We start from the raw sequence: 521623 nt of genomic DNA on the forward strand, positions 1-521623 counted from the left end.
CCATGGAATACATAATCCTAATTGTTGTTTTTTAAGTCCAGAGAGGCTTTTCTTAACTAATGTACTTAACATTATCACCCATTAATACCCTCCCCCATACACACATTACAATAATATCCTACCCCCAAACACACACAATATATTACTATGCTCCCACCACACATTACATTAACAACATCACACACATTACATTAACAAATACACATTACATAATACCCCTCCCATATTAAATTAAAAAACTTCTTGCACACATTACATTATTACTCCCACAAACACATATCAATACTCTAATCCACACATACATTACATCAATAGTAATTAATTAATTAATATTAATATTAATTATTAAATAAGTTACAATAATGCTTTAAGCGTTATATTTGGAAACTAAACATATGCATCCATAAAACAACCAGGACCAGCGTAAAGCAAAGGCAAAGACCTGGCTAGATGAACTACATGCAGTCTTTTTAAGGCCTAATACCCACTGGAATTAGCTTCATGCTTTTTACTAGCAGTTTTAAATAGTACAAAGCATGTCAATGGATCTAAAATAGAACACATTGTTTTTAATGACACCATACTCACTTGCATTTTTACTAGTGTTTGGGTGCATTGCATTTATTTTGTGTTTTTCCAAATGCATCATGCTCTATCCGATGCATTTGCCACACATTGGAGAAGTCCATAAGGAGCTCTAAACACTAGTACAAATGCTAGTAACAACAAGATTGACGTACTTCTTCACTAGAAATTTTACCAGAGCTAAAATAAATGCAAACACAACGCCATTGGGTACCTGAGAGTAGAATATCTGTATTTTGCAGCGGAACCTGTCTTCCTTTCTCCATTAACAAATGAAAATGAGCAGTGCAGGGAAGAGTCTACAATTACAACCAAATAAGTTAAATTATATAGATCAGTATATAAAAATATATATTAAAACTATACCTGGTAATGGTCAAACCCAGTCTAACAAGAGAACCAATATAGTCAAAAAGTAGACAATTTATTTCTAAATAAACAAAATTCATACACTAAATTCCTTCCTCCATTACACATAGAATACACAAGAGAAGTTATAGCTGGGCAGAGTGCTGAAAAAGAAGTTAATTATGAAATGAAAGAAGTGGGGGACTGTGCATATACAGACAGCTGCTGATAAGACATTCGAGAGACATGTTTCACTGAAGTCGGGCTCACATGGAGAGTCATAAAACCAGCAATCTGTTTTCTAGCGTGTAAGCAAAGCCCCATGAATAATTTTCTAATGGTCTGAAGTCTGTTGTTATCTCTTTCAGGCACAGTATAGATGTGCATTTTCTGGATTGCTATAAATGACTGCAACTCTAATATCCCTAATGTGCATTGTGTTACTGACACCCGGCAGATGACAGACACAAACAACTACAGGCTTGGAAAAATGGTGCTTTTTATTGTTCACATCACAAATACCACAGCAGACTTTTGTCAGGATGACACCAGGAGACCCTAGCTCTAGCTAGACACCGTTCACCTGCCTAGTCACCAGCCAACTAGCTGGCATCGGTCACCCTATCCACAAGAACAGACAGTCTTTTTATCCTCTACCCAAGCGCTACAAACCAATAAAAGAAAACAACAAATCAATTACACCCATGTAGTGCATCTGTGTGTTTGTATGCTGCATGAGAGACCAAGAGAGAATTTAGCAGTGTCTGCAGCCTGTTCCTGCAGACTCCTTGGGTTTTTACCTATCCCTATACAGGAGAGGTGTGGCAAATAAGCCTCTTTGTCATAGCATATTACATATTTAAAACATTTTCTGCTAAAGCAAGTGGTTACTCATAACTATCAACATACACATTTGCAAGGGACCCTTTTCCAGTAGGTAGACGCATCCGTCACATTTGCAATTAACATATATCATTGGTTATTACTGTGACTTTGATCAATATTAATATAATAGATAACAAAAATCTTCACAGATACTGGGATACTCTAAACAGCAAAGAGATTGTACTCTGTTGTCTCAGTATATGTGTAAGGGTTAGGAATACGGGAAGCACTTGCACATATATTATTACATTTATATTTGGTGTAAATGCTAAACTAAAAGAATCAGCAACTTTTCTATATTTAATTTCCTATTAAATGTAAGGAGGAACAGCTAGTACAATGTTGTTCACAATATTAATTTTTTTTGTGGTAGGAAACGGCATATTTATAAAAAGAGGCTATGAAAAGAAGGAGGCTCTAGCATCCAGTTAGACCTAGAGAGTCCAGAACTAAGTGTCACTCTTAGGAAGTTGATTAAAGTTACTTGGGCCTGATTTAGAATTTGACGCCCATTTTTGGGAAGTAAACATTTGCATATCTGTACTGTAGAAACAGCCAATTGCTGGGGGATCAGTCAAGGAGACTTGTAAAGCGCTACGGAATTTGCTGGCGCTATATAAATAAATGTTGATGTTGATGAAGTAGACTCCCTTGAAAGGAATCCTCTGTAATGGTATTTAGGAAAATAGCAATTGATGAAGCATGCTGCGATGACCAGTATTTCTGCCCTTTAACATGCAAACAGGCTCACATCAACATGAAATGATTCTTTAATAATAATAATAATAATAATATATGTTGTGGATTTAATCACTTCTGTTAAGCTGTTTAACAGCTTTCTAACCAGGCAAGGAGAGATGTGGAGAGGAATCTCCCATATCAGCATGATGTGCTAGTTAATAAGAGAAGATGTTTGTAGCATGTTTTTATTATTTATATTTTTATTATACTGTATGTCATAAGGCCCTCTGTGTTTATAAAAGATCTAATTATGTGCACTGTTTAATGAGTTTATGATTGGTGATTATAAGTTCAGACAATTTGTGTTAAACATACTTGCCAACTCCCGGAAACTTGTTTTCCGGGAAAGGGGGTGTGACTGTGCGTCATTTTGGCCCCGCCCCCCGCAAAAACGTAATTTACATCGCGGGCGGCGGGGCCAAAATGACGCGATTGGCCTCGCCCCGCCCCCTCCCGCCCTCTAAAATGGCGTTATTCACCGAGAATCGCGTCAAATGACGCGATTCTCTGTGATATCCAGGATCCGGGAGAAATGCCAGCTCGCCCGGGAGACTGACCCGAATTTCGGGAGTCTCCCGGACTTTCCGGAAGAGTTGGCAAGTATGGTGTTAAATGGAACTCAATGTAACCTGATACTTCAATCAAGCTGTCCTATAAGAAGTGTGTTATGTCACGCTGGATCCACCCCTCCTGATGAAGTCTTTTAGAGGAAACCTGTATAGGGATTAGACAAAGATCACTGTGTGTGAGGTTGCTCTTTGTTGGATAATCCTCAGAAACGTCAGGAGCAAAGCTGTAAGTGACTATGATATGCTGACATTTTTATCTATTTCTGGTACGTGCAATATTTGTGTATTTTAATAAAATTATTCTTTGGATAACGCTCCATGGAAGCGCCTCCTGTGTGTGTGATTTTCTAGACTGTATATGGTATTACTTCATTATGCACAACCTACATTTTACAAAATAATGTACTTTTTAGGAAAGTTTTTGTCACAATTAAACTCGGAGTTGCCGCTGACTGATATTGACTCCACTAGACAGGAAGGCGCAGAGTCTAATGTACCCCCGGTATTCACCAGGGACCCCTGCAAGGGGGTATGGGCTTGGCTGTGTGGGGTACGCAGGTCGCGGCCCTTCAAGCTAGTTAACAGTGCAGCGGGAGAGAGCAGGAATAGTCGTACAGTCCGGGTTGTTGCCAAAAGATAGCGCGGTACACAAGGGAGATCCAGAGGGAAGGTCAGGAGGCAAGTCAAAGGTCAGAATCCGAGAAATCAAGAAGCCAAATCACAGGACAGAGAATGGTCAGGAACGAGCCCGGAGTCAGATACCAAAGGACACTAAATATGGGAGCAGGATACAAGCGCTGGAGAAAAGTGAAACCAATACTTTGGCACCAGGGAGGAAAAGGAGGAGCCTTATATAGTAGGGGACTGGCCCTGATAGGAAAACAGTGGTGGTCAGGTGGTCCTGACCGCCAAAATAGCGATAATGGGATGCAGCTACTGTGCATGAGCCCCCGGCGTACCCGGAAGTACGTCCCATTGCTAGGCAACAGGACGGGGTCCGTCGAAGAAGACAGGCGTCCGTTCCCCGCACCTAGCATGACGTGGGAACGGCGCCTGACAGTTTTTTATGAAACTAAACAAGACTATATAAATAATTTTTCAAGACTCACATGATTTTATGCTAGCATACAAATATATAGGATAGAGCATTAGCAAGATGATTTTTGGGATGCCAGAGCAGCACAGTGTCAGATTGCTGGCAAATTAGTCCAAAAATGAGTAATTAAAGCAGATGTATGTTGCTAGGGTTTACTGTACGCTTGCATTGTGCTAGTAAATAGCCAGAACAGGCTCGAAAGAGCCCCTTGGTATTATTAATTTATTAATGTGTGGGAGTTAGTTTGTTAATTATTGGATAATAATACAAATGTATCAGTTACTAGGGATAAATAAATTGATATTGATAAATAAATAATTGGGGAAGTGACACTAATAAAACCTCTTAATCCAATCCAAGTAGTACGTTGTTTTCGGCATCTATAATAAAAATGTGTGAAATTGCTCATTAATGTGCAGTACTTCATAGACTGTGGCACGGAGAGTTTGAGCAATATCATTATCATACATAATACTATATCTTGGTGTTTATGCCATTTGGGTGTCTATTAATAGCTAGCAGCCCTTTAGTGTAATTTATATGTACAGAAATGTAGTTTAAAGAACATTAATAGCACTTAAAAGCTCTCTTCCACTTCTCTGTCTTTTGCTACTGTGTACCATAATTGTATCTGCTGTTAACAGCATCAGTATCAGCTGCTGGTGAAACATGTTGATGAATGCAGATCCATTAATGTTTGACTGTATCAATAGTGAAAATGAATGACAAAGCAAAATAGCTTCATATATTTGTACCCACAATTTTTTTTTTTTTTTATAAAAGTGAAAGTTTGCAGTATATCTGCGTGTGACACTTCTCTGACTTAAAGAGCACCTGTCACCTACACACAGCAGAGGCATGCGGCAGCTGTCTGCTATTTGTTTTTCATTGTGGTCATTTCAGTCATTGCCCTGGGACCAACTACCTTATTCTTTGAGATTTGTAATCGCCTCCACTCTCTCCAGCCCTCACTCCTCTCTTTTCTCCATTCTCCCCATTCCTTCCCTGCCCTCTCTCATCCCGTTCTCCTCCCTTCCTGTCCCAAGTTGTCAGGAGAATTTGCCTGTTAAATTTGCACTGTACTTGAATTACAATTCGTACTGTCTGCAGTAAGAAATGCTTTGCAAAGTGTCACTGATTGAGGGTGTGGTTGGACAGTCTCTTTCCAGATTAAAGAATTCAGCACGTTATTGCAATTTACTGAAGTGTTGAGAGGGTGACACCACTTGATATTATTGACTTTATTGACAATTTATGTCACTCACATGCATAGTGTAAAATCTTGCCATGGCTGAGAATTACCTGTCTACATTACACCCCAAGAAGTATATCTCAGATGTGTCACCTGCTTTTGTACAAATGCATGTAAAACTTCATGTCTGATTCAGGATGACTTAGCATATCCATCTGGGAAGAAAATGCATTGAATCTATTTATATAAAGAATACACAGAAATGTTATTTAACAAGTAGTTAAAGTGACATAATCTATTTTTCCCAACTTGCATAGCAAGCATTATGTTATGAGAATTAAGCTTGGCTTGGTATGGGAGTGCTATTCATTTAATGTCAGGGGCTGGTGGAGGGAAATAGTTCTATTTATTAAATGTAGTGGTTGGGGACAAGGAGACCTACTTATTAAACGTAAACACTATTAATTATTGACGGTTGGGGGGAAGGAGGCCTAATTATTGGATGTGTGTGCTATTGATTTAGTGTTGGGACTAGTTGGAATATTATTTGTTAAATGTTTGGGTTTGTTGGGGAGAATTTTTTGTCTATGTATTAGACAGATAGACTATAAATTTAAGGTTGGGATGGTTGGGAGGAAGGAGGCCTATTAGAAGCACGGATACTACTGATTTAGTATTGGGATCCTTGGGGGGAGGCCTGGGTGTTCGCGCATTGCTCAGCTTTTCAAGAGGTGAATTGTAACTATCTCTTTTCCAAACAGGGCCCCAATATTCCAGGTTCATGCAAAACAGCAACTGAGCTTAAGACACCAACAGCAACACCAGGCAGTCAAAGCTGCAAGACCAAGTTGGAGAGGAGCACAGTCTAAGATCTGTTCCATTTCTGACAGGACTGTCCCAATTTTGCTGGACTGTCCCAAGGTGTCAAGACTTTGTCCCAACTGTCCTGCTTCACACTGCTCTGCTCAGGAAGGGGGAGCCGCATACACCTAATAGTGGTGCGTGCTGTATGTCGAGTGTGTTTTCAGTGGAAGGACAGTGGTTGAGGGTGAGGTTTGAAGGGAGGTCATGAGTTGTAAAGAGCTAGACTTATCCCCACAGTAGGCACCATCTACTAAGATAGGGGGGGTCCATATACAAATTTAAGTTCTGATCATTTGTAGTAGGAAATACCATATTTGATGTTTTAAAAGACATCAGAATGGAATAAAAACTTTTATATTTAATTTTACATTCACAGGACAATCAATGTAATAACTCCTCATTGTTATGAATTTTCCGAGAAAGATTCATTGATACAATACATTATATGTCTAATATTTTAGTGAATAGTTAAAGAAAAATAAAGAATATTACTTGTACACTTAAAATTATACTTATTTACTTAAAATATTGTTATAATAATCTCCACTTGCCTGTGGATTACAGATCCACTTTAATATCACACTGGTACCAAAGCTGGAATGGTTTAGAGTGTACTTGCTGAAATTAACTGTGAGTCTGTATCCGCTGTAAGGCACATAACAGTACATACACAATAATCCATACTGACATTGAAAGTCAAAAATAGATAGTGCCCAAACCATTTTTAATGTATTTTTGTTCAATAAAATCTCACTGCATACAGTTATGGATTGTAAATAATATAGCCTTCAGGTGACACAAGAAAAGTCCATAAATCCTACTGAAATATCAATACAACAAATCATTGCATATATGAATGCACTTTTCTTAAGCATGTTCTAAAAATAAACATTTTACAAACTTTAAAATAATTAGTTGAAACTACAAACTATAAAATTATAATTCATAAATATGTAAATCCCAATAGCCCTGTTTGGAAAAGGGATAGATACTAGTCACCTCCAATAATCCAAGCAACAAGTGAACAGTCTATGGAGTATATTTACTAAACTGCAAGTTTGAAAAAGTGGAGATGTTGCCGATAGCAACCAATCAGATTCTAGCTGTCATTTTGTAGAATGCACTAATTAAATGATAACTAGAATCTGATTGGTTGCTATAGGCAACATGTCCCACGTTTTCAAACTCGCAGTTTAGTAAATATACCTCTAGGACTTAATAAAACTATCAATAAGAAAGAGAAATTACCAACAATGTCAATGACAAAGTTAATCAGTCATGCAGAGTCAGACAGGGCCAGTGAAAACAAAAGACTACTGGACAACAATGGGATTTTTGCTTCAACCTCAGAATGTTATTACATGCTGGGACAGTAAAAACAAGCAGTTTCATCAACTTAAGCTGAATATATGAGGGCAGCTCAAGCTTTTTAAGAAGCAATCTGGTTGCTTCAACTCTTGATGGACTTGGTGATAGACCTGCACAAACCAATCTCTATCCGGGAACATAAAAAAGATACATAGATTTGTTGCAAACAGAAAAAATGAACACACATACTAAATACAAGAGTTCATAGGTCACATGTGCCTTGTGTTTTGTCTTTCCTGTTCCTGTGTTATGCTGCTTATTGTTCCTCTAAATGGACGTGTTAAAGACAAGAAGTTTTCTCACAAATTTAAGCAGTGTAATCAATCAATATACCATAATAGGATGCCACCATATGATAACAATTCACACCTTTTCCTTAATAAACAAATTTAATAACAAATAAAACACAGTAAAAACATATAAAAAAAAACTCCACAGAACAGAACAATCAATGATGTGTGTAACAATGATCACACTTTCTCTCTGTATATCAGGACTCTCACTTAATGTTCCACATTTCCTCCTTTCTCATGCAAAATAAGAGGAAAATTAGCTGGTAAAGTGCTGCCGCTTATAATGTACCTTTGGTCACAAACTGTATAATGAAAGCGGATAATCAAAACAACTCATATCACCGTATATCGAGGAAATAAACTTGCTTCCACTAGAAAAGATACATATGTCCACCTTTAAGTCAGCCTGTTAGAATCAGGGTTAATGGAGTCTGTGTCACCGACTGCAAACAATCGATATCCCTCCCCTCCAGTAATCAAATTCGGGCTTCTTTATGGCAGCATTCAATTTTATGGGCTTTCCCTCTGTGTGTTTATCATCCGTGTGTTTTAGACCCGGGTCCTTGGAATTGTTTGTTGCAATTAATTGAGGTCTCTGATGAAACCACAGGTGTGGAGAAACGCGTAAGACAGGTGGTCACTCATTGATGCAGGACTTTACTTTGCTACGCTGGCAATTAATTGCAACATACAATTGCACAATTAATTAATTGTAAAATACAATTTTTTCTAGTGGTAGAAAGTTTATTTCCTCGATTATGGTATATTGATCAATTACGCTTCTTAAATTTGGGGATTTTTTTTTTGTCTGTAACACATCCATTTAGAAGAACAATAAGCAGCATAACACAAAGTTTGTTTTTATGGATTAAGGGGTTATGTAAAAAATTTATGTTTTTATGTCTTAATGGGTTATGTAAAAAAATTATGTTTTTATGTATTAATGGGTTATGTAAAAAATGTTTGTTTTTATGTATTAATGGGTTGTCACACAAACAACCCTCTAAGGAGCAGCAAATAATCAAGTAATTGGTCCTTTAATACTTATTAGGTATAAATTGTTTAAATCTTAATATAAAAATTAAAAATTTTTAACTCAAAGTTGGTCAGTGCCCATTAGCAGTCCGTTTAAGCGGACAGCAATATATGTAAATATTCTTTTGGTGTTCCAGACAAATACTATTATTGTGTACACTATATTGATAAATTATGTCCAAAGTGTGTCTGTCATTTACATAGATGTTGGACAATCATTTAGATAACGTATAACAATGTTAATGGCTACCTGCATTGCAACTTTACAAACTTAAGGGGGTATAAACCATCCATATATGGAGCAGAAATGTATGTCCTCTGGTCACCGGAGTTCACTGGATTCAATCACAGTATCTACAAAATGGAAAAGGAACATATTGGGGTTTGTTTTTAAATTATGGGCAGAGCTATCACTTAAAGTGACAACATAGAGGGCAGCATATGAAGTACACTATAGATGGCCTTACTGAAACAATGGGAAGCTCTACTGGCTTGGGAAATAGAGTCACTTCTAGGCAGAAGACTAGTCCTCTGGGTAATGGCACACAGATTTGTGCTGACATAGAATATATCTAAATTGTTTTGTTTCAATGGGAACACCTCTGTGCGCCATACAATACTCTGTCTGTATCTACAAGCTTAGGATCATGTATAAAAACAAGTTAACCCGTGCATGATACTCATGCATTCTAGTCAAATCAAGCTACTTAAGGTGTTAAAAAGGTTCTTGTCATGCATTTGGGCCATAGCCCAGTCCTCAACCACCAACCACTCCCCACTGTCACCCCCGGCAACCACCAACCACTCCCAACTGTCACTTCTCCTTCAAGAAATATATAGGTTAGTGTATAACTCTGCCCAGCAGGTGGCGCTGCAGCTTGGTTTTTTTTTCCCCACACACGCCACTAGGCATTTATATAGTAGATGATGACCTGGCCCAATATTTTGTCTACAATGACTACAAGAGATTGATAGCAATTTTGGGTCAATTTTGACAGGAGCTACAGTGACAAAATCTGCTCATCTTCCTGATTTTGTGATGGAATGGAGAGAAATCCATTAGTATGGTAACTGTGGGTAAAATAATTTCTGGAGAGCTGCCTGCCACAGTGCTTTCCACCCTATCTATCAACAAAGCATCTGGTGATGTCATTTCTCATGGAGGAACAAATTCACAGCACTTGTAGAATCTATGATAAGGCACATTAATGCTTTCCTGGTGGCTAGTAGTTGTCCAGTCATCTGATATAGCTTAGATTGGCGTTTCCTTTATTTTTATGCTTGCTTATTTACATTATGAGTAATATAATATGGTCTGTATAGCATAACATACTTTTTTCTTATACAGTGAAAAAGTAATCAGTCTAATATAAGTTAGACTAAAGTAAGCACAAGTCTGGTAAATAGGTCACTAAGGATCTAATATAACTATATAGTTTTGTTGTGCGAGTGCTCTTTTGTGACAGCAGGTGTCTATGCTGGTGTCTTTATATGTATGTATGTATGGTTTCTGTAAATGTAAGCACATCCAACTGATATGGTGCACTTTCCAGAAAACAGATAGTGGGCATGAACCCTGAAATGCCTTGTTCATGGGGCAGGACAGTACAACACCAAGAACCACACAAAATATGTGTATGGACCTGGCAATGCCGTTCTTGCCTCCGGACCCCTCGCTGTGCTCTAAATGGAGCAAAGCAGGGGGCCTCTTGTGAGCATGCGCAGGCAGACAGTGCCCATTAGTTGGTTAATGTTGGTTAGATGAGATATCTGGGGGTAAATGTATCAAGCTGAGTTGTATCAAGTTTTCCGGCGGGTTTGAAAAGTGGAGATGTTGCCTTTAGCAACCAATCACATTCTAGTTATCAGTTTGTACAATGTACTAAATAAATGATCGCTAGAATCTGATTGGTGCTTCAAACCCGCCGGAAAACTCTCAGCTTGATACATTTACCCCCTGCTCTGCAACCCTCACCTCCAGGCCCCATAGCCGCCGTACCTATAGCACCCACTATAGTTCTACCCCTGGCCTTCATGGACAACTAGGCATGCCTGAGAAAAGCAGAGTGGGATTGCATTTTGTACAGTTAATAACATACTTGCCAACTCTCCCGGAACGTCCGGGAGACTCCCGCATTTCGCGTGAGTGTCCCGGACTCCCGGGAGAGTGTGGCAATCTCTCTGATCTGCCCACTTCCTAGTGAAGTGGGCAGAATACGGTTAAAACGTAAAATGATGCGATTTGCGTCATTACGACACGGGGGCGGGGCTAAAATGACGCGACCTTCGGGGCCCCGTCCCCTACACGCCCACCTCCTACTGGCAGCTCCCGGAACAAAAATATTAAATGTTGGAAAGTATGGTTAATAAGTTACCTTTGTTGCAATTTATAAACATGACTCAATGGTTAAAAGTTTATATTTAAAAAAACCAGTTTAACTAGCTGAGGCCTCTTATTGTGACACAACTACAAACTTCTGTAAACAAAAAAAAAACCACCACCAGTACTTTCTGTCGTCAATAGCACAAATAGAACTTCATAACAATCAATATGCGCTTTTAGGTCATAAAAACTTTCCAAAAGCATTTTCAATAAAAGGAAACCTTTTGAATTTACACTTTAGTTGTTATATACCCAAGAGGTTTGAGTGATAAATTAGAGTGTTTCTGTCTTTTGAAAGCAATGATTGTATTTGTCATCCTTTGTTTGCCTTCTTCAATAGTATGTTGCTTTGTACCAAATCCATCTTTGTTCTTTTATGATATCGTAGACTCCTTTGCTTCAAGTTTCTTGGCTGCTTTTTTTTTTGTCAAAGTTACTTTACAATCTCCTTTCTGTAAGTTATTGTATTGCTGAAAAGGGTTGTAGAAGATATTTATTGAGTCATGAGTCTGCATGTAGCAGGCTTGATTTGAATGGCGCTATTAGGAATGACCTTGATCTGGACTGTATTAGATGTAAAATCCTCACTAAAAACATGAGATAGGACCATTGTTAACGTTTGCACATTTAACAAAATAAGTAGATATTTAGATACATGTATGAACAGCACCCGTTTTAAACAACACGGGGCAATGGGTAATAACAGTGGACACACAGACATATACATAGTCAGATCTATACTTTAAATCCAAAGAAATATGGAAGACAATTAAAGGTGTCTTTAAATGCTGCAATTCCAATGACAAATTAGGAAATTTTAGACCCAATTAGCTGCAAAGAGTGTATTAAGTAAGGCTTTATATTCTAATTCTTTCCGGGGGGGGGGAAGTTGCACAGTTTGGACATATTTAAAAAGAAAAATATAATACCTAGAACAAACACAATACTCAAACCAGTCAGAACCAAGCATAAGCGAGGCAAACAATACTGACTAATTGATAATTTTTTTGGCCCTTGGAAGAGGGGACTTCCTTGAGCCAGTATATATCAAATGAACAAAAGTGACAGAGTGTACGACATCGGAGTTCTTCAGTCCCTCCTTTTTTTGATGAGGAGGGCTAGGAAGTAATGGTATCATCATTGTCGCTTGTTACCAACCTCTGTGTTCTTCCCACCTCCTTTGCAGATGAGTGAAGGAGCTAATAATGTACTGATCTCAAAAGGTTACCATGAGGAGCTCTTTGGAGGCATAGGCTTGCAACCACATCACATGTTCTCCATACAGCTGTGAGTATTTTTATAATTTTTTATCATTTTTATAATTGTCTGGTAGTGTGATTAACTAAATTAACATTGCTAAGAGGGGACAGGCAAGGTGGATATAGCAAGTACTTTTTATAGTCCTTGCTTTTGTTCCCCAGCTCAACAGACAACAACTGTAGTGTCTTGATACATGGGGATAAGGGGACATTGTAGCTCATTGTAAATATGCACATTGTGTATTGTATATTGATGATGTGGCAGTGAGGTTGTTATTTATTGTCCTTAAAGTGAAGCCGGGTGGGTTATGGGTAAGGATCAGGTGGTGTCCAGGATACAGGTGAGGGGGCTGGAGCTGAATTCATTCTCCCCCTCCTTCCTCTACAGGAAGCATGGAACAGCTGGGGACCCTGTGACATCACAAAGTGGTGTAAGGGGTTAATTTTAGGAGGGGCTACCTTATCTTTGGAGGTGGGGAAGCCAATTAGTATCCATTGTTCTCCATAGGACCAAGTCCAGACGTTTTGTCTGCTTCCCAACAGGGGGCTTCTGTGGAAGCACAGCTCATCTCTACTCCACATTCCAACCCCCTAATCCAGGACCTACCAATGTTTAAAGAGAGAGAGAGACCGAGGGGTTTGCCGAGGGAGGGGAAAACACTGTGGAGATTTGACCATAGATATAAGGAGCCACTCCAGGATGGAGGGGGTGTTCATTCTGGGATTTCATTCATGGAAGGTGAAAGATCTGGTTTTGAGTTGTCATTCTCTATCAGAGTCTAGATATGCAGCTGAGAGAGATCCATGGGTTGTCAAGTCTGGACAGCCAGGTGACTGTAACTCCTTAAGCTAGTGGAGTAAGGGACAGATGATGTGGTAAACCTGCCTGGCATTTATTTACTGTGTGTACATAATAATCTAGTGATTGTTTTAATTACAATAAATGTAGTGCTTTACTTTCTAACTGCATTTGCCTGAGTGACTATACAAATCCTAGAAGTTACTGAATAGACTTCCCTGGCATAGGAAGGCACGCGTGGGTGGCCAGCCAGAGTGAAGTGGGTAGAATTGGGCCACAAAACCCAGTATCCTCACAACAAGTATGAAAGTCAAGTAAAGAAACAAAGTGGTCTTCCATCATCAGATAACCTTAATTTATTGAATACACAGAACTCCTACAAAATACTTTGCTCTTCGGTCCTGTAATTTATTAATAATGCCAGAAAGTCATTTGGTTTTGTTTTTATGAAACTTGATACAAAGTGGCTCTGCAGTGAAAATTGTATCAAATCCAGAGAGCAGAGAAAAACTGTGTTATATCAGTCAACAAAAATAAAGAACTCTTGATTGATGATATATATTCATGATTGAAAAGCTCAGACAGAATGCAGAAAGATAAAGCAATACATTTGGTAGAAGTTACAAGAGGGCATGTGTACAGATTTTGTGCAAGCCCTGTGGACACCCTAAGCAGCGACCCCTCCCCCCACTCAGAAGTGTTTCCCTCCCTCGGAAGCTCTCTCTCCCACCCTTTGCTGCTTCTTACGTTGGATGGTGGGAGGTAGGGGCGAGATCCTCGTCTCCTCAGACTGGGAGTGTGGTGCTTGGTTGTGACATCATAGCCAAGTGCTACACTCCCAGCATAACACTGACATGGAAGAGGAGCATGTGAAGCTGTTGGCTGCTACCCGTTCTTGTCAGTAGCTGTCACTCCATGTGGGGGCGCCGCAGGGGCACTGAAACCACTGGATGTGAGACATTGTATCCCTCATTCAGTGTTCTAGGAGCCCCCTAACAATTGGTTCCCTAGGTAACCACCTACGTTCACCTCATGACAGCAGCAGACCTGCATGTACAAGACATTCTACTGAAGATTGAAAACACCTATAAGTGTTATTAGCTAAATTCTTTACATTTCAACGATAGCTGCAATTACAGTGGACACTACTATTGTTTGTGGTCAGGAGCCACATTTGTCATTTAGAAATGGTCACATAGTCTATACATCGTCTGTATTGTAGCTATGCTATTAGTGTATCTAAGTTCTAAGAATGGACCCTTTGAATGTATCATATAAATATTACAGTTTTTCATAAGGGAGTTCTATATATCCACTGATGCTCGGCTGTGCAAGATAAATGGGGCAGAACTATATTAATTTCTAGGGCATCTCTATGGAATGCAGAAGAAAAGAATGTTTAACCCATAAAAATGCAATCTCTGTATCTACTTTTTTTTCATCACATGCATTTGTGTACTCCAAGTAAGTAATGTAACATTTATGTGGATTTCTATGAATGTGAGAATAAGTAATAGGAAGATGATTCTCATATATTAGTGCATTTGTCTCAGATTATTTAATTAGAAAGTCCACTGTGGAATATTTTAAATACAAGTAATGTCAAGCTGTATATAGGAGGAATATAGAATACATACAGATAGAGCGTTAGGTCAGGTGAGTACAAAATTATTTATTACTGTAGGCAAATAATGTTACTAAAATAATTCTCAAATGTTTCCCAAAAAATAAAACATCTAAATATTTTCTATAATAATAATAATAATAATAATAAAAAATGTATTAAATTTCTGCAAAATGTTATATTTCCTTTTCTATCCATTCAATACCATTCAATTTGATGGTTTATTTTCATCTCTATATTTTCCTTTGTGTCTATGTCAATATTTCTATATTTGTAATGCAAACAATAAAATAATCCCCATTTACATCTTTTACGAAATATACTGTTGAATGTTATATCTTATCATGTGCTGAAAAGTTATTGTGCTTCAAATGGAAATATTTGTCTTACTCTTTGACACTCTGCTCTATTTATTTTTATACTCTATCTAACCCTAGATGACACCAAGCAATAATTTTCTATGTAACTATGTAATGGTTACAGGATGCTTTGCTGACATAGATTTAATACTGCCCACTACAGAAACTGCTATGCAATTAGTAGCATGATATCTGATTAATCATATGGCAGCCAAATCATTTTCAAATAAATTAAACACATTGGGGTTATTCAGTAATACACTGCAAAAGGGCAACCAATCAGATATTTGCTTTGACTGACTAGCACTAGATTAATCAAAGCTGAATGCTAATTGGTTGCTAAGTGTTACTGAACATTTACATATCTGTCCCGTCCCTTGTAAGCAAATACCCCATAGATTCACTATTGTTACTATTTATCATACAGTTTATAGTTAATATTTGGGATCATTCTAATGCTTGCTTTCTTTTTCTTTTTTTGCAACATCAGCATTTTTTCTAGATTTTTTGTATAGTATTGGGAAATGCTAAATTACATCTGACACTGATCACGGATCACCACCCTCCAGAACCCATATACAACCAATAGGGAATGAGTATAAAAGCTCCATAGCTCCAGGTGTTCTGTGTTGTGTCCTACTGCAGGTCACCTGCACTGCTAGAATTGTACCAACCAGTGGTGGAAGTGGGCTGGTATACAGGGGCATGCTAAACTGTCACTTCTCCCACTGCCTTCTTTGTACATCTATCACATTCCAGTGACTTATATTTTCTATAACACCACTTCTAAATTTCCACTTCGACCACAGATACCAATAATAAGAAAAATGCCAAACAATATTACCCCCATTTAAAATTAGGAACAAATTCAACTTAAAGGTGAATGACTGTCAGGGATGTACACTCTAAAGCGGGGAAACCCGCAGCAGGGGTCCCCCTGTCATAATGTCAGCCTGTCCTAGACTGCTGAATTCCCTAGATAATATGTCCGTGCAAGCAAAATCTGAGCCTCCCACCCCTAGGGAAAAGAGCTCAGTAGTGAAAGCACTAGGGCTCCTCCCATTCCCCATGGAGAGGCGGATGGTGTGGGCTAATAAAGTGCTAACTGATATAAATGTATTTTTTTCTGGTGCACTACTGGTCCCAGTAAATCCTAGTAGCACTAAACTGCATGGGTATGCTGGTGAACTACAAGTACCAGCATAGCTATGGCTGTCAGAGCATGCTGGCACTTGCAGAACTTGTAGTACACCTATAAAAAAATACAGTCAAATAAAGAAAAAGACACCATGGAAAAAATAATTTTATTACAAATGAAACCACACCCTGGTTCACATTTCTCACCTAAATCCTTGGGGGGGTCCTCATCTTGCTTCCAGCTTTAAATCTGTTAGAGAAAAAAACATTTAGCACGCCGCTTACATGCTCCTAGAGGATCCGCTCAGCGAAATGACAAGACGTTGTGTGTCATTCTAAATAATACTCTGTTTGTTCCCCCAAAATTTGCTGCTACCAGTCTAGGCTATGAGCACTAGCGCAGGGAACACCAGGGAAGGGGGGTAGCACACTGGGAGTTTAATATATTTATTCATTTTAGAAACAACATTTAAAGGTCGTTATCATCATCAAGTTTCAGCAGCATGATAATACACTTAATAGCATGATTCGCTCAGCATATAGGTGTGGAAACTCTAATTTTACGTTTAACTCTTTTGTCATAAATTATACCCATTTTCCGGTCTACTCGGCGACAGGCCCATTGTCTCCATGGATGCAGCAATGCCACCCCTAAAAGAGAAATTATATTTTTTGGAGCAAGGAATTACATTTAACAATCCATTTTCTGGAAAATATAGATCATTTATAAATCGAGCATATTATTGTACCTTTTATAACATATTAAAATGCTTATTCCTTAGGTGCGGTTTTTAGGACTTATAATTGGATTTTAAGGTCTCTGAACACATCCTTGCCAGGTGAACCTTATTAATTTCCTTGTAGAACTACAAGCACACGTTCATGCAACCATGTCACTTCCAGTTTAAATCAAAGCTCTGCTGACTTAGGGCCTGCAGTCACCAGAAGACACACAGGTCTGATAACATGCAATGCTACAAGCAAAATCCCAACTGATAATTCTCTTTGTAGAAACAATAAATCAGCACCTTTGTCTTGACATAGTTTTGAACAATGACAATGATTTATATCCTCCGAGATTACAGTGTTTTTATTTTCACTTTTCTGTGTATATTCTGTGATTCGTCACTGTGTACAGGAACGCAGCTACAGCTATCGAACTCTTGTCGTCTTCTCACTTCCACTCAGGTGTTTCTTCAGACTTTCTCTTTTCAGGTGACTGTTGTGTGTTGGTCCGACAGGGGTGAACACAGGGACAGGCTGGGCTGGGGGGCATCTGCCCCTCTGGGCCGGTCCCATAGTGGGCTACCTTGGTCTGGGTCACTGGGCCACCTGCATTTTTCCTCATTTAAAAGGTTTCTAATTGGCTGCTGAGTCGAGTCTTGCCACCCCGGGCTAAAATTTGCCAGCCCTCTCCTGGGTGAACCAGAGCGATCTCTCACTCAAATAAATAACACAGTTTGTAGGAGGGTGAGAACAGGGCCATCTTAACAATATTATGGGCCCCTGAGCAAAGCAGTGCACCGGGGCCCCTAGATATAGATATAGATGTATACAGATACAGATATATAGATATATAGAGATAGAGATAGATAGATGTACTTGCTCAGTGACCCTTGAAGGTTTTTTGCAGGTTTTTTTCATTTGCAGGATTATTTATTCTCATTAAGAGCTGTGCCTATGGGGCCCCCTTGCCTGTGGGGCCCCCGGGCAGCTGCCCATCGTGCCCAATGGAAAAGATGGCCCTGGGTGAGAAACCAGGACAGTATGTTTAATCAGAGTTAGTGAGCGATCAATGGGAGAATGAGCGCAAGTTATGGTAAAAAGGCAATAAAAGTTCTGTGCTAGCAAGCAGACAGAATAGCAATAAAACACGAGTTTCAATTACAACAGATCTATGTACATGTAACTTGCTTCACACACTAGCAAATGTCGGTTTACGTAATTGCCCCACTAGTTGTGTTGATAACAATAATTTGGATAATAATGGTAATATCTATGAGCAATACAATAACCTGTGGCTGAGCCCAAACTCACTACAAGCTTTAACACAAACACAATAACAATAACACTGGTGTACTATAGGTCATACTCTACATGCAATTAGGAGCTCATACTGTAAATCCAAGCTGGATATAGGAGAAATCCTATTATTAAATACTTTCAGATTAAACATCAGGTCATATGAGTACAAATCATTCATTACTGTATAAATGATGTTATTGAAATAGATCTCAAATGTTTGCAGGCAAATAAAAACTATTATACATTTCACATAATAGTAATAATACTTACACATATTTGTTATATTAAATACACTGTTGAATGTTGCGCCTTATCATGTGCTGAAAAGTTATTGTGCATCGAATGGGAATATTTTTCTGGTTTTGTGACACTTATTTTTACACTCTAGCTTACAGTAGATGACACCAAGCGATAATTTCTAATGGTTACAGGATGCTGTTCTAATATAGAATTAATATTGCACACTAGAAAAACTGCTGTGAAATTTGCAGCATGATAATCACATCGGAGCCGAGAAATTTCCAAATAAGTTAAATACATCAAGGTCATATACTAATATTTACTAATAAATAACAAAAGGACAAATAATCAGATATTTGCTTCTACATGCTAACCATGCTACATTTTGGCCCCACCCCCGTGACAAAAACGGCATTTTGGGGCCAAAATGATACGATTCACCGCAAATCGCGTAATTTTGGCAAGTAAATTCCAGTATGCGAGATACTTGACTGCTTTCCCGGGAGTCCGGGAGAGCTACCCGGATTTTGGGAGTCTTCCGGACATTCCGGGAGAGTTGGCAAGTATGATGCTAGCACTAGATCAATCAAAGTGCTGATTGGTTGCTAAGGGTTACTAAACATTTTCATTGTTTTCAGTTCCTTTTAAGCAAGTACCCAACTGATTCACTAATATTATTACTTAGACTATATGGTCAAAAGTATTCGGACACTTCACCATTACACCAATAGGGACTGCAATTACATTGGGCTTAATTCATTAAGGAAAGTTAAACAAATAATTGAGTAAGTTATCTTACTTAAGTTTTCTTTACAAAACCATGTTGCAATGCAAGGGGTGCAAATTAGTGTATTATTTTGCACATAAGATAAATACTGGCTATTTTTTTCATGTAGCACACAAATACTTTATAGTTTATTTGTATACTGAAATTGAGTTGACCTAGCATATGCCCTACTCCAACTATAAATATGTCCCCACATTTTAAATTTACCTCCCCCTCCAATGCAACATGGTTTTGCCTCACTTGCTTACTTTTGCTTAACTTTCCTTAATGAATCAGGCCCATTGTATTCAAAAACATATGCTTTAATATGGAGTTGGTCCCCCTTTTGCAGCAATAACAGCTTCCACTCTTCTTGGAAGGCTTTCAACAAGATATTGGAGTGTATATACCAGAGGTACAAACCCTAAGGGCTAGATTTACTAAGCTGCGGGTTTGAAAAAGTGGGGATGTTGCCTATAGCAACCAATCAGATTCTAGCTTTCATTTTGTAGAAGGTACTAAATAAATGAAAGCTAGAATCTGATTGGTTGCTATAGGCAACATCCCCACTTTTTCAAACCCGCAGCTTAGTAAATCTAGCCCTAAATCTCTAAATGAATCGCTGTAGCCCCTCAGTAGGTTAGATGTTACTGCAAGCCAGGCTTTATACCTGTATCATTAACAATGAATGAAGCACCTTTGGATTAGCTGTACTGCACCATACACACTCATTATAATTTGCCACAGGATATACGGTATAAATTGTTCACACAAAAGGTGATAACAACCTAGACTTAGCCTGGACTAATATTGCTAATTTAAAATTGGAAATTGCAAAGTAGCATGCATGATTTAATATTACATTTCCAGTCTATAAGGTGCAGCTTGTACTTATATTACATGCTGTTGCCGAGTCAAACTCTTGATATCTGTTGATGTGAAAATATTTAAACATCTACTATAATTTATAAAGTGTTATTAACTTAAGATTGTTTGCTGTTTTATACTTGGTTTATTGGACTTCTAAATATGTAAGTGGATGACTTTGATAAACAGACAAAATATCTCAGGGTAGCTGGGGATATGAGTTATGCACAAATGTGAAAAGTATGTGAGACATCCATCTTTCATAATTGCATCACTGGCCTTCTAGGGAGTTTCTTGCTTATTTAGATATGTATTAGTGGCATGGCATAAAGTATGAGGTGGTTATTTAGACTGTATACACAAAATGGTCTGATTCATTAGGGAAAGGAAAGCACAAAAAAATAGTAACTTTTCACCTTGCCAAAACCATGCTGCATTGTAGGAGGAGCTAAATCTAAAATGTGAGGACAAATTTATAGTTGGGGTAGAACATGTCCTAGATCAACTTTAAATTTAAGTGTAAACATACATTGTGTGCTATGTGAAAAAATAGACAGTATTTAACTTATGTGCAAAATAATAAACTAGTTTGCACCCCTTGCAGTGTAACATGGTTTTGTCCAGGAGAACATTGACTCATTTTTTTGCCTTACTTTCCTTAATGAATCAAACCCAAAGTGTTGTAACGCAAACAGCTCACAAGTGTTCCGAGTAGATGATAAAGCTTCTTGGTTCTTGATATGTATAACTATAAGCAGAGTTCAAGCTCTCAAACACTTCAATTAGCTGCAAGGTGCCTCCAGACATCGCCTCGATGTCCGGCCGCACGCCTTGCCTGCTAATACAGAAATCTCAGCTCATTTTCGGTAAAAACTCTGACTCAATGTGTCTCTATTCCCCTCACGCCAAACTCAATCTGCCCTATAAATTATATAAAAAGAATAAAGGGACACAATGGTGAATATATATCACTTCTATCTGACTAAGTCCCCCTTGTGTCCCAAATTTCCTGCGACCTTACACTTTGTTTTGATGCAAAAAAAAAAAAAAGAAAGTTAATTGATCACTTATTTTACAAGAATTCTGATATGGTGCTCAATAATTAACAATCTAAGTAGAAATAGGTACCTGTAATTGTTTTAGTTAATTTGGCCCCCAAAATAAAGCAGAAGTGGCAAATAATATTGTATTCATGTCCCAGTTATCTGTTTTGAATTTACGGGAACTATTAGCTATTCTCCAGCCTCTGACATCTGCACACAGCACATGTCGTGTTACTTGCTCAATTCTTGTTTTATATTTTAAAGCTCCTCATTCCTTTACCATTCCTCATCGTCTCTCAGTTTATTTTTTGTAGTCATTTTTTCTAGATCTTATGCTCTTCAAGGCATGTGTGAAAAGTCACCTCTACAGTCAGATTTTTCCATAGCATCGTAATATGACCCCTTGATCTACTGAGTACAGTCCTATGTCCTTATCACCTTGCCCTCTAATTTTTTTATCTTCTGCTCCTTGTTTGTATAAACATCTCTGAACTCATCAGTTAAAATATGAACACCCCAGATTGAACACAGATTATATCTGTGAAAGTTTACTTTGATAAACTGTATAATTTAAAGCTTTGCAATACTTTGTGTATAGGAATTGTGTCATATTAACTTATTCCTGTACAACGCCTTGATACACCCAGATTTTCCTATATTCCCTCAGAAATTAGCACATTATCATCATCATCTATTTATTTATATAGCGCCATTAATTCCGCAGCGCTGTACGAAGAACTCACTCTCATCAGCCAATTAACCTACCAGTGTATTTTGGAATGTAGGAGGAAACTGGAGCACCTGGAGTAAACCCACGCAAACACAGGGAGAACTTACAAACTCCACACAGATAAGGCCATGGTCGGGAATAGAACTCATGACCCCAGTGCTGTAAGGCAGAACTGCTAAACATTTAGCCACCGTGCTGCCCACTCATTAGCATGAAATTAGGTGTATATTACAAAATGACATTTGCGCTACACACCTAAATTTTTCCCATACATTGACTAAGTGACCACATCTCTATCAGATTTGACCATACATGTACAGAGACATGTATGGTCAAATGGGAAAGATACAGATGTTTGGAACCTGGACCGGACCTAAGGTATGTACATTAACATGGTCGAACGATCACCACAAATATGGTCAGATGTGTTTATCGCCCTACCGCATTTACCATCTATCCTGTTCAACAGCTGATCGCTTCCCGTCAGAAGTAGATTGAGGTCAGCTGTCTTCGTGTTTCCATACATGTGGTAATATGTTTCCAGTTATGGTATCCCAGCTAAGAATTTAGTAGTGCAAGATATAATCGAGCAACATATATATAATATTTATAACAAATGTAATGGTATTGGCCGTTTGAAGGACACTTTCAAACATGTGGCCATTAGATACTGTTTAGATACTGTTTAATAGTAAAAAAAGAAAAAAAGAAATAAATAAATTTCAATACAATTTAGTTTAGAAAGATACATGACTGCCTGGCACCTGTGGAATAATTCTCTTTAGTTGCTCTCGGTATCAGCTCCTGCTTTGCAGCCCTATGATTGTCTGACCCAATTACTCCAATTTCAGACTTTATTTTGTTCATTCTGTTTTACCTTCTGTTTTACTTCATTCTGTTTTACCTTCTGTTTTACTTCATTCTGTTTTACCTTCTCCACTACTGTTCTGTGCAGATGATGTCACAGGGGAGAGGAACAGAAGCGCTGATACTGACTTGGGCGTACACACTTGAATTTTGTAAAATAAAAATAATAACTTACTGTCTGTTGGCTGGCAGGTAAGGCTGCTGTCCAGGTGCACTGATGTCTAATGCAGAACGCTGCCTCAGGGGCAGCCGATATAGCAAAAAGCAAAAAAAACAAACTTGTAACAATAGGCTGGCAACAGTCCCGCCGCTCTCCCCACACATTATCCCAATACCAGATCCACGCCTCTCCCCACACATTACGCCAAAACCACCCCCGAAACCTTTCATCACACATTATCCCAATACCAGATCCACGCCTCTCCCCACACATTACGCCAAAACCACCCGCAAACCTCTCCCTACACATTATCCCAATACCAGCACCACACTTCTCCCCACACATTATACCAAAACCACCCCCAAACCTCTCCCCACACATTATCCCAATACCAGCACCACACTTCTCCCCACACATTATACCAAAACCACCCCCAAACCTCTCCCCACACATTATCCCAATACCAGCACCACACCTCACCGCACACATTACATCAATGCCACCCCCTCGTCTCTCCCCATCCCCACACATTATCCCAATACCACAACCATGCCTCTCCTCACACATTAACACATTACACCAATGCCACATCCACGCCTCTCCTCACACATTGCACCAATACCACCCCCTAGCCTCTCCTCACACATTGCACCAATACCACCCCCTAGCCTCTCCCCACTCATTATCCCAATACCACAACCATGCCTCTCCCCACTAATTATCCCAATGGCACAACCACGCCTCTCCCCACTCATTAACCCAATGCCACCACCATGCCTGTTCCCCACACATTATGCCAATACCACAACCACGCCTCTCACCACACATTACACCAATGCCACCACCATGCCTGTTCCCCACACATTATGTCAATACCACAACCACGCCTCTCACCACACAATACACCAATGCCACCACCATGCCTTTTCCCACACATTACATCATAAAACAAGAAGTGCAGATCCAGGCATTACGTGGGAAGGAGCTAATGACCTGTTGGGGAGGAAGTAGAAAAAGACGAGATGCCACTTCTCTGTTACTCCTTTAGCAGACCAGATACCTAGTAAATGAATGGTTGCCTTTAGCAGAGTTAAAAATCCAATCCGCCTGGTAAATTGGCACTTTTTACCACCCTATAGTGCTCTATATCGAAAGTTGTGTTAATGCTGGAGAAATGTGTGATTTCTCCAACATTAACTTTTTCATAAATTGTGCGGAATGTTGCCAGCATTTCTCCTTTGAAAATAGCCGTTTTTTTCCAGAGTTTAGGTATAACACTGCTTCATAGATATACCCTTTAATCAAATAATTTTTCACAGTAGAGGGATACCAAATACATGTACCCTATACAAAGCTGTAGCCCAATTAATAAAGATATGTCGTTTTGGTTTACATTTTGTTTGTTGTTTTAATGGCATACAGCAACTGCACATGAATAACACAGGATGTGCTCATATTCTTAGTTTGGAAAATAGGGGTTATAAAGGCTAAAAGCAAAACTGCTAATTTTGGATAGCTGGCTTTAATGTGGTCTTTAGGTCGATATTTAATTGCAAAAGTGTTTTTTTTCTATATGAGGAGTTTAAGGAGCTGGATTTCTTTTCATGCTATCACTGATCAAGTGTTATCTTGATCTAACTGCAGCAGACATGGAAACTCCTATTGCATTCTGTATCTTGAAATAATGACATTGTAGATTTTATTGGGACTTTTCAAACATTCAGGAGTCTAACTAGAACTGCGGGGCCCCATGGATACCCTTTAAAGGGGCCCACGGTTTCTAGGACCCTTACCCTAATTACCATAAATAGACGGCTAACTGTGTCCAATCTGCACTTCACTTCCTGATCAGAGAAGAATTAATACAGAATTAATCCCTTGCGGTATTGGTGTTCACAAAGCAGGGAACACGTTAAGCTCCCTTCTGACGTCACTGTACAGTCATGGCCAAAAGTTTTGAGAATGACACAAGTATTGGTTTTCATAAAGTTTGCTGCTTCAGTGTTTTTAGACCTTTTTGTCAGATGTTGCTGTGGTACACTGAAGTAAAATTACAAGCATTTCATAAGTGTCAAAGGCTTTTATTGACAATTACATTAAGTCTATGCAAAGAGTTAATATTTGTAGGGATTGGTCTAGGAAGTATAGAGAAGAGAGATGAGTCAGGCATTTGTATATCTGTGATAGAGAATATTAACCCATGAACCTGTTGCCAGTATGAAGCTATCTTAGGACAGGACCACCAAACGTGCAGCAGGGTGCCTCTGCAACCACATCTCCTACAACATCTGTCCGTGGAAGTTGGAAATATAGAATGAAGACGAGATGGACTTAAACATTATTTATAACTGTGCTAACCAGAGGAGGGCTGTCAAATTTTAGCCTGGAGGACATGATTCGACTCAGCAGCCTATTAGGAACACTTTAAAGGAAAAAAATTGCAGGTGACTCAGTGACTCAGCCCAAGGTAGTTCAGTATGGGACTGGCCTGGGGGGCAGATGCTCCCCTGACCCTCAGCCCAGCCTACGGCTGGTGCTAACCCTTATCAGAAGCACTTGACTAAGCTCCCACTTCTTGGGTCCCATAACTTTACTCAGCATTCACCAAGTGCAGCTTCAAGGTGGAGCTTGTACTTAGTAGACAGTTATACTGTACAGGTCCTGGTTATACAAGTATGCTGCCATAACACATGGAGTGTGTAGTCCCCTCACCAGCTGTCCCACAATAGTTTTTTTTTTTTTTACACTCACAGCATAGTAACTACAATCTGAAAGTCCAGTGGTTCTTTCAGTGAGCTTTGGCTGCCACATCTAAGTCATACTTGCCAACTCTCCCGGAATGTCCGGGAGACTCCCGGATTCCGGGTAAGTCTCCCTGATTCCCGGGAGAGTATGGCAGACTCCTGCATCGGCCCACTTCCTAGTGAAGTGCGCAGAATGAGATCCAAAACGTTGTGATTCTCATGGAATCACAGCATTTGGCCTCGACCCCACTGTAAAATGACTCGTTTGTGTCATTACGTCACGGGGCCAAAATGGCGTGATTTGGATAGCCCCGCCCCCAAAATTCTCCCTCCCCCAGGCAGCTCCTGAACGCTGATGTGAGAAAGTCGGCAAGTGTGATCTAAGTCACATCAGTTGTGGCACATCTAAGCTAATGGCAAGTGAGGTCCTATCAGCATAATGCACTTAAACGCAATATTATTATTATTTTTATTATTAATTTTTAGGAAGATAAGTGGGAGACTGGAAGGCTTTGAGAAAGAGGTGGGTTTTTAGAGCCCGTTTGAAACTGGACAGATTAGGGGAAGGCCTGATGGAGGGAGGGAGCTCGTTTCAGTGGAGGGGGGCAGCGCGGGAGAAGTCTTGGATACGGGCGTGGGAGGGAGGTAATCAGGGGGGAGGAGAGGCGACGGTCATTGGCCGATCGGAGAGGGCGGGATGGAGCGTGAATAGAGATGAGGTTGAAGATGTAGGGAGCAGTGGAGTTGGCGAGGGCCTTGTATGTGAGAGTGAGGAGCTTGAACAGGATTCTGTAGGGGAAGGGGAGCCAGTGAAGGGGTAGAGGGGGGAGACAGAAGAGGAGCGGCGAGAAAGGAAGATAAGCCTAGTGGCTGCGTTAAGAACAGAACGAAGGGGAGAGTGGGGGGGCCAGTGAGGAGAAGGTTGCAGTAGTCCAAGCGGGAAATGATCAGAGAGTGAATAAGACATTTGGGGGCATCTTGGGAGAGGAAGGGCCGGATGCGTGCGATGTTACGCAGCTGGAAGCGGCAGGATTTAGCAAGAGAGAGAATGTGAGGGGCAAAGGAGAGAGAGGAGTCGAGGATGACACCGAGGCAGCGAAGTTGGGGGACGAGGAGATAGAGGAGGAGCCGACAGTGATAGAGAGGTCAGAGGGGGAGGAAATATGAGGGGGAGGAAAGACAATGAGTTCGATTTTGGCGAGGTTGAGCTTGAATATGTTTGTGAGTGTTACAATGCATTTCCCTATTAAGGGTTAAAGTGTTGTTATGTCATCCGACAGTAGCCAATAGCATCCTTAGGGCAGGTCCCGGTAATGTTCTATATAAACTCCATTTTGTTGTTGTCCTGCCTCTTTTGCTGCATAAAATCCCTCCCGCTCGCCCTTTGCAATGTTAATGTGTGTTAGCGTTATATTTATAACTAATATCTTTTCTTCCTCCGTGAGTCCAGAAGGGGCACTTGTATCTCTGACGCCAGACTAAGCACCAGCCATTCAGTAAGGGATGATATCCTGGGGTCGTGGACTCTGGACCAGTTGGCCATCCACTCGTTGGGTTTCGTATTGGTTGTTTCACTGAACTCTCATTTTGCGTTCCGCCACCAATTTTATTGTAATTAAAACTGCGATCTTTATTTGCCAAATGTATACATGTGTCTGTGTCGTTGGTTCATTTTAGAGTAATAAGTTTATCGGGTTAAAGAGGTTTATTGTGCAGTGTAAGGAAACATTAACACTATGCAGTTTATGTTAAAGCTCTTGCTCTTCTATGGAAACACTGGTGATGATGTCACTAAGGTTTCCAAGGGAGAAGGAAGAGGGGACACTGCTCCCATGCACAGCATTCTATATTTAATGTCCTGTGAGAGCAATCTACTGGGCAGGAAGTACTGCCCATTACACATGGACTGTCAGCTGTCAGTGGTGTAACTGTTTTGCCTGGAGTGTGAAAGCACCTGATAGGAGGACATACAGTTACATCCTCCCAAGTAAGGGGGTTAAAGCAACTCCAGACCACATATGAGGGGCTCCTCAACAATACTCAAACAATATTAAATAAAAAAGTTACACAGTTACATTATAACCACCAAAAGGTACAAATACGAGTGGGGACTATTCCTGTAGCCATATGTCAGCCAGCAAAGTATATCTAATTTAAAATCTGCCTAAAATACTAATAAAAGCAATAGTATTAGTTGCATAAATGTGTGAGCCAACCGCCACTTAACCTCTGTCATGTTGAGATTGTTGGTTATGGGTTCATATAATCATAATGTAATAAAATCTCCAATGTCTTTAAGATATTATATTATATTTCTTCTGGTACATGTTTTAATTCAAATATATTTTATACATTTTCACTGATATACTAAATAAATATACAGTTCCCAGAATTAAATAGGTTCAACCGTCCACATACAAATTATGAAAATGTATCTCACAGAGTGCACATTAGCTCTCAATAAAGAACCGCCCTAGGGGCACATAAGTTCCTGTCAATAAAATAAACCTATGTGCTGAGAATTTTGTCCTCGCAGCATGCAGCATTCTCGGGTTATAACCAATATATGACCTACATTAAATCTCCCGGACACTTGCAAAGTGTTAGGACAATGCTATTGATTAGTAGGGCAAAGTCCCCACTTTCAATATTAAACAGAAATCTTGTATTGGGGTGCATCCCACTATTTTCTGAAACAATACATGTAAATTGATAGCGATAGCATCATTCACAAACTGCTCAAGCATCCTGCAAGTGCCATTGTAAAATTCCTAAAGTGTATGTGCAGACTCAGCTTTTTCCTATGGCCCATATGGATGCTTGTGGTGAAATTCAGAGCCAGTATATTCCCTACAGGGGGATGGGCTGACTTTGGAAATCTGTCCACTCTACTGTCTATAGTTTCAAGATTTGTGCAATATTAGAGTTAAGTGTTACTACTTAGTGTAAGATCCTAAATTGTCAATGGAGAGGTGTCACTCCAAGCCACCATTGTCTAACACCAAGTGATCATCGTCAGGGCTTAATGTAGCTCATACTGTATACTTCATTAACGTGGGAATGCTGAATATGCAGATGGAGCCTGATTGATTTAGGTATATGATGCAATAGAGCACTACTCAGTCTTATAACTACCCTACTACCAGTGGAATAGAAAAGACGAAATCGGGTTACTGCAGCATGATCCGGTGGATCTATTGTACATATCAGTCCATTAGTCTAAAACAAATGCATTCCCTCATGAATAAATTATTTATCCGCACAGTATTGCTTTCATTATCAATATTCACAGACATTTATGCTATAATATTAATAATATTGATATAAATGACTTATTAGCCTCTATGTATTATTTTTGGATAGTTATATATTAAAATTGTATATATAATATATATATATATATATATATATATATATATATTTGCTGTATATTTATAATCTGCAATATGCAATCATTTTAATGTAATGTATATACGCGTGAATTTCTAATGTGAGTATGTGGAGACTATAATATGGTAGTTTGAAATTGTGAACTTGGAAACGCCTCTTATAGTCCTAAGCTGATGATTCTCTGCTACAACTGGATTCTCCTTCACTAGCCCAAGTGACTATGCAAGTGTACTTGTGCTAATATGAAAAACATATATTTATCTCCAGTAATCTTAAAACCACAAAAGGGGACTATATAAGCAGATATATATATATATATATATATATATATATATATATATATATATATATATATCTACATCTATATATATATAAAGCATATACATAATGTCCAGTGGGTTCCACTCTGCTGTACATAAACTTTTACTTGATACATTGACGTTACAGCCCCATCACAGTGATGCTGTGAGCTTAAACTCCCTCTTGTATCCCCATCACCTGGCCTCAATGCGCATGCGCGTCACTCAGAACTAGAGCTTGAGCTCTAATGCTGTGCTGGGAGAGAGGGTAAGAGCCTGGGCAGTATAGGAGCGAGGTCTGGGTAAACAGCTTCAACAAACAAAACTGCTGCAGCTGGAACTACAACTGTCACTGAGTCTCCCCAGTCCGTCCCCACCGCTTCTGCCAGCAAAGGTAAGACATCCCTGAATGCTCCAACCTCCACCTTGTACTTAATGAACAAGTTGATTGTGCAGCGCTGAGGGATGCAGCTTTGAAGACGATTTTGTGCAGGTTCTTTGAATCTATGTCACGGGGAGGTAGAGGTCTGTCATCCACTGACACTTATACCAGGATATTTAACTACTGTTGCTTAACAAAGCTCTGTCCCGTCGCCCTCCCCGTCTATAGCATTTCTGGGATCTCTGACAGATGGATAAATCAATCCAGTGGCTTTAATTTTAAGTCACATGCTTGCTGTGTGGCATTAACTAGGGAGAAAAGTACTAGATGTGATATGTCAGCTATAATAAGAGCCCGTCACCATGAATGCCCTGTGCTTAATGCATTGGCCACAACCCAGCTTCCCCTTGGAAATAGGTTACAGTGACAATGTAATGCCCTGAATTCTTCTTACTTATAGTAGATAGGATTCTTGCGTTGTAGTTTTGTATCCCAGTGTATGTAAGGTTTACATTGTGTATTGTTTTTACATTGGTAAACAGAACCAACAACTTTTATGGCATCCATTCAAATTGGTGTCATTTTATATTATTATTATTATTATTATTATTATTATTATTTTATTTTATTATCATATTGTTGTATGTTTGAAAAATATTCAAAAGGCAATCATCATATTTTTCTAAAATATGTGTATTACAAAAAAACTATTTAGAGTTTAGAAGTTTAGAAGGCACTACCGTTAAAATACCATTTAAATAAAATAAACTTAATGCATGAAGACAATTGTTGAAAAGATGCTATCTAGTTGTAGCAACCTGTTATAACAACAAATGTTGTCATTTTATTACAGTCTACTACATACATAATTACTTAACCTAGAATCATGAGCTGTGCTTCTATTTCACAAATAACTGGCAAATACCTTCAGAGGAGTGCTAAGCATGGAATGTCCACTAGATTTTCTATCGCTCTGTGATACACACTAATAATTCATGGTGATGTCCTATATTATACACTATCATTCTTGGTTGGGCACAGAAGTCCAGATATTTTTCAAGGAAGGTCATTAAGATGAATCATAATCCATGTCTATATTTGACTGCTTCAAGTAGATAGTAAAGCAAACAACATTCTTTGTTTAGTAGTGTTTATCATTTTTAACAATGTGCTTATTGTTGAAGTGATTTGAAAGATGAATACAGTTTTAAGTTAAGTCATGTTGCGTAAACCAATACCCTGCTACGGTTGGTAAGACTTTGCCTGTGTAATGTGCATTGAGAAAGAGATCTATTTTCATGTCAAGGCTCATATTTATTGGATGAGTTAGTACTAGGAGTGTCTCAGGTAATTAGGTATAAGTGTGACGGATACCCTGACCAAGGTGTATCTGGAATCATTTAAATTTAATAGCTCTCTAAGTATTTTTGAGGAGAAGAGCATGCAATCCTCTATTGGAATGTAGTGTGTTAACCACACTTTGATGGAACCTGCTAGGCTGTGTAACCTTTCAAATATTGAGACTGATGTTACACATTTAGCAACTAAGTCTGAAATTAGATTTCCAGAGCTGTGTGTGATCTAGATTCAAAGTGAGACATTTGCCGTGTGCTTCAGGGAGGTTCGTTTTGAACCTCACAAATACTCTAGCAATAGCTATACCTTTATGCTGTGCTATTTGAAGTTTTGGTCTCTTTAGGTGATGATTAGGAGTTACTGTACAAGTGGGGGGGGGGGGGGGGGGGTGAAAGCAGCAAGCTACTCTTTTAACCATCAATAGCAGAACCAAGAACAAGTATCTGAGTCAAGGGCAATGAGATGAAATCAAGGGTGCAATGTAAAAAGGGAATATCGGATTGTGGCGGTCACATTGGAGGGACTAAAAATAAAGATTTGTGTCAATCTGGTTGAATATTTGATTTTGGAGGTATTTCACAGTTAAGGTAAATGTAAATGAACAAGTAATATTTATAAGTATCATATATCTTTATATCTATCTATGTATGTATATATTTATATCATAAACACAATTTTTATAATAACATTTGTACAGCTATTGTGTTTATTTTATGCAATATTTACTGTGCATGAGACAATATAGTACGTCTTTCCATATCCAATTTTTTTTTATTAATTAGATTGTAAGCTCTTTAGAGGCACACAACTCTGTCCTATATATCCTTATGTATGCAGTTTATTTTTCTCCCAATTAGTTTGTTATTTATGCTGTAGGGTGTTGTTTGCATTGTGCAGCGCTATACAAATAAAACTATATAGTTTTATCTGCTGTTATTGTATATTATTACTGTGAGCCTAAGCACGTTGTTGTCAGCATTGTTGATTTCTTATTAATACACGTTTCTCATCTACACGCGTACTTATTCTGGCTAGAGAATACAGAATCTCACTAAATAAACCTGTGCCTAGTATAAATGATCCCAATGTGGGACTGAAAAATGTCCTTTTCGGTGGATCAAGCACAGACTCAATTATTGAAATGAAGAGAGAAGAGTGTAGTTCCTGTACCATTTCATCATTTCAAAGTCACTTTGTGGGCAGCAAAGTAATGCCATTTATTTACTGTGTCTGGTTTCGTCAATCATTTTAGATGTACGGTAGACCCAGCAGAAGGTGGGTATGTTTAGAAGAATATGGACACTTGACAGGTTTCTTATATCTTATAAATTGTGATTAATCATCCTTGTGAGAATTATTCATTTTGTTCATTAGTATAAAAACCCTTTCCCTACCTGTTAAATATTACACGTATATGTGTCTGGGCTATGAAAGTTTTATTTTATCCGGGAAGAAATGATTAGGTTGTATTTCAACCTTATATCTTGTCCCTCTGGTGGATATATATTAGGAATTTTAATTGAATATCATGTATGTGCATAACAGTGAGTGAAATAATGAGTATGAAGCCTATTAATTCACTGGGAACTAGTGACATCACTGAGCTTGCCTGACTACTCAGTGAAGTCACTAGTTTCTAGCGAATTGTTCAGCTGAATATACTTTAGCCCACAAATTAGATTCCTCCAGTGTGTGTATGTGACAAGTACACTTTAACTATTGCATTTGCAGTGTGTATGTATTAAGAGGGCTAACATCCCAGCATGCTTAGTACAGAGTATTTAATACATTGCTGAAGAGATTTAGCTGATTGTAATGTTGACTACTGTAACTACAAGGGAAAAGCTCTGTGGGTTAGAATAAGTGTCTCATGGTCATGAATCTGGTGTTTTCAAGTAAATAAACAATAACATATAAAAAAGTTTGTGTTTTTCATGATTGGCGCCATTTAAGTTGAATAAATATGGATTGAGGATGTATCTTGTGGCATTGGGAAATGGTCAACACAAAGTACTGTCAATGTGTTCTGTGAAAGGTGGTATAGCAATCATTTTTTGTGTTCTGTTTCTGACAAGTATTACTGCCTATTTGCATGCATCCACAACAATCAATCGCCATGTGCTCCCCCTGCAGTTTCAAGGAATTCTGACTGACAGGAGTACAGGTAGGAGAAGACAGGGAGGAATATAACTCTCCTGTATCTCATCTAATCACAAGCTTCTCATAAAGTGACTGCATGAGGAAGCATTGTAGTGATTACATGTGGGTATCAGTAGAGGGTAGAAAAGGCTCTAGCAGGTAATGTCTGTTGACTACTAGCATAATTAGTCAGACATGGATCTACCTCTTTCTTGGGTTATAAACACACCTTGTGATGATGCTGAGTTATAATGCAGAGTCATAGTGTGACCAGTTGTACAATTTTGCCCTCTTGACCTGACGTTGCAGTGTAATATGTGTTTTATATGGCCCTTTTGAAGAACAAGCAGAGGCGACCAAGAATATGAAGAAAAACAAAACGAGGTTGGCACTTCTGCCTTACAGCACTGGGGTCATGAGTTCAATTCCCGACTATGGGCTTTTCTGTGAGGAGTTTGTATGTTCTCCCTGTGTTTGAGTGGGTTTCCTCCAGGTGCTCCGGTTTCCGCCCACACTCCAAAAACATACTAGTAGGTTAATTGGCTGCTATCAAAATTGACCATAGTCTGTGTGTGTATGTCTGCCTGTGTGTCTCTGTCCGTCTTTCTGTGTGTGTGTCTGTATGTTAGGGAATTTAGACTGTAAGCCCCAATGGGACAGGCACTGATGTGAGTGAGTTCTCTGTACAGCGCTGCGGAATTAGTGGCGCTATATAAATAAATGGTAATAATAATAATAATAATAATAAGTCATAAAAGCCACCCAATGCTTTTATTTTGTCTGCCAAATCCCTTAATTCTCAGTTACAGAAATTCAGGACCTATGTAAGACCTAGACGAGGGGCCACAGTTAAGACCCCTCCCTGTTGTTGTTCCCACCAGAGTTTTACAGAGTGAAGTGGGTCATTGGAATAGCTGTTCAGCAGTGGATTTAACAAAATATTCTCTAAAGATGTTTACAGCAAATCATCCCAGCAATATGTATTGAGATTAAAGTATTTGCGATATCATTGCTTTAAAATAACCATATTAAAAGTGCAATGTGATGAAAAGCCATGTCATCATATTTTATGATTGTCTCCCTAGTTTCGGCATGGATTCTGTAGAGGAACATCATATCGGAGGTCTGTAGAAATGCTGAACCTAGACCATCAGATCACGTATCTCTATTTACATTTTCCGGGACTCTGACACTTATCTAGAATAGAAACTTCTGTTTTTTTCAAGTAATAACACGGACACCTCTCTCTATAAATATGATAAATTGTTTTCTTTTGTTTTAGCTGGTTTCTCCCATTAATACTGATTATACTGATATAGCAAACATTAAATTCTCATAGAATGCCATTCATTTCAATGGCATGTGATGTGTTGTCAAGTTTAAAGAGTTCTATATTTTTACATAAGTATCAGGAGTATAAATAACATAAACATTAAGGGCCTGAGTCATTAAGGAAATTAAGTCAAAAAAAGGAGTAAAAGTTCTCCAGGACAAACCATGTTAAAAAGCAAGGGGTGCAAATTAGTTTATAAAGTTAAATGCTGGCTGTTTTTTTTCATCTAGCACACATATACTTCATAGCTTTATTTTTACATTGAAATTTAAAGTTGATCTAGGACATGCCCTATTCCAACTATAAATCTGTCCCCACATTTTACTTTAACCTTCCCCTTCAATGCAACATGGTTTTGCCCAGGTGCAAAGTTACACTTTTTTATGCTTTGCTCTCCCTAATGACTCAGACCCTAAGCGCTAAAGAGGTTTTCTACATTTAGATGACTTTAATGTTCAGGTTTGTACATGCACTTCTGCAACTACAACTAAATTCATTGCTTTATCTGACAATGAGTCTGATGAGACTGGTAGGGAATTTCATAAGTGAGTAGCAGCAGGGAAGAAGAGTTGTAGATAGGAGTGGCAGGTGTGGGTCAGAGGTAGATCTAAGATGACAAGATGGAACGTATTAAGAGATTAGATTTAAGATGTATGAAGGGATGGTGTTCTCGAGGGCTTTGTAGATGAGTCATTTTAAATGAATTCTGGAGGATATGGGAGGAGCCAGCATAAAAATTTACAGAGTAATGCGGTGGATTTGGAGCGGCAAGAGAGGAAGAATGGTCTTGCTATGACATGTAAGATTAGGGAATACCAGATAAGAGGAGGTTGCAGTAGCTAAGGCGGGAATGTCTGAGAGAATGAATAAGTGTTTTGGTGGAATCCTGGGTAAGAGAAGGATGTATTCTGGCAATATTTCAAAGGTGGAAGTGACAGGACTGGGAGAGACAGCATTAGAGGAATAAAGAAGAGAGTAGAGTGAAATGGGACACCAAGGCAGTAAACTTGGGAGACTGAGATTGTGGTGTTATTGAGTGAGGGAGATTTGAGAGGAGGTGGTGTCTACGGGAAAAGGGAAGATGATGAGCTTTGTTTTGGACATGTTGAGCTTTAGGTAGTGTTGGGACATCCATGTCGAGACAGGTGTATCAGGGCCATCCTAACTACATAATGGGCCCCCGGGCAAAACAGTGCACCAGGGCCCCTATATATATATATACATATATATATGTGTGTGTAAAAAAAAAGTGATATATATGTATACATATGTATATATATATATATATATATATATATATATATGTGTGTGAGTAAAAAAAAAGGAATATATGTGTGTGTATATATATATATATATATATATATATATATATATATTTATAATTTTTTTTTAAATCCCCCTTAACTTACCTCTCAGTTGCCCTGTTCTTCGAGTCGAATCCTCTTCTGTTCTTCATCGCTGTTCTGTGCTCCTCCATGCTGTGCTCGTAGCAAATGTCAGGCGTGATGATGTCATCACGCCCGACATTCACTGCGAGCGCATCACGGAAGAGGGGACCAGGGAGTAAGCTGGATCGTCACCTGACCTCAAAGGTTAGGTGACCGCAAAAGGTAATATTTCTTATTTATTTTTTATCAGATCCCCCTTGTCTGCTGGGCCCCCGGGCAACTGCCCATCGTGCCCAACCGGAAAGACGGCCCTGAGTTGTATACATGAGATGGATACAGAAGGGGAGAGGTTAGGGCAGAAGAAGTAGATATGGGTGTCATCAATGTAGAGATGCTACTGGAGGCTGTATGAGCAAATTAGTTCATCAAAACAAAATGTGTACAGTAAGAAAGGCAGAGGCCGCAAAAGGAGTCTTTGGGTCCCCAACAGATACATTGGAGACTCTAAAAGAGCAATTCAATATATCATCAGACTGAGCAGAGCAACAATGCTAGGCTTTCAGTTGTATCCAGAGAGACGCTTAAACTGCATACTGTTAATGCCCCCTTTCCACTGCTCAATTACCTTCCCACATGTTAAAACTTAATCCTGTAATTTGCAAATAAAGACTTTGCAAATTTGGCAAAATAGGTCACAGTTTTAATTATAATAAATTGGATGGCAGAGAAAGCAAACTGCGGGACAGCTAACAACTGAGTACCCGGACCAAATGTGAATGGTCAGATGGCCCTGAATTCACAAACCAAGTATAAAATCCCTTACTAGTAGGCTGGCGCTAAATCTGATGTCAGAGTGACTACACCCCCTCTAGGCTGACATTAACATGCCCACACAAAGCAGGTTAAGGGGTCCTCCACACAGAAGGACCAAGAGCCACCTTTTCCTCGAAGGGGGGCAGCGACCTGCAGCCAATCAGTGATAGTGCCATATGTATCAGTCGCTGATCGCAGTGGTTATCTGCACAAATGTGCCTGCTCTGTATGAGGGAGAGAAAAGGTAACTAACATGGAGCAAAAAGAAAACAATCAAAATACAATGCATGATCAAAAGGGTGGCGGGAGGGGATTTGTGCAGAGAATGAGGCAGAACAGCAACCAGAGAGTGTTTTAATCAGAAAAAAACAGAACCTGACCACAATGGATCCTATTGGCTAGAAGGTGCCTACAGAAAAGGTGTATGAGGGCCCAAACTGTATGCGTTTAAGAGCGTTCAGTTTTAGGGCCTCTCTTGTCATTGTGTTGTATCCTGTGGCAACAAAAATAAACATCTCTGATGATGTAAATTGAGGCTGTGGCATTAGTGTTGCTACATAAATAGCTGTTGCTGCTGATGATGATGATGGCTGACCAGCAAAGCATGAAGTTAAACATAAACATCTAATGTATTTTGAAACAGTTGCAGAAAGTTATGTACAACATAATACATCTTTTAGATGAAAAGCCCCATGTTACTAACTTTCTAGTGACTAAATCACGCACTGTACTGGGAAAACTCTGTGACAGGCAACCACATATAAACTGCACATGAAAAGCATTACCCAAAGATCTGGTAACAATCAGTAGGTGCACAATTTCTTGAGATTCAAGGCACCAGCAATATCTTCTGTAGATGTTTGATACAACATATCGCAACTCAGTCACAACTTACACAGATACAAACACCACAAAGCACCTGATAATATACAGAGTAGATGTTACTAGCCGGTGGAGAAGTTTATTTGTACAGATCCTTATGGGACGCTAAAAATAGGTACAGCTTAGAAGAAAAGAGGAACAGGGAGAGAGGGACATTATGGAGGTATGTATTCTAAATCTTGCTACTTAGTCGGGTGCTGTATACTACTAATTATCTATAATAGCGACTTATTTTCTTGTTTTGTGTATCTGCCCATCTGTATAAAATGCTTCATGCAGACATGTCTGATTTTACATGATTTTTCCACATTTTATGTATGTGTGCATTTCTATCTATCTATCTATCTACCTATCTATCCATCTCCTATCTATCTATCTATCTATCTATCTATCTATCTATCTATCCATCTCCTATCTATCTATCTATCTATCTATCTATCTATCTATCTATCCATCTCCTATCTATCTATCTATCTATCTATCTATCTATCTATCTATCTATCTATCTATCTATCTATCTATCTATCCATTAATCCAGCCATCCATCCATCCATCCATCCATCCCTCTCTCTCTCTCTATCCATTCATCCATCTATCTCTCTATCTATCTCTCTATCTCTCTATCTATCTATCTCTCTATCTATCTATCTATCTATCTATCTATCTATCTATCTATCTATCTATCTATCTATCTATCTATCTATCTATCTATCTATCTATCTATCTATCCATCCATTAATCCATCCATCCATCCCTCTCTCTCTCTATCCATCTATCTATCTATCTATCTATCTATCTATCTATCTATCTATCTATCTATCTATCTATCTATCTGTCTCAACACACACATGCATATTGATAGCAAACAAATAGTGGAGGTAATCCTTTGTTTAACCCTTTTAGCTGCATGTGCAACTCAACGCTCCTTTCAGACTTGGCAGTGAAATGGTAAAGCAATTATTTTTATTGCATTTGAACCATTGTACCTCTCTCTCCCACATGAGCAGCATGTGTCAGAAATGACATAACAGCAGGCTCTCGCTGCCTGACATGATATTCCGCACTCTTTTGTTGCCTGCAGTCCAATATTAACGTGGCACAGAAAAGCCACAAATAGCAGCATTGAACACCTTCAACTTGCAGTATTATTTTCTTAGAGATAGAGCAACCTTGTCCGAACAAAGAGTTATACAATCCCTCTATCAGAAGGGCATTACTATGTAGGTAACGATTGGTAGATAAGGCTATAACGATGGTCTCTCTTGCATCTGCTGGCAGAGTATAAGCAGGCACATGAATGTGCTCCAGATGGACTCTCTATGAACACAGGATAAAGCTGATCTATACATACTTTTGTTCACATTGATTTTTGCACTTACATCATTAAGTCATTGTTTTGAAAAAAATCAGCTTGCAGCATTCTGGAGTGTGGTTTGTACATTACCAGATGCATCATAATTAAAATTTTATCATTAGTCATTTTTACTAAAGTATGTTCAATTATTTAAAAATTAATGTACAGTTACCATATTTGGCATACCTAACATTTTAAAGTACTGCGATGAACACATAAGGATGCACAAAGACACATTAATTTAGTACTGCACTAACAATATGGTGGGAGATCTAGTTCAAGAGCAGGCAAAGAGACAATTTAGTATTTCATTGTGATTGTTTTGCATGACAGATAGAAACTGGATTTGTCACTATGTAACCTAAATAAAGGAAATTGCAGTTTTATGGAACATTTGTGTGAACATGTAGTACCCTTATCTGACACTGGTCCTGTCTTGGAACTCGTATATCTCTTTTTTGTTGTTGACGTAAGTTACAGCCTAAAGCTGGGTACACACTACAGAAATTTCGACCAACTTTTTATGCCGAGCGGTTTTACATGCGATCGATGTTCCGATCGCTCGGTCCATGGACTGCATACACACTACCCTTGTTTAGGACGAGAAAGGGAAGAGCGGACGTCCCGTTAGCGACTTTTTACAGCCATGTTGTCGTGAGCAATGACTGTAATTTCGTACTCACTGTTGTGGATCGGTTGGCAGTTTATACACACTATACAGCGGAAACGAGATTGGAACAAAAATATTAAACGGTACGACCAACCAAATGAGGCGACAATCGTCCATTTGGGCAGACTTTCGACCATTGTGTCACTGAACACACTGACCCGACTTTTGAACGAGCGGTCGTATGTCGGCTGATTTAGCCGATTATTGGTTGAAAACTGTGTAGTGTGTACCCAGCTTTATTGATCTGATTTTATATGCCCACTCCTAACCTAAGACTGCAAACAACAGCCCAGACCCGCATTTCACCACGCTTGTGTCTATAATACAGCCTAACTCAGTTCCTACCGACCCTTAATCCACTTTATCCACTGGGATCTCATGTTATGCTAAAAATGTTTTCACAGAAAACAAAATGGAAAGTGTGCCTTCATGTGCAAAACTTTAGGGGGTACATTGTCAAATGTGCAAATGTCACATCAAAATCCAACCTCTTACCTCTTTAAAAGCACCTCTTTCAGTGGCTAAAATACTGCATGGATCATACCTCTGATGAAGCTATCTTATATGACGAAACGCATTACAAGTTTTGCTTTAGTTGTTGGCGCAAAACTCTACCACATTGCTACATCTGTCTTTCTTCAATCACTACATTCATCAGGCTGAATCCTATATGGAATAGCGGAATATTAATATTACAATTTAGTGCAGATTTCTTATCACAGTTGCTGTATCAACACCTAAATCACTGCTGCCAGTATACACCGATCAGCCACAACATTAAAACCATCTGCCTAATATTGTGTAGGCCCCCCTCATGCCACCAAAACATCTCTGACCCATGGAGACATGGGCTCCACAAGACCTCTGAAGGTGTCCTGTGGTATCTGGACCCAAGATGTTAGCAGCAGATCCTTTATATTCTGTAAGTTGCAAGGTGGGGCCTCCATGGGTCGGACTTGTTTATCCAGCACATCCCACCATTGATCAATCGAATTGAGATCGGGGGGTAAATTTACTAAACTGCGGGTTTGAAAAAGTGGAGTTGTTGCTCCATATATAAAATAAAATATATGTGCTCCATATATTTTCACCATATGTGCTCCATAGTGAATAAGAATGGAGAGGGGGAAAGTAGTGAATGGGAATATATTTGCTACGTCTGACGTCCAGATAGGAGAGAGCCATGCAGGACAGTATCTGCGCACACCCGCAGGGCCATCTTTTCCATTGGGCACGATGGGCAGGTGCCCGGGGGCCCCACGGGCAAGGGGGCCCCATAGGCAGGGCTCTTAATTAGAATAGATAATCCTGCAAAAGAAAAAACCTGCAAAAAAACCCTTCAAGGGTCACTGAGCAAGTACATCTACCTATCTCTATCTCTATATATCTATATCTATATCTGTATCTCTATACATCTATATCTATCTATCGATCGATCTATCTATCTATCTATCTATCTATATATATATATATATATATATATATATATATATATATATATATATATATGTAGGGGCCCAGGTGCACTGCTTTGCCCGGGGGCCCATAATGTTGTTAAGATGGCCCTGCACCCCTGCCCTCCTTAGTGCCAGCTGTATGCATTTGAGTCTCTTCGGCCAAGTGTGGTACTATACGTGCACCGTCTGGTGCAGGCTGTCACTGACTTCTCTTGTGACCACCCACCTACCCTCATGATGATTTAATTGTGGCTGGGCATGTACAGGTGTGAGGGATCACTTTTTCACAGATCTTTCCTGCAATAACCATTTTCTTCTTCGGATTTGTCAACCAACTTTCTCATAGTATTTTGGTATGCATCATCAGCAGAAGAAATACGTCTTAGAAATTTACTTTTTTTTGGCAAACTCTTAGGTAGCCCAGGCAGATGGCAAGTGATGAGTTTAGTATTATTACTATAAGTTGGTTTGGAGTATAGGTCCATATGACAGCTATCAGATTGTTTTAGCAATGAGTACATCCATATTATGTATAATTGTTGATTGAGAATCAAGTGTAAACTAAAATCATGAATGTTAGTGTAAGCCACAAAGGCAAGGAGAGCCTCCGTAATATTAGACCAGTACCCGCACATAATACTGCCCTAATCTGGGTCACCTTTCATAGTAAACCTTTGAGCATCTGGTGGTGCAGATGTCACTTCTGTTTGTGCAGAACTGCCGCCATTGCTGGGGTGTGGTGGCTCTGGGCTGCAGATGTAAGGGGAAGCCTGGCGATGGAGTGTGCATGTATTTTTATAGAGTCACCAGTCTGTGATTGTGTGCAGCTCTGTTCGGCTCCAGCAGTCTGTCCATGATCTTTGCTTATTTGAATGCTTTGCTCGAAATTTGCTGTGGCCACAAAAAAACATCTTAGCAAAGGTGCAATTTAACCCATGTTAAAGTGGCAAAAATAGTCAGAACGTCTATATGGAAAATCTGATATAAACTCCTGTGTATCCACATGACACTTCACCAGTTGTCACCTTGCAAACTTTGCAGGTGGCTTTGTTATGTGAGACAAGGACAAGAGTGCCCCTACAACATAGGGCAGGCTTCCCCTTTTACCAGCGCCACCATGAGGTTAAAGTGAGCACTGTCAAATAAAGTCTTTTCCACTTTCTCCACTATTATCATCTTGTAAAAAGCTTGAAAACTGCAGTGAAGGTTACCAAGTGCTTTTTTATGTAACATCAACTTTTTAGCTTTAATTGTCCTTTACATTTATTGAAGTGTATATCTTACAAGCTACATTATTAATGTTCACTTCTAGACTAGAAAATGCACTTTCCTAGGTAATGTGTTCAGAGTCTTCAAATAATTTTTACTATCATCTTATTTATGAGAGACATTTCTGATTTACAAGACAAATAAGTTTAGAGAGTTGGGATATGCTGCGCCGAACATCTTCTAAAAGCAGATTTATTAGATGTTACTTTTTAAAATGAGGATTTTGTACATTAAACTTCATTTTACAAACACAGAAAATTGGGAAGGAGTGCGTCTATACCGTTTCTTTTCCTTTTGTGCCATAATGCACCTCTTTATGTGTATTAACAGTTGTTTACATGTCTGCACATATGGGTTACACTGTTAATATAGTGCCTATTGCACAGGGACCTTAATCCCCTTCTTTCTTAAGGGACACGTTAGCCAGATATGGGCATGGGCATACCACATTGAGCACGTTGCTGCTTGAGGGAGGGTATTCCACATTCCCCAGGAGCTTTCTTAGCATTTCGGAAGTGCTACTTGTCCTCAACCCTCCTGTCCTCCCTTATAAACACCTTTGTCTACTGGCTAACACAGTTCCTCATACAATGCTATAGACCAGAAGTAGGCAACCTTTGGCTCTCCAGCCTAATTGGCCAATCAATTTGCAGGGGTTATAGCTGCTGATTAGCTTCAGGACACATGACGTATTTCTGAAACGATAATGTATTTGCTTATAAATACTGTGCTGTTGTCTATCAGTTAAATATACTATTTAGTTTAACCAGTTGGATGGATGAACTTTCCAGTTTCCTTCCTGTTTAAATGCTGTTACTGTTGTTTTCGTTATGATTGCATTCTCATACGGTAACTCGTTTGCATAACACGTTTGATGCATGTGTAAGAAGATGAATGTGTAAGCTGTATGTCTAGCACATTCTATGCACTACTCAGCGGTAGTTTGTCTGGACGCTTACATCATTGCTCTGTACTGTTGTTGATGGTTACATATTTAGCTATATGGTTGCGTAGCCCATCTCACACAACTTGCCTACACATGGGGACACAGGAGTTAGCTGAGTAGAAATATTGCTGTGTAAAGTCTAATTTGCAGGTTGTTATAAATTCAACCTAGTTCTCCTCCTGTTTGCCCATGTGTCCCTAATTTTGCAGAATGAATGCAACAGGTGCTGGGACCAAAGGTGTAACTACCAGGGTAGCAGGGATTAGCAGCTGCAATGGTAACTGAAGGGTATTTCAGCTGGCAGGTCCCATTTACCAGCTTGTTGTGCTGCTCCAGGCCGTGTTCCATCTTCTCTAAGCGTAGTGCCCATAGGAGAAGGGTACAATGTCCGCCATCAGAAGGGGCTTAATGAGCAAGGCATTTGAAACCCCAGGATGCCATCAGGGCCAGATTAAGGGAATGGAGGCCCCTGGGCTAAGGGGGCCTCCATTCCCCCGTGAGGGCCCCCCCCCCCCCCCCCATGATCGGAGCTGCCCGCGCCCCCCGTGATCGGAGCTGCCCGCGCCGCCCCCTCCTCCCCGTGATCAGAGCTGCCCGCGCCCCCCCCGGCACTTACCTCCTTCTCCGGCACGCTGCACTCTCTTTACTGAGGAGATCTCATTAAAGTGAGACTCACGAGATCTCCTCAGTAAGGAGACTACAGCGAGCCGGAGAAGGACCGCAGTGAAAGTGCTCAGCAGAACTGATCGCGCTGGGGGCGCCCCCGCCCCCGACCGATCAATACTGCTGTTGAGCACTTTCAAGGGCCCCCTGGATGCCATAGGCCCCTGGGCTGTAGCCCAGTTAGCCCTATGGTTAATCCAGCCCTGGATGCCATGCGTGCATGTCAGTATTATAGTACTCCAAAATGAAAGCCTGCTTATAGGGGAAGGGCACTGTGACGCTTCTCTGTCTCTGAGCTGGAGCTTCAGCGCTGTGTACCATGGAGCGACAGACAGCAAGAGGTGGCACAATAAGGTAAGTGGGGCAAACAACAAAGTTTTTTTGTGGGACCCGAAATTTTTTTACACACTTGTTTGTGCCACTGGTAAAACAAATTCATATTAAATTTGGTTGGTAATACAAAGCAGTTTGCAAAGGAGGATGATTGAGGCCCATGGTATATGCAACTATTATAAGATCCTACTCACAGGTTAAGAGCCCCTGACATACATAAAATATTTGATTTATGAATGTAGTCTGGTAAACCGTACCATGTCTGCCCTGGTTCTCAGTAAATTACACTTCCATATCTGTACTGTACATAAAAATTGTGATCAAAATAATGTATTTTCCATTTCAACATCATTTTTTAATGCTCTTTTAAAGCAGTGCTTATAATTAATGTATATCAGGCAAGCTATGTACTGAGAGAGAGATTGTATGTATACTCAACATCTAATTCATTGAAATGAAATCTCTTAAGGGCATCACAACACAGAGATAATTTATTCACTCACTTGCTCTGCATATATAAAATATTGTAGTTTACACCACTTGGGTTGTAGACTGACCTCTCCTGCGGATGTCATTATTGAATAGATCGGAATGCTCCAGGGAATCTGCTCATTAAAAGGGGAAACTGAGAATTCTCAGTTCTTTAATTCTCACTTCTTTTGATTCAAAAGAGTATCATAGACAAAAGCCCTTTTTCGCTTTTATTTCCATATAAAGTGACAGTGTTAATTATTACAAATAGATTTAATTGACAGTAGTTATGACTATTTGTAGGCCACAGCTCCTTATATCAATACAGGTGAAAGAAGCACTTGAAGGAAACCTTCACTGCAAATTAAAAAAACAAAATAAGTTTGTGTGAAGTTTAATTACATTTTTTTTTTTACTGCCTTCCACACTCATAGATCCACCAAGGTCACTGACGGTATATCATTCTCTTGTATGGGAAGTTCACATAGGAAGTTCCAAACATAATGAGCAGCATCTGCCGTGCAGCCGGCCCCATTGTCTCCGTGGGCCCCGGTGCACAGCACCTGCTGCACCAACGGTAGTTCCGCCACTTCCTTCTACTGTTCCATCACCCTCTTTACCTCTTGCCCATTTTCACAAGCCCAGCCCTGCTTCTTGTTGGGCATTTACACTTCTCTCACTTACTGCTCCATAAATAATTTGATTTGCATTACCATGTTTTCTGTGTATGTTTTTGTTTTTTTCAGTATGTCTGGTCTTTGTATTTAGTTTTTCATGTTTTATGTATTATGTAATGTGTTATGGATCATTGCTGTCTGTATATATCATTTACGGCACTGAAGACCTATTGTGGCACCTTATAAATAAAAGATAATAATAATAATAATAATAATGAACCCCAGTGGATCCAAGTAGATCCAGCAAATGGAGAGTGGAAGGTAAATAAAAATGTATCTTTTATTTGTTCCTATCGAGCGCTTGCTAAAACTATTTTCTTGTTTTGGGTGGTGTTTTCCCATAAATTAAATTGCTATGATTACCATGCTGTTTGGGCTGTTTAGCATGCTAACCAAGGTGATTTAAATGCTCAACTGTCTCATTAACATTCTAATCACCTGAGGCACAAAGGTGCTCAGATCACATATACAATAACATATATTGCATTTCTTGTAATTTCCAATCTGCAGTTTTTAGTATATCAGTGCTGTGTGATCTCATGAAATTAGTGAATCTCCAGCCCATAGGACTGAGCAAACTAGCAGTTATATATTGCCTAAGGTATTACAACAGTAAGTACAAGACCAAGGGGGAGATAGCACACAGTTTTACAGCAAATTTTCTCAAGAATAGTATGCATGTTAAGAAGTACGTAACAATTAGGTTTAAATTTAGGCTGTTAATGTTATTTGATGTCAGCATGACAATTATGCTTTAACACAGTGTTTTATATGATAAGTACTGATCAATTTGAAGATTAACTGAAGGGGACTTATATGTATGTTGAATTAAAGAGATTTATTTTTGTACTGAAAGAAATTGTGTAGATTTACCAGTTTTACAATGCTCTGAATAATGGCTTTTATATTAGACAACAAAGCCTGTTGCCAATGAGAGGTGTGAATGGAAGCTTTTAAATGTATTTATTTTTCTATCTGTATTATCTATCTAAATTATACTTAAGAGAACAGATTGTTATCATCAAAGATATGAAGTTTCATTTAAAATGACTCATTTATGCGTATAGTTTCCAATCTCATTCTGTTCTTGTCAGCTCAAAATAATTGATTACCTCAAAATATTCCTTTCATGATAAATATCCTCAATAACATATAATCTTACACACAGTATACATTATAAATAGTTCAATATAAACAATACAATAGTAACTGTGTATATACTCGATATATACAGTGTATGTGTGCACTAATCTGTGTGGACACTTCTGTGGTCTTTATTACTCTTCCATTAACTTTCATGCCTCCCAGGTCTTGTGTGCCCATCCTCATGTGTTCCTTGTAGCGTTCCCATCCTCATCTGTAGCTCTCCCATCCTCATGTGTAGCGTTCCCATCATCATCATCATCACCATTTATTTATATAGCACCACTGATTCCGCAGTGCTGTACAGAGAACTCATTAAAATCAGTCCCTGCCCCATTGGGGCTTACAGTCTAAATTCCCTAACATACACACAGACAGCCAGATACAGACTAGGGTAAATTTTTGAAAGCAGCCAATTTATCTACTAGTATGTTTTTGGAGTGTTTTTGGAAACTGGAGCACCCGGAGGAAACCCACGCAAACATGGGGAGAACATACAAACTCCACACAGATAAGGCCATGGTCGGGAATTGAACTCATGACCCCAGCGCTGTGAGGCAGAAGTGCTAACTACTTCGCCACCGTGCTGCCCATCCTCATGTGTTACATGTAGCGTTCCCATCCTCATGGGTAGCTCTCCCATCCTTACGTGTAGCTCTCCCATCCTCACGTGTAGCGTGCCCATCCTTATGTGTAGCTCTCCCATCCTCATGTGTAGAGTTCTCATCCTCACGTGTAGCTCTCCCATCCTCTCGTTAAGCTCTCCCATCCTCACGTGTAGTGTTCCCATCCTTATGTGTTACTTGTAGCATTCCCATCCTTACGTGTAGCTCTCCCATCCTCATGTGTAGCGTTCCCACCCTCACAAGTAATGTTCCCGTCCTCACGTGTAGCTCTCCCATCCTCTTGTTTAGCTCTCCCATCCTCACATGTTGCGTTCCCATCCTCACTTGTAGCTCTCCCATCCTCTTGTTTAGCTCTCCCATCTTCTCGTTTAGCTCTCCCATCCTCATGTGTAGCGTTCCCATCCTTATGGGTAACACTCCCATCCTCATGGGTAGCTCTCCCAATCTCATGTGTAACGTTTCCATCCTCAGTTCCCATCCTCATGTGTAGCTCTCCCATCCTCATGGGTAGCTCTTTCATCCCCATGTGTAGTGTTCCCATTCCTTACCTGTAGCTCTCCCATCCTCACGTGTAACTCTCCCATCCTCACATATAGCTCTACTATTAACATGTGTCCTTTTCTTGCCTGTGTGTTGTGTATGGTCCTTGCCTGTTTCCTTGTGTTTCCATCTTCATGTGTCTTCTTTCCTCTAGGTTTAATATCTTTATGTGCATGTTACCTCCTTTAGTCATATGGTGGTAATGGTGGAGGGGGAAAGAGGAAGAATACCTGCTTGTTGAGTGTTCCTCTCAAACCTAAACAAGCAGGATATTGGAGACATCACTTCAAATTGGCGATATAATCTTGCAGATCTCCAATGTATTCAGCTTCTTACAGCATATATTCACCATCCAGACAATGTCAGCATTGATATACTTTGATAAATGACATAGAAGCAAAGTCTGTAATCATCATCATGAAATAGCTCATTGATGTAATCCGACATACGTATTTTGTTTGGGAAAATGAGTGGAGATTCCAGCCATAACATTGGTGTGAGGTGTGTCCACGGATGTACCGCTGGCACCTTGTGTCTAATTAAATCTCCCCTGTAGGATATCATTTGCAAAGCACAACCAATGTGCTCCAAAAATACTACTTGCTTTTTCACCACTATGCCTCATGGGTCCATCCAGCGCACGCCTACTCTCCATTCTCGGGAGCCACCTCCCGAAATTACAACTGCACCTCGATGTGTGGAGGGCTGGAAAACTCTCTAGTGTTGCATAGCGCAAAATTGCAGCCATAAAAGTTCAACCGCCTACTCATTTTAATAGCAACCCTGTAAGAAAACTTTTTGTTTTTTTCTCCTAACATAGAGCTTTGTTCAGCCTTATTTATGGTCTAAATAGGCCATGAGAGGAGAGATCGTCAGGACTGTTATTGTATGTGTTCAGCTCTCACTACATTTCTTGGAGTGAGCTTAAAGATGAGCTTCTCAAGTGCAACATGGAGGCAGATAAAGGGTCTGGTACTGATTGAAGTGAAATAGAAGATATGGGCACTTTGCCTTCCTCCAAAAATCCACAACAAGCTCCAGTGCAAGACACTATGGGCTGATTTTCACTATAACAAGGAGTCCATAAGTTTGGGGTTCTGCTGCCATGGTAAATAACCAGCCCAAATGGTTAGTGCACGGGAGGTGCAAAAAACAGTGTGTTCATTTTCTTAGAAGCTACCACCCCCCAAGCTGAAAAACACTGGGGGGGGGGGGGGGGGGGTATATTTAATAAAATGTGGGTTTGAGAAAGTGGAGCTGTTGCCTATAGCAACCAATCAGATTATAGCTATCATTTTGTAGAATGTGCTAAATAAATGTTAACTAGAATCCGATTGGTTGCTATACGCAACATCTCTACTCTTTCAAACCCGTAGTTTATTAAACATACTCCCGGGGCTCTTCCTGAACACCCTTCGCTGGCGGGCCAGGGTAATGAACAAGATTAGGACTCCTAGGTGGGGAATTCAGTTGGCCGCGTTTCTGTAGTAGCGTGGTCTGCGCAGTATTACAGTTACTACGGTAATAGTGCATATTATTACTACGGTAATGTTCAATGCTGATTGCCGCGAGCAGAGATCTGGGTTAAAATTACTGTATTAAATGTAATAGAGCGCAGGCCGCATTGCTTTTGTCCCAGCATAATGAATATGGGGTCCTAAAATAAACATAATTTTCAAATAAACTTTAACTGAATAAAACTCAACTCTCAAAAACCCTTATTTACCCACTAAAGCTGAACTCTAAATTAAAGCCAAAAGTCTCTGGGACTACCATTCACGGGCCAGACAATCACAAGCAACTTGTGTGGCAAAATGCTTGTGATTGGCTGGCCCGTGAAGGGGTCATGGGAATTTCTGACTTTGATTGAAACGGGAGTGGAGTAAAGGCAGGATAGGAACAATGCTTCCTCTTCTGACCACGATCACAACTCCAACCCTAAATTTTATAAAGATAATATCGAAGTGTTCATGATTTTTGTTAAAAATCACAATTTTATCAATGGGGTGCTAATCTACTAAAATGTATTATGTCATGAGTTGTTAATAATGCATATACAAAGTGTGTCTCCATAATTGATCGCTGCATAATCTATTTACAACGGAAATGAGACAGAGGGAAGAAGAGAACAATCTAAGAAAAGACTCAGTATATATCAAACTAATAGCTGTCAATAAAAAGTGGAATGGCATACATAATGCAAGATTGCTGAATCATACACATTTACGCCCATAATATTTATTGCACAGCTCTGCTATTTGCTTAGACCTCAGCAAAATTGTCTGCAATTTTTTAGGAGAATAGAATAGTTTGCTGCTCAGTTGACATTTAAGTTTGCAAGTGTGGATAACAAATATGTCACAAATTCATGACTGAACTGTGAATTTTCTTGTGTATACGCTAAACCTGACATCATCCTGTATAAGCAAGGCATTAAATGCTGCTTTAAATATTCATTATGGAACCTAATGTTTGTGGCTGCAGGAAGACCTTTAAGCCAAGAAGTATTATGTACAGTACGCCAGTGCATAAAGTATTTCACCGGGAATGATATGGATATTCATATACAAATATTGTAGGTTATTGTGCTTAATATATGTTACAAGGACTTGTCATCTCCACATAAATCCAAACTAGTGTCTTTTATGTATTGGATGAAGGGAATAAAAGCCCTATCGCAATAGCGCTCAATGATAAATCAGCCTCTTACAGTAGGAAGATGGTACATCTGAGCAAAACTCTAAATCACAGTGTTAAAATTAGCTGCTCAGTGTTTGCATAGAAAGCTGGCAGAATTTTCCTTGCATGCAAATAATGCATTTGCACACCTTTCATTGCAACATGGTTTGTTCAGTTGCTAATTTTAACCATTTAGCTGGAGATAATGTACATGCTAAGGCTTTTTATATACGCTGTGGTTCAATAAAGAGTAAGCCAAATGGTTTATTTCATATATCTCTAATGCCTGATTATATGATACTAAAATGTTTCCGATATTTAGAGAATTGAACCAACAATATGATTCCAACATATCATAAACATTTATCCAACGGACAAAAAGATATGACTTTTTTAAATTTTTTCTGCTGAAATTTAATTTTATGAACAATATTTTTTTAGATTTTGTATTTCATTTTAGTCATTTTTACAGGGAAATAGTCTTTAATATTTTTGTGAAGGAACTCTCAGTAGTATGGTTTGATTATTTAATTAAAGAAGATGTTCAATATGTCCTCCTTCTGCTTGCCTGGATGCGTTGGCGCCATTGGGCAACAGCATCGTCTATAATCCTCTGATCCAGACCCGTCCACACTTCCAACAAACGTTGCTTCAGATCGTTTACATCATGGATTGCTGTCCGGTAGACTCTCTCTTGCATCACGCTCCACACTTTATAATCGACAGGATTCAAATCTGGACTGTTCGGAGGCCATAATGCGGGAAGAATGAAGTCTGGTGTCTCTCTTGTTAGCATTTCAATGGTTTCCCTGGCTCTGTGGGCTGGCGCACTGTCCTGTTGAAAAACTAAATAGCCTTCTGGGGCCAGATTGCTGATAACAGGTAGAAGATGCTGTGACAGAAGAACGTTGTGATAGAACTCTCGTAGAATTTGACGGCTGCTGTAATTCTTGGATTCTCTCAAACCTTTTATCATTTGTAATTTTTCTTTACAAAAAGGCATTTTTATGGAAATTACAACTTTGATATATTTGTTTCCTGTCATAATATCGTCTGCTTTTTTTTGGGCAAGAAATAAAAACCAGAAGTCATTAAAATAAAAAAGTATGTGGATATTTTTATTTTAAAAATATTATTATTTAAGTTTGGCTTACTTTTTATTAGAGATGTTCACTGACCCCCGTGTTCTGGTTTTGGTTTTGGATCTGGATTCACTTCGTGTTTTGGTTTTGGCAAAACCCCATTACATGTTTTGGTTTTGGCTTTGGATCCCTATTTTTTTCTAAAATCCCAATTTTTTTTTGTTGATAAAATCACATATTTAACCTCAATAACACTAATTTCAAGTAATTTGCAGTAAATTTTGACCACCTCACAGGTCACATTATTTTCACACACTTTCAAACAAAGACTGCAGATTTAGAAGACCAAGACTGCCAGACCTATTATTTCTATTTCAGCAATGACAATTAGCAATGGAGCTCTCCTGTTTGTGTGTTTGCTATATAACACAGTACAATGTGGCTGCAGATTTAGAACAAGACTGCCAGCCCTATTATTTGTATTTCAGCAATTTCAATTAGCAATGGAGCTCTCCTCTTTGTGTGTTACCTATATAACACAGTACAATGTGACTACAGATTTAGAAGACCTAGCCTGCCAGCCCTGTTATTTCTATTTCAGCAATGACAATTAGCAATGGAGCTCTCCTGAATGTCACTGGAGACTTTGAAGAACACAGCTACCCCTCCTCTTTCTTTTCTACCTATGACGCTGCCCAACTGCACTAGAGACTGCCAAGAACGGTGCTACCCTATCTGTGTCCCTCTGTGAAATGGCGCTGGATCGCCGTGGAGAGTGGTACCTATAGAATCCAAAGCTTGCGAGATCCGACGGCGTAACAATGACGTTTTGCCTTGTTTTCAATTTCGAGGGCGCGCAAAAGTACCGAGCCGGCTCGGTACTTGGATCTGCTAAGTTCGGGTATGTTCGATGCCTGAGCATCTCTAATTCTTATTGAACCACAGTGTATTATATGAAAGTAGAGTAAAGTAGAACACTTTGTATAAATGTTACTTGTATGTGTAAAAGTTTCAGGGGGAAACAGTTGTTTGCTATCAAGTCTCAGTAAAATAACGTGTATAGGATAAACAAAGTGAAGATGAATCCCATCCTGATTACTGTTAATACCTAAAATTCACATGAGTTTGCTGTGCAGAAACTCTTCCTTGTATAATACACAATAGAATGTGAATGATGCATGCAGGAGAGCCAAACAGATGTTCAAATATTGCATCTACTTTTGTAGTCCTTAAGAAGACTTGTATTTAATTTACTTATGTGCATATGAAAGAGCTTATACTGTAACTGTACTAACATTTAAGTGCATATTAAATAACCCTTTCTGTGTTAGGAACAAATGTGAAGAGAAACATCAAGAAGACTGTAGGCAGGGTCATTAACCCCCTCAAAACCGATGTATTTTATACCTTCATGGCCAGCAGGCCTGGATTTACTAGTTTTGCCATCCTGTTATCCTGCTGCCTTCTGAGACTCATCTTTCCTAGAGCTCCAAATTTCACAATTTTGTGATGTAGCAGTTGAATTTTTCTTAGCTTAGTGGCACAGTGGTTAGAATTGCTGCCTCACAGAGCATGGGTTCAATTCTGACTAGGGCCCTATCTGTGTTGAATTTGTATGATCACTTGCCTGGGTTTCCTCTGGGTGTTTCAGTTTCCTTCCATAGTCCAAAAACATGTTGATAGGCTAATTGGCTGCTGACAAAATTGTGAGGGTGGGAATTTAGACTGTAAGCTCCAGTGGAGCAGGGACTGATGTGCTGATTAAATATTCTCTGTACAGCGCAATGTAAAATGTTGATGCTGTATAGATATATAAAAACTACTTTATGTGCCATAGTGAATATCAAATTAGGTTTTCTTGGGGGGCAGATAGGTCTTCCTTTTGGTAGGATATTGAAATTAATATAGATTTGTAATGAAAAAAGATTCATACAGGTAAAAATAGAAAAAATAAACGTTTCTATGATTCTTCCCAAAGTTACTTTGACCCAAATAGTTTAACCCTAGAAAATGACCCCAAAATTAATCAGCTAATTCTTCCAAGTAAATTAATATAAAATATGGTTTTATTTAAGGTATGATGCAGCTATATCTAGAAATAAAAATAAGTTTTGATGTGGCGTAAGACTGCTTGATGTAGGAGGAGTTCAGAGATCTGCATTTTAGTGAGTGGTGTGGAGATGAAAGTCTGGTTCAGAGAGTAGAAGAAGTGAGCCGTGTTCCGAGCTAAGTAAAAGAATCGCGTTCATTGGAAAGCTGAGTCAAGCTTCAATGTATCATGCCTGTACTCCAATCATAAGCTGACATAGTAGTGCTGAAGAAAAGAGCTGGGAACAAGAGAAGTTCCTGAGACAGAGATAAAGAGAGATGAAACCAAGTATCAAAGCAGAACTAATGTACGCTAGGAGTAGATCCCGCATGATACAGAGACTGTGATGACCAGCTCGATAGTTACAACTGAGAATGAATTAAGAGTGATTTGGGAGTGAGGTGTGTGAAGATTATGTGTCAGCAACGGAAGAAATCCATGCTGCTTTAATCAGCAGAATCAACCATGTGTGTTCTGCAAGCAGAGCTAGGGGAACCATAATTACTTACTGTAAACCTGCAGTGCAGAAAAAGAGAAGTAGAGGGAGAGTGGCAGTTCCAAATTGGGTGAGTGTCAGCCCTTGAGACAAAGGGAACCTGTTATCGCCTGAAGAATCTGAGGCTGAAGCTGCTAATGATGCATTGTACAGAAGTGATTTATGTTTTGTGAGTATAGAGACTTTAAATAAATAAATCTAGAGAATCTGTATATCCAATGAATATGGTATCCATTATTTTTATCAGTTGTGTCTGTGCCAATTCACCTGCTGCATCATCATCATCACCATTTATTTATTTAGCTCCACTGATTCCTCAGCGCTGTACAGAGAACTCACTCACATCAGTCCCTGCCCCATTGGAGCTTACAGTCTAAATTCCCTAACATACCCAGACAGACAGACAGAGAGACAGAGAGAGAGACTAGGGTCAATTTTGATGGCAGACAATTAACCTACTAGTATGTTTTTGGAATGTGGGAGGAAACCAGAGCACCCGGGGGAAAACCCTCGCAAACACGGAGAGAACATACAAACTCCACACAGATAAGGCCATGGTTGGGAATTGAACTCATGACCCCAGCGCTGTGAGGCAGAAGTGCTAACCACTTAGCCACCGTGCTGCCCTGCATTGACAGTACATGTTAGCATTTGTAGATTCAGTGTAACCTGGATCTAACTGACATGCCAGCTAGATTGCACTTGATATATAAGTGTCTACATGAAGGGAGACCTAAGACAGATTTCCCCTGCAGCTTGCTGGCCACCATCAAAGTAAATCTATAGATCGGGAAATGGTTAAGCAGTTCAAACCTACACTCATGGGGGAATTCAATTGGCCGCGTTACTGCCGAAAGTAACGCGGCCTGCGCACTATTACGCATAATCTGGTAATACTACACATTATTACTGTTAATACGGTAATCTTTGACGCTGGTTTTAGCTCGCCGCGAGCAGAAATCAGGGTTAAAATTACTGTATTAACGGTAATAGATTTAGCGCTGCGTTACTTGTGGCAGAATTGAATCCCCCCTATATATGTAAATATCTCCTTGAGCATATTTTAAGATTCCCTCCACTAATCACTAATGCATCATAAATGAATGTCTACCTCTGAGCCTTAAGTGTGTTTACAATAGTTTAAATAGGAATATAATCTAGTTTGCAAATGAATTAATTTATACAGTACCTTGGATAGTGAAGTACATGGGCAAGTACCACTGTAACACAAATGTTCTAGATCTGGGTTGTTCATCCTTTATTCAGAGCAGAACATTTTGTAAGCATTGAAGTGTACCTCTACATGTTTACAATGTGTCCACTACAATGTGCAAATGTATTCTATTAATACTTGTATCTGTAAATGTCTACCAAGTACCCCATCTGTATGTGTATATGTATATATGTAATATATATATATATATATATATATATATATATATATATATATATATATATCTAATCATTGTTTTCTTATACAGTACATTTTTATTCAGGCTCAGTGCTAGGATTCTGAGACCTTGGGACCTTTACAGAACTCTTTACTGGCCTCATCTGCCTTTATAACTTACAGTACATGGGTCAATATCCTTTATGTGTGGGTAAAACAGTATTTTATAGTTGTCATCCAAGGGTCGGACAGGGACAACATTTTGTAGTCTTTCCTATGCCATTCCAGCAGTCGCCAGTGGGGTAAACGTAATAAAATAAACAGAACTTAAAACAAAAATAATATTTTTTTTTAAAAAAGACTAGGGACACACTGCTCGATATTTTAGGTCTGTTGCCTGGTGGCCAACGTTAGCAATGCTACTGCTGTTATTTGCTGTTAACTATGTTTTTATGTCCTCACCCCATGAAGTAATAAGTTGTGGATTTTTCCCCTTGGACCCGCACCATTATCCGAATCTAGGAGCTGGATCACACTGTTTATGAAAAGACAACCACGGTAGTTAATAAAGCAGATAATTCATCCTAGACATCAAGTGTTATTTACTTACATTGCTGAAAGGTACAAATCTGCATTAAAACCAGTCTTGTCGACTCTTCCGGAATGTATAGGAAACTTTTAAAAGATCTCCCACAAATGCAAAACATCTTGTGGAAAGTCCTCTTTTGGTGATGTAACATGCCCTCCACTGATGCACCTAGATTAGTTTGAGGAGTAAGATGACGGCGTTTGCAGAGGAGTAGAGGTTTGTGCCAGTCAGTAGCAGGAGTTAGGGGGATTTCTTGGGAAGTAAAGAGCAAGTACATGGGTGTGTTGCTTGGGTGCACTTAGTTTTGCAGAGAAACTAGATTTTAAACCAAGCAGAATTTTAGAAGACAGCTTGAAAATATCAATTTAATGGAAAGTGTGGTTTTAATTTAATATGAAGTTGGACTTTGATGATAAGTTTTTACTTTTGCACATTTCGCCACTAGATCCACTTCTTGTGTGTGGGGACGTCTCCAAAGAGAGGAGTTTAGGGGAGGGCTTCGTAGTTGGGAGTAAGTTCAGTTGCGTGCTATAATTTTGTGCTCGACTTATAATTTGTCTCACTGTGCGTGAGCAAAAGGTCCGCTGGTATTTAAAGTAGCACAGATCTAACACTTGCGGCTCATTGCACTTTGAGAGGCGAATCAGTGTTGTTCTTGCACGTGTATTACAGTAAGTGTATAAAACTGCATCTTATTTTGGGTTCCTTACTAAGCCTAAATTTTGCACCTACACAAGCAGTTCACAGTTGTTAAGTTAATGATCTGGACAGACCTATGCGCTAAATTTAAAGTTGACACTTGCACACAACTCAAAATACAGATGTAGAAACATAGTCAAGTATACGTATATTTGCGCTTACACAGATGGGCAACTTTAAATTGCTCCCTGGTGTCCTGTGTATCTACTGCTCTTTGTAAATGAGGCCCAATGAAAGCAAATGTCTGGTTCTAACTAGAGATGCTCAGGCTTGGTTCCTTGAGAACCGAACACATCCGAACTTAGGAGATCCGAGTACCAAACCAAGCTGGCTCGGTACTGTCGCGCGCCCTCGGAATTGAAAACGAGGAAAAACGTCATTGTGACGTCGTCGGATCTCGGATCTCGTGATTTTTGAACTGCTTTTAAAGATCCAACATCACGGAGGGTGGGCGGATCCCCATTTACATTTTCTGTATTTGTGTCATTGCTCTGTCGCTTACCATCCAGCCAGGTCACTGCAGTCTTTGTTTGAAGTGTATGAAAATAATATTGTGATCTGTGAGGTGTCCTAAATTGACTGCAAATGACTTGAAATTAGTGGTATTGAGGTTAATAACAATGTAGGAACAAAAAAAAGAGCAAAAGTATGTGATATTAGCATATTTTAAGATTTTTTTCTAGCTAACTAAACCAAAACACAAAGCTAATCTAGATCCAAATACAAAACCAAAACCAGTTCAGGGGGGTCAGTGAGCATCTCCAGTTCTAACGTAGATTTGCATCTTTCAGCAAAGTTAGAAAATCCCTGTGTTTATTATCCCTGTCTTAAGGCATTAGCCTTAATGGGCAGAGCAAGCAGCTCACACCGGATTACCAACTCTGTACATATTTTTTCTCTTAAAATAAAAAATTGGATCGGCGATGACAGAGTATCCATTGTTGCTTATCGTAGCAATAGAAAATGTATTATTGCAGCTATTTGCCATGAAGATTTCGGTCGGCTGGCAGCATTAAAAAGACACTTACTGCTTGGCCTGCCAGCCTTCAGTGCCTCTGAGTTAACGAGACCTGGTTTCACACATTTGCAGTGGAACTAGAAGCCTGGACCTGGGATTGCAGTTACACTTTTGTTGCAAAAAAAATATATAATATTAAAAAATATTTTAAAAATATAAAAAATAAATTACTATTTTAAATTGAATCTGCTCAGAGAAAATGCTTTATTTAAGTATGTACAGACCCTGCTATCGTCATTCTAGCCTATTTATGGCGCACAAGTGGACAATAACATATATTATGTAATCATAACAGTTGTCTGTTGTTATCTTTGCCAAAACACATTTTTTTTAAAAATGACATGTTTTTCAGCAGAGCATCTCCTGACAATGGCAGGTCCCTTATTTTCTGCTACAGGAGAAACACTGCAACATTTATTTTGTGCAATAAAAGTAATACCCTCTGAGCGGAATTGTCTGCTTCAATAATCAACCACAGTTCTTCAGTATCTTATTACTTTTGAAGAATTCTGATTCTACAACTATTGCTCTATGTTTAATCCAGGAAACACATTATCCCAAATATTCTGACAGCCAGGGAGAAAAAAAGTCACTCATTGCTGCTTTCTAGTGATAACGTCAGACATACGGATACAACATACTTGCCAACATGGGCAAGATGATTCCCGGGAGGTCAGGGGTGCAGATGGGTGTGTGGGGGCGGGGATAGAAGAATCACGTCATTAGCCTCGCCCCAAAACTGACATCACTACTCTGGACCAATAAAAACAGGGGGCGTGGCAACGATGACGCATCCACCATGTCACTAGGCCCCGCCCCTCCATTTAGTTTCCACAGCCGGTCAGGATCAGGGAGAATTGCCTGCTCTCCCGGGAGTTCGGGAGGACTCCCAGAAATTCGGGAGTCTCCTGGACATTCTGGGAGAGTAGGCAACTATGGGATACAATCCCCAAGGGCCTCCTTCTTTAGTCAGTGTGACTTTGTACCTGCTTCCCCCATAACACTATATACATTTTAAGTAGTTTGGTTAACGCTTCTTTTACATTATCTTGGAATTTGGTTTTCTTTCAATGCGTTACTTTTAATTGCTTTATTTGATTAATTTATTTCATATCTATTTATTCCAAATGTGAGTCAGTTCCATATTACTCTTTAATGAGATGTAGTCCTAAAAGTGATGGATTATTCTTTCATTTGTGTAAATGAAATATGGACAAGCGAAGTGAAAAGCTTTGTATGAAGCGGTCTATTCTCAGTATTATTATGTGTGTTGAAGGAGAAAGAAAAGGTTGAAAGCAATTGCTTATCAATTTATCACAGTGAGATCTGCAAAGATCAGCCTACATTAAAATGACTTTTTTATGTTTTCAATGAAAATAAAAACCAACAATTTGCTGAATACCTGCTGAAAACAAAAGATTTGAACAGTAATAATTGTAAGTAATGTTACGGAGAGTGACAATTTTGCCATACTGAAAACCTCTCTGCATGTGTAAAGCAGAATGGCGACTAGTGAACCTGAGTGAGGATTCAGAAGCTTGACATGACTTTGTATATTTCCATTGCTTTGCTACATACTCAGTGGCAGAAGTACCACTAGAGCAGCCCACGTGGCTGTCTTGGATCCAAGCGATAGGGTAAGGACCCGGCAATGATGCTCATTTTGTATATGGAGGTTACCTCTCTTCTATTCTGAGCATGACATTGGGTCCAGTGCATTCACAGTCAAGCCTCTTTGGAGTTTTCAGTATCAGAATTACTCAGAAGAGCAGAGTAGAAGCCTCAGGGGGACTCTACGCATTTCGCCAGGCACTACTAAATTTTGCTATGGGGCTTGGTAATTGATGTTATACACCTATATATACTGTATTACAGAACTGGCAGTGGAACAGTTTTATAATGTGTAATTCAATACACTACAGTAGTCCAGTATTTTGCATGACAGTCCTGTTTTCCTAAATGGACCGTAGGCATAAAGGGAGAATCAGGAACCTGGGCAAGGACATGAGCTTTAAATTGGATATTTGGGGGGATCTAAATACATTAAATACTGCATTGTTCCCTTTTAGAATCAAGCTAAGAAGTATGTCTGTCATATCTGTACACATGGGCAAGGAATAGAAAAAGCATAACATTGCACATGCCGACATGGGGAAAAGTGCAATGATTTGTGCCGTGTTGGAGCGGGTGGTTTATGAATGCAGAAAATTACACAGGCGCTGACGTCTGTTTTTACGCACCTGTGTGTCAAGATGGTGATTACTGTAACAGGAGCTAAATTTGCCACCTTCTAATGGGATGAGTTAGCCAGATAATTGCATCTTAGCGCAATTTATAGAAAATGTGGGCTACCTGTAGTAATGTCACTGATTCTTCTCCCAAAGGAAAACACTAAATCTTGGTTTGTGGGGGGGATATAATTAATGAATTTTAATGCGGTCCCTGGTCTATGTAGACTTTGCCAGTTTAGTAGGTGCATGCAGAAGCTTTTTGGGTGTGCGAAACAAACCGATTGCTGCATACCCTCTGAGATGCAGACCGTCTGAGGTACAGACCGTCTGAGGTACAGACCCTCTGAGATACAGACCGTCTGAGGTACAGACCGTCTGAGGTACAAACCCTCTGAGATACAGACCATCTGAGGTGCAGACCCGCTGAGGTACAGTTCCTCTGAGATACAGACCCTCTGAGGTGCAGACTGTCTGAGGTATAGACCCTCTGAGATGCAGACCCTCTGAGGTGCAGACCCTCTGAGATGCAAACCCTCTGAGGTATAGACCCTCTGAGATGCAGACCGTCTGAGGTGCAGACCGTCTGAGATTCAAACCATCTGAGGTATAGACCCTCTGAGGTGCAGACCCTCTGAGGTGCAGACCCTCTAAGATGCAGACCATCTGAGGTACAGACCCTCTGAGGTGCAGACCATCAGACACTGCCCATTACTTTTATATTGGGAAAGAGGTTTTAGGTGTACACAACACAGTATTTCAGGAGAAATAAGTTGTCTTTAATTAAGTGTGGGATACTAAGCAGTAATTGAAGTGATGTTTGCAAATAAACATCAAAAGCTGAACAGAAATCAGAAATCTGTGCGTGTATGGACAACTGCATGCTGCATGCCATATTTTTGCCACTTTGTTGCATCTAGTTTGTGCGATGTACCTGAGTGTTCAAAGTGCAATAAGTTCTGAATAGCAACATTTGTTTGAATTAAACTCGCTATATCTGTAATATGCAGAAAAGACGAAGGGAAGGAACAGCAAACTGATTTCTGTACTAAAAAGAAACTCTCCCACCAATAAAGCGACATAGGCATATTAATAATGTATGTAAGATGGCCATGTGCAGTAATATCTATGGGCCCCTAAACTTGGGCTCTTTGTACCATTAACTCTTTTTTTCTGCTATTTCTTTACATGTTCATCAGATTAAGGTCCGTCTGAGATCTATGAGCGACACAGTAATTTGCTTCTAAACCTCGTTTTGAGTCAGCACTGTGCTAAAAGCAAACCAATTGTCTCTCACTAATTAACATTACTTTCTAGTTAATTTGTCATATTTCAAAAGGATATTGAACAAATGTGTCTGTGTGTAAGGATGTAAATATGCAAGATGTGCCTGAATAGTATTCCATTATGTATTTCTGTTTTACTCCAGACAATTGGAATCAATTACAGACCATAACATAAACATAATTCTGTGAACACAGCATTATGTTCTGCTTCATTTTGCAGGCAAGTGGCTGTTAAAAGTCTATAGCTGTGCATTATTGTAAATGTCCCCAGTGCTTAGCTATGGGAAATAATCTATGTGAGCAGCTGAGGATGAAAGCTTCTCTACTTCATGGATTCAGTTAAGTGATATACAAGATAGATACTGAGGGAGACTGGACAGTAAAAGTCAGGTGGGAACGCGGGCATAGCTGGGTTTCATAGTAAAATTTGGAGCAGACCCCGGTAATGCCGTTCCACCCTCATTAAGCCCCCGCTCTGCTATTCTGCGCATGTGTGAGCCAGAGCACAAGCAGTTCAGCCTCGCAGTAGGATCATGTAATGTAAGTATGAACTTGAATCTTAATGTTAACCCTAACCCTAATCCTAACCATAACGGTACGGTAAAGTACCATTATAATTACCCTCATACTTACATTACATGATCCTACTTCGGGTCCGCTGCATTGCAACTTTAAATATGAAAGTTGCGCTTAGAAGTGATTTAATTTTCAAGAGTTGGGCTCTCCTCAGATCGGAACTGTCTTGTATCTGTGTATACTTAAGTCTGTGTTTTTGACCGGTCGGTGAGTTATGTTTTGGATTTTTTTTTGTCGGTATTTACAGCACTGTTAAACTGACTATCGCCGGTCAGGGCTCTGTGCGGGTCAGTGAACACCGAACACATCAAACCATGTCTTTGTAGTCCCGGCTTTGTCAACTGGGGCACAGTCATGTTGGAATAGAAAAGGACCTTCCCAAAACTGTTGCCACTTGGTATGCTGAAGCATTAAGATTGCCCTTCACTTGAGATAAAGGGGCTAGCTCAATCCCTGAAAAACAGCCCCATACCATTATCCCTCCTCCACCAAACTTCACAGTTGGCTTTGTCAAGCAGGTAACGTTCTCCCAGCATCTGCCAAACCCAGATCTCCAATCACTCATCTGACTGTCAAACAGAGAAGCGTGATTCGTGACTCCACAGAACATGTTTCCACTGCTCCACAGTCCAGTGTTGATGTGCTTTACACCACTCTATCCAACGCTTGGCATTGGTCTTGGTGATGTGAGGCCTGCATGCATCTGCTCGGCCGTGGAAACCTATTCCATTAAGCTCCTGCCACACAGTTTTTGTGCTTCCACTAATAACTGTGGTAGTTCGGAATTATTCAGCTATGGAATCAGCACGAACCGTCTTATTGCCAAGGTGGCATCCTATCACATCCTATCACAGTACCACGCTTGAAGTTACTGAGCTCTTCAGAATGGCCCATTTTGTATCACAAATGTTTGCAAATGGAGACTGCATGGCTAGGTGCTTGATTTTATACACCTCCGGCAACAGGTCTGATTGAAACACCTCAATTCAATAATTAACAAGTGTGACCAAATACTTTTGTCCATATAGTGTATATAGTTATATTCAAGTTTTAAGTGTTCAGTGGGGAAAAAAGAGAAGTATAAAAAAGGAAGAAAATGGGTGGGAGATGGTGTAAGGGAGGGGTGGTCATCATGTGTAGAGAGTATCACTTATTAAAGATTTCAGGGCTAGTGGTAGGAAGGGGCCATAACTCTGTATATGGTCAGAAGGTAAAAAGGTTGGAGATATTATTCAAGGGACAGACTGAGAAAAGCAGGGGACTAAGCTACATATATAACCAGGGGGCCCAGATTGGTGTTTTTTTTCTCTACTTTATCATGCAATTAATCTTCTCCATACAAACGATAAACCAAATGTAGGATTTTAGTGAGGAGACACAAAGGCTCATCTCATTTCCATAATTTGGCAATTAAGCATTGAACAGCAGCAAGGATTCGAGAAGCCAGAATTATCAAGTGATTGTCCATATCTTGAAGAGAATAGCACAGAAGAAAGGACCATGGGTCTTCTGGACCAGGCATGGGAGAAGAGCAGAGTCTTAAACTTGCCCACCAACAAGCAGAGGAAATAGTATAATATATTTTAGCAAGTTTTTCGGAAGTGAGGTACCATCTAAAATAGACTTTGTGGACATATTTTTTATAAATAAATCTGTGATGACAATTTACCCTATGTATCATGTCAAACAAACAAACAGAAGTTGATGGCTGATAACAAATATGTCCTGAAAGTCAAAGCCAGATTACAAATGCAATAAAATATTAGTGATGCTCAGGCTCGGTTCCTCGAGAACCGAACATACCCGAACTTAGGCGATCCGAGTAGCAAGCCGGCTCGGTACTGTCGCGTGCCCTCGGAATCGAAAACGAGGCAAAATGTCATTGTTACGTCATCGGATCTCGGGATTTTTGGATTCCTTTTTAAAATTCAGCATAACGGTGGGAGGGAGGGCGGGCCCAAGGGCAATCCCATCTTTTTCTTTTCTGCCACTGCTGTGTGCCAGTGTGTCCTAGATGAGCTATGAACTACCGTGTGTTTGAGTCATTGCTCTGTCGCTTAGCATCCAGCCAGTTCGCTGCAGTATTTGTCCGAAAGTGTATGAAAATAATATTGTGATCTGTGAGGTGGTCAAAATTGACTGCAAATGACTTGAAATTAGTGTTATTGAGGTTAATAATAATGTAGAATCAAAACAAGAGCAAAATGATGTGATTTTAGCATATTTTAGGATTTTTTCTTAAAAATCCAATACCAAAACCAAAACCAAAACACACGAGGGCGGTTTTGCCAAACCCAAAACCAAAACCAAAACACAAAGCTAATCCAGATCCAAAACCAAAACCAGTTTACGGGGGTCAGTGAGCATCTCTATAAAATATAGGTTGGATGCTACTACAATTTAAGAACCAGAGACACACTTTTAAGAACCAATGAAGAATATTCTACCTAAAAGCTATACATTAGGCCCAAAAGAGTTATCTTGGAAGAAAAAAGGGACCAAAGAATTTAGGCACCAGAGGGATGCCTTCATAAGCATAATTTCCAATGCACCAGTCTAATATATTGTGTTAGCAGTTGCCTATTCATACTAATCCAATAATTTAATGGCAATTATATTGTAGTTTTACATTCCAGTTTATTGCATTGTCTAGTTGTCGAGGTATTGCTTGATATTGTGTGCCGTTTTAAGAATACTCTTAATTCTTTTGTTCACAATAACTTTCAATTTTAATGTTAATGTTTAATGTTAATAGACAGTTTCCAGTTCCATTGTATATCATCTATGTCAATTAGCCATTTAAAAAAAAATATGCTTGGCTGCATTAAAAAAGGAAGCATTCAATCAATTTCTTCCACGGACCATGTCGTGCTTATGTTTCTCAGTTTATATTTATACCTCCAGGCGGTATTTCTTAACAATGCGGGCATAGGACAATAAAATAAATTGGGCTCATGTCCTCTATTCTCAAAGGAATATTATAAATGATAGACACAGCCAGAAAACTAGGTTACAAAGAGCACACCTGGTTTAAGTAATTATCCATTAAAACAGGTGCAGCACAATTTGGGGAATCAATGTGCCTTTGGACTGTCAGTCAATTAACCCTTGAAAAAAGCAATGTATTAATAAGAAAAAAATGCATTTTAAAATTGTATATTTAAAATATAATTTTACATCTACTCGCTAAGCTAGGCAATCCTCTTTCAGCTGTATGTTTTATTATGTATTTGCAATACATCATTTATATTTATCACATGTGGACACACATAAATATGTAATTGGTACATATACTGCACTGAAGGGTCTGACCTTGATACTTAGGGGGAGATTTACTAAAGTGCGTTTTTTGCAAAAACGTAGGCTTTTGGAGCTTTAATGTGCAGTTTGTAAAGTGTGTAAGTTGCTAAAGGTCAAACCGCACATGAACGCAATTCAAGTCTAAAACTGCGATCCCGAATTTTTGAACTGGAAGGTATATAAACCGTCCTACTTACTAAGGTATATAAACCGTCCTACTTACTAAGGCATATAAACCGTCTTATTTACTAAGCGTCAGTTTGCCAAACGGCATGGCAAACCGCTGCTTTTTAATAAAAAGAAAAAGAATGTGTGTCACGCAGATGAGATAGCTCAAACCACATGCTGTTTTATCTATCTTGCCTGTCAGAGAGGGTCAAAATAAATAAATAACCCTCCTTTCCATCTCCTGTATGCCCAGATTACCCCTCATCGAGCCAGGTTTCCACAAGTAGAGATAATCGGCCCAATGTTAAGTAGCACTGGGCCCCTCCTAGTACCCCTGACTGATAAGTACCAGGGTCATACTGTAAAAATAGTGTGCAAGTACTTATGGCACTACGAGTGCCAGCATGCACTCACAGCCCATGACTGTGGAAATGCAATCTGACAATGTGTGTAACGGCGGCACTATTAGCATGTGATGGGCAGGTTAGGTCACCAGGAGGGACACCAGAGGAGACAAGGCGCGGGCCTTGCGAGATCCAGTGACGCGGGAAGCTGTGTTGCTGGGTGAGCGGTGCTTAACTAGAAAGGTTGGAAGGTGGTCCTGGATCCCCAGCGGGGGAGGGATCATGGCCTACGCAGCATGGCAAGAGATATTGGATTGTCAGAGAAACACCTACACAGGGGGGTGGGTGGGTACGGTGTCTTCCGCAAGCATGCACTTATTTACTAAGATCAACTTGGAGAGACATGGTGAGGAGGCATTAAGGGGAGTGCCCTCAAGTCAGGCCCTTCACCACCACCATAGCCAGGGTTATAGATACCCCATAGAACTTGTAAGGCCCTTTAAGCAGAGCCAGCAGGGGGATCCCCACCTTCAGTGGTACCCCAGAAGAAGGGTACCAATTAGGGTTAGGCATTCCTTTTCATAAAGATACAGCTCCTGAAATAAAAGGAGTGTGTGTGTGGCAGAAATGTGTGTGTGGCAGGAGAGCCACGTAGCACAAGATACATTTTCCAAAAAAGTGACATCAGATGTAAGTCCCACGGAATGTGTGAAATGTTTTAGCCCCAGCATTCTGGAATCATCCAACCAAAGTAGTTGCCAGCATCAGCATAGTTCTGAAGGATATGGTCTTGGATATGTGGTACTATATGGTACAGCAGCAGGAGGTTGACACCCTTAGAGAGTTCCCCATACCATGAGGGGGTCTCTGCATTAAGGCAGCGTGGGTGCACATTGTTGAAAATGGTCCCTGGTGTAGAGGACGGAGTGCACATATGGATGATAGTCCCAGGATATTGGGATAAGTGGAGAAGTGCAAGATTAACTGTGTGCTTGTATGTAGGAATAACTGTATGCTGTGCACTCAGAAACACAGGGTATGTGAACTGAAAAAAATGTTTTACATCTGCTCAGTGTGTGCTGGAAGATTTGATGTTAAAGGAACATCATTTTTTTGCAACTGTTATGCTTATGTGCTGGAGGAGAAGACGTTTTGAATACATGTAGTCTTTTGTTTGAACAGAGATGACCTGGCACCCAATATTTCCTTAACAGCTTGCATACTAGCACTGTAGTGCTACAAGTGTAAGCCTCTACATAAATAATGAGATATTATTCAATTAAATAATAGTGGGGCAATACTATTGTATTATTAATATCAAATATTTTGGCTCCTTTGTGCATGCCGGCAGATCAGAGTTGCCCCCTCTCACGGAGACTCCTGGATTAGGATAAGACTTCTCAGGATAGCAAGAAATTCTCTTGGAAGAGTCCTTACTTACCTGCCTGCATCATCAAGGATCACCTAGTGAATACTGAACACTGAGTCATTGTACACCATGCCCCATCACTTGATGACACAAACTTATCCTGGCCAGATCTCTGTACGTAATATTTCTGCCAAAGCTTATTATGAAAAGGGAAGATGTATAATTTAGGTCATGCTTTTTTTAGACGTGCACTATGTACAGTCATAAACCACACTGGGGCTGTAATATCTGACTGTAGATGTAATTGTTGGTTGTGTCTGCCCTCTTTGACTTTTCTATAAATGGTGACTAGCAGGGATGCTAAAGTTAGAAGTTTTGAAAACTCAGCTTTGTAGTAAATTGTTGTATACCCCACTACTTGCAGAAAAGTTTATTCTAAAACCACTTGTGGAATGCTTTGCTTCAAGTGGAACTATCCACAAAAATGAAAACGCTTATTTTACATCTCTAAGAGTCTTCGTTTCATGCATATGAAATCAATACGTTGGTATTTTCTACTGGCTTCACACGTAAAAAATAATACTGGAACATCCCCTCCACCCAACTAGCATAGCCACAGGGGTTTGGGGTCTGGCACCAACCCCATTTATAAGATACTCATTCTTAATAATTCCTAATAAACATTCAATTCCCTTGCCAGAGGAGGAAGGGTAATATTTGGCTAGCCAACACCTACTGTATTGAGAGTTTAGATTAGAAGGCCAGCCATCTATTTAGCACTCTTGGCATAAGAAAGTTCTGTGGTGTTGGTCACGTTTGAAATTCAATTGCCTCCTGAAATGATCATTAATCCGGTGCTGTGGGGTATTCATCTCACAAATGACAGAAACCTCTAATCAGGGCACTTATGTAGCTATATGAAATAGGTGTCATCAGCATTGGTGGTAGATGGTAAACCACAAGAAGCTTTTAGGCTTAACCAATTTGTTGGTTTTATTTCAGAACTTTTTGTAACAGATAATATATACATATATACATGCAGCTCCAGTTATATGCGTCTTTGAAGTTCAACTGTCACTGGAAGAACCTGCTGAGAGCCTAACTTCCTGTCTATACATGCTCAATAGAGCAATGCGGACGGCTGGAGGCTGCCTCACATCATTTTGGGTCTTGGTGCAATTACTTCTTTACAGACTGTGGACTACCATGATAATGTCTCACAGTGAGTGATACTGTCCTATAGGCACCAAAAGCAAAGAAACTCTTGTGATGACTTATATCTTACTCTGATTAATGACAAATAGACAAGTAAACGGGATAAACAGCTGTGACATGCATCCTTATGAAAGGACTGTTTTGATATAACGTTGTGTCTGCTCATGCAGACTTTTAAAGAAATCTGCTAGGGTACAGAGCTGTTATACGGCTGAAAGTAAACCTGTTTCTCAGAGGGAAGTGTGCAGGTCTGGCCAGCAATCTACAACGAAGCATGAAGAGCTGGAGTGGGTTATACATTTACCATTTTGTCAGAAATAAGATTTATAGCTACCTGGCAGACTGGGTACATGATAGATGCCTAATTCCACCTTAAAAATTATTTTTACCTCACAGAACTCTGAGGGCTCCATGTTAAGGATCTGACCCTGTAATTTGGAGATTTCAGCCCTGACAGCTTTATAATGGCTTCTTCTCACGGCATTGACAAATAGGAAAAGTAAAAATCCAAACTTAGTGTCTGACACAGGAGCTGACTGAGCATAAACTCCACTCTGCAGAGTCTCATAGAGATTGTTTTTCCGTACACCATAAAGGAGCCATCGGAGAGTACAGGAAATACATATAAAATGATCACAGGTATTTTCTGTATGAAAGCGATGATCTGAATCTACAGACATCGGTGCATGCGTTCGCAAGTGCGCGCAACAACGGACCTGTCAAATCTCATTGTGGTTCAAACCATACACCAAACCTCCTATAAAGTGCACTTCATTGTTATCCCTGTAAAAACAAACAAACAAGCGGTATATTTAGTGGGTCGAAATCATTTAGTAAAAGTAGCTGACAGAAGAATCACAAAACGGTGCATTTTTTGAACCCTGGATATTGGCCATAAATTAAAATATATTTAATTGACTATGGTATCCAAGGAAAGCTTTATTCTGAAAAACAAAAATATAAAATTTGCTGCGGTAGAATGAAAAAACAACAACCTTATTTTTGTCAAAACTATCAGAAAGTGTGAAACTGCAGGAAAAATTAGTACACTATTGCATTGTGAGTGTACCAGGGAGACAGCCCTATGAATTAGGCATGTATTTCTTTTACTGGTCTATGGGGTCTATGCATCAAGCTAATTTTCCACTTAAAGGATGTGAAAATGTCTGTCTCTGTATCTTTTAAGCATGTTTGCTATGCATTACATGTATAGCAAACATTCACAGAAATCTCCTCCGTTTAGGCAAATATCGTGCAGCATCACAGTCCCCATCGATTACTATGAGGACCACGATGTTCTGCAATGATCAATTGTGCATTGGGCAGACAGGTTACGCCATCTCAGGTTGACGTTACCTGTCATTTCCTGTAGGATTCTGCTGAAGACTCTCTGGCTTTGCAGAATCGGGTACAGTGAAAGTGCTGTGCGTTTCTCCTATCACCGAGAGCGCTAAACTGCCGGTAAATAGGAAAATCTAATCGCAGTGCAGGGTTCTCTTCTCCCAGAGTAGCCCCAACATGATGCATTGAAGCGGTACTTAAATATGCATCACTGCGATTTGCAGTGATGCATATTTGGTGGTACCACATATTGTTAATGCATAGACCTCTATGAGAGTTATCAGACTTTATTAGAACCTCCAACATTTCCTCTTCCTCCTCTTACTGTAATAGTAACTTGTTGCTTCACCTGGCCAGTAATTGTGCACATGCATCTGCCACTCACACATGTGCAATGGGACTGAAAGTGCAGATTTGAGCTTTCAGTTCCTTTATTACAAAAACAATGTAAAAATAAAGTATTAAAAAAAAGAGTGAACACACATATACATAATGGGCCTAATTCATTAAGGCACGCACACCAAAAATATTTTGCATCTTTTTTTTTTTTCTTTTTTTTTTTAAAAAACGCATGTAATTCAGGCATATGCATGTCTGTATTCAACAAAGAGTGGATTAGAAGAAGTGTCTCTTATTGAATACGGGTTTAGGTACTCTGCTCTGGCAGAGAAGATGCTGCAGGATACATCCAATACTTATGTGGAATATAAAGTGCCAGAAGAATGCACAGAAAGAAAAAAAAATGAATTTTCACCGATCATAAAATACACTTATTAGGATGATATTAATGTCTACTGTACATAAAATGCATTTTTATAGGTGCTGCTTATCACAAACACATGTTCAAGTATGTAAACCCAGCCGTCATCACTATCACTCGTTACTTACACCTGACCTGTAACTGGTGCAAGTACCTTAGAGACACCCAACGCTTGAAATAGGTGCTGCTGCGTGTGCTCAACCTTGGTGCGCCCTTACTGTAAACTGACTATGTGCATACGCTCCTTCCCCTCCACGTTCTGCCCTTCAAATCATAGGCTGTCGTAAAGGTCATATGCGTTCGAAAACTCATTGAATGTTCTTTCGTTCACTGGCGTACGGTCCAGTTCTGCACTATTTTATTTATATTATATTATTAGGCCAGCAATTACACTTGTCTTATAATCAGCAATCAATAATACTACACAAAAGCTTTGGGATTTGGCTTTGTGGCAATAAATGTGTATAAAATCATTGTGAGCCATGGTCAGGGTCCAGAGGATTAAAAATTGCAGTGTATGTTAAAATATGACAGGAAAAAGCGGACCTTTCACCTGTAGGCAGCACGGTGGCTTAGTGGTTAGCACTTCTGCCTCAGAGCACTGTAGTCATGAGTTCAATTCCTGACCATGGCCTTAGCTGTGTTCACCTAAAGGAAACTCAGGGCCCATAGTGGGGGTGTCCTCTTGGGCCTCCCCTTGTGCATCCTCAGCATCCACTGTGAAGCTGGCACAGCCAAGTGTCATTTAAATACACAGATCACTTCCCCTCTACACTTGACAAAAGTCGTGCTGTGAACGCAGGCTAGGGTTGGTGTGACTGCACAGACCAATAGGAAGTTGTTCCCTGCTTTACTTTCCCCACACCCATAACCCGATTTATATTGGTCCGTTGAAGGGCCCCCATTATTGTCCTCCACTGCTGGGCTATTAAACACAGTTAAGTAAAGGAAAAGTTTGAAAGTTAAACTTCTAAGAGCTATCCTGATGATAGAGAATGAAATAGGGACAGTTAGATAACATCATAAATGTGTTGAGTAGATGTTATACTGCTAAAGTTATTATTATAAGGTAAACTGAGTATGTCAAGAGCATTGTTCTTGCTGGTTCAGTTAAATCTACTTTAAAGTGTTTTGTATGTTCTTAAAACTGAACCTTACTGTAAGAACCAAGCTCTTTTGTTGGATGTCACAAATGTGAAGAAGCTATTATAAGGTAGTTTCAGTCTTTTCTTACCTCTTTAGAATCATTCAATTTCAGAAGTTACACGGTATTCCGAGTGAGTAAGCCATGAATTGAAATAGAGGTCTGTAGAGAATATTTTATAATAGAATTTTCTAACCTCTTATTTTCCAGCAAGACAAAAAACAGTTGAAGTTGCTAAATTTTTATACGTTTATATTCGTATTATAATAAACTATACAGAGTTGTTCAATAAATAAAGCATTTCACCATGTGTGAGAGTACAAAATCCTGAAATTTTAGTTGAGCCACCACTATACACAGTGGAGGCAGCCATTTTGTTTGCTGAACCAATATTTAGTCTCATAAACCTTATGCCTCACTGATGTTATTTGTTTACAGTGAATAGGGATAATGCATTATTATAAAAATAATTACACAAAATAAAACCATTAGTTCCATGAGTTGAAATACTTGAATAAACAGACCCCCTCCCCTTATTGGGTCCCAATAAATATGAGCAGTTATAGCACAGTAACGCTCAGAAACCTTTCAGTGAATACAGTAGGTTAGCATAGTGCAGAATGGGGCACACGGTTTGAGGGGACAGTATAAAGTTTGGAACCCAACGTCCAGTTGAGTCCAGCGATTGTACTACTTACAAATTTGATAGATATATATATGGGTCACAGGCTTGAGCAATTCAAGTCTAAAACTGCGATCCCGAATTTTTGAACCGGAAGGTATATAAACAGTTCTAGTTACTACGGTATATAAACCGTCCTACTTACTAAGGTATATAAACCGTCTTATTTACTAAGCGTCAGTTTGCCAAACGGCATGGCAAACCGCTGCTTTTTAATAAAAAGAAAAAGAATGTGTGTCACGCAGATGAGATAGCTCAAACCACATGTTGTTTTATCTATCTTGCCTGTCAGAGAGCATCAAAATAAATAAATAACCCTCCTTTCCATCTCCTGTATGCCCAGATTACCCCTCATCGAGCCAGGTTTCCACAAGTAGAGATAATCGGCCCAATGTTAAGTAGCACTGGGCCCCTCCTAATACCCCTGACTGATAAGTACCAGGGTCATACTGTAAAAATAGTGTGCAAGTACTTATGGCACTACGAGTGCCAGCATGCACTCACAGCCCATGACTGTGGAAATGCAATCTGGCAATGTGTGTAACGGCGGCACTATTAGCATGTGATGGGCAGGTTAGGTCACCAGGAGGGGCACTAGAGGAGACAAGGCGCGGGCCTTGCGAGATCCAGTGACGCGGGAAGCTGTGTTGCTGGGTGAGAGGTGCTTAGCTAGAAAGGTTGGAAGGTGGTCCTGGATCCCCAGCGGGGGAGGGATCATGGCCTATGCAGCATGGCAAGAGTTATTGGATTGTCAGAGAAACACCTACATAGGGGGGTGGGTGGGTACGGTGTCTTCCGCAAGCATGCACTTATTTATTAAGATCAACTTGGAGAGACATGGTGAGGAGGCATTAAGGGGAGTGCCCTCAAGTCAGGCCCTTCACCACCACCATAGCCAGGGTTATAGATACCCCACAGAACTTGTAAGGCCCTTTAAGCAGAGCCAGCAGGGGGATCCCCACCTTCAGTGGTACCCCAGAAGAAGGGTACCAATTAGGGTTAGGCATTCCTTTTCATAAAGATACAGCTCCTGGAATAAAAGGAGTGTGTGTGTGGCAGAAATGTGTGTGTGTGGCAGGAGAGCCACGTAGCACAAGATAAATTTTCAAAAAAAGTGTCATCAGATGTAAGTCCCACGGAATGTGTGAAATGTTTTAGCTCCAGCATTCTGGAATCATCCAACCAAAGTAGTTACCAGCATCAGCATAGTTCTGAAGGATATGGTCTTGGATATGTGGTACTATGGTACAGCAGCAGGAGGTTGACACCCTTAGAGAGTTCCCCATACCATGAGGGGGTCTCTGCATTAAGGCAGCGTGGGTGTACATTGTTGAAAATGGTCCCTGGTGTAGAGGACGGAGTGCACATATGGACGATAACCTGTCTGGAATCATATACGTTATCTCTACATCATATATTCCATGGTGTATATTTTACTAACCTTCTAAATAGGAAAACTGGAAGGGTTGCCCATATCAACCAATCAGGTTCTAGAAATCATTTTTCTAAAATGTATTAGATAAATGATAGGCAGCACAGTGGCCTAGTGGTTAGCACGTCTGCCTCACAGCACTGGGGTCATGAGTTTGATTCCCAACCATGGCCTTATCTGTGTGGAGTTTGTATGTTCTCCCTGTGTTTGTGTGGGTCTCCTCCGGGTGCTCCGGTTTCCTCCCACACTCCAAAAACATACTAGTAGATTAATTAGCTGCAATCAAAAATCAACCCTAGTCTCTCCCTCTCTCTCTGTCTGTGTGTGTATATAGTAGGGAATTTAGACTGTAAGCTCCAATGGGGCAGGGACTGATGTGAGTGAGTTCTCTGTACAGCGCTGCGGAATTAGTGGCGCTATATAAATAAATGATGATGATGATGATAGTCCCAGGATATTGGGATAAGTGGAGAAGTGCAAGATTAACTGTGTGCTTGTATGTAGGAATAACTGTATGCTGTGCACTCAGAAACACAGGGTATGTGAACTGAAAAAAATGTTTTACATCTGCTCAGTGTTTGCTGGAAGATTTGGTGTTAAAGGAACATCATTTTTTTGCAACTGTTAGGCTTATGTGCTGGAGGAGAAGGCGTTTTGAATACATGTAGTTTTTTGTTTGAACAGAGATGACCTGGCACCCAATATTTCCTTAACAGCTTGCATACTAGCACTGTAGTGCTACAAGTGTAAGCCTCTACATAAATAATGAAATATTATTCAATTAAATAATAGTGGGGCAATACTATTGTATTATTAATATCAAATATTTTGGCTCCTTTGTGCATGCCGGCAGATCAGAGTTGCCCCCTCTCCCGGAGACTCCTGGATTAGGGTAAGACTTCTCAGCATAGCAAGAAATTCTCTTGGAAGAGTCCTTACTTACCTGCCTGCATCATCAAGGATCACCTAGTGAATACTGAACACTGAGTCATTGTACACCATGCCCCATCACTTGATGACACAAACTTATCCTGGCCAGATCTCTGTACGTAATATTTCTGCCAAAGCTTATTATGAAAAGGGAAGATGTATAATTTAGGTCATGCTTTTTTTAGACGTGCACTATGTACAGTCATAAACCACACTGGGGCTGTAATATCTGACTGTAGATGTAATTGTTGGTTGTGTCTGCCCTCTTTGACTTTTCTATAAATGGTGACTAGCAGGGATGCTAAAGTTAGAAGTTTTGAAAACTCAGCTTTGTAGTAAATTGTTGTATACCCCACTACTTGCAGAAAAGTTTATTCTAAAACCACTTGTGGAATGCTTTGCTTCAAGTGGAACTATCCACAAAAATGAAAACGCTTATTTTACATCTCTAAGAGTCTTCGTTTCATGCATATGAAATCAATACGTTGGTATTTTCTACTGGCTTCACACATAAAAAATAATACTGGAACATGCCCTCCACCCAACTAGCATAGCCACAGGGGTTTGGGGTCTGGCACCAACCCCATTTATAAGATACTCATTCTTAATAATTCCTAATAAACATTCAATTCCCTTGCCAGAGGAGGAAGGGTAATATTTGGCTAGCCAACACCTACTGTATTGAGAGTTTAGATTAGAAGGCCAGCCATCTATTTAGCACTCTTGGCATAAGAAAGTTCTGTGGTGTTGGTCACGTTTGAAATTCAATTGCCTCCTGAAATGATCATTAATCAGGTGCTGTGGGGTATTCATCTCACAAATGACAGAAACCTCTAATCAGGACACTTATGTAGCTATATGAAATAGGTGTCATCAGCATTGGTGGTAGATGGTAAACCACAAGAAGCTTTTAGGCTTAACCAATTTGTTGGTTTTATTTCAGAACTTTTTGTAACAGATAATATATACATATATACATGCAGCTCCAGTTATATGCGTCTTTGAAGTTCAACTGTCACTGGAAGAACCTGCTGAGAGCCTAACTTCCTGTCTATGCATGCTCAGTAGAGCAATGCGGACGGCTGGAGGCTGCCTCACATAATTTTGGGTCTTGGTGCAATTAGTTCTTTACAGACTGTGGACTACCATGATAATGTCTCACAGTGAGTGATACTGTCCTATAGGCACCAAAAGCAAAGAAACTCTTGTGATGACTTATATCTTACTCTGATTAATGACAAATAGACAAGTAAACGGGATAAACAGCTGTGACATGCATCCTTATGAAAGGACTGTTTTGATATAACGTTGTGTCTGCTCATGCAGACTTTTAAAGAAATCTGCTAGGGTACAGAGCTGTTATACGGCTGAAAGTAAACCTGTTTCTCAGAGGGAAGTGTGCAGGTCTGGCCAGCAATCTACAATGAAGCATGAAGAGCTGGAGTGGGTTATACATTTACCATTTTGTCAGAAATAAGATTTATAGCTACCTGGCAGACTGGGTACATGATAGATGCCTAATTCCACCTTAAAAATTATTTTTACCTCACAGAACTCTGAGGGCTCCATGTTAAGGATCTGACCCTGTAATTTGGAGATTTCAGCCCTGACAGCTTTATAATGGCTTCTTCTCACGGCATTGACAAATAGGAAAAGTAAAAATCCAAACTTAGTGTCTGACACAGGAGCTGACTGAGCATAAACTCCACTCTGCAGAGTCTCATAGAGATTGTTTTTCCGTACACCATAAAGGAGCCATCAGAGAGTACAGGAAATACATATAAAATGATCACAGGTATTTTCTGTATGAAAGCGATGATCTGAATCTACAGACATCGGTGCATGCGTTCGCAAGTGCGCGCAACAACGGACCTGTCAAATCTCATTGTGGTTCAAACCATACACCAAACCTCCTATAAAGTGCACTTCATTGTTATCCCTGTAAAAACAAACAAACAAGCGGTATATTTAGTGGGTCGAAATCATTTAGTAAAAGTAGCTGACAGAAGAATCACAAAACGGTGCATTTTTTGAACCCTGGATATTGGCCATAAATTAAAATATATTTAATTGACTATGGTATCCAAGGAAAGCTTTATTCTGAAAAACAACAATATAAAATTTGTTGCGGTAGAATGAAAAAACAACAACCTTATTTTTGTCAAAACTATCAGAAAGTGTGAAACTGCAGGAAAATTAGTACACTATTGCATTGTGAGTGTACCAGGGAGACAGCCCTATGAATTAGGCATGCATTTCTTTTACTGGTCTATGGGGTCTATACATCAAGCTAATTTTCCACTTAAAGGATGTGAAAATGTCTGTCTCTGTATCTTTTAAGCATGTTTGCTATGCATTACATGTATAGCAAACATTCACAGAAATCTCCTCCGTTTAGGCAAATATCGTGCAGCATCACAGTCCCCATCGATTACTATGAGGACCACGATGTTCTGCAATGATCAATTGTGCATTGGGCAGACAGGTTACGCCATCTCAGGTTGACGTTACCTGTCATTTCCTGTAGGATTCTGCTGAAGACTCTCTGGCTTTGCAGAATCGGGTACAGTGAAAGTGCTGTGCGTTTCTCCTATCACCGAGAGCGCTAAACTGCCGGTAAATAGGAAAATCTAATCGCAGTGCAGGGTTCTCTTCTCCCAGAGTAGCCCCAACATGATGCATTGAAGCGGTACTTAAATATGCATCACTGCGATTTGCAGTGATGCATATTTGGTGGTACCACATATTGTTAATGCATAGACCTCTATGAGAGTTATCAGACTTTATTAGAACCTCCAACATTTCCTCTTCCTCCTCTTACTGTAATAGTAACTTGCTGCTTCGCCTGGCCAGTAATTGTGCACATGCATCTGCCACTCACACATGTGCAATGGGACTGAAAGTGCAGATTTGAGCTTTCAGTTCCTTTATTACAAAAACAATGTAAAAATAAAGTATTAAAAAAAAGAGTGAACACACATATACATAATGGGCCTAATTCATTATGGCACGCACACTAAAAATATTTTGCATCTTTTTTTTTTTTTCTTTTTTTTTTTAAAAAACGCATGTAATTCAGGCATATGCATGTCTGTATTCAACAAAGAGTGGATTAGAAGAAGTGTCTCTTATTGAATACGGGTTTAGGTACTCTGCTCTGGCAGAGAAGATGCTGCAGGATACATCCAATACTTATGTGGAATATAAAGTGCCAACAGAATGCACAGAAAGAAAAATAAATGAATTTTCACCGATCATAAAATACACTTATTAGGATGATATTAATGTCTACTGTACATAAAATGCATTTTTATAGGTGCTGCTTATCACAAACACATGTTCAAGTATGTAAACCCAGCTGCCATCACTATCACTCGTTACTTACACCTGACCTGTAACTGGTGCAAGTACCTTAGAGACAACCAACACTTGAAATAGGTGCTGCTGCGTGCGCTCAACCTTGGTGCGCCCTTACTGTAAACTGACTATGTGCATACGCTCCTTCCCCTCCACGTTCTGCCCTTCAAATCATAGGCTGTCGTAAAGGTCATATGCGTTCGAAAACTCATTGAATGTTCTTGCGTTCACTGACGTACGGTCCAGTTCTGCACTATTTTATTTATATTATATTATTAGGCCAGCAATTACACTTGTCTAATAATACGCAATCAATAATACTACACAAAAGCTTTGGGATTTGGCTTTGTGGCAAGAAATGTGTATAAAATCATTGTGAGCCATGGTCAGGGTCCAGAGGATTAAAAATTGCAGTGTATGTTAAAATATGACAGGAAAAAGCGGACCTTTCACCTGTGGGCAGCACGGTGGCTTAGTGGTTAGCACTTCTGCCTCAGAGCACTGTAGTCATGAGTTCAATTCCTGACCATGGCCTTAGCTGTGTTCACCTAAAGGAAGCTCAGGGCCCATAGTGGGGGTGTCCTCTTGGGCCTCCCCTTGTGCCTCCTCAGCATCCACTGTGAAGCTGGCACAGCCAAGTGTCATTTAAATACACAGATCACTTCCCCTCCACACTTGACAAAAGTCGTGCTGTGAACGCAGGCTAGGGTTGGTGTGACTGCACAGACCAATAGGAAGTTGTTCCCTGCTTTACTTTCCCCACACCCATAACCCGATTTATATTGGTCCGTTGAAGGGCCCCCATTATTGTCCTCCACTGCTGGGCTATTAAACACAGTTAAGTAAAGGAAAAGTTTGAAAGTTAAACTTCTAAGAGCTATCCTGATGATAGAGAATGAAATAGGGACAGTTAGATAACATCATAAATGTGTTGAGTAGATGTTATACTGCTAAAGTTATTATTATAAGGTAAACTGAGTATGTCAAGAGCATTGTTCTTGCTGGTTCAGTTAAATCTACTTTAAAGTGTTTTGTATGTTCTTAAAACTGAACCTTACTGTAAGAACCAAGCTCTTTTGTTGGATGTCACAAATGTGAAGAAGCTATTATAAGGTAGTTTCAGTCTTTTCTTACCTCTTTAGAATCATTCAATTTCAGAAGTTACACGGTATTCCGAGTGAGTAAGCCATGAATTGAAATAGAGGTCTGTAGAGAATATTTTATAATAGAATTTTATAACCTCTTATTTTCCAGCAAGACAAAAAACAGCTGAAGTTGCTAAATTTTTATACGTTTATATTTATATTATAATAAACTATACAGAGTTGTTCAATGAATAAAGCATTTCACCATGTGTGAGAGTTCAAAATCCTGAAAAAGCAAAAGTTTTATACATTTTTGTTGACCCACCACTATGCACAGTGGAGGCAGCCATTTTGTTTGCTGAACCAATATTTAGTCTCATGAACCTTATACCTCACTGATGTTATTAGTTTACAGTGAATAGGGATAATACATTATTATGAAAATAAATACACAAAATAAAACCATTAGTTCCATGAGTTGAAAGACTTGAATAAATAGACCCCCCCTTATTGGGTCCCAATAAATATGAGCAGTTATAGCACAGTAACACTCAGAAACGTTTCAGTGAATACATTAGGATAGCATAGTGGAGAATGGGGCATACGGTTTGAGGGGACAGTATAAAGTTTGGAACCCAACGTCCAGTTGAGTCCAGCGAGTGTACTACCTACAAACTTGATAGATATATCTATGGGTCACAGGCTTGAGCAATTGGGGGAGATTCAGTTGACCTCGAGGTGCCGCCGGAGATTGCCTTGATGTCTGGCTTTGCATATTGCCGGCAATTATGGTAAGGAATTTCCACTCATTTTTCCTCACACCTCTAAGGGACATGAGGAAAAGTGAGTGGAGGTTTCAGTCAAAACATTAAGGCGTTGACAACGTGGAATGTTCCGGAGACACATCGTGGCACCTTATGGCGAACTGAATCTGCCCCATTATCTCCCAACTGTCTTTCCCTTAAGGGGACAGTAAATTTATTGCCCACAACTTTGTTCTCTCTTAACTTCATATGTACTTCTCTTTATCATCTAATGTGTAGGGCGTAGAGATAAACTCGTCAATTTTCTTCAGTGTTCCCAAATTCAATAAAAATCATCCACTGTGTGTATTTTTTTGTTTTGTGGTGTTTCTCACTTCAGGTTTGTGGAAAGCACACAGAGGCCTTTAAAAAATCATTATATTCTATTTTTGTATATAAATAATTAAAATACATATTCAACAAGAAAATAACAAAGGGCTGAGTTATTTCTATTTATGTATTTTATGTATACAGTATAGGATGCAGTGGGGAGTGGGGCCTTGGACTGCTATGGCAGAGTGGTGAGGTGGGTGGTGCATGCACTTTATACAGGTGTCGAGTGTCCCTCATTGGCCATATAAAAAAATGTTAAGTCACTTAAATCTTGTTTTTAGATATGGGGTCCGAGTCATTAAGGAGAGCAAAGCATAAAAAAGAAGTACCTGGGCAAAACCATGTTGCATTGGAGGGTGATGTAAATTTAAATGTGGGGACAGATTTATAGCTGGGATAGGGCATGTCCTAGATCAACATTAAATTTCAGTGTAAAAATAAGCTATAAAGGATTTGTGTGCTACATGAAAAAACATCCAGTATTTAACTTGTGTGCAAAATAAGAAACTATTTTGCACCCCTTGCATTGTAACATGGTTTGTCCTGGAGAACATTTACTCCTATTTTTTGCCTTACTTTCTTTAATGACTCAGGCCCATAGAGTACAACTTTGTAGGGCATTGTAAGAGTATTGTCATACAATCCTTCCCAACATTTCAAACTGTCAAAGAGGGACACTTAAAATGTGTTACAGAGTCCATGTGGTTTCTTCGGCACATAAAAACAAGAATTCACCTTGCAGATTGTTTCTACAGAGTAAACTATCCTAAAATAAAGTTTACAATATAGCTATAAAAGCCAGAAAACACTAAAACATGTTATATTGCAAGGCGGGTGCGATTATAAATTTTGGAGCCATACCACAGTTTTGAGAGCTTAAAAAGAAGCACTTTTGTAATATGGAGTAGTACAGAGTAGTATAAAGTAGTACAGGGCAGTACAGTATATAATTGTACAACATAATGTGGGAATTGACCAAATACCAGTCACATCCCCCCTGCAGCACTCCTAGGTTATCCTTACCATGAGGGAATAAGACAACTGTCTCAATCATCATCATCATCAACATTTATTTATATAGCGCCAGGAAATTCCGTAGCGTTTTTACAATTGGGGCCAATTAGCAGAATTTTAGGAACGTACAGATCAGGTTTTTCAATGAGAAAGAGTTTGAAGCACATTCTGGTGGAAGAGAGGATTGCAAGGGGCCTCAAGTGGTATATTGGGTATAAATGCCCCACAGCAATTCTGTTGCTGCGTTATTACATCTATTATCTGAAATGAAAATAAACTTGTAGGAAATATTCAAAGGGCCGCTAGATAAATCACTATATTTGTCTCATTAAAAGAAGAATTTAAACATCATTAAAATATCATTGTCATTAGTTTCATTTACTTCTGGGTGAGATTACTTTGCAAAAGTAAAAAATGTACCCATAATAGGACTTTAATGATTTTTTAAGAGTCTGCATTTTACAGTACAACATAAAATGTTAATATTGACTAAAGCTTTTATTCTTTCATTTTTAGCAGCTGAATAATAGTGTATTATGTGCTGGATTTTGTAGTTTTTGCAGTACAGGTGTGGTGTCCTGTGTCTGTCATGTGTCCTGTATTAAAGAACATATAAATAAACATACATATTTAATTAAAAACTCAATTATATTTAGAGCATCATTTCTGAAGTGCAAAATCCTCTGTGGTGTTGCTGTGCGCCTTGATTTACACAGGTGGTTAATCTAAATCAGAATGTAGATTCCCCCGCATTGACCTTAGTCTGTTCCATTAATTTTACCTGGTATTGTAAGATGTAGAAACCCACATCAAGGCTTGCAATGCTGTTCCTTTGTGGCTAATCATACATTGTAGAGCACAGTCCCTGGTGGCCAATCGTATATTATAGAGCCCAGTCAGTCCAAACTGTTATTATTTGCCATTATTAACAGCTCTATTTCTGCTGCTCTACTGAAGCAGCCAATCTGCAATAGCGACACTTCAGATGCTTAACAGCAAGCGGAGACGGCGATTTCCCATGGTGTAGATCAGTGATGGCTAATCTGTGACACTCCAGGTGTTGTGAAACTACAAGCCCCAGCAGGCTTTGCCAGTACATAACTAGCTGATAGCTGGAAAAGCATGCTGGGTCTTGTAGTTTCACAACACCTGGAGTGTCACAGGTTAGCCATGACTGGTGTAGATGATGATCCTTCTGGGTACATAACAGACCAGTCAATGGTAAAATAAGTGTCAGTCGACTTGTTGACCGGCTTGTACATCAGTTGGTGAATGATATGCACATCTTAGCACTCCAGAATACAATAATAATAGCATTCATAAGTGCCTGACGCTTTTCTCCACATTGAATTGTGGTTTTCTCAGAAAAGAAAAAGCCTAATATATAACTAGGAGAGTGGCGTATGAAACCTCCGTCTCCGGCTTGCTATAAAGACAGGTATTATTATTATTATTATTAATATTTATTTATAAGGCGCCACAAGGCGTCCGCAGCGCCGTACAGAGACAAACAAAATTACAATACAATGGGAGACAGCACAGTACAGTAAACACAGCAGCTCAGTAAGCTCAATGCACAACTAGAGAGGGCGGGGAAGGGGGAGGGAGGATCCGCAAACGACGGGGCCCAAGAAGGAGGGCGCGGAAGACAGGGAGACCCCCAGGGGGGAGGAGGGAGCGAGAGTGGACGTGGGGTGGAGGACCCTCGAGGAGGAGGGCTAAGTAGCTGGAGAGCAGAGTTAGAAGTGGTGGAAACAGGAGGAGAGATGGCCCTGCTCAGAGGAGCGTACAATCTAAGGGGAGGGGTGGAATGGGAGGTATCTTAAGTCTTGCTTTTGCAAGTGGCCGGTGGGTATTTAACACCACAAAGAGCTACTTGTTTCTAAGTTTCGGATTCATCCTTTAGAATCAGTGTGAAAACCAACATCTATATGGTACAGGTGAGATTTCTTTTATCCGGTCGCTAAAAACTTTTAAAAGTTATGAGCATCATCTTAGCAATACCGCGGTAGTAATTATATATAATCCTTTTTGATGTGCACCATTGTTTTCTGCAAGCCATGAGAACTTTTCAGACATCTTTTTGTCAAAATTATTTTTGCATATTCTATGAGTTTTTATTTATATAGACTGATTGATTGATTCCCATTCCACACAAGAACTCCCGATTGTGTTTTATTGCAAGATATTATATCATCATCCACATCATAAACATTTATTTATAAAGCGCCAGCAAATTCCGTAGCGCTTTACAATTGAGATGATATATTTATTTTAAATAAATTGTTTTAAATTTATTTCTGTTTGGTGGTTTATACTCACTGAGAAGTTTGTTTGCGCTTCCATTATTAGTTTATTCATTTCCAGAATACACACATATCTCACACAACACTGCAACAACTTTCTCTTAATCTCCTACAATTTCCTTGTTATTGGTGTTCTCCAAACCAGACTTACACCAATACAATCCATTGAAAGCAGTGACTAGACTAATTATCCTCACCAAACATTCTCTACTGCTGCTTCACTCAGCTAGTCACTACATTGGTTACCTGTGTCAGTACTTTACAAAATGAAATTTAAAATACTTCTACTAATCAACAAAGCCAGAAGCAAAACTGTACCAAATACATCTCTTCACTTGTCTCAAAATATCAGCCAACTGGATCTCTCTGCACCACCCATCCATACGCATTCCTTGCTCCCATTCCTGGTTACTAGTGCTTGGTGTTCTGCTTATATATAAGTCTTTATTTAAATGCCTGGATGTGATATTGACTGGTGATTCAGAATATTGAGACTTGTAACACAGTGACCGAAAAGTCCTTTTTGGAGATTATAAACTCATAATGGATATGGAGGTGTATGTGTGTAAGTCGCTTTTCAGCCCATGAACAAATCCTAATATATCTCAGAGTTGGCTGTAAATGATGGACTTCTTAATGTGTCCTGGGTGAAATCTGTTCCATCTGAGATATGCTGGACGACCTGTAAGTTTATGATAAAGTGATGTTTGTATAGTATTGTTTTTATTGTATAGGGTCATGTCCAGGAAATGTATCTGAGATCATGAGTAGTTAAGAGTGAGTCTGTGATTGGTTGAAACTTGTTGAAGTTTTTATGGAAAGTCAGCAGCTCACCTTCAAAGCCCGTCCAGATTAGTAGCAAATCATCAATATAACGGAAGTATGATAGAGGTTTCATTGTGCAAGTTGATAAGAATTCCTCCTCTAGTTTAGCCAGGACACATAAAGATGTCCATCATTTACAGCCAAGCTCTGAGATACATTAGGATTTGTTCAGACAGTGAAGACAGAAAACAACACCTGCTATCACTGAGAAATACATTCCTACAACAAGGGCATAACGTTACTAATCTTCACCCTTCTGCAAGGGTATATTTTTGTGCCAGGAAAATGTATTTCTAGGAAATGAATGGCAGACATCCCATCAATTACTACATGACTCAAACTGGTACATGAATCATTAAATACAGGATAATTAAACAGTTGTAATTAAATATGGGTTGCTTGAGACTTGTTGCTTTGTAATTATTTATTACATACTTAATTATATATATATATATATATATATATATGTACATACATATATATATAAAATTGTAAAACGGTATGGATTTTCTAGCGCTATATAAATAAATGTTGATGCTGATGATATATATATATAGATTAATTGACATGATTATATAACGCTTTATATTACTAATTACATTTTTGAATCTTTTCAATGCTTGTGCTGGGCTCTTTGTATTGACCACAATGGATCTACAACTATTTTTATGGACCCTGCACAGTGAATCTGGTGATGTATGTAAGTACTGAGTGCATCCTCTCTGTGTGGAGTTTGTATGTTCTCCCCGTGTTTATGTGGGCTTCCTCCTGCAGCTCCGGTTTCCTCCCTCCCTCCAAAAACATACTAGTAGGTTAATTGGCTGCTGGCAAAATTAAGCTGTAAGCTCTAATGGGGCAGAGACTGGTGTGAATGACAAATATTCTCTGTAGAGCGCTGCGGAATTGGTGATGCTATATAAAGAAATGATGATTATCTCTCTTTTCTAAAAGTTTTATTTAATAAAAGGGGTGGTTCCGAATTGATCGGTGGTTGGACTTTAAAGGGACATGTATACCGTTGTGCTGTGGGTCTATTGCAATTTTTCAGACTCTTTGCAAACCTAAGTACACGCCTATTTCTAGTGCGCAGAGCTGTTGATTCTTGTGCTCCTTAAAGTGCTTTCATAAACACATTGGGCCTGATTCATCAAGGCACGTATCTGCCAAGTTTGAGCGTATCGTGCTCAAAATCACTCTGCGCATGGCCAGAACCGGGACAAACACCAGTAAATGCAGCCCTGTTCACTCCGCCTTCGTACGCAAAGGACACTTACTTCAGCCTCCAATTTCAGGAAGTGATCAGGGTGGGGAAAGGGTGTTTCGTTTGTTAGTCAACATACAGCAGGGATTTGCTAGACTCAAGTGCACACAGCCAAGTCCAAGTCAAGCTCTGAGTAGCTTAAAGCTACTGGTTTTTCTGCCGTATCTCTTGCTCCAGCTAAAGGGCTAGTCTAAGTCCTGATCAGTAATGTTGATAGTCTTGTACGCATGCTATAACATGTGCTTGCAATGTATTTTATGCTTAGCAGAAATTAAGAACATCCTAATAAATGTTTTTCATGAGTAATAAAATTTTAAATATAAACCTTTTTTTTTAACTGATCATTAATGCCTTTATTATTAACAGGTGGCATTAACTATATATATATTTTTTCTGCACATTCTTTGGCAAATTTATATTCCACATAGGTATTGGACGTATGGTGCAGCGTCTTGTTTAGTGGAGCACTGTAGACCTACAGCTCACGTATCTTGAGATTCGTGCCTTGATAAATTCGGGAATGCGCAAAGGCAAAATATGTGAGTTTAATACTAAACGCAGGTTGAACTCAGTAGGCCTTGAACTCAGTGCCTTGATGATCAGGTCCATTGAATTTACTGTAAGTGGTAAGTTCTGTGAGTTTTTTGTCTTTGTTTGAATATGGTTGGACTGCACTTTTTTCTTTATGATTTTGGCTGCTGTAACATCAGCTGATTCAATCCTCAATACTGGTTATTCCCCGACACAGCAGTGAACTATTCACCATAGACTCTCCATCATTCAGTGACTATAGGAGTGCCAGTGTTTGGGTATCCTTGTATAATTGAATTAGTGTATTGCATGCATTGACAGTATTCTTTTTTAACATGAATAATGTTTATTGAAAAACTATTAGGGGTACAGAAAGCAAATGGCAATAATAAAATGGAATAATAATTAGGGAAGAAAAGGGGGGACAATAGCAACTGTATGGATATACAAATGTGAGATAACATCATATCTACTACAATCTCTGGACAACAATCTCAGATAACAATCACATAATGTCTTAAAGTTGTACTAGTTCATTTAGACTGAAGGGTAAAGGGTCAGAGTAATTGTTTATCAACGTGGAACCCTTTCTATCCATATCAAACTCATTCCATTGGGACCATTTAATAATAGGAGACGCAGCAGAAGTGTAATATGGCTCTTTCATTGTTCCCATGAGAAAATTAAATTGAACTTTAGATATAATCTTGGTAAAAGGAAAGGGTCTAGATCCCTCCATTTCTGAGCAATAACTTCTCTTGTTGCAATAAGAATGTGTCCCAACACATATCTGCAATGTTTAGGGATTTGGAAAGGGTAAAGATGGATCAAAGCCACTTCCGGAGAAGGGGTTAAATCAATATTGAGAACTTTAGTTACCAATTTAAAGAGCTCTCTCCACAATGGTTTGATAGATGGGCAGTTCCAAAAGACATGAATGAGATCGCCAACTGCACTACAGTTGCACCTGCACAAATTAGAGTGAGTTTTGTGCATCAGAGTCGTTCAAACATTTAGAGACTTTATGAGAGGTGATATAAGTCTGTTCCGATTGTGCAGGTGTAAGGGCTTTATTCAAGTCCTCCTCTCGGTGGAGTTGCAGGGCAGTTTTAATGGGATTCTTTACATGAAGTAATAGATGATACCAAAAGGTAATTGCACCTTTCCCACTACCTTCGTGAGTCTGAAAAATATTGTGTCTGGTGGAGGGAAAATTGGTCCCTGATTTTCAACAACTTTGGAGGTTGTTAACATTTAGAGGCATTTATATAGATCAGTCTTAGTTAAATCAAATCGGTTTTGGAGTGTATGGAAAGGCAAAAACTGGTATGCTAATATGAGGTCAGTTAATTACTTAATTACTTTTAAATGCCATTGAGTAGAGTTCCAGTTGGGAATCAGCTTTGGCAAGGTCCTTATAGAAAGATTCCGGGTTGGTAATACACTAACTTTATTTAAACATACCATCCAATACCTTTAAGGAATTACAGGTAGAATTTAACTCATTTAGATTAAGTGGTCTTAATTGTTTGGGAGTCCAAATAAGTTCCTCTAAAGGATATTCTCTAAATCTACCCAATGTTTGTGGTGTTTTGGGATGGCCCAGTCTCACAGTTGCACTAAAATGCAAGCTTTCTTGGTACTTGATCAAGTTTGGAAGGGCTATACCTCCTTGCTTTTTGTTTAAAGTCATCCTACTGTGCTCTTTTCAGAGGTTTAAATTTCCAAACATAAGTGTACATTATCATGTGTAGTTTGACCACATATTTTTTAGGGCTCAGGTATGGAATGGTGTGATAGATATACATAAGTTTTGGCAATAACATAATTTTATATGCTGCAAGGCAGCCCAACCAGGAAATCTCATAGTTCCACCAAGCTTTTGTTAAAATCAATTGGATCAACAAGTGAGGGATATTAACTTCAATTATATCTGCTAAGTTTGGTGGAATTTGGATGCCAAGATATGTTAGGGATTCCTTTTTCCAAACATATTTAAATTGGTTTTGTAATAAAATTAGGAAAGATTCAGGAATATTTATCGGAGGGGCTTCAGACTTGGTAGCGTTAAGTTTATATAAAGAAGACTTACTATATTGGTCCAACAAAGAATGTTAAGCGAACAATTAAACTTCCAGATCAGTAACAAATAACAAGACATTAAGGGGTATATTCAATTCCGATCCCGATTCGCGGGATCGCGTCGTAACGGCCGCGAACCTAATCCGCGGTACCGCAATAACGTGGATTTTCGTTCGCAGCCCGTAGGGCTGCGTATGAAAATCCGCGTTATTGCGATACCGTATTACCGGCAGTAGTGCGCATTTTCCGCGATGACGCGCGTTACCGCGGATCGGATCGGAATTGAATATGCCCCTAAGAGTTTTAATGACATATTATCAGTATCACCTGTGGGGAGCACAGGTCATTCAGGGTATCTAGATCCTTTTTGTCTAACTTAAAATTTTTAAATCCTGAATGAAAGTTTGAATGGACTCCTCTGAAACTTAGAGAATGTGCTTATCGTCTTTCAGGTTATACAGTTGAGCACAGTAGTCTCCAAACTGCTCAGCTAATTTATCTGGATTGATAATTATAATTCACACTTTATTGTGATGATATGCTTAATTTTTTTTTTTGGCAGCTTTGCTCTAAGTTTAGGGCTAACAACTTACTTGCTCTATTGACTGCAGTGTTACATTTGTGGTGTAACCTAGCTAAGGCCCTCTGTGTACAGAACATTAAAAAATGTTGGTGTTGGCTTCTGATCAAGTTAAGTTTCTTTTTTAGAGTTTTCGAGGGGTGTTGTTTGTTTTATTTTTCTAGTTGGGACAGTTTTGCTTGTAGACCAATTTGAATGTTAATCTGTTATTATTTTACGCCAAGAGCCTGTCTGAATAGCTATTCCCCTAATAAATGCTTTTAGGGTGCACCAGAATATGTAAAAGGACGTGTCTTCAGAGATATTAGTTTGCTGAAATAATGTCAGACCATCTGATTGCAGTTATAGCCTACAAATAGGTCAGTAGTAGGTATTTAGGAATCTCCATGGTCTGAGAGGTATTTTAGCTTGTTGGAGATCCCAAATCCAAAGCAGAGTTGCATGGTCTGACCGTGTAATCAAAACAGTTTTATATGTTTAGATTGTTGGAGTGTCCATTTTTGTCTGTAAGAATTAATTAGATCTATATGCAGATAAAAGTTGTACACTTCGCGAAAATAGTATAGCCTCTTTCGGATGGTGCACTTACCCCACACAGACATAGAGATCAAACTCTGACATAAGTTTATAAAATGCTATGGAAGGGCCATCGTTGACAGAAGCAGAAATATTATGGGGGAGCGTGATTTAATTATTTTAGGATCTGGTACTAAGTTAAAGTCTTCCATGATGATTAAGTAAATTTCCTATGCTTTTGAATTTCATCACAAACTGCCCTAATGAAGGGAACTTGTCAAGAATGGGAGGATATTGACAGTATTCTTGAGTAAAGTGTACAGATCTGTGGTGGTAGGAATTCAAGACATTTATACTCTCCAAGATTGTAAAGTTATATTCCTAATTGTCCATTTTATAAAGGAAGTGTAGCTGGAAACATGGGCTCCTTTCAAGACCACTAGAAGCCTTACAGTATGACACAAATAATCCTGCATTGAGTCGCTCCTAGTGCAGGGTTATTTCAGAGGGCATCTCACATAGTCCAGGGGGTATCTCCATAGATGATTATTAGCACCATCTATGTAACGTTAATGGTAGTCCATCCTCGATGAAGACAGTTATATCCTCTCACCAGATGAGTAGGTTCTCATATAATCTCTCACCTCGATTAAAGCATCCTCCTCTCCAGCCTCCCTTTCACCCATCTCTTCCCACCTCAGTCCATCCTCAGTGTCGCTGCCTAATTCATCCCATCTCTCATTGCTCTCTCATTGATCAGCCTCCCTTTTTTTCCAGTCCCTAAACCGGCTCCCTATATTAATTCACAAGACTACTACCGCTGGCTTATTACTGGGCACTACAGCTCATATATTATTGAGAGTTACTTCTTACTGAACATTACTGTTACCTTTTGCATATTGCTGCCCAGTCCAGCTAATACTGCCAGGTTTTCTTGGGCATCACTACTGGTGTCTTATTTCTGGATGTTATAGTTACTGCAGACATATAACTGTGAATTACTAATACTATCATATTATTAGGCATTACTTACTATTACTGTTGGCATATTACTGAAGATTAATATTTCTATAATATTACTAGGCATTTTTTACTGTTACTGCTGGCATACTGCTGGGCACTATGACATGTTACCATTTTACTATGTATTACAACTACAGATGGTTTATTACTGGGCATTACTGTGACTGCTGGAATAGTCCTGGGCACTATTAATACTACTACTAATGATTTACTAGTAGGCATTAGTACAACTGGTGGATTACTAAAGGACAACACTGGTAATGCTGTATATATTTGTGCACGTTACTACGAGTTTTAATACTGTCTTGATGTATTATTGGGCATTACTGCTCTTGCTGGGCATATTATTACTGACGGATGAAGTGGCTTTCGTTAGTTTGTAAGACAAGAGCTGCAACTGACAGAGCACTTGGAACACTCACTTGGGGTGATTAATATTAAATTGGCATGTTAACTTTAGATGTGTACGATGTGTATGATATACCCTTAGATTGTACGCTCCTCTGAGCAGGGCCATCTCTCCTCCTGTTTCCACCACTTCTAACTCTGCTCTCCAGCTACTTAGCCCTCCTCCTCGAGGGTCCTCCACCCCACGTCCACTCTCGCTCCCTCCTCCCCCCTGGGGGTCTCCCTGTCTTCCGCGCCCTCCTTCTTGGGCCCCGTCGTTTGCGGATCCTCCCTCCCCCTTCCCCGCCCTCTCTAGCTGTGCATTGAGCGTACTGAGTTGCTGTGTTTACTGTACTGTGCTGTCTCCCATTGTATTGTAATTTTGTTTGTCTCTGTACGGCGCTGCGGATGCCTTGTGGCGCCTTATAAATAAATATTAATAATAATAATAATAATGTGGGTCTGTGCCTGGGGATGTCTTGGTAGCAACAAATCTGCCATCTATCCCCACAGCCCAGGATCTAGGGGCCTGATTTATTAAGGAAAGTGAAGCAAAAAATTGAGAAAGTTTTCTTACTTAAGTTTTCTGGACGGACAAATTCATGTTGCAATCAGTGGCGGATCCAGGGGGGGGGGGGGGGGGGGGGGCGATCGGGGCGATCGCCCCCCCTACCAGGGGCTTGCTGCCGACAGCTGCACAGTATGTGTAGGTCCATTCAGCAGTGACAGTGTGCTGCCCGGCTGCTCTGATTGTGTTTTAAACACATACAGAGCAGCGGGACAGCACACTTTCACTTTTGAATGGACCTACACATACTGTGCAGCCGCCGGCAGCCTTAGAACACAGAAAGGGGGCGGGGCCTAAATCGCCCCCCCCTAAAATCGCCCCGGGTAGGGCAAATGTCTGGGTCCGCCCCTGGTTGCAATGCAAGGGGTGCAAATTAGTTTATTATTTTGCACATAAGCAAAATACTGGCTGTTTTTTCATGTACCACACAAATACTTGATAGCTTATTTGTACACTGACATTTAAAGTTGATCTAGGACATGCCTTACCCCAAATATAAATCTGCCATCACATTTTAAATTTACCTCCCCCTCCAATGCAACATGGTTTTGCCTTACTTACTTACTTTTGCTTAACTTTCCTTAATGAATCAGGCCCTATGTGTCTATGCATTTATGTCTTCTTTTATCTCTTTTAAACCAAAATTATAGGCCATTTAAACTAGGACAAGTGTGTTCTTCACACATGGGGCCTGATTTATCAAGGTACGTTCTGAGCGCAGCCAGCATTTAGTATTATATACAGGTATCTAGGCTGCGCTCATACCCAAATTCATCAAAGCACGGATCTCAAAATACGTGTGCTTTTGAAAATGGGGACAGGTCTGGTGTGCTCTATTACTGCACAAGATGCTGCAGGATACGTCCTATACCGATGTGGATTATAAATTCACATGATGTTTCTCTTTCAAACAGATTACATAATATCTTTTAAAACTAAGCTGCTTGCCATATGGTTTATTGCTTCCAAGAATGCCTGTCCTATGGAGACTTAAGAAGCACAGCTCTACTGCTCTGTCTGCTTACTCTGTGTGATATCACTACACATTAGTATTATAGATGCACATAGAGTATGTCAGAGAAATTTTATATTTTTAAACTAATGTAAAGTTTATTTTTAATGCAACATAAACACTTTCCCTTCACAACAACCCCATTTCTTTTTCTACCTCATGTGTTTACGACATTCATGCTCCCATCCAGTTTAGCGCCTAAACTTTGCACTCTCTGCCTAATTTATCAAGGGGCGCATACTGAGCGCAACGTGCGTTTGTTTAAAAACACACGTAAGTGGCTCTGCGCACTCCAGAATTCAACAAGGAACGGATCTGAAGATACGAGTGATGAATCCGGGTGTAGGTCTGTTCTGCTGTAATACACAGGACTCAGCAGGATATCTGTAATGCCTATGTGGAATATACATGCGCAAAAAGGACGCCCAGAAAAATAAAATAACTATATTGATTGTTTTCCCCATGAAATACATTTATTGGGATGACCTTAATGTCTACTGAACATAAAGTACATGTTACAGTTGCTCCTGATTGCATACACATGTTATAGCATACATAGGTTATAGCATACACATGTTATAGCATACATAGGTTAAATCATACACATGTTATAGCATACACATGTTATAGCATACACATGTTATAGCATACATATGTTATAGCATACATATGTGACTGTCATCACTATTACTCAGGACTTAGACCAGCCCTGTAGCTAGAGTAAGAGGTACAGCAGACAAACAAGTAACTTTGAAATGCCCAAGGCTTCATTCGGATGTGGCTGTGTGCGCTTAAGCTCGGCACGCTTTTACTGTACATTGATTACAGGCAAACGCCACATCCCGTCCAATTCATTCCCATATATTGTAGACTGTATAAAGTGTCCTTTGCGTACGTAGATGCAGTGAACATTGCTGTGTTCAGTGGGATATGTCCTAGTTCCTAGAGTGATGTTTTGTGCAATACGCACAAAATTGGCAGATAAGTAGCTTGATGAATTAGGCCCTCTGTCTTCACTGATCTACTGGCCGACTTAGGGGTTTATGTAAAGTTGAACAAAGAATTGCATTCTTGGTGTATAATACGCTTTTTTACAAAAAAATACGCACAAAACACTAATTCAAAAAGCAAAGTAACAAAGAATGTTATATGCTAAGAATGCAATTTGCGTTCAATTTAACATAAGCCCCTTAATGTTGAATTGACTTGTTAATTTAAACTTGAAGACTTGATCCTAACCTTTGTAAAAACACACATTTAGCAGAATATATGTTTTTTTTTTTTAATTTGTTTCCCATTATGTAATGCATTCACAATATTGTTCATATGTAATACAGTTTTCTCAAACCATGTACAATAATGAAGCCCTTTATTCACAATTAAATATTTTGTGGTACGTTTAAAGATGGCGGCTAAACATTCAGAACTCTGATGTGTTTTTTTTTAATTTTTTTTAACTTCAGTATTTTTACTGAGATATATATCAAACTCTGGGGATACAGAAAGAAAAAGAAGATAAGGGAAAGTTACAAGAAGGGAACAGGGAAAAGAGGTACATAGTGTTGAAGAACAAAATAGTACAATCACTTCAGCTAAAACCATTGTTTAATGAATAGATAAAAAATCCAATATAAAGGCGAGGCTGTCTGACCAACTCAAACCAGTAGAAAATTGGTCTTGAGAGGGTTGTGGTGGATCCACCTGGGAGGTTTGGATTGGGGACAGCGGGATGGTAGACAGAGACCTCGAGCCCTCCCCATCAGTGACACAGACATGCCAAGTATACCATATCAGTGGGAATGGAGTAGGGCACTCCAGAGTGTCCATCTCAAAACTGCATTGTACCCTAGAAACTATTTTACAAAGTATAGGGGGCGTCTCCATTGTTGAGCAACAGCCGCCCTAGCAGCTATAAAAAGGTGACCCAATACATACCTATAACCATACATACACCTTCTGGGAGAAGTCATGTGACATGGGGTAGGAGGAGGGCGTGGTGACATTTTGCGTCACCATAGCCCCGCCCCACTATAAAAAGCCGAAATTCACGGCATTGAATGGAGGGGGCGAAGCTTAATGACACGATTAAGCCCCGCCCCCTCCATTCACTGTCGTGAATAATTTTGACAAATTCGGGGAGTTTTGCCTACTCTTCCGGGAGTCCGTGAGGACTCCCCGAAATTCGGAAGCCTCCCGGGAATTCCGGGAGAGTAGGCAGGAGATCAGAAAGGGGTATGAAAACTTCACACCATAAAGTCTGTATGACTAAACACGATCAGAAAATATGAAATATATCCCCCTCCATAGTACATTGCCTCCAGCACAACCTAGAGTTAGAAGACCACATTCTATGTAACTTCACCGGGGTGAGACATAAAGAACTCTGGGATATAGACCTCGACTCAGCATTCCCTATATAGGTCTGTTTCCTATTACAATTGAACCTGTGACTTATGTGGATCAGCCACGATCATAATAAATTGATACCAAAAGGTTATTCTGGCTTTACCATTACCCCTAGTTAGCTGACAAAAGAGAAGTGGGGGTGGTGGACCTATAGGGAGATTTGGCAAGAGAAAAGATGAAATCCAATGTCTAATTTGGAGGTATTTATAGAAGTCACGGTGAGGTATCTGATATTGCTCCCGGAGGTAGGCCCCTGATGTTTTCTTCAATAGTATTTCAGATTTAAATAGGAATTGATTGTGCTATGCGGTGACCTGATGGTTTTGATTTGTAGACAACCCCTTGTTACACCTGACAACATCGGCACATTTGCAAAAATTGGAACAGTTGTCATATTTGTTTTCTCATGTATTTGAAGTGCTAATAGTTTTAAGTACTGGCAGACCACATATATTAATTTATTTTATAAACATGGTATATGGGTGGGAGTTGCATGGAGTTTAGAAGTAATAGGGAGTTAGCAAAGCAAGAGCAGCCATTGTAAATTTGGTCTTATCAACCAGCAAGTAGCTGAATCTGTACACTGCACTTGCAGTTTACAAACACTATATATAGCATTATATATGCTATACATCATCATCAGCACTGTACAGAGAACTCACTCACATCAGTTCCTGTCCAATTGGATTTTACAGTCTAAGGTCCCTAACACACAGAGACTGACACTAGGCCAATTTAATAGCAGCCAATTAACCTGCTAGTATGGTTTGATGTGGCTGCCTCATCAATGAAGCGGCCGCATCGCGTGTCAAGTGACGTGCCCGCCTGTGCGCTGAGGCGGGCGCGTCACATGACATTTTTACCGGCGGCCGTCATGTGATGCGACCACCGGTAATAATTAGGTTATAGTGCAGCCGGGGGGAGGCGGAGCTGGGCGGCCAGCCCTAACAATGGAGAAACTGAGCGGACCGATGCCCCCCTGCCCCCCGGGCCAGCCCGCCCCTGACTGACATACACAGAGAGAGAGAGAGAGAGAGACTAAGGTCAATTTTGATTGCAGCCAATTAACCTACTAGTATGTTTTTGGAGTGCGGGAGGAAATCGAAGCACCCGGAGGAATCCCATGCAAACACAGGGAGAACATACAAACTCCACACCAATAAGGCATTGTCTTTTGGACATACAATCTACCCATTGTACCAATATCAGGTATAAAATTAAGCAAAACAGTTATTTCAATAACACACAATGGTACCAAGATATAACTTATAAGAAAAGGTCTATTCTAAATGAGAGAGTTTTAGGGGATGGGAAAATAGAACTATCCTGGGATAGACCTAGATATTTAAGATAGTAAATTTACTATCATGGTTGGCTCAACAAATCTGGGGCAAAATTAACTATTTATCCCAAAATGTTAACCAAAGAGGGACCTATCACAAAAAATAAAATATTGCTTTCATATGGTTAGAAATGTAAAAAAAAGTTTTTTAATTTAAATATAACAAAAATCCTAACATTTTTCATATCCCATATCTGTGTATAACATATCTAGGGTTATAAAGGGGTAAAAACCCCATGGACCAGAACTGGATTTGTTGTTTATTTTAAATCATAGTGTAGAAAAGTCCAGATAGGGTCCTGCTATACTGTCACCTCTTGATAAGTAACTACAAAAAACATGTACTTAATGTAGTACAGAATTTGTCGTAAAATTAACAATTTGTTAGAAATTAACCCTCTCAACCTATTTATATTCTACATGGGACCTTCCGTGCCATGAAGACTAAACAATTGTATTTGGCCGTCCTGTCAGCTGCTTCCTGTGCATACGTTTGCTATATGCTTCTGTCTTCTCCATCTTATGTCACATTAGCCTCATAAATTTGATAGTACCTTATTGGGCAGCACAGTGGCCTAGTGGTTAGCACTTCTGCCTCATAGCACTGGGGTCATGAGTTCAATTCCCGACCATGGCCTTATCTGTGAGGAGTTTGTATGTTCTCCCCGTGTTTGTGTGGGTTATTGTTTACGTTATTTGGCTGCTATCAAAATTGACCCTAGTCTCTCCCTCTCTGTGTGTGTGAGTGTGTGTCTATATTAGGGAATTTAGACTGTAAGCTCCATTGGGGGAGGGACTGTACAGTGCTGCAGAATTAGTGGTGCTATATAAATAAATGATGATGATGATGCAAGTGAGAAAATCAGGACACATCCTAGGTACATCCACTTCTGGTCCAAATTTCTTCTCAATTACAACATTAAAGGAAAATTCAATGTAATTTTTTACATCATTGATACTTTCTCTCCTGAGCAGCAGAACACAAAGGTTACAGAATGAAAATCCCTATGGCTTGTGAGTTACAAGCCTCCCTACTCAGAAACATGATCTTCTAGGTCAGCCATGGCTCACATAATGGGCTACCAGCCACACAACCATATATGTAGATGTTTCTTCTCCGGTGTTGAGCCCAGAGAATTATGGGAGCTTATTTGCTGGTGGGTTTGGGCATTGCTTAACTACAGGGGTACCCTTATAACAAAGAAATTTCGTCAGAAAATATGTAACATACAAAAATCTATCACAAAAATTTCCATTTTCTGTACGCCTCAAAGTATGCAGACACAAACAACCTTTTGCCAATGAGACCATCTGAATGTCCTCAGCAGCACAGATTATTTCAGGACATGAATGTGGTACTCTTATGGGAGGCGGTGACTTGCGATTGTGTTAGTGGAAACAGGTAAAGAGCTGAATAGAGACAAGCAGGAAGCCACTGGTTTACATAATAGAAGGATCAGGTGCCTCCCAACAGCACAGTGTAGGAAGGAAGCTTTGAAGCAGAGATTTCTTATGTCTTTACTGACATCAGAAGAATAGCAGATCTCATAGATTAAAAGAACATGGAAGGATACAGCCACACAGCCTAGAGAAGTAATTGTCTTGCCTTAACATGATCCAATGTGGGGTTTTGGATAAGCCCTTATATTTTGAGGTTTTGTAAGTTATTCTCATCATGGGATTAAATTTAATTTATTTTACATACTGATACACAAAATACGAGATAGCACTACCAGCACTACCAATACATTGAGGTTCCTCTCACTGCCGTTATCTACATTTTAACAAACAATGCGCACCACAAGAATGAGGCGCATATGTGGGGAGAATAATATGAAGTATACAAAATTGTATTCTGGATTGTGATGCATACACACAGCTGAACTGTGGTTAAGAATAATATAAAATCTGTGTCCTGTTATAAAGTTTGAACATTTAATATATTATATTTGTTTATTTATGAATGGATATGTAAAATATCTAGAGAACTGTAAAAAAAAAATAAGAAAACAATAAAACCCAAAGGAAGTTGAAACAATAATAAAAATACTTTCTGATACTCCAATGATTAACAGTCCGTAATAAATAAAATTTTGTGCAGAAACCGCTGACAGAAATTAATGTGCCAACTGTTCCTGATGAGCCTAGGATATTCATTTTTATACCATGATTATCTACTGTTGAACTGTGTGTATGCATCAAAATACAAAATACATTTTTTTATATTTCATATTATGCTCCCCACATATGCTCTATCTCATGGATTGTATTATTTTGCATACTGTATTATTCACAGTTTATGCTTCTATCTCCTTCTTCATCTAATGATACCAAGGAGATAGAAATGTATTACATTCCAATGTGACAAAGGGAGTGGTTTTCCACAGGTCTCTAAGAGAGGAATTAGTAGTTAAACTGACAGGCTGCATGTAAAGGCTGTAATGGTTACACACATGTACAATAGTGCACCTAGGTTAAGATATACAGGTGTAAGACATATGTGACAAAGTAAAAGTATAAAATGTGATTTAACTAACATGCTTTGAAAATACTTTGAAAGTGTTTTTTCCACAGCTAACGGCAACGCTGACAGGGCTGTCTGCAGTGAAGTGTAATTATAGAACACCTGCAGATAGTTCCCTCTTAAAGACAAGGTGGGAGTGTCACCTATCCATCAAGCTAAGGTTGAGGGAGGAGTCTCAAGTATAACAACTTGTATTGTTCTAATATGCTTAGCAACCAATGCCAAACAGTGGACGGTCACCGGACAGGAAAATTATGTCTAGTCAGTGCTAGGTTGCCTGGTGTCATCCTGAAGTGTACACTGTTTGCTGTGATGGAACAGTTATAGTACTGTTTAAACAACAAGAAGTTGTCTGTATGTGAATTACCAAGAGGGTGCCCATGTCACACCAAATATTCATTGCTCTTAGGACTTCCATAAAGAATTCAGATAAGCATCACTACATTGCTTAACTGTTCAACTGATATAGATATGTATTCCTACATGTGCATATCTGCAGTTCACAATGTTGTGCTGAAAAAAGAAAAAAAATATTATATATATATACACACACACACACACATACATTTTTATCTTTTCCCCAAAATGTTATGGTTGTAGACTAGGTGGTGCCTCAACAAGAGTAGGCTCACTGAGGGGCTGAAAAGAATACTCAGTGAGGAGTTGAGGAAAAAGCTCGGTAGAGGGCCCAACTGCATACCTCTCAACATTTAACATTTCTAAATTGGGACATGGCCATGCCTACTCCAATAAGGCAGCCTGGCCACCACATGCTACCTGCATCTCCCTATCTGTTGCCTGAATACACCATGTATTGCCACACACATCAGAGGCACCTGTTGAGCAGATACCTATCTCCTGCGAGTTAGAACAAACATGATGACTCGCAAGGTGGCGGGACAGTATCCTCCAATCAGGATTGTCCAGATGGAAACGGGACGTTTAGGAGATATAGCCAGATGTGAGGCTGTTGTGTGTCCTGCAGAAACTCTGAGAAAGAGGACCAGTGGAAGACAGGGGGTGTCCTACCCCAAGTGGGAGACCTCATAAATATAAATACTGTGTATTTATGTTTAAGCTTGTGTTTTGCTGTAATGTTGTTGATTATTTATGTTCTAAAAGTCTTAGCTTACCAAGTAGAGACCCCATTTGTGCACCTAAACACTGTCCAAAGGCTGCTACCAGCTTCCAGCTGTTTCCTGTAACTATATATAAATGTAAAACCAAATTCCATTCACTCACATTATCCATTATTGCCACTTCTAAATTTCCATACCACCACCTCTTAATTTCCACTTCGACCACTGTAACATATATATTATATTTATAACTATCTATCTATCTATCTATCTATCTATCCACATATACACAAATACACTATATGGACAAAAGTATTCGGATGCTCGACCATTACACCAACAGGGGATGTAATTACATTGTATTAAAATACATATACTTTAATATGGAGTTGGACCCCCTTTTGCAGCCTTTTTGGAAGGCTTTCCACAAGATACTGGAGTGTTTCTGTGGGAATTTGGGCCCCTTCATTCTGTAGAGCATTTTTGAGGTCAGGCACTGATGTTGGACGAGAAGGCCTGGCTTGAAATCTCCATTCCAGTTTATCGGGCCAGTCAAGTTCTTCCACACTGAACTCATCAAGCCATGTCTTTGTAGTCCTTGCTTTGTGCACTGGGGCACAGTCTTGTTGGAATAGAAAAGGGCCTTCCCCAAACTGTTGCCACAAAGTTTGAAGCATCGCACAGTTGTCATAATGCAGTCAGGCAGGTAATGTTCTCCTGGCAATAGCCAAACCCATACTCACCCACCTGCCTGCCAAACAGAGTAGCGTGATTCGTCACTCCACAGAACACGTTTTCACTGCTCCACATTCCAGTGTCGATGTGCTTTACACCACTCCATCTGATGCCCGGCATTGGTCTTGGTGATGTGAGGCTTGCATGCAGCTGCTCGGCCATGGAAACCCATTCCATTAAGCTCCCGCCGCACAGTTTTTGGGCTTTCATTAATGCCAGTGGAAGTTTGGAACTCTTCAGCTATGGAATCAGAAGAGCATTGGAGACTTTTACACACCATGCACCTTAGCAGTCGTTGACACCGCTCTGTGATTTTACGTTATCTTCTGCTTTGTGGCTGAGTTGCTGTTGTTCTTAAACACTTCCTTTTTCTAATAATATCACTTACAGTTGATCTTGGAATATCCAGCAGGGATGAAATTTCACGAACCGACTTATTACAAAGGTGGCATCCTATCACATCCTATCACAGTACCATGCTTGAAGTCACTGAGCTCTTCAGAACAACCCCTTTTGTATCACAAATGCTTGCAAATGGAGACTGCATGGCTAGGTGCTTGATTTTATACACCTCTGGCAACGGGTCTGATTGAAACACCTCAACTCAATAATTAACAGGTGTGGCCAATTACTTTTGTCCACATAGTGTATATCTATCTATCTATCTATATATATATATATATATATATATATATATATATATATCATCATCAGCTATTTATATAGCGCTACTAATTCCTCAGCGCTGTACAGATATATCTATATCTATACTTATATATATTATCCCTATAATTATGTTGCCATTAAAATACATATATACATATGTGCATGTGTTAAACTCCTAGAGATTTGCACGGTTGTGTTAACCTTATAAACCTGACAAAAGGACCATCCATCAACCAAGTGAAAATATATCCCCCCCTCCCCCCCAGGGTTCAGACACAGCAGTGTGAGGATTCGCCATGCTCCAGAAACCTGCAGATTACACTTTATCTGTCTCATAAAGGACACAAATCATTTAGATCAGACGTAATCTGATTGTATTGAGGTACAAATTACAGCACGAATGCTCTTCAAGTGGGTTAAGTGACCAAGGTTTGCAAACACCATATGACTACTGATTGGTCTGTGAAAGAGTATTAACTGAGAGATAATGATGAGTATTAAGACAAATCCCTAAAACACAACAGCTGTACCCTGCAAATGAGTTCACTCTCTGGCGACCTTGTGGCATAGTTTATTTTCTTTCAGTCACCAGTTTCTTAAAAAGTAATGGATTGTGACTAAGCACAAATGCCATATGTTTCCCTTTCAATGCTTGCAAAATGCTTAATATGCTGGGGCAACCTCCTTGTCTTCTAACACAGATATATATAAACATACATACATACATATATATATATATATATATATATATATATATATATTTTTTATTATTTTTTTGATGTACAGCAGGAAATACCTAACATTTTGTTTGCTGTTCACAAATGATTACAGTTGCATTTTCATTAAGAACACAAGCATAGTCTTTTAATAAATGCCAGTACAAGGTAATACATTTGCTTACTGGAAGTGAATAAGAATAATATGTTACTGTGTACATTTGTAATTGGCTTCACTGTGTGCTATCAATCTTCTAGACAGTGCACAGCACATTATTTTAACTAACTTTAATTATCATTTTTAGTTAAGAGGCGTTAATTTATTAGTTTGTATATAATATGAAACAAATCAACTTATATTTCATCATAAACTTGTAAGAAAAAACTAGCAATCTATATATATCCCTCCCAGCGTACACTACATGGCCAAAAGTATATGGACACCTGAACATCACATTCATATGTGCTTATTGAACATCCCCCCTCTGCTGCTATGACAGCCTCCACTCTTCTTGATAGGCTTCCCACTAAATTTTGGAACCTGGCTGCGGGTATTCGCATGGACCTTGCTTTGTGCACGAAGGTACAGTCATGCTGAAACAGGAAAGAGCATACCCCTATTGCCACAAAGTTGTAACCACACAATTCTCTGGAAGGTCACTGTGTGCTGTAGCATTAAGCTATCCCTTTACTGGTACTAAGGGACCCAGGCCAAACCATGAAAAAAGTGACAGATAGGCCCAGAACATCATGACTTCTCCATCAAACGTTACAGCTGTCATTATGCATTCGGGTAGGAAGCATTTCCCCTGGCATTCGCCAAACCCAGAGTCGTCCGTTAGACTACCATATGGTGGAGTGTGATTCATCACTCTAGAGAACGCATTTGCACTGGTAATGTGCTTTATACCACTCCAGACGATGTTTGGCATTGCGCATGGTGAGCCTGAGTCATTAAGGGAAGCAAAAAAAAAGGAGTAAGTTTGTTCCTGGCAAACCATGTTAGAATGCAAGGGGTACAAATTAGTTTATTATTTTGCACATAAGGAAAATACTGACTGTTTTTTTATGTAGCACAGAAATATTTCATAGCTTTATTTTTACACTGAAATTTAAAGTTGATCTAGGACATGCCCTATCCCAACTATAAATCTGTCCCCACATTTTAAATTTACCTTCCCCTTCAATGCAACATGGTTTTTCCCAGGTGCAAAGTTACTCATTTTTTTATGCTTTGTGCTCTTTAATGACTCAGGCCGGTGTTCTGAAGTTTGTGAGCTGCTACTCGGCCATGGAAACCCAATTCACTATACCTCAGACAAACAGTTCTTGTGCTGACGTTGCTTTCTGAAGCACCTTGGAACTCGGTGGTGAGTGTTGTAACCGAGGACAGGCGATTTTACGTACCATGTGCTTTAGCACTCGGCGGTCTCCATTCCTATACATTTCCACGTCACAATAACAGCACGTACAGTTGACCAGAGCAGCTCTAGCAGGGCAGAAATTTGACGAATGACTTGTTGGAAAGGTGGAACCTGAAGACAGTGCCATGTTGAAAGTCACAGGAGATCTTCAGTATTCTACTGCAAATATTTTGATATGGAGATTGCATGGCTATATGCTTGATTTTATGCACCTTATAGTAATGGATGGGGCTGAAATGGCCATTTGAAGGGGTGTCTACGTACTTGACCAGACCTTACAGATTAAAACCAAAAACACATTAGTGGACTGCACAGAGCATGGCAAGTAAAGTAACATGGGAACAAAATTTGTCAACTTGGGCATACCCACAGTCTGCCCAACCCCACCCTATTTGCCCAAAGTCACCACTATTTCAGGAGCTTCCTGGAAAATTGAGAAATTTCCCAACACTGATTCCTCAAATTTTCAACTCAAGAGACGTGAGGCTGAACCGTGCAAGCTATCATAGAAAGAAGAATCCCTAATAATTATGTTTTTGGAGTGTAGGAGGAAACCGGAGCACTTGGAGGAAACCCACACAGACACGGGGAGAACATACAAACTCTACACATATAAGGCCATGGAATTGAACTCATGACCCCAGTGCTGTGAGGCAGAAGTGCTAACCACTAAGCCACCGTGGTGCCCCTGGCAAGACTCAGACAAAGCAGATTGCCCTTTGATCATTCCACTAATTAGTAGAGCAGCGTCCATTCTTGTGCTACTCAGAGTATAAGGTGCAGAGGAGAACATACAAACTCTTCACAGCTAAGGCCATGGTCAGGAATTGAACTCATGACTCCAGTGCTCTGAGGCAGAAGTGCTAACCACTAAGCCGCCATGCTGCCCCTGGCAAAAATCAGAAAAAGCAGATTGCCCTTTGATCATTTTTTTTTTTTTATTATTAATTTTTATTTATAGGGCGCCACTAGGTGTCCGTAGCGCCTTACAGGGACAAACAAAATTACAATACGAGGTGAGACAGCACAGAACAGTAAACAGTAATCACAGTAACTCAATGAGCTCAGGGCACAGCTAGAGAGGTGGGGGAGGGGAGAGGGGTAGGTCCACCAACAGCGACACCTAGGAAGGAGGGCATGGAAAAGAGGGAGACCCCTAGGGGGAAGAGGAGGGAGCGAGAGGGGACGGGGGAAGGGGGTCGTCGAGGAGGAAGGCTAGGTAGCTGGAGAGCAGAGTTAAAAGTGGTGGAGACAGGAGGAGAGAAGACCCTGCTCAAAGGAGCGTACAATCTAAGGGGTGGGGTAGACTGACAGAGAGACACGGGAGAGAGAAGGAGGAACGGAGCATAAGGCTAAGGGAAGGGGAATGAAGTGGAAGGGTCGGAAGAAAAGGTAGGAAGTTAAGTGGGAGACTGGAAAGCTTTAAGAAAAAGGGGGGTTTTTAAAGCCCGTTTGAAACTGGACAGATTAGGGGAAGTTCTGATGGAGGGAGGGAACTTGTTCCAGTGGAGGGGGGCAGCGCGGGCAAAGTCTTGGATACGCGCGTGGGAGGAGGTGATCAGGGGAGAAGAGAGTTGACGGTCATTGGCCGATCGGAGAGGGCGGGATGGAGCATGAGTTGAGAGGAGGGAGGAGATGTAGGGTGCAGTGGAGTTGGCGAGGGCCTTGTATGTAAGAGTGAGGAGCTTGAACAGGATTCTGAAGGGAAAGGGGAGCCAGTGAAGGGATTGGTAGAGGGGGGAGACCGACGAGGAGCGGCGAGAAAGGAAGATGAGCCTAGCGGCTACGTTAAGTACAGATCGAAGGGGAGCGAGGTGAGAGTGGGGGAGGCCAGTAAGGAGGAGGTTGCAATAATCCAAGCGGGAGATGATCAGAGAGTGAATAAGACATTTAGTGGCATCTTGGGAAAGGAAGGGCCGGATGCGAGCGATGTTACGCAGCTGGAATCGGCAGGATTTAGGATCATCCCATTAATTAGTAGAGAAAACACGGGGAGAACATACAAACTCTACACATGCAAGGCCATGGTCAGGAATTGAACTCATGACCCCAGTGCTGTGAGGCAGAAGTGTTAACCACTAAGTTACCAAACACAAATGCTCACTACCTTATGAAACCTCTAAAAAATTTCCACAGAATTACACCATCTCTAGAGTTTCAAGCTGTTTTTGGCATAAGGAGAACAATTGGATTTTCGCAACTATGGACTCAAGTTTCCCAACTCACGAACTTTATAACATTACTTACCCATAGCCCACCTTAGTGATGCCTCATAGTTGTCAACATTTTAATAAAATTTCCTCAGACTTTTTTTGGCAGGTAGATGCCGAAACAAAAAGTGCATTTTAGGCTGACATGGGGATGTGATGATAACATACAGTATTTTATTTTCAATGTAAACACAACCATTTAAATCCACTTTAAAGCAAACCTATCAGTTTATGCTTCTAATTATTGTATGCTAAATAGGTTTGTATTCAGTTGATTTTCTTCCTGATGTTTTACATTAAAGGGAGACAGTCATGACAGTGAACTAATAGCAGATGTATTATAGTGAGATTAGGCACATTTGACATTGTTGATTATTTAATGTGACAGATGTTTATAAAATGTTGACTGTGTTGGTTTATATCTGACACCTACAACAACCCACTCAGCATATTAATATTAAGTTTTGCCCTGTGTGCATAGGCGTCTAAAGAAAAGTGTAATTAATATATTTCTTCCATGTGTGACAATAAATAACCACATTTAAATAAAATTATTGCAATTAATCAATAAGTGCTTTTTAAATTTTGTCATAAAGAATTGTGGGCAGAGGTTTGCAAATCAGGATTAGATTGATTATACAAAAACCTACATTCTAAAAAGGAAGTTTAAATTTTAACCCTCTTAGTTGTAGGCTAGTGGCACATGGGCTGTTTGTACACCTGTGTATTAAACTCAGTGTTCACACCTACCTGTTATGTGCATTCCCATAAGTAGTGTGGGCAACAAGTTTAATAAAAAAAATAGTGCAGAAAGTGCCTATATGGCACTTGCCTGTGACAAGTATCACATGGGCTACAAAAACTCCAACATTTTATGCTTAAACAGAATGCAGCATTTTGAAGGGCTGTAGACATTGGACATTATTAACTCACTTTCTATGTAGCAAATGAGTTTTGTCTCTCCCCGAGGACTCTTAATCATCCTACAGCATGGATCCACTGGGCACCACATCGTGCTGCAGCGATATCCAGTCTACTTCACTAGGACTGAATCGGAGAGCCCAATCGGGTACTGAAGCTCACTGAAGGAGAAGCAGAGCAACTGTGTATCACAAATGATATTCAGAGGTCTTTATAAAATCCTGTCATCTCTTCCCAGAACTCTACTGTTAATCTTATTAGTGTATAATTAGCCTCTCACAAAGTTATAGGATGAGGGTGGGGTATAGTTGAGTGTTGCAGCATTGTAGGAGGGGTATAATTGTTGGGGTCAGAGATGTGAAAATTTGTCAGAGAGCAGAAAACCATGTAGTAGAGACAACTCCCGAAGCAGGGGTGCCAAGGGGAATTTGGGGCCCTGGTACAGTAACATCTTATGACCCCTTCCATAGCTGATTAGGGGAGAGGTTGTACATACTCCTAAAATTTGGGTAGGCAGCATCAGGTGTAGGGGATGGGACCACAGCATGTGGAATAGGGTGTGTTTAGCACTTTTGAAGCACTAGGCTGCCTCATTTTATTCTCCCCTCCATTCCAAACCACTTCATGCCCTTCCCAGTCAAATCATGTCACTCTCCAGCCTAATTATACTGCCACATAATGCAACTCCCAGCAACATCATGCTGTCACTCCCCGGCACATTATGCCACTCCCAACAACATCATGCTGCCACCTCCAGACACATCATGCCACTCCCAGCAACATCATGCTGTCACCCCCAGGCACATCATGATACTCCCAGCAACATCATGATGCCACCCCCAGGCACATCATGCCACTCCCAACAACATCATGGTGCCACCTCCAGACACATCATGCCACTACGAGCAAACATCATGCTGCCACCTCCAGACACATCATGCCACTCCCAGCAACATCATGCTGCCACCTCCAGGCACATCATGCCACTCCCAGCAACATCATGATGCCACCCCCAGGCACATCATGCCACTCCCAGAAACATCATGCTGCCACCTCCAGACACATCATGCCACTCCCAACAACATCATGCTGCCACCTCCAGACACATCATGCCACTCCGAGCAACATCATGCTGCCACCTCCAGGCACATCATGCCACTCCCAGCAGCATCATGCTGCCACCTCCAGGCACATCATGCCACTCCCAGCAACATCATGCTGCCACCTCCAGACACATCATGCTGTCACCCCCCCGGCACATAATGCTACTCCCAGCAACATCATGCTGCCAGTTCCACGCACATAATACCACTCCCAACAACATCATGCTGCCACCTCCAGGCACATCATGCCACTCCCAGCAACATCATGCTGCCACCTCCAGACACATCATGCCACTCCCAGCAACATCATGCTGCCACCCCCAGGCATCTCATGCCACTCCCAGCAACATCATGCTGCCAACCCAATGCACATAATGCCACTCCCAGCAACATCATGCTGCCACCTCCAGGCACATCATGCCACTCCCAGCAGCATCATGCTGCCACCTCCAGGCACATCATGCCACTCCCAGCAACATCATGCTGCCACCTCCAGACACATCATGCTGTCACCCCCCGGCACATAATGCTACTCCCAGCAACATCATGCTGCCAGTTCCACGCACATAATGCCACTCCCAACAACATCATGCTGCCACCTCCAGACACATCATGCCACTCCCAGCAGCATCATGCTGCCACCTCCAGGCACATCATGCCACTCCTAGCAACATCATGCTGCCACCTCCAGACACATCATGCCACTCCCAGCAACATCATGCTGCCACCCCCAGGCATCTCATGCCACTCCAAGCAGCATCATGCTGCCAACCCAATGCACATAATGCCACTCCCAGCAACATCATGCTGCCACCTCCAGGCACATCATGCCACTCCCAGCAACATGATGCTGCCACCTCCAATCACACCATGCCACTCCGAGCAACATCATGCTGCCACCTCCAGGCACATAATGCCACTCCCAGGAACTTCATGCTGCCACCCCCAGGCATCTCATGCCACTCCCAGCAACATCATGCTGCCAACCCCAGGCATCTCATGCCACTCCAAGCAACATCATGCTGCACCCCCAGGCACATCATGCCAATGCAGCCAAATACTGCCCTCCTCAGTCATGTCCTGCCACTGCAAGCTTAATCATGACCTCCCCAGTCACATAGTTTTGGCATTACTCAGGCCAAACAAAGAGATTAACATAATCACAGTGTTTTCCAAATAAATAAAATGTGAATTATGTAGTTGTCACATAATGAGGGAACATATTGTAGTTATTACCTATATGTTTTAATGATACAATCTGATATCAGAAAGTCTAGTGTTCTTCCTGTGTCAGTATTTAGTGGCCTTGAATGTCACCTTAAATTCCATTTCCAGAGGCATTAAGAATTGGATTGCAAATCTATAACATTGACCTGTTATGGGCAGTTTTATTTAGTTCTCTTCAATTTAAAGGAAAACCTATAATACAAGTTGCCTTCTATATTAGGTGCTAGTATCATTCACATATATGTCCAAATGCCGATATCTTAACAAGACTTGAGATATTATTTGTGTGCAAAGTATTGTCCCTGCCTACAGCATTTCAGATAGAAAGAGGCTTCCTGTAGTTCACTTGAATGGAACTACTGACAATGAGTCGGATGTGTATAGAACAATATACCCTATGATTGCAGCTTTATTATAAGTCTCTTAAATTTTGTAATAAGCTCATGACATTTGTACACATGTATTTGTGCATATTATAATTAGCTCTATCAAATAAGACATCTTACAGTCATCATGATTTTTTGGTCATTGTAAAGTGTGTCAGGATTCTAATTGCTGCTAAAGTGACTACCACCAGTATTTAAAGGTTAATTGTCCTAAGTATTTTGTCCTTGCCACCCACTACGCTTAACTGAAAGTTACATCACTTACGAATACTGAATATCAACCACAAGATAACAGGATTATGAACCTACAGTTCTTATCTTTCATTTATTTTCAGATTTTGAAAGTGAATTGTTAGCAATTAAAGGGAGCTTCACATAGGAACTATACTTTACAAATCACCCGCTCATTAGTAGAAGCCCCACACTCCAGGCAAGCGTGGCTCAGATAATGTAATGACCATTTCTCCCAAAAACATACTGCTAGGTTAATTGGCTGCTATCAAAAATTGACCCTAGTCTCTGTCTGTCTGTCTCCCTGTTTGTCTATCTCTCTCTTTGTCTGCCTGTGTGTGTGTCTATATTAGGGAATTTAGACTGTAAGCTCCAATGGGGCAGGGACTGATGTGAATGAGTTCTCTGTACAGCGCTGCGGAATTAGTGGCGCTATATAAATAAATGATGATGATGATGATGATGGGTGAAGTTTGCAGAAGTTTGGAATTAAACTGTAGGTATTGCATAGAGTTCGCCGTATTGGACAGCTGCGAGGCCGTTAGAAGTGATCATTACAGGGCCATGTGATGGGGAGGAGGGTTTGTACTGTGACACACTTGTTCTAGTCATGAGACCCTAGCACAGTGTTTTCCAACTCAGGTCCTCACACCCCCCTTAACAGTGCAGGTATTAAGGATATCCATGCTCGAGTACAGGTAATTTAATTAATACATCAGTCATTTTGATTCAACCACCTGTGCTCAAGCTTGGATATCCTTAAATCCTGGACTGCTGTTTGAAGAAGACAGTCTTGAGGGCTGAAATAGAGAAACAATGCCCTTGTTCTCTTATTAGAATGGGAGTTATTTAGGAAATATATCTCCCAGATGGAGTTCTCCGATAATTATACTGTGACACCTTTGTTTCTTAACAACATTCTTTCATTTGTAATTGATTTCTAACCCTGTATGTTATGCAAAATAAATAATCTAAAACAGTTATACATCCTGCACCGCCCAAATTTCTGGTGGATCAGATTGCCATTAGTCATTTGGTTTCTCTCAAAAACAACATTTTGTTCTAGTATATTCTAACAGTGTCACCACTTGAATATGATGTGTATGTGTTAAAAGAAACACTGAGATTAACTTGGCAGGTATTAGCAAATATCCTTTCCCATTTCAATCCTGTCAATAATAGGATGCTGTTAGGCATTAATTAAACAGAAATGCAAACATTTCCTTCAATCTGTTACTTCTAACCTCAATTTATGATATTGGAACGAGCCATTGAAAAGCCATTATGGTCACGTCTCAGGCAATTTAGTTGAAGTGCACATTGTCATGCAGCAGGATGAGGTGGCAATAAGATTTTAGCTGTTAGAGAGTAACATTCATTATTGATATGAGAGGGAAGAGGCTTTATTGCCACATAGAGGTTATTATAATTTTGGAACATGTATTTGATTGTTTTGTATGTTTCTTGGCAGTTATGACTTCCATTTGTAATTTGCCAAAGCTTCTGTGAAAACTAAAAGTTGTGATCGTCCAATGCATGTTAACATAAGCAAAAGTTTGTTAGGTTGCTATTGGTTACAGCACATCTAAACATTTGCTTGTGTTACAAAATAGTTGAGGGTTGCATCTACCATCTGGACTTATTCTGTTAGACCGTTTTCGTTCAGACCATGAATGAAGACTACCATCAGATATATATTGTTTTGTGCTGTAACAAAATTAGGGACTCTCATTGTTTAGAGTTAGGACCACCCTATTAGCAGAATACTCTCATCTCTTTTTTTGCTATTTAACAAAGTGTTAACATTGGAGAATTTAGAGATGTTTCCTACTTTAGCCCCATTACCAGAGCTTACTGCTGTCCTATAGACATTGATGGCGACAGCAACACTATTCAGTTAATTAAGCTCTCAGCATGACGCTACTGGTCTTTCACAATGCGATTCACCTGAAGCCTCTCTGGCTACACTGGAACCCTACCCCGTGGAAGTGCTTATCGCATGCGCAGAGCACTTCCTCCATTCGCCGGCAGCATTAGGATGCTAATAAACAGTAAAACAACTTTGTGGAGGACGGGGGTCTTCACCACGGCTCCCAGAGCAGTCCGGGCTTGGTATATTACAGCGGTATGTCATTATGGATCACCCGCCATTTGCAGCAATGCATATTGTTTGCTACCTTACTCTGTTAATAAATATCATCCAATTTTTCCTGAGCTTTGTGGAAAATATTATGTACAAAATATAGACCGCTGACTCCTTTCTACGGCAAATATAATTTTTATTACAGATTATTTTAAGGTGGAATTACCCTTGTTTTATTCAAGTGTTAACAGTATCTCAGTATTATTTTCAAAATAAAAATAACCTTTTCATACTATCCATATTGGGGGTCATGTACAGTAGGGCGCATTTGCATCCACAAACGAAGATGTAAAATGCGTGGTGCACATTTATGTGTTTAATTTGCATTAAATATGTCTAACAATACATGGAATTCAGAATGAAGACATAAATGCATCCACTTGAAGATAATTTTAGAGCACATCAAGATACGCTTTAAGAGTTTCATGATGTAACAGGCATTCATCATCATCAACTCGACATCCTTTTGTCATATCCTGCCTTGTGCTGGTACCGTTCGCCCCCCCCCCCACAACTGTCACAACAAGCCCAGGCTTTGAGCACTTGTGCTTGGATCACTTTTAGGAGGGGACACGTCACTTTTTTCCATTGTTTAAACCTTTTTTTTTCACACTACAAAGGTCCTTAATGAAGGTCTTCGGTCCAGAGATTGAGCACCAGCTACAGATATGCCTCCTGACACTCTTATCTTTGGCTGATTCAGCCTCTAATGACATGCCTTTACTGTATTCTGCCTACACTCCCCTCTCCTGTTTCATGTATCTAGGGTAAAGGAAGCATAAGTTTGGGCAGCACGGTTGCTTAGTGGTTAGCACTTCTGCCTCACAGCACTGGGGCCATCAGTGCGATTCCCAACCATGGCCTTATCTGTGTGGAGTTTGTATGTTCTCCCCGTGTTTGTGTGGGTTTCTGCCGGATGCTCCAGTTTCCTCCCACACTCCAAAGCATACTAGTAGTTTAATTGGCTGCTGTTAAATTGACCTTAGTCTCTCTCAGTCTGTGTCTCTGTGTATATTGGGGAATTTAGACTGTAAGCTCTAATGGGGCAGGGACTGATGTGAATGAGTTCTCTGTACAGCGCGGCGTAATTAGTGGCGCTATATAAATAGCTGATGATGATGATAAAGTCAGAGATATGCAAAAACCTTAAGACAGACACATTTTTGGTGCAAAGGGTTGTCATGGGAGAAAGAAATTTTGTGCTACCATTCACAAAGATGCCGCCGCACTACCATGAATCTTTCCTCAAGGACACCTGTCATTTAGTTCAATCTTTTTTAATATGTCTAAATTAAATATAATTTAACTTTGTTTGCAGTTTAAGAGTTCATAGACCTGCATATAAAGCCAGGAAATGTCAGTTTGTGTTTGATAAAAGTTTAAGGTGGAATTACTGCTATAAAACATCAGGGGGTAAATGTATCAAGCTGAGAGTTTTCCCGGCGGGTTTGAAAAACCAATCAGATTCTAGCTCTCATTTATTTAGTACATTACACAAAATAATAGCTAGAATCTGATTGGTTGCTATAGGCAACATCTCCACTTCTCAACCCCGCCCGCAAACTCTACATATATTTAGTCTGTGTGCATACTCCAAACAGTACATAGGACTGGCAAAGTGCAATTCTAAGGTTCTGACATTAGCATAAGTGAGGGCATGGGATACTAAGCCGAACACCTCTCATTCTTTCCTGACAGGCAAACATTAATACAAGAGCAATACACATTTAAAAGAAGGAGATGGTGTGATGCAGAATGATTTTAAGTAGAAACTCAAAAAATCCATATTGACAATAGACAGAAAAGATTAAAACAACGATAAAATGTAATAAAATACTTGACTGTCATTTAATCATTGTGACTTAACTGGTGGCAGCCTGGGAATGCTCCGTGAGCCTAGAAACATCAATAGAAATGGCCATGCCCTCACTAGTGCTTTCAAAACTCAGTTTGCTGCTTAATATATTTACAGCAAACTATATTATACATAAAATCATGATCAATTTATTTTATTTGGAATCACAGGTAAAGGTGAAATTATTCATAGGCGCATAAGATTAAGTATGTTTAGCGTCATATGTGTGATACCTCATATGGAATTAACTTGACAAAATATTAAAGTATAATTGTGTATGGTGTACAACTATTTTTGACAAGCAGAATATGTAATCTTCAGATGACTTCCAATTGGCTTGTATACATTAATTAATCTTCTCGTCTTCCCTCTGTGCTTTTAAGCCATGTCTTTGTATAAGCAAGTATTGATCTTGGATGCAACCGAGCTTTGCTCTGTCCTCTGCTTTCTATATAATAGCATCCAGGGATTATATCCCAGAGCAACAGCAATACATAATTTTAACTGCTCACATAACTACAAAGAAAATGCTATATATGTAGTACAAGCTATATTATTAAAGGAATCTGAAGGTGGCTATCCCTTTAACAAATGGTTCTAAATGGGCAGCACATTCAGTGGAGCAGTGCAGGAAATTGTTATTACAAAGAATAGCACCATGCTCTCAGGACAGTAATACTGTGCCTGTAATACTCTTTAATTGGGCGGCCTGATTATCCAGTAAGTTAATTAGGCTACAGTCCAGGGCAAGAGAATTTTGGGGGATGCGGGGTGCAAAATTGTGAAAGGAAAAGGTATAAATGGAAATCCATTTTAAACTATAAGAGAGTAGCTGTTCTTCAAAGTAAAAAGAAAACCTGAAAGAAAAATGTAAGGTTTTTAATCTTGATGTATTCCCATGGTAAAGGCTGAAGACAATGAGTCATCTTTGGGCAGGCGCTTGAGGGAGTAGGAGAGACAAGTGACATACGCAGAAGTGACAGTCCCCTCCACCTTCACCCTCGATAGAGTTCATTCATGCCTCCATTCTGCTATACAGTTCTGATTTTAATTAAAATGAAATGAGTGACAGATTTCCGTGACCTCTTTAATAAGCCAAGTGGAGCTGAGTTTCAAAATAAAATGAACATAAACATTGTGGTGAGAAAGTAAGGGACGCCGGTATCGCTTTGACCGACTACTTATATTCTGGTGCTGAAAGCGAGGGTGCACTACAAGTGTATGAACCTAAGGCTGCCTGAGTCCTTAACCAGGCCCCGCTCTTTAAAGTGTATGTTCCTTAAAAACAGACATGAAGCATTAATAGGTAGGCAGTAGTACTATTTGGCCATAAGAGAGGAAAAGGAGAGGCGGTGATTTGGGACATTAACACCTAATTGCTATTATTTGGTCTGTGCCAGACACTTATTTATCTATACAAACCTTTCAGATGTTGGTGTTGGCGGTGGGATGTGCAGTACACACTTACAACACATGGAAAATCTGGGTATGACACAAATAGGAACTAGATAGTTTGTTGCTGACTCCTTTTATATAGAGAAACTCTCCTGCAGAGATACTATGTATCTTACATGTCCCTAGGGAATGCTCGTCAAGTCGACCATTTCAACCCAGATACATATGAAATACACATTTTGACCTGATTATGTGGCAGTTAATTCAGATGAATGATGAAGGTCTTTAGGTTTTTGGCTGAATTGTGACAAATTTAATCTAACACTTGAATATATAATGCAGAGTTTATGATCAATGTTTCTTTTTGTTTAACATAGAGACAGGTAAGACATTTTACACAGTGTCTTTTTTTCCATTTGTATCAGTTTTACTTTGAACTTACATTCTTTCAAGGTTGTCCTCGCTGCTTTGAATATTCTCATAATTAAAGCATTTTTCATTGTTACTTAGTACCTGTTTCAGTTGAATAATGGGATGCTGATCATTAGTTTTTAACAGCACTTGCTCAAATCTTCTTAGATATTTTTTCTGTTTTAGGTAATTGTCATACTTGAAGGCATTAGACTATTTAGCAGTGTCAATCCAGTGAGAACAATTAAAGTCTAAAGCTTAGGCACCATTTGAGTGAAAAAGGACTTTTACAAAAGCAACTAGGTATTTACAAGAAAGAGATAGGGTTTTTTTCTGCTCATTCTATAGTGAAGTTGAAAAGACCTTGTAAAACCATTTCATCTATGAATTTTCAAACCGTTTGTTACCAGCGAAATTGAAAAATAGATTCCAAAAAAACAATACCCCCCACTGCCACACACACACACACACACACCAGATCAGAGGAGGAACTAGCAAGCTGTGGGCCCCCAATGCAAGGAGGCGGGGAGGAGAGAACCGGGGTCCCTGACCCTCCGCGTCTGCTATGTAGCAAGCTCCATTATCTCCATGTCCCCGGTGCACTGCATCTGCCGCACCAGTGGTAGTTCCGTCACTGACCAGATCCATATATTTTCTGAAACTGAGCACTTCTGGAGACACAAACGTTAGTTTTAAACATTTTATAATACACGCTACAATAGTAAACTGAATTTTTTTATAAAAATAAATAAATTAGAAATACAAAAGCTACTGAAAAAATTGTTTGCAGCTAGATAACTGAAACAACATCTATTGACCAAACACAAAGATGCGCTGAGTGCATTAATACGGTGATACCGTGTAGGTCTAGGTGTACATATGTGTGCTCGGGAAAATGACAAAAAATGGAAATGGTGCGAAAAAGTGTTTGCCAAAAAGCATCCTTGTGAAATGTGTCAGTAATTAGCGAGTTGTGAGACCTCCTAATAGCAAGAGTTCACCTAGAGAATATTGGGGTTGCTTACTAATGTATTGCAGATGTTCAATGAAAGCAAGTGTCTGATTAGTTTATGCATTTGCTTTTTGTAGATAACACCTACTGTATCAAGTGGCAAATAATCCCAAATAATGAATTGATTCACCACAAAGAGGGCAGCACGGTGGCTAAGTGGTTAGCACTTCTGCCTCACAGCACTGGGGTCATGAGTTCAATTCCCGACCATGGCCTTACCTGTGAGGAGTTTGTATGTTCTCCCTGTGTTTGCGTGGGTTTCCTCCGGGTGCTTCGGTTTCCTCCCACACTCCAAAAACACATACTAGTAGGTTAATTGGCTGCTATCAAATTGACCCTAGTGTCTCTCTCTCTCTGTTTGAATGTGTGTAAGGAAATTTAGACTGTAAGCTCCAATGGGACAGGGACAGATGTGAATGAGTTTTCTGTACAGCGCTGCGGAATTAGTGGCGCTATATAAATAAATGGTGATGATGAAAGAGGTTTGATTTGTTTAGAAATCTACAAGCATAAATAGTTATCAGCAAGCCTCTAGCCGCAGACATTTAACTGATTTCTGATCTACTTGTTTTACAAAATTGAAGTCCTTATTTTAAAGGATTAACAAAATATTGTCGAATTTTTGAGCAAACAGTCAAATCTAAGAGCCAGGAAGATCTTGTAAGGAGCCAGGCAAGATGTGCACCCATTGACATTGAGGTACTTATCTATTGATTAGACACATTTCTATTGATAGAAATAACTCACAAAATATAGGCTTCAGCAATCGTTTTTTTAGTCTTATCTAAATGACTCCTGGGGGTAAATGTATCAAGCTGAGAAATTTCCGGCGGGTTTGAAAAGTGGAGATGTTGCCTATAGCAACCAACCAGATTCTAGCTATCATTTTGTAGAATGTACTAAATAAATGAGAGCTAGAATCTGATTGGTTTTTCAAACACGGCAGAAAACTCTCAGCTTGATGCATTTACCTCCTGGGGGTAAACGCATTAAGGTCTGATTTCTGCAAATTGCTGATATTCGGCGACTTTGCAGGAAAAATTTAAAACGTCAATGTGTTTAAAGGTAAAACTTGCCTTTAAACACTTTGCCGTTTTAAATTTTGCCTGAAAAGCTGCCGAATATCAGCGATTTGCAGAAAATGAATCTTAATACGTTTACCTCCCTGGGGTTACATTTAAATTTAAATTTAAGCTGAGAGTCTCCAGCGGGTTTGAAAAGTGGAGATGTTGCCTATAGCAACCAATCAGACTCTAGTTATCATTTATTGAGTACATTCTACAAAATGATAGCTAGAACATTTCAAACCCACCGGAAACTCTTAGCTTAATACATTTACCACCAGCCCTTGTCTACTTGAGGCATAGAAAATGCTAACCATCCCCAGAGTTTACAGAGTTTCGCTCCTGATTCTCCCTTACACATTGGGATATATTCAATTAGCTTTTCAGTCCGCGATTATGTTAGTAAAATGACAGTACGTTATCACAACATCGCAGCTTTCCCTTTGCAACCCTCCAGGTGTGCACAGGTAATCCGCAATGTTGCGGTATCGGATCTCATGCAGCCATGCGTAATTGAATTGAATATTCCCCATAGTGTGATCTTCCAATACCTACAAATCAGGCAGTCTTACTCACTGAGCAAACCAATGTCTGCTGACCAATGCACCCCCCTTAGAATCGCTCTGTTGTCATAACCCATCATCCAAGAGATTAATCTCTATACCAGCTGATATTATAACATAATCAATAAAGAATATAACCACACAACTTCCATGGAAGAGTAATGTGGGATAGACCCTGGACCCTGGGGTGTCTAGCTAGTCTAGCTAAATCCTCAATATCTGTGAGAATTAAGGAAAACTCGTACAAGCTATTCTTCAAGTGGTATTGGGTGCCAGCCCACCTTCACTCTATCTTTGGAAATTCCCCAGACCTGTGTTGGAGATTATACAGACACAGGGGGACCCTGCTGTACATGTGATGGACCGGTCCAAAAGTAAAATTATACTGCGCCAAAGTACACAAACTAATAAAATCTATAATTGATACTCAGATTCCTTATTACCCACTATACTCCCATCTACTTAGACCCATACCAGATACTCCACATCACACCCACAAACTCATAAAACACATATTAAATGTGGCCCAGTGCCAAATTGCATCCTTACGGAAAATTCAGACTTTCCTCCATTAACAGCTATAATTAATAGTATATGGTCCATCTATCACATGGATCGATTCACAGCTTCTCTTCATAACACTCCTAACAGCTTCAGAAGAACATGGAGACCTTAGACAGACTACTTTGAGGCCAAACCCCCATTAAATACTATTTGATTCTTTAGTCCCAAAACACACTAACCCTGCAGGCAGCGACTTATTGTATCCCCTGCATTTGATTCCTCTCTGTATCTATACCAACACACAGTGATTGTGTATTCAAACCTGTTAAATTATTGTATAGTATTATATTTTATTTGCCTTATCTAATTGCAACCATCATTTTATTTATTGCTCCAAGTTGATTGTTTTCTGTGGATACAAAAACCCCAAAATTCATCAGGCGCTCTAGAATATAGTCTTGTGTAATTAAAGGAAAAAATTAGAAAATTGCCTCTGGATGTTGTCTATAGAGGCTGCTAAGATGGTCCCTTATATCAAAAGCATGAAAACAGCTAAAACAGCACACAACAGTTCTAGGAATCAGTGTTAAAACATGTTATTAGATCTTGATTATGTTACTTAACTTGCTATGCCCAAGTATCAATGACACTCACTGTGTTCAACGGAGAAACAAATTATATCCCAAACTCTCAGTTTCCTGCTGAAGGAACACACACAGTCCCAATAATAAGATATATCAGCCATTAGGTTCACACCACTGTGTGAACCTAGGGCCTGATTCATTAAGGATCTTAACTTGAGAAACTTCTTATTTCAGTCTCCTGGACAAAAACCATGTTACCAATGCAAGGGGTGCAAATTAGTATTCTGTTTTGCACATAAGTTAAATACTGACTGTTTTTTCATGTAGCACACAAATATCAACTTTAAATTTCAGTGTGCATATAAGCGATCAAGTATTTGTGTGCTACATGAAAAAACAGTCAGTATTTAACTTATGTGCAAAACAGAAAACTAATTTGCACCCCTTGCATTGTAACTTGGTTTTGTCCAGGAGACTGAAATAAGAAGTTTCTCAAGTTAAGATCCTTAATGAATCAGGCCCCTAGTTTGGAAATATGGTGGTTGAATCCTGTGGTGGTATGTACAATGAGTTCATACCTGTTGTTCAAGCCTCTCCAGCTGGTATCAATGTTAAGGCATAGAGCCATTGAAACATAGACATCTCTCTGTGTACTGCTGTATATGGGGAAGTAGTAATATCACCGTTCCTCTTTGATGATGAGTTCTGTTCCGCTGAATTCCCACTCCTGCCTCACCCTCTTTATAGATTCCCCAGTTAAATGTCCCTCTTCTTCCTCAACACTTTTGATGTTACAATTGTTTAAACTAGGGATGAGCGCGCTCGGATTTCTGAAATCCGAGCCCACCCGAACGTTGCGGATCCGAGTCGGATCCGAGACAGATCCGGGTATTGGCGCCAAATTCAAAAGTGAAACTGAGGCTCTGACTCATAATCCCGTTGTCGGATCTCGCGATACTCGGATCCTATAAATTCCCCGCTAGTCGCCGCCATCTTCACTCGGGCATTGATCAGGGTAGAGGGAGGGTGTGTTAGGTGGTCCTCTGTGCTGTTTAGTTCTGTGCTGTTTAGTTCTGTGCTGTTTAGTGCTGTGCTGTTTAGTGCTGTGCTGTGCTGTGCTGTGCTGTGTTCTGCAGTATCAGTCCAGTGGTGCTGTGTGCTGTGCTCTGTCCTTCTGAGGTCAGTGGTGCTGCTGGGTCCTGTGCTGTGTCCTGTTCAGTCCAGTGGTGCTGTGTCCTGTGCTCTGTGCTTCTAAGGGCATAGTTATTTCCCCAATATTCCCCTGTGTTTAAAAAAATAAAAAAAAGTTTTTTTTATAAAATACCAAAAACTACTTTAATATTTTTTAATTACCACAAAATTTTCACAACCAATCCTGCAGTATAAGCCCATTGGTACTGCAATATTACCAAGTTCACACATTCAGCAGTAAAAGTCCAGTGGTACTGCAATATTACAAAGTTTACACATTCTGCAGTATCAGTCCAGTGGTGCTGTGTCCTGTGCTCTGTCCTGCTGAGTTCCGTAGTGCTGCTGGGTCCTGTGCCGTGTCCTGTTCAGTCCAGTGGTGCTGTGTCCTGTGCTCTGTGCTTCTAAGGGCATAGTTATTTCCCCATTATTCCCAAGTTTGTAAAAAATAAAAAAAAAGTAAAAAAAAATAAAAAAATTAAAAAAAAAAAAAAATATATAATAATTATAACCAAATTTGCAAAACCAATCCAGCATTATAAGTCCATTGGTACTGCAATATTACCAAGTTCACACATTCAGCAGTAAAAGTCCAGTGGTACTGCAATATTACAAAGTTTACACATTCTGCAGTATCAGTCCAGTGGTGCTGTGTCCTGTGCTCTGTCCTGCTGAGTTCCGTAGTGCTGCTGGGTCCTGTGCCGTGTCCTGTTCAGTCCAGTGGTGCTGTGTCCTGTGCTCTGTGCTTCTAAGGGCATAGTTATTTCCCCATTATTCCCAAGTTTGTAAAAAATAAAAAAAAAGTAAAAAAAAATAAAAAATTAAAAAAAAAAAAAATATATATAATAATTATAACCAAATTTGCAAAACCAATCCAGCATTATAAGTCCATTGGTACTGCAATATTACCAAGTTCACACATTCAGCAGTAAAAGTCCAGTGGTACTGCAATATTACAAAGTTTACACATTCTGCAGTATCAGTCCAGTGGTGCTGTGTCCTGTGCTCTGTCCTGCTGAGTTCCGTAGTGCTGCTGGGTCCTGTGCCGTGTCCTGTTCAGTCCAGTGGTGCTGTGTCCTGTGCTCTGTGCTTCTAAGGGCATAGTTATTTCCCCATTATTCCCAAGTTTGTAAAAAATAAAAAAAAAGTAAAAAAAAATAAAAAATTTAAAAAAAAAAAAATATATATAATAATTATAACCAAATTTGCAAAACCAATCCAGCATTATAAGTCCATTGGTACTGCAATATTACCAAGTTCACACATTCTGCAGTATCTTGTGCTACATATAATGGAGACCAAAAATTTGGAGGATAAAGTAGGGAAAGATCAAGACCCACTTCCTCCTAATGCTGAAGCTGCTGCCACTAGTCATGACATAGACGATGAAATGCCATCAACGTCGTCTTCCAAGCCCGATGCCCAATCTCGTAGTACCGGGCATGTAAAATCCAAAAAGCCCAAGTTAAGAAAAAGTAGCAAAAAGAGAAACTTAAAATCATCTGAGGAGAAACGTAAAGTTGCCAATATGCCATTTACGACACGGAGTGGCAAGGAACGGCTTAGGCCCTGGCCCGTGTTCATGACTAGTGGTTCAGCTTCACCCACGGATCTTAGCCCTCCTCCTCCTCCCCCCCCCTACAAAAAATTGAAGAGAGTTATGCTGTCAGCAACAAAACAGCAAACAACTCTGCCTTCTAAAGAGAAATTATCACAAATCCCCAAGGCGAGTCCAAGCGTGTTGGTGGTTGTCAAGCCTGACCTTCCCATCACTGTACGGGAAGAGGTGGCTCGGGAGGAGGCTATTGATGATGTAGCTGGCGCTGTGGAGGAACTTGATGATGAGGATGGTGATGTGGTTATTGTAAATGAGGCACCAGGGGGGGAAACAGCTGATGTCCATGGGATGAAAAAGCCCATCGTCATGCCTGGTCAGAAGACCAAAAAATGCACCTCTTCGGTCTGGAGTTATTTTTATCCAAATCCAGACAACCAATGTATGGCAATATGTAGCTTATGTAAAGCTCAAATAAGCAGGGGTAAGGATCTTGCCCACCTAGGAACATCCTCCCTTATACGTCACCTGAATAACCTTCATAGTTCAGTGGTTAGTTCAGGAACTGGGGCTAGGACCCTCATCGGTACAGGGACACCTAAATCCCGTGGTCCAGTTGGATACACACCAGCAACACCCTCCTCGTCAACTTCCTCCACAATCTCCATCAGATTCAGTCCTGCAGCCCAAGTCACCAGCCAGACTGAGTCCTCCTCAATACGGGATTCATCCGAGGAATCCTGCAGCGGTACGCCTACTACTGCCACTGCTGCTGTTGCTGCTGTTAGTCGGTCATCTTCCCAGAGGGGAAGTCGTAAGACCGCTAAGTCTTTCACCAAACAATTGACCGTCCAACAGTCGTTTGCCATGACCACCAAATACGATAGTAGTCACCCTATTGCAAAGCGTATAACTGCGGCTGTAACTGCAATGTTGGTGTTAGACGTGCGCCCGGTGTCCGCCATCAGTGGAGTGGGATTTAGAGGGTTGATGGAGGTATTGTGTCCCCGGTACCAAATCCCCTCGAGATTCCACTTCACTAGGCAGGCGATACCAAAAATGTACAGAGAAGTACGATCAAGTGTCCTCAGTGCTCTTAAAAATGCGGTTGTACCCACTGTCCACTTAACCACGGACATGTGGACAAGTGGTTCTGGGCAAACGAAGGACTATATGACTGTGACAGCCCACTGGGTAGATGCATCCCCTTCCGCAGCAACAGCAACAGCTGCATCAGTAGCAGCATCTACAAAATGGCTGCTCATGCAAAGGCAGGCAACATTGTGCATTACAGGCTTTAATAAGAGGCACAACGCTGCCAACATATTAGAGAAAATGAGGGAAATTATCTCCCAGTGGCTTACCCCACTTAGACTCTCATGGGGATTTGTGGTGTCAGACAATGCCAGTAACATTGTGCGGGCATTAAATATGGGCAATTTCCAGCACGTCCCATGTTTTGCCCACACCATTAATTTGGTGGTGCAGCATTACCTCAAGAGTGACAGGGGTGTGCAGGAGATGCTTGCGGTGGCCCGCAAAATTGCTGGACACTTTCGGCATTCAGCCAGTGCCTACCGCAGACTAGAGGCACATCAGAAAAGCTTGAACCTGCCCTGCCATCACCTCAAACAAGAGGTTGTGACGCGCTGGAACTCCACCCTCTATATGCTGCAGAGGATGGAGGAGCAGCAAAAGGCCATTCAGGCCTACACAGCCACCTACGACATAGGCAAAGGAGTGGGGATGCGCCTGAGTCAAGCGCAGTGGAGACTGATTTCCGTGTTGTGCAAGGTTCTGCAGCCATTTGAACTTGCCACACGAGAAGTCAGTTCCGACACTGCCAGCTTGAGTCAGGTCATTCCCCTGATCAGGCTGTTGCAGAAGCAGCTGGAGAAAGTGAGGGAGGAGCTGGTAAGCCATTGCGATTACAGCAAGCATGTAGCTCTTGTGGATGTAGCCCTTCGTACGCTTTGCCAGGATCCGAGGGTGGTCACTCTTTTAAAGTCAGAGGAATACATTCTGGCCACCGTGCTCGATCCTCGGTTTAAAGCGTATGTTGTGTCTCTGTTTCCGGCGGACACAAATCTACAGCGGTGCAAAGACCTGCTGGTCAGGAGATTGTCCTCTGAAGAGGACCGTGACATGCCAACAGCTCCACCCTCATTTTCTTCCACATCTATGGCTGCGAGGAAAAAGCTCAGTTTTCCCAAAAGAGGCACTGGCGGGGATGCTGATAACATCTGGTCCGGACTGAAGGACCTGCCAACCATTGCAGACATGTCTACTCTCGCTGCATTGGATGCTGTCACAATAGAAAAAATTGTGGATGATTACTTTGCTGACACCATCCAAGTAGACATGTCAGACAGTCCATATTGTTACTGGCAGGAAAAAAAGGCAGTTTGGAAGCCCCTGTACAAACTGGCTCTATTTTACCTGAGTTGTCCCCCCTCCAGTGTGTACTCGGAAAGAGTTTTTAGTGCAGCGGGGAACCTGGTCAGTGAGCGGCGAAGGAGGTTGCTTCCTCACAACGTTGAAAAAATGATGTTTATAAAAATGAATAATCAATTCCTCAATGAAGTACAGCACTGCCCTCCAGATACTACAGAGGGACCTGTGGTTGTGGAGTCCAGCGGGGACGAATTGATAATGTGTGATGAGGAGGAAGTAGACACTGTAGGGGGAGAGGAATCAGAGGTTGAGGATGAGGACGACATCTTGCCTCAGTAGAGCCTGTTTAGTCTGTACAGGGAGAGATGAATAGCTTTTTTGGTGTGGGGGCCCAAACAAACCAATCATTTCAGTCAAAGTTGTTTGGTAGGCCCTGTCGCTGAAATGATTGGTTTGTTAAAGTGTGCATGTCCTATTTCAACAGCAGACCTCTCAACTGCAGCTCATCCCTCCTCTGCGGGGATAATGTCTCCTGTGCTCTGACACGTCACTCTGTGTACTCTCAGCCTCAGGATCTGACACTACAGCTACCATGCCTCTTGTAGCAGCCCTCACTCCAGGGCCTCTTCCATGTGCAGTGTCCCCCTCTCTCTTGGGTTCACTATAGTGGCATGGAGTTCTCCCCCTCATCCAGGGCACACATTCCTTGCCCTGGCTCAGTCACCACGCTCAGACTTCCAGGCAATGCTGGGGGAGCCTGGGAGCTTCCACCCCAGGTCCCCAGCTACAACTCTCCTCTCCTGTGTCTTCTCTCTCTTTCTGACACTTGAAAGATCGTGCCTTTAAATGAAAAAGTCAGTCTTGATTGCACGACTATGTGCAAGTGCAACAGGGACATTTTTTTGGGTTTACAAAGTCAAACAGTAACACTACGACCCTGTCTGTCTGGGGTCTGTCAATGACGAATTGTCTGGAGCATGTTTTGAGGAGGTATTGTGGCCCCGGTATCAAATTGGGTACCGGGGCCACCCCACTATGCAGTCCAGATACTTGTTTGGTGGAATTCCGACACGTGGAGGGTTTTTTAATTATATTGTGGCCTCGGTACCAAATTGTGTACCGGGGCCACCACACTACGCAGTCAAGATACTTGTTTGGTGGAATTCAGACCAGTTGAGGGTTTTATTATTATATTGTGTGGACCACTCTATCTATACCACACTACAACTCTATACCACTCTATTTCCTACTTTAATTCTATTTAATTCTATTTCCTACTTTAATTCTATTACTAATTAATTACCATAAAGAGGAACCAAAAAAACCAATTTTACCAAAAGTATAATATGACTTAGACTTACAAACACTACACTTGAAAGATCGTGCCTTTAAATGAAAAAGTCAGTCTTGATTGCACGACTATGTGCAAGTGCAACAGGGACATTTTTTTGGGTTTACAAAGTCAAACAATAACACTACGACCCTGTCTGTCTGGGGTCTGTCAATGACGAATTGTCTGGAGCATGTTTTGAGGAGGTATTGTGGCCCCGGTATCAAATTGGGTACCGGGGCCACCCCACTATGCAGTCCAGATACTTGTTTGGTGGAATTCCGACACGTGGAGGGTTTTTTAATTATATTGTGGCCTCGGTACCAAATTGTGTACCGGGGCCACCACACTACGCAGTCAAGATACTTGTTTGGTGGAATTCAGACCAGTTGAGGGTTTTATTATTATATTGTGTGGACCACTCTATCTATACCACACTACAACTCTATACCACTCTATTTCCTACTTTAATTCTATTTAATTCTATTTCCTACTTTAATTCTATTACTAATTAATTAACATAAAGAGGAACCAAAAAAACCAATTTTACCAAAAGTATAATATGACTTAGACTTACAAACACTACACTTGAAAGATCGTGCCTTTAAATGAAAAAGTAAGTCTTCATTGCACGACTATGTGCAACAGGGACAGTTTTTTTCTTTACAAAGTCAACTAATAACACTTGGACCCTGTCTGTCTTTAACATACTTAATGGGATCTCAATGACGAATTGTCTGTAGCATGTTTGGAGGAGGTATTGTGGCCCCGGTATCAAGTTGGGTACCGGGGCCACCCCACTACGCAGTCCAGATACTTGTTTGGTGGAATTCTGACACGTGGAGGGTGTATTTATTTTATTGTGGCCCCGGTATCAAGTTGGGTACCGGGGCCACCCCACTACGCAGTCCAGATACTTGTTTGGTGGAATTCTGACACGTGGAGGGTGTATTTATTTTATTGTGGCCCCGGTATCAAGTTGGGTACCGGGGCCACCCCACTACGCAGTCCAGATACTTGTTTGGTGGAATTCTGACACGTGGAGGGTGTATTTATTTTATTGTGGCCCCGGTATCAAGTTGGGTACCGGGGCCACCCCACTACGCAGTCCAGATACTTGTTTGGTGGAATTCTGACACGTGGAGGGTGTATTTATTTTATTGTGGCCCCGGTACCAAATTGTGTACCGGGGCCACCACACTACGCAGTCAAGATAGATAGATGCGTATCATAGATAAAGTACATTCAGTGGTGTGGGGCAAATTGAAAAATATTCAAAATGCACTGACATTATCAAAAACAAGAGGTTGTCACATGCTAAAACTCCAACATGTATATGATGGAGAGGATGGAGGAGCAGCCGTATGTGTAGTGTAATGCAGACCTGTTGAAGGTTTTTTATATATTTTATTGTGGTGCCCAGTGCCCACTCCTCTACGCAGTCCAGGTACATTTATTGGTGCGAATCAAACAAGTTGATGGTTTTCTTATTATATATATTGTGGTGACCCACTCCTCTACGCAGTCCAGGTACATTTATTGGTGCGAATCAAACAAGTTGATGGTTTTCTTATTATATATATTGTGGTGACCCACTCCTCTACGCAGTCCAGGTACATTTATTGGTGCGATTCATAAAAGTTCAGGGTTTTTAAGATATTGTGGTGACCCACTCCTCTACGCAGTCCAGGTACATTTATTGGTGCGATTCATAAAAGTTCAGGGTTTTTAATATATTGTGGTGACCCACTCCTCTACGCAGTCCAGGTACATTTATTGGTGCGAATCAAACCAGTTGATGGTTTTCTTATTATATATATTGTGGTGACCCACTCCTCTACGCAGTCCAGGTACATTTATTGGTGCGATTCATAAAAGTTCAGGGTTTTTAATATATTGTGGTGACCCACTCCTCTACGCAGTCCAGGTACATTTATTGGTGCGAATCAAACAAGTTGATGGTTTTCTTATTATATATATTGTGGTGACCCACTCCTCTACGCAGTCCAGGTACATTTATTGGTGCGATTCATAAAAGTTCAGGGTTTTTAAGATATTGTGGTGACCCACTCCTCTACGCAGTCCAGGTACATTTATTGGTGCGAATCAAACAAGTTGATGGTTTTCTTATTATATATATTGTGGTGACCCACTCCTCTACGCAGTCCAGGTACATTTATTGGTGCGATTCATAAAAGTTCAGGGTTTTTAATATATTGTGGTGACCCACTCCTCTACGCAGTCCAGGTACATTTATTGGTGCGAATCAAACCAGTTGATGGTTTTCTTATTATATATATTGTGGTGACCCACTCCTCTACGCAGTCCAGGTACATTTATTGGTGCGATTCATAAAAGTTCAGGGTTTTTAATATATTGTGGTGACCCACTCCTCTACGCAGTCCAGGTACAATTATTGGTGCGAATCATAAAAGTTCAGGGTTTTTAATATATATTGTGGTGACCCACTCCTCTACGCAGTCCAGAAAGATACCTTGTTGCAACGTTTTGGACTAATAACTATATTGTGAGGTGTTCAGAATACACTGTAAATTAGTGGAAATGCTTGTTATTGAATGTTATTGAGGTTAATAATAGCCTAGGAGTGAAAATAAGCCCAAAAACTTGATTTTTAAACTTTTTATGTTTTTTTCAAAAAAAATCCGAATCCAATACCTTAAATCCGAACCGAGACCTTTCGTCAAGTGTTTTGCGAGACAAATCCGAACCTCAAAAATAACGAAAATCCGGATCCAAAACACAAAACACGAGACCTCAAAAGTCGCCGGTGCACATCCCTAGTTTAAACTGCTTGTCTCTGAAAACCAAAATAAAAAGTAAAAAAGAAAAAAGAAAATGCTAACTATTTCAATGTTTAACCGATACTTTGCATGCTATGTTGATTGATAACTGCAGTCATACAAAATGGTTAAACCTTGCAGTTCTACATTGGCGTATTAACAAATAAGTATCAGAAGACTATGCACAGTAAAAATAGTAATGACTGTAAAACTATATAACCGGTTGCTTGCTATGGTCATCCATGTCATCCATGTATGTATGTTGAACTCTCCTTGAATGGATTAAAGAAAACTCCCTGCTGAAGTAAAATTATACTATAATACATCCTCACCCTTCAGCTAACAAACCACTGACCAAGGTTCCCGCTATTCTTAACATGCTCACCCCTCAGCACCTGACCAGCCATTGGTTCTACTGCTGGAAGAGACAGGAAAAATATAAATATTAGTGCTCTGACCTACTGTGTTGAGACCTCTGATTGGACAGCTGCTCAGCCATCCACTGAGCACTCTCAAGCTAAGTATGTGCTGAGGTGTCAGAACGGTTGCAGTTCACTTCTTTAACCATTGATCAGGACCTGGGGGGATGAGTAAGTTAGGAATATTGAGCTCTCGTATACGGGATATCACACTTCTGCTAGATGAGGGAAAGCGGATGTAACAATACAGTTGTACCTTTGTAGTTCCTCTTTAAGTCTACTAGAGAGGATGAAGAGACAGACTGGTTGATTATATAATGGTCAACGTCATTTTTAATTCCATAAAAACATGCTGGGAATATCATAGAAATCAATTTATTTCTTTGTTTGAAAAACATATAATTCATGTAGCCGTTTGCCCTGCAGGTATGAAACGCCCGTTGAGTCCCGACTACGTGCTTGAAAATGGGAGGATGAGCACAGCCATGTTTTTGCGGTGCTTTGAAGAGAAGGTAGCCTGGACTGACAATACAGACTGCCAGTTTTCCAATGAAAAAAAAAAGATCTTTTATTCCCTGTGCGACGTGTGCAACATACAGCTGAACTCTGCAGCACAGGCACAAATACATTACAATGGGAAATCCCATCTGAAAAGAGTGAAGCAACTGAACAATGGGAAAGTAACGACAAACGCCTCACCCGGATCTTTACTTGTCAACACCAGCGCAGGTAGGAGACAAACTATTACTGGTATCTATATACTGTACTTTATGGATGCAAAAAAATATTTGGTATGTATAAAGCAATATGGAACCATACTCATATTACTGTTTAATAATCTCTTCATATATGTGTGAAAACAATACATAGGTATTATGTACTGACAGTTCTTAGGTTGAGTTTTTGTCTTATGGCAGCAGAATTTCAGGAACAGCAGCCATAAAAAGTTCATACTCTTGCAATTTGCTTTTACGGGAGGTCCGGGGGGCAGGTGGGCGTGTGGGGGATGGGGCTCAGAGAATCGCATCATTGGCCATACACCCCTAAACGGTCAAAGCCATTTTGACCTATAACAGCAGGGGGCTGGGTCACAATGACGCGTGAATCGCGTCACTTAGCCCCATCTCATTAATTTAACTTACCAAACTGGCCAGGATCCGGGAGGTTGCCCTGCTCTCCCGGGAGTCCCAGAAATTGGGGTGTCTCCCGGATATTCCAGGAGAGCAGGCAAATGTGAATAAGTTGGATATACAGTGCAATATATATTGAGAGCAAAGACAGTTATATGATAAAGGAAATTGTGTGCTCAGCTGTAGTCTGTGTTTCGAGAAATTAAACATTTAAAAAATGAATAAAAAGACTATTGTAACATTATGCACTAACAAGACAAACAGTTTATCTATTGATCCGTCAGTGACTTGATATGTAAGATGGATTTTCACAAAAATGGATGGTAGGATGGCAGACGACAGTGAGCAATTTCTGAATCATGCTGCAACTAGGCAGATCTATTTTGACTTTCAGCTAAAGGTCTAACTGTACACCCCGCTCTACAACATTTTGGCCTGGGTGGGCGTGATTTATTTAAAAACTTGAGATTTCCACTTTCGTAATACTTAAGTCTATTGGCTTCTATGTGCTTACCTGCAAATTTTACTAATATTATATTACTTTTTTATTTCTAGATTCTAGATTTTATGCTTTTAGTCATATATTTATAACTTCGGTAGAGTTATATTTGTTGCTGGGTGTACAATACAGTTCTGATTAGCTCTCTGATTCAAATACAGTTTTGTCCATAGAGTAGTTGTGTGTGGTACCCAAGGGCAATGCATTTAGTTAAACTTGCAGGAATAAGTGAATAAATTAAAGTCACCTCCAGGTGGAAAACCCCCTTTAACTAGACATTATAGATATATTTTTTGTTTGTTTCAAACACCTTTCCAGCTTATTGAAAGGACCCAGTCTATTATGTAAAGCAATTTGCTTTGCAATGTGGGATGTGACATTCATAACAAGGTTACTGTACATGTTGATTGATAAAATAAATCTCTTAAAAATAACTCTGTAGCCATTGTTTGCTATAGAATACAAGGCCCATTTACATACCTGCTAAGAAATGTTAACAGCTGCATATCCAACAAAAGAAGATAAATCACAGTAATGATCTCAATTGCATAATGACAAGGAAGGGTAAATGCTGTGACAAATCGGAACTCACATTTAAATAGCTTCTCAGTATAGTATTTAAATTCATTGGATGACAGTTTCCAAATATGGAAGTACTTGCTGGATTTTTTTTTTTGTGCTGAAATATATGAGTTTATTTAACCAGATTTCACCAAGGTTTCAGATAGCCCTCCTCTGTTTTATAACAATGCTACTTACATTAGAAACCAACCTAACATGTAAAGCTGGGTACACACTACACGGTTTTCGTCCAATAATCGGCTAAATCAGCCAACATACGATCGCTCGTTCAAAAGTCGGGTCAGTGTGTGCAGTGACACGATGGTCGAAAGTCTGCCCAAATGGACGATTGTCGCCTCATTTGGTTGGTCGTACCGTTTAATATTTTCGTTCCAATCTCGTTTCCATTGTGTAGTGTGTATAAACGTCCGACCGATCCACAACAGTGAGTACGAAATTACAGTCATTGCTCACGACAACATGGCTGTAAAAAATCGCTAAAGGGACGTCCGCTCTTCCCTTTATCGCCCTAAACAAGGCTAGTGTGTATGCAGTCCATGGACCGAGCGATCGGAACATCGATCGCATGTAAAATCGATCGGCATAAAAAGTTGGTGGAAAATTCTGTAGTGTGTACCTAGCTTAAGTGGTCACGTTATGTGAGAACAAATGAACTAGCAAGAGATAACAGAGACCCAAAGATAATAAAAAGAGCAACCAAGAAATTAAATAAAAGCAGTGCAATCAACTATGAACATAATCAAATAGAAATCCTTAAGCGCTGTAATGAATGACAAAAGCAATTATATTACGGCAAGTAAAAAAAGTACAATTTAAGCCCTTTAAAATATTTAATCAACACATTACAGTGGTCTAATGAAAACATCAAATGTGGAGAAAGACCAGGGGTAAGTCACAATGAAACAGTATGAGTTTGGATCCCTTACAGTACAAACCACAAATGAATGCACTTTGTGCTATTGAATTCAAGAGAGGTCAAGATGGGCAGTTGCAGAACGCCATCAAGATCAATGAATGTACTGCTCTTAAGCATATTGGCAGCACAATTGTATCAAATTCTAATCACTGCATGAAAAACATGACCCTAGGCGTGCAGAGTGCCAAAGTGCGGACACGCGTTGACTTGAAAATGATTTTAATATGTGCTGATATCCAAGTGTAACATGCCTACAAAAGTAAAAGGGTGTACATTCAAAAAGTTAATTTCACCGTCAAAATAGTGACTTCTGCCAGATATACATTACAACATGGTACCTGTAAGATTTAGTATGGAAAATCAAGCAAGTCCTGCCCTCCTGTAGAGTAATATTGTTTACTTTGGTTGCTATAGGTAATAGAGACTGCTATGCAACCTTGAGATTGTCCGATCCAAACTCCTATATTTCAAACTCTATTTTGTGTTGCCTTCTCTGCAGGTGTTAGCTGGTGAAACAAGCAGATTGGTGATGATGTCACACAGGAGAAACAGATAGTGTTTCGTTCCGCAACTAGATGAATGTTTGCAATTAATTAAGTTGGTTGCAGATTACTGCCTCAATCATTGGACATATTGGTCAATAGAATGGCCTTTCTGTTGTGTAGAGGTCACAAGAATGCTCTCTGAATTATAAAATAAACACTAGAATTGTCTATGTATTGTATAGAGTTCACAAGAATGCTCTCTGAATTGTAAAATGAACACTAGAAATGTCTATGTATTGTATAGAGGTCACAAGAACGGTCTACGAATTATAAAATGTACACTAGAATAATGAACTTGTATAATGGTCACAAGAATGGTCTCTGAATTATAAAATGAACACTAGAATTGTCTATGTATTGTATAGAGGTCACAAGAACAGTATACGAATTATAAAATGAACACTAGAATAATGAACTTGTATAATGGTCACAAGAATGGTCTCTGAATTATAGCATGAACACTAGAATTGTCTATGTATTGTATAGAGGTCACAAAAATGCTTTCTGGATTATAAAATTAACACTAGAATTGTCTATGCGTTATATAGAGATCACTAGAATGCTCTCTGAATTGTAAAATGAACACTAGAATTGTCTATGTATTGCATAGAGGTCACTAGAATGCTCTTAATATTATATGGATGTTAACAGGATGCTCTTTGTATTGTATATCTATTACTAGATTACTATCTGTATTGTAAACTGATCAATAAAATAGGCTCTGCATTAAACACTGGTCAGATGGGGCTGCATGGTGTTTGATCATAGCCCTTACTTGTATATTTTAATGGCTGTGCAAACCGTGCCACATTAGACAAACCATTCCCACATGGCATTGCCACTCCCCAGTTGCAGTGTGCTGCTACAAGAACCAGGATAAGATACTTATGGTTTCCTTACAGGCCAACAGTTTCTAGCTCTTCACTTTGTGGAAACACATAGTTCTCCATACAGCTGATCACAAAACACTGTTAAGGAAAGGATGTTGAGTCCAGGTTCAGCAGTGTATCATATTATGTGGAACTTGCTAGCCTTGTATTTGCCCTTGACTGATAAGTCAAACTTTCGTTACCTGATATATGAGATATGCAAACTCATTGCAATGTCAGAATCAGCAGTAAAAATATTTTTCACTGCAGGAATAGGATAGAAGTGTAGGTCACTATAAAGGTCAGCCATACCACACAGAGATTAATCTAACTGTAAGTGTTTTAAACATTACTTCAACTGTGAAGCTGCCACTTCGCATAGCTGTCATTAATCAACTTATACAGCACAATAAGTGAACACTGAGGTTATACTGAAGCACTTTATCTGTGATAGGAAACCCTTGATTTCTTAGAAAACAACAGGGGCTGTGTTCATCTCTGTTTACTTGCATAGTGGGGGCCCCAAAAATTGTCCGTGGCACAAGTTGATTTAACTGTAAAAACACACTGCTAGGTTAAAGCAGCAATCCCACATTGACATTATTTGCTTTGTTTTTTTCTTTAAATAACAAGTACCTTGTAAGCATGCATCTGATTTTCTTAGCTGTCCTCCTACAAAGCCTTATCTCCTTTTCAAAATCTCTCTGGAGGGAAGACAGGTAAGGCCGCCAGTCACACTCACAAACTCTCAGCTGGAAAGCATTACTGACTTCTCAGTTTTGTGTTGCGTGTAGGAAGCCTCTGTGGTCATGTGATGACAGAGAGGGGAGAAGGAGGGGGGAGTCTATTGCAATGCACAAGCAGACTAAGCTCAGAGGGGAGTTCCGTAGCCTCTCTGCTCACTACATCATGTGCCATGTGAGTGTGGTTGCCATGGTAGTCACATGACACTGCAAGCTGTAGTCTATGAATCATTAGTAGCAGCCCAAAGAAACAAACCAAGGAAATGTTTACTACCAAGTTTCTTCTTATTTAATAGAAAGAACTTCCTCAGACCATCGGCACATTTACTCTTTATTCTCTTTTCACATATTTGGTTATGTCTGTTGATTGATGGTTTATCTTATTTCATTTCATATTTTTCTTTTCATGTATGTCTTAATCATAGAATACAAGCCATTAATCTGTAAATCATAGATATTACTAACATATGGTCTTTTAATAATTCATACATTAGAATTATTATACAATTATGTTTAGTATGGCCGCAGTTCTTTCTATTATATAAGTGTTTTAATCCCGGAGGGATACTTTGTGAATTTTTGATGCTCTACTAAACCGTGAGTTTTGAGGTTTGCCCGCGGTTTATCTTAATTTATTCACATCAAGTTTATTCTTATTGCCAGACACAGTGATTCATATTTTTTTAAAAAAAAATAAAATAACACACCTATTGTTTTCATAGCGTTGCTGCTTTAATTGCCTTCGGACTAAATTAACCCTGGTGAGAAAATAAAGTGCAAACTCTACCGGGACAGAGAGTGATGGGAATGATTAAACATTCTCAGCAAATCACTCTGAAAATATTTTGACACTATTTAAATAAAGGAGAGTATTAATGATAATTTATTTTCTCACTTTATTTACTCTTTGATTGCTAAGGATAAGCGGAATATACACCCAAGACTGAAAGCGTGCTGGCCAAAAAGAGTGCAATGTGGAGGGTTCAGGATAACAAAGACTCATAAACAAGTTTCATTGCGTAATGTAAGGACAAGTATGTCCTATGTTTGTTGGCTGAGAGTACATAATAGAATTATAAGGGGGGGTTGGCTCTCAGTGTGCATCATCTGCATGGTAACAACCAATGATTAATTTATAGATGAAGCTGCACCAATACTGAGATACTAAGGGGCATATTCAATTGTCCGAAAGTCCCGCGGCGTTAAAACTATTACAGTTAATACGGTAATTTGTAGCTGGATTTCAGCTCGCGGCTCAGGGAGCTGCGAGCTGAAATCCAGCGAGTAAATTACTGTATTAACTGTTTTTCCGTGCACTATTACAGTAATAATGGTAATCGTGCGCGGACCGCTGGATTTTCGGCGTTTCCGACGACAACTGAAAACGCCCCTAAAACTAGGATGTCAAGACAGCGAGCTCTGCACAATGAAAGTAATCTTTAACTTGGCGTATAATACCATACCGCTCTTCTGGATTTGGGGATGAGTTTTAAAAGGAGAATTCCAGCCACAATTGTTTCTTCCCCGCGTCCCATAGAATTATAGGTTTGGACATTTGAATTCGATATTCAAACTGGAATATTGGTTATATATTGTTATTGTAATAAACCATTTTTTAATAGTCATCCTTTAATTAGTTATACTGTTAATTCAGGACTGGTGCAAGGTGTCGTACTGCCCTAGGCAAAGCCTCAGCCTGCCGCCCCTCCTCCCCCAATACCCACTTCTCAGCCCATCACACGCTTGACTTTTTTAAAACTAAAATATCTCCTTGTCATGAACGCCCAGCCTGTCCCAGATACAGCAGTCTGAACAGCTGGCCGTGACTGGTGTTACCTTAGTTAATTAACAATGAATACACCTTTCTGCCACCACAAAGGATTTATTATGGTGTCCTTATGTTCACCAAAACCACTTATTAAAGTTTCACACTTAAATCACATACACAGGGGCGCTCCCAGTGGGGGTTTCTGGTTCTCCAGAAACCCCTCCTCTCCGCGAAGAACAGTGTCCCCACATAGCGGCACTGTACTATGCAGCAGCCACGGACACTTCTTTGACAGCGCCGCGGCTGCTGTTCAGTGCAGTGCCGCCGAAATGGAGCTGCTCTCTCTATGTGTTTTTTTTTGGGGGGGGAAACCTCCCCTTAAAAATCCTGCGTGCGCCCCTGCATACACATTCTTTCTTGTAAGGACAGAACTGGTGCCTGTGGCTGAGAGGGGCATGAAAAACAGCTATATAAAAACAGCATATAAATGACCCAGGCACCATCCACTGCTAAATGATTAAAGCCGTGAGTTACCGGGATTCCCCTTCACAGCCTAGAAGAGGTGCTCAAAAATGTTAAACAGGTACGAAATTCAATTGTATTCTACTGATCCATGGCCACGAACATGTTTGTGGTACAAATTGACCAGATTCAAATTTGCGATTTAAAATTTGACGGTCACAGTTCGATGTTCACAGTCCATGTTCGTGGGTCTTGTTTGAGGTTTGCTGTCAACATTGCATTTAAAGTTAGTTATTATTTTTTAAACAATGTTATTGTTAATCAATATTTAAATAAGATTTTTAAATAACTGAACAGTATTTTAATGAAACAAATCTAAATGAATGGAAATATTCGAAATCTAAAATAGAAGAAAAAAATGTAAAATAGAATGCAATATTGATCATTTATTATTTTTAATGAGCTATACTAACTTTAAAAGACTATTGCTTTTTAAGATTAGGAAAATTGACAAGTTGATAATTGTACTGACCACTAGATGGTGCCAGAGTCATGTCGCATAAGACAGAAATAATCAAGAGGTAACAGAACACAGGGCTTCAACATACAGTAATGCTCTAAATTTTCTCAGATGCATTTCTATTATTAAATAACTACAAAGATGTAAAACAACATCTGTGTTCTCCATGTGTAATATATGTAATCGATCTGGACTTTCTACTGTTTCCTGTTAGCAACAAATTTTAAATTTCTTAAAGAAACTAGTAAATACAGCTGAGGTTACAGCTTCCAAATGTTATTCTTCCTCTGTTACTATTACTGACACATGCAAATACATGCATCAAATCATAAAGTTGGTCATGCCCAAATTAGCTTATAAGCTTCAGTCTAAGAAGTGTGGGAAACACTTGATAAATCAGGTGAAGGGGAAATAACAATGTCTGCTGCTAACGGAGTACCACTGGAGGCGCCTTGGTGTCCCCTTCCCCATAGGGCCAGCCTATTACTGGCATGGAGGAGCCATAGAGTCACAGCAATAAGCTGCTGGCTGCTCCTCCTCCATGGCAGCGGCTGGTACTTAGTGTGTGGGCACTTCGGGGAAATCAAAAAAACTCAGAATAATTGGCATTATGGCACTTATTCAGTGTTTTTGTTGCCCCCAAAACCTTGGCGCACTAAGCATTTGCCTAAAGTCGCCTAGAAGTAGTGTCAGCCCTTGGTAGTCGCTAATCTTAGAGTGTTTCCCAAACTCAGTCCTCAGCTACCACTGACAGTGCAGGTTTTCTATATCTCTTTGCTGGAGCACAGGTGTATTCATTACTGACTGATACATTATAATTATACCACCTGTGGATCTGTTACATGAATACACCTGTGCTCCAGCAAGGAGATATGGAAAACATGCACTGTTAGGGGTAGCTGAGGACTGGGTTTGGGAAACACTTTCTTAGAGTATGAATATGGAGGAAAAATATAAGCTTCTTCAAGGAATAGTTAAGGGTTTTGCATGCTGAGGAGTCTGATAGCCATTGTAGAGAGTTCCATAGATGAGGAGCAATACAAGAGGAGTCTTGTTTGTGGCATTTTGTCCTCTAAACGTGTGGATTTACCTGGTCAGAAAACTACATCAGTCACATATCATTATTAATTTACATCGGGGTGATGATACTTCTTGCAGCCGTAGCTGCACCTTTATGCTTAATCCTTTAAGGCAGTGTTTCCCAACGCCAGTCCTTAGGACTCCTGACAGTGCAGATTGCAGGTCAGGGGTCCTAAGGACTGGTCACAAGTGAAATAATTATACCACCTGTGGATCTTTCAAAATGTGTCAGTTAGTAATAAATACACCTGTGCTCCAGCAAAGAAATATGGAAAACATGCACTGTTAGGGGTCCCTGAGGAATGGAGTTGGGAACCAGTGCTTTAAGGGGAACTTGATATATACAGCCACCATGTGTGTGTGTGAGGGGGGCAATGTTTTTTTCTTATTTAGAAATATGGTATTGTCTTCTGATGAGATGAGCTGTGAGGACTGACTCAGTTGGGGCAAGGTGTGTGAATGAGCCTAGTTATCTAGATTATTTACCTCAGAAGGGGTGATGAAGTCACACATAGGAGGGCATGCCTTGTTTAGCAGGGAGCACTAGTGATTTTTTCTCCCTGCCAAAGGTTTTTGTTACCCATCCTTTCAGGTAGTGAATCCAGGCCTGAGTCTTTTAGACCTTTCAGGTGTACTGTAGATTAGAAATCACGTTTTAACTAATGGGATAAAAAAAAATTGAAACACATAAAAGTAACACAAGTTATCACGTCCCAATCACACTGCACTCTCAGTGACAAATAATACCCAACTTAGCATTATTTTAGAAGAACAAGAGAAAGGTGGCTGTTAATGAACAGTCCTAAAATGATAGGATTTACTTTGAAGCAGTGGTCGAAGTGGAGATTTAGAGGTGGTGGTGTGGAAAATTTAATGGGAATGTAAGTAAATGGAATTTGGTAATGTTACAATTAAAGCATATATATATATATATATATATATATATATATATATATACTTTCCCACCAGAAAAGGTTGTGCAGAGATTTTTTATAGTGGCACAAGAACCACAATAGAAAAATGGGCATGTAGAAATATGGGCATGCTCTTTGTTAAGTGCTAGGTTGACAATTAGGTGTGTTTGCACAAAAAAAATTGTACTACATGTGAATGTATTTTGCACTTCGTAAAAGGCCTTTTGTGAGGATAATTTACTAACATTGCTTAATGGTACAAGTGTGTGCACAAGCCACAGCAATCAATCAGCAATTAGCTCACATTGCCATAGATATATGTAAGATAATTAATGGTTGGTTGCTACGGTTTTAAGGCAGGTTTGCACCTTTTCAGCTATGTTATTAGTAAATAAGCCTATAAGGCGCATTTACTAACATCACATTTAGGTACAAGAATGGCACTGACCTTCAGCAGCCAATCAGCAATTAGCTTTAATCAGTCTGGAAGCTCATTAATATCATTGTGTGTGTTAAGGACAACGAATGTGACAACATATGCCTACAAATGTGACTCCATACCCATAAAAAGGGAGATATCACCCCAATTTTTGCCAGCTAACCCTCTGCCCTTTATTTGCACTTTATAAACTTGTATATGCGTAGTCATGTTGCATTATCAGGGATAACAATACATTTAAAACTAAAGTGCATACATTTGCTGTGTCAAACCTTGAATAAAGTACACACATGTAGCGTGACATGTGAACTAGCCATATAAGAAATGTGTTCTGATTCTGGATGGGCTTTTTGCATACAACCCCTAGGGAGTGTAGCTTGAATACATTCCCTTACTTTTAGTAATGTTTTAATGAGGCTGAACTTACTGTGAAACTGAAAATGTTGAACTTAGTTTAGTTGTACATGGTCATACCCAAGGGCAGGCTGGGCTGGGAGGCAGGGGGCATCTGCCCACCGGGCCAGTCCCACAGTGGGCTACCTAATGGGCCACCTGCATTTTTTTTCCTTTAAAAAGTCCCTAATAGGTTGCTGAGTCAGATCTTGCCCTCCGACCCTAAAATGTGCCAGCTCTCCCCTGGTCATACCCCTCTAATCATAAAGTAGTTCATTTAGTGCTATCAATATTGGAACTTTGTTTTTGAACATTCTACTACAGAGATATCACGTCGTCTGTCAGGGAGCTTAGAAAAGGTGTCTTCTGTCAGAGCCTCTGATATTTTTAGAGATCTCTCAGTCAATCTCTGAAACCCGAATAAACATGAGCAGAGTATGACGGGATGGATGTTAAAGGTGAGAGGTTGGAATTTTACCACACTTGACATTTATTCATAAAAGTCAATTAGAAAAATTATCCATTTAATAATGTCCATGACAGCTCCAGTAAAAACAGTTCAAACATATCTGGATGACTCAAAATTAGTGCATATAACTTTATCCTGGATCACGGACCTCTTGGATAATCTAGAGCAAGTAATTAACGTACCCCAAAAAAGGCTTTTTAACACTTATTTGTAATATACAAATATATTATGTTATATACAAATGTGTTATGTTATATACAACTTATTTTCATTTAAAGCAATATTGATTTTCCTTTATATTGATAGATGGATTTAGGAAGAGTAATACTTACATTTATATATAAGATATTTATATATTTACCTACTTTTATTGGTCAATGCATACATATGTCTGCACACACAGCAAGCACACTATGTTCCATCTGGGGCAACACGGTGGCTTAGTGGTTAGCACTTCTGCCTCACAGCACTGGGGTCATGAGTTCGATTCCCGACCATGGCCTTATTTGTGTGGAGTGTGTATGTTCTCCCAGTGTTTGCGTAGGTTTCCTCCCACACTCCAAAACCATACTGGTAGGTTAATTGGCTGCTATTTAATTGACCCTAGTCTCCCTGTGTGTGTATGTTAGGGAATTTAGGCTGTAAGCTCCAATGGGGCAGGGATTGATGAATGAGTTCTCTGTACAGCACTGCGGAATTAGTGGCGCCATATAAATAGATGATGATGATCTAAACAATATACTCATTGTGGGTTAGAAGGTGGGTCTCCACAGCACATGGAATAAAAATGTCACCAGTAGCTGAAAATATTACCAGAATACAGGGATCTATTTATTAAACTGAGAAAAGCTCAACTGACACAATAACTTGCCAGGTCTCGTCAGTGATAGCTTCCCCATGCAAACATTATCGCAACCCTTGTATGGGGAAGCTGTCACTGATGAGACCTGGCAAGTTTCTCTTTCGCCGTCTCAGGGTGAGCTTTCAGTTCCACTGCGCATGAGCTAATCAGCTAGCAGGGATACGAATGCACATATCCACCAAGACTGGCCCAGAAAACTGGCAAGTTAAGTCTTACTGCTGCCGACCAGTATCACTCAGCAGGCCCGGTGACATTTATTAATAAATTGCAGCAATAACTGATTTTCTCTGGCTGCGATAATCTGGATAGAAAATCAGCTTTGTTGCAGCAGAATGATAAATAGACCAGACAGTCTGCTATTACAGCTTGTAATATATAGATCATTCTTTTAAACTTTTCTGTTTTCTGTTATGTTACTGCTTATTCACTCTCACTCATGTTTTAAATACCTCCTGACCGTAAGGGAACATCAAGGTAAGTCATTCTATGCAAAATCATGAATGCTTGACACATGCGCAATCTCTACTCCTGCCAGCTGTTTTAAATATGCTCTTCCGCAAAACAAAATCTTGTTTTTGAGTATATAGCATGTGATAAAGCACGTTACTGTGGTTACCACACAACATTTAGGAACACCAGAGACTGCCCAGATACACCTATTCATCTTGTGTTAAATATACTTGGTGCACATCTCACATGACACAGCACAACGAGATAGAAAAATGTATGAAAAATGGTTTAAAGGAAAATGACACTGCCTATAGCAACTAATAGCGATATGGTCAATAGCAACTAATCAGACGTTCGCTTTCATTTTAAAAGTTGCAGTATAAATATGACTGTTAGAATCTCTTAGCTGTTACTGGGGACATCTCCCTTTTCCCTTCCTTTAGTTTCCATGCAGTAAAAGAATATGCACTTTGTTGTGTGCTTTTGTACCTGCGTGTTTTATATATAGACATATGTGAATTACCCAGCTTGAAACTGATCTGAGATTGAATAACGAACCCTTTGCATTAGGGGACAGCTGGTAAATTTTAACCCAGGGAGCAAGACTCGCCTCAGCAGCCTATTTTAAAGGAAATAAAATGGAGGTGGCCCAGTGCCCAGCCCAAGGTAGCCCACTATGGGACCGGTCCGGGGAGCAGATGCCCCCCCCTGCCCCAGCCCAACCAGCCCCTGCTTTGCATCCACTAGATGTGGGTAACCCATATACTGTAGGTGTAAACAAAGCAAAATAACGAGCAATGGCTTCCAACAAACAAATCACTCTTTTTATCATTGTAATAAAGACAATAGTTTATCCAGCCTGGTAAATACCACTGACCTTAAGGACTCCTGAGGAAGCACCTATGTGATCAATCTGTCCGATTTACTGCCTGACCCAGAAAGTCAGCTTTATTGAAGTGTTCTAAAATACTTTTTATATGGAAAAGTAAAACTGTCTTTTAAAGTGTTATGACTGTCTTGTCGCTATTCAATAACGATTGTCCACTTCCAGTGATGTGGTTCCAAAGCACAAAGTGATTTAATAGCAAAAAGTAGCATAGTAACAATCCAAATAAAATAAGTACAGCCGTTACTTAGCAGGCTCCCTGGATCCAGTATACAGCATTCAATTCAGAAGTCTGTGGTCAAAGTGACTGACTACTGGTCCCAAAGCTCCTGCTTATATACAGTGAGTGATACAGTGAACACAATACAGATGATGTGTCTTGCTTTCATAGGTTCTGGCTTCAGGAAGGTCCAGTGTAATGCAGGTCATTCACCAGTTCAATCGATGCCATCCAGGGGTGGGCTTGGCTCTCCAGAAGATGCATACTTAATTTTCCCGCCAAGAACTAATTTAAACTGGTCTATTAGCATTACACAGACAATATCATTCTAATCATTTATTCCCTATCACCAATAACTAGCATACGCAATGTGCGATCCTTTCGGCGAATGAACCGGACGTCTGCGGATAAATAGGGGATTAGAATGATACTAAACATGATATGTTTCCTGCGACCTGAACCTTAGATCTCACTAACGTGTTTATAACTTTATAATATTTCACCATAAACTCTGCTACATTTCAATACAAATAACTGTGTTGCAACTACTTGTAATATGAGCTATTTACAATTGTAGGTGTTTGTGCGAATGCGTGTATGAGGGTTTGCCACGTGTTGCGGTTTATTACGCTCCTCCACGCCGTAGCGTACTAGTCGCATAATTTTGAACAAAGACAATCGGATTGTTAGATATTAACTTGAAATGACTATATCCTATTATCTCACTTCGACAAAAGTTAAAGGCAAAGTCCATTTTTACTATCGATTTACTATATTGTTTCCCATGGCCAATCTAATATATCTTTTAATACAACCCCCCACCTAACTCTTTCACTTTCCCAGTCACAGGTAATGACAGACATAGACAATCAGCAATCCTTGTATACTATACAGATATTTGGTTTATTCACACTGACATTTTTAATTCTCTGGTGTTGTGGATGGCAGGGTAGCAGTTTAGACGGGGTAAGTAGATTTGCTTGTATGGCAACCAGGAAGAAGCTTGACCGTTGCCTAGAATATTACAGATACCAATAGCTACTTATAACGTGAAAAGTAAATTTGTTGGGTTGTACTAGAAGATACAGTAGGTAGACTTTGGGAAGTAAGATAGTAAAACATTAGTAAAAGTGGATTTAGCTTCTGATGCCATCATGGGCAGAGTATCCAAGGGCTGCTGTACATGCTGCATTGGAAATAGCGTTGCTTTATCTCCTACGATTCAAGATAGCAAATATAATGTCAATTTTCCATGGTTGTGCAGTCAGTTCCTTTTTTTTCTTATTTAAATATCAAACTTGTAAAGTTTACATTTTGTTTGTGGTTTGAGCCTTACAAGATGCAGAAATCCCAGTAATATAACCTTGGTGCCACCGACTTCTTCAATCCACCAGTAAGGATACAAGGAACGTTTATCTTCACACATAGAAGCAGCACCAATGTAACCACATGAAACAGTGGAACTTGTGCTCATCCACAGTTTCTATCTGTCATAACTAACGCCCACGTGTTAATGTTATTAGTAACTCTTAAAGTAAAGCAAGTTGTATTTTTATATTCATTGGACGTTTAAGATTGTGAAATCTCTATCAAATCTCAAAAATATTATTCATTCAAAGGGGGATCTTTCCTGATTCAAGTACAGAATACTAAAAGGATTTGTATTTTTTATAATCCATGGCAGCGATTCTGTACAGTTCCCTCCCGTCCTCCTCATCCACTCCCGCGGATCCGTGTGAACGGGCGTGGGAGCAGGATCTCGGAGTAGAGCTGGACAAGGAGGGGTGGTTGCTTATTTGGGTAGCGGGGTCTTCCATCATTCCATCAGTACAGTCATTTGAGAAAATACTTACAAAATTTACACTAGATGGATGGCACATGGTTCCTACGAGATTTTACTCTCTTTATCCCCACACCACCGATCTTTGTTGGCGCAATTGTGGATCAGTTGGCCCCTTCCTCCATATATGGTGGGACTGTCCACTGGTATCTAGATTTTTGGACAATGTCTTACTCTTGATTAATCAGGTTACTACAATTCAGGGGTCAAATAACCTGTTATCTGTGCTCTTATGCTCTTAGAAACCATAGGGGTTTCTAAATCATGCAATAAGCTTATCCGCCACATATACATAAACGCAGCTAAACTTCAGATAGCTAATGACTGAATGAAGAAAGTCTTACTGCCCTCTAGAGCTGCTGTTCTGAACAGAATCTGGCACACTGCCTCCATGGAATATGTGACAAGCCTCCTCCATGATACTGTATCTGCTCTTTATAAAGTTTGGCGCCCATGGTAGTCCTATAATGGCGGCAGCATGCCTGGCATGCTCTAAGTCTCTTGTGCTTCCACCTTCTTTGTCTTCATCTTTGACTCTCTTTTCTACCCATCCGTGTTACTCTCCACTTTTACTCTTTTCAACACTATATCTACTTCTTCCTGTCCACCCTCCCTCTCACCTGACACTCCCCCTTTTATTTCGTATAGGGATGGTAGGCCCCTGAAAAGGGACATGCCCCCCTAACAATAGTTCCCACCATCCCAGTGGCGGATCCGGGGGGGGGGGGGGGGGGGGGGGGGGGGGTGGGCGATCAGGGCGATCGCCCCCCCTAGCAGGGTCTTGCTGCCGGCGGCTGCACACTGTGCAGGTCCGTTCAGCAGTGACACTGTGCTGCCCGGCTGCTCGGATTGTGTTTTCAGAGCAGCGGGGCAGCACACTGTCACTGCCGAGCGGACCTGCACATACTGTGCAGCCGCCGGCAGCCTTAGAAATTAGAAAGGGGTGGGGCCTAAATCGCCTCCCCCCTAAAATCGCCCGGGGTATAGCAATAATCTGGATCCATCACCATCCCCATTCACCCACTCCCCCCCTGCTCCCCCGTCCTCAAACTCCTTAGTAAAAAATCCAGCAATCTTTCTCACCTCTCCTATGTCCCCAACTCTACAAGGTCTCTCTATTTTTGCTGTATAGTTCTTTTCATTAAATAATTATGCTGGAACATTAGCTCCTAGCACTTATCAGGGATATACAGTGTACTGTTTCTAACATTATTTACTATTTATGTTCTACATATGTTCAGTTTTTGCAATCCCTGTCCTTTATGCTTAAAATATTTACTGACCTGTATTGTTACTTTCTGCTGTTATAAATAAAAAAATAATAATAAATAAATAAAAAAATAAATAAAAAGATTTTGAAATCTCTAACAAATCTCAAAAATATTATACATTCAAAGGGGATCTTTCGTACAGAACTGTCCATTTACCTTGAAAGACATGTGAATGTGTCCTTCCATTATATCTTGTGCTGATTTGTTTTATTGCATAATATGTCTCAGAGTAAGTTCTACAGCTGAGTATATTTATATTGGAAAGATAAAGGCTTTCAAATGACTATAGGGAGAATGAGCACTATACACTTGCAAATGCATTGAAAATTAATTTGATTCAAGTGCGGAATACTTAAAGGATTTAAGTAGAATAAAATAAAGCAATGATACAGCTAACAAATAAACGAACATTATGCAATGGGCAAACTAGACGTACAAATTGCTTCTGCTGGTTCCGAGTTAGTAAGGTGTTTTGAAAACTGCAGATATTTTGACCCTGGTCCAGTGGACCCCATAGACACAGGTAAGGTAACGACATCCTGAGATGGCTTAGTTTGCAGTGACAAGCTATGTTTTTTTGCTACCTATTAAACTGCTAGCATCACAGTCCCCACAGAGGTCTATAAGGACTGTGGTAAACCCTTGAAATGTAGGTTGAAGCAGGAGAAATCTTTGATTTCACTTGTGTTAACTGCTTCATAAATTGTGCGATGGTCGTTATCCGCTGTTTTCATGGCTGATCGCACTGTGATAAATAGACCCCTTAAATAAGAGGAGCTACACAGATTGCTGTTCCTAGCAAACAAATGGCTCCTTGGTTTCATATGGGGTCTGGCACTACAAGTGGTCTAACTCTGGCTAAACCACTGGGCTTTACAGACATCTGTACACAACCGTGACCAAAACAAAACTGTGTCTATTACTAGAGATGTTCACTGACCCCCGGATTTTGATTTTGGTTTTGGATCTGGATTAACTTTGTGTTTTGGTTTTGGCAAAACCGCCCTTGTGTGTTTTGGTTTTGGATCCCGTTTTTTTTTTTTCTTTCTAAAACCACATAATGTAGCTCTTTTTTTATCCCTACATTATTATTAACCTCAATAACATTAATTTCCAATCATTTCCAGTCAATTTTTGTCAACTGATAAGAACACTGCTACCCCTCCTGTCTCGGTATGAGCAATGGCACTGAGCAATGTCACTGGAGACTGGAGAGTGACAAGAACACTGCTACCCATGTTTCTGTATGAGCAATGGCGCTGGATCTCCAGGGGTGGAAGGTACTTATGGAATCCAAAGCCCAAGATATCCGACAATGCAATGATGACGTTTTGCCTCAATTCAGATTCCAGGACGCGCAAAAGTAACATGCCGTCTCGTGAGCCTACTCAGATCCCCTAAGTTCGGGTGGCCTCGGTTTTCAGAAAACCAATCCTGAGTATCTCTATTTGTAACCTACTTCTCTTTAGATTGTAAGCTCTCTAGCACAAGTATTTACCCCATTTCGTTAGATCTTTACCCCTAACAAATGATACTGCTATATCAAAAATAAATGGGTGAAAGTTATGGTCAATATTTTTTAGAGATGAGCGGGCTCGGATATCTGAAATCCGAGCCCACCCGAACATTGCCGATCCGAGACAGATCTGGGTATTCCCGCCAATTGCAAAACGGAAACCGAGGCTCTGAGTCATAATCCCGCTGTCGGATCTCGCGATACTCGTATTCTATAAATTCCCCGCTAGCCGCCGCCATCTTCACTCGGGCATTGATCAGGGTAGAGGGAGGTTGTGTTAGGTGGTCCTCTGTCCTGCTATATCTCGTGCTGTGCTGTGCTGTGCTGTGCCGTTCCGTGCCGTGCCGTACCGTGCCGTGCCGTGTCCTGTGCTCTGTGCTCTGTCCTTCCGAGTTCAGTGGTGCTGCTGGGTCCTGTGCTGTGTCCTGTTCAGTCCAGTGGTGCTGTGTCCTGTGCTCTGTCCTTCTAAAGGCATTGTTATTTCCCCATTATTCCCAAGTTATAAAAAATGTAAAAAAAAGTCATAAAAAAAAAAAAATTATATAAAAAAGAAATTAAAAAAAAATATCCAAAAACAATCCTGCAGAATAAGTCCATTGGTACTGCAATATTACAAAGTTCACTGATTCAGCAGTATAAGTCCAGTGGTACTGATATATTACAAAGTTCACTGATTCAGCAGTATAAGTCCAGTGGTACTGATATATTACAAAGTTCACTGATTCAGCAGTATAAGTCCAGTGGTACTGATATTACAAAGTTCACTGATTCTGCAGTATAAGTCCATTGGTACTGCTATATTACAAAGTTCACTGATTCAGCAGTATAAGTCCAGTTGGACTAAAAACAATGTTGTGAGGTGTTCAGAATAGACTGGGAATTAGTGGAAATGATTGTTATTGAATGTTATTGAGGTTAATAACAGCGTAGGAGTGAAAATAAACCCAAAAACTTGATTTTAACACTTTTTTTTTCAAAATAAATCCGAATCCAAAACCTTAAATCCGAACCAAAACCTTTCGTCGGGTGTTTTGCGAAACAAATCCGAACCCAAAACCTCAAGCAAATCCGAATCCAAAACACAAAACACGAGACACCAAAAGTGGCCGGTGCACATCCCTAATATTTTTAGGGAACCCAATTAAGTGTTGACTTCAGTAGATGAGAATTTTCTCTGCAAATAACAACATAACATAAAATATATTGTTCTCAAAATAATAGATTTATTGCGATCATCACAATAACGTGGGCAGAATAAGCTGGAGGTGGCAGAACACTTGTTTTTCTAAACTTTTGTTTCATATGTAATAAGCGCACTCTTTTTAGAGGGACACCATGGGACCCAAAATGCAATGATCTGCTTTAAATTGGCCTGATCTCCCAGCAAGTATTCTTGTACACTCATTAAATTGCTACCAAAGCCATTGCATTTGTTACCCTTTGTCAATTTTAAAAGCGTGCAGGTAATTGCAGCATGACACCAAACAATATGATGTCTACAGAAGATGTGTGATAAAAGACAACATACAAATGTATTTCTTTATGCAGTGTACAATCAGTAGAAATATTGAGCATGTTTGTCTGGGCATTAAGAAAAAAAGAAAATATTCTGTACAAATGGTTTGTAAAATATGCATAACAATTCTTCCACTCTATTTCTATGCATCTTTACAGTTTTATTATTTTTATGTATTATATTATTTTTCTGTTAGAGGCTGCTATACACTCTGCTGTGGTTACATCATACTTGCCAACCTTTCCTCATTGGCTTCAGGGAGATCCCGGGGAAGGTGGGCGTGCGGGGGCGGGACTTGACAAATCACATCATTTTGACCCCGCCCCTGAACACGTGACACAAGTATGATCAATTTCAGCAGTGGACAGGGCTAAGATAACACTTACTACAGCCTATGATTTAGAGGAGTGAACGGGGCAGGGAAGGGGTGTTTGGCCATAGTCAATGTACAGTAAGGGTGTGCCAAACTGAAGTGCACATAGTCATGTCCGAATAAAGTTCTGAGCATCTCAAATTCACTTGTTTTTTATGTGTCTCTTGCTCCAGCTACAGGACTAGCCTAAGTTCTGATTACTAGTGATGACAGTTGCGTATGCATGCTATAACATGTGTTTGCAATTAGGAGTAACTGTAAAAAAAAAAATATTCTCAGTAGACATTAAGAACATCTTATTTATGTATTTTATGGAATACATATATAGAACATGTATTTCATTGGGGGGATGTAGAAAAACCCCCACTTTTTTCATATTTTGTCATTAATGCCTATATTATTATTAACGTGACATTAATTACATTTTTTTTCTCTGTGCGTTCTTATGTGAATTTATAATCCACATAAGTATTGGACGTATCCTGCACTGTTTTGTGTAGTAGAGCACAGCAGACTAAACACCTGAATTAATCACCGCACATATCTTCCGTTCTCTTCCTTGTTGAATTCGATAGTGCACAGAGCCGATTTACATTTTTAAACAAACACTCATTGCGCTCAGAATGCAAGACTTGATGAATCAGACACCATGTGCTGACATTCTGAATCTGCAGTCTTACTAAGAAGTTGACGCATAAAGGTTAAATGACATTTATGATTTATAGCTGTGACTCCACCTGCAGATCATAGTCTAAGTAACACAATGTGATTACATGTTGTACATACTTCCAAAACAGAGTGGAACATTTTTGCTCAAGCATGACACTGGATGCCCCACGAATAGTTCATTTAAGTATGAGGTGGGAATGATTACCATATTTGTTTTATAGGTTTGCTCAGTGTCAGTGAAATGCGAGGGAAAAGCTAGCTACCTAGTTACAGCAAATGTCATAGCTAGATGCCCATCATACAGACTATTGTCAATCTTGCAAAAGACAACATTGTAGCCACATATGGTACTGGTTGCAGTAGTGAGAAAATGATTAAATACTACATTATAATACTACATTATACAATACATAACAGTGGCTCAAAACAATCTCACATACCTTACAACATTTTGAAAAAAATTCAGAACAAAATAAACTCCGCCCCTGAACTTCCCTAGCCAAGCATGTGACCGGACTGTCCATGCCTCCATTTTGTCAAAGCCACACCTTCATCCAGAATGGGGCAGTTGGGAAGTATAAACTCACTGTAGAAATCATTTCTTAAATAATGTATTATGTATCTATTAATCTTTATATAGCAGCAACATGTTATAGATAATATTCAATCATTCACATCAGGCCTTACAAACATTATTCCTTGCCACATATACACACACATACACGGGTATTTCGTTAGAAGCCAATTCATCCACCAGTACGTTTTTGGACTCTATTAAATAATTTTACTGAACAATTTTTTACGACAAACGGTAAAACAAAATATGAAATATATCACATGGATTGTAGTGGAGGTGGGGGGCTGGGGGTTAAATACCATCAACAAAAATCATTCCATAAAGGCCATTATTTAAAAATATAGAAAAGCACTAAGGTGCAAAAGTGCGGGCCCACAGTGTAATTGGCATTTTTTGAGGCGACATGCATATTTCAGATTGTATAGGGCAGCACATGGATTTGTGAACTAAGATGCCAGTATCTGTAGGAGTCCACACAAAAAAAGCCCATACACTTAAAACCAGTTCTGTATAGAAAGAACAATGGGTTATAAGCCTAGAATAAATGTACCAAATACACACCAAAAAATATCCAGATGGCATTTTATTAAAATCTGTAACACAAAAAAAAATACAGAATTAATACATTAGTTTAACTTTAGAGTTAATTGTTTTTGCAGATAGACTGTATGGGGAGAAGTGAATTCAGCACAAGGTCCAGTAGGAGCCTCGCACGATATATATCTCCCGGGGATGTTCGGTACTAATATTTTACTGATGTTTGCTTGCACCACCTGTGTTAGGTACCATAATACCCAGTAGTGTGCACAGCCGCACATCCCACATAGTTCTTATAGAACATGGCGTTGAAATTAATTCCCCCTATAATTTAGACAATTAGGGGCATGTTCAATTACTCGCGGACATCGCAGTTATGCCGCAGTTTCGCAATTAATACCATCAGTTAGTACGGTATCACAACAACGCGGATTTCCCTTTGCAGCCCTATGTGGGGGCGAAGGTAAATCGGTGATGTTGCTGTCTCCGGAACGGGCACTCTGCACACAATTGAATATGCCCTTTAGAGTGCAATGTGTAACATTACATGGACTTGGCTTTATTATTATATGTTTAACTGTTTTTCTATATGGATTAATTGTATTACAATATAAAAAATATATACAAAAAACTTCTTTTTATTATATTAGGTGACACGATGTCACCCAATCAGTGTCTTAGGTGCCTCCAAACTATGGCACCCCAGCTGACCTAGGAGTATTAAGTGGTAATGTCAGCCCTGTGAGATATAAAAGAAATGTATTGTCTGCCCATATATTTTGAGGTTAGTAAATTTCCTTTATTATCTTCTATATACAATCATAAAGTTATGCACATGACACACATCTCTGCTAACAGTGACATTTACTTATGCTGGTTTCTCACAAACAAAAGTACAACAGAAATGAATCCGCTTTAAATCCCAAATCCTTGTGCACTGGTTAATATTTTAGTAGTTTTATTACAGCGTTACCACTCATTGCTAGTCGTTAGGCTACTGTTATCACCGTTATTATTTTCTTACCACAAAATTTAAATTGTTATTAATAAATAACAACCATAACAATTTCAAAGAACTAACATCCCCTGAGTCCAGCTGTAAATGCAGAATTTATGTGGTATAACCTAATTAAATTACAAGCTTTGTATTGGACCTTAGTATTTCCATTTTCAAAGATGGGTAAATCTGAGCATTAATTGCCACATTGAATGCCACAAAAGTGGAATTATTATTGCATTGTGGCCCATTCACAGAAACATAGAGACATAGAGCCTGATTCATTAAGGAACTTAAATTAAGAAGTTTCTTATTTCAGTCTCCTGGACAAAACCATGTTACAATGCAAGGGGTGAAAATTAGTTTTCTGTTTTGCACAAAAGTTAAATACTGACTGTTTTTTCATGTAGCACGCAAATATCAACTTTAAATTTCAGTGAACAAATAAGCTATCAATTGTTTGGGTGCTACATGAAAAAACTGTCAGTATTTAACTTTTGTGCAAAACAGAAAACAAATTTTCACCCCTTGCATTGTAATATGGTTTTGTCCAGGAGACTTAAATAAGAAACTTCTTAATTTAAGTTCCTTAATGAATCAGGCCCATAGATGGCAGATAAGAACAACTTGGCCCATCTAGTCTGCTATTTTTAACCTATGGTAACTTCAAACCCTATTTGATCCTTAGTACTTTGTAAGCATACCTTTATGTCTATCCCAAGCATGTTTAAACTGTATTAGCCTTTGCCACCTCTGATGGGAGGCTATTCTACTTACCCACTACCCTTTCTATGAAGTTATTGTTCCTCAAATTTCCTCTGAACCTACTTCCCTCCAGTTTCAGTGCATGTCCAGTCATTAGTTCAGTATTGCCATCTGTATTATTATATTAACACATATGCTCACAAATCATTTTAGACAAAACATTTTAGCACAATTTGTAGGAACTAGACCAATGCATCATACAGTCTACACATTTTCAGGAAAATCCCGAGCCTTGCAGTCCAATGGCGTATGTCCCACTCAAGGTATGTGTCTACAACTTTATGTGGGTGTGGTCTGCACAGGGTGTGGTCCTCCACTACATCAGTGATTACAGCCCTTCTTACTGGTCTGCAAGACAGACATTAGGCCTAATTACAAAGAGTTAAAGTACCTAGGCACATCAAAAACTAATATTTGGAGGTGAGGGGTGCCTAGATTTGCAGAGGTGTGCCTAGAATTCCCCCAAAGAACATGGGCTTGCTGGATAAGGTATTTTCTGAGAATAATAAGTTTGCACCGGCCAATGGAGTCAGTTTGGCATATTTACAGCTTTCCTCACTAACTGCAGAGCAGGTGGGGGTCCGCGGTGCAGAGATCGCACTGCCCAACTAAACTCATTAGCACACTAGGTACTCTGAAATAATGACCCTCATTGGTGAACAGATTGAATGGGTATTTATTTTTTCTTACAGCCTATACTTAATAAATAGAATTAAACCTCAATTTCCCATTTGTTCCTCATCGACGTAAATACAATTTTATTGAATATTAAACATTGAGCTTTGACTGAAATACTGATATTGTTTATTCATAGAACATGTGTTTTAACCATTTTTATCAGAACAATATCTCCTTGGCACAGTATTTTTTTAAGTGCTGTAGACAATTATTTTTGAGGCAATTATTTAAACCTGACATTTGACATTCCTAGCACTCTGCTCCTCGTGTGCCTGCCAAACCGTTCCAGGTATTATTGTAAAATGTATTTTTTTTCTGTCAGTGGCTCAAAAATGGTCTCATTGATCATTTTTAAAACCACACAATGAAAATAATCAAGTGATCAATCATAAACAAAAGGTTCAGGCGCCTTAAAAGGTTTCTATTACAAGAAAAAATACCTGCTAGACAAACATGAAGGAGTTCAGCAATACACAAAAATTGACATTCCGGGACATTGATAATTTTATGCTGCTTACTTGTAATTTCAAGTTCTAAAACAGGTGATTTGGCTTTCACGTTTACGAACTAGCGAAACTAGTCTAATAATCATACACATAAAGTATGTGACACAGGCACTTACAGATATATGGATACTAAGATGGAATGTTGCTTAGAACAGCGGGAGGTATGAAAGTAAAGTTCCAAGTTCCATTGTTTGCTGAATAGACATTAGCTATAATCTTACCCCCTCTATATCTCAGCCTATATTATACTCTGACATATTTGTTTTTAACTTATACAAGTACAAGGTCATTGAGTTTGGACATAGAAAGTTGGGTGATGATTTGGTTTGTACAAAACAGCATTTTGTTCAATAAGGTCCATTTAATAATAAATAATCCTTCTGTCTTTCCTCCCGACTTCTACTCTGTCCCTAGTTTCTTCTGTCCTACATCATCATGGCTTCCTTCAGGGGAAGCCTGGCAAATTTTAGCCCGGAGGTAGGGGTAAGACTCGACTCAGCCCAACCTGCCCCTGACTTCCTTCTTACTGCCATCCTGGCTTCTTCATTGAGTAAGGTGGGGTAGTAGCAAGGAATAAAAACACAGAGATAAATCCTCAATCCCCCCAACCTCTGGTCCCTACATTCCTCCCCTTCTACTCATTACTCCCATCCCCTCCATACCCTATAGTTCTGAAATGTTAAAACAACATCTTTGCTGTTCTGGATAATTACACAATTATCTTCTGAATATGATAGAACCATGAGAGTGTTTTTGTGTTCAGCTGTATGTAAACACGTGTTATTTGTTATTGATTAACCTCTCGAGATTTTGTAATGCTTTTCATTGAAAAAAAAAGATGTTCCTAATAAAAAGTTTATAAAAACAAACAAAAAAACACAGAGATAATTTTAAGCAGAGATAGAAACAATGTTACACTATTCAGTAAATAACTAAGATCCTTTGAGTCAGTATTGCATGTGGCATGGTGACACAAAAGACGATCAAGCAATTAACTCACAAAATGCTTATTTATTTGTGGATGTGTTTTTAAACTTAGAGAGAATACAATCTCCTGAAGAATACAACATCTAATTGGATGTAATGGATTTGTCAATTGCATTTACAAAACCCCTACTAGTAAAGTAAACATATATTTAAATACAGTTTTCAGATTTTATAGCCATCTTTAATACTCATAACAATCACTGGGAGTAAGAAATAAAAAGCAAGGTCAGCCAAAGATATAAAGATATATCAAAGCATAAAAAGGAAGAATAAAGAAACATAATAAAACTACAGTAGCTGCAAAGAGCACAGTTAAAGGACTAAGTTGCTAAGCTGTTCCAATGTGCCTTAATGACCTCTAGCACAGGAAACTTCTCCTATAAATATCACACTAACAACAATTTAACAATCTATTGTAGCATACCACTCATAGAGCATAGCACACAACTTTCCTGAATGAAAAATTGGAACAGATTAGGCAATGCCCTGATATGCCCAAACCACACCCGATCCGCAAATGTCATGTTTACTTCATGTGAGACTACTTACTGGCAAATGTAATGGACCATTGGTCCTCCCACCACAATATGAACAATTTTATATCTGATCACCCACGAAAGCCATCACTAGCTCAGAGACCATCCTATGCCAGCTCTGAGCTGGAGCACAATTCAGTTCCTTTTGTAGAGTGTAATTGCTTTTGTAAGTGATTTTGACCTTGTAATGGCTGTTGGTGCCAGACAGTGGTTTGAATATCTCAGTAACTGTTGATCTTCTGGGATTTTCACACACAACAATCTCAGTTTACAAAGAATGGTGCTCAAAACACAAACTATTTGTTGAACTTCCGTTCTGTGGGTGAAATGTCTTGTTAATGAGAGAGATCAGAGGAGAATGGCCAGATTGGTTCCATGTGACAGAAAGGCGACAGTAACTGAAATAACCATGCATTACAACAGTGGTGTGCAGAAGAGCATTTCTCAACGCATAGGACATCAAACCTTGAAGTGAATGGGCTACAGCAGCAGAAGAACACTCTGGGTTCCACTTGTCTGACAAATCTTAATTTTTGCTGCAACATACAGATGGTAGGGTCAACATTTAGAGTAAACAACAAGAAGCCATGGGTCCATCTGCCTTGTGTCAACAGTGTAAGCTGTTAGTGGTGATGTAATGGTATGGGGAATGTTTTCTTAGCACACATTAGGCCCCTTAGTACCAACTGAGCATGACTTAAATGCCACAGTCTACCTGAGTACTGTTGCTGTCCATGTGCACTGCTTCATGGGCACAGTCTACCAATCTTCTAATGGTTACTTCCAGCAGGATGATGTGCCATGTCACAAAGCACACGTCATCTAAAGCTGGTTCTACGAACGTGACAATGGGCTCAGTGTACCCCAATGGCCTCCACTGTCACCAGATCTCAATCCAATAGAGGGCCTTTGGGATATGGTGGAACGGGAGCTTCGCAGCATAAATGTGCAGCTGACAAATCTGCAGCAACTGCTTGATGCTATCATGATGCCAACATAGACCAGAATCTCTACGGAATGTTTCCAGCACCTTGTTGAATCCATGTCACAAAGAATTCAGGCTGTTCTGGGCCAATGAGCGTCCTATGCATTACTAAAAATGTATATGTATATTGTTTATATACAGTATACACTTTGGATTTCTTTTTGCATTATTTATGTATGTGATTTATTACCAGTTTTCAATTATTTAAAATAGATATTTATTTAAATAGAGTGATCCGGTGCTAGATTAATTTGATTTAACAGTTATGCCTTTATATATTTTAATGCTTTTACTCTTATTCCTGTATTTATCCTGATCGTTAGGGTTGTCCACTTACAGGGTTACTGGATCCCCACTGGGCTATGATATATCCAAATATAGACATACATTATTAAGGAGGTGTTTTACACCACAGCTGTTTAATGACAAGTAAGCTCTGTGAAAGCTTCAAAAAGCATGTGGTTGTGGAATCAATGAATACACACTGGTTCACGCTATGCAGCTTCTTTAGCTTTTCCACGACCTACATCCCAGGGTTTCTGACACTGCAGTTCACAGGGTTCTGACACATTTCTTAATCCATCCCTGAGTGTAGAGCCGTAAGTAGTGGAAGCATTTTTTTACTTTTTTAATTCAGTTTCAGCATTTCATAATAGAAGCATTAATCTGACTAACTTCAGAGCGAGACAGCATATCAACCGATATAATAATAATAGACATAAATATAAACAGCAGGATAAATACCCATCTCAATAAGTAGTATATGAAAAGATCATTAGTACAGAAAGTTTCACAAATATTCTTCCAATCAAAAGGCTAAAGCAAAAAAAAAAAAGCAAAAATGAATAAGGATAGAGTTTGACTTAAATTGGATTTTAAAACATTGACACTTAAACAGCTGGAGTGTTTGGGAAGAGAATCTGTTTGCTATCATCTACTTTAATTGGCTATATTAAGGCTCTGAGTCACTTTCAGACATTTTAGGAAAACCATTTTATTTTTTGCCATAACAAGTTGTTGTTGATATAACAGTACTTGGCTGTTACAATATCATGCATAGAATGCACAGTAAGTTATTAACCAGGGGCAGACTGGACTGGGGGGCAGGGGGGCATCTGCCCCTTTGGCCGGTCCCATGGTGGGCTACCTTGGGCTGGGTCATTGGGCCACCTGCATTATTTTCCTTTAAAATAGATTGCTGTATTGAGTTTTGCCCCCCGGGCTAAAATTTGCCAGCCCTCCCCTGTTATTAACTCAACAACCTTGCACTTGAATGAAATACTTACCATAAACTAACAACACACATTAAAAAACAATATCTTGGATTCAGAAACATCTAACTATACTTTAGTACCAATAATGATATCTAATATATTAATCTACACAAGTAGAGTATCTCTCAAAGGAACATTTTTCCATTTGTATATATATATATATATATATATATATATATATATATATATATATATAAAGAGCCATAATGTTAGAAGAAAGGAGGGGTGAAGGGAAACACGGTTATGTCTTTAATTTATTTTTATGTTAAAGTGTATAACAAAATGAAAAATTCAAATCAGAACCATGGTATATTTACTGACGTGCAGTAAAGAATAAGCCAAACAGCAAATTAACAATTATAGGGGTGAACTTGCCATTCTATAGGCAGTGAGTTGGCTTTTACATGGCTGTGAACCCCATATTTCCGATTTCATAACTTCCCTCTCTCTAGATTGCTTGTGATTTCTTGTTTTGTGTTCTAATTGTTACGAACTACCACGTGGAAAGTGGACACATTTTTTACAAGTGGGTATTTTGTTTATTATTTTAGTTCTTAACAGACACATATAATGGTTTTGTTTCGAAAATATAAGGTCATTGTTACTACTTCACATGACTGTCATAAGCTTTTAGACTTTGCAGGAGACATCTTCACCTATAGCAGCTGCCTTTCACGTAGAGGTAAATGCACTCACAGGTACTCAGATGCCCCCAATATTTAATTCAATGTAGTAAAAGCTTATTTGCAGGAACCGGTAGCACGGAGGAAGGAGGCAGGCAGTCAAGCGACTCAGAGAGCTGATAACCAGGGACAGGTTGGAGGTCAGCAGCGAGCATGGAGAGTCACAAGCAGACCAATAGGGCGGGGCTGGCAGCAGACAGTGTTAGTCCAGAAGAATGAGCCAAAAGGTCAGGGGCAATCAGCAATCAAGCAGGGTCTAGAAAACAAGCCAAAGGGAACAGGAATTCAATCAGAGATTTCTCAGCAGCTTAGCTAATGCAGGGTACAAACGCTATGATCGGCAGAGAGGATAAGCCCTACCTGCCTTTTAAAATGATAAGGTCCAATCAGCTGTGGAGGAGAGGCACACCCTCTATGCCATCATAGGAGGCAGATATTAATTACAGCCACGCGCCACGGCAGAGTCGGGACGTAGCAGCAGTGTGAAAGCATCCCGGGTGCTCTGGCAACGGCTGGGACATTATGGCCGGAAGTGACTGCCAGGGCTACAGTCAGGACGTGGCAGCAGCAGTGAGTATACTCCAGACACTGTTAATACTACTTATCCTCTACTTACCCAGAGGTGAACTAGACTTCAATAAACAGAACAAATGTCATGTTTTAATGATGCACTTGTGTCACTGGAAATCATTGGGGGGTTTTGTTAATCAGTCCAAAGGATTTCAATTTGGGAATAATGTAATTTACAAGCTGTGCAAACCACTAAACACTTTTGGTTTGCACCAGTGGCCCTCGATGATCCACCCAGCACACTCGCAGGTGAAGGACCCTCTCGGAGGTGCCTCCGCAAACTAAAAGTGCGTCTTGTTGTATGGAGATTTGGAACAAACTTTAGAGGAATACCATGCAAGAGTGTAAAGGTCCCATCAAAGCCCACCCTCTTAACCGCTCAGTACAATTCATTTTACAATTGTCTCCTAAAATACTGCTTGTTTTGACCTTATTTATATATTATAATAATCATGAGAATATGCAGCTATGGGGTCTGTCTTTATTTTAAGTGCCAATTTTGCATGCGTGAAGCTTTTTATTACTTTGCTTTCAGTGAGCCTGGAGCTGTGCTTTTCTGCCAAAGTGCAACATGGAGGATCATTAAAGTATAGAAGGAATCCCGATCTTTTCCAGATCCAGCTCCAGAATATTATATCAGGAAAAATAGGAATATATATTTTTTCATCTTTCCACTCGTAGTCAGTTTTTCGCAGTTAGTGTAACCCCAGGATATTACATAAAATTTACACATACCAAATATGTGTACTATACTCAAGGTCTGATGCAGCGATTCGATCTAAGAACAAAGGAACCTGGGTGGGTTGAGATCATTCGGAGTGTTTGTCTTAATTCTGTGTGACATTAAAACATAGTTGCATAACGATGTGACACTCACTCTAGAGCAGGAGTCAGGGAACTTTTTTACCTTTTACCCTCAAATATATTTAGATACGCGGACATTACCCTCTTGATTTGAAAGGAAGGAAATCATATATTATTAATTATTGGAATTCAAAATTTGATTTAATCTATTCAAAATTTCTTTGAAAGCTTCAACTTCAAAACTTCAGGTTTTGGAGAAATGATGTTGCTTCATTTTTGATACGAGAGCATCAATATTGGGGCATTTTGATGTCAGAGCAATTTGGATACAGACTTCAGCGTCCAATCGATTTCTCTGCTTTGTTTTTATGTTCGTTAAAGTGGAAAATTCTTGTTCGCAAAGGTAGGTTGTTGCAAAAGGCAGCAACTTTTTGACTGACTGCTCATGTGCGATTTTGATGCCTTTGCAGCTGTTGACATCCAAAAATATGACAGATCTGCTTTGTTTTCAAATGCAATACATGCTTCATTATTGCATTGAAGCTGAAGAAGTGCCTCTGCCAACCCTTGAGGCTCTTCTGGTACAACAGCAATTTCACATTTAAAGGGGTCTACAATCCAACTGACAGCATGTGAATCGGCAGCATTACCCCAGGAATTTCATTTTTACCCCATCTGGGGTAAATTACCCCTGTTCCCTGACCACTGCAGAGGGTCTCACTCAATGTGTGATAGGATATTATTGTGCTGGGGAAGAAATGAGAGCTGTATTTCCCAACTCATCATTCCACTCCCAAAACTCCAAGTTTTAAGCATATCTGTGCTTGAGTACAGTTGATTTAATTAATATCTCTGTCATTTTGATTTAATCACTTGTGCTCAAGCATGGCTTTCTATAAAACCTGGACTCTTAGTGGAGCTTGACACCTGAAGTTGGGAACCACTGAGTTAGATGTATGTAAGACTTTATAATAAAAAAGCAAACACGTCTCTTCAAAAACAATTATTATTATTATTATTATGTTTTACATTTTTCCCTCTTTGTCTACATTTCACCAGCCGTACTTTACATTATAACCCAAATCCAGCAATGACAGCATTTCCTGCATACTTAGGAAGTCTTGGATGTTGGCTATGTTTTGGTTACGGTGTTTGATGGTGTTACCGGGTTCTGGGGTTCTCCCTTGATATACTTGCTTATTACAATATGCTGTACTGTGATAGTACATTATAGAAAGACTTATCATAGTATATAACATTATATTTAGCTGTAGGTGTTATGGGAGCACAAGGATCTGGAATCTAGATACTCTGCTGCAAGTGTAGCTATTGAACCAAGATGTTCTCTAAAGCAGTAGAATGAGGGAAAATGTTCTATGGTGGATAAACCATCATTAAACAACACTGATTTGTTTTACCTGTTGGCAGTTCAGCTGCAAGTAGTCACGTTTCAATGGATCTGCTTCTACAGTATGATCTCTGTGTTCTAGCAAACAGAGGACTAGGAACCTAATAAAACGAGGCCACTAGGCAGCATTATGTTTAAAAACTTCAGTTTGGTTGAAGGCATTAATGTTCTACTTCATATTATTTGCAGTCATATGCAGTACATACACCTAAAAAACTGCATTATGGCAATAGCACAGTAACACTAATATGTGCTTTGAGAAAATCTCCAAAATGTCTTTCTTTTATTTCTTGAATATAGTCTATACTTCAATATATTTAAAGGGTTTGCCTGGATCCGTCTGTTAAATAATCAGTATACTGCAAATTAAAATGGGATTACATAGGAATATCTTCCTTTTTTATAACATGCATCAAAAGTATATATAATCTTTTTTAACTTTTCTTTAATAGCTCTAATTACTCATCACAACACAGAATACTGATTATTTCCTGCCTCCACAGTCCATTATTAGGGCTATTTTAAGTGCATGTTGATAAAGATGACTCTTCCTTCTGTACGGTTCAGAGCTGATTTTTGTGGAACCTTTTATAATCACATGCCTTTCTAAGGCTGGCGTAAATTTGATCACAGTAGCTGATTTCATGCATTGATAATGAAGGCTTAGGTGCCTTTTTTTTTTTAGCCTGCATAATTTCACATCAGGCTTCTGGTGTGACACAGTTCTGCGTTTCAGTCTGCATAAAGACACAGGGCTGTAATTGCTTTGCTTTTCTTTACAAATGACTCAGTGTGCGCTTCTCCTTCCCTAAAATGTTGCCAGCGTGTAAAGGATTTTCAATGAGCATTGAGATGAAGCAGCGTAGACGCTGCTCGAAGCTGCATTGATTTGAAACTGTACAGACCTACAGATGATCGGTGCTTAAGCCAAAGCTCAGTACTTCTATATATTACACCATTTACCTTTTGGAACTTCCGCTCATCGGACTCAGTCTCTGGCTACTAACTAATCATACGCTACTTCCCTGCAAAAATGTGGAGTGGGTTATCACGTCGAGGTAAGCATTCTCAGTGCACGTTTATTCTGCTTGTGTGTTTGAGGAACTGATTGCTGGACAGAGGTTTCTTATTAGGTGTTTATACAAGTATGGCAAGTTAATACAGTCATCTACAGTCATCTGTAGCATAGATGTTCTAAATATACTCCATGTGTTATACCTGTAGTGCAATATTCTACCTGGGCTTTAATTTTACATATCCCTTGTCATATTTATTCCTCTATGGTTATTGGATTATTTTAGTAGCTTGTCAGTTATTGCGTTATAGTTGCTGGTTGTTGTTATTGCATATAATGTATTGCTGTTTGTATATATGTTTTGTTTATTTGCTCTAACATAAAAGATCCATGGTTCCAAAATGCATGTACAAGGATTAACCACAAAATGCTGGAAGAGCTCAGGGTAACTTGGAACAAATCAGCTGGGAACACATTTCACTTGAGCATTAGCAAATGACAAACAAGTGAAAATTACAAGCAAAATGGAAAAGAGAAACCTGTAAGGGCTGGGATGTATGTCTGCATTAGAGAGAGCTGTGGCAGAATAGGAGAGGACTACAGGTTGCAAAAGGCGTGGAAAGAGTGTACGGGGAAAACAATGTTCAACAGACACCTGCTTAATGCAATGCAAAAGTCTTTTAAAGTGTTATATAGTATTCACTGTGTAATTGTAACAACTGTCCTCTAAAAGCAAAGTTACTTGGCTAGGGAATATCATATGTTTTGGTTTGTTTTCAAAACTATTGAATGAGAGTGGTGAATATGATGTAAAGCAGCTAGTTCTAGCTTCTTGCGTTTTGCAATTAGTACTTTTATTTATACTAGGTAGGCTAATGAGGCAGGTGTTTAATGACAGTAGTAGATACAGTGTTGATTTCAATAGAAGAGAACATTCTAGAATTTCCGTGTGTTGTGTGTGTGTGTGTGTATATATATATATATATATATATATATATATATATATATATATATATATATCCAGGGTTGATTTCCCTGACTATATCAGGATCAAACCGATTGTGTTAGCCAATCTGTTAGGTCCCAGGGCCAATATCTTGCCTGAAGCCACTGTGTGCTTTTGAAACCATGAAATTAGTTTTATACTCAGCACATGGTTTCTCATTTAACTGTCTTTTTTATGGTAATGGTCAATTTATGGTTCAGTGAGAGGATTAGACACTGCTGTAGCAGATAGCTACTGCAAAAGGTGTATTTATTGGATTAAAAAACAGTAACTATACTTCATAGAGCTCACCATTTTCCCCAGCATAAATATATACCTTTGTTTTTCAAATGACAGTGCATGTTACATCCCCAGCCTGATCACTTTCAATTAAGATAACCCCACGAGCATGGCTTAGGTGTTTTCATTTTAGCGTTTAATGTAGTGAAGACTGAAGGCATTCTAAGATGACGTTCTTCCATGTTAATCTAAATTGCTTTACAAGCTTTTAAAGACGAGTATTGTGTTGGTCTTTTCTCAAGAAATAATAGAAAGGAGTGAAACAATTAACTCCACTGGGGGCCATTTGCAAGCAAATAATGAAGTTCAGATTGGCACATCTCACTTAGCATTGTATTGTCACCATTTGTAGATTTGTGCCTGGTTGGTCACACTACAATTGACCATGAATTTGCCCATGGGCTCAGAGGGATTTAGGTGCAAATTGTACCCGTGATTATTGACTACTGTATGCGCCAGATTGCAAAAAAAAACAAAATAGTTTTTAATGGCTGTTTAAATCACTGTATAGTTGCACATTTGGGCATCCCAGTAAACTTTTCCCTATTTCTCCTTAAATAATGTTAGTTTGACCATTTGGGTCTTCAAAGGCTTCACTTTTGGACAACCACCTTCATTAAGACCTGCCCTCCATGTAGCAAATACTTTTACCTGATGCCGTAGACTAGAGGTGTCCAAGTTCAGTCCTCAAGGGCTACCAACCGTTCATGTTTTCAGGATTTCTTTAATCATGCACAGGTGAGCTATCTCTTAGGCTGGGTCATTAATTATCCCACCTGTTTCTACAGACAGAAATCCTGAAAACATGAACTGTTGGTAGCCCTTGAGGACTGAACATGGACACTTTTGCCATAAGCCAATTCATCCTGTGAGCTCACAGCTAAAGATGCTTGAATCCATCCAGCTACCTTCAGGGACACAGCATAGAGATTTCCTATTTATTTGCTCTTTAAGTAAAGTTGTATTTAAGTTGCATGTTTTGACAACATACATCACTTTCCTTGATAGATATCCAGTATTGTGGGAAGTATCTATGTATTTGAGGAAAATATTAAGACAAGTATTTGAAATTAATACCATATTTTTCTTTCTTGAAGCATAGATGTTTGAATTCAGGGCAGGCTGCTATGGACCTAGAGAATGTTGATGGTTGAGCCAATAGGAAGCCGATGGTGCCTCATTCATTTTATTGTGTGAAACCATCAGTCACACTTTCCCACTTTATTTGGCAGTTTGTCGTAAAACAGGGGGAAACTAGTATTTATTCCCAGTACTTTTGTGAATATGGAGTTTTTCATAGTAAAAGTGTGGCAGAAGAGCCTCCAATGATTTGGCAGAGCTAAAATAAATAATTGTCACAAGTCATGTGACTCTAGACATGAGTTTGTCAGAAACTCTTCAGGGGTGGGGCTAGTTAAATTAACTCGCAGCCACATTTCTGTTTGTTTGTTTTTTTACCTTTATAAAGAACCTCATATGTGCTTTTAATTACGTTTTTCAGGTAACCTCCTGATTTTATGAACCAATGAGGAGAGAGAGAAAAAAATCCTGTTTTTTTTTTTGCATCAGTAATATTAATTGAAAGTTTTTTAAGCTTATATGGGGGGTACAGAAAGTAAGGGGGAAGGGTTAAACAAGGGGTGTACAAGGAGGGTACATGTCTACTCAAGTAAACAGGCATATGTATAATATTACCAAGGCAAGTATACACAGTGGAAAGAGGTGAAAATCTTGTTTTATTTAAACTGCTTTATCTCAAAATTAGCTGAATAGATTCCCTGTAACATTGAAAAATAAATCACCATGCCAATTTTCATGCCATTATCACTATTCAAAAGATTTTAGCTTCTGAAAGTAGTGTGTTAAGTCTTAACTATACAGATGGCTATAATAAGGATATAAGGAAAGAGACATGTATGTGATTGTAGATAGAAGACATAGTACTTATTTAATAACACTTAGTACAGTCATATTGATCTGTTGCTTAATAAGTCAATAGGAAATGTTGAATTAACTTCTACTGTCCCGAAATGCTAATCAGATTCCGTCATGAGGAATTACTTCAGTGTCTGTAGAAGAGGCAGAATTGTTGATTTATTGATTCAACTAATTATGTTTCCTATGCTTTTATAATCAAGTTATAATGGTTATGTTCCTTTCGGTAAAATATAGACATTCAAAGTCATGTTCATTAAAGAAAGGGAAAAAAGATCTTTTACAACCAACTCACGTAAGAAAAAATATAGTTGTTGAATTTGATAAGCTCTTGCTTACATGGACGGCAAATGCTATAAATGTTATCTTTAAAGCTGGCATTACTATGTGCAAATTCATAAATTTAGTCTGCAGCTTTCGTGAATTTGGCTGTAAATCTCATTTTACACAATATTTAAAGACACGTTTAACACCATTTTTTGTGGATTTGACACAATGAATTTTCAGCAATATTTACAAAGAAATGCAATAAATTTGATGGAGAAGCAATCTAAGAGCTGAATTTACGCTAAACTTTCTTTTCAACGTTTGTGGTGTTATAACTGCATGTAAGTATACGTCAATTAGATAATAAACAAAGGTGCCACAAGTAATAGAAAACCTTCTTTACACTACCTTTGTCAATACCGCTTTTTTACCTTAAAATATAACACACTTGTATATCTGCAGTGTAATATAGAGGGGTGGAGAGTCAAACTTGATTTTATTATCACCTGGGAACTGACTTTACATCAGCGGTCGTGAGAAGACATCAAAATAATGGATGACAATCGCGTTGAGCATCTTATCTTACATTTTAGAGGTAGTATATTTAACACTTGGACAGTTCTGTGGTCTCTTCTTTGATTTTGTGCCCTCTGAATGGGAAGTTATTTTGGTGTGAGGTAACTTTTAACTTCCTCTGTCTCAAGCATTGGCTTAGGCTCAGTGATAGGGCCCTGTTTGGGACAGCAAGATTCTTCCAAGCAATAAGTGATTGACATGTGAGTGCCTAGTCCATATGTTATATGATATAGGTGTACTGGAAATATGTCAGAGAATGAGCTCTATTCTGGATTTCACAGTCACTTGTAACACCCATATTGATACTTGTCTAGTGCGCTTTATATTGGCTCTAAGCCTGCACAACACTGGTGTCACTCCATCTAGAATGGAGAGTGTCAGACTTTTACATTGACCTCACTGGGGAGCACCTGTATTAAGCTTACTGTGAGCATGAGTGCTGGAAGCTGTAAGACATCTGTGGCCTCTATGTACTGAATAAATGTCTGGTATTGACTTTGCATGAGTGCTTCTGATATCCGACCTATTTGCCTTCCATTGACCACTACAGATGAGCAAAACATTTTCGCAGACTGAACCAGTTGGCTCACAGCAATGGATTTAAGCTGCAAGCTGCTATTGGCTGGTAAACCCCACATGGGTTCTAACCAACCAGAACGGCATTCCTACACACTGACTAATCAGAGCAAGTGCGTTTTGTTTGGGTAGAATGATTGGCTCTAAGGCTGTCACTTGCAGCACGGATCCTGTAAGAAGCCATCTTTGTGGTGTTCTTATAGTTTGTTATTTTATCCCTTTGGAATGTAAGCCTGGAAGAAAGAAGAGCCCCGCCACCCCCCATTCACCTAGGTGAGCAATAAAGGAGTTAAAAAGAAGTTATGTCTCCAGGAATGTATATTTAAATAAAGGTCTTTATTGGTTTGTCCTTATTTTTTAAAACTTTTTTTAAAAGGTCCAAGCGACCCAGGATGCTAGGTATGCTGGGGCTTGTAGTTCTGCATTTTAGGCATGATAGGGCTTTCTATAGTTCTCCAACAATAATCACTTTAATTTTTTAACGTTAACCTTTAGAGAACCATTTCTCAAGGGTGAAGAGACCTATTGCTGGCGAACAAAGGTGTTTTCTCCAGCTATAGAGCTCGTTATCACATCCCTTAATACATGAATGTGGTTCAAGTATCAAGTATATCTCAAGATGGAGATAACAGAACAAATGCATTTAAACATATTGGGCCTGATTCATCAAGGAGGCAATTTTGTGCATACAATCCTCACACCAACAGCACTGGGTTGTATGTAGAGCATACTTGTCCACTCTCCCGGAATGTCTGGGAGACTACCAAGCTTTGGGTAGGTCTCCCGGACTCTCAGGAGAGCAAGCAATTCTTCCGCATCTTGCCCACTGTTGATTTTGTTGTGGGGGCGGGCCCAAAATGATACAATTGGTCGCACCCTGTCCCCTTTCTCCCTACCACCCTCCCCCATCCCTGGGGATCTCCTGGAGCTCAAAAATTGAAAGTTGGCAAGTATGATGTACAGCCTTAGTGCTTTCAGCACACTGCTGGATTTTCCTGGGGGAGTACAGTGTTGGTTTTTTTTTTGCAGGCCCAATTCCTGTAGAGAACTCAGCCAGTGTTGAACATGCCAGGGTTGTTTGAAATTATGACAGGAGGACCCCACGCTATGGGTTTCCCTGCTATGGTGTCACTAGCCCTGCCTGTCATAGCCTAGTCCTGGTAGCAGCTTTTTTGTGGGGGACCCTAATCTGTTTGTTCCCTCTTATTTTGCTGCTACTATCCTAGGCCATGAGCGCTAGCGCTGTTAGCACTTTTAGGGGCCCTGTGTGCGCTGGTGATAGGAGAACCTCCATCCACCCCAGACCCAAGCTGCAGTCACATCTGTGAACCCTTCACACTGTCAGAAAATGAGAAACAAGCAAAATCTTTATAATAATACATTATCTGCCGCTAAAAGCTTGTGCAATACACAGAATATTTAAAAAACAGCCCTCCATTTAATGCAGAAGTACAATGTGGACAATAAACCTCACAACCTATGTAGAATGTGCTGTTTTGCAAAGATTTGTGCTACATTGCAGAGCTTGTAAAATAGCTTATCAGTCGTTAATTACAGAGCAGCCAAAGCGTGACAACTTAGATTGCTGTGACACTCACAAGCACGCCCATCAACATGTCTTTCATACAATGTGCTGGCACAGAGAGATGAGAGCAATTCATGCCTTTGCATTTAGATCATGAAGTGAGCAGATATTTCAAGCAAACAACGCTGTGTAGAATACTTGGAAGCCATCAAATTCTTATTATGTCTGTTTTGCTAATTGTACAAAGCAATTATCATTAAAATATTTTATGGTAACTAACTTCTTCCATTACTGTCCTTGAGATTATTTAGATTTGCTTAAGGCTAGTCTCTGATGCGAAATGACATATATTAGTTAAATAAATTTCTGGTGATAAAGGAAACAGCTATTTGTGGAAAATGCAAAATACAGTATATTCTCTTATATCATTTCACTACAGAATTCCCTATGCTAAATGTTGATGTCATGTTATTTATATAGAATAAAATGCTTTACGGCTGATATCCCATACTTCACTTAACCTCTTTATACTTATTTATTTACTCTGAATGAGACAAAATTGTGGCAAAATTAAAAGGAGTTTATTTGCAAATATGGTGGTGGAGAAAAAGATCAGTTATTACGACACCTGCCAGGCAACCAGGATGTCCCAGCATTAACCATGCAGCATCCGCAAACGGGGGGGACAACCAAAACACACCCCGGGCCCACATATCTACCTTACCAGGACCATCTGTCCTGGGCACTATAGAACCTGTAACCCTTCTGGGCTAAAAGGAATGCAACCACAAGCTGACCCACAGGGGCGGTACTTGGACTGAGACTATAGCCAACTCATCGAAGAGAGGTTCAGTGTGCTCACTACCGTAATGTGCGCCCCAACCACTGGCCGTCCACTGGTCTGCGTTTTTCAGCAACTCGCCATCCAGGATCTCCACCTGCAACGCCAAACATACCAGGAACTGAACACTGTTACCATAGAACAGCTTGACAATCCATAACAGGCACCTGAGTTTAGCCAACCAGGGAGAGTGAGGGGTCAACATTCTGAACTCGAGAATGATTTTCACGCTGCCCATTAATCTTATAGACTATACCTAGCTCTCCCCTGTGACATCAGATGATCGTACTCCTCATTTAAACTTTTGACCCCAGAGGACTAGCTGTGACACAGCCTCAGCTTTTAATTTCCTTCATGCTTACTTCATCCTTCAGTTCTTATAACTTGTTGTTAGAAACTACATCAATCTGATTTTAAAAGTTTTTTTTTTGCCTCATAACATCAGTCACCTATGTGACCCAATAGGTGGTGTTTCGAACAACATTTATGCTCTGCTGTACATTCAGTGGCATTATGGGGTATAGAAATTCAGCAAAGAGAACTGGGTAGTGCCAATGGAGGAAGAGACAGAAGGGTAAAATACACTAAGGGGCCTATTTAACATCTCAGCGATAAGTATGATTTTGTTTTTTAGTGCAGCTCATCACATAGTTAAAAATTGCCGATTGCTGGTATTGATGAGAAAATAACGCCGAAGCAGCTGGGCTCTAAGAACTAACCAACTGTCCTGCCATTCTCAGTTCTTGGTTGCATTAATGTGGGAAAAGCTGCAAATAAAGTTTTGATTTATTTTAAAACATTAAAGCATTACAAATACTTTATTTAAAGAATAAAATGGGCCTGATTCATCAAGGCATTCATGGAGAGCGCAATGTGTGTGTGTTTTTTTTTTTTTTTTAAACCCACGTAAATCGGGAATATGTACACCCAAATTCAACAGGGAAAGGATGGGGAGATATGTGTGGTGATGAATAGGGATGTCGGTCTGCTTTCTTCTACTAGATAAGACACTACAGGATACGTCCATTACATATGTGGAATATAAAATCAAAAACTGTTAGTAATATAGGCATTAATGATAAAACATTAAAAAATAATAAAAAGTGTTTTGTTTTGTATTTTTCTTTTTTCCATGAAATACATTTATTAGTATTTTATGAATGCCTTGAATGAAGGTCTTGAATGAATTAGCATGTTATGAATGTCTTCTGTACATAAAATAAGTATTTGCAGTTGCTCCTGATCGCAGACAATAACATGCATACTCAGCCATCATCACTAATAAGCGGTACTTAGACTAGATCTGTAGCTGGGGAAAGAGATACGGCTGAAAAACAAATACCTGAGAGATGCCCAGAGCTTGGATTTGAACATTTTGGACCTGGTTCCTTAAGGGACGTAAGTTCTGGTGTGTGCTGTATTTTGTGTTAAATTGCTATGTGCATGCTCAGCGACAGACTTTATGCCAGTGAACGCAAGTGCGTGCAATTCATCTTCAAATACAAATCACACTACTGCCGTGTGTCTGTCTGCGTAGAGCCGTACAACCAGAGCAAACTTACACCTGTATTCAACTGGAAACTTTTCTTCAGATGACCTGTACTTGAATACGTGCAGACTGCATTCACTTTGCGTTCCTTGATGAATCGGGTCCTTTAATGCAAGAAGAGTAGATTGAAACAGAGTGAAAAGTGCGTCTATTGATTCTAAAACTCTTCGAGCAAGCATGGCTAATGTCAGATCAGAATTGTAATATGTCACATATCTTTACTCATAATCTTAAAATTAAAATCATTAAAAACATTTGATTAAACCATAAATATCCTTGGTCCTCCCTCTTTGGCTCCCCGCTGGAGGGACTGGATAAATACTCTGATAAACGTTCCATGCCAATCCACAATGCAGCCAGATGCTTGGTCGCAATGCAGTGAAAATGTCCAGACCCCCCTTCCCCACAGCAGCACCTTAATAAAATATGGTACTGGGGCACCATTCTGCCTACTTAAATAACAAATTTCACAAATATATCCAAATTTGGTGAGAATGGTTCATTTATAACAATCCATCTGCCCAAAGAGACCCTTCCCAGGGCTTTTCAGTTGTTTTTCTATAACTGGTTGGCTTTGCAAATAGCCAAACAATTGTGCTAGTTTAATTTTGCCTCATGTTAAATACAAATGCTTTTATTCCCCCATAGTAGACCTGGGAATGCCGGGGGATCCTGGCTTTGGCCTCAGCTACCCTTTCCCTAATTCCTACCCCTCCCCTTCCCCCATTCCATTAACCACTCATAACATACTTTAACACACCCTAATACACCTGGTACTATATGATTTTCTTATCATTGGCAGATATTAACAAGCACTTGATGTTCCCTCTTCTGTACTATTTCAAATAATTATGTTCATCTGCTGACTTGTTTATCAATTTGCTTCCTTATTTGTACAAATTCTGCTATTCTGGTCTCTGGCAATTGTAACTGCTTTTTGCGATGTATTTGGGAACATAAAATTCTTTTAAAAAAAACAAAATATTGGATTAGAGACTAATAATTTGTAATACGTGTGTGCCTCAATTGTACATTAATACAATTGCACAGAAATTCTATAATTTGTTCGGAGTTCAACTGGAGACATTTATATAGTGTTAAAATCTAGAGGTTCTTTAAACTCGCCCATACTTGCCCAATCTCCCAGCATGTCGGGTAGGTCTCTTGGACTCCCATGAGTGTAGGCAATTGTCCTGTCCACTTTCTAGGGTAGTGGGGTGGATAGGAGCCTCCATGATGGGAATCTGCGCACCCCCTCCATCCTCAAACTTCTGCTCCTCTCCCAAGCCATTGCTTTTGTGGGGTATATTGGATATAGTACATTTACCTTTCTTATTGAAAGCTAGGATCTAAAATACAATCATCATAATCAACATTTATTTATATAGCGCCAGCAAATTCCATAGCGCTTTGCAATTGGAAACAAACACAGTAATAAAACAATACTGAGTAATACAGACAGACAGAGAGGTAAAGCTGGGTACACACTACAGAAATTTCGACCAGCTTTTTATGCAGAGCGATTTTTACATGCGATCGATGATCCGATCGCTCGGTCCATGGACTGCATACACACTAGCCTTGTTTAGGAAGATATAGGGAAGAGCGGACGTCCCTTTAGCAACTTTTTACAGCCATGTTGTCGTGAGAAATGACTGTAGTTTCATACTCACTGTTGTGGATTGGTCGGAAGTTTATACACACTACACAGCGGAAACGAGATTGGACCGAAAATATTAAACGGTACGACCAACCAAATGAAGTGATAATCGTCCATTTGGGCAGACTTTCGACCATCGTGTCACTGCACACACTGACCCGACTTTTGAACTAGCTGTCGTATGTCGGCTGTTTCAGCCGATTATTGGATGAAAACAGTGTAGTGTGTACCCAGCTTAAGAGGGTCCTGCTCACATGATTACAATCTATGGGACAATGGGAGAATGGGACAATGGTTTGATACATGAGGTTAAGTGCTACATATTGCATTAATGGGCCAGCAGAACGCATAGATCTAAGTGCTTACAGTATAAGGGGCATATTCTATTAGGTTTCTGGTCCGCGATAACGCGCCGGAACGGGCCGCAAAGGCAATCCATGGTACCGTAATACCGTGGATTTCTGTGCGCACCCCATAGGGTTGCAAAGGAAAATCCACGTTATTGCGGTACCGTATTACAGTCAATACTGCGCACTTTTCACAGTGACGCACGTAACCGCGCACCCGAAACCTAATTGAATATGCCCCTAATTGTTTTATGGTTATGTCCATTTGATTGAATTACTGGTCATGGATTTTGTCCACAGAGTATAGTACAGCACATGGTGTTTATAGATGACCTTGCCCAGCAGCAAATTGTCCCTGTAAATGATATTGAATGTTGCTATCTATGCCACAGCTTATATTATTAATAGGATAGCTGCAGATACGACTTGGTCACATGTTTCTCAGCTTGCTCTGCAGCTACTAGCAAACTCCGTTATAGTGAGGTCCTCCCCTCTAATTTATATGGACAGTATGTTTCAGCTGCCTGTCCAAACAACCTGATAATACGAAATTAATCTGATCATATGCAAATCTGAATCTCACACAGAGAGCTTAGTGACAAAATGTTCTGCATGAAATATATCAAAGGATTTACTGCAGAAGTGTATGTTTTCCCCTCCAGTAAGAGCTGTGTGTTCAATTTCCCTATTTTTTAGAACTACAGACATTGGTTGTTCTGCAGATGTAAATGGAAATAGAAACAAGAAGGATACAAAAAATAATATAGATGGCATTTTGTAAGACTATTTTGTTATTATCAGGGGTGTCTTTAGAAACATCTAAGATGTGTGGTGTTTTGTGCATATTAAAACACAATATATTAAACTGTTAAAAGACAATACAATGTACAGTACATGTTGTCTACAGTGATTATACTTGAAAATAAAATAATATTAACTGGTCACAAGTCTGGAAGCTGTTTTGACTGCTGTTAACTATGTACTTTAGATGCCAAAGCAATGCAACAATAATGCAAAAGTAAGTAGATTTAATCAGATGGTTGTATTTCATTGGGTTAAGTCCAATCCATCTTAGAGTTTTACCCTCTTGGAATCCTGTGGGTGCTTTATCTTCTTCTTATACAGTTTTTATGCAATCTGTACTCAGTGTTAGGAACCCCTCTAGCCGGTACAGCACAACCCGGAGTCTGCTCTGCCAGTCAGGTGTTCATTGGAGCCCCTAGTGGTGGGGACAGACTTGGCCGCAAACTAGCAGAGGGTCGTGAAGTGCGTACCGACTAGGGAGAACCCAGGAAAGCGGAATGAAGTCCAGGCAAGGGTCGAGGGCCGGCAGCAGACAGGGAATCCAATACACAAGCCAAGGTCAAGGGTCACAGGCACGGTAGCAAGGTCCAGATAGAGGCAGGAAGGTCAGGGTCACAAGAAACACAGGCAGGGTCCAAATCCAGGCAAGGGGTCATACACAGGCAATCCGATCGTAATATCCACAGGACGGAACAGGGAGCACAGCAGGTCAGCAAACTGGCAACAGGAAGCTATAACCGGCAGTGAGGCTGCAGACCCCACTGCCTAAAATACTCCCAACAACCAATCAGAGCCTAGCTCTGAAAAACACACAGGTGCCAACTAGTCAATTAAATTAAACCTTAATAGCCCCCAGGCTATTAGCTATCTTTGCGCACGCGCCCGGCTGTCCCCTGTTCCCGGGACGCGGCGCTACAGTGCAGGGTGTCCGACCGTTTCTTTGGCTGGTCGTCAAGGGGACGGCCGGGACTCCAGAGGAGACAGGAAGCAAGCCGCGGCGGCTGTGGAAACCGCCGCGGCTCGTGACACCCAGGCGGTTGCTTGTGAATACATGGGTGCAATGGCGGAACTACCATTGGTGCTTCAGATGCAGTGCTATGAGGTCCATGGAGATAATGGGGCCCACAGCTGATGGAGCCCCGGCTCCCACCTCCCCGCCTACAGTGATTGGAAAGAGATTATGGCTTTGAAGGAAGATACTAAGGATGATTTACTAACGGCAAAACATGCAGATGTGCAGCAAGTTTATTTTGCGCAAATTCACCTTTTCATCCACGTAGAGCATAGGGACACGTCCATATTCTTCTTTTGGGAATTGTACCCATAAAATCACTCTGTGCCTTTTTGTGGTTGGGGGATGCAAGTGAAAACGGGCATATTGGAAAGTTCGAAAAATGCGGCCACCTACTAACCAAGGCACAGCCATGTACATACAACCTCTCTACCCCTTGCATGTCATTTATATGCCCTGTCCCACAGAACTTTATTTTTTCATGTGAGCATAATATATTATGTTTTACCTAAGAATCATACAATTCTGTAGTGTATATCTGAGATCTCAGTGGCAATCATTAATATGCCATGTTGCTGTCTATAGAACAAATCTCAATACATTGCGCATCTACTAGATTACCTATGTACCGCTGTAGTTTTGTTCATCGGTTCCATTAGAACAACTAGAGGACTTTGTGTACATAGTATTGGAATGGAGGCTACTGATCAACGCATGTCCTTGTTTGTATAATCAATAATGTGCAGGGTGGTATAAGACAAAACTGTCTCCTAACAAAGCACACCTTGTAATAAAATAAATATAAAAAAAAACTGGCAGTGTGCCCCCTCCGCAAATCTCTGAATATCACCAGGACCAGAGAGTCTGGGCTGGTTTCCGCTATAATACCGGCTATTCTGAAAATCAGCCCCACATTGGTCAACACAGGGCTGGTGCCTATATGGAGTCCTGTCTGGTTACTCTCGGGCATAATCATTTCACATTTGCCCTTTATTGTTTCTCCTCTTTTTTTCTCTTTGGACTATACTGGATGATCTAGACAATGACAGACCCATAAAGAAGTAACTTTCTTTTATCTTTAATAAAGTGATGAGTTTGGGGAGTCTTTTATTTTACTCCACTGGTATACTGTGCAAGGGTCATACATGCCGATATAGGGTTTCAGCAGTGTTGAAGAAATAAACCAATGTGTTTAATATTACAGACTCCACAAATATGTATGGAACATGAGATAAAGACAGTGAACCTGTCCTCCTACATTCCTGGGCTAATTAATGTTAAATCATACGACAGGTCATTGCAAAAGCTTAGATAAAGTTTTACTTAACAAGGGGGCATGAGAAGTCCAGATGTGGAAGTGAATAATTCTTCAATGTGACGTTGTACCTTTGTAACTCAGTGAAGGCACAGCACATGAGGAACAGTGGGTGCACAAATACTACCACATATGTTTTAAGCAATTGGGAGGTTTTCCCATTCATTTCAATGGCTCATGCCTCAATGGGGAGGACTCCAAAAAAAATTAGTGTTTCCCTCCCAGAGCCTACCAGACTTGTGCTGAAAAGTGCTTTGGTTCTTCTCGACCCCTGGACTGTGGGGTAATTAACATTAATGGGACTCCTGGAATGGCAATCTAATATCCCTTGCCCATTATAACAAAAGAGTAAAAATAGGAAAACACATTTACAATTTAAAAATAAACTTTAAGTTAAACCTCATTGATCCCTTCATTAAATATAAAACAAAATCGTCATTCTTAATAGACCACATGGGAATTCTTTTATCTAGCCTGCTAATAGTATACTGTTTCTGCAAATGGTCCTTTTAGTAGACCCCCTATGAATATCACCTTACTGTTTGGATTACAAGTGTAACAACTAATGGGGTAAGTAGAAAGCAAAAACCTCTCACGAGTATTAAAAGATGGATAATGTGGTGCAGTGACTTGTAAGGCGTAAGTTATCTCTGGAAACTGTCCATTCGTCTGGTACACAAACAGATTTTGAGAAAACATATGTTTCAATTATAATAAATTCACATATTCTCGGTGCAGAAGGAATTAAGTAAATGTTTTACTGAGCCTTATTAAGAAAACAATAAACCCTGTTTTTAATTACAGTACATTTTCTCTTTAAACATTCAGTGTAGCAGTCATTGCTTCTGTAGCAACTTTCTCAATTAATTCCTTATTGTGTGAAAGTACAATTCAGGTCATGACATTGTCACATGAGTACAATTCAGTAGATAACAGGTGATGTAAGATGGTGAATTAGAGAACTCCAGCCAAAACTAAAAAATAGTTTTGGGTGGAGTCCAATGACAGCCATTCAGCCGGCTTGACAAAGGGCAGGTAGAGTGTGCAGCGCTGGGTTACTACAGCCAGGGGGCACTGTGGTGGATCTGGTAAACGCTCGTACACAGTAAATACAATTTCATTTTTTAGATTAACTCACTGAACTTCACCTCCAACCTATTTTTAGTTGTGGGCAGAGCTATCCTTTAAGTTGGCACAGAATTTTGCACATAAGATAATAGAATAAATTTTAATTGTGGACTCACATGTGCCACAATTCCTGTTTAGAACTTTAGGGTATTACCTTTGTCTGTTTACTTTTGCATTGTTCTGAATAAAGGTGTTTTTTCCAGAAACTGGGAACTTGACATACAGATAGTTATATTCTGTTAACCAGATTATAAATTATGGATGTACTCACTAGATTTCTTCATGCAATATCATCACGGCACTTAAGAATTGCAAACACAGCTAGTCATGAAATAACTGTCAGATTACATTAGCCTACAGGGTGGAGAGAAGCAAAACGAGCAAATTTATTCTGGGTATCAATTATCTCTAACTATAAGTAAAAATACAACCCATATCAAACAGAAGATTAAGGTCAATCAGGATGCATTAGATTTTAGTATGACAATAAGACATAAATTAGTACTAGGATTATTTTATTGACAGCAGATCCTACAAGTTATTCAGTTTGCATTCTATCACCCTGCTTGCTCCTCACAAGTAAGCAGGAGGGGGGAGCATGCAGCGTCTGAGAGGTGGGCATGGAGGTGGGATGCCTAGGGCGCCTAGTGCCGTTTTACAAGCCCTGACCCTAACTTTCTTCAGTATGTTTCTACTTTTAGGCTCTCTGCAACACAACCCAAGTTGTCATGTTTTTATTTTGTTATTTTATAACCATTGGCATTCAGTAGCCAGATGCTGCTCTGTAATATTGCAGCGTTCAGCTACTTCAGTAGTGCCTAATAAGAAGATAGCTTTCTAGCAGAAGATCTCCAGCTGCTGACAGGAAAAAGATAAGGCTAATCATCTCACACTCAGGAGATGTGATGAAGACCACTCCTGATGATGGGCTCATCTGCCTATGTGCTCTGCTTGCAGAAAGGTTCTATGAGAGTGTAGGAGATGTGCATGAGGAAGGTATGTGTGGGACTGCAGTGAGAATGTGAGGGACAGAGGTTAGATAAGAGTGTACAAGATGTGTGCACGAGGGATGTTAATGTTACAGCAGAAACTCCTATAAAAGGGAACACAATACGATTAAAAAAAACATGTACTTCAGTTGATAAGATGATTTGACATAACCAAAATAGTTGTCTTTACTTGTTTATCTGTCTAACTGTTTGTGAGTATACAATATGATTCTTGTCTAAACAAAGTCTGAAAAACAATGAATACAATTTCTATACTGATTATTTGCATATGATTATTATTAGCCTCCTGCTGCTTTCTAAAGGTAAATAAGCCTATATTCAAGTTGCCTGTAATCTATGTGTGAGCTGGATATTTCAGCTGAACCTTGCAATTGAACAAGACACTAGTCTGTGTTCTCACCTACCCCTTCCTCCTGTAGGGCTATATTACCCACTGCTTTAAATTCTGTGCCTGATTCACATTCTTAACAGAAGTGCAGAGCATACAAACACATCTAAAAATGAAGCCCATTAAATTCTGTGTGTCCATACCCATTCCATGGGTCCATACTTGCGCCTGCTGGTGTTTGCATTGCAGCTTGTGTTTTGTTTTAATGCTGCTTGTTCAATTTCAGTGAGCTGAAAGCACTGATCTCTATGGGAGCACATTGTGCACATACTCAACAGTAGTCAACACAAGTAGTGTGCTGCCATTTCCCATTTATGCCAATGGAACATTTTTTCCTGTGGCCCATTAATTTCAATGGGCTATGCTCTAATGTAGAAAGCCCATTGAAACAAATGGGCCATAGTAATGCCAACAATTTCCCCACACTCACCGGCAGGGATAGTGAAATTAAAACGTGGGGAATTTAGCCTTTGGGTCTGTGCCCAGGCTTAGCAACATCACTGCTGTTTACTATTGTGTGTCTTTATCTTGCTTTGGCCATTTATACTGTTTCATTTTGTAGCCTATAATGTCTGTATATCTCAGTGTGTTTTATTTAAATAAATGGCCATTTTTCTAAACAATTTTAAAATAAGTACCACGGGCTCTACTGTGTAATCTCAGGTTAGTAGATCTGGGTTAATAACAGATCAAATGCTTTAAGCAAATCAAATGATGAAAATGCTTCAATTCCAGTAAGAGATGCTTTTCCGGAAGATGCATTTTCAATGGGATATACAGTATGTGTCAGCCCAACAGCATCTCACTGTGATTGTTTCGTGTATGTGGTTTCCGCTTGTCTTTCAAGCATATACCTGATACAAAGCTACAAATGGGAACTTTCAGTCTCTATGAAAGGATGTAAAAGGCTGATTCTTAAATTTATCCTTGTTATAAGTACTTTTGTAGCCTTAGCACTTACTAAAAAAGACTTTCAAGGTGAGCATAATTTTGCACCAGTTTTGCAACAAAGACATTTTGATGAGCCTGTAAATGTCTTTCAGTGTTCGACGTTTCTTCACTTTGAATGAAAGCGCACAGCATTCAGTTTGAACACAATGAGCTTTTTAAGGGGACCTGTCATTTCTGAGATAAAATATTTTTTACATAGTACATGGTTGAATATGTATAATATAAAAAGGATTATTTCTCCCAATACTTTCTCTGCCCAAGGAGGAAGCATGAAATATTTGTAAAGCATGTCCCCAAGATTGACACTCCCACACTGCCCAGACTTCCCGCAGGGTCCCCAGTGTTAGTGATAGAGGGTGAGGCTGGCAGAGCCCATCTGACATTATGGGCAGAGAAAAATGACTGGGCAAACCAAATATCTAGCCTATCCAATATTGCCCCCAAGCAGGCCCGGTGCTCCCATTAGGCAAGGTTAGGCACTTGCCTAGGGCGCCGGGCTCTGGAGGGTGCCTGGAGGGCGCCACAGAATACTAAATGACTTTAAAACTGTGCGGCGACCGCTGACCATACCTGTCACGGCCGCCGCACAGCATTCAGATGCACAGGGAGGGGGGAAGAGGCTATTTTGTCACCACCGCCGCCTCTCTGCTCCGTCTCCTCCCCTCCACTCACTGACAGTGAGTGGAGGGAAGGAGACGGAGCAGAGAGGCGGCGTTGGTGAGACAAGGTAAGGAAAGACGGGGTGAGGAGGGAGGAGGGAGAAGGGTGCCGATTTTTGCGGGGGGGGGGGGAAGGGGGGCGCCGATTTTTGTGTGGGGGGTGCGCCGATTTTGTAAAAATGCCTAGGGCGCCATGGACCCTAGCACCAGCCCTGCCCCCAAGATGTGGCTGCAATGAGATTCCTTTTAGTGGCCCTGCACCCCTGTCTGTGCTCCACTAAACACGTCAGTCACCGTAAAACGTCCTGTAGTGAGCGGCCACAACTAGGCCATTGGCAGAGGTGCCAGTCTAAAAGGGCTAAATTTATTGCTTATATTAATGAAATTACAGCTTTTCGATCTGTATCAGATGTATTTTGGACATTGTCCTAAAGATTTGGAATGTGGCTTCAGCTGCATATTATGGAGCCGTTTACTAATATCTTGTTTTTGGCAATGAACAATATTTATTTTTCATGCTTCAGATATGGAAAAATCAGATTTCTGATACCTTAAAAAAAATGGACAACAGAGGAAAGTATTATCATTTAATTGTCATGTTGTTGGCATTTACATCACAACCACCCACATTATAAGAGACCAACATGGCAGCTCAGAGTCAACAAATCACACGTCTCATTTATTTATGGATTCCCTGCACCCAAACTGACAGCAACAAGGCTGACAGGCATATTACTAATTATTTGGCTAAAAGCACAACATAAACTGTATACACAGTTTGGTGCAAATAAACCAATTAAGCCAGCTGTTCCCAAAGTGTGCGACGCTGTCACAGGGGTGCCGCGGGAAAGCCAGAAAAAAACCCAAAAAAACCATAAACTTACCAATCCGCGCGGCGCCGGGACCCAGCATCCTCCTCTCTCATGCAGCTTGTCACTATAGTGACAAGCTGTTTGAGAGAGAGGGAGAATGCTGGTCCCGGCGCCGCGCGGATTGGTAAGTTTATGTTTTTTTTGGGTTTTTTTCTGGCTGGCCATGACAAAGGGGACAGAGTGAGAGGGAGCGTGACAGAGGGCAGAGGAGGGGGACAACGTGACAGAGGGCAGAGGAGGGGGACAGAGGCCAGAGAAGGGGGACAGCGTGACAGGGCAGAAGAGAGGGGACAGTGTGACAGAGGGCAGAGGAGGGGGACAGAGGTCAGAGGAGGGGGACAGAGGGCAGAGGAGAGGAACAGCGTGAAAGAGGGCAGAGGAGGGGAACAGAGGCCAGAGGAGGGGGCAGCAAGACAGAGGGCAGAGGAGCGTGACAGAGGGCAGAGGAGCGTGACAGAGGGCAGAGTAGGGGGACAGAGGCCAGAGGAGGGGGACAGCGTGACAGAGGGCAGAGGAGGGGGACAGCGTAACAGAGGGCAGAGGAGGGGGACAGCGTAACAGAGGGCAGAGGAGGGGGACAGAGGCCAGAGGGCAGAGGAGCGTGACAGAGGGCAGAGGAGCGTGACAGAGGGCAGAGGAGAGGGACAGCGTGACAGAGGGCAGAGGAGGGGGACAGAGGCCAGAGGAGGGGGCAGCGTGACAGAGGGCAGAGGAGGGGGACAGAGGCCAGAGGAGGGGACAGCGTAACAGAGGGCAGAGGAGGGGGACAGAGGCCAGAGGGCAGAGGAGCGTGACAGAGGGCAGAGGAGCGTGACAGAGGGCAGAGGAGAGGGACAGCGTGACAGAGGGCAGAGGAGGGGGACAGAGGCCAGAGGAGGGGGCAGCGTGACAGAGGGCAGAGGAGGGGGACAGAGGCCAGAGGAGGGGGCAGCGTGACAGAGGGCAGAGGAGGGGGACAGAGGCCAGGGGAGGGGGACAGAGGGCAGAGGAGGGGGCAGCGTGACAGAGGGCAGAGGAGGGGGCAGCGTGACAGAGGGCAGGGCAGCGTGACAGAGGGCAGAGGAGGGGGACAGAGGGCAGAGAAGGGGGCAGCATGACAGGGCAGGGCAGCGTGACAGAGGCCAGAGGAGGGGGACAGTGTGAGAGGGGGCAGCATGACAGAGGCCAGAGGAGGGGGCAGCGTGACAGAGGGCAGAGGAGGGGGACAGCGTGAGAGGGGGCAGCATGACAGAGGGCAGAGGAGGGGGGCAGCGTGAGAGGGGGCAGCATGACAGAGGGCAGAGGAGGGGGGCAGCGTGAGAGGGGGCAGAGGAGGGAGACAGCATGACAGGGGGCAGTGTGAGAGAGAGCAGAGGGGCAGCGTGAGCGGGGGCAGAGTGACTGGATGCAGAGGGGGCAGTGTGTTTGGATGCAGAGGGGGCATTTTTGCATATAACTAAATAAGTATTTCTGTCCTGACCTAAATACTTATTACATTTTTTTTACCCAACTACTTCTAAAACAGGACTGCTCAGTAATGATTTTGGAGGGGTGCCTTGAAAAAATTATGAAGACTCTAAGGGTGCTGCGAACTGCAAAAGTTTGGGAACCACTGAATTAAGCTAAAATAAGAATATCATACATATGTTTCCATTAATACCTAAATGAGGGTTAAAACAAAATTATATTTGAAGAAAAGTTTGCACTGATATGGTCCAAGCAGGGATGTAGCAGTGGTTTGCCCTGCCTGTTTTATATTTGCATACTGTGCACAAAGGAACAAGGCATAATCATTATAATGAGCATGCTATGACATCTGAGTAGACGGACAATTTAATTGCACATTGTGGCGTGAACCTAAATATCCATAGAGTGCAAAAGCAGCAACAACGGTGCTTAATGAGTCATTATAATAATACAATATAATGTCCAGTATTAAATGACCACCACTGTGTTAAGTGTCTCTATATACATAGACAGTATTTATTTCTTGGCAGACAAAGGCACCAGAGTATAAGATCCTAGCTTTTTTTTTTTTTGAAGGTAAAATTAATGAACAAAGAAATTGCTACAATATGACCCTCACCTAAGGGTGACTTTAAAGATTCCATCTCTTAAATGTGCTGATTAAAAATCATTGTTAAGAGAGGCTGGAGTGTAATCAGTTGTACAACTAGCTCCAAGTCTGGTAAGTTTCAAAATCGCAAAATGATTTTCCTAATTAGTGCTGAGATTGAACACTGGAGCTAATCGACCATTGAAAAAGCTTAGTCTTGTTGTACGCAATACGTGGCTTTAATGAAGGACTCCGTTCACACTGCTCTTTATCATAAGTGCTTAATTAATTCCAAAAACCCGATAGATGCAGCCATGCTTCTCATAACAGGACAATCTACTCCACTCAGCAAAATTTACCCATACTCGGCTCTCCAAACAAAGGAAAATTAATCTGAATATTAATATTTATAAAAAATGTTGATTATATAAAATTTAAGTTTAAAAAAATCCCACATGTTTTTTTTTTTGCAGTGAATGCTAAATATTAGTATTGTAGAACCTCACAATTAAAAAGTTTGAAATGGAATTTATTATAAACTACTACAAGTAACCCATTGTATGCCACGTTCACTTCCTCATTCTGTCTTGTCTGATTGCAGAGGGCATACGTGTTATCTATTATCCACAGATGCTTAAATCTTTACCGTTTAATTGTTGGACTTCTTGTCATTGTGGAGCTGCATCTGACATCTCAGTAGTTTATTCCCTCTCAGTGGCTTGTCACTTTACATAATGCTGCCATCAACTAGCAACAGGCCAAAGCTTTTCTTGCCAGACTTACATTGTAGCAATAATTTTAAAGGTGAAATAATTGATTACAATAGATTAATTGATTGAATGTCGTCTGGTTTTGAAAACAGAAATGAACAAATCTCCTAGGATCACGTGTCTTTATATATTCCCAGACTGTCCTGTTTTGTTTTGACATGGCAAATCTGTGCACTCAAATACATTTGTAACAATAATCACCTACCACCAAAGCATCGGAATGAGAATTTAAATGTGCATTGCTTCCTACATATTGTGTGGAGGGCACTGACTGATCACAAATTTTGACAAATTACGAGACCCTATGCCATACTTACCTACTTTCTATAATCTTTTTTCCAGGAGAGGGGCGTGACTGGGGGGCGGGGCACGGAGAATCGCGTCATTTTGGCCCCGCCACCACGATGGAAATGCAGTTTTGTTGCGGAGGGCGGGGCCAAAATAACGTGATTCACAGTGAATCGCGTCATTTAGTGGTGGCTGTAGCGGGATCCGGGAGATTTGCCAGCTCTCCTGGGAGTCCGTGAGACTGACCCGAATTTCAGGAGTCTTCTGGACATTCCAGGAGAGTTGACGAGTATGCCCTATGCATCAGACTCACCGAATGTAATAATTCTCCTGTAAGCTACGGCAGGACAGATTTGCATTATTTTGACTGACCTGAGTGGTTGACCAATTTGGACCCTGGTTTTGGTTTTTGACCTAGTTTTTACAATCAGGAATGTTAACAGGTATGGTAGAGGAGGGGGGTGTCTTCTGTACCCCTAACGTTACTTCAGTTTTTGAGCAGGAGAAGGATGATATATTGTAAGAATAGAATTCTGTAATTATTTTTAAAATGGTGCTTTAGCATGTGCCCATAGAAAATGTGGGGTAAAGTTTATGGACTGAGCAAAAGTGATTTCTAAAAATGGGAACCCTATATATTTGACCTATGAACTTATGTTGGGATAACACTATTAGCAACATGTTTACAAAGCAGAGCAAAACAATATCTAAATGGAGTGATTAGATGCCAAGATTTGAGCTTCAATTCCACTAATTGAAGGAAATTGTTTTTTTAAATTATAAACAATTTATTTAATAAATTAAATAGTTTTAAATAGTATTATTTTTTAATACTTTATATCTGTTATTGCCCAAGACTGCAATAACAGAACAGGTAACACAACAGTACAAGTTCTGATATAATGCTTATTAAATAGACTTCCCCACCACTGAAGAGTGTTTGCAGTGAATATTACCGTCACCAGGTTATCGCCAGCGATAACAATATTATCATAGGTGGTAAGCTTTTTTTCATTGGGTGAAGCGCTATTGGGACCTATCACATACTTGCCAACTTTTCCTCGTTGGCGTCAGGGAAATCCCGGGGGAGGCGGACGTGCGGGGGCGGGGCTTCACAAATCGCATCATTTTGGTGAAGATGACGCAATATTTGCGTCATTAAGCCCCCACCACTTATCTATTGTGGGAGCGAGAACCGGGAGGTTGCCCTGCTCTCCCGGGAGCCCAGGAGGTCTCTTAGAAATGCGGGAGTCTCCTGGACATTCCGGAAGAGTTGGCAACTATGCGTTAAAGAAAAGCAGCTAATGAATCTCAAGAGACTGAAGTGTCTTTTACATTTCTGTCTCCATTACTGAAGTCATGCTGTCTTACCTGTCAGTCTTTGATTAAATCTTGGTCTCCATGAAAATGGCCACCTCCAGCATCAATACATGGACATAGGACACAATTTCTGAACTGTTTCATCATGCCACAGATGGCGAAGCCAACCACGTCTTGTACTGGCTCAGCATCAGGGAGAATACCAGACTCTTCAGGGAGTGAGGGAGATCACCCCTATTTCAGGGAGTCCCCCTGACATTCAGGGAGAGTTGGCAAGTATGACCTATCGCTGGTAAAAAAAAAACAGTTTTTCTTGCTAATAGGATTCTTCGCCCTTTGATAAATATGCCCGTACCACAGACTTAAAAATCTAATATCCTGTCTTATCCTCAAGCACATGGAACACTGTTCCTGAAATGTGTTTCGTAAACAGTGCTTTAGAAAATGTGACAAGATAATAAGCTCGCTCCATTTACATATGTTCCTGTCAGACTGCGTATGCAGTTAAGAGATGAACCTAAACTTTGAGGTGAAGATTTAATCTGCATAAATGAAAAATAATGCAAATGTAATTGGCTCTTTATACAGCTAAACCTGCAAAATATCACATGACAGGAACATAATAAAGTATGGGAAATAATTTGTCTAAAGTAACCACACACAAAATGCATTTAATTCTCAATGGTTTTAAAATATGTTAATAGTAGTCCTGCATTTAATCATGAGAAAAGTTCCCTTTTGATATTTTATGATTGAAATGTGCATGTCACCAACTAATATTCATAAGAATTGCTATTAATTTACTAGAAGGCACTGTAATATAAGTTTCTAGTGAATCAGTATGCTGCATTCTCCACATTATTTGTTCAGGCCACAAGATGGCTGCCTCCACTGGTACCACAAAGATACATTTTACAAAAAAGTGAGTCATACTCGAATGGCAGCTCATGTAGATGTCAGAAAAGGGGCTGTATGTGCTGTTTGTGTTGAAATATGTAAGTACTGAACAGAAAGATGGAAACACTCATATGAAGTCACTTTATAGGATTTTTGGCCCATCAGTATGGCCTGTATGTATCATGTATCATGGCATTGCATCAACTGATGACTAAAACTGCGCAATAGTGTTACAGCACCATTCCTCCACAAGAAAGCCACTCAAGTGGTTGATGGTAGTTGTAAATGCTGTCTCAATTGTATTACCAGGATATCCCTTAAATCAAGGGAGCAACTTGCATCACCAGGCACCAGGGCAAATTTAGGAGTGGTGGTGGCGATGTTTATCTACTTCCCACACCAGAGGCTCCCGTCCTGCTCTTCTGAGCATGTGCAGTGGAGCCCCATTTGGTCTTTCGGTTGCACTGTACTGGACCTCGCACATGCTCACGAGAGTGGATTGGAGATCTTTGGAGCATATGGTGGCTTATCGTCAGGCCCAGATGATCTTAATACTGAGACATAAGAGCGGAGTAAGATCACCACAAGCACAGAGCTACAATCTGGAGTAACGCATGTCTTTTGTGGTCTATGGAGATCTATGCAAAAACAGCCGCAATTGAGGAGATCTCCTCAACGCAGCCGGTGAGAGATGTTGACAAAGAAGACATACTTTGATACTGCCTACACCAATCACATGTTTATTGCGGCTGTTTTTGTATAGATCTCCATAGACAACAAAAGACATGCGTTACTCCAGATTGTAGCTCTGTGCTTGTGGCACATGGTGATCCATGGTGGTCATCTGTCCTGGAACTTTAGGAGTGACACTGAATATCACATTCTAATTCTCCGTCATACTTCAGGGGAGACGGTAAGAACAGTGGAGCAGTTACATTTATGACCGAGGAGTGATTATACAGATAAGCTGTTTATTATCTTTTCTCTGGTGTGCATGTTGTAGTGAAATATCGGACTATGGACCGATTGTGATTTATTGCACTGTACGTTGTTCCATTGTTTGTCTTCACTGGTGCATTTTGGCACTTCTGCCGTTCAAGTGGACATTATTCAGAGCTGATTTATATCTCATCTGGTAGTAGATACATGAACTACACGTTGGGTGACCTCTGGTGGCACCAATGAGAATCACATCCTCTGGGTATCTGTTCTATTAGACTTTCTTGGAGCACCACATCTCTGAATCTTATTGATTAGGTACTCATTTATGGTGCAATCCCATTATTATTGTCATACTTGTGCTTATCACAACAGAAGGCGCTGTCCTTCTCCTCCCCTTCCATTATATATATATATATATATATATATATATATATATATATATGTACAAGTTAACCCGTGCATGATACTCATGCATTCTAGTCAAATCAAGCTACTTAAGGTGTTAAAAAGGTTCTTGTCATGCATTTGGGCCATAGCCCAGGCCTCAACCACCAACCACTCCCCACTGTCACCCCCGGCAACCACCAACCACTCCCAACTGTCACTTCTCCTTCAAGAAATATATATATATTTTTTTAAAATCTTTATTTATAAACACTTTTAACAATTAACAAATTAAATTAACAAATTAAAAACATCTTAGTATACCAAATTTCAGCCCTTTCTGAATTTTTTTCCCCACACACACTAAGAATTTAGTAGGTCAGTGTATAACTCCGCCCAGCAGGTGGCACTGCAGCTTGGTTTTATTTTTTACACACACAGACAGACAGACTAACACATGCCACTAAGCATTTATATTATAGATATATATATATATATATATATATATATATATATATATATATATATATATATATCATAAATACTTTTTATAGAAAAAATACTGTTGTTTTTCTGTTCATTAATATACACTTGCTGTAAGTGATTGAAACACAGTTTTTAGGGCATCAGAAAGAAATATAAAGCCATTATATTAATGCAATTGCACAGAATGAGGCTATAATTCTATACAAGACTCTAAATATATTAAGTGTTTTCATCCTTGCAAAACAATTAATATTTTAATTTGCAAGATGATATGCCCTCAAGGGCTCATTTGTTTTCATATTCGCACATTGGTGTAGCATAAAACAGATGGGATAGCTCTACAGCCACTCAGAAAGGAAACATTTTTTCCTTAGTATTTCAATAGAAAAGGATATTATTTACGATTGCCAAGCTCTGGGTATTTTTCTTATCTAACAAGTGGTAACACTTAATTGAAACATGTTAACTGAATTGCCTGAAATGAGAATGCTGGTGGGCGAGGAAGAGGTTTTTAAACATTTTTATAATAAGTAAACCCTTAGAGTGCACCAGTCGACTGTAAATTAACCTTTTCAAGCTGATCATATACATACACATGTTGGACGCACCATTTTGTCAGCTGAATCCATATATATTATTTCTATTCTTTATTTATAAAGCACTAACATATTACACAGCGCTGTACATTAAGATAATCATGATACAAATGAATGATATAGAATGACATTAAACAGAAAGTAATGATGGCCTTGCCCAATTGAGCTTACAATTTAACAGGTTCACCTTTTATCTCAACTTACTCCTCTGGTTTTCGACAATGCTTTCTGTCTTGTGCTGCATGGAAACTCCCGTGGACATCCGCCAACTTAGAGTATCATTGTTCCCAGTATTTTTTCTTTGGGTTCATGCTCGTTGATGGACACAGACCCTTGACCCTTGTTTCCCATGTGCACAGAAATTGTGGCAGTTCCTGTTGTCACCAAGGAAGCCATGGATATCACCAAAAGTGGAAAAGAGATTGCAACATCAATGACTGTATTACATTCATAAAATGTAATATACATTAAATACACTGCTCAGCCAAGAGATCGCTCCAGATTGGCTGCCTAGCTATAAAGTAGGTGGGTTTACCGAAGGTAAACTCATTTTGCTTCAAGTGCTCCTTTTGAGCAGCCTGTACAGTCTGTAAAAAAAATTTTTACTCCCCTTATGGATTACATCGGAACAGGAGGAGAAAAAGATTTCAGATTAGTATTCAGTAGGGACACAATTTATTACAATTTATGGAGGCAATAGTAAAATAATTAAGCAATATTAATTATTTCTTGTTATCAAGGTACCAATATTAGTTCTCTAAATGGGGCATAAATAATTATTAGTTATCAAAAGGGGCACTAATATTTATTAGTTATATAAAAGAGCAAAAGTTTTTATTTAATTTATTAGAGGGCCAACGCTAGTAATGCAGGGGCCTGATCATTTGTTGCCCCCCACCCCTCCCAGAGTACCAGGCCTTGGTTCTATATAGTACCTGGATTGTATAAGATGGAAGTAATGCCTTACTTAATATTTTTATTTATTTTTAGTTTTGAGAAGCAAAATAGCAGAAAGAGCATGCGATTTCAGCTATCTCATCTGTGCCATCCATCAAAATTCATTGGCATAGATGTACTAAATAAAAAATGCATGATTTCATTCACAAATTAAATATGCTTGATGAATAGATCCCATTACAGAGAGTGTTATATAATAGAGACTATGGGCCTGATTCATCTTCGGACGTTTGCGTGCTGTATCTTGTTTGAAATTGCTCTGTGCATGCTCCGAAACTGAATTTACGCCACTGAACGCAATTCAAGTCCAAACGCAAATTCACTCCATCACTTACATCATCACCATTTATTTATAGCGCAACTAATTCCTCAGCGCTGTACAGAGAACTCACTCACATCAGTCCCTGCCCCATTGGATCTTAGAGTCTAAATTCCCTAACACAGACAGACAGACACAGACGGAGACACACACACACAGACTAGGGTCAATTTGTTAGCAGCCAATTAACCTACCAGTATGTTTTTGGAATGTGGGAGGAACCCCGAGCACCCGGAGAACCCGAGCAAGGGGAGAACATACAAACGCCACACAGATAAGGCCATGTTCAGGAATTGAACTCATGATCCCAGTGCTGTGAGGCAGAGGTGCTAACCACTTAGCCACTGTGCTGAAGTCACTTCCAACAGCCTATGATTTCAAGGGGGAACTGGGGAGGGATAGAAGGACACCTGTAGGCAATGTACGGTAAGGGCTTGTCGAGGTCAAGTGCACTCACACTCATCTGATTCTAGCTCTAGGAATCTCAGGTGTGTGTTTTTAGCTGTATCACTTGCAGCGGCTACAGGCCAGGTGTAAGTGCCGACTGATAGTGATGATGGTTGTGTATGTATGCCAGAACATGGGTTGGCTAGGAAGAGAAACTGTATTAAAGCGTTTGTATGCATATATACATAGAACATCCCGATATGTGTATTTCATGTAAAAATGGAAAAAAAGTTTTTTAAATGTATATTTATTAATGATTATAGTATAAAGAGCATCTTTTAAAAAAAAATTCTCCATGGTTTCTGATGGGACTTTATATTGCGTATATGTATTGTGTGTATCCTGCAGTCTGTTATGTCTGTCTGAATACGGCAAGTAACATATCACCAAAGCGTGCTTATACCCATATCCAAAGGGAAATGTTTCTTGAGATCTAGTGGTACGTGGATACGGGGGTACCTGTGTAATTCCCGTCCGATTTTAAAACAGCAATTTGCGTTCACATTGTGTTCCAAGATGAATCGGGCCCTGACATCACTCTCTCACACAAAAAGCCTAAGAGGGAAACCTCTAAACTGGAGGCTGTGTAAGAAAAGGACATATATTGTTTTTCCTCTCTACATTAGGGCTTGTGCCCACTAGCATTTAGCATTTAGTCCATTGCTGTCTACTGCTGCCACAGGAGGTGACTGCAGCTTGAACAGAAATAGGGAACGTTGCTCCCTGTAGTAACTTTCACCATCAAACCTTCCTCCTGTCCCGATTTAGGCATGACAGCCCATATTTGAGGGCTCTGCCCCCCTGGGGCAGTTTTGTCCCATGGGTCAGGAAGTTGGGAGGTCTTTTCCAGTCACTGCTGCTCTGCATAGCATATTGGAGGGAAGTGGAGGAGGTAAAGAGGCAGCCTAATGCTTCAATAGCGCTAGGCACACTCCTGGGGTGTGACCACTCGCCCATTAGAACATGGCCATGACCTCCACCCCTATGTAATAACCCTGATATTTTTTTAAATGGATATTACATCTTGAATACTCTTTTAGCTGCTGTTGTTCTGTTTTGTATTAGAAAAAATGTCTGTAGATATTGAAAAAAGTGTTAAACAGTATGTTAGATTTACCAATAAATAAAAGCTACAGATATCTGCACAGTATAAGTGAATGTTTTATGTAAACTGGTTGTTGTTCTGTTCTGCAATTAATATCAAAGCTCTTCTCTTATGAATACAGACAGTTAAATAAGTGGCTCAGTCATATTAGCATATGCCATATTACGAGGTGATTTGACATGTGTTTCACCCTTCCACCTAAGGTTTGTTCTTATTGAAACCATTTTTTTATTTAATTTTAACAACGTGTCAAACTAGCAGCAAAGTTTACAAATTTAAATGATAAATGACATCTTTTAAAATGTCTTCTGTTTGTACAAAAAATTCAAGATATGTTAATTATATCTGTTAAGGAAAGATGAAACCCAATTAGGGCTGAGATAATATAAACCTCAAGGCTTGGTGTTTTACACCGGCCCTCCAACTCTCCTAGGGGGTAATATTATTGGCTCAATCCATGTCCTCTCTTTAGAATGTTCACCTTCTTCATTCTATATATCCCCTGCTACTTTCTTCATCTCCTCTTCTATTTTGGATTCCCCACCCTTCTGCCCCTTTTTTGGGTTGATGTCTTTACCATTGTTTTTTTCAGACACCGTCAGCGACCTATTTGGTGTTTGAGGTGTTCAGAGGAGTCGGCCCACAAGGCACTGCCCCCTTAATTGAGCGGCTGTGAGTGTTGATATTGCCTGTGTATTGACATCCAGTGCTAGCCTTTTAGCCTTTACAGGGGATCCCGACTGAGCCAAAGGAGCGGGCGTGGGGAGTCTCTGTGCCCCAGGAGGCATCGGGGGAAGGGGGAATAGTTACGCCTGTGCCCCTTATTTACTTATAATATTGGGTGTTTTAGCCACCTACACTGTTTTCTTGCCAGCAATTTCTATAACACTTTAATTAAATTTGTGACCCCTGTTTTGTCAAAATCAAACTTGTCTGTTGTCATTTACTATGTACTCTATAATGCGTATGCACAGTTAATGGAGCATTCAAGGTAAAGACATCAACCGATAACAACTATTGGGTGGGCGAATTTCATGGAGATGATATGAAAATGTCTACTAACCAATGGACAAGAGATTTGATCATTTGTACCCCTTTAGCTGGATCTTTATAGATCTATTTCAAGGTTACAAAATAACACCTAGCAAATGATGCTTTTATAAATAGGTTTAAGTGTAAAAATAAACCAACTACAATTTCTAAAAAATAAATACATTTCTTCCAATAATTGTATAGCGAATATAGTACAGCTTTAAATTTTTACCAATAAATTATTTTGCCAGGATAAATAAATGGCAGGTCAACTTTCTATGTTGTTTTATGAAAAAGTTGGCACAAATTAAGTTATAGATTGAGTCTTCAATATGATATCACACAATACAACAACTTGATTGGCTACGTGATTCTTATCAGTAGATTATGTATCTCTATGGTAACAGCAGCTCTATTGCCCATTATTATACACTTGGCAGCAGCTTATACTGTAACCGAATCATTGTTCTAAAGAAATAGAGAAGAAGAGAGCATGGTTAAGAATGAATAAGGTTTTAATAGAAGAAAAAACCAAAGTCAAATGATGCCGATGGAGATAATGATTACAATAATTGTTGTTTTGTTTTTTTTAAAAGGTTGGTTAACCCATTCGCCATTGAGACTTTTCTCATCCCTGTGCTAAGCCAATTTTTGCACTTTTTGGGCTGGTCACAGCAACAATATTAGTAATTTGTATATGCATTACCCACACAAATTACACCTTTTTTTCCGAAGATTTTGAATTTTCAGAAAATGCCATTAGTCTGTCACAATGAAGAAATATCTAAAAAAAATGTTTTTTAATTGAAAGTGAACTAAAAGTAAATATGTGTATTTTATTTACTAAATATCACCAATAAATACTTTGTGGTTCTTGCTTTAGCATCAATCCACCTTTCCAAAACAGCAAAGAGCAGAATTCTACAGATGTTTTCATAATAAACTCTACACTTAAAAATTATAATACTTTTTTGGTGTGCTATTTTGCACAGTCTTTAAGGAAATGCATAAAATGTATAGAAAGAACGTGTAAAAAAAATAGACAACCTAACGTATCTAATGAGGATTTCCCTGTATTTACTAAAACCAGGATATCAGAGATATCATGCTCTTTACATGCTATGCCGAGATCAAAGCAGCCGCAGATAGGTCTCTAAGACATGTATCTTTTGCGGGTGCTTTCTGCTGGTGCAACAGATCTTGCTCTGTTAAAAAAAGAAGTAAAAAAATTATTACATGTGAAAAAAAAATAATTCTGGCCCCCCTCCCAGAAAGCATAACCAACCCTCGTGCTGTTTGGGGGGGAGGGGACAATTTTTTTTTTTTTTACATTTTTTTATTTATTTAATTATCTTTAATTATTATCTTTAATTATGGTGCTGTGCATGATACACTTGCACGCCCGCCCATAAGGCAGATAAAGAGGCCTGTTTGTGCAATTTGCACAGTTTACTAAGGATCCGTGCTACTCTAAATCCTGTATAAATTACAGGATGCAATTTACATGTACGATTTCAGTGTAAATTGCGTCCGACTCTAAATGAGGCCCAAAGTCCTGATATAGATGCTTTGTAACCAAAACACATATAGAAAACTTGGTATCAAATCCTGCACACATACAATTGGATCTTGATTTGGTGAACCAGAGGACTTATTACCCCAACACCCACTGCCCACGAGTTGGGTGAAGTCCTAACACTTTCAGCACCAGGCTGTTTTTTCCAAGGGGGTATATGTTTTTAACTGGTCCAATTCCCCTAGGGAATATCTCCCATTCTCGCATGTAGATAATTAATTTTTTTTGGAGGGGGGGGGGGGGGCACACATTTTTTTTTCACTGCAAAGGTCTGTGTTGCAGATGATGACTTTTGTTATGTAAGATAAAAAATAATTTCATTTTTCCTGTGCCCCTGTTTTTTTTTTTGCTTTTTATTTTACAATCATGGATTACAACAAGCCTAAGAGACAGTTTAAAAAAACTGAAATGTAATCACAATGAAAACTAGATAAATAATAAAAATGATATACTGTATATATAAACAAACTGGAGTATGTAACAATACAAACTTTATGTGTAATTGGGGGAGGGTTGCGTCCATCATATAATTCCCTTTTAATGTGTGTCCTAAAACACATTTTTATATCGCTGATTTTAACTGTTCAGCTTTTAATGCAATTTCTGTCTGAAAGAACATTATTTTCACTTTCTGAAATCTCAGTGTAGCTTTATAAGAAAGTATAATTTTCTTATTCCACCTGCCTGCATCCGTGTTAGAGGGCATACTGTCCCACTGTGCTCTGCATGATTCAGCTTACAATTTCATGGAAAATCTGAACACTCCAAAAATGCTGGAGTACATTAGATTTTCTCATTCTGGATAATCTATTCAATTTTGTAGCATTAAAAAGAAGAATAGACTTCTATGCATGAAACCCATGCAAACTATGGGGCAGTGTTGTGTGTTATTGAGGTGCTGCTATTAAGAAGTGAACTTGTTATTACACATTTCTTTAGGCTTTTCCTTAAGACCAGAAAAAAATAACCTGTACATTTTATGACTACATTACAGTTATTGTATATATGGTGATATCATTATTTCCGCTTCACATGAATAAATTAAATTTTACTATATTATATAGATATTTGTTGTTGACACACGTACTATTAAAATGATTCAGAATTGTAATTCAGTGAATATGATTAGTAAACTTTGCTTAGTGTGCCTGTGGAGAGCAACCATTGTGTAGTAAATATTAAAAAGTTGCAATCCCACATAGTAATTCTTTAGTAGCAAGCTTTGCACCATTTGTAACATGAGGCTAAAAATTATCTTTCCAGGATATCCTCCTTAATCCTCCCTCTCTAAATTGCTCTGAGGTTGCCTAGTTGTATGGCTCTCACTGCAAGAGGGTGTCTCTTAGCTGGAAGAATTTGGTTTCTGCTCTCAAGCCTGTTCATGAGGAGAGTCATATACCCCATTCATACTACACCAAAATCCCGGGTTTTTCTCGGGGCGAGCTCAAACGACCCGGGTCTTGGTGCAGTATGAATGGTACAAGTCAAAGATCCCAGGTCTAAAAACCCGGGTCTTCAACCCGGGATTTATTGAGGGGTAATTCCCGGGTCGGACCCGGGTTGCCTGCACTATGAATGGTGCAACCCGGGTTTTTCAACCCGAGTTGCACAGAAAACAAGATGATTGGCTGTCTGCCTGTCTCTGGAGGATTTAAAGCACGAGAATACAAAGAATGTATATGAAAAGAAGGGCAGTTTACAGAAATTGTATTAATGGCTATTACATACATAAATATACCATTGGGTATACATGATTGGAGATATATAGAGAAGGCATACCATCACTATTGTACTTTTTTATATATATAAATCATGCTAATAGATAGAGTATATTTCCCTTTAAAGGTTACTTGTCCTGATTAAAGTGCAGTGCTGTGTATTTATTTGGGTGTCTGATGTAGCTGATATCCCACATTACAGAGGTACAAAGTCTGGGAAATACTAGTTGTGTGAAAGGAAGCAAAGTTCAGGTTTTTCTGCCAGGATTTAAACACTGGAGCAGCATCCAGTCTTCATTTTTTAGCCAATGAAAACTGCTCTGGTGATGACTCCCACAAATTGCCAGGGCACAGACTTGTGCAGTATGAATGGGGTCAACCCGGGAAATTCCCGGGTCCGAGATGCAGTATGAATGGTGTTTCTGAGCTGGGACGCTTCGAGCCCCGGCAAAAACCCGGCTTGAAAAACCCGGGATATTGCCGGGGCGGCAGTATGAAAGCGGTATAACCTGATCTCTGAGTCAGTCAGACAACCAGGGAGCTCCTCATTGGTCACATGACAGCAGGGGAACGGGTAAGTGATTATGCTATGAAACTGCAAGTTGAGAAAAGGGTGTTACAAAGCCTCACTGCTCACTACATCATGTGTCGTGTGACTGTGGTTGCCTTGGTAATCACATAACACCTAACAAACTATAGATGATTAATAGAAATTTGAAGTAAAATACTAAATAAACTTACAAGCCTAATTGTCTTTTTACAGGTAACAAGAGTGATTTAAGTAAAAAATACACATCATCTTTTTGTTGGCTTGCAGTTTTAAGTAACAGAACCCTAAAATGAAAACATTTACATTAGCTATAAAAAGTATTACTCCTTTGGCAAATGCAACGGCCAGCGAGAGGTCCCACATTCAGATGGTACATTTCCAAACAAGAGCTTCAATGTGAAGATAAAAGAATATTAAAAATATTCATATTCCGAGAGTATAGTATTAAAAAGCAACAGTCATGAGACAGATATAAGAAGATTTCAAAGATATTTAATATCACCTGGAGCACTGACAGGTCTGTCATAAAGAAATGAAGAACATAGGGCACAACTGTGAATTTCTCTAGCGTAGGCTGTCCTTTAAAAATGAGCATCTATGTGTGAAGGGCACTTGGATAAGTTGTAGAATGTACTAAATAAATCATAGCTAGAATCTGATTGGTTGCTATAGGAAACATCTCCACTTTTTCAAATCTGCAGATTAGTAAATATACCTCTATATCTTCCATAGACACAATCTGTGGAATTATTAGATATTTGTCCCCATCCAACCTGCTGAATTTCAAGCAATATTGTAAATACCAAAAGAAACTCAGGTGTTATTACCAAAAATAAAACAAGGTGTTGTAATATAATCAATTGTATTTGCAATTATTTAAGCAAAAGCCAGAGCTTTTTTTATTTTATAAAAAAACAAGAAATGATACAAAAATAGGCGCATAACTTATTATTACAGGTGAATAAATTCCATATAGTTCATATCAAAACACTTTCCAGTTTGCAGGCGGCTGCCAATCCTCAAAAGACCAGATGGTAGCTGGGTGTTATCTAAAATGCAGAGAAGAGGATAGGGTGCACAATAGAGTAGTATGTAGCAGAAACTTAAAAAACCTAGTACTTAATATATGCGTACTGTACCAGAGCTTTCATTTTACATTACATATTATTTTATGTTAATTGGTATTAACAATTCACAAATTATTCTTATTTTGTATTAATTTCATGATGTAAGAAAATAAAATGTTAAAATGTCAAAAGGAATAAATAGTTTTTATAGTCAGTGTATTATAATACTTCATGTAAGCGGGGTTTACACATATGAAAGCGCTCACTGGGGGCCTGAGGCATTAAGGAAAGTAAGGCAAAAAAAAGGAGTTAATATTCTCCAGGACAAACCATGTTACAATGATAGGGGTGCAAATTAGTTTATTATTTTGCGCATAAGATAAATACTGGTTGCTTTGTCATGTAGCACACAAATACTTGATAGCTTTATTTTTACATTGAAATTTAAAGTTAATCTAGGACATGCCCTATCCCAGCTATAATTCTGTCCCCACATTTTAAATTTACCTCCCCTCCAATGCAACATGGTTTTGCCCAGGTGCAAAGTTACTCCTTATTTTATGCTTGACTCTCCTTAATGACTCAGGCCCTGGGTGTCTTATACTGACTTACTCATCTGTTTGCACTGACTGGATATTGCTATGAGGATGACTGGTACTGTGCTAAGAAAAAGAAAGTCCAAAAGTAATACTTTTGATTAAAGTGGTAAGAAGGTTATAAAAAGTTTACTTGTGATATACATTGCTGCTTACAGTGCAATTCATTTATTGATCCTACTAAGAGTTGTGGGATGGACTTTCACGGAAATGTGGCAGTGAGCAACATCTGAATGATTTTCTGACTTGAGTGAAGCTGTTATTGTGTAGCACAATAAATGGGGCTGTAAGTGCAAAAATGAAAAGCAAACATCATAAATAAATTACTTAGGACAGTGTTGTCAGTAGCTAAAAGAAAAATATATGTTATATGATGGAACAACTGCTTTAAAAATTATTTACAGTTCATTCACCTTTCTTAGACCTTTACGGTCTTATAAAGTACTAAATGAAATAATCAGTTGTCAGTAATTATCTGTACATATAACTGGTTATAATAAACCTATTAGCTGAGACAAAACTAAAAATCACTGTGCCCCATCCCTTTGTGACTACTACCCCGATTCCAGAACCTTTCTCTGTGCCCATATCATGCCAGCAGCCTCCACTATCCTAGCAGCTCTAATCAGTGTACACTTCCACACTTCAGGCCTCAGCTGTCCTCCAGTACCAAGTACATTCGTACATACCCATGCCTTGTTATTATCTTGATTAGCCCTCCGCCAATGCAATTCAGTTTGAGAAATTCCCCTGTGTGACTATACAGCTCCATAACACTCACCAGTATCTTCTCTGCAGTCCACACAGCCCAGGCATAGAAGTATACATTTTGGACCTCCCATATGAAAGATCTCAGTGAGGATCAGAGCCGCCTTAATGCATGGGCACACTGGGCAGTTGCCCGGAGGCCTCAGCAGCATAGGGACTCCATAGACTTGCCAATTTTTCAGTATATTATCTAGGGATGAGCGCGCTCGGATTTCTGAAATCCGAGCCCACCCGAACGTTGCGGATCCGAGTCGGATCCGAGACAGATCCGGGTATTGGCGCCAAATTCAAAAGTGAAACTGAGGCTCTGACTCATAATCCCGTTGTCGGATCTCGCGATACTCGGATCCTATAAATTCCCCGCTAGTCGCCGCCATCTTCACTCGGGCATTGATCAGGGTAGAGGGAGGGTGTGTTAGGTGGTCCTCTGTGCTGTTTAGTTCTGTGCTGTTTAGTTCTGTGCTGTTTAGTGCTGTGCTGTTTAGTGCTGTGCTGTGCTGTGCTGTGCTGTGTTCTGCAGTATCAGTCCAGTGGTGCTGTGTGCTGTGCTCTGTCCTTCTGAGGTCAGTGGTGCTGCTGGGTCCTGTGCTGTGTCCTGTTCAGTCCAGTGGTGCTGTGTCCTGTGCTCTGTGCTTCTAAGGGCATAGTTATTTCCCCAATATTCCCCTGTGTTTAAAAAAATAAAAAAAAGTTTTTTTTATAAAATACCAAAAACTACTTTAATATTTTTTAATTACCACAAAATTTTCACAACCAATCCTGCAGTATAAGCCCATTGGTACTGCAATATTACCAAGTTCACACATTCAGCAGTAAAAGTCCAGTGGTACTGCAATATTACAAAGTTTACACATTCTGCAGTATCAGTCCAGTGGTGCTGTGTCCTGTGCTCTGTCCTGCTGAGTTCCGTAGTGCTGCTGGGTCCTGTGCCGTGTCCTGTTCAGTCCAGTGGTGCTGTGTCCTGTGCTCTGTGCTTCTAAGGGCATAGTTATTTCCCCATTATTCCCAAGTTTGTAAAAAATAAAAAAAAAGTAAAAAAAAATAAAAAAATTAAAAAAAAAAAAAATATATAATAATTATAACCAAATTTGCAAAACCAATCCAGCATTATAAGTCCATTGGTACTGCAATATTACCAAGTTCACACATTCAGCAGTAAAAGTCCAGTGGTACTGCAATATTACAAAGTTTACACATTCTGCAGTATCAGTCCAGTGGTGCTGTGTCCTGTGCTCTGTCCTGCTGAGTTCCGTAGTGCTGCTGGGTCCTGTGCCGTGTCCTGTTCAGTCCAGTGGTGCTGTGTCCTGTGCTCTGTGCTTCTAAGGGCATAGTTATTTCCCCATTATTCCCAAGTTTGTAAAAAATAAAAAAAAAGTAAAAAAAAATAAAAAATTAAAAAAAAAAAAAATATATATAATAATTATAACCAAATTTGCAAAACCAATCCAGCATTATAAGTCCATTGGTACTGCAATATTACCAAGTTCACACATTCAGCAGTAAAAGTCCAGTGGTACTGCAATATTACAAAGTTTACACATTCTGCAGTATCAGTCCAGTGGTGCTGTGTCCTGTGCTCTGTCCTGCTGAGTTCCGTAGTGCTGCTGGGTCCTGTGCCGTGTCCTGTTCAGTCCAGTGGTGCTGTGTCCTGTGCTCTGTGCTTCTAAGGGCATAGTTATTTCCCCATTATTCCCAAGTTTGTAAAAAATAAAAAAAAAGTAAAAAAAAATAAAAAATTTAAAAAAAAAAAAATATATATAATAATTATAACCAAATTTGCAAAACCAATCCAGCATTATAAGTCCATTGGTACTGCAATATTACCAAGTTCACACATTCTGCAGTATCTTGTGCTACATATAATGGAGACCAAAAATTTGGAGGATAAAGTAGGGAAAGATCAAGACCCACTTCCTCCTAATGCTGAAGCTGCTGCCACTAGTCATGACATAGACGATGAAATGCCATCAACGTCGTCTTCCAAGCCCGATGCCCAATCTCGTAGTACCGGGCATGTAAAATCCAAAAAGCCCAAGTTAAGAAAAAGTAGCAAAAAGAGAAACTTAAAATCATCTGAGGAGAAACGTAAAGTTGCCAATATGCCATTTACGACACGGAGTGGCAAGGAACGGCTTAGGCCCTGGCCCGTGTTCATGACTAGTGGTTCAGCTTCACCCACGGATCTTAGCCCTCCTCCTCCTCCCCCCCCCTACAAAAAATTGAAGAGAGTTATGCTGTCAGCAACAAAACAGCAAACAACTCTGCCTTCTAAAGAGAAATTATCACAAATCCCCAAGGCGAGTCCAAGCGTGTTGGTGGTTGTCAAGCCTGACCTTCCCATCACTGTACGGGAAGAGGTGGCTCGGGAGGAGGCTATTGATGATGTAGCTGGCGCTGTGGAGGAACTTGATGATGAGGATGGTGATGTGGTTATTGTAAATGAGGCACCAGGGGGGGAAACAGCTGATGTCCATGGGATGAAAAAGCCCATCGTCATGCCTGGTCAGAAGACCAAAAAATGCACCTCTTCGGTCTGGAGTTATTTTTATCCAAATCCAGACAACCAATGTATGGCAATATGTAGCTTATGTAAAGCTCAAATAAGCAGGGGTAAGGATCTTGCCCACCTAGGAACATCCTCCCTTATACGTCACCTGAATAACCTTCATAGTTCAGTGGTTAGTTCAGGAACTGGGGCTAGGACCCTCATCGGTACAGGGACACCTAAATCCCGTGGTCCAGTTGGATACACACCAGCAACACCCTCCTCGTCAACTTCCTCCACAATCTCCATCAGATTCAGTCCTGCAGCCCAAGTCACCAGCCAGACTGAGTCCTCCTCAATACGGGATTCATCCGAGGAATCCTGCAGCGGTACGCCTACTACTGCCACTGCTGCTGTTGCTGCTGTTAGTCGGTCATCTTCCCAGAGGGGAAGTCGTAAGACCGCTAAGTCTTTCACCAAACAATTGACCGTCCAACAGTCGTTTGCCATGACCACCAAATACGATAGTAGTCACCCTATTGCAAAGCGTATAACTGCGGCTGTAACTGCAATGTTGGTGTTAGACGTGCGCCCGGTGTCCGCCATCAGTGGAGTGGGATTTAGAGGGTTGATGGAGGTATTGTGTCCCCGGTACCAAATCCCCTCGAGATTCCACTTCACTAGGCAGGCGATACCAAAAATGTACAGAGAAGTACGATCAAGTGTCCTCAGTGCTCTTAAAAATGCGGTTGTACCCACTGTCCACTTAACCACGGACATGTGGACAAGTGGTTCTGGGCAAACGAAGGACTATATGACTGTGACAGCCCACTGGGTAGATGCATCCCCTTCCGCAGCAACAGCAACAGCTGCATCAGTAGCAGCATCTACAAAATGGCTGCTCATGCAAAGGCAGGCAACATTGTGCATTACAGGCTTTAATAAGAGGCACAACGCTGCCAACATATTAGAGAAAATGAGGGAAATTATCTCCCAGTGGCTTACCCCACTTAGACTCTCATGGGGATTTGTGGTGTCAGACAATGCCAGTAACATTGTGCGGGCATTAAATATGGGCAATTTCCAGCACGTCCCATGTTTTGCCCACACCATTAATTTGGTGGTGCAGCATTACCTCAAGAGTGACAGGGGTGTGCAGGAGATGCTTGCGGTGGCCCGCAAAATTGCTGGACACTTTCGGCATTCAGCCAGTGCCTACCGCAGACTAGAGGCACATCAGAAAAGCTTGAACCTGCCCTGCCATCACCTCAAACAAGAGGTTGTGACGCGCTGGAACTCCACCCTCTATATGCTGCAGAGGATGGAGGAGCAGCAAAAGGCCATTCAGGCCTACACAGCCACCTACGACATAGGCAAAGGAGTGGGGATGCGCCTGAGTCAAGCGCAGTGGAGACTGATTTCCGTGTTGTGCAAGGTTCTGCAGCCATTTGAACTTGCCACACGAGAAGTCAGTTCCGACACTGCCAGCTTGAGTCAGGTCATTCCCCTGATCAGGCTGTTGCAGAAGCAGCTGGAGAAAGTGAGGGAGGAGCTGGTAAGCCATTGCGATTACAGCAAGCATGTAGCTCTTGTGGATGTAGCCCTTCGTACGCTTTGCCAGGATCCGAGGGTGGTCACTCTTTTAAAGTCAGAGGAATACATTCTGGCCACCGTGCTCGATCCTCGGTTTAAAGCGTATGTTGTGTCTCTGTTTCCGGCGGACACAAATCTACAGCGGTGCAAAGACCTGCTGGTCAGGAGATTGTCCTCTGAAGAGGACCGTGACATGCCAACAGCTCCACCCTCATTTTCTTCCACATCTATGGCTGCGAGGAAAAAGCTCAGTTTTCCCAAAAGAGGCACTGGCGGGGATGCTGATAACATCTGGTCCGGACTGAAGGACCTGCCAACCATTGCAGACATGTCTACTCTCGCTGCATTGGATGCTGTCACAATAGAAAAAATTGTGGATGATTACTTTGCTGACACCATCCAAGTAGACATGTCAGACAGTCCATATTGTTACTGGCAGGAAAAAAAGGCAGTTTGGAAGCCCCTGTACAAACTGGCTCTATTTTACCTGAGTTGTCCCCCCTCCAGTGTGTACTCGGAAAGAGTTTTTAGTGCAGCGGGGAACCTGGTCAGTGAGCGGCGAAGGAGGTTGCTTCCTCACAACGTTGAAAAAATGATGTTTATAAAAATGAATAATCAATTCCTCAATGAAGTACAGCACTGCCCTCCAGATACTACAGAGGGACCTGTGGTTGTGGAGTCCAGCGGGGACGAATTGATAATGTGTGATGAGGAGGAAGTAGACACTGTAGGGGGAGAGGAATCAGAGGTTGAGGATGAGGACGACATCTTGCCTCAGTAGAGCCTGTTTAGTCTGTACAGGGAGAGATGAATAGCTTTTTTGGTGTGGGGGCCCAAACAAACCAATCATTTCAGTCAAAGTTGTTTGGTAGGCCCTGTCGCTGAAATGATTGGTTTGTTAAAGTGTGCATGTCCTATTTCAACAGCAGACCTCTCAACTGCAGCTCATCCCTCCTCTGCGGGGATAATGTCTCCTGTGCTCTGACACGTCACTCTGTGTACTCTCAGCCTCAGGATCTGACACTACAGCTACCATGCCTCTTGTAGCAGCCCTCACTCCAGGGCCTCTTCCATGTGCAGTGTCCCCCTCTCTCTTGGGTTCACTATAGTGGCATGGAGTTCTCCCCCTCATCCAGGGCACACATTCCTTGCCCTGGCTCAGTCACCACGCTCAGACTTCCAGGCAATGCTGGGGGAGCCTGGGAGCTTCCACCCCAGGTCCCCAGCTACAACTCTCCTCTCCTGTGTCTTCTCTCTCTTTCTGACACTTGAAAGATCGTGCCTTTAAATGAAAAAGTCAGTCTTGATTGCACGACTATGTGCAAGTGCAACAGGGACATTTTTTTGGGTTTACAAAGTCAAACAGTAACACTACGACCCTGTCTGTCTGGGGTCTGTCAATGACGAATTGTCTGGAGCATGTTTTGAGGAGGTATTGTGGCCCCGGTATCAAATTGGGTACCGGGGCCACCCCACTATGCAGTCCAGATACTTGTTTGGTGGAATTCCGACACGTGGAGGGTTTTTTAATTATATTGTGGCCTCGGTACCAAATTGTGTACCGGGGCCACCACACTACGCAGTCAAGATACTTGTTTGGTGGAATTCAGACCAGTTGAGGGTTTTATTATTATATTGTGTGGACCACTCTATCTATACCACACTACAACTCTATACCACTCTATTTCCTACTTTAATTCTATTTAATTCTATTTCCTACTTTAATTCTATTACTAATTAATTACCATAAAGAGGAACCAAAAAAACCAATTTTACCAAAAGTATAATATGACTTAGACTTACAAACACTACACTTGAAAGATCGTGCCTTTAAATGAAAAAGTCAGTCTTGATTGCACGACTATGTGCAAGTGCAACAGGGACATTTTTTTGGGTTTACAAAGTCAAACAGTAACACTACGACCCTGTCTGTCTGGGGTCTGTCAATGACGAATTGTCTGGAGCATGTTTTGAGGAGGTATTGTGGCCCCGGTATCAAATTGGGTACCGGGGCCACCCCACTATGCAGTCCAGATACTTGTTTGGTGGAATTCCGACACGTGGAGGGTTTTTTAATTATATTGTGGCCTCGGTACCAAATTGTGTACCGGGGCCACCACACTACGCAGTCAAGATACTTGTTTGGTGGAATTCAGACCAGTTGAGGGTTTTATTATTATATTGTGTGGACCACTCTATCTATACCACACTACAACTCTATACCACTCTATTTCCTACTTTAATTCTATTTAATTCTATTTCCTACTTTAATTCTATTACTAATTAATTACCATAAAGAGGAACCAAAAAAACCAATTTTACCAAAAGTATAATATGACTTAGACTTACAAACACTACACTTGAAAGATCGTGCCTTTAAATGAAAAAGTCAGTCTTGATTGCACGACTATGTGCAACAGGGACAGTTTTTTTCTTTACAAAGTCAACTAATAACACTTGGACCCTGTCTGTCTTTAACATACTTAATGGGATCTCAATGACGAATTGTCTGTAGCATGTTTGGAGGAGGTATTGTGGCCCCGGTATCAAGTTGGGTACCGGGGCCACCCCACTACGCAGTCCAGATACTTGTTTGGTGGAATTCTGACACGTGGAGGGTGTATTTATTTTATTGTGGCCCCGGTATCAAGTTGGGTACCGGGGCCACCCCACTACGCAGTCCAGATACTTGTTTGGTGGAATTCTGACACGTGGAGGGTGTATTTATTTTATTGTGGCCCCGGTATCAAGTTGGGTACCGGGGCCACCCCACTACGCAGTCCAGATACTTGTTTGGTGGAATTCTGACACGTGGAGGGTGTATTTATTTTATTGTGGCCCCGGTATCAAGTTGGGTACCGGGGCCACCCCACTACGCAGTCCAGATACTTGTTTGGTGGAATTCTGACACGTGGAGGGTGTATTTATTTTATTGTGGCCCCGGTATCAAGTTGGGTACCGGGGCCACCCCACTACGCAGTCCAGATACTTGTTTGGTGGAATTCTGACACGTGGAGGGTGTATTTATTTTATTGTGGCCCCGGTACCAAATTGTGTACCGGGGCCACCACACTACGCAGTCAAGATAGATAGATGCGTATCATAGATAAAGTACATTCAGTGGTGTGGGGCAAATTGAAAAATATTCAAAATGCACTGACATTATCAAAAACAAGAGGTTGTCACATGCTAAAACTCCAACATGTATATGATGGAGAGGATGGAGGAGCAGCCGTATGTGTAGTGTAATGCAGACCTGTTGAAGGTTTTTTATATATTTTATTGTGGTGCCCAGTGCCCACTCCTCTACGCAGTCCAGGTACATTTATTGGTGCGAATCAAACAAGTTGATGGTTTTCTTATTATATATATTGTGGTGACCCACTCCTCTACGCAGTCCAGGTACATTTATTGGTGCGAATCAAACAAGTTGATGGTTTTCTTATTATATATATTGTGGTGACCCACTCCTCTACGCAGTCCAGGTACATTTATTGGTGCGATTCATAAAAGTTCAGGGTTTTTAAGATATTGTGGTGACCCACTCCTCTACGCAGTCCAGGTACATTTATTGGTGCGATTCATAAAAGTTCAGGGTTTTTAATATATTGTGGTGACCCACTCCTCTACGCAGTCCAGGTACATTTATTGGTGCGAATCAAACAAGTTGATGGTTTTCTTATTATATATATTGTGGTGACCCACTCCTCTACGCAGTCCAGGTACATTTATTGGTGCGATTCATAAAAGTTCAGGGTTTTTAAGATATTGTGGTGACCCACTCCTCTACGCAGTCCAGGTACATTTATTGGTGCGAATCAAACAAGTTGATGGTTTTCTTATTATATATATTGTGGTGACCCACTCCTCTACGCAGTCCAGGTACATTTATTGGTGCGATTCATAAAAGTTCAGGGTTTTTAATATATTGTGGTGACCCACTCCTCTACGCAGTCCAGGTACATTTATTGGTGCGAATCAAACCAGTTGATGGTTTTCTTATTATATATATTGTGGTGACCCACTCCTCTACGCAGTCCAGGTACATTTATTGGTGCGATTCATAAAAGTTCAGGGTTTTTAATATATTGTGGTGACCCACTCCTCTACGCAGTCCAGGTACATTTATTGGTGCGAATCAAACAAGTTGATGGTTTTCTTATTATATATATTGTGGTGACCCACTCCTCTACGCAGTCCAGGTACATTTATTGGTGCGATTCATAAAAGTTCAGGGTTTTTAAGATATTGTGGTGACCCACTCCTCTACGCAGTCCAGGTACATTTATTGGTGCGAATCAAACAAGTTGATGGTTTTCTTATTATATATATTGTGGTGACCCACTCCTCTACGCAGTCCAGGTACATTTATTGGTGCGATTCATAAAAGTTCAGGGTTTTTAATATATTGTGGTGACCCACTCCTCTACGCAGTCCAGGTACATTTATTGGTGCGAATCAAACCAGTTGATGGTTTTCTTATTATATATATTGTGGTGACCCACTCCTCTACGCAGTCCAGGTACATTTATTGGTGCGATTCATAAAAGTTCAGGGTTTTTAATATATTGTGGTGACCCACTCCTCTACGCAGTCCAGGTACAATTATTGGTGCGAATCATAAAAGTTCAGGGTTTTTAATATATATTGTGGTGACCCACTCCTCTACGCAGTCCAGAAAGATACCTTGTTGCAACGTTTTGGACTAATAACTATATTGTGAGGTGTTCAGAATACACTGTAAATTAGTGGAAATGCTTGTTATTGAATGTTATTGAGGTTAATAATAGCCTAGGAGTGAAAATAAGCCCAAAAACTTGATTTTTAAACTTTTTATGTTTTTTTCAAAAAAAATCCGAATCCAATACCTTAAATCCGAACCGAGACCTTTCGTCAAGTGTTTTGCGAGACAAATCCGAACCTCAAAAATAACGAAAATCCGGATCCAAAACACAAAACACGAGACCTCAAAAGTCGCCGGTGCACATCCCTAATATTATCCCAGGAGATTTATTCAGAACCTTCAAACCCTCTTTATGAAAACGTTTAGGTGGAACCCTTCTTTGTCTGGGGGCATATAATGCTGTTAAGACGGTCCTGGTGAGAAGGTCCAAGGGTCAAGTGCAGGGAGGGGGGCATCACCATGCAATTTGTGTCATCTTCATTGCACGATGATGCAATTCGCATCCTCGCCCAATTTAGACGGGACTTGGTCACATGATCAAGGCTTCACTCCACCCACAAGAACGAGAAGCAGGCACCAGAGCAACCAATCAACAAATAGTTTTATCTGTCTAGTTCAGCATAGAGACTGAAAACAAGCTTCTAATTGTTTGTTATGGTTCAGTGCAAAATTTGCTTTGCAGATGAGCCCTAATATCCCTGGAGCTGTGGCCCATGGAGCATTGTTGGTGATGATTGACACAACAAAATGAAGAACGAATATCCCACTTTTGCAGACTTTGCATTCGTAGTGTTCAATGCAAATACATTAAGGGTTGCCCTAAATCGGCACTTTGACATTATGTGGCCTTATTTGATTATCTCAGCCTGACTTGTTTCACCAGGTGAAGTGCTTACCTTCCACAAGATATTTATAAACAGGCAAAAAGCTCTTTAGTAACAGTAAACTCAATACAAAATGCAGCATAAGAATCTGGATTTCTTTTCCCCAGTGCAGGAAATTGCAATTTTACAGAAAAATATTGTAAGATACAAAAGAAAGTTTTCTCTTGGGCTCAGGAGGTGTAATTCCTTGCAATAAGTTTTGGCATCATTTTCAGGGAAAGTGGCTCCATTAAAAATAAGTGGAATACATTTATAGTATTAGGTTTGATGTGTGAGCAAAAGAAGGGAAAGGAGGGGCCCAAAATAAGCTCAGCCTATGAAAAGTCTCATTTCACAGCATTATAAATAGACAAAATAGGCAAAAACATGGGAAACACTTTAGAGTTTTATACATATATCATTGTGCTGCATTTATACACCAATTTTGTACCATTCTATTTATTCTGTGGTTCATAGGTTTTGCCTCAGCAGCTATACCCCTCAAGTGCAATTATAAATGCATCTTTTCCCAGTGTGAGAGCCGGGGATTCTACAGAATGCGCTGACAAATGGGTTGCTCATATCACCATGAAATGGAAATCCCTGTGTAGTATAATAGAAAGATACTTCATCCTCTTATTTTTATATTAGCTGCCACATATGTGCGCAGTGTAACAGCATCACCGCCTACACGGGAAGAAATGTCCACAGCTTCATTTATCAATGGAACTATTGTTGCCCACTAGAGAAACTTGCTGGGTAATAATATGTATATATATACAGACAGATATAGATATATATATATAGATGGATAGATATTGCAATATCATAGAACACATATATATATATATATATATATATATATATATATATGTATATATATATATATATATATATATACATATATATATATGTATATATGTATATATATATATATATATATATATATATATGTATATATATCTATAATATAAATGCTTAGTGGCGTGTGTTAGTCTGTGTGTGTGTGTGTGTGTGTGAGGAAAAAATAAAACCAAGCTGCAGCGCCACATGCTGGGCGGAGTTATACACTGACCTACTAAATTCTTAGTGTGTGTGGAAAAAAAAAATCAGAAAGGGCTGAAATTTGGTATACTGAGATGTTTTTAATTTGTTAATTTAAATTGTTAATTGTTAAAAGTGTTTATAAAGATTTAAAAATATATATATATATATATATATATATATTTCTTGAAGGAGAAGTGACAGTGGGGAGTGGTTGGTGGTTGCCGGGGGTGATAGAGCGAGAGGAGTGTGATACTCAGGACCGCTGAGAGAGATCCCTGTGTCTGAATAGACATCTGGATAGATGTGGCGATGAAAATGAAGGATGAGGTGATGGAGAAGAATGATGAGGTGGTGACATGTGGACAAAACCACGTTAAACAAGGGCGCTTACGTCGGGAAGTAACGCTCTTCCCCTGAGGAGGCCTGGGCTATGGCCCAAATGCATGACAAGAACCTTTTTAACACCTTAAGTAGCTTGATTTGACTAGAATGCATGAGTATCATGCACGGGTTAACTTGTGTGTGTGTATATATATATATATATATATATATATATATATATATATATATATGTATATACAGACGGATATTGATATATATAGGTAGATAGGTAGATAGACATTGCAATATCATAGAACATGTTGCTGTTACAGATGAATCACAGCAGTTTATTATGTAGGAAATACATGACAAAAGCTTACACTGTTTAAAGTATATACTTATTTCTGATGCTGGTACATTTAGCAGGGTATAGCAGTGGTTTTACATCCCATGATTTAACTCCCTTTCTTTCATTTTCAATGTCTGTATGGTATATAAGTGGTGCTAATTGTCCTACCTGGTACTCTGCACAGAATGTTCTGCAAATCTGACAATGAAATGCAGACAGTGGATAATGTGTCAGAACATATGTCTCTTTGGCGCTGTACATCTCTGTGGTACCTTGGAGAGCTCCTTGGAGTTCTCATTTTCTTATCCCCCCACAGAATTACAGAATTTATTTTACATGCAGCTTATTTTTATATTTTAACCCTTGAACTTCTTCTTGGTGTTATGGGCCTGTTTGTCCACGATCTCAGACTTACACACTGAATAACAGCAGTGTCACTCTAAGGGCTCATTCAAACAGGAACTAACAAATCATTGACAAAACCTTAAATGTTACAGAGAAACTAACACAAAGTGGAGCAAACACTTGTCAGTAAGTCTGTGCCTACAGGTCCATTTACTTACATTATCATTTCAACTATCAGTATTAATTTATTTTTAAAAGGCTTTCAGAATGCAGGATAAATGTGTAAAATGGACACTTATGTTCATTTCACTGTTAAAGATATGAATTCAAATTGTCAAACATGTAATAAATACATTTTACCACTAAATAGCAATCCATAGCTGGTAAATTAGGACCTTTGAGAATTTGCCATTACATGACTGTATATGGTATGGATGGGTGGTCGTAATAAAGTGACAGCTACAGTAATAGAGCATTCTCCAGTGGCATTATTGATCATAGTAAATACATACGCTCCAAGGTTTAAGTAACAGTGCCAGTCAGGCCTAGACCGGATAAGATATTTGAAGGTTTAGACCTCATTGGGAAAAAAGGATGAATAATAAGTGTTTTCACATGTTTTTTTTACTTTTTTTAAGCTACCTCATTTATCACTGAATGCAGGCAAATGTGGAACACATAATCACAAACCAATATTTTGGTGTGCAAACATAAAACTACAAATTTTAAGCTAGGGATCATGGCCTTAATTTTTGAAGACCAGAGGAAAGGCACAAACTCATAACATATAATAATCATAAACAAACCAAACAGCTGCTTAGTTTTGGTAAAATGATGAACAGATGACTACAAAATGTTGCTTTGACTTTAACACAATATCCAGGGATGAAATCTCTCAGGGCGCCACTGGGAAGAGGTATCCTTGGCTCTTCAGACTGGGAGTCTGGCGATTGGCTGTGACATCATAGCAAAGCGCCACAGTCCCAGCATAACACTGACATGAGGGAGCAGCAGCCAGTAGCTTCACATGTAAGATGCTGCAAACTGCTTCTCCTTCATGTCAGTGGTCAGTGCTCTGTGTGAGGCGCTGCAAAGGGTTATAAAGCCACTGGATCAGTCACATTATGTTACTCATTCAGGACCTCATTTAGAGTCGGATGCAAAGTCCGTTTTAGGCGCAGCAAACAAAAACACACTATAACGCATGTGCAGCAAGCACCAAATCCGCCTGCATCTTGGACGCAATTAACACTTGCGACAGCTTGCGACTCACTACCAGAGAATGGGAGGAACGCAGAATTGTGAAGGCGTGACCATGTAAGTAAATCCTAGTCGCAGCGAGGCGCAGACGCAACACATGTCAAAAAAGGGCTAAAGCTTTGCGGCAGAAATTAGCTGGCGCAAGTGGTTAGCTGGCTGCAGGAACTGCTAGCAGCTCGATAGGGTATTACGAGTGGGACGAGACTGGGGTTGCTTGCCACTCGTAATACCCTACCAAGCTGCGGCACACTCCCACTCCTACACTTCTTAAATGGACTTTGCGTCCGACTCAAAATGAGGTCCTCAGTGTTTTAAGCGCCCCTACCCACTGATGCCCTAAGCAACCACTTAGGATCGCCTAATGGTAGCGCCGGCCCTGACATTATCAGTAACAAAGACACACATTTCGGCTGTGATTTTATATGTGGGGATAGATGCACTTTAATGTAGGAATATATATTGGTTATGTATTATAAGATGATCCTGTTTATGGCAATGAGATGACTCTATTTTACATACAGGAATAAAATATAAAAACAGTGGTCACAGACAACCAACTTTATTCCTTGCACAAGTTTTATTTCGCTTAGTGTGTATAACCCTTTATAAAATATGTAAGTTCACTGAATTCCCCTCTGTCGCATTAACCTAGTGATCAATCTGAGCAATACAAGTATGTGTAGCAATCACCATTTGTATCATATACTATAGCAGGAGTGCTGTCAAATACTCAAACACACATTTTTCAGGAGTATGGGTATGTAAAAATGTTTGGAAACTGTAAATGATTTTGGAACAGGAAAACAGGGTGTTTTTCCTCCCCCTAACAAATTACCGTATACAGTCAACAACATCTTCGCTTCTTGTTTTTCTCAGTAACCATTTTTGATAATTGGTTGATCCAGACACCCTTATGCAATCATAATTAGTCTGCCAGTAGGATTTGTATATGGAAACTGGAAGTAGCCAAACAGCTGATCACCGCACACCGTTAATTACATCGACACCATGCTGCTGGTAACAGTATAGTCAATCAGGATTCACTTACATGTGAATAGACTTCTTAAGACTCATGAACCGTGCAAATTAGTCATTTCTCTGTCACTGGTTCTTGTCTGTCCAGGTTCAGCAATATTCTATCACACTTAACAGTCCCAGTTTCCGCTCTTATCTGCCCAACTGCTTGCCCTGAAAGTATTAACATTTTACTAGAAAGGTGATTCTAATCACTTTAGTAGATAGTACTAGTAGATTGTAGATATGTGATAGCTGTGACTCGGGTGAGCCTGTGACTATAGATGCGTAGAGAAGAGACTTCAATCACTGACTTCGCTCAGTTTACAATTTGCTTTGATCTTAACATTCATTGTACATTTCAGAATAGTCCAGTCAGTCTCTTTCCTGGATTTTTGGTGAGTTTTATCAAAGCCTCTACTAATAAAAGACGAAGAAGCAACAATTTGAAATCCTATGTATGGCAGTCATTTCAAGGAACACACAACTGAAACATAAGATGTTTGATGATTTTTTTAAACATGTTGAGTGATCATTAGTTGTATGGTCATCAGCGTTGCAGGTGTACAGCATTGTAACCCAGCACACAGCATTTAACTGGCATCTGCATTCAGCGTTTACAATTCTATTATAATAGCACACGAGACACTTTACTTTTACAGTTATTAAACTGCAGTCACTATATACAGTCCCAAAAAAACACTGAAACACATCATATAGTTAGGACTGTATTTATCATATAAGCAAACTAGATATATGCCCAGGGCAGCATTATCCTGGGGGCAGGGAGAGTTGCAAAGAAATAGTTTCATGTTAAATACATGTATTAATCTATTCCTTTTATTTGGCCTTTACCAACCACTCATATTTCTCATTCAAAATAATAGAGGGTTGTGGTGTTGGATACAAAAACATGATTGTGTATAATCGCTAATTTAAGATGTATTCATATACCATGCCTAGGGCAGAGTCAACTCCAAATGCAGTCATAAATATGATACAGGGTGAATATTATTATTATTATTTTTTTGGAAACCAGACCTTGAGAGTTATCAGATGACTTTAATACAATTATCAGACCCACAACATAGGTAGTTTGAAATGACTGTTATGGGGAAAATGAATCTAAAACATACTTGTCCACTTTTGTGACCTCCCCTCCGGGTGGAGAGGTGGCAAGTACGAATGATGCGGCACTACAAATCATGTCATCAAGGCCGCCCCCATGTTGCCTACTTCACTAGGGAAGTGGGCGTAATGCGGGATAGTGGGTTACTCTCATGGGAGTCTGGGAGGTACCTCTGATACTGTCTTCTGAGAGAGCAAACAAGTAGGATCTAAAAGAGGGACCGTTGAAGATACACTATGTTGTTAGAAATGCATTCAATCCAGTGAAATGTTGTCAGTCTAACTAACTGCTAATTGTTGAACAAATGTGTAAGTGTGTACACACTAACGACCAGCAGCGTAAGCAGATATCTGCAGAGTGTGTACAGTCACTTGTCAGCAGATGATTATGAGAAATGAAGATCATACATATGAAGGTACATTCTGTGGGTACGCGTGAATAAGCATTCTCATCGGGACTGAGTTGTAAAATCAATACAGAAATGGCATCTGAAGTAGATTGCATAGGTGTGTACACAGCTTAACTTTGTAGAGAACAATGACAATTTTGATCTTTCTTCAAACAAATATATGAAGGTTCTGTAACTTGGCACTTTTCTTTTTGGCTGCCAGTAACCTTTTTTATTATTATTATTATTATTATTATTATTATAATTACCATTTATTTAAATAGTGCCACTAATTCTGCAGCACTGTACAGAGACCTCACTCACATCAGTCCCTGCCCCATTGGGCTTACAGTCTAAATTCCCTAACACACACACACACACACACAGACAGACACACACACTACGGTAAATTTGTTAGCAGCCAATTAACCTACCAGTATGTTTTTGGAGTGTGGGAGGAAACCCGAGCACCGGGAGGAAACCCACGCAAACACAGGGAGAACATACAAACTCCACACAGATAAGGCCATGGTTGGGACTTGAACTCATGACCCCAGTACTGTAAGGCAGAAGTGCTAACCACTTAGCACTCATTTAGAAAGATGTAAACCTTTGTAAATAAGCATACATTCTGCGATGAAGGCAGGAATTTACATTCACCTTAGCAAATCCACATCTTTGTGTTGTCAAATGTCTAACCTGATATACTCAGCGCCACAATACTTTATATTCTCATTGCCCATAATTTCTGTATATATGTTATTTTGTAGTTTTACTTTTAGATGAGTGTTTGCAAGAACGTTTCCCAGGCTATGATTCTTTCAGTGAACACGAATATATATTTGCTTTTGTGCATATAGGCATTTGTTCATGGTAATTTTCTGAATTTAATAGCTAGAAAAGTCTATCGACATTTATCTTCTCTGCAGGCAAATGTCACCCTTGGGCTGTTGCTATACAAATATGCTCAATAAATTAGAAGGCAAATCTAAAGTTCTTGGAATTATTTGCATGCATTATTATTGGATAGTTGCACCCATTGTTGTTGAAAAAAAAAAAAAAAATTATTTAAATGAGTATTCAAGCAGTCATTGCATTGCTCTGTGTTAAATATTATCCAGTATACAGGATATTTGAATAGCTTTTTTTGTTGCTCATCTGAGCCACAGTTAGTTATGGAAAGAGTTTATTGTTTAAAAAGTCAACTTATTATTACTATGTATTTCTATTTTTTTATATTGTTATTTGTATAACGAGAGAGTCAATCGGGAGACAGTTCAGGGTTATTAAATAAACAATATATAACAAAGAAGACATACAGTGCTAACCAAAATCCTTCCCCTCTCCAAACAAGCAAGATACATTAAGACAACTTTCACCCCATACTCTATACCCATTGCTGCCTTCAGAAATTGTGGAGCCCAGTACAAATAAAACAGACAGGACCCCCGTCACTGCCCTCCCTACTTTGACATGCCACATCATAGTTGCTATTCCACCACATGGATGACCCAAATCTTATTTAAACTTCATTGTTTTTATATTTAAATTATTTCTTTGTACAATTTTCTTCTCTTTTTGGGAGGAGGGGCTGTGACATTTTTCCCCTTTTAACTTCTTTCGTACTAGAGAAATAGATTGGTTCATGGGGTGACCTGATTCTTATCTTAAGGTCATAGCACCGTGCACCCCAAGCTTATCGGTGACTGGTAGCCACAGCGTCGCAGGACGAGAGTAAAAAAATGAAAAAGGGGAGGGGCAGGCAGGTTACGGCAGTCCATCCAGTCAGTCCGGGCCCCTTACACCTGTATTCCTGTACCCCTCAGATGGCGGCCCTGACTATACCACAACTTATTCACACTGCACAAAACGTCCTTTACACACAAAGTAGACTTTCTTCTCACACACCTAATCAGAGCTGCATTTTCCCAGAAAAACTCCACATGCAGTAGACAATGTGCAGGTCTGCAAAGTGTATCCCATGTGCACCCAAATCTAGTCTGTCTGCCTGCTGTTGTTCACTCCTCCCTCAGCAAACAGGGCATATGCCTGGAGATCTAACATTAAGGGATATGTTTATGAAAGGGAGAAAAGCCCTATTGTCTGCAAAAATGGGTGTTTAGGGGGGTACAAGCAATGCCGCAATGATTGCTCCATTATCGATATCTCATGATAGATATAACAGAAGAAAATGAATCGAAAGGCTTATCATTGGGGGGTAGTTTTTAACTATCTTATCTATATTTTCTATCCATTTTTACCTATTTTAGAAATTGTAACTTTACGTTCCACTGTTTATGGTGAACCGGCGAGCAGGTCATAACCCTTGAGACTGTTGTTAAAGTTGTATATATAATAATAATAACATTTTTTGTCAGCAACCTGATTTGCAATATTATTATATATTATTGTTATAATACATATTAATATTTTGAGGAATTTCTGGTAAAATACTGTGAAAAGGTTAGGAACTATATCTCTTCTAAGAAAATAGATCCGTGAAGTTAATGCTGATTCATTGTAAACCATCCATGTGACCTCTGCGATGACATCATTTTGTAATCACACCCACCATTGTAAAAGTTTTTAAGTTGGCCTGCAGCCAACTAAGCACACACACTCACTGCTAAGAAATCATGGTCTGCAGGCTGTATGGTAACTATGTAACTTAAGATCTAAAAATAAATAAATCTCTTTTTATTGCAAAATCTACAATTGGACTGGACAATATTGATTTATTCTAAAAATTAATTCAACACTGGCCAGCGTAACGGTAAATTACCCCTACTGCCACGAGCCAGTATCGCAAAGGCAGCGAGTTATCACTCAGCTACCCCGGTAAGAGCGATAACAGATTCATTCTCACCAGCTCATACTGCTCCAAGACTGAATAATTCATTCCATATGAATAGCACATGTGACATCATGCTTTCACATAACTAACAATTCTGTTTTAGAGTGAAATTTTTTCCCTTTTCATCACTTGTACTAGATAAACATTCCCGTATTAACTTCGAAGTTTCGAAAAAAATTGCAGCACAAGATCTAGAAATTGATTTGTGTCATTATACATGAATCGCCCACAGAATTCTCCCTTTATTTCTTTCAGGCACAATCTTCATTTTTCTACATTTGAAGCTGTAAATAAACACCGGTAGATTGATGCTGAGAGATAAAATGTTGAAAATAGCAGTCATAGTATCAATTTGCATCAAATCAACATCAAAGGAACAAAATTTCACTAGACTTACAACTCATCATAGAACAGACTATCATTTTCTTTGCTTAAAACAAAAATAGGATTGAATATAAAATGATGCGAGCAATATTATATGGTATTCCAAAAATAAGTGAAAATGTGGCTGGCTTGTTAAATTTTGCCTAGCTTTTTAGAGCATTTAGTGGGGCATTATGATTTTTTAGTGCCTTTAGTCATTAAATTATTTAAATTTGCTACAGTGGAAATCCTTTACAACCTTAGAAAATGTAAAGGAACAGTACATTTTATTTTGAGCAATGGGAGCAGTTTTTATCGCTATGCACATAGACTGGAACGTACCCTGATTCCGATATTTTTTTGACTAGTATTTGCACATATGCTGTACCCCAATACTTTGCATATGTTGGTCAGAAATTAAAACGCTGACATCTACAAAAATAACAATTTCACAGTGCCTGATAATTATTGTTGATAATGAGTATAATGAAGTAATATTTAGGGCTAGATTTACTAAGCTGCGGGTTTGAAAAAGTGGGGATGTTGCCTATAGCAACCAATCAGATTCTAGCTATCATTTATTTAGTACTTTATACAAAATGACAGCTAGAATCTGATTGGTTGCTATAGGCAACATCCCCACTTTTTCAAACCCGCAGCTTAGTAAATCTAGCCCTTAGTGTATATAACAAACACCTTAAATCCGTAAATTACAGCATTGCAAACCAATTATTAAATCAACTAATTAAAAATTAGCTTACTATCTTCCTCCCCACAGGCTACACAGGCTTAAGGGACCTTCAGAACAGCCTATTTAAAATAGAGATCACGTAATCACAGATAGCTGTGAGAACTCAGGTCCTTTTGAAGCATTTTATTGGCTACCTGCATCTACATCAGTACAGTCTTCCGTTCACTCCCTGCCTGTGTATAGAGTGATGTCAGTTCTTGCCTCTGATATCCCTGGTATTGTTTTGGACATTCCTGCTTTCTGTCCGCCCTGACCTGTACCTGGATTTGGACCTGATATACTGTTCCTTTCCACTTGCCCTGTATTACATCTGGATATGGGACCAGTCTTGCTATCTGTTGGCCTTGAGTGGATATATGCCCATTCTCGCTATCCACCTGTCTTGTCTTTTGTCTGGATATTGGACCATTCTCGCTAGCTGCCTGCTGTGACCTCTGCCTGCACCCTTGGATCTTATCTAGTTATTAAATATTTATTAAGTTCTGTGTACAGCCCTTAGTCCATGTTTTATCAGGCATTTCACATGTCTCCTATATTTCCTCGGTCAGCACCTTCCTAGAATAAGGCTGTACTTCTGCTTGCACAAGACCTAGAGGCAACGGAGTGCTGGCCAAGACAACAACTTGTCTGGTGCAATAGGTTCATTCTATGAAAACGGAGTTTGGCATCACATCCTTATAAAATGTCCCTAAGGTGAACAACAGGAGCCCCATTGAAAGTAGTGGCCAAGGCCCAATAATCACCTCCTCTGATGTGGTATAAAATTGGTCTACATTAGAAATGCCTCCAAGTGTGTGTGTTATCACCACATTTTCAAGTGCATTGAAATATGTCAACTTTGCAAAATAACATACTGGGCCTGAGTCATTAAGGAGAGCAAAGCATAAAAAAGGAGTAACTTTGTACCTGGGCAAAACCATGTTGCATTAGAGGGAGAGGTACATTTAAAATGTGGAGACAGATTTATAGTTTGGGTAGGGCATGTCCTAGATCAGCTTTAAATTTCAGTGTAAAAATAAAGTATTTGTGTGCTAGATGATAAAACAGCCAGTATTTGGCTTATGTGCAAAATAATAAACTAATTTGCACCCCTTGCATTGTAACATGGTTTGTTCAGAAGATTTATTCTTTTTTTTTGCTTTGCTTTCCTTAATGACTTAGGCCCATTGTTTTTGCATGCATGCACAGAATCAAGCACCTTATTGTAGTTGTCCCATAATTTTCATGGTAAGCTCAGATTCCTTCATTAGCGCCAAAAATGTGCTCCTCAATCAACACCATATTGTCACATTAAATCATGCACAGGTATATTTTAAAACCTGTATGATGTCACAAAACAGAAAGAAACATATTGTGCATTTTCTCGTGGTTCCAGACATTTTGTGGGCTGAACAAGCATTAGTGAGAACGCAAGATCAGCATTAAACCCCTTTTTAAAACATGTCTTGTATTATATTGCAAACTTATTGGAACCTTCACATTTTTGGTGTCAACCTATGTTTCTGTTTACCATCCAGTGTGTTTTTGTTCAGCTGTCTATTACAGTCTTCCACACTGGATTAATGTGTGGCAAACGGCCTCCTTAGGTTTATTTAATAAATACAAACCTGGGCACTAGAATCAAAGAGCATATTTCATTAGTGAAGGTCAATCACTGAGTTTGAGAGCTCTGAGGATGCCTCTTACTCTTTATATCCTTTAGTGATGGCAGCCCCAGGGCTGTGTTCTACATTATGACACGAAGTGTCAGATTGCTTGACAGTTGTGTAACGAGTGATTATATTCATAGGTGGGAAACTTTGATTAGGTTCAAAGAGAAATTCACCAAGGAACAGTTACTTACATTATTACTCTTCCTTTCCTGGATATTTTTGAATGCCTTTTGAAGAAAATATTATTTTGTTCATAACATTAATTTGTCGTTTCTGTTGACAGTGAAAGATACAGTATTTGCTTTTTTGTGATTAGAGAAGAAAATAAACCTTTTCTGTATTCATAAATAAAATCGGGAAATTCCAAATGATGTGACAGCTAAACAGCAATAGTAACAATCTAAGAAGGCAATGTGTAACATTCATAAATGTAGTTAAATTGCGCGGGATGTAGTTGGAAAGCTAGCCTGGGGTTGGATTCCCTGGGGAGATCGGGTCTGCAAAAAAAAAAAAGTAATCCCCCCCAGGTTTAACCAGTCCTGTGGTGGGTGTGGGGGTCATAATACTTATTTAATTGTAAAAATCCATTTTGTCCCTGGTGCACTACAGTCACCAGCATAACCAGGCTGCCATTAAGTGCTTGGCCAAGCTCACGCTTTCAGTACTAAAAGCACCAGCATACCGATGGCTGCCAGCACTTGGGGAGCCACATGCTCTGGCACCTGGGGCTCGCCGGGACCTGTAGTGCCCCAAGTAAGAAAGTAAATACAACACTAGAAGTAAATAAAACACCTGAGACCAGTATAAAAATATTTATTTATATATATTTTAAATTAAAACACCCTTACACTACCCTCATTTACTCACTTTATTTCTCCCCTAGATCCAGGATCTTCATCTATTATAAATAAAGGTTCCTTGGCATGGCAAAATAAAAAACCCTCATACTCGATGCAGTATTATTTCCTAAGAGCTCTTGACACAAATGAGCTTTTACGGAATTTTTTACAGCCTATGGAAACTGTACTGCATCATGGATAATATGGATTTTTACTATCAAATAATTATTATTACCCCCCCACCCACCTCCCCAAAGGTGTGGGGAGAGTCTTAGGGGTAAATGTATCAAGTTCCAATTTCTGCAAGTCGCCGGAAATTGGCGACTTTGCAGGGGAAGTTTAAAGCGGCGATGGCTTGTAAAGGCAAACTTGCCTTTACAAGCCATCGCCGCTTTAAATGTCACCTGTCGATTAAGCTAAGGAGGGAAGAGGGCTGTAAAGTAATTAAACCTGCATTATACTACTGTGCAGGGCGACTTGTGCCAGACAGTGGCCGGTGTGTAGGCAGGAGGACTATGTCTATGCAGTGTTAGGTTGCCTGGTGTCATCCTAAAGGAAGTCTACGCTGTTTATTGTGATGTAACAATGAAAGCAACGTTTATACAGCAAGAAGTTGTCCATGTGTGCATCACCAGAGGGGTGCTCGTGTCACAAAATATATATTATTAAGCATATATAGTGTAGCTTTCATTCAAATCTAGTATCATTTCTGTTATTTGTTATCTATAAATGCAGGCAAGGTTATACAACTATTAATACAGTTCCTGTGTGTGAGGGTGATGTGTTTAGATAATCATCCAATATATATAACTAATTAAATAAAATAGCTTGTAGCTTTTAATCACAGGTATCAGTGATTGAATGTATCAGTAATATTCCATTTTCAAGTAGCAAGTACTAATAACTTAAATGTTAAAGTGTTTTTACAAATATTAGTAACCCAATCTAAACCATGATATTTAGAGGCGTTTTTAGAAACGAGTATCCAATATATATGATGACACCAATGGCAATTACCTATGAAGACAAAATCACGTTATGTTATTCATGCAATAACAGGAATATCAAGGTATCCACATTAAATTTCCTGGAGGGCTTTCTGGGATGAAGAAATGAGACCAGAACAATATTATACTCAGTGTGGAATATGTATACAAATGTTTTACTTATGCTGCTCATGTAACCATACGTGTCAGTTTTACTCCTCTTAACTTACCGCTCTGAGGATTATAAGAGAAGCTATTCTGCAGTCTGTAGAATATGATAAAGCCTTGCATTAAATAGATAGAATAACAAATACAGCTCAGTTCCATGTAAGAACAATATTCACTTCAACTCCCAATGTTTCAAATGGCCTGAAAGAGGAATGTAAGCTCAGGGCAGACTTTAATCTAGCGGCATTATCAATGTCCTTTACTCTTGAGTTTTCCATTCATCCAATACGGCAAAAATAGCAAAAATGTGATCCTTCTCCAAAGCTGCCATCTTACTATACAAAGCCTTGTGCAGCAGTGTGTACAACATTGTGCAATGGATGTAAAATCATATTCATTGTAACACAAGAGGAGAAAAAGTATTTTTCACTAGTTAGTGATGCACCCATTCCTTCTACAATGACCCTCCAAGGCTCTTTTATAAATGCCAGTATATCCAGCAGTATTTAAGGATTCAGTCCACCCCAGGCTAATACGCTCATAGTGCCCTCTCGTATTTCATGCCAGGCTAATACAAAGTAGGTAAAAATTAACTTGTCTTTAACGTAAGATCCTGCATCTTTCACCCCATCCCACCCCCACCAATGTTTATGTTCCTACGTTTCCACACTCAACTACACTTGAATCTTCTAAAGGGTCACAGTAATCTATGTCACTCATTTTGTTTTCATTAAAAACATTAATATATAGCAGATCAGAGGCACAAACGAGCAGTACTGAGGGTGAAGACGTAAAGGGGTGGGCGGTCACACCTGCGCCAGTCGCCATCTTTGTCTTTTCTACTCACTTATCCTCCAGCACCCGACCAAGGATGACTCATAGGGGCATATTCAATTGTTGCCGTTTACCGCAGTGTTAAATATATTACCGTTATTACGGTAATTCTAAGCCGGATTTCAGCTCGCACCTCCCTGAGCTGCGAGCTGAAATCCAGCGTTAAAGGTACCGTAATAACTGTATTTACGCACACTATTACTGTAATGACGGTAATAGTGCGCACGCCGCATTACTTTTACATGTAACGCCAATAATTGAGTATGCCCCATTGTCTTCACCTTTTACCATGGGAATACTTCAAGATTAAAACCTTACTACGTTTTTCTTTCATGTTTAAAATTTATTTCAATGACCTCTCCCTGTCACAATTTTGCCCCCCCCCCTCCCCACACAAATGTTGAGCCTTCCAAATGCATTGCTCCCTAGGCTGCAGCCTAGTCAGCCTATTGGATAATCAGGTCCCGGATATGGCATTATATTTGCAGAGCAACCTCTTGCTCTTAAAGTGCTAGGAAATTTTGTATGATTTTGATTTCCAGCAACTTGCAGAATTCGGCACTTAATACATTTACCCCTTTTGAGTCTTCTATTTCGCCTTTGCACAAAATGGTTATTTAGCACTGCATTTGTAATTTTGTGGAATCTGGGCAGGACTGGGAACACTTAATGGAAACTTCCGCTGGTGAAACAGGCAAACCATTGTAGCCAAATGCGTAATAAGCTGGAATTTTGTGGAACAGTATTGAGAATTTCTCTTATCTCTACTTTGTACACATTCCACTTTACTCAGGTGCATTTTAATTATATTTTGCAGTTGTGTAGGGTTGCTACTGTCTATACACTGAGTTAATCATTAATGTTGCCCTTCTCAGTTATATATACAAAGCAATACAGCTGTAGCAGAACACAGAACATTGAGATGCTTATAATCTCTGAGGCTCTCAATGTATTTTAGTATGGAAAGCTAACACAAGGAATGATATACACATCAAAATCACTCAACAGATCAAATACTAAAAGTTATATAAAGTAATATAAAGATGTAATCCACTTATAGAAGAAAAACAACAACTGTCTTTTTTTGCGCTTCTTGGTTTTCCAGAGACTGATGGAGAACATGCATTTTATTAGTTAATTTCCATAAATTTATTTCCAGACATAAATTTTCCTCAGAAAACGTGCTCTTTTCTAAGTACTGTGATCTAAGGACAGGATTGTGTTTTCCTAGCTGAATTTACGATGGTTCTATTAATAAGGAAATATTTTTAGAGAAAGATAAATGGCAGGTATGCATCTGTCAGACTTGGCATAGAGAGGATGTATAAGAATCATCTTATCTCTAACTAATCTTAGCTGCGATAGTGCCCATATATCGAAACCATAGCTTTGTGTTCTCAGTCATCTGAGAGTGGTGTACCTGAATACATTATATTTAAATAGGCTGTGCACTTTTGAAATACATGTCCCTTATTTCCACCCCCATCTCATGTAGCAATTAGTTGGGGGGTCATATTACCTGAACGGAGGAGCAGGAGCAAGCCCACGGAAACATGGGGGTCACTTATGCGCAGAAGGGAACCGATTGGCCAGTGATGAGGTAACTCTCTCCTATCCACTGTCTCCAGTGTGGCTGGGGAATTTCCCTTGCTACTTATGCTGCACATTCACTACTTCTTGTTGTCTAGGATTAGGCTGATCACTTCTGAGTAACGTGGCCATAACCTGACCAATAATAGTCCAATTGATTGAAAAGGCTAAAATAATATTAAGGTGTATTTACTACAGTAGAATTGAATTCAAAATATTTTATCTTTTTCTGAATATAACATTTAGTTTACGATTATATTTACAACCATTTTGATGCATGAGGTAAACTTCGGTGAAACACTACATTTTGGAGTAGCTGTTCATTCTGGCTACTGCAAATACATACATAATTATGTAGTTCAGATTGCTTTCTTATATTCATGTAAAATAACTACAGTATTTTTCCTAGCTGTATAAACTCTTAACACAGGAGGGCTTAATGGATTAAAATAATGTATTAACTAAAGTCTACTGCTTTTCAGCTAATAAGAAGTCTCCCAGAATGCCCTTGTGTCTGTTCTAGTTTTTCGCATGTGGATTATGTATTATACAGTTATACAGTATTAGAGATTTAAATCAGGAAAATAACTTCAACTAATCAGTTTATCCCCTCAGTTACTCCTATTTCCTCATAAATATCTTTTGTCACTGAAAGATAGAGATATGGAAAAAGTGATGTGGTACCTCACACGCTGTTGTCCGCCTCATTTGCTCTGGCTATAGTATGGGCGTGGCATTTATGACCAGTGGTAACCTGAATACTCAAGTGTTTAAACACAATTAATGGAGTGGACACTAGTGGTGTGCAGTGCAATGTCAAATATATGTTGGGCACCAGACCATTTCTTAGAAAAATAACTGACCATCTTTATTTCAACACCTTCTCCTCCTGCACATATCATATCCGTTGCAATGGATATGGACTCAAACACGAGCACATAAATTCAGCAGATGTTATCGCTTTACAGTGCTCCTTTACGCCTCATTTCTTGCTAAAGTTCTTTAAACTTAATTACACAGCTGCATGCCCGGTGTTGCTTGGTGCAGTAGTTTCACACACTCTGAGGATACTGGGCTCTCTCTCATAGCACACAGTGGGCATACTTCGGAGGTTCATGCTCACCATCCAACATCCCAGTATCCAGGGATTCTTCTTGCCACAGTGCACCCCATCCCACACAGGGACCCTCTTACTTCAGCCCAACTACTGCTGCTGGCCACACTGCCCTTGCAAATATCATCCCAATATTCATGGATCATTGAATGCTAGGCAACACGCTGCAGTAAGTAGTATAATTACATGGAGAGTTACTCTGCAAGAACTCTTCCATACATCCCAATACCTAGGGACTCTGCCTCACAAGACTCCATGTACATCGTACAGAGGGTTCTCCTTTCCTCCACGACAGCCCAGCTGTCTATCTGCAGTGTCCTTCCCTCACAGTATGAGGGTAATTTTTAAGGGGGCTCTCTTGCAGGGGAACCTCCTCCCCTAATTCCGCTCCTGCTAGCCACACTGTCTCTGCAGCAACCCACCCTCACAGTATGGGGGCACTTTACAAGGGGGCTCTATACAGGGTCCTCTCTCAGTACATGTGACTTCCAGCCATACCACATTCACCTCTTCCAAGGATCACTCTGTCCATCCATGCCTCTCTCCAGACACTGTCATCCAAAAGCTCTCCCAGCTTTAAGATCTTTGCTGATGGGACCTTTCCCCGTCTTGTATGCAGTTCTTCAAGTGCAGCTCTCATGCACTGCTGCATGTTCCCAATTGTAAAGCGCTACTGCATATGCTGGTGCTATATAAATAAATATATGATAGTCTCCTCTGCATTGCTTCATGCACATACCTTCACTTGTGCCTCTTCTGGGGTACCCCTGATGGTCAGGATCCCCCTCTGTCACTGTCTCTTCTCAATGGGGTTTTCAGCACTGTGGGGCACTGTATCCACCTAATAGGATAATTTACTGTGGCATCCACCACGCACCTGCCTAGCTGGGGACCTGAGACCATCCTCCCACATTCTGGCTTGCTACGAATGGCTGCTCCACTGTATTTACTGGGTCCCCCTCGTTAGAGCCCTATCTCCAACTTAATCGTTTAAAACAAAAAATCCCCAATAAGAGCGGCATAAAATAATTTATGTAGGTTTTGTCTATGCCTGTACCTGACTTATGCATAGGCAACACTTGGCACTAAATGTATTGCTGAACTAAGCTTTAACCAGACAACAGCTAACTCATATGCTTCTGGCTCAGATTTCAGTATTTAAGGACATTTCCAAGTGTACTACAGTAACAATGAATGTGAACAATGTTGGTGCTATGTCAATATTATACATATTGATTAGGAGAAATGAGAATGTGTTACATTTAAACAAGACACCGGAATACAAACAGTAGAGGTCCTTGTAAAGCAATCAGCATTGCATCAGGAGCTCCTCCAGACAGTAATTGTTTATTTGATCAAGGGTCACTAAGTTATAATTATTCTGCCATTGGAAAATCTTTAAACAAACTGAAAACATGTTTACCATCTTTTAGGGAAAATAAAACCCAGTTTGCTGACAAAGGCTTGAAAGAAAATGTCAACATAGTGCCAAAAATCTCATTAAGCGATCCTGTGTATGAGATTACGGGTCTCCCCGGGGCTTATTTAATTATTGTTGCTTTAAGCAACATGACGAAAATGAGAAGATCATTTTCTTTTAAAGTTTGACCTCTGCACTATATACTAATTGCAGTGTTAAACTGTAATTAGTATATAGCGTAACAACACAATTCATGGTTACAGGAGATTATATTTTTCATATATTCATCTGCAATGTGCCTGTTGGTTTTGGTTAAGATCTCACAACGCTCATCTGAGCACATACCTCCCAACAGTCCCTATTTTGGTGGGACTATCCCAACTTTCAGAAAACAGATGGCTTCATGAGAATTTCAGTATTATTGTGGGATCTCGGAGTGTTTTGACAGAATCATAGGAAGGATGTTTTGCTTTTTAAAAAGTTGGGATGTATGGGTTCATATGACAGAGGTGTATCAATCATGTATAGTGGATATATTGTGGTGGCTTCTTGAAAAATAATACTTTTTTTTTTTTTTAAGATTACTCCAATTTTGGAAATCTGTATTTGGTAATGTGTAGCTAAACTGAGAGTTATTTTGCTTAATCGGTTCTTGGTTAATTTGAGCTTAATTATTAATCTGAGATAATATAAATAAATTCAGTACAAATATTGTTACATCTATGGTACAGTTATAAGTTATAAGTTTAGCCTTTAACAAGGCAATAACAACTTAAATAATTTTATGTAATATATGTACAATATAAATCAGTCTCTATTAAATAACTAGTAGGTACCTATGGAACATATGGTTAAATTTCACTAGTTCATCAGCCATGCAAAATGTTCATGGTACAATCTCCAATTGGTTCAGATTCAAATTTGCAGTTCAAAATTCCTGGTCGCTGTTCGAGGTTCAAAGTTTGCAGTTCGTGTTCACCAATCTCGTTAGAGGTTTGCTGTTTGCAGTTGATGTTCTCTATTTGCATTTGAGGTTTCCCTCAAGCACAACAATCTAAAGCATGCCAGAAATAACATGCTTGAGTGTGACTCATTTTACCTTATAACAGAAGCAACACACACAGGCTACAGACCCTTCTAAACACTGAACTGTAAAAGGAATACAAAATAATGCTACAATGTATAAATGCATAGTTACATACTCTTTTTCTCAGTCCACAACATTTCTATTGTCCCCAGCTCTCTTTAACTAGCACAGTGCCCATCATATCTCGCTCACTAGCACACATCTCTTTTTCACTAACATAGTGCCCCCCCCCAGCTCTCTCTCATTAGCACACGGCCTCCCAGCTCTCTCCCACTAGCACACTGCCACCCAGCTCTCTCTCTCTCATACTAGCATACTGCTCCCCCAGCTATCTCTCACTAGCACGCTGCCCCAGCTCTCTCTCACTAGCACCCTGTACCCAGTCAATCAAAGCAGGTGTGAAGCTGCTTTGCATTCATCTGGCAGCAGGGGCAAATGCAGAATTTGTAGAGATGGGTTTGAATGACACGCCACTAGTGGGCGTGAACAGCACGAGGGCATAGCTATAATTTTAGACATGTGATTGGCTGCTCTCCATCTCTTAGTATCCCTATCTTATACACAGGCAATTCTGCATGCACTACTGCTAGGTGCACACAGCTCTCCCTTTTCAAGCAGAGCTGTGTAAAGCAGGACATACCTCCTAACTGTTTCTATAGTCGGAACAAAGTCCTGACTGTGTGTGTCAGAACAGTTGGTAGACTGTCCTGCTCTGTCCTTCCTGTTCTTGCTGCTTTCAATACTTGTTGCTGGTTCTTGTGTCAACTCAGTTGCTGCTTGTCTGGATCCTGGAATGTTGGGTCCCTGTTTGGAAAAAGTAGAGGTATATGAAAGAGAAATCCCAGCAATGAGTGAACACAGGCCCCCTCCCCCAAAGCAGCCCGATAGTAAATCAAAAGCACCCACGTTTAATAATTAGGCATCCCAGCAACCAACCCGGAGAGTAACTAATGTCATTCACTTTTAATACAAAGACCCATTTTCCCCCAAACAACCACAACATTAAATTAATATAATTTACATTTAACAAATAAACCTATTTCCTCCCAAACATTAAATAATTAGCATTCACTGTTAACAAATAGCTCTCCTTCTCCCCAAACTCAGCCACACATTCAATTAATAGCACCCAAACCACCCCAGCATTAAATGAAAGTTCCATCATTCCACCCTTAATAGGTCCGCTATAACCTCACTGGTAAATTAAATATCCCCAACCTTCACCCCACCAGTAAATTAAAAGCTCCCACTCTTAACCTACTATTAAATTAAAATTTCACACCCCATCCACATCACATAAAATACATTCTCTACACTTACATGAAAATCCCTTTTTTTCCTCCCTCCCCCACCCTTCTATTAAAAGCCCCTCCAAGCCTATATTTACAAAGGAACTATTGTACTTATACATTAAATCCCCAAATTACATTAAAATCACATGAGAACCTCCCCCCCCCCTCACACACACACTCACACACTTACTTCATCTAGTGAACATACTTGCCGACTTTCTCAAGTTGGCATTCGGGAACTGCCTGGGGGAGGTGGGTATTTCAAGGGCGGACTATGCAAATCACGCCATTTTGGCTAAAAGCGCGGCATTTTGGATCTAATTCTGGCCTGAGGGGTGGGGACACATAGGGGGAGATGGCTGCGAACAGTGCAGACATCAACGCTCTGCACACAAGCTGCAAAGTGGCTGGTCCAGCCACCTCAAGCATACAGTGCCCCAGGCAGGGATGGAGGGGGGTGGCTTCCAGGCATTAGGAAACCCCTTTGGTTTTTCCGCTGGGCAGTACATGATTGGCAATATCACGGATTGAGACTGATCAGTCTAACTCCCCAAACTTAGGCCACTTACCCATGGCATTTCAATTGCGAATTTTACATTCATTTTTATTGTTGCATTTTGTTGCTCTGTGGTAGCTTCTTTCTAAACGCTACTTTTTCCATTTCTGTGCATTTGCAGATCATCAATGCATTGGAAATCATACAGTCATCTCCAAAATGTTAGAAAAAATGTGTAACAAATAGAATTCTGTCGCATTTGCTTTTGATTTGCTTTTTACTAGAATTTTTACTTAGCCTTCAATACTATTTGCTGTTACCTAACAATGAACCCTGATAATGGCTTTCAGTGCAAGGTTATTTCCATATTATGCAAGGTATAAATACAAGGTATAAATGGGCAGCACAGTCCTTCCAGAATTAGGAGGTTTGGGTGTATATAGCAATATAGGACCAGACGGATATTAATACAGCAGCAAAAGTCTGGATTGCCAGAAGGATATATTTGTTTGACAAAAGGTAAACTAAATTGTTCTGGATTTAATAGACATGTGCATACAGGTTATTCACAAAACCATTGACAAAAATTATCCTATACTACAGTCTATACAATCAAGTGTATCTCTGTTTGTTCTATTGTATGAAAATATAGTCACCAATTAATCATCATCATCACGATCAACATTTATTTATATAGCGCCAGCAAATTCCGTAGCGCTTTACAATTGGGAATCATAAAATAGTTTGTTCAATTTCTGGTGATAACAATTTTATGATCAGTGTATTCCTCTCTACTGCATTCAGGTTTTCCACCTTCAGTGAGCTTTTATTAATTGCATAACCTTCTATTTCTGTTTTTGTCTGTGCTTTTCAGCAATCTCTTTTTATAATACCGATACAAAGGCTTGGTTTATTTTATTATTAAGATTGTTCAAAGGTGCATATGTGCACTAAACCATACTAAGCAATCAGACTGTTTAACTTTCACTGGGCAGAGAAAAACTAATTGCTGATTGGTTGCCATGGTTTACTGCACATTTGCACCTTTGATCATTGTTTGCAAACAATCCTCAGCTGTTATTTTTATTTTGGTTTCCCTTGGATACGACACAGAGCTGATCTATGGGAGCAACTCTTAAAATATATTGTTTGTTACAAAAAATACCTACAGTGGATTGCAAATGAACAATAGTTGCCTGAGACTTTTTTCTCACATTTTTTAAAATCAGGAAAAGTGGTGTGTCAATACAATACAATTGGATATAGTGAAGATTTTATTTTCTGCTTCTTTAAATGTATTTATATTATTTTTCACTTTTAATTTTCCTTTGAAAAGCTTGTTATTTATTGTTGGAGATGTTGTAAGAGCACTAGGATAGGTAATTATAAGGATAATTGCACTTACCCTGTTCTCATTTAGAGGCACTCAGGGCAGGCACCCCTTACCTAACAACATATTCAAGCATTGCAATTATAGTCATAATTACACACCCTGGAGTGTCTTATTGTACATTTGTTGTGTATGGCAGTTTTGAACTGGAACTAAGGAGACATATGAGAGTGTGTTTGAATTTTTATACTTATAAATGTAGCTCTCATCAGATTAATATTAAAGTTTTGTTGCACTAGTTTAATTAGCAAATCTGTTTGCTTGTTTGTTTGTCTGTTTTATTTTGGGTCGGTGTACCGTACTTAAATCTCCTTTCCCAGAGCTTGCCCATATTTGGAGTTATATCACCAGCAATATGTCCATATTTACATGGCAAACGTCTCTGTGGCTTCAACAAGCCCATTGTGTGATAATAAATTGGCCATGATTATGTTTTATACATTAATGTATCTGTGGTTGTATATTAAACTCTAGGTTCATTGATCTACTGTGTTGTGGACAACTGGACAGTCCAGTTTCTCTTTTTGTGTATACTGGGTAAACTGTAACTCATAGGATATTCTAACAATATTTGCTTTTGTTTGGCAAAATATGCTGATCATTGTTGAGGTATAACATGCTGATCACTGAAAGCACTGTGTCATTGGCTGATAATTCAAAGTGTAAGGAAAATAACTCAGTTGAAATTTTTTTTTTCTTTTACAAAAAGTTTCATGTGAGTGTGGCCTTATGGGGTCTAGTTTGAAAGGATCATTCGTTTAAAATATTGCCTCCATGAAAAGCACAGAAATTTATTTATTTATTTATCTTTATTTATGATTGAAAATCTGGTAACCCAAGTTGTTAAAACAATGTAATATGCACCATATGTGTGGAAATAAGTCATGCCAGTTTGGTATTTTTTTCTTACTGAATTAGCTGGTATTATTCCTTGAGTAGTCCAATCCTGACAGATTAAAATCCAATGCACTCAGATTAGGCTTTATCTGTCAAGAAAAAGTGAATTGACAGATGACCTTTATCAGCTGACCCAGAAGTGGAAGGGGGCACATAACTGCCAGATGCTTAGCGTGATCAAGTCACTGGATGCTACATTTATACAGCGGTATCTGTAAACTTTGGCCATCCACATATGTGCTGAAATTGCTTTCAGATGAAGCCATTTACCAGTATTCTCAATTAACTTTTTGATGTTGACAGTTACTCTTCAACAATAGAATTTTGTTCCCAATCAAAATATCATATAATATAATATAATATACTGTAGAAAAGTCATATCTTGCTAAGAGAGATCTTTAGTTTCCATTTTTTATAATATAACGCCAGATTTCACGGCTCCCCTGCATTGGAGGACCGGGACCCAGGAGCTGAGAGAGGTGTCAGGAGATGTTTGGCGTGGGGCGGTCCTTTTCCCTCCCCGGACTTCTTCCACCAGCATGCCCAAGGCTGGAAGAGGGAAGTGATGTCAGAGCGTGGTTTGATGCAAAGGAGGAGAGAGAAATGTGGGTGTATGGCCAGAGTTAATGTTTAACCCTTTTGTGGCACCAGCTGGTTGGTTTGCCTATAGGCAGGCTTATCTACCAGCCTGGCACACCCAGTACCTTTTTAATAGGTACGAAATCACCTAAGTAATATTTACTTTATTTGTAAAACATATACAGCACTGACAGGGATATAACACTTTCAATGAATAAGTACCGAAGGGTTCCCTGCACCATTCCCAACACCCACAACAATATCACAAAGACAGCTTATAATCACCAGTCCCAGAGCTCTATATCCACCAATCTAATCATTAGGACTTTTGGTTCTCTGCTGGTAAGGCAGTGACTAAACCCAATGTCACCCCACTTTTTGCAGTCAAAGAGAGAGATATTCGGGTGATCCAGACCAGCCCAAAAGGGACTGTCACCTTTAGTCAGAACTGTCCAAGTTAAGTCTCTCGAATCCAGAGAGAGGCTCCGTTTTATGTCCTGTCAGGTTCCCACAGTAGCGTGTCTTGTAACAGGGAGGTAGATAGATAAATAGTGCTAACACAATTGGTACCTGCTTATCAGAGGAGCTGGCACTGAATTTCCTCATTCCTTGTTGCAGCAGTTCCCCTGCATGTTCAGCACCTGGATGTCTGCAAGAACTTACTAAAAGATATGATCTCCGGAAAAATGGAAACACCTCATAGTTTAACCATTTATAACCTATCTTGGTGAAATTATACTTCCTGTTGACTAGCACTTCCTGGAAAATCTGTCTGACTGCTAGCAGAAGAAGTCCCGCATGGATAGTGCCAGCAGTCAGTGCAGATGGTCACTGTGAAGCTAAGGAGCCAATCAACCCAAGTGATAGTAGCCATTTTAGAAGGCATAGTACAGATTGCAGAACAGAACAGTACTTATAATACAATAAAATAAATAGTAATTCAATCAATATAACATATACTAGTGAAAGAAGATACCAAGCGGTCTTAACCTTTATTTTCAAATGGCCTGGCACCCTGCTCTCTCCACAGAGAGATGGTGGCTACTGATGAGAGAGAAAATCAGAAAATCAGAGGAAGTCCAGATCCAGTCCATATGTCCACAGGGAGTCCAGATCGGGTCCAGGGGGAGGCTAGATCCATTGTACCTCTGTGCTGCCCTTGAGTTAGTCAGGGGTTTCCCAAGTCGACCCCTGGTAGGAATCATGAAGAACAACCATCTCAAAGACCAAGAAGTAGGTTCGGGGAAGGCACTAAATCAAAGAAGTGGTTAGACATAAACACACTCGTACATCTGCCTAACCTCATCATATCCCCAGGGCAGGGAATACAAAATATCAGTTAACCTAGATTAATAGAACATTTTTGAAAACTGGTGTAGAAGAACTAATAACAACCAATCAGATTCTATTTTTTTACAGTAGTGTTAAAAATAAAAGCAAAGCCTTTTTGGTTGTTATGAATTATAGCATGTTGTTATGTGCACTAGGTTTCATAAATGTCACTAATTTCTGTATGTCAAGACCGTATAAGAACAAATTATATTTGTTTAGACACAAAACAAGTGATTTGTGATTTTTTTTTTAACTGAGAAAGGGCACACATAACCAAATTGTTGTTTTTGGCTTTTGAAACTTTTCATCTGGATGCGTAACGTAACAGAGGTCTGTGTCCATTACTCTTGTGAGACCTATTATCTAAGGTCTATGCTCTCTTGTTCAATGTATATTTGCTGAAGTTCATGCCAAGCAAACACAGGTATTTGCCATTATCTTGTGCAAATATGCTGTGTCTAATAAATTAAATGAGAGGAACCGAAGAACAGAAATCATAACAAATGTTCTTGAGTAACACAGAGATCCTTTATTTTCTATCCATTTGTACAACAGGAATAGCTTAAGAGACTTACAGTATTACGGACTTAAAGCCTGTGTTTATGGTATTAGGAAGGCAAAGCCTCCCTCTCTTCTGATTTATAAGCAGTTTGAATTCATCTGTCTCCAATGTATGTCAGTGTTTACAGTCTAGACGCTCACCCAGCATCAATAATGGGCAAGTTCAATCCATCCCTACAGTGGAGTTTTAACCATACATGAGCACTGGTTTAATAAGATGGACTGACTTGTGGAATTACATACAGCTGTCTATCACCATTTTGCTTCGTAGTGTCTTGATAGTGTATGTTCTTTTAATTGTGTTTTTAGCACCATACATTAATTTAAGGTGTTTCGTTGTACATATTTAGTTGTTTTAATTAGGCAATGGAATTCCCTTTTCAAGCCATTAGTCCGAGTCAGTGCCTAAATGGTATTATTCTACTTTCAGGCAAAGCCTTTTAAACCTTATATTTTATACAGATTGTAATGTAGAAGGCTACCGAGCCACTTGACACACATTTCAAAGGAACAGAGTAGATATAAAATAGCGGTAAGTAAAATTACTGCCTTGTCCTAGTTGTGAATGATAATAAGATTGTACAGTTCCTGCCAGTTTAAAAACTGTTCCCAGTAGAAAACACTGCAACAGTCTTGGAGAACATATGCAGAGGCAGGGCAGCCAGGGGGCATATAGCAAGGAGAGAACCAAACTCAGTGCTGTCTTGACAGTACGCAGTAAAGACTAGTTTTGCAAGATTTTACCGTAGTAGCAAAATTATTGTGCCATAAAAAGAATTGTTTTCATTATATGGCCAGATGAACAACTACAATTATTATTTTTATATAGCCAGATGAATATCCATACTTATGCCAGGTGTTTGAAACATTATATATTTTCAGAGCCAGTCATAAAGTACCTATTACAGTTGTCTCCCTATAACTGTATACTATGCCTCTTAATCAGACATGTTCATTCTTGCCTACTGTTTGCAACTCCCAAGCGGCAAGTACGAGGGGCTTGATGGAAGATTAGGGAGAGTGTGCCATTCTCTCGGATCCCTCTTCTCTTTCTTGTGAGGTCAGCGGTTGACCTTAATGATGTGATTTACGTCAAGGGGTGGAACCATGATGGCACACTTTGCATAACCAGGACCATCCCACCATTGAGTGATGGTGGGATGCTTCCTCGTGTAGAGGAGGTGGGGACCTGATCCTGCTTCTCCTCACAAGAAATAGAAGCAGGATCTCGAACGGTTGACTACTTGGAGAGTCCAGGCGGACACCAGGCAATTCAGGAGCCTCTGGACAGTCCGGGAGAGAAGGCAAGATTGGAGAACAAATCATCATCATCATCATTTATTTATATAGCACCACTAAGTCCCTAACACAGACATACAGATTAAGGGCAATTTGATAGCAGCAAGTTAACCTACTAGTATGGAGGAAGGAGGAGGAAACCCTCGCAAACACAGAATATACAAACTCATCACAGATAAGGACAGTGTCGGACTGGGGCATGAAGGGCCCACCGGGGAACTGCAATGCTAGGGGCCCACCAGAGGGGGTGTGGCCAGTCATCATAGAGGCGAGACTAGACGCTAGAGGGGGAGTGGTCAGCCCACGAAGGACAGCTAGCACCATAGTGTAGTATATAAAGAATGCAGTGTGTGTATAAAGAGTACACAGTCTGACCTGCCCCTTAGATTGGGCAGAACAGTCACCATAAATCGGTATTGTCCCACTAGACCAGGCTTGGCTAACCTGTGGCACTCCAGGTGTTGTGAAACTACAAGCCCCAGCATGCTTTGCCAATATATAGCAGCTTATTGCTGGAAGGGTGTGCTGAGACTTGTAGTTTCACAACACCTGGAGTGCCACAGGTTAGCCAAGCCTGCACTAGACTCAGAATTTTTGACAGACTGTCCTACCTGTTGTTGTCACTTTTACCACCTGCAGCTGCTGGTTTCTTTAGTTGCTGCTTGTCTGGATCTTGGAATGTTGAGGGCCCTATTTGGAAAAAATAATGGGTACATTTAGAAGATTCCAACCAGCCCTGGCATTAAATCAATAGGACCAACAATTAATACTTAGGCCTTCCTCCAGCCACAACATTAAAGTTATAGTATTCCCATTTAATAAACCTATTTCCCTCCCCCCAGACAGCCCCTGCAATAAATCGCATTTATGTATAATACGTATAATAAATATACCTATTTCCCGCAACCGTCACTGCCATTAAATAATTCATATTCACATTTAATTAAAAGCCCCCAAACCACCCCATCTTAAATTAAATTGTCCCACCTTCACCCTACAAAGAAAATAGCACCCATTATTTAGCTACCACCTACCACACACACATTACATTGCCACAAGCCCGCTGTGCCATCACACACACATTACTGTGCCCCTTAATCACCATGCTGGGCCTCCTTATGATCAGACTGCGCCCTCCATGCTGTTTTTGCCCCCCCTTCATCACCCTGTGTCATGCTGCTTTTGTTTCCCCCTTCTCCTGGCCCCCCTTAACTCTGCCATCATGCTCCCCCTTCACTCTGCCTTCATGCTCCCCCTCCACTCTGCCTTCATGCTCCCCCTCCACTCTGCCTTCATGCTCCCCCTCCACTCTGCCTTCATGCTCCCCCTCCACTCTGCCTTCATGCTCCCCCTCCACTCTGCCATCATGCTCCCCCTCCACTCTGCCATCATGCTCCCCCTCCACTCTGCCATCATGCTCCCCCTTCATGCTCCCCCTTCACGCTCCCCCTCCACTCTGCCATCATGCTCCCCCTTCACTCTGCCTTCATGCTCTCCCATCATGCTCCCCCTTCATGCTCTGCCATCATGCTCCCCCTCCACTCTGCCATCATGCTCCCCCTTCACTCTGCCATCATGCTCTCCCATCATGCTCCCCCTTCATGCTCTGCCATCATGCTCCCCCTCCACTCTGCCTTCATGCTCTGCCTTCATGCTCCCCCTCCACTCTGCCATCATACTCTGCCTTCATGCTCCCCCTTCATGCTCCCCCTTCATGCTACCCCTCCACTCTGTCTTCATGCTCTGCCTTCATGCTCCCCCTTCATTCTGCCTTCATACTCTGCCATCATGCTCCCCCTCCACTCTGCCTTCATGCTCCCCCTTCATGCTCCCCCTTCATGCTCCCCCTTCACGCTCTGCCTTCATGCTCTGCCTTCATGCTCTCTTCTTTCTTCCATTCCCTCACTTACCTTTTCTATCTGATTCTTTATTCTCTTCTGTCTTCTGTCTGCGGCGCTCCTCACTGAATGTCGGGCGTGATGACGTCACGCCCGGCATTCAGTGCGCACGGAGCCAGCGCCGCAGACACGCAAGGTTTTTTTTGTTTTTTTTTGTCTTCAGTTACTCGCTCCCCCACCAACGAAGAGGGGAGCGATCAGGGTCGGGGCCTACCGGGGGATAGACCGGTCCCCCGGCGGGCCAGTCCGACCCTGGATAAGGACATGGTCGGGAATCGAACTTATGACCCCAGTGCTGTGAGGCAGAAGTGCTAACCACTAAGCCACCGTGCTGCCCATGCATATTAAGCTAATAAACATAAATCACTTGGTCATGGATTACATTCTGGTAGTGGATTAATGGTAGATTAACTACCAATATTAAGGATAAATGAAGGCCCGTGGTTTGCCTGTTAAGCATTGCCATAGTAACACAAGAATGTAGATGTAGTGTTTATACATGACTTTATGTTGAAACCTAGCTTTTCAAACATGATACAGGTGGAAACATTTGGGAGATTTACAACTCCCACATTTTCCTACATACCATAATGCAGTTATATTGGGTAGCATACTGGAATGGACAAATCCCAAGTATGATAAAAAAAAAAAATGGGTTACACTTACCCTCCTCAACCAGATACACCCCTTGGCTGAGTAAATTAACTTCTATTAAACACCCCACAATTAGCCCCATGATCACTAGGTTTTCAAAACTATGAGCACTCACCTATATCTATTCACCCATCTCACCCATGTCCCCTATATTCAATAACCCCTCATTCCCTCCTGGTTGCCCGGATAGTACATTCAAAGCTTGGGATCACACGTGTCAGGCAGCTGATTCCTTGCTCAGGTGTGTCTCCCTTTAAGTAAATCGAGATCAAATGGGACTTACCGAACTCAGAAATTTGGAGATACCTTCAAATTAAACACTTCCTGGTCTTGTGTCTCCCCCATATGGCTACAATCAGAAATCTGTCAGAATTGATGTGCTCAGACACAAAATACCCTCCACATTTACTCTCTAATATCTATATATTTTTTATAGAAAACTTATTTAGCTCCATGGCCAAATTTACTACGACTTGGGATCAGGACCTAGGTGGCCTAATTCATAAGGAAGACAGGCCAGCTATTTTCAAAACCACTCATCCAAGTTCAGTCAATGTATCTGTAGTAGAAACCGAGTATAAAGTACTTAGTAGATGGGATAGGTGTCCTGCCCAGCTTGGCAAACATCAACCAAGAAATACCTAATTCCTGCTGTAGATGCCAGAATGCTTGTGGACATTTTGTCAAAAGCAATAAACATGTATTGTACTCTCCTGATCCATCAGCCTGTCTGTATGTACAGGCTACATCTATCACACTGTTTAAACTGCTCTACGATGCATTGCTTAACAAAATCCTTATCCTTGACATAACACATCTGGAAAACTATTGCAATAGATGGCCAGTGTATCTAAGTAATAATAATAAATATAAGCAAAATCAGATGATAGACTAAGATAAAATGTCACATTTCCCACTTTGGAGCACCTGCAACATCATCCTCTGAACTAATATTGCAGCTCTCTTGTGATGAAGACATTTATTCCAGCCATTATGCACATGAATGTGATTGATTTGTACATTAAGTGTGCAGTCGAAATTTAGACATCTAATAAGCCGGTCATCAATTCCACAGCTGCTCTCACAGAACTTCTGCCAGTCATGATTTATCTCAGATTGGTATTTACTCATTACAATAATTGTTTATATATGGACATGCTGTTGTATAGACTCTCGTTATGTCTATGTTTCCTGCCATCAGGAAACTGATGATGTGTTTAATGTGGTGTATATATGGTATTTATGAGAAATGTTTTGAGACCTATTATATATTATATTTCAGAAATAATTAACAATCAAACTTTGGATGGTCTTTGGGCAATTAAGTCGTCAGCCCTACATGATCCCTCTCCTCACTAATATACTTGATAAAATGTAGTCAGTATGATCCTCAGAGACTTCAAATTCAAATGTTTGAATTTAAAATTTTCCATCACACTTATTATAAAAGCTTATGAACATTCTAGTAATTAACCTCGTATGATATATTAGATGCGTTTACATACCAGGAGATTAAGCTTTAGAAGTCCTTGCTCCACCTTCTCTCTTTAGAAAGTTCATCAGATCCCAATCAGATATATTTGCACAGTGTACCAGCCTCTGACCTCAACACGTGAACAGAACCTTCTGGGAAGCCCACAGTTAGTTAAACAGCTTGTCAACCTCACACACTCTATCTACTTTTTGCTTCCTTCCTTCCTTCCTTGTGCTCTACTACGGAAAATAACCCATGCTTACTGCATTGATTTTTGTACCTGTGTTGGTTTCTAAGTATATGACTGTAGAAAAGACAAGTCATCTAACCGTAATACAGAGTATGATCCAATATTTGTAATTTTTATAGAATTATATTTGGCAAAACTATTTATTTTCTCAACATGGAGAAAGACTTAAAAAGATTTTGACAAATTCCCCCTCAATGCAAAATTGTCCAGATTCTTCCTGTAAATTTAGATAATCACCAGTGTTCGAAGTGGGAATTTAAAAGTTCTGGTATGGAAATTTGAACTGGATGGCTGGGGGCCGCCTAAACCTCCCAGAAGCATTATGGATTTTGATAGTGTAAAATTCATTTTAGATGCTTTTTAACACTATCTAGTATAAAATAAAACATACTAAATGATACAAAGCTACCTGCCCTGTCTCTCCAGGGTTCTGCTCCTGCCGTAAAATGGGGAAGAGTATCTTTCTGCCAGTGTGTGCATAGTCGAAAGAGATTTGGTTTTAGATTTCATTTATTTTAAACTGACATATTTTTGTTTAATCATTTATTAATTTTTAGGTTTTTTTTAAACAGAGGGCACAGGGGCCAAGAGAGGAGGACACTAAACTAGGGGTAATCAATATAAAAAAAAGATGTAGCATGGTCATTTCTAGCACTTCTTGCACTGCTTTGCATTTGCATGGCAGTGAGAGTTCTAGGGCTAGATTTACTAAGCTGCAGGTTTGAAAAAGTGGGGATGTTGCCTATAGCAACCAATCAGATTCTAGCTGTCATTTTGTAGAAAGTACTTAATAAATGAAAGCTAGAATCTGATTGGTTGCAATAGGCATCATCCCCACTTTTTCAAACCCGCAGCTTAGTAAATCTAGCCCCTAGTCTTTTCCTCAACAGAACATATATGTTTGCTACATTTGATGTATGTAAGCTATTAACAGTGTACATACATGCAGAATATGAACACTGTGGTAAGGTTAATTAACCTGTGTCTTTTTAAAGACTTCTCACCTACAATGAAAATAAAGTCCTACTAAAGTCATTGTAACATATTAAACACTACCCAGGATATGCCTTGCATGGGAATACATTCACTTACTAAAGATTGGAAGTATGGCTGGGTACACACTAGGGGCTAGATTTACTAAACTGCGGGTTTGGAAAAGTGGAGATGTTGCCTATAGCAACCAATCAGATTCTAGCTTTCATTTATTTAGTACATTCTACAAAATGACCGCTAGAATCTCATTGGTTGCTATAGGCAACATCTCCACTTTTTCAAACCCGCAGTTTAGTAAATATACCCCTAGATGTGTTGTCATCAGATTATCGGGTCAATCGGACGATAAACGACTGATTGGCCCGATATCACAGAAGTATGTACCCTAGAATGATGAACAATTATCGTTCCAAAGCACATGAAATCGTTGATCGAGATTTTGAAACTGACTTGATAATCTCGTGCAGCAATGGAACGTTGTCGTTCCAATTCTGCAGTGTGTATGCCCTCACGATCAGGATCTCCATAGAGTTTACAGAGTCATGGGGCTATATTTACTAAGCTGCGGGTTTGAAAAAGTGGGGCTGTTGCCTATAGCAACCAATCAGATTCTAGCTGTCATTTTGAAGAAGGTACTAAATAAATGAAAGCTAGAATCTGATTGGTTGCTATAGGCAACATCCCCACTTTTTCAAACCCGCAGCTTAGTAAATCTAGCCCATGATCTTTTCAGCTGATGGTAATGACAGATGATGAGCACAGATCTGAAGGTAAAACTTGTAAAGCGTGTATAGTGTGTACACATGGATCCAGACTTTTTATTTATCACTCGTTGGTAAAATTGTTATAGAAAACACATTGGGAGAAAATTTCTGTAGTGTGTACCTATCCTAAAGCAAGTACATAATACAAGATATTGGATTCAGAATTTGTGTTCAGTGGCACAAAGGTTGTAGTTTACAAATTGACTTGACCTTATATTTAATATGTTGCATTTGGATCCTGATAATGGTTGACGTGTATAGTCATTAACAACAGTATCGCTTTATTTTAAGTCCCATATGAGCAGGGCCGGATTTACCACTAGGCAACCTAGGCATGTGCCTAGGGCCCAGCGGTCCCAGGGGGCCCGGCGGGTGGTGGGGGTGCCAGCAATGAAAAAAAAATATTGAAAAAGTTGCAGAAGTGACGAGACGAGACTGGTCGGGACATTATTTGCTAACAGGAAACAGGAAGTAACATACATTCCAGCGTGGAACACATGTTACTTCCTGTTTTCTGTTGGTGTGCGATTATTGTGAATGAAAATAATATGAGCTTTTGTTTCACAGATGTTATCAACATGTTCTCATTCAAGAGCTTCTTCTTTTGTGCTTCCACAAGAAACTAAATACAATTAAGTGGAGTAGCAAGCAGTGAGTGCTATTCACTGAACTGGATAAGACAGTACAAAAAAGCTTGTTGCAATATTTAAGTTATAATAAAAAACTAGTAATAGTAACGCAAAGACATACATTGATAATTTATTGACATAGTCAAGCCACCTTAAACACAGTGGAGGCAACCGTTTTGTGGGACTAACTAATATTCATGACTTCACTGAATTGGTGATATCGCTGAGTGATGGGTCAGTGTAGTATACAGTATATGTGCAGCCACAAACAGTTCTTAGAGTGTTCATTTATATAAACATAGTAAATTAGTAAATTATTCTGTCTTGTAAACTACATAGCAAAAAATGTAAGTATGTATAATATCGTTACAGTCCCAATAACAGTACTATATATATATATATATATATATATATATATATATATATATATATATATATATATATATATATACATATATATATAAGTTTTGAGGTACTAAATCTGTTTAAGTGGAGTCAGTGAGTTGTTGGGGGAAGTTTTCCTTTTCTATCCTTTCCGTACGTCTATTGAAATCCTACTACTTTGATAAGTACATGAGCAGCCTAGGGTCCCTCATATCTAAACAAGTAGAGTGGAAGAGCCAACAGCAACATAGGTATGAGGCTCTTTAGTTTCTAGTTTTAGTATTTTTAGTATAGTATTATTACGGCATGTATAAAGGAAATATCTACTTTCCTATTTATTGTTTTTAAAGACCCCCTCCCATCTAGCACAAGTAGTGCATACTTGCCTACTTTCGGCAAGTATAGTTCGGAAGAGGGGCGTAACTAGAGGGTGGGAGGGGGCGGGGTGGGGCCAAACACATAATTTTGGGCCAAAATGATGTGATTCACTGCAAATTGCGTAATTTAGGCTAGGCAGTTGCAGGATGCGGAGGACTTGCCTGCTCTCCCGGGAGTCCGCGAGACCGACCCGAATTTTGGGAGTCTCCCGGAGATTCTGGGATAGTTGGCAAGTATGAAGTAGTGTCATCCTTGAGAGACTCAGCACTTTCAAATTAACCCACTACCCCCCTTTTCCGCAACACCTCTGATCACTGTAATAATAATCATGACATCCTTTAGAATTTACAATTTTAGGGGTACATTATGTGCTTGTCCAAGACGGTCAAGTGAACATACTGCTCCAACTGATTTAAAATCACACGATCCAGCTTGCTGTGATTGGGTTGGGCATTTTTTTCTGGGGGGACCCTATGAATGGAACTATCATGGTTCTATTAATTGAAAGGCCTTTAGTAATATACAATATATGAGACTGTAGTTTTCCTTTAAGGTGTTGGTACCTATTTCAGCAGGAAATTATATTAACTAACCAAGACAAGAAAAACAGTATTCTGATTATTTCCTGTACTCTGTACATGTTTACCTGTAAAATAAAAAGCGTGTATTATTTTCTTTAAAAAAAACAACAATGTAGTGAAGGGGGATATATCTCCGAGATGAATAATATATTCATTACTGGTCTACTAATTTCATGCTTCATTGGCGTTTTTCATCTCATCAAGGAATATTTACTAAAATGAATTTCACTTTTTCTGCAGACACATGAATGCATGGCACGAGGCTTGCTCTTTAAAATGTGAAATAATTTTGCAAATACTTACAAAAAGAGGGGGCAGGCAACAGTACTTTTACATTGGAAAAACTCTAAGAGAAAACAATTCCCTTATCCATTATCTCCATCTCTGCATTTCATGGCTGCTCTACAGTTGTTTTTTAATATGCAGAAAAAACTCTATGGGGTACATTTATCAAGCTGCGGGTTTGAAAAAGTGGAGATGTTGCCTATAGCAACCAAACAGATTCTAGCTATCATTTATTTAGTGCATTCTACAAAATGACAGCTAGAATGTGATTGGTTGCTATCGGCAACATCTCCACTTTTTCAAACCTGTAGCTTGATAAATTAACCCCTCAGTCTCAAGTTTTCAAACCATTCCATAAATCATATCAAGATAATAGAAACGTACACTTGCTGAATAAACCACATGTCTGTATAACAGTTTAACAGAACTCTCAGGCATTTAAATATCTAGACTGCTTTTAACCCTGATTTCTTTTTTCCATCACACTGTAGGGTCATGTATGGAGTATACAGGGATATTTAAAATATAATTAATCTGCATTATTATATTGTATTACAATTTTAAAGCTTATGCCATGTTATGCATTGCATAGGTCAGAAATAGCGATGGCAGAGCTTTAAATAGCATGTCAGAGTAACAGCACTGATTAGTGTAGATAAAATGCTAATGAAGCAAAAAGTCACGTAAGTTTAACCCACACACATCAAATTTCCCTCTTTTGGACAGAGAATACTTAAATGCAGATTTTTTTTTCAATTTTCTTTTCTTGAGAAAGGTCAATACAGCACCTTCTGTATCTTATGCACCAAGTTAGTGATAAAATTATCTAGTACACTGGAAGGGTCCATATAACACACATTTTCTCCATAAATCACTTTCATTTGTAATTACTTTTTTTACTTTGTAATCTATCCAGTTTACTTTTAGAACTCAAATTGTATTTATTATTATTATTATTCCATAATGCTTTACAATTGGGACCAAACACAGTAATAAAACAAGATTGGGTAATACAGACAGAGAGGTAAGAGGGCCCGGCTCACAAGCTTACAATCTATACTGCAATAAGGGTTTCTTACATGAGGTTAAGTGATACAAGTTGTATATTGGTCCAGCCTGATTGCAAATGTAAAAAGTACTTAGTGGGCTGTATGATCCAGTCTTACAGTAATGTTGGTCAAGGGGTCAGAGGGTATTTGTCTTGTGTAAAGAGTGGTAATAGGGTATCCTAGGGAGGTTAAGGGGGCGGTTCAGGAATTTGATAAGTTAGCCTGAAAAAGAGGGATCTCAGAGAGCACTTGAAGGCTTGAAGACTAGAGGAAAGTCTTGTTGTGCGAGGGCAGGAATTCCACAAAGTAGGAGAAGCTGTAACCGGGAATGGTAGTGTGGATGAGAGATGCAGATCTTGTGCAGAACGGAGGTGTCCAGATAGGATATATTTTGAGACAAGGGAAGAGATGTGTGTTGGTGCAGTTTTGTTTGATGGTCTTGTATGTTAGACATATTTTATATTGGATTCTGTAAAAAAAAAAAACAGGCAACCAATGTAGAGACTGAAAGAGCGGAACAGCAGCGGATGATCGATTTGTACTTCTTTTTTAGGCTATTGCATACTTTTTTTTTTTTTTAAATGGATACTATATGGAAAAATGAGGAAATATAGTAAAGAAAAATACACTTAGTCATTGTATTACCCCTTCTTATTTTTATAGTGTTATCCCACAAATACATTGCTAAATTTAATATAGAACTTACAATGTTTCTAGGGACCCCTAATATGTGCACTTTATTACAGACTATGCTGAGACTTGTTCTATAAAGGTAGGAGCAGAGTGTAGAGAATCTCTCTGCATCTTATGCCCAGGGGCTCGTCCTGCTCAATGGAAACTATTGTAATGATGTCTCTGAGGATCTGTGAAGGTAGAAAGTAGACTTCATATGTATAGTGTTTTGTATTGAACACTGTATCAGAGTGAGCTAATTGCCAGGAACAACTTGTTATGGGTGCCCAGTTGTTGCACAGTGACCAGTGGCTGTAGGTAAAAATCAACACGACACACCGGTACAAAGGCACCACACAGCAGGACATGCCGAAATGTCCTGATGAGCTACGTCTTCAGTTGTAAAGCCAGAACATGTGAGAAGTTTATAGAACCTTGAACTATAGCATTAATAGATGTAATCTGGGCAGCAAATGTACACTTACATTCTACTATGACCTTTAAATCAAGCTTGTCAAAATTGCCTAAACTACTGTTAGATGCAGCAGGGCTTGGGTGAGTGGGGAAGTTATTGAGATCATCAGGGGGACCTCGATGTTTACAATTGTGCATTCCTGAATATCTGAGAAGCTGAGATGTAATCAGGATATATAAAGACATACTCTTGAGGAAAGAACTTACCTCTGATGAAACCACCCAGTAGTAGGCGGAGAAACGCGTCAGTGTGACGTAGACAAGCTTGGACACACCATCTGGTCTGGACATCCGTGTATACACGTGTTTTCTGAGTTCCAGTACACATGAAATAACGGAGCCATTTCCTCTAACGGAGATATTGGATCTTCCATAAGTGACACAAGAGATCTATACCAGTAAGCAATATTTCAGATACGGCAAGGTACCCCATTGTGGATATACGAGACTTTTAGCCGCTAGAAGCATGAGAGCTTCTTTGGATATAGGCTATCAATTTACAGCATTATACTCGTGTTTTCCATAGGAGGATCTGTTTTCCTTACACCATCGGTCTACCATACTCATTTCCCTATAGGGATATAAGACATTTCCATATAAGCAAGCGGTACTCTAGTTCCGGCAAGGTACTTTCATTGTGGGCATACGAGACTTTCAGCTGCGTTTTATACGCTAGAAGCACAAGAGCTTCCTCGACTATATGCTGTTTACCCACAGCAGTACATTTTGGTCATACATAGGAGGAACTGTTCTATTTACATCATCGGTTCACTTTACCTATTTCCCTTATAGGGATATGTGTTATTATCGCTACATATATGATCTATATATTTGTGTCCATATGAATATATATGCACCTACAGAGCTCTGTTAGGCTTTTAGATGGTATACCATCCAGCTTGATCTACGGATTTATTATATTTAATTTATATGTATTTACATATTTTATCTATGTTTTATATTTGTGATTTTTATACACCAGCGCTGCCACTAATTTTTATGTTTTTTTTGGTATTCCTGAATATCTGTTAATATGATGGGAGTGCCAGTCTTCACACCTTAGGATGTAGTATGCTATTAACAGTCCTACACTGTATGTACTCAGAACTCTAGGTCTTCCGGTAGCCCGTAACTAGTTCCTGAGTATCACAGTTATGTTCTGTTACTAAATACACCGCAGATTGAAGCTATGGTCCCTCACTGTCGATTCCAGTCTCTGGATGTTCTACAGTTTATGTCTATGGGTAATCTCTCCTTGGCTATGTGTACTTGTCTATGAATGGTGTCCCTATCTCCGGGAGGTATTAATGTAGTTGTTGTCTCTAGTTGGTATCTCATTCGTAGCTTCATCTGTTATTATTGTTATTATTATTGCTCTTCTTATTGTTGCTGGCTCAATTTTCCTTACACTACTCTCCTGTATCTACATCTCTCACTATCAATAAATAACTATATGATCTCTTTCTCTTCGATGTTACTTATCACTTTCCCAAATACTACCTCATACTTTCATACTTTCTTCCTCTACCTATATTTGCTGATAATTAAAGCTCTCTTCTCATTTTTCTGTTCTCTGAACCTTTTCCCCATCAGTATCACCCTTATTTCCAGTCAGACACTGGGCCCTTGACTCTCCCCTTCTTGTCTTCATTCTTAGCCCTCTGTTTTCACTCTCATCTTTCTCTAATATGGGTCTCTTTAACCTTCTGCCCCACTTCCCTCACAACTGGCTATTTTCCCTTCTCTGATTTCTCTCTATGCCCCCACAATGTTTCCCCATATGTACTTTTTCTATTTATTTCAATTGCGACTGTCTTTCTGTATACCGCTGAGGGTAATCTGCGTCATGCTACCTCTCAGACTGTAAATAAAATGATCTCTTCTCTAGGTATCAAACTTTCCCCTCCTGCTCTCCATTGATTGGCATCTGCCATGGGAAAGGCGGAAAACTTGCTCCAGTCACCTGATTGGCAGCCTGGATTTTAGGCAGATTCGGACAGCCAGGCTGTTCTCATGCTTGTCATTTGTTATTATCAATCTTTGCATTTTAAACAAAACTGGACTTTCTCACGTGCATTTATATTGAATATAACTTTTCTCTATTTTATCCATCAGTTGCTTATTAATAAATGCAAGGCCTATCCTGTTGGGTATCCCACAAATACTGTATATTAAAAAGAAAGTATTTTACTTTTGCTCATATGCATACATATAGCCTGGTCACAGAAGCTGAGCTATCCATCCTGTCTATGTAGCAAGACTGTGTCCATTGTAGAATTCTACAAGTATGCATATAGGAATTAACATTTTGTGATCAACATCTTTTGAATAGTGGTGGTCTCACTGGTTTTTGTACTGGTTTGAGAGAGAAGTTTCTCAAAGCGAGTCTTTCTCTAAACATCATAATGGGCCTGATTCATTAAGGATCTTAACTTGAGAAACTTCTTATTTCAGTCTTCTGGACAAAACCATGTTACAATGCAAGGGGTGCAAATTAGGTTTCTGTTTGCACATAAGTTAAATACTGACTGTTTTTTCATGTAGCACACAAATATCAACTTTAAATTTCAGTGTACAAATAAGCTATCAAGTATTTGTGTGCTACATGAAAAAACAGTCAGTATTTAACTTATGTGCAAAACAGAAAACTAATTTGCACCCATTGCATTGTAATATGGTTTTGTCCAGGAGACTGAAAAGTCTCCTGTAAAGTTAAAGGCTAACTCACTCAAAAAACATGTTGCTAATAAAAATCACTATGCTGGGTATTACAATGTAGTGGACTAACTTGTAATACTTCAAATAAGACTGGAATCTCCCGCTGAAAATTAAAAAACACCCTGTTGCCATGTGACAAATAGACTGTAAATAACTGATCTGCCTTAGAAGCCAAAAAAAACTATCAGTGCCATTCACAGTATGTTTCCATAGTTACAGATGTTGCTAAGGAAGGTCAGTTATTTGCAACTTATCTGTCAAATGGCAGCAACAGGATGTTTCTAAGTTTTCTACAGGCAATTTCAAGAAGAAGTCCTTTTTCAGGAATCAAGAGTTGAACTACTCAGCTTAATGATTATAGTTATACAAAGTATGTTTAAGGGAGTTAGTCTTTAAAATGTTAATAAAAGCCCACTTCTTTTGTTTCTCTGTTGAAGGAAAACATATCCTTCTTTTTTCGAAAAATCCGTTAATATTTATGAAAACATAGTCTATGATCATTACATTATAGGACATTTGTAAATGTCTTATAATAATAATAATCATCATCATATTTGGCTTTTCAGCCATTGTCAATTGGCCGAGTCAACTGCTGTGACTCTGGCAGAGAGTATTATGGGATGTTTAGTTTGATAATACTAAGTTAGACCTTGCCTTTATACATTTTTACCACTTAATGAAAAAGTTATGTTGGCTTATCTTTATCAGCCTTAACTTAAAAATTGTAAAAGTATTAGAGGATTGAAGTATGTCTAATGTGTATTATGCCAGTGTAAAAATGCAGATATTTTTTTATTTGATATTTACTTTTTATACTCATATGTTATTGTGTAAATTGTGATTCTCTGTTTAGTTGGTGACAGAAAGCCCGTTATATTATTGTTGTTGTTTTCACGTTTGAAATGCTGTTCTTCCAGCATATTCGCTCTTCTTTATATCTTGTCACAATTTTGTATGACTAAATAAAAAAGCAATATGATGGAAATTTCAGGTTGCGGTAAGGTAAACCTTTTTGTTTAGCTAATAACTGGCACACATTCCTTTATGCTGCAATTCTTTTGTTTCCATGGCAACAGTAAGTAACAACAAAAGAGGGGCTTTCTGATATGATCAGCTAAAAAACTTAAATGCTACAGAGAGTGATTATTGGTTGTAGTAAAATCAATGCAAGGGACAGAGTTCACACAGTGTAGAAACAACTCTTCACCTAACGGTTATGTGACATTTCTTAAGTAGAGTAGAAAGAAAAGGCAATCACAATATTTGATAAATTATATATTGTATTTTTTTTATTCCTTATGCCCTGAATAAAAGGCAGTAGCAGTAGGAATAAATGCAGCTTGTCAAAAGCAGGTGTGGTTTGACATGTTTCTCAATCCTTGTTCAGTGAAGGTTTTATAGTCTTACTTCTGTGTTTGTCAACAAAATTGCTGTTTAAAAAACTTTTATTTTATTGCAGAATTTAGGCAAGGTTGGTACATCTTGTCACTCGTCTCTAACAAATTTAATGTAACAGATTTGTGAGGAATCGGATCTTAGGAATGAAGATGTGATTTATAATTTGGGCAGCTAAGGACTAAATTACACAGTTCTTTCCTGCATGTTTGAAGTTCTTTTTGACCACACTGACCCAGTGATGGATGCTATGAACACTCATGCACGTAAGACTTAAGTGAGCATTAATGATGACCGTAGACCAGCGGTGGGCAACAGGTGGCCCGCGGGCCGATTGCAGCTGGCCGAGTCTTTGTCCGTGGCCCCCCAGCCGGCTGCTCCGGAACTCATTAGAATGGGGGCAGTCGAATTCCGCGGTATGTGACCTCCTCTGCACAGTACAAGGAGATCACGTGGCATACCCAGAGATGGAGGCAGTGGACTGTGCACTCCAATCTTACTTTGTGCGGTCCTCCAGCTACTTCATGTTGTCCATCACTGCCCTTGACCCATACTTGTTTCTGATGGAGGCCAAATAACTGGACTGAAAAATGTTTTGATCGCCAATTCCTTTTGATTCTAATAATTTTTCTATGCCAGTTTATAAACACCTTGGGGTATATTTACTAAACTGCGGGTTTGAAAAAGTGTAGATGTTGCCTATAGCAAGCAATCAGATTCTAGCTGTCATTTTGTAGAATGCAGTAAGTAAATGATAGCTAGAATCTGATTGGTTGCTATAGGCAGCATCTCTACTTTTTCAAGCCTGCAATTTAGTAAATATCCCCCCTTATTTTAATCTCAAATGGTTACCAGATGGACACATACCTTATACCATACAATTGTACATTATCATATACTGGATACTCAGGACTGTAAGTAGAATTATAGATACCTCAGTGAAAATAATTAAATTGGGCATCACATTTGTTATATTTAGTATTAAAGAGCAGCTTTAGACATCAGAAGACAACAAACAGCATCACAAACCAGTATGTACTTGCACAAGAGGTGTGAAGCAATAACTTAGGCTGCTTGGTTCCAGTGAAGGTGGACAGTCACATTGCTAGCACAATTGCTCCCATCAATTGTAGATTGAATGTTCTACGCGTAGAACATTGCCATATATATATATATATATATATATATATATATATATATATATATATATATATATATATATATACAGGGGCGCACGGAGGATTTTTCGGGGGGGGGGGGGGGTTCCTCCGCCACCGAAAAAAAAATCCTAGAAACCTGCCGAGCATGCGACCGCGCATGCGCGGCAGCTCCGTTTCGGCTGCACTGTAGTATACAGCAGCCGCGGCGCTGTCAAAGAAGCGTCCGCGGCGGTGCTGTATACAATAAAGCACCGCCGAGGACTCTTCTTAGGCAGCTCCGTGGCTGCTGTGTACTACAGAAACCCCCCCTGCGTTCGCCACTGATATATATATATATATTTTGTATAGCATATTTACTTTCATTTCTGAATTCCGATCAAATAACATAGTAATATATAACATAATAATACATTTTTCTGATTGTTACTTCAAGGTAAGATTAATGTTTTTAGTATTCATTACATGACATGATAATATGTAAAAGGTAGTGACTTTAGTTTGTTATAGAACTTTATTACTTCTCTGTACTAGGTAATTGAGATATTTATACAAGATCAAAATGTTATGAAACTATGAAGGAATCGCTTGTACTCAGATTCCCAAAGGAAGTTAACAATTCAGCGTGTTTGTTGTATTAATAAAAGGAAGTGTGAAATTGAAGCATTCTCTGTGCGTCGTTAAAGTGAACTTGCAGCTCCACAAAACAGATGTGTACCTTGTAAGTGTGACCTGTGTTTGTGAGCCTGGAGATACCAAACATAATTCCAATTGTCATATGTTTGTGTACTATATACATACCTGATTAATAGGAATGTTGCAATGTTCCATAACTTACCCACATTAGTTATTATTACATTGGCTGGTATTTATTTGATTATATTTAGAAGCTTTCTTTTTTTTTTCTGTTGTTACCTGTGACCTTTAATGTTCATTAGCGCATTGATGTATTAAAGAGTACCTGTTGCCTACAACAAGTAGATGCAATCAATTTGTTATCTGAACCAATATACCTGAGAAAGTAACCTATAAATTCACTATGTGCTAGTGCCTCATTTTTGGCACTAGACCCTACTGAATTGAAAGGCTGAATATGGATTTAACCCAGTGGTTGAAGGGGAAACTAGAAGGGGCGGTATGAAAATTTAGAAACAAGCGGCGGTATGAAAATTGTAATGGAAATGTAGATTAATGTAATTTGATAGTTTGCAATGAAGGCAGTAGGAGAGGTGGTGGTATGTCATACCTCCATATACACCCCAACTTCAAAGACTGGTTTAACCCATAAAATTCCTGCTTCCCCTGTGTATTGGCAATTGGTGCATATTAAAGAATAAGGAATTATTTAAATGATATTGCAGTAATAAAGTCTTTTAATTATAGTTCTACTTCTTTACAAAGCTTGGATAGCAATGGTCAGCTATTTTTTCAGATTGGAACTAAAATAAAAGAGGATTATAAAATAAGCAACGTATTTTCATGTGTTTATTTGCTTTTAAATATAGGGCATTGTCCAGTTATCAGTGTTAGAGCAATAAAATGTTATGCTTACATTTTGTCCTGTTTTATTAGTTGGAATCACCAAGGGTCATTTATGAAACTACAAAAATTTGCAAGTGTATTATTATTATTATTATTATTATTATTATTATTATTATTATTATTATCATTGATTTGTAAGCGCCAAAGTGCTTCACAGCACTGGACTTTGGGGAAAACAGGACATTTACAAAACAGGAGATAAATGCAGATATGAAAACAATGGATATGTAGAGCTTACATTCTAGTTGGAGGAGAGCACAGCTGAAACAAGACAGGAGAGTGTGGCTCAGAGGTGAGATTGAGATAGTTGTGAGGGTGCATTAGTGTGGGTAGTATTGGTGGGGGTCTGGTAAGCTCCAATGAGGTGACGGGTTCTCAGGAAGTCTTTAAAGATTTGAGGGCTGTGGGAGAGTCTGATTGGGCATGATAGAGAATTCCATGAGTGTGGAGCAGCACAGGAGAAGTCTTGTAGGCGGGAGTGACAGATGATTGCCAGAGATGAGGCGAGGTGCCGCTCAGAGTTAATGGGACTATTTGCCCGCCTAACGTATACATAGGCACATACCCACATTACAGTTTTAGAAATCTGGATGCTCCTACTTTTGCAGAATTGTGTGTCTGGCTGCAAAAGCACATTGTGGAAACAGTTAAAATGTCACTTCTCAGTCCTGCCTGCAAAAGAACATCCCTGTTTTTTTTATTTTAGCTTTTTATTTTTTCCTAAAACACTGCTTGGTCGAGCATAATCTATGTTTTAAATTAATCCTTGAAGGGAAAGGGTCTTCTGGACTGTATATGTGGGCTTGAATTTTCTTTTTTGCAGGCACATGAAATCACTACATTTGTGCAGATTCGGAATTGGCCTTAATGAATTTGTAAGGGCTCACACACACTAGGTAAATCAATTGTGATTTTAATGTGATGCAGCAGGCTCTATCTTTCCCAGGGTACCTGCAACTATAACACATGTTACTATAGAGATAATTGATATCAATGGTATAAGTTTGTCCCCAGTGATCACTTGAATGCAGGATGTACCTGAGACTCAACATGTATTATCTTTTGGCTTTCAGCTTTAATGTACAATGTTAGTAAAAAAAATACACATGTACCATAGAGATCCATAATAAATCTCTATATAAACACATCACTGCACACTGGACCCATCAAGCTATCTCTGCAAATAACACTCATTTGTTGGACCTATTGTGTATGAGCCCTTAGACCGCTGTGTGTACAATAAGACAAGTACCTGTTGTTTGCATCATGGTGAATTATGATTATTTGAGACTAAGGAAGTGAAGCAAAAGTTAAATAAGAGTATGTTATTAACAAAATATCTATAAACGATACCAGTTGTTGGCAACAGATGACCCGTTGGCCAGCAGGGGCCCCGCTTGTCTTCACCTGTTGCCTCTAACTCTGTGTCCCCTTTCTTAATTATTGCCTGAGTTCTTTTACAAAGCAGAGAATAAATTAATTGGTATATATTACAATAATCAGTCTTTGAATAGTAATGGTAATGAAGATAAACATTTGAATGGTTGTTATAGGTTAAAAAAAAACAGAAGTATTCTTGCCTTGTTTTTTACTGAATTATAATATGTCCAAATTACTTATATGCTTGTTGGTTATATGCTAAAGCTTCCAATGGTGTACATCCAGTTTTTATATTTACTGTGTTTTTCATTGCTTCTAATGCTAACCCAGGAATATTTGGTAAGTCACATTGAAAAATAAAAAGTATCTGTTCTTCTTTAATACACCTGAAACAACAATGTTATAATGCTCATGTTTTGAATATTTCATTTTGAAATTGTATTGTGTAACTTAATTGTGAAACCTCACCGAAACAATGGTGCCATTAGTATTCCAGATACATTTGAATCCGCTTGTCTTGTGCACATAGAACTAAACATCCCCCACAGAATGCAACTGAAATACTGCATGTTTGTAAATATTGCTAATAGCATTCATATAATGATATTCTGGTATAATATATATATATATATATATATATATATATATATATATATATATATATATATATATAGATATATTAGAGATGCTTACTGACCCCCGTGATATATATATAATATTAATTCACTAACTTTAAAGAAGGATCCCACCCAAATCTTATATGTAGTTTAGAGTTGAGTTCAGTATGTTAAGCTACAATATGAAGTGTTACTTAGTGTTGCTAAGTAACCAGACTATTAAGGGCATTAAGTTCCTAAGAGACCCGGAACACAGAGACCTGGAGCACAGACCAGCAGCACAAGGGCATCTCCTACCTGCATTCCTGTGTATTTATATGGCTGTGCATCTCCTCAGTGCCTTCAACTACTCTTACGATTTACAATAGAGGAGTACATTATGCCATATATAAGCATTATATTCAGTTGTCAGGTTTGGATTTGTCTAGTGTTCTTTACTGGAAGCAAATGGATTCATTTTCACAAAATGTTCTTGGCAAGTATTAAAAATCGCTATCTACATTTTAATTTAATTTAATTTAATTGCACCCTTTCTGTGAAACCTTAACACATTTTGCATAAACATCAAATATTGAATGCAGTTCTAACCCCACAAAATTCACAATCGCTCTACTTGTTGTTGCCTCCTTCTCCACATACCACTCCCAATGCCCATAGAATCTAATTTCTTATTTCATCAAATAGCCATCTTGCCTTGTACAGGAAACACAATATCCACACGGTAGCCACAATGCACATAGTAGCCCTGTGGTGAAGGATAGTAGCCTCAGTGCAGTAACCACTTTGTCCAGAGTAGCCCTGTTATCTTTAATGTGCTCCCAGTGTTAAGCATCCTTGCCACAATATCCACAGTGTCCATTCAGGACCTCCAAACCCATATACTAGCTGTGACATTTACACAGTATTACCGCATGCCCTAATTATCTACATAACACTTAGTATGCTGCAAAATAGCCCAATAGTGAAGTAGCGGACCAGAGGTTAGCTTACAATACTCATTTTCAAAAATAGCTGCCCCAATACACCGCATTATTGCCCTAGTATCTACCACAGCTGCCTCAACGTATAGTCATATTCGCCAACCGTTGAAAAGGGAATTCCGGGAGATCCCGGGCAGGAGCCGTGGTTGGGGGGCGGGGTGGGGCCAATCGCGTCATTTTGGTCCCACCCTCGTGGCAAAAACGTAAATTTGTCACGGGGGCGGGGCCAAAATGACGTTATTCACCACAAATCGCGTCATTTTGACGAGTAAGTTGCCGTATGCAGGATACTTGCCTGCTCTCCCGGGAGTCCGGAAGACCTACCTGGATTTCGGGAGTCTTCCGGAAATTCCGGGAGAGTTGACAAGTATGCGTATAGGTAGTCAGCATTACTCGCCCCCAGAATTCTGATGCACTGGCTGCTAACATACTCCCGGGAGAAACCTGCACTGTGGTTACTAGAAACCAATTATTGCTCATTTTGCATCTATTACCGTTCATCAAGTTTCAAAGTCCATGAACCAGAACATCAGATTGGACACAGCTATTATTACAGTGCTGCGGATGGAGCACCATTGTATAGATGTCAGTCCCAAGTCATGCCCTGCCATCATTCTATTGCATAGCATTCACTTACTTTGCCTTTACATTTTTCCGCCACTTCTAAATTTTCACTTCGACCACTGCCTACAAGTAATGCTCTGTATTTTAGCTTAACAAAGCAAAGTACCCAAAACTATATTTTACATTTGGGGTATAATCCTCTTATAGCATCCACTAACGGTATTATTATAATGAGTAAAAGACATGTCAGACATATACATTATCTTGAGTTATATTGATGAGGATGTTTTGTTCCATACACGTCTATGCTCTCCTTACTCTCCTTTCAAAGTATAATTCTTCTTCATTATTGCAGATAACGGGCAGTGTTTCCTCTGTCTTTATTACATGTGCTCTCATTTGTTGCCCTTTGTAACATGTGAGCTCATCATATCATTATTTTAAAAGGTGGTTGTTGCTGAAGGGTCACCAGTGCACATCTTTGTAAAAGCATTGCCGCTGGCTTTTGAAACAAATTTGTTGAAGCTTTTGGTTCTGATAACTAGTTCGGACTGACTTGTTGATAAGATGTGACCTAAAAGGGTCATAGCAGTTTTTTTTACAAAGGACAACTCAAAATCTTGTTTTATTGCTATCTAACACATCTATGTAATTAAAGCATCAAGTTCAGATGTATTGTACATAGCTTCCTCCCTCACCTACCCCACCCAGGATCTAACTTCTGCCTTAACTGAGTATTTAGAATGATTCCTCTTAAAAGAGAACTCGAGTCAAGATAAGTATTTATATTAAACTATTTACATACATACTTATTGCTATGCTGTTTCTATTGCTTATTTTTGTATACTCTTTAACGTTTTTCCATTAAAGTTTAAAGGTCCGTTTTTCGTTAAAGTTTTTCCGAATATACAACCAACTAAACCATTCACCAATTAGCTTTCATCTGTCCAGTGCAAGTTAGACAGTTAAAGCAAGCATCTGATTGGTTGCTGTGGTGCTAGCCGTACAACATTGTGCAGTGGTAGTAAATGTGCCCATTTGTTTTACCTTGGCCCTAGCAAATCAGTTTTCCCTGTGGTCTCTATCCCATGCCTGACAAATCTGGTGTCACTTGTTGTTTATTTTTATTTTTTAAATCCGGGTCTCAGACGAGTGTTTTAAAAGTTGTGTGATCATAGGCACGATAGACAGCACCCAATGAAGTATGTGTCACATCAGGACTTGCTCCAGTACCTGGAGACACCAAGCCTATGCAGGCATCAACCAAGCTGATGGGGGGGGCGCAGATAACAAGACTTGATTGACTATGTTGAATATTTTTTGTGAGATAGCTCAGGAAAATGGAGCCATATGCAGGGCCTGATCAACCAATAGGCTGATTAGACTGCAGCCTAGGGTGCTGGGACCTGGGGGGGGGGGAGGGCTCAGCACCAGCAGTATTTAAGATTTTTATTTACCATTTTTTGTTGTATTATTATTGATTATGCGCCCCCAAGCTGCTCCTTGTGCTGATGCTGCCATTGTCACTCCCTCCCCCTCCTCCTCCCCCCTCTCCTTGGGCATGATGTCATCATCGTGTCAGTGAAGAGCTGCAGTGAGAGGAACTGACTGTCGACGGAAGCCAGGTAAGTAACGTTTTGTGTTTATGCAGGGGCGTAGTGTAATAAGGGGGACAGAGTGTGCTGCATGGGGAGCAGAGTGCTGAGGGGCAGAGTATGTGCTGCAAGGGGGACAGTGTACGGAGGGACAGAGTGTGATGGAGGGGGATAGTGTGTGTGCTGCATGGGAGCAGAATGTGATGGAGGGGGACACTGTGATAAGGGGCAGGGTGTGATGGAGGGGGACACTGTCATAAGGCGCAAAGTGTAATGGAGGGGGACACTGTCATAAGGGGCAGAGTGTGATGGAGGGGGACACTGTGATAAGGGGCAGAGTGTGATGGAGGGGGATACTGTGATAAGAGGCAGAGTGTGATGGAGGGAGACACTGTGATACGGAGCAGAGTGTGATGGAGGGGGATACTGTGATAAGGGCAGAGTGTGATGGAGGGGGCCACTGTGATAAGGGGCAGAGTGTGATGGAGGGGGCCACTGTGATAAGGGGCAGAGTGTGATGGAGGGAGACACTGTGATACGGAGCAGAGTGTGATGGAGGGGGATACTGTGATAAGGGCAGAGTGTGATGGAGGGGGGCACTGTGATAAGGTGCAGAGTGTGATAGAGGGGGACACTGTGATAAGAGGCGCAGTGATTTGTTGGCTGGGGTTGAAGAGGACCACGAAATGGCCACGGGGGGTTGAGACATACATCCTTTTCACTGATGTTATAAATTGGTAAGTGGAAGGTATGTGGGGGGAGTTAAGGTGATGAATTTGCTTGGGGGGGGGGGGTAGGTGATGAAATAACTTGGAAAGTGGGTGATAAAATTGCCAGGGGAGCCATGAATTGGCCGCTGGGGGTTGAGGAGATGGCTGGTGGGGGCGCATGATCTCTGTACTGCGTGGCGTTCATGAGGATGCTCTCTAAAGAGACTAACCAATGAGAGTTTGTAATGTTAGCACATTTTCAAAACAGGACCCCAACTTTCCAGAAGACAGCTAAACGACAACAAAGCTGCAAGACCAAGAAAGGACAGATAAGAGAATCTGTCTACATTTTTTTACTGGCTAATACTCCTGAATTTTTCTTTGATGATTTGAGGGAGGGGGGCGCTATGGGTGTATTAGCCTAGGGCTGCCAGAACCCTTAATCAGGCCCTGGCCACATGTACTCAAGAAACGCTGCAGCCAGGAATACAAATGGATGTGAGTTAATACTCAAACGTTAGGCTTAAAATTAAATTCTATAAAGTGTGGGTGCTGTTCTTCTTGTAGGGGTTTCCACCTCCAGATAACTTTCATCCATTTGTGTTTGCATGACCTCCTGCACCTTTTACCGAATATATTGTGGTTTTTGTAGCTTCCTTTTGTAGCCATATATTATGGTTACCCTTTATATGTGATTTTTTTCCCCCTCCTCAGAAAACTCTTAAGAGGTGATACCTTTCTTTCAAATCATTATTTTTTCACTAATAAAAATATTCATCAAAATCTTTTTTATCTCATGACTTTAAGCTTCAAGAGAATCTAAAACTCTAATTTTCCCATTTCTAAGATCTCCTCTCTCGGACGATAAACTAAAGGAATATTGAAAGCAGTGTATTGAGGTGGGTGATGATTACCATGATTGATATGCAAATCATGCTAATTACCTGACTGACCAATCTAAAAGTAAAGATCTTTCCTGGGGAGAAGCTGTCCTATGAATTGACAATTTTTAACAATTATTAAATGGTATTTTTAATGCCAGCTGAATTGCATTAGTTTTCACTATCGGGAGGCTGAAGAGTTTATGTGATTTTATTGGGTCACGTCCACCCATGTGATGTCCTATTTGGACAGGTATGCCCTGCTTCTGCTGAGCCTATTGGCTAGTAGCGATAAATAAATGCGATTCTAGTGAATTTTCATTAAATAAATGTCTTTAATTGCAGAATATCAATATCTTCTGTATAAAAATCATTGGTTTGTTTGTCTGTTTGATTATGCATTCGGACACCCAGTGCTAGGGTCCTTGGCGCCCTAGGCACATTTTCAAAATCGGCGCCCCCCCCCCCCCGTCTTTTCTTACCTTAACTTGCCTCCTCTCTGCTCCGTCTGCTCCCCTCCACTCACTGACACTGTCGGGCCGTGATGATGATGTGACGGCCCGAGAGTCAGTGAGTGGAGGGGAGGAGACGGAGCAGAGAGGCGGCGGTGGTGATGATCAATAGTCCCTCCCCCCCTCCCTGTGGATGTATCTGATGCTGTGCGGCGGCCGTGAAAGGTATGGTCAGCGGTCGCCGCACAGTTTTAAAGAAATTTTTAATCTGTGGCGCCCTCCAGAGCCCGGCGCCCTAGGCTAGTGCCTAACCTTGCCTAATGGGAGCGCCGGGCCTGCGGACACCCCTGTACCAACTGGGGTGAAACCAACGCGAGGTGGTCCAGTTGGACCCTGGACTTATTTTAGAGGGGTTAGGGTCACGGTCGGTTGTTGTACAGAACCTTGGCCTGGGGAGCCTGTTCTGAGCCTTACACTGGATGGATTTGGACGAACACTTCACAGACTGGATCCCAGAAGACTTGCCTGGGGGGTTGAGGTCCCGGTTGGACCTCCCCTTGGTATACACTGGGCAGAACTTTGACACAGGGAACCTGTTCTGGACCTTCCACTGTACGGATTTGGATGACATCTTAGCTGCTAATTATTTTTAAAATGTTGACAGTTACACCCAACTCATTGATAACTTGAAGATTTAAACCCAGGCAACCCCGGGTACTTCAGCTAGTTTTGTATATATCGGTGGTTTCCTGGCGATGTTTAGCATGTATTACAATTGCAATGTAATGAATATTGCAGACTATGTTACTGAGAAATGCATTGTCCATTGTATTTACATATTTGTACATCTATACCTTTCTTGGAAAGGCAACATAAAATTGCAGCCGGTTAGCATAGGTCATTTTATTTGTTGACAATCTGTATTCTACAGAATTGAATAGCTTGAAATAATGTGGTGGTTTTTTTATTACAATATTTACATTTTTAATATGTTGAACCATGTCCGACAAATCCTTGAATGTCAATACAGTGAAAATCATTACATATTTGTTTGCAGAGAGCTCAGTGATGCAAATGTATTTATCAGCAAGCAGCCCAGATCAGCCAAGAGCAGTTGAAACCAAATAAGTCTATTTATCCTCTGCAATAGTGTTCTGGGAAATGTTTAGGCAATATATGCAGTTTACTTTCTGATTTTATTTGTAAATGGTATGTATGACTTGGGATAGTTCAGTAAATGTAATTCCACTGAATTTGGACTATATCATGTAATTCCAACTTTGTTGGTAATTTGTAGTACTCACCTATTAGGAATTCTGAATCAATGGGAATCCAATTCATGATTATAGTTAGTTATTATTCACCTTTATTGAGAGATAGTCCAAAACATATTTGAGAAAATTAATTCATTTTATCTTACATTTTTTATTGGTCAACATGTTTGGCAAACTTCATACAACAGACGGCTGCAAAATACTATTTTCAGTATCAGAATACTATTTCTGATACTGAATTGCTATAGTCTGTTATTGGGGTGCATGACTGTTGCAGGTTCAAATGTGAAAAGCGCAAAATAGTGACTGAAAGTCCTGCATTCTAGCACTTTATGACCACCTCATTCAATAACGTAAACTTTCATGCTTTTTATATTTTTTGGCTAAAATACTGCTCGTTCAAGCTTCATTTACGTTTTAAGTTAACATATATTTTTGCAATAATAATATAGTATCACTACAATATACAATTCTTTCTTCCATGGGATATTTATTTCAAGACTGCATATAGTATTGTAAGATCTGGTCCTATACCAACAGACTACTGACAATTGGACAATACTAGGTCAGTTGTCTTTTATGATACTGTGGGTCAAGTGCATGTGGCTAATGAATTTATATTGCTCTTTACTATATTCCCAACTGTGCACACTCTATTTGTTTTTAATAAACAATAGTTCTATGAAATGGCTTTTTTACATTCTATACTCTGTGTGTTTTATTTGTTGTTGTGGTGCCACTTATATAATTGTATTTCCCTATTAGTGTATGAGAGGTGTAGATTCCTCTCTGTAAGAGGCAGTGTGATGGCAAATTAATAAATAATAATACAAATCCATAAAGTTCTGATATACTCATAAGCAGCTCCCTAATTTTTATAATGTTTTAAATTGATCATGGGACTGTCTTACTTACATTTGTCACATTTATGTATGTGTTGAGTTTTATGCATTTATAGCGTAAATATACTAACCCACATCCAATGCACATCTCTTGTACAAAAGCTGTCCCATTAATAGTATAGGATGACCTACAATTACTGTCACCTCCTGATCTCATGTAACAATTGGTCTATTTGTTAGAGGAAAGAAGCTCTTCAGCTGTCTGTCTACCAAGACACATCCCTTTCAACGCCCCCTCTCCAACCCAGACCCTGCCATGTTATGTTCCATCCTGTCTCTCAGCCTTACTAACCGTCACTACTCATCATTAAGCATAGTAGTTCCGTGCAGCAGATACTGAGCAGTTTATGTATTATAAGGGTGTGGTGACAATCAGTATGCTTTGCTGCACAACGTAGTGATGCATAATAAAGTACTGCTGTGATTCACCATGTTTGGGGTTACTCTTGGAACACCGGCAAAGTCCCCCCCTCTGTTTCTCTGTTTTTCTTACTTACTGGCAGTCTAGCGCTGCCGGTCAATGGAGGAATTGCTATCAGCATGCAGGGTGAGGGATCCAGCAAAGCCAGAGAGTCTTCAGCTGGATCCCATAGAAAATGACAGGTGATGCCAACCTGAGATGGGGTTATCTTGGTGTGAAATGCCAAGCTTTTCAAAGCTTCATGTATTGCAGAACTTCGCAGTCACCATATTAATCTATGGGGACTGGGACTGATGTGTATGAATTCTCTGTACAGCGCTGCGGAATCAGTGGTGCTATATAAATAAATGGTGATGATGATGATGATGATGACTGCGTTAACATACGTTAAGTAGATTATGGCAGGAGAAATCTTCATATATTTTGTGATTGATATTTTATGGAGAAATCTGCTGTTTTCTCTGTTTTAATGGCTGAGGGCATTTTAATACATAGACCATAGGGAGGCACCTTGTCAGGATTCCTAGTATGAACACCAAAGAGACAGATATAAATGAAACATGTGGTTTATTTAAACACGGAACATACAGGTAAAACTAGGATGTAGCCAAATGAAAAGGCAGATAATATAAGTACTGGATTGCCAGATAGGGCAACTCTGGTTACCAGGCAGGTGAGATGATCTGCAGACACAGAGAGACTGGATGTCCAGGTTAAGCTGGGAAGCTGATGAGTTGGATACCAGGTGGTAGTGATGGTCTGCAGGCACAGAGGTCCAGGTAAGCTGGGAAGCTTGGAGCTGGATGCCAGGCACGAGAGATGATCAGAGAGTCAGTCCAGTCACAAAAGGGTTCCACCAAGAAACCAGCCGCAGCAAAGACAATTGATGAACTGGCTCAGATTGCTGGGAAAGGCAGTCTTTAAAAGCCCAGGCTCATGTGATTAGGCTCCAGGAGTAATGACAAAGACTAAAGCTAGGTACACACTACACGGTTTTTGTCCAATAATCGGCTCAATCAGCCGACATACGACCGCTCGTTCAAAAGTCGGGTCAGTGTGTGTAGTGACACGATGGTCGAAAGTCTGCCCAAATGGACGATCGTCGCCTCATTTGGTTGGTCGTACCTTTAAATATTTTCGTTCCAATCTCGTTTCCACTGTGAAGTGTGTATAAACTTCTGACCGATCCACAACAGTGAGTACGAAATTACAATCATTGCTCACGACAACATGGCTGTAAAAAGTCGCTAACGGGACAGCTGCTCTTCCCTTTATCATCTAAAACAAGGCTAGTGTGTATGCAGTCCATGGACCGAGCGATCGGACCATCAATCGCATGTAAAATCGATCGGCATAAAAAGTTGGTGGAAAATTCTGTAGTGTGTACCCAGCTTTAGCCCTTGGCAGGCAGGATCAGACAAAGGCAGTGCAGTCTCTAGAGAGGAGATACAGAACTGCAGTTGGAGGCAGATTGTGACACAACTCTTTCTCTGTATAGTTCACATGACAAACTTATTTTCTTTTATCATTGAATAAATGTACTGAGGGAATGAGAAGAATCAACTTTTGTAAGTGTAACTAAAGTGGGGATGAATTGTGTGCACTACTGGAACTTTTGCTATGTAGTGAAGCTACATAATGTTATTTGTAAAAGATGTGACTAGTGGATGGGCCAGGGCCTGTGAAAGTCCTAGAGGCACCTAAGCAGCAACCCCACTCGGAGGAGCAGTAGTCAGCAGCTTCACATGTATGACGTTGCTGGCTGCTTCTCATGTATGTCAGTGTTTGGCGCTCTGCGCGGGGCTGTGCCGCAGGGACATTAAAATCACTGAATGGACATCGCTGGACATTATGCCACTCATTCAGTGCTTTATGCACCATCCCTAGGCTCACCTAATCGTAGTGCCCGTCCTGGGAGGGGCTTAGGGCACTAAAGACTGTGAGCCTACTGGCTCCAATGAAGTAAATCTAGCTCTGCTCATCCTGAAATGAAATCCTGCTGCACAGAGAGACATTCTTCATGACAATCAGTACATGTCTCTCAACTTTTAAAAGTGCCATATTGGGACAAAAATAAGCTCTGCCCAGATCTTCCCAGACCTCGCCTCGATCTATGCTACTATCTCAACATTTGCTTGAGTCCATGCCTACTTTCAGGAAAGTCCTGTCCAATTTGGCTGCTTAAACTTGAGACAGTCACACCAAATCAGAGTGGTTGGGAAGGTGCTGGATTTTGTAGTTAAGAAGCAAATCTGATATTTTAGAATCAATGCAAATTGTAATGCTAGAGTATGACAAAAATACGTTTTTATAGCTGGTATAAACTGTGATGAATGTTGGAGAACTGAAATAGAAATATACAGTTCAACTAAATTACACATAAAAATTATTCTAGCAATGAATTTGCAGTTGTAAATGTAACTGTTAGTTTCAAGCAACATTAACTATAATATTTTTGATTATATCATTCATAATATTGAACATTTGTGCAATTTTTACTAAATATTGGTTTAAAATGCCCAAATGGAATATATTTATTGGTTACATATATTTTCTTTGCCTGCAGAACAGTATACAGGTATGGGACATCTCTATATATCTATTATGCAGAATGTTTGGTACTTAAGGTTTTCCGGAGAAGGTGTTTCCCAGGATTTAAAGGTCTTATGCCTAAAATATTATATGTTATATTAAAAAACGATTCCTGTTTTTCTCACACTGCCCCTGATATTTGATTCCTAACAAAATATTTTAGCAGTGCTCCCCACAGTGACTATTATGTTTGTGTATAGGACATTTTCATGGAACAAAAGCAATATTTAATTTTTTCTTTTAGGCTTCTGACCCCACAGAATAATGGGTCAAGTAGCTATGTCTTTGTTTAGTCGTAATGTCCATAATAAAATTACTTTTTCAAAAGTAGGGTATGAAATACATATATATATATATATATATATATATATATATATATATATATATATATATAGATATATATATATATATAGATAGATATATATATAGATATATATATATCTATCTATATATATATATATATATATATATATATATATATATATATATATATATATATATTTATTGTGACAAAGTCACTGGGGTGGTGTATGAAAACAGGTAAAGGCCGGAAGAGGGTTCTGAGGTTTATGGATGGAGGGAGTAGGGTGTCCTCCATCCATTAGGCCTGTTTTCCGGGTCTTCCAGGTTACCAGTGACCCAACTGGTAATCAGGAGTTGCACCTGATTGGTGCAGATAAAAGGCTGCTGCTCAGCTCAGTCACTCCCTCACTGCCTGGAGACTGAGGCTGCATAGTCTCTGTGAGAGAAAAGCCTGATATCTGCCTGTAAGTGACCCGTGCAGATACTGCTTACGTTTTATTACAATTCATTAGTCAGGAGTGACAAATGTTTAGTTAGAACTAGACGGCAAGGTGTTTATGTTGAAGTTTCCTTTTATTTCTCTGCTTAATAAAAGTGGCTGAGGCCAGTTGCACCAAACGCAATTCACGTGGGTTACAGGATTTCGTCACCACCAGAGTTTTAAGATGGTCTGCATTACCAGAACTTTTAGGGAACTACTCTGCAATACCACCAAAGATTAAGTGGGGCTGCATTGTAACCAACAGAGATTTGGGGATCTGGATTTTATAGTGGCCTCCAGAAAAGGGTTGACATTGAACAGTAGCCACTAGTATGTGTTGGGTTTTGACCACTGGTTATGAGAATACTCATTAAGGCCAATTCAATTCAACCACGTTAGTCTAGGATTAGCGCAGCGTTAGTACTGTTACCTTTGATACGGTCATTTTAACCCGGATTTTTACTTACAGCCCGAGATGTGTGAACAAAAATCAGCGTTAAAATTACCGTAATGAAGTTAAAACCGTGCACTTTTAGCGTACTAACGGTAATAGTGCACAGGCTAGAATAACGCAGCCGAATTTAATTGGTCCCATTGTATTATATAGAGAGTCACTAGAAAGTTCTCTGCTTTCTGTATAGAATATCAATCAATAAACTGCTTTCTGTATTGGTTATAAACATGATTGTCATGTAGAGGTCATTAGAATGCTCAGAAGATGTCTCTCTTTTCAGAGCAGTGAACGCGGGCCAGGAAGAGCTGCAAGGGTCTTGGGAGCCCCCCTCCCTTCGGCAGGGGCCTTCACCTCCATCCATAGTAGCTCCACCAATAGTGGGCCCCAGGGCCCCATGTGGTAAACAACAAGTTACTTACACTCTACTTTTGATATACATGTGTATCATTACATACTTTTTCTCCTTTCTACATTTTTACATATGAGCTCCAACGACACAAATTTTTCCAGATCATTATACAATGCTACCATTAATAGATACATTATTATATATATATATATTTTCTAATATATTTGTTTATTCTAACATGATACCTATATAACTCTTGTTTGGCATCTGTGGAATTTTGGTGCACTGGCCAGACACCTTTCTTTCACTATTGTATCATATGTTACATACGTTTTTATTGTAAAACAGCATTGCTACTACTTTTATCACTTTTATCATGTGTATAAATACAAATAAAACATAAGTATTCATCATCTGCCATCTATTAGTAGTATTTTCTAATATAGATATATTGTGGCGCATCCCACACGTTTTTTGTACATATACATGTGTATCATGTTTTCTCAAGAGACTGGTATAAGACAAACACAAATTGTTACCCCCATATAAATTATTCTGTGTAGGGGTTAGTTTTATGAATCTGGGGATGTAAGGTCACTGCTCTATTAGAATAGTTTTAGAAATTTCATTAAGCTGCATTTAGGAACTGAGGATTAAGCTAAGGTAACAATAATAATAGGGTTAGAGTTTGGGATAAGTAGTATTGAAGCTATTTGGTTATTGTTTTCTCTTATTTTTGTATTTCTCTTCAATCAAGAAGATTTTAGGATCACATTTATTGTGGAAAGCTGAGACCTTCTTTCAAACGTGGGGTCTTCTGTCTACCGAGGACCCCCAGTGCCTCAGATAGAAGACCATTTCCTCTTTAAGCTCCATAACAAGAAAGGCTAGTGATTGCACCCCTGCCCAAATGCCCTCTTTGCCCCTTATTTAAATAGCCCTATGCCCTTGTGATTGTAACCTATTACAGATAGGGTCCTCTATCCTCTTGTTTTCCTGCTTACTTCCATCCTATCAATCTGTGAACCCCCATCCATCACCTTCTACCTGGTCTCTATGTCATCACGTGCTGAGCCTTATGCACTTTATGTGCGCTCATGTTTCGGCTCACAGGTCTGTCTCACACTGGTTTGCTTCCAACTTGTCTTTTTCCCCCGTTATGTATTATGTAATCACCCTTGTTTTGTTCTTCTCCCCATTGTAATAAATAGATGATGATGATGATATGGCACTGCAGACCTTTTTGGCATCTTATAAATAAACAGAATGCACCAGAATTCACTATTCAATAAAATGACTTTCTGTGCTATTATTATTTAAGCAGAGTAAAATGAATATTTCTGGTTGTCTTGCTGTATTTGAATTAAACTCTGATTGTCTAGTTTAATAGTTCATGTCCAATCACCGCAAAATAAAAAGCAGCTACAGTAACAGAAAGATTATGGCTTTGGCAAAATAATCCTGTTTGCTTTCCAAATCAATTTACATTTAGAAAACAATAGAAGGATTATCTGAGTCCCACCCCTTAAATCTGTCGCTTTTCTTTCCAAGAAAGTTCTCTTATCTGAAACGTTCTTTTCATACTTTTTTCTTTGCTTGTTTTTTTTTTACATTGTTCTACAGTTGTATCCTCAGAAGATATAAAATTGTAAAATAAATTTGAAGCCAAGAGCACAATATCGAAGTCATTAAACCCATTATGATGTGTTTCTCCATTTCCAGAGCTGCTAAAATGGGCTCCAGGTGGTTTGCTCTGGGTTAGTGAAAATGTCATTGTTATGAAAAGGTTTTACATGAGCTTCTGAAAAGGATTGTTGATCTTAAAGATTAAGTTATGCCTCATCTTAATCCATAAACAGCAAAAATGTTATGAATTCCAAATGTATCACCTCATTAGTTCTACATTCAGTGGATTAAATGTCAGCACAGTTCAGTTAAACTACATTTAAACCCATTGAAGTAAAAAGAATGGAAGGTGTTATGCAGTAACTATAGCACTGACTGCTGGACAGATATTTGCCATTGGTAGAACGGTATAACAGGTATTTATGGTGTAACCACTTTATTATAAGTGAGGGACTTTCATTTACTTATTTTTACTTTTTTTAAAAATATACCTGTTATACCTATAAAATATACCTCCCAGTAGCAAATAACAATGTATCATTAACAGATTATGTGGAAATCTAAAAAGGTGTAATCTGATGTAGTGTAGTACACGCTGGTAACCTGCAGGTGTCACTCTTTCTGGTTGATGGAGCAACTTAATCCACAACTAATTGTCTTCATGCTTCTTGGTACTCTGGATGTACAAGAATACAATTCATTAATTTTAATGACACTGGACAAAGTATTCATTATTTTTTTTACCCTGGCATGTAATAAAATTTCTACTTTTATGTTTCAGATAGTTTGTCTCAATTTTGCTGCATATTTACATTGGGCTTAATTATACATATATTCATATTGAAAACTCACATATTTTTATGCAATCTGTTGCAAAGAAAGCGGAAAACTGAAAAGAACCTCAATAATGGATTGATTCCCACATTTTAGCACTATAGTCAACATTTTAAAGCCATTTCTCCCTCAACGCCTCTGCCTTGTGAGGTCACTCGGAGAAGGCTGTATGTATGCTACTTGATTTTGCAACCTGTTTTTGGCTATTTGTTCGCACATAGTTTTAGTACTGAATAATTCCCAGGCAAAGTAAAGTTATAATAATAATCCCATTAAACTGAATATGAATTTATACACATGTGTATATGAAACATGCCTTTGCTAAACACATTATTTGGAGAAATACTTAATCTCTCCCTCTTCCTTATATAGCTAGTAGTTATCAGGACCTGGACCTAGTTGTACTGATTATAGATTGTCATAAAGATCTATTCAAATATGTAGTATAAAAGTTTGTGCTATGATGTATTAAGTTCCCTGAATATATAATGATCTTGTCCTTTTGGATGGCACCACATATGCAGGGCCATCTTAACAACATTATGGGCCCCCGGGCAAAGCAGTGCACCGGGGCCCATATATATATATATATATATATATATATATATATATATATATATATATATATATATAAAAATATATATAGAGAGAGAGAGAGAGATCCAGATATATAGAAATAGAGATAGATAGATGTACTTGTTCAGTGACCCTTGAAGGTTTTTTTTGCAGGTTTTTTCTTTTGCAGGATTTATTCTAATTAAGAGCTCTGCCTATGGGGCCCCCTTTGCCCGTGGGGCCCCCGGGCACCTGCCCATTGTGCCCAATGGAAAAGATGGCCCTGCACATATGATGGAAGCCATAACATTTAAATGTCCCCATAGACACCTATGAGGCTTCAGTGGACCTATATGCTTAAATAGCCTTGTTACTAATTAATATGGAAAACTACACTTTTTATCAGGAGATTTAAACCTCTTCGGAGGTTGATAAATAGTCTCTAAATCTAGCACATGTGTGGGTTAGTTTGCCAAAAGTAGTTAGACAATAGTAATTACAGAAATATGTTCCCACCAAATTGTCTCAATTATCTTTTTTTCCAGCACAGAATTTTGTAAAAGTAACTGCTCATGTGGATGTTTGCTAGCAGCATCCAAAATGGATGATTCTTGAGGTTGCCTATCACAAACACCAAATTACTGCCATCAGTAGGTATATTACCTCCACTACCACGGTAATGCCAGTTTTGCTGGGGATAGCTTTTCATTGGCTAGGTGGCACAAAAAGGAACATAAATCTAACTGTAATCTGAATTTAATACGCTGACCTTCAATCTCTTCCCAGGCTCAGCATGTGACTGCACTGGATAGGGATCAAGTAAACTTGGCAGGGATGAATTGTCTGTGGGCTCTACAAGCTAACGACACTCATGGCAGTAGCCTCAGTGAATTTAATGTAGTCATACCATCAAAATTTGAGATTTTTTTTTTAAGATTACTAGTGATAGACCAAACAAATGGCAATGGCCATGCTTCCACAAGAGCAATATCAGGACCCTTGCTAATTCAGTCCTTGTCTAAAGGTTCCCCAAAATTCTTGCCAAGGATGGGGTAGGAGTTTGCGAACACTATTATACAGACAGCACTTACGACGACAGTAAAATTCTGAATGCTGTTACTCCGAGCTGGAGTAAATTCGGACTATGTTATTAAGGGGGCAATGCGAGGACCCGGCAGGTGTGTAATGTGTTTTAGGGAGGCCAGGACAGTAGACCCCTTCCGAGTCCTCACATTGCCCCCTTAATAGCATAAATGTAACAGTCACGATTGGAAGTGACATGAATCTCACTAACTCTATGTTTTAATGCCGGAATTCTTCTCAGTCAGTTTTTCAGCAAGTCTGAATTTACTCCAGCTCGGAATTACAGTATTCAGAGTTTTACTATTGCTGTAAGTGCTGTCTGTATAATTGTGTTGGCAGTAATGACTACCGCTGCTTGCCAGGTATCTCATATGCCAATAAAGCCTCTTTTAATGCATGCAAAGGCCGCAGGATGCAAACACTGGAAGGAACGTCAAGAAAGTATGTAGGCATGAGTATATACAAGTGATCCACAGCATAAAATATTATGAATATTATAATTGTATATTATATGATTAAATTAATATTATATTTTAAATCTGACACTGTTGTCAATCACTATCTAATAATTTTGTTCTTGTTATCGCCCGTGTCCCATGATCATGATTTTTGTATGTAGACACTGCCAAAATCTTATATTCGCATAGCATGCCATAAATGTGTTAAATTAGCATGAAAAGATAAATCAACATAATTGTTGTTAGTGCTTATTATTACATACTTACCAACTTTGAAATATTGGTATCCAGGAGCCCGCAGGGGAGGTGGGTGTGATGGGGGACGGGCCTCCAAAATGTGCATCATTTTGGACCCACCCCCCAGTGACGTCATGACGCAAACTCGTCATTTGACAGCGGGGCCAAATGCTGCGATTCACCGGGAATCGCGGTGTTTGGGACCTAATTCTGCCCACCTCACTAGGAAGTGGGCACTTCCTACTGAAGTGAGCAGATCCGGGAGATTGTCACACTCTCCCGGGAGTGCGGGAGTCTCCCGGACATTCCGGGAGAGTTGGCAAGTATGTATTATTACCAATGTAAATCTGCATATAAACAGCACAACAGTAATATAAGGTGCCTGTTCATATTTTAATCGAAACGTTGAACATGGCAATCCAACATCAAGGATTCTCATTTCTCACATCTATCCAAAATCACGGAAATGCAGGTAAAATCATGTACACTCGCTAACAGCTACGGAGGCTAAAATGGGACAAAAATATGGTTGTAAACCACATACAAATAACCCATTTATAGGCTGGCTAAGAAGCAGCTAAGATAGCATTAGGTAATTTCTTAAAGCAAAATAAACAAATATACCAGTGCAAAAATGTAATACATTTCTAAATCAGAAATGATGTAGCTGGTGCACCATAGTTTCCAATAAATAGACAATGTGATGACGCTCCAGTGACATTTGTAGGCTACAAATTGTTCTGCAACATTTTTATTTTTACTTTGTCATTGACATTTGAGATGTAAAGAGCAGCAATTGTTATTGTGTAATGGTTAAGGTTAGAGATGACAGAAAATGTGTGTCTGCAGTAGCATTTGTTTTTCAGTGTTTATTGTGCAAAATAAGTGCTTGTAAAATTTTGACACTAAGGAGCAAATAAAATTCGGCGGATGTGACGTGATATATCTTCGGAGCGGTTCCCCGGAGACACTTCGCATCACAGTACTTACAGAAATTTCCGCTAATTTCTCCTCGCAAACCCATAGAGGTGCGCAGAAAAATGAGCAGAGGTTTCTTACCGTGATAGCCGGCAACATGCGCATCTTAACATTGAGGCGCTGTTCAGTGGCACCTTGCGCTGAATTGAATCTGCCCCTATGTGAAGTATCTGAAATCTTGCTGCTAAAAATATTGTCTAATATTCAGGCACATCACTTGCGGCAGTCTGGTGTATATTTATCGAAGGGCAAATAATATGACTGGTGGTGAAAATTGGTGTTTTCACGGGTTGGTACGAATTAACTATTGTAAGTATGCCGACATGGACAAGCCCTACAAAATAAACCCAAAAAGCTGCAAAAACAAATGGAAAATAAACAGACTTAACTTGAAGATGATGCTGGAGAACTCCGATTGGATCCGCATGTTGACAGCAAGTGTTTCCGATTGAAGAACTGTTGGGCAGTGCAGGCTGACGTCATTGCGACATCTGTCACTAGAAATTTAAAGCGGCAGTGTCGGGACCCCTAAGGTTAAGTGTAAACACTGACATTGCCGCTTTAAATTTTTAGTGCCATCATGCGGATCCAATCGGAGATCTCCAGCATCGTCTTCAAGGTAAGTCTGTTTATTTTCATTCATTTTTGCAGCTTTTCGGGTTTATTTTGTAGGGCTTGTCCATGTTGGCATAGTGGTAATCGTTTTTATGATTACCACCGTTTTTCACCTATGATAGAGATAGTTATTGCCTTGTCCAATACAAGAAATAGGTTATCACCAAGTTATCACCGCGAAAGCCCTGCAGGCGGTAAGATTACGCGGGAAAAGTCTATTTAGCAAGTAGTGAAGTGGCCCTTCTAGCACTGCTATAGCTGTTCTATTGCTGCGATCTAAGGTTAGTGATAACTGAAAAAACATTTAAAAATGTTAAGCGTTAAAACGTAGACTATTTTTAATTTGATTCTGTTTAAACAATTTCATTTTGATACAAATAGCACAAATTGTTTTTAAATATTTTTTTTTGACTTGGTGGAACTGAAAGCAAAACCGGCTCATGCATACACACAACTAAGGAAACTGGCCCAGCAAATTGGTAATATAACTTTTATCATCTGGGACACTATCGCTTGGGGAGGTCAGAATCCATCAGCTGCCTCAACGTGGTTTTTTAATAAATGCTGGCAATAAAGCCTGCAAGGATCAGCGGCATATTGATAAATATACCCCTGTGTTCTTATCTGCTTGTCTGATGTTTCTAAATTCAGTATTTTTAGTCCAGAGGAGCATAAACACTTTAGTTTTAATGATCCATTAACAATACACAAATGGAGGTCGGCGATGTATTTTTAAACTCCAAGGAGTGAGTAACTATGTGGTTAGAGCTGCACTACCAAGTACAGGGGTAAACTTATTCATTCACGACTTTAAAATAGCCACAACAGGCTGGTGTGATCAGGGGCTAAATAGATGTCAGTAATTTTGGGTTCTTATTGGTCATAAGAATCACATCTCTTCCAAGCGTTACACAGCACTGGTTTCCATTGGGACTAACCACTGAGCCCCAGGACTAATGGCTGCACGGTCAGCCACCGATGCTTCATGGGCGACGTGGTGCTATATTGTTCCAGGTGGTAGTGCAGTTTAAGTATGTGGTTAGGCAGGCTGTGTAGGAGTGACATAAGAAGAGACATCATCATCACCATTTATTTATATAGCTCCACTAATTCCGCAGCGCTGTACAGAGAACTCACTCACATCAGCCCCTGCCCCATTGGAGCTTACAGTCTAAATTCTCTACCATACACACACACAGACCAAGAGAGACTGAGGTCAATTTGATAGCAGCCAATTGACCTACTTATAAGTTTTTGGAATATGAGAGGAAACCGGAGCACCTGGAGGAAACCCACGCAAACACAGGGAGAACATACAAACTCCACACAGATAAGGCCATGGTCGGGAATGGAACTCATGACCCCAGTGCTGTGAGGCAGAAGTGCTAACCACTAAACCACTGTGCTGCCACTGGCAAGAGTCAGAAAAAGCAGATTGCCCTTTGATTATGCCATTAATTAGTAGAGCAGCGTTCATCCTTGTGGTACTCAGAGTATAAGGTGCTGTTAAACTGGTTTTGTTTTACCAGTCAGGCAAGATGAAAGTGGCTAATATTGCCACCTTAAAGTGGTTTTACAATCTGCATCTTTACATAATGAAAATCTCTGCAGCGTTTTACAAACTGAGCTGTTTATAGTTAGCACAGATCTGTATGGAACAGCATAAAACCTGGAAAAGTATGAATATAATCAGCAACTGGGCATCAGAACTGGGGGAAACCAGTTTTTACACTGCAACAGTCTGTATTATGTGATATTACATAAATCCCATTATCTACTTTTGGGTGCTGGGAATTGTTGATATATCAACAGCATAATGACCGTAACTTAAATTTACTGCAGTTATATCTCTTAATGAACACAAAGAAAACGTGCTAAATAAACCGTCACTAATGATAACTTGTCATTTAATATTGTACACTAACTCCCAACAATGCTGAATTTTTTTGTTATCTGGAACATTTGGTGATACTGTTATTCAGAACATTATTATATTGCATATAATGACTGTACACAGTTCCCTTATGAGTCTGCTAATGAGAACACATAACACATTCATGGTGCTAATAATGCTGAATAGTAAATGAAAGTGGAATATTTTGACATAATATTTAGCTTCAGAAAGACACAACTGGAGTGCAGATATCTGTACTTTCTACTTAAGAAAACAAACTAAATTAGATAACAGGCCTTTAAGTTTTAAAGGAAAATTATTACAAATGTTTTTTATTTGCACCTTTAAGTATTTTTATTGCATTGTGCATTACTAGAGTTCAATAAATGCACTGGGATTGTGTGAATACATAATCATAAATGTGTTTTCATCTGCTTACATTATACTTCCCAATTGTCCCGATTTTGGGGGGAGGGCACATTCTCATTCCATCAAAACATATCTCTCCACCAATCACACACATGCTCTGTCTTTCCTAAGCATGATGCTCATATGTAGTTAAAATCTAGGAGGGAGAGAGATGGCTGCCTATTGGTGGAGGACTTTCTTTTATGTAGGGCAGGTAGAGGTATGTAGTGGTGCATACTCTCTATTCTGTAAACATGGAGGGTTGGTCATAGTATGACAACCAGCTCTTATACAGTCCCAGCTCAGTGGGTGGTTCTAGGGATTCTCACACCACACAGCTCTGCCACCTGTACTACTGCCTCTGAGCACCAATGGAGGAAATCTCGCTCCAAAGCAGACTTCCTCCACAATTACTTCACCATTTTATTTATTTTTTTAAATAATTTTTTATTGGGTTTTAATAACATAAACAGGTTATAAATGCAAATCCAACAAAATGGCATGGTATCCTAATGACAATGAAAGAATGGCAACATGGCACCAGGCCAATATAGAATCAGGAACATAGCAAAGGGATATAACAAACCATACATATAGCTGCTAATAACCTCATAACATAAAACAAGTAGACAAAGACAAAGGCAAAAGAGGAAAAGGTAACAACATTGGGGAAGGGTAGGGGGGGGAAATCTTACAAAAATCCTCATTCAAAACCTAAGTGCACCGCTAACCCAGCAAATTATGTATATGCCAGATACAAGACAAACCTCACACCACCTTACAAAACCAATATTCAAAAGCAAAATAGGAACAATTCCAATCAATTAGTCAGATATAACAGTTTTTTTTGTGGAACTACAGGTCCCAGCAAGCCAGGGATGTCAGGGCATGTTGGCACTTGTTGTTCTCCAAGTGCCAACATGCCCTGGCTGCCGTGGGTATGCTGGTGCTTGTAGTTATACAAGCAGCAGCATGGCCACACTTTTTTGGGCAACCTGGCTGGCTGGGACTTGTAGTTCCACAAAACAAAATGGCGTCTGTTTGTTATTTTTACACTTTATCACCGGTATTACCCTACTACCCACAGCCCAGAGGTAGTAGGAAGAGCCCTAGTGCTATCAGCACTGTGTTGGGGGTCTCTAGGGGGAGGGGGGCCCGCTCATTTTTTTCGGCAGACCCCACTCCCTAGGGAATCCAGCCCAGGAGTGAACAGTCTAGGGTTGGTTAATCATTATGGCAGTGGGACCCCTGCCGTGTGTCCCACTGCTATAGTGCCGCCAACCTTGGCTAGTTTGCCTAGTGCTGGTAAAGTGAAAATCGGGGGGACCCCATGCAAAATTTTCCCCCGATTTTCACGGGACCAGAAGTAGTCAGGCAGCACTAGGGTTAAGCTGAAATAGAGGGGGGACCGCACACTTTTTTTTTTTTTACTTCTATTCTTTACCATTTTCAGCTGTATGACAGGGCAGTGTAACAATCAGAGCCGTAACTAGGCCAGTGCGGGCAGTGCCGTCGCCCAGGGCGCAAGCCCAAAGGGGGCGCAGCAGCCGCCTGCTACCTGCCTATGCTCCCTGGCTCAATGACAACCACATATAGCTGGCGATATAGCCAGCTATATTGCCAGCTTCACACACACAAAAAACTCATTACCGGCATTAGAAGCAGTCGTTCCACCAAAAACAGGAAGTTCTGCATTTGGAACGCCAGCTATATGTGAAATGCCAAATAACGAGTGTCATTTACAGTGGCAGTTCGGCAGAGCCAGGATATCATTGCTGTGCGGCAGGTTTTATACCCCAAGATGTTGGCTTTGAGGGTTACAAAGAAATTGTCTGGACAATGAGCAGGTACAGTCTATAGGCATAAGTACCATTCCACATGTTTTTTGTTCCTGGTGTAGTGCAAAACACAAATACCCAATGCACAACACTAAACGAGCATGAGTATATTTAAACAATGAGAAGACAGGGGAACTGACTGTACAATCTTATGAGCGTGTTGGTTGGTCCTAAGGTTGTCTTAAGCTGAACTTTCCCTATACCACCTAGACAGCTTGGAACACATATTACTAAAACTTGTAAAGAGTCTGAAACACCTTCAGCCCAACTAAGCTTCAGGCAAGTCTGAGCTCATTGAAGAAGTGCACGTAAAAAATAAAAAGGCGCGCTTAGCACAAAAGGACACACTGTGTACCAGCTTGATGTAAATTGTCCCAATTGTGTCTTTAAGTTAACAGACAATTACTTTTTGTTTATGCTAAAAACTAGAAATAACTTTTGTAATTTCATATTATTCATTTCCTTGGGACCATGTTTCTTTCCAAGGTAGTAGACATAAGTGTTTGTGATGTGTGCCTCAAGTAAATTGGGTGTGTATGTTGCTGGTGCAGAACTGCGAATTGTGAGGACACTGGGGGTCATCAATGCGGGTTAAATAAATCACCTAGGCAGATAGTGGGTGAAAGACATACATTACAAAACATTTCCTGCCCAACGATCATTTCAGTTCCCTTTACTTTCAGCAGGGGTAATAGTTAGACACTGCTGCTATCCTTGTATACCATGTTCAGAGCCGTAACTAGGGCGGTGCCGTCGCCCAGGGCGCAGCAGCCGTCCGCTACCTGGCTCTGTATGTACAGGCTTTAACTTCCGCAGTGAAGCGCTAGCCACACCCCCACATTAGGTTGGTCACACCCACTTGACAAATGTCACTCCCACTTAGATGGGGGGCGCCGGTGCCCTGTCTCGCCCAGGGCACTAAAATGTCTAGTTACGGCACTGGTAACAGTGTTGTGTTTACAACTCGATGCTACAACACAGGAGAGTTTGCCAAACACAGGAGAGTTAGCTAAACACGGGAGTGTTTACATCGCAGCAAATCGCCAGAGATGACCAGCGATTTTGAAGATCAGTGTCAAAATCGCAGCTTGATACATTTCAGTTTTTTTTCACTAAAATCGCGGGTTAACACCCGCGATTTGCCGCGATTTTAACAAAATCGGACCTTGATACATTTATCCCCAAGACTGCTATTTTAAATTCCACTAAATGCTTTATAAATTTAAGCCTATTTGGGTTTACATTCATCACACACTATACTTGTTTGTGCCAGGGGACAATATCTTTTTCAATATTTAAACATTTGTGACGGTAGGGATCACCATCCACCCTGAAGGCAGCATTAAGGGACCAAACATTAATCAAGGGACAGTGCTCATAGAATTAACACACCATTAGTCATTGAGGGTACACAAAAACTGTCGTATGACTGTATCCAGTATCACAATGCAGATCATTGAACTATGTTTAAAGAAAAATAGTTTATGACATTTGTTAAATAAAATAAAAATAATCATGGGAAACAAAATAGAGACAGAATAAATTAATTATTCTGTTGGAGAACATAAGGTGTAAATTAGGATTTTTATTTAAATTTGTGATGGGGCAGAACTGTATTACAGGCAGGGTATGCTGCTATTCAAATATATCTTGATTTTATTACATCTTCAAGCCACATGCGCTCTGGTGTTTTATTTGTATTTTTCCACACAGTGGAGACAAGCGCAAAAGCTTTTCTCGCTGTTGTAATGTCCTCTGACAGCTTTTGTGTCTTTGCATTGTGTACCAAAAGGTCATCTTTTGCAAAGTGACAAAAGTTTACTTTGGATTAGATCTGGCTCGTACTTGCCTACTTCTTATACATCCCCATCAGGAGGTGCAAGTGGCAAATGCTCGAGGTGTGACAATGCGATTTGGATCATCACACCCCTGGCAGTGCAATGCCACCATTCACATCATTGTGCAGTTAAGGACGAGGCCATGAGGATGTAAATCGCAACGAATCATGTCCCAGTCCCACCTATTTCGCAAGAAGACGGTCAGGAAACGGGAAGGCTGCCTTACTCTTCCGACAACCTAATCTTACAGGAGTTTGCTGGACCGTGTATGAAGTAGCTGGGAGCAAATTTTGATTTTGACATTCAATATGTATAATGTATTAGCTGTTTTGCATCAGTGCAAAAAAAACAAAAATATAAGTAATAATCTAATAATAATAATTGTGTTTTGGCATACAAGATATATGAAGGTATTTCGTGGTCTTGGCACCCATTACAAGACCCGATGAGAGATCCTCATGGCAGCATTCAGGTCGGAGAGTACAAGTTGTAGAAGTCATATATAGTAACTCTCATTTAGCTCTGTCAAATGCATTAATCTATATTATTAATATGTATTTTTAATGTGTTCTGCTTGGTTTAAGATTTAAATTTATCTTTGACATAATTGCAGCTTTTAACAATTTGAATGAGAAGTTGTCTGAAGCATTTCCTTTCACTTATGACTTAAATCAATCAAAATCTTAAGAGCAGGCAAGTAAAAACGATCAATTTAGTGCAGAGATTGCTCCTGCTGACACACGTGGTTGGGATTATGTAGCAGGCACCGGGAATCATTGGAGATATTTTTAAATTGTAAAATCATGCTGCTGTAAGCAAGGGCTGAGAAATGATCATCCCCCCTCTCTCCTTCCTTGACATTGCAACGTAAATTATAGCACATAATTTAGAGTGCAAGTTTAATAATCGTTCACCTCTCAGCATTACTGAGATATCACTGTTGTCCTGGTATCCTTCCTGTGAAGAAGCAGCTATTTAATAATGTTCTGTTTAAAATTACATGGTGTTTCCTCAGAATGCAAAAAATAAGTAATGCAGCCATATATTTCCATCATACTGTCAGATCTGCAACATGCTTACACATAAGGGAATGCATAACTAGTGTAAAATATAAAATATTCATCCTAAAACACAGAGCCTTATGTAGTACTTTGCCAATCTGTGCTTTATATAAATTCTTTCTTGGCTATTTCTGTACAATTATTTCATAGCAGCTTAATGAAATTTGCATAATGTTCACCTATACAGGGTTGACTATTTTTTATAATTACGTTAAAACTCTTAATGTATTTAGCTTCTATCAAGATTTGTTATGTGAAAGTCAAGGTGAGGTGTAGGTTGTTATAAGGCGATGTATAGAGATTCTTGTAAGGTGGTTATCAGTTCTTTCAAGGGGTGTATAGATTGTTATTGATATTGTTATTGATATTAGTATTGGTGTTAATATTAGTATTGATATTCCACTTTATAGCACCAGTATATCCCACAGGGCTGTTTTTCAAAGATTCTTCTCAGATATTTTGTCACAGGGTTAAATATATCTTGATAAATCTAAGTACCTGCTCAGATATTTCAGTAGTTCAGTTGGTGCTAGTATTCAGAGGGAAAGAGATGTAAATTGGATGGAAGCAGGTGACTATGATAATTTTTGTTTTTAGAGGTTAAAAAAAGAGTAAGGGGGGGATGATTTTAATGCGAGGTGAAGTGAGAGAAACAGTGGGTTTGCTTCCTTTATATCACATATACTTTGAAGGATATGGATATGAATTAATCCCCACGATTTTGCTTTCCACTAGTTAATGATAACCCACTCCCCAATTAGTTTTCCCCAGTACAAAAATGATGCCATCCTTGACATACCTCCATTTTCCTGAAAGCCTTTCTCTCCCAGAGCATGATTGCTCATTAATGCTTATTGACATATAAATACACACGCATGCCACTTATTTGTCACCTGCGTTGAGGATGAAGTGGAAGCCAACAAGAGGCAGCTAAACTTAACATCACGAGATGAGACTTGTCTCAATCTCAAGAGCTACTCTGGAACAGATCAGAGGGCAGTTGAATCATTCTGATTTGCTGCCAAGTTGTCTGTTCCAGTATTTCCACTTGTTATAGGCATCAAAATCCTGGGGGAGGTGCAAGCACCCCCTCTTGCCTTTCCCCACCCCTATGGACAGCAATTTGTGGATAAAATCCTGACTTTACCTCTTCTGTTATTTTATAGTCGTGTATCTGATCTGGCTATTGTCCATTATATTGTTTATTATGGAAGCTTTTTGCCCCTTCGTTACAAGGCCAGTTTTAACATTTTGATGATCTGCAATTGCTGGAAATGCTATGCACTTTCGCATTAATCATACTTAGTTCAATTTGGGAGCCAGGTCTAATATAGCAGAATGCATGGGAGAGTGCAGCAGCCATTAAGGGGCAACAAACAGAATATTTCCTTAGAGCTATAGAGCCACGGACAGGAGTGGAACAGTGCATGGCCAGGCCACATGGCAAAGCTTCGATAGGGGCCATTGATGCCGCTGTAGCCTTCCAGGCCCCTCACTGTGAAAAGAGCAGACTGGGGGACTCTTCTGAGTATACAATTTGGATAATTTATTGGCAGAACCTATGGGCTGAGGTCTTGAATAGATATTAGCGGAATGTGAGAAGAAGATGAATCCAAACATTTATAAACTTAACTAGGAAGGTCGGTCTATTTTTAGAATACAGTGAAGTAAATTCTGTAATGCAGCATACTGGATATTTGTACCTTATAGATAAACAGCAATTCTTGTATGCAGCAGAATGCAGTAGATATATTTCTACTATATAAATGCCTAGTGGCGTGTGTGGGGAAAAAAAACCAAGCTGCAGAGTTATACACTGACCTATATATTTCTTGAAGGAGAAGTGACAGTTGGGAGTGGTTGGTGGTTGCCGGGGGTGACAGTGGGGAGTTTTTAACACCTTAAGTCGCTTGATGAAGGATGTGGCGATGAAGATGAAGGATGAGGTGATGGAGAAAAATAATGAGGTGGTGACATGTGGACAAAACCACGTTAAAAAAGGGCGCTTGCGTCGGGAAGTAACGCTCTTCCCCTGAGGAGGCCTGGGCCCAAATGCATGACAAGAACCTTTTTAACACCTTAAGTAGCTTGATTTGACTAGAATGCATGAATATCATGCACAGGTTAGCTTGTGTGTGTGTGTGTATATATATATATATATATATATATATATATATATATATTACTAGCAGGGTCACCCGGCGGTGTGCGGGTCCTATCTGTGACGTGTAGTATTTTTATGTCTTAGCAAATTATTTGATATATCAAAAATGCTATTTAGAAAATGAGATTTGTTGCCTTGTTGCGCTGTCGTTATGTTGTGCTGTCGCAAGGTTTCCTTCCAGCAGTCAAACAATTCTTTACAACCAAACAATAATGTTTTCAGTATTTGTCACTCTGTCGCTTTATGTGGTTTATTAGGTTACTTTTTCAATACTAAACAAGTATGGAAGATTTGGCAGCTCTACCTTGAGAGCTGTGGAAGCTATTCGCCAACAAACAAACAAAGAAACAAACTTTTTCTTTTATATATATATATATATATATATATATATTGACATGGACATCTGTGCAGTAGCATTGGTTATTATTCTTGGCTCCTATGCAGCTTATACACTGCTTACTTTCACAGTGGGCTGGAAAGAACTGAGTATAGCCAGATCACTCATGTGCATTAGGGATTACCAGGCAGGAAGGCCACGGATGCACAGAAGGCAGTTCCGGACCGAAACCCAGCAGTATCGAGCTTCCGACCACTTGACCACTGGGAACTAGGGAGACGGAGCATAGTGCTCCTGTTTCAACATATACACAGTCTGGCACATGCATCCACTGTGAGTTCACCGCTCAGAGCAGAGAGGGTGCCTGGAGGGTGCAGGGGCAACATAGTGTCCGCACCCACGGAAGTTCAGCCACTGGCCACAGGCTCGCAGTAAATATGCTGTGGTTGGTCAGCAAGTGGTTAATGACATACTGTTAATTTATGTAATTTTAGGAGTACTGATTCAAGTTATTTTAAAAGTGCATTACATTTTACTTAACTTCATTACATGAAATTGTGCACAAAGGAAATGCTTTTAGCCAAGTGAGAACATCCTTTCATCACAGAAAACACATTTCTGTTTAGATATGAAAAGAAAGAAATTAGATTTCATTTTCATCCTCTCTCCCGTCTTGATTGCATTTTGAGTGTTGAATTTTGTTTTTTCTCTTCACTCTTCTTTTGAGAAGAATAACAAACCGCGATTTTGTTTTTTATTTATATCTACAGAAACGTGTGCAAAATGTGATTATGTTAGGGCACAATGTCATGTTAAGCTTTATTTTTTATGTATTTCTTTTCTGCTGTGATGCTATTAAAGTGTTCACACAACCAGGCTTCAGCAGTTCTTTTACAATACTCTGAATTGTGTGACACAGTCATATTTTTCATGTGAAAATGTGATTTTTACTCCAGCTGTGTTCTATAGCAATGACAGAGTTCTCTGGTCTAATCCCATTTAAAAAGAAGAGTTCTGATCATTGTTCAGAATGTTGGTACTTTCAGTGCTCGGGAGTGATCTATTAAAGAAGTTTTGTTTTTTAGGGTTTAGATTTTCAAAATAAACCCTACCTATAATCATTTTCTACATACACCCTCTACCAAGGTGTATGTAGCACTTATCCCCGCTGAAGATCCCCCTTGCAGTAATAAATAATTTGCCCAGCTCCATACTGAGATGACAGTTACTGGGCAAGCACAGCGATGATACAAGTACTGAAAGCCGTCGAAACTCATCGCTGGGATAATAATGTTATCGCTAGCTAAAAACCCCTATGATGTATGGGGTGAAACAAAAATAAGTCCTATCGATGACAAAAAACTCATGTCTTCACTAGCAATAGGGCTTTTTGCCCTTTGATAAATAAGTTTCCTTATTTTAATCACAGCACCTCTTAAGCAACTCTCTCTTCCGAGGTAACAATGGGGTCCATCTTATCAGCTGTCACCGGGCAGGCATCATCACATGCCTCTGGATACATCGTGACCCAGTGGACAGTCTTCACAGGTCTACCTTGCTCTTCAGTGACCATTATTCTCCATGGGCATAGACCGACCAGTCGTCCGCTGTGTCCGACATCTCCCATACCCCGATCTCTGCTTCTTGCAGCCATTGGTATTCGTGATAGGAATCATGTCGAGACATGATGATCACCTGTAATCCTGTATCCAGCAGACTCTGTCTATCCCTCCCTACAGATTCCAGTTTGGTGGGAGGCCACTCTCTGAAGACTTCCTTGTCTTCCCACTTTCTGGCGACTTTCTTGTCTTCCCTCTCTCTGGCGACTTCCTTATCTTCCAGACAGTCCTGACTGCTCACATTTCCAGCACCACGGTTCTTCCAACTTTGTCCGCCTTTTTCTGTTTCCCTTACCGTTTCAAGGCTTGCTTCACTAATGCTTCCACCGATACCTGAGTGATGACAGTACCGAGTCCCTTGTACTTCAGAATGATTCCCTGGTGGGCCATCGTTATCCTGCCAGCTACACCAAAATGTAACACTGTCAGGTAATGGACAGATGCACACAGAAAGTTCTTACCTTCATCGTGACTGGTCGACCTGCTGCTTGTACGGACTTCACAGCAGGGCTCCACACCTCTTTATTGTAGGGCGAAACCAATAAAAATACTGAAGAGTATGGATACAGAGTAGAAGGAAGGGGGTGTACAAAGTAACGGCCAGGAGTAGAGACTCTGTATTCTACCCTTATCGCCAACACCTTGATTTGACTTCAGTCTGGGTGCAGGACTACGGATATTCAGGACAGAAATATCACGGCCGAATATCCTACTCACCGATGTGCTGGTGAGGGCCCCCACCAAGAGAGAGAGATGAAACAAGAAGATGATACTCACCAGGTAATCACCACCTCGACTTGATGGTCATCTGCACTCCCACGATCGGTGTCTAGAGAAAGGGGCAACACTGGACAGCCCATCCACAATGCTGTCTACCGTGTACTTTCCACACTAGTGCTAGCTACAATAACAAAAAACAACAACTATAAACTCCTAGTGCTAGGTGTTGTGTATTACCCAAACTCAAACCTGTCACTCACTGGACGGTTAGTGCCTCTGGTTTGGGACATGGGTCTCTCTCTCTCTTGCCGGCGCCTGTTCTGTGCCGCGGCCGTCCGCCATCTTGACCAAGGATTGCGCATGTGCAGAAACCACGGACTGTTAAAACCTTGCTCATAGTCTCATTGGTCAATCAATCACCTCTCACTACTTAAGGCACCTGTTACTCTATTACCGTTGCCTGTTCTTGGTTCTCATTCCCTTGTGACTCCGTGGTGTTTCCGGTTTCTACTCGTGTTCTCTGTTTGCTGTGGAATATACCTGCGCCTGGACAAGCCTTCTCTCCATATCGTGGTACAACTTGCCAGCCGCAGTCCACTCTACGCTACCTGGTAACATACCTGCACCTGAACAAGTCGTCTCTCCATATCAGTGGTACAACTTGCTAGTCGCAGACCACTCTACGCTACCTGGTAACATACCTGCACCCGGACAAGTCTTCTCTCCATATCAGTGGTACAACTTGCCAGCCGCAGACCACTCCACGCTACCTTGTTACATACCTGCACCTGGACAAGCCTTCTCTCCATATCGTGGTACAACTTGCTAGTCGCAGACCACTCTACGCTACCTGGTAACATACCTGCACCTGGACAAGTCGTCTCTCCATATCGTGGTACAACTTGCTAGTCGCAGACCACTCTACGCTACCTGGTAACATACCTGCACCTGGACAAGTCATCTCTCCATATCAGTGGTACAACTTGCTAGTCGCAGACCACTCTACGCTACCTGGTAACATACCTGCACCTGGACAAGTCGTTTCTCCTTATCAGTGGTACAACTTGCTAGTCGCAGACCACTCTACGCTACCTGGTAACATACCTGCACCTGGACAAGTCGTCTCTCCATATCAGTGGTACAACTTGCTAGCCGCAGACCACTTCACGCTACCTTGTAACATACCTGCACCCGGACAAGTCTTCTCTCCATATCAGTGGTACAACTTGCTAGTCGCAGACCACTCTACGCTACCTGGTAACATACCTGCACCCGGACAAGTCTTCTCTCCATATCAGTGGTACAACTTGCTAGCCACAGATCACTCTACGCTACCTGGTAATATACCTGCACCTGGACAAGTCTTCTCTCCACATCAGTGGTGAGACTTACCAGTCACAGACCGCTCCACGCTATCTAGTATTATACCAGCATCTGCACAAGTCTTAACATTTACCAGCGGGAACATATGTCAGGAGCAGCTTACCCTACTATTTTGCATGGTACCTGTTATTAGGACTAAAGCCTATAGTGCCTCTGAAGTATAGCTGCGAGTCACTGACTCTCCTGCTGCATTATTGATTGGTCCTTCCATAGACTTTATCCAGTTGTCATATATTGGTCTGCTGTATGCTACCTGTGTGCTAATGCACTTTGGAACTTTCTCCTCCTTTTATTACTGCTCATCAGTCTCCCTTAGTTACCATTGTTTCCATTGTTCAGAGACTCTGCATTTATATCATTGACATTCCCTTTCCTATTCAGTTGTACAGTTCAGTATATTCACCACACTTCCGAGAGGGCCGCGACCTGCACAGTAGCAGCCGCTAAAACCATACCCCCATGCGGAAGTTCCTGGAGAAGACCAGCCACTGTGTTAGACTCCGCGCCTCTGGTAAAGTGAAATTCCACCTGGTGAATTCTGGGTAAAACTCCTAGTGCCCGTGACAAAACCCCACAGTTTACAACCACCAATCACAAAATTCAGATACGGGGAATATGAATACCAAAAGCCTACCTTTAATGGGGGCCTGACTTATGGATCCTAGTGGGGGAAATACTAAAGCAAATAGACACAATACAATACAGTGCAGTGAAAGGGACCAGCACACAATGGCCACCTAAATACAATACAGTGGGGGCAGACTGGGTGTGATCTCACAATGGCAGGGTACCTCCTATCTTTGACTACAGACTAATCATCTTCTTCACATGGGGATACAGGCTAATCCTGGAATTTAATGCTGCCACAGGCTAGGCCTGGATATGAAATTGCTGGAACAAGCTAGTCATGAATTTACACAAATGCATCAGGAGGGAAAAATTCACAGTTACCTAAACACACCTATTTATCCAAGGAGTTATGTCCACTGCTGCTGCACGAACCTAGTGCCCAAAAGTTGCCCATGGCCTTGTGCCCAAAGCGCATCAAGTACATGAAAGAGAGAGTGCAGATGTGGGCCTGGAAGAGGGATGCCCAAAGGACCTTGCCTAAGTCTAGCAGCTTTCATTGGCAGCAGGGGGCAACCGTGATAGCTCTTTGGCTTCCCCCTGCTTCTTCTTCTGGATGGTGTCTTGCGAAGTCTTCTTTCTTGATCCTGCAGCTCTCCAGCTCTGTGATGTCTGTTGCCGTCTTCTTATTTATTTTCTTGTCTCAGTCAGTATCTTCTCTGTTGATCCTGGAGTCTTCTTTCTTCTTTCCAGCGTTTTTTTTTCTTTTGACTGCGCCGTCTCGGCTCCAGAGCACCTCAATGCTCTCTGCCGAACAACACCTGAAACAGCGCTGCACAGGGCGGCTATATAATAGCCATCGCGTTGTCGCAGACTGGTGATGTGGCGACCCTGATTGAGTTTTATGGTGCCGCGGTGAGCCAAATGGCTGGTGGTGAGCCTTGATTGACTCACCGATCTGGCCACTGATTGGCTGGCAGCGAGTTATTTCCAATACGTTGCCGCCAGTGCCATGACCTGAAAGAAGAAAGAAAAGGAATTTACCATCGCCGGATCCTTAGAATGGTGAGCCTTTCTTTTTTGCCCTCTTCACAGGCTCCAGGGGGCACCCCCTAACTGAGGCCTCATCCTGCCCACTTCACAAGGAAGTGGGTGTGATCCAGGAGAAAGGCCTGCTCTCCCCGAGGTGTGGGAGAACTACCCAAAATTCGGACATTTGCAAGAGAATAGGCAAGTGTGCCATTGAACCAAATGATATCGCTCTGTCATATTGTTATTATACATATTAAAATATCCTCTTTAAAGTTTGTGTGCTTACTGTTTCGAGAGGATTTATCTCTGATGCAAGTGATAAATTCACAGGTTGTAGCAATTGAATTCAAGTTTCAATGGCTGCCTGTATTTTCTTATTAGAAGAAAAACTCACAGATAACTGAATTGCCCCATAGAGTCTATTTGTAGTAAGAATGATAAAGTGCTGCATGATCTGGATCCCCCTGGGGACACATGACTGTCATTCTACTCAGTGAGGGTTGGGTGCTGTTCTACCATATTTGTATGGTGACTAAAGTATTGCATGAAACTTTGTAGATCCTCATGAAATGAAAAGGTTAATGGATAGTTAGGTACATAATTGTAATTTATGCTGTGCAGAGAACATGTATTGAGCTCATTTGATTTTTTCGATTTTTTTTGTACACAATTTTAAACATGTTACACTGGTACCCCTCGAAAAACAGGATTTTCGTAGGAACTGTCTAATTATATTATTCAATACATGTGCCTATAATACAAACACCAACATAGCAATCCCAAACACATAGAGGGTAATCTACAAGCAAACTATGAGGGAACACAGTGTTTAATCCTGTTTAACCTTCACCTACATTCACAAGTAGCCGACCTCATTCCACTTTTGTCAAATATCTCATGCAGGAACTTTTGGGAATCCATCACAGGGCTGTAATGGATGCAATCAGATAACATAAAAATGTCATTGCTTACTATCATTTTTCCGTCACCCTCTTTATCAATTGCAATGTTTACATTTTTTCCTAAGATCCTTCTCGCTGGAGCCTCCTTTATATCTTAAATAGATCATGAGAGTAAAAGTACATTGGGACGATTTCACATTGATATTTGCACACACTTACATGAGCCTTATCTAGCGACCAATTTATTAAGTAGAGAAAAGCCCTATCTCCGGCAGGGTTTCTCCGGCAAAAGCTTCCCTGTGAAAAGCATAGCGAAGTCTATTTAACATGGATCATGGTAATACATATACTGCCACAGTCCACCTTTCTCTATTGTCATCTCTGCACAGCAAAAAAAAAAGGATATATTTAAAAATAAAATGTTACATTCATTTACATAAATAAGCATTGTTTTCAAAATGGAATAATTCTTAATAATATTTTTGATATGCTTTTAATTTTTTAACATTTATTTTTAGTTATTTTTTTAGTTATTTTTTTTACATGTGGAACTGGAAGTTCATGTCAGAGCTTCCAGTTGGGACGCAGTAAGCCAGGGGCAAACGCAGGATTTTTTAGAGGGGGGTTTCCACACCACGCTGCCAGTGGGCGTGACCAGCATGCATGGGGGCGTGGCTATAATTTTAGACCGTGCTTGGCTGCTCTCCAACTCTTCCTATCCCCATAATATACATGGGCAATGCTGCGTGCACTACTGTTAGGTGCACGCAGCTCTCCCTTTTCAAGCAGAGCCGTGTGAAGCGGGGGCAGGGTGCAGCCACCTCATTTATACAGTGCCCCAGGCTTGGAGGGGGTTTCTAGGCACTAGGAAACCCCCTCTCGGTTTGCCTATGTAAGCCTACTCTTACTGCTGCCAACCAGCAATACTGGGCAGCTGAGTCTCACCCAACTACTCTGACAATATATTTTAATAATAAATGATGTTGATTAATTGATCTTCTATCACTGTGATAAGTAGCTATAGAAAATCTGTGTTATTGTTGCATATTAATAATATTGAGCTTTTTCATCCAGATATACTGAGTTTTAGTGGATTTGTCAGTGCTCCCTTGATGTATGTGGTGTGACAAGCAGCCGCTTTTCCTGTAGTACTGATGTTGTTTGGAGGTACTCTGATGTGCCCAAAACTTAAGCTCTAGGGTAGAAAAAGCTTATCAATATAACCATAGCGCAGAGTGGAGGAAGCCGGAATACTGGAGGCAGGTACTGGGGACAGGTCAGAGGTCTTGGGTCAGAAGCGAGCAGGATAACCAGGAAACAGACCAGAGGTCAGGGCAGGTTGCTAGCAAGAAGAATCCAATAAACAGAGAGAGGTCAGGGACAATCAGCAAACAGTAAGGTCCAGAACAAGCCAAGGTCACAATTGGGAATCATACAATTTAGAGGCAGAGTATTCACAGGGATATGAAGCAGGTCAGCAAGTGTGTGAAGAGGAGCTATAACTGGTAGAGAGGCTAGCCCCTGCCTTTAGCCATAGGAGGCTAATGATTAATTGCTCTAGTTTGCGCATGTGCCCGGCTTTCCCTCTTATGCCAGGCTGATTCAAGGAGCTTCCCGGCCGTTGCCCTAGTGACAGCTGGGATGGAGAGGAAGGGACATCCCTGTCATAATGGTGACGGTCTATAAAGCTTAGGCTGCAGGAAGAGTCTCAGCTATATAAACCTGAATTGTGCACTTGTGCAGTGTGACCGATGGCAGACAGTGGCTGGTGACCAGGAACATTATGTCTAGTCAGTGTTAGGTTGCCTGTTGTCTTCCTGACAGAAGTGTATGCTGTTTTATTGTGATGGAACAATAAAAGTACTGGTTATGCCAGAAGAAGTTGTTCGTGTATGCATCACCTAAGGGTGCCCGTGTCAAAGTGGCTATATGAAATGTCTCATAAATCAAATTTTGCCATTGTCTCAAGTTTACAGGTCTGTTGTTTTTCCATCTGTGCACAATTTAATTCCTAGCATAATGAAATACGAGGTAATTGCAGCAAACTGATATTTTGGAAATCTTAGAAAGTCAGCTGAGGTAACATAAATATGCACAATGTTATTTGTAGAGTTTTTGGGCATAATGAGTTTCTCCCTGTGAGAACTGTAATTTTATCACCTTTGCAGAGAAGATAAACAACTCGTCCACGTTTGTGGGAGAGCTGGTATTGGGATTTGAATATATGTATCTAAGGCCATTGCATAAACAATGAAGCATTATTCAATGGTGAATAAGTGTTTGCCATTATGAATTTGAGTATTCAGAGCATTTCAGAAGTCAAGGGAATTTTTGTGACTAAAGACAGAATAACTAAACAGCTGATGTAAATGTTCCTTATTACAAAGAACAGAAAGAATTCCGTTAATAAAACAAAATGAAGAAAACATGTTACTATGTAATCTTCAACATTCTAAGACCCACAGCCAGTATTATTATTATTATTATTATTATTATTATTATTATTATTATTATTATTATCATTTATTTGTTAGGCACCACAAGGTATCCGCAGCACCGCACACAGTACTAACAGTAGACTATACAGGGTGAAACCATACAGAACAATGAACAAAAAGTACCAATACTTCAGAAACTCCGGGCCAGTCATATGCAGTAAAGACGGAGCGGAAGAACAGGTATGGAGACAGGAGGGGAGGGGGCCCTGCTCATACGAGCTTACATCCTAAGGGAGGGTAAACAGACCACGCACAAGAGGAGCCAGTTGAGGCAAGAGGAGAGAAGGGAGGACGAGCAAAAGGGAGGCAATGGGGGTTAAGTAGATGGTTGGTAGGCTTTGAGGAAGAGGTGAGTTTTGAGTGCACGTTTGAAGGAGCACAGAGTAGGAGAGAGACGTATGGAACGAGGGCCAGTATCACTGGCTCACCAGGATGTAGATTCCCTTACTGAGCACAGTGATCCACTCTTGCAGCCAAGTTATATGTGTGCTTGGAAACACTTTTACAAACACTTCATCTTGGGTCCAGTAGCATAGCTAAAGGCGCCCAGGCTGCAGTGTATATGAGCTGGCCACTCCTCATATATCACCTGAGTCAGAACTAGACATTTTAGTGACCGAGGCGAGACAGAGCACTGACGCCACATCCCCAGGCTGCTTGGCCGGATCCTGGAATGTTGGGGCCAGTGGCAGGTTGGGCTGGGGGGCAGGGAGGCCAGTGCCAGACATCAAAATTTCTAGAATAAAAGCTAGTTGTGGTCTTTCTCTTTAGCAGACCCCTTTTCTATAGAGTGGAAGATGCTCACCAGTACATGGTTGCCCTCTAATTCTTAAGCATGTAGTAGTAGCTGCTTATTTTGGAAACAATTCTAGTGCAAGTTTCAGGCGCCATCCCTCTTCCATCCAGGGTAGGCCGTCTTCTGCTCGCCCTGCCATGACTGGTTGCCTAGCAACCAGGTGCGGCTCTTCCAGCCATCGTGCTGGCTCCAGGACACATGCGCGCCCCGTTGCTATGCAACAGGAAGCTCTGGTGACATCGTGTGATGCTGCACTGCCGACGCTAATCATCTGGAGCCTCATTCTATAAAAGGATGCTTCTGGCACCGTATTGGGTCCTCCAGCTCCAGCGCTATTGACCTTGCTCCTATGCTACTGATTCCCTGCGTTTCATCCTGCTTCCCATGACTATTCTCTCGGATCTCCCTTGTGTACTGTGCTGCAAAAAACCATATTGACATGGCTTGCCTGAGACCATTCTTCCCGGATTACCTTGGTGTACTTTCACTGTCTGCACATTACCGAATCGGCCAGTCAGACTACCCTCTACTGCCTTGTTGGTGGCTCACTTGGAGGACCGCGACCTGTGCGTCTCCCACAGCGAAATTCAAACCTTCTTGCAGGGATCCCTGGTGAAGACTGGAGGTGCGTTAGACTTTGTACCTCTCTCTCGATCAGTGCCAATACCAGCAGGTGACTACCAGTGTTCTAAACCCGTGACAGCAAAATTTATTGGAGTCACCGGTCATGGTATATCACATTCATTGGTGCACAGACACATCCCAGTTTTGGGAACTGCCCAGGGATAATCTGAGCCTAGTTGTGGATTTTATATGTGCATGTTAAAAACTGTCATATATTTCAAATCCATCCTACTATCACTTACGCATCAATTACTTTACTGATTTTAAATTTTACCATGTGTACCTAAAATACCACCCATTTAATAATTTCTTAGATTAATCATGAAAGTGATAATACATCAGAAATGTCTTTATTAAATTTATCACTTTCATGTGTTTGAATGTTTTTATTGCTTTAGTCAAAATGTGTCTAGAAATGCAACTTCGTGTAAAGTGTCCCATTGCAATTAAAAGCCAATGCTTGGTTTTCACCTCTGTAAAATTCACCTCCCTTCGCCAGGAGAAAAATGCTCCAAGGCCTTCCCCCTATATATGCCTTCTCCACCACTTCAGTATCTTTTATACAGCCTTATCCTAGATAAGGAGATTTTGCACATGGGTGCATAATTAATAACATCTATGAGCCTACCCTGCTCTCATCATCCCCCCAGAACCTCTAATCAGAAGATGCAACATTTTGTAAATCATACATGTCAGTTGACCCAATTTCTCAGGACTTTCTCAATATTTCTGTGGCAGTCCTTCCAGGAAGTCCCAGGTATTTAGGCTTACTGGCACCAAATGGGCCGCCTATTGGGCATTCCGGATAATCTGCATCTTATTGGCGATTACTTACAACTGATTAGCTCATGATTTTATTCTTTAAATTGCCAATATCCATAGTGTTTTCTGAGAGCCTAGCTCTTTCAGTCGCTCCCATAGTACTTTTCAGTTTTTTTTTTTGTTTTTTTTTAGAATAGAATCTTATAGAATTTTACTGCTGCTAATGGATATATAAGTACGGGATTGATGGTCACCTTACAGATTGCTAATGGTGCTAATAGGCATCTTACTGACCTTTAATGATAATAACAGGAATCTAACTGACCATTAAGGATACTAATAGGCATCTTACATTATATTGCTTATAGTTCTCTGGCACATATATGTTTCATATATTTTACTGGCTATTTAAAACCACACCCACATTAGACAAACCACATCCACACAGTTTGTGTGACACTCATTTTGACATTGTGGGTGACTGGTAGACGAGCCTGCTAGAAGAGTCTTGTTTTGTTCCCAGGCAAAAAGTTGTCAGCCCTCATCTGTACAGGACAATTATTTTTTAAATGGATATTGATACAACTCTTATATTATACAACATTATAAGCCACACCTTCCTGCTGATAATACTAGGGATATCACAAGTCACCATGCTCTAATAGTGTATGTTTTGCTATAAAATTATTTGCTCACTTATATGTTACATTACTGTGCATAAAAAAAGAATATAGGAAAAATGACAATATAATTGTGACACACACACACTAAATTAAAAAAAGTCTGTAAATGACAGGCCTTTAACCAGCAACGCAGCTACTTTTCAGCCATCCATCAGATAGTGTCATTCGTTGTTAATTAAATTATACATGATGGATTGACACCACTTGCAGATGTGTCCTCCGTTAACTATGCTCAAATTCTGGCAAGGACCTCTGTTGAATGAGACAGCGATTCATACATCCTCGCATCATGCTTGTCAAGCTCATCAATACATAGTATACTTGCTGGGTGACCTATGTAGCCTTATAATTTCGTACATTGTTATCAATCTTGGGTCCATGACAGCCGGACAGCTGTCTACAAGAACAGAGAGAAGAAAATCTCCCATTTGAACTACGACGGATCAAGAAAAAAGAAAAATAGTATTTTGTATTTAACCAAGTAATAAATCATTTGTTCCTTTAAAGTTCATTTTAAATTCATGTGTATGTATGTCATTTTACTTTTTTGGTATAATTGGCACTGTGGTGGTATAGTTGCCACTCCAGGAGTTCCATTCTTATTGACTATCCCTGATCCCTCAACAGTTTTCAGCATGGGGCTGGTAGCCTCTGGGAGGGTGAAGGAAGGCAATTTTTTGCGGACCCCTCCCCATAGACGGACAAGCTCTATGATGACCAGCCGGCGGGTGGTCTTCGATATAGTAGAGGCACCCCATACTCATGGTCTCTCTGTAATAATTATGTTTAATGATTTGTGGAAGTGCACCCCTCCTATGGATTGTTGAATTTATGTTTAAAGGAGTAATGCATAAAGGAGTGGTAATGGGGACTTTCTCGCACCCAAGATTAATAGCCAGGCACTGTACGCAAATACAGTGGTACACAGGCCACCCAGTGGATGTGCTATGTATTGCAGCTTGTCAGACTGTATAGCATGGCGCAAGAACCTATAAATATGAATTTGAATAGGGGGCAAGCTGCCTGTTTTTTTAATTACTTTTTATATTACACAGGGCACTGTATGTTAGGTCTCAGATCCCTCTGCACATCAATGTTTGTGTGAATAAACCCTCCCCTCCACCACTCATATGTGTGTCACACCTTGCGACACAAGTGGTTTACTGCACTGACCACTTGTGATTGGTTGGTCTTAAGGGGAGTTCTGGGAAATCCCGTCCTTGATAATTTTGCATTGGTCACTTGTAGTAAGTGGGTGAGTCGTTTATTTATAGGTTCTTTCACTATTGTTTTATTTTATTTTTGCGATTTGTACTACATCAGGTCAAGAAAGAATAAATAATATTTTATTTAATATTAAATAAAGTGTTGGGGAGTGAATTTACTCAGCTAAAGTTTATTTTAAAATTATGTGTGTTATTTGTTATATAATGCACTGAAAAAAATAAATACTTTAGTGCTTCCTGCCCAAATCCTTAAATCTTAGTTCTAGGCAGTCTGGGCTGATTTCTGATGTATCAGGCAGACCATGAGCAGGAGGTCCCACTGCTATAGTGAAAACCTTAAAACCAGTTCCAGACTGGTCAGCACAGGGTTGGTGCCTCTCTGAGCACTGGGACTCCAAAAACAGCATATCCCCTCTGGAGCCACATTAGCAAGGCTTTTTTATGCTAATACGTAGACTTCAGTAAGGTTTGTCCCACTATTACAATGTCCCAAGATGGAAGGTACTTACAAATTGTGAGCTGCATTTACAATTTATGGGGCTCTTGTAAAGTTGGACATGATTTAGCTTCAAAAAGGCAGATGTAAATTGCGTCTAATAGAAAAGACACATCTTACATGAGTATGCTGAGCTAGACGTATCTAAGCTAGAGATGTTTGGGCTCAGTTTCCTGAAAACCGAGCCTACCCGAACTTAGGGAATCCTCGGATCTCAATCGAGGCAAAACGTCATTGTTGCGTTGTCCGATATATTGGGCTTTGGATTCCATAAGTACCTCCCTCCCCAGGAGATCCAGTGCCATTGCTCACACAGAAACAGGGGTAGCAGTTGTCTTGTCACTCTCCAGTCTCCAGCGACATTGCTCATACAGAAACAAGAAGTGTAGCAGTGTTCTTGTCACTTGACAAAAATTGCCTGGAAATGATTGGAAATTAATGTTATTGTGGTTAATAATAATGAAGGGATAAAAAAAGAGCCAAATTATGTGATTTTAGTGAAAAAATCAGGCTTTTAGAAGAATAAATTGGGATCCAAAACCAAAAGCAAAATACGCGAGGGCAGTTTTGCCAAAACACGAAATTAATCCAGATCCAAAACCAAAACCAAAAAACACGGAGGTCAGTGAACATCTGTAATCTAAGCTGATCGTCATGATTATCGATTCATAACTCACACTAGTGATTGAGCAGCTGCAAGTTTCCTGTCTCCTGACAGCTGCATCTGCATATCCGTCTCAGTCTACATAAGTCGCATTTGTTTCAACATGCCCTTACACGCCCCCTCCTTCCCCCCATCCCACCAATTCAATCATAGCGGGCAGCAAGCGGCCGTAAGCATAATATGCGACTCAGTCTACATATGACAGCAGTAAAATGTGTATTATACGCAGCATATTGCAGGAAATGTATTTTATTAGTCTGTGTGTGTGTGTGTGTGTGTGTGTGTTAGGGACTTTAGAATGTAAGCTCCTATGGGCAGGGACTGATGTGAGTGCGTTCTCTGTACAGCACTACGGAATTAGTGGTGCTATATAAATAAATGATGATGATGATGATTACTCTAGGCCTACTTTTAATTGCACTAGTAAAATCGCCTTTCAGTTAAAGTAAAATTCAATGACTACTGATCAATTTAATTACAATTATATGTGTATTTGCATTGTCACCCAAACAGTGAAAAATGACTTATCGTTCGTTCTTTATAACTATCCAGTGGCCTTCTATGACCAGAGGAGAGCAGGCAGTCCTAGCTTACTCAGTATAACAATTGGTTTATATTAGCCCTGTACCTAAAAGTGACAGCCTACGTATGAAAGGCATTTTCAAATATTTTAGTAAATTCAAGATGTAATTAACTCTCATTTCCAAACATTTTTTTTTTTATATTAATGGCAAAATGTTTTTAATTGATGATAGTCTTGTTTCTAGGGCCACAATAATATATGTCTAATCAATAATTCCCCCTTTAAAATTAGTTGGATCATTATCTTTATGTAAAATTCATTCCTCTACAGAATGTCAATGTCAATCACTGCCTGCATTTAGCATGGATCCATTATGTTTACAGTAGTCTTTCAAGCAACCATTCCAATAAAGGAATGCTAAGTTTAGTGAGACATTGTAATCGTAACTCACACCCTACTAATAATGTGAGGCTATTTTTAGCAACGCTCTCATTGTTTTGTGTATATTTGAAGCCGCATTGTTACAAAGCTGGTTCTTCTCTCTCCTGAATCGAGCTGCACACATGATTCGGTCAGTCATTAGAGCCACTAAGCAATTACATGCGATTTGTTTAGACCTATCGGTAGGCAGCGGTCTCCTAGCACCCGGAATCACAAAGGAATTAGTACTGAAATGAAGAGAGTGTTTATCTCTAAATTTAACAACACACCAAATGCTTGAATAGTGGAGCAAGAGTGGCGTATAATCTTATAAGCCAAGGTAAGCATATAGAGTCTATCAGCGCTTAGCACCTTTTTAATTATTATTATATTTTTTTTTTTTAAAACAAGATCTTCTGGGAAGAATAAGTACACAATCACAAGTAATTAGTTTGGATATAAAGAGAACATTATTTTACATCAGTGCAGAAGGGAATTAATTATTTTGTATATTTCCCTTGTCTGTGCTAAGCAGAGTTCTGTTGAAGATAAATGGTGTGTGTGCTTTGTGTAAATCACAATACATTAGTTTTAAAGTATCTATTTTTCATGAATTGTTCTCCAGTATAAACATAATTATAACATGTATAGCATTTTGCCAATGTAAAAAAAAAATTACATCCTAAAATTCTAAAGTAACATTTTGCTATATAAGTAACAATGTGTGTATGCAGATTAGATGTATTCAGAAACATATTTCAAAACCACAGCTTTGCGGTGTCACACAGAGTGCAGAATGCACTGTTTACATCTAGCCTTGCCCAATTCATCATCCCTTATTTGTAATTGGGGGGAGGTAATGCAGATTGTCTTGGCACATCCACTGCACACTCACCTGTTCCGTCTATTCAAAAGAAAGCTGCTATTTCATATACGCTCACAGATATAGATATATGTCCATGTGTCATTTTTATGTTGTACTTTAAGTCTGAGCAATAGGTAATATTTCATTTTACAACCAAATATATCTTGGACACATTTTTTTTAGCAGTTTTTGTTATTTTGTAATAGGTAAAACAATTACCTTTCAAATCCTTTATATTTGATGCATTCAGTTGTCAATTCCTTACCCTTACCTATAAAGCCTCTCTACCACCGCTGCTCCATATCTCTCCAACCTCATATCCACTCCTACTCCTTCTCGCCCACTGCGGTCTTCCAACAACCACCGCCTCACCTCCCATCTGGTCACCACCTCTTATTCCCACATCAAAGACTTCTCCTGTGCTGCCCCTCTTCTCTGGAACGATCTCCCCCGTTCTATCAGGCTGTCACTTAGCCTGTCGTACTTTAACTGCTCTCTTAAAACCCATCTGTTCAGGTTAGCCTACCCTTCCCCCGGCTAACCCTGCCCTCTTACATCCATCTTCTCTATCTTTGTATACTGACCTATCTATACCTCGCCCCATGCTACTTACTCCTTACTTCCTTCCCCTCAGTGTTCTTGTCCCTCACCCCATCTTGCCACTCTGTGTCTCATGTCAATCTCCCCCTCACCTTTAGACTGTAAGCTCCCTTGAACAGGGCCCTCTTTACTCGTGTCCTCCTCCTCCTGTTTACCTTTAGCCCTTTGCCTCTTCTCTCCGTTTCGTCACTCATCTCCTGCCCCCCTCTATTTACCCTTCTCTTGTGCCTTCTCTTCTCTATCTCTGCCTTGATCCTGTAAGTGGTGCCCACTATACTGGGCACTGGCGCAGCCCCTTTTTCACTCCCCACCTCCCTCCGTCACTTCCCTCTCTATCTGTACACTGGAAGTCACTTCTACCTCTTTGCCCTGTGCACCTTCTCTGCTAAGTTGGTATTTATTTATACTTATTACAGTTTGTTTAAACTTCTTGCATATTGCTTTTAATGCACTTTGTTTCTGTACTACCCTGTATATGATGTATCATTATCCTGTACTGTCATCCCTTGCCCTATGTACGGCGCTGCGGAGCCTTTGTGGTACCTCATATATAAAAGATAATAATAATAATCAACCAAAATGATCTATGAGTATAGCATGAATACTATATTGAGTGAAGAAACTATACATGACTATAAGCTGTAGCAAACTAGAAATATTGTAATAACCACATTCCATAAACAATGTGAACAGCTAGGCTGTAACACTGTGTACTTGCCACAATAGCTTATCAATCAGGAATCTTGTCAATCAGTGATTTAATTTCTGATCCTTTACTTGAAATGGGGGACTTTACCCATTCCCTGGTTGTCAACCGTGAGTAAATTTACTGACATTAAAAATGTAGTGTCATTTTCATCAGTCAGTAAGAAACATTGAGGCCAAGAAAAGATTACAGACATTGCTATATTGCATATATAAGCACTAAACTTATAGTTTTGAGAAACTGTTAGAAACATGTCATACTTTCCTCCAGTGCTCCTATGGCAAACCAACCAATATGTCAGTGATAAACGCTATCAATCAGTAACGTCTTTTTAAGCTGCCCACCAGATACTTTACCACAAGAGTGAATTTCAGTAAAATAAATGTATATATGTAGATAAATGTAATACTTGTGAACTGTACTCACTTCTTAACCAGAATAGAAAGTAATTGTGTATATATTGTTACATATATTATTTCTTATTAATAACTGTGTATTTGCTCTTAAAAGATTTGCCCTCATGGCCCAAAGGAATGTTGTGTTACAAATACTAAACATAGATCAAAGAAAGATTGTGATACATCCAAAATCCAAGACTCAGTGTCCTGAAAATGTATAATCTGTTGACCAGCCTGACAATGACTGTATTACCCATGAAATCATGATGCCTGCAGCAGTAATGTGGAGACTCCTGCTGGAATTGATGCCATTATCTGCACCAAGGGTGTCTTAATGTGAGTTTGACACAGTAGCACATTTACAATTAAATACAGTATATTCATTTAAAGACACTTTCCAATGTAGCTATATACAGTCACCAGGATTGAAATAAAAACCTCTGGGGGAAAAAAATCACCTGAAACTTCAGATTTTTGGCTTCAGCTATCAGAACATTGGCTGCTTACAGCTTAAGTATGTCACAGGTCTGTACTTTAAAGATTTTAAAGCGCACCCTATACACAATGGAGACAACCATTTTATTGGCTCGTTCAATAATCTGGAGATCCCAGTCTACCAGTTTACTGTGAACTCAGGGCCACCAGTGACCTGGTAAGTCTTCTCCTGCGGCCCAAGCCCTTTGTCCCTCTGACTCTGAATATAAGAGTGACCAGGATAGAACAGCAGCTTCCACATCACCTGACCTCCTGTGTACAGTGCAGGGAGGTCACACAGCACATCAGAACAGCAGGACGGAGAGCAGGGTCATCTGCACCCTGTGCTCTCCCTTCTCCTCTATCGACTACAGCTGTTAATAGCCTTGTACATGCCCTCCTACAACTTTTCAGTAAATCATTGTTTTGGCTTTTTTGTAATGTTTTGGGTACCATCATCATCATTTATTTATATGGCCCCACAGATTCTGTGGCACCTGACATAATCATACAAATAAGACATGAGAATAGCAGGCACAGCAATGGGTACACATGGGTAACATTAATAAATGCATGGATGCAATTAACAGAACCATTTGCTTGGAATACAGAAACAATTCAGCATAAGATGTGACGGGGACAGCAAAGAAGACGGAGAGTAGACAGATGGGGTAGAAGACCCTGCTCATAAGAGTTTACATTGTAAAGGGAGGAGTTAATGATAGACCACAGAAGCGAAAGGGACAGTAAGCACAGTGGGGTCTGTAAGATACTGAAGCCAGGATGGTGCAAAGGCCTAGAGGGCGCACAGACCTGGAAGGGCCAAATGGTGCTAGGAGCACAATGGTGCTGGTTCCACAATGTTGCTGGGGCCAAGTCATGTACTTATACTATAACACAGTGCTGCTTGCACTGGATATGACAGTGCCCTGCTATGCTCACCACGTTAGATACAGTTGTATCCACTGACAAACTTTGTGCTACTTCCCATGACAAGAAAAATAAACAACTCTTCCTGTTGATATAAAATCATAGCTGAAAAACACAGAAGGAAGCCAGGAAGATAAATCAATGTACTTCAGTAGGGAAAGTACAAGCCAATAAAGTAAAAGCCACATGATAATGAACCGCCCCACCTTTAAAGTTGTTTGTAATCTATTTACTATTTTCTATTTACTGTGATCTGAATAATTCAGCTAACGTGTATTAAGTACATTTTAAAAAATACTAGTCTGATCTCCTCAGCCCCGCCCTTTTTTCATTACAATAGAATAGCAGATATAAAATACCTATTGTGTCTTTCCATAGATGGTCTTTGTTTATTTAGACACAAATGACAGTCCAGCTGTACTGTCATTTCTGTAGCATTTGTAATTAAATGTCCACATATCAGTGATCAGAACTGTTACTGGGCCCCAGAGGAACACGGGCCCAGGCTGTGGTCAATACTTACTCTAAGTTGCACAGCTGCACACCCCTGTTGTAGGGACTGCACACCAGAATACAAATCCCAGCAAATAACCTGATCACAAAATGACAACTGCGCTGGAAGCTGCACACAGCTCCACACTGAGCTTCATGTGATTGACTGACCAGTGATTGGGTGCCTGACCATTAAATGAAGAGTTGGAGGCAGAATAATGTGAATTACCTGTTACAATGACTAGCACAAGACAAAGTAAGATACATTTGTATGATAAATATGTTAATGTTCTGTGTGATGAGCACACAGAGACCAGCAGAGGGTGATTGCAGGGATAAAATAGGGATCAAAGCTTCAGATGGACATTGAGTATAAACCAGTGCTGTTTAAGGTGTGAAAAAATGGTAGTTCAGGTCGAAAAGTTGTGTTGGAATATGGGAGGAAGTTAAGGGTTGCAAGTCTGCAAATTAAAGAGCTGTTGAAATGAGTGTTGATGAGGGCCGACTGTCCGTGCTCAGTTCTGCATTTTATAAGTGTATATTGCAAGCTCCTACCATAACCTGAGTGTTTACTTAGTTTTCCCATGCTTTGAGTTGTCCATTAGAAATGGAAAACTGTGGATGTCACCATAGCCCCATTCCCTAGGTAGAAATTAGAACTGGCCTCACACAAATCTGCCAGGGAAATTACAGCACTGTTTAATGTGCCTTTGCTATGCAAGTAGTGGACAGCCCTTCCCCTATATACAGTATGTACTATCCCTGATCCCTGTGCAAAGGTTGTGGAGAAGGTGTAGCTTTGTGCAATGTAGTTTTCATTGTCCAGTAAATTTCAGGTCGCATTATACAGTGGGCAATGACTGGGTGCAGTTAGTAGCCATCTCAGATCTTATACCCAGATCCAGTATTCTCTAGCAATGCATATATATATATATATATATATATATATATATATATATACACATCATCATCTATATAGTGCTACAAATTCCATTGGAGCTTACAATCTAAATCCCCTAACATACATACACAGACAGAGAGAGACTAAGGGCAATTTAATAGTAGCCAATTAACCTACTAGTATGTTTTTGGAGTGTGGGAGGATAACGGAGCACTCAGAGGAAACCCACGCAAACACAGGGAGAACATACAAACTCCACACAGATAAGGCCATGGTCGGGAATCGAACTCATGACCCCAGTGCTGTCAGACAGAAGTGCTAACCACTAAGCCACTGTGCTGCCCACAGATGTGTGTAACTGACCGATGTGTGTAACTGATTTATGTGTATAACTAACTGATGTATGTAACTAATTGATGTGTGTAACTGACTGAAGTCTGTAACTGACTGATGTGTGTAACTGACTGATGTGTGTAACTGACTGATGTGTATAACTGACTGATGCATGTAACTTACTGATGTGTGTAACTGACTGATGTGTGTAACTGACGGATGTATGTAACTGACGGATGTGTGTAACTGACGGATGTGTGTAACTGACTGATGTGTGTAACTGACGGATGTGTGTAACTGACGGATGTGTGTAACTGACAGATGTGTGTAACTGACTGAAGTCTGTAACTGACTGATGTGTGTAACTGACTGATGTGTGTAACTGACTGATGTGTATAACTGACGGATGTATGTAACTGACAGATGTGTGTAACTGACTGATGTATGTAATGGACTGATGTGTGTGTGTGTATATATATATATATATATATATATATACACACACACACACACACACACACACACACACACACACACACACGGTTCACTTTGATTCACTTTGTTGATTCCATATATCTTTTGAAGCTAGTTATTATCATTCTATTCATATATATATATATATATATATAATTTGTGTATAGTAAATACATTGCAACCAGTGGTATGTTAAAGAGCTACTAAATGAAGCACAGATATCTGTTTGATGCAGCCCCAACCTATGATTGCTGCTCCTGCGTTGAGTTACTGGTATTTCATTTCTTTACTTCCAGGAATGTTGGATAGGTGACACCATCGTCATCTGATCCGTGATGTGCCTGACTGAGCACTTTCACACTCTGATACTATTAATATAATCTGACAATGCTAAAAAGGCATTGAAAGGTTTATTTTAGTAACATCGCTTAATGACCTCTTCTCAGACGTGCCTTGATCACTAAGCTCTATTAAATCACAGCGCCAGTGCATTTCCACAGGAGCAAAATATTTGCGCAACATGGCAAGTTTCCAACTTTTTAAAGTCTTTTTACAATAGTACTTGATGTTCATCAGATTAATTGTGGTTTTATTTTATGTGAATCGAATTTGTAAGTTTGTTACAATTTGTTTGATTACAATGGGAAACATAAAAGGGACATATGTGAATTTGGATATGTCCATATACAACACCGAAGGAGCCCGTACATGGCAGTTGGGTCTGACTGAAAGTCGATCATAAAACATGTATTGATTCTATACACAAATGCTATTTCTTATAAGTATCTTGGATGAAGTAAAATAGTATTAAGTGTAGTGGTAGAACGTCATGGACAGAAGTTCCAGAAAATTGGCACTAAAAATTAGACTAGAACAGTGATGGCTTACCTGAGACACTCCAGGTGTTGTCAAACTACAAGTCCCAGCATGCTTTGCCAGCTATCAGCTAGTTATCTACTGGCAAAGCATGCTGGGGCTTGTAGTTTCACAACACATGGAGTGTCACAGGTTAGCCATCACTGAACTAGAATATTGGGCTTTCTTTTACCTGACACCTGCGCCTACTCCCTGATGATAAACACCAGTGACCAGGATAGGTTACCCGTCACCTGTAGCAGCCCCTGTTCCCTTAAAACACGTTGTAGTTGCTGGTAGAGATGCTGGAAGATCTAGAACAGGTTTGAAATTTGATCGACTTTCACCAGTTCAACGACCCTGATGTCCGAGGTACAAATGTTTATGTATCCCAATTCCATCTATTGCAACTTTAAAATCTGCAGCTCCCATTTGCAATGTGTATCCATTATTCATGTTCGAGTTCCGCAAACCGTGTTTGAGGTCTGTATTCATGGTTATAAAAAAAAATTAAATTTTTTTATTTCAAAAACCGCAATCAAAATAATATTTTTATTTATTTTAAAAAGATTTAAATATGTTTTTCAGAGAGCCGCCTGGCTGTTTAATTTGTCCAATAAAGTAAAACGACTAAAAGTAGTATCCACTCTATGGCAGTTCTTTATCTACACCCAGCCCACACCGGAGCATTGGGTCTGAACTGTTTTCATGCTAGTTCAGATGATGTGACAGTGGTGGCGTGAAAAATTGAATCTTCTATCTGGAATTACTCCTAACTGTATGTTTGGACTGTATGTGCAATACATTGTACTGTATGTGCAATACATTGTACTGTATGTGCAATACATTGTACTGTATGTGCAATACATTGAACTGTATCATACAGTCTGTATGTGCAATGCATTATACCGTATGAGCAATAGATTGTACTGTATGTGCAATGCATTATACCGTATGTGCAATAGATTGTACTGTATGTGCAATGCATTATACTATATGTGCAATAGATTGTACTGTATCATAAGTCTGTATGTGCAATGCATTATACTGTATGTGCAATAGATTGTACTGTATCATAAGTCTGTATGTGCAATGCATTATACTGTATGTGCAATAGATTGTACTGTATGTGCAATGCATTATCCTGTATGTGCAATAGATTGTACTGTATCATAAGTCTGTATGTGCAATGCATTGTACTGTATGTGCAATACATTGTACTGTATGTGCAATACATTGGCTTTATCCAACAGTATCAAGTGGCTTTATACTGTGAATTGATTGGAGCTACACTTGTGCTGTTCCATATGTGGGGACACAGTGATCTACTAATGTTTACAGTATATGAGACCATTTTCCTTGTGAGTGCATTGATTTTATGCGTTTGTCATTAGAGCACTTGTATCTAAGACTGCAGTAGACGTCTGTGCCTTCTTTATTTCCTCTATAAACATTAAAGTGTCTGCAGCACTAACGGTTAACCGCTCTGCAGAGAGCTGCAGGACTTTTTAATTTGTCTAATCAAGTAAATCAACTAACATTAGTCATGGATGTCTGCCAAGTTGGCGGAGAATTAGGAAGTGTGAGAGATGAGATCGCTGACTACTATCTTTTCATATAAAATGTATACCGATGAGCTGAAATCTCCAGCTCACAAGTAGATATGTTAGAAATAACTTTAATGCATACTTATTCTTCTACCTGATGGCAGCAGAAAGCTTAATGAGAAGAATTTGCATCATTTTATCAATCATATGATATATTTTTTTTTAAATAATTAAGTGTGGAGTTTAAGTTTTGACTAATTATTACAGGTTAATAACAGTTTATATGTGTCCCTTGTAACTTAAGTCCAATGTTTGGTCTATGCTGGAATGTAGCACTCCGGTGTAAAGGCTGAAACTCTCAAGTCCAGTATTATATAATCCTTTTTTTATCCAGCTATAACACACTTGTCTGTGTTTTGCTCAAACTCTGTAATCCTGAAAAATCAGCACGTCTTTCTCCTGTTTGGGTGCCTAAAATTGTAGTCTATAAAAAAATATATATCTTAGCCTGACTCCTGAATTCAGACAGAAAATTATTCTACCCAATGCTACAAATAAACAGAGAAACCTCTCTTAAGGAAACAAACATAAAAAAATATTTTGGCAATGAATTAAATCACAGCATTGTGGGGTTAAAGTTCAACCTGTCAAACACATTAGCCATTAACATGCAAGTGATAAGCTTTGCAGTGCATTTCATACATTGTACATTACTTTATGTGACTTATAAAGGTATTCCTTGAAATGAGCTACATTGTGAGAGTATTTATATTCATACTGTTTCAGTAACACAGAAACTGAGGAAAAGTGCAATTACAATAGAAAACAAATTTTGTTTTGCAACTTTCACAAATAGCAATATGTTCCAAAAACTGTTAATGTAATGTAGTGGAGGATTACTCCAAAACATATTGGTAGGTTAATTGGCTGCTATCAAAATTGACCCTGGTCTCTCTGTCTGTCTGTGTGTGTGTGTATGTGTATGTTAGGGAATGGGGCATGGACTGATGTGAGTGAGTTCTCTGTGCAGCGCTGCAGAATTAGTGGCGCTATATAAATAACTGATGATGATGATTATTAGCAAACTGTAGACAGGTATAATATTCCTTTTGATGCTATTTAGTGGATCATCTGTTGACACCTCTGCACACCATTGTCATATTGCTTACAATTAAATAAGCAGGGGCAAATGCAGGATTTGTAGAGGGGGGTTTCCACTCTATGCCGTCAGTAGGCGTGACCAGCATGCATGGGGGCGTGACTATATTTTTAGACAGTGCTTGGCTGCTCTCCAACTCTTCCTATCAACATCATATACACAGGCAATTCCTATCCCAATAATATACACGGGGCAAGCATACAGTGCCCCATGCTGGGAGGGGGTTTCCAGACACTTGAAAACCCCCCCTTGGTTTGCCTATGATAAGTGTCCCATATCATTACTTGTCTAAAATGATAATGATGATTATCACTAGTATCATTATTGTTCCATAAAAATAAATGATAAACATTGATGTTTATCATATGCTGTGATACTGTGCCATTCTACATCTGTTTATACTGTACCATTGTATGTCATACCTCACAACTTTTGAAGTTGGGGAATCATGACAATGGGCCTGAGTCATTAAGGAAAGGAAGGCAAAAACAAGGAGTAAATGTTCTCTGGCACAAACCATGTTATAATGCAAGAGGTGCAAATTAATTTATTATTTTGCACATAAGTTACATACTGGCTGTTTTGTTATGTAGCAGACAAATACTTGATAGCGTTATTTTTACACTGAAATTTAAAGTTGATCTAGGACATTGCCTACCCCAAATATAAATCTGTTCCCACATTTTAAATTTACCTCCCCGACCAATGTAACATGGTTTTGCCCAGTTACTCCTTTTGCTCTCCTTAATGACTCAGGCCCAATGTCTGCGCACCACCGCTTCTTGAGAAGAGGTTGTAACGATGTACTATGAAGGCATGGCCGCCAGTGGCATATTCAATGATTCTGGTAGTTGTCCCGCCACCAGCCACCTTTAAAGCACAGTTTTAATACCAGACGCACCAGTGGCAGGTGCATACAGCACCCAGTGACCGTGAATGGGACATACCTCCTCACCATGGGACAAAGCTGTCCGCGGGTGGGATGGTGGGAGAGAGTCTTTAATTCTGGTCTGTCCCGCCTAAATCGGGACATTAGGAGGTATTGTATATTGGTTTATTATACCATGTACAATAGTTGAGGAAAGCCCATTTAGCACAAAAAATTTCCTGCTTGTCATGAAATGTAAGTAAGCCTCTGGTGCTGGGATTGTCATGATGTGAAAACAGTTGGCTTGCCAGGGAGGAGAAGGAACCTATTGTGGAACATACTTTTGGAATAAAATTTTGGAACCACAGTCCAAACACATCCCAAATTCCAGGTTTCTGCGCAAAACAAGCAAATACAAATAATACATATACCACAATATAAAACATTGTTTTAACAGAATTTGGTACAGGGCAAGACTTACACAAGCATACAGCTCTCATATGTGTTTAGCAAAGGTCTTTTCTAACAATATAGAGATCTTAAGTCCTAATTTCATTAGCGTACTGAAAAGCAGGCGCTGTTTTTGCGGCAGGCTGACCACATATATAAGACTTGGATCGCACACGGTGGCGTAGAGTACAACACAGCTGTTCAGCATTTACTTGTATGCGGGGTCTCGGATCCTAAGGATCTGTGATCTCACTGAGCATACCTGTGTGTGCTGTGTGTCATTGTTCTGGGACCCCATGTTTGAGACCTTTGCTCTATACCAGGGTTGTCCAACCCACGGCCCGCGGGCCGCATGCGGCCCAGCACGCCTGTAAATGTGGCCCAGAAGGAGTTTTGGTTGTGGCAAGGGGGCAGCACTGTTAATGAGAAAAAAAAATCCTGCAAAAAAAAAGAAAAGAAAATACTTACCTTGCGGTCACGCAGTCACATCAGCTGGTACTCCGGTTCCCTCCCTTGTCTCCTCCTCCGTGCGGTGCTCGCAGTGAATGTCGGGCGTGATGTCATCACGCCCAACATCCATTGCGGAGCGCAGCACAGAGGAGTCACCCGCGCGAGAAGAACAATCAGCAGGACAGAATTGGAGAAAAGAAGAGAAGAGGACAGGAGAACAAGCCGATTAAAAGGTAAGTTAAGGGTCAGCTGATCCTGGAGCATCATGGACCTTATCTCCCTGCTACATACTTCTACTTGTAATACTAATGGGGCATTATATATTATTCTTTTTGGCCCATTATAAGTTGTTATCCCTTAACTAACATAGTGGTGTAATTAGCAAAACAGGTCACAATTTGGGGTCACAGTGATGTATATGTCAGGTACTGCAGGCCTGGTCAGGGCACCCTGATATACAATGCCTGGCTTAAATGCACTTTATTGATATTGCATCGAAACAATACAAAAAGTCATTATATTATAATAACTAATAACTAGAGAGGATTTTTTGAACAGGGCGATTAAAAGGTAAGTATAGGGGGATTTGAAAAAAAAGTGATATATATATATATATATATATATATATCACTTTTTTTCCCATATATATATGTTAACTATGTTTTCTATGGTTTTTTGGATGATCAGCTATGGTTATTGTATCTTATGTGCGGCCCAAACCAACTCGTCGTCTTCCAATGTGGCCCAGGGAAGCTAAAAGGTTGGACACCCCTGCTCTATACATTCTGATACCCACCTAAGAAATATGCAGATTTGCACTATTTATACATCAGCATTTCTGTATTGAGACTTTCATGTCACGCTGGCACTGTGAAACAGACTTGTTTTCCATTCACAGCATTGCTGCTGCTTTGATCATTAAACTTAATAAGACCAGTTCACTCCTACGTTAACCTTTGTTTGAATAAAATAAATTGCGGTTACCGCCAGTTCCAGCCCACATTTGTAAACTAATATGTCACGCTGTTAATATTTTTCCCATGCCAGAATGTATGTTTGTTAGAGAGACATACATGGAGCAGGTTAACTATTGAAAGTGATTGCTTCATTTATAGACAAATGTAGAGGTACGGGGTAAACAACAGGTGCTAAACGTAGGATGTTATTTTATAGCAGAGGTATTTTGCAAACCTCTGGTTTATTGGTTTTAATCCACAACTACATAAACCAACAGGTAAAGCACACAAAGGCCTGTTTATAAACATATTTTTAAAAGTTGAAAATAACTGTTCTTGCACCAGTTTAAAATGGAAAATAAAATCTCAAAACATTATACAAAGGAATTAGGATATTTTTCATAACCAGAGGTTCAGTGGAGGGGAAGCCATTTAGTTGATAATAATGCAAAATGTGTAATGTACTTAGCACATACACAGGGGGGAAGAGTTTGCACAAAAACTAATATTATGAAAAAACAAGAGAGTAAGTTTGCTCCTGGACAAACGATGTTACAATGCAAGGGGTGCAAATGAGTTTATTATTTTGCACATAAGATAAATACTGGTTGTTTTTTCTTGTACACACAAATACATGATAGCTTTATTTTTACACTGAAATTTGAAGTTGATATAGGACATGGCCTAATCCAACTATAAGTCTGTCCCCATGTTTTTATTTTATCTCCCCCCTACAATGCAACATGGTTTTGCCAACGTGCAAATTTGCTCCTTTTTTTTTGCTTCGCTCCTAACTCAGCATAAGTGAGTAAAGGTTAGTTTATAATGTACATTTTAGGTTTGTTTTGTTTTTTATTAAATCGTTTAAAGCATACTTGCCAACTCTCCCTGAATGTCTGGGAGACTCCCAAAATTCGGGTCGGTCTCCCCGACTCCTGGGACAGCTGGCATTTCTCCCGCATTCCCGAAATTCCCTTGGCAAAATGATGTGATTCTCGGTGAATCGAGTCATTTTGGCCCCGCCCCCATGAAAAAACATCATTTTACTCATGGGGGTGGCGCCAAAATGACGCGATTCAAGACACTCCGCCCCTCCTATCTTTTAGCCACGCCCCTCTCCCAGACGTCGCCTACTGAAAGTAGGCAAGTATGGTTTAAAGCAATGATAGGCAACCTGACAGAGTTAGGGGGTTCATGGGTGGCCGTCTAACCTTCACAAGAGCTGTCTTACCCTTAGTCTTTGTAACAAGTTAAAACAATAGATTTAATAAAAGAAAGTGATACCTATCTATAATAACACATCGGCAGGCATTTGAAACAAGTGTTACAAGCTATAACAAACAAATATGACAATAAAACAGGAATAACCTGGGGGCTACAGGTGAAGGCTACCTGTTGCCCATCACTGGTAAAAAGAGATTCAATTTTTGAATATATAGGATAGAGTGTACACTAGTGTAGTGTGTGTGTATGCATGTGTGTTTACTTTCAACACTTGCTATATAAGATATGTATGCTGCATGCAATATACCATTTCTTCCTAATTTTGGTTCTCATTAGTTTTAACTTTCTAATTTGAAACATTAACATGTTAGAGGTATGTTATAGACAATATTCCTTTGCACAATGTGACTCCCTGGGATGTGCTGTATATTTTGGCTCTGTTGTATAAATCAAAGAATTAACTGATAAAGTTTGTTGTATTGAAAGAACTAGTTAATGTTTAACTTGGTTTAACATTTTCTGTGAGAAAAACAAAGGACAAAGTATAAAAAGCAGAACTGGTTGTTTGACTGTTAAATAAACTACAGAGCTAGTCATGTTCTTTATCACTTTTTAGGTAGCTTTGGATAGTGCATAATAAATAAAAAAAGGCTTGGAGAATATACAGTAAATATAAAAAGTACTATATAGTATAACTAGTAAGATTGGGATGTTTTTAGGAACATTTAAGGTTGAGAGATAATGTGACACAGCATACAATAGCAGTATAGTAACAAATAAGGGGAGGAGTCTCTCTCTGAACCTACCTATTGGTGTTTGTACCTCCTAGTTTATGTCCTCTTCATTTTATCACAGCAAGGACTGAAGGCTGCTGCACAATTTCATCAGACAGGATATTGCTTTACAAGTTCATTTTCATTGGTAACATCTGATTACTCAGGTACACATTAAATAATGACATGTAGATCTGTCTTGCATGTTTTACAATCATCTAAACTCTTAAGCATACCTTAACATTGAATGAATGCAGTACATGAATTATGCAGCAATGATGGTGCAGGGATGAATGAGTGTGTATTCTCAAACAATGTAAAAGAGTAATAATTCAGACAATAATATATGATAATAGCACTTAAAGAAAATATGGATTTAGCATAAACGTATGAATTTCTGCCAGATTAATCATTTAGGAATATAATATATGTATTTTTGGGGATTTCAGAACAGTAAGAACAGTGTTTTGTGAAAACATGGATTTATTTTATATTTATTTAAAAAGTGCTTACATGTTATGTATGTATCGCTTTACAGAATTTGTAATCATTCACCATCAGTCCATGCCCCAGTGGAGCTTTGCAATACGTATTCCCTACCACCAAAGTACACACAATATTTAGTTATGTCAGAAGCAAATTAACCAACTCCGTTTTTTGGACTGTGGGAGAGAACTGGAGCACCTGGAGGAAACTCAGACACGTGGAGAACTTATAAACTCCACACAGATGTTGCCCTGGTCAGAATTAAACCCATGACCACAGCACGGTGAAGCAGCAATAAAAACATTATGCCACATGCTGCATACTGTAACACTGGTGCCAGCATGCCACCCCAATACTTATTATCACTATGAGATCTGTTTTTTCTTGAACTTTTCCAGTTATTACCACTAGAATGGTCAATTAACTTTCCTAGAATTTATATTTATAATGATATTGTATTATAAAAATATGTGGAAATAGGTTTATAAATGCACTTGGCAGTGACAAGATCATCATTTGGGATACAGGATTTGAAACGTGAGATATATAGTAAAAATAGGTATATTAAATTGTAACTACTACTTTGACAAACACAGACTTCGGGAGACATATATATATGTATATATATATATATATATATATATATATATGTATATATATCATACATGCCCACTTTTAAGAAGTGACATGGGGTAGGAGGAGGGCGTGGTGACATTTCGTGTCACCATAGCCCCGACTCCCACTATAAAAAGGCGAAATTGAATAGAGGGGGTGGAGCTTAATGGCACAATTAAGCCACACCCCCTCCATTCACTGACGTGAATTTCGCAAAATTTTGCCTACTCTTCCGTAAGTCCGTGAGGACTTTACGAACTTCGGGAGCCTCCCGGGAATTCCGGGAGAGTAGGCAGGTATGATATATATACATATATATATGTATATATATGTATATATATCATATATATATATATATATATATATATATATATATATATATGTGTGTGTGTATATATATATATATATATATATATATATATATATGTATATATATATATAATGTCAATTTCTGCTTCTTTGTGTTTGAATTTATTATTATTATTATTATTATTAATTTTTATTTATAAGGCGCCACTCAGTGTCCGTAGCGCCGTACAGGGACAAACAAGTACAGTACAAGGTGGGACGGCAAAATACAGTAAACAATAAGCACAGTAACTCAGTAAGCTCAGAGCACAGCTAGAGAGAGGGGGGAGGGAAGACCGGCAGGCACCGGAGCCCAAGAGGAAGGGCGCGGATGACGGGGAGACCCCCAGAGGGGTGGGGGGAAAGGTAGCTGGAGAGCAGAGTAAAAGGTGCAGGAAACAGGAGGAGAGATGGCCCTGCTCAAGGGAGCGTACAATCTAAGGGGAGGGGTAGACAGACAGAGAGACACGGGGTGAGAGGGAGAGAAGGGGGAACGGAGGCAGATTCAGGGGAGGGGGAAGAGGGGAGGGAGGCAGAAAAGGTAGGAAGTTAAGTGTACAATAATTGCTGTATTTTTGTTAGTTATTATTAAAAAGAAAATTACAATCAGACTCATAAACAGAGGATGTAAACATTGCAGATAATAATCAATATTAAATATGAGCCTAATATTATCAGTAGTAAAAATATGCAAATTTTAAGGGGCATGTTATTCTTTGCTTTCAGGTTTTGATACATGTCGGCAGCTATTTTGGTTATTTATTTCAAGTGAGTGGATTTGATGCATGGGTCATGAATAGCCCATTATACTTTACTTGTAAACACACTGCAGTGTAAAGCTAGGGGTGCATTTTACCTACATGGAGTGAGTGTTAAATGACATCATGTCAATGTATGCAAGAGGTGCGTATCCAGTACATTGCTTTATTTCTGTACTGACATCAAGCTTCTGTGTGTTTTGGGCAATTCTAGTGTTACTGTTGCTCTCTCATGTGCAACTTTGAGATTACATTTTTTTGTTTTTTATATGGCTATCAGGATGTTATTTTAGTTTTAGTGCGTTGTCTTTTTAATATGCAACGTCTACTCCTGTTTGTGTCACTTTTATCAGTGGCGCACGCAGGGGGGGTTTCTGAGTCTCCAGAAACTCCCCCCCCCCCCCCCGCGCGCTAACTTAGTGCCCACCACAGCGGCACTGTCCTATACAGCAGCTGTCAAAGAAGCGTCCACCATTTAATGGATCTTGCCTGATCACATTTTATTAAGGAAAGTGCTGTTGCCACGCGCCAGGCTTTCTGAGTACAGGATTGGGTTTGCAGCTTTTTCCCCTGCTAGACAAGGAGAGATCATTAGAGAGGTGTGATGCATTTCATTTGTAGTGTGGTGACAACCTGTTGAATGTCATCTGACCTGTTTTCTTTTATAAGTCCTTTACTAAGGCACTGGTTTGTGCTTACAAATGATCTAATAAGATATTGGCATTGTAGTATATGTCTGTATTCCTGAATAGGTGTGAAACATTCATTGCATTTCATAGACTAAAATTTGATTATGATTTTCTGATTGGTGACAATACAGGTAGCAGTAGACTAACTCTTTGGTGAATATAACCATTAAAGATTCCATCTTCACCTTCTCTTTTTTTAGATAAGACAATAATAAAGAATGATGAAATATCACTAGACCCATATGTTATCATATGCCGAAAGAAACCAAGGAGTATATTTACTAAACTGCGGTTTTGAAAAAGTGGAGATGTTGCCTATAGTGGGCAATCAGATTCTAGCTGTCATTTTGTAGAATGCACTAAATAAATGAAAGCTAAAATCTGATTGGTTGCTATAGGCAACATCTCCACTTTTTCAAACTCTCATTTTAGTAAATATACCACCTACAATTAAAAAGTGGTGTATATGAGGAAGTAAGACCTCCCACCAAGGAAACTATAGGTGAATGAAATAGATAAGGATTTGGTACATTTTTAATATAACTGATACAACCATAACAGTAGTTGAAGTAAAACTTTTACCAACAGGTTTAAAAATTTCTCCAATCAATATATATAATACATTTAACCCATCTATATATTTGAATAAAGGTATCCAGAATTTAACATTACAGATTTTTTTCATCTTTTCCCCCAATACAAATACAGATGTTTTTAATAATGTGAAAATTACTCCACTGTGAATGGGATTATTCATTCAGGAATTTGATTGTACCAAAAATATGAATAATAAGAAAAAATGTTAAACTTTCCAATACATTATTTGCTACAATAAAGGTTCATACATACAGGGGCGGATTGGCCATTGGCCTTACAGGGAATTTTCCCGGTAGGCCGGGGGCTTAATGTGGCCGACCGTAGGCTACTTGATGGTTTTTTTTTCTTCATTACATATTTTTTTAGTCTGGGTTTTTTTTTTTTTTATAATTGGGCATCGGCCGACAATCAGGACCAGCGTCACCAGCCTAACATGGGGACTGATTGCAGAGGGGGGGGCACAGGGGGACAGCGGAGGCCTCCTGGATCAGGGGTGCCAGCGGGGGATCATCATTGTGGCTGCGGAACTTATGTTAAACCCCGCCCCCCTATGCGTGGCCTCGTCCTTGTCCTATCCAGTCAAAAGCAAAGGTCACATGGGACGCGCACCATGTGACAGGTGTCGTCCAGTGTGTACAATGTAGGAAGTGCGGCTCAAATAAGGTAAGTGTAAGTGTTAGGGTGTTTTATGTCAATGTACCGTGTGTCAGTGTTATGGCAATGTAATGGGGGTGAGGACAGGGGACCTTATGTCAATATAGTGTGTGTTAATGTAGTGTGTGTGTGTGTGTGTGTGTGCAGGGGGGCTTATGTCAGTGTAATGGGGGTGAGGGCAGTAGGGCTTATGTCAGTGTAGTGTGTGTGGACAGTGGGGTTTATGTCAGTATAGTGTGTGTGGGCAGGGGGGCTTATGTCAGTATAGTGTGTATGGGCAGGGGGGCTTATGTCAGTATAGTGTGTATGGGCAGGAGGGCTTATGTCAGTATAGTGTGTATGGGCAGGGGGGCTTATGTCAGTATAGTGTGTGTGGGCAGAGGAGCTTATGTCACTCTAATGGAGTTGAGGGCAGAGGGCTTATGGCAATGAACTGGGAGTGAGGGCAGGGGGGGGCTTAGGGCAATGAAATGGGGGTGTGAGGTAGGTGGTGACTAATGGGTGATGGTGGGGCAATTTAGTTTGATAGTGGGCCTGTTAATTTAAGATGAGGAGGCAGGACTTTTAATTCAATGCTAGTTTGGGGCTATTAAATGTGGGGTTGAGTTTGGGGAGGAGGGCTATTTATTAAATTTGAATACAAATAATTTAATGGCAGGGATAGATTTGGAAAATGGTTATACTTATTAAACGTAAATGCTATTATTACTGAGCCTGTTTGGAGGTAGGGAAATTGGTTAATTTATTAAATAGGAATATTATTAATTTAATGGGGCTGATTTAGCGCCGGGGCTCGTTGGAGTTTTCTTAATTTTCTTAATTTAATGTAACCATTTTTTTTCCAGATAGGACTCTCAACATTCCAGGATCCAGACAAGCAGCAACTGAGCTAAAGACACCAGCAGTCACAGGTAGGGAAAGCGACAAGAACAGAACACACATACTCGGGTACATACAGTGGGTGCACAGACACAGTGAGCGCACACACATACAGGGACAGACACAGAGGGTACACACACATACTGGGCCCCGCCTACCATTTATTTGGCACCACCCACATGAGGCCACTTTAAGACTTTTTTCAGGCCCACTTTAAATTCCCAATCCGCCCCTGCATACATAGATATATTTTATCAACTCATTGTGAGGACCACCTGAAATATCAGCTACAGACAACATCTGGCAGTGCACTGTCAACACTGAAAACTGCACATTCTTTTTCACTTAATGCAATCAACACTTTGCTAAAGGTCATGTGAATTGGAACCTCACCTGTATGCAAGTAGCTTTTGAATTTGTTAATTTAATTTGTTAATTGTTAAAAGTGTTTATAAAGATTTAAAAAAAATATATATATTTCTTGAAGGAGAAGTGACAGTTGATAAAGGGTATGGAGTCATTAAGTTATGAGGAAAGGTTAGCCAGTTTAGGCATGTTTACTTTAGAAAAGAGGCGTCTAAGGGGAGATATGATTACTATGTACAAATACATTAGGGGTCAATACAGAGAGCTTTCATGGGAACTTTTTACCCCAAGGACCATACACAGGACACGTGGTCATCCCCTACGATTAGAGGAGAGGAAATTTCACAACCAGCAAAGGAAGGGGTTCTTTACAGTAAGGGCAGTCAAGATATGGAATTCATTGCCAGGGAAGGTTGTGATGGCAGATTTAATAGATATGTTTAAGAAAGGGTTAGACAAATTTTTAGCGGGAAGGTGTATCCAGGGATACGACCGTTAATTTAAAATAAAGGATAGTAGTGGATATAGGGTAAAATTGGATTGCAATATTGAGTCTGGGGGGATTTTCAAAATTGAAACAGATGGGCGGTTGCCTACTCTGGATTAATTTCAAATATAAGTGCAGGATCGCAGGAGATCCAAAATAGGTTGAACTTGATGGACTGGTGTCTTTTTTCAACCTCATCAACTATGTTACTATGTTACTATGTTACTAATTTCATTTCTCTGCTGGTGCTTCAGAGAGTCTTGTTTTGTTGCCTAATTATCGACTTCAGCTTTGTCCTCACAATCCTACATTCTCCAACCCATTGACATTGATTCATCCCTCATGATTCTACCTTCTCAAACCCATTGACTTCAGTTTTGTTCCTCATGGCCTATCCTCTTGGAAATAAGCAGCTTGGCCAGTCGTGATCTGTCTCTGATAGTTACTCCAGTCAAGTGGTTCTCTCCTGGGAGAAACCAGTACGTGATACTTTGCTTGTGCCTCAACATGGACAACGCTGGGGTAGAGCTGCGCTGCAATGTATTACAACTCTGCTCAGAGATACACAAAGTGGAGTTTGGTGTCCTGAAGCAGCCTGTCCTTGTGACTGATGCCCTACTATGGGCTAGATTTACTAAGCTGCGGGTTTGAAAAAGTGGGGATGTTGCCCATAGCAACCTATCAGATTCTAGTTGTCATTTTTGTAGAAGGTACTAAATAAATGAAAGCTAGAATCTGATTGGTTGCTATAGGCAACATCCCCACTTTTTCAAACCCGCAGCTTAGTAAATCTAGCCCTATGAGTTCTTAGTTAGCCAACTCAATCACCTGACGGCAGATTTTTGTCCAGGAGCAACAAATGGCGGCGCTGCAGTTTGAACTACAAGCAGCATCTTTTCCCAAGTAACCGATCAAAGTAGGATATATCTTGTCCATGCTGACTGGTCAGACCTGTCTGGACTGGCAACGAAAAGCAGCTTTTGGCCACATTGAACCTAATCAGCAAGTCACTGATTTCCAGACTCTCATTATTGACTGGATGGAATGAAGGGTGGCTACTTGCCACCTTTCAGATAGGATTCCAGAATTGGAAAGATCTGAGCTGTCGGAAATAGTTTTGTTCACCAGAACAGGAGGCAAAGCTTTGGTGAGCTTTGGGGCAATTCTTTCATATTTCTTTCTGCACATCAAGCTGTCCATCACTGTTTCCTGGGAAGGGGGGGGACTGATTTGTAGACAGAGAGGCCTACTTGGCTTTTGGAGTCATGGAGAATTTCATATATTTATACTAAACATATGTTATTTCTGACTAGCAAGTTCTGTAGAAGCTGTGGATTAATGACCTACAATACCAGCATAGGTAACCCAACAGACTATCCAGGTGGTGATCTGTATGGATTCCGGTCTCTGGGAGCTGATCTCATTCAGCGCCATTCACAACCCGAAGAGCCCAATCATTCTGGATTATCCCAGGTTCTACAAGCACAACCCAGTGATCTATTAGAGGGTAAAAAAAACCCAGAAATGGGACACAAGAACCTCACAGAGAATGTGACTGGAGGAAATAGCTGCTGTCTGAGCCAAGAGAACTTGGGGCAAGCTATTTGTGATTTAACTAAATCTCTGTCAAGAATCTGTCCCTTTTCCCACTGATCTCTGAACTCTTTGATACAGGCTCCTTCAGGCCACGGTCATCACCAAGCTGAACCTGCAAGAGGCCTATAACGTGATCCATGATTGGGAGAGGGATGAATAGAAAACAGCTTTCAACACAAAGGATGTCTACTATAAATACCAGGTCACACTGTCCCGACCTGTCCACTGCCTCAGCTATTTCCAAGTATATGTCAATTCCCTCTTTATGGACCTATTGGAGACACTTCGCCTTACAGCACTGGGGTCATGAGTTCAATTCTGATGATGGCCTTATCTGTGTGGAGTTTGTATGTTCTCCCCGTGTTTGCGTGGGTTTCCTCCGGGTGCTCTGGTTTCCTCCAAAACTCCAAAAACATACTAGTTGGTTAATTGGCTGCTGCCAAATTGACCCTAGTCTGTCTGTCTGTCTGTGTGTGTGTGTTAAGGAATCTAGATTGTAAGCCCCAAAGGGGCAGGGACTGATGTGAGTGAGTTCTCTGTACAGCGCTGCGTAATTAGTGGCGCTATATAAATAAATGGTGATGATGATGACGATGACCAGTCCTTATCTACCTGGATGATATCTTCATTTTCTCTTACACTCCTGGGGAATATTCCATAATGCGGTTGGCCATAATGAATTTTGCTAATTACATTTGGTGTAATAATCCTTTTCACATCAATAGCTTTGGGAAAAAAAAGTTTATATATATATATATATATATATATATCTCAATAATACTTTATTTTGGGACACACTTGAAGATTGAAATATTCGTCTTACAAAATTAAATGTGAATCCGTTTAACTTAATTTTCACGTACACAAATATCGGTTACTATCTTGTCTGGGCCTCAAATTCAGGTTCAGTTCACTGATAACACTGGTCAACACTCATTTTATAATGAAGTGATTTTTGGATAAATTTGTGGCAATGATTCCAAATATGACATAAGTTTTGCTAGATTGGCTCTAATTGTTGAGATAAATGGTACCCCATTGAACAACATAAAAAAAGTAAAAAATGTAACAGTCAACCAGAGCCTACTTACAAATCGCATTGAGATCATACAAAAGTGAACACATGAAATACATAATGGCATTTTATTCAGTATAATAACAGATAAACATAGTAAGCTGATTCTGATAATTACAATTAATGCATAGTAAACACTGTTTGTACAATTTTCTTTTATATGGGTTATGAGGACAATCACGTTGGAGGATCCAGTAATAGTCAGCTATCATGTGTCTGTCTTGTCTGCCTTGATACCTTTCCTCCATCACCTTTATATCTTGATGAAACCTCTCCCTTGTTCCTCACTAAAATCACCAAGATTATCCAGAAATCTGTGTAAGTGGCCATGGAAAAAGTGTACCTTTATGCTCGTATTAGTACCCAAAGTTTTAAAGTTTGTGAGTATTGTAATTGGGTTAGGGGAACGGGTGCCATTTCCTGGGGTAGATGGGAGTGTACAGCTGCAGAGAAGCCACACAAGTCCAAGGTTTTGGTACAACTGGCCTCAACCGGAAACAGAAACAAATAAATAAACCATCTAAATAAACACCTTGCCAGTCTGGAACTAACTAAAACATATATCATTCCTGACTATCAAAACTAATCAAAAGCATAAGGGGTTTCAGTACATAGGGGCATATTCAATTGTCGGCGGGATTGCCGTAATAACGGTAATCGTGTGCGGAAAAAACGTTAATACGGTAATTTATTCGCTGGATTTCAGCTCATAGCTCAGGGAGCTGCGAGCTGAAATCCAGCGAGAGATTACCGTATTAACGGTATTAGTTTTTCCGCGCTCGAACCCGCGGACAATTGAATACCCCCATAGAGTCACTCACAATCAATATCAGGCTTTCTCTTTTAGAGACTCTGCAGTCCCTTCCCCCAGGCAGAGCAGGAACCTCTAACAGGTGTAACCATTAACCAATGTTCTTTCAAACTGACAGAACAGAAGACCTGGACTGAGCTTTGTAAATGAAGCCCGTCCTTCTCTCTCCATTTACACCTCAGGAACCCCTTACCAGCTTTTTCCTAAAACTGAACACTCTCTTAGGGATGCTCCTTCTCACACAAAACAATCTCCCTGGGGTTTTTATAACATGTAGGTCAGAAACATAGAACTAACATATCTGCCCTGAAACACTATTCCCATGTCTTTGATGCAGTATGTTTTCTGCCATTTATTCACAATTGTCTGCTTTGTGGTTACCAAAGACGTTCTTGACAATTCAGACATAATTGCACTAGGCAGAAGCTTCAACATCATTCATAATGTTTTGTGAAATTAGAATCCTTGATAAGTTTACAATTTTGAGGGCCCGCTTTTAGTTTATTTATACTTAGTCCGGGCAACGATCTACAAATGTATTTGAAGCAATCGCCATCTTTGTCTAACGCAAAATTATTGCATTAGTCCCAGTTTAATATGTAGTTGTGGGAGAATGATTTTTGTTTACCCGCTGTCAACCAATGGCTCCTTAATGATGTTTGCTGCACCTGCAGTCAAGTTTTCTCTTGAAGGCCATGGTACTTTTTTCGTCCTAAAGCACTAAATACCATGATAAATGAGGTTGACTCAATAGATCATAGATTACTATTATTATTATTATTATTATTATTATTAATAATATTTTTTATTATTATCATAGATGTGTAAGGTGCCACAGTGCTCTGCCGTACTGTACAGTAGGGAAAACAGGACATACAAAAAAACAGGGATGTACAAGGTAGGCAGAATAAGATTATTATTATTTTTATTACAGCATACTTGCCTACTTTTGAAGGCAGCTGTCCGGGAGGGGGTCCGTCGAGGGGGCGCAGCCACGGGTAGTGGCCATGATGCCGTGTTTAGCCTTTTCAACAACGGAGGTGGCTGCATCCGGGATGTTTGCTTGCTTTCTCGGGAGTCCGGGAGAACTCACAAAAATGCGGGAGTCTCCCAGGCATTCCGGGAGAGTAGGCAACTATGTATTACAGGCACAAAAATTAAATTAAAGACATAAATACATTTTATAGTTTTATTTCAGAATATAACAATGATTTAAAAACATGATTTAAAAAAACAAACAAATTCTTAAAACAATAAACATTTTCATGATGGTCCTATTCTCCCATTTGTCCTTCACAAGACCCCTAATTTCATATATAGTAAAGCAGGCAACCTTAAAGATAAACTAGCACCCTCAGAATAAATGAAAGTGTGTTGAAATAATCACAAATATATTGTATAGATTTGGCACATATAAGTTCTGTCCCAATATTGGGTCTGAGTCATTAAGGAAAGTAAGCAAAAAAGGAGTAAATGTTCTCCGGACAAGCCATGTTACAATGCAATGGGTGCAAATTAGTTTATTATTTTGCATGTAAGGAAAAACTGCTGTTTTTTTTTATCCAGCACACAAATACTTGATAGCTTTATTTTTACACTGAAATTTAAAGTTGATCTAGGACATGTCCTACCTCAACTGTAAATCTATCCCCACATTTTAAATTTACCTCCCCCTCCAGTGCAACATGGTATTGCCCAGGTAAAAAGTTACTCCTTATTTATGCTGTACTTTCCTTAATGACTCAGGCCCATTATGTCTAGATTTGAATCGTACAGTATGGGAAAATACTAATTAATGAATAATTACATGCTTTTACACCTTTGTGGTTTATTTATTAGCATGCCTCTGAACCAATATGTCAGTCGCGATACTAGGATGCTTAAACAAATGGTATACGAACATCACAGACATATTAAATGAAGTACAGGAAATCATGAATTATATAAACACTTCAGAGAAACATATAACATCCTTCTTTCTTAAGTGATATAGCATAGTAAATGTTAAATCAGGCTTTCACTGCATAGATCGTCTCGTTGTTTAAGTGAAGCCTGTTGGATTTACACTTTAGATACTAATCCCATAGGTTTTAATGACAGTTGTGATTTTAATGTATTTCCTGATAAATAAGATATATATATATATCTATAATATAAATGTCTAATGGCGTGTGTTAGTCTGTCTGTGTGTGTGTGTGTGTGTGTGTGTGTGTGTGTGTGTGTGTGTGTGTGTGGAAAAAATAAAACCAAGCTGCAGCGCCACTGCTGGGCGGAGTTATACACTGACCTACTAAATTCTTAGTGTGTGTGGGAAAAAAAATTCAGAAAGGGCTGAAATTTGGTACACTAAGATGTTTTTAATTTGTTAATTTAATTTGTTAATTGTTAAAAGTGTTTATAAAGATTTTAAAATATATATATATATATATATTTCTTGAAGGAGAAGTGACAGTTGGGAGTGGTTGGTGGTTGCCGGGGGTGACAGTTGGGAGTGGTTGGTGGTTGCCGGGGGTGACAGTGGGGAGTGGTTGGTGGTTGAGGCCTGGGCTATGGCCCAAATGCATGACAAGAACTTTTTTAACACCTTAAGTAGCTTGATTTGACTAGAATGCATGAGTATCATGCACGGGTTAACTTGTGTGTATATATATATATATATATATATATATATATATATATATATAATTTAAATTATGCTATTTACATGGTCTTTGGTCTTTAGAAGGTTTCCCAATACACTCATTCTTCTGTTACCAAGTTTACAAAAGAGATTCTCCTCGAAACGTGTTGCCAAGGACACACGTCCTGGTAATTTCTTATGGTTTGGCATATACTCTATTAGTGTGCTGGAGAGCAGCCCAGTGTAAATGCTCAGTATGCTGTTTTATGCTCACTTTATTGGTATGGGTTGGGTACACACGCTTTAACGGTGCCGAAAATTCCAACACTGAGGTAATTAAACCCCCAAATGTTGTTTAATACAGGATTTTTGAAGATGAATACCAATCGGTGGGGGTGGTAATCGTTTTCACGATTACCACAATCCGACATCGAGGAGACCTACAACTAAAATCCGAATTTATGAAAAAATAATTTTAGTATAAAGAGACTTACCTCAAAAGCGACCCTGCAGATCTCCGATCACGCCAGCATGCTGACCACAAGTTAATCGAATGGACAGCTCTCCGGCACTACACTTTTCACCTCATTGCAAAATCTATGAATGTTAACACTTAACCTTACATTGCCGCTTTAAATTAACATTCATAAAAGTCGTGATGATGTGAATGTGTAAGTGGAGATGTTGCCTATAGCAACCAGTCAGATTCTAGCTGTCATTTTGTAAAATGCGCTAAATAAATGATAATTAGAATCTGATTGGTTGCTATAGGCAACATCTCTACTTTTTCAAACCCGCAGTTTAGTAAATCTAGCCCTTGATGTATTGGAAGGTTTATCTAGTTTTGGCCAGCACCCTCCATTCACAAATGATTTTTTTAGTGGGGTTAAGAAAATTACAGTCAAATGTCTGGTTTGTTATCAGTATAAGACTTTTTTCTAACATAGTTTTTTTTTTCCAATATATGTCAAAATATATTTCTGGTCAGAGGGGTTTTTCTGTTCACTTCAAAAATTGCGAGAAACAGCTAAGAAAGTGCAGGATATTCAGCTCACACAGTGCACTTACCAAATGACCTCACCTGTCAAACTCATAGTGCTTCTGTTATACTGCAAGACAGAAGACATGCATGTATTATTGAACAGGTTATTATGTGATACATTAGCGTTGCTGTAATTCTCTCATGTAATTAAACTGCCCTGCGCACTCCTAATGATATCAGTTGCTCATGAAATACAGTAATGGGTGAGGACATGCAAATCAGAAGATAGTTGACTCAAGTTTCAGTAGCTTCCTTCTCATGAAATTTGATCAATGGAAAAAATTAAAATAGCATTTTAAAAAAATGCAACGCAATTTATACCTGTTAAGTTCCCTAAAAAAGGAACCACTATTGAGAGTACCACTCCCTAAGAAGCAAACGTTTTTAAATAGCAACAGTAATAATAATAATAAAATAAAGATAATATGATTATGTCTGTGACCATATAAAAGCACACTACTATTGACCAAGTGCTTTATACAGGTTACAGAAGTTCGTGGTGACTAATGCCTGTAATAATTTACAGTAGGAGTACAATATAGTTAAAATGCACACATTTTCCTAATGAACACTGATGTGATGTCATCCAAGCTCATTGATAATAAGCAATGACATCACATCTCACTGTTTATGCAGATATTATTTACATAAGTTTTGAAATAAAAGGAGGCATTTAGCTGGCAATATGCAGAGAAAGCAGGAAAGTAGAGTAAAAAATTTGTGCAGTAATGCACCTAGATTGAATGTAAAGACTTATGTATGAAAAGCAATAGTTTAAGTTTGGTTAAACTTACATGATTTGAAATCCTTCCTCTCAGCAAACAGACAGGGTGTGTCTGTTAGTGCAAACAGAGCCAGGGATGGGCGTTTCCTCTTAAAGAGAAGGTGGGTGTGTCACCTGTCCATCAAGCTAAGGCTGGGGGAGGAGTATCGGGTATAAAAGCTTTTTTGTATTATTTGTGCATGGAGACCAACGCTGGGGAAGCTGGCTGGTCTTGAGAGAGCTGAGCTATGTCTAGCTAGCGTTTAGGGTCTCCAAGAATTGCTGTGAAATCTGTACGGTGTCAAAACATTTACCATCCTGACAATAAAACTACATAAAAAGGAAGAAGTTGTTCGCGTGTGCTTCTGCAGTAGCGGGCTCTTGTCACAGTTTATACATCTGTGAACATCAGAAATGTATTATGATAATATAATAATTAGATAACAAATCAAAGACTGAAATGTTCGGATAGCTACAGAATTTAGTGAGGCTTACTTAAATATTAGGTGCAAAGTTGCACTAAAAGCACAGCAGTCAATCAGCAAGCCTCTACAAATATATAGATAGATAGATAGATAGATAGATATGTTTAGTTTCGCTGGTGAGTGACACACAAATATACTATGTGTATTTGCTAATCACCATATAACTTCAACACTAAGTTATGACACATCCTCCAACCTTGAACTAAACAGTTTTTCTCCTCATTAATAAATAGGACAGAATTTGACAACTCAGAAGATAAATGAGGAACAGAATGACAAAAAGAGAATCTGCAGAATGATTTACTGCATGTTTCTGTTCTTCCAAAAGCACAAAGAAAACAAACAGCTGAGTCGTGCTTCATAAATTTTATGCCACCATAATAAAAGGCAATATTTTTAAAGCGAGTTGAATATAATATCAGAATGAGTTTACAGTAGATTAATATATATATTGGCTTATTTTGGAAGTCATATGCAAGTAACAGTCTATTGCTCTAGAAAGTTTTATTCCATGCTTGTGCAAAAAAATTCCCCCACTTGTCATGGAGACATTGCCACATGCCACTGACATCTCCCCCACATGCCACTGACAACTCCCCCACATGCCACTGACAACTCCCCCACATGCCACTCACACCTCCCCCACATGCCACTGACAACCCCCCCACATGCCACTGACAACTCCCCCACATGCCACTGACAACTCCCCCACATGCCACTCACACCTCCCCCACATGCCACTGACAACTCCCCCACATGCCACTCACACCTCCCCCACATGCCACTGACAACTCCCCCACATGCCACTCACACCTCCCCCACATGTCCACAGCTGGCTTTTGCCCACCATTGTGCTTGACAAAATGGGTTCCAGGACAAAACTTGAAAATGCCCAATCTTGAAAGCAGAAAAAACAATGAAGTGATTTGCTAGCCATTCAAATTTTTTAAAAAGGATGTGACCAGGGCCGGTGCAAGGTTTCTCTGCGCCCTAGGCAAAGCTTCATCCTACCGACCCTCCTCCCCCCAATTCCCACTTCCTAGCTCCTCACACACTTGATATTTGTAAAATAAGAAATAGTAACCTTTACCTCCTCCTGGCTGGCTGGTAAGGCTGCAGTCCAGATGTACTGATGTCCAGATGTACTGATGTCCAGATGCACTGATGTCCAGATGTACTGATGTCCAGATGTACTGATGTCCAGATGTACTGATGTCTAGATGTACTGATGTCTAGATGTACTGATGTCTAGATGTACTGATGTCCAGATGCACTGATGTCCAGATGCACTGATGTCTAGATGTACTGATTTCCAGATGTACTGATGTCTGATTGTAGAATGCTGTCCAGGCTTCACTGCTGCCCAGGAGCAAACACAGGATATCTAGATTGGAGGCTCCAAATGTTAGATTTCAAAACAAAAAAAAATCATTCACCTGTTACACCTTGACATGCCCACCAGCCTTCCTCACACATACCACCCATACCCATCAGCTCTTGTCACAAATGCCACCTCCATTCCACCAGATTTTCTCACATACCCCCTGCCCACTAGCTTTTCTTTCATATCCACCCCTGCCCAGGCAGCTTTTTTCACACATGCCCCCTGCCCAACAGCTTGTTTCTCACATGCCCACAAAATTTGAAATAAACAGCTTAGTGCTGTATGTAGCACATTTCGATTACCTTTCCTTATGTATTAAAGTATTCTGCATATTTAAATTAATTATACTAATAGATAGCAACAAGTGAGAGCCAAATAATGTGCAAATACTAATAAAAAAAATGGTTGCTCAAACCTGAAATTCCTTTAAATTAATAGTATGTAACTTGTGGGGATTTCTGAATGTAATCTCCCCCTCCTCCCATTTTTCTGTAGTCACCTTTCCCCCATTTTCTGTAACTCACTCTACCCCCCACTCAAACCCCCTCTCTCCACATTTTCTCCAGCCCCCCCCCCTTTCTCTCTCTCTCTCTCTCCCTCTTTCTCTCCTCCATATTTTCTGGTGCCCCTCTCTCTCTCTCCATATTTTCTGGTGCTCTCTCTCTCTCCATATTTTCTGGTGTTTCCTCTCTCTTTCCATATTTTGTAGTGTCCCCCCCTCTTTCTCTCTGTCTCCATATTTTCCGTTGACCCCTCTCTCTCTCCATATTTTCTGGTCCTCCCCCTCTCTCCATATTTTTTGTGCCGCCTCTCTCTTTCTGTCCTCCCAATTTTTTGGTGCCTCCCCCTCTCCATATTTTCTGTTGACCCCATTCTCTCTCTCTCTCTTTCTCTCTCTCTACCCCCATATTTTCTGGTGCCCTCTCTCCATATTTTCTGGTGCTCTCTCTCTCTATCCATATTTTCTGGTGCCCTCTTTATCTCTCTCCATATTTTATTGTGCCCCACCCCTCTCTATCTTCTCTGGTGCCTCCTCTCACTTTTTGTCTCTGTCTCTTCTGTCTCCCCATTTTTCTGGTGCCCCCCTCTCTATCCATATTTTCTGGTGCGCTCTCTCTCTCTCCATATTTTTTCTCGCCCTCTCTCTCTTTCTCCATATTTTCTGGTGCCCCCTCTCTCTTCCACCATATTTTCTGATCCCCCCTCTCTCTTCCCCCATATTTTCTGATCCCCCACTCTCTTTCTCCACATTTCTCTTGTAGCTGCCTCCATTTTTCACTTGCTTCATGTCTGCTTCCCTTTAGAGAGGTCATATTTAGGTTATTTTTGACATGTAGCGGACCACACTTTATTATCTCTAGTATGTGAATGTGTTTTTATATGAATCCATTTTCAAGAAACCTATTATCAGGGCACTTGTGCTGTTATATGTAATAGGTGTCAGTGGTATTGGTGGTAGATGTTAAACCACAAGAAGCATTTAGACTTAAACAATGTGTTGGTTTTCTTTTAGGACTATATATACATATATATATATATATATATATAGCAAGCAAAAAGAGATATATATGATGGCGCTAATTACCACAGCGTAAATAAAATTTGAATAAACAACTGGTATAGATAGTATATAAAGTCCAGTATTGAAGGATCAGTCCATAAAACAACACTTAGCTCAGTTGAGAGCGGCAGCCTCAGGATACTTGTGGCCAGATGGTTAATCCGGATAACGAAAATACTGCAACAGAAAAAAACAAGTAGGGCGCCCCAATGTGTAATATCACAAATATGGTGTTGGGAAGATGTAATAACTGCATACCGTAAGGATGTATTTAGGAAGTAAAGATCATATGGAGGTTTCCTCTTCAGAGGTAATCCCTCTCAGTCTCCATCAAACATAACGACAATGTAGAAAAAACAGAATAAAAAATAATATAGTGCAGTACTGTTATATATAAAAACTGCACCAGAAACCAGAGATAGTCCTCCACCAGGAGACAGAGTGCTAAAACAGGTAGTATACCCAAAGGTGAAAAATGTAGCAACATGTGCAACATGCAACCCTAGGTAAAAATAAACTGCGTACCAGATAGTCACAAGACCATGAGCTTTCTTGGACCATATATAAGATCAAGCCATTCCTGGGTCTCTGGTGTCTGCAGTCGCCACACTGTCAGCTCGTGTATTCCGCTGGTTTCCAAGTGTGCTTGGACTGGGCGGATATTTACATTCAAACCAGCGGAATACACCATATTTGTGATATTACACATATATATATATATATATATATATACTCACAGTTGATACAGACTGCAACAGACAGACAGTATGACAAACTTAATATATGCAGATGGCAAGCTTATATTGTGAGCAATGTCAGAGAACAGATTGCTCATATATATTTGAGAACACAAAAAGGATTGAGCTCCAGTTATCATGTCTCTTGCAGTTCAACTGTCACTGGAAGAACCTGCTGAGAGCTGAACTTCCTGTCTGTGCATGCTCAGTAGAACGATGCAGATGGCTGGAGGCAGAATCATGTTAGGAGAGCTTTTTTGACCAATACATGGTTGGTGGTTCTAAATAAAATGGTTCTTGATCTCGTTAACACTTATCTCTCAGTTTTTAAAAGCTTTTTTTGCGTTACGTTAATGTTTTATTGATCTAAAATGTTGTTATAACTAAATTTATCATCGTCCAGTTAAGATAAATGTTTTTTTTATTATGGATGGATTCACAAAAATAGAAATATATAACATATGTGTCAGTGAAGTGGAAGCTGTATTATGAGTCTGATCAGGGCTTCCATCTATTTCCATACACAATAACTGTCAGCCACTAACTGGGCTTTCTGGTGTACTTTAGTGTATTCATTTCAAGCTTCATTGTTTTATCTTTTCTCCAAAAGCTTTAGCTATTCAAGTGTATCCAAGCATTCAGCATCTCAAGTGCATCACACAGATAGTTGCATTGATATATCTGTATAGCACAAAATAACATCACTATTCAGTAAAAGAGATAGACAGTCCAAAAGATATAGTGTGTGCCATTTGTCAGCCATTACGGTTTCTAAATAATTAAGTCTATACCTATATGTAATGGGTGTAACCTGAAATGAATTTTTTTGTGTTACAAAAATTATTTTGTAACCCAAAAATTACTAGATGCACCATCTCTATTTTTTGCTGCTTTTTAATAGCTGTTGTGCTACAAAATAAATCTACAAAATAGATTTGGAGCCTCAAAATTGTTATTGTCACACAATCCATTATTATAATAATGCCATTTGTATTACAGTCACCAACTTGTATTTCAAAATTGATTTGAAATAATCTTGTACCACAAAATCAAATTTCTATTACCAAGATGCTTTTATACTAAAAAAGATAATTTTGTACCAGAAAATACAAATTTGGAGAAATGAACTGGATTGGCAACTCTGCATTGTCCACCGATGTGCATTATGACCAGACATTATATATAAATTATATTATACCAAGTATAAATATAATAACTAAAGACACAAATCAACTATATTATATTGTATATATAATATTTTATTTATTAAAATTATAAAATATTTTATTTTATTTTATTGTGGGCGCCAGAGATGCTACATGGCTGCTCTTTTGTAGCTATGTAATATATGTATAGATTTTGCTTTCTCCCATCCGGGAGATCCTGGAGGGAAGGTCAGCTGGCAAGTGTGGGAGGGGCATGGTGACCGCGTCTCAGTAGCCCCGCCACCTGGCAAAATTCGTAGAACTTCGCTGCGGGGTTGGGGCTTAATGAAGCAAATCCCTTCATTAAGCCCGGCCACAGGACCTGGGAGATAGCCTGCTGTTCCAGGAGTCCAGTAGAACTCCCCGAATTTTAGGAACTTCCCGGACATTCGTGAGAATAGGCGAGTATGGAGTCGGGTTAAGGTAGTATTACATAGTGGTGATTATATAATTCTTATATTTACAGACTCTGAACTCAAGTTTTTCTTTACTTCACTTTTGTGTATTTCTCCTTACAGAAAATGAACAATGCAGCTGGGAGTAGTGGGATAAATATATATAATTTCACAGGACTAGAATAGACTGGTTGAGTGACAGATTGCAGAAACCAACAGAAAACTAACAAAGGGACAGCAGGCTCTATATTTTGAATTTAGTTTTGGATTTGCTTATTGATCAATTGGCATTGCCTTTGCACAAAATCTATTTTGTGAAAGAGTCTAGCCATTCTGTTAAATAAATCCATTATGTTGAGATCCTTAAACAATTTGATGAATTAGCAAGTAAGTGATTTAGGATACCGCTGTTTTGTACCTTATAGTTTTTATTCACTAAAATGTGTGTATATAATTTATGGTTTGTACCTTTAAACACTAAGGGGTTCATTTACCAAGCGGCGGTTCCGACAAATTGCCAATTCTCAGCGGTTTGCCGTCATTTTATAAAATGTCAATTTTATTAAAGGCAAAACACATCAGGCCCTTTGAATAGTGTAAATATCAGGTGAGCAATCTGTTATATTGGTTTTGCAAGTTTGCTCTGTGCATTTGCAGAGAAAGCAATCCGGTTACTAGAGATACTGAAACTGGTGGAAAATCGGTTTTCAAATCAGTCCATTGAATTGACGTGACAATTAAAAAAATTGTGTGAGCTATGCACTATAGTTTTGAATCCAGGAAAGCTGAGCTGGAGACCCAGTAGAATCATCACCTCAGCCATCATTTCCACCAATGCCGAAACAGCACAGCCAGGGAAGTAGGAGAACAGATGTGTGAAAGGGCAAACTGATAGCAAATCCCTGGAAACAGAATCAATTGCTAAAGAAAACATCTAGTGTATCACCAGTATAATCCCCATCTTATCACTACTTTTACTCCCAGTGTATCAGAAATTTCTCCTGCTTTAACCTATATACTGCTGGCCACTGAAGTCCCCATAGACTTCTATGAGAATTGCAATGTGACCCAATTTAACAAGCAGTGAAAGTTGGCGTTATCTTACCTTTTTAAGGACTCCATCGCCGCTGGAGAAGCGCCTCTGTGTCTAGCGCTGGGAACCCTTTGCAATGTGCATGCACGACCTTAGCTGCAGTATGCAGCAATACAAAATGAATCTTACTGTGGTCCAGTAGCCACCAAGTTTATATTGACCCTTTAGTCTAAAGATCCAGAATGACTCTCCTATGGTATGCCAATATTACAGCATGTTGTTACTCCTGCGTTATGACCAAACCATTCATTCATTTAACGCTTTACATTATCTTATAAAATCCTCCCCAGTTTAGCCTAATAAGGGGCCTATCTTTTAAGCCATAAACCAGGTGGAAACAGCTTTTTTCTCATAGATTTAAATATCACTTCTATATAGCAAAAACATAACGCAGGAGGCATCATAGATACCTTCTGCATTAGACTAAATTTCACATTATACTGCAGTCCCCATAATTTCAATAGGGACTGTGGTGTGGGACAATTTAACAAGCTCAACAAAACCTAGCTTTTTGGAGCTTGACATTAATGCTTATGGCGTTAGCCGTTCTACCCTATGGGGAGAGCAGTGCGTTAGAGGGATCCCTCTCCGCAGCCTTCTCGTTGTCCCCTCCAGTAATTCTCGCAAACTGGCCAATGCCATGTATGCGCAGTACAGATTCCCGAGCTGAGAGGTAAGGAAAGTCATCGTTGGGACAGTCTCCAATCCAATAATAAATGGTCGCAATATATCATCCCTTATCATTGCTATAAGGGATGATATTTAATGGGGGGCATATTCAGCCATTACAAAACAGGCACCTAATTGTCATAATTATTCAGGACACTGAGGGGACATTGAGACCCCTTTGCATTTGTCACTATTGTACATTGAAATGTCTTTATTACATTGGTTGAACAGTGCTTGAAAATTAGCATTCCCATATAAAGTGTGCTTAGAGAGTGCAAAGAATATGCAATTAACAGAATAGGATGAAGCTGGATCTCTGCCACCTCCGAGGAAGTGGAAATATGGACGTCATTTGCGGAGAGAAAAATTCTATTTGCCCTTTCGGAAAACAGGGGATGTCCGCCAAAATGCAGCTTCTCCACCCCATTATCTTATTTAAATAAGCTTGTTCTGCACAACTTAATCTCGATTTTGCCCACACTCAATAAGTAACACCCCCTGATCCACCAAGGTCTTCCCCTTAGAAAGAGGAAAGGTTTTGTATCCATGCAGATGCTGTCATCCTGACCCACAAATCCTTGTGCTTAACTGTAGAAATGGGGGCATTTGTGCAAATACCTATGCCTGATATAACAAAACGGCATTTGCACTGCACTTTTTCACAATAAAAAAATTGTCTTCGATAGCTAAAAAAAAATTAATTAAACAAATGCAAAGGTCTAAAGTACCGTTTTTCCATTTTAATAATCTGAAAGCTCAATTAAATCTAAATTCATACACATATATAAAAGTACTTTAGCGGCACCCCTTACCCCCAGCAAATGATAAATGTAAAATATATTTTACATACCTAGTAAGGGACAAATTGCCTTTTTTGACATATATTACACTTTTTTGCTTCTGCGCAAGCACACAAAGCACTGGTTCCGAATCTAGCGGTTCGTACGCTTGCAAAGAAGTAGAAGAGCGTTTTGTTCACCAAATACGCAATTTGCGTTCAACTCAGTATTAGCCCCTGAATGTGTAGTCAGCATAGTACAGTAAAGCTTGGCTTGGGCTTTCAGGCAAGGATTTAAGCAAATTTATTTCATTTTAAGATTGCCTCATTTTCAAGCACAAATAAAACAAGTATAATGGCAATACCCGCTGCTTTTAATCACAGTTAATTTTAGCATGAGAGATATTTGCATTCCCTTTATACTGTTGCTGGAGGGAAAACAATGTATTTGCACATTGGAAGCTAAAGCTTCCTTGCAATGTAGTGTTATCTTTTAGATTTTAAATTAAAATGCTAAGGCATACATCATGTTTCTATTACCTACCTTAGGCAAATACAATACATATATTATTGTTACCTTTGCTATTAAGTGCTGTTTGATCACCCTTTTATTATTTTATTATGAAGAAAAAAAAATCACATACTCACATAGATAGATATATGGTTAATATAGATTTTATAGAGATAATGTCATATTGTTACATATTATATAATGTATGTCTAACACTGGTACCCCAAATTGTAAACACAGCAATAATAAAGATGGGACACTCCAATATGTACCCTCCATCTAATATAAATATTATATGCAGTGTATATCTATCTATATCCATACCTATCGATCTATCTATCTATTTATCTATCTGTGTGTGTGTGTGTGTGTGTGTGTGTGTGTATATATATATATATATATATATATATTGTATTTTGAAATAAAACTGAATGGTTTAACCCAAAATTATTAGTATATTGCCAGTGTAAATCTCACCCCAAAAAGCTAATTGCTGCCTTTTTTAAATACTTGGACAGCACTGTTCATGGATCAAATTAAAATAAATAAACAAAATAATTATTACTCTGTTATAATATAACATTACAAACTCTTTCTGCAGCCAAAAATGACTCCTCATATTAATCATACAGCAAGGAGATCAACATAGTTTCTGTTGACAATTTTTTTATTTAATTTGTGTATTTAAAAAAATTTACTGTATGCAATAGTATTGAAAGTCCCAGTATTGGCAGGTCAGTCTTGTGTACAAGTCTCCTTCCCAGAAGTCTGCAGTCAAAGGGGGATTGTGACATTCTCTGGTCCAACACTATAGTAGATTAAAGGTTTGTTGGAGTGGTCTGCAGAAAGGACAGGGTGGTTTGTGAGGTGGCTTTGCATGCCTGCCAACATGATCAAATTTACCCAGGAAAGAATACTACTGTTAAACATTGCTAGTGAACACACTGGTTAACACCAGTGGGTATGGGGCCTTAAGGTGTCATTATCACCTATGGAAAAATGTTACTAATTTGTTGGCCCCCAACTAGCTGGAGTCCCAGGGACTGTAGCATTCTTGCATGGAGCAGCCACGGGTTCCGGCTAGGGGTAGGGGACATGTTAGTAAAATATTTTCCTGGGTGGTATGCACTTCTACACTGAATTAATCTGGGCTGTATTGATGTTAAATAACAGGCATAGCCTGAGTTGTTCAATTCATTACCTGATCATTCATTATGGAGTTAAGTGGCACAATTGGGAGTAGAACACTATGTGGCAATATTAGCGATCTTGGAAGATATTACATGCATTGCTTTATTTTTAAAACTACAATGCTTAGACATAGGAGCGAAACTACCATTGGTTCACCGAGGCCCATGGAGATAATGGGGCCCGCTGCACGGGGAACTAGCGAGCTGTGGGCCCCAGTTCCCTCCCCACAGCTCGCTAGTTCCGCCTCTTATATACTCAGCCTTAAACACCTGTGTCTGTCTTGCTGTTAGCTGTTGTTAAACTGTCACCTGGCATATAGTACATGAGCTTGCTGTGAATTGGAGTTCAACAACAGCTATAACCAGGAGGGGAACAAGTGTAATTATGACTTTTCTGCTTGTGTATTTTCCACTTTGTTTCCAAGCACAATCACGTTTTAATGGAGCAAAATTGCTAATACCTATTATTTTTCCTTAACTGTTTGCAACGAAGTTATGAAATGAAAGAATCTTGTGATGAGAATGTAATTATGCAGAACAATTCCTATCTGTGGTGCATGAATTTCATTGGAGCTGAGTAAAATGAAAATGTACTTATTAATACAAGTATTTCTTTAAAAGGTGTTGAATCTTTCTAAGGAAGCCAATTACTTTGCATTATTTTTTCCTGGCTATATGAGAATGTTCTGGTAATGAATGTTTCAGCTCTTTTATATTATTTGATTGCTTACGTTTTATTCCACTAGTTACTTATAATTAAAGTTGTGAGTCGCATCCTAAATATAGCGTGTTCTTTGTCTGAAAAGCCGAGGGAGCTGCAGATACGTTTCTCTCCCAAGAATAACAGCACTTTGTTACACTTATAATAATCCTCCCCTAGGGAATTCCTGTTCTCCAAAAGGACTGAACTTGTTTTCAAACTGTACGGCATAGCCGCTTTTTACGTTACAAATAATAAACTCCGCTTAGTAGAGACTCCTACTGGCCAACTTCTGTAAACATCTATGAGTATCAAAATAAAGAGGGATCCTCTGAACATAGTACAAAGGACAGCTGGCTAATGCACACCTATCCATTAATTAGTAACTACAAATCGATAGATTGATTTTCATTCAAATTGGGTCAGGTGACAAAATAGCCAGCTCCTCTACTATAGCCAGCAAGCGTATTTCAATGAGCTGTATTGTATATACAAAATTGAATGTAAAATAAGTTTTCTTATATTTTACCAGGCAGTACATGTCATACCACCGCCCTTCCAGCACTTGTTCGGACCCCAAGTCTCATGATGCAGCCGTCCTTGGATATCAAACCATTTGTGTCATTTCCGATGGAAAACAGTTCCGCTGTCGGCCTCTTCCCAAATTTTAACACTGTAAGTATATTTATTATTTTAACCTCCCTTAGGTGATCTTAGCTTAAGTTCTACTTTGTCTGTTAGTCGGTATGTATTCAATAAAAAGGCCACGCCCACAGGCATAGTTTAGTTAAAAAGTGTTCCATAGAGAAATGTGTAATTCAATAAATTAAGGCATAACAGTGGTGACCGTAACGGCTAATATAAAATGTTTCAATGTTATAGCTTAAAAGCCCAGGACAGACATTTATAACAGAAGTGCAATTTTAGTGTTTAGAAATCCTTAGTTCTATTTTGACAGCTATTTAGTTTAGAAACCAGGCAAGGAATAGCAAGCCTCCTTCTAAGTCGTCTAAGGGTTGAATTGCAGTGTAGAAAGCAATGTGCAAGCTGGAAAGCCTCTCTGAATGCAGTTTAGAGTGGGTGCATTGATTTTTTTCTTAACTGGAAAGTGTGAATTGATTTTGGGTTTCATCTCACCAAAGCTGTTTTCATATGGATTTAAATCAATGGTTCATCAACAAGGATGAGTAATACTTTTACTTAAAGCTACAGGGGAGCATCTTAACTGTGAACTTTACAGTCGAGGCAGTTTAATTAATCCATAATATTAATATGTATTTTATTTTGTAACATCCAAGTGAAATGTTAATGAGTAAAATTGTATATCATGTGTATTAACTTCTCCAATGCCCTTTTGAACATGTTGGTTAAATTGTAGGGGATAACGCTTTCAGAAAGTCCCATTTTGGGTAAGTGGTGACTGCTCGTCTTCACTCTTGCCATCTAGCCCCTACTCCAGGCACAGAATAGTGCATCGCTGAGCCCCTTAGCAAAATTTGGTTATGAGAACGGGTGTTCTACACCCCCAGGCCTTCCGCTCTGCACAGATGTCCCCTTTGGGCCCGGTAGTGACCACATCCTCTACACCCATTATAACTGCCCTTCTCAGTTCTTGTTGTGATAAATTTATATAATTTGTAAATTTGTATGTTCAATTTGTTGTACAGTCATCACTTAAATATCTGGGTCTCCAGATAGCCTCTTCACCACAACACCTTTATCAATATAATTATACGCCCATCATTGGTAAGATACAGATGCAGCTAAGTAATTGGCATCACCTTAAAGTATCACTGATGGGAAGAGTGGCAATCATTAAAAGTATAATCTTCCCCAAGTTGACATATCCTATACAAATGTTACCCATTGCCATAAGTAGGGTTGATGCCTTGAAATGTACAGCTCTTTTTACCAAATTTATATGGCAGCAGAATAAAACCAGAATAGCAAGATATAGTTTAACACTACCTAAACAAAAAGGTGGACTGAGCTTTCCGGACGTTTTGGTTTTTAATAGGGCGGCGATGTACAGATATAATTCGGATTGGCTACTGGGGCTGGATCATTTCACAAATAAGGCATTGGAGGAGGAGAGCTTTTTCCCATATGCGCCTGTTGCACTTATTCATATGCCAAAAGGTGATATACCAACTAATATATTACAAAATATACTATTTAAAGACACATATGCGGCATATCAAGCAATTAGTAAAAAACTGAAAGACAGCCCAAAATTTACCAAATATCTCCCATTATGGGGAAATTCAGAGTTTACTCCTTCATTAACTAACCAAATGTACAAAGTCTGGAAGGAAAAGGGTATATTATCAGTGAAAGATGTTTTTGACCCAGAAAGGGTAATGTTAACTTTTAAGCAATTGCAAGAGACGCACCCGCACCTATTTTTACCTATATCTACAGGTTCGTCATTATATTAGAAGTAAGCAAAAGTTAGTAACACCAAATCAGGACTCTACAAGGATAAATTTAGAATCTTTATTGGGTTTCTCCAGTATGTACATAAGTTCTGGATTAGATATTTATATTCAGACCTAATAGATACAAATATTGGTTCCGTTTGGTTTAAGGTCTGGAATTCTTGGATACGGGGCATTCCAGAGTTAAGATCTTCAGAGGAGGTGTTGGCACATACAGTACAAATTATGAAGGCTTTAGTTTCAGCTAGACTCCAAGAAGTGAATATAAAGATAATAAATAGGTTGTATATGCCACAGACTCAGAGGAAGTATGTAGTAGAAGCGGAGACTGGGTTATGCCCAAAATGTAAGTTTTCTCAAGCTAATTTGATACATAATTTTTGGAAGTGTAAGAAAATTAAGAGTTTGAAGCTTTGTTATTTGCTTCCTTTGATATCTGGAACAACCAAGCCCTCGGATTTTACCCTTGCTCACAGTTATTGTTACTATAGCAAGAAAAGTTATATTGGGTTAATGGGCTACATGCACAACCCCAAAGGTTACAGAAGTTAAGGCGGAACTGTTGGAGATTCTATACTTTGATAGGCAGGCCACATTTTCAGACTTAGAAAAGGACGTTGAGGTGTTAAATACTAAATGTGGTGTATAGATTGAAACCCTTGAGTCTCATATCCAAACCCAAATAATGCAGATTTTTGAAGGAACCAATTGGTCTTTGCCGAGGCGGCTTTAGAGCTGTCTGTAGATGAGAATGATACATTTATAGATTATACGGTGTTAACCAGTTCTGATTTGGGTTACCTTGTGTTGTGATACATGACTGGGAGCAAGGGATGATCTGAGTTTGAGTTTAACCCGCTAATACCAGACTGATGTTACCTAATCATAATTATATGCTAGCCGGGAATTTGTATGTAAGGCTGTAGGACCAATGGAAAGCTCATGTAAATGGGTTTAATTTAGTGTTAAGGAAACTCTCTCAAGGTCATAAACTTGGTGAAATTGCTTAGACTAAGTCGTGTAATATGTAAGTGTTTTGGAATCGGAGGTGTATCTTATGCCCTTTCCCTTCCCCTCCCCTATTTTTTGTTATTCAGCTTCCCTTTTACCTTCCTCCTTATTTTAAAATGTGACAACAGATTCATTTTATATCATGATATATTCCGTGTAACATTGACACTGTCTTAAGCAACAAACGTCTATTCCTCCTGCAAGATTGTTATTAAAAGGGGACCTTTAACGAAAATACAAAGATTGGTTGCTTTTCCGAAGGGACTTGTGCCCTATGGATAATTATTTGTTAGGATGATCCAACATGCTGTACTTCTGAAGAATCAACCATAGGTTTTCATTTTGTTGAATTGTGGCCACATGACCTGCATTGCTGGAAGATGATATCGAGAACAGCAGCCCAGACAACTCCTCTCATTATCAAATCTCCACAGAGTGTAGAAATAGTACTGGTGACTAGCGTTCATGGGAAGACCGCCAGTGGGACAATTACAGAAGCAGCGTCTTAATCTTGTATCTTCTACAAACTTTTTATAAAGCTTATTCTGAACTTTTGATTCTTTTTTTTCTTTTGTTTAAAATATTTTGAAGCTGAACATTTTATGGTGGTCAATATTTATTTGGGCCCTTGTTTGAAACTGTGAAAACATTTTTTTTTGTTTTATAGAAAAGTCAAGATTTGGTTTTTCGGCAGACTTTACATTTTAAACAAAACTTATTTTTAAAGGGCTACTAAACCTTAAATAAAAATGTATCCTATTTAAGAAATGGATATGTACTTTGGAATAAACCACCTCTTTATCTAGACTGTTATAATGACAGCGGGTGTAAACCCAAAGTCAGTGGGGGCTATTTATTATCCTATTTAACAAGGATGGTGATAGCAGAGGATATTCATTGAGAAGATGTTATTAGACCCTTGTGGGTCCCATAGAATCTCCTACCTTGATGAATATCTGAAACCTCAGTCAGTGCTGCTGCTGGATTAAGGCTTTTCTGGTCCTGGGACCCTGATGGTGTTTTTCCTAAGAACTGCCGGTCTGGTACTTGGTGGGGGGCTGCCTGCCCCACCCCCAGGACCAGACCTGATGTCACCTATCAGTAAACCATGATAATCTACACTATGTTTTCCAACATTCTCTACTGTTTCTCTATACTACATTATTAAATGTCATAATCCTAAGAACTATCTTATTTCACAAAATAATTCTACTTAATACGACCCCCCCATGCTCTATTAATTCACAGAACTGTGTTATTATTTACCTCTGATAATTAATTGCTTAGAATAAGCTATAGGTCTACAACTGTTGTGTAACTACAAGTACTAAAGCGTTGTGCCACGGCATGCTGGGTCTTGTGGTTTCTTAAAAACAAAAAAGTCACAGAATGCCTGTACCTGAGCTAATAATATAACTATTATATCATCTTACACTATCTCATTAAGCTATATCTCCTACCTGATAAGTGCAGACAGACCCATCTATCAGGTAGCCACAGTACATGGCTCTTATTATAGTAACCAATGTGAAGCATCCTACACTGTTAACCAATCACAGAATTCCTTTAGGTCATTATGATGGCAGCCACAGCCTGATCACTGCAGGGAGCTTCAGTAAACTAGGGGAGGTGAGAAACTGTCTAGCCCCACTGCTGCTACATGGGGCTTTGGCAGTGGAGCCAATCACAGGCCCCATAGAGGCTGCACCCCCTGCTACCTGCCTTTGTGTTTGATTATGTCATATCACTTTCTCACACCTCTAGTAAACCACATGTATTTAAGGGATAAATTAGAGTTGAACCTATGTCTGTTTTGTTTGCATAAAATGCACATTTCCACACTGTGTATCTGCACAAAATGTGTGTATACATATGTCAGTATGTAGATATCTGTGTATCATTGATTTGTTGCAATATGGCTGGGGTATGAGTTTGCCATGACCATCATGCCAACACCAGTTAGCACAACAAGAAAATTCCGAATGTTGTCATTCCGATATGGAGTTAATACAGATATGTGAAAAAAATTACTGACAACAATTCCGGCATCAGGACATAATAGCAGTGAGATTTACGTCACTTGAAAGAGCGAAAGCTACATTCATGCTATTAAGGGGATAATCATCATCATCATCGTCACCATTTATTTATATAGCGCCACTAATTCCGCAGCGCTGTACAGAGAACTCGCTCACATCAGTCCCTGCCCCATTGGGGCTTACAGTCTAAATTCCCTAACACCTAACACACACACACACACACACACACACACACACAGACAGACAGAGACTAGGGTCAATTTGTTAGCAGCCAATTAACCTACCAGTATGTTTTTGGAGTGTGGGAGGAAACCAGAGCACCCAGAGAAAACCCACGCAAACACGGGGAGAACATACAAACTCCTCACAGATAAGGCCATGATCGGGAATTGAACTCATGACCCCAGTGTTGTAAGGCAGAAGTGCTAACCACTGAGCCACTGTGCGGGGACCTGGCGCCTGTCTACTGTCCAACCCTTCATTAAATGCATTACACACCCGGCGGCTCCTTGCATTGCCCCCTTAATAGCAGGAATGTAACTTTCGCTGTTTCAAGTGACGTAAACGCCGCTATGTCCTGATGCCGGAATTGTCGTGAGTCATTTTTTTCACATATCTCTATTAACTGAATATCGGAATGACAGCATGACTACCACAGGTGGCGGGATGAGGGAGGGAAGGGGTGGGCAAGTGTAGGCCAAGTCCAGTAAGCGGGCATGCTCATGTACATGGGATGCAATTAGATATGAACGTATAGACAGGTACGAGGAGTATATATTTTGCGGGTGCTGGAGGTCTGGTGCAACAAATTGCAATGACGAAGATGACTACTAGCAGCACTATCTAGTCTCTTCTTATGGGACAATTGTGTATTAACCACTCTAGCTGGTCTATTATACAAAGTTGTGGTTATCTATTTTAATTACTTATATGTGATTTCCATTTGTTCTACTGCAGAATAAAAGGATTGGACAGGAAGTTTTGCATCAAAACACTATTCTCTTTGTGTATATGACATTTCGATTTATTATTAGATTGTGCACGATTAGGTTAATGCAACGTTAGCATGTACTACTAACACTGCGCAGCCACATCTCTGCTTTACTAATTATAGTGTACTTTCCACAGGTAACTAAAATACAATAAAAGCCTTATTTGTAAAAGAAAAACATATACAATCACTTAAATCAGAATTTAATTGACAAATAGTAAAATGAAAGTGAATATGGCTCTAGGTGTTAATCTGTAGAGACCTGTGGATGTAAATAAGTTATGATAGTCTTTCTGAATCTGTGCTACTCGTACCCCTGGGGATAACTCGGATTCTAGGCAGAAGAGGGCTGGAAACGTTTTGCCAGGGTGGCAAGTAGAAGTAAGTGGATAATTCTGCTGCAGCACTAGTTACAGTTACTAGGTAGATATCTGTTAACTAATACGCTGGACAGAGCTTCATTATATATTAATATATGTCAGTCACACCCAACTATTCAATCCATTGTTTCTTTCTTATGTTACCAGTCAGTTCACTACTAGCGTTTGATGGTTAATGACTGATTAGTTTAGTAATTCCAACAAAATATAGCATGCATGTAGAATGGTGCATGAATAATGTGTAATACAAGTGAACTGGCTTTAAAAATCAGAAAATAATGTATGTTTACCACACAAATAATTTATTTAGTGGTCACGGTATGATGAAATTGACTTTAAGTGTACCCATCATCCACACACAGACAACCATTTTGTGAGCTAAACCAATATTTATGAATATGCAGTCAATGTACAAGAAACTGGTGACACCACTGGCTACCTCATCATTCCTCAAAACATTGGAATTTTTCAAATGGGGATGTTTTGTGTGTGCTGCCACCCAAAATAGGAACCCGCATGCGTGTTCCTAGTGAATTTTAATTCATTTTATTTGAGCCCACAAAATGGCTGCCTCCACTGTGTGTTGGCAATGGATAGGATTTTTTTAAATTGAACTCTATCATTTTGTGATGCATTAATGCTGTTTGTCACTATCTTCTATTTTTACCTAAAAATGGCTAAGTTACTTTTGTTTATATATCATATCTAAAATGCTCCATAAAACATTAATATATCACCTCAAGTTAAATGTTTCTTTAGAAGCTTGTAAACCATTCAGTTCTCAGACATGCTCAGTTGTATCCCATTAACATAAAGATTGGCACATGGAGACAACACTAGACCCCTTCTCTTAATCACTGAGTAATAACCCTGCTAACAATGTAGGAGTCATGTCCACAGCCAAAGAAACATTGACGACCATATAAAACAAGGAGACACTTTTAGAGGCCTGAACATACCTCCCAACTGTCCAGCGTTAGGCAGTGCAGTCCTTATTCTAGTGGACTGACCCATCATCTTAACAGCCAGGACTTTTGCCCCAATTGATGGTACTATTTGTATTCTTGTCACCTAAAAAAGCTCTATTGCTTGTGGCAATATAACGTTTTTTTGTTAGGAAGAGAAAAGGGGATGTTACTGCCTGTGATAGGTACATCTGTGGGGAACTCTGCACGCCCCAATGTGTGATGCGTTCATGACCCCTTTTCACATTGCCCCAATTTAAATTTTTGGGAATATATGGCTTAATGTATTTCAAAACAAGTACACCAACACATTAGGGATAAAACGGCAGGTTTGAAAAAGTGGAGATGTTGCCTATAGCAACCAATCAGATTCTAGCTTTCATTTATTTAGTGCATTCTACAAAATGACAGCTAGAATCTGATTGGTTGCTATAGGCAACATCTCCATTTTTTCAAACTGGCAGATTAGTAAATATACCCCTAGATCTTATGTGTTCTTGGCCCTTTGTTTGTAGCCATACTAAAATAAATATAATACATAATACAAGCCATGCAGAAGTCCTAAAACAGTATAATTCCACCTAATAAAAATGTTGTTTAAATTCTAAAAAATAAAAGTGGTAAAACAATATTGAGTTAAAGGCGAGCATTTGGGTATTATGTATTTCTAAATTCTGCACTATTAAAAGCACTATCTTGGTTTTGTTTTGTTTTTAAAAATCTAAATGAGATCTTCACCCTGCATAATTTTATTTCTTCAGCATTTACCAAAAGCCTATTTTAAAATATGGTGTTGAAAAATAGTTGTAAATAATACTTCAAACGCTCCTGCTGAATCATCCATCTCAGTCTGTTTTCCATCTAAATCACACCTTGATAGTTATATCCATGTTGCAATTGTTGACACTCCCTTCCATAGTTGTGACTGATGGACATGCTGACAATTGTAACATTTCTCCATGGGTGACTGAACTGGAAGACAGAAAAGTATGCAGCAGAAATAGGGTTGGATAATGCAATGGGATTGTCTAATCTATAAGTATATATTTATAACCATTTACTTGAAAGATTTAGCAAGACTGGATCTTGGACCAGGATCTTGAGTTTTATAAGAATACCATTGTTTTTGGAAAATTACGGTTATACGGTTATAGCAGCATGATCTTCAGTGCTAAGAATAATACTTTATTTTAAAAATCATTCGAGTGCAGCGGTTTGTTAAGAAATTGACATAAAATATGGATTTATGCCCATACATGAACATCAAATTGGCACGTATGCACCCTTCTGTAAGATAAAAAGAAATAATACACTGAATAATTATGGACCTATTTATAATATTTGTGTAACACAGTTATTGATTAAAATGTTACAATTGTGATATATGCTATATATGGTATATCAATATACAGTTTAAAGCTTCCTTATAAAGATAGTTAATCAAAGCATTAATCAAGCCCCCCACAATTATCCTCTGTGCTTTTTGATCCTAATTCACAGTTGGTGTGTACACAGGGACAGGTGTACTATTATCCTATAATATATTGCATTTTCTGATCAATAGTTCAGGCTTCTCCTCATACTGTTATGCTTCTTTCTCTTGAAACCATATTGCTGTTTCCTTCTGTTCATTGTCTATACTCTGGGGAGATCCTGCTTTTGTGCATATCAAGTAATATATGTACAGTACTTTTGCAGCAGATGTTTTATAGAAGATACAGTCTACTGCAAAAGACATGAAAAAGATAACTAGATTGATCTTTTTATTGATTACCCACTATAGCTGCTCCCATAGATGCATGTAGGTGTCCTTTTACTAATCTGTTAATATATAAATATATATATATATATAGTTGATCACCACTATATCATAGACAAATGATTTATCTTTCTTAATAAAATATAATATCAGCTTTGTAAGAATATACATAACATTTTTTGCTTTCTAAATTGACATGGTTTATTTTTATGAGATTACATTGTGGTATACCAGCGAACGACATCGCTTTTGGAACAGAGAAGTTCAGTTAGCACAATGAAACTCAGAGCTTATTTTCCCAAATGCAAACTCAAAGAGGGGAGTGAGGTAGCACAATGAAATGGCTATACACACTGTGGCACTAGGGCGACCTTAGGTTTGGGCTTCCAGCACTAGGCTGTGGGGAATCATTTTAATTTTTATGAATCTGGTTTTTTAGCCCTACTGTCCAGTTTCAGCAACTGAACAGTGTACACATTGCAAGTTATTAAGAGGCTCCGTTATTGCATGGTTATCATCATAAAAGCAGTGTATTGGTGTTCATCGCTAAATACCACCTGTATTAATCAAGTATATATAACATGTGTCTAAGTAACTGCTGATGTTTCCAGTTGCAGTGATGTAATGGTGGGAGTTATGCTGCACTGTGTCTGCTTAACTGTTATTATACAACTCCTGCTTGTCTCTGTCCCCTCACACTGTCCTCAGTACATAGCTCAGTCTCTGTTGTGTACTCACAGATCTCTCTATTCTCTCTCCTCTCACACTGTCCTCAGTACATAGCTCAGTCTCTGTTGTGTATTCACAGATCTCTCTATTCTCTCTCCTCTCACACTGTCCTCAGTACATAGCTCAGTCTCTGTTGTGTACTCACAGATCTCTCTATTCTCTCTCCTCTCACACTGTCCTCAGTACATAGCTCAGTCTCTGTTGTGTATTCACAGATCTCTCTATTCTCTCTCCTCCCACACTGTCCTCAGTACATAGCTCAGTCTCTGTTGTGTATTCACAGATCTCTCTATTCTCTCTCCTCTCACACTGTCCTCAGTACATAGCGCAGTCTCTGTTGTGTATTCACAGATCTCTCTATTCTCTCTCCTCCCACACTGTCCTCAGTACATAGCTCAGTCTCTGTTGTGTACTTACAGATCTCTCTATTCTCTCTCCTCTCACACTGTCCTCAGTACATAGCTCAGTCTCTGCTGTGTATTCACAGATCTCTCTATTCTCTCTCCTCTCACACTGTCCTCAGTACATAGCTCAGTCTCTGTTGTGTATTCACAGATCTCTCTATTCTCTCTCCTCTCACACTGTCCTCAGTACATAGCTCAGTCTCTGTTGTGTATTCACAGATCTCTCTATTCTCTCTCCTCCCACACTGTCCTCAGTACATAGCTCAGTCTCTGTTGTGTACTCACAGATCTCTCTATTCTCTCTCCTCTCACACTGTCCTCAGTACATAGCTCAGTCTCTGCTGTGTATTCACAGATCTCTCTATTCTCTCTCCTCTCACACTGTCCTCAGTACATAGCTCAGTCTCTGTTGTGTATTCACAGATCTCTCTATTCTCTCTCCTCTCACACTGTCCTCAGTACATAGCTCAGTCTCTGTTGTGTATTCACAGATCTCTCTATTCTCTCTCCTCTCACACTGTCCTGTGTACATAGCTCAGTCTCTGTTGTGTATTCACAGATCTCTCTATTCTCTCTCCTCTCACACTGTCCTCAGTACATAGCTCAGTCTCTGTTGTGTACTCACAGATCTCTCTATTCTCTCTCCTCTCACACTGTCCTGAGTACATAGCTCAGACTCTCTTGTGTACTCACAGATCTCTCTATTCTCTCTCCTCTCACACTGTCCTCAATACATAGCTCAGTCTCTGTTGTGTACTCACAGATCTCTCTATTCTCTCTCCTCTCACACTGTCCTCAGTACATAGCTCAGTCTCTGTTGTGTACTCACAGATCTCTCTATTCTCTCTCCTCTCACACTGTCCTCAATACATAGCTCAGTCTCTGTTGTGTACTCACAGATCTCTCTATTCTCTCTCCTCTCACACTGTCCTCAGTACATAGCTCAGTCTCTGTTGTGTACTCACAGATCTCTCTATTCTCTCTCCTCTCACACTGTCCTCAGTACATAGCTCAGTCTCTGTTGTGTACTCACAGATCTCTCTATTCTCTCTCCTCCACACTGTCCTCAGTACATAGCTCAGTCTCTGTTGTGTATTCACAGATCTCTCTATTCTCTCTCCTCTCATACTGTCCTCAGTACATAGCTCAGTCTCTGTTGTGTACTCACAGATCTCTCTATTCTCTCTCCTCTCACACTGTCCTCAGTACATAGCTCAGTCTCTGTTGTGTACTCACAGATCTCTCTATTCTCTCTCCTCTCACACTGTACTCAGTACATAGCTCAGTCCCTGTTGTGTACTCACAGATCTCTCTATTCTCTCTCCTCTCACACTGTCCTCAGTACATAGCTCAGTCCCTGTTGTGTACTCACAGATCTCTCTATTCTCTCTCCTCTCACACTGTACTCAGTACATAGCTCAGTCCCTGTTGTGTACTCACAGATCTCTCTATTCTCTCTCCTCTCACACTGTCCTCAGTATATAGCTCAGTCTCTGTTGTGTACTCACAGATCTCTCTATTCTCTCTCCTCTCACACTGTCCTCAGTACATAGCTCAGTCCCTGTTGTGTACTCACAGATCTCTCTATTCTCTCTCCTCTCACACTGTCGTCAGTACATAGCTCAGTCTCTGTTGTGTACTCACAGATCTCTCTATTCTCTCTCCTTTCACACTGTCCTCAGTACATAGCTCAGTCCCTGTTGTGTACTCACAGATCTCTCTATTCTCTCTCCTCTCACACTGTCCTCAGTACATAGCTCAGTCTCTGTTGTGTACTCACAGATCTCTCTATTCTCTCTCCTCTCACACTGTACTCAGTACATAGCTCAGTCTCTGTTGTGTATTCACAGATCTCTCTATTCTCTCTCCTCTCACACTGTCCTCAGTACATAGCTCAGTCTCTGTTGTGTATTCACAGATCTCTCTATTCTCTCTCCTCCACACTGTCCTCAGTACATAGCTCAGTCTCTGTTGTGTATTCACAGATTTCTCTATTATCTCTCCTCTCACACTGTCCTCAGTACATAGCTCAGTCTCTGTTGTGTATTCACAGATCTCTCTATTCTCTCTCCTCTCACACTGTCCTCAGTACATAGCTCAGTCCCTGTTGTGTACTCACTAGAGATGGTCACTGACCCCCGTGTTTTGGTTTTGGATTCGGTTTTGGATCTGGATTACCGTTGTGTTTTGGTTTTGGTTTTGGTTTTGCAAAACCGCCATTGCGTGTTTTGGTTTTGGTTTTGGTTTTGTTTGGTTTTGTTTTGCAATTTGTTATAAAAATTACATTTATTGGTGCTAAAATAACATAATTTAGGTATTATTTTGTAGCTACATTATTATTAACCTCAGTAACACTAATTTCCAGTCATTTTTTATTCAATTTTGAACACCTCCTATGTCACAATATGATTTTCATACACTTGAAAAGAAAAATTGCTGCAGTTCTTGCCAGTGATAACAAAAAGGCCATTGTCATGCCTGGGCATAAGACCAAAAATCCACTCTTAAGTGTGGAATTATTTTTACACGAATCCTGGCAAGAGTTGTCTATCCATTTGTAGCATTTTGAAAGCCACACTCAGTAGAGGTAGGGACCTTAACCATCTGGGATCCTCATCCATGTTTCGTCATTTTTCAGCGAGTTATTGGAAAACTGTTGGGAAAATCAGAAACTTCGGTTAAAAAAAAAATAACAACAAGCATTCCAGCATAATCTACCTCCCTTCTCTCATCTACATCCCAGCACCTGCAGTCTTCCCCCCCAACAATTGGCAGTTAAACAATCCTCTGCAAGAGGAAGCAAGAATGAAACCTGTCACCCAGTCGCAAAGCGGATCACAGACGCCCTGGGTACTATGCTAGTGTTAGATCTGCGTCCAATGTTCACTATTAATACAGTTGGTTTAAGACATTTAATTGAGGTGTTATGTCCCTGTTAGCAAATGTCATCACTATACCATTTTACTAGAAAAGCTAATTCTCTCCTGTACCGAAAGTTTACTAAAAATGTCATTATTGGGTGACAAAATGGTATTCTACCCACTGTACACTTAACCACAGATATGTGTACAAGCGTAACTGGGCAAACAAAATATTATATGATTGTGAAAGCCCACTGGGTTGGTCATTCGCCTTCCCCAGCATGGACAGCAGCAGCATGTACCCAGGTACATCACATTTTTGAGAAGTAGGCTACTCTGTGTATCAGCAGCTTCACTAAGAGGCATACAGCTGACAAACTGTTCCAAAAACTAAGGGATGTCATTGAAAGATGGCTAATCCTGCTTGGAGTCTCCTGAGGATATGTCATTTCTGATTACGACCCCAATATTGGTCCAGCATTACAGCGGGGCTGAATTCCATCACATTTCCTGTTTTGCACACACTATCAACTTGGTGTTACAGAACTTTTGAAAAATGACATGCAGGAGATGCTGTTTGTGTCCATAAACATTTAGGGTCAATTTGTGGTTTCTGCAACAGCATGTAGGAGAATACAGCAGCTGCAAGAAGATTAGCATTTGAGGGGAATATACTTTAGTCCAGCGAAGTAGTTACCTGTGAAGAAAGTGCAGACACGGTTAGCTTGAGTCAAGTGATTGCCTTAATAATAGATTTTGAAAAGGTGCTACATAAAATTATAGTGTGCAATAAAACAAAGTAAATGTGCTAACTATATTTTAATTGTAGATGAAATACTTAATTTTCTTTGCAAGGATCCCAGACTTATCAACATCTTGTTGGGACGTCTTCTCCTTCAGTTTCTCTGGCAACTGCTTGTAGTAAAAGAAATTGCTTTCCCAAGACACCCAGTGGTGATGCAGATGAGTCCGCTAAACATTTTGATATTTGCTGTGCTGTAAAAGAATTGCCCAAAAACCGTGACAGCTCTGCCCTAAAATCAACTAGTCATTCCCTTTGGAAGGCCATTATCAGCAATTACATCATACTACACAGACTTCTATGATATTGGGATATTGGGATGAATTAGTATTGTTGGAGGAAGATTATCACTAAACCCTGCCACCTCTCCAGTTTCGCAGTGAGCTATGGTACAATAAAATGTAACTGCAGATTTAGACCAAGACTGTCAGCCCTATTATTTCTATTTCAGCAATTACAATTAGCAATGGAGCAATGGAGCTCTTCTCTTTGGGTGTTACCTATATAACGCAGCACAATTTGCCTGCAAATTCTACAGACAAGCCTGCTTGTCTTCCTCTCCATCAATGACTCTTAGCAATTGAGCACTCGTCTTTGGGTGTATATTACACCCAAACATTATTAGTGAAAATTATGAAAAATACAGTTTAATCCCTGATAGGCCCTCCACCATCCTTTGCATGTTAATAGTAGGATTGGTTGGAATTATGGTCAAGGTCACACATTTTTTTGACAAATCCTTCAAACCAGCCCAGATGTCAAACTGTTGTGGTCTGCCCCCTGCGTCATCCCTGCTTGTGTTTGGAAAGTGCATATTGGTGCCAGAACCTCACATGCCAGAACTGCTCCCACTGGTGCCACACTGCTGCAGGACTTACACAATCAACCGCATCCTCATCGTCGGATACCCAAATCTCCCCCACATCCTCTTCTAAAGACAAAGTGTCATCCTCACTTGGTGTATCACCGGCTACACTCGGGCTGTTCAGGCACATATCAGCAGAACTGCTGAAAGGGCCCTTCTTTATGGGTAGACTAACAGAATGGTCACGATTAGACATCCCACTGTTGGATGGACTCTCCACAGGGATTGTTGTCATTTGTGAATCAGAGCAAATATTCTCCTGTAATGCCTCACTGTTATCTTGCAGCTCGGCTTTGACGCGTAACAGTAGTTGTGCACCAATTGTAGGCTGGGTAACTTTTTGGGATCTGCCACTAATAGCCAAAGGTGAAGGCCTCATTCTCTCTTTGCCACTGCGTGTGTAGAATGGCATGCTTGCAATTTTTTTTTTATCGTCACTTAACTTTTGCTCAGTTACACTTCTTTTTCGCTTCAATACAGTAAATTTTTTTTTGGTTTTTGTTTTTTGCACTAATTTGAAAACACTCTGTTGTTTGACATCGCCTTGGCCAGATGACGTACTGGGAACACTAACATCAGGACTGGTGACAGAACCTGGTTGCTCATTTAGATCATATGTGGACTGCTTTGAATCCATTGCGTAGATACTGCTGACAGATATGACTTTTGACAGCCAGAAATATTAATGCACAATTAGAGAGGACACCCCAAAAACACTGAGGAGTGCTAACATTTATTGAGTAGATACTGCTGACAGATATGACTTTTGACAGCCAGAAATATTAATGCACAATTAGAGAGGACACCCCAAAAACACTGAGGAGTGCTAACATTTATTGAGTAGATACTGCTGACAGATATGACTTTTGACAGCCAGAAATATTAATGCACAATTAGAGAGGACACCCCAAAAACACTGAGGAGTGCTAACATTTATTGAGTAGATACTGCTGACAGATATGACTTTTGACAGCCAGAAATATTAATGCACAATTAGGGAGGACACCCCAAAAACACTGAGGAGTGCTAAAATTTATTGAGTAGATACTGCTGACAGATATGACTTTTGACAGCCAGAAATATTAATGCACAATTAGAGAGGACACCCCAAAAACACTGAGGAGTGCTTAAAATTATTGAGTAGATACTGCTGACAGATATGACTTTTGACAGCCAGAAATATTAATGCACAATTAGAGAGGACACCCCAAAAACACTGAGGAGTGCTAAAATTTATTGAGTAGATACTGCTGACAGATATGACTTTTGACAGCCAGAAATATTAATGCACAATTAGAGAGGACACCCCAAAAACACTGAGGAGTGCTTAAAATTATTGAGTAGATACTGCTGACAGATATGACTTTTGACAGCCAGAAATATTAATGCACAATTAGAGAGGACACCCCAAAAACACTGAGGAGTGCTTAAAATTATTGAGTAGATACTGCTGACAGATATGACTTTTGACAGCCAGAAATATTAATGCACAATTAGGGAGGACACCCCAAAAACACTGAGGAGTGCTAAAATTTATTGAGTAGATACTGCTGACAGATATGACTTTTGACAGCCAGAAATATTAATGCACAATTAGAGAGGACACCCCAAAAACACTGAGGAGTGCTTAAAATTATTGAGTAGATACTGCTGACAGATATGACTTTTGACAGCCAGAAATATTAATGCACAATTAGAGAGGACACCCCAAAAACACTGAGGAGTGCTTAAAATTATTGAGTAGATACTGCTGACAGATATGACTTTTGACAGCCAGAAATATTAATGCACAATTAGAGAGGACACCCCAAAAACACTGAGGAGTGCTAACATTTATTGAGTAGATACTGCTGACAGATATGACTTTTGACAGCCAGAAATATTAATGCACAATTATGGGGGACAACCCAAAAGCGCTGGGGAGTGCCAAATATGAAGAAAAAATAATAAACCTCTATCCTCCTCTCTGCACTAGCGATTTTGGTTAGAGCAATTGCAAGAACAATATTGTATTCTTTCTCTGTCCCTGCTCTAATTAGCCTATGACTACACCCTGCTCTCTCCCTCTGTCAAATGGCGATGGATTGCTGTGGAGGCGTGTATTTATAAAGTTGAAGTATCGCGAGAACCGAGTCCCGAGATCCGACGACGTCACAATGACGTTCGGCCTCGATTTGGATTCGGAATTGGCGGGAGAGTACCGAGCTGCTCAGCTCGGTACTCGGATACCCAAAGTTCGGGTGGGTTCGGTTCTCGGAGAACCGGACCCGCCCATCTCTAGTACTCACAGATCTCTCTATTCTCTCTCCTCTCACACTGTCCTCAGTACATAGCTCAGTCTCTGTTGTGTACTCACAGATCTCTCTATTCTCTCTCCTTTCACACTGTCCTCAGTACATAGCTCAGTCCCTGTTGTGTACTCACAGATCTCTCTATTCTCTCTCCTCTCACACTGTCCTCAGTACATAGCTCAGTCTCTGTTGTGTACTCAGAGATCTCTCTATTCTCTCTCCTCTCACACTGTACTCAGTACATAGCTCAGTCTCTGTTGTGTATTCACAGATCTCTCTATTCTCTCTCCTCTCACACTGTCCTCAGTACATAGCTCAGTCTCTGTTGTGTATTCACAGATCTCTCTATTCTCTCTCCTCCACACTGTCCTCAGTACATAGTTCAGTCTCTGTTGTGTATTCACAGATTTCTCTATTCTCTCTCCTCCACACTGTCCTCAGTACATAGCTCAGTCTCTGTTGTGTATTCACAGATCTCTCTATTCTCTCTCCTCTCACACTGTCCTCAGTACATAGCTCAGTCTCTGTTGTGTACTCACAGATCTCTCTATTCTCTCTCCTCTCACACTGTACTCAGTACATAGCTCAGTCTCTGTTGTGTATTCACAGATCTCTCTATTCTCTCTCCTCTCACACTGTCCTCAGTACATAGCTCAGTCTCTGTTGTGTATTCACAGATCTCTCTATTCTCTCTCCTCCACACTGTCCTCAGTACATAGCTCAGTCTCTGTTGTGTATTCACAGATTTCTCTATTCTCTCTCCTCTCACACTGTCCTCAGTACATAGCTCAGTCTCTGTTGTGTATTCACAGATCTCTCTATTCTCTCTCCTCTCACACTGTCCTCAGTACATAGCTCAGTCCCTGTTGTGTACTCACAGATCTCTCTATTCTCTCTCCTCTCACACTGTCCTCAGTACATAGCTCAGTCTCTGTTGTGTACTCACAGATCTCTCTATTCTCTCTCCTTTCACACTGTCCTCAGTACATAGCTCAGTCCCTGTTGTGTACTCACAGATCTCTCTATTCTCTCTCCTCTCACACTGTCCTCAGTACATAGCTCAGTCTCTGTTGTGTACTCACAGATCTCTCTATTCTCTCTCCTCTCACACTGTACTCAGTACATAGCTCAGTCTCTGTTGTGTATTCACAGATCTCTCTATTCTCTCTCCTCTCACACTGTCCTCAGTACATAGCTCAGTCTCTGTTGTGTATTCACAGATCTCTCTATTCTCTCTCCTCCACACTGTCCTCAGTACATAGTTCAGTCTCTGTTGTGTATTCACAGATTTCTCTATTCTCTCTCCTCCACACTGTCCTCAGTACATAGCTCAGTCTCTGTTGTGTATTCACAGATTTCTCTATTCTCTCTCCTCTCACACTGTCCTCAGTACATAGCTCAGTCTCTGTTGTGTATTCACAGATCTCTCTATTCTCTCTCCTCCACACTGTCCTCAGTACATAGCTCAGTCTCTGTTGTGTACTCATAGATCTCTCTATTCTCTCTCCTCTCACACTGTCCTCAGTACATAGCTCAGTCCCTGTTGTGTACTCACAGATCTCTCTATTCTCTCTCCTCTCACACTGTCCTCAGTACATAGCTCAGTCTCTGTTGTGTACTCACAGATCTCTCTATTCTCTCTCCTCTCATACTGTCCTCAGTACATAGCTCAGTCTCTGTTGTGTATTCACAGATCTCTCTATTCTCTCTCCTCTCACACTGTCCTCAGTACATAGCTCAGTCTCTGTTGTGTATTCACAGATCTCTCTATACTCTCTCCTCCCACACTGTCCTCAGTACATAGCTCAGTCTCTGTTGTGTATTCACAGATCTCTCTATTCTCTCTCCTCTCACACTGTCCTCAGTACATAGCTCAGTCTCTGTTGTGTACTCACAGATCTCTCTATTCTCTCTCCTCTCACACTGTCCTCAGTACATAGCTCAGTCTCTGCTGTGTATTCACAGATCTCTCTATTCTCTCTCCTCTCACACTGTCCTCAGTACATAGCTCAGTCTCTGTTGTGTATTCACAGATCTCTCTATTCTCTCTCCTCTCACACTGTCCTCAGTACATAGCTCAGTCCCTGTTGTGTATTCACAGATCTCTCTATTCTCTCTCCTCTCACACTGTCCTCAGTACATAGCTCAGTCTCTGTTGTGTACTCACAGATCTCTCTATTCTCTCTCCTCTCACACTGTCCTCAGTACATAGCTCAGTCTCTGTTGTGTATTCACAGATCTCTCTATTCTCTCTCCTCTCACACTGTCCTCAGTACATAGCTCAGTCTCTGCTGTGTATTCACAGATCTCTCTATTCTCTCTCCTCTCACACTGTCCTCTGTACATAGCTCAGTCTCTGTTGTGTATTCACAGATCTCTCTATTCTCTCTCCTCTCACACTGTCCTCAGTACATAGCTCAGTCTCTGTTGTGTACTCACAGATCTCTCTATTCTCTCTCCTCTCACACTGTCCTCAGTACATAGCTCAGTCTCTGTTGTGTATTCACAGATCTCTCTATTTTCTCTCCTCTCACACTGTCCTCAGTACATAGCTCAGTCTCTGCTGTGTATTCACAGATCTCTCTATTCTCTCTCCTCTCACACTGTCCTCTGTACATAGCTCAGTCTCTGTTGTGTATTCACAGATCTCTCTATTCTCTCTCCTCTCACACTGTCCTCAGTACATAGCTCAGTCTCTGTTGTGTACTCACAGATCTCTCTATTCTCTCTCCTCTCACACTGTCCTCAGTACATAGCTCAGTCTCTGCTGTGTATTCACAGATCTCTCTATTCTCTCTCCTCTCACACTGTCCTCAGTACATAGCTCAGTCTCTGTTGTGTACTCACAGATCTCTCTATTCTCTCTCCTCTCACACTGTCCTCAGTACATAGCTCAGTCTCTGTTGTGTATTCACAGATCTCTCTATTCTCTCTCCTCTCACACTGTCCTCAGTACATAGCTCAGTCTCTGCTGTGTATTCACAGATCTCTCTATTCTCTCTCCTCTCACACTGTCCTCAGTACATAGCTCAGTCTCTGTTGTGTACTCACAGATCTCTCTATTCTCTCTCCTCTCACACTGTCCTGAGTACATAGCTCAGTCTCTGTTGTGTATTCACAGATCTCTCTATTCTCTCTCCTCTCACACTGTCCTCAGTACATAGCTCAGTCTCTGTTGTGTACTCACAGATCTCTCTATTCTCTCTCCTCTCACACTGTCCTCAGTACATAGCTCAGTCTCTGTTGTGTATTCACAGATCTCTCTATTCTCTCTCCTCTCACACTGTCCTCAGTACATAGCTCAGTCTCTGTTGTGTACTCATAGATCTCTCTATTCTCTCTCCTCTCACACTGTCCTCAGTACATAGCTCAGTCTCTGTTGTGTATTCACAGATCTCTCTATTCTCTCTCCTCTCACACTGTCCTCAGTACATAGCGCAGTCTCTATTGTGTATTCACAGATCTCTCTACTGCTTAGTAATTTTCAGCACTTTCCTTTTTCCTCACGTCTCTCTTTTGCTCACTTTTTCTCTTCTTACACTTTCTTCACTTTTAATCTGCTTATTTATCACTTTATCCGATTGTCATTCTGTCCCTATCTTTTCACTCTCAGTTTACAGACACAGGGATCTCTCTCACTGGTCCTGAGTATCACACTCCTCTCTCCCCGTCACCCCCGACAACCACCAACCACTCCCAACTGTCACCCCCGGCAACCACCAACCACTCCCAACTGTCACTTCTCCTTCAGGAATTCTTTTTTTTTTCTAAAATCTTTATAAACACTTATAACAATTAACAAATTAAATTAACAAATTAAAAACATATAGATACACCGCAGGGTACTCAGGTTTTGGGGTATCACATATTCAATTAATTTTCTATGTTAATAAAATGTTCTAACATGAATACACACTGCTCATCACTAGAAATCAGCAGCTGGACCAGAACTGTTACTGGAGCAACAGATACGGCTGAGAAATGAGTATCTGAGAGATGCCCAGAGCTTCAATCGGATACTGCTGCCTGCGCTTGAGTTAGACACGCCCTTACTGTACATTGACTTCGAGCAAACACCCCTTCCCTGCCTTGTCCCTCTCTGAAATCATAGGCTGTAGCATACTTACCAACCTTCTGTTCTTGAAATCCGCTAGCCTGCGGAGGAGGTGGGCGTAACGGGGGGCCGGGCTCCAAAATGCGCGTCATTTTGGACCCGCCCCCATAACGTGATGACGCGGCGTTTGGGATTTCATTCTGCCCACTTCGTGAAGTGGGCAGAATTATCCAGATGCGGGAGATTGCCACACTCGCCCAGGAGTCCGGGAGACTCTCGCAAAATGCGGGAGTCTCCCGGACATTCCGGGAGAGTTGGCAAGTATGGGCTGTAGTAAGTGTCCTTTACGCTCAAAGGTAAATTGGACGTTGCTGTGTTCTGTGGCGTATAGTCCTATTTTGGGCATGCATAGAGTAATTTTGTGCATTATACACACACAATCGCTGTTTACATTCCTTAATGAATCAGACCCCATATATGTATATTTTCAAATGATTGATATAGTTAACGTGGGTCTGTTACTTGCACACAGTTGAGGCGCCATTTTGTAGGCTGAGCTAATACTCATTCCTTCAATGCACTGGGAAGTAGTGACATCACTGAGACACAAGGTATTCCTTCCAAATAAACAAATAGACAAAATGACTCCACTGTAACAGCCGTGTAAACATATAAAGTATTTAAATGAGATCTCACAGTTACATCCAATATAGGGATCAATTTATTTTGAAATTGAAAACTTGAGCACAAATTTGACCCGAACGTACTTACGAATAAGGTAAACAGTCATATTAGGAACCTTTAAAGGGCTCACCGTGTATGTTTCGTAAACCTTACATCAACCTTATAATTCTAAACCTTTGCATGCAAATAAACACACGGAGACTTGTATAAGTTATTACAAATTGCCAGAACTTTTATTATGATTTTAATTTTAACTATACATATGGTGGCGGAGAAAGGGCACTGTGAAACAACTCTCAAGCTGACAAACACTATCACGAGTGGACTGGCGCAAACCGCCGTACGTCCACCACCACGGGGAACAAATCCCAACATAACTTTGCGCTGAGTTGGCGTCAGAGTGACTGCCCCTTTTAAAACTCACGCTGCCCTCCCTCACCGAGTCGGACGGGGACCCTCCTCACCGAAGGGCCAAAAAGGGAGTTACTGGTGCCTCAACGGGGGGCAGTGACCTACGACAACTACCAGTGCGCCCACTAATCAGCCGCTGAACGCAGTGCCTTCCTACCGCAACATAACCATACCATACCAAAGGAGTGGGTGGGATCTCGTGCTGTGGAATGGAGCAGAACAGGAAGTGCTGCCTCCTATATCAATCAAGGTCCCTCCCACTGGATTACACATTGGTCGGGCCAACCCATGTTAACACCTTCAGGTAATTGTTCAGCTTACTACAAACCCTGTCGCCCTTTAAGTGCATTCGTCCTATTCAGCCTCATTTGTCATTCTAACTTGTCTTGATAATTTAGGACCATGAAGTAATTACATTATGGTCAAATGACTATATTGAGTTGAAGATTTTAGGTGGAATAAAGGGAACTAGACGAGTAAATCGGGGCACTTGGGAGCCCTAATCACATATCTTACCAAGTTAGAGATACTTACACATTGCTTTATACTTCCTGATATTTTAGACTGTTTTTATTGAAATACACTTTTGCACAGTAAATGCTATAAGGTATATACACATTCAATCAACTATAGTTAAATTCTAGAACCAATGCAAGTTTCATTTCTATTTCCACTGAAATGTTCAATCAAAATGTACCTGCAGAATTAATGTATAATGTATAATGATATGATTAGTGGCCAGCCCTTGTATTGACATACCAATGAAAATAGATTTGTTTCATCAGACTGAGCAACAGTCTAAACTATAACATTGATTTTACTCCTGTTGATTCACAAGGTCACATCATAATATTTAGACTGGCGTTTTGGTAATCGTGACTAACAACCATGACTGTATACATCTTTGACCGTTTACGACTATTAGCAAGGTTGTATTTAAACATGAAGTTTTACATGGTTCCCAGAATCTATTTCCATATTACATACATGCAATGTGTATGGGCTGGATTAGCACAAGGCTCAGTAAGCTGTGTCTAGGGGCAGTAGAGTTTAAGTGGTGGTTCTTTCCCTATAAAGCATGAATGTCAATGTATTTCATTAGCAAAGGAAACTGAGGGTTTGAGAAAAACTGTAAGTTTAACTGATGTAGAGATGGATAGTGTAGGATACGGTCTTTTTATTCAGCACTGTAACTTAACTGGAGAAAAGTCAGAATGTTCTGTACAAAGGTTGTGGGTAAGGAAGGGGTGAAGCTCTGGGAGCAGAGCAGTGCTTAAAACATAAGCTCTTAGGATGACAGATTTTAGCTGAACATGTCATAATATGTCGCTACTTATGTGGTTTTACCATTTGTCCCTAAAATATCAGCTTTGAAATAACTTGGACCCATCAAATGAATTTACTGTGAGGGTCCACCCTTAAATTTGTTTTTAAAGAAACCATGCAAACAATCCTACATCCAACCTGATCCCTTACAGATGTCTCTACTCCTCAAATTCTCACTTAATTCAGAATGTTGTTATCTGGCATAGCTTAATTGTTTAGAAGGAGAAAACACACACATACATATTGCACCCAGCAATACACACATACCTTGTGTCCAGCAGTGCCCACATACACACTGTGCCCAGCAGTACACACATACCTTGTGTCCAGCAGTGCCCCATACACACTGCGCCCAGCAGTACACACATACCTTGTGTCCAGCAGTGCCCCATACACACTGCGCCCAGCACTACACACATACCTTGTGTCCAGCAGTGCCCACATACACACTGTGCCCAGCAGTACACACATACCTTGTGTCCAGCAGTGCCCCATACACACTGCGCCCAGCACTACACACATACCTTGTGTCCAGCAGTGCCCACATACACACTGTGCCCAGCAGTGCACACCTACCTTGTGTCCAGCAGTGCCCACATACACACTGCGCCCAGCAGTACAGACATAAACATTGTGTCCAGCAGTACCCTCATATACACTGCGCCCAGCAGTACACACATACCTTGTGTCCAGCAGTGCCCACATACACACTGCGCCCAGCAGTACACACATAGACATTGTGTCCAGCAGTGCCCACATACACACTGCGCCCAGCAGTACACACATAAACATTGTGTCCAGCAGTGCCCACATACACACTGCGCCCAGCAGTACACACATAGACATTGTGTCCAGCAGTGCCCACATACACACTGTGCCCAGCAGTACACACATAAACATTGTGTCCAGCAGTGCCCACATACACACTGTGCCCAGCAGTACACACATACCTTGTGTCCAGCAGTGCCCCATACACACTGCGCCCAGCAGTACACACATACCTTGTGTCCAGCAGTGCCCCATACACACTGCGCCCAGCACTACACACATACCTTGTGTCCAGCAGTGCCCACATACACACTGTGCCCAGCAGTACACACCTACCTTGTGTCCAGCAGTGCCCACATACACACTGCGCCCAGCAGTACAGACATAAACATTGTGTCCAGCAGTACCCTCATATACACTGCGCCCAGCAGTACACACATACCTTGTGTCCAGCAGTGCCCACATACACACTGCGCCCAGCAGTACACACATAGACATTGTGTCCAGCAGTGCCCACATACACACTGCGCCCAGCAGTACACACATAAACATTGTGTCCAGCAGTGCCCACATACACACTGCGCCCAGCAGTACACACATAGACATTGTGTCCAGCAGTGCCCACATACACACTGTGCCCAGCAGTACACACATAAACATTGTGTCCAGCAGTGCCCACATACACACTGTGCCCAGCAGTAAACACATACCTTGAGTCCAGCAGTGCCCCATACACACTGCGCCCAGCAGTACACACATACCTTGTGTCCAGCAGTGCCCCATACACACTGCGCCCAGCACTACACACATACCTTGTGTCCAGCAGTGCCCACATACACACTGTGCCCAGCAGTACACACCTACCTTGTGTCCAGCAGTGCCCACATACACACTGCGCCCAGCAGTACAGACATAAACATTGTGTCCAGCAGTACCCTCATATACACTGCGCCCAGCAGTACACACATACCTTGTGTCCAGCAGTGCCCACATACACACTGCGCCCAGCAGTACACACATAGACATTGTGTCCAGCAGTGCCCACATACACACTGCGCCCAGCAGTACACACATAAACATTGTGTCCAGCATTGCCCACATACACACTGCGCCCAGCAGTACACACATAGACATTGTGTCCAGCAGTGCCCACATACACACTGTGCCCAGCAGTACACACATAAACATTGTGTCCAGCAGTGCCCACATACACACTGTGCCCAGCAGTACACACATACCTTGTGTCCAGCAGTGCCCCATACACACTGCGCCCAGCAGTACACACATACCTTGTGTCCAGCAGTGCCCCATACACACTGCGCCCAGCACTACACACATACCTTGTGTCCAGCAGTGCCCACATACACACTGTGCCCAGCAGTACACACATACCTTGTGTCCAGCAGTGCCCCATACACACTGCGCCCAGCACTACACACATACCTTGTGTCCAGCAGTGCCCACATACACACTGTGCCCAGCAGTGCACACCTACCTTGTGTCCAGCAGTGCCCACATACACACTGCGCCCAGCAGTACAGACATAAACATTGTGTCCAGCAGTGCCCCATACACACTGCGCCCAGCAGTACACACATACCTTGTGTCCAGCAGTGCCCCATACACACTGCGCCCAGCAGTACACACATACCTTGTGTCCAGCAGTGCCCCATACACACTGCGCCCAGCACTACACACATACCTTGTGTCCAGCAGTGCCCACATACACACTGTGCCCAGCAGTACACACCTACCTTGTGTCCAGCAGTGCCCACATACACACTGCGCCCAGCAGTACAGACATAAACATTGTGTCCAGCAGTACCCTCATATACACTGCGCCCAGCAGTACACACATACCTTGTGTCCAGCAGTGCCCACATACACACTGCGCCCAGCAGTACACACATAGACATTGTGTCCAGCAGTGCCCACATACACACTGCGCCCAGCAGTACACACATAAACATTGTGTCCAGCAGTGCCCACATACACACTGCGCCCAGCAGTACACACATAGACATTGTGTCCAGCAGTGCCCACATACACACTGTGCCCAGCAGTACACACATAAACATTGTGTCCAGCAGTGCCCACATACACACTGCGCCCAGCACTACACACATAAACATTGTGTCCAGCAGTGCCCACATACACACTGCACCCAGCACTACACACATAAACATTGTGTCCAGCAGTGCCCACATATACACTGCGCCCAGCACTACACACATACCTTGTGTCCAGCAGTGCCCACATACACACTGCACCCAGCACTACACACATAAACATTGTGTCCAGCAGTGCCCACATACACACTGCGCCCAGGAATACACACATAAACATTGTGTCCAGCAGTGCCCACATACACACTGCGCCCAGGAATACACACATAAACATTGTGTCCAGCAGTGCCCACATACACACTGCGCCCAGGAATACACACATAAACATTGTGTCCAGCAGTGCCCACATACACACTGCGCCCAGCACTACACACTTAAAAATTGTGCCCACATACACACTGCGCCCAGCACTATACACATAAACATTGTGTCCACCAGTGCCCACATACACACTGCGCCCAGCACTATACACATAAACATTGTGTCCACCAGTGCCCACATACACACTGCGCCCAGCACTATACATATAAACATTGTGTCCACCAGTGCCCACATACACACTGCGCCCAGCACTATACACATACCTTGTGTCAACCAGTGCCCACATACACACTGCGCCCAGCACTATACACATAAACATTGTGTCCACCAGTGCCCACATACACACTGCGCCCAGCACTATACACATAAACATTGTGTCCACCAGTGCCCACATACACACTGCGCCCAGCACTATACACATAAACATTGTGTCCACCAGTGCCCACATACACACTGCGCCCAGCAGTACACACATAGACATTGTGTCCAGCAGTGCCCACATACACACTGCGCCCAGCAGTACACACATAAACATTGTGTCCAGCAGTGCCCACATACACACTGCGCCCAGCAGTACACACATAGACATTGTGTCCAGCAGTGCCCACATACACACTGTGCCCAGCAGTACACACATAAACATTGTGTCCAGCAGTGCCCACATACACACTGCGCCCAGCACTACACACATAAACATTGTGTCCAGCAGTGCCCACATACACACTGCACCCAGCACTACACACATAAACATTGTGTCCAGCAGTGCCCACATATACACTGCACCCAGCACTACACACATACCTTGTGTCCAGCAGTGCCCACATACACACTGCACCCAGCACTACACACATAAACATTGTGTCCAGCAGTGCCCACATACACACTGCGCCCAGGAATACACACATAAACATTGTGTCCAGCAGTGCCCACATACACACTGCGCCCAGGAATACACACATAAACATTGTGTCCAGCAGTGCCCACATACACACTGCGCCCAGGAATACACACATAAACATTGTGTCCAGCAGTGCCCACATACACACTGCGCCCAGCACTACACACTTAAAAATTGTGCCCACATACACACTGCGCCCAGCACTATACACATAAACATTGTGTCCACCAGTGCCCACATACACACTGCGCCCAGCACTATACACATAAACATTGTGTCCACCAGTGCCCACATACACACTGCGCCCAGCACTATACATATAAACATTGTGTCCACCAGTGCCCACATACACACTGCGCCCAGCACTATACACATACCTTGTGTCAACCAGTGCCCACATACACACTGCGCCCAGCACTATACACATAAACATTGTGTCCACCAGTGCCCACATACACACTGCGCCCAGCACTATACACATAAACATTGTGTCCACCAGTGCCCACATACACACTGCGCCCAGCACTATACACATAAACATTGTGTCCAGCAGTGCCCACATACACACTGCGCCCAGCACTACACACATAAACATTGTGTCCAGCAGTGCCCACATACACACTGCACCCAGCACTACACACATAAACATTGTGTCCAGCAGTGCCCACATATACACTGCGCCCAGCACTACACACATACCTTGTGTCCAGCAGTGCCCACATACACACTGCACCCAGCACTACACACATAAACATTGTGTCCAGCAGTGCCCACATACACACTGCGCCCAGGAATACACACATAAACATTGTGTCCAGCAGTGCCCACATACACACTGCGCCCAGGAATACACACATAAACATTGTGTCCAGCAGTGCCCACATACACACTGCGCCCAGCACTACACACTTAAAAATTGTGCCCACATACACACTGCGCCCAGCACTATACACATAAACATTGTGTCCACCAGTGCCCACATACACACTGCGCCCAGCACTATACACATAAACATTGTGTCCACCAGTGCCCACATACACACTGCGCCCAGCACTATACATATAAACATTGTGTCCACCAGTGCCCACATACACACTGCGCCCAGCACTATACACATACCTTGTGTCAACCAGTGCCCACATACACACTGCGCCCAGCACTATACACATAAACATTGTGTCCACCAGTGCCCACATACACACTGCGCCCAGCACTATACACATAAACATTGTGTCCACCAGTGCCCACATACTCACTGTCATTTAAAAAAATGTCAATGTGAAAAATAGACACACACTTTGGTCCACACTCTAATTAAGTGACATTTAGTAATATCTCCTGTGCCAGAACTGGAATGTTGTGAAATAAATAGTACTTGTTTCTACTTCTACATGTCGATGACAGGACTTCATTAACCTCCCTTCATCAAACTCTTGACATACTGAGGCAGCTCTGCTAGGGGAACCAGCAGGTTAGTAACATTTAGGTGGTAGGTGGTAGTGCAGTTTTAATCATGTTATTGTATGCTCAATTTATTTATGTGTATAAGATTGTGCATAGGAAATGTCACATTTGCAGATCTGTAAACTCCGATAGCTGTTTTTCAATACATTGTTACGTTAATCATTATTAACTTGCTTGTACTAGATAGAGCTGTGTTGGTTTCTAATAATGAGAAACAGCTAACAGGCTGATCCTTAACTAGAATTCTCCAGAAGCTGAATCATTACAGCTTAACCAGAAAATGTGTAGTGTCTGTCCTTCTCAGGCCCACATAATGCACTTATGTACTTAACGAGTGACCAGATATCACTTTGCATTCTGACATAGGGCTAAATGTGTTTGCTTTCCATCCGTCCCTTTATATAGAAGAAGGGCGCTGGAATGGAAAATGCTAATTAGATTCCAACTGTTCCTATTATCATTTATGTATGTATTTGCTGGTAATTCATTTTCATGGTCAGCCACAACTCTGTGCCACATGATGTAGTGACAGCCAGAAAATATTTATCTGATCTGCAGATAATGATAATGAAGCACAATAAAGAAAGGCTCCATTGTACAATTTATTGAATATAGTTTATTGTTGCAATATAAATAGATATAAAACATTGGTAGAGATGTTACACTTTCCTCAGTTCTAGAGTGTGTTCCATTGCAAATTGCAGCAAATCGCTGAACTTTTGTTCAGCAATTAATCATTGATATTGATACGGATGAGAAGAGGTTTGTCATTTACTGAAAGTGCTGTGAATTATGAGTTGCAAAGTTTTTAAGTAAAGATATGAAGGTTCTGTGATGTTATTGCATTAGATATGCTTAATCTTTGTAGACACTCCCTTATATGTTTAAGCTTGAATCTTTAGTGATGGTCCCTAAGACCATGGGGAATGCTGGGAAGTGGGTGTGGGCAGTGTGCAATGTACCCGGAGTCTGCAAATGGCTGAATAAAGAGCTCAGCAGTGCCCACCCATGCTTCAGTGTCCTGATGAACTGATTTACAAGTATATTAACAAAACAGGTTCCGAATATTAAGCACTTAGGTTTCTCAATCCTTTCATTGATTTTAAACAATAATTAAATGAGCTTTGACTCCGTACTTTTTATTTTCCCTTGGAGGGGCTCCGTATGTAAAGAATGAGATAAAAGCAACTTTAATAATACAGGGCACTACAGAGAGGTTAGGATGAGGAATTGAATAGATTAATAATAGAGGAAATCACAGAGATGTCGATGAAAGGTGAATTGTTTTTGTGTGGGAGATTTCAGTGTGCCCGATGTGGACTAGGATTTGCAAAGTAAGTGTAGTGATATTCTGCATTGCTTGCATGGGGCATCTTTCAAGCAATGAGATAGGGAGCTGACATCTAAGGAAGCAATTCTAGATTTAGTTCTGGCAATAGGAGATGTAGGGCCTGATTTATCAAGGAACGTATCTGCCATTCTTGTGCGTATTAAAAAAATTAATCTACACATTCCCAGAATTGGACCATACACAACTTAAAGCAGCAGCGTTCAATTCATCTTCGTATGCAAAGGACACTTACTGTAGCCGAAGATTTCTGGGAGGAAACAGGGTGGGGAAGGGGCATTCGCCAATGTACAGTAAGAGCGTGACAAACTCGAGCGCACGCAGCCATGGCCGATTCAAACTTTGTCCATCTCAAAGTTACTTGTTTTTCTGCCGTACCTCTTGCTCCAGCTACAGGGCTAGTCTAAGTCCTGATTACTAGTGATGACAGTCGCATATGTATTCCACAGTGGCTAAGTGGTTAGCACTTCTGTCTTACAGCACTGGGGTCATGAGTTCAATTCCCAACCATGGCCTTATATGTGTGGAGTTTGTATGTTCTCCCCGTGTTTGCAGGGGTTTCTTCCGAGTGCTCCGGTTCTTCCCACACTCCAAAAACATACTAGTAGGTTAATTGGCTGCTAACAAAAATTGACCATAGTGTGTGTGTGTGTGCGTGTATGTTAGGGAATTTAGACTGTAAGCCCCAATGGGGCAGGGACTGATGTGAGCGAGTTCTCTGTACAGCGCTGCGGAATCAGTGGTGCGATATAAATAAATGATGATGATGATGATAGAGTGATTTGGAGGGAGATAAAAATGGCAATCTAAAAGAGGATAAACCATACTTGGCAACTTTGCTTTCTAACCCCTACGAGGAGAGTTTATTGACAAGTGGGGGGGGGGGGCAGTGTCACCGTAGCCCTGCTCCCTGTTGCAAAGCACTGGTGGGGGGCAAATCCTCAGGATCCGGATGAGTGTCTAATCTTCTGGGAGGGCATCCCTGAAATTTGGGAGCCTCTTGGACATTCCGGGAGATAGGCAAGTACGGACTAAACATACAATAAAATTAACTACAGCATAAACAGAAGAAATAGTGCATAGTCAATAAAATAATGGTGACAAACATTAGTGGAAGGAAAATAACAGAAGGAAAAGATTAAAGGGTGTGTTGCTTGATATACTTTGTATTGTCTGCTCCCCACTATGTACCCCCTCCTCCCCCCTTTTCTTCTTTCAGTACCCCATTCCCTTCCTTAAAACCTTTAATAAAAATATTGATGTTAAAAGAAAAACTAAAGGGGTGGATCAAAATTTTTGCTTTGTATTTACTGTATTTGTCTTTACTGTTGAAAATTCAAAGGGGTCAATTTTCAGTTGAGGGCTGAGATATACCCTACTGTACTGTAGACATAAATATATTTATTATAGAAGTGGTGTTACTTGAACTCTTAACATAAAAATAGTATCTCAATGGGGCCAGAAAATATGCAGCCAACATTATTACAAATTGAGAGTCGCACTTGCAGCATCATTAACCAAGCTTTGATCACTGCTGACAGGTATAACTCCAGGTGACTGGGGAATGACAACTGTAAATCCAATATGCAAAGAGGCAGTAGGGAGAATATGATAACTTTAGTAGTTCAGTAGTGAGGAAATGAATGGCAACACTTAAAAAAAAATGTTGGTGATGTAGACGAATAAATTACAAGAACCAAGGACTATAGAAATGAGGCTGGGAGAAGAGGCAAATGGCTATTTCGATCTACAAAAGGACGTGATTTCTCTTATCTGTCTGCCTGTTCATGGATGGTCAAGAAATAGACTTTGCCAGTTGTGTCACATGACTGACTTTAAGCCATACTTGCCTACTTTTGGCAAGTTGTATCCGGGAGAAAGGCGTGTCTAGAGTGTGGGAGGGGGTGGGGCGCAGCCAACGCGTCATTTTGGCCCCACCCCCTCGCAAGCCAAAATGCCGCGATTCACAACGAATCGTGTAATTTTAGCCCCGCAATTGCGGGATGCGGGAGACTTGCCAGCTTTCCCGGGAGTCCGTGAGACCGACCCGAATTTCGGGAGTCTCACGGACATTCCGGGAGAGTTGGCAAGTATGCTTTAATCATGTTATATAATGGGATATATGATGTCAAGATAAACCACACATAGATGCAGATTACCTTATAGAAGCTACTTGTTACAAATCTGACCAGGCAACACCATTTGCTTTGAAGCATAATTTATGTACTTAAAAATAATCTTAACAGATATATAATTTTTTATATTGGCTAAAGACACTTACAAATAGGTTTGCTATCGTGTGTCTCTATAAGTTTGGTTTTATGCATTAAATGAAACCTTTATGCCACATTACTATTTATCACATGCCTGCAGTTAAGTGATCAAGTTACATCCTACCAATACATTCTATTCTGCTTTTCAAATATATAGTAATCTACCTGAGTGTCAGACTTACTTAAATGTTAATGTAGCACCTGCCTGAATTCTAATAATGACCAAACTCCACTCAGCTCCCATGTTTGGGAAACATCATCGTCTGCTTAGAAGGGAATCTTACACTTTAACCCCAGGAGACTTCCAGAGAGCACTGTTTGTATTGCTTTGCCCTTGTTACATCTGCTGTCACAGACAAGTGTGACATTGGGAATGATCTGTTCTTTCCCCCACCACCTGACAATTACCAGTGGATTATTATCTCTACAACACTGGAGATTTGTCACCAGGTCCTCCGCGCTGTATAGACACTAATTTCTTCATGCTGAATTCTTTTCCTGCTGAAGTCAATGCCTTGCAAAGTGTTCAGGTACTTGAGGGAGAATGTCAGTTTGTGTTGTATCATCGTGAAATGTGTTTCTCTCCTTGTTACATAGGAACATAGAATTTGACGGCAACAAATAACCTGTAGCTCCAAATAGTCTGCCCTCGTTTTGTGTGTTTCATTATTTGGGAGGGGTTGAGTTGGATTTTTGGCAGGTGAGTTTTTAAAAAAATATTTTCTAAGCCTTAACGATAGGTATATGTTTGCCCCATGCATTCTTGAATTCTTTTACCGTATGAATCCTCTCAACAACTGTTCGTAGAGTATACATGGATCTGTCACGCTTCCTGTAAGTATTTTGTGTATAGATTTCTATAGAGCATCTCGGATGAAAATCTGAGTTTCTATGAGTAATAACAGAAGCATTGTGGATTTCTCACTCATTCACCCTTTTCAGTGATGGTTTATACATACAATAAACCATGAATAAGCAACCTGTAGGTGTTGAATTCTTGAACTAGTGTTCTGTGAGTGACTAGTGAAGCCAGTAGTACAACAGCTGAATGATAGAATCTACCTATTATTCTGTGTATTTTTTTTAAAGACTGATATGACACAAATGTATGCAAAATATCCTGTAAAATATATCCTTATGTTAGCTGAGCAGTGATGTCATCACTTATATTTGGAGAGTAGTGATGACTTATTTTGACAGTGAACTATAATGATTGGATAGCACTCAGTATACATTTCATAAATGTGCAATATTAAAATGTGTATTTTTGTACCGTGTATGTTATTATAGGGATTACTTACTACCGAGCTTAAAAATGTTAATAAATATTCAGTACATTATGAATTACAAACATCACCTAATTGATGGAATTTGGAAATGTACCAGGTATTTATTTTATTCCTTATGTGCTCCATAATAACTTTGCAACTTTGCTAGAAAAAATATGTACTTATTTACTGTTATGTCATGATGCTTCCTCTGTTTGGTATTTTGTATAAGTTTAGTAGTATAGATTTAAGTCTTTCACAAATAGCAGCATATAATTAAGAGCTTCAGAAAAAAAAATCATTGAATACAATAAGCCTATTGGGGTAATGAAATAAATGACAAAAGATTAATTTTATTGCATATAACAGATTGAACAAATGAAGTATTGCTGGGTACACACTACACTGATTATCAGGCCAATCAGACGATATAGGACTGATTGGCCAGATATCTGTGAGTGTGTATACTTACCCGATGGTTTAAAGTCGTCCCAAAGTGCCCATCATCGCTTCATCTGGTTGGTCGTACTGGTTTGATTTTTATCATTTAGCAGCTAGTGAACTGTCACAGTTCAATGTAATTCTGCACTATCTGCATCCCGAGTGAAGGAGAACAGAGACAGCGAGCAGGCACACGGTCAGCGTTACAGATAGTGAGAAAAGCCAGCCGTTTCATTCATTCATTCATTCATTCTGCTGCAGCATAAGTCATTGATGGAGGCTTCACTAGGTTAGCTAAATAAACGAAGACTGGTCTTTAAGGGCAGAGCTGACACTGCAGGCCGTTTGCATGCTTCAGTTCCCAACCATAACATCTTCCAGGCTGACGGTGACAGGCTGTAGATCTGAAGGTAAATCGTGTGTAGTGTGTACACATGAATCGGCATGCTGATCGTGACTTTTTTTTTGTCTGTCGTTAATAAATCGCTAATCGTTAGCATTTCATGTAGTGTGTACCCAGCTTTACCCTTTGTGTAATAAGTGCGGTGCATCCAGTAATTGGATGGCTTAGAGTAGAGAATAGATTAGGACATGACTGAAACTATTACAGGTTTCAGAAAGGTTCAGGAGTATTCACAGAGAATGTTACATTTCAGAACAAGTTGTATAGAACGGACGGGGAATAGCTCAGTGGAAATGCTGGAGATTATTATTTTAGTGAAAGAGTAGTTGTTGCTTATGACAAAATTTCCAGCAGATGTAATTGGAAAAAGAGTAATAACACAATACTTACGGCAAAATGGGTGACTGATTTGGTTGTTTAGGATCAAACTACCCTGAAGTCGCTGTGTGTAAGGGCTAAGAACAATCACCAATCCCTATTAACATTAGTTCAGGACTGATCACATGTCAGTAGTGACTGCTGGATAATCTGACATATATATATGGTATAAATGAGCAGCTGGTACCTTATACTTTTGTCATTCATATGGGTGGTGAAACTGGACAGAGATCCAAATTTTTTGGCACTCAGATCAAGAAACCCGCCGTGTATGGGTATCTTAAGATAAACACATGAATAAAACATTAATAAGTAAAACGGGTAGACTCATTGATTATTGGGCTATATCTTCTGGCAACATTCTCTGTTTCTTCAAATATATTTGATGATTGTGTTTCTTATTACTCCAGTTCTTATTCCAGTTTAAGCCTAGTATATTTTGTGAAAGTGATATTTATATGATATTTATATGTACAGATATTAGACGCTAAAAATGTATTATTTAGTAACAGTTATATGGTGTCTGCATATTACTAAGTGCTTTGCAGAGAATATTTAATCTTCACAATTAGAGTATGCCCCAATGTCTATATTCCTTACCACATAGACACACATGGGTTAATCTTGTGAGAAGCCAATTAACCTATCAGTAAGTAACATACAAATTCCACACAGATAGGTCAATGGTCTCAATCAAACCCATGACATCAGTGCTGTGAGACAGCAATGCTGACCACCATGCCACCATTTATATATTATTAATGTTGGTAGTGGATCCAGCTATTAAGTTGCATGTTTCAAGTTTTTAGGAATCTCGCTGCACCATAATTTGGGCACGAGTATCTGGCATAGTAATCCACCTACACTTTTACATGTTCACATTTTCAAAATGCTGATCTCCAACACATTTCGGTAGTTATTGTATACTTAGAATTGCAATGTTACTTTATCTCACCATGTGACACTATAACACAATTTTATATGTGACCAACGTTTGTTTCTTGAGGACAGATGCCCTGTGATTTTCTAGCTTGCAGTCTAAGAAACATGGGAGACATATTTCATAAATTGAAAGAGTGCCTGTATCTGCTGTTGTATCACCATGCTCTATTTCACTGTTCATGATTAGAAAAGAGTGCAAGGTGCACACGTTCTGCACTCTTAGGGCTTGTACACACAGGTGTTGAAAACGAATGCCTGTTAAAAACATAGATATACATACATAGATATACTGTTAAGAACATAGAATAAATATGTACTTTGTCTTGTAGTTAAATGTAGTATATAATGAATGTGCGCCCTAGACCACCATTATATTGTATCAAGCTTGAACACTGTAGTTAACTTTAAATGTGAGAGAAAGCAAAGCAAATGCTTGTCAGAACGTGTTTGTGTACAGTTCCATTAATTTGCATTGTATTTTCAACTGTCCGCTTAAAGTGTGTTTAATAAGAACATGTACTGGACACAAAAAAATAATATGTAGGAAAGTAGCTCTTCTCAGGGTCACCTTAACTACATTATGGGCCCCCAGGTCCCCTAAATATATATATATATATATATATATATATATATATATATATATATATATATATATATAGTGTGTGTGTGTATAAAAAAAATATATATGTATGTAAAAAAAAGTGATTATATATATATATATATATATATATATATATATATATATATAGGGGCTCCCTTAACTTACCTTAAGTCCGTGACCGCAAGGTAAGTATTTTATTTTTATTTATTTTTTTGCAGGATTTTTTTTCTCAGAGCTGCCTCGGATGGGCCCCCTTGCCTGCAGGGCCCCCGGGCACCTGCCCATTGTGCCCAATGGAAGAGATGGCCTTGGCTCTTCTTATGGCATGGTTTGCCTTTGCTTTGTAAATATCCATTTATAACCACCTGTTAAACATTCCTTGGGATTACTACAGTCATGGCCAAAAGTTTTGAGAATGACACAAATATTATTTTTCCCAAAGTCTGCTGCCTCAGTTTTTATGATGGCGATTTGCATATACCCCAGAATGTCATGAAGAGTGATAAGATGAATTGCCATGACAATAAAATTTATCCCAAAAACAACATTTCCACTGCATTTCAGCCCTGCTACAAAAGGATCATCTGACATCAGATCAGTGATTCTCTCGTAAACACAGGTGAGCATGTTGACGAGGACAAGGCTGGAGATCACTCTGTCATGCTGATTGAGTTAGAATAAGAGACTGGAAGCTTTAAAAGGATGGTGGTGCTTGAATTCAGTGTTCTTCCTCTGTTAACCATAGTTACCTGCAAGGAAAAATGTGCAGTCTTCATTGCTTTGCACAAAAAGGGCTTCACAGGCAAGGATATTGCTGGTAGTAAAATTGCACCTAAATCAACCATTTATTGGATAATCAAGAACTTCAAGGAGAGAGATTCAAATAGTTGTGAAGAAGGCTTCAGGGTGCCCAAGAACGTCCAGAAAGCGTCAGGACCGTCTCCTAAAGTTCATTCAGCTGCGGGATGAGGCAGCACCAGTGCGGAGCTTGCTCATGAATGGCAACAGGCAGCTGTGAGTGCATCTGCACGCACAGTGAGGTGAAGATTTTTTGAAGATGGCCTGATGTCAAGAAGGCCAGCAAAGAAGCCACTTCTATCCAGAAAAAACATCAAGGACAGACTGATATTCTGCCAAAGGTACAGGGATTGTACTGCTGAGGACTGGGGTAAAGTAATTTTCTATGATGACTCCTTTTTCAGATTGTTTGGGGCAGCTGGAAAAATGCTTGTCCGCTTGAGAAGGAAAGGTGAGCGCTACCATCAGTCCTGTGTCATGCCAACAGTAAAGCATCCTGAGACCATTCATGTGTGGGGTTGTTTCTCAGCCAAGGAGTGGGCTCACTTACAATTTTGCCTAAGAACACAGCCATGAATAAAGAATGTTACCAAAACATCCTCCAAGAGCAACTTCTCCCAACCATCCAAGAACAGTTTGGTGACGAACAATGTCTTTTCCAGCATGATGGAGTACCTTACCATAAAGCAAAAGGGGATAAGTAAGTGGCTTGGGGATCAAAACATCAAAATTTTGGGTCCATGGCCAGGAAACTCCCCAGACCTTAATCTCATTGAGAACTTGTGGTCAATCCTCAAGAGGTGGGTGGACAAAAAAACCCCCACAAATTCTGACAAACTCCAAGCATTGATTAGGCAAGAATGGGCGGCTATCAGTCAGTATGTGGCCCAGAAGTTGATTGACAGCATGCCAGAGCGAATTGCAGAGGTCTTCAAAAAGAAGGGTCAACACTGCAAATACTGACTCTTTGCATAAACGTAATATAATTGTCAATAAAAGCCTTTGACACTTATGAAATGCTTGTAATTTTACTGCAGTATAACATAGCAACATCTGACAAAAAGGTCTAAAAACACTGAAGCATCAGACTTTGTAAAAACCAACACTTGTATCATTCTCAAAACTTTTGGCCATGACTGTATTACTATCTTACTACTACTACTGGCGAACAACAGGTAGAGATGGTTGAGTGGAAGGTAGATTTGCTCTGTGCTCTACCCCCTGCATAATATTCATCTCACAAGTATAAAGGAGATACATGTTTGAAAAATGGTGGGAAAATACAAATTCTAGGGGGTGTCAATCCATCAAAGGCAAAGTGTTTCTAAGATCTACTGGACAACAATTGTTATTACAACTCCTGAGCCAACTTTCGCTGCTGTAACTGTCTGATCAGTTTCTGGATCTCTTGAACCATCTGCTGTGGAGCAGTGGTTGAGGATGGCAGCAGTGTGGTGCGTCGGTTGTTGAACCGCACTATGGAGGGATGTTGTGGAGAGAGATAAGTTGCTCTCCCTCCACTGTCCAGAATATCACACCTAATACTCGTGTCCCCCATCTGGCCAATCCTTTACCCCCTAAACCCTTTCCCAGTCTTTGAATATGCATGGGCATCTAATGAGAACTCAGTGCAATTATTGCTGCCCTTGGGGTGGACTGAAGGTGGCATCAAGAGGCCAAAGAGGACATACTGTAAGCTAAGCCTACAGCGTAGAACACAACTTTGACGGAATGGCCATTCACCATATTTGTGCAGGTCTGCTCCAAAACACAAACCTATAAATTATCCATGAGAATTTTAGGGATTAGATTTTGTGTTTTTCTCCGTGTTTTTAATTTAGTTACTTTTTATGTGTGATTTTAAGAATAGTCAACACAGTTGAAGTAGTAAGAGTTATTCAGTAATGTTATACTAGGTGAAGAAAAGGTAAAATCTATAACAGAAGTCTAGTGTATTTTCTTGTATAATCTACATTAAATGTTACCAGCTGCATTATTGTTTCTTACTGTACCTTAATTTTCTAAATACAGTAACACTATACTACTGTATGTAGTTATTTATCCTGGCTAACTTAAAAGCTTTGCAGTTTATAGTGAATGCTGGTAGCAAGCAAGTGCTTAAAGCAAGCCCCCACTTAACCATCAGCAGCAGCTTTTTATACCTGTAAGTCCAACAAATGTGGCAACTATTCCTCTTTCAACAGACACAAACAATCCTTTACATTTCATTCCATCCTGTTGTTGTCTGTAGAAGGTGAGGTTGATTATAATCCTGGCCCTTCCTTGCTCCTGTGCCTGGAGTCTAGATGTAGAGTTCCAATTGCCTCATTGTCCTTCAAATACTTTATGGACAAGGTACCCAATTACTTAAACAGACTGCTAGCAGGACTTACCAACTAAGACCTACCTCCAGAAACCTGCTAATCGCTCCTAAGTTTGGTACAGAATCTGGTTGGAGATTTTTTTACAAATGTTGTCATTTGGCTCTATAGCATGTTTGTAGGTGTAATGCTTAATTCCATTTGTCTGTAATTTGAACATAACTGCATATGATGTATGCAGGACATACTTGAAAATGTGTGTTATCTTTTTATTAATTGATTTTTGTTTTCATTTTAGATGGACCCTGTGCAAAAAGCAGTCATAAACCATACATTTGGTGTTTCCTTTCCACCAAAGAAAAAGCAAGTCATTTCTTGCAATGTCTGCCAGCTTCGTTTCAATTCTGATGTAAGTATGCATGATCACCTGATTCTTAAAGTAGAAGTATTGCAATCACAAATACATACAGCGCCATCACAATAAGAGAGGTCATTGTGCATACTGTATCCAACTAAATGAGGTGAAGTATGAAATATTGACATGAAAATTATTTACCATAGAAGTATCTTTATTTCACATAGCAAGCAACTACCTGAAACTACCTTTAAAAAAAATACTGATGCCTCCTATAGATTTAAAGTTTACCTGCTGTCTACACTGAGTAGAAGCAGCCATTGTGATGCTTGAGCCAATTTCCACGAGAATGCAGCTAATTCACTAGAAACCAGTGATGTCACCATACTCCCAAGTGTTCAGACTTTCACAAGACAGTCGCTAATTTCATAGTACAGCAGGTCTTTAATTGACTATTGACTGCTCACTTTACCATAATGCATACTCCTGATGACGTGGTTATATGTTCCTATAGCTGTTTTACTGGACATCCCAAAAAATGATAATGTAGATTGACAATAGCCTGAGCAAACATCATAAGCTAACAGTTTTTGATTAAAACTAGGGAGCCCTAGTTGTGGTTTAGATGAACCTGACATGATTTGAATAGTTTAAATATTGTCTTTTTTTGTGTTCTGTGGAATGTTGAAATGTATGTAAAAATGAGGCGCGAGGCACGGTAAACCCATATTCATGTGAATGCATTTTCATGAATCAATCCTCTTAAATGGCTGCTGTGTTTTACCTGCCGTTGCAAACTGCCCAATATTTTTAAAACTAATTAACTTTGTCCTGTACGGAAAAATAGAATAGAATGTTTATTATGCAGCATTTACTTTGAAAACAGTTTATTAACTTAAACAAGAATTTTTGTATCTATCAGTATGCTGGATAATCAGAGGATTAACGGACTGTATCATTTCATTTCCCAGGATGTTTAAGAATATACTTTTAAATGAGATCTAGATTCTGTAGATGCAGAGCTTGTGAAATAGAAATAGAGGATATAATTTTGTATTGAAGAGCCAAGAAGATATTTTTCAATTTCAAAGTAAGAAAAAATATTGCTTCAACAGAACAATAACGACACATCTAATTCCTTACTTAGTATTACAAGAATGTTTAGTAAGTCTAACATAGATTGTTGTCTTTGGCAAATGGAGATGAAACAATAGGTCTGGTTTATCAGCTGTTTATACTAATGCTAGTTTACAGGCCTGCACCAGTGCCTATGCCAATTTGTATTATGTCAGATGTACCAAATGAGCATAGATCTAAAAAAGATTATTCTTAATAGCTTAAAGAATCTGTGTTTCCATTGTGACAGGCGCTCTACACTCATCCATGTACAATCCCATTGAGGATGCCATTTATTTTGCTTATCGAGGACAGACAAGCGGAACATAGTTATGAAAGGTTGAAAGTGCAGTGTATAAATTTTGTGCAGAAAACAGATCAGCTTATACTTGTCACTTCCACTTCTAAATTTTGTGCAGAAAACAGATCAGCTTATACTTGTCACTTCCACTTCCACTTCCACCGTGGCTTCTACTTTATGCTTATTTCAGTAATGAAGGTGTGCAAAGCCTCTTATAAATTAAAGCACACCTATCACCTACTCACAGTGTACGTATACAGGCCCTCATTTAGAGTCGGATGAAAAGAAAAAAAAACCACTATCACGCATGTGCAGAAAGTACCATGTCCACCTGCATCTTGGACGCAATTTTCACTTGCAACAGCTTGCAGCTTACTATGAGGGAAAGGGCAGAACGCGGATTTGTGAAGGTGTGTAACCGTAAGTAAATCCTAGACGCAGTAATTCGCAGATGCAACACACATCAAAAGCCACTTGCCTTCAAGGGCTAAAATGTGCGCCAGGAATTAGGTGGCGCAAGTAGTTAGCTAGCTGCACAAACTGCTCGCAGCTCGGTAGAGTATTACGAATGGGATGCAACTGGGGTTGCATGCCACTCGTAATACCCTACCAAGCAGCAGCACACTCCCACTCCTACACGTCTTAGACGGGGCCCACAATGTATGGGCTGCACCAACGTTCATGTGAATGCACTTTGAGCACTGTGTGTCATTGATGATTTTTTCTGAATTGACAAAAAAAAATTGCTGTCTGTAGGCGACAGTACAGTTAAGTGTTTAAATAAACATAAAACCACACTGTGTTCTTTTGTGATATTTGTAGGGATTTCTCTGCATTGCTATGAGGGTCAGTTTCAAAATAGCTAAATTTTGTCCTGGTGGACAGAGGTTCAAAATATTGCAATGAAAAAATTCCAGTCAAGGGAACTATGCCTAATGAGCACTTGGTAAATGTGCGACGACTCAAAGCAAAAGTGCAAATAAATGGCAGCTGGGCTGCTTAGATATGGTATATGGTGGACATAATACAAACATGAAGGCATTACCACAATGTTGCGTGCTAGTGTATAGTTTTTCCAGAGCACAAACAGGTGTAGACCCCAGGAGATAATGTGACTTCCTGAGACAAGCAGTTGCATTTGCAATTATATTTGTGTAATCCCACAGTGCTGAAGTCTAGGATGTGCAGTGATGTACAATGACATATACAATGACATATTGTGCACTGTGTATGTCTTGTGGCAGTCTACAGAAATGAGCCATAGGGTACAAAAGAACAAAACACAGAGTAGCAGTTATGTATTGTGCCTTCCTGTCTTAATTGGCCCCAGGCAAATAACAGAAGATAGCTACATTTCTGGAATTAATGGGCAGACTGATAAATAGATATTTTTCGTTCACTGTTAGGTCAGAAAATTTGAATTCATGTTGACCTTTCCGATTTCATATAAATTCTGATTTTCACGTGTGCATTTCTCACTGACTCATTTGATGATAACGATATATGGTCTTGTCTTGTCTACATAAACTTTTACAGTATACAGAAAATAAAGGAATAATATTAGGACAAAGGGCCTCTCACAATATTTATCGGTGAACAGTTAGCTGTCCAGAAAGGAGGACTTACAGCAACCAATCAGACATTTGTGTTGATTTTCTAAACGGTAGTAGACAAACTAATTGTTGTTATGGTTTACGGAACATTTTTGCAGTTACCTACACACTATCCTAAATGTCTTCCACTGATCATTAGTATCCTACAATACTACAGTATCTGAGGACTGAATTCACATATAGGGGGGTATTCAATTGACGGCGGGATCGCCTAAAATCCCGCGCTCGAAAAATATTACCGTTAATACGGTAATCCTGCGCGTAAAAACCGTTAATACGGTAATTTACTCGCTGGATTTCAGCTCGCACCTCAGGGAGCTGCGAGCTGAAATCCAGCGAGATATTACTGTATTAACGGTAATAGTTTTCGAGCGCAGGATTTTTAGCGATCCCGCCGTCAATTGAATATGCCCCATAGTATTTGAAAACATTTTTAGGGTCCACTTTTGATACATTTTGAACATAGTTATTACTGTCAATTATGGTACATTACAATGCTAAATTATGCATTATATTCTAACGGAGCTATAGGTTATCAATCATGACGAATGTGAAAAAGAAATAGTATATCTCTTGATCCTGAGGAAGGGAAGCAGACTCATGTACAGGAATTGGCTGTCTGCCACAATGTGTCATCCTGAATGAATCACCTCACAAGTTTGCAGTCATTATAGGCTTGAAGCACTAAATTATTTATTCTCCGTTGTACAGAATGCAATAATTCCACTTCATCTGATGACCCTATATAACACATTTATTGCTTTTTACATACAGCCCTCAGTCTCTATCGCACATAACAGTATTCTGAGGCAATCTTAACTTAGCTTGAATGAAAGATTGAAGCGTACTGAAGCCAATTTACGAAAATGATCCCAGTAGACTTCCAGCTGAGTTGTCTCCACACCGCTGAGATGGGAACTGGAGATTTGTGCATAAGGAAATTGTAAATGTTCTATAATAGTAAAATATGTCATTTCTGAATTGTATTTGCAAAGGGATGTGGGTAATTTTGCGGTGTTGACTTTTCGATGTGATAGACGGTAGAAAATTGGGAAAAGTTTGTATAACTTGTTCCCAATGCATACACAGAGTGGAGACTGTGGACTGGACCAATATTCAGTATGCAGTACATCAATTCGCTATTAACTTGTAGCAGCGTTGACAGAAAACAATATGTGTCTATGGGGATGTAGTTCACAAAAGCTCCCTCTCTCTACTGTACATGATTTTGGCACTTGGTAAGCTGGTTACACACTAAGGGGCATATTCAATTAGGTTTCCGGTCCGCATTAATGCACGTTACCTGCGCAGTATTGCCGGTAATACGGTATCGCAATAACGTGGATAAACTTTGCAACCCTATGGGTGCGAACTAAAATCCACGTTATTGCGGTACTGTGGATTAACTTCGCGGCACGATCCTGCAGGCGGGAAACCTAATTGAATATGCCCGTAAAAGTTTTTCACCCGACTATCAGGCCAATCACACGATAAACGACCGTTCGGCCTGATATCGCATTAGTGTGAACGCTCCGACGATGAACGATTATCAGTCCAAAGCACATCTTATCGTTTGATTTGGTTTTTAAACCGAGCTAAAAATCTCGCCCAACGATGGAATGATGTTGTGCCGATTCTGCAGTGTGTATGCATTCACGACCAGCAGTGTTCATAGATCTCTATGGAGTGTGCAGAGTCACCCGATGGTTATGACAGATGAAGAGCAGACATCTGAAGTTAAATTTTGTAAAACGTGTTTAGTGTGTGCGCCATACTTGCCAACTTTTGTGTTCTGGTCTCTGGGAGATCCCGGGGCGGACCCACAATGACGCGCAAACTGCGTCACTAAGACCTGCCTCCACCCACTTCTCTAACGTAGTGGGCAGGATCTGGGAGGTTGCCTTGTTCTCCCGGGAGGAATCCCAGAAATTTGTGAGTCTCCCATACATTCCGGGAGAGTAGGCAACTATGGTGTACGCATGAATCCGCATGCTGATCAGGACTTTTTCTATTTCAGTTGTTGGTGAAATCGTTAACTATATCGTCTCGGGAGAAATTTGCTGTAGTGTGTACCCAGTCTTAGACTCATCAAACAGTCTCAGATGTGCGGCCTGGTCCACCAGGCTCTATGTACAGACTATTCTATTGTCAGCAGTACTCCCCAGGCCTTGTGTATGGTTTTATTATTATTTGCAGTCAAGATTACTAACCAATCAGACAAACAACAGAGCAGAGCATGTTTAAAAAGACAGGATTAACGCTGGAACAAATACGGGACAGAATCTATAAGGTTCTATAAAGGCAAACGGCAAGAATGAGAAAAAAAAGACTATGCATAGATTAAATATTCTCAGTAGTTATCAATAATCTTTGTTATCTCTGCATTTCACCTGAGTGAACGTAGCAAAGCTTTGACCGTGAGAATGATTCTTGGTTCTAATGTGTTTTTAAACTTAAAAAGCAGCTCTTACTGTAGAAATGAAAATTAATTTTATCTCTCTATATTCCCTTTATACATAGAGCTGACACTTGATGTGTCCTTTGAATGTCATTTGAGGACTTTTTTATTGATTGCTGGGTGTAGTAGAATGCCTAAACTACAGTAGATTATATTATAATTAAATCAATTATAGCGGTAAGCACTTAATGGTTTAAGTGTGAAGGCAAGTGGCTTATTTGTATTCTGAGGGGGGGAGTGTTAACAAAATGACATAGTACACAAGTCAGTCATTTTTCACTCATAAATAACGTGATAAACTGAGCTTCCATCTGTCAAATATTTTACATTTGTCCAGTAAATAAGAGTATTTATATTGATTGTTTGGTTTGGAGAGTAGTGAGGCAGATAGGAGGTAATTAAAAGCATAAATCTCTGGAGCTTGTGGAAGGCAATTCTGTAGTTGGAGACAGGCCTGACAGAATGATAAACATTTTTGATCCCTTAGGCTTCCATTACCTATTTTATAATGAGCAAATACTGGATGATTTCATGTCTCTCTGACCTTTTATTGACAACCATCCATGTTTCCACTGGATATTTTTGTTACAGAACTTAGTATAGCATTTAAATTCATTTTCTGAAAATCTTCATATAGAAAAAAAATTTTTTTTAAGTATCTCATCATGGATGTAAATAATATGTTATTGCAAACCACATATAAGAAGATGCTTATTATGTGGTTGTCAGATTTTGTAGTAATCAATGAAAAAAAGGAAAATTTGCTAGTTTTGTCGTAAAAATAGCGACTTTAGCTATATTATCATCATCACCAGCTATAGCGCCACTAATTCCGCATCGGTGTACAGAGGTCTCACTCACATCAGTCCCTGCCCCATTGGAGCTTACAGTCTAAAATCCCTAACACACACACACACACACACAGAGAGACTAGGGTCAATTTGAGAGCAACCAGTTAACCTACTAGTAAGTTTTTGGAGTGTAGGAGGAAACCGGAGCACCCGAAGGAAACACACAGAAACACGGGGAGAACATACAAACTCCACACAGATACGGCCATGGTCGGGAATCGAACTCATGACCCCAGTGCTGTTAAGCAGAAGTGCTAATCTCTAAGCCACAGTGCTGCCCACAGTTTTACCATTTGAGGGTCTTTTACAAATCAACTTTACTGTGCAGCCAAACGTTTGTCATATCAAATAACTTCTGTGGCTGTTGTATCTTGTTTTACATCAATGCGCCTACTTTTGCACAACAAGGTGGTATAATTTGTTCCATACAATGAAGACCTCGATTGAAGAGGTCTTGATTTTAACGACACCTTGGAGGTGGCGTTGTCCACCGCTTACCCATTTCTTTCAATGGTAAACATGCATAACACACAGCCGCAGAAGTATGTGTGTGTACCGCAAAATTGAGATTAAAATACACAAAGATAGAGCAGATAAAATAGAGAAAACTGGGATACAACAAATGCTTGATGCTGTTTGTATTTATTAACATAGTGGAATGCTAAACAACAGTACATAGTCAATGACACACCACTGAAAGGTTCAACATTTTGCTGCCTTCATTAAAGTTTTCAATTTGGGGTCTTCTCTCAACTATTTTCTGAATATCATTAATCTCACATTCCTTATCAGAAGTAATATGTAGTAAATGTAGTATAGCTAAATATATTTCCAACTGAATCCTAAAACCATTAATTTATTTATTTTGTAGCAACTCTTTCCCTAGCAATCTGAAAGGGCGGTGAAATGTTTTCTCTCTTCAGTGATTTCACCTGAGTCTTTTACACAGTAGGGTGGATGTGGACTGGGATTGAATCCACCAGGGGTTGACTCGGGAAGCCCCTCGTACTTGACAACACTAACCCCCTGAATAATAATGCACCAAACACTAACAAGCAACTAGGTGTTTATTTTGGGGAAAGTAAATGGGTAAGGCAGATTTAAATAGGGGGGAGATTCTGGACTGGGTAAGTGGGACAAAGGGTAAGATAATAATCAAAGGCAACAGTTTGGACTGTAATGACATAGAAAAGATGCCCACCACGTGTGCATTCACTGGCGTCCAAACTCTCCCACAACTCACTCACACACAGTTTGAAAAATATAAAGCAGCAATGATATAACACAGTATTCAGAGTCCTGACAATATTAAATCATTTCAAAAATTGACTAGTTGACGCTGGTGCACTTGTAGAAACTTTGGTAACCTGCAGATTTGTCATAGGCCTTACCGGGAAAATTCCTGATAGGCCGAACAAGCACGGCTGGAAGCGGTTGAAAGGTAAGTGTAAGGGCAGCGGGGGGGGGGGGGGGGTCTGATGTTACTGTTGTGTGTGTGAGAGATGACAAGGGGACTTGTGGCAATGTGTGTGTGTGAGAGCGTACTAGCCAACCCTCCCGGAATGTCCGGGATACTCACGAAATTCGGGTTGGTCTCACGGACTCCTGGGAGAGCTGGCATATCCTGCTACTGTCTTCCCAAAATGACACGATTCGCGATGAATCGCGTCATTTTGGGGCCAAAATGCTGCGATTGGCCGCGCCCCGCCCCCTCCCGGCCTCCAGTCACGCGCCCATCTCCCGGAAAGAACTTTGCAAAAGTAGGTAAGTATGGTGAGAGATGACAAGGGGACTTGTGGCAATGTGTGTGTGTGAGAGATGACAAGGGGGTTTGTGGCAATGTGTGCATTGAGAGTTGAAAAGGGGACTTGTGGCAATGTGTGTGTGTTAGAGATGACAAGGGGACTTGTGGCAGTGTGTGTGTGTGTGTGTGAGATGACAAGGGGATTTGTGGCAATGTGTTTTGACAAAGAGGCTTGTGGCAGTGTGCTTGTTTTGACAAAGGGACTCATGGCAATGTATGTGTGTTTATGTGTGTGTGTTTTGACAAGCAGGCTTGTGGCAGTGTGTGTTTTTTGACAAAGGGGCTTGTGGTAATGTGTGAAATGTGTGTGTGTTTTGACAAGGGGGCTTGTGTCAATGTGTGTGTTTTTTGACAAGGGGACTTATGGTAATGTGTGTGTTTTGACATGGGGGCTTATGGCAGTGTGTGTAATGTGTGTGTGTGTGTGTGTGTGTGTGTTTTGACATGGGGGCTTGTGGTAATGTGTGTGAGATAGGTGTTGGCTAAGTAATGGGTGCTATTTTGTCTGTGGGGTGATGGTGGGGCAATTTATTTTAATAGTGGGGACTATTAATTTAATATGGGGTGGTTTGGGGGCTATTAATTGAATGTGGGGGTGAGTTTGGGAAGAATGAGATCTTTATTAAATGTTTATTAAATGTGAATATGAATTACTTAATGTTGGGATGCTTGTGGGAAATGGTTTGGAGGGAGGAAATAGGTTTATTTATTAAATGTGAATACTAGTATTTTAATGTTGGGACTGGAGGGAGGCCTAATTATTAAATGTGGCTTTTGATTTGAGTTTTCTAAAGTATCCATTTATTTCCAAATAGGGGCCCCAGCATTCCAGGATCCAGATAAGGAGCAACTGAGCAAGAGACACCAGCAACCACAAGTAGGGAAAGCAACAAGAACAGGTAGGAGAGAGAGAACAGTCTGCCAACTGTATTTTTCTATATTGGCAGTTCCTCTGCACCATGTTAATAAATAAACACAAATATGTATATATGTATATATTGTTACCGGTTTACTACAGCTAAATTTAGTTGCTTACTTTGTCCTACTTTCTATGTATTAGTCAAAGTGTACCCATCACTCGTACACAGAGGAGGCAGCCATTATGTGTGTGAACCAATAGTCATACCTTTCAACTGTCCCGATATTTGTGGGACAGTCCTGATTTAGCGCTCTGTCCCGCCTGGGAACATGTTTGTCTCATGGGTGGAAATGTTGGGGGAAGGGTAGGTATGTAATGACTAGTCTAGCACTTTACAGCCCTCTGGTGGCATAGTCAACTTTGTACTAATCCCGCCTCCTTTTGTGTTGGCCCTGCCTACAGTTGATTTGGTCCCGCCTACAGGAGGCCACTTCCAGAATTTTTTCCAGGGACACTTTTAGTTCCCAAACCACCCCTTGTAACCTGGACTGCTCAAAGGTATATTTAGCTGTAACTCCCATTAGGGTACTTGGAATGTCTCTGACCAGTATCAACTTCTGATATATGTACAGATTAATGTTAGGAGGTCTAACTTGTGAAATTAAAGGTATAGTGTTCTTTTCTTAATGCAGCAATAATAGTGTCAAAGTGTTTGGTGTGTTATTACTTATCTTTCTCCTTCTGGTTGAAGATGAAAGTCTCAGCCACTTTTGGATCGTGGACTACCTGTAAGCCTGATCTTGCTATCTGTCCCTCTCTGCTAACAGGCAGTTCACTAATACCGGGAGACTTCCTCTCTGCACATAGGCTCGCTTCGCTGTGTAATCTCCGCTTGATAGCTGATTTTCTGTAGGGATCGGGCTGCAAGGCTTTCTTCTGCAACCCCCAGGGTCTCTTTTGATAGATCTGATGTCTCTATGTTTGCTTGTACATTCTGTCTTTCCAGCAAGCTCTCCTCTCAGACCTCTCTCCTTCCCCTGCTGCTGCTACACACGTTGCTGGTTCCCAGCACCTCTCACTGCTTTTAAACTTTTAAAGTCTTTACTATTTTCTATTTTCTAACCATCTTAACTCACCTCTCACAAGGTTGGTTGTCTCCGTTCGCTAATTAGAAAATGAATATAATATGTCAAATATACAGTTCAGCAAATTTCTTTGCAAGTTGTTTGCACTTTCTGTATCTTTTATTATTTCTTTTAATCATATGTTTATGTTTGTGCTTCAGGGAATTGAGCAGCATTGGTTAACATTTCATTGTAGCTTGGTGATGTAGAATCTAACTGGCATCAATTCAGTCTTTAATTACCAGTCAGGTCAATGTTCACACATCTGCGGAGTGATTCCAGTGATGAATATTAAATTATGAGTTTAGAACTAAGTACTGTCTTGAAGGCATTCATTAATAAACTCCAACATTAATGTAATGTCCCGAACCCAAACATCAGCGATACATAGAAAACAGATCAGTCAAAAATTGAATAACATAATAGTTATTTATTGTAATTTATGTTATAATTACAAACTACTTTAGACATTTTTCTAATTACTTAAATTATACATTTTACTGTTTTCTCTTTGTAACAATTTTAGATAGTATCTGACTATGCTAAATATAAACAATCTGCTTTATTTTCATGTGTCGAGGGGAAATTTGCTTTCACAACAGATATACTGTGATGTCTGGCTGTGATTGAGCGTCTTTATTTTATAACTCGGCTATCTCAGTATTAGATTTCACAGACTTGAGTGGGAAGATATGTTTAATCCTTAATGAACCCTGGTGATTTATTTCCTTTTGGTGCATTTTGGTTTATTTATTAGCAGCTGATAAATCTACTATTATGAGGAGGCATAAGTAGAGACAGTCAGCCCATTATAACACCTACCAACATTTATATTTTTATTAACATGGGCACCACACATTTACTTATGATATTTTTATAGATCATGCTCTCAACCAGCCCCACCTGCAGGGCCGGTGCTAGGGTCCACGGCGCCCTAGGCAAGTGCCTAACCTTGCCTAATGGGAGCGCCGGGCCTGCCCACCTGTTCACCTAGAGAACATGCTATGACTAAGGCTGGGCCAGTCACAGGATAAATGACCGTTCGACCCGATATCGCATTAGTGTGAACGCTCCAACGTTGAATGATTATCATTCCAAAGCACATTGTATCATTTGATTTGATTATTAAACCTGACTAAAACTCTCAATCAACGATGAAACAATGTCGTTCCAATACTGCATTGTGTACGCACTCACGACTCGCAGTGTCCATAGATCTCTATGGACTGTGCAGAGTCTTTTCAGCCGATGGTTATGACAGATGAAGAGCACAGATCTGAAGGTAAATCTTGTAAAACGTGCATAGTATGTACACAATAATCAGCATGCTGATCAAGGCTTTTTTTTTTCCTTTTTTTCAGTCGTTGGTAAAATCGTTTACTATATTGCATCGGGAGAAATTTTCTGTAGTGTGTACCCAGCATTACAACACTGAACTTTTAGACACCTTGACCTTGAGTTCTGTTTGTTTCTTCTCAGTCAGCTGTGCCAAGATCTGCCAGTCTCTGCATCAGTTTCATTTTTAGCTGAGATGAGTAGTGGGTTTATTATTAAACACAATGTGGAGCATCAGAATACAACACATTTACCTGTTAGAGTTGAAGGAAGAATTTAAATGGACACTATAATCAAAGTGGTATCATTTAAAGCTGCACTTTAATCTATTGGGTGGAGCATTGTAGCTCCTCCCTATGATCAGGGCCGTCTTTCCCATTGGGCACGATGGGCGGGGGCCCAGGGGGAAAGGGAGCCCTGGCAGGTCTGCTGTAGAAAATCCTGTAAAGAAAGAAAAAAAAGAAACTTACCTTTTGTGGTCACCTGACCATTCAGGTCAGGTGACGATCCGGCTCACTCCCTGGTCCTCTCTTCCGTGATGCGCTCGCAGTGAATGTCGGGCGTGATGACGTCATCACACCCGACATTCACTGCGAGCACAGCATGGAGGAACATAGCGACGAAGTACAGAAGAGGATTCGACGCAACGATTGAAAGGTAAGTTAACAGGGGGATTTGAAAAAAAAAAGTGACTAATTTTATATATAAATATATATAATCCTTTTTTTTTTTTTTTTTACTTATATATTTATATATAGGGGCCCCGGTGCACTGCTGTGCCCGGGGGCCCATACTGTTGTTAAGGTGGCCCTGCCTATGATGCTCATCTCCCTAGATAAAAGTGCAGCTTTAAATGCATGGGACTGCTCCATGCATTGTTTGTTCTCAGTCTCTATGATTAGTCTCATAGTCCAGGTACCGTGTGTGACTTTGAGGAAGGTGTGAACGGAAGGAACAATGAGAAGTCTAAATTTATAGTTTTATTATTAAAATTTTAGTGCTTTTATAACATTGTTTTTTCTTTCTTAATCTCAATAAGGATTATATATGAACATGCAAATATGGGCCCCTATTTTATGCCCTTTTGTGATGTCTTGCACCTATTTTTGCACAAATACACCCATTTCTATGGGATGCAAAAGGATTTGTGGATGAAGGTAGCGGCATCAGCACAGGGTTTAAGCAGCCAATTAATAAAGGAGGAATCCCAAGGCAAGACTTAACTTTTCACCACAGACATTTTTTTATGTGCGCCCACAATCATTGAATAGCAGGTACATCTCCATTTTAAAGGAGACGATCCTAAACGAAGGATGTGAACATGCGCCTGTGTATGCTGTAAGCGGATTTGTACAAAACCAATCGTACCCTGCATCTGAATATTTGGGTTTAGTGAATAACTCTTAATTGCTTTTCTCTATGCTGCAAACAATAGGTACCACAAATTATTACTAGTGAATTGATTGTTGCATAGAGTGTGTGTAATCTGAACCTGGTTGCATTATTGAATGGAGACACAGATATCATAAGGTGAGACCTAGTTGCTCCTGTAGAATCACAGTGGACCCAGGGGCGGATCTAGACTTTATGTTTAGGGGTTGGACGATTTTGCATAATCACGCCCCCTCCTTTGCTCTGATTGGCTGGCCTGCGTTAACCCCGCCTTCCGCCCACCATTGGCCCCGCCCCCTCCCGTTGTGGTCGCCGGCTGGGACCACTCTGATTGGCTGGCCCACATTTAACCCCGCCCCCCGCTCGCGCTTAGCCCCGCCCCTCCCGTTTTAATCGGCGGCTGGGACCTAGCTTTTTGCTGCTAGGGGGGAGGGGGGGGCGCATGCCCCGATCGCCCCCCCTGGATCCGCCACTGAGTGGACCTGCATACAAATGTAACACTGCCAAACTTGCACATTTGGTTATATACACTCTCCAGTGGAGTGCATCTAACAGTGCGTGAATCTGCTGAAAATGTATAGTTCTTTCTTCTTAAAGAAGGTATAATATGCATACAGCGTATGCCACCTATGTACCATTTGCCATCATCAGCAGGTTTGAATTGTACAGAGTGGAAGGCTCCTTCCCTTATGAAAATAAAACTAAGGTAACATGTACATGTCTACATACCAGGGGCGCACGCAGGGAGGGTTTCTGGTTCTCCAGAAACCCCTCCCCTCCGCGAAGAACAGTGTCCCTACATTGCGGCACTGTACTATACAGCAGCCGCGGCGCTGTCAAAGAAGCGTCCATGGCGGTGCTGTATTGTAGTACAACACAGCACCGCCGCGGACGCTTCTTTGACAGCGCTGCGGCTGCTGTGCAGTGCAGTGCCGCTGAAATGGAGTTGCTGCGCATGCGCGGCCGCATGCTCAGCAGCTCTCTATGTTTTTTTGCATACTATGCCCACCATACTAGAAGAGAGCAATCTTTATTTCCAGCAGATTTAGGTTCAGTTAAATACACTCTATTAGAAAGTGTACTTAACCCATGGTGCAAGTTAGAAATATATACAGTGTTTTTAAAATAGAACGTATAGCTTTATTACATTTGCTTCTTAAAATAAAAAATCTATAAAGGTGGAGATATTTTTAAGAAAGAAAATAGTTGGAAGGAGTTAACTGAAAGTAATAGGGAAAATTTGGGGTATTTTTGCAGGGATCGCCTGGGTCCAGCATTACTCTGATGTGTATTCTAAATGGAATGAGGGATTATGGAGAGTGTGATAGGCAAAGATCACTTTTTAGCCCTGAAGTACTAAGTGCTAGCAGCATAAAGTGGTGCTGTCATATTTGGCTTTAAAGGACTTATTTTTAAATTAATCTTTAATTTGTTGTAGCCAACATAGTCTTAGCCTGTGCCATTTAACGGAATAAAGTCCACGGATCACGTGTCAGTTACTAATTTGTTTCAACTTATCACAATGGAAATTCATACTATTTAGGAAAAGTTTTGTTATATCACTATAAACTCCTGACCACAAAACAAGCACGATAGATACTATATACAGTGGTGGAACTACCAGCCACTATGGTGCCCGGAGGTGATGGGGGCCCAGGAATGCCGGTCCACCCCCCCAAGGCTCCACTCTGCTCATAGTTGCCTACACTCCTGGAATGTCCTGTAGACTCACAAAATTTTGGGGGTTCTCCCGAACTCCCGAGAAAGCAGGCAAACATCCCGGATGAGGCCATCTCCGTTGTTGAAGAGGGTGGAGGCAGGGCTAAACGCAGCATCGTGGCCCCGTCCTCTGCTGCGATTGGCCGAAATTAAGGTAAGATGGACAGGGGCGGGACTTAACGGCGCAACATGCGTAGACACGCCCCCTCGACGGACCCCCTCCCGGACAGCTGACTTCAAAAGTAGGCAAGTGTGATGTATCTTATTGGTTGAAGCACTACAGTGAAGAGGAGCAATAGAGGTAAAAGCCAATTCTGAATCAGAGGACACCTAAATTTTTATGTGACACTCAGGCCCAGATTTGTGGACAGGCAGGGGGCACTTGTAGTGGGTTACCTTGGGCTTGGTCATTGGGCTACCTGCAGTTTTTTATTCTTTAAAATGTTCCTAACTGGCTGCTGAGCTGTGTCTCGCCCCTGGCTAAAATTTGCCGGTGAGCTCCTGTGGACAGACTATATAGTTTTAGGTCTAGGGCAGCAGAATTGCATGGGCAGCAACCTTCCCTTGCTTCACCAGCTTATCACATTTGTTTTTCTTCTGTACGTCTGAAAGCATACAAATTATATTTGTGTGTCAATATCTATTTAAATCTGGTAGAAAACAATTTTCTTTTGAAATTTGGTGGAGACATAGTAGAGATTCGGATTATGAACTTTGTTGCAATTGTTAGAAAATGTGGTCTAGGGAAGCACAAAGGTCTGGTCTTTTTTTCTCTGCTATTTTCTGAATATTTTTAAGTCTCTTTAAAGATTTTGAATGCTACGGTTAGCTCATAATACATATTTATACATTCCTTTTCAGAAGTAATATAAAGTGAATATAGTATGGTTAAATATGTTTCCCTCTGAATCATAAAACCATTAATTTTATGCTTTTAAAATCTGTTTTCTAACCTTCTTATCTCGTCTCTCACATGGGTGGATGTCTCAGCTTGTTAGTCGTAAAATTATCATAATATTTCAAATATATACATTCAGCCAATTTGCTTCCTGTATCTTTTATTCTTTCTCTTAATCAGTTGTTTATGTTTGTGCTTCAGGGAATTCAGCAACAACAGTTAGTATTGCATTGTAGCTATGTTGATGTAGAATCTAACTGGCATCAATTCCTCCAGTCTTTAATTACCAGTCAGGTCAACGTTCACACGTCTGCGAAGTGACTCCAGCAATGAATATTAAATTATGACTTTAGATCTAAGTACTGTCTTGAAGGGATGCAGCTCAGTGGTTTCTGCCCTCTTCACATAGTACGTCTATGCTTAAGATAAAAAGGTCTTGCCTAACACATTAAGACTCTATTCTGCAATAATCTTGTAGGTTCCTATTTAACTGAGAAGTATAATGCTTTCTTTTCGCTGTCTTACCATTAAGATTGTTGTGAAAATAGGCTGAAGCAAATTGTGACTTTGGAGCAGTTAGACAAGCTGGACTTCTAATACTTTTACTTCCACACCAGCAAGGGGGTTACAGGTTGTCAACCTTTGTTCTAAAGACAGAATGTGAGGGTGGCATTGCAAGCTGGGACTTGTAGTTCTTTAACTGCTGAAAAGCAACCGTGTAGTCAAGCCTGTTTTAGGACAATCAATTTAACGATTTACAATTTTAAGTCCTTCTTGAATCCTATGTAAGGAGAAATGAATGTTACTTATTTAACAAATAACCATATTCACTCTAATATTGAGGGAAAACTGAGGGTAGGGGAACACTAAACTCTTTTTTTTTTTTGTTAAAATATGATGTAATGCTTCTGTCTGGGTACTGCTGCACTGGTTACAGTGAGGTGGGAAAACAGGTGCAAAAGTAGACACAAATTAGTTCAATTTAACTCGTAAGTTTGCAATAAATCACATTGTAACAAGGGCATCTTGAACAAGGGCAATTCCGCCATAAAAAGTCCATGGAACATTTACACTGGTGATCAGGATATAAAAGTGTAGACCGTAGATCCTGACACTATTCCTTCTTCCAGGACAACTTTCAGTTTTCTGGGGGCTTGTCTTGTCTAGATTTGTATATTCGAGGCATCCTATTGGGAGCATTTTTTCAGGCTATAGCCTTCCAGAATTCTGGAGACTGCCCCTAGAAAGCCTGGAGTCCAGTATTTCCTCCACTACAGATTCTAGGTGTACCGGGCGTTTGACCAGTGGAGAGGCCTGTTCTTGAAATAAATACCAGTGGGAATCTACAGGTCAAGCTTGTTCTGTGATATAGAATGTAATACACATTTTTCACGTTGATAGCCAGACTTTTCGTCCAACAATATAATCTGGAGATAGTTTGCATTATTTGTCAGCATGTTTTTATATGGCCTCTGGGCCTTAATGAGAGAGTCTTGGCTGTCACATATCATAGAGACTAAATCTGTCATCTCAGGATGAGACTATTGTTATCATTCTTATCATAGATTTGTAAGGCACCACAATGCTCCGCAGCACAATAGGCAAAACAGAACATACATAAAACAAGGACATACAAGGTAGACAAAATAAAAACAAACATGAAAACAAAGGGTATGAAGGACCCTGCTCATTAGAGAGCTTACATTCTAAGTGGAAGAGGGCACAGCTGAAACAAGAAGAGCATATGTGGTCCAGAGTGGAGATTGGGAGAATTTTGAGGGTGCATTAGTGTGATCAGTGTTATTGGGGATAAGGTCACCTCTAAAAAAGAGATGGGTTTTCAAACAACGTCTAAAGATTTGAAGGCTGTGGGAAAGCCTGATTGGGCGTAGTAGGGAATTCCATAAGTGGGGAGCAGCACGGTAGAAGTCTTGTAGGTGTGAGTGAAAGGTGGTTACCAGAGACGAGACAAGGCTCAGTTCAGAGGTAGATCTAAGATGACGAGATGGAGAGTACTTTGATATGTGATTTGAGATGTATGCAGGGGCAGAGTTGTTGAAGGCATTGTAAGTAGGGGTGAGTAATTTGAATTTGATTCTGAAGAACACAGGGAGCCAGTGTAGGGATTTGCAAAGTAGTGCAGCAGATGTGCAGTGGTGAGAGAGGAAGATCCGACTTGCAGCAGAGACCATTCAGAGATTGTAAATGGACTGTTCTGTGGATGAAAACCATAATTTGATAAAAGTAGTCTCCAATCCATGGATTGGTGAAGAACATGATGAGAATTTGGCCATGGGAAGAGGACGCAATCAATTGTGTTGTTGAATATTATTAAAACAATGGACAGTGTTTGATTTATTTGTTCTGTCTGCCCATCATTTTGAGGGGCATGGGTTGTAGAGAGATAAATTTCAACATTTAGCAATGAAATTGTGAGGTAAACTGTACCCCTTTGTCAGAAAGATCTCCTCTGGGGACCCATGCAGATAAAACAATTCTGTCATGAAGATTCTGTCCACCTGTAGACATGCGGACATCTTTTTCAATGGTACAAAGTGGGCCATTTTTGTGAGCCGCAGTTCATTACCATAAAGATAGTTGACCATTTGGTAATGGTCTATTGCTGTGGATTCCAACAGACCAGCAGGTATTAGGAAAGATTACATTAGACCATAAAGGCAAGACATAGGCACTTTATTCCATGCAAGCACTGGACAGACAGTGAGTTAGTGTTGGCTGTCTCGAGCCCACAGGTCATAGGTCTTTTTCCTGCCTGGGTGTCTTTTTTTTTATAATTTTTTGAATTCCAATTTGGAACGAAAAAAGAAGGTTATATTTCCACTATTGGACTTTACGCACTTATTTTTAAACACATGGGGCATATTCAATTGTCGGCTGAAACGCCGAAAATCTCACGCTCCGTGCACTATTACCGTTATTACGGTAATAGTGCACGTAAAAACCGTTATTACGGTAGTTTTCTCGCTGGAGCCCTGAGCCGCGAGCTGAAATCCAGCTTACTATTACCGTAGATTTAAGTAAAAAAACTCTGACACTGAGCAATAAATTATTGTTACTGCCCTCGGCCTCCCCCAAAACTTGTCGGGTATGGTAAAACTTGGGGCTCTGGCTCCATGGGTGGAGTTAGGGTAGCATTTTCTCCATAAGTATCCATATGTCCTGGAGAATTGTGCTTTTTTATCTGATATATATATATATATATATATATATATATATAGATATTGTGACATTAATGGATACATCATCAGAACAAATAAATCACAAACCTATACTCTGTACATTAAAGTTACAAACTAGCACAGCCACTTGTGCCAATCACACGAAGGAAAACAATGTGATTGGTCAGTGATGACAGATTTTATTTACACAATCTCATCAGAGCTCTAAAGACGGGTAAGCATTGTGTACAAGTATAAGAGTTTATAGCAAAGTATGCTTTATATCATTTATCATGTATATGTTAAATAATGAACAAATTACATTATTTATTATGTTGCTGTAGTAAATCTATTACTATTTTCTCATAACAGTGCTCATTTAAATTGCCCGTCGAAAAAAAATAATGCAATTTTATCATCCCACAGTATGGGCTGTGGTTTACATTTACCATGTAGTCAGATTTAAGTAACATTTTGGTTTAGATTATTTGTTGAAGTTATTTACCTTGACATAACATTAAAATAATGGTTTAATTCTTTTTACAGTTCTTCAAAGAACTGTACATTTGAATTACCGTATATATATAGTATAAGTCGACCCGACTATAAGCCGAGGCACCTAATTTTACTACATAAAACTGGGAAAACTTATTGACTTGAGTATAAGCCTAGGGTGGAAAAGAGCGCTAATTTAAAAACCTAAATAAAAATGATAGGTTCAATCTATGAAATCATTTTTAGCTAGATGACAAGGAACATTCATAAATGATTATAAAATCAGAGAGAGAGAGAGAGAGTCAGAAAATATATAAGGATATTATGCCTCCTCTCAACAAGCATGCAAGTTCTTCTAAGCAACTGACTGAGGACTTCAAAACAACGATAACTCAGAGTTACAAGGCAGAGAAAAGCTATACAAATATAGCAAAATGCTTCCAGTTAGGAATTTACCCTGTCAGAACCATCATTAAGAAGTAGAAGAGGTACTGGTGCTGTTTAAATCAAGGCAAAACCTGGAGACCCAGAAGATGTGATCGAACGGCTTGTAAATCCACCCCGCAGTGGAATGCATATGCGTTCCAACAACAGGAAGTTCGGCATTTGGAACGCAAGTTTGCGTTCCAAATGCCGAACTTCCTGTTGCTGGAACGCATATGCAGAAGTTGACAGCCGAGGGACCGGACACCAGGTAAGTTCACACGTGTATAAGCCGAGTGCCCTTTTTCAGCATACAAAAGTATGCTGAAAAACTCGGCTTATACACGAGTATATACGGTATTCACAACAAAAAATATATTACTCTACTTACAGCAAAGTGGCAACTCATGCTTTTAGACATCTTATTTCTAGACCGTTTTCTGCAAAGAATATTGATATGAAACTTTTGAAATATACAGCTATTCCATCATCCCATTCTCTACATTGTGACTATATAAATATCATCCCGTCTAAATAAGTTAATGGCAGTACATTTTTTTCAGTAGTGGTGGGGGCATGTACAGCCTGAGGTGGCTTTTGGACTGAAATGTCTCCTTTTGTTTGTGGTCTGTAATGAGTGTTGACAAGTAGGGATTACAAGCTATATATATTAAGTACCCCCTATTTTAAATTATAATTATATTATAAGTCACCTAGGAGTTTTATGACCATATAAAAGGAGAAGACTGTTTGCCTGAGGTGACTTATAATATGTAGAATAATTTCCTATAAGCAGGGTGTTATTACTCGTAATTAGAGATGGTCACTGACCCCCGTGTTTTGGTTTTGGATTCGGTTTTGGATCTGGATTACCGTCGTGTTTTGGTTTTGGTTTTGGTTTTGCAAAACCGCCATTGCGTGTTTTGGTTTTGGTTTTGGTTTTGTTTGGTTTTGTTTTGCTATTTTTTGGGAAAATCCATGTTTTTGGGCCTAAATTAACCCAATTTAGTGCTCCAACTGTTTTAGAGACAAGTAATCTAATTGTTGAGGTAATAAATCATCCAAAAAAACAGTTTAATTCTTCGTTGGTAGGCCTATTCTACACACAAAACAGATTGTCTTCCTCTCCATCTATGCATATTGGCAATGCAGCCATCGTCTTTGAATGTATATTACACCCTACACTTATAGTTAAATATGTAAAGAAATGGAAAAAGCCAGTTTGGTTTCTGTCTCTCAAGGCCCCCCTCCACTTGTATAAAATAGCAAAAAATTCAGCCATTATAGACTGTACAATATTAATTGACATGGAGAAAGCCAGTTTGGTTTCTGTCTCTCTAGGCCCCCCTCCACTTGTATAAAATACTAAAAAATTCAGCCATTATAGACTGTACAATATTAATTGACATGGAGAAAGACAGTTTGGGGTCACTCTGTCTCTCTAGGCCCCCCTCCACTTGTATAAAATACCAAAAAATTCAGCCATTATAGACTGTACAATATTAATTGACATGGAGAAAGCCAGTTTGGTTTCTGTCTCTCTAGGCCCCCCTCCACTTGTATAAAATACTAAAAAATTCAGCCATTATAGACTGTACAATATTAATTGACATGGAGAAAGACAGTTTGGGGTCACTCTGTCTCTCTAGGCCCCCCTCCACTTGTATAAAATACCAAAAAATTCAGCCATTATAGACTGTACAATATTAATTGACATGGAGAAAGCCAGTTTGGTTTCTGTCTCTCTAGGCCCCCCTCCACTTGTATAAAATACTAAAAAATTCAGCCATTATAGACTGTACAATATTAATTGACATGGAGAAAGACAGTTTGGGGTCACTCTGTCTCTCTAGGCCCCCCTCCACTTGTATAAAATACCAAAAAATTCAGCCATTATAGACTGTACAATATTAATTGACATGGAGAAAGCCAGTTTGGTTTCTGTCTCTCTAGGCCCCCCTCCACTTGTATAAAATACTAAAAAATTCAGCCATTATAGACTGTACAATATTAATTGACATGGAGAAAGACAGTTTGGGGTCACTCTGTCTCTCTAGGCCCCCCTCCACTTGTATAAAATACCAAAAAATTCAGCCATTATAGACTGTACAATATTAATTGACATGGAGAAAGCCAGTTTGGTTTCTGTCTCTCTAGGCCCCCCTCCACTTGTATAAAATACTAAAAAATTCAGCCATTATAGACTGTACAATATTATGAAAAATGGACAAAGCCAGTTTAGGGTCACTTTGTCTATGACACCCTACCCTTAAGGATAAATTGCCCTAACAGCAGCCTTTCAAGATGGTATGTGATATGGAAATGCCACAAGTCCCTTTCCTCTTTGGGGGTAGATTGCACCCTACACTTACATAGAAAGTTTTAAAAAGATGTTATCGGCATCATCTTCAGCTTCATCCTCACCCTCATCAGTGTGTACGTCATCATCACAGACTATCAATTCATCGCCGCTTGAATCCGCCATTAGAGAACAGTCAGTGCTTGGATGTCTTGGATGGTGAAGGCCTTCCTCGTGGAAGATGTAGTTCATTTTTATAAACATCATTTTCTCCACATTTTTGGGAAGTAACCTTCTACGGCGATCACTGACTAAGTTCCCTGCTGTGCTGAACACTCGTTCAGAGTACACACTGGAGGGTGGGCAGCTTAGGTATTGCAAAGCAAGTTTGTACATGGGTTTCCAAATGGCCTGCTTTTCTTCCCAGTAAGGAAAGGGACTGTCTGACATTTCCATATCAACTACCTCTTGAAAGTAATCCTCCACCATCCTTTGCATGTTTATACTCATATTGGATGGACTTATGGGCAAAGTGACACATTTTTTGGAAAAATCCTTCAAACCAGCCCAGATGTTAAATTGTTCTCGTCTGCCCCCTGTGTCTTCCCTGCTTCTTTTTTGGAAATTTAATTTTTTACGAGCAACAGCTTGAGAAAGTGAAGGAGGACACGTCGTCAAGCCGAGGCCCAGTTCAGCGGCCAACTTGCTGAGCAATAGCTCCTTGCAAAAGTTCACATCTCGCTCATTTACAAGTAAAGACTCAATGTAGGTTTTAAACCTTGGATCAAGCACAGTGGCCAAAACGTACTGATCCGAGTTCAAGATCTTAATAACTCGAGGATCATTGTGAAGCGAATTAAGTACTTGATCGACAAGGCCAACATACTTTGCTGAATTGCTTGCTTTCAGCTCCTCCTTCATTTTCTCAAGCTGCTTTTCCAATAGTCTAATTAAAGGAATGACTTGGCTCAAACTAGCAGAGTCTGCACTGACCTCACATGTCACAACTTCAAATGGTTTCAGCACCTTGCACAGCACTGAAAGGATTCCCCACTGTGCAAGAGTGAAATACATCCCCCCTCCTTTCCCAATGTCATGACTTGTGCAATATGCTTGGATGGCTTTGCGCTGTTCCTCCATCCTCTGAAGCATGTACAGGGTGGAATTCCACCGAGTTACCACCTCTTGCTTAAGTTGGTGGCAGGGCAAGTTAAACTGCTCTTGGAGCTGCTGTAATCTCCTACATGCTGTGGCTGAATGCCTGAAATGGCCTGAAATTTTACGGGCCACCGAAAGCATCTCCTGCACCTCACGGTTATTTCGTAGGAAGCTCTGCACCACCAAGTTGATGGTGTGAGCAAAACAGGGAATATGTTGGAAATCACCCAGCTGTAATGCTCGCACTATATTGTTGGCGTTATCTGAAATGACATACCCTGGGGAGAGTCCGAGTGGTATAAGCCATGCATCAATCACATCTCTCAGTTTGCGTAACAAATTGTCAGCCGTATGCCTGTTAGTGAAGCCGGTGATACAAAGAGTGGCCTGCCTGTGACAAATGTTACGTAGTGGTGTACATGCTGCTGCTGTTCCTGCTGGTGAAGGTGAATGACCAACCCAGTGGGCTGTCACAGTCATATAGTCTTTGGTTTGGCCACTTCCACTTGTCCACATATCTGTGGTTAAGTGAACAGTGGGCAGAATGGCATTTTTCAGCGCAATCTCTACATTTTTACACACTTTTTGGTATAGTTGTGGAATAGCTTTACGGGAGAAATGGTGTCGCGATGGAATTCTGTAACGCGGACACAAAACCTCAATTAACTGTGAAAAACCAGCTGCGTTTATTGTGGAGATTGGACGCAGATCTAACACTAACATTGCAGCCATGGCGTCTGTGATTCGCTTGGCGACTGGGTGACTGCTGTCATATTTGCTTCCCCTCGCAAATGATTGTTTCACAGTTAATTGCTGAAATGTAGGACTGCTCATTTTATTCACCTGCCTCTGGGATGACGATTCACCCCCAGCAGCAGCAACAGCAGCAGCAGGACTAACGCTTTCTTCAGAGGAATCAATAATAGTGCCGGAGTCATCCAGCCTTAAGTGGGATGCCGGGCTAACTCCGAGCGCTACTGAGGATATTGATGAGGATGGTGTGGTGGGTGTATTTTGTAGCCGTCGGTATGTCGGTGAGCGGAGGGTCTTAGCTGATGAGGGAGTGCTTGTATTCTTTTGGGAAGAACTTTCAGCTTTTCCCAACACTTTGCCATGAACTCTCGTTAAATGGCGTAACATAGACGAGGTTCCAAGATGGTTAAGGTCCCTCCCTCGACTGACTGTGGCTTCACATACACTACAAATGGCTATACAATTGTTGTCTGGATTTGGGTAGAAATAATTCCACACATAAGAAGTGGATTTTTTTGTTTTATGCCCAGGCATGACAATGGCCTTTTTCTTGTCACGTGCCAGAACTGCTGCCACTGGTGCAGGACTTACACAAACAACCTCATCCTCATCAACATCCTCATTAGCGCCCTCGTCGCCTACACAAATCTCCCCCTCATCCTCTTCTAATTCCAAAGTGGCATCCTCAATTTGGGTATCACCGGCTACACTCGGGCTATTAAGGCACACATCAGCAGAATGCTCACGATTAGACATCCCACTGTTGGATGGACTCTCCACAGGGATTGTTGTCATTTGTGAATCAGAGCAAATATTCTCCTGTAATGCCTCACTGGTATCTTGCAGCTCAGCTTTGACGCGTAACAGTAGTTGTGCACCAATTGTAGCCTGGGTAACTTTTTGGGATCTGCCACTAATAGCCAAAGGTGAAGGCCTCATTCTCTCTTTGCCACTGCGTGTGTAGAATGGCATGCTTGCAATTTTTTTTTTATCGTCACTTAACTTTTGCTCAGTTACACTTCTTTTTCGCTTCAATACAGTAAATTTTTTTTTGGTTTTTGTTTTTTGCACTAATTTGAAAACACTCTGTTGTTTGACATCGCCTTGGCCAGATGACGTACTGGGAACACTAACATCAGGACTGGTGACAGAACCTGGTTGCTCATTTAGATCATATGTGGACTGCTTTGAATCCATTCTGAGCGCAAACCACTGAGGAGTGCTAAAAATTATTGAGTAGATACTGCTGACAGATATGACTTTTGACAGCCAGAAATATTAATGCACAATTAGGGAGGACACCCCAAAAACACTGAGGAGTGCTAAAAATTATTGAGTAGATACTGCTGACAGATATGACTTTTGACAGCCAGAAATATTAATGCACAATTAGGGAGGACACCCCAAAAACACTGAGGAGTGCTAAAAATTATTGAGTAGATACTGCTGACAGATATGACTTTTGACAGCCAGAAATATTAATGCACAATTAGGGAGGACACCCCAAAAACACTGAGGAGTGCTAAAAATTATTGAGTAGATACTGCTGACAGATATGACTTTTGACAGCCAGAAATATTAATGCACAATTAGGGAGGACACCCCAAAAACACTGAGGAGTGCTAAAAATTATTGAGTAGATACTGCTGACAGATATGACTTTTGACAGCCAGAAATATTAATGCACAATTAGGGAGGACACCCCAAAAACACTGAGGAGTGCTAAAAATTATTGAGTAGATACTGCTGACAGATATGACTTTTGACAGCCAGAAATATTAATGCACAATTAGGGAGGACACCCCAAAAACACTGAGGAGTGCTAAAAATTATTGAGTAGATACTGCTGACAGATATGACTTTTGACAGCCAGAAATATTAATGCACAATTAGGGAGGACACCCCAAAAACACTGAGGAGTGCTAAAAATTATTGAGTAGATACTGCTGACAGATATGACTTTTGACAGCCAGAAATATTAATGCACAATTAGGGAGGACACCCCAAAAACACTGAGCAGTGCTAAAAATTATTGAGTAGATACTGCTGACAGATATGACTTTTGACAGCCAGAAATATTAATGCACAATTAGGGAGGACACCCCAAAAACACTGAGGAGTGCTAAAAATTATTGAGTAGATACTGCTGACAGATATGACTTTTGACAGCCAGAAATATTAATGCACAATTAGGGAGGACACCCCAAAAACACTGAGGAGTGCTAAAAATTATTGAGTAGATACTGCTGACAGATATGACTTTTGACAGCCAGAAATATTAATGCACAATTAGGGAGGACACCCCAAAAACACTGAGGTGTGCTACAAATTATTTAGTAGATACTGCTGACAGATATGACTTTTGACAGCCAGAAATATTAATGCACAATTAGGGAGGACACCCCAAAAACACTGAGGAGTGCTAAAAATTATTGAGTAGATACTGCTGACAGATATGACTTTTGACAGCCAGAAATATTAATGCACAATTAGGGAGGACACCCCAAAAACACTGAGGAGTGCTAAAAATTATTGAGTAGATACTGCTGACAGATATGACTTTTGACAGCCAGAAATATTAATGCACAATTAGGGAGGACACCCCAAAAACACTGAGGAGTGCTAAAAATTATTGAGTAGATACTGCTGACAGATATGACTTTTGACAGCCAGAAATATTAATGCACAATTAGGGAGGACACCCCAAAAACACTGAGGAGTGCTAAAAATTATTGAGTAGATACTGCTGACAGATATGACTTTTGACAGCCAGAAATATTAATGCACAATTAGGGAGGACACCCCAAAAACACTGAGGAGTGCTAAAAATTATTGAGTAGATACTGCTGACAGATATGACTTTTGACAGCCAGAAATATTAATGCACAATTAGGGAGGACACCCCAAAAACACTGAGGAGTGCTAAAAATTATTGAGTAGATACTGCTGACAGATATGACTTTTGACAGCCAGAAATATTAATGCACAATTAGGGAGGACACCCCAAAAACACTGAGGTGTGCTACAAATTATTTAGTAGATACTGCTGACAGATATGACTTTTGACAGCCAGAAATATTAATGCACAATTAGGGAGGACACCCCAAAAACACTGAGGAGTGCTAAAAATTATTGAGTAGATACTGCTGACAGATATGACTTTTGACAGCCAGAAATATTAATGCACAATTAGGGAGGACACCCCAAAAACACTGAGGAGTGCTAAAAATTATTGAGTAGATACTGCTGACAGATATGACTTTTGACAGCCAGAAATATTAATGCACAATTAGGGAGGACACCCCAAAAACACTGAGGAGTGCTAAAAATTATTGAGTAGATACTGCTGACAGATATGACTTTTGACAGCCAGAAATATTAATGCACAATTAGGGAGGACACCCCAAAAACACTGAGGTGTGCTACAAATTATTTAGTAGATACTGCTGACAGATATGACTTTTGACAGCCAGAAATATTAATGCACAATTAGGGAGGACACCCCAAAAACACTGAGGAGTGCTAAAAATTATTGAGTAGATACTGCTGACAGATATGACTTTTGACAGCCAGAAATATTAATGCACAATTAGGGAGGACACCCCAAAAACACTGAGGTGTGCTACAAATTATTTAGTAGATACTGCTGACAGATATGACTTTTGACAGCCAGAAATATTAATGCACAATTATGGGGGACACCCCAAAAGCGCTGGGGAGTGCCAAATATGAAGAAAAAATAATAAACCTCTATCCTCCTCTCTGCACTAGCGATTTTGGTTAGAGCAATTGCAAGAACAATATGGTATTCTCTGTCCCTGCTCTAATTAGCCTATGACTACACCCTGCTCTCTCCCTCTGTCAAATGGCGATGGATTGCTGTGGAGGCGTGTATTTATAAAGTTGAAGTATCGCGAGAACCGAGTCCCGAGATCCGACGACGTCACAATGACGTTCGGCCTCGATTTGGATTCGGAATGGGCGGGAGAGTACCGAGCTGCTCAGCTCGGTACTCGGATACCCAAAGTTCGGGTGGGTTCGGTTCTCGGAGAACCGGACCCGCCCATCTCTACTCGTAATGCAGAAGTAATAATAAGGACTAGGGAATAGAAACTTATACGCACTAAACTGATGACATCAAAACTTATCAAATATAAGCAATTACATCGGAACTTACTGTTTATACAAATAATATTTACATGAGTTTAGACATATATTAGCATCACTTGTGTAATACGTATAATTTAAAGAGACGTGAGTCTGGGTGTCCATGGTACATGGCCTTATCTGTGTGGAGTTTGTATGTTCACCCTGTGTTTGTGTGGGTTTCCTCCGGGTTCTCCGGTTTCCTCCCACACTCCAAAAACATACTAGTAGGTTAATTGGTTGCTATCAGAATTGACCCTAGTCTATGTCTGTCTGTGTGTGTGTGTGTGTGTGTGTGTATATTAGGGAATTTAGACTGTAAGCTCCAATGGGGCAGGGACTGATGTGAGTGAGTTCTCTGTACAGCGCTGCGGAATCAGTGGCGCTATATAAATAAATGATGATGATGATGATAATATCACATGCTTATGGTAGACCTGAGGTAAAATGTCTTGTCTCTTAATGCCAGAAGTGAACCATTACCATACAATTCTCCTGTCTTGTCCATGTGTGATTACTGGGTCCTTGATCAGGCGCTGTCACACTTGGGGGTAAATGTATCAAGCTGAGAGTTTTTCGGCGGGTTTGAAAAACCAATCAGATTCTAGCTATCATTTATTTAATACATTCTAAAAATGATAGCTAGAATCTGATTGGTTGCTATAGGCAACATCTCCACTTTTCAAACCCGCAGGGAAAACTCTCAGCTTGATACATTTACCCCATGTACAAAAAAAGTGAGTCCTTTTATCTGCTCGGTTGTGAACATTCTCATCACTGTGTGCACGATAGTTTGTTATACTTAGATGTTCCAGTGTGTGCACACAAAACATGCCCCTCTTTCCCCATTCACAGTAGCAATATATAATCTTTTTCCAAGTTGCATACTGTAGCATGACATCTACTCAACTAGTTTATTTGTATTGTATACAACATATAGAACCTTGTCACAAGATTATTATTTAGTGGGCTGGAAATGTTACCATTAATCTTGTGATTCAGTGATTTGAGGGAATATAGGAGTATTGCCCCAGCATATGGGTAGATGATGCACATGACCTCACTGAGAAAGTAACTATGGTCAGGGAGAATTTTAAATGTCCTCTCTTGTAATTATATGTAAATAAGCATCTGCCGTGCAGGAGCTGTAACATCTGAGAACACTATTTTTATGGCATTAGTCAATGCTTTATCCAATGGGTTTTGTCAGCATGATGAGAGAAAGTACTAACACAGAATTCCACTTCTGTACCAGTACTTGGAAATTGAGTACAACAGGATTAAAATACTTGGTGATCATAATATCAAGAGCCTCTCATCTATTTTTATATCTAGCGGCAATGTTAACAATTCTGTTATTCCATGAATATCACTGATGTGTAATATTAAAAACTCATTTATATTAAAGTGACCTGGTAGAGGTTGGGGACATTAGATGTATACATAAGTGTAAGAATGAGGCAGACTATCTGAAGTATTTTGAATATTACATGGTGAAAAAGTTTCTTAGATTATGGGCAGTAAAAAGCCCAGTGGTTTCACTGATGAAGAAGGGGTGCTGTGTAGTTTTTGACGCTTTATGTTTAAGTTCAATGTTTAGGTTTGAGGATGAAATGCATTGTTTGGGGGAGATTAAAGGAAGATGTATATGTAGTACCGAGTCAGTATAACTAAGTGTAGCAATATTAGTGCATTGAGTGCATTATAGTCTTCTGTGTAGGGGATTAATTATGTGTGTAGATGTTTTAGTGTAGAGAGTGGGGGGCTGTAATATGTGGAGTTTAGAACATTGTATAGTGGGTAGATAGTTCTTGGTTTGGGTATTAGACCGTAAGAGATTACTGAGGGAGGAAGAAGTAGTGCAGGGAACAGTGTGTAGAAGGGTGAATAACAATTGCCATGCCTGACTGTATCTCTGTTCTGGTGCAGTGTATATGTCTGCAGTTACATACTTGCCATGAAGTTACTCCTTTGTAGAACAGCTGTTTTCTGACTGGATAAAATGTGAGTCAGTTGCCACCAGTGCTAATGCAATACAACTGTATCATCCTTCCCTGTATAAGTTTGTCTCCTTATAGGGCAGCACAGTGGCTTAGTGGTTAGTACTTCTTACAGCACTGGGGTCATGAGTTCAATTCCTGACCATTGCCTTATCTGTGTGGAGTTTGTATATTCTCCCCGTGTTTGCGTGGGTTTCCTCCGGGTGTTCCAGTTTCCTCCCACACTTCAAAAACATACTGGTAGGTTAATTGGCTGCTAACAAATTGACCTTAGTCTGTGTGGGTGTGTGTTAGGGAATTTAGACTGTAAGCCCCAATGGGGCAGGGACTGATGTGAGTGAGTTCTCTGAACAGCTCTGCGGAATTAGTGGCACTATATAAATAAATGGTGATGATGATGATGATTATAGGTAATAGCTTCCATTTGTGTGCAGTTTCTTACTTGCTACCTTTTAGTTATATAAATATAGATGATAATATATTAATATAGATGATATAACATACTTAAGATCACTGTTTCCTCTAAGCTGTGCGCTTTAGAAATTATAGTGTTAAAAGTGAACTTGTTTTGTGCAGGCAATTCTCTATGCCGCACTTCAATGTGGAGTGAAATTAATCATTAATTATTAATTATTAGATTAATCTTGCTAGAGTAAAACTTTCATAGTTGAGACAGCTGGGAATAAAAGTGCTATAAAGTTAATACAATTAACAATCTTTTATTAGTTATGTTAAATAGTACAATTGTTGCTGACAACTAAAAATTTTTCAATTAAAATAATTTGATTTCCCTGGAAGAGATTTAATGAGTTGTGATTTTCCTGTACAACGTGCCTTCCAGTGGCGGATCCAGGGTGGGGGGGGGCTATCTGCAGGTCCGTTTGCAGTGACAGTGTGCTGCCCGGCTGCTCAGAGCATCCGGGGAGCACACTGTCCCTGCCTGTCACTGCTAAACGGACCTGCACATAGTGTGCAGCCGCCGGCAGCCTCAGATGTCAAAAAGGGGGCGGGGCCTAAATCCCCCCCCTACATCGCCCCGGGTACAAATATTCTCTAGATCCGCCCCTGGTGCCTTCTACACTGCTTTTATGATTATCTCTTGAACCTCCTTACATTCTGTAACTGGCAACTCTCATGGGTCCATCGTGAGTCTCATGGGTTTGTGCTATGTCTCACAGTAAACGGAGAGCAGCATGTGAGGTTATATGGAGATATATTCTGCGTGGTGGCATGTGAAGCTGTATTGAAGTATATTGGCTATATGGGGATATGTGAGTCTCTATAAAGGCAATTACATATGTGCACATTTATTTTTTGTGTTATTACCATATATAATGTTTTGTTTAGTGTGCATTTTAAATGTTCACTTCTGTGCTACAATAACTGTCAGGTATATATTTAATCTAATATAATGAATATATATATAAATATTACATTTTGCTCTAATAGCATGATAGTGTAAATTTTGGCGGTGCTCCTTGCTTGTCACAGTGCTTTACTTTTGCCATAAACTATCCACTGCATATCATTTTTGCCATAACGGCATGTTCATTCAGCTATTTCATTTTAATTGAATACATTAATGCCATGGCATGCAGCGCCAAGTAAAATTCTCCTCTGTTACTCTGGATCTAGTGTGCTTTTTGCACTGCATCAAAATATTCAACTTGTGGAATTTAAATAGGAGATACCAAATTCTTGGTTAAATAGGAAAACTTTAATTAAAGGTTTGTTGAGTGTGCATATATATATATATATATATATATATATATATATATATATATATATATATATATATATATATATATATATCTCTATACAGTATATCTAACTTATCTATCTATCTACAGGGTGTATCTACCTATCTATCTATCTATCTATCTACCTATCTATCTATCTATCTATCTACCTATCTATATATGTATGTGTGTATATATATATATATTTATATATATATATATATATATATATATATATATATATATATGTATATGCAAAGTGGTTGATATGCGTGAAGCAAATATGGAGAAAGGTGTTGCCCAACAATAAAGGACACATAACCAAGGGCAACAATGGGGAAGAACATAAATCTATGAGTAAAGATCTAGGGCCTGATTCATTAAGGATCTTAAATGAAGAGGTATCTTATTTCAGTGTCCTGGACAAAACCATGTTACAATGCAAGGGGTGCAAACTAGTTTTCTGTTTTGTACATAAGACTGTTTTTTCATGTAGCACACAAATACTTGATAGCTTATTTGTACACTGAAATTTAAAGTTGATATGTGTGTGCTACATGAAAAAACAGTCAGTATTTAACTTATGTGCAAAACAGAAAACTAGTTTGCACCCCTTGCATTGTAACATGGTTTTGTCCAGGAGACTGAAATAAGATACCTCTTCATTTAAGATCCTTAATGAATCAGGCCCCTAGACACTAAGTACGTTTATAAGAGTTGAAAGTTCAATGTTTATGAAGAGGCTAATAATACATCAAAAGGAAAATTAAAAGTTAGCAATTTCTACTATATAAATTGTTAAAGAGCAGTACACATAAATTGCTGTAACGGCCATATATATATAATTCATTTTTGTAAAATAAGTAGCAGAATGTTATGGGTGGCACCATTGGGGGGGCCTGATTTATTTACCAAAACATAATTTACATTTCAGATCAAGTTCATGCTATGATAAATAGTATTCTTCATCTCACTTAACATATATCTTTAGCCAGTCTCCATTCTCCTTATTAATTGAAGGAGGAGGTGCTTGGTCTGTGTGTCGAAATATGATGGGGACTCACCGACCAGTTGCTTTCTGTTTCCTTCTATATTCAGTTATAAGATGTATCTTTGGGAGATCTCAGGAAGCTTATTGTCTCATTAACTTTTTAAATAGCCCGAAAAAGTTTCCAAAAAGAGGTCAAGCATTTCTATATATAAATTAAGCAACTGTAACCTCAAAAATGTATTTGTTTAATTGTGCCTAGTACAAATGAATGTATTTGAGAGAGAGAGACTGACTAGTTGCAGCCTGCTAATCAACCCCTGTGGCTGGGAGACCAGAAGACCAGAATTGGCTCACAGGAATGAAAGCCAACTCTCTTTGCTTCATTCACTCCAGGGACCCTTAAACTAGCTCTAATTTGAGCTGAACATATTGTATATGTCTTTCCCACACACTACAATTTCCCTGGAGTGTAAAGACAGGAAATTCCTACATGTTTATTGTGCTTCCCAGCAGTGCTATATTATAATAATAATAGTAATAATAAGAGTAATAGTAATAATAATATATTATAGACAGTATAAATATAATATGCCATTGGCGCATACCACTGCAGGGTATATTTCTCTTTGGAGGGGATTGTGGTGTGATGGGAATTATTATATTATATTATATTTTGTATTGGCTGTTCACAATCCCTAATTTGAACATGACCATATTCTCATTTTAAATCTTGTAATTTATTTAAATTATGCATCATATGCAAATAGATAGTACATTTATGTTATGATTATTTTAGTTGGAGCCTCAAAATAGACACGTATAGGCATGTGAAAGTTAACAATTAGCATGAATTTAAAAGTGCAGTGATTTTAAACATTGACAGTAAACATATATAAACAAATTTAGAATCCAGCAGTGTTTATGTGCAAATTGAAGTGCATGTCAAAAGAAATGAGGTTTCTGTGAAGGTCATGCATGGTTATTTGACCTGAGCAGATAACTCAAGCTTGGGGATCCCTGTTTATTTGGTCATGAGATGACACTGGCTACATCATAGTTTTTAGTCATTAGTCACACAAGACTGAGACAATCTTCTTCTTAAAAGAGACAAGCAGCCCACATAAGTTCCCCTTAATTTGTAGTTGCCTATGATGTTAGTTGGCCCCATACAACAAGCTGGAATGTGTCTTCCATGACATATTTCATTGGCTTACTGATGTTTATGAAGCCACACAAGCGGCATATTGAAAGTGCTATTAATTTCAGATACTGCAACTTTTTTCTGCCATCTATTGCCACAATTTCCTCACAACCAAGAGCAGCAGCACTATCATCATCATCATCATATTCATTATTATTATTACTATTGCCACTGTTGTGCTAAATAAGTATTTCATAAGGAGAAATATCAGAGGTATTATCGGATTAATAATAGCATCTTTCCCACTGACTGCATTGATAGCCTCATCAAAGTCACCATTTATTTGCCATTGTCTACGCTCTTATAAGGCCTTTTAATTAGCCTGGGATGCTTCATGACATAGCTATTGATAGCGTTTTGTTGCTCATAAAGTTACACAAGCATAGAGAAAGTATTAATCCATCTGGTGGAGATCTCTGTTTTTAACTTGTGTAATGGCAGTTTCATCCTAACTAACTGCAAGTTACATGTTTTGGGCCATGTAGGAGTGACGAAAGTGAGAGCAGATGTTTCATATCAGCTCATCTTGACACTTCAATAAGTGCAGTCTGTCTACACTAGCATCTCCAGTAAATAAATGTCTTGCTTTTAGATCAAGTAATCAAAGTACCAGTAAAGCATCTGCATTGCGGCTTTGAGTTTAATTGCCTGAATTTTTCCCATTAGAAGTTTCTGTTAGCCATACTTTTGGATATGCATTTTTAGTATACTATTTTTGTGCTATGGCTAGTTTAATTAATATAATATTAATAGATCAAACAAAATAATATATCAGTAGACTGTGCTGAAGCAAAGAGCAATGGCTGTCAAATATTACTGATTCAAAATAACGATCATTAGGAAATGTTGCAAAATAAGAACACAATAAATCTCCCTAATATTAGTCACTTAGTAAGCAAAAATGAATAACCAGTACAGTATGTAGTAGTAATTCCTGTTGCTCACAAAGTCAAGATCAAATTGTATGCATTTCAGCTGCTATACAACTGTGCAGTAGCTGTATCTATGCTGAACTTGCAGTACTAAAAATTACAGTATGCTGTTTATTTCATACAGAGCAGAGTTGGACATCACAATTCCCCACATAAGTATATCAGGAGCCTCACATGACTACACTGTGATGGACCCTGTTGCTTCCACTTTCTAACTCTGTAGCTTTCCTCTTGCCTCCATTCCCCTCCTCATATCCTGATACTCCATCTACAAACAACTTACATACAATCCAGTCCTCACATACACAATCACAAGGGGACAGTTATGTACCTTTCTTAAAATTGGAGCACTCATTTCCTGATATACTCTGTGCGGTTGTGAACATTCTGATGATCTGATTGGCTGCTTAGAGTTCTATCTTTGTCCTCTTAAAATCTGTGTACACCCTGGATAAACAGGAGCTAAAGATTGAATACAATAAGGTGCTCAGATAATAGTCAAAGCACTTTAAACCTGAGTACTTGAATGCATTGTAATACATTTTTGAATTTGGTAATTTTTAATATCACAAATGGAAAAAGAAAATCTGTCAGACTTTGAACTGTGATCTCTACTGCTCAGCACAAAAGCATACCTGTCTTTAGACATCTGACAACCTTATGTCAAAGTTAATACCTGGCATTGACATTCAGTGATGAGTAATGAGTTTAATGCAAGGTTTAATTTGTGTTATTTTCCATTTCTGATTTTAAAAAATGACCAACTTCAAAAGTGTATTATTTTACTGTAATAACCCTACCATTAGTCTTTATTTATCATAGTTTTAAGTAAGAAACAGGGACATACTTTATTATTGTATTGAACAGCCTTCAAATAACCATGTTAAACAATACAGATTGTTGAACAATATGGACATAAATGTATGAAACATGTTTATTTAATGTACTTGTAATATTATTTTATATTTTTTGCTGGGATCCTAGTCATTGGCACCCCACACTGTTCTTAATTGGTAGATGGGGTATGTTTTATAAAAAAAACAAAACAAATACAATGTTTATATGTAGATTTTTTTTTAAAAAAAATCTAATTATAATTCTACAAAAGGGTTTTAATATGTGTCTATGTTATTATTCTAAATAAAAGACTTGGAGGTGAAACGCGTGAAAAAGGTGTATAGATATTTTGGAGTACGAGTTCTAACCTATTCTATTTAAGAGTGATTTTTCTATAAGTTACACCCAATGTAGTTAATAAGATATTTGTCAAATCACTAATGAGTCCGATAAAAAGTTGTGAAACGGGTGTTTGGAATGAAAAAAGAAAATGGTTTTGGGTTGATAAATATGTGTAAAATAATTGCCTAAGTGCATATGACCAGTCACCGTATTGGAGGATTTGAGTGGTCATGTTCTGTATTCGGGAACTTTGCAAATAGCAGGAGAAAAAAATCAAACATTGCTTGCTGTCATGTGGAACACATACAGCTAGTACATAAGCCTGAAAACTAGGACAAGAAGACAAAAGTAACTTGTAAACTCTCATCCAAAATGAGCTACATAAGAATGGTACAAGGATAGTTGCTAATGGATACAGCTTACACTACAATTTCTGAAAGAACTGACACTACAAGGACATACTTGCTACTACAACAAGTAACTATATAAAAGAAGAACTCCATCCACATATCATTTTTACAAATTTACCCCCTAACTTCAAAGTGGTTCCCCATATCCAGACCCTTGCAGGCCCCAAGTCCTCATCTATGGCCCTTCAATTAACGATCAGTTCTCCAGGGCTTAACAGCCAAGAACTTGGATTGGATTCAGTGTATTGCTAATACACTAATGATGACCTCTTTAAGGAGTCTATTTACTTACCTTACTGCGGAAACCAAAGCTTTTTGCAATGTAATAAATTTGAGACGTTAAATCTACTTTGAACCCTTCATAAATTATGCAATCTCAATTTTACGAAAAAAACTGCGGTTTTCTCTGTGTTTAAGTCTGATGGCGCCTTAGTAAGTAGACCCTGACTGTGTTATTTAGCCAGGATTTTAGCTGCAGGATTAAAGTTGTGTGCATTGGTGCAGACACGAATAATAGAGGAACGAGACACAAGAGTTTCTCAGGCTTTACATTTTTTTTCTCTCTCTGTGCAACATCATCAAATATATGTTTACGCGCTTCTTATGTAATTTAATGTAAACTAAGTCTAGCCTTCAGGTGGAGTAATCTGTTACAGTGAAGAGTGCACCATGATTTTAAAAACAAATCAGACTCTTGCGACAGATCTTTGATTGGTTTAGCTTTCAGTAGTTTGATAATCACAAAAAAAACCTGTTTTGTCATTCACAACAATAATCAGTAGCTTGCTTGGTCTTCCATGGTCACACGTGACCAGCTGTACCAGAAAATGCAGATCCATCTTAAAAGTAATGGTAAGCACTAGCCAAAAACTTTGATTGGATACAGTGCTTCGCTAATAGACTAATGCTGACGCTGGAAAGTTGGAAACATGAGAATGTTATGCTTAGACTTCCTGCTGAAATTCACAAGCTCTGCTTCACAGAACAGCCAATCTCATCATAAATACAGCAACTAGCATCCCACTGATTAACACCTTCAAACACTCTGTGTACATTCAGAACAAGAGGTTGTTTGGAGATGTTAGTGCCGTATTAGAAGTGAGTGGATCTACTGGGAAACCCTATGTGTGGACTCAATGACCTGCTGCATGTCACCTAATTTCGCAGCCTCTTAGTAGCTAAGGTTACATTGCTGAAATTATGTGATTTTAAATATATAATATTTCAGCTGCTATGTAAAACAGAAGTGGGATTTTAATAAAATAACCTGGTGCCCCTCTATAGTATTGTGGTGTGTGTTCGGTGTGATACCATATACTGGTTCAATATGTCAGCCAGTCACAAAGTAGTCTTGTAATACTAGACCAATCAAGTTACAGCAAACCAGTTCATTCATAAAAAACATAGTAGAAACTAATTTAAATGTAAAAGACCCACAAAATCTTAATAACAATAAATTCTATAGAGCAAAAGTTTTAAACTAGGATACAAAAGTATTTAAGTTTCAATGCAGAACAATTCTAACTACATCTTAATAGTTGTCATTAAATAGGCATTTCTATCATCTTTATTGTCACAATATGTTGAAGTCTAACAGTGATATTTAAAAGCAAATAGAAACAGTTTTGTGTAAGCAATACATATTAACTTGTATGTATTCTATCATTCTTGAATAAACCCAAAAAATAGCTACAGTACAAATACATTCACATACATGAATAGGACAGGACAATTATTATTATAAACAATATTATAGGCATATTCATTTCAACAGAACAATCCATAGATATTAGAAATACATATCAATCTAATATCAATAAATATCAAAATATCAATAAAAGAAGTCCTAAACATAAAAAATATAGTAAACGTTAAACTGATAAATCCAGCTAGAAGGTGCAATTTTGCATCTCAGCAAAACCATGTTGCTCTCCGGGGAGGGGGGGGGGGGGTTATGTACTAGTTCCCCCCGAAAGCTGCTCAGTATTTGTGTGCTGCGTATAAAAGCACCCAATAATTTCCCTGTATGCAAGTTGCATTTGTACTTCTTGCATAAAATCTTCATTTATTCCCTTGTCTTACCACCATCTACCTTACCCTATTTCCCACCGTGGCTCTTGTCCTCTGTGGCAGAAAAAGATTTGCAGAACATTGGGACAAATTGTGACTCCTAACCTGCAGAGAAACAGAATGTTGGCTAGGTTCCGGATCTCTGGAAGTGATCAGGGAACTCTTAACTTCACAAATATGTGGTTTACACTTTTTCTACACTACATGCGACACAGGGTAACTCTGTGATTTAATGAAGCCTCCAATTAGCTGCCACACAAGGGAAGAGCAGGGCATGCTAAATCTGCCGCTTCATGTCTACACATGAGAGCCTGCATACACTGAGTGATGTGTTTTTTTCTGAGACTTTTTTTGCCTGTTCCAAAGCACCAGCTCATGCAAGTGCAGCTTCTCCAGTTCTCCAGCTGGCATGGTTTAGGAGGCCTGATGAGAGTAAGGAGTCCCTGAAAACAGCAAAATGGAATATTGCATTTCTAAAAGATAAAGCAGGGTAAAATAGTTCACTTGTTTCCATCTGTATTATTTTGTATAGTGTTCTCTACATAACTCCCAATAGTCATTCTCCTGTAGGCAAAATGGGAGTTTAGTAACAAATTGGTGTGTGGTCACTGTGAAATAGAGGAGTGTCATTGACAGATCAGGATATACTTCCAAATCCAAACAGTGTTCCAGCATATACAATGGCCATGGCCTAATAATTTGTTGGTATGGCCATGAGGAAATGGGGTGGATCAGGGGTATGTGACCTTATAGGTGGCTTGGTCTCTTTTGTCCCATTTTATGAGTTTGACTCACAGCTATGGCCTGAGAACAAAAGTGAAACTGTTTACACTTTTTATGTTTTTTTCTTCATCATTTGAAGTCCTGGGTGGCTTGTTGCCAATGTTAAACTATAACAAGCTAGATAGGGCTACAGTGCAACATCCATAGCTCTGACAAAGAAATATCATTCATGCCAGAGATGGGAGCAGTGTGATCCAATGCCCAGGGAAGCAATGTCAATGACTGAGTGATCATGTAGTTTACGAGGAGTTTACTCCAGATTGTGAGCAGAATATGGCACATACTAATGAAGCTGTTGACATTGGTTAATATTTATGTGGGTAACTGAGCACAAAGCATGGTAAACGTAAGATGTAGGAGATGTGGGAGATGGGATGGGGTGGCCCAGGTCTAGAGTAATTCCCAGAGTTCAAGGTAGTTATCATCCAACATTACATTCAGACACTGCTGATGGTTGTAGACGGCTTGGACTGTCTACGCTTGTAGTAGGGTATGATGTTGGTTGCTGCCTATGGATAAGGTAGTAGTAGGAGGGTTCCTTTTGTTTAGAGACAGTGGAGAGTTCCATGGCACAGTGGTGTCTTTATCTTGTTTTAGTGTGTAGGTGGCCCTGTGGGGAAGAGAAGATAGGTGGGATACGGGGAACTTAGAAAGGTGTACTGTACCTGGATTTCTTGATTCTTCTTTGTTGGTGTGCCGAATGGGGTGGGAACTTTGGTGGTATGTGTGGGTTTAGGTGAAGGCCGTTCTTCTTGTAGTATGTACCCGTTTTCTTCCTGCTTCCTCTTTCTTGTTTTCCTTTTCTCTCTTTCGGCTTCTCTTAATATTTTTCTCTTTGAGTGGTGTTTTGTGCCACCTAGCCTGCATAGGGGTGATAACAAGCAGCAAAAAAAAGGGGGAAGGGAGCGAAAGGGTGTGGGGGATGAGAAAGGTCTAGAGAGAGGTTGAAGTAATAGGGTTAAAGTGGGAATGGGGATGTAGAGCTGCAGTAATACTGTAGAGGGAGGTCAAAGGGAGAATGAGATTGGAGGAGGGAAAGGTACAGAACAGGTCCTAGGTGGGGTGAGAGAAAGGAGTTAACAGATGAGGAGGTAGAGGATTATATATGGTAAAGTGGTAAAGGGAGTAATAGTGGGGTTGAGGTATAATGATTACGGCTCAGGAAATATGTCTAGAGCTGTAGTTTGTGCTTTTGAATATAGCTCAATTTATAGCATTAGCAATGTGTTTGTAGCTGTAATATGTAAGTTGCTCAGAAATGTAATATAGCAGTAGTATGTAGCTTATAGCTGTAGGTGGATGTGTTTATAGCTCTGGTGCAAAAAAAAAAGGGTAGAGTGGAAAATGATTATGCCACATCGAGTGGTACATATGTGCTTGCTATGCTTAGAAGAGCAGTTGGTTTACTATAGATGGTTCGGTCAGTGGTGCTGAAGGGGGTTGTAAAGAAGTATTGTAACTCTGGGATCCAAGATTGCAGCTCGGAACACAAGTCGGCAAATGCAACGCACCGGCATTAACTTCCTGTTCGGTATTGGTTTCTATTCCTTTCTGATGCTTGGGGGTTCTGTTACTTTGCTACACTTGTGGGGGGAATATATAGCAGGAAGATGATGAAGGTAATGCCAATTATAGATAGAAGAAAAGGAAGGACACCTCTAGAATGTATATATGTATAATATTATTTATTTGTTTATGTGTTCACTATAGACAGGAGGAGTTAAAATGCTTTATGTGAGAACATAAAGGTAAATGATTAATTAAACAAATATGGGTGCTTATATAAACTAGTTGGGTTATTTTCTAAAGACAATTACAGCTTCCAACAATAAAATTGTGGAAATTAAAAATTTGGATATATAGTTCTTATCGTCACAGATAAGAACTATATATCCTCATTAATTCTATGTTTAGAAACACTAAATAAACATTAAAAATGAATATAAGTCTTCTTCATCACGTGGACAAAATACTTTACAGAAAATGTAGTGTAGATAAAATAACAGAAACTGGAATGTTTTCTCTAGTCTCAAAATACATGTACAAGCTAATACTAAGATAAACTGAATCCCATCTTCTTATAATGTACTAAATAATTGCATGAGCACAATAAAGACATTCCGCTGTCTGGACATCTCCCATGTGAGCTATTTTTGTGATTTCCTGTTTAATTTTACAGTATTATCTTGCACAGCTAACATTCATTTTGCGATATATATCTTTATATTATAGGACAAATGTAATTCAGGAAATGCAGTTTCACCAATTATAATATTAGTCTGGTGATTAAATCTCTCACAGCATTCTTCCAGGGGAGTATTTAATTAATTTAATTCATTTGAAGATACACCAGATCACACATAATGAAATGGACCATTTAAAACCAGAGTAATGTGGATTTACAGTAATATCGGCAGTTTTGTTCAATGCAGGCATATCAAAGGAACCTAAAGAAGGCTATTATTTATTTTTGCATGGTGAGATGTTGTTTGCCAAGGTAGCAATGTAGCAACAAATGAAGCTCACCGAATGGGCATAACATTGTAATCTAAATGAGTGTTACAAACCGTACATAGAGGTGCTGCATTTAGGTGCAAAATTGACACCAAACTGTAACAACTTTCACTAAAAATATAAAAGCTAGTTTCTGATTGGTTGCTGTGGTTCAGGTCAAATTGTGCATCTAACTACAGTGTTAGTAAATCAGTCTTAGCATGTGATAAAATGGCGTAGTTAGAAATGTCAGTCAACAGTGTTAATAAGTATACACTATTTTGCCTTCAAAAACACTTTTATATTTCATTAAATATAATTAATCACTGTCATTTTCTTTATTAAATAACCCCTGCTGGTCCTGCGCTCATCTTAGAAGCAATGCAATAGGATCCGTTCAGTTCTCAGGCCAAATCACATGGTCAACCGCTAGTGCAGTCAGCAGGTGAATACACACACAGACAACGGACATCCGCCCGCCTACTGGATTTTAAAAGATGCCTTAATATTATTGAAATATTTTGGTTCAGATCTCGTCATTGATCTCATTACAGGGCTGCACATAGGACGATATCTGGGCAATTTGATAATCACAGCCTGTCTGGCCAGCATTTGATATTATAAATAATAATAATCACATAGTGTTAGTTACACATGCCTGGTGGGCTTTATATCTCGCTATACAATAGATATATATGCCATTTGTCACAGGAGAATTGCATAAGGCTCTCAAGAGTACAAATCATATTAAACATCATCAATTTCATGGGCAAATCCTATCTCCTTATGTATTGGTAAGAAAAATACAAAAGTTAGAAGTAGAATATTCTGGCACATAAAACACAGGTAAAAAGTGAATTAGAAACTCATTGAATACGTTGACCTTGATATCTATGGATTACAATGAAAGCATGGTAAGCCTGGGTTTAACATTACATTACCAATGTTGACAGGCAAACAGGTATGTTACCATACTACAAAACATAATCCTCTTACAAAACATGATATTAAATAAAACCATACAACAGAAACCCTTTGTATGTAGTTACTGAACACTGAATTCTGTACCATGTGTTTGTGTATTGTTCTTCATAAAGCTCATCAACTATTTTGTTGTGTTAAAAGGTAAGAAAATAAGCCTGATTTGTTCTCCTTTGTAGAGCCAAGCTGAAGCGCACTACAAAGGCAGTAAACATGCCAAGAAGGTGAAAGCACTAGAGTCAACGAAAAATAAGCAAAAAACGGTTTCTCCCAAGGACAGCACCAAGGCTATTTCCTGCTCAGCGGCTCACTACAAATCAGGTTACTAAAACTGTTGCTTTTGTATTTCATATTTTCTGCCTTATCTGGATTTAGATGTGTGATACTTCTTGGTATGTGTGCAAATCTAATGAATGTCAAATAATGTATCTCCGACAATAAGATGCTGACATTTTACAAAGGGCAGTAAATAATTCAAAATAATAATGACATTAAACCGAGAAATCTGTTTATTAAAAACCCATATGCGGAGTCGCATGTTTTAGAAGACAAATAATAATTAAGTTTTACCTTTCTTATCCACTTTATTGTTTTATACTCTTCCCCAATCTTTCCAAAACAGTTGTTTTAAGGGGTCTTTATCTTAGGTTTTGAAAACCACCTATGAATTTACCCCAAACTGGCCAGGCTGATAAGAGAAGCCAGTCTAAAAAAAGTTTCCAGTCTCATATATTATTGGGAGTCAAGTAGTTGATATTACATACACTGATCAGTCACAGCATTAATACCACTTACAAGTGAAATGAATAACAATGATTATGTTGTTACAATGGCACCTGTCAGGGAGTGGGCTATATTAAGCAGCAAGTGAATAGTCATTTCATAAAGCTGATGTGTTGGAAGCAGGAAAAATGGATAAGCGTAAGGATCTGAGCAACTTTAACAAAGGCCAAATTGTGATAGCTAGACGTCTGGGTCAGAACATCTCCAAATCAGTATGTCTTGTGGGGTGTTCCCGGTATGCAGTTGTTAGTACCTACCAAAAGTGGTCCAAGGAAGAACAACCAGAGAATTGGCGACAGGGTCTTGAGCACCCAAGGCTCATTGATGCATGTGGGGAGCAAAGGCTAGCCCGTGTACTCCAATCCCACAGAAGAGCTACAGCTACTCAAATTGCTGAAAAAGTGAATGCTGGCTGTGATAGAAAGGTGTCAGAACACACAGTGCATTGCACCTTGCTGCGTAGAGGACTGTGTAGCTGCACAACGGTCAGAATGTTTATGCTGACCCCCATCCACCACCAAAAGCGCCTACAATGGGCACTTGAGCAGCAGAACTGGACCATGAAGCAATGGAAGAAGGTGGTCTGGTCTGATTAATCACATTTTTTTTTTACATCATGTAGATGACTGGGTACATGTGCATCATTTACCTGGGGAAGAGACGGCACCAGGATGCACTATGAGAAAAAGGCAAGCCGGCGGAGGCAGTGTGATGCTCTGGGGAATGCTCTGCTGGAAACGCTGGCATTCATGTGGATGTTACTTTGACACATATCACCTACATAAACATTGTTGCAGACCAAGTACAGCCCTTCATGGCAACAGTATTACCTATTGGCAATGGCATCATTCAGCAGGATAATGCTTTGAGGAACATGATAAAGAGTTAAAGGTGGTGCCTCAAAATTCCCCAGATCTCAATCTGATCATCTGTGGGATGTGCTGGAAAAACAAGTCTGAGAGATGGAGGCCTCAACTTGCAATTCACAGGAGTTAAAGGATCTGCTGCAAACATCTTGGTGCCAGATACCACAGGACACCTTCAGAGGGCTTGTGAAGTCCATGCCTCGATGAGTCAGACCTGTACTGGTGGCACGAGGGGGACCTACACAATATTAGGCAGATGGTTTTAATGTTGTTACTGATTGGAGTATGTAACTGGTTCTTGAATTTCCCAAACATGTAGAGTTAGCGGCATCTCAAGATGCCTCCAGCACTGACACCAGTAGCATACATCTGGTGCACTTACTTCCAGATACACTTATACCCAACACGGTCATAAGCACTTTGTTTTTTTTTTAACATCTGTTTTGATAGCGAAAAATGCATTCACTGTTAGGTTTGTTTTAAATTAAAAAAAAACTGTATAATAAATCAGGTATAATCTTCTTTCTCATGTACACTTGTAAGTTGCAAAAAATTAATTGTAAAAAACGTCCACAAAATCATCTAATACGCACTGAGAAAACCTTCTGATGTGGATCCGCAATCAGCCAATCAGAAACGGGTATGCGGTGGCGATCACCATCATCATCAGTGTGTATTTGCACCAGCTCTCAGCCACCCTCAAGTGAAACGGCTACTGACTGGAGAGCTGCATCTCGGTGCAGGTCTGCCTCAGTTCATAATTAAACAACCATGCACACCACTTCCCTTCCCTGTTTAACCTCTCCAAGCATAACAAGAGGCAAGTACCTAACCTGCATGAGCAAATTGGCGAATGCTTTGTGGGCAGTATATATTTGTGTATATTACGCTAAACAAACAGGTGTATGCCCAACTCAGCATAAGCACCTTTGTCAGAATGGATCTAATAACAATGCCTTGAATGAGATAACTGATTGATATATTCTAATTAAGGATTCAGGCCTGCCAACCTGCAGGTAAAGGCTAGTGGCATCCAGTGGAGGATCCAGGGGGGGGGGGGGGGTGATCGGGGCAATCGCCCCCCCTAGCAGGGGCTTGCTGCTGACGGCTGCACACTGTGCAGGTCCGTTCAGCGTTGACAGTGTGCTGCCCGGCTGCTCTGATTGTGTTTTAAACACAATCAGAGCAGCGGGACAGCACACTGCCAATGCTGAACGGACCTGCACAGTGTGCAGCCGTCAGCAGCCTTAGAAATTAGAAAGGGGGCGGGGCCTAAATCGCCCCCCCCTAAAATCGCCCCGGGTAGAGCAGTTGCCTAGATCCGCCCCTGGTGGCATCCCTGGGATTTCCTGTTGCAATACTTAGACCCTCCGCTTCTCCTGTACTGTACAAACAGCGTTCAGTTTTCATTGCTGTCATTCTATTCCTGGCCCATTGCTACAGTTAGCAGTTATCATTCTTATCCATGGTTGGTGATAGATGGTAAAATATGAGCACATCCAAGCATCTACATTATGGTGTTTAAAAATGTCAATCTGTGGAATGGTGCCAGCAGTTGTCATGTTTCTAAACATCATTTTGTGTTAATGGATTACAATGGAAATACACCATGTATATATTCTGGAAAAATCAAGCACCATGCAAGCTGACAAATTACTTAAAGGGGTTTTCACTTTCAGATTATTTTAGTTATTAAATACAATTGTATCCAGGGAGCAGCTTTGTGTCATATCACAGCCAACACAAAATAATCAACTCTGCGTTATACTATGAATACATGTTTAAACAGCACAGGAGTAATCTGGATTTATTTATATAGTTTGCATCCTTAAAATGTCAGCACTAGGTTCTTTTGGACTTTAAAATATTGGGTGAAATATAGTAAGTGCTATAATAATTACACAGCGCTAAAGTCTACTATAACAGGCTGCTGCGGACACCATGTATTGATGATGTTTTCAGTGTCCAGGAAATTGCGGTCTTACTCCATTGTGGCCATTGTTATTTAGAAAACATCAGTGAATTATTTAAAGGATAACTCAGCCCAGAACTAAAATTTCAGTTTTGAGTGGAGGTATCCTTTAAGGCACAGGTTTGTAAAGTGGGGAGTGTTTGTGTATCTACCGTATTTAAGAGTGAAAAAGGTTTCAGCCTATGAACTGCAAATTCTGCAGCCCTGCAATGCTCTAGCTTATTTCAAGGTGCACGTCCAACTCAGGTCTTTTCTGGAAATGCTCTTGTAAAAGCAATCCTTGTTAATTGATTGATGCTTGGCAAAATGCTCAAGGTGTCAAGTGTGAAAGTTCAACACACTACAACTTTAGGACTACCCACTGTAGTCTTTGAACTTTGACTCTTTTCTCCTAAAGTACTACTCCGTTTAATAAATGTCTTAAATTATTAATGAGAGTGAGGACACATTGGGACTGTCTTTATTGTGTCACTGTGGTGTCTTTGAAGCCACCACATAATTAACAAATCAATTCAGAGCTGGAATGTTTAAAACAATATAATATACTACACTACAATAGCCTATAGATCAGTGTTTCTTAAACCTGGTCCTCAGGACCGCTAACAGTGCATGTTTTCCATGTCTCCTTGCTTTAGCACAGGTGTATTCATTACTGACTGACACATTGTAACAGATCCACAGGTGGTATAATTATTTCCCTTGTCACATGTAAACCCTGCGCTGTTAGGGGTCCTGAGGACTGGGTTTGAGAAACACTACTATAGATGCTCAATGACCAAAGATGTAAGTGTATACCACTGTTTTATTGGTTGGCAGGATTTACAACTATGACAGTGTGACCAATTCACCATCATACATAACTATCATCATCATCAACAACATTTACTTATATAGCGCCAGCAAATTCGGTACCGCTTTACAATTGGGAACAAACATTAATAAAACAATACTGGGTAATACATAGAGACAGAGAGGTAAGAGGACCCTGCTCGCAAGCTTACGATTTATGGGACAATGGGAATTTGAAACACAAGGGCATTTGCTACATCATATTGCACATTGGACCAGCAAGAATGCAAAGGTAAAAGTATTGAGTGGGCTGTATGATCAGTCACAGAGCAATGTTGGTCAGAGGGTTGTTGTCTTGTGTTTAGCTGTGTAGAGGGTGGTAATATGGTAACCTAGGGAGATTATGATGCTGGTTGAGGAATATTATAAGCTTGTCTGAAGGGGTGGGTTTTCAGAGAACACTTGAAGGTTTGAAGACTGGAGGAAAGTCTAACTGTACGAGGGAGGAAATTCCACAAAATGGGCGCAGCACAAAAAAAGTCCTGTAACTGGGAATGGGAGGATGTGATGAGAGTGGAAAAGCTTGTGCAGAATGGAGGTGTCGAGTTGGGAGATATTTTGAGACAAGTGAGGAGATGTATGTCGGTGCAATTTTGTTGACGGCCTTTAATGTTAGTAGAAGAATTTTATATTGGATTCATTAAAAAACTGGCAACCAATGTAGAGACTGACAGAGTGGCTCAGCAGAAGAAGAACAGTTTGCAAGGAAAACCAATCTAGCCGCTGCATGCAAAATAGATTGTAGGGGTTCAGGTCTGATTTTGGGACAAACAGTAAGGAGGGAAGTGCAATAGTCGATGCGGGAGATGGTGAGTGCATGAATTAAGGTTTTTGCAGTTTCTTGTGTGAGATATGTGCATATTCTGGAAAATGTTCTTTAGATGTATGTAACATGATTTAGATATAGAGTCGATGTGGGGAATAAATTATAGTTTTTAGTGAAGGCTCACACCTAGGCAACGAGCTTGCGGGGTGGGATTTATGGTCATGTTATCAACAGAAATAGAAATATCAGGCAGAAAGCTTCTGTTTTTGGGTGGGAATATTATTAATTCAGTTTTTGAAAGATTGAGTTTGAGCTGGTGAGAAGACATCCAAGATGAAATGGCAGAAAGACACTCAGTAACGCGAGACAGCACAGATGGTGAAAGTTCAAGAGAGGATAGATAGATTTATGTATCATCTGCATAGAGATGATACTGAAGTCCTAGGGAGCTTATTAGTTTTCCAAGAGAAGTGGTGTAGATAGAGAATAGCAGAGGACCTAGGACTGAGCCTTGTGATACTGATAAAGGTAGCGGAGCAGAGGTGGATCCAGATAAACTAACACTGAAAGAGCGATTAGATAGGATGAGAACCAGGATAGGACAGTGCCTTTAAGACCTAGGGATGTAGCGTTTGTATGAGGAGAGAGTGGTCAACAGGGCCAAATGCAGCAGAGAGATCCAGGAGAATTAGAAGAGAGTAATGGCCTTCAGTTTTTGCTGTGATCAAATCATTGACAACCTTGGTCAGCGCAGTCACTGTGGAGTGTTGAGAGCGAAAGCCTGACTGAAGAGGATCCAGTAGGTTGTTTGCTGTAAGAAAGTGTGTGAGGCGAGTGTAGGCAATTCTCTCGAGAAGCTTGGAGGGACATGGTAGCTGAGAGATGGGGCGGTAATTTGACAGAGAGTTTGGGTCAGAATTTTGTTTTTTCAAAATAGGAGTAATCACTGCATGCTTAAATAGTGATGGAAAAATACCAGTACAGAGCGATAGATTACAGAATTTAGTTAGAGGTGGAATGAGCACAGGGGACAGGGACCTACCAATTTGTTAGGGTATGGGATCAAGAAGACAGGAGGTAGAGTAGGAAGATAAGAAGAGAGTAGAAACTTCCTCTTCATTTGTGGGATCAAATGAAGAGAGAGTGTCAGATGGTGCTACAAAGGAATTGAGCTGATTTCTTGTTGAGGGAGATGATACCATTTCAAGTCTGATCTTATCAATTTTGTCCTTGAAATAGGAAGCAAGATCCTGGACACTGATGGTAGTTGGAGGGTTTGGGGTGGGAGGATTGAGAAGAGATTTAAATGTGTTAAAAAGGTGTTTGGGACTAGAAGCCTGAGCATAGATGAGAGATTGGAAGCATGTTTGTTTTGCAGTGTCCAGAGAATTTCTATAGGAGTGGTAGATAGCAGTATATGTGATGATATCATTAGAGGTACAAGATTTACGCCAGTAACATTCTGCTTTACGAGAAAGTTTTTCTAGAGTTTGTGTTACTTTAGTGTGCCAGGGTTGGCAACGAAGTCTACGCGGAGTATGTAGAGTTGCTGGAGCCACTTGATCAAGGGCAGTTGCTAGGATTTGGTGGAAATGGAGTACTGCCAGATCAGGGGAGGAGAAAGTAGAAATTGAGGAGAAAAGGTGTTGGAGAGAGGTGGAAAACTGTTAAAGATCAATAGAGTCGATATTCCTGCGGTTGTGAGGAGGCTTGGAAGAGTTTGGCACTGGGGAGGATAAAGAACTGGGTGTGAGCGAGTAGCTAATAAGGTGATGATCCAAAAGGGGAAAAGGAGTGTTAAGGAAATCAGAAACTGAGCATAGTCTAGAGAAAACAAGTTCAAGACAGTGGCCATCCTGATGAGTAGCAGATTCAATTCACTGGGAGAGGTCAAGTGAGGATATTAGAAAGAGTAGTTTGGAAGCAGCATTGGAACGTGAATTAGAAATAGGGATGTTGAAATCACCCATGATGATGGTGGGGATGTCAGAGGATAAGAAGTGAGGGAGCTATGCAGAGAAGTGTTCAAGAAATTGTTGGTGTGGTCCAGGGGGGCGATAGATGACAACAACATGCATAGAGAACGGATTAAAAATCCTAACAGTATGTACTTCAAAAGATGTGAATGTGAGTGATGGGACATTTGGTAGAACTGTGAACATGCACTGTGGGGAGAGAAGTAGTCCAACCCCACTTCCTTGTTTGCCTCCTGGTCTGGGAGTGTGGGTGAAATGGAGACCACCATGTGAAATGGCTGCAGGTGAGGCAGTGTCTGATTGCGTGAGCCATGTCTCTGTTATTGCTAGAAGGCTTAGGTTATTTGAGAGGAAGAGATCGTGAACGGAGGTAAGTTTGTTACAAACGGAGCGTGCATTCCAAAGGGCACATTTAAAGGACTTGGGAAATGAGGGAAGACAGGTGATGCATTTGAGGTTTGCTGGATTTCTGTAGCGTTCAGATATATGAGTGTGGGAGAAGTGAGGGGGACCTGGATCAGGGGATATATCACCAGCTAATAGAAGCAGGGAGGAAGAAAGGTAGGAAAGATGATTGTAAGATGTGACCTTTTAGTTTCTGGCGACAGGGTGAGGCTGTTAAAGTTATTGAATTTAAATAGGAAAAGAGTTCATGAGTGTTAAGTAAAGGTGAGTGAAGTAATGAAGGGCAATATTGACAGAGGTGTGTTTTGCAGGATGGGTGAGGGATGATATAGTGATAAAGATAATGCCATGAAAGGTGAGAAAGAAACATTATTTGCTAACCTTTGGGATTTATGAGTAAAATAGCAAAAAAAAATAAGGAATTAAAAGAATTACCTAATTAAATGTCCTGTGCAATCAGAGAAGTAGTGCAGAGTGAGGCTGCAGTAGATGTAGTTTAATCCTGGATATCTGGATAGCATGGAGTAATGATGTGGCGAACCATGTGGGGAAGTGGGTGGAAGTGTTCAATGGAGAGTAATAAGGCACAGTGATTGAGTAGCTGAGATCTTTCAGAGTCATGAGAGAGGAGAGTGGTTCTAACTCAGTTTCATTTTCTCCTTCTTGTGATAGCAGACAAAGCCTTGAGTAGAATTTAAAGTACAATGATGAGATAAAGGACTTTAGCATGGGTAAGCAGTGGCTGAGCAAGTAGTACAGCAGGCTGATTAAACAGGGGGATGTTGCAGGGAAAATAAACTGACAGCTAAAACAATCTTTTATGAGCTGAGAAGAAATAAGATCAGAGTCCAAAATAGTCTTCTTGTGTTGTGAAACTTGTTGCCAGGCAGAGATGGAAACATCAGGGATAGATCGTGGAGTTTCAGGTGAATACTGACTGTTGTCCTTGTGTAGCTGTGGTAATAGGCAAAATGTTTTTCTCCTGTTTAATTCCGGTATAACTGAGTTATGTTATTTACATTTTTTACACTTGTAACTATACACTTAGAACTATACACACTAGCTATACAGCCATCACTGGCTTACAGCCATTCTACAATGCTAAGGAGTCTATTTCTAAATTGAATTCAGCGATAACTAATACGTTTTAGTGCTGCTTATTGCAACAATAAAAAATTATGTTTCTCTGCAATTCATGAAAGTTATCTCGCTGGGACAGCTTCGGCAAACAATGGCTGTCTCCGCGAGACATTGATCTTTAGCTTTACATCTGTGGTGAAAGTGCTATCTTCCTTGCCTTGCATTTCAGCACCACGGACAGTGCTGGTGACTGAGAAGCTTATGAGCTACAAAGCAGATTGGCAGCTTCTGCAGATCGGGTTTCAGTCACTGACCTCACTTATTGGAGTGACATTGCTCTCTCTGCTGGGTGTCTCACCCGAGTAAACCTCTGCGTGCTGTGTCCTATTCAGTTTAGTGTGATCAGTGTCATCTTGTATGCTTGTCTCCTTATTCTAAGTGCACTACTAACAATGTGAGTTTATAATAAACAGCTGCACACACTCAAGAAATGAGATAAAGCAAATTCCTTCCAGTAAGTGACAGCATCGGCTATTGGTGACAATAATGGTGCACTTTATTGGGCACTAATATATTTATTATATCTATTGGTCACACTAACATCACCTTACATGTGGCCCCTAAATGGATATCAACAGTCATTCTTCCCAACCAAACAGATGGATTTTGATGTGGCAGACAAGATATTACGGTCCTCTAATGATCAAATGATCAGGCACCAACTAAACTGCGTATGGCCCATTCACATGTGGTCATAACACATGCCCAGCTATAGAAATGATGGTGTATGTAGGCATGTCATGTCTCCCTGCTCTCCCAATTGCAAAAGTGTAGTTAGCGCCAACCTTAAATTTCCCAGAAAAAGAGCCAAAGTGGGAGACTCCAAAAATAATGTTGAACTTTTGAAGTTTGTTAAATTGACACTTTTCCACGTCCCCATAGAGCTCTGTGGAGAGGGCGATACTCAGTGAAAACGGGGAAAATCAGTGCTTGCTCTGGTGTTACCCCTTGTATAAATTTGGTGAAACAAAATATAAGCCTTTCACCAGAAAATACAGCCATTTTCGGTCAAGTTAAGACTTATAATCATTAATAAATAGACCAGTATATGAGAAATGTGGATTTTGCCATTTGGCATGATTTGGGCACTATTTGTTGCTGCATTTTGAATCCTGTTTTTTTTAAACATAATTATGTTAATGTGCATTAATTCTAATAATATTTTTGGGAGATAATCATGTTTTTTATTGTATCATGAGATGTAATTATGTTTTTTTCTATCAGTTTCTCGGACATTCTTTAGAATCGATAATAGTTCTTATAGATGGAATTATGGCATTTATTATGCATATCATGGTCTATTTTTGATATCATTGGCTAAAAATATGTGTTCCTGGACACTTTTAAGTCACTTGTACTGTTCTTTTATCTAAGTTATTTAATTTATATGTGTTGTCTCTCAACTGAGTCCAAATTTTTCTAAATACTGAAATACACTTAAGTATTTGGTCTCTTGAGCATCTGTAATCCTAGATCTGGGGAAAATTTATATTGTTTGAGCTTTTTATGACACTGGTTGAAGTGAACCTTGAAATACATATTTTTTTTTTACAGAAATGCAAATTGAAGATGCAAAGTGCATCCTATTATCAGTATAATATCCAATCTTTGGGATCACAGAGGTGCCAGAGAAGTCTTTATGCAGGAAGAATAAAGGCCCGTGTGCACTATAACAAAGCAGGGAGTACTACTGTTAATACGCTCTTTCCACTCTTTTATATAATTTAAATAGTTCTGTCCTACAAAATAAAATCTTAGTTCTGCACTTGTGCACTTATTATGCACTTAGTGCATCCTTGATCTGCCCAACATCTCCCATTGCTTGGTGCACACTTTTACACAATCCAACATCTCGGCCAGCAAATCCATGCAATTCCGCACTATTAGGCACACTTGTGCAAACATAAGGGTGTTACATCTCCAAAGAGCTATTTCACTGTAGTTTTGATCTTTTGCAATTTCTAAATACTGTGTATGAGACTCCTCTCTGCGTGGTGCCAATGTGGAAGGAGGGCTCCTGAGGAAGGTACAGATTGGTTCCAAAGTGGTACAAAACCTCAAAAGTGTTTATAGTACTATTAGTAAGAGGCCATAGGGTCTATTTATGACCCATCATAATATTTCCCCTGTTATTTATCTCCCTTATCTTCGCTGTTGGCATCAATAAGGGATGACATTTCAGAACTATTTATGAAAAAGTCATGCCGGGACAGTGCATTCGATAGGAAGCTGTCCAGGAGACTCTGTGCTATTCACAAGTCTGGGTCCTGACCCGGAATCTTTACTGTACATGTGTGACAATAGGTCAGCACATGCATAGAGTCAGTTTAGTTAGAGGAGGGGGGGAATCCAGCCTGCCGAAGGGAGGGGGGGCTATCAGAAGATTCCTATCCCCATAGGCTAGAACTTCAGATGGTGTTACTTATCGGGGACAAGCTTTGAATGGTTAATCTTTACAGAGCTTGGTAAATAGGTCTAGACTGCAGTCCCGATTGAAAATAATAGTGACTGTGGTATTCTGCAGTAGTGCCTAACATAGGGAATATCTCTAACGTTGCCTGCGCTAATGTTAAATAGCGTTGATACTAATATTTACCTAAACCTTGAGGAAACAGCCATTTATACATGGTTTTATGCTTAATAAATGGGCCCCTACATGGTAATCGATGAACAGCTATCGGAGGGCTTATAACATTCTTGATGTTGCTAGAATTATCCCACATTAATATTTAAGGCTAATCAGTACAGTTGCCCCTGGACCCAATTTCTATGCTGCATTTCTAGCAAAAATTATTGTAATATTATTCTTTAGAGCCATTTTTGTAAATTTATTTTACATGTGTTTTTAATGTATGTAAACAACTCTGAAACTGGAAACCATCGTTTCTAGAGTTCCCATATCTGTTGACATTTTAGGCTCGATAAACACTGAAGAATTTTACGACTGACATGTTATCTCAAATGTTTGTATCTACAACCGAAGGTCCAATCAGTCTGGCGTTTCATGCGTACACACCGACACGATATACCTTCATATCTGTACTCTTCTTCTGGTCCTTCATCTGGTCCTCTAGTCTTCAGAGAATGACAGCACAATATTCATTCATTCATTCTTGTCACATTGTCACACTGAGTAAAACGCCTTGTTATAGTTATCCACATGTCCTAACGAATTTCGTTAGCTTCTGTGACTCTGGAACAAAACATTCTGTCTCAGAACGAACAAATGAATTATTCCTTCTACAGCAATCTACATTTATTCACCGGGACATTCATTGCTAGCATCGGCTGAAAAGAGCCCGACTCTGTAAACACTTTGGAGATTGTGAGCATTAGTACATACACACTACATGATCGTTAGGTGATTGGTCGGAAAATATCAAACAGTACGACCAACCAAATAAGCCGACAATCGACACTTTGGAACAACTTTCGACCATCGTGTCACTATAGATGGAACTACCCGACTTCCGGTTGTATGTTGGCTGATTTGCCCGATTATTGGCTGAAAAGGCTACAGTGTGTACCCAGCCCTACTTGCATTTTCTTGTGGTAGCATTTTTCGGAACACTACTTGTTCCATTTTTTGCATTTACCACATGGAGGGAAGTATACAGGTAGCTCTATAATGCTGGAAAAACACATACCAACACACATGTGCATTTGCTATGTATTTTATTAGCCTTAAAATGGCAGTAAAACACTAGTAGGTATGAATTCTTGGTCTGTATCTGAGTGCAATCCAAGCCATGTAAATAAAAAAATAAAAAGCTGCTTATCACTTTCATTTACCATATATCAATTAATGGCATTTAACAAACAGAGAGCAGATATTTTTTCTTGAGGTGTAAACCACAGCACTACATTCACATTACTGACAATTCCAGATCTGCCACATCTAGGTACCTAACTATTCTACAAGGTGTCTCTGATCATGTCTACAATAACCAGTGGGCAGTTAGCTGTGAAAAATCTGTAGTGGAATGTGACGGTGTTGATCTTTTAACAGTAAGAGAAGTAGTCTTTTGGAAATATTTTTTTGTTTTATGACAATATAATCATACCACGTTGGAATATAAGTTGTAACTTAATATATGTATATCTGACACGCTGTGCATTTTTTTTTACATATTGTTGTATTATTGTATGTCCTACATAAGGGATATCCTTAAAAGTTCTGTCTTATTATTAAGCAGGTTAACAACATAAAAGAGTGCATCACAATTCACCAACACACCTGACAGATAAACTGTAACATTTACAAATATGGTATAAAAACACATAACTTGAATGGCATAGATAGGATAGAAGCTGAGCAGATTGGAGGTATTGTGGGCTGGGCACACTCATGTTCCTAATTATATACTAAAATGCAAAATATAGATTTTGTTTTGCGGAATGAGATAAGTACATGAGATTTAATTAGCCAAACCGGCCAAAAGATGCATAGCTGCACCTGGACAAATCATGTAGGGCTGCAAATGTATGATTTGTATCATGAAGGGAAGATACTGCCTGCTTTACATGTAGCACACAGGTATAGGGCAGCATTACTTTCACACAGTGATTTTGGGGTCTATTTATAAAAGAGCCATAAGCCTATTTAACAAAGACTGGCCCAGCGACGCGGTACATTAAGCCTTATCACTCCCCTCCAGTATGGCCAAGGCATGTGTGTATGTGGACTTTGTAGTGACTTTTTTACTGTTTCCACCAAGCACATTTTCAGCTGCAATCCCACAAAACTAGGTACAGACTTTATACAGAACTTTCAAAACCGGAACGTGGGAGTGTTCTGTGTTACATGCATGTCAGACAATTAGACCCACTTATCTATAACTATAAGTCACACTGATGTCAATAAGTTTTATAACTTTTATTTTATTTTACTTTTTTTTAATCTTCCAAATATTCTTTCTTTTTCTTTTTTATCAGTAGGATACAAAAGGAACCCAAGTGCTTATTATAGTCTGATAAAAGTAATAAATTCTCTGAAAGGAAGTCAGATATTGTATATTCCTTAGCTAATCAAAAAAAATACATTTTCCCTTCTACCTTTGGGAACAGGAAAGCAATCATTCATTACCCACTTGGTGTCCCATTAAGCATAGAAGCATGACAGTAAAATGTATGTTGAAAATCTGGCCATTTCCTTGGAAACAGAGAGAGCACAATCATCTGTACTAAATCCATCTACAAAGGATGTGTATATATCTATTATGTCAGCACATGGAACTTCCACATGGAATGAAAGGATAAAATAAACAATTTTTATGAGCACATGGCGGTACAAAGCAACTATGTCAACATTCAGCGCTCTTGTACTTTATATACTGTTATTTGCAACCTTCTCTTACCAAGAGGAAAATTGCATCTTTTTTGATCTCTTTGACTTCTTATATCATTTCATCTGACTTAGCAAAAGGATAATTTCTCTTTAATTTGCTTGTGGGCATGATAGACATGCTTGCTTGTTTTTGCAATTTGTTTAACACTCAAGTGTAGGTGAACATTTATACATAAGAGACTGATAATTCACTTCGAAATTGATTTCCTTGGTAGACATCCCTTAGCAAGATACCCGTGGCATCAGTGTTCCTAGAACATTCAATTATATGGGGCTTGTCTGTAAAGCTAGTGTGTGGAGTTAGTGGTGTGTCTGGGGTCAGAAAATGCCAATATATATATTGTAATAAAAGGCATAAACACCTCCCTGGGTGGAGTTATTGACAACAGTAAAAGTATTGGTTATGAAGGTGACACACGTAGTGATATCATAATACTTACTTGCCTACTTTCAGTAGGCGACGTCCGGGAGAGGGGCGTGACTAATGGGCGGGACGCCTCAAATGGCGTCATTTTGGCCCCGCTCCCATGAGTAAAATTACATTTTGTCGCGGGGGGCGGGGCCAAAATGATGCAATTCTCTGTGAATCACATCATTTTAACAAAGGGATTGCGGGATGCGGGAGAAATGCCAGCTCTCGCGGGAGTCCAGGACACTGACTGGGAGTCTCCCAGACTTTCCAGGAGAGTTGGCAAGTATGTCATAATAGATATTGGGCATGTGGCCGCAATAAAGCAGAATGTGTGGCCCACAAATCACTGTAAGGCAGAATAACAATTAAGTGGATCATTATTGGGTATGTTGGAAAATGCTGTAGGAATATGGCTGCTATTGGCCTGTGTGTGTAGTCATCATCCCACCACACTAACAGGCCCCAGTGAAGCCAAGGTGATCTGGCTCTCATTCTTATATAGCCAGATTGTGTCCCACTTACCCACGTGTGAGAGTAAATAAGACACTGACATTGAGTATTTAACAATAGCAACTTTCCTGAGAACACCTGTGACTATCTCTGAGAAATAGTGACAGGTAGCAACTTTTCTATAGATGTGTATGACCAAAAGTTGTGAATCAATAAAAGAATCAACACAGAGAAACGTTTAATGTATATGTGACCTATCTGTGTGGAGTATGCACGTTCTCTCTTTGTTTGTGGGAGGTTTTCCGATGCTCCGGTTTCCACCAAACAGTACAAAAACCTAGTAGGTTAATTGGCTTCTGATAAAAATGGACGCTGAAATGTGTGTGTATGTGTGTGTGTGTGTGTGTGTGTGTGCAAGTTACAAGCCCTCCTCTGACATAGCAAATGCAATTAGCTTGCATGTGTCATCACCTTTAAGCTGCTTTGATTTGTGGTGGTGTATTTAAAATACAAAAATATACATGATATCCATGCTCCGTAAATGTCATGATGGGTAATGACAGGAAAGTGTCTCTAGAAAAATTTTGCAGATAAAATGTTTGTAATCTACGGAATCAGAATTTCCTGCATTTTAAAAACCATTAAACGTAATTGAAAACAGTTTGCTCCAAACAAGAAAGAGCAAATTACACTCAAATCTTCTCTGCAGTTCTACTTGTTAGTTTATTATCTGGAAGAATATACCATTTATACAGACTTTTTTTATATGTAAATTCACTCTATAAATGTTTCTGCCTCATTATATTAAATGTAACTCAATGTAACTCTTGGAATTGTTAGTAGGTTTCGGAGGGCAGCTTAGTACTCCTGGAGCAGTAGGCGCGCCCATGCTTGATGTCACTCTTCAGCAAAGCAGCGACACACCCTGGCCTCGCTGTCCCAGTCCCCCAACTAATGTTTGGTGGGTATAACAGAGCTTAGCACATAAACTCCCACTCTGAAAACTTGCAGTCACATGACAGAAAATCTTTAAAACCTGCCTAGTTGTCAACCCAGGGCAGGCTGGCCTTGGGGGCATTTGTCCCCAGGCTGGTCCCATAGTGGGCTCCCTTTGGCTGGATCGATGGTATACCAGCCATTATTTTTCCTTTAAAAAGTTCCAAATAGACTGCTGAGCCGAGTCTCGCTCCTCGGAATAAAATTTGCCAGCCAGTCCCTGTTGCCAACTATCCCTTATTTACAGGGACAGTCCAAGGTTTTAAAGATTTGTCTCTGAAAATTACCATATTTTTCAGTATTGACCAATTGCACAATACAAATCCTCTCTCCTGCATACTAGATGCCATGTATTCCTATCCTTTAGGTGTTACAAGCCATACTTGCTGACCTGTTTTAACCTCCCCTCTGGGAATTTCCAGAGGTGAGGTCCGAGTTGCAAGAACAGGCGGCTGGTGACGCGATGTATGAATTTTGAGTCTTTGGCAGCTAAGCGATCACAAAATCTTTTAAATGGCCAGGATCCCAGACCCCATGCCCAGCACGAGTAGAAGGTGGCACTCTTGGCATAGGGCACTGACGGCTTATGAGTCTAGAGGACCTGACACTCCAAACTGTGCAGGTCCCAGGCATGAAAACCTGTGGCTCTACTAGCCGGAGGGAGGGGGATTGAAGAGAAAATATTATTTTTATTTGGAACATTGGGGACTTCTCCATATGCAGATGTGGTTTCATATTGGATCAAATTGTATTTTAGGTATACAATTTTTTGGTGCAAATTATGTAATTTTTGCAATATGAACATCACTGAACACTTCAAATGTAATATAACATTGCATTTACTTATATTAATTGCAGTTCTATAACTATTGTTAGCACATCTAATCTGAGCTGCTGGTTAGCTACACATATACAGAAATCATTTTATATGTCCACCAATCACAAAAAAAAAAAAAATCTGCATTTAATTCACCCTTTCTTGCTGTCAGTGTAGACTCTCCTAATTATCAGAACCTAGTGAAATATTTTGCATGTTTACATGCAAACAAACCTCACTGTAAAACAGCTTCTTTCATTTTCTACGCCTTCTAGTTTTGTTTTGGCTGAAATGCATACGGGTTATATCCTAATTTGTCACGACACTGCACTTCTGCTTTTTAAGTAGGTACTTTGACTGACACCCGTTAATGCTTCATTATTCAGAAAACTCAGGAAATAAAGCAGAGGGTTTTTATCCTTATTAGAACTAGATGTCAAGATTTGTTTCAATAAATGTCAAGTAATACTGAGTTTTATCTTTTGTCAAATGTTAAGAGATAGGTAATGAAATGATGTGAGTTAGAAGTGTTCTGAGCTGTTATGCTCCAAATCCAGGTGCGCCCTGGGATCCTTAGATAATCCCCCTTTGGTACACCCCTTCTCAGATAATGCCCCACCCTCCAGTTCTTATGGTGTGGGCAGATGTATAGGGGGCAGTCTTTATTGCTCCTCTTTCAGACTGATAGTGTAGCTCTAGGATGTGGTATCATAACCCAGCACCCAACAAAAGAGTCCAGCGCTCATTGCTCTGTGCGAGGGTGCCGCAGAAAAAATAAAAACACTGAATGGGTGAAATTGTCACTCATTCAGCGTTTTAGTCTCCCCCCCAAAAGAAAGCAGAGACTCTGCATGTTCTTCTGTCCATTCTCAGAATCATTATATCACCCACTAGCAGCAGGTTTAGATTTAATTCTTCTTCAGTCGAGAGATAAACTCGCTGTCCATTTGGGCCCACCTGAGTTTCAGTACTTCCGGCATCATCGCGACCTGTTACAGCAGTCCAGAGATTGATGCACACACAGACTGATAGATCTCTTGTTCCAGTTGCATTTGACAGCTTCCCTGATCCCTATCTCCCCTGTGTTTCTCCGTCTGTCCACCCCTCCCCTTAGATTGTACGCTCCTCTGAGCAGGGCCATCTCTCCTCCTGTTTCCACCACTTCTAACTCTGCTCTCCAGCTACTTTGCCCTCCTCCTCGAGGGCCCTCCTCCCCACTCTGGGGGTCTCCCTGTCTTCCGCGCCCTCCTTTTGGGCCCCGTCATTTGCGGATACTCCCCCCGCCCTCACTACCTGTGCATTGAGCTTACTGAGTTACTGTGCTTTATGTTTACTGTACTGTGCTGTCTCACCTTGTATTGTAATTCGTTTTTGTCCCTGTACAGCGCCACGGACACCTTGTGGCGCCCTATAAATAAAAATTAATAATAATAATAATAATGACATATTTTCATTTTTATATTTACATTACTTTTAGAATACATTTATTTTATTTATGCAGGTCGGTGGTGGTAACCATAAAGCAGGGAATGAGGGAGTGGAAAGTGGCCTAGTCACACTAGTGAGTCTACTGATTTAATTCAATACAATATTTGTATCTGAGAACATGAAGGCAGGTTCTCAACGCCTCCTTCTACCTAGATCTCCCAGAAAGCAGTGTTGTTACTCCTGTTTGCACCCATCCAGAACCACACCTCTGAACTGTACTTAGGTCAGACTTGCCTACTCTCCCAGAATATCCAGGAGGTGGCCATCCTCCCGGATCTTGCCATGATGACGCGATTTACAGCAAAATGTGTTATCAATGCTGACCCATTGTGTAGCGATGCAAATCACATTGCTGTGCAGTATGTGGCAGACTAATGGTGTCACACATCATGCTGTTATGTCCTTTGCCATTGGATCTCTCCCTCTTCAAACTCCCGTTGGGGTTGTCCAAAAAGTAGGCAAGTATGACTTGCTCAGAACGCCATTTTGGAACGGACTCAAATCAGTTGTACATAGACTTTTATTTTCCGGAAGACCAAACCTACAAGATATCCAGGTTAGGTCACAAATGATAACAGTTACAGTTTACTAAAATTAATGTATTATAGCTCAACTTGCACATCCAGTTCCTCTCTTCTTTCTGAGCCCTTGATACACTCTGGCCTGCAAACAAAATTGAAGAGGGTTGAGTGAATTTTAATTCTCTGCTGTGAGCTGCAGCAGGGCTGCAATCTAACTTCTGAATACCTCCCAACTATTGTATGGTAAGCAGTGAATTTGGACACATACCTAGTGCTTCTGAAGTGCTAGTTCACCCCTTCCCCCCCCCCCCTCTCCTTCCCTAAAAATTCCCATGCAGTGCCACATGAACAGGTGGCAGGTGCTCACAGCACCCATTCACCAGTGCTCTGCAATCCAGGGCAACGGTGAATGGATCATATTTCCCAACTTTCCAACCGTCGGGACAGACCCCTCAAATCTGGACTGTCCCACCTAAATCAGGACAGATCGGATGTCTGCTGCTGGGTCTCTGAACCTTCCCAAAGTGCTACATGGATGGGGGTAGGTTATGTTAAGAGTGGGTTATACAAACATTTGCAACTTCTATCCACCACATGCATATGGTGTATGAGACCACTTTGTTTACTGAACAAACATTCATCCTGTCAATTGAGTAGGAACTAGTGACTCCCCTGTAGGATGATGCGCTCTGTACCTCTTGCCAGGATACGGTATCTAGTTCACAATGAATTGATAGGCTACGTTTTAATGACACTTGATTCTGCCCACAAAATGTCTGCCTCCTCTGTGACTAATGGTGTGAGTGGCAAAAAGGAGAGCTGTATCCCATAGTGAGGCATTTGCTTTAATTAGTGTACCTAAACTTATCAAAGCTAATGTTTGCTACTAATAAATCTGATATTTTTTTATAATATTGCAAATTTATTTTGCTATTTATAAATATTTACTGTCAGATAATAATGTACTGAACGTTATCAAAAGCATCCAGGTGTCATGTTGTGTGTTTCTAAAATATATTTACATCTCAAGCCCAAGTAATTGAGAATCCTTAGCAATGACCATCTGCATGCTGAGAATTCATAGGAGCCCCTAACTTCTTCACACAGTTAATATGCTGAATTAAGTAACACAACTGAGTTCCGTTAACCATCATTCATTTTCTCAGCACTGTTCAAACACCCTCCTCCTGCAGGTGAAAACCATGCTCACTTCATTAAATAATGCAACTGACTGTAATCTCATTTTTCAACTCATTGAGTTTTGTGAAACTGAAATGCAGAGAGAGGAAAAGAAAAAAAAATTAGTTATCTTATATCTATTTGTTGCCAATAAGAGATGCTTGGAAATGTACATTTCATTTTGTTTCATTTGCTTTTACTGTGAAATAATTATATCCTCTTTTGTTGATGGTGTGACAAGGTTGGGTAAGGTGAGCCTTTTCCGTTCATTCTCTCATTGCCGAGCAATCAGCTTTACTGTGGGGAATAGAAATGCAAGCCAATTCTTTATTTTACTATTAATACAGCGGAAAAGTGTATTGATAGGGAGAGCAACAAAGATCCGGGGCTAGATTTACTAAACTGCAGGTTTGAAAAAGTGGAGTTGTTGCCTATAGCAACCAATCAGATTCTAGCTGTCATTTTGTAGAATGTACTAAATAAATGACAGCTTAAATCTGATTGGTTGCTATAGGCAACAACTCCACTTTTCCAAACCCACAGTTTAGTAAATATACCCCCAGGGGCGGTGCAAGGGTTCTCGGCGCCCTAGGCAAGCCGCCCCCGCCCGCGCCCCCCGAACACACTAAATTAAAAAAAAAATAGATTTCACTTACCTTATCTTCCTCTAGCTGCTCCTCGCGATGCATGCTGAGAGGGGAGAGGAGGGGGGAATAACTTTATTCACACTGTCTGTCAGTGACAGACAGTGTGATACCTCAGAGGCGCCGGACAGACTATCACATGATCACTGACTGACGTCAGTGATCATGCGGACATTAAAAAACAGCGGCGGCCGCCCCGCCGCCGCTGCTGTGCATCTCTCTCGTGCCGCTGAACCGCTGACTAGATTAGAAAATCTAGTCAGCGGCGCCCTGCAGGTCCCGGCGCCCTAGGCAACTGCCTAAGGTTGCCTAATGGGAGCGCCGGGCCTGTATACCCCCCAATCTAGATTTACTAATGTAAAAAGAGAATAAAAAAAATGAATATTGTGTAGTAGCAGTTTTTTTGCATCGTCGGGGCATAATATATAGTAAGAAATATCCCCTACAGCTTCTATTGCAGACAATAGATGCTTTGAAAATGTAATCAATTGTCATCAATTTCAATAGCCACAAACATGTTCGTGGTACAATCACCAATAGACCCCAAATTGAATTTGCGGTTACCAAATTTCTGGCCCTCACCCACCATCCGTTCACCATCATAAGTAGCCTTCAAGGTTTGTCATTCTTGCTCAAGGTTCTCCAGTTGTAGTTCATGTTAAAATTGGTGTTTTTAAATTATTTATATTTAAATAATATTCTTAAGTAATGAAAAAAGTATTTACATTTTTCTTAATGTGCTGCGAATATTACTGTTTGAAGTTCACTGTTCACTATTCATCTTCAGGGTACGTCATTCGCAATTAAATAGAGTAAATAAAACATATCAATGTTTGCGCCAGTTCATTCTACTGTAGACGATTCTAACAGAAACCCGGCATTGTCATATGACACTTGTCCTTCCCCTCTGGGATCTCCCAAGTTCAAAAAGTAGGCAAGTAAGCAGTCCTGTGCTGCCTTCCACTGTACTCTTCCTGCATCATCTCTTCGACACAAGGTGAGTGGGTATCGCAGTTCCTCCTTTGTGAACTTCCCATTCAGGTGAAGTCAAGTGGAGTGCAGCATTGCACCGTTGCAAGGAGTGCCAACCTTGGCCGATGTACTAAATAAAGTGTAAAAGCTAAGCAACTTCATTTTTATGTTTCATCACGCTAAGTTATTCTTTAAACTTTTGCTTAACTTCAAAACAAATATAGTGATAGTAAACAAAAATGTCCTCATTTGTTAGTGTCACTTTAACGTTTATACCATCTGTGTGTACAGTAAGAGTGCCTATGGATGTTATAAGACAACAGCCCTGTGACTCATCCTATATATTATAGTGCATCACATATAATCATACTTGCCAACTCTCCCGGAATGTCCGGGAGACTCCCGCATTTCGGGTGGGTCTCACGGACTCCCGGGAGAGTGCGGCAATCTTCCACACCTGCCCACTTCCTAGTGAAGTGGGCAGAATTAGGGTCAAAATGCCGCGATTCACCGGGAATCGCAGCATTCGGCCCCGCCCCCGGTGCAAAATGACACGTTTGCATCATTACATCACGGGAGGCGGGTCCAAAATGACGCAATTTTAGAGCCCCGCCCTCTGCCCGCCCAGCTCCCCTAGGGAGGCTCCCAGGCGCCAACTCCAAAAAGTGATTCCATGGATTGCTTTGTTCATTGATTTCACCGCACCCACTGATATAACATCAAGTTAGTATGAAGACAGACAAGATCTTCACATTCAGTAGCATTATTACCTACATGAAAACTAACATGTATAAACCAATGCTACTTCACAAGTAATAAGTGGGTATCTAAACAAAAAACGTAACTGTGCATCATGTATAAAACATCATAAAACATGCTTTACACACTACCCTGAAACGGAGTTCTGGTTTGCCTAGTAAAATCACAGCAAAAGATTTCCAATCATCTCAGCATGTTAGTTTTAAAATCTAATTAAATTAAATTTCTCAACCACAAATGAGTTGACATAGACACTGGCTGATTTTAAAGTAGTTTCTTTAAAAAATTAAATTTTAAACATAAAATAGTAAGTATTGGCGTCAAATAAAACATCAATTTATCTTTACTTAAAACACATATCTTTTTGTGTTATAAAGCTTAAAACTCCTATTTGTTTCATATGTTAAATTTGTGGCATACTTGTATTAAATATGTCCATTGCCCTTGTACTTATCTAATGTTCAGAAAAAAGCTTTAGCAAATCCTGATACATTTTAGCACAAAGCTGCTCTATTTAAAGCTTACTTACATAATTGCATGTTCTGTGCCCCATACTAAGACAATCTAAAATGAACAATTCTCCCATTACATTCTGCTGTCAGTAGTTGTATTGCTTTAATGAAATTCCAGCTTGCAACATCCATGGCTCAGGATCATTTGGTGCTGTAACAAATTCTGTTTCTTTAGAATTGATAGGTTAGATGCTGCCATTTAATGCAAAATGTCCCTGATCTACAAGACAGAACATTGGGTCTTGTGAGGAAGGATAGCCTTCCTAGGCTCTCATTCACATAGTTGAGATTCAACACTGAAGAGAGAATTCAATTGGCCGCATTGCTGTCAAAAATAACGCGTCTGGCGCACCATTACCTTTAATGTGGTAATTTAACCCGGATTTCTGCTCTTGGCTCCATGAGCCGCGAGCAGAAATCATTGTTAAACATTACTGTACTAACGGTAATAATGCGCACTATTACCGTAGTAACGGTAATGATGCACCTGACGCGTTACCTTCAGCAGTAACGCGGCCAGTTGAATTCCCCACTAAGAAGGATAAATGAAGACCTGCATAGGGATAAGTGCACTTAAACGCCAGGCTTGTAAGAGTACATTGTACTTAACTACAGGGGTTAAAGTTTTCCCTGGCTGGTTTTGAATTTAGATCCAATAGTCCACTACTTGGAGGGACATTCAAGCCTTTATAGCATCCAGGAGCAGGAAGTTCTCCCTCTTTTGCTGCAGGAAATTCCTCCACCCCACCCTGTCACAACTTGTCTTATTAGAATTAGAATTATGTGTGATTTGTATGTTTTTTCTGACTTTCTTTTTCCTTATTCAGATGAGGCACAGTCGGCGGGAAAGTAGTCAGCGGCTAATACATGGCGCATGAGTTATGTTTGGCCGCAGGATTCTTCCCCCTTCGATCTACGTCTCTGTTAGGGTCCTTTCTGCGGAGGCCCTGGGTATCGTTTCTGTAAACGTGCCCTTTGAGACCAGAAGAGGTGTAGTCTCTCCGACATGCATATATTGTAGGTTTTTTGTTGGCGTATTTAAAAAATCAACTTTTTTCTGCTACTGTCATTCGGACGCAAGAAGGAGGACTGTATCTGCTGTATTACATCAAGTCTAATAGCGAATGTGTTTTTTGCTATCAAAGCAAATGTAAACAATCTATCTTTGTGCTTGTGACCTGGATGTGAGGGGTGTGGTACGGAATTGCTATTAGCACAGTTCAGAAAAGAGTTATTTAGTAAAATGCCGATGGGTACTATTGCGACTTGAACGAATACTTAGGCAAAATTGGTGACAGCCCTGTTCTAAACGGTGACTGCAGAAAATGCCAGCAGTGTGATTGTCCTCCCTTAAAATGCAGACGGTTATATTGCCGGTATTAAGGGGGAAACGCGAGGCCCCGGCACCTGTATAATGTAAAAACCTTAGTAAAAAACTTAAAAAAAAGCATGGGGGGTGCTTGCTATAAACACTGTTAACGCTAGAGTTAATAGTGTTTATTAACTTTATGGTTTTTTTAAAGTTTTTTAGTAAGATTTGGACATTATACAGGTGGCGGGTCCTCATTTTGCCCTCCTAATACTGGCAAATTATACCCATCTGTATTTTACTGTCTAAATACCTCTTGTCGGAATTGTGCTAATCGGGAATAAGACTACCACTGGATGTCAGTATGCGTATTTGTGGGTGTAGGTATGCCTGAAGTAATCCTGCTGTATATATTCTGCACGTGCAAAGCTGGATGAATCTTGAGATACCTACAACTTAGAATATGCCCATAAATAAGCTACTTTTACGGGAACCTTTTTTTAGTCTAAACTACGTCCCACATGAGTCAGCATCAGGCCCTGAATGTGTGACATAATGTTTCTCATCCAGTTTCTCTAATGCCCCCATGCCAACCCCCATGGATTGTCGGATGCTGACATAGAGTAGAAGCAGATTCTTATCCATGAAGCTACCAGCTGCTGCTCCTCCATGTCTGTGATTGGCTGTGAGTGTGGCGCCTGGCTATGATGTCACAGCCACACTCAGATACAGATGATGCCGCCCACCTCTCACACTATTTTCCACTGGGGGGGAAGGGCGCCAACAAGGGTGCCCCCAGGACTAGCACAGGCCCTGCCAAAAGGAAGCAGACAATGGCTTCATGGACTGAACAAACTTCATGACACCTATGTGTCAGATTTTCTGTTTTAACATTATGTATATAGTGTACTGTATATGTTGGTGTGTGGTGGTCCACTATGGTTGTTTACAATGGGCCTCGCCACATTGTTCCTAATTGACAGTGTATTATCTTTATTGCTGGCTCTTCCTGGGTTTGTACCTTTGCATTACTTTGTAGATTGTCATTTCATTCCTAAAACTTGTGCAGGTATTTTTGCTATGGGTTAACACAGAGAAAACGTACATGATATACACACGGCAGTTGACAAATACCACATTACTTGGAGTGATATTCCAATTAAAGTGTCTTTTATAAACTGCGGTATGACCATTTCTAGATTACAATTTCTGCAGAGCATGTAAAAAGATATGACTGGGTACAGAAGTCACGTACGGGAGGTTAGACAGCGTTATCCATGAGAATCACAACAATACATAAAGTTCCATCTTTTCTCTGCTCTTTGACCCTCGATTACATTCGGTTTTACTCATAATCGAGGACGCTTAGGAACTTTTCCCAGGAGCACGTCATATGTAAATATGGCTTGATATATACAAGCTGAGACTATCGTTTCTGTATTTTAATGAAATAATATGAAATAAATGATTCTGTATTCTGTATTTTAATGAAATAAATAAAATGACACAGATAAACTGTCTGTTTGCAACGGCTGTACTTTTACATGAAATAATAGGACACATGTAGTTCCTGGGACAAGACATTTACCAATCACAAGCAAAATACTTTTTAGAATGTAAAGGCCAAGATGAAAGTAAACATGTGGCGTAGTGATTAGCACTTCTGCCTCCCAGCACTGGGGTCATGAGTTCAATTCCTGACCATGGCCTTATCTGTGTGGAGTTTGTATGTTCGCCCCATGTTTGCGTGGGTTTCCTACGGGTGCTCTGGTTTCCTCCCACACTCCAAAAAACATACCAGTAGGTTAAATGGCTGCTACTAAATTCCCCTTAGTCTCTCTCGGTCTGTGTGTGTGTGTGTGTGTGTATGTTAGGGAATTTAGATTGTAAGCTCCAATGGGGCAGGGACTGATGTGAATGAGTTCTCTGTACAGCGCTGCGGAATTAGTGGCGCTATATAAATAAGTAGATGATGATGATGATTTATCTTTGTTACTATAAGTAACAGTTGTTTTTGTGGCACCAATAGAAATGCAGACATGGCCTCAGGCCATTCTTTTTGCCTGTTACAATAATGTTGCTCTCCCACATTAATGATGTGTCATGTTTTAGATTCCATTGCTACTTCATTAATTCTTATCAATGGTGTTTCTTTATCATCATCCCAGCATATCTTTGTATATAATGCCATATTCATAGTGCAGCACATAACTTGCTTTTATAAAAAGCCTGTCCGGATAAAATTGCAGCTTATTTGCCAGTATATGAGTTGGCAAAACAAAGGAGTGGGAGTGGGATAAATGATTCATTCACCCTCCTCTTCCTGTTGTGAATCAATTCTGCAGTCAATCGGATATAATAATGAAAGGTTATGTCGCTAATCAGTGCGGCATAGACAAAAATGGCATCAACAAGCTTGGTATTAGTGAACAAAGGAGAAGGGCCGTCTATTTTATATGTTACTCACACAGCTCCTGGTGACTTATACAGTTGGCATTTAGTTGTGTTAACAAAATGGTTCTGCTTACAGGTATGGCTTGTCTTACTGTGTGTGTTTCAAACACAATTATGCTAGGCCTCTGAGCTTGTGCAATATACTGATTAATCATGTACCCAAATTGTTAACCCCCATGCCTTTTAACCACCCGAAACTGACTGCTCTGCTCTACACAACTTTGGTCAAGGTGTATGTTCCAGGGCAATAGCAGTTTTGTACAGTTATAAAAACAATCTGACACCGTCCTTAGCTAAGATTGCTACTTAATGTAGCTAGAAGGTTTGCAGTGAAGTTACACAGGTCGCACATGTTAACTGAGCTGGCAAGATATCTCCCCTTGACTATTTATAGAGGAGTCCATGGGGACTATTCACTTGGCATTGCATCTCCATGTTATTTGCATTTGTTTTGTCTGCTAGGCATGAATTTTTAGTAAGGTATGAAAAAAAAAAGTTAATTGTTCCTGTGAGAGTACAGGAATAGAATAATCAAATGCGCACATCACTGTCTACCTGCCTCTAATTTGTGTTTACCACATAGATCTGCAAAGGCACAGCCTAGCAGTGCCAAAGAAACGGCATTATGTTTATGTTCATCTTACTTGGTCCTGTGTCACCTCTTCATGTATCTTGTAATATTATGTAATGGGGTTGTTGGGAACATGAGAATAGAGGATGAATATTAGGCCATTTTCAGCTTATAACATAGTTGATATATGAGTCAATTAGTGGTAATTATTACAAGTGATGTTACTGCCAAAGTCATATTAATTAGATCCTTATTTATATTTATAAGATCCACTTCCTCATCTAAGATCTGGAATCAGGGAAACGTTTGCACGCTGGTCACAGCAATGGCAGTCAGGAGAAATTAATGTTTTAATGATAATTTATCCTAAATAATATTCTGTTTAACTGAGCATCAGAAAAATTATAGTAGTAAGATAAAAAAAAGTTAAATATTAACATCAAACAACTAATAAGAACAATAGTACATTCAATAATTATCATTAAATGAAAGTATGAAAATCTCCTGTTTGTACCGTAGTAGTTATACTCTTATGTTTTTATATTTGAAAAGAATAGAAAGATACAAGACACATTGTAAAGCATGGCACAACATTCAAACGCTACGGAATATGCTGGCGCTATATAAAAATAAATGCTAATAATAGCATTAAGTCATTTTGTGTGCTGAACCAGTAATCATGGTAATGCATCCTATCAGTTCATTAGGAGCCTGTAATAACCATGAGGCATCGGTTGCTTATTAATTCATTGTCATTAATATTTGGTCAGCCCCAAAAAATGGACCCACCCCCTGTGTGTAGGTGACAAATATGACGCTGTAAAACATATCGCTATGACATGTCAGTTTTGAGTTCTGTGACCTGCATTAAAAGCATTCTTTCTTCAGCCGTATATATTTATATTGTACCACAATGTATTAGCTGGTGGTGTTTCTGCAATTACATGTTTCAGTCAATAAAGGTTAATGCTTAAAGCTGCAATCCCATGATAAAATGGTGTGTGTGTGTGTGTATGTATGTATGTGTGTGTGTGTGTGTGTGTGTGTGTGTATGAGTGTTTGTGTGTGTGTGTGTGTGTGTGTCTGTGTGTCTGTGTGTCTGTGTGAGTGTTCAATATAACATATTTATTTTTCTACTTCTTACTTTTTTTTAAAGTTTAATATTTTAATGATAACGTTCCGGGGTTCCAGCCCCGCTGCTCATGTGTGAACTAGCAATGTCAGGCCACACATATGCGCAGAGGACCTTTGCACTGGCACCGCTCCAGCCAGTATCGCCGGTGAGCTGAGCTGAGATCAGGTGGTAGAGGATTTTCCATTGCTATGATAAGCTGCGAAAGAAAATCTTTCATAAGGCCCAACCTTGTTGAATAGATTCCTTAGTGCTAAAATGCAAATATGTTCCCGTTGAGGGAAACTGCTTTGCAGTGGTGCAATATATGTACCTCAGAGAGAGATTTTGCAATGGGAAGACTGAGATAAAGTTGGACATCCTAGAAAAATGAGGTCAGATTCATGTTAAAAAGTTACAAAACTTGTAGTTGTTTTGGTTGGTTTTTTTTTTTAAAAAAAGGTTTATGGGGTCAATGTATTAACTTGTGGTGTAAAAAATACAACTGTGGACTTTGCTTTTAATTAAATTATTCACATTTTACAACAGCACATTTACCCTTACGTGAAATCAAATATTTAAAATATTGGATACTTAGAGATACACAATTGCATGTTTAGTTTTTTGGGGGGTTATTTTTTACACTGTGAATTAGTCATCCTTGGAAACTGACAATTATGTTGGGACATTTATATACAAAAGAGAGTAATCAAATTATGCTGGTGTACCCATCGCCTACTGCTGGATGAATATCGCAAACCTTCCTCCTCAGACAATTACTTGTAAATGTGAAATGTTCTCTACGATGAAAACTCTTAGCAAATATCTGAGACGCTTGTGAACAGCTGATAAACAGCTTTTACTTTTTTTTTGTTTTCAGGTGAGGATAAAAGATTTAAAGCCAGTAGTTCTATTAGTCATAGTATGGCTGAGATCAGATCGTTCATCGCCAAATCAGAGGTAACATTAACGGCGGTGATACCGGCAGCGTTTGTGAAGAGCACCAATGGCAGTGTGATCACTGCTGAGTCAGAGGAAGACAAGGCCAAGAAGCTACTCTACTGTTCCCTATGCAAAGTAGCCGTCAACTCTTTGTCACAACTGGAAGCACATAACACAGGTAGGGCTCCCTCGTGTCCTGTCTATTTCTTCATATAGTTCATCATTTTTAGGAATTTTTTTTGCATAGTGCTCCAAATTATGGAAAAAGCTCTTATCCGAAACAACCCAAGTCTCCCGAATAATGTACCCCATACCTTTTGTATATACAAAATAATAACTTCAGCTCTGCTCTGCTTCATTAAGGTACCAAACACAAGACAATGCTAGAAGCACGAAACGGGGCAGGTCCCATAAAATCTTATCCAAGATCCGGATCCCGGCTAAAAATTCAAAATGGCAGCAGCAAAGGTTCAGGATTGCAGAACAAAACATTTCATTGTGAAATTTGCGATGTCCATGTAAATTCAGAAATCCAACTTAAACAGGTACAGAAATTATATTATATATATATATGTATTTATTTATTTTGTGTGCAAAAGTTTGAAAGGGAATTACACCCATTTTTTCATTCAAATGGTGATGATTTGTAAATTTCTGTTATTCATTTACTTTTCTTTTAGTTTTCTTCTGGTGGGAATAAAGCATTTACTAAAACTATTTTATCCACTAAAGCTGGGTACACACTACACGGTTTTCGTCCAATAATCGGCTCAATCAGCCGACATACGACCGCTCGTTCAAAAGTCGGGTCAGTGTGTGCAGTGACACGATGGTCGAAAGTCTGCCCAAATGTACGATTGTCGCCTCATTTGGTTGGTCGTACCGTTTAATATTTTCGTTCCAATCTCGTTTCCGTTGTGTAGTGTGTATAAACTTCTGACCGATCCACAACAGTGAGTATGAAATTACAGTCATTGCTCACGACAACATGGCTGTAAAAAGTTGCTAAAGGGACGTCCGCTCTTCCCTTTATCGTCCTAAACAAGGCTAGTGTGTATGCAGTCCATGGACCGAGTGATCGGACCATCGATCGCATGTAAAATCGCTCGGCATAAAAAGTTGGTTAAAATTTCTGTAGTGTGTACCTTTACTTATCAGCAGAAGAGTCTTGACAACTCTCTTTGTCTGTCAATCACTTCAACAGCAAATTGAAGGTACTCAGCCATCTATCAGATGATACCTTGAGACCGTTAACCCTTACCTGCAAACCATCTTATATTATCAACTGCGGATATGTATTAAAAATGTGCGCCAATCTTTTTTTTATTATTATTATTAGTTATGGAGCACCAATACTTATTTTTATTTAAATTATTATTGTTTATTTAAATATTCTGGACACCAATTTTATTTCTCAGACATATAATGAAATAGATATTGTGATGTCTTGCTTTTACAGTATGTACAAGTAACAGCATTTGTTTTATATTGTTACAGCACATCTCCAGCAGAAGACATAAGGACAGAGTAGCAGGGAAACCAATGAAGCCTAAATATAGCCCATACAACAAACTTCAAAGAAGTCCTAGTATCTTAGCAGTAAGTAGCTTTAATTACTTAAGTAACTTAAGTAAACAGGGGCAGCACGGTGGCTAAGGGGTTAGCACTGCTGCCTCACAGCACTGGGGTCATGAGTTGGTCTTATCTGTGTGGAGTTTATGTATGTTCTCCCCGTATTTGAGTGGGTTTCCTCTGGGTGCTCCGGTTTCCTCCCACACTCCAAAACACACTAGTAGGGTAATTGGCTGCTATCAAAATTGACCTTAGTCTCTCTCTCTCTCTCTCTCTTTCTCTGTGTGTCTGTGTGTGTGTGTATATTAGGGAATTTAGACTGTAAGCTCCAATGGGGCAGGGACGGATGTGAATGAGTTCTCTGTACAGCGCTGCGGAATTATTGGGGCTATATAAATAAATGGTGATGATGATGATGATGAAGTAAACAGCTTCTATATCAGCTAATATAATAACAAATATTTGTTTCAGATTTTTTAATGCAAAAATGTCTTTGGACCTGTTTATCAATCTGCCGTGGCAAAACTGCCACGCCGATTATTGCAATGATAGACGATCACTTATCACTGCAATTACCGCACCACAATAATAAAATATTCCGTCTGGGAGCGGTGAAGCTTAACTTACCGCTTTGCCTAGCCAGTCTCGGGTAGGTTGGTGGTGACCCTTTCATACATATGGTGAATTCGTAAAACACCTGTTTTTGCTGGAGGTGGGACTTTTCACCTTTTATTAATAGAGCCGTTTGAGAGCATTTTAATTCACATAAAAGTCAGTCTGTCAAGCTGTCAGTCACTCTGTGCTTATGTTAGAGAAGCACATCCCTCTTATCTTGGCAGAGGAATGAGAGAGCATGGTAAACACATCACTTGTATTAATGACAAATAATGGCTTTACTTTCCCTTTGAATGAGATGTCCACTAGAGATGAGCGACATTTTTAAAGCTGCATTTTCCTCGTCCTGCATTTGGCCACAAAATTTCACACTTTTCACCAGTGGAATTTTGCCTTACGTGTTCCCAGTCCTTCCTCAGCCGCACAACACAACAGAATGAATTGACTGTCATTGTCCCAGATTTATCAGTAGACTACACATATTGCTAAAGGCGGATGTGCAAATACGGTGTGGAATGCCATCCTGCGGTCCGCAAAGCAAAAGTCAATTAGATGTTGGTATTCTCAGTACTTTGCATCCCTATGAAATGACCTGACCCATCATGAAGCCTGATTTGTGAAACTTTTTTTTTCAGTAATGTCACTCAAATTTAATGTCCACACATAATATTTTGTAATTTTTTTTTTAATCACCCCACCCCTGTGTGGGACCCCTACAGTTCAGAGACAGTTGGCAGAAGAATTTTGAATGTCTCCACTATTACAATATCTGGGTCAGTGGGAAAGAGACATTGTATTTGGTGAAGATCTGGAGAGATATACAGAACACATAATAATTTGGGTCTGTTATATTGATGATATTTTGATCCTTTGGAAAGGTGATGAAGATATGTTCAAGGAATTCATTGTTTTTTTTAAATACTAATGAAAACAGTTTTAAATTAGATTTCCTTGATATCACAATAAAGAAAGGAGAAGGAGGTAGAATTGAAACAGACTTATTTAGAGAAACGACAGCAACTAATAGTGTGTTACACAGAAACAGATTTCATTTCCCACCAGTGAAGAATATCTCCAAAGGGGAATTTTTAAGAATAAGACGTAAGACAGAAGAATTTCTGAGATCTATGGAGCTTAAAGGAAGTCTATTGGAGGGAGGTTATAGCAAATGTATCTTTAAGAAAGCATTAAAACAAGGGATCAAAATAGTCTCATATATCTACTAAAGAAAAATGTTGAATCTGATAAAATTAGATTCATAGGAGATTTCTGCTGCGAGTGGACAGAGATACGTCAAATTCTGCAGAAACATTGGGCAGTTCTGGTATCGAATAGTGGTCTAAAAACAGTCATGGAAGACAAAGTGAATCTGACCTGCAGCGAACCATGAATCCTAAAGACAGATTAGTTAAAAGACACTTTGTTCAGAAAAGGAGGATATCTGATCCAATTAAAGGTTCACACAGTTGTGGGGCTTGTAAGGTCTGTGAATATATGGTTATACCAGTGGAGATCAGGGATAGACATAATGTAAGTCATAAAATCAATCAGTTCTTAATTGTAACTCCAAGGAGTGATTTATGCCCTCAAATGCCTCTGTGAGAGAATGTATGTGGGCATGACCAGTAGAGCATTGAAGCAACTAATTCCTGAGTATATAGGTACAATAAGAACAGACAAAGAAAAAGTAAAACAGCTTATCTCCACTTTCTTTTAAAACATGGAAGAAATGCTCTGGGAATGTTAGTTTTTGGGATTAAACGTACTCCGTTAGGAATAAGAGGGGCGATAGTAATAAACAACTTCTCCGAAAACAGAGCAAATGGATATTCCTATTAAACTGTCTAATACCAAACAGTCTCAATGAGAATACCAGCTATGTAAGTTTTTTTAGTTGAAATATTAAAAGCTCTTATGGCTCTGACAGCTATTTAGAATTAAATTCTTTAGTATTTATTATTGTGGTATGTTTTCTTACAATCATCTGTAAATAGGATAGAGGTGGGTGATAGAGCTAAAGCAGTGGTAGTCATTAAATCGATGAGGGGAACTGTGACAACGGAGACCCCGAAATGAATACACCGTAGGTGTATTCTCCAACAGACTGGTAATACTGACAGCTTGAAACACAGACCTGAAACACTGCAGATGATTGAAGATCCCGGCAGGCAGCGATGATGTCACTTTAAAAGGTCCACAATATGATTCCTGCTGTTAACCTGGTAATTTAAGGAGGCGCCGCCTGTACAATGTAGTAGGCTTTGTAAAGAACATTGTACAGGCGGCGTCTCCTTAAATTAGCATTACTATTTCATATTTAGCAAGATGCCTTTTTAATGACCAGTAAGCAGAACTGTACATAAAACATGAACATAAAATGTCAGAAAAGATTATGCTAATCTAGTTATTTCCATCAGTTCTACAATCTGACATCAGTCATGATGAGCTCTCCAGAAGAGTGTAGTATAGAGTGTAGTACTGTGGTATTTTTAGGCTGGGAGCAAAATAATTGTAATCATACTTGTCTACTGTGACATCAGTGAGACTCCCAGAAAAGAAGTCCACCCTCCTGCGTCCTGCACTCTTCCCTACTAGTCAAGTTGGTGGGACGGGGGCCATAATGACACGAGTCACCGCGTTCTGTGTCATCGCGGTCCAACCCCCCTCTGTGTGATGATCTGCATCAGCATTTGCCAGGCTGGGGGGCTAAGCCGTAATGACACAAATCTGGCTACCACTCCACCTGTTCTCGCCACTCAGACATACCCTCCCGGTACAAGTATGATTTTAATATTTAACTCATTGTTTTTCTGTTTTCATGAAGTGCGAATTGTGAGCAGGTAACAAAATATCAGCTTCCAACAGATCATTTTGTCAACTTAAGCCGGTGGTCTTCAAAAATGTCTCCAGTACAGGATACAAAATTATAACGAATATTCCATTAGTTACTATGGGTTACAGCAACTTTTTAATAATGACAGTGGTTGGTGAATTTAAGTAAGAAAGCTGCTGGCAACTGTTACTGTTGTACTTCTATATACCAGAGTTTATATTACACAGCTGATTGTATTGTGTAAAATGTAACTTATGTGCACTCACTTAAATAGAAAGTACATTAACTAATGCATTTCACACTGGTCTGCAATTTGTTTTTAAATGTACTCTTGATAGACTTTTCAGTGCATTTGGAGCAGTGTAGCAAATTTCCAATATTGTGTAGCCAGCAGTAGAATCCATAATAGCTTTGACTGTGGATAGCCACTCCTTTGTGCTCTCCGCAGGGGTCAAGTACTCCAATCAGCAACCTGCTGAACTAGACTGTGCACTAAAAGAAAATGAAAAAAGATGCAATCAGGCTTGTAATATATGAGGACATATTGAAAGAGGTTCTGCAATTTAGAAATAAAGTAAAGGTCTTTGGAAGCACTGTAACCGAAACATTGTACTTCTCAAGAGCTAACACAGTGCCATTTTAAATGTACATCTTCTTACAGCATGGCAGTTCACTGCTTGACGTGAGAGAATACTATGCTGATATGCAGTTCATGCTGAACATTAACTCGTTGATTAATGTATCTTACATGGAAACTGTCTAATTACACACTAGTCATTTCTTCTAAGGAGGCACCTCTACTTTAGTGCTCTTACTGACATCATATCAATTTTCAGACACTGCTTTAACATGAACATACGCTTGGATGTCAGTAGTAATACACACCACTTATAGTGGCACTACCCGAAGCACTAGGGCGCTACCGCTCCAAGATTTTAAATGAGCAAAATCAATTTTTAAAAACTATTTATGAGGTATTATTATGCTACCCCTTCTAGGACTGATAACTAACAATGTTTTGTAATATCTTTGTCTTGCATCCCCCTACAACATAATAATACTGTCTACTCCTTTTGAGTTAGACTAATATGCTCATCTACCTTTCTAACCATTTATGTACCATATTATCATAGCTCTTACATTGAATTGTTATCATTCATTCCATTATTGTTCCATATCCACATTAGGATATGTGTCAACACACTCTAAGGGCTAGATTTACTAAGCTGCGGGTTTGAAAAAGTGGGGATCTTGCCTATAGCAACCAATCAGATTCTAGCTTTCATTTATTTAGTACCTTCTACAAAATGATAGCTATAATCTGATTGGTTGCTATAGGCAACATCCCCACTTTTTCAACCACGCAGCTTAGTAAATCTAGCCCTCAGTCTCAAGGTAATACAACATCACCAGCTCTATATCTTCATTCCATTTTTGACCGTACTTTTATAAGACTGCACAGGTCCTCCTAAAACACAGTGACAGGAATCCCCACTGCAGTACTTTTTTGGGACCTTGGCTCTCATCTCAATGAATAACATCGCTAATACATATATGTTGCTAATCATCCTCTGTCAGAGTTTCCCTCTCATTGAAACAATGAATTGCGTTCAGAAATCTATTTCTGGGCACGTGCAGAGCTATTTCACGCAAGATACTCTATGTAAATGGACTTACGTCCGAACTTGAATCTGTCTTATAATCTGATTAGTCAACATTTTTAAGATTTTCGCACTAAACTACACACATGCAAAGCTACCAAAAAAAAGCCTAGCCTATATAAAAAGAAAAAATTATCTGCCTTCTCTCCGGCATCATGTAACAACGAGGGGTCCAAAAGAACGACTACCAGAGTGGTTCAGGAATCGATGGGACCAAAAGATTAGGTGCTGTCTCAAAGGGGGCATTTAATATGTGTAATGTCACACCATGTGGTCCCCGGATATTGGACTTCTGTATGAACCGGTGCCGCTAGAGACCAATTTCTAAACAAAAGTAGTAGAACATTGGCTACTGTAATGATAACGTATCATCTCTCAGACATTAGAGTGTCTGTATTTGGTTAATCAAGTATAGCCTTACAAGACCTATATTGTCTATAAAATAAGTCATGTTTTACTATTATGCCCCTTTAATATTTTATTTGGAAGTTTTACATTTCCGTGTTGTCAAGTATTAATGTCTTCCTCTTCTCATCTTTATTGGACTGGAACATCCAAGATTAATGATTCTTGACTAATTACATTTTCAGCTCATTTGCAATTAATAAAGGGAGCTGGATCTTTTCTGTTCTCTAAACTTTGTGTGTGAATTCTACTCGTTTATAAGTACTAGACATGAGTTTGTGAGTAGCCCAGGCCAGCAGTTGTCAAGTGCAGCCACCAGAAGATTTTGCTACGGACATAATACGTTTTGCAATTAGAGATGTCCAAATTGATTCTAACTACTCGGATATCTAGGCGAATATCAGGGAATTAGCATTGAGGAATTTATTCTCCAAATAACTGATTCACCGACTTCATAGTGATCAATGGAGAGCCATGTCACATAGCATGGAGCGTAAAGAAGCCAATCAGCAACAAATGTCACATGATTATAGCCTTTTAAAATCAGCTTACAGCCCCTCGGCAATCAATCTTCCTGGATAGTACAAGGGGAAACCATCTGTGGAGGCTCTGTGACTGCGAATAAGCATGGAGTCTGATGGCAGGAAAGAATCTACAGCTCCATCTAGTCTGCCTCTTTTATGTGTGTTTGTTTTGTTGGGTGTGGTTATATTTTAGATCTAAGTCTTAACAGTATTTATGTGTTTGTCCCTTGTATTGTTGTATTTTGAATTATATTACCATTGTCCTTTCTACCATTTTAGTAGCTCTACTCTGACATTCAGTAAGGTAAATGATTCCCAGCCGCAGATATATGATACTGAAATGTTAAAATGAGTAAGTTTATTATACACCAGTGCACTGGATTAGTTGGAAACCAATCTGCTAAGTATGTAAACAAAATTCAATTGTAGATATATATTGGGCCACAGTGTAATATTGTATATATAAAAACATACACATTGAAAGCAGCTCTGTTGATAATAGAAATCCTAACAGCAAACAATCTGAAAGCTGATTGGTGGACAAAAATTGAATTCAGACTAATACACTTTAATACACTGAAAAGTCCCGAAATGCTGCAAATATCTGGTGTCCACAATAGCATAAGAATAACAATGATACTGATGGTGCATAAAACAACTCTGTTGGTTAATGCACAAGATGAGGAGTATATTTCCAAATGTCAGGTTATCCTATAAGGATTCCAAATCAGTAAGTGAACGATAAGAACATAGTCCAAGACAGGGGCTAATTGGGACTAACCTTTCTGTGGAGTTTGCCCTGAGAGTCCCGGTCCGGTCTCTAATCTGAGATTCTTCTATTTTATTAATGTCTTTTTTTTAGACACAGCCTCCAGAACTATATACAGTAGTGGAGGCAATGTCTTACTGGTGACCTGTAAAGAGGCAATATAACCTCATTCTTCCTGCTACTAATACCTCTACCCATACGACCATGTAATATACTGTGGCTTCCCACTTCTTAGCTACGTTGCTTGCTTGCCATCATATCATCTGATACTGTAACTCACAAGATTCCAAATGGATCTTGACGTTATTTCACTGTTCATTCTATGTTCTGCTTTTGGATTTTTGGGTCTCTTGTGCATTTTATTACGTTTTCATGAGGCCACAGTAATATCATTAACTAATACATTGAACAAGGGCATTAAATAAAATAGGACCTATGACTGATCAATAAGATACTCTATAAGATCCATAAGATACGCCACTGGTTACCAGTCCTTCCCCTGGGCTATCACCATTGACTGCACTCCTGTCCAAACCTTTATCCATCCCACTATCTTTCAGTTGAATCCAAGGATTTTCAGTCTCTGGATTAAAGTATTGTGGCATACTCTATGAAATGCCATGAATGCAAAAATCTGAATGAACTTTATCCATTGGTCCACCCACTTCAGCTAATGGGTCATTACTGACATTATCTTCCAGCATAATAAATAAATCCACTCTGTCTTGAATCTTGTAATTATCTCTAAATAGTCAATACAGCTTTTTTTTAACTAAAAAAAAAAAAAAAGAGTTTCCATTAATTTTCATGCTATGGATGTGACATTCCCTACTGCCTTTTTGTGCTTTTCCCATTCTCCATTCACTTTGAAGTATACCTATACTTCAGTATACCTCAGACCCGCTTCTCACCTGTCTGAGAGGGCTGAGTCCCAGGAGCTGAGTGCCAGGGAGGAGGAACAACTGGCAGAGGATGGCCATTTACAGAACCATTAACATCCTGTTGACTAGCGCACCCTACCCCCTTCACTGGAGCCACAACTTCAGTATCACTTTCATGTGACAGGGACTGAAGTGAGTGAGTTCTCTGTACAGCGCTGCGGAATCAGTGGCGCTATATAAATAAATGGTGATGATGATGATGTTCAGTGGGAGCAGAAACATAATTATATAGAGGGACAGCTGCTGGGACATGTCTACAATCTACTGTCCTAACTCCACCAGATCCCAACTGCTCTTCTCCTAGTTTGTCTCTGGGACAGTGGTGAGGATTTAGAGGGAGACTGACTCATAAAAAAGTGTTAGAATTTCCACCTGTAAGTTTATAATCTCATTGTGCAGAACTACATACAGATTGGACAATTCTCATATCTCCAGAATGTTGGTGATATACACAAACACCAACAGCCATTGCACTGCACACAATGTCGCTTCAGTACTTATCATTATAGACATTAGCTATATAGGTGTACAAATACCCTGGGCAATACATTGTGATATTAACTGGTGTCGTTTTTTTTAAAATGTACTTTCTAGTGCAAAACAAGCACTATTTAATGTACTTCTGATTAGCATCACTCCCTATGTAGATGTAGAAATATATAGGCATTTAAATATCACCCAGTGTATTTGTTAGAATACCACAAGGTAATATGGAAACTTCTTGCACTGTATACTGTTTAAAAGGGGTCTGCATTGTATATGGGTCAATTTGATTCAGCATTATATATTGGTTGAATAGGTCTTTACAACATGGTGGTCATTGGTGGGTGTTATAAAACAAGGTGGTGACTCAGGGCTGCAAAACATTGTGGATATTTAGGGGTATATTTACTAAACTGTGGGTTTGAAAAAGTGGAGACATTGCCTAGAGCAACCAGATTATAGTTATCATTTATTTAGTACATTCTACAAAATGATAACTAGAATCTGATTGGTTGCTATAGGCAACATCCCCACTTTTTCAAACCCGCAGTTTAGTAAACACACCCCTTAGTCTGTATTATAATGTTGTTGTGGTCAGTATAACATTGGTTGAGGCTGCATTGGCAGCCAAAAGGATTTTTTTCCTGACTTGCCCTGGCCTGACTCCTTTAAGCCCCATTTTGCTTTATATGAATCCAAGCTTTATTTCAATACACTAAATGGATTTTACACATCATACCAAAAGAAGCAGCAGTGTTGTGTGAATGAGAATCAATGCTATTTTAAAAAATGGAAAATGCATTAATTAAGTTTATTGTTTTCAGGGAAATATTCAGTAAGTGCTAATTGCTTCATTTCAAGCACTATAATTAAAAATTTTAGTTTATCAACATTTTTACTTTGCATAACAGTTTATTATGGTAAGGGTCAGCGACAACTAATTTTATACCTTGAATGTGTTATAAAAATGTTAATACTGTTTTAATCTGTCTGTTTTTATAATGTCTGGTTTTATGGCTTAAAGGAGAAAATACAATTAAAATCTGTGAAAAAGCATGTAGTATTAATGTTCTGAAATTACACCATGAATTGCCATTTTCTTATCATATTACCCAGTGGTCGTAGTGGTGGTATGTAAAATGTAAATAGATGGAATTTGATAGTTTTACAATAAAAGTACTAGGAAAAGTGGCGGCGTGGCATACCACTGTATACACCGCCACTTCCACCACCGGCGTTACCCAAGATGAGAAGGAGGAGACAGATTTAGGCAGCCTGGAAGGTGAAATATGCTGCCGTATCCCCATATTTTGAGTATATGGTAGATTGGTACAAATGGTGCAGAAAAGGTACTCTACTCTATAGTAACCAATCAGATTCTGCCATTTTCCTAGTTTTGTTTAGAAATGACGGCGAATGTCTCCTGCTGTGGGTTATAGCAACATTTTTGTACCAATACCTGTGCACAAGTTTTTATAAATGTCCCCTTTCACACACAGTCATTCTTGTTTTATGTTTTAAAGACTCAGAAGTAGTTTAATGTTGGTATGACAGGCGCATATTATGATACTAAGCGGAAATGTGAAGGGAAGGTATGAAAAGAAGTGGTGGGCATGACTTGGGTATGATATGGCTCTAACTGTGTCACGATGTCTCGTCCGCTCAGTGCTCATTGAGGCCTATTGATGTGATATCCCACCCACATTACAGACAGTTAATCACCTTTGCCGAAGAGTTTCCTGTTCTCGGGGAGGGGCTCTGTCTAATTTGGGAGTCTCCTGGACGTTTCGGGGGGTAGAAAACTATGCAATATAGGTGTGAGCAGCTAAAGATAGTCAGTAATTAACAGATATTAAATAGCACCCTCTATCTATGTTTGTTCACTGTTATATGCTAATACAGCTCAGACCTACAAAACCTAGGATTGAGTTACATGGAAGCAGTATGGATGGATAGTTATAGGCAGTTTTTTGGGGTGTGCAACCAATTTGGTTGTAGAAAGCTTCCATCAAGATTAAGGGAGTCGTTTCTACTGTATGTCAGCAGAATAAAACATGTGTGTGCATTGTGAGAAATTCATCTTCAGAGCTTGTGCACTGTCCTCAATACACATCTTCAAATGTTAGTTCCATTGTAGATATATACAAATTACTTAGATGCCTTTAGATCCCATTATTGACATAGCAAAACTGACAAATATAATGAAATACACATGTACAAGTGGCATCAATTCCATTCATTTGGTGGTGCTATCTTCTCTGCCGTACAAAGTTGTTCCTGGGTTAATCCAGACTCTGTTGTTGCAAGTGTTCCATATACTCCACTTTGGAACCAAATTTGAATGTTTGTCTTGGAGACCGTATAGTTTAGTTCTTCTGTAGCCCCAATATAACAGTATATGACAAGTACATCGTCCTAACTTGAAAAAAGTAATACATTTAAAATTTCTCCTTTATTTTTTCAGGCAAAACTGGCATTCCAGAAAGACATGATCAAGCCTTTAACACCGACCTTTCTGTCTTCACCTCTAGCAGCAGCTGTATCTTCTTCATTCTCGTTACCGCCTCGGCCCTACAGTTCTATATTTCAGGGGTCTGGTTTACCTGCTACATTTCTAAGACCAGCGCATGGTTCCTTTAGAGCAACTACAGCATCCATTCTGTTTGCACCATATTAGCTGCAAAGAATAAAGTGCTGGTAACAGCCTACAAGACACAAAGGACTAGAGTCTACAGCTCCATGAGAGACTCCTTGCACTGCTGTTGCTTCTCTAACAGGGCCATCTGAAATCATAATCAGAGAGCACACGGGCTCAGCCATTCTTTGCCATTATTCAAAGCTCAGTAAACACAATCACTGAAATACTCGCAGTCTGTGTTGTGAAAAGCACACCTAGGATTGTATTGCAACCTTGCCTGTCATCTCTTATTTACGTTTGTTCATCAGCGATTACCAATTTTGTTTTTTCCTGGCAGACTTGAAAAAGGGGGGTCTTCCTAGTCCTTTGATGTAAATACATGTTGGAAATCCAAATGACCATCTTGAAGTGTGGTATATATAGACTAAAAAGTGCTTTATTGTCGATAACACCAAATCAGTGGCTAAACATAAAGTATTATTCTGTGTGATCAACTTGTAAAGTTTACAGGCAACGTGTAGTGTTGTTATAGACCCAAACGTCGTTGTCTTGTATCGTTCTAGAATCTAGACGCTGTGTTACAGTTGGAAGGCAACTCAGCTTTGATGCAATTTGATTTCGATTTATTTTTTTTGTTCCAGTTTTGATAAAAGATCCAGACTAGAAAAGCCATATTATTTCACATTGCCATAAAGAGAAATTGTCTACAGTCTTTTGTTGGTTTATCCATGAATCAGCTAAGATACTTATAAAATGGAGCAAACATACATGAAATATTTATACCCAGAACATTAGATGATCACAAAACATTTGCTCGGATCTCATACTGATATAACACAAGTTCTATACATGGTATATTTTCTTATTTAAAGCTGTTTTCTTTGTTTTCATCAAGGCCACTTTATTTTTGTGGATCCCTAATGCAATAATGTACAGAGTTTATATTTATTGTTGAATATCTGTCCTGGTTTTTTTTTCTAGAACTTAATTGTAATATTTGCATTTTACTGAAGATGTGTTAAATTAATGAAAATACAGATTGATTGCAATGTTCAACTATTAGGTTGTCACAGCACATTAAGCATTGGAGCACAAAAGAGAGCCTTTTCAAGCACATTCATTTAGAGAATGTTATTCTGCAGTAATTAATGGTTTTAATCTGTGTACTTTTTTTTAATGTACCTTTTCAATAAAACATCATGAAAGGAGCTGGAAATGTGTGTTTTATATTGTTCCTACAATTATCCACTAGGTGGCAGTACAGATGTAATTAATGCATCCTTGCTGAATCATATCAGTTAAAATACAAATGTTGATGCATTGAATGTGTAGGGCAGAAACGAGCTGTCATTAAATTAAGGCAACAGAGATAATTATTTTTATACAAAAAAAATTAATTTCCTTACAAGTTTTGCCAATAGTTACAAGAATATGTATTGTCCTATGCAGCCAATAAAAACATTTTTGGAGATGTAATTGACTTTAATGCATTTTGAAGAACTCATAGGAGAAAATTTACAAGGTAGGAAACCACATGTTGACCATAATCTATACTAATAACAAATGCAGGAGGATAGGAAAAGTAAAGAGTTCTGTCTGTGGGCAGGAAACAAAATAGATAGATTTAGCGCTATAATCAATTAACACTGTCACATTACACATCAAAGATTCAGGTGTATCAGTAGTGATTGACTCTGAGTTGTATAATCTCTCAAAATTACTATATTATATTGTGCAGTGTGGATGGTCACGCGACTGTGTCCAAATAGTCAAAAGCAAAATTAATATTCAGAAACACAAGGTCAGGGCCGCAACTAGGGTTGTGCAAGAGAGGCAACCGCCCAGGGCGCAAAGCAGAAGCGGGCTGCAGGATAAGGAATATTTTTGGTTGGTTTCATTATAATTTAGGGCTAGATGGCTCATTTTTCCTTTCTTGACCCAGGCGCTAAAATTTCTACTTGCGGCCAGAGCCGGATTAACAATAGGACTAAAGAGGCTACAGCCCAGGGACCTTGGGCCGCTGGGGGGTCCGCCGGCATTCATCGGGTCGGGGACGTCCCCGCCCCCGGCTCCGACTGTCACCTGTTCAAGGAGAATGGCAGGCAGCTAGCAGCAAATGTTATGCTGTTAGCTGCCTGCTGTCACTGTAGTGCTTACGTGGCACGCAGTAATCTTACTGAGGAGATCTTGTGAGAGTGAGTCATAGTCTCACTTTCACAAGATCTCCTCAGTAAGGAGATTACAGTGCACAACGGAAGCACTAGAGGGAGTGGAGGTAAACTCACGGGGTTGGGGGGGGCTCACAGTACCCTTAGCCCAGGGGCCTCCATTTCCTTAATCCGGCCCTGCTTATGGCTCTGACTACGGTAACAGAAAAAAAAGCTGGAAACTTGATATAATGAGTGTGAACCGTTCTTTTCACAGTGCCTATTTCAGATGAAACTCTGATGCTGTTTCTGTTTTCTCAGTGTCGTTATGGTTCCAATCCTCAAGGCTTACTTGAAGTTGTGTTCAGAGCCGCAGTGAGAAAGTTGGTGTGTGTGTATGCAAGAAAATAATAAAACCCAGGGGAGGAAAGGGAATAATGGGGAAAAAGTAAATTAACATAAACTACAAAAGTGTCTCGATTAAGAACATTTTATTTGCGGTTTTAAAACCAACTTAGCAAAAGTAAATGTCCTAAATAGTATCAGACTGTAAAGGAAAACCACAAAAGAATTAGTCCAAGTTCGTAAAAGAACAGTAAGTCTGATGTTAGCAGCGTGTATCACGATGCGGTGTGGGTTCTACGCTTGCAGCGCATGAGTCAAAGGTCCGGTAACTGGGTATGAAGGGTAGTGCTTCCTTGGTACCCTGTTACCGGAACTTTGATTCAGACTTACTGTTCTTTTAGGAACTTGGGGCTAGATTTACTAAGCTGCGGGTTTGAAAAAGTGGGAATGTTGTCTATAGCAACCAATCAGATTCTAGCTTTCATTTATTTAGTACTTTCTACAAAAGGGACTTTTCTTTACTATCAGCTTTCAGATATTAAATGTAATTTAATAAATTGTAAACATGCATGCAAACAGAGCCTTGTTCAACAAGCGCATTCATATCACACGTATGGAGGGTTACTGAAGGAGTTTGGTGAAACAATTTTGTTGTCACAGTTTATGCAATGGAAAATATATTTTTTCCTATAGGTGCCTACCAAAGAACACTTGTAAAGTGCTAGAGCATAAATGTGCAGACGGAAAATTGTATAAGAACATCTGGGGGAACTCTTAATGAACAGGAATAATCAGGATTCACTTCAATAGTAACACCTGTTGCTGACAGTGAAAGTCAGGAGCCAGGAAAAGCATTAAAAGTGTAGTATTAAAAATATCTTTTAATATATGAAAGAGAATAAAATGTACAATGCACAGAATAGACAGTAGACCTATCAGAACACTCGGCAGAGACACGTGATCACAATGGCAGACCATCTTCTCTCCAGGCTCAGTGTAAGGCAGTCCTAATGCATGTAGGGGTGCATCACATCCAGGGCCGGACTGGCCATCTGGCACTAATGGCAAATGCCAGAAGGGCCGATGGCTATATGGGCCGGCCCGACTCCCCCTGTCTTCTTGGTGGCTGGTGGTGGCTGGAGGAACCAGCCACCTCTGCTGCGCGCTCCCCAGCTCCCTCCCCCGTTATGCTGTGCAGCCAGTTACACTGGTGAGTTTCCTGTCTTTTTTAATTTGTTTTTGTTTTTTACTGAAGACGGGGGAGGGGGGGGGGTCGCGGGGGTGCCGCGATTTTCGGGGGGGGGGGGTCGCGGGGGTGCCGCGATTTTCGGGGGGGGTCGCGGGGGTGCCGCGATTTTCGGGCGGGGGTGCCTGCGATTTTCAGGTGGTGAGAGCCAGGGAGTGCTGGGAAAGGGAGTGAGAGCCAGGGAGTGCTGGGAAAGGGGGTGAGAGCCAGGGGGTGCTGGGAAAGGGGGTGAGAGCTAGGGGGTGCTTGGAGAGGGGGTGAGAGAGCCAGAGGGGGTGCTGGGAAAGGGGATGAGAGCCAGGGGGTGCTGGGAGAGGGGGTGAGAGAGCCGAAGGGGGTGCTGGGAAAGGAGGTGAGAGAGCCGAAGGGGGTGCTGGGAAAGGGGGTGAGAGAGCCGAAGGGGGTGCTGGGAAAGGGGGTGAGAGAGCCGAAGGGGGTGCTGGGAAAGGGGGTGAGAGAGCGGAAGGGGGTGCTGGGAAAGGGGTTGAGAACCAGGGGGTGCTGGGAGAGGGGGTGAGAGAGCCGAAGGGGGTGCTGGGAGAGGGGGTGAGAGAGCCGAAGGGGGTGCTGGGAAAGGGGCTGAGAGAGCGGAAGGGGGTGCTGGGAAAGGGGTTGAGAGCCAGGGGGTGCTGGGAGAGGGGGTGAGAGAGCCGAAGGGGGTGCTGGGAGAGGGGGTGAGAGAGCCGAAGGGGGTGCTGGGAGAGGGGGTGAGAGAGCCAGGGGGTGCTGGGAGAGGGGGTGAGAGCCAAAGGGGGTGAGAGAGCGGAAGGGGGTGCTGGGAAAGGGGGTGCTGGGAGAGGGGGTGAGAGAGCCAGGGGGTGCTGGGAGAGGGGGTGTGAGAGCCGAAGGGGGTGAGAGAGCGGAAGGGGGTGCTGGGAAAGGGGGTGAGAGAGCTGAAGGGGGTGCTGGGAGAGGGGGTGAGAGAGCTGAAGGGGGTGCTGGGAGAGGGGGTGAGAGAGCGGAAGGGGGTGCTGGGAAAAAGGGTGAGAGCCAGGGGGAGCTGGGAGAGGGGGTGAGAGAGCCGAAGGGGTGCTGGGAAAGGAGGTGAGAGAGCCGAAGGGGGTGAGAGAGCCAGGGTGGTAGGGGGTGCAGGAAGAGGAGTGAGAGAGCCGGGGGGTAGAGGGTGCAGGAAGACGTGTGAGAGAGCCAGGGGAGTAGGTGGTACAGGAAGATGTGTGAGAGCCAGCGGAGAAGGTGGTGCAGGGGGTTAAGTGAGAGGGACAAAGGAGAAGATGGTGCAGGGGCATAGGTAAAAGAAAGTGTAAAGAGAGAGACATCTTAAGAATGGGAATGTCAGGGATGCAGCCATCATAAAACACAAGTAGTAATGAAGAATGGAAATGCACAGAGGGGACAAGTGTTAAAAAAAATAAAAAAATCAAGCCTTCATACTCCAATAACTTATATTTTCTATACCCCCACTCCTAAATTTCTGCTTCGACCACTGCCCTCTATTCCTGCTCCCGACTGCCTGTGTGAGCTGACAGCTGCTGATCCCTCCTCGCCCAGCGCGCCCACTAGGAGAACAGAACACAGGATGCCATAATCAGGTAAGTTCATATATTTTCTCGTGTGCAATATGTTTTTAACCATCCTTTCTTGAACTGGGGACACTACAGCGTATCCAATAATGTTTAACACTATGTATTGCTCATTATTGCGCTGTAATGTTTTTTGCATATTTATCTGTACAGAGATTTTTAATTAAGAGGAAAAAACATTGCTTGTCATAAATTTTATCTGTAATTGTGTCAATATATCTATTTTTGTTTGCATTGTAAATGATGTATTAAGCTGCTCTTGGGACTCACACTCAGTATCTGATATGCTGTAGCAATTTTTATTTGTGAATGAGTTTTTATCTGAGCTTTACTAATGATTTGGGGGCACTACTATGCCATAATATGATTTGTGGGCACTTCTGCATGACCAAATATGAATTGAGGGTAATACTATGTGGCATAATATGACCTTGGGGCACTACGATGTGGCATAATATGAACTGGGCACACTACGGTGTGGCATCATATGAACTTCTGCCAAAGGCAAGTCTTTCATTGTTGAATATGATGGGAGCCTAAAGAAGTTGCTGTATCGGGGCCCAAAATGCCTCTTGTCAGCCCTGCCTGTGAGTCAAGGGGGTAGACGCCTCCAGGTAAATAATCTAAATGTTTCCTATCTAATCAAACTGATGGATCACATCCAATTATTTCTCACCCACCTCCTCTATCCCCCTTAATTTATATACTGTGTTATTTAAAATGAATAGAAAAGACGCATATCCAATTACTGTAGTAAAACAAAAATATTTTTCTCTGTCATTTTGCTGTAGATGGAAATACTTTTAATGCGGCCGTGTGGATTCAACTGATCATTCAATAGTTATGTTTTTTTTAGATATATGTTAGTTTTATTTCATGTGGAATGATTCATGAAAATTCTGCCATTACTATTTAATTGAGGGAAAAGGGTACCTGTTACCTATGTGTGTAAGTACTCTGTTCGTTGTTGCTATTTTGTGGGAGATTTGAAAAAAGCAAAACATTGTTTCCTACAGTGGCGTCTGTATAATTGGTGGTATTGCTGTAGTATGGGGTGGCATGCTGGTGGCAATGTTGTAGTGTGTTTGGTGCTAGTATTGCTAATAAGTAGGAGAGGGTATTGCTATAATGTGGGGGTGATGCCGGTTGCTGTAATGTGGGGGGTGATGCCGGTTGCTGTAATGTGGGGAGTGATGCTGGTTGATGTAATGTGGGGGGTGATGCCAGTTGCTGTAATGTGGGGGTAATGCTGGACGCTGTAATGTGGGGGGTGATGCTGGTTGCTGTAATGTGGGGGGTGATGCCGGTTGCTGTAATGTGTGAGGTGATGCCGGTTGCTGTAATGTGGGGATGATTGATGTAGTATGAGTGTGTGTGGGGGGTTATTTATTGCTGTAATTTGGGTACTAATAATGTATTGTCATGGTGTTTATTGATGTAATTGGGGTGCTAATAATGTAATGTTGAGGGTCATTAGGAGAAATAAATACCCCCCCCCCCACACACACACTCATACTACATCATGTTGTACTGCGCCAGCATCAGTGTGCAACAATATAGTGCATGGAGCCCACAACACGTGGGCCTGTGTGCTTTAAATGCCAGGGCTGATTTTTAGTCCCAGTCCGGCCCTGATCACATCTGACTTCCAACATCAGTTCCTTTAGCTTCAGACACAATCACAGTATGGGAGGACACAATCAATGCGTTTTTTTATACAGTAGTACTTTGCCTGGGACATCAAACACCTATATCGATATGATACACCACCGTATACCAGTTCACATTAATATATAGTCCCTTTATTAAAGTATTTCATAGTTGTTTATATGTGCTGTTAATAGGGCAACACATTCTATGTATTTATAATATCAAACTTTAATAATAATATTAGTAATACTTGTCATCATTCCCAAGTGGAAAATTGATAATAGGTCCCCCTTATTCAATAAATTCACACAATTTTTTTGGCGATACTTTGCAACCTTTTCATCATCATCACTAATTCTGCAGCGCTGTAGAGAGAATACTTGTCACTCACATCAGTCCCTGTTCTATTTGAGCTAACAGTCTAACTTCCCTAACACACACACACACACACACACACACACACACACACACACAGACTAGGGTCAATTTGATAGCAGCCAATTAACCTACTAGTATGGTTTTGGAATGTGGGAGGAAACCAGAGCACCCGGAGGAAACCCACACAAACACGGGGAGAACATACAAACTCCACACAGATAAGGCCATGGTCAGGAACTGAACTTCTTTCATGCACCAAAAGCAAGGACTGTCCCTGGAAAATCGGGATAATTAGCATGTGAGTCCATGTATAATACAGTTAGCTATGATGAGGGTGGAGATGTTTCTAAGGGGCCTATTTATTAAATATTTTTTGCCTGTAAATTCCCCTAAAACAGTGGCTGCAAAACTAAGTATATTGCAAAAGTATTATTGCTGAATCACTGCAGATATCATAGATATCTGCTTCTTTGCACTTTTTTTTTCGAAATACATAGCTGTCCCCATAGATGTCTATGGGGACTGCTATTTACCGCAATTCAAGAATGAATGAAAAGACTTTTACACCTGTGTTAATGTACGTCAGCTCAGGCTCTGAAGAGCAGGGCTTCACTGCGCATGTGTGGAGGGATCACATGATTCCTCACTGTCACACACCGCTCTCTGCAACAGTGAAGTGCATGCCTGAAGATTTCACTACGGAGCCTGCGCACAAGGCTGCTGTGGATCGCAGTGGTCATCGGGAGCGAAGACACACTGATAAGGTAAGTGTTAGACTGCACAGGGACAGCCGTTTATCGTGACTGCTGTCCCTGTGTTACTTTTTTGATAAATATGAACGATAGTTCAATCCTTATCTATGTGATAAGGATTTAAATCTATCTTTCATCAGTTGCGCTGATGCAGAAATGTGCCCCTTAGTAATTTGTTGACGTATCCATAGAAACAGTACTGTCTTTTTAATAAACCTTGTTTCACTAAGAAGATGAGCAAGCCCAGACGTAGGGTGGCTGGCTGCACTTTAATTCTCACTGGCAGCTAGTAATTCAATATCCTTAGTGATATTCTTTATTATTTATCTGTACTCTAATCATATAAACATTAATTTCGCTTAAACAAATTGTAAGCAAGAGAGGATGGGGTCACGGGGCTTTGTGGCCATTTGTGGCAGACGGGTGGAAGGAGGGCAAATAAGGCATATCCGGGCCTGCTATTCATTCACCCAGTATTCCATCTCTCTTGTGGTTCCTTAAGTGATCAATGATTATACTAGCAGATGTGTTCAAGCTGATGTGATCTGCAGTCAGCGCCCCCTGGACATTTGTTTAGGGGCAGGTGGGTCTTTAATCTAACAGTAAACCTGTTGAAAGTGCATTTATTTCACACAGACCCTTCTCTTATGGAAAAAGTGCAGTTCCTATAGGGATCATTAATCTCTGTGAGTAGATCCATCTAAGCTATGGTTAATGCAAATCAACACTGACTTATAGGACTGGGCAGGAGCTGCAATTAAACTTGGACATGAACCCTAATAAGAAAACAAGTGAGAAGAGCATTAGTAGACCATTGTCTGGAAGGTCAGCTGACTGACCATCAATGTGGCAAACCTGGAGTGTTCAGCTGACCAATAGAATGCTAAACACAAGCTGACTTTGCAAATTGACCAATGGGAAATGGAGCTAGAAGGGAATTAAAAATGAGGAACATTACTCATCCGGCATTAAAAATAATAAATCTGAAAATGTTTTGTATTGAATGTGATTGAATTGGAGGATACAATAACTTAAATGTAATCAATTCTACTTTTAAAGTATCTTGTAACATAGCTGTTTACACACGGTTTGTACAATGCAGCTGTCTTGCTCTTGTAATATGTTTATATTCAAGACACAGAACAGTCGGTACATTCAAAGCAATATTTGCATATTAACCGGCGAACACGTTAATCAACGCCTTGCTTATGGTGGTGTGTGAATGTTATTATATGGATTTCAATAACAGGATTCAGATGGACGTGATTAACACACAATATTGCATTGTATTGAGGCTCGCCTGCCAGAAGAAACACTCAAGGGATGCGGACTCTTGGTTAGAAAGTTCATGAATATAACTGCATAAAGGACTAATGTTTAACTACACATTCAGAATGAATAACACTGCTTTGCCTATATCAACTTTGCACAGAGATATTTTATTTGAAAGGTCATGTGCAAAGGTTTAGAAATCATTATTTGTACAAAACCTCTTTTTACATATTAAAGAACGGAAACAAAAAGCAGCAATTATTTTATTTCTCTATTCTGATTTTTTTTTTGTGTGGGTTAAAGGGTCTGTTTTGCAATTAATCTATTCGGTGTGCGTTTCACCTTTGAGCACAATTTACTTCTGAAGCCCTAGAATTACGGCTCACGTGTACGACATTCTGGGCTGTCAAGTACCTTGGGGGCTACAGAAAATATGGAGAGAGGGGGCTGGAGAAAACAGAGGGAACTGGAGAAAACGGAGGGAGAAGAGGCTGGAGAAAACTGGTGGAGAGGGGGCTGGAGAAAACTGGTGGAGAGGGGGCTGGAGAAAACTGGTGGAGAGGGGGCTGGAGAAAACTGGTGGAGAGGGGGCTGGAGAAAACGGAGGGAGAGGAGGCTGGAGAAAATGGAGGGAGAGAGGGATGGAGAAAACTGGTGGAGAGGGGGCTGGAGATAATGTGGAGAGGGGCCTACAAAAAATGTGGGGAGAGGGACTGCAGAAAATGAGGAGAGAAGATGCTACAGAAAATGTTTGGAAAGAGACTGCAGAAAATGTGGAGAGAGGGGGCTACAGAAAACGGAGGGAGAGAGGAATGGAGAAAACTGGTGGAGAGGGGGCTGGAGAAAATGGGGAGAGAGGGGGCTACAGAAAATGTGGAGAGAGGGACTGCAGAAAATGTGGAGAGAGGATGCTACAAAAATGTGGAGAGAGGGACTGCAGAAAATCATCATCATCACCATTTATTTATATAGCGCATCTGATTCCGCAGCACTGTACAGAGAACTCATTCACATCAGTCCCTGCTCTATTGGAGCTTACAGTCTAAATTCCCTAATATACACACACAGACAGAGAGAGAGAGAGAGAGACTAGGGTCAATTTTGATAGCAGCCAATTAACCTATTAGTATGTTTTTGGAGTGTGGGAGGAAACCGGAGCACCTGGACACGAGGAGAACATACAAACTCCACACAGATAAGGCCATGGAGAGAAAATGTGGAGAGAGTGACTACAGAAAATATGGAGAGAGGGGGGTACAGAAAACAGAGGGAGAGAGGGTTGGAAAAAAACTGAGGGAGAGGGGGCTGGAGAAAATGGAAGGGAGAGGGGGCTGAAGAATATTTGTACACTATTTAGTTCTCCCCTATTGCTATTAGTATAATTAATTAAAATCTGGAGAACACATTAACACAAACACAGGTAATCTAAATGACATGCATACAGCTTTAAGTTGTTTATTTATTAGCATTTTGTGGGCATGTGAGAAAAAAGCTGTTTGGCAGAGGAGCATGTTTGGGAGAGACTAGAAATAAATTCAGTACAACTGTGTCTGTACCACTGCACATGGTTTTGTCTTTATTTCAGGCCTACCTATCAAACAAGTTCGCCAAATAAACAAGAGTGTTGTTTACCAGATCTTATATTAGTAAACATAAACAAAAAAAATGTAAACTGGATGTAAAAAAAAAATCATTCCTCACAAGTACTATATTATTAACTTATGTACTAATTACTATGACTTAAAATTTCCCTCTGGGTAAAGGCTTCAAACATAAATTTTTCTCCAGTTTCAGAAGTCATGGAAATATTGATGGTTGTGACCTCCTTCGTTCCTTCCGAACTCTGGTCAGAAATGACGATGATATCTAAATGAAAAATGGAAAATTCTATTACTTTATTTTCCTTACTTTAATTATATTATATTGTATTATATTATATATCAGACTGACGTGTACCACCCACACCTGTACTAGCTATAATACAACTGGCGGTCCCTAATCTTAACAGCAGTCTATGTGACCTGGTTCTGCAACACTTACAACTTGCTAATACTAGGTGTTGTTTAATTCTCTGCTTACCACTCGCAGTTTCAAGACAGTACATACCGGATATGTAGCTGAGAAAAGGTATACCAGGGGCCTACCTTTGATAAGGTCCTGACTCCTGGTACCTGTCTGAAATTCCCAATGTCACGGTTCAAATACAAAGTGCAGCTCAGGAGCCAGGAATGAGGTGAAAACACACAAAGTTTATGGCTGGAATAACAATCTGATAGTGTAATACTGAATATACAGGAAAATTCAGGAATAAATACCGGGTAGATGGCTGATGTAGGAAAGTGGTAATATGGAGAGCTCCCAGATAGCAGGTAAGCAGTGATATGGAGAGATCCAGGCAGCATGAAACCACAAGCACAGCAGAGGGTAGGAACAACAGGATGGGACAACAATAACCAGCAATGACTGCTGGGAGAGACAGGTTTAAGAAGGGACACACCCAGGTGCAAGAAATAATTACAGGGCAGGTTAACCCCTGATACAACCAAGTAAGGCACAATAGCAGCACCTCTGGTTATCAGAGGTACTGCTGCAACATATAAAATGAACACAAATACTGCACAGTTTAAAACAAACAGGGGCTGCAGGATGCAAGGAGCATTCAAAAGGGAGAAGTTGCAAAGCAGACGGAGGCAGACCGTGACACCCGGGATGTCTTACTGCGATATTACTCTGCTCCTTACAGTGACCCATCCCAAGTACCACCCGGGACTTACTGGGGAGGGTATTTCTCCACCGCCTACGAAGAGTACACTCCATGGTTCAGACTAGAACAGTGCATCCACAAGACTGGGAAAACTTCCCTAGAACAGTCAGTGGCCACTACACAAGTTAACCTATCCCCTGCAGAATACACGGAACGGAAGTAGAACCACCAGCTTGAGTTGCTGGAACTCAAATTCATGCACCTCCAAATTGGAAGCCATAGCCTAAATTGCAGGAACTTAATCAAAAGGTTGTGTTACCCTAGTTGATCCTATTGTGTACTCACCAGATATGGTGAGCACTTCAGGGCACCAAGGATGAGAGTTGAACAATGACTCAAGGGGGCAGTACAGGGGTCCAAGTAACTCTAGCTACCTCAGAAAAAGGAATACCACACAAATATTCGTCTTTAGTCAGCTGTATATCCCTCAATCACCCTTAACCTATAACTGAATTTACTATTAGTGAATTCAGTTGGTACCTCTCTCTCTCTCTCTCTCTCTTGTACCTATTTCTCTCCCTCTGGCACCTCTGGACACTAGAGGTCTTTTGGGGGTTCTTGGGAGCCCTTAGGGGGCTCTTGGGGGTCCTTAGAGGCTCTTGAGACCTAGTTAACTCTACTGCAGCTCAGGCCTTGTGCCTGGAAGGTGGCAGAGCCTTGTGCCTGAAGATAGGGACAGTGGTGCAGGCAGGGGCCCAGTAGAGAGAGCGCCCACGGGGCCTTACCTGGTTGCGGACCTCCTCTGGTGTCTTCCCTGCTGTGTTCCACTCTGCCACCGTCCTCAATGCCCAGCCGCTGATATTCTTGATCCTGGCATCTTCTGGATGAGTTCCCCGACGTCCCCTTGATTGGCTCCCCGTCCAGCCCCACAAGGAACCGGTGGCGAATCAAGTCCATCCGGGACCATGCTAGCGAGAATCACCCAGGTGAGTCCCCCACAATGACACTTAGTGTTGTTATTCAACATCTGCAGGGGCAGACTGGACTGGGGGGTAGGAGGTCATCTGCCCCCCAGGCCGGTCCCATAGTGGGCTACCTTGGTCTGGGTCATTGGGCCACTTGCATTTTTTTCTTTAAAATATTCCTAATAGGCTGCTGAGTCGAGTCTTACCACCCTGGGCTAAAATTTGCCAGCCCTCCCCTGAGCAACTGTCTACTGGTATTCCTATATCATTTTCCATTCCAGATTTTTCCAAATGTATCACATTTAAAGAGTACATTGTGTAATGTGTTATTGTCTAACTGTTACCATGGCCTAGGTGCATCAATAAAATATTAAAAAAGGACAGGGCGCAATACTGATCCAAATGATACCCCACTAAAAAATGTAACCCAGCCAGATATATTCCCAGTGTCTCAGATTTGACAACTGAAATGTACCTGCTGGCATTGGCATGGCTCAAGTAGGAGGTGAGGAGTCTAACACGCACATAATAGCTCGATTGTCTTTAACAGTAGCCCCATTAACCAGTGAAATAGCCAAACCAGCATGACTCACCTATTATACTAGAGATAAGGCAGCACAACTACCATCTGAGGCTGGGTACACACTATACAAAATTTCTCCCAATGCAATGACCTTTACGATTTTACCAACGATTTATAAAAAAATAAGACTCCTGAGGACAGGTCATGTGTAGGGGGAGGCGTGGTGATGGGATCCACCCGGAAATTCTGGTAGAGTAGGCAAGTATGACATAAAGCAGCCATTAATGATTTCCGTATAGCTCACTCAGATTGTAGAAACATTGATTCAGAAGTCTCCCTTAAACGATAGCTGAGAGAGATGTACTTGAGACATTAATGACATCAAAACTATTGGAGTATGCATGTACGCTCTGAGTCCTTGCTATAGTCCTTAATAATGAACCACCCTGATCCTGCGCATGGTCTGCAGTGCTATGCGACAACCCTGGTGTTGGACGTATCTAAGAGAGATTACTGTGACTAACAGCAAGGCTCTACGGACACTATATACATTTAAATGTCAATGTTCCCCAGATCAGAGAATAGATAGCCCTTTGAAATCTGATTACTCATAAGAAAATGTTAAATTGTCTCTACTAACGCTGAAACATAACTAATTTCAGATAAAAATAAACCTTATTTATGAATGCTGTAGGTAGAGGGGCAAATGTAGGTTTGCGCATGTAAGAAAAGTATTGATATTAATTACAAATCCAACAGCCTAATAAGGTTGATAATGCTTATGAAGCTTTACAGCTAGGTGTTTATACAGAATGCAGTGAGGGAAACCTGCTTCTTACAAGTTCAGATCATTAATGACTTTCTCTAATCTTATAGTGCAGTTTAGATACGATGATGATGATAAAGGCACTTTATTCTGAACACGCAGTAATAATATGGCTTCTCATATATTTCTGAGATGAACCAAGTATAAAGTATCTGCATTAATATAAATAAGATCTTACAGTTAATATGGCATTGAATGGGTTTGTAAAAGCACTAACATTGAATCATTTATATTTGTGACTCGCAATATAAACCGAGTGGAGTTGTTATGAAAGAAGTAAACACATCGTATTTATGAGGTATGTTCGAAACAATTATGTCTGTTGCTTATTTTTAGATTGTTTATTTGTAGTGTAAAGGTTGCATGAAGTGCAGCCGGTGCTTATACACAGTGGAGGACTCTTTGTCATCTGAACCAACATTCAGAATGACATCATTAGTAAGGTTGATGGAGGATAAAAATCCGTCAAGTTCAATCATTTCTAAATTTTAGCTGTTTTGATCTAGAAGGCGGTACAACGAAACTGCCAATTTAACCTCATCTAACAGTTGGGAATAAAAATGCCATGGCATCCTGATGAATTGACTAATTATCCTAAAAAAGATATCTACTAATTATGGAAAGTTCTGTAGCTATTCAATGAGAAATACTTTACACAACACAAAACATATAAAGAGTCTCAAATGTTTCATTTTTAATAACCCTCTATTTTCTATCCTTAAGCTGATTATTTCCCCAGCTACATACTTCCCACTCGACTCCCCACACCTAGCGTAAGAAACACTGTGGATCAATCTCGCTGTGCACCTCCCTGTTTTCTGATGGGGTACCGGGCTTACATGATGGGGTACCGGGCTTACATGATGGGGTACCGGGGCTTACATGATGGGGGCCTCTGGTCTACATCAATACCTCAGACCTCATGACAATTCACCACGCATCCTCCGCCCAAATGCCGGGGGAACCCAGGACCTCTTCCTCACCTGTCCAGGTCCCTGGCAATATGGCCACCCTCTTTTGATTTGTAGGGAAACCAGAGTCTTTATCGATTCCCCCCCCCCCCCCACATGAGGCTCACTTAGCCAGCACTGGCACTTTCGTGCTATGTGGCTAAACTACCCCCCACCCCCCCTCCCCCTGATGGTTACGTGGCTATTCTCATCACTGGCACCATCTTAGGTGAGGCACTAGCCTCATTAAACTAGGCAACCCCTCTGGTGACCTCGCCTGCCGTCACCGCTTCCAACCGTTACACTACCCTGCTAAACTAGTGCCTATTTGACAGCAGTTGGGTTGCATAAGATTTTCTCATGAGGAAAGATTCTGATTGGTTATCCAAGATTTCAGACTATTCACATGCCCTCTACTCTGGATAAATCACCCTGTTTTAAACATTGAGCAGTCCAATCACTGTCAGATACAAAAATATTGACACAGTGTTGTACCCAATATAAGACCCCAAAAAAATCTTTTGCTGGGGGTAAAGCAGAAAACACTTCGGTAAATGTCTCCTTTCCTCTCCTTTATCTCATTTAAGTAATCTCATGCCACAGAATGAAATCTCGCTTTGCATTTTGGTGTAAAAGGGAGCACACTCCTGCACCTAATCTGTGCTCGGCAAAGAATCCCCCACAATCAACTTAACCCAATATATGATAACATTCAGTGGCACACGCAGGGGGGTTTCTGAGTCTCTAAAACCCCCCCCCTGCGCTAACTAAGTGGCCACTGTCCTATACAGCAGCCACGGCGCTGTCAAAGAAGCGTCCGCGGCGGTGCTGTATTGTATACAGCACCGCCGCAGATGCTTCTTAGACAGCGCCGCGGCTGCTGTATAGGACAGCGCTGGCGAAACGCAGCAGCTCTCTCTCGGTTTTTTTTGGGGGGTTTTGAGTTTTGTTGATGCCATCATCTGGGTCCACAAATTTAGGCACTTAATTCAGGCACTTCCTTGTAAAACCAGGTGCAAAAGTAGTCATGTGAAATTACAAAAGTGTCTGCACTGTGGGATTAATAATTAATGATGATGAATGTAAATGAGTTGTTCTGCCATTCTTAAGGACTTATACTGAATGTCACGAACACGCTCCCAGCTACCGTGACTTTGGGGTGTTCGCTGTATGAGGTCACAGACGATTCCAGTCCACAGTCTCTCTCTACCTGTCACACAGGTTATAGACCTACTGAATCGATCCCCCACACAGCGCTCTCACACCCCTATACACTTCAGGTTTGCCACCACCTATTGAATACAAGCAATAGGACCCCAATATACTGTCCCACACTGGCACACAAGGCTTCTAGCTGCTCACAGACTAGCAAGACCCAGACCAGCGAACAAAGGGTTAACTCTTCAACCTCCAGACTGTTACACAAATGTAAATGTAAGTACACAACTAAGCTTGTTAATCAAATGTATCAATAAATCACACACTGGCATTCAAAGGGTTAACTTGGTCAAACTATTTCTTCATAACAGGCTAATGGATTCGTTAGAGTATCAAGGGCGCAACATATTGATAGATTTAATATACAAAAGTTCTGGGCATTCAGATATAATAAATAATTAATAAACAATTAATAGATTGATATAGCATACACAAGCAAAACAGTTTAAAATAAAAAGCATTAGATTCAGAGTATAACTTACATTGAAGTGGTATATTATGGCCAAGGGAAATTGGCTTGGAAGATAGACAGCTTATCAATGTGATTTGATTTCCCAAAGTCTGACAATTTGTTGTAACTGGTCTCAGTTTTTTTAAAGACACTTCCACACCTGTCCCCTGCCCCCAGGGGTTGTGTCCTGTTACACTTTTTCCAATTACCATTTGCATGTTGCCTGATTTACTACCCAATTCTACTATGTGACCTAACTTTTCTGTGAAGCGTCACACAGACATTATAAATAAATCCCTTATGAATTTGTCTATCTTTTGATACCAAACACACCTAGATACAGTGTAATACTAGAGCTTATAATCATTTCCTTAACTTCTCTGTTGGGCAGAATTCTTAATTTAACATATGAGCTGCTCTTCTTCATGCTTTGAGGAATATGTGGTTGATCCCTATGTTTATTGATTTTAAGGGGCATATTTTAAAACTTAAATATTTTTGTCTATATCACATATAGCCAAGTCAGTACATGATCTCTTTTGAGCCAGAGACCATGCTAAGCGGTTCCTAAAAGTCTATTCTGGTATATATCCCCTTCAGCATTGTGCCCTCGTCGGTCGCCCCTGTCGCATAGCCCTAGTTACGGCGCTGTTTGCACAGATACTTTCACTAGTGAGATATTTCCCGGAAATTGAAACAAACATTTTACTGTTTCGCTGATCCAGATCCAGCTTCTAACACTTGTGGGAGTGCCTATAGTCTGATACATGACTCCAGAGAAAATAAGTAACGTGATAACGGTCCAGGTACAGTCTCTGTCGAGGATAACAATCAATTCAAGATCTGCGCTGTTTTTATCTACTTACAATATTTCCAGATCCATCCCAATAACACTTGCTTGCACTGTACAAATGATATACGATTAATGATAATAAGAATTTCACATGACATCCCTGCAAAATTTAAAAGTAAGTATGCATGGTTATAATCTGTTAACAAAGCTACAGGTGGCATGATGGCACAGTGGTCAGAATTGCTGCCTCACAGCACTGGGGCCATTTGGATGAAAATGACCCTAGTGCATGTATTTGGTAGAGGAATAGATTGTGAGCACCACTTGGGCAGAGAATGATTGAACATTCTCTGAAAAGCGCTGCATTATGTGTTTGCACTATATAAATAAACAGAAATAAAAATAAATAATATGATGGTTTGGGGTTTATGCCAAAAGCTGTTACATTATTATCATGCAAGTACTCTTGATAGTACACCTCAGTAAAATACAACTAATCTAAGTTCCAAAAATTTAAATTACCACTATAAAGAGCAGGGCCTGATTAAGGGTTCAGGCCGCCCTAGGCTAATACACTCATAGCGCCCCTGCGCCTTACATACCAGGCTAATATGCGGTAGGCAATAGCAAAGTCAACATTAAATTAAAATTCAGCTTCCTTAACCAACTGCCATTGTGTATGTTATTTTGCTTTTGAAACTCAGCTCCACTTGGTTTTTCAAAAGGGTCACGGCAATCTTTGTAACTCATTTTGTTTTCATTCAAATCAGAACTCTACAGCAGAACGGAGGCTTGAATGAGGGCTACTGAGGGTGAAGGTGGAGGTCACTGTCCCACCAACACCTGTCCCCATCCTTGCCTCTCCTACTCATTTATCCTTAAACATCCGCCCAAGAATGACTCATTGTCTTCAGCCTTTACCATGAGAATACAGCAAGATTGAACCCTTGCCACATTTTTCTTTCATGTTTTCATTTTACTTTGCAGAGCTATTCAGTTACATTTTAAAATTAATTTCAGTTTATACCTCTCCCTGTCGCAAATTTGCACCTCTCCAAAAGGCCTTGCACCCTAGGCTGCAGCCTAGTTAGCCTATTGGGTAATCAGGCACTGATAAAGAGCAAACTAATTGTAAACCCATTCTCCTCCTGGGTATAATTGTGGATACTGGTACCCACCCATTGGTTTCCAGAGGCCTAACTAACACAAGACTGTCCTAGGAATGATCCTTTCGGGGGAATGTAGTTGTGTTGTACTTTTAAGGTAAGTTCCCAAAATAATTTATCATAATCTTGTAAGTCTACGATATCACAGGAAATCATAGGTATTATATAAATGTCTGTCATTGGCATACTTTATTATTGCATCTACAAGTTTTTGCTGCATTGTCTGATCATCTCATGGCAACCAACCTGTGGATAGGAAAGTAATTAGTTTCACCTTTGAAAAGCACCAGAACAGTACAGCCTCTGGCGACATTTTCTCCCAACTCCCATTTGACACAATGCAAAGTTTGCCCAACTCCCTCAGTGTGAGTGCAATAGGCCACTGTTGCTCTCTACAAGAGCAGCAGTCTAAAGTTGCTATGGGATGTGCAGTACCCAGTACTCTGACTGTTTGGCCCACTGCTGAACATTGTTCCCAGACATATGTGTTTCTTTATCTCCTGTGGAGGCCAAAAAAGCAACTGACGGCTTCTGCAACATTTCCATCATTGATAGAGATGCTCGGTTCCCCGAGAACCGAACATACCCGAACTTAAAACGAGGCAAAACGTCATTGTTACGTCATCGGTTCTCGGATCTCGTGAGTTTTGGATGCTATAAGTACCGCCCTCCACGGCGATGCAGCGCCATTTCACAGAGGGACACAGAAGGGGTAGCACAGTCTGTATAGGTTACACACAAAGAGGAGAGCTCCATTGCTAATTGTCATTGCTGAAATACAAATACTAGCGCTGGCAGGCTTTTCTTCTGACTTTGCAGTCAAATTGTATGGTGTTATATAGGTTACACACAAAGAGGAGAGCTCCATTGCTAATTGTCATTGTTGAAATACAAATACTAGGGCTGGAAGGCTTTTCTTCTGACTTTGCGGTCAAATTGTACGGTGTTATATAGGTTACACACAAAGAGGAGAGCTCCATTGCTCCATTGCTAATTGTCATTGCTGAAATACAAATATTAGGACTGGAAGGCTTTTCTTCTGACTTTGCAGTCAAATTGTACAATGTTATATAGGTTACATACAAAGAGGAGAGCTCCATTGCTCCATTGGTAATTGTCATTGCTGAAATACAAATACTAGGGCTTTTCTTCTGAAGTGTACAGTGTTATCAAAATGGATTCACAGTAGTTCACAGAAGAGCAGGAGCACCAAGCAGCTGCTGCCACCAGTCATGATAATAGTAATCCCTCTATGTCATGTGGTAAAGCCTATGTAAAAGTGCATAGTGTTTTTAAGTCAGGGAAACAAAAATGTAAAAAAACACCTTTTACCTTGGTCAAGAAAAAAAGACCTGTAATGCAAAGTTATCTGCAAAAAACAAATTGCCAACATGCCATTCTACATACGCAGTGGCAAAGAAAGAATGAGGCCTTCGCCTTTCTCTATGAGTGCGAGTTCTGTCACTGAGGCATCTTCTTGTAAGCTCAGTCGTGGCCAAGCAAGACCTTGTCATTCGGACTCCAAAAGTGGTATCCAAATACTTTTACGTGTAAAAGCCGAGCTGGAAGAAAACAGTAAGGCATTAGAGGAAAATGTATGTTTCAGATTCAGAAATGACACAAATTGCTGAGGAAAGTATATCCACGAGTGCTACATGTAATCATGACCATTCTGATAGTGTACCCATAAAGAAGGCCAATTTCAGCATTTCTGCAGATGTATGCATGAACAGCCCAAGTGTAGCCGTTGATACACCAATTGAGGATGCCATTTTGGAATTGCAACAGGATGAGGGGAATATTTGTGTAGCTGACGAGGGCGCTAATGAGGATGTTGATGAGGATGATGTTGTTTGTATAAGTCCTGTAACGGTGGAAGCAGTTCTGGCACGTGATAAGAAGAAGGCCATTGTCATGCCTGGACATAAGACCAAAAAATCCACTTCTTAGGTGTGGAATTATTTTTACCCAAATCCTGACAACAGTTGTCTAGCCATTTGTAGCATTGTAAAGCCACAGACAGTCGAAGTAGGGACCTTAACCATCTAGGAACCTCATCCATGTTACGCCATTTGAAGCGAGTTCATGGCAAGCTGTTGGGAAAATCAGAAACTTATGCTAAAAAAATAACAACAAGCAGTCCAACATCAGCTAGGACCCTTCTCTCACCTACATCCCAATGCCTGCAATTTACATCCACAACACAATCCTTATCAATATCCTCAGTAGCAATCGGTGTTAGTCCTGCATCCAAGTTGCTAAGGCTAGATGACTCCTCCACTATCCTGGATTCCACAGAAGAATTCTTGAACGTTAGTCCCACTGCTGCTGCTGCTGGTGGTGAATCTTCATCCCAGAAGCAGACCAAGAAGAAGACTACTAGTAGTTTACAACAATTGACTCTTAAACAATCCTTTTTAAAAGGAAGCAAGTATGAAAGCTGTCACCCAGTCGCAAACGGATCACAGACGCCATGTTAGTATTAGATCTGCGTCCAATATCCACTATTAATGCAGCTGGTTTTAGACAGTTACTTGAGGTCTTGTGTCGCCATTACCAAATTCCATCACAACACTATTTCAGTAGAAAAGCTATTCCTCACCTCTACCAGAAGGTTCATAAAAATGTAATTATTGGGTTGCAAAATGCCATTCTACCCACTGTACACTTAACCACAGATATGTGGACAAGCGGAACTGGGAAAACTAAAGATTATATGACTGTGACAGCCCACTGGGTTGATGATTCGCCTTCACCAGCAGGAACAGTAGCAGCATGTACCCAAGTACGTCACATTTGTTAGAGGCAGGCTAGCCTGTGTATCGCCGGCTTCACTAAGGGGCATACAGCTGATGATCTGTTACAATAAATGTCAATGCAACATGGCTTATCCCGCTTCGACTCTCCTCAGGATATGTCATTTCTGATAACGCCACCAATATTGTGAGAGCACTATAGCTGGGTGAAATCCCTAACATTTCCTGTTTTGCTCACACAATAAACTTGGTGGTGCAAAGCTTTTTAAAACTTGACAGGGACGTGCCGGAGATGCTGTCTGTGGCCCGTAAAATATTTGGACATTTCCGCCATTCGGCAACAGCGTGTAGGAAATTGCAGCAGCTGCAACAGCAATTTAATTTGCTCTGCCATCAACTGAAGTAAGAGGTGGTGACATGGTGGAATTCCACCCTGCATATGCTTCTAATGATGGAGGAACAGTGAAAAGCCATCCACGCTCACTCCACAAGCCATGACATTGGGAAAGGAGAGGGGATGTATTTTACTCAATCGTAGTGGAGAATACTTTCCGTGTTGTGCAAGGTGCTGGAACCATTCAAAGTAGTTACCTGTGAAGTGAGTTCATACACTACTAGCTTGAGCAAAGTGATTCCCTTAACTAGACTTTTGGAAAAGCAGCTTGAGAAACTGAAGGAGGAGATTAAACAAAGTAATTATGTAAGTATGTCGGACTTGTAGATCAAGTACTTTATTAGTTTCGCCAGGATCCAAGAGTTATCAAAATCTTGAAATTGATTCACTACATTTGGGCGACTGTGCTTGATCCTCGGTTTAAGAACGATGTCTTCTCTTTGTTTCCAACTGACCCAGATCTGAAGAGATGCAAGGAGCTCCTGGTGAGCAAGATGAAAGCTTAAGTGTTATGTGACAGGACGGCGTCTCCTCCTTCAGTTTCTCACTAGACTGCTTCTAGGAAAAAATTTCGCTTTGCCTAAACACCCAGGGATGATGCAGATCAGCACCAAATTTTGACATCTGGTCTGGTCTAAAAGAATTGACCAAAAAACGTGACACCTCTGCCGTAACTCCACCTTATGCTACTATCAGCATCCAAAGGATGGTGGAGGATTATTTTCACGACAGCATAAAAATAGACACATCAGACAGTCCCTTTACATACTGGGAGGAAAAAAAGGTAATTTGGAGACCCATGTACCAACTCACTTTGCAATGCCTAAGCTGCCCACCCTCCAGTGTGTACTCGGAAAGAGTTTTCAGCACAGCCGGGAACCTTGTCAGCAATCGGCGTAGGAGGCTACTTCCTCAAAATGTGGAAAAGATGATGTTCATAAAATGAACATTCCATTCCATTCTTTATCAGGTCATCAATGGAGAAGCACAAAGCAAATGCCCTTCTTTTTCATATGGCCTGTCTAAGCCCTGGGTCACTCGCAGCTATTGTCTCCTGTTCATAATGTAATCTCAGCACACGCAGTGGTTCTGCAGCCTATACTGTTTTGCTAGGTCTGTCAGTTCAGTTTGTGTACTGTATACACTTCTCTGTCCACAGCACTGTAATATCTAGTATCTCTATCAGTGTCACCTTCATAGTTATGTTATATTTTTCTGTTTAATGATGACAGTTCAGGCTCTTTGCTTATTTCCTTTGGATTTGCATAGAACTAATCATCATATATCTAGCTCTATTTCTTTGCCTGAGTCATCTGTCTCAACTGTTTTTGTTTTGTCAAGGTCCCAGTAATTACTCAGAATTATAAGATCTCATTTTTGCCCTGGGAACCCCCTTCTTTCCTCATTTATTTTCTTGGCATTCTCTGCTCTAACCAGGCTGTACATTTTTCTTTCAACTCTGCTTTTTGCACATTATTTGTCATGCATTCTGTTGTCATTAAAAGCTGATCTCTAGCTGCCAGCATCTGTGTCTTAATTTCCTCATCTTTCTTTTTCTCTAACTGGAGCTCCTGTAACAATATCCGTTCCATCATAGCTGCGGCATTCCGCTCCCCCTTCTTGTGTTTAGCTGACTATCTGTGCCAGTTGTTCTCCCAACTTTTCACTGATTTTCCTTGATACAGCAGGGGGATATCTAACTTTTGATCTACAGCTAGGTAAGGTCTAGATCTATGCCATTTATTCTCTTGCCAAGTGTGCAATTTGCAGAAGTTGCATGGGCACCTCGCTGCATGCTCCTCAACCTTGCCAGCCCCTTAGTCACCCAGGGTACTTCCATGTGACTTGTCAGGTATTTTGAACAGTAGTCACATGACCACTCTGCAGCCACATTGTGGATGTAAGATGCTCGTCCTCAATGATCATGTGATTGCCTGGGAACATGTTATTGGCTGTCTGCATTTATTTAGGGCAGCAGCTGTACCTTTCACTACTGAGTATTGCTGAAAAATCTTGAGCTCCAGTTATTATGTGAATATCTTGTTGTTGGACTTTCCTGCTTTCTGGCTGTGATGACTATGCTTGGATTCTCTGTATGGTTCAGGTCCTGGTAGTGGTCAGGGCAGGTTGGAAACAGAAAGTATATCTCCATTCTTTTGTGCAGTCTTTTTCATTCACCTCTCTGCCCATAAGTGATGCTCCTGAATTGAGCGCACCACTCCAGACATAAAACAGGTTTAGAATAAGGTCCACTCTTCTTTAACACAAACTGTCTCTTTGAAAAAGTGATTTGCTGATCGACTGTGTAAGCAATCCCCTAATTTGAGAGTCGGAGAGAAGTGTGTGTCTCTCCACCGAGAAGATCAGATTGCAGCAAGATTCATCCAAGATCATAAATATCTTTTCAATTATATGTGCCACTGTCTATGAAGATTTCCAGGGTGTTTCATGTCTGTGTCAAAATCACTTTTCCTGTCAAGATTAAATAAGAATTTAAGCAGGCTGCCTCCATTTATTTTTAACAGAGAAGCAGAGTATGAAATTGAAAAAAATCATGAATTCCAGATGGATTTGGAGATGGCAGCAGTATTGCACAAACAAATTTAGGAAAATATTAACATTAGGGTTCTGTGAGCCCTACTCAAGCCTTTTTCGGCAGATGCAGACACGACTTGTTGGTCTTCCACCTGATGTTTGTTTGGTCTCCATGGACGCAGCTGGGTGGGCATTTTGAATAACAATAACATGACAATGTGATTGTAGGGGATCGTATGATTGCCTGGGAACGCATGCTATTGGCTGCCTTTTTAGTGCAGGTAATTGTTCCTTTCACTGCCCATTATAGAAACAGTATCTTGAGTGTCTATGCCTGGAATGTTCCCTGACTCACTGTTCCTACCTGCCCTGACCTTGACCACCGTTGACTGACACCTGCCCTGACCTTGACCACTGTTGACTGACGCCTGCCCTGACCTCTGCTCATTTAAACTTTTTGAGCACCAAACGCAGATGCACACAAGAACAAGTGTACTTATGTGTCTATGTTAAATCAGATGCATCTAAAGATTCTAACGACTATAAAACAGTAAAATTTTCATTGGATGTATGTCAGATGTGCAAATGTGTATACTTACACATGACGGTAGAGTAGAGAAGTAGATTTACAGTGTTAATAGTAAATGCTAAAGTCGCAATACTCTGCAGACAATATAATAATGTATTGTCATATACACAAGAGAGAAGGGTATCTTGGCAGTTATTAATAATGTTAAAGTTGCAATTTCTTATAAAATGTAAAGAAATACAAACACCTCCACATCTGCAGTTCACCTTTAAAATTAAACAACAATCTTCTTGCCTGCATAGTCCAAACTGAAATGTCAATTAAGTAACGTGAATAGATGGAGGAGGCTGCATATAATATAGTACCAAACTACTAAATTAAATATTATTAGCTGGAGGGGTTAATAATCAGCAGAAGCGGCTAGATAGTGTTGTTGATCGTCATCTTTATCGTTGCGTATTACTGCAAGATTTCAGTACCTACAACTGTAAATGAGCCCAATAATCAGAAAGAAAATTTCTGTTTCTCAATACCAGATGTGTAGTGATAAATTTTCGGGTTGGTAGCAAATTATTGGAGTTGCAGAGTATAAATATTGTAATGTTTTTGAATGTTTTTCAGATTTACAAGTCTGTTTGACACTCTAGTGTACTTGGAGTGGAACAGTTCTGTTTCTTACTTATCCTGAAGGGTATGGCCCCAGCAGTAGCTTGGGTCTGAGCATGGGGTGCAGGGCCGTCTTTTCCACTGGGCACAATGGGCAAGTGCTCAGGGGCCCCACGGGCAAGGGGCCCCCATAGGCAGGGGTCTTAATCCGAATAAATAATCCTGCAAAAAAAGCTTACCTTTTGCGGTTACGCGGTCAAGTCAGGTGGCGATCCGGCTCCCTCTCTGTTAGATTCCAGGTGAGGCGGCACTCAAGGATTTAAGACAAATTGTAGTTTGTATCAAAAGGGTGTATATAATCCATTCCAACGTTTCAGTATAGTACTCTACTTCGGACCTCCTCACCTGGAATCTATTTATTGTACTATCCATACAAATTAAATATTGAGGATTGAGGAAGGCAACAGGGTAATGTTCACATTGTTTATGAGTGCCATGCACCTGGGTACTATATATATATATATATATATATATATACATATAGATATAGATACATATCTATATATATATAGAGAGAGAGAGAGAGAGAGAGATCTAGATCTATATATATATATAGATATATATAGATATACATACATATATATATATATATATATATATATATATATATATATATATATATATATAGTGGGGTGGCAGCACATGTTCTAGCAGTTTTTTTGTTAGAGTGATAGAACACTTCATTAACTTGTCTAGTCTCCCCCTCAGTATCCAGCTGCCAACTTTACTGGGCTTTCAGATTATTTTTATAGCCTCCATTCTCCTGGGTGCTATGACGGTATTGCCCAGGCCGCCTCAGGCCACCTATCTCAAGATTTTCTGTGCTTCATAGTCCAGATGGCACAAGGAGGAAGCAGGCTACAGATGAACCCCCTCCATGTCTGCCCTGAGCCTGTCTCCTACCTGTGCTGTCTACACTGCAGAGTATAGTCAGTGTCTGGGGCAAACAGATTTCATATCCTTTCTTCTATCAGGTGTGCTGACATCATGACCCAGCTTATACAGGAAATGGTAGAATATAAAATCATTCTCTCTCTGACATCTACTCCCATGGACCCAACAGTCCAGTGTGGGAACAGTGGGGAAACAAAATTTTAAAGAGAAATAAGGTTCTCAATAGTGTGGACAATGGAAGATGTTGGTCTTCTGCCATGTTTTAAATATTTATATATATATATATATATATTTATTTTTAATTTATTTTTTTAAATGAAAATGTTGGTTTTTTTGCAGTTTACTGTACTTTTTGCAAACTGACATTTTTGGCATCATCCATTCTAATTTCAATCATTGCTTCTAATGAGACCACTACTTTAGAATTATTTACAAAAATTAGCACTTTAAATTAATTCCTTCTATTGTTGATTGTTCCTAAAGCCTGCCGTCCAATACACCTGGTTCTGTTTGCCATATGCAAAATGTCTTGACACAGAAACAAAGCAAAGTTTTGAAGTATCTCCACTTTGGAAGACTTGCATTTCTTTCATGTTCTTCATACCAGAGATTCATAATAGACATGTTTAGTCAATTTTATAAATGCTAAAATGTGCATTTATAAACTGTCTTTCCGTATGAATAAATATCTGGAAATGAGTTGAAGTGCAGTGACTATTGTCATTCATGAGGCTGATGAAGAATAAAAACATTGAGCAATGTCTTCAATATTTTGACATTTCAGCCTTCCTGCTATATTTCTCTGAAAACAAATGAAATGATAATCTTAGCGTTTAATGCAACTCTGTTAAAGGTTAAACATGATTATGGAGTATACCAACTGAGCCTCTGATGTCAATCTTCTAAATGGGGTAAATGACTAACATTTAAAAATATAGATGGCATCAAGCTGTCATTGAGCATCAAGGACTTTTAATGGGCACAAATAAATGGATGTGAAATGCAGCATGTACATTCAAATATTGTAAAATTTAAATATCATTAATTCAAAACGGTATCGTCTCTAATATTTTGAGGCTTGGGAGCATTTTTTTTAATCTGTGCAATATAGTAAGGTCAACTTTTTTTCTACAGAAGTGGATAAATCAAACAGAAACCTCACATTCTTTTTTCTCTCTCTCTGTTATGAACCATCCAAAATATAACTTATATTATTATGACTATTACTATTATCATTGTTGATTTGTAAAATGCCACAGTGCTCCAGAGAAGTGGGTGCAGCGAGCGTGGCTCAGAGAGGAAATTGAGATAGTTGTCTCATATTTGCCAGCTCTCCATCCTAATCTCTGTCCCTGTTTTCACTTATGCTAAATTATTTTTGTACACCATGCGATTTGTTCTGTTAATTGCATCCATTTATTATTCTGCTTATCTGCACCCATTGTTCTTCTCTTTATGTAACTATGTAATTTTTTTAATATGTTCTAAACCCCTTTGTACAGTGCAACTGAAGCCCTATGGTAAATTATAAATAAAAGATAATAATAATAAATCATTCAAAGAAAGTCATTAGAGACACACAACAAACATTTTATTCATTAAGAAAAGAGTTCTCCTTGCAACAGAAATATCAGTTGATAAACAGCTCCGGACATGTTCTGGGTTCTGTAAAGGATTTAAAGAAATATCTCCTAATTTGCATATAATAATAATTTAAGAATCACATGAACTAAATCAAGTCCCTAATACTAGTCAGGACATTTTTACATGTTCTGCTGTGTACATTCGTATCTTGGGCCGCAACCACCAAATGATTGTGCAGTGTTTTCACAGTGACACTTGCCAAGGCAGAAACTGGGTGTACATCTGGCTATTTGATTCCCAATGGTTAAAGACCTTGGGCCTCATTCATTAAAGCACGCAAAAAAAACCCCAAAAAAACGTGTGGTGCCACATGTAGGTGATTCAGTACATAATACAAGATGATCATGTACAGTAGAAACAGTAGATCAGTACAGTAATCCAACAAACAACAGTACGTCATTAAAAGATAAATATGTATTTAATGTAATAATTGCCCACTAATTAATGGCTAAGCAATAAGTTAATTATCACACAATGTTGCAAAAGACCAGTTCAATGAAAAGTTTGCTGAGAAGGGGATGTCAGACATCCGGTGGTAGTCACTAACGCGACTAACACTACACCGACAAGGACTTACCCGACTTCAGAAGCTGACAATCACGACAAAGATGGTAACAGTGAAGCTTTGAAATCACTACTTTCCAGAATCGCAATTAATGCACAAGCCGCCACACATCAAGTCATGTGACTTTGTGGGACTGGACTATTATTAGGGGTGTTAAATGACTCATGCAGGGAGCCGCGGAATGTAAAATATTTTACAGCAACCCTTCTACTTTACACATTCTGAGCCTCCCTGCATTAGTCATTTAACACCTCTAATAATAGTACATTCCCACAAAGTCACATGACTTGTTGTGTGGCGGCTTGTGCATTCATCGCGATTCTGGGAAGTAGTGATTTCAAAGCTTCGCTGTTACCATCTTTTTGTGATTGCCAGCTTCTGCTTTCTGAAGTCGGGTAAGTCCTTGTCTGTGTTCTCGTAGTCGGGGACACGTACCCAACCCCAGCCATCAGATGCGGATACAATATTCAATTAGGGGTGGCAGTCCATCTTATCCCACAGCAATAATGTAAATATAAGAACATTATTGTGCCTGTATCTATTTCAACACTCAAGCCGGTGCTAATTCCCTGCTAGAGACTGCTATTGCTCTCTGATATCAGGAGGGTCCAATGGTGAGACAAATATACTATTAATGTTAATATCGTAATGACCATTTAATGACTACCTTCATTATCACTCACAAAGGGTAGATTCTAGTTTAAACCCAGTTTTTATTCCACTGTCTGCTCTATTTACTCTGGTTACCACAATATAATACAGAGAACAATGCATATCATATCATGAAAGGATTTCCACAAAGTCTCATTTAAGATAATATATATTCATATTAACAATAGGTATTTTCAGTAACGGTCTTTACAAATATAATTGCAAAGTGTAGAAAGCATAATATATATATTACATAAAATACAATGCATTGCCTGCTTAAGCTCTTTTGTCTATGTATAAATGTGCCTTTCATATTTATGTTACTAAGTTAACATGGTAGTACAATATGTGTGTATGTATGTATATAATATTTTTAGTGTGTGTGTGTGATGTTAATTGTAAGACAGCGTGTGCACAAGAGAAGAGCACGCATAAGAGAGTACACGAGAGAAGGGTGTGCACAAGAGAAGAGCACGCACAAGAGAGCACATGAGAGAAGGATGTGCACAAGAGAAGAGCAGGCACAATAGAGCACATGAGAGAAGGGTGTGCACAAGAGAAGAGCACGCACAAGAGAGCACACGATAGAAGGGTGTGCACAAGAGAAGAGCACGCACAAGAGAGCACACAAGAGAAGGGTGTGCACGAGAGAAAGAGCACGCACAAGAGAGCACACGAGGGAAGGGTGTGCACAAGATAAGAGCACGCACAAGAGAGCACACGAGAGAAGGGTGTGCACAAGAGAAGAGCACGCACAAGAGAGCACACGAGAGAAGGGTGTGCACAAGATAAGAGCACGCACAAGAGAGCACACGAGAGAAGGGTGTGCACGAGAGAAGAGCACGCACACGAGAGAAGGGTGTGCACAAGATAAGAGCACGCACAAGAGAGCACACGAGAGAAGGGTGTGCACGAGAGAAAGAGCGCGCACAAGAGAGCACACGAGAGAAAGGAGTGTACAAGATAAGAGCACGCACAAGAGAGCACACAAGAGAAGTGTATGCACAAGAGAAGAGCACGCACAAGAGAGCGCACAAGAGAAGGGTGTGCACAAGAGAAGAGCACGCACAAGAGAGCACACTGGAGAAGGGTGCGCACAAGAGAAGAGCACGCACAAGAGAGCGCACAAGAGAAGGGTGTGCACAAGAGAAGAGCACGCACAAGAGAGCACATGAGAGAAGGGTGTGTACGAGAGAAAGAGTGCACTGATCCAATCAGCCAAGGTGCTGGAATATGTACCTGGCATATGCATGCCTGCTGAGATAAACAACCATTAAAAATTAAATACATTTCACAATTTTAAGAACAAACTGTGATGCGCAACATATTCTTCATGCATTTGATGGAATATTGAGGTGCAGAAGAACCCCACAGCTAGGAGCCCCCCTGTACCTCAACACCATCTACCCTGCGTAAAACATCTTGTGTGTCCTGGACATAGGAAAGCAAGCAGTACAAAATGCTGAAAGACTTCAACACAACGACCTGCACAGGCAGTTATGGGATAGATCTTAGTAATTGAATGTATGGTACGAGTAGTCGGATTGACATTAATCAAAATTTTAATTTATGATTTAAATATCAGATCTTCTTTTAATGCATTTTTTTGTGTTTTGTTAATCATTGCATCATTTAGATCACATGAAAGAGACTCAAAAGAAGATCCCTCAAACAGGCGTTTCATCTAAGCAAGAAAATTAAGTCATCAATAGCACATTAGATTTAATAATAAGGTTCAGTGTGGACTTTAATTCATGAAGTGCATTTCTTTCTTAAACTGTTAGATGATCCTTAATTTATTGTCTTACTGCTTCAATGAATACGCTCACATATTGATCTAAAGGTGTCACATGAACAGATGTCGGCCTGATACTAGTAAAATCTACACATTCCAGTGTCATCGTTTATCTAGATCAATTCTATCAGCAATGTCCTGCCTCTCACTCCTAGACAGTTCAGGAATTAACTAATCACTTGGATATATTTTCCACAAAATCACGTGTTAAAAGAGGATTGTCCTTTACAATTGTAAACTCATCATCATCACATACTGGTAAAATAATAAACTTGTATTTACCTTTATGTACTATACAGTATGTACATTATCAGCCTGTAGTATTTATTGAATCCCGTATGGTCGGTTAGAAAATGAATTTAAAGTGTGATGATGTCATCTCTTCTTTATGTGTTTTTAGTATTTGCTTGTAACACACTTGATTGATTGAAGTGTTACTGCTAATATAAATATTACATTGCTATTATAAAATAGTGCTGTATTAGCATTTTCATTTGGTTTTTGTTGTCAGTTTGTTAGATGTGTAATCCACCTACAGTATGTTGGGGGAAGGTGTAGGTTTTAGTGTAGATGTCCCTATATTCTTTTGGTTTTCTATTTTTATTGTTTAGTATGTTTGACAACCACCAGAGGGTGTGCAGAGCTCTGAAACAAAGGGAAGTCACCATGCTCAAGTGTATTGTTCATTGACAGCATGTTCAGAAAACCAAGTAGTTGTAGGTTTTGGGGACTGGTCTTCAGGGAATGTATAAATACTTTGGTGCAACTATTTCTGGTAGATTCCATGATGTGAGAATGACTGGTGTGTTGTCTTATTTGTCTGGAGTTCCTTGGTAAAACCAGATTGATATACTCTACTCTCACTAATAGCCCAGACTGCTAACCTGTTGGGTAGTTATTATCTTCAGCTTAATTGTGTGGTCCTTTGGTTTCAAAGAAGTACATAGCATTGTAGGTAACCTAGTCGCTCCCATCCTGCACCTAACGTTCTTCCAATTTTTTTGGCAGAAAAGCATTTAAAAACACAAATATAAAACACATTTACTTTCTCTATGCACAAAATGACTTGTGCTCTTGCTGTTTATACAACACCATCTGAATGAGACTAATCACTTTAAATCTGTATTACAGCCTTCCCTACACCTTGACTGAGGTGTCTTGCTAGAGCAAAAACCCCATGGCTAGGAAGGAGGGTTTCATTAGAGCCCATTGTGGGCTAATGTATTTCATCTGGAGTAAGACCCTCAGTTTTTAACACTGACTCTGAGCAGCTTGCCAGCACCTTACCCAGTTCTAAATTTTCAGTCTTGCAGTGTACAATGGACAAACAATCACCAGCTGCTCTGATGGAAATCGCATTAGTGTGCTCGTCTGGCCCTGAATGGTCAACAGTGAGAATGGTGGGTCAAGAGTGACAGTGGTGGAGGAAATCTGAAGAGCATCTCAGAGTGATTGATGGACACAAGATGTCATCTCAATACCTGAGTTGCTACGTACTGTTACGGATGTTGAGAAATTTGCCCCATGTGTCCCAAATAGCATCAGTGATTCTGTTCGGCAGCTCCGGGTTGATGGGGACATTGGCAGAAGCCACAATTTACTATGTGTCAATACCACATTACCCTGGTAGACCAGCTAGAGGAGGTGAGGCCTGATTTTTTTCCACTTGGCACTGAATCCAGACCTAACAGTATAGCCAACTCTTTCTTGAATAGCATAGAACTAGGTGCACAGAAATAGCTCATTGAGGTGGCAAAGCCAGGAGAAGTGGCTGGAGCATCCAAATAGAGAGCCATGTGGAGCATGGAAGTATTGAATTCAGTGTAGAGAAGGAAATAGTAACATATGCCGGTTAGTTGATAGCGGTCACAAAAAACAAAAATCGTCATGACCTCTGGTTGGAAGTGGGGACAGTCTTTGGGAGAGATCAGAGACAGCAATTGTTGGTATGTGTCACTGTGCTGGCAGTTGCCAGGAAAGAACCACTTGGCTGGGTTAGGTGTCAGAGACACACTAGGTCCGGCCAAGCCACTTAGTCCTGAAAGGACTGGTCATGAGGTACAAGCTGAAATCAAAGGATTGTAGAAGGTAGAATAGAGATGGACAAAGCCAAAGTCAAGGGATTGGAGATGACATTGTGATGTACAGTCCAACAAAACAGGACTTCTTCAAAGCACAAGCAGAGAGATCCTAAACAAAACTTTATGCCTGCAAAGGTTTGAAAGGACTGAGGGAATTTATAAAGGGTACAAACAGGTGCAATACATTGTTCTGATTGACGTGACCTTTTCACTGAAGGGTTGATGCAGAATAAATAAAGCTATGCAGAAAAAAACTCATCAGACACATTCTCAATGTCATGAAATGCCAGATTGCTCTTTTTTTAAAAAAAATCCAGAGACACCCCCCCTTCCCCCATTATCAATCACATATGGCAGGATTACTACATGGAATACAGCACGAGCATCCTCCGCCACACCCTCATCCAATTTAAATGTGTATTGAGTCCCTGGGTCCCCCTTCGCCTTGCATTTTAAGGCTCTTAGCTCTCCATCACTTACTCAGACTGCCTCGATCTGTCAGTTCGCTTACCTATTCTACATTGCGAATAGTGACTTCCCTCCCTCTCTTCCCCCCTCCTCCCTTTCTCTAACCCCTCTCTTCTTTTTACTCTTCCCCTTTAAAAAATTGCTTCTTGTTCTCTTGTGTGAGGTATTTGACATCCAGTTTTTCTTTTGATTGCATTGCTAAGTACAACCTTCTTCCAATTTCCTGGTTTGTAAAACTCAGTAAAACTGGTCATTAAAAAAAACAAAAAAAAACCAAGAAAGCTGTGCAGTAGTCCAGGTGACATAACTAGATAGATTGCTGTTCTTAGTAGAGTGCTGATTACAGGAAGTGAGAGAAGGTGCATGTAACTGTTATTGAGAATAAATTTCTGATAGCAGTCACGTGGAGCTAGTATTGTGAATCCTCACAGTATGTGGCATGTGCATGGCAGTTAGAGTAAGCTGTACATTGGCACTGCTCTTTGCACAAGCTCCAACTGTTCCTTATTCTCACAAATATAAAGCATTGGATATTTTTGAATACTGTCAGCAAACATCACAGTATCATTAATGATCGACTTCATACCAAAAACAAGGTTGTTTTAGGATCTTTAGGATCTACTGGACTATTATCTCTGTTCAGCTGTAGCACCCACTGAGCTCAGCTGCTATTGCTGTTTCAACATCTGTTCAGCTGTCCACTGAGCTCAACTGTGATTGCTTTTGCCATCTCTGTTTGTGTGATGAAATTAGGTATTAATATCACCTCAACCAGTCTGCACCTCATTTCTCACAAATTGTGGACTATAAAAGCATATACTTTTACTAGCCCTCTGGTTCCCCATATTTAAACTTATATATTCTATTTGTAAGTAGTTATAATGTTTGGCAGCATGGTTTTTTTTATATCTTGCAGGCTAGTCCATTGTTTCAGCCTAGGGAAAAGGATTATTGTCTACCAATCCTGTATGAATGTACATCACACCAGGAGGTCTCATGTGTTAAGATAAGGAAAAGGTCCACAGATAGAGCTCTTTGTTTAATTAAAGTGGACCACATACAGTCTCCAATGATCCAAACCACAACCATGGAACACTGAACAGACCTGCTACCTGCAAAAGTGCTCCCTCACTCCACTGGAGGAAATTTCGCTCTTACCGCGATTTCCTCCCCTATAGAGTCATCCTTTCATCTTACAGCACTGCCCTGTCAATTGCCAAACCAACATATTTCAAATCTCTAATGTCCACTCAGTCTTTTAACACACATAGCTGTTTTGCCACCTTCAACTCACTTCTCTGCCCACCTGCATCTCCTTTCCCTTCCTCCCTCACAGCCCATGATTTTGCTACCTACTTCTTCATGCTAGATTCCAACCTTCTCAAACACAATCCACCCTGAATTCATTCTGTACAGTAACTGAAGACTAAGTCCGTACTCATCTCATCATCTCGCCCCACCTCTAGCTCACCTGTTCAACGTGTCTCTCTCAACTGGCACATTTCCATGATCTTTGAAATATTCACTCTCAACAATTCTAAAGAAAACATCTCTCGATCCAGCCTCTCTCTCCTACTACCGCCCTATTTCTTTCCTCCCTTTTGCCTCCAAACTACTTGAGTGATTAGTGCACAACCGCCTGTCTCACTTTCTTTCCTCTCACTCCATTCTTTACTCTGCAATCAGGCTTCCGCCCCCAACATTCCACTGAAATTCCTCTCACAAAAGTGATCAATGGTCTACTTACTGCAAAGTCTAAGGGTAATTGTTCCATACTCATTCTCCTGGACCTCTGATGCTTTTGATACTGTTGATAACCTTCTTCTCCCACACACCTTTAACTCCATTCATGACACAATTCTTTCCTGGTTCACTTCCTACCTTTTAAACTGCTCCTTTAGTGTTTCTACATCTGGCACATCCTCCCCTCCACTCCCACTATCTGTTGGGATCCCACAAGGTTCTGTTCTTGACCCTTTACTTTTTTCACTATACATCTCTTATCTTGGGGAACTAATTCACTAATCTGTCCTCCAGTACCACCGCTACGCTGACGACACCCAAATCTATATCTCTTCCCCTGACCGCTTCACTGTGGTGTAACCAATTGTCTTTCTGCTATCACCACATGGATGTCCCAACGTTACCTAAAGCTCAACATTTCCAAAACAGAACTTATCATCTTCCCTTCAGCCAGAATTACCACCTCCCTTAAAATCTACTTCATTGTCAATAATACCATATTTCTTCAGTCTCCCAAGCCTGCTGCCTTGGTGTCACACTTGACTCCGTCCTCTGAGTTATTACTCACATCCCAAATCTCTCCCAGTCCTATCAAATCTACTTTAGAAACATTGTCAGAATACGCCCTTTTCTTTCCCAACATGCTGCCAAAACTCTTATCCATTCTCTCATCATCTCTCGTCTTGACTACTGCAACCTCCTGCTATCTGCCATTCCTGACACCAATGTATTCCCATTTCAATTCAACAAATGCTGCTGCAAGACTGATCTTCCTCTCTCACTGCTCCACATTTGCTGCACCATTTTTCAAATTCCTACACTGGCTCCGTGTCCTCCAGAATCCAATTCAAATTACTCACCCTTACCTACAAAGCCCTCAACAACAGCACATACTTCTCAAATCTCATAACAAAATACGCTCCCTTCCGCCCTCTTAAATCTACCACTAAAATGTGCCTTATCTCATCTCTGGTAACCACCTCTCACTCCCGCCTACAAGACTTTTCGTGTGCTGGAATTCCCTACCACACTCAATCAGGCTTTCCCACAGCCTTCAAATCTTTAGTCGCTCTCTGAAAACCCATCTCAATTGTAAAGCTTACCTTATCCCCGACGGTAATATTCACACTAATGCACGCTTACAACTGTCCCAATCTCCACTGTAAGCCACATTGCTCCTCTTGTTTCAGCTGTGCCCTCTTCCACTTAGAATGTAAGCTCTCTAATGAGGAGGGTCCTCCATACCCTTTGTTTTCTTGTCTGCATTTATTTTGTCTACTTTGTTTGTCCCTGTTTTATGTATGTCGCCTTCCAAAACTACAATAATAATAATAATAGTAATAATAATAATTTGTATGTAGCACTTGGTATGGCCTTGTCTATTAGACTTTGTACCATGTGTGACTCTGCATATTAGAATTGGCACCAGATATGGATATCTGTATTAGTCTTTACACCAGATATGGCTCTACATATTAGACTTGGCACCAGATATTAATCAACTTTATATATTTTCTACCTGCCATGGCTCATTACATTGTTCTCTGCACCAGATTAAGTTTAGTTTTGTATACTTGGCAGAATATTTAGCTCAGCATATTATACTTGCCATTAGATATCGTTCAGCATATTATCTTGGTATTAGGTATGTCTCCGCATTAGAGAAGAGCATAACATTCCAAACTGTTTAGTTGCCTCATTCAGCAACTGAATGAGAGATTTTATATATTTTGCTGGCGGGCTTTGGTGAATATGCAAACATACAAATACAGTGTGGAATGGCATTCCACTGAATGGTGAGACTAAAGTAGAACTCAACGTTTGTATTGCCGAAACATCATGCCTGCATGCTGCAGCCATGCTCATCTCTGTTCAGCAGACTCAGTAGACTTGGCCCCAGCTATGGCTCAGCTTATCAGATTTGCGAACAAGGTATCAGGTTTCTTCTGCGCTCCTATAGGTAGGGGATAGGATGGGGAATAAAGCCTAAATCACGTGGGAAATACCTACTTACTTTCCCAAAGGGCAAAATTGTATAGAAGTGGAAATAGGATAAGGCGCAAATAGGACTGGTTAGAATAACGGGTACCTCAATACCAATCAGTGCCTAGAAATGCTGTGGTGTCATGCTCAATTGTGCAACTTGTGCATAGAAACATAAAACATGAAAACATAGAGTGTATAATACAGGATGGTAATATCCGCAATTTCAGCGTAAAAAGTCCCAATCTCTGAGTACTAATGATTAAGTACTACAATCTTCTCAATGCCAAACAATGCCTGAGGTACTTGAATATCAGCTCGAATGGACGGCTAGACAAATAGATGTAAAATATATATAATAATATATATAATAAAATGGTAATAGTCACAATATCAGCGTGATAGATCCCAATGTTCAAGTACTATAATCATTTCAATATGATTCATAGTGTTTCAAAACCACCATCAGGAGTATCTTCTTTAATGTTCAAACCTTCCCTCCAATGATTCATATATGCGGGAGATAAGAAGACAAGAACGATTCTCCAATGGTGTAATAAACCAATCACAATGTTTAATGCCATACAGGTATAAAATCCACTTACATTTTGCAAGGGAGAAAAAGTCTCATAAAGGTTTCTTTAGACACGCAGTCACAATTTTCCCCACTGCTTCGTCTCGCGATGGGATTCTGACTAACGTCCGGGTTGTGTTGTCACAGTAACCAAACTCGAGCTCCTATCAGATTTGCGAGCAGATATGTCTCAGCATATAGCAAGGAAGGATCTGTGAGGCATTGAGGGAAACTTGTAGATATAATTGGCAGCAGGAGCTACTGATAAGTTTTCAAATGTAGCGATGAACCTTGTCTGCAACTTCGAGGAGGGGTGTATTAAAATTAAAAAATATTGAAACAAATGGACATGGTCTGTGTAATAGATGTTTTGGGCATTATGGTTACTCTAATATACACAGCTATGTGGTTGTGCAAAATAATTGTCACTTAGGCAGGTGAAAAAGCACTGAACCAATAGTGCTGTATTCAAGATGTAGGGACCCCGCAATAACTTCTGCCTAACATCGACCTTCACAAACACCCAACATGCCCTAATTTCAAAGCTCTGTTTGTTGTGTTTTCATGAGTAGAATACACAAAATATCTAATGACAACTCATGGATTCAAGAACATACTGGAAAAAAATAAAAATATATGTTTTTACAGTTTAATATTGTTTTGCATTTGTGCGCATGTAAGTTCAGCAAAAGGTAACGGAGAGTAATGACTGGCTCCCAAAACCCCACCAACTCCGAAACCATAACAAATAGACCTAGGCCAGGGGTAGGCAACCTGCGGCTCTCCAGGTGTTGTGAAACTACAAGTCCCAGCATGCTTTGCCAGTAGATAACCAGCAAATAGGTGGCAAGGCATGCTGGGATTTGTAGTTTCACAAACACCTGGAGAGCCGCAGGATGCCTACCCCTGACCTAGGCATACATTTACAGCATGCAGGGCTGTGACAATTCTGTTTAAAGGCTTCTGCATTAAAATGCATTAGGCAGTGGTTAAAACACAGGGTTTGCAATATGTCTTCTTCATAAACCTCTCTTACTTAAACAGCAACATGACATCTGTAACAGCAGGAGTTGAGGTGGAATTTTAATCAGGTATTTTAATTGCAGGTTTATTTCTTAGTTGACGTGTAATTATTTTGCTGAATTACAGCTTTGCATGGTTCACCAATGGTCCAGGTATGAAATTAATGAAAAGCAGGCATCTAAATGTAGGTAATTAACATTTGGTGCGGTTCACTTGTAGTCTAGAGTTTTTCTAACTTGTTCTAGTTGAGTAAATTTTCACCCCAGGAAATCATTTACAAATATATCCAGGCTTTAGTAATAAAAATAACAGAGGCAGTGACCACGCTTTATATATGATATATTAAAAACATACGCTGAATTGTTTAATGTTGAAACAATTAAAAGACCATTCTGTTTATGACAACGGATATTACTCATTAAATATGATCTGAGTGGTTTGCAAATGTTATTAGTTTTTTTAATGACACAAATTAATTTACTAATATATCAGTATTTCCCACCTCACCACTTAACCATTAAAGGTGACATGCATCCTTTTTAGAAATGTTCAGTATAATTAATGGTAGCTTATTCTACAGAAAATACATTCATTCACTATATACTATTGATATTTGCATTTATTAAGGGGAATCTGACTCCATATGAAAAAACAACCTAAAACAATATTAACATCTGTACAGAAATGTTCATTACAACCAAGATTACGGTACCCAATGATTCATAGCCTCACTCATCAGATGCAAGAGGAATGCCTTATTTAAAATACTTCACATGTGTAGCAGAACTACATGTCACTAAAATGGCAATATAGTTTAGCATTAGCAACCAAAGTCAGGCCCAGGGCTGCAACTGCATACATCAGTTATTGGTAAATAGTGGCCCTCCAAGTAGGGCTGCCAAGAGGAATTCAGGGCCCCGGTACAACAACTTCATGGGGCCCCTTTATTGTTGAGCATGGTAAAAAAAATTGAAAAAATTACCTGTGGATGTATTCATATGATTGGGGCGTGGCAATGCATCATTGGAGCGTGGCTAGCAGGTGAAAAATGCTAGGCCACCCTCCTACAGAAAAAAAAACCCTGCATTGTTGTGCACTCCTGACTCAGGACATCTAGTGTAGTATATAAAGAATGCAGTGTGTATATAAAGAGTTAACAATCTTGGCCTGCCCCTTACATTGGGCAGAACAGTCACCAAAAATTGGGATTGTCCCACTAGAATCACAACATTTCACACACTGTTCTGCTCTCTCCTACCTCTTCTTGTCACTTTCACCACCTGTGGTTGCTGGTTTCCTAAGTTGTGGCTTGTCTGGATCCTGGAATGTTGGGGGCACTATTTGAAAGAAAAAATGGGTACATTTAGAAAATTCAAACCAGCCCTGACGTTAAATAAGTAGCACCCACAAGTAATACTTAGGCCTTCCTCCAGCCCCAACATTAAAATAATAGTATTCCCATTTAATAAATTAACCTATTTCCCTCTCTGCAAACAGCCCCAGCAATAAATTAATAGTATTTACATTTAATAAATATACCTAATTCACGCAACCATCACTGCCATTAAATAATTCATAGTCATATTTAATAAAGAGACCTCATTCTCCCCAAACTCACCCCCACATTCAATAGCCCCCAAACCACTATTAAATTGGTTGGAGGGGGCATGGGGGTCAATTGCGTCATTTCGGCCCCACCCCCGCAACAAAAACGTCATTTTGTCGCGGGGGTCGGGGCCAAAATGATGCGGATCGCGTCATTTTGGCAAGTAAGTTGCAGTATGTGGGATACTTGCCTGCTCTCCCGGGAGTTCGGGACACCTACCCGGATTTCGGGACTCTCCCGGAGAGAGTTGGCAAGTATGGCCTCCCCTCCCCCTTTTCAATCCCACTCTGTGCCCTCTCCCACCCGCTTTTCAATCACACTGTGTCTCTCCCCCCTTTTCAATCACACTGTGCCTCTCTCCCCCCCCCCCCCCCTTTTCAATCACACTCTGCCTTCCCTACCCCCCTTTTCAATCACACTGAGCCTTTCTCACCTCTCTCCTTTTCTATCACACTATGCCTTTCTCGCCCCCGGTTCAATCACACTGTGTCTTCCCCCACCCCCCTTTTTCAATCGCACAGTGCCCTTTTCCCCCCTTTTTCCTCACACTGTGCTTTTCTGTCCCCCCCCCCCCTGTGTTCCTTTACTTACCTTTGTATTGGCTTCTTTCATCTCTTTTCTTTTCTTTTCCTCTGTCTTCTCGCTTCTGTCTGGTTCCTCTCTGCGCCGCTCCTCACTGAATGCCGGGCGTGACTTGATGACGTCACGCCCGACATTCCATTTAAACGGAGCAGGAAGGAGGTAAGAGGGACACCAGCGCTGAGATCACATTTTGTTTGTTTTGGTTTTTTTAACAACCCTGCTCCCCTCACCAACAAACGGGGCGGAGCCACTCCTCCCCTCCCACCCCCCACTGCGGATAAGAAAAAATTAAAAACACAAAAGACAAAAGGCAAAGTAGTTGTTTTTAAAAGCAAGTCGTCAGAAGGGCCCGGTCCGGTCCCCCTGGCATGCCCGGTCCCGGGTAATTAATCCCTCCACCCTCTTGGCGGCCCTGCCTCCAAGCCTTCACCTGTGGCCCCCAGCTCCTTTCTGCTTTATTCTCAGGTTTGTTTGTTCTAGCTTGTAACACTTGATTAAAATGCCTTCTGACAAGCTCTCACAGATAGGTGTGTCTATGGGGGGAATTCAATTCTAAAGAACAACGCGGGCCGCACTCTATTACCGTTACTACGGTAATAGATGGGCATTATTACCGTTACTACATTAATTTCAGTGGTAATTTTTCCTCATAGCTCTTTGAGCCGTGAGCGTGGCCCACGTTGGAATTGAATTCCCCACTATATCTTTAATTAAATATATCGTTTCATCCTGTTACTGAGAATAAGGGTAAGGTGCGGCCCTTTTGAGGGTTAGAAGATCACTCAAGCGGCCCTTGAAGTGTATCAGGTTGCCTATCACAGGTTGCCTATATCTGGACCCAAAAGAAGACAGGTCACACTGCAAATATCTGTGGATGCACTTGGTGTGATGTATGTGCTGTTTGTGTGTACCTAATCTTTTTCATGTTTTCATTTTTGGTGCGTTATTGGAGTCCCGCAACTGTAGCTGAATACTTCTCAGTGTTAAATCATGTTCCTGATGGGTAAGGTAGTACTGTAAGAAGCATTGATAACATCACTTATATTTCTCAGTTCCACAGCTAATGTAGAGCTAGGACAGGATACTGGTACTGTCAATCACAATTCCAGAAGAGTCTAGTGCTTGGTTGTAGCCAACAAGAGGACAATGCATATAAACAGCACGTGGAATGGATATACATGAATACATGCAAAACAATAGGACAAATCTTATAGTATTACTATGAAAAAATGCATTTATAAAATATTTGTTCAAGGTAGACATCTTTTTTTTTTAAACAACAAATTCAGATTACAGTTATAAAACTTCCTGACAACAAAATATATAATACAGTGTCATAATAAGAAGACCGCATTTCACCCAAACTTTCTTTATTACTTTTGAAGCCAAATGTGTGAAGCATTAATGCATATATTAGCCCTGGATTATTTTATTGAAATATTTCTCTTGACTAGAGTTCACCTTTAATGTTAATATTGTTACTAACAGTGACATTTTTACTTGCCTATAAAAAAGCAACAAAACATATAAAACAATTTCAAAATAGAGTAATAACATAATGGTTATAAAACAAGAATAAAAATAAAAGACAAATTGTCAAGATTGGTAAATGTGACATTACAAGAAGAACAAATCATTCAGATGAGCTATATAAAAATCAATAAAAAAGATGTAATATCCACAATCACACCACAGGGGATAGTAGCATCATTTACATAAGAGCTGTGTTTTATTACATGAGCACCTTTACAATCTACATTATTCTATCTTTATCAATGCACAAAATTTTTCCTCGATCACAAGACAATAATGACATCACGAGGTACACAAGGAAAAAGTATTGTGAGAAACAGTCTGAGATCAGAGGAGGATGGAGAAAGCAATATATATATCTATAATATAAATGTCTAGTGGCGTGTGTTAGTCTGTCTGTGTGTGGAAAAAATAAAACCAAGCTGCAGCGCCACCTGCTGGGCGGAGTTATACACTGACCTACTAAATTCTTAGTGTGTGTGGAAAAAAAAATTCAGAAAGGGCTGAAATTTGGTATACTAAGATGTTTTTAATTTGTTAATTTAATTTGTTAATTGTTAAAAGTGTTTATAAAGATTTAAAAAAAATATATATATATTTTTTGAAGGAGAAGTGACAGTTGGGAGTGGTTGGTGGTTGCCGGGGGTGACAGTGGGGAGTGGTTGGTGGTTGAGGACTGGGCTATGGCCCAAATGCATGACAAGAACCTTTTTAACACCTTAAGTAGCTTGATTTGACTAGAATGCATGAGTATCATGCACGGGTTAACATATATATATATATATATATATATATATATATATATATATATATATATATAAGCAAGAAACTAGTACAGATGAGATCTGAATAAGCAGGACACTCTGGAATATCAGTGGAGACTCAATATTTTGGCGATTCAGTAGCAATTAATCACACATTATAAAGGTGCAGGATCCGCTTTCACACGGGACCTTCCTTCAGGTAACCCTTGATGGACTACATTGATATCCAACATCTCAGGCACTGACACTTAAATGTCCCAGTGAAAATCAAAGGACATAATATAGATTAAGCCACATTTTTGCAGGCTGAAGGTAGGCATAAACCTACAGCCACTAAATTGTGGTCTTTCGTGAGTATTTTCAATTGCGCATCATCATCATCATCATTTATTTATATAGCGCCAACATATTCCGTAGCGCTTTACAATTGGGGACAAACATAATAAACTAATAAACAAACTGGGTAAAACAGACAAAGAGGTGAGAAGGCCCTGCTCGCAAGCTTACAATCTATGGGACAATGGGAGATTGACACATGAGGTTAAGTCTACATTTTGCATTTTGGCCCAGCCAGACTGCAAAGGTAAAAGTGACTCATAAGCTAAATGATCCCATCACACAACAATGTTGGTCAGGGGGTAGTTGTCTTGTGTGAAATTGTGTAGCAGGCTAAAGGTAGCGAGGTTAAGAGGGTGGCTGAGGAATATTATAAGCTTGTCTGACGAGGTAGGTTTTCAGATAACGCTTGAAAGTTTGTAGAACAGAGGAGAGTCTTACTGTGCGAGGGAGAGAATTCCATAGAGTGGGTGCAGCCTGAAAAATGTCATGTAACCGGGAATGGGAGGCTGGGTACAATTCTAAACAAAATTCTGTGCTCAATTCATAGACCCACTGTATGATGCCCTATGTGTAGGCTGGATGTAATCATAGGCTGCCAATACCTGGCTAGTGATATAGGATAAAACACCTTTATTGTCAATACATATAGTAATATATCACAGGATTGCCCTTCATAAACACAAACAGATGACCACTTGATATATATATAGTATATTCCTTAAAAGTCCAATAGTATCCAAGTGGAAAATATAGTATTGTCCAGCCAAAATCAAATGAAATATGCTCAAAAGGAAGAGTTCTTGTGAAATCAAAGTCCCAAATACTTGCGATTTTAGTTCCTCTGAAGTCCCACTTAATCCATATCTGTGGGTGGCGGTTATGGGGGTGAGGTAGAGAAAGACAGTGTTCCGTGGAGTGCAGGGCGGATTGCTACCAGTGCCATGGAATCGGAGCGTGCCGGCGTGCATTCCAGCTTGGAGCGCACGTAGCTATGTCATGGATCAATGTAGAAATACAGCTAAGGAGCCATAGATAGGTGAAAAAACAAACAATGTTTATTGCTGGAGAGACTGCACAGATGATATAATAATGGTCTTGTAGAAATTACCAGGTATACACATTTGCAGGTAAACAGGAGGTGTGGAAAGATTCCAGGCAGCAAGTACAGGGAGATGCACAGGAAAGTACCAGGTTCACAGATGAAAACAGGGCAGCAGAATGTATGTTGGGATCCCAATGCAGCATGATCACAGGAGCAAGGCATGATGATGATGATGATGATGTGGATGGAATAGAGATAAATAAAACAAACTTGCGTGGAGTAAACATAAATTAAACAAACTTGGGGTCCCCCTTCAAAAGCAGATGCCAGGATATTGGAGAAGAGCTACAAGTTAAAATGAAGTACTAATGACTGATTACAAGTTGCAGAGTGCTTGGGCATACTGGCGATTGTGGAACTACTAGTGCCAGCATGGTTATGGCTGCCAGAGCATGATGGAGCTTGTTAAATTAAAAGTCCCAGCGTGGCTGGCAATCTGGGCACGCTGGAGCATGTAGCTCTGCAATGGTACCTAAGAGGGGAAAAAACATAAACACTGAATAAAAGATCCCACAAGCTCCCTGTTTACCTTTTTATTATACTACTAGTTCTTGTTTCTTGTTTCTGGAAGTAGCCTGTTGGTATATAAAATATAAAACCATAAAAGACCTCCAGCACTTGCTCCTAGGAGAGCTGGGAAGCAAATTAGTAAACTTAAGTGACCTCAAAAGCTCAACACATGAGCAGCTAATCAGAGCATTTCAATGTTCCAGCGAATCGGTTGCAGGTGCTCATTTTGTCTGATCGCATATTGACCCCTTCATTCGTTCTTGTCACTGCGCCACTAAGATCTAATACCAGCTCTTTATTTTTAAAACAGTAAATATATGTGGTGATGCTCTTATCATTGTCACATGTCTTTACAGCAGACATTTGGGACCCACAAAAGATACAGTTACTAGGGTCTAGATTTACTAAACGGCAGGTTTGAAAAAGTGGAGATGTTGTCTATAGCAACCAATCAGATTCTAGGTTTCATGTTGTAGAATGCACTAAATTAAGGAAAGCTAGAATCTTGTTGGTTGCTATAGGCAACATCTCCACTTTTTCAAACCCGCAGTTTAGTAAATATACCCCTAAGGGGCGTATTCAATTGTCAGCGTTAACGCTGAAAAACGAGCGCTTAAAAAATATTACCGTTTATACGGTAATATTGCGCTCGAAAACCGTTAATACGGTAGTTTACTTGCGGAATTTCAGCTCGCCGCTCAGGAAGCGGCGAGCTGAAATTCCGCGAGTAATTACCGTATTAACGGTAAGATTTTTTGAGCGCTCGTTTGTTAGCGTTAACGCTAACAATTGAATACCCCCTAGAGTCATATCTGGAGATGGGGCCAAGTCGATGCATTTAGTTGCAACTTGATCTCCTTGTGGGCTATTAATAAATTACATTGTAGCAATTAATGTTTCAATGTATCCATGAACTTCGATGATCTAATATAACTCATTCATAGCCCACAAGAGGTCTATAATTGTATGTGTATGTTTGGGTGGGTCATCTCTAAATCAGGTATTGTATGTGAGTGAACGTACAAATATGGCAAGATCTGTAATTGTTTAAGGGCACTTAGCACCCAACAAAGAAAACAAGAGATGAAAATTACATGTCATATGAAAGTTCCACTTTTCTTTCTCAAAAATTAAGTGGAAGCCCTATGTATACGTCTTACATGAATGGTCAGTGAATTCATTAAACGTGACAGTATAACCAGAATAAGATTTTCTCAATATTATGTTTAAATCAAGTATAACTGGACTTAGTTATTCACTTCATCATAATTTTTTTTAGCTTTACTTAAATATTTATTTGCTAATCATTTTGATCGGGTGCAGTTTTTGTCAGTATGTATAGAGGGCACTGTTGTATGTGCTGTATATATAAAATAAAAAATTGTGATAAAAGCAACAATTACATCACTTTACTATATTTTGGTAGACTTGTGCACCACAAGTGGAAATCCTGTTCTAATTCGTAGAAATTATATGTATCAACATGAAATATTTCAATTTTTAATTTCTGTAGCTGCAACAATTGTTTAACAATTAATTTATATTATCTGGTGCACTTTGTGGTTTCTCATTTGTGTCTTCATATGGGGGCCTTTGTACTCTTTTTTTCTAAGAAAATTCTGTTAAAAATCATACTACTGATAATATAATAATAATAATAATAATAATAATAATAATAACAACACCTACAACAATGAACATGTCAAATGGTGAATATCTAATTATAGAGGACAATTAAGTTCTGGATACAAGCAATTAAAATATCAAAGCAAATATCAAAGAAAAAAGATAAAACAGTTCATTGTATAATTGTCAGTTTAGTTATGAGAAGATATATCTTGTAAAAGGTAAATGGAAAAAATCTTTATATAGTGACTATATCTAATTAATATACTTATCTAGTGTTGTTGTACACCACCAACAGCAATATGTAGGACATGTATGTCATGTTAGATATCATGCAGTATTAGGACCTAGTAAAAAAAAGAAGAATCTATGGGTTTTTTTTACTTTTCTACAGGAGTCTGTCTCTTGTTGTGTTTATTGGCAGCATTGATCCAGGTTACACTGGGTCTATGGTCTATTACTTGCCTGCAGACAAGAAAGGTCTAAGGCTGGGTACACACAACAGTGTTTTCAGCCGATTATTGGGCCTATCAAACGATAAATGTCTGTTTGGCCTGATATCACATTAGTGTGTACACTGCAACAATGAGCGATTATTGTTCCAAAGTGCATTGTATCGTTTCATTTGATTTTTAAACCGGACTAAAAATGATGTTTAATGGTGGAACGATGTCCTTCCAATTCTGCAGTGTGTATGCACTCAGGACCGGCAATGTCCATAGATCTCTACGGATTGTGCAGATTCACAATCATTTCAGCTGATGGTTATTGCAGATGAAGAGCACAGATCTGAAGGTAAATTGTGCAAAATGTGTTTAGTGTGTACACAGGAATCGGCATGCAGAATGGGATTTTTTTTTGTTTTCAATCGTTGGTAAAATCTTAAAGGATATTGCATCGGGTGAAATTTTGCATAATGTGTACGTAGCCTAAGACAGATCTTACATGTATCTATTAGACATAGGATGTTGTCATGAACATAGAGAACTTACAGTTATTTATAAGGGTTAACCCATCACATATTTGTGAGGAATAAGGCCTAAATCATAACTGCAGTGTAAATATGGTATATTAATTGAATCCATTGATAAGTTGAACTACTAAACTGTAAAATGTGAAGACAGAAAGTATGTTGTATGTATATTTGATGGCTTTGCACATTCCAGTGTGAGGAGATAGGAGTGTCACCTGTGACAGCTTCAAAGAGCCCCTGCTGTGAGATATAGCCTGGCCTGGGATGGAGTTTTGACACCTGAATAGACTTATAGGTACCGCTCAGCATATTGTCTGGCTCAAAGTGCCCACATGCTGACGTAGGCTATATGTGATATAGATAAAAATAATTGAGTTTTAAAATATGACACTTAAAATCAATAAAAGTAGTGATCAACCACATATTCCTCTATAGCATGATGAAGGGCAGCTCATATGTCAAATTAAGAATTCTGGCCCACAGAGAAGTTAAGGAAATGAGTGTAAGCTCTACAAATACACTGCATTTAGGCGTGTTTGGTAAATTTATAGGGGATTTATTAATAATAAAACTGGGCCAGTGTGACGCTCCGCAGAAAAGTTAGGTCAGATAGTAGAATTGGGTAGTAAATCGGACAACATCCAAATGGTGATTGGAAAAAGTATCACAGACCACAACCCCCAGGAGGTGTAAAGGTGTCTTTGAAAAGCTGAGACCAGTTACAACAGATTGTCAGTCTTTTGGGAAAATCAATCCACATTGATAAGCTGTCCATCATCCTAGCCAATTTCCCATGGCACAGATTATACAACTCATGTAAGTTATACTCTGAATGTAACCATTATTATTTTAAACTCTTTTGCTTGTGTATGTTATATTAGTTGTTTATTAACTGTTTTTCTTTATAGCTGAATGCCCTGTACCTTTGTATATTAAATCTATAATTTAATATGTGGCGTCCTTGATACTCTAACAAAATCATTAGCTTGTTAAGAAGAATATAGCTCAACCAAATTAACCCTTTGAATGCCGGTGTGTGATTTGTTGATACATTTGATTAACAAGCTTAGTGTGTGCTTGCATTTACATTTATGTAACAGTCTGGAGGTTTGAAGAGTTAACCCTTTATTTGCTGGTGGGGGCCTTGTTAGTCTGTGGTAGCTAGAAGGCTTGTGTGCCAGTGTGGGGCAGTATATTGGGCTCCTATTGTCCGTATCCAATAGGTGGTGGCAAACCTGAAGTGTGTGGGAGTGTGATCACTGTTTGGAGGCGATTCAGGAGGTCTATAACCTGTGTGATAGGTAGAGAGAGACTGCAGGCTGGAATCGTGTGCAACCTCATACAGCAAACACCCAAAGTCACGGCAGCTGGGAGTGTGTTCGTGACAGATGTCCATATTGAACAGTTCATAGAGCTATTATATAATCCATTCTTTGTTGACTGATTAAGATAATTGAATGCCAGAGAGTGTGTACAGCTAATTTTCAATTTAGTCCTACATGTTTGTGGTCAAATCGTAAAAAAATTCGGATTGTGATGAGTGTAGCCAACATTTACAGAACAGGCTTACCAAAACTTTATCATGTCGCATAATGATTCAATGCATTAAATAATTAGTGTTCCTAGGAATTTGAAGATATCAACCAGTCACAAGTTGCTATTCAATGGGCAATTAAGTTTTTCCTATTGATGTTGTCCTGCTGCATGGAGGTGACAGTGAAAGATAATTCTGTATACTACTTATTTAATCCTTTTTTTTTTTATTCATCAATAAAGTTTCTATTGAAAAATTTTGTATAAATATGGGGTACAGAACATAAAAATGGGGGTTAACAAGCAAGGGGGAAAGGGAAAGGAAGGGAGGGGGAAGGGTCCACAGGGGACCCCCACTATATAATCCTTTTTTTGTTTTAGGCTATAGATTTGTATTTTAATTGGCTTCATTTGTCATTTTGATGAGTGTGATTTCAGTGATTTGCTACTTCTAATCCCCAGTTTTAAACATTGCCAGAAGAAATTACCACTAAGATATCACCAAAACAGGTACTTTAATGTAGCATGAGCGGTGTGGTCCGCAGTTAGTCGAAAAGTAGAAACAGCTGCTTAGAGTGACAAAAGGAGGGGGAAATTACGATTGTTTGATGTAGAAAATAAACATTATCACAAATGTAAGTTACTACATCATAAATAAAAGATAATAACGATCATCAACTTATCATACTTTAACTCAGAACTATTGCCCACAAATACATTCACATGTCATACATCTACACCCTCACCACGAGATGCATTCACTCAATTGCCTAGATTATTGGCAGTGCTTTATGGAGACAGAACAATGAAATATAAATCCAGCAGCAAAAATTGTAATCTGGTTTTTATTCGAGTGATAGGAACTATGTCTATCCAGTACCCCTTGATCATGCCTCCCAATGTTTCATGCAAGGTCTGGTTCCAATACTTGTTCGGAAGCACTTGGAAACTCAGTTATAATGGTAGTCACATTTGGCAGCCCCATTCTCTTACAGCAAGCAGACTCATAGATACAGTACGTTCTTGCCCCCAAGGATTATTGCACATAGTCCACATGCTCATTAATATGGCAGACTAGAAACCATAGAGCTAGGTTTGGGTAAATAATGTCACTGAAATGTAATTACTAGGCAAAGTGGATGGTTAAGGCATTTGTAAATGCAGATGGAGTAACATTTTGGTCAGGAAATAGCCATTGAGAAATCTAATCACAGAGCTTGTGAGATCTATAATGGGCAATTAACATATGCAAATAATGAACTGAACACCCAAATGGTGAATGCAAATGTGCAGCACAAGCATATACCACCGAAGTATGGCATTAGAGATTTGTAGAAAATTATAGGGGCATATTCAAATAGCTTTTCGGTCCGCGAATATGTGGTTCTACAACTTCAATGTAAGGTGAACATCCGTGGAGAGGGGTGTCCTGGAGGTCCTATGAGAGATGACTGAAGAGTTGCCACCAAGGAAATGGCTAAAGAGTTTTGAATTTTGTTTGGCTTATACTAGGACGTTTTGACTGGCAATATAAACATGATATATGACTCAGCTAAGTTTAATACTGGTGACGGAAGAACAGTTGAAGAACTATCTGTATGACACTTCTGACTTGCTCAAATGTGCTGAAGCCACTGAATCTTTCTTAATGAACGAAATAATGGATTTGTCATATCCAGTTGCCAGAGGGGATGTGACCAGTCGCCAGAAAGGTTTGGCCAACCATTAGAGGGCCATAGCATTATATAAAGAAAAATTATACCTTGCAAATAAGTCCATCATATGACATCATAATCATAAACATGGCATCAGGCAGGAGAAGGAGTTGTGAATGGCACAGGTGAAAAGTGGGTGAAGGGGGCAAATGGTAGGAGACAATGGAGGGATAGAGCTAATAAGAGGAGTAAAAGGAGAGAGACAGACAGACAAAAGGGGATAAAGAAAGGACAGATACCCACAATTCAGAGACGGAGACACACAAACTCAAATGGGGGGCAAAGAGAGACATATCAGTATACAGAGGAGCACATAGAAGATTAGAGACAGAAACATGGAGCGAAAATAAAGCAACAGGCACACACAGAGAGGAGACAGAAACAAATACAGGGGGGGGCAGTCACACATAGGGAGACAGAGTGAGAGAGGCTGGCACTGACAGAGGAAGGAGAGAAACTGGCACTGACAGAGGAAGGAGAGAGACTTGCACAGACTGGAAAAATGTAGAGAGACTAGCACAGACAGGTGAAGTTCAAAAAGACTGGCACAGACAGGGAAAATGGAGAGAAATTAGTACCGACACAGGAAGTGCAGAGGCTGGTGCAGACAGGGGAAGGGCAGAGAGAGGCTGGTGCAGACAGGGGAAGGGCAGAGAGGCTGGTGCAGACAGGGGAAGGACAGGAAGAATGGCACAGACAGGGGAAGCGGAGAGAGAATGCCACAAACAGGAACGAGGTTCTCAGGCACCATAGCTCAGTAGAGGAAGGAGTAATAGAGTGGTGGGGTTAGGGGTGCGCAGTAAATGACGTGGCACTGGCTGATCCCTGACCCCCTCCAGATGCTAAGTGCCAGATATATATTGGCAACACCTACAGGGAACTTAGCAATACCACACCTGCACCTAGGTAACTTAATTTTCACTTAAAATGAGACACAGTGACAGCGGTAGTACCCCTGGGGTGGTCACTTGGTCAGACTGTGCATTGAGCTGTCATTGATTAGGCAGCCAGGCACTGAGGCATTAGGACTGCCTCAGATTTCTTCCGTACCCCAGCGGGCCAGTCCAACACTGCACCTGTGTGAACTAGGTAAATAGATATAACGCTAATAGTAATGTACAGTGGAGGTGTCTTTATTCTGGTTCATAATTCATCATCATTTATGTACATAGCGCCACTGATTCCGCAGCGCTGTAATTAAGGCCCATTGTGCATAACTATGGTTTCTTTCTAACTGGTCATAGAAGATCTATAGAAACCTAACTGGACTTATTTTTACGCTATGTGTAAATATATGAATTAAGCCACTACAAGTGTTCTATTTTACCATTATTCCCATCAAGAATTGACTTCCTGTTTTTTTCACGGCATCTTCTTTATTCTTTGATAGGCTTCTGTAATCAGCAAAAACATTTTATTGTGCTTTGTGCAGATTCAACATCCAGGAAGGCAGCGATATATCTATGAGATGTCCAGAAAATGCATTGAGTTTAGTACTACAGCCACAGAAGGAAGAAGTCAATATTTCTGAATAGTTGAGTTACAGTTAGGAGAAACACTTCAGTTAATTGGAAGCACCTTAGTTTAGGGTGTATGATAGTGGGGGTCATGAACAGGACAAAATGCAGATTTCATTATTAGCAAACATACTTTCTGTCCACCTAACACATAAATAGGTGCACACCCGCAATCATTTTTTTGGGGAACTGCCCCAATAACTGCACATGCTTTTACAGGGTTGTGTTACCTGGGGGAAATTTGCATGGTGGAAAAAGTTAAAATGTCTTCCTAGTATGCCTTTGGGAGTGTTCCATTTATTTTGCCAAATGTTTCACATTAATCTTCAGAGTGAGGGGACTGTCTGTACTACATGTCACTATTGTACATTAGATTTTTTATTACAGTATTAGGATGCAGCTATAATTGTAATTCCCCATATAAAGTGGGATAAAGGAGGATGACCAGTGCTCAGATTTAAATGTAAACATGTAATACCTTCCCCTTCTAGTAGAAATTGCTGAATTTTACGGTTGCCTGCAGTTTGACCAGGTTATCATTGCGTTTATGTCTGTAAATGATCGTATTTGAGCAAAAATTGCTAAAATGAAATATTGACAATTGGCATAATTGTCAATTGCCTTTAATGTTTGTGATTGTTATTAGGCAAAACTAAATCAGAAAGCTTCCATTTTATTCCATTTAGATATCTGTCATATGTACTGCCAAATATATATTGGCAGTACATATAGCAGTCTAGAGACCGTTGAAGTGTTCAGTCCCTAAACATTCCCCCTATTTTATTATGACGTTAATATATTTTTTAATACTTACGACAAGAAGTTAGTTAAGTCCTTTAAAGATTGAGTAATGTACACACACCTACTGAAGGATAGCCCAAATGTACAATTTAGATGAACATTGAAGTGAAAGTAAAAATATATCCATAATGCTGCTTAATGCTGGGGATGAGTAACCACATCTCACGGGGGCCTGTTCTGCAATTATCAGTCACTTGTCAATCAAATTTAAAAGCGAACTGAGCATTGTTTTTTTTAGCATTGCGCTAGTTTTGGGCTTCCTACACAGCAATACCAGGCCAATTTACTCATATGGCTGTGTTGTGTTGGCAACATTATCCTCAACATAAACCTGTGTTATCACAAGCTTTTTTTTTTTTTGTTCCTTTTCTGTTTGCATCTACTAACATTTAGTTCCAAACATGAGCTAACCTTTCTGTAAAATAGGATTTAGTATCATTATCCCATTAGTTTTACCCCTGCCAGCTTGAGCCTGTGCTCTCTTGTTCTAGAAGTGACATTTTCCTGGATATATTTCTTGACATGTCCATTGTACTAAAAAGGACAGCCCAGCATAAAGATGCACTTTCTTTATATAATAGCATCTGTGTTCTGGCACAGTGTGTGAAAGTAAATATTTAATATTTCGGACAGATACACAGTCTACAGTCTGATTACAATCTGAAGGGAAAGTGAACCAACACAAGATATCAACATATAAATAGGCTGTGTGTGATTCAGGATCTTGTGGTATTTGGTTTGAGCTCAAAGGATATGTTATTTCAGTGGTTTGACTTCGCATTTGCCTTTGGACGGCAGTCAAGGTTACAGAGGAAAAATCAAACAGGCGTTTCATCCCAGTTCTGTCAGAGATACAATGTGTTCTCTCTATAAGCCTGCGATGAGCATGTAAAAACGTACTGACCTTCCAGGACAGCACGACACAATGCAAGCTTAATGTCAAGAGAAGCCTATTTCCTCTCCTTTGCGTTAAACTCGCCAAATATAAATCACTGACAAAGAACTGCAGCCAACATCTTTAATAACACAATGGAATTCTTTTCCACCTTAAAAAGTACATTGTGACTTATCGTATTGATCTACTTTGAAAGAAGATCAAGTATCAAAGGCATTCAGACATAAAGGGAATCTGCAGTGTAAGTTTCTGTGTTTGAAATCAGACCCTCAATGTTATGTTTGATAGGCTGTAGTTAGGGCAGCCAGATCAGGCAAACCAATCATGTGTGTAGTACACATGACCAGGGCCGGATTAAGGGAATGGAGGCCCCTGGGCTAAGGGGCCCTCCATTCCCCGCGAGGCCCCCAATGTGAGCCGTCCGCCGCCCCCCCACCCCCCGCGAGGACCCCCCCAAGCACTTACCTGTCAGTGCAGTCCTCCGTCCCGGCGCGCTGTAAGCTCCTTACTGAGGAGATCTCGCGAGAGTTCCTCTCGCGAGATATCCTCAGTAAGCAGACTACAGCGCGCCGGGACGGAGGACTGCACTGACAGTACTCAGCAGCATCGATCGGGCCGGGGGCGCCCCCGCCCCCGACCGATCAATAATGCTGCTGAGGAGTTTGAAGGGCCCCCTGGATGCCCGAGGCCCCTGGGCTATAGCCCAGTTAGACCTCGGGTTAATCCGGCCCTGCACATGACACAAGGCTGCATTTGTGGGTGTGCTTATATACATCATACTTGCCAACTTCTTCTAGTTGGTGTCTGGGAGCTGCCAGGGGGAGATGGGCGTGCGGGGGACAGGGATCCGAAAATCGCGTCATTTTGGACCAGCCCCCATGACGTAATGACGCAAATGCATAATTTTACAGTGAGGGGCTGCGATTCCCGGAGAATCGCTGCATTTTGGACCTAATTCTGCCCACTTCACTAGGAAGTGGGGAGATACGGGTGACTGCCATATACTCCCGAGAGTCCGGTAGACCATACTTACCAACTTTAGAAAGTTGGTTTTCGGGAGACTGCCGGGGGAGGTGGGTGTGATGGGGTGCGGGGCTCCAAAATGCGCGTCATTTTAGTCGGAAGGTATGAAATATATATAGAGTAAAACTGGATTACAATAGCAACCAATCCGATTCTAGCTTTAATTTATTTAGTGCATTCTACAAAATGACAGGTAGAATCTGATTGGTTGCTATAGGCAACATCTCCACTTTTTCAAACCCGCCGTTTAGTAAATCTAGCCCTTGGTTTTATAAACTTCCTAAAAATCACGATCAACGATGGAATGATGTCAGGCAACTGTGGAAGGGTGTATGCACTCAAGGCCAGCAGCATAGGCAGATATCTGTAGAGTGTGTACAGAGTTACAATCTTTTCTGAAGATGGTTACGAGATGAGGATCGTAGATCTGAAGGTAAATTGTGTAGGTGTGTAGACATGAATCCGCATGCTCATCTGGACTTTTAGTTATCATTGACGCGGTTACAGAAATTGCATCTGAAGTAAGATTGCATTTGCATGTACCCAGCTTTAGACAATGAAAGCAAATCTGGTTGGCTGCTATTTTGTAAATGTTTCACTTGAACGCAGCTAGGGGCAGTCCGATCCCATAGTGAGCTACCTTGGGCTGGGTCTCTGGGACTCCTGAATTTTCTTTTCTCTTTAAAATAGGCTGCTGAGTTGAGTCTTGCCCCCGGGCTAAAACTTACCAGCCCTCCCCTGAATGCTGCATTAGTAAATGAGCCGTTATATTTCTGTCCCTGATTTATAATTAGACCAGTGCAGATAATGGATGCAGGAGTGTCATTTCTATCCCATCTATATAATTAACTCTGTATACATATATATATAATACATATGTAATTAACTCTGCACTGTTAGACTTTACCTCCAAGAAGGAGAACAAATGTCCACAAAGATATAATATATATAATATTTTTCTTAAGGTTAAAATATGTGATTTAAAGTAAAGACAGAGGCTGATTTATACCACACAAAAACAAAGGTGTTAGATTTAAGAAGGACGGGCTTTCAAAAAGATGGGAAGACAAGTGATTCTTTGGCACTTGAATACAGAGCAAGAACAGTGGGAAAAATTAAAAAGTACAATACTAAAAGAAACAAACCTTGAATCAAACAGGACAGGAAAAGTACAAGGAAAAGGAAGCCAGTGTGGTTCTCAAAAGAGGCAGCACGTATTATAAAAGCAAAAGTATGTTTTTATGAGATATAAGCAGTTTCAGAGGAAGAAATACAAAGAGGTTTATCTTGAAAACAAGATAACATAGTTAGTAGGAAACTCTTTTAGTAAAATATATAAGTAAAGGAAGAAAAAAAAGGAAAATGGAGAGAGACTCGTTGAGGGAGACATGGGTATAGAAAATCATCTTAATACTTATTTTTGCTCAGCATTCATAGCAGAAGGACAAGGGATAGTATCATAGCTAAGTAACAAGAACATTAACACACATTCACTTACAGAAGAGATCATAACAAAACTCTCAAAATTGAAAGTGGATATGTCAGTGAGACCAGGGGGTAAATGTATCAAGCTGAGAGTTTTCCGGCGGGTTTGAATAGTGGAGATGTTGCTTATAGCAACCAATCAGATTCTAGCTATCATTTTGTAGATTGTACTAAATAAATGATAGCTAGAATCTGATTGGTTTTTCAAACCCGCTGGAAAACTCTCAGCTTGATACATTTACCCCCAGATGGGATACACCCAAGGACTCTTAAAAAATGTAAAGGGGTGCTGCTAACACCAGTAACATAATTATTTAACCAGTCTCTAGATAACTGGAAAATAGCAAAAGTGGAAGTAAAAAAAGTGGATGGCAACTACATAACAGTATCTTGACATTGGTGTTTTGGAAAATTTATGGAAACACTGTTGAAAGAAAGACTTGTAGAATATCTCAAATCCAACAACTTGCAAGATCCCGATTTACTATTTGATGTAGCATAATTATATTTTAGTGAGGCATTTGGCACAACACCACACTAAAGACTTCTAAAGATTGTCTAATAAATTAGAACGTTTGGGATTGGATTCAAAGGTGGTTGAGTGGATACAATATTGTTTGAAGGATAAACAAATGACAATTATAGTAACTGTGAGTGCATTAACAAAGAGGAAATGTTACCAGGAGTGTACCCAGGGATCTGTACTTAGACCAATGCTTCAATATTGGTCATATTACTGATGTTATTTCAGATACAGTGTGCTAATTTTTAGATGACAAAAAGAAATGAAACAGGATACACCAACGGGATAAACAAAGTGCTTGATGATCTAGATGGACTGGAGTAATGGTCGAGTGTGGCACCTACAGTTAAATGTAAATAAAATGCAAAATCATGCAATTGTGTTTATTAAACAAAAAAAAATAGTATTAATGGCATTAAAATAAAGAAAGATGTAAGATCACTATTTCAGGAGTCTTAAAGATCAGAAACCAATGTAGCAAAACAATAAAAGCCAATCAGAAGCTAGGTTACATAGGAAGAGGACGTAGTAGCAGAAAGACAGAGGTGGTGATGCCACTCTATAGCATACATCCCAACTGTCCCAATTTTGGCACAACAGTCTTGATTCATGGGTGGGTAATGGGCAGAGCTTACACAAAAGTGGGTGGAGTTTCATCCAGAAGTGGGCATTTCTGGGCTGAGCGGTGCAAGGTTCAGGCTGATTGGGGTGAGGATTAGACAGATAAAAGTGGGGCTCATTTTGTCCCGATTTTGCATATCTAAATGTTTGGATGCTATAGGTAATTGGTGTGGTACCATCTGAAATTCGGTGTTCAGTTCTGAAGACCACATCTCCAGAAGGACATGCAAAAATTAGTTATTGTGCAAAGAAGTGTAACTAAAATGCCATACAACTTACCATGAAAGACTAAAGGGTCTAAAGATGTGTAGCTTGGAGCAGAGAGGGGAGATGACGATATGAAGGGAAACTTTCTTCAGAAGAAGAGAAGTATTAGAAAAAGAGGATAAAACTGGAGGGTTTTAGGATTAGGGGGAAGATTTGGGGTAAATGACTTAAGTGAAAAGGTAGCGGATAGGTGTAATAGCTTTTCAAGTGTGGAGGCAACGTTTAATACAGTAAGGGAATTTAAACATCTGTGAGATAGACATAAGGCTAGCCTAAATCTGAAAAAAGCTGAGGATATAAAAGTGTCTCAGGTCATCAAGTATAAAAAATGGGCAGACTAGATGGGCAGAATCATTCCTATCTGCCATCGAGGTCTATGTTTCTACATTAAGGCTTTCAAATCACATTGTCTGGTACAGTGTAGGTAGATATTTCAGGATTATAATACCCAACATGATATGTTAACTGAACTTGGTTATAAAGCCATGTATTTGTGTTTTCAATGCTTTTATTTAATAAATATTAACTTATAAACCCAGAGAACATCAATCGATAGTAATAATTGTATTTATTATACAGTATAAGATAACAGGAACAGTACTGTGCAAACTCATTGTCAATATTGAAAACAATTTTAGGAGCCATATCTCTGGCAGGTGCTGGTGCAAAGACCCAATTATGATGATGACTATCAGCAGCACTATCTAGCTGCTTTAGATTGTCTGAATGCACTCTGACCTATCCAGCTGATAGTATTTAATTAATTAATGTTGTGGATATATTGTATTATGTCGCACTTGTCTATTTAGCTTACAACTCCAGGAGATTCCCATTAGATTTTTTAAAGGGGAAAACAATTTAAATTGTACTGTATTTGAGTTTGTATATCATTGCATTTTATGTGGAACATGTCACTCTAACATCTATTAATAACGGTAAATAAAATATTCTTCATTATATTATTAGATTGTGTACTAACAGGGTAATGCAGCTTGACATTTACTACTAGCACTGTCGAGCCACATCCCACAAGGCCAAATGCTATTTTTTTTTTTTTAGGTGGACACAATTAATATATGCATGTAAATAGAAATCATGTATGATCTGAGTACACATGTGTTCATCTTTAAATAAGCTCGCTAATGTTCTGAAGGGATCGGAACAAGTCAAAAAGCTGAGACCACAGTAATTTAAGCTGTTGTGTTTCTGGCCCTGCACCTGTATATGCAGGGTCATCAAGTGGAATTTTGTG

General features: G+C 40.0%; 1 protein-coding gene across 4 annotated transcripts; it reads left to right on the forward strand.

The window, feature by feature from the left end:
• Window positions 1-29909: 29909 nt before the first annotated feature.
• On the forward strand, window positions 29910-462936 carry ZNF385B (zinc finger protein 385B). Of its 4 annotated transcripts, XM_075180555.1 has the most exons (9): window positions 29910-30062; window positions 129225-129527; window positions 337162-337304; window positions 377288-377398; window positions 420226-420367; window positions 449226-449465; window positions 449651-449832; window positions 450785-450886; window positions 461555-462936. In XM_075180555.1, exons 2-9 carry the CDS (start codon window positions 129227-129229, stop codon window positions 461765-461767), a joined length of 1434 nt encoding a protein of 477 aa, XP_075036656.1. In that variant the 5' UTR covers window positions 29910-30062; window positions 129225-129226; the 3' UTR covers window positions 461768-462936. The 4 variants fall into 4 exon arrangements, with proteins under 4 accessions (XP_075036656.1, XP_075036657.1, XP_075036658.1 ...); XM_075180556.1 differs by lacking the exons at window positions 29910-30062; window positions 129225-129527 and adding an exon at window positions 161745-162108 and having other exon boundaries at window positions 337166-337304; XM_075180557.1 differs by lacking the exons at window positions 29910-30062; window positions 129225-129527 and adding an exon at window positions 161745-162095.
• The last annotated feature ends 58687 nt before the right edge of the window (window positions 462937-521623 follow it).

Source organism: Mixophyes fleayi, chromosome 7 (assembly GCF_038048845.1).
Source record: "Mixophyes fleayi isolate aMixFle1 chromosome 7, aMixFle1.hap1, whole genome shotgun sequence".
In the NCBI taxonomy this organism is placed as follows: domain Eukaryota; kingdom Metazoa; phylum Chordata; class Amphibia; order Anura; family Limnodynastidae; genus Mixophyes; species Mixophyes fleayi.

Excerpts from the sequence above, each read along its gene's own strand:
- ZNF385B (XM_075180555.1), top strand. The coding sequence starts at position 129,227 with ATGAAACGCCCGTTGAGTCCCGACTACGTGCTTGAAAATGGGAGGATG. Across the intron at positions 337,305-377,287 it reads TCTTCCCAAATTTTAACACT|ATGGACCCTGTGCAAAAAGC; the intron begins GTAAGTATATTT and ends TTTTCATTTTAG. Across the intron at positions 449,833-450,784 it reads CAGAAATCCAACTTAAACAG|CACATCTCCAGCAGAAGACA; the intron begins GTACAGAAATTA and ends ATATTGTTACAG.